Here is a 478,621-nt window from a genome sequence, read left to right as displayed (position 1 = left end):
TGCCAAATAGAATACGCCGAGTCAACAGAAAAGTGGTTTCCAAACATCTAACTTAATTATACCAAGGAATGCATTAGTTATCGTGCGTATTGACTTCCTGTACAAGACTGGAAGTTGTAGCTCTCTGCAGTGGCGTGTAGTATCGCCGGGACGCGACGGCCTCTCGAATTACCTCGAGTGTCAGAGTGCCTGCGTCTGCACTACAGTACAATGGGCGAGTGTAGACTGCAGACGGCGTGGCGCAGCGCGGCCAACTTCGCCGCTTCACCTCGTATAAAGTTTCGCTCCAACATGCGTCACATACAGTCCGCAAGTTATGCTGCACATACACCGCTGTGAATTCAATGCGTCTCTCCGCTAAATATATTTATTAGCGTTTCTGACATGTTAATATCTGCAATATGTCTGTACTAATAATATAGAGTCGAAAGATTGCTTCTTTGTAACGGATAAACTCAAAAACTACTTAATAGATAAAAAAAATACTTTTACTAGAAAGCTTCATTGTTAGCGAGTAACATAGGCTATGTATTATTTTCAAAAATTCCATCGACCCGTGCGAAGCTGGGTCAGATCACTATTGATTTTATACTTACAAATTTCTTAACAAATAATGTATTTATTATGTTTTAAATATGTTTTATATTATTTTGCGTTTTATAAATGCACACTCGAGCATCAGTGACGTGAGTGTTGCGTTGATTGGGTGTGAATGACTAGCTTACAATATATTTTGACGCTATTTTTAAATTATAAATCCAAATTAAACTTACAACTGTAAGGCCATGGTACTATTTGTTTAATGGGTGAATATGTTCTGGTAACTCTGTTTCTGCTAATGGTATACGTTGGCGTGGCTCCAGAGATAGTAGGTGAAGATGAAAGTAGCTCAGTTGGCTTACAGCGACAAATTCAATGAGAATTAACCACGATGTTTTCAAACGGAATTATGTGTAGGTCGATCTGATAGTTAACAGTGAGACTTTATACCTCATTACTAACGATCCCTGCCCCTCCACTTGTCGATACGGAATAGAACTATCGAGTGCGATTTCAATCTGTGCGTGGAGAACCTATTTATGTGTACAGTGTACATGTGATTTATGATTTATAATATGTTAATATGCGTGCGATTGTCCGCAGGCGCAGGCAAATCTATCGTCGCACCGCGAGTACGTGAGCAGCAAGCTGGCCGCGCTCGGCCGCTGTGTCGCCCGTCTTGACCAAGCTCTAGAGCGGGTCGCTGCCGCTCGACTTGACCCACCCTCCGCGGTTAGTATTATTTCCATCAAGCACTATCTTTAATTTGGTCAAGAGCCATTTCGGATGTTAAGGGAACTGATGTATCCAAACGTAGCGATCGCCCAGCACGTTTTTGTGTCGACAGGAGGTGGTGAACGAGTACGAGGCGGAGGTGCGCGAGGTGCTCGAGAACTACAACAACATCGAGCTCGAGTGCGTCGACGCGAAGCAGACCGTGTCGACGGAAGTGCGGGAAAAGGTGCAGCGGCTGAAAGAGGACTGGGCGCTCGTGCGGGCGGCTAGCGGCGCGGACGCATCCGCGGACGACGTTACGCGGACGGTCGAAATTACGCGGACGGTCGAAACTACGCGCGCGGTCGGACAGTCGCCACGAGCCCCGGACGCCGCCGGGGCTGACGAGCAGGCGCCGGACGCGGCCCGGGCCGCCGGCGAGGACGCCGCGCCGCCCGCCGACACCGCTCGCCGCAGTTCACCCGACAGCCTGCACAGTGGTGAGTCTCTCGCTCGGGTACGGGGAGTGGGTATCACTTGAACTGGCTGCTGGCACCGATCCACCGGCGACATGTTAGAATGCTCGAACAATCACTTGATTAATATGCGAGTTAAATGATGAGGTGGTAGTTGATATGAGATGAAAACAATTATCATATATAAAATCACGAAGGATCTATTAATGTTTCCTATATTATTTAGTCCTTCGAGCCGGATTTGAACCTATTCCTACACATACTCGATATCAAATTAATATTAATCCACTGATGGAAACGTTTACATGATACTTTTGGTTCCCCTAAAAGTGTAATCAGCAGTGATATTAAATAAGTATTACAAAAGTAAAATTTTGCAATTTATTCAGTGTAAAAGAATTAAATACTACAATTCGACCATTCTAACATCGCTCCGATCAGTAATAATTGTACAATACGTAGTGCCTTATGTACATAATAACATTGGTTTGGTTAATAAAATGTTGGGATACTAACAGCTCGTTTCATTTGGTAAGAGTAAACCCTTTTATTAACAACGTGTGTGCCCGTGTGTGTGTGTGTGTGTGACATTTATGTTGACAACTCTTTATATGGTGCGCGTGTGTGTATGTATAGAGTCGACAAATTTACACAGCGTGATGATTCGTCGCGGAGTTCATATGCAGTAAATATTTATAATATTGTATATTAATCTTGCATAAACAGCTATAGTAAGCTGCAGTTTCGTGGACGTTATCACATTTTATTAAAGTTATTCGTCATATTTACTAGGCTTATATAATGTAACATGTACAAACACATCAGTAATAACTCTTAAAAAAGCACCTAAACGTACATTCCGGTGCTGTTTTAGTGCATACATTTTTGAATGCTATCAACTTTATTAAATATATATAATGAGTATCTTTAAGTGTTCTCATCACGTTATGTATTTATAAGAGTGTGGGAATTGTGTAGTTTCATTTGTGTGGTGTCTGTGGTGACATGTATATTAACATACTAACAGCTCTATGATGGTCTTACTAATACAGTAGTTTCAACACCGCCTGTTGTAGATTGCTCGGCTCATGTATTAATTAATAATATAATAATCTACTTAAATATAATACCTACTAGTTTTTTTAATTGTCTGCAAAATTGACGATTAAAGTATGTCAAGAAAATCAGGTCATTCCAAAACTTCGAAAAAAAAAACAATTATTGTAAGTGTACAAAAGTTATATGTTTAACTACTGGGTTGTTATTGGTCGATGTTAGAATAATAAAGAGCGTCGCGTTGTGGAGTGAATATTTTATTGCAAGCAAGTAAAAAGGCTACAGCCAGACTAGTTTACAAGAGACAGTGTGTTAGTGTTGCCACGTACAAAATTAAGACGTTACTATTTACATATCATTGCCAGATGCAAAATAGAAATTAACGGTAGTTTTTAACAAAAAATGTAATCTTAAATCATGAATAATCGCTGATCAAAATGCGTTGCTCCGTTGAAGAGCAGCGCGTCAATCAAGTTTCTCTCGAAACTCGGCAAGAATGGCCGTGAAATTTTTGCCGATCTCAGATTTACCAGAATTGGCGCGAGAGGGGCGTTGGATTCTTCACCACGACAATGCCCCTGCCCACACCTCTCTTGTTGTCCGTGAGTTTTTGAAAAAATTCCATTACGGTAATTGTCGTGCTATGCTGATGCAATATTAAAACAGGAAACATTTTTCGTAAATGGGCCCAGTTTAAAAGACTTTTTAATTGCTTTCAAGGTTCAGTAAGTTCTCGATTTACTTGTATCTACTGGTCTATTTTTTTTTCTAAACTTATGTCAAGTCGTTGCAAGTTGCATTCTAATGTGACACTTGGGACTGAATTCACTCATAGTTGTACTATTTTTGATTATTATTTTTTTTTTTATGTACACGAACTGTTTGTATTTTAATATACGATTATATGACATTAATAATTAAGCATTTTGAGCGGCGTTAGCTCAATCAGACGACGCGATGCTTGACTGCGGTCCAGGGATCCCAAAGTAGAATCTTTGAATTTTTAGATTTACGTCTGGATCTAAAATTAAACTGTGTTCCACAAAAAAACGGACTTCAATTGTGTAACACCAGTTATTTTGATTGAAAAATTAAACTAATAAATCGATTCTATGTGACCAATCTGCAGATTCCTGTATATCCTCTCAGGTAAAAAAAAAAATACAATTTTTCAAATCGGTTTACAACTGACGGAGTTAAAAGACAATAAATATGAAAAAAAAATTACAACCGAATTGAGATTCTTCTTTTTTAAAAGTGGGTTGAAAAGTCATTTGCTACGTGATTCAGAGGTCGTGTAACATCGTCGTCTGACACGATAAGACATGCCAAGGGACCCTTGACCCGGTCGTTATGAAATGATGTAAATGACATGTTACACTAGAACTCTAGAAGGGTGGTATTGTGTGATAGGCAGGAGGGCAGCAAGGGGGGGGGGGAGTGATCGGACGACGACAGTTTCCATCAAGTTAATGGCGGCAAATTAACGGGCGGCCGCCGGGGCTGGCCTGCGCGCGTACCTAACAAGTTTTTTCATTAACGCTCCTAAATCCCGACTTGTTTTGACTTACTTCGTAGAATATTAATCGTATGTGCCAGATGAGAGCCCGTCACGTTTTTGAACAGTGCTAACGATGCGAATTTTTACAAGATTACAGAAGTTTTACAGTGAGGCTTTTAGAGGTTTTTTTTAAATGAGAGAGCCTTCTAATTTCTTTTTGATTATCTGATCATGCTTTATTTTTTTTCACCTACCCCCCATAAGGGCTTGAACATGAAGGTAGATAAATAAAATCTGTACGAGATAGTCGTTTTATTCACATATTATCAGAACCGTAGTGCTAAAATTGTATGGGTACCTCACCTATGTACATATAGGTCACTTATACCGTAAATGAAATAAACCTCATTAAATATATTTAGGTGTAGATATTTATGTAAATAAATGAAGTTACTATTTTGTTTACATTTTGTAACAATTTAAATTGAATTTATTGAGTCATACCAACAATAGTCTGTTAGCTACAAAACAATGAGTGTAAAGTGCAGTAAAAACAACACGAAGGCACAATACGCTCGATCCACTGTTGCAGTGTTACAAGTGCTTTGTGAATCTCGGCACAGCTCGACATCAATCATTGGCAAAAAGGAGCATAACATTCCGCTAATGAAATACGAGGTCACTTTACCAGACATGCGAGTACTCACAAATCACAGCAATAACGGCTGTCAGTGGCAGGGGCGCGCGAGTCGCGTGTTGCGGCGACAGTCGCGCGAATAGCGCGCGGCGACCAACGGTAGTCGCTCATTTGGACGACAAATTGCACATCTGCATTGCGTACATTTAAATTCAAATTTAAGAAACAATATAAAGAATTTCCGACAAAGAATTCCGCATATAATCTGAGAATGGTAATTGGAATGGCGTTCCTTGTACCGTATATATAGGAATGTATATTTAAATATTTAGGTAGATAATAGTGGCGGGCGTACAGAGGGTAGGCTGAAATAAGAGGAAGGCACGGCGTGCCAAGACGTGAGCTCATTTCCACTATACTACAAACAGAGCTGCTATAAGATATAGGCGGGTGGCGATTAGAAATATTTAATATTGTTGTAGCTAATTGTGGTACATTGTTAACCAATATAAAGGAATATAATTATGTAATCTTAACATACAGTCCACACACCAATCCATACAGATATACCATACATCCATACTTAACTCACACAAATACACTACACGCCGTCACCTATCGTTTTATAATATAAGTATTTGTAAACAGGGATTGTTACACCAGTTCACATTAAAACAATGTAGTAAGCAGACGTGTCATTTGATTTTCTAAAATAGATCAAGCAAAAATATTTTTGAACCTTAAGTGCTCCAAGAAATATTATTTTTAAGTAAAAAAGGAGAAGTTTCTAAATTCGCCTGTATATATTATAAAAAAATAGTTTTTTTTTTTATGGAACAGGCGAGCTTGCGGGTCACTTGATGGTGACTCGGCCACCCATGAGCGTCTAAAACACCGGAGACATTGCAGTATACTATACGAGTATACAATACTTTCATTAAAATCGATGATAAATAGAAGATATCTCTTAACATAAAAAAAAAAAAAAAAAAAAACTAGTGAACTGACAACTTTATTAGTTTTGAATTTGATTATAAACGAGTAGTTGCTTACTTATAATAATTTATTACTTATAATAATTGTCTTAAATATATTGTAAAAAATGTCCGATGTACATACATGACATTGTTTGTACACAAGAGTCCGCGAAATAAAAATGTCGATTGGTAATATAAAATTTGATTTGCACGCTTGCGCGATATCGTTTGGGGCGCATCGTATTCTTCACAAAGCGTGCAAATTTCCTTATTATTAGCGAGTTTGCGACAAACGCTCGCTTTAAGTGGAATACGCCACTTGGCAAGTTAAAAATTTAAACTTAAGTACATACGGCTTTATTATAAGTTCTTAGCAAGTTACCTTACGAAAACTTTTACAGTTTTTCTTGGACTGGAAACATGAAAATATTTCCAAAATGTAAGTTCTTTGTCATCACTAGCGCAGCGGCACTGTAAAAAGAAACGACTGAAAGAGACACGACCCACTTGTAATGGGAGTAGAAGCGAAAAAACTGGAATAACAAACAATGCGCGTTCTGTCATTGTGGGCACCGTGCCCCTCGCGTCCTACATACACGTGACGTCACAAAGCAAAGTTTCTGGGGCGAGAATCGCGCTGCCAGCAATGTGGGGGCGGCGCCGGCCGTGCCGTGCCTCCCGTCATTACTCGCGAGCTGTTTGTAGACGCGTCGCCACGTCCCCACCACCTGAATAAGTAGCCCTTCAGAGCCCAAGCTACATATAACTTGCCCACTGTCAGTAGATTCATCGAGTCGTTTCTTATCCACGGTCCAACTGCGTAGTTCGAATGGTTGTGTTACTAAGGGCGATGTTTATTGTCCATGGTGCTACCAGTAAGATTCTACTGCTATCTACTTATCTATTTTTATATTACAAATGTTTGTACTCCATCTAAGGAGTATTAAATTATCAGGTATCCGAAATCATATGTATAACATAAGTACGTGCAGGTCAGATATAAAAATGATTTCACGGTATAATTGATAATCTTACATAGATTATCAATTTACTTTCTATTTTATCTTTATTGAAATTTTCATCACCAGTAAATTGAAAAATAGATTTAGGAATGTTCATATAAGTATATTAAACAGTAATGTTCCAGATCACACTACAAAGTGAGTGTAGGTACTAATATCAGTTCACTTGTACGTAGCTATGGTTCTGTAGGGATGCCTATTAATGCGTTCTCACGTTGCACCACCGCGTCGCGATTATTGCATTAATATTCAACTAGTTTCACTTCATATGATTAACCATTTATTAAATGCATGCGATAATATATTTTCATTGGGTCCGGATGTGCCTTACCTGCTCTGCTTTGCAATAAATCGTAATCAATGTCCTCCTTATAAAGTCACGTTCGTAATCTATGTTATTGACATTTTCTGACAGATCCATTACAAAGGCTTTACACACGAATTAGCTATAGAATAAATTTAGTGATTACGTAGAAACAGAATGCCTGATATTATTCTTAATCTATAAGCGGCTACAACTTTATCCTTTTATTATCTTTCTTATCTGTGTTTTTATTCTTTTAGTGGTATGCAAAGATTTCTGTTATTCCTTGGTGGTATGGTATCCATAGACTTAGTATAATAATGGTGTCTCTCATCTAAATTAAGTATCTCATTATTTTTTTTCTAAAGATTTCAATTTTATTTCACAAGCCTCGTTACCTAAGAACAAGGCATTACATAGGAGTGATAAAATTGTGAATTCATAGCAGGCTAGTGTTACAGAAAATGTTATACGGCCGTATAACCTTACCGAATTCAGATACAACCTGCTTGCATATTTTCTACATAAACTGTGTCGAATATATAACCTAGTAATATAAAATATGTTATTGAAAAATAATTGACATATCAAACATTTTCTGTACACTAACCTGCTATGAATTGAGAAAAATAGCAACTGATGGTGTATCTTTGGTCCTCTTTTTACTAATTATATTTGCATAAGAAGAAAGAAGGCAAACAGTTGAGTACTAAAAGAGGCTAATTTTTTAATTGTAGTACTACTATATTTTTTAATAAGACCAGCCAAGGTGCATGTGTGGTGTATATTAAGTTTAACACGTTAAAAGAACGCATGCCCACCGGCGGGTAAATATGCAACATTACCGTCCCGCGTGCTCACGGGTGGGTACATGTTTTACTTGGGGACTGCTTGTATACCGGTGGGCATTATTTATATATGATTTACAGTTTTTATTTTATCATTCCTTCTATGTTATTCCTTGTTCTTAGCTCGTTACCTAGCGACTGTATTGCCATGCGCAATATGGTAAATATGCCACATTCTGTAACCAATTTCATTGTTGTCAATGTAAATTCGATACATTAACGATAGTAGCTGCAGACCTAAAAATTTATATAAAAATTAAACTAAATAATTTTAAAATAGAATTTTCAGTTAAGTGCGTAGTATCGAGAAAATATTAACATATGTACTGTGAGACCAGGGAAATCTAGAATCAGTATCAGTCGGCGAGTCAGATGCACGGTTTTTCCAATGTATGTTCAAATGTACTATCTTTTGTTAGAATTTATGAGCCTTGTTGTTGTATTAGCCATCAACTGTCCGCTGCTGAACATAGTTTCTTCCATAAAAGGGGGGGCTTTGTCATTAGTTGCAACGCTTGGAAGACGAATTGATAACCGCAATTTGACTTTTGGTGATGTAAAAGGGATGCTGCTGCCTATCCCTTCACCATAAGCTTCCTTAGTCGCCTCTTACAATACCCCCGGGAAAGGAAGGGGCGGCCTATTCTATGCCGGGACCTACACTGATATTATTGATAAATTTGTAAAAATATTATAAAATTACGATTTGAGTCACTAACTATAAAGTTGAATAGGTAAAAAAGTGTTTTTGGGAAAAAATATTATTTAAAAAAGGTAATAGATTGGTTTTGTCGATGCGTTTACAGGGAGAGACACTAAACTCTACTGGTTACTAATCTAGATGTTTTATTTTGACTATTTTCAATATCGTGGGAATGCAGCAGCGCATTGGGAACGTAAATATACAATGTTATTACCTTTAATGCACAAGACGCCGGCCGCGCTCTGGAGGCGAACGGAGAGGACTGCACTCTGCAAATTGCAAGCGGCGTGCCCGGTTTATTCCGCCGTAAATTTGGCCGGTTAAAAATTCAACAGATACCTACATACGCTCTCGATATTTACATTCCACTGGTGGATATTCGCCTTGTATGTACCTATTATGATGTCCTTATTCTTGATAAATGATAAACTAATTATTATTTATTGATTGTTACCACTTGAGGCTTTAATGGCGCAATCAATCTTCATGAAATTACTCATACGCATAGTATTTTTTTTTTTATACAATTTAGAATGGCAAACAAGCTGACGGTCCACCTGATGTAAAGTGGTAACCGTCGCCTATAGACATGAGCAGTACCATGGACATAACACAGTATACTGTTTCGCCCATGATACCCCCCATGCGTTGCCATTCCTGAGGACTCAGATGTTATTTCTCTGTACCCAGTAAATTCACGCCATATCCCACCCTTCAAACCGAAACACAGCCATGCAAACACAACTGCTTCACGGTTGAAACACGAATTGGACAGAGGTACCCAAGCAATCGACTTTTGTACTAAGTCTCTCTCTGGTAAATGTATGGTATTTGGAGGTATAGAATGGGCCACCCTTTCCTTCCCCGTGAGTGTGGTAAAAGGCGACTAAGGGAACTAAACGGTCGATGGATAGATCGATGGGTAGCAGCGTCCCTCTTAAAACATCACCAAAGTCTAACTGCGGTTGCCGACCCACCTGCTAAGTGTGGCAAGTACTAGCAAAACACTCCTTTATGAGGGAGGCCTATGTTTAGCAGTGGACAGCTGTTGGTTGATATGGCGATCGTTATTATTGTATTGTCATAAAAAATATTTTTATAAATATTTCGCACAAATATGGATAATAGTGAATTAAAATAATTCTAATCGAATAACCAGTAATATGTTTATTTCATACATATAACTCTTATTGAACTTGAATATTTGGTATAGAGAAATTCAATGACATCAACACCGGAGGAAGTTTTATTGGTTGCAAAAATAATCGAAATCAGTTCAGCATTACCTAAGACAATATATCTATATATGTGTGTAGGTATATGTATATAAATATAATAATGAGTAGGGATAATATTTATATTATCACATCTCACATATATAGAACTAACAAAATTTTTCATCGTGCCTCCCACCAAACTGTTTATAATTACTCCTCTCCATCCAAAGGTTGGCTGGAAGAGATCGCTCTTAGCGATAAGGACGGCCAAACAATAGTAAACTTATTATAATATATTTATAATAAGTTTACTATTGTAATCTTTTGGAGGAAACAATAAAGAGTATCTATCTATCTATATCTACACACAAATTTGTGTTCCTTAAAGAAAATTGTCTAGTTCATGAGTTCAGCGGGCTCTAAGTAGCTTTGCCTATTTTACGTAGGCTTTATAATTTACTATGTTATAACTGATATACTCGGTAATTCTAAAAAGATCATTCGATGCATTTAAATTAGTTTTTTATCATATCAAAGCTTGTTATTAAGTGCTTAATGCATGCTTTATATTCATAATTCATTGGACCTTGTACTGCACGGGGCACTTGCACTGCGCTCGGGTGACGGGGAATACTAAATAATCTGTACTGCTTTTTGCTCTGTAGCATGCGCGTTTTTTTTTGTTACTTTTTATTTTTCTTTAATATCGTTTTTCCCCTTTTCAGGTATGTAAATGCATTTTGCCTCTGTTCCCAACACTGTGGTAAGGAATGCGTTGCGCTCGTTGGGGGCGGACAGTCCGCGGGCCCACTGTTCAAACATTGCCCACTCTCTCTAAACAAACAGCGTTACGCTCGGCTTCAACAAACCGTTTCGCACGCTATTATCTTTTATTTTCACAATTTGTTTGCCAGTGGCCCCATTTATTAGAATATTCACATTAGCATTTGGTTTTAAGGTTCTTTTTTTAGTTAAAAATATGAAACAAAATTTTTTATTGTTGAAATTTTAAGTACTCTTTTCTATGACGATGTATTGATTTTTTTATAGATTTATTAATGACTAAACATTAAGGATTGATTCGTTCTAACAGTATGTAAATTTCCTCTAGAATTAGGTGTGACAAGTCTCTACGTAATTGAATATTTTGTGTTTTTTTTTATATATACAACTTAGAATGGCAAACAAGCCGACGGCCCACTGATGGAAAGTGGTAACCGTCGCCTATAGACATGAGCAATATCATGGACATAACAGATTATACTGTTTCGCCCATGATTCCCCCCATGCGTTGCCATTCCTGAGGACTCAGGTGTTATTCCTCTGTACCCTGTAGTGTACGTGTTTTGTTAGTATCCGTGGGTACCTAATAGACAAATATACATTAAAATATGTGTACAGGGCGGACTTAATGCCTGATGGCATTCTCTACTAGTCAATGGTTATGTTAAACAGAGGAGTAAATGGCGGTGCATCGGTTTAGCAAAATCAGAAAATGAAATAAAAAATTAAATATACATATATCATATACAATATAATACATATATAAAAATCAATAATTATTACATATTAATATAACCAATAAATACATAAATCATGGATATATAAACCATACATCAGTATAATAATGTAATGTTATTTAAATTAACCCTGTTCACCGCACCATAATTGTTAAATTTCTAGCTTTCACTTCCACGAGACAGGCTTTGCCTAGTGCGGGGTCATAGTTATATTGTTTCATTGGCTTTGTTTAAGGAAAATAAAGTTTATTATTATTATTATACAATTTGAAAAAGTTTTCACCGAGGGACTTTAAACGGAGTTTTGGTTAAGGACTTGTACAGACTATTTTGACAATTTCAGTTTTGTTTCTGTTACACATATCGCGTTATTTTTAATCATATAATCACAAGGAAAATCTATTTGACTGTTTCATGTAAGTGTACCCTTTTAGTCTTGTGTTACTCTTTGTAATTCTTAATCTGATGTTACGACAAGGAAGATTTTGTTTCGTAAAAATATTAGATGGAATCATCATAAAACGAATATGAAATCAGCGCGGGAGCGAATCGTATTGATTGTAATAAATAATTGTGATGATCGCTACAGAATTGACGACTTAGTTGCATGGCATAAATGCATAAGAACATTCACATGAATTGAGAATCAATGAGTTAAATGTAACTAAAGGTAGCACACAGACTGGCAACGAAAACAAAATAATTTTAATCAACTAATCAGAGAATGAGATTCTTCAATTTTTGGATGATAATTAAAAATATATAATACGAGGAAATGATTTGCTCTCGAAACGTATCCCGTGCGGCCAAGACGCAGGCGAGACGGTGACGGAGCGCGGCGCGGTGGCGAGCGAGCCACGGTATTGAATATCACCTATCAAATCCCTAGTAATGAACCTGCCCGCGAGATAAGTTCGCTTTTATGAATCTTTGCACTCGGCTGCTTTTGAACTTATGAAAAATATCCATGTGCAAATTTTAATAAATTCAGAAACGTTTCCAATTTGATGGCTGTAAAATTATTTTTTCATTTTTTGTTGCTTTATTTATCATCAAAATTATTTACACTTTTTGTTACAAATGTTTCGAAACGTTGTAAAATTATGCGCTTCTGAAAATTTTTATATTCTTATATCCTATATCCTAAATATCAAGTTATGATAATAGCCAAAGTTGTTACCCGGTTGGATAATTACAGTTTTTAAATGAGAAAGCCGACTACAATAATCATACACATTTCCGAACCGATACGACAACATAACCTTCAAGAAAAGAGCATATTCCTTTTTAAAAAACCGGCAGCACACCTGCAATGCCGTTGGTGTTGTGGGTGATCATCGGCGACGGTAGTCACTTATCATCAGGTGAGCCGCATGCTCGTTTGTAAAAAAAATCATCGATAACTCCTCGGTTGCCACTAATGATTATTATTGATTTTATAATTAATTTTTATTTAACGTCAATTGGAAGCGTGTACACGTACTTGTATGTATGAGGACATTACAGCCAAGTGGTATGTATCCGAGGCAGCATCTCTCAGCTCAAATTAAAGGTCATTACCGTGAGGCGCGAGTGTGCAGGCCGTGAGCGTTACTGTAAATCTTCAGAGTTTAATTTGGGCGTCAGGCGACGGGCGCCGTGCCGGGGCTTGTTTGCGAACGCCCTTTGACACCCACTGCTTTATGGAAACCGTGACTCTATTACGGAATTTGAAATACTTGCAATGCTTACCCTCTGTCACCCATCCGAGTAAACATTTAAATAGTCATTTAAGATATTATTAAAGTATATTTTTCTCTGCAAAAACAGCGGTTTCGATGTTAACAAAACACTGATGAATGACGAGGTATTTCATAGATTGTTCGTTTGTTAAATATAGAGTCGTAATATGGTTATTAAATTACGTGCGAACATTTTTTTCCTGATTTAAAATCATCATCCCAGCCATTATCTGTCCACTGCTGAACATAGCCCTCCCCTATAGACTGCCATAAGGAACAGTCCTGAGTCACCTGCATCCACTGATTCCCTGCAATGCTTAAATCTGTATAACTAAGAAGAATTCATGTTACAAATCCAAACATCTCCGTAATCCTCTATACAAGATATCTTTTCCCGCTTGCGTTCCATCTGGCTGATATGAACGAGCGCACGGCACCCGCGCCTCACGCGAGAGTCCTCGAGCACGTCTGCTCTGCGGGAGACACTATTCTCTTGTAATTATTCACATACTCGTAAATACGTCCAGGTTTTGTGTCACCTGTCAATGAGAAAAGTCGGGGGACAAGGATAGGATAGGATGTTATGACATTAAAACACGGAGCGGCTACATGACTAATGATGATTTGTGTTTCAAATATTAACATTCGTTGCGAACTTCGTTATTCTATAATTAGAAACTTTGTAAAGATATTTGGACGTTTGTTAATTACGTTCGCATACGGCACACATTCAATCAAGCAAATAGCCTATTTACTGAATATATATGTTATGTAGATATATACGATTTTTTTTATACAACTTAGAATGGCAAACAAGCTGACGGCCCACCTGATGGAAAGTGGTAATCGTCGTCTATAGAAATGAGCATAACAGAGTATACTGTTTCGCCCATGATACCCCCCATGCGTACATAATTACATACAATACTGCATTATCACATATTTTCTTAGCCTAATTCAGGCAAGTTTACTTTTACATCTTATAATTGCGCGTAAATAAAAATATAAATGTAAATTATTGTAAATATAAAAAAAGAAGTATAATTATCGTTACAATAATAGTTATATCCATAGTTACAATTGACAAGTTTCAAATAAGAAGCGTACTTATTCGGATAGAAATAAATTCTATTTCACCGAAGCTCAACCGTCAGGTAGTCGAGATCTGATCGCCACTATCTGAACTACACTACAGTCGACCCTTAACGAGAAAAAATCTAAAGTTGCACCGGCGGAGAAACATCCGTTCAGATAGCGGCGTTATTAGAAGCGTCAATGAAACGCGGGGACATTGAAAACGGCCGAGCCAGGAAAAGTCAGTCTGAGACACAAATACGGAAAAGTCGGTGACAGAGCAGGAGGACGGATGTAGGGGATGATTTCCCTCTCGTTTGGGCGGGCGGGCCGACAGTGCCACTTGGGCGCCCACGAGGGTAACACGCGGCGCTCGCCCGCCCGGCTCGCGCGGCACGTGTGTAGTTGACAGTGGTGTAAGTTCGTGGTGTGAGCCGTGTTGTGTCTGTGAGTCTGTGAGTGGCGGCGACAGCGGCAGAGGTATGCCGTGTTCATGTCTTGCAAATCTCCGTTCGCCGTATGTATAGGTACTTGCAGTGCTATCGAGGGTCCCGCGAGCGTCGACGCTCAACCTTGAAACGGCGTCGCTGCAGGGGTCCATTGAGGCGCCGGCACAATCATAACTTTTACGACAATGCTTTTTAAACGTGACATTAACGATCGTGTGTCTGAGATTAACTTTTATACTTTCCGGCTGCTCGGGTGAGGAGAGACGATATCTTTGTCGACTACAGAATAAATGAACCACTTTTTTCGAACTTTTTTAATAAGTAGCTTTCTTAATAATAAGGAGACTGCTTGCAAGCTTATTATTAAGAAAGTTCGTAAAATAGCGCACACGTACGAAATTCTTAGATGTTTTTATATGATGTAAATGTCTGTCTGTGTACTGGAAGAGCATTTCTGATTAATAAACAAATCTCTGTTAAATAAATTAACTAAACCTTAGAGAAATTCAACTAAATTAGGTTTTATTAATTAGTCAATAACGGTGTACAATATGTACAAAATGTCCATGTATAGTAGCATTATCGCGTCTCGATTATAATGACACCTAAATCATCAATACAATTACATGATAGTTAATTCAAGTTAATAATTTTTATTGTATCTTTTATACATTTGCTACAATTTTTATAAATAATTAAACTTTTACCCGCGACGTCGTCTGCGTGACCGCCATATATTTACTAACCGAGATAAAAAGTAGCCTGTAACCTTTTTCATCTCATTTAGTACATGTATACTTCATAGTGTATGGTTAACTCCATAAAGCGCTAAAGGTAACACACAAACTCACTTTCACATATATTAAGGATTACTAACATGATGATATAAAAATCAAAGTTAATTCTTTTTAGAACAAAATTCGCATTTTAATCAAAAATTCAGTGATGTTAAGTCTAAAAAATCTGACAATCTCTGTAATATTCAAATCTTCACAAAGTTGAGACGGTAGTAAATTCTTTGTCAACATACGAACTTCTTTGAGGAGCGTACGTTCGACGGCCGGTGCGGGTGTGCCCACGCGTGGGTATAGTCGGGCGCTGGGCGAGGGGTCCACCCTTGCCGCTGCCCGTTATTATCTTATTATTTATTGTCTCAGATCCCTCGCTGTGTCTTCTTTAAATTCCGAATAAAATATCATCGGAATTTGTCTCGCAAATTGCTCCTGCTTGTTCCGCGGAGATATCGTTTGGTCCCTTGTAGTAGTTTTATTACGTGTTTTTTTTATACCACTAAGGTGGTAAACAAGCATAAAGCCAGTCTTATGGTTTCCGGTTACTGTAGCCTATGGACGCCTGCAACACTAGGGGTGTCACGTGCATGTTACCGACCCTGAAGAAATCTTAATATGCCCTTTTTGAGGAAATCCATACTATAGTCTCTAGAAAAAACCTCGGCTGGGTGCTCATTCCTTAGCCTGAGCATACGCGGGAGAAAAACACATCTAAAATCAGACTATACGACATTATTTAGGTTCTAGTGTATGAGAATTAATACCCTGCCAATACCGAGCAGTGTGTTGATAAAAGGTGCCTGTGAGTATGTTCTCAGACAATTCCCAGATTGATTATTTATTTAATTTTCGACATTTAATATTTAACAGTTAGGGAAATACGAGAATCCTTTAAAACCAGCTTGTATGTACGAAACGAGCTGAGGAGATGAAGCAAAAGGTGTATTTATTTAATAATATTCAATTTGTTTTAATGGGTGACAATAAATGCGAACCATTTTTGTTGTGCGAGAGACCAGGTCAGATGAACTATCGTGACAAATGCACCGGAAATTAACTATGATGGGGGACCGGGTGTAGGTCGAACTGGCAGGGCATGTTGTTAATGGGACCTTTGCTCTCTATTACTAACAATTTGTCCGTCTTGACACTCGATTATTACTACATATCCCATAAAGGGTTCTTCAAAAGGGGGGTAAAGAGGTTTCTTCAGGGTCGGCAACGCGCGCGTAATACCTCTGGTATTGCAGGTGTTCATAGGCTACGGTAACCACTTACTATCAGGTGGGCCGTATGCTTGTTTGCCACCTCAGTGGTATAAAAAAAAAGGATGTTGCGTGTAATTTTATGGAAACGTAAAATTTATATATCTTATATTTTAAGTTTTTCTTAATGAAACCCTAAAGAGTAGCCTATATAAACGAGTAGTCTTAGGTGTATTACATAAAGCCTCAGATGAAATAATATGACAGGGCACCTATGTAATTTCCAAGTTTCTAGACCCAGCGGTACTTGCGTGCGTCCATAAAATAGTTGGGACATGATATATTTAGTAGTGTAGACAGATAATATTAATTGAATAATCCAATTTTACCAAATATAAGGTAAATATTTAGGTTTATCTATACTTATAATAAATCTATAGAGAGGTCAATTCTATACATGAAATATGTTTCCAAAATAACTATCAGGCGGTGATTAGTGATCGATACTGATGCCAAAAATGCAATCAGTAAAATTCTCGACGGATTTTAACGAAACTTGGTACAATTATTCTTCATACTCCTGGGCAGGTTATAGTATACTTTGCATCACGCTACGATCAATAGGAGCAGAGCAGTGAAGGGAGATGTTGGGAAATTGAAGAAATTACTCTATTTTTAAGCTTCCGTCACATGTGCAGCTTTATTGGCCACTTTTTAAAATGTAAAAATGTCCACCCGTGCAAAGTCGGGACGGACCGCTAGTATATAAATCATTTCGTGCTATGTGTGTATTATTATAATTATTTAATATATAATAATAAGTTGATATGATAAGAGCCAGTTATTTAAACGTGGGAAATTAAAAACAAATATGACACTGTAAAACACAGTTTAAATGTTAGTATTTGGATATAATAGTGAATTATTAATTTCCAATATCCTATCCCCGATGGGAAGAAATGGGATATCAACATTGTAATGGCGGGTTGAGAATATTAGATGGTTCTACAAACTTGAATTCTAGTTTGTTGCCAATCTATTAAGTACTTAGTTGCCGTGTAGTCCCGGCATAGAATGGGTCACCTCTTTCTATCCCATGGGGATTGTAGAAGACTAAGGGAATGTAATGGTCGAGAGATAGGCAGCAGTGTCCTTCTAAATACAACAATAAAGCCTAACTGCGCTTGCCAACCCGTCTGCCAAGCGTGTCAACTATTGTCAAAAATTTTTTTTCTTTTCTGCAACCCTGTTCTTTCAATGTTTACTTAAATTCTAGTCTATTTGGATTAGAAAGTTACCTATTTCTTTAAATATCTACTTTTAGATTGTTTATAAACTATGTAAACTATTAAAAGGAACATTTTTCCTTGTAATACGTGAATTTCATGGTTTTTAACCGAAAAAGTGGAGGTAGTTCTCATATTGGTTGTATTTATTTTCGTTTATTGCTTCAGAATTACGTCGTTTATAAACAGATTTTAAAAACTCTTTTTTGTCTTTAAATATTAGTCTTATTATCATCAAATTTATTGTACCATTTCATTGAAAATTCAGTAGTTTGGTTTTTAAATCGGATTAACTGGTTCATGGGTGTAATTATACTTAAATCGTTTTGCCACGGTTGAAAAATTTACTTATTTTTTTTTTTTTTCTATGCATTAACTTTCCATTTTGGCGTGCAATTATAATCTGACAAGTCTGGACTGAATGAGTCTCATTATTTTTATTGGAATTTTATAAGAATTGATTTTCATAGTACATTATTTCTTTCTGAGGAGATAGAAACAATCTCCTGTACCTTAGGGATAGAAAGCAATTTTTTCGATCAATCAATTATTAATTTAGTTATATAAACAATAGGTTTGTTTTTATTTTTTTTCTAGGTAGAGATTTAAAAAAAAATAAATCTCTACCTATACAGGAGTTTTCTCAGTAGACTTTTCAATTGAGACATGTTTTTCTTTACTCAATTGTAAGATAACTTACTTAAAATCTTAAATAGAAGGGTTCCCGTGTCAAATATAACGTTCTCGGCTCCTTTAAAATGTACCTGCGATAGTATAAACCAATTTACATTTTCACCCTATCAAATTCCACTGTACAAAATATTGTTGGGACAATGAAGAGTATAAAAGGCGAGTGGGGCGCTGTCAGTTTAGAGGCGGGAGCTGTTCTCGGTCTCTACCAGGGGGAGCTAACCGCTACACCAATTAATGTCTACATAATCCAGTTTATATTTTGTATTATTTTTACTATTCGTATTCAACTGTCAATATTATATGGATGGATACATTTTTTGAATTTATTTCGAAGAAGGAGATACTTCTAATCAATTGATTTGTAAGTCGCAACTTATTCGTTAATAAAAAATGAGGTATTGGGGCATAACGTGACAATCAATGGCAACGCAGGTCAGGTACTATGGGTATCAAAGTGTATTTTGTAGTATTCATGGTGCTGTTCACGCTTATAGGTAACGGTTATATCTTTCCATGAGATGGGCCGTCAGCTTGTTTGCCATTGCATGTGGCTTAAAACAAGACGGGAGAATAAACAATTGTCGTAATCAATCTACAAATTGGGCAAGATATTGCGTAACATTGACAAATATGTTTGTAAATTGATTGATTGATTGAAACCGGAACGTTCCCCTCCCCAAAGTTGGTTAGAATCTGAAATTTTCCCCCGTCCATCCGTTCGTATCCGTGTTGAAGCAGCTAATGTAGGTTACGTACGTTATCTCGAGTCAAGGTCACGGCGCCCGCTCGCCGGATGCTGCAGATGGGGGAGGGCTCGCGGTTAGGCATGAAGGGGGGGGGTCGTCTCATTAACTGTTGCTCAGTTTGATGCAGCTGAATTTATACATCTTTGTGGTTAGGGTTCCGTTACTACAGCGCGTATTTATAATTATTACACACTGGTTAGAGACCTCGACTTTGTCCGAGAAATAGTACGAGCACAGTTACCACTGACAGTTAAATATTGAAAATGAAAATCATTGGAGTAATGATACTTGCGATTTAAAGAATAATTACTAAGAAATAATAGTCATTGAGGAGGTGATTATACGTTGTAGGGCTTCAAGATGGTAAAATATGGATTGACAACACCACCTATATAATTCTGCTCTCCTAGTATCTACTTTTAAAGGGGAAAAACCACAGCTTATCTCGACGCGCGACTCAATATATGGAAGCTGTTTCTTCCCGCAGAAATATCCAATAATAAAATATTTTAGTTCACAAAAGAAACGTGTTCGGGGTCGTAGCTCACCGCTCATATTTTTATTATTTAAGCCATGTTTATGTCTTTCAAGTTAGCCGCCCCTCGAGCGGTGGCCCCACACGTGACTACCTATATCATCAGTAGTTAAGCCTCGCGGCTCTATATGTAAACCCTCCCCTACGTATAGACAAAGAACTTCAATGACTCGCGGCTCGCGGTATAGCGCGAATCATTTAATATGTAGCTGAGTGTATTGCAATTTGTCTTTATTTATTGAGCGCTCTAATTGCTTTTCATAGTTCTCTTTGACTAGTGTATGCATACTCCATGATATTATGTGGAACGATGACGGGGGTCTGTCTCGTGCCGCCACTATTGCCGTGGGCTACGTCTTTAGAGACTGTACGAGCAGCCGACAGACCTTTGTGGAACTAATAAATAAGTCTTTGATGATCAAGTCTCAGAGGAGCTTGTTTTAGTTTAATCTAATGTATATAATATCTCATATTATTGGCATTGAATCGAAAAAGGAATGTTGCATTGGTTTGGTCATTTGGAGAGGATGGATGAAAGAAGAATTACGAAAGAGATTTATCGAGCAAGAATGAATGGAGATGTCGGTAGGGGCCGCCCTAGACGGACGTCGACCAAATAGGCGACGTGCTGAAGAAGGGCCAAATTAAAAGTACCCGTAACCGGCGAGCGTGTATGAAAAGATTGATGAATGTGGAAGAAGCGAAAGAGGTTTGTTTGAATCGAAGCATTTGGCGTTCCATTGTTTCTGCCTACCCTAATGGGAGACAGGCGTGACAGATATGTATGTATGTATGTATTATTGGCATTGAATGAACGATATCGGAGCACATTAAATTACCGAATGAATGAAATAGTAAATGGTTATATAGGTGGACGGTTGAACGCTTTAGTATTGATTGAATGAATGAGTAAACTGGATAAATACGAGTAATTTGGCATAAATAAAACAGTTGGATCCGAAAAGGTCTTTGGTGGATCCGGAATGGGTCCGGAAAGAATCTTTTGGTGTGTCTAACTGTGGGAGTGCTATAAACTAGATAATATAAAGGTAGTGACTATAACCTCTCAAAAACTTGCGAAAATTACTTTGCTAAGATGTTGTTTTACATTTTCTGTACAACGAAGAATAATGAAAATGAATAGTGGGATTTTAGTCACTTTATCACGTTCGCTTGTTCAGTATCGGTCTAAGAAGAGCCTATCAGTTCCCACAAGTCATTATAACTCGCAAAACTACGCAAGCTTCGGATTAATGGTGGCTCTTTGAGAGCTTAGAGCGTACCTACCGGAGAGCGCACACGTCGTTAACTTCTTTAATACCTCGAGAAGTTTCTTGGAATCGAGGCGGAGGGTACCCCTGGCCTGGACTACTGCGGACCCTTTCGTGGAATGTTATGCTAATTGGATAAGTTCGTTAATGCGATAGTCTCATGAGCAGGTCGTCACATTTGAAACAAATTGCGAACACAACAAAGTTTCGGATAACCAAAGTTGCCTATGATTATAACTCGAACAAACCGCCAACTATCCGTTTTTAAACTTCAAAGTCAACAAACTTGATTAATATTTAATGTGATAAAATAGTAACTAAGTTGTAGTTTAAAATAAACCACTGTTGTTTTGTAGTTTCGCTTAAAGGTTCAAAGTAGATTCCAAGCAATAATCCGACTAATATTATAAGTGTGGAAGTTTGTAGATGTTTGCATATTTGGTTTTCATTCTTGGCTGGACGGTTTTGGATGAAAGATATAGAGATGGATTGTGTCCTATATTTATCATTATGAGACATTTTTTTAGTAATTATCTCCCTCCTGTTTTAAGCGTCCACCTAGAATAGGCTTATTTCCCGCATTATTTATCCATTGCGGGATATAGGCTTTTTTATATGCGCGATCATTTGTTTTTCGCATTATGGACTACAAAAATATTGGTTCTTTTCATTGGAGAGTTTATGTCCATAAGTCACCACATGGGGCAAGCGGGTTAATTTCTTTAATTCTAGACAACATCTGGAATTTTTGGATTTGCGAGTGGACGATGAAAGATGATAAAAAAAATTAAAGGAATTAGGACAAGGGATAGGGTGTCACTATATGGAAGGATGTGGCATACGATAGTGACAGCTGGGAGCGTGTAATATTTATCGAAAAGACGAATCCACTGAAGAAACTTCAGGGGTAAATCAAGAGGATGCAATTAGTTATGTATACTTGTACAAAATATTCAAAGCCAAGGTGCAAGAGCGTGCGTCCCAAAATTAGAAATTCGTTTGGTGCGTAGTAGGTACTGGGGCTGATAATTTTGCTTAATTGAATTTAATGAGGTGCGAAGGGAGTTTCTTTAAAGTATAATTAATCATGTTCGCGTTCATTAATTTGGATTGCATTTGATCAAAGATATTTCTTGATTACGCACTGATTACATTATACAGTGTACTTACTCGGCAGATGTCTTTTAACAGATTTATTATTTACTTGCTCTGTCCATTGCTGCTGATAAGCAGTTTGCTTGTATGCTTAAGTGTCCGTTCACACAGACCGGCGCGGGAAGAAGAGCAGATTTTAACCGCGTTTACAAAACAGTTTTAAGATCATTAAAATAAAGTTTATTTTTATGTTAGCTTTATTCTGCTGCTTTACCAGCATGATTCAATACCGTAAAGTATTCTATGTGTATTAAAGTTGGGATATAATGTACCCGTGTACCAAATATTATTCAAATTCGTTGAGTACTTTTTGCGTAAAAGAGTAACAAACATCCATCTGTCCATCATTACAATTTTCCATGTATTATATATAGAATCTTCACTTCTTACACGGGAATGCTGTGAGAGCTGATGAAAAAAAAATGTGAAATTTAATATAGTATAGTTATAGCGTTTAACATAAAAAACCGATATGAATTGTTCAATCCTCACAGCAGAGTTCCATATTATTTTTATTTTATTTTATCCTAAATACCTATGTGTAAATTTAAGTAAATAAAAAAATAAAATGAAAAAAATAATTTGATGAAACCAGTTATTTTGATTTAAAAACTAAATTTCTGAACCGATTTTGATAAAATTTCTACGAAACCAATCTGTAAGTATATACATATTCAAATTAAAAAAATATTTTTCCAAAGCGGTTTATAACTGATGGAGTTATGAGATAATAATCATAAAAAATACAACCGAATTGAAAGCCTTCTTCATTTTGAAGTTGGTTTTTCAATTTTAATAAACTTTATTTTAATTACCTGAATTTCTATTTTGAAGGCGATCAAAACGTGCTCTTCTCTCTTAGTCATTCTGTGTGAACGAAAACTCAGTTCCGGCTAGAAGGATGAAATTTAGTAGATAAATTACATCTGTCTCCTTTATTTCTGCCACTGAGGAGTTTACTTGCTGAATTCCGGTCAGAAGCCAGCAAAAGTCGTTTTGGTAGTGAAATTATTAGGCACTGTTCCTTATTGTATAAAAAAAGATTTTTTATGCGACTTAGAATAGCAAACAAGCAGACGGCCCACTTGATGGAAAGTAGTAACCGTCGCCTATAGACATGAGCGGTACCATGGACATAACAGAGTATACTGTATCGCCTATAATACCCTTCTATGCGTTGCCATTATTTTTTTATTAACATGCTAGAGTTTACAAGCTGGTGCTTTCTAATTCATAATGCACTCGGAGATAATGAATATGCACAATTAACAGAATCAACTGAATAATTATAATAAGTGGTAGACAATCCCACTAATTACAATGGGAGGCGGACACCATTAGCAGAAGTTTCCCCTCAGGTGAATGCACAAAGTGTATGGACGTTTTTAATTTTACTTTACTCACACTTTGTATAGATTTCTTTTATTTATGTAATAGGGTACCGAGCCCACTCGAGACTCACCTTATACACTACTTACTAATATTATAAAATGTGAAAGTGACCCTTTTTATTACCTCTCGGCACGTTAACTGTTTAATTTATATATGTACTACGTACTATTGTAATCTTTTGGAGGAAACAATAAAGAGTATCTATCTATCTATCTATCTATTTAGATGAATATAGGCTATATGCGTGTTAATTTACCGGTACAAATACGAGTATTTTATTGCTTGGGTACCTCTGTCCCATTCAATCGTGAATCAGCTGTGTTTGCATGGCTGTGTTTCTATTTGAAGGGTGAGATATGGCGTGAATTTACTGGGTACAGAGGAATAACAACTGAGTCCTCAGGAATGGCAAGGAATGGGCGGTATCATGGGCGAAACAGTATACTCTGTTATGTCCATGGTACTGCTCATGTCTATGGGCGACGGTTACCACTTTCCATCAGGTGGGCCGTCAGCTTGTTTGCCATTCTAAGTTGTATAAAAAAAAAAGTAGTACTCGTATTTATCTCAAAGACAACAACATGGGGTTTTTCAAAAGGGGGTTAAAGAGGTTTCTTCAGTATTGACCAAACGCGCGGAAAACCCCTGGTATTGCAGGTGTTCATAGGCTACGGTAACTGCTTACCACTAGATAGGCCGTATACTTGTTTGCCACCTTAGTGGTATAAAAAAATTTGGTAACGCTCATGAAGTCGCAAGTAAAAGCTAATATAGCATATTATTTTTTTATTATTATTATTTAACTCTTTATTGCATTAGAAACAAAAATATACAATGACAATTGAATAATTCAAGTGAAATACAATAACATAAATACAAATTGAAATATATACATAAAGGTACAAAAGGCGGTCTTATCACTAGGGCAATCTCTTACAGACAACCTTTGGTTAAAGGAGATAAAACAGATAGAAGTGGGTAGGTGGCGCAAGAGTGAATTAATAATTTTTCGTGCATACAATATAAAAACCTATAATGAACAAAAATAATGCATATAATTTATTCAACTACTTACTATAATAATAGTTAATTAATTACGTAGATTACAAAATAATTCAATTTTAACATTTTAAAACTTGTAACTCCACTGTTACATTTTTCGATTTAAGTACGTATTTACTTTTTTTTATTGAATTTGAACACTCAAAGAAGGCTCAAAGTCGTGTCGGAATCGAATCAGAAAGTTGTCTTTCCCTTCCGGCAGACACTTACCTGATCCCATTAAACAATTTGTCTGCAATGCAGTGGCGGGGCGCGGCCGCCTCGCGCACTAGTCTCGCCGCCCGGCGCCGCTCCACAGTTCGCCGTAAACATATGTATGTACATGAAGTAGGGAAATGAGAATAATGGAGATTCCGTGAAATACGTCTTAGGTAATCACGGAAAATGTCGCATATTACGATTTTCTTCTGAAAAAATTAAGAGATATGAGAAAAATGAGCAGATTACGAAAGATTTGGAAATGTCTGAGAAAATACTATCTATATGTTTAATGCTATTTATTAAGTTACATTTAATAAAATGGGATTGATGTTTTTTTTATTCAGAAGTAAAAAATAATCTTATAGATGTTTAAATATTAAAATTTCTGTCATTTCGATACAAACCATTTAGAACATTTAGATCCATTAGATAGATAATTTATTTGTTTTAGATAAAGAACACAAATAATAACAAACAGATATAGACATGCACAAAATAAGAAAAAAAAAGTTACAAAAAAGGAAAATACATAAAATAAGTAACATATTTTCCGTGTGTGTGCCACAGTAACACTAAATTATTAATTAATAAAATTAACAATTTAGCACATTTATTAACAAATATTTCCAATTTACAAAAATTTTAAATTTTTTTTTCATCTCTCTCATTTTATTAGATTTTGTTTATTAAAACAAAGTGTCACTGAACTTAAAGTATTTTTTTAATAAGAGGACAAAATGAATATTCGACTTCTTTCATGCTTTCGAGATATCTCTAGTTATTTAATAAAATCTCAAACATTCTCATTTCCGTGCGCCATAAATACCGAGCCGCCACGACACTGCAATTATTGTTTTTCATTGGCGGCGTTGCGTGCACCGCGCACATTGTACGAATATAAACACGCGTGCCAGTTTGCAAGTTGCTTTGTTTTAACTAGTCTCATTCCCGCAATGTTGCTGTCCAATTTTTGTGGCACGTCATGTAGAATGGCTAGTTTTTTTGGCATCAAAAATCATGTATCAGGAATCAACTTCCAGCAGCAGTATTTCCGAACCGATACGACAATATAACCTTCAAGAAAAGAGCATATTTCTTTTTAAAAGGCCGGCAGCACACCTGTAATGCCGTAGGTGTTGTGGGTGACCATGGGCGGCGGTAGTCACCATCAGGTGAGCCGCATACTCGTTTGCCCCCGTGTTGTAAAAAAAAATGTATTAAGTTTTTAACCTATCAAGTTACTTATCTAAATAGCGACATCTTAGCATACAATTGCATAGCATTATTACTAGGAATGTTAATAACTAATGGAGGGGATATTACAACATTTTAAAAAGTGGTTATTATGACATAACGATAATAGTTGGACATATAGTATCGTGAAGTTTTTTATAGTTATTGATATTTTCTTCAATATTGTAAAACATACTTTTGTTCTATCGCCAATAGTTTCTACAGCGCACACGACGAAAGATATTTTATAGCATTTTTTACACCTTGAGTTACGTTACTAAAGTTTTAGTAAGGATCCGTAATCTTTTCTAGCAATAAATATGTTACTCAGGGTGAATGTAGCTTTCTAATGGTGAAAGAATTTTTTAAATCGGCAAAGTAGTTTTTGAGTTTATTCATTACAAACATACACACAAAAATACAAATCTTTTCTCTTTATAATATTAGTGTATTTATTATTAAATGTAACACTGCTGTGGTATCTTAGTACACACTTAGATTAGTGCGAGCTCGTCACATAATTGATCACTGATCGATATAGTGTCTGGTAGCGCTCACTATAGTTGTTGGCCGTCTATCACTAACTGATCAAAGTGGTATCCTCGCGGGTGGCGCCACGACCTATATATATGTATAATTGGACGGCGAATGTTCGTGATAATTGTATCAATCGACCACTGCCTACATAATCTACGTTTGGTTACACGTCGCTCAATTAACCATTCCCTCCGCCCTAGAATTTAATTCTCGCCCGGCGCACGTTACAAAGCGACAATTTAGACGATTTCTCTCCTTTGATCGGATTGGATTCGTTAGATGGCTCATTAATATTCCATTTTATATTTCCCAAATCTGGGTTAGGCAGTGTTAAGGTTATATTGTTGTATAGAAGCTTCTCTAAAGGTTTACAGTAGTTCTCCCCACTATATATGATATTGATCATTCCAATGATTTGTTAATAAAGAACTTTTTCAAAAGATATTCCTTTACCTAATATAATGAAATGATATCAATTCTTCCAAATTTCAATCCTATCTTAATACTTTTTTACCGTTAAGAGCAATAATATGAATCTTTTCGGGACATTGAAATAAATAGTAAGTAGGTAAAATTTGTTAAGTATTCCCTAAATAATTATAGTATATTAACATGTTCGCAATTAGAAATTTTAAATTTTGTTGCATTAGTACCGTACAGGTTTGTTCCTAATTCTTTTCTTGTTAAACGATAAGCTATATTGTTGGCGATTGTAAAATAGTAATGTTTATAAATATTTAATATAACTTAATTTTGATATTTGATGTGGATACACGCAGTTGTTTGTTTCACAAACAACAAGAAACAGTACTTGTTTCACAAACGATTAGCGGAGAATGATTGATTAAAATTATAATAAAGTCGAACTAATGTACAGTGCTCGACCGTACAATGACAGTGTAACGTAATCAAAAAGTGAGCTTTGCTTTTATGCTTTTCTTTGCGCCTTAAGAATTAGTAATCATTTGAAAAATTAGCAAACTTAAGTGACAATGGTTTATTATTATATTATTACTATTATGCTTTACTTACAATAAGATCTACAGCAAAACATAGGTCTAAGAAAATTCTAAATATTTTGAACGCGATTGCTATGAGGGCAATAACAAAACAACGAGGCCAAACTCTGGACAAAACGACGTCTTTTACTATCGCAGCGTGGCATTTAATAACAACAGCTCTTACTGAGGCTATCACGAATGTAAATTTATACAGAACAGCAGGCCGCCACCGGCTCCGGCTGGGTTGCCAGTGCCATTTTTGATTTTTGCTCAAATGTCAAAAATTTTTACGGTTTCGTTAACTTTTACCCATCACAAACATAGTGTGTACTGAAAACTCTACATTTTGTCATGTAACTATTACGCGAACTGCGAAAAAAGAAAGACCTTTTGACATCATGTCTCTACCTTCATTGGCATACACTATTTAATTTATATATGGTTTACAAATAATAAAAATCTGTTAAAAAATATTTAAAATTTCACCACGTTAATTTAATTTTTTTCTAAACATTGCGAAGATAATTTTTTTATCTAAAATTGCGAAAAAAATGCTAAATCTGGCAATTCCGAGAACAGCAAGCCACCACCGGCACCGACGAGCGATGCCATCGCTCTGTTTGCTTTGCGCAAATTGATTCCGAATCGGAGATTCCTTAAATTGTTTGTTTTTAAACAAGTTTAAAGCTGAGGCACGGAATTTTAAACGGCCTTTGGAAGTTACGAAGAATTTATTGTCGGTAGAGGTCGGAGAGGGCGCTGAGAGCTCTCCGTTTGGTTCGAGTCCATAAAAGCCGCACAGACTTATGTTTGAAATGTTTAAGTCACTTGTTTAAGGAAATATGTAAATTGTTAATTTTTTAGGAAACCAAATAAGAGACTTTTATAACTTTTATAAGGGAGACGTTCTCAATAGAATTGCGTTTTTTTGTTACGTAATACATATTTTTGTTAATTGTATTTGATTATTCTTTATTTATGCCTTTTATATTATTTACTTATTTTTTATTTATATTTATAAAAAACTACAAGCTACTCTCAGAACTTTAGGCCTTGTGAATTATTACTAATGTTATAATTTTGAAAGTAAGTTGGTCTTAACAGCTTAGCCAATTGTCATGAATTTTTCTTAAATCATGTTTCATGTGTTAGAAAAAGATATAAAATTATTTTTTATCACTTCACGTAGACGAAGTGGCGGTTATTAGCTTGTTTGTATATAAATGTTTCATTATGTTCAAACAGGTTCGTAATTACAGGGAATAAGTTTAATTAAATGATATATTATAGGGTAACTAGGCATTACGAAGGGGAATGCCGTAGGTACGAGGCGAGTACTCCTGTCTGATAATAACAAACGGCTCCCGGGAGGGTCCTAGGTGCCTTTCGCTTGAAGTACCTGAACAATTGCAAACGGACAAACATTTGGGAACATAATTTTAACAACGCTCCGCTACCCCAGTAATATTACTTGACGCAAATTAAACGTGTAATTGTGATAATTTAAATATAGAAGGACTTGTCACGTAGCGCCATCTAGTCACAAACTAAACAGAGTTTGGTCTAAGTATACTAGGCGACTGGTAGACTTCAGTTTATATGATATATATCTATGTCCCACTTATGTTTATGTCATGAAGTAGTTAATCTCCATTATATCAGCCGTTAATTGCCCACTGCTGGACATAAGCTTCCCCTTAACACCTTAGTAGGTACTCAATACTTGTTCAGTCATTATTATACTTATATTTGAAGAACTCAGTCAAGAAAGAGATTCATTGAGCAATAATGAATGGAGATGTCGGTAGGGGTCGCCCTACACGGACGTATATCGACCAAATGGGCTACGTACTGAAAAAGGGCCAAATTAAAAGTACCCGTAACCGGCGAGCGTGTATGAAAAGATTGATGAATGTGGAAGAAGCGAAAGAGGTTTGTTTGACTCGAAGCATTTGGCGTTCCATTGTTACTGCCTACCATAATGGGAGACAGGCGTGACAGATATGTAACGTATACGTACGTATGTAAATGTTAACGTATGAGGGGTACATAATTCATTGCTTATTTTGTGATATTTTTGATTTGTAAAGTTGGTTATTGTAATCTTTTGGAGCAAACAATAAAGGGTATTTATGTGTTTATCTATACACCGTGTTGTCCATATGTTTTATTGACGGTGACCACTTTCCATCATGTGAACTATCACCTTGTTTTTAATTCCAAATTGTCGAAGGAACTTTTCACAAACAATAACAGAATTTTACTGTTCTCTGTTAATTCAAATAAGCAGATACTAACAAAGTATCTGCCCTTCTAGATCCATGGTACAAACGAGTCCATTATTAGAATCGCTTCGGTCAGCGTTCAGATGGGAAGAAACAAGACAGCGCACGCCGTTATCTCATTCTATCTCACGGACTAGCTAGCGATAACGATTCTCTCAATAGATTCGTTTTTACATTGTCAAGGGCAGCTGTTTCATTAGTGGAAGACGACTGTGAACGCCACCCCACGCGTTCAACCGTCAGTAGCAGGGGTCGTGATCTCGAGGGGACACAGTTCGATTCCGGTGTGGTTCGCGCTCGAGCCAACACCTAGCCTCCATTGTCGTAAACAGTAATTTGAAGCAACAATGTGCGAGATATGTTTGTAACACAAAAAGGGGGAATTGATTGATGATTAGCGGTTATTGTGCTGAGTTAACTAAGTCATTAATGCACGGTTATGTGTATGCACGATAACACTCGGTTGTTTACTAATGTTTTTATTGAACCAAGTTATAAAGTGAAAATTACAATCTGTTAAATTCCCCTTTATAATTAATCTGGCATATTTTATGTGAATTTCATGTACTAGTATTTAGCGGTGGGTGGCATTTAATGAAGCTTAAAATAATTTGAGTGTTGTACACATATAATATACAATATTTATGAAAACATAATGTATGTAAGGAAAGACTTAGAATCTCTTACCCAAGTAAGTGACTATAATAATAAAAACTTATGCCATAACGACAAATTCTTGTTGCCAGTTTGTAAACTAAAAAAGGTGGGTAATTCTTAGGAAATTGTTTAAGATTTTATATAAAGAAAATACCAAAATCTATGATGGACGTACTTGAAAGATGTTTTAAAGCTGTTGTAAAAAAATAATCTCTCTGGAAAGGTCTATTACAATATAGACGAATATATTAATGATATATTAATATATTAATAACCGAGACCGTTTCTGTACATAGAATTATTTTATACTCGTACATTGTAAAGGTAAAGTCACAAATTAATAACAACTCAAGATTCAGAATCGAAGACTTCTTAAATATGTGATTTATGTCATCAACACACATATCCAGGACACTGTTGTGTGTAACTTTTCTATGGAAATGCGTATTTAACAGCGTAAGAACTTTACCATTCTAAACGCATTTATGTGTATTTTTTTTTAAGATTAGTTAAGCTGTTAAAACTTTACATAATTCATTTTTACATTTACAAATGTTAGTTTCGATGACTTACGTTTTTAAAGTTTATCTCGTTTTCTACAGGACAGGACAGGCTCAGACTAGTGTAGGAATCAGTGTTAAACTTTGTTCTTTTACAAACATACTTTGATAATAAATACATTTTTACTTTACTTTGTTTTTATACTGCAACATTTAAAAGTCCTGAATTGAGTTTTTCCTTCCGAATGGATGCTGATCTCCAGTCTATAGTTTCATGATGAGGGTTGCACCGCCCGCCGAATATTCATTTCAGGTGTTCTAAAATATAATTTATGGTTGGCGAGGCAACCGCCCTCTGCTCGTATTAAATCCCCGTGAAATATTCATGGCTTATTGCACCTGCGCACCACAGTTTAATTGTATGAATCATTTCACACACACACGTGTATAATTTTTCAATTTCTTGCTGAATGTCCGAAGTCCCACTTTGGGGGAATGACTAACGTTTATTTGATTACTATCTCTAGAAAGGGGTAATACAAGTTTCAAGTTCTGTTTCTTATCTGTTTGTGAGTCTATCACTACTTTGCCATGTGGTTTTTGTTTGTTGACTAGTACAATCAGGATTTTATTATTTATTTTAAATAAAAAATTGTTTTTTGCTTAGATTGGAATCTGGTGGTGCTCAAGGTGGTGGTCAAGCTGGTGGTCCATTTGATAGAAATCTGTCATCTATTGATATGAACAGTACTATAACTACGATAAATCTAATACGGCCATAATACTTATGCGAAGCTTTATTATTTTGTACTACAATATTAACAAACAGACATACGGCTCATTTGATGTTAATTACAGTAGTTTTAATACACTCTCTTTAAAGCATTATACATAAACAAATAAGAAGCAAAAATCCACGATAGGTAGTTTTCTGATATTTTTGTTTTTTATACTATAATGCGAGTATTAACTAAAAGGAGTGCATTTTGTATGGTAAATAAAAAATAAAAGTAAGTGTTTAAATAAATATAGACTAGTGTCACTCGGAATGAAGTAAGGATGTTCTAATGATACTCCATACATCAAAATTTGTTTAGGCATTTAGAAGTTAACTAATGAATCAATTAAAAAAAAATTATATCTATAAATAGTTATGTCAGCGAGTAACATGGGCTCTTCTTTTAAAAGTTTCCTCTTGTCGGTGCAACTAATTCATGCATCTTCTTACGGCCAGCTCTATCCCGGGCCATATCCTTGACCTCCCTATACAACATGACACCTAGTGTTTCTTTTATCTGTCGCATGTAGTTATTCTTCGGTCTTCCTCTTTTGCCCTCTATTTTTCACTCTATTATGCTCTTTAGAAAACCGTCATGTCATATAAGATGGTCCAGCATTTTGCCTCTTCTATTCTCTATGGACTATATTAGTTTATTAAAAAAACTTGTGCAAAGCTGGGGCCATTCGTTAGTGTAAATATATACATACATACAGGAAAACTACTGTTTTGGGCATCATGTAAATATATATCGTAATGTTGGGCGGCGCGGCTGGGCGGGCGGGCAGCGGGCCGGACGGCCGGACGGCCGGGCGGCCGGATGACCGCACCGTTCACGGGCCGCGCGCACTGATTACGCGCGCTTGTCGGATTTATGTTCGTACTTGTAGCCGGTCGACGACAACACGCGGATTCATTAAGTCGACCGGCCCACAGGACATACAGTTTGAATGCTTTGCTCTGTCCGTCTGTACTGTCGGTGCACGGCAAATGTTGTTTACCCAGTGTACGAGGTCTGTCCGGAAAGTTCGTATAAAAGTGTTCTGGAATGCGAGAAAGAGGAGTGGGGAGGCCAGGTAAGCGCAGGACCCCTTCCTTATGTCCCTAACAATGCTTCAGTTCTGGTCTGACCGCCGTGCGGTGCGAACTGGCTTGTCACGCCATCTGTGAAGTTACCTCTTAACGAAACCCCGTCGGCATGGAGCCCGCTTCCGTTGAAGAGCAGCGCGTCGTAATCAAGTTTCTCTCGAAACTCGGCAAGAATGGCCGTGAAATTTTTGCCGATCTCAGAACAGTTTATGGGGATGATGCTGTGAAGGAACCAACCGTCCACAAGTGGCTAAAAAGATTCAGAGAGGGCCGAGAAAGCGTTCAAGATGACCCACGTTCAGGACGTCCTTCCACTTCACATTCCGACGAAAACGTGGAAAGAATTCGAACTTGTGTTAATGGGGACCGTCGTTTAACGGTCAGACAGGTGGCTGAAGAGCTTAATTTGGGCAAAACCGTGGTCCACGAAATTCTAAGAAACGAACTTCAAATGAAAAAAATTTGCGCCAAGATCGTTCCCAAGCTTTTGTCCCCGGATCAAAAATCACGAAGAGTTGCTTGCTGTGAGGACTGTTGTTGGCCCCGTGTGACTTCTTCTTGTTCCCAAAAACCAAATTGGTACTTCGGGGGCGGCATTTGGGGGACATAAATGAGATAAAAAAAGCTACGACGGGGCAGCTGAGAAACCTACAACCAGAGGACTTTCAAGGAGCCTTCTCACAGTGGAAACGGCGTTGGCACAAGTGCATTATGTCACAGGGGGAGTACTTTGAAGGGGATAAAATTGATTTACCTGAATAATTGTAAAATAAAATTTTTAAAAAACTTTTATACGTACTTTCCGGACAAACCTCGTATATTGTGACTGCATGATGAAATCTATATTATTAGTGTACTTATAAAATAGTATTCCAACTTTCTAACTGACATAATAAAACTGTATTTAGACAATGTCTGTTCATTGAAGGCATTTAAGAAAATTGGTATCAGGGATCTTAACAGCAAGTGAAGCCAAAACAGTAACTTTTGTTTGATTATAAGTTTGTTCCAGTATTTTGCAAAAACATCATAACATCGAGTTAAATGTATTTTTTTTCTAGTTATGTTCTCTCACTGTGGTCATTTCTTGTGATTGTTTGTATCTATAATAAGTTAATTATTTTAATCTTGTAGAGGAAATGATAAAGAGTATCTATCTATCTATGTTCCTATAGTCTAACTTAAAATCCCATGTATATTTTATCTTGATACGCCATCTATAAGTTACCTATTTTTAAAATCTATACGTACAAAATTGAAGGCAAAAAATCGTTCCTACTAATATCCTATTAATACAATAAATACATAGGTTTGTAATGGTGAATGGATGGATGAATGGATGGATGGATGGATAGATGTTTGTTATTATTTTACGCAAAAACTACTGAACGGATTTTTTTTCCCTTCAAGCCGAAACACAACTGCTTTACGATTGAAACACGAATGGGACAGAGGTACCCAAGCAATCGACAATTTTTTGTACAAAGTCTCCCTCTGGTAAAATGGGTTTGAAGGATATTTGGTAGACGGATAGGTTATATCCTATCTAAATACACTAAATAATTACTGATTCACGCGGGCAAAGCTGCGGGATGCAACTAGTTATGAATATGACAGTGTGTTTGTTTATTTATTACCTTGTCGTATCGGTCTACCAGTTGTCATGAAACATACCGAGTACTTTTATCTATGTCACGTAGACGAAGTTGCATTTTTAGCTACATCAAAAGGAATTTTCTCAATTGTGCGCGTATTATTTATTTATTTAATTTATAAGCAGTCCTAATTAATGAACAATATATAAGATGTACAATGACAATAATATACCTACAGCTTCCTACAATAACATTTAACATTTACAGAAAACACCCACCCACTGAAAAACAGCAATGTAAAACTAACTCAGAACTTTAGTCAAGATATTCCTCAAGGTTGCTAATAACCGATTACTTAATAAATCTATGTCCATAATACTAATTTGTCATTGTACAATTTCATTCATCATTTCAGCCATTATCCGTCCACTGCTGGACTTAGGCCTCCCCCATAGACTGCCATAAGGAGCGTACAAATTACATATCCTTATTTATTTATTTATTACGTCCACTGGGTGAGCCTTACAGTCTTCCAATACGCTCACCTATGAAAGCATGAGTACAATAACATATAAAAAGGAATATTACATAAAAATATTAAGCAAAAAATAATATAAAAAGATTTAACTGAAACAAAAAACATCTGAACACAAATACTCTGTGGTCACTCGACGAAACTCTAGCAAGTTGGAGGCAAATACATCCAATTGCGGATACTGGCTCAAAATATCATTGAGTAGTTTCAATGCAAGAGATAGGGGATTATTATTATTATGTGATATTACCGCCAGTTCATAATGGTTTTAAGGGCTTCAAAGTAACAGAGGGAGACTTTGTACAAAAGTCGATTGCTTGGGTACCTCTGTCCCATTTGTGTTTCAACCGTGAAGCAGTTGTGTTTGCATGGCTGTGTTTCGGTTTGAAGGGTGGGATATGGCGTGAATTTACTGGGTACAGAGGAATAACATCTGAATCCTCAGGAGTGGCAACGCATGGGGTGTATCATGGGCGAAACAGTATACTCTGTTATATCCATGGTACTGCTCATGTCTATAGGCGACGGTTAGCACTTTCCATCAGGTGGGCCGTCAGCTTATTTGCCATTCTAAGTTGTATAAAAAAAAAGTAATGTAATGTTAAAAGCAATTGTTTACCGAATGACTTTATTAATATATTTTTCATATTGTAAGTACTAGTATACTTTGCCATTCATTGTTCTATATTTATTTTGGAATATTGTGAGTTTTAATGCCACAATCCTATTTATTAAAGATGAATGCGTCGTACATCCGTCGCCTTTGGGAGGCAAATCTGCAAATCTGCGGAGGCGCGGATCTTTGCGGATTATCTGCGCCAAACTCGGTAGCAACAAGTTTGCCCTTAACCGTTTGTATTATTATAACATCCAGGATTGGTGAAGATATATCTTTAACTAGAATTCATTCATAATCCTAACTAATATTATAAATGTAAAAGGCAGTTTGTTTATTATTTTTTAGTGTCTTAACGGTTTTACCAAAAATGATAAAATTTCATATACACGTATATAGTAGGTATGGGATGGAAAATTATGTAGGCTACTTTTTATCCTAGTCAGTGAAAGTGAAGTCACGCGGGCGAAGCCGTAGGTAAAAGCTAGTTCAATTGTAATAAGGATCGACCCTAAAGCTCTAATTTCTATCTCTAATATCATAATGTTTGCCTTTTGCATAAAAATATACCAACCTTATAATACTAGGGTTGGTATACCAACTTTATATTAATTTACTAATGAACGACGACTCCAAAGTCTCGCCGTTTTGGAGATTAGAAACTAAATTAATACATAATAATGAACATGACTTTAAGATGAGGAATCAGTCTGTTCAATTTTGAAATCAAACCTTTAATTGTTTAGAACCAGATCTCCAAAAACTCCGTTTCTGGACTATTAATATTGTATAATAGATTTTATATAATTAATAGTGTTCCATAAAGAAACAGACTTCAATTATGACTAACTGATTCATCAGTCATTGATTTTAATACTAAACCGATTTTGTAAAAAATTCTAGATGTTCATGTCTGTCTGTAAGTATATTGTTTTAGATAAAAGAAGTTTCCAAAATGGTTTACAACTGACGGAGTTACGAAGTAACAAACATAAAAAAAAAATACAACTGAATTGAGAATTTCCATCTTATTGAAATAGGTTGAAAACTTATTGCCTTACAAAACATTGTCTGGGCATTCATCTTTTCATAGTTTACGTATCAGATCTTTCTTACGTGTTTAATTATAATACAAATACGGATCAAAAAAAAATAGTCACTGTAACTAACTAGAGAAAATACATATTGCGTACTCAACAATAAATTTAAATATATCAATGTAAAATGGCGGCCTTGTCTAAAAGCAATATTTTCAAGGTAACCTTTTCATAATTCCGGGATGATAAAAATAGTAACGTATTCAGGTACATTGTACTCGTACGTACGTGATCGTACGTTGGCTCTTATTGTTAAATGTATACATTTTTCCATAATACTCAGTATTGAGAAGTACAATAGCGTGGTAGCTATCGGGTGTACTCATAGATTCTCTACGAGTATGTGAATCTTTTTTCTTTTTGTGTTCAGCACGATAGGCATGGTGTTTTATTCTAATGTCTGCAAAAAACATTCTTTCAATTAGACGGTTTTTTATGTTAAACGATTATAATTTGATTTTTTTTATTTTTTTTTATACAACTTAGAATGGCAAACAAGCTGACGGCCCACCTTATGGAAAGTGGTAACCGTCGCCTATAGACATGAGCAATACCATGGACATAACAGAGTATACTGTTTCGCCCGTGATACCACCCATGCGTTGCCATTCCTGAGGACTCAGATGTTATTTCTCTGTACCCAGTAAATTCACGCCACATCCCACTCTTCAAACCGAAACACAGCCATGCAAACACAACTGCTTCACGGTTGAAACACGAATGAATTTAATTAAAAGTAATCACCACAATTTTAAACTAAATTGATAAATACGAGTATTTTAGTAAATAAAAGGAAAGAAGGAGTAATATACTTCCCATATCGGTCGTATAATAATTTATTACGTTTTAGTTTGGATTTATGTTTAAATAAAATACTGATTGTACATAAGTTAGGTACTGTTTACTTACAAATTCTTTTTTGGCACATATTTATATTTTTGATTAGAAATGGCAAAGTTTCTTGTAAAAACAGTGAAATGCTAAAATGAATCAAATTGGTTAATTTTACTTAGGTACGTATCAGGTATTATTAAGTAGATACCTACGTATATGCAGTAGCAAAGTAAATCGGAAATAGTACTCCCTCGCGTAATATTCTTCGATCGTACCTATATAACTGTTCATCGAAGCAAAACGGTTCGTTATGGTCGCCGCGGCGCGGGTCCCGCTTTCGCACCGCTCCGGGTTGAATGAATTCTCACGATCCGGTTTTTTACAGGCTGTCAGGTAACGGAGGGGAGTGCGCGGGGTGCGCGGAACGCGTTTCTCAACGGACACGTTTTATTTAGTGGCTCGTACGAAACGTTGCAATATGGCTGCGTCGTTTGCAGATATAGTGAAGTGTTTAGACAAACCACTGTTAATAAATTTAGTTAAAGAGAGACCATGCTTATGGGACTATACGATGGATAGTTATAAAGATAAAAACTTAAAGCTAACCGCTTGGAGAGAAATATGCACCGTACTCTACGACAGGTTTGATCAAATGACGGACGGTGAACAATTGGAATTCAGTAAGTCGTGTTGTGTTTGTTTAAGTACTAAAGTTTACTATAAATGAACATAAATAAAAATAATAATATAAATAATAATAAAGAGAAAATATCTCGACCTGGCTCACGAGGTGACCGAAATGTGGGGGTGACATCCACCGAAATCATTCCAATCGTTATGTCGGTAAACGGTCTTATCCCAACCAGTCTGGAACAACATCTCAGACGGTTGGGATTCCGAGGCGGCTCACTCCCGGGAAAGATGCAGAAAGCGGTGCTCTTAGATTCTGCCCGCATTGTACGCCGGTTTCTCGCCTTGGGGCCCTGAACCCCGGTCGACTGTGCTTCTGCCGGGGGTTAGTTTGCCATCTCCTCTCCTTAAGAGGGGAGATGTGAATTTTCTAGAAATTTAAATAATAATAAATTAAATACTTAATATAAACTTGTTATCACTTTTCATAAATCAATTTATTTTGAATTATATTTTAGTTCCATAAAAATTGGTCGTTTGTAACAAGAACTATTATGATTGTAGGTAAAATTGTTACAAGAAAATGGTCGCAAACCAGAGATGCTTGGCTGAAGACATTACACGAAACTACGAAGCGACCCTCTTCTAGACCTTATATTTATCACAAACAATTGTTGTTTCTAAAGAAAGTAGTTCACGTAAAGGAAGATGATGAGGATGTTAGTGAAATGCACAAATCCGAACAACGAGAATCAGACGGGGAGAGCCAAAATGAAGAAGCTGGGAGTGAAGGACCAAACGAGAGTATACCGAGAAAGTACGGTAAATCAACGATCCGCAATTTAAAACGGATCCGAAGAATTGAAGTTAAAAAGCACGGATCGAAACACTTATTAGAAAATAAAAATATGTATCAAGGTGTGAAATATGCACGAAGAAATGACGACAGAGTACGTTACAAATCGAATCATGTCGATGATGTAAACGAACATGAAATTCGCCATTTAAACTTTTTTAAAAGCCTCCTGCCGTCGTTGGCGTTTCTAGACGACGATCAAACGTTACAATTCCAAAGTGGCGTTCTAAATCTTTTGCAAAATATCAAAAGAACAAAGAATATGGTCACGAATGCCGCATCGCAAGTGCACCACTCTTCGAGCTACGGTCATGCTACGCCGTCTCCGCATATCCGGAAATCTAGTTCTTATCTAACGGAATCATTATCACGTGACTCGATGCAAAGCTATGACTCCGAAGTCTCGGAAGCCAATTCAGATCCGATTTTTATGCCCAAAAGCGAAATAGAATAGATTTGCCTAGTCATAATAAGCTTTGCCGGTTTAGATTTTATTTTAATTTCATATTACTAGCTTTTACCTGCGACTTCGTCTGCGTGACCGAGATAAAAAGCAGTCTAGCTTTCAATTCAAAATTCAAGTCAAAGCTTTCTGTATTCCATATAGTATGTGTATATCAATTTTATATTTCATAGTGATTGGTTAAGCTGTTAAGGTATTATAAGGTAACAAACAAACTCACTTTCACATTTATAATATTATTAAGGGTTAAATTTATCGTTTTATAAGCGTTATTAAATTATATTCCAAAAAAAGACTTCATTTGCGTTGCCACAAAAGAAGTTATTTAAATTTAAAAATTAACCTTCTGGACCGATTTTGGTAAAATGTCTACGGGACCAATCTATAAGTTTATTTTTTTAAATAAAAAATATTTTTTTAAATCAGATTACAACTGACGGAATTATCAGGTAACAAACATAAGAAAATACAACCGAATTGAGAACCTCATTTTTTTGAAGTCGGTTAATAAAATCACATATTTTTACTGTACGTACATTTTTACTGTATTGTTGGCTAGTTTTACATAAAATTGTTAGATTATTATGTATATAATTATAATTTTTACTATATAATGATACCTTTTCTGTTACCTATATTTCGAGACATCCGTTTCCTAAATTGAACAAAATGTGATCGAACCCAGTACCTCATTTACACAAATCGATATGTCCACCATTGCGCCACGGAGGTTGTTATTAATAGTTACGTTAATAACGTTTAGTTGAACTTGAATTTTCATTAGAATTTTGATATTAATTCATGTAAATTTATGTAAGTTTTCGAGTGGAAGGGGGGGGGGGGAGGAAAAATACATTATAATGTCATTAATATTCAAACATAAGACTTAGGGCGGTGAGAAGGGGAACAAAGCATATCAGCACACCAGCGGGTGAGAGAAGGGAACCTCGAACAAAACCCTACTCAACGAACACTAAGACCTTACGTCGTGCAAATACATACATACATACATTCGCACGAAGGAGTGCACGTAATCATTGCTGGAGTGAACTTCTAGAGTGTAGTCTTTAGAGATGAAAATCTATCTTTTGGAATAAGCTCGCGGGTCCAATGAGAGATAATAGGAGAGGATGAAATCTTTTAATGGATCAAATTTTTTTTTATTGGTGAAAATGGTATGGTAACCCCGCCTGCGCTGACGGGATACGCTGGCGGAGCACCAGTGAAGGGTGATAGATGAGAATGAAAACAGGCCAGTTAGCCCATCATGATGAATTCATCAGGAATTAACCATGATAGTTTCCAGGGCGAACCGCAAGGAGGTCGACCTAGTTGGATATATTGCTAGCAATGGGATTCTCAGTCTCCATTACTAACAATCCCTTTCCTCCCCAAAATGGAATTGTAGTCCTACGTACGCTATCGGAACACGCTAGGAGAGCACCAGTGAGAGATGGTAGGTGAGGATGGACGCAGATATGTTTGGCCATCATAGCAAATTCAATAAGAATTAACTACGATAATTTTCACAGAGACCTATGTGGAGGTTGACCTGATAGGGTAATATTGCTAGTTATGAGTCTGTTAGACCCCATTACCAACAAGTTAGTCCATCGTGGTGATTTTACTGGACGTTAACCATGGGGGCTTGCGTAGAGGCTCAGAGGTGTTCCAGGACAAATTCCCCTTGGTATTTTGAAGTTGATGGTGTATTATAGATCTACCGTGTAAGCGTTTTTCATGTTTGCTCGTGCCGTCGCTATCCATTAGGTGGCGTTAATCCGAGCGCGAAGTCATCGACAAATAAACAAATATATTTATGTGTATGATATTTATATTTTATATAATACTGTGACGTAATATCCTTTTTTTATACAACTTAGAATGGCAAACAAGTTGACTGCCCAACTGATGGAAAGTGGTAACTGTCGCCTATAGACATGAGCCGTACCATGGACATAACAGAGTATACTGTTTCGCCCATGATACCCCCCATGCGTTGCCATTCCTGAGGACTCAGGTGTTATTCTTCTGTACCCTGTAAATTCACGCCATAATATCCCACCCTTCAAAGCGAAACACAGTCATGCAGACAACTGTTTTACGGTTGAAACACGAATGGGACAGAGGTACCCAAGCAATCGACTTTTGAACAAAGTCTCCTTCTGGTATTTTTTTTTTTTTTTTTTTTTATACCACTGAGGTGGCAAACAAGCATACGGCCCACCTGATGGTAAGCGGTTACCGTAGCCTATGAACGCCTGCAATACCAGAGATATTACGCGCGCGTTGCCGACCCTGAAGAAACCTCTTTACCCCCCTTTTGAAGAACCCCATGCTGTAGTCTCTCGGGAAAACCTCGGCAGGGAGCTCATTCCATAACCTGAGTGTTCGTGGGAGAAAGCATCTCTGAAACCGCGTTGTACGCGACCATTTAGGCTGTAAGGTATGAGGGTGAACTCCCTGCCGATGGCGAGCCGTACGATGATAGAAAGTGGCCGTAGGCATCATATTGAATAATTCCTCTGAGCACAATCCGTTGTATAAGCGGTAGAACACGCAGAGTGAGGCAAAATCTCTCCTAAGACTTAAGGGTTCGATACCGCTTGCAAGCATGGGATCATCGACAATTCTCATAGCTCGTCGTTGCACTGAGTCGAAGGGTTCAAGCTGGTATCTAGGTGCTCCCGCACATAAGTGACAGCAATACTCCATATGGGGCCGGATTTGCGATTTGTAAAGCATTAATCGCTGATCCGGCGTGAAGTAATGCTTCGCTCTATTGAGCACACCGAGTTTTTTGGATGCCAGCTTCACCTTATCTTCGAGGTGGCCACGGAACTGTGGTATATAAAATATGTAATAATGAAGACACCCGTGGGGCTAGCGTGGCAACAATGAACCCGTGGCCGGCATTACTACGTTAATTATGATGAATGTAAAAAGTTTATGAAAGTCGAACTCCCTTCATGCCGTGCGACAGATAGGTACGGTGTTGGCCCCCAAAATAACTTTCCATTCAAACTCCTATTTGATTGACGGTTAATAAATCGTGAAAGTAATTATTGACTTTAATTATCGAAATCGTAGAACTGTATGTAAGCTCCTTACTTCGATTCGTGAAAATTATGAAGCCCATAACGTCTTGTAAAGAGTTCGGTGAATTAATTAAATATCAAGAAAGACCAACAAATTGTCAATAGAATGTCCGCGGAGGGCAAAGTCCATGTTATGCTAGCTGGAGACTCTACGGATTCATGTCTATTTTGACCAATAGATGAATGGTTTTTAGCGACTGTCAGTAAATAAAGTTTGTCTATGGTACAGGGTTTCCAGATGGAAGCGCAGCCTAAACCTCTAAATATTCAAATTAATTTTCGGTATCTTTATTGAACACTTATTCTGTACATCGGAGATCTTAGCATACAAGGAAGATGGATTATAGAATTTAGAAACTTGGTGTTCTTTTTTAATTTTATAGGCGATTTTTAGTCTATAGGCGACGGTTACGGTTCCATCAGGTGAGCCATCAGCTTGTTTGCCGTTCTAAGTTGTATAAACAAAAAAATATTTATAATGTAATTTATAAATTTAATTATAATGGTATTGCTATATATTGCCAGGGTGCCAGTGTAAGATGATGGGAGAGGATGCAGACAGATCAGTTTTTTATTAGTGATTATAGGCGGGGCATCAGTGATGGATGATAGATGGGGATCAAAGTAGGTCAGTTAGCCTATCATGATGAATTCCTCAAGAATTAACCAAGATGGTTTCCAGGGGGAACCACGTGGAGGTTAACCTGACAGGGTACACTGTTAGCAATGGGGATCTTAGACCCTGTTAGGTACTAAAAGTCCTTTTTCCCTCAAAATCGCGTATTAAGAGTTGCTTGTATGTATACGTAGCAGTATTTTGGCGGACAAAAAGTACGCTAAGGATGACCCTCGTATGTGTCGTCTCGAAGGGATAATTCAAATGCGGTTGTTATTTAAGGATTTTTGGGGGAGCGCCGGCTCGTGGGCACTTGATGACACGAGTGCTATTATCGTGCGGAAACAATTTGTGCCGGTACGGAGACTGCGATCATATTCTTTATTTTTACCAACTCCAAAAAATAAGAGATTGCTCCGTTCGATTATATTTTTAATCGACTTAAAAAGAGTACTTTCAGGGGAGTAAAATATTTTTTAATGTCTTTCAAAAATAGATTCTTAATTTGTTTCTTTTTTTTGTGGCCATGATCACATAACGTCTTTTATATTTGTACAAGCGACCTGTCTCGGTTTCGTACGAGTACAAATTGTAAAGACTTAAAAAGAAACAATTTAAATGTCAATGAAACTGTATCAAAATCCGTTCCATGGTTCAGTAGTAGACGGTGAAGCAGCGACTTCGTATTATACTATTTTATCCAGAGGGAGACTTGGTACAAAAGTCGTTTGTTTGGGCACCTCTGTCCCATTCGTGTTTCTATTGTGAAGCAGTTGTGTTTGCATAGCTGTGGGATATGGCAATGAATTTACAGGGTACAAAGGAATAACACCTGAGTCCTCAAGAATGTCAATGCATGGGGGGTATTATAGGCGAAACAGTATACTGTTATGTCCATGGTACTGCTCATGTCTATAGGCAACGGTTACCACTTTCCATCAGGGCCGTCAGCTTGTTTGCCATTCCAAGTTGCATAAAGAAAAATTTAGAAATGACTTATAAATAAAAATTGCAAATAAAACTTGAATGTCCAACGTTGTTTACGAGTATAAATTGTGCTTTCAATTTTTTTTGTTATTTTGTTCCCAGTTATTTAATTGGTTAATTTCACCACTCCATCAGAAACCTCTCAAATATTAATTCATTACATTTTTTATATTTTGAAGGCTCTCGGTAATGTTTGTGAATATAAAAGCCCGTAACTTTTATTACTTGAGAAATCTCACAATAATAAGTGCTCATAAACGAAAAACTTACGGTTTTATTTAACTAAAAGCTTCGACCTAATTTTCGTAAATACTTGCAGGCAGTGTTTAAAGGCGTGGTTTGTGAGGTGGCGGTACTTAGATATAGATGGATAGATACATTGATACACGGGTTGTTTATTTGTATATAAGTAATCACATGAAAAGGAAACATCATTATGGGTACCATCATTTTAGAGGTAAGCAAGTTGAAATGACAATGAGCAGGCTGTTAGTTCAAACTGATAACCGAAGCGGAAGTAAAGTGTCCATCTAGGTAAACACAGTGTAGGGCGACTTCCTGTTAGATTGTGGCATGAGTTCCAATATGTTGCAATGCTATGATGAATCGAAAGAACATTTATATCTCGTAGTCGATTAAAGTTTAAGCTTTAAGTATCATAATATTTTTAAGGCATTCTTGAAAAAAAATTGTTTTTAACTATTTATAGCGTACATCGGTTATGATGCGTGATTTGGTAAATACTTTTTTACATTTTAATGTAATAATTTATAATGAATGCACTATAAATTCTTCATTGATGGATTTATCAAAGTTTAACAGCCATTATTAGGAACGATGTGGCGGTAATGTCCACCTTTCAATGTGAAACGAACCGAATGAGGCCGAACTTTCGTTGAAGAAATCAAAACTTTGGCATTAGCCCGGTAAACGTGACCTTTTTGTATTGTTATTGTCATTATGTACCTATACGTACCGGCGCCGCGGTAAATGTCTGTCACGTGACGCGCCGCCATGTTGCCTCCCGCGGGCGCCATTAGCGTGACGTCACTGGGTTAATGCCGCGAAAAGTTCAGTGATTTCCCGCTGATCGTGTGTTGTTCTGTAACTTTTATTATTGGAAATGTATACACTTTTACTTTGGCTACTTATGTCATTAATCTATATTTGTGACAGATACTAGTTTTTCCACTTTTAGACTGGTAGTTAAGGGAATAATTTCTAAATAAGGAACCATAAAATAAAATATTTTCTTTAAACGTTATTTGACCAGATGTGGCATCGTGTGATAAACTACTGGCTTCTGATTTTACAGCAGTAGATTTTTTTCAATCAACTGCTCTGAGGAATTGCTCGAAATGACCCACTGCCATCTTTTATCGTCGCACCACTCGACATCGACAGGGAATACAATCTCACATGCTAGAACCTATATGGTCGCGTACAGTGCGATTTCAGAAGAGTTTCTTTCTGCGAACGCTCGGTCATAGAATAAGCTTCTTGTCAAGGTTTTTCCTAGAAATTGCGGTATGGGGTTCTTCAAAAAGAGTGTATTAAAGTTCCTTCAAGGTCGGCAATACTCACGTGACACCTCTAGTGTTGCAGGCGTCCATAGGCTACAATAACCATTTATTGTCATCACAGGTTGCGTGTTTACTTGCCACTTTTACGGTATATAAAAAAATTAAATTCCAAAAATCTAACTCGGAATCTCATATTGTTGAGGAATATCTATAATTTTTTTTTTGACATATTACACAGATTGAGCTAGCCCCAAAGTAAGTTCGAGACTTGTGTTATGGGATGCTAACTCAACGATACTATATTTATAATAGATACATACATATATAGATAAACATCCAAGACTCAGGACAATCAGGAAAAGATCGTTTTCCATCATGACCTGGCCGGGGATCGAACCCGGGGATTACATTACAAAAGAATAATAACTACCTATATAATATGTAAATTATTATTTTTTATTTTGTTTCTTTTATAATTTTAACTATTACACTGCGAGCGAAATAAACACTTAAAGATTATTACAAATACATACATACATACATACATACATATCTGTCACGCCTGTCTCCCATTAGGGTAGGCAGAAACAATGGAACGCCAAATGCTTCGATTCAAACAAACCTCTTTCGCTTCTTCCACATTCATCAATCTTGTCATACACGCTCGTCGGTTACGGGTACTTTTAATTTGGCCCTTCTTCAGCACGTCGCCTATTTGGTCGACATACGTATTACCAATATAACTACAAATATAAAAATTATCACGAAATTTCGTATAAATGCAGATAAACACAGAAGAGAAATAAAGATTTTGTTGCAAACGATGTTTTGAAAAAAGCGAAATTTATTATTATTGTCGTAAGTAATATTTGACGGCTTAATGTCATTGTGTACTTAAACTCCACCTGGCACCGCTTTTTTTATATATTTTTTTTCACAAATCCGAAAAGCTTTTACCGTTACATATAAAGCTGCTTATAGCATATTGTATCGCGATTTCCTTATTTCCTTCCAAACTTGATTTCCTGGTGCAACTGGAGAAATGTGGAGGGAAGGAAATGGAAGGAAACGGAATTGGAATGATAAATAGAAGGGTCTTGGGGAGAAAGGTCGTTTATGATGTGAGAGATCGTGTGCCAGATGGAGAAGTTAAGAGTCTCCGGATCTAATATAAAAGAAGGTTGATTGGAAAGCGGGTAAAGCAAGAGGCGGATTGAGGCTTTAGCGCTTTTTAGTTCTCTCTGGTCAGTTCTCAAAATACACCAATACCAGAGGGAGACTTTGTACAAAAGTAGATTGCTTGGGTACCTCTGTCCCATTCGTGTTTCAACCGTGAAGCAGTTGTGTTTGCATGGCTGTGTTTCGGTTTGAAGGGTGGGATATGGCGTGAATTTACTGAGTACAGAGGAATAACACCTGAGTCCTCAGGAATGGCAACGCATGGGGGGTATCATGGGCGAAACAGCATACTCTGTTATGTCCATGGTATTGCTCATGTCTATAGGCGACGGTTATCACTTTCCATCAGGCGGGCCGTCAGCTTGTTTGCCATTCTATGTTGTATAAAAATAAACAAATGTTTCTGTTTTGTTAATATCTGTTGGAGGAAGTTAGCAATTTTCACCATCGTCAGTTTGTTTGCAATTTTTAGTAGTTAAACAGAAATTGGTCGTGAGGTTGTTCATTATTTGGGATTTAAGCAAACAAGTTCATCATCATCATAACAGCCTTTAACTGTCCACTGCTGCACATAAGTCTCCCCCTTGGGGGGTTTTGCCAGTAGTTGCTAAGCTTGGCAGGCGGGTTGGCAACCGCAGTTAGGCTTTAGAGATGTTTTAAGAGGGATTCTGCTGCCCATCTCTCGCCTTCCCTTAGTTGTTTCTTACGATACCCACAAGAAAGGAAGGGGTGGCAAACAAACAAGTTACAAAAGGAAAAAGAGGATAACACTTACAATAATAATTTGATTACTTATTGTAAATATATGCATATGTTTCTTAACTTAGTCTATTATGTTGTTATTTCCTGCAAAAATAAAATGACTGTTGTTCAGCCCCTAAAAGTTGACGACACGCGGTACAGATTTTCTCACGTTTATACAGCGTTTGTTTTGCAAACGCAATTTGGGCGCGGTATAATGGTACCGACAGGAGCCATTATGGATAGTGACGTCACAGGAATCTAAAGGAGTCATCCGCCGCAGCTATATCCCTATAGGTAGATCTTTGATGTTACCGATTATGTAACGCGTATGTGATCTATATACATACTATTTCTCAAGCCCTATTGTTATTTTTTTAAGTAGTTAACTCGCTGGTTAACAATTAGTTAGTCATTCATATGTCTTGACGACATTTGTTACTGACACTAGTATGACATGATAGTATTCCAGTCAGTGAAAGGAAGAGGATTTCGTATTTTTTTTTCTAAGTATCGCAAAATCTTTACTTATTCAGAACAGAGTTTGATAATTCGTTTTACATTTATCAGGATTTACTTGCATATTGGTTTCATATTAGTTTTAATGGAATTTTGTTTTTGGAACCATAATCCAATTTATTGCGGAGTAAAATGTACATACGTACATGCAGATATGCCATTTTGTTTCAACCGTTGACTGGTAACTGTTGAATATAGACCTATAAGGGTGGTTTTGCCAATAGTTGCCATTCTTGGTAGGCGGGTTGGCAATCGCAGTTTGGCTTTTGGTGATATTTTAAAAGAAATGCTACTGCCCATTCCTCGCCCTCCTTTAGTTGCTTCTTACGACATCCACGGGAAAGGAAAGAGTTAGTACCCATCCCTTTCTTTCCCGTGCTTCTATGCCAGGACCTACAAAGATATGCCATACCGCGCCCTGAATTAGAATATTTTAAATCAGTTTCATTGGTGGAACCGATGTGTATTCTATCTTATTATAATATTTATTAAACTGCACTTCTAACAGAAAATTGTTTTGTGTTCTGCGAGTATTGTATATAAGAAGAAAAATAAGAAAAAGATATAAATTTGGAGTTTGGCTTGGAGGGGCGCAGTAATACGCATTCCTGTCCCCGCAATGTGTCATATTTACAGCTTAGCTCCCGTCACAGAAGTCGGCGGCGCGTGCTACCTACTGTATTATTGCTCATAATATTTCTATTTCGGGATTCCATAAGGCTTTCACACGTAGCACTCTTGACAGGTGTAGCAAATTATTACCCACAGAGAATAATGTAGTGTTTTCGATTTGTTCGTAAGTTGCTTAGAAAAATAGCACACAAATCGTATTTCTTAGTTATTTTATGGAAAGAAAATAATTTAATGGAATGAAAAAAATTATTATATTATAGAATATAGAAAGAAAATATTAAACAGAAAGTGCTAGTGGTACAAGCATGATGAAGCGTCGTGTAATGAAAAGGCTATTAAAACCCATAGCTACATTCGGTAACCCACGGGACAAGTGTGTTGATTTTGGCAAAATTTTCCCCAATGAGTCGCACTAGATTCCGGGTAGGACGTAACAGTGTATGAAGATAGTATATGCATTATGCTCCACACAGTGAAGTGAATTATACCAAAAAAAAAAAAAAAAATCAGCAGTATAATCGCTATGCCTTACTTTTGTGGACTATAAGACATCCTGTGGCTTCATTCAAATCTGGGCTATTCTGGAGTCTGCAGAGTTGCCAAATCAACACACAAATGAGTTAGAAGTGCATGCAGATAATTTTTATTGGACCCAAATGTTTTTTAAAGGAGCTCGCGATCGTTGGATTTGATTTTGTGATCTGCATTTGGGAGCATGCTGATGCTTGCGACCCCTGTTTATGTCACAATTTGTAAGCAATCGGTAGAACCGATCAGTAGAGCCAACCTTTCTTCCCGAGCCTGAATATCAAATTTATAGTAAATTTCAATAGAACTTAATGAAACAGTAAAAGGAACGACTGCTCGCACTATAAGATAGTCTACTAATGTCAAATAGCGGTACAAATAAAAAAATGATTAATCGATTGATTACTTATATAAATAAATAAATAAGTAATAGTTTTAATTCAGTAAATATTATTTCACTTACAAAAAAGTTTATACAGATTAAAATAACATAACATATGTAGGAGTTGAAGGTGTTACGCAATGTTTCTCGAAATGGTCCTCGCTCAGCGTTATGCTGCAGTCGAGGAGCTACAGCGCTGATTTTTAGTGAGAACTATGATATTTTGATTTGTGGAAAATGGAAGTATCATTTGGAGGTTCTGAGGAATTGTTCGGATTGATACCTGCTGTTGATTTTCACCACCGTACAACCCTCCACAAACTAAAATTTCATCCCAATCATCTGGACGAGTGGCGATCTTCCACCGTGCGTTTTTCAAGGCACTTTCTTCCACGCACAACCATTCTTTGGAATCAACTTCCAGCAGCAGTATTTCCGAACCGATACGACAACATAACCTTAAAGAAAAGAGCATATTTCTTTTTAAAAGGCCGGCAGCACACCTACAATGCCGTAGGTGTTGTGGGTGATCATGGGCGGTAGTAGTCACTTACTATCAGGTGAGCCGCATGCTCATTTGCCCCCTGTGATGTAAAAAAAAATTACAGTAGTATAAAACTTGAATAAGTTTTTATTAAGTTGTATTGAAACTGACTTTGTCCATCCTACCTCTGTTCTAGGAAGAATCCTATTAGGATCCTATCGTTTGCCTCTGTAAATGATAGCGTGTCTCTAAAAGGTTTTATAAAATGTAAATTCGTATCATAATCATTTATGGAATATTGTTAGGATTCATCCTAATAAAGTTAAACAACACGAGGTTCGTGCTGTTTAACTTTATTAGGATAAAACCATCAAATTTGCAAACAATCTCCACACCACCACATTGAACCATCCGTCGAGTCGCTCGAGCTAGACTGTGCAGTGAATGCAAATGTATACAATACAGTGGGTAGGTAATTGTTTACACAACACCACCGCGCGATAATAAACCTTATTCATTTGAAACTTCTTCCATATGTAGAGTTCGGTCGAGGTGCGAATAGGGTTACCGTACGTTCGAATTTCTCCGGACAAGTCCCCACTTTATTTAGAACTTTTAAAATTGTCTGGTTATTTTTGTAGATGGACAAATTTTGAATGTGTTTTATTGAATTTTGATATTTCATTTACAATTTCTATACATACATAGCTGTCGTTTGCAATTTTGTTTGAGTTGATTCGATATTAAATTGTCCAACGTGATTATTTTATCAGAATTAAATTTTGTTTTGTACTAACGATTGCAAACACGTCGCTAATGGCTCGTCCGATGGAAAGTGGCAACTGTTTCATTACACATGTACACTGTTTCAGTATATATGTACAGTACTACGAACATCACAGAACCCATACATTGCTGTTCTTAAAGTCGTCTTTAGGAACTTATCCTATTGTCTCTATTACCCTGTAATTTCGTTATTATATGCCACCATTCAAACAGAAACATAACCATGTGTAGCTCCTATTACATTTATTCAGACATTTATATATAAATATGTAACAAACATTCAAATACCATGACAGTTATTAGTAGTATTTTATCAGTGAAATGTCCGGACTTTTTATGAAATGCCCCACAAGTTTTGTCAGAACTGTTCGTATATTGAAATGGCAACCCTGCGCGCGAGGGGACGCGAATATTGCCATAATCGTGCCGCACTATTGTTAGTGAAGAGCGCGCGGCGGGGGTGTGCGGCGGCGTGGAGGGCGCGGGGGGAGATACCTGAGCGATAATAGTACCTGGGGGTGCCTCGGAAGGATTACGACTGGATCCGTATTAAAATTATATTGACTTCTGTATAAATGAGTTCGGTTGTTCGCGGTGCGGATGTTACGGCCTTGACGCTTTGTTTAGCATTGTACGCGTTCTATTTGGTTTATTAAGATTAGAATAGTATAGTATAGAATAAAAAATAAATTTTATTAAAATTGTTTTGTTTACAAGGTCTTTTAAATTATCACTTTTTTGTGATTTTACATTTGTGTTCGGAATGTTGTTATCTGCTGAGAAAAACCATATTATGTACAAGATAATTTTACATACGAATAGGTACCGTGACTATATTTAGCATTGCGCATTGAGTTATATTTGTATGTATTGTTCAACGGAAAATAAACAAGTAGATATGAGCAGATTAGTTCCCACAAACAGTACCCGTTAAGGGGGGGGGGGGGCAGGAGTTTGACAGTCCCATTGCTATCAATATGCCCTATTAGGTCGACCTCCACGTGGTTCCTCCTGGAAACCATCGTGAACAATTCTTGTTGAATTCGTCACGATAGGCTAACTGACCTGCTTTATCCTCATCTATCATCCATCACTGGTGCCCCGCCAGCGTATACCGTTAGCGCAGGTGGGGTTATCATTCCATTATCATACATTAAAAAAAATATCCGTTCACGAGTGTGACGGATGAGCCTGCCATCATAGCATTCAACCATGTTTTAGGGAATTCAACGACCCGGTCCAGCACGCTGCTACTAGTCTAGATATTCGTATATGAAATTCATATTGAAAATATGAAAATAAATTTTGATCCCCTCAAATTAAATCCACCATATGCTCACACAGTTATTTTGGAAAAGTATAAAATTAAAACCTTAATTAAAAATTTAATTTCAGATTGGTTATAATTTCTAGTTATAGCTTACCTTGTATGCATTATCAGAATTGTAAAGATAAAGCTTTGGCCCAATGAACTCAATATAGAAAAAAGAAAAATTAATCTAGAATATAAGATTACTTTTCTTACATATTATTTTCTGACACATTTTATGTAACAGAACACTAATAATTCTTTTTTTTATCAAACATGATTATATTTATGTTATAAACTAAATACATACATACATACATATCTGTCACGCCTGTCTCCCATTAGGGTAGGCAGAAACAATGGAACGCCAAATGCTTCGATTCAAACAAACCTCTTTCGCTTCTTCCACATTCATCAATCTTGTCATACACGCTCGCCGGTTACGGGTACTTTTAATTTGTAAACTAAAGTAAATATTAAATATAATTTTTCATAAAAGTTTGTAGTTAAATTCTATACCAAGATGTAACCAGACTCATGTTTCAAATCTAAAATCTTGGTTTCAATCTTTTCCATTTATTATTCACCTTTAATTTTATTTATATAATACAAGCTATTTTGTCACAAGCAGCGTGTCTGTTTCTTACGAACTCTATTATATCAAGTCGCACCCCGCGTTTTTTATCCACCCCACAGCCGCCAGTGCTACTCGTAGTAGTAGGCACCTCACCTACCTACTGACGTGCGTGGAAACCTTAAATATCACCATTCGAAGGTCCAACCCTCGCACTATTACGATAAATTACTTTCAAGTGTTACTCTTAACGTTTACTTCGTGGAGGAATACCACATTAGTTTTCAAGAATGGTAAGGCGTGGTAATACCATGGGGCCGTATATTTTTTTTAATGGATGATAATGGAATGGTAACCCCACCCGCGCTATCGGAATACACCGGCGGAGCACCAGTGAAGGGTGATAGATGAGAATGAAAACAGGCCAGTTAGCCCATAATGATGAATTCATCAGGAATTAACCATGATAATTTCCAGGGAGAACCGCGAGGAGGTCGACCTGGTTGGGTATATTGCTAGCAATAGGATTCTCAGTCTCCATTACTAACAATCCCTTTCCCCCCAATTGCTAGCAATTAGGCGTGGGTAATATGGATACTAATCCGATATCTACATATTGGGTTCTTCTGGGCGGATGAAAGGTAATCACCCATTTTGATGTCGCTCATATCGCTTGAATATCTATTTTCTAATATATTATTATTTGGTTAACAGACTTTTAACATATTCGTTATTGGATTAGTGTATAGATGTTGCAAATAAAATATATAGAAATTGCTATATATTACCAAACCCTATTAGCAATAAAGACTAACAATACCTTTCTTCTTCTCGCCGATCAGCTGTGTTCTAAGCATTTGCTATTTTAAGTTTCATAAAACAATTTCAATTTATCTCGTACGTAGTCTACTATTTGCCCTGCATTTATATATATATATAGGGTGTGTTCATAAATAGCTGACACGTGATGACACAAATGGAGCGTGAAGGTGTCCGCATACTACAACATGCACCTGCGCGGACTTACCGGAGTCACCCTCTCTACATGACCTCACAATGAGTATAATCTGTCCTTTTATATTTATGTCAATTATAAAAAAAATTTAATAATCTTCTGTCGAGTCGAATAGGTATACCATTGAATACAATTTTGATATAAAACTTGTCATTTGAATTTTTTTTTTATGCAATTTAGAATGGCAAACAAGCTGACGGCCCACCTGATGGAAAGTGATAACCGTCACCTATAGACATGAGCAGTACTGTGAACATAACAGAGTATACTGTTTCACCCATAATAACCCCCCCCCCCCCCCCGTGAATGCGTTGCCATTCCTGCGGAATTTTAATTTAAAAAAATATACAAAACAAACATCCTTTAGAACTTTCGCATTTAAAACAGTAGTAGCGTATTTAAAGAATACGTACTCTGAATCTGCAATAGATGATATAATATAAATTAAATCGTTTTCCAAAGAAAACAAAGGTTCTCCTGATAAATATGAATTATGGTAATGCTCCTAGTAACTACGTGATTCAAATATTGACCGCGCCGCTGTTTGTCCGACGGCAGATAAAACTCGATTTGCCTGAAGATTTCGAATTCTTGAGGAGTTCGACATTCGTTCGGCTCCGAGGGACGGCCCGAGATCGTAAAAATGTATTGAATTTTATATGGCCTTGTATAATATACTGTTATTTTTACCGTGACTTCTTCCGCGTGATCGGGAAATTGATTTTTTTTAATGGATGATAATGGAATGTTAACCCCGCCTGCGCTAGCGGTATACGCTGGCAAGGTACCAGTGAGGGATGATAGGTGAAAATAAAAGGAAAGTCAGATAATCGCTCTCTCTGAATTCACTTGAAATAGAACACGAAATTTTCCAGGGGAAATCGCGAGGAGGTCGACCTAACTACAAATAAAAGCTGTATTGCTAGCAATGAGGCTACTAATCTTCATTATTAACAAACTCTTCGTCCTTCCCCCCGGATATAGTAGCCTGTCAATTAGTTTATACGTTATAGTTCTTAGATGTAATAAAAAAGCTACTTTTACATTTATAATATGTTTGGTTTTTTTATGGATGATAATGGAATGGTAACCCCGCTTGCGCTATCGGTATACGCTGGCGGGGCATCAGCGTGAGATGATTGGCGAGAATGAAAAGGCAGGTCAGTTAGCCTATCGAGACGAATTCAACGATACATTAATCATGATGGTTTCCAGGAGGAACCGCGTGAAGGTCGACCTGATAAGAAAGAAAGAAAACATTTGTTTTTATTATTTTTATTTATTGCCAACAACAACAAAAGTTATATAAATTATGAATAGAAAAAAAACTTTAAATTTGTCATTGCCAACGTGGCCATCACTCAGCATGTGCTGCAGCAATTTAATTGCTACAGCGCTGATAAGGTATATTGATAGAGATGGGGACTAACGTCCCCATTACTAACAATCTCTTCCCCCTAGTATATTTGGTTAAACCGTTAAAGTATCGAGAGTTAACAAATAACTCACTTTAAATGTTAGTAAGGACTCTGCAGCTACAAAACATGGCGAGGGCAGTTTGTTTAATTTAATCTGTAGTTGCAGAAAATTCACTCGGAGGGAGATACAATTTAAATTTCACGGGATCGCTGAGTTCGGCGATAAAAGTTGCAGCGTCGGCTGAATGTCGCGGTATGAATTAATTGCAGCACGCTCCAGCCACGAGTATTGCTCGTTTTTGAAGCACTCCCAAAAGGAGAATTGAGAATCTCAATTTGTCTGTACTTTGTTAATTAATTATGTCATTATTTTTTAATCGTTTTTTTTGTATTTCTTTTGCTATCAATAGAGTTTACTCTGCTATTGATATCACGGAAGTAAACTCTTATTTCCGTGTTGGCTTCATGCTACTTTTGTGATTACATCAGAGTTGCATTTTGCTTTTTAAAGAAGTGACACATTTTCCTTACTTCAATATTTATATTTATCTCCGTTTACTACATTTGTAATTAATAATAGATAGATAGATAGATGACCTTTATTACCAGTATTAAGAAAATAAAAAATTAAAACAACAAAAAGACAAGTCACATTCATACATATCACCTTCTCGCTGCTGTGAAAAATAAAATAAAGTACGCGTGCAAAATTAAATAGCTAGACTAGAGACTTATGCTGTATCAAATCGCAGCTTAAGTCAACTAAAACTCTAAAGCTTAATACTCATCTCCCAATCGCGAACCAAATCATATTGGAAAAAAAAAAAAAAAACAACAAAAAAAAAAAAAAAAAAACAATTAATGTTGCTGGTAATAGGAGCCGCCTCAGCTGTTGCTATATATGTACAGCTCCAGCGAGATGTACCTATATAGCGCTGATTTACAGGCGGCCCCTTAACTCCTTTACCTTTAGCATGCGTGCGGGTCGCCAATACCTATTTCCCGAATGGGAGACTCAACACGCTTAACAACAAATACATAAAACATTACAACAAATACATAAAACATTACAACAAATACATAAAACATTACAACAAATACATAAAACATTACAACAAATACATAAAACATTACAACCAAAACTGAAAAGAACAAACTGAATAAATTATCGCACCTCACAATGTTTTTTATAGTACAAAGGTGGTAAACAACCATACCACCCGTCTGATGGTAAACGGTCACTGTGATCTATGGACGCTTGCGACACTAGCAAATAAGAGTATTTCTAAAAATAGATACAGCCTATAAAGGAGTTTATTTGAGTCTGCAATGAAGCATTTTACTGTCCGGCAGGCACTAAAGTTACGCACGGGACATGAGAGGTCAATGTTGGGTATTATTAAAGAGTACATATATAAATTATCAGAATGATAATAAAGACTTGAAAGAATGATAATGGAGTGACGACCTAAAATGCATTGCAGAGAGTCAGTGGATGCAGGTGGCTCAGGGCCGTTCTTTATGGCAGTCTATGGGGGGAGGCTTATGTCCAGCAGTAGACGGATAGTGGCTGAAATGAATGATAGAATAAAGACTTGAGCAAAAACAGTGATTTAATACTAACTAATAAACTTGCCCATCGTCCATTGTTGGACATAGGTTTCTCTCACATTTTACCCGAGAAGTACGATCCTGTACTACTTGCATTCAGCGACTCCCTGTGAGACTTTTGAGATCGTCACTCCATTTCGTGGCTTTCCTCTCTATCAGTTAACGGTTGCACAAACTAAAGAGCTAGCTTCTATCATTTTAGCTTGCAGATTTGTCGGACTATATCGGACAATTCAGTTCCTCTACGGAATATCTATTGAAACTAATAAAACTTCGAAAATAGATCTTTCCATATCTCGTTGAGAGATTTTGGGCGTTCTCATTCTTTTACCATAATATCATCATCGTAATCATTTCAGCCGTAATCTGTCCATTGCTGTATATAGAGCTCCCCCATAGACTGCTGTAAGGAACGGTCTTGAGCTACCTGTATCCACTGATTCCCTGCAATGCATTTGAGATCATCACTCCATCTAGTGGAGATGGTCCTAAACTGCGTTAAACTTAAGAACGTTACTTCCATGTCGGTTGTCGGTTCTTCGAATTGTGACCAGCCTATTGCCACTTCAGCTTGCTTATCCTTCCATAATATACGAGTACTGATTGCCGTTAATAGTGACGAATGAAAGGGGGCATATTTCGCTGGTCACTATTGATTACAACCTATTTTAGATACTCACCTTTCTATATACGGTTCATTAATAGACCGTATAAGGCACCTAAATCTATATCCACGAGTTGTAGTCCCACCCTGCGCTATCTGCCCTTAATCGCCGCTCCCAGTCCTCCGCCATTGTTCCATGGGTCCATTGGCGGGTATAATTCTTCTAAATTTACGTTAGCTCGTTAACATGCTATAGGACGTCACGCTATAGATGCTAAATCCAGATCAGCAAACATTATTTAATTGTTAACATTCTGTAAAGTTTCTTATGTATTGAAGGTGTCAATAAAAAAAGTTATTTAAATTTTTTTTTATGGTCCTTTTTGAAGAACATCAGTGTTCTAAGCTGTAGTTTAATAAGCTACCATTTTACAACCTGAGCGAATTGAGGAAATCTTCTAAAATTTTATTGCAACCACTCATTTAGGTTGCTTCGAGGAGTGAATTATCTTTTAATTGGGCGGGGGTAGGCGTCATATAGAAGCATGCTTCAGAATGCAAGTTTTTTTCTACACCGCTGAGGTAGCAAACAACCATACGGCCCACCTGATGGTAAGTGGTTACCGTAATTTACGAACGCCTGCAATACCGTTGCCGTCCCTGAAGAAACTATTTTATCCCCCTTTGGAAGAAGCCCATGCTGTAGTTTCCAAAGTAAGCACTTCATGCAAGTACTTCAAAGTACAAGAGATAAGCATTGTCTCTTAAAACTCTAAGGCATAGATATTATTTATGATAATGGGTTTTTTAGCTACAGCTCGTGTTTTAGCCATAGTAGTAACAGTGCAATACTCTTTGGCCATCATGTTGAGTTTAATAAGATTTACATTTCTGTATCTGCTTAATCATGGGCTTTAATTATTGAAATCCAATAAACTCCATCGAATATCAAAAAACTATCAGGATATAGTTGTCAGTTTCATTTCCCATACTGATGAAAGAGATAAACAACGATCAGATATGAAAATATTACGTCATTTTATATAGTCGGTATGCGATATATTTCGTCAATGCTCCTCACATCATTTCTTCAAAATCGTCTTGCGTAGAACGGGGATCGCAGCTAGTACGCTTAATCTATGTCGTCTCAAATGTGCCATGACAAGTGCTTTCTCAAAGATATATCCCTGAAGATGACGAATAACTTGATGTTTCCTAATGGACTGTGATAATGAAGAATATAGTTTTTCATGTGATGGTGATACCCACCTACTCCTTTTCAATGCTGGATGGACACACACACACACACACACACACACACACACACACACACACACACACACAATTACAGTACCAGAGTGGGGAACTTGAAGTAAAACATCTTATAATTAATCATTATAATGGTTTAATAATCCTTTTCCTGTGAGAAGACCCACATCCTGCAGTAAGATGGACTGATTTTGATGATGATGATGGATTATGATCACCATTAAGGTGGTCGACCTTATAATATGTGTAGTATATATTGGTATGACAGTAGCAGCAATTTAATTCGTGAGCCAAGTGTGCGGCTGAAGGAGAGGGGTGGCGGTGGAGGAAGCACTCTGTATGTCGTTTGCAAAATGGAATTTTTCCAATCTCACCGCTGTAGGCATGTGGCACTCGATTAAAATTCCTCGCATTGACGCGTGAGGAAAGAAAGATTTTATTTATTCGAGCTCGTGCAGTAATCTTTTCAACTAGGTCACTCATTGTCACACGTAGTAGTGCTATAGTGACATAAGTATCCGGTTTATTTTTATAGTGGCCCTTAACACACTGATTCTACTGGTTGTTGGTTCGATTTCCGTATAATACAATTTTTATATAATGGATGATAATGGAATGGTAACCCCGCATGCTCTAACGGTATACGCTGGTGGGGCAACAGTTAAGGATGATAAGTGAGAATGAAAAAGCCGTATAAAACAATTGGAATATTATTAAGTGTAGAAACACACAAATATTTTTATTTTAAATTAATATTTGTATGTAATTTATATGGGTGTCTAAATATCAGATTTTTTTACAACTTAGAATGGCAAACAAGCTGACGGCCCACCTGATGGAAAGTGGTAACCGTTACCTATAGACATGAACAGTACCATGGACATAACAGAGTATACTGTTTAATACCCCCCATGCGTTGCCATTCCTGAGGACTCAGGTGTTATTCCTCTGTACCCAGTAAATTCACGCCAAAAGAAAGAAATATCAAGGACATATATCCATAGTACTAATTCGGCTTCGTTTGGAATGATATGCCATCTTATGCCATTTTATTTCAAATGAACTTTTAAATCGCATAAAATAAAACTAAAACCGATAGAATATAATACCAGCTCTCCATCTGGGACAAGAATGCCCGTTGACTTGGATTTTAACTAATTTGAGCGTGCCGCGAGGTTTTTTCCTGAACATTGAATAAGTTTTCCCATTTGTAACGATCAGCTGATAAATTGATCGTGTCAACCCTCAACTGGGTGCGAGCAGGCACCTTCGGGAAACCCGGAAAACTGTTAAATTTAAAGAATTAGATAATTCTCCCTTTCTATATAACAAATACGTATATATTTGTCAATGTCAGAAGCTCTCGTCTGTTGAACGATGTGCGTAAATACAGTAAATGATGTTCAATATTTTTGTTTTTAATTACACAAAGGGCTCAAATTATAAGCTGTATTTTTTAATGCAACTTAGAATGGCAAACAAGCTGACGGCCAACCTGATGGAAAGTCGTAACTGGCGCCTATAGACTTGAACAGTATCATAGACAACAGAATGTATCTATTCTGTCGCCCATGATACCCCTCATGCGGTGCCATTCCTGAGGACTAAGGCGCCCCTGTATTATATCATTTTATTGCTATATCTCATATATATGTATATTTCAATACAAATTAGTGATAATGTGAACAAATGAATAATTGATCCGATTATAATGCTGCTGATGTCCAGTAGTACAAATAAAAAGTCTATTAATTGAATTGATTTTTATTTTAATTGACTTACTAAATTTATTTAGATAGTCTTTTTGTGATTACTGGAACAAAATTTAGCTACCTTTATATATATATATATATATATATATATATATATAGTTGTAAGTATACTTATTGTATTTATTAATATCGTTAATGTTTGTAAAAAAGTCAATTCCTCAAGTTTTCTAAATATATTTTAAAAATCTGATACTGCTTAGTAGTTTGTATTCACACAAATTCATTATTTATATAGAAAATTTTTTGATAAAAGCTGAGTTTCTTACTCGTTTTTCTTGGTTGAAAATTGAATCCGCTGCAATGACTATTCAAAAATATTAAAATTAAGTTAACTTGAATATAAATATTTATTTTTATTACATTCATAAGAAAAAATTCTTAGGATTATTTTTAATAGAATGAATGAATGAAATCTCTTTATTGTGCCCTTCAAAGAATGATACAGATTATAAAAATTAACAATATTTTATTCGAGTACAAACAAAATGAATATTTAATTACATAAAAGCAAGATAAAGAGGCAACAATGGGCGGCCTTATCGCTAAATAACGATCTCTTACAGGCAAATCCTTCTTTTGATGTTTATTTTTTAAATCATGTACTTACTAGTTCCAAAATGTAAGGTACAGTAAGTAGGTTATGTATGTTATCCATCGGCGCGGCGTTTCCGTCACAATGCATTTTAAACTTTCCCTTTGACGCGTGTTCATTTTGTTTTAGGGTGAGCCGAAAACTTGTAAAGTTTAGCGGCCTGTATTAAAATCTGTGAATGGTAACACGGCTCGCTACACAGCCACCGGAGCGGTGTTGTTTGTTGAACAAGTGTATTTCGTTCCACCGTAAATCAGTTACTGAAATATCGACAAATTAATGTTGACCGGTAATCTGAATTGTATAAAACGTACTGAGGGACGAATGACATTTCCAGTGACACACTTTAAGTCTAGACAATCATTTATTTGCATTATCATCATCATATCAGCTGTTAATTTTCCACTGTTGAACTAAGGCTTCTGCTTTTGAGGCTTTTTTTGATGGATGAAAATGGTATGGTAACCCCGCCTGCGCTAACGGGATACGCTGGCGGAGCACCAGTGAAGGGTGATAGATGAGAATGAAAACAGGCCAGTTAGCACATCATGATGAATTCATCTGGAATTAACCATGATAGTTTCCAGGGGGAGACGCGAGGAGATCGACCTGGCTGGGTATATTGCTAGCAATGGGATTCTCAGTCTCCATTACTAACAATCCCTTTCCCTTTTGGGTTTGCCAGTAGTTGTCACGCTTGGCAGACGGATTGGTAACCGCAGTCAGGATTTAGAGATGTTCTAAGAAGGACGCTGTTACCCGTACCTCGCCCTCCATTAGTCGCCTCTTACGACACCAAGGGGAGAGGAATGGGTGACACACACGGCTACTAATAATTTATTTGCATATACATACATACATACATACATACATACTCAATCTTTGGCTTTGTTTAAAGGACAAGTCAAACGGTTACCACTTTTTATCAGGTGGGCCGTCAGCTTGTTTGCCATTCTAAGTTGTTTAAAAAAAAAACGTAATACCTTTACTAAATGGATAAAAATATGTCAAGTAATAGGAAAGTATAATAGTTCTCTAAACCTATCTATATATATTTAAATTTTATTGTTTCACTATATATACAATATATAGACCATTAAAAATGTTATAATAATTTAATTCTCCTAGAAATTTAGGTCACATTGCTCCTTAAAATAAATATTTCTTTGTGACATCAAGTTTAGAGATAGGTGCTTCAGAATTAACCCCAATGATTTTACATTTTTTTTTATACAACTTAGAATGGCAAACAAGCTGACAGCCCACCTGATGCAAAGTGGTAACCGTCGCCTATAGACATGAGCAGTACCATGGACATAACAGAGTTTACTGTTTCGTCCATGATACCCCCCACTCGTTGCCATTCCTGAGGACTCGGGTGTTATTCCTCTGTACCCAGTAAATTCACGCCATATCCCACCCTTCAAACCAAAACACAGCCATATAAACACAACCGCTTCACGGTTGAAACACGAATTGGACAGAGGTATCCAAGCAATCGACTTTTGTACAAAGTCTCCCTCTGGTACATAATAAGAAAGAAGATCAGGAAAATTAAAATCTACATTAAGCAGTGAATAGATATAGCTGATATAAAGAAGATGATTATTAACTTTGTATGCAAGTGCAAGCGAAAATACAAGCATGAATGATGTAAACATAAATTTGAAAAATACAATGGTTTAGCTTAGGTTTCGATTTTCGTATTGAGACACAGCTTCGTTTGGATGATCACATACAAATGAACGTTGCATGTGTAGGTACCTACAACTGGAGCAGTGAGCCGGTGAACGTTTTAATGAATGAAACGATACCGTCTCTGTTACAAAATATAAAGCAACTTTTGTTACGAGTCATTCGCTTGGAACTGAGATAAGCTAACCGCATACTGGCGTTTACTGGGAATTAAATATTTTAAATATAAACATTTTATTTGTATCAATGTATAACAGTTTATCTCAATAGCTGGCTATGTTTACTAGAGAGAGACTGATTCTCGTTTTGTTTTTCGTATCCCTATCATGAAGTTATTTTTTTAATGGCTGAATATGGATTGACAAACTCGTATTGGTATACATTGATGGAGTACCAGTAAGGAGTGATAGGTAATGATGAAAGCAATACGTGATGAATTCTATAAAAATTAACCACAATGGTATTAAGGGGGAACCGCGTGGAGGTCGACCTGATAGAGTATATTGCCAGCAACGGGGTTTTTAGATTCCATCATTAATAATTCCATTTCTCTCTATCAAGCATTTGTGTTTGAATAACTATGCATCGGTTTAAAGAATTAAAATTATGGGGAGGTGTAGCAACATTATCCTCGGGAATGGCAACGCATGATGAATATAATTTCTGGGTCCTTGATCACTAGGACCTTTGTGTTCTTTTATCAGCTAGGTCGTATTAAGTCTAAAACAGTTATTAAAAACCCACCAAAAATACAAAGAAACATTATTTCTGAAGGTGCTTTAAAATGTAATCGACTTGCGTATTATATATATATAAATATTAATTTGGATTTTACAATTAAAAATATCACGGGTTTTATATTCGTAACCAATTAGTAAGTTTTGGACATAACTAAGCGAATAATCCAGTCTTCTAATACGATAATGTGTTTAATTGTAACGTAGAATCGTATGCGATACAACGAACAATTAGAACGTAATCGAGAATACCTAAATTTGGGTTAATCTAGCGAATCAAACCCGAAGCTAATGGCTTTGTTAGCGGTCCGCTACTGTGACGCTTCAGTTACTATTCAGTTCAGATAGATCGTATAGAATCGTAGTACCTAATTCTATCTGTATGAGAATGAAGCTAGTGTTGAGTAATAATATCAGTCTAAGGTTATCGATTATTAATCGATTATTCGATTGGAACTACAAATAATTTTATAATCGATTATGTAGATAATATTATAAATCGATCATTAACACTCATGTAGGCGACTTTTGTATAGTCTCCTTCTGGTAAAACAATTCATATGTTGGCTTATATAAGCTTACATATGTTTTATTGTACGTTGTTTTCGATATATATATATATATATATATATATATATATATATATATATATATATATATATATATATATATATATATATATATATATATATATATATAATATATGGATGGATAAGATAATGGAATTGTAACCCCACCCGCGCTATCGGTATACACCGGCGGGGCACCAGTGAAGGATGATAGGTCAGGATGAAGCAGGTCTGTTAGTCCATCGTGAAGAATTGAACAAGAATTAATCACGATGGTTTCCAGGCGGAACAACGTAGAGGTCGACCTAATAGGGCATATTGCTAACAATGGGACTGTCAAACTCCATTGCTAACAATCCCTTCCCCCCATTTCATATATATTAATATATCCATATACATTAAAAATAATGTTTATGTATTATATGTGCATTTCTTATGTATTATGTATGATTATTTCAATTTGTTATCATAATTATGTCACATATTTTTCACAACATCTGCCCTTCATACGCTTTCTGTTTTTACCTAATGGTAAGCATTAAGCTCGCTATTTGTACAAAGTTTTATTGTGAAATAAAGAACAAATAAATAAATATTTATATATTAATTAACCTAACTGTATAGACATTATTATATATGGTTTCTTTATTAATAATATATAAATATTATTAATAAAGAATAAATAAATTAATATCAGGTTATAAAGATGTGGATTTTTGTATAAAATAAAAAAAAAACAAATATCAGGTTATAAAGAAAACGACAAAGTACACAGAAGGACTTTTTCCTTGAGGGGATCTCTTGCAGTCTACCTTGAAAAGCCCAAAGGAGAAAGTATCTACTGGGTATCGTATATGTTTATTGTTTACTTTATCTAATCTACTTACCTGGTGTTCTCTATGTAAATTCATGTTTATAGCTCCGACCGAGAGCGATTAACTATTGTAATCAAGCAGTACAAGGACCATTACACTCACATTAGGAACTAATGCCACATAATTGTATGGTATGTGGTAGAGCGAGGCGTGATTAAGTTGTTTTTTTTTTACAACGCAGGGGGCAAACGAGCACGCGGCTCACCTGATGGTAAGTGACTACCGCCGCCCATGATCACCTACAACACCTACGAAATTGCAGGTGTGCTGCCGGCCTTTTAAAAAGGAATACGCTCTTTTCTTGAAGGTTATAAAAAATATTATAAAAAACTAATGTTTTATTACCAGAGAATATATAATAATAGATAGATACTCTATATTGTTTCCTCCAAAAGATTACAATAGTAAATTTATTATAAATATAAACAATTACAATAGCTTACTGGTAATCGTATAAATTAAAAAAATATTAGGCGGAAATATTTTCTATTTATTTATTTATTATTAATTAACCATATCTCAATAATATGTTACGTACAAAAATCGGACTTACGGCTATATAGCATTTTCTACCAGTCTAATTTTGGCAAAACGGAAACGTAAATTTTGAAAATGTGTCTTAAATACACATATATTATAATAATGAAAAGATATTATAATAAAAAAAATATTTAGGTATACCGGTTGTCGTTCTATTTCTGGATAAGGTTTTCTTTTCATAGGAAGATTCTAGGTTACTACGGATGACTAGGCGGCTTGGCATACAAAAGTCCTTTATCTAGTTAAGCTGTTAAGACACCAAAACAACAAACATACTTGTAATATGAATAAAGATATACCTGATATACCAGAAAACAAGACAATTTATGTGGAAATTGATATTAGGTAGAAAAGGCAATGAGATTCAAATAAGATTCAATCTTTGACAGATTGATTTTAAAACTAAATTTGTAAGAAATGATTAAAGTCTTTAAATTCTATATAATTCGAAATATTTTGGCAGCATTATCATAAATAACAAATAGGTACCATAATAGGGTGGCTCCCAAGACGACCGGCCATTGTTGTCGTCTGTATTGTGGCCTGATCCGGGATTTAACGTGATATCTGTGATTATACCGCTGTAATGCCCTATCCCTCATTTATTAAATGCACGGCAGTAAGCACGACAAGTTACTTTTATATCCATTTGAAATATCATTCGTTTAGAACCTTAGACATTAAGAGAAATATTGTTAGATTAGTTTTTTTTATGCTACTTAGAATGGCAAACAAGCTGACGGTCCACCTGGTAGAAAGTGGTAACTGTCGCCTATAGACACATGAGCAGTACCATGGACATAACAGAGTATACTGTTTCGCCCATGATACCCCCCATGCGTTGCCATTCCTGAGGACTCAGGTGTTATTCCTCTGTACCCAGTAAATTCACGCCATTTTGCATTCTTCTATTTTTTTTTGCACTAGGAATTTTGAACTTAATTTTTTCAAATATTTTTGCATAATGGTTTAAGTTGGTGTTGATTTCTTCGAGATGATTTTATCTTACAAAAAAAGAACTATAATTTAATATTTCTTGACGTAAATAGCAAATATCGATAAAAAATATACATATTGATAAAGGTCTATATTATTTAGATATATATTTAAAATCCTCAAAATTTAAGTAAAGAACTAGATATAAACTTTTATTATTATTTTAACTATGAAACATTATTAAAATAACAACTTTTTTTGTTATTTTAATTATGAACTAAAAAAGTCTTGGCTTTGTTTTTCGCATAATGTTTTTCACTTAATTATGTATACGAGTATCTAGGCTATTTAAATAATAAGTTAAGCGAACGCCCCAAATGTGCTTTTAAACAAATGCTATAATCCTCTGTGGGGTCTGACGCGGTTAAGTGCTTAACGCTTTAACGTATGAGAAGTTTTCATAATTACTATGGTTAATGTGTAAAAGTCAGTATGTTCTATGCAAATTTATCAGAGATTTTGTCTAAAAAGGATACCTTTGTCTCATTCGTGTTTCTAACATTAAACAGAGGGCCTTCCATGAAATATTTTCCGAAATTTCGGGACCGAAAGAAAGACGAATTTGATGTTAGAATTACATAATGCATACCGTTTAAAAATAAAAAAAAATTTAAAATATCGTTCGTTTAGATTTTTATGGAAGAATTTATGACGAGAGAAATGTTAACCACCATTTACGGATCAGATTTCAGTACGAACAAAAACGCGAAATTCAGTACGAAAACTCGGAATTTCTTTTCATGGTGGGCTTCAGTTGTTCTAGTACGACTGTTGTTTTTAGTTTAAAAGGTGACCTACACAATATTAATACATACATATACATAATAGTGGAAAACATATGTACAAAGGTGAATTAAATTTTGCAAGAGTTTTCTTCTTGCAAATTCTAATTGAAAAGAAGTATCAATGTCAGCGGGCTTATGATCTATCTATCCTATTTAAGAGCTGCGCTCTTGTCGGTGGAGCTCTTGCCACTCACTACGATTTTCAGCGAGTCTCTTCACCACTTGATACGACACGACACCAACTCCTTCCTTGTTCTGCCTGATGTAACTATGTCTCGGTCTCCCTCTTCCGACGCTACACTTATGCTAGTGAAGTTAATTTCCATAGTACAACATACACGTTTATATTAAGTATGATGCGTTTAATTTTGTTGTGGGTATACGCTATTTAATATTTATTAGATTATAACCAAGTGTAGCGTTTAAAAATTTTATTTATTTATAGGATCACCAATATAAGATTCAGCGAGCATTTCAATACAATACATACTAATAGTGGATTAGGACTAACTGCTCTTACATTTAGAGATAATCACGGCATGCTTTGTGATTAAGAAACATTAAAATGGAATTAAATTAAATGAATAAAGATAATAACAATACAAACAAATGATAGAAATTGTGATTAAATTATTTCAACAGTATTTAAGTTAAATTATAAATTTATATAGTATAATATTAAGTTATATAAATAACTAGTGACCTATCCCAGGTATGGAGGGGAAATATTATAGATAAATGTATAAAAAATATACATTAATCTGTTTGTAAAAAAGAATGGAGCGTCTATTTAAAAAAAAAATGTTCTGACAAAGGATTTTGCAAATATCGGGTTACGCGTTGTTCGCATAATTTTTCTATCTTGTAAAAAGAAAATGTATAATAAATTGTTTCATAATAATCACTAAATATAAATAAAACAAGAACATGTTACAAGTATCTCCAATTACATCATTAACAATTTTAAAAGCGCGTCAAAGCAAGATTTGTAATTTAATAATTTTAAAATATTAGTATTATTTATATAAAAAAAAAATTCAATTATATTTCAATAAGTACAAATTACAGAGAATTAATAATTTTATAATAATTTATACGGTACAATAAAATTTCGTTCAAACTTATGCGTACACAGCATGATCAAATAAATAGTTGTGTTTGCATGGCTGTGTTTCGGTTTGAAAGGTGGGATACGAGTATGACAGTGAATTTACAGGGTACAAGAATAACACCTGAGTTCTCAGGAATGGCAACGCATCGGAGGTATCATGGGCGAAACAGTATACTCTGTTAAGTCTATGGTACTACCCATGTCTATAGCCGACGGTTACCACTTTCCATCAGGTGGGCCGTCAGCTTGTTTGCTATTCTAAGTTGCATAAAAAAAATTCGTAGATACATCCTACTTGCTGTTCATCTTTATACAAATATAAATCTAGTTTTAATTCTCAAGCATATATTAATAAGCAGGTTTAATTTACCAAGTTCTTGTTCATGCACGCTTTGTAACAGAAACGGTTCTGTCGAATTAATGTTAGTTACACTGAGCCTATGTGACGCGACGCGACGGACGGACAGACAGACTAATCCTTTTAGAGACATGCACATGTGAGTGAACTGTAATTGGGATTCGCTAAGCGTAACAGACAATGTTGTAGATTGCTCAACAATCGGATTAATTTTATAATTATAACATTAAAACCAGTGTACGTTTTATTTACATAAATACGACTTCTATATTTCTAAAGTTTTTGACGGTTTATGAGTACCTTGTTTATCTTATACTCTACTAGCGATTCGACCCGGCGTCATACGGGTAGAAAAATATCGAAAATGATGAAAAAATATAGTCTACATTGCTTGCTCATAATGTAGCTTTCTATAGGTGAAAGAATTGATGATTTATAATCAATCAATAAATTCTCTTACCGTGTAGAAACAATTTTGTAAGAGCCATTTCAACAAGGTTTGTTTGAATTGTTTAAGACCTAATTCTTTAAATTCTTTAGGGATTGCATTATACAGTTTCGTACACATATAATAAAAATTTTTTTGATAGACTGCTGTTTTTGGAATACAATTTAAAACTAATCTATTTGACTGTCTCGTATTTTTTGGGTATTGTTGTACAGCAGTAGTAAATTTGCTAAAATATTTTTTAACAAATACTGCTATTTCATATATGTACATACATGGTAAGGAAAGAAGGCGAAGTTTTTTGAATAAAGGCCGACATGATTTCCAAGGTGGGATACCACAGATGGCACGAACACATTTTTTTTCAACATTTAACGAACTTACCTACTACTAGTGACTACATATTTCAGTGGAAAGTGGTATCACTTACGTGTAACTACATTATATATTTCTTAAGTTTACAGGTTACTAATCTAGAGGACGAAGCACGAGTATAATTATAAAATCGGCTGAGAAGGTTTTGAGTTATAAATAAACAATTGAAAATTTCGTCTGCATAATATTAGTATACTTTTAGTCTATAGTGCTTTCACAGTTAAGATACTGTTAAATAACTAATTAAATTGCATTCTACAAAAAAAAATCTATTTCGATCGAAAACCTTGAGAAAGAACGAATTGAGAACCTTCTGCTTTTTGAAGTTGTTTGAAAAATGAAATGTTTTAGAAAATATACATCTTACAGGAGTAAAAACACCTACGTTAATTTAATAAAAAAATTGAATCTATAATTTTAAACTTGCATTAATCTCATACAACACGAGTAAATGAATCATCAAAATCAATTCACGGTTTTATCAACGAAGTTAATTATTGTATGACATAAGAAATACTGCCAATTTGAAAAGCTACTGAATGAAAACAAATTAAAAAAATATGTGTGTACTGGTAACAAACTGGGCAGCGTTAACATGTTTAAAGCCCAAACTAAGCAACTTTAACATCGAAGTAACATTTCATGTACAAGTTTCACGATACAAGAACTTCCATTGAGCTCTTCGTTTCCATAAACTTCAGTCTCTCGACTCCCGAGTCGGTGGCGGAACTTGCGGTGTAGTACAATAAATCGGAAAGGTTCCATCGATTCGGAAAATATCACGTATGTACCTAAACGTTTTCCTTTGTCAATTTCTCAAGGGATCCACAAATCTTTGCGTGTCCAATTTTCTCTTTTTCGTTTGCTGGTAAACAATATTTTATTGTTATTGTAACGCTTGTTACTGACTGGCACTAGAGAATAGATTTAATATCTTACCAGTAAATCAAGCAAAATTGACATTCTGTATATTAAAGTTGGTCTAGCCGCTATATAATACACGCTGCAGTATATGCAACATATATTTGAAAGAAAAACAAATCATCTGGTTTTAAAAACGTATGTTGGCGAATCAATGTAGTCGTATGTAAAATGTGCCAAATGATTTTAAGTTAAAAAAAATGGAAATTAAAAGGAATAGAAGGAAAATATAATTTTTGTGTTATTTTTTTGCCATTTAAGAATTGGAATAGTCCAGTTTGATACACGTACAAAAAAAAGTAACAAAAAGTAAAAAATGTATTTAGTACATGTATGTTTGTATAAGCACAAAGTTTAACACCGAATCCTACACTAGGCTGAGCTAAAATTAACATAGGCTTTCTAGAAGTACAGACAACTGTTTACCTGTAAGTTTATATAAAGAAGTTATTTTTACAAATCATGACTAAATAAATAAATTCATTAGGATTTATACAAGACAATTAAGATAATGACAGACTTTAAAACTTTGAACTTTAAAGTTATTTTAAAACTTTAAAGGATACCTGTTTGTTCTTTTGAATTATTTGCTTTATGCATGAATCAATGCCATTGCCTTTTATAGTGTTTTAAAATGAGAAAAGTTAAAAAAGAAAATAAATGTGACAAAAACACGACGTATAAAATTGTACGCCTCTATGCGTCGTGATTCTTCCTTCTTGACCTCTAGGCTCCTGGGTGTAGTCCGTACGCAATCTTGGTAACAGAACCGACCAATTTACAGTCCCACAATCAGGCGATGTGTATTATTCATGGCAAGCGTCGGCTGTCGGCTGTCGGATATTGCCGTAGTGTGGCTGATGGCCGGGAAATTGACCTGCTGTCGCTATCAATCGTTCGGGCAGGCAACGAAGTTCGGCCGACTCTCAGTTCCGGGCGCCGGTGTCCGCCCACAGAAATGACGCTCGTGAAGTCTTTGCGATTGCACTTTTCTGTACACGAATCGATTGGAGCTTTTAAATTATTTTTTCTGTCTACTAGGGAAAGTTTCATTTGTATTAACGAAGGTTCTTGTTTATTTTTAAATAACTTCGAGAAGGAGAATTGTTTCAATTCATTTTAATTTTTTATAGCTATGTTATGTAATTGCGATGCCATTAATAAATCGATTTTGATAATTAATCAATTGATAGGATTTACTTCCATTTTTGTTGATTGAAGTTGCCGCTTTTTTTTTGTACTCTGCAAACTTATTTGTTGTGAAAAAAAAAAAACAAATTTAAGAATACAAAAAATAATCAAAATTTTATTTATATCTAATTTATCTTTTACGTAACTGCATCGTAGGTACCTGCTTATAGCTATTAGCTTATATAAAAAAATAAAAAAAACTATAAACCAAAGTTAGGTAGCTCGAATTATTGATGATTAACGCTTTACTATCCGACTCGAGCCATTGTAACTGCGTTACGTCTCTATGCAACTTTCATAGAATATGTCATGAGAACTGTTCTGAGAAATTGTTTAGATTGATAACCTGTTGTTGAATTTCGTCATCGTACAATCCGCCACAAATTAAAGTTCCATCCCAACCATCTGGATGAGTAGCGGTCTCTCACCGTGCGTTTTTTAAGGCACTTTATTCCATGCACAATCACTTACTATAAAGTGAGTCGCATGCTCGTTTGTCCACTGTGTTATAAAAAAAAATATCAAAAATGCATTGTTAAAATGAATTTATTATTAATTTAATTTGTTGTCCTTAGAGGCAATTTAATATTCCATAACCTTTATATTTTCCATTTTATTTTACTTACATTAGTCCAGCAATACACTTTTATCTGTGTTCAGGAGAACATACAGATGTTGCACTTTGTCACTTATTGTATGACTGCGTATTAGATAAATATTTGTACGTTTGTATGGTTTTTTTGGAAAAAAACTAAAAGTATAATTTTGTCGAACTGTAAATTGTTAATTATAATATAATATAATAATAATAATAATATAATAATAACTTTATTGTAGCTAAAAGTCGGGTATACAATTTCTTATACAGTGATTACTACAAGAATGGTTGTGCTAGGAAAGTCGCAAAAAACGTATCGTAAGTAGTCGTCCAGATGATGGGGATGAAACTTTAATTTTGTTTGTATATTTATTGTATTAAAAATATAATATTTCGAACTGTAAATTTTTTAATTCCATTATTAGGATATATTAACTTGTTAACTCCGCCATTGTACTGTTCAATATCTTGAACATTTCTTTTGTTCTTTTTACGAACAATAAGATTCAACAGTCAAACAATAGAACAATAAATTCTTAGTGGTGTTGTGAATTTATTTATTTGTGTATTTAACAAATTGTTATTATTGTTTTAATCCTGATTGCGTGCGCCCTTTTAAGGTATTAACGGTTTGTTTACATTTCTGTTTCTCTCGGCGCAATCAATTGGAGAAATAAAATATTGTATTGTTCAATGTATTTGTAATAGGATAAAAATAGAATAGTAACCTCGCCTCCGCTATTAGTTTACGTTAGAAAAGTACTAGACATCAATGATATGTGAGGATGAAATCAGGACAGTTGATTCACCTTGACAAATTCACCAGGAATTAACTATTATATGGTTTATAAGTAAGACCATATATGGTCGACCTGATACCTGAGAGAAATATACCCTATATTTCACTTTATAAAAGCATGAGATGTGACCATATCAGTCTGAGGGTACACAGGGACAATATGACTTGTGAATGCGATTAACGGAAAAAATAGTGTTCTACCCTCAACGGTTGGCCTGTGTCAGCTTTGTGTAGTCTTTTTGACTAATTTCAAGTACTGAGCAGGTTCTATGTTCTACTGTACATGTTTTTTGATACCATGCTCACCGACTTCTTCATCAATCGTGGACAAGTTTTAAAAATTATTTTTTTAAGCTACGTTCGAATGCTATTAAGTTATAAGATGAGATATACGGTTAGACCCCATGCTTCCCATTACAAAGTGTTCACTCTTGTTGCAGATTGGAGCGCACGTTTGTCAGGGCGGCGCCGCTCGTCTCAGCAGTCGGCCGCCGCTCTGCTCGCCAGCTTCGACACTACCGTACTGCAGGTACCTACAATAATATTACCATCTTACCGCTGAGCATTGATACCCTTCTTTCTACGCTGGTCTAATGATTTGATATTTTTTTTATACAACTTAGAATGGCAAACAAGCTGACGGCCCACCTGATGAATGCGGAAAGTGATAACCGTCGCCTATAAACATGAGCAGTACCACGGACATAACAGAGTCTAACTAGTCTTACTATAACGAGTCAGACAGAGAGAGACAGAGAGATGTTTCGTCCATGATATTTCCCATGCGTTGCCATTTCAGAAGACTTAGGTGTTATTCCTCTGTACATAACCTTCAAGAAAAGAGCATATTCCTTTTTAAAAGGCCGGCAGCACACCTGCAATGCCGTAGGTGTTGTGGGTGACCATGGGCGGCGGTAGTCACTTACCATCAGGTGAGCCGCATGCTCGTTTGCCCCCTGTGTTGTAAAAAAAAACCCTGTAAATTCATCCCATTATTAGTATTATTTATTTATACAACATGGAATGACAAACAAAAAATTTTGATGATTTTCGACAATGTTTTGGAGATGTAAAGAAAGCGGTCTGTTTAAGATTTGTATAAGACAATGTTTGCACAAGCAATTCAAGCGTGCACACGTTCATTTTATTTTTAGACGCTGAAAAATAAAATCGGCGACTTCCCGTACTTTGGCATTTGTCGTTAATGGTGCGATCCTAAAGTTGTCGCCATCCGACTGACACAATTACTGTTTTAAAAGCATTGCGAAATTCCTCTGTTGGAAAAGTTCGCGGAGCATTTATCTCTTCCGAGCGATTTGACGCGAGCTATCGATACGAAAACGTGTAATTTTGTTATGACTCATATCCGGATTATTCCTTTAGGTGTTTAGTAGCAAAAGGCATATATTACTTATTCTTTCATTCATTTCGTAATTTTTTTTTATACAACTTACAATGGCAAACAAGCTGACGGCTCACCTGATAGAAAGTGGTAACCGTCGCCTATAGACATGAGCAGTACCATGAACATAACAGAGTATACTGTTTCGCCCATGATACTCCCCATGCGTTGCCATTCCTGAGGACTCAGGTGTTATTCATCTGTACCCTGTAAATTCACGCCATATCCCACCCTTTAAACCGAAACACAGCTATGCAAACACAACTGCTTCACGGTTGAAACACGAATTGGACAGAGGTACCCAAGCAATCAACTTTTGTACAAAGTCTTCCTCTGGTATTTTGCGTATTGCGTAGAGGCATGCACATTCTATTAGTAGGGTACCCTATTAGTTATTACTTATTATTATTTATAAGTATATGTTACAGTGTATATAACGCAGTATAGGACGACTCTACCAGATGGAGTGACGATCTCAGGTCTTCCCCATAGACCGTCATAAGGAATGGTTCTGAACCACCAGCATCCACTGACTCCCTGCAATGCATTTGAGGTCGTCACTCCATCTAGTGGGGTGTCGTTCTATTTCCATTGCTGGACTTAGGCTTCTCCTAATTGGCTGAAATGGTGATGGTGATGATGATATGTGATAGTGTTAACCTTGAATGGTCATTGTAAAACTGTTAGATATGTGGGTAGTATTAAGCATGTACGGGTGGCTACGTCCACCTTTATAAGTCAATTGACCTTGTTTATGAAAGCAGTGTGTAACCGACCTCTGTGTTCACTTGTCGCGTACCCAACTTCGCAATATACAATAAAAACCCTTGACTTTACCAAGTTAATTAGGATAAAAGTATTCCTATATTTTAACGTAGGATATAATCTATCTGTGTATCAAATTTTAATACTATCCGTTCAATTTTTTTAAGGGCAATTGAGAGACATATATCAAAACATTTTTTTTTATTTATCCTTTATAATATTTGTATCAACTTTATAGGACCCTTGTTTACCAGTAGATTAAAGAGAAGAAATAGTCGTCCTTGGACCCTTAAGAACCATAAGTTTTTGATACAATTTCTATAGGATCAAACTGTATATTTTTTTAGATAAAATAAGAATTTTCCAAATCGGTTTGTAACTGACGAATTATGAGTTAACAAACATAAAACTCCTTCTTTTTAAAGTCGGTTAAAAAATGGGCAAAGGCTATCGTTATATGAAGATACGATGGAGTCGTATAGATTTAACGTTATGTTCACTCGTTCACAGCGTATAGCGTTGTGTTCTCACTTGCATTACTTGTAAACGATACGCTTGATATTACTGTCTGTCCTAGCGGTTCGATTTACAAGCTGTTTTTTTTAATAAATTTTACTGAACTAACAAAAGTCCTTAGCTTTGCACACACATCTTGCTTTATCTATTTTCATAGATTATCAAAGATGAAATATAATTTGTGAGATTTCTGATGTACTATTTTTTAACTGAATACATATAAAAAAAACATATTTGTTTTCAAATAAAAATATTATAACTAGATAGATAGACAGATAGACAGATATATAACATCAGATATTGGTACATACTCAAAAGAAGAAATAAAAGAATAATTTTTTATATCAAAACAAAAACATAAGGAAAAAGCATAAAAGAGGTAACATAAATTTTCGTGAGTGTACCACAGTAACACAAAATGGCCACAACTCAGTTTATTGCTTTGCGCTCAAAAGGGCAAAACACTTATATACTATTATGGCCAAAGGTTTGTCTTTTGCCAGCGGCGAGATTAATTGACAAAAGAAAAAAATAAATATAAATAAATGAATTAAATTAATTGTGTGTGCCCATTACAATCACTATTTAATATTTTAATGTAAATTTATAAATTAATAAATAAGAAATGCCATTAGAAATGGGGTAGTCAGAAGTCACTCTCGATAAACAAGCACTCAAGTGATACATATTTCCGCAACATAACTATAGACTAACAGGCTATTCGGAACAAAATGTGAGTTCAATCGCCATAAAATTGACGAACACTCAGATTATGGAATGAATTCCCTGCCGAGGTTTTCCCAAGAAGCTACAGCATCAGGTTCTTCAAAAGGGGGGTAAAACGTTTCTTCAACGCGCGCGTAATACCTCTGGTATTGCAGGTGTTCAGAGGCTACAGTAACCGCTTACCATCAGGTGGGCGGTATGCTTGACTGCTACCTTTTTTTTTATACAACTTAGAATGGCAAACAAGCTGACGGCCCACCTGATGGAAAGTGGTAACCGTCGCCTATAGACATGAGCAGTACCATAGACATAACACAGTATACTGTTTCGTCCATGATACCCCTTATGTGTTGCCATTCCTGAGGACTCAGGTGTTATTCCTCTTTACCCTGTAAATTCACGCCATATCTCACCCTTCAAACTGAAACACAGCCATGCAAACACAACTGCTTCTTGGTATAAACACCTCAGTAGTAGATAAAAAAATATCTCCTTTTATACAATTTTTGTTGCGGTGACTTTTATATAGTGTTACGTATATAATTATTGATTAACATAACAAAATGTATCCCAAAACTTATACAGAGAAATAAGAGCAAGCAGTGTCCTTTGAGTTGTTCCAAGTTGCGCCCTAATTGTGTTTATGAAGGTCGTCAATTTAGTACAGGACAGGGTGCAAGCAAGTGACATTCGAATTCGAACAGTAACGACATTCAATTGGGCAGTTAATCGCAGGGGGAGGGGCGACACGAGGACGACCTAACCTGCGACCACTATCCAATTTGCTCCCTTTGATCTACATTGATCTACTGAAAGACTCTCCTTTTGTGAATTAGCGTTATTGCTTAATCTGTGTCTGTTATCTCTGAAACCAAATTTAAACTTAACCTTTAGTCAACTAATTGATTGTAAATAAATCCTTTTTAATATCAATGATCGGTATCTATCAGATAATTTTCAAAAATGCAATATGTTAAAGAGATATATATATCATGTTGGTTAAATTTTATTTATATTTTTTAAATTGTGACAAATGGATTTGCATATAATGAATTATATAAGAAAAGAAAAATTATATAAAAATAATTTTATAGTAAAAAATAAAAAAATCTATCTTTACTAATTGAATAGTATGTGCTGTTTACTAGGTATTCATACAGTTTAGTTTTATATTTTTTTATGTCATCTATGTCTGTGAGGGATTTAGGTAATTTATTATATATTGTAGGTGCCATCACTAAGACAGTTTTAATTTTTAACCCTAATTATTTTCTATTTATTATATGATAATCCAACTATTTTCAAATTTAAAAGAAATTCAAGTGCTCAGGATAGAAGGTCGTAGCGGATCACAAGGATCATAAGGAAATCCGACCCCCAATTAAGCATGGGGTAAGTGAATGTGAAAAGAAAGGGTTTACAAAGTCCTTGTGTCCAAATTTTATCCGACAAGGTATTTATAATTACAATCATTTATAAATAGTAATTTTTTTATGAATCCACCATACCTTCGGAATGCAATTTCAGCTGAGAAGAACGAATAAGAAACTGTACTTTTGTTTTCTTCAACAAAAGTTGGTTTTAGTATTATTTATTTATTTATTTATAGCAAGGCAACAGATTACAAATTAATACATTTATAAAATAAATATTACACAAAACGGCATTAAATTTGCACTCCGACAACTGCTCTGCATAACATTCGATATTATATACATTAAAAGAATGACGGCTATAAATTTAAAGTAACAAATTGGCAGCCTTAATGTAACATTGCAAGGATTGTTGGAAGATATCAAGGTCCTTGCATACATCGTTATATTGTTATACATTTGTTATGCTATTATAAATTTGTGTCAACGCACACTAGCACCAAGAGTTATTTTAATTAATTATTAGATAGCTCAAGTCAAACTTCAATCAAAAAGTGGATGCAGGTAGCTTAGAACCGTCCCTTTTATGCGGAAGGTCTATATTTAGCAGTGGACAGATAATGGCTTAGATGAGGACTACAAAAGAATAAGTTTGTTATTATATTTATTATATGTCAAAGAAAGGTAATGTTAAAGAAACTGTAACCTGGTGTTCCACCATGAAATCGAATTTTCGGGCTCAATTTCGTGTTTTTGTTCGTACGGATATCGACCCAGTAAATGGAGCTTAACGTTTCGTTCATTATAAATCCTATCCTAATAGTCCAGAGGAACGACATTTTAACATTTTTAATAATTTGAAACGGCATGTATTATGTAATTTTAACATCAAATTTCTGTTTCGTTCGTCCCCGAAATTTCAGAAAATATTTCATGGTAGGCTCTCTGGTCTAAGTGTAAGATTTCTTGAATAAGATTGACCAAAATTAAATAGTACTCATGTGACATTTATAAATAATAAATATTATATTAATTTCGAGTGGTAGAAAATGATAATATTACCATTTGTTTTTTTTCTGGATATTCATAAGATATTATTACTGCAAAATTCTCGTTGATGTACTTTATATGTTTTAAACACACCTTTCCTTGATATATCTTACCACATTTCGTGCCTTTCTGACCCGAATATAGCAAAAAGTCAATTCGGAAATCGCCGAAGCTTAACCCCTGTAAACGACGTACTTTGGTAAAATCATTTCTCCGCACGCTTCTCGCTATGTTTCCTTATTGAAATTGTTTTCTACAAACGAAGTAAGCTGATATTATATATATATATATATATATATATATATATATATATATATATATATATATATATATATATATATATATATATATTATTGAACTTGATATTCACAACGATAGTCACTCTGTGTTCATGGCTAAATTAAAATGTTGATGTACCTCGCCATTGCATTATATTTATTTATAATTTAAAATAATTGCATTACAATTTCCATTATTTATATTCTGTTATTATTCATATTGTTAATATTTTTACTTATTTAATAGCATTTAATAATTTAATTCTATTTTAATGTTTATCAAGCACAAAGCATGCTGTGGTTGCCTATAAATGTGAGAACAGTTAGATCTAACTACCAGTGTATTGTATTGAAATGTTTAGCTGTATCTTATGTTGGTAATCCTATATATATATATATTCCACATTTGTATAATATATTTAATTTCAAACTCACCAAATAACGAGTGCTTATTATGACTGATTCAGAAATACGTATAGGTAAACCACATGCTCGTTTGATATTCTTTCGCATAAAACAATTACTCTTACAAGATACGATTATAAATATAATGTTGTATAGAACGTTTAAATTTTGTACATTGCTATTTATCTATCTATATATCATTACGCCAAGACCCTTGAAGAGTAGGCAGAGAGAACCCTTAGATATATCTCTTGCTTCCTGTATTTTTATAACTCGTCTCATGTATGCATAACTTTATGATTTCAATAATGAGAGTTTGTGTTTGGACAATGACGGATAAACGCTTGGGATTTTCATTGTTTATTTATTACCAGAGGCAGACTTTGTACTTAAAGTCGTTTGCTTGGGCCCCTCTGTCCCATTCGTGTTTCTAACGTTGCAGCAGTTGTGCTTGCATATCTGTGTTTCGGTTTGAAGGGTGGGATATGGCAGTGAATTTACAGGGTGCAGAGGAATAACACCTGACTCCTCAAGAATGGCAACGCATGGGGGGGGGGGTGGTATCATGGGCTAAATAATATACTCTGTTATAATCCATGGTACTGCTTATGTCTATAGACGACGGTTACCACTTTTTATTATGTGGGCTGTCAACTTGTTTGTTATTCTATGTTGCATAAAAGAAACAGTATTGTGTTACATGTTTTAACATTTATATAGAATTTTTTATTAGATGTAGTCTTACAATATAGACTGACAACATATTTGACATTTCGTTCGTATATATGGTTTGGCTTTAGTGCCCCTTGAAGCATGGCTTGGCATGTAGCGGTGGCTGTCTGGAGGGGGTTTGGTTCGGCACGCTTGGCTGGCTAGTAGCGACATCTCGTGGCGTGATGTGGCGTTACAAATAACAAAATATATAATTTTCACAAAAGAAATATATTTGAAAACATTTTGAGCGATCACCATGTGCTAACCCTATTGGCTATTGGATCTGTATAAAAACAAAATACGCTCTGTGTGATTTAGGAATTGTCATTGATCGAACCTCAAACATTTTTAATAAAGATATCTGAATAGATTGTGTCTGGTCTAAAGGAGGGCCTTTTTCTATTGAAGAAAAAAAAAGGTACGTGCTTAGGTCTCTATTGAAAAGGCGTATGTAGTACGGGTTTCGAATGAGAATTTTCAGGGATATATAGATACATACAGTTGAAATGTAGGAAGGTTTTGTCGACTCAAGTCATTGTGTAAAGAGGTCAGGACCGCTGAAGCTTGCTTATTTCTTATTCTGAGATTTGTAACATGTCATAGCCCGAACCTTTTTTAATTTATTCTGTCTAATGTTATTTTATTTACATAGAATCTATTATAAACGGCCTATATAAGAGTCTTCTAACTTTTAAGATAACGGAACACTCAATAATTACTTTTTATTTTATGGAAACTTTTATTAAATTATTGTAATTAAAAGATACTGTAATTTAAATAAGAACAAAAACTTTTATTAGAAATATTCTTAAAGTAAAACACTTTGTTCTTTACTTTAACTTTTATTGTGATATTGTTTCACCAATGTACCTACTTACTAACATAACAGGAATGAACTTTTTTCATTGTATATTTTGCGTTATTTCATAATTATATTTGTATTTAACTCCGATATTATTTGACATTGCATTCATAATATCTACTATTCACTAAGAGATAGCGATATTACGAATTGAAGTGTTTATTTTTTTATGCAACTTAGAATGGCAAACAAGCTGACGGCCCACCTGATGGAAAGTGGTAACCGTCGCCTATAGACATGAGCAGTACCATGGACATAACACAGTATACTGTTTCACCTATGATACCCCCCATGTGTTGCCATTCCTGAGGATTCACGTGTTATTCCACTGTACCCTGTAAATGCATTGTCATATCCCACCCTTCAAACCGAAACACAGCCATGTAAACAACGGCTTTACGGTAGAAACACGAATGGAACAGACTTTTGAAAAAGGCTTTTGTACAAAGTCTCCCTCTGGTGAGTTACGAACATATAATAGCTTAGTCTTCTGGTATGCTGAATTCTTCAGTACTATCTGTAATATTCATGAATACCATGATTACCACGGATACAGTGTGTCTTTAACATTTTTTTTCCCAAATATCAAATGTTTTTTCTGTAATCCTATACAGTTTCCTTCACGTATACCCAATCACGAGCTTTTTCCGTTTACGAAAATCACGAAAAAGATACCCAATGTAGCAATGTTGATAATATTGTTCCCTTTCCCCCCAGGAGGATATGGTAGCTAATTTGCATTATTGTTGCAGCTCAAAGACTGGGTGTCAGCAGATGAGGAGATGCTGCGAACACAGCCGGTCGCCGTGGGCGATGTTGACGACATCTTGCACCAGCTGGACAAACAGAAGGTCAGTACTCTTTTTATGACTTGAAAATGTATTGGCATCCTTGTCCGCGCTATTAGGTACTGTAGACTGGTGGAGGAACAGTGCGGAATGATAGATGAGTATGAAGACAGGACAGTCGGCCCATCATGACGAATTCATTAGGGAGTAACTATGAAGGTTTCTAGAGAGAATCATGTGGGGGTTGACCTGATAAGGTACATTGCTAGTTATGGAGCCGCTAGGACCCATTGTAACCTTGAATTGTTTTTCGAAATATGTTGACTTTATATTGTTGTATTTATATATATTACCAGGACTACCCTTTCCTTCCCATGGGTATCGTATAGGCGACTGAATAAATTTAACGGTCGAGGGATGAGCAGCACCGTCCTTTATAAAACGTCACCAAAGCCTAACTGAGGTTCTCAACCAGCTTGCCAAGAGTGGCAACTACTGGCAAACTTCCCAAAGGAGGAGGCCTATGTCCAGCAGTGGACAATTAGCAGCTGATATAATGACGATTTTTATATCACGCGCGGGCACAGCTATGTGCCCGCGACTTTGTCCGCGTGACGGGTTAATTATATTCTATCTATCTATAGCAACCTGTTCGTATTAACGTCCCAATATTGGACACGGAACTCTTCCCATTAACGGAGGATATTAGCTTACTATTATCTCGACGCGTAAGAGGTTTAGAGTAGGGTTTTATTTTAAATTTTCCTTCTCATTTGAAGTACCTTATTTTCTTAATCGCTTCTTACGATGTCCTGGGGATGAAGAGCATAAACGGTTGAGAGGTTAAAGTATCAAGGGGATACAAACAAACAAACTCATTTACATAACAATTAAATATGGCAACACATTGGGGGGAAAAGACATTCTTAGTAATGGAGACTAAGAATCCCATTACTAGCAATATATCCAACCGAGGTCGACCTCCTCGCGGTTCCCCCTGGAAACTATTACGGTTAATTCCTGATGAATTCATCATGATGGGCTAACTGGCCTGTTTTCATTCTCATCAATCACCCTTCACTGGTGTTCCGCCAGCGTATCCCGTTAGCGCAGGCGGGGTTACCGTACCATTTTCACCCATCAATAAAAAAAAAACTATAAAAGATTACGATTATATTTATTTTTCATCAAATGTCAATTCTGTGATTAATTCCACTATAGTAAATAGGTAAACAATAATAATACATAATACAATGTTAGAATCGATTTCAACTAAAATGTCAAATAATTCCTTCCCTCCTGTGGATACCGTTGTCAAATAACAATTTACAACTTTTTTGTTATTTATTGACTCATGTTTGTTGTTTGTTTGGAGAAAGTGTTCAGTACCACTGACAAAAGACCAGAGGGAGACTGTACAAAAGTCGATTGCTTGGGTACCTCTGTCCCATTCGTGTTTCAACCGCGAAACAGTTGTGTTTGCGTGGCTGTGTTTGGGTTTGAAGGGTGGGATATTATATAGCGTGAATTTACTGGGTACAGAGGAATAACACCTGAGTCCTCAGGAATGGCAAAGCATGGAGGGTATCATGGGCGAAACAGTATACTCTGTTATCTCCATGGTACTGCTCATGTCTATAGGCGACGGTTACCATTTTCCATCAGGTGGGCTGTCAGCTTGTTTGCCATTCTAAATTGTATAAAAAAAACAGAACAGTCCCTTAAAGTATTCATTCAATATCACGGTGGCAAACAAGCATACAGCCCGTCTGATGGTAAACGGTCACATGCGTGTTGCCGACCCTGTAAACACTGGACGGGAAGCGATTGTTAGTAATGCGGACTACTAGTCCTATTGCTAGCAATATATCTTGTCAGATCGACCTCCATGTGGTCCCCCCTGGAAACTATCGTGTTGAATTCCAAGTCTATTCGTCACGATGGGCCAACTGACTTGCTTTTTTATCATCACCATTTATTTATTTATCATCCCTAACTGGTGCTCCGCCAGCGTATACTGTTAGCGCAGGCGGGGTTACCATACCATTATTATCTATTAGAAAAAAAAAAGATCTTAATACATCCGTTTTGAAAAAGAATATTAATAATATCGATTCCGCCTCGTGTATTGGCTTAATTTTTTTTGTCCATACACTAAAATACCGAGCTCTCTTTTTACTGCAGAATTCTTATTATTTTATAAATATTAATTCGTTTATGCCGTTGGCCCCTGATGTAAGACGGCCGTCAGTCGACGGCCGGGCTCGGGGGCGCATCAGTATGCGGCCAGCGAGCTAGCCCCTCTGTTCAATTAATAATCACCGCCCCAAAATTCTATAAACATTTGAAAAGTTTATTATTATGCCAGACATGTAGTGGTAAACATCAATTTGTGGTATTCAAGCTAACTTATTTATCAATGGCTGTTTAATATGCACAAAATATTGGTTAACTATATTCCAGTTGTTATTTGAGAGCTCTGAATCAAATTAATACTTATTATATACTAGCAATCCGTCCTGGCTTCACGTGGATGTAATTCAGGATGGAGGATCCGGTACGTGGTTTTGGATAATGTTAGCATAGAAATGAACAATGAGACTGCGTTCCATAAAAAAGTGACTTCAATTTTATAATTGAAACCAGTTATATTGATTATTAGTATTAATATTTAAGGAATTTTATATTAACTTTAATTAGAAATAATTAATTAATTAATTCAAATAGAAATTATAAGACAAAATAAATATAAATAGTTATAGTTATAAAGGAATCACTAATAAATATTTATTACGCAAATAAGTTATATTGATCTAAAAACTAAAGTAAAAGAAAATTTTCTTTTAGTTTAGTTTAGTTTAAACTGATACGAGTTATGTGGTAACAAACATCAAAAATACAACCGAATTGGGAACGTTCTTCTTTTTAAAGTCGGTTGAAAAAGAAATAACTACCGCCATCCATTCCGGTGACTTCAAAGATTCAGTGGTGGGTATGTTGCTATCTGTAAATGAGATCATAGGTTCGTTTTCTGGTCCGACCAAATTAAAAAATGTTTTTTTCTCAATTGGCTCAACTCTGAGTACTTTGAGTTGTGCCCTTGTTTGTTCGTTGGCTCAAGGAAGGGGTAAGGAAGGGGTGGCCTATTCTATGCCGGGGCCACACTGCGAATTAAACATTAAAGAGATTATTATATTGATATTATTAATAAAAACCTAAATATTATACACAATTTTATATGAAACAGTGTACTCTGTTATGTCCATGGTACTGCTCATGTCTATAGGCGACGGTTACCACTTTCCATCAGGTGGACCGTCAGCTTGTTTGCCATTCTAATTTGCATAAAAAAATATTTCGCCAAACCGCCGAGGTAGTTTTTTACATGTATTTTGTTATTATTAAAGATATGTCATGCGGAGGAATAAAAGTCAATTTTTAAAAGAGAAACGAGCACTGTATACGAACGTGGATGGATGAAAAGGCAGGGGACGAGCAAGGAAGAGATGGATGGCCTGTGTGAAAAATGACACGCGCAAAAGAGCAACGAGGTACGACGGCTGATAAGAATCAGTGGAATAGGAAACCATATAGTGCCAACATCAAAATATTAGGATAGGGATAATACTAAGGGAAATTTAAATAAATATATATATATTTAGAAAAACCTGTTATTAGCCATACTGCTCTGTTACAAAATGTTTATTTTATTTGTAAAGTGCTGTTGGTTTTTTAAAATAAATAAATAGATAAATAAATACCATGATTATAATTTTTTTTTTTATACAACTTAGAATGGCAAACAAGCTGACGGCCCACCTGATGTAAAGTGGTAACCGTCGCCTATAGACATGAGCAGTACCATAGACATAACAGAGTATACAGTTTCGCCCATGATACCCCCCATGCGTTGCCATTCCTGAGGACTCAGGTGTTATTCCTCTGTACCCAGTAAATTCACGCCATATCCCACCCTTCAAACCGAAACACAGCCATGCAAACAACTGCTTCACGGTTGAAACACGAATGGGACAGAGGTACCCAAGCAATCGACTTTTGTACAAAGTCTCCCTCTTATGATGGAGTGATGGGCGGCAGCGTCCTTCTTAAAATATCACCAAAAGCCAAACTGCGGTTGCCAACCCGCCTGCCAAGCGTGCCAGCTACTGGCAACACCTCCCTTACGGAGGAGGTTATGTTCAGCAGTGGACAGTTAACGGTATTAGGTAGTTAAAAGAAATTGTACATCTTAAAAAACTTCTACAGAATTTAACAACCCAGTAGTTCAATATCGATCACCCAATAAATCCTCACTACAACAGCTATCTATTTGTCTAGCCAGTTTGTTTACGCAACCCCTAAACTTTTGACACATGTCTTACCCTTGTTGAAGTTCGTTAATTCATTTAATAGTTAGTGCTAACTTACTGTAACACGGCGCTTGTGAACGGGCGGCTTGTTGGGCGACGGTTCTACAACTGGTTACAACTCTGCGAATCGGTTGTTTATATAGAAATAGAGCGTCGTTCTATGCGCATGCGTTGCTGTAAGGATGGGATAGTGTCGATAGAATTAACCGATTGCTATTGCCTTACGAGGTTGTGTATTTAAGTAAAAAAAAAGAATGTTTAAAGATTTATTAATGTTGTCGCCTGTAATATCAGATGGTATAACATTGATTGACTATATTCGCATTATAATTTTTATTTCTATCTGTATATTCCGTAAGTAATTCGATGTGAAGATTAATAAAAAATTGTAGTGTCATAATATTTACGTTGACTCACGAGTATAATAAAATATAATTCGTTTTGTTATTATATAATTTAAATTTAAATGAAAATAATACATTATTATCGTTTTGCCGTTGTAGGATATAAAACTACGTACAAATCTTTGTTTAGTTTATAAATTCATAAATTATGTAGTTGTAATAGTGAATAAGTAATTTAGCTACCTGCAAGTAAACTTTCTGGATATTCGTCAGAGATAGAGAAAGAATTTAATGCATTACCAATATTTTTCATCTCCAGGATATCGTGATATTATGCGATAATGTAAATGAAGCAACATAACTAATGCAAAAAGACAAATTTTGAAACAATATCAAGCCGCTTGTCTAATATACTTTTTTTTTAATGGGTGATAATGGAATGTTAACCCGACATGCGCTATCGGTATACACCGGGGGGGGTGGGGGGGTGGGGAGGGGGATTAGCTAGCTCATCGTGTTGAATTCAACAAGAATTGTTCACGATGGTTTCCAGGGGGAACTACGTGGAGGTCGATTTAATAGGGTATATTGCTACCAATGTCGTCAAACTCCATTGCTAATAATCCCTTTCCCCCTAAGGTAGTCTGTACTAGGTTGCAATCCTCCTCTTATGGCTCCATGCTCAGTAGTTACGTGTGGGTGGTAGGTATATACGTATTATTTGCATATATGATAAATATTTTCGAGCACGAGAGATTATTTTTAGGTTACTTTTATTTCAACTTATATTCATGAATAATAAATTAATTTATGGGTTTCTTTTATTTTCTTTAGTACTTACTAGCTATATACTTACGAATTATTTGTCCGTGTGAATTAGTATATACTTAAAGTATTCTACATTTTAAGTTACTCGTGTAATCTATCCGTGTACCAAATTTCATTTAAATCAGTTCAGTAGTTTAAGCATGAAAAAGTAACAAGTATCCATCCTCAAAAACTTTTACAGTTATCAACTTTCATTATTTCAATCTGTACCTATCCATTGCTGGACATAGGCCTTTCCCAATGCTTTCCGCCTCGTGCGATCCTCTGCTTGACTCATCCATCTATTTCTGGCATTTGCATATATAATAGTAGGATTTAAAGTGGTATACACGTATTTACGCAATTATTTTAAAAATATAAACAAATTATTATATTTAATTAAATTTATTTTAATTGTTACACTGTTCGTGTCTATAGACGTGAGTTACCACATTTCATTAGTTAATTCATTTCTCATTTTAAGTTGCATAAAAGTAATATACAAAATTATAATAATTTAATAAAAAAATTAACATTTATTTATGTTATTATTACTTTTATCGATAACAAAAACCATCGATATGCATATATCGACATCGCCTCCCTCACTACAGTGTGTGGGGTATCTGCCTCTTCTCCGGTATAGGAGGGTGAGAGCTGGAGGTGTCAGTTGCTAGGCAACAGAGGCTATCCTGCCGGCGACTACCGGCAATAACCGGCGAGCTCCACGTGGTCCGCAGTCTGACCGTGACCACGGCGCCGGCCGGTGCGGCAGGACATAACCTTGTTTTATTTACAAAAAGACTTATTAGCATGTTTTATATAATTGTATCAGGCTTTAAAGGGACCACAAAAAATAATTTATTCTCCAATTTAATTTTTTTTTATTCAACTTAGAATGGCAAACAAGCTGACGGCCAACCTGATGGATAGTGGTAACCGTCGCCTATAGACATGTATCCCGCGGCTTCTTCCGCATGAAGCAGAACATAAAGAATCCTATATACTATGTATTAATTTATGATATAACCTTCTTCTCTATTAAATTTCATTCAAATTGTTACAAGCGTTTTTAATTTTTATTTTTAAATCTACTGCAAGATACAGAATCTTGTTATATGTTTAGAAGAGCCCACAAGAAACTCGAGAGTTACTTTTTTAAACCTCTGTTAACAAAATTCAAATCCGTTTAGTAGTTTTTGTGTAAAAGAGTAACAAACTTCCATCCATCACTACAAACGTTCTCATTTGTATTATTACTCGTAACAGGATTTAGCTAACGTGTATGGCTGTAAGTCGCGGGTAGAATAGAATAGAATTGTATTGCTAACTATGTACATACATATAGCAGTAACCATTGATTTGGATTTGACATCAGTATCAACTGTTATACCCTATCGGGCATGCAACAATTTAAGAACAGCAATTATATTAACGTCGTAACATTCAAATACTATTACCATTACTTGATTACAAATAAATATGACATATGAAATATTTGAAAATACAATTAACAAGACAAAGAATAATCGTAACCAATAATCGTTACCAGATGGAGACTTTGTACAAAAGTCGATTGCTTGGATACCTCTGTCCCATTCGTGTTTCAACCGTGAAGCAGCTGTGTTTCGGTTTGAAGGGTGGGATATAGCGTGAATTTACTGGGTACAGAGGAATAACATCTGAGCCCTCAGGAATGGCAACGCATGGAGGGTATCATGGGCGAAATAGTATACTCTGTTATGTCCATGGTACTGCTCATGTGTATAGGCGACGGTTACCACTTTCCATCAGGTGGGCCGTCAGCTTGTTTGCCATTCTAGGTAGTATAAAAAAAAATATGTATAAACAATGCTAAACTTTAAAATTGACTATTGAAATATTATTATCATATGTATTTTAATCATATTTGTATAAAACTATTTAACTGACATCATGAGTACCTAAAATTACTGAATTTAGATATTTAAAAATTTCTATGTCTTATAGGAATAACGGGATAAGAAAATATGTTCAGACTTTTGAACTTGAATGGAAGATAAGGGATTCCCCGCGGGAGGACGCCGTGGGGACCTATTGTCTGCTGCATTTAGAATTTAGAAATAATGTATGTATCTACGTGAAATATTTGACGCCATTTTAGAAAACTTTATTATTTATATTGACTGTGATCCAAATATGTACATTTGAACAAGTTGTTTGTTTTTTTTTAATTTAATTTACTTATTAATATATCATTGTAATTGCGAAAAAGCGGTAATTATGCAACATAGAATAGCAAACAAGCTGATGGCCCATTTGAAAAATAGCGGTAACTGTCATCTATATACAGTGGGTTGCCAAATTAATAGGGACAGTCACGAAATATTGGTTTTTTGTAAAATATTGGTCCATAATTAATTCAAAACGTCACTTTAGGCTATGATTATATTTAATAATATTAGATACATATCTTTAATGAATTTAGAGTACAATAATTTAATATTTAAACAACTTGAAAATATAAACAAGTATAATAAGTACTATGATGGGAAATTATCAATATTTTGTCACATTTCCTTTTACTTCTATCAGTGCTTGAATCCGCCTCGGCATACTTTCGATACACTGTTTAGCACTTTCTTTTATTTTGAGATTGTGATGCCAAACATTTATTAACTTTTCAATCAGTTTTTCTTTGGTAGTTATCATTTCCTTGGCAATTTCCGCCTTGGTAATTTGCCACAAGTTTTCTATGGGTTTCATATCAGGAGAATTGCCAGGACAAGGTAAAACTGGAATGTTGTGGTCTTCCAAAAATTTGGTTACACTCCTCGCTTTATGGCATGGAGCTGAATCGTGCATAAACACAAATTCCTCCCCATTCGGGAACCATTTCTGGAGTTGTGGCAACAGGCGTGTTTCTAATACTTGCTTGTATTGGTCCTGTCTCATGGTTTCCTGGACTATATAGAGGCGCCCAACCCCTTTTGCGCTTATGACAGACCATACCATTATTTTTACAGGGTGTTTAATGCGTTACACTATGCAATCAGGGTGAAATTTCTCGCCTGGACGCCGCCTGACAAAGTTACTTTTGTCGGCTAGAATTTCAAATGTTGACTCGTCTGAGAAACATACCTAAAAAAAATAGAAATTTATTCATAATTTTTATAAATATGATTTTATATAACACAAACAAAATTGACATTAGAACTGACCTTATTCCAGTCTTCAACAGTCTTCAGGCGGTGCTCACGAGCCCAAGCAAGCCGTTTCTTCTTCATCGCCTTTGTCAATCGTGGTTTCTTAACTGGACGATGACCTGTCAGGCCTTCCTCTGCCAACCTTCGCTGTACAGTTCTTTTAGAAACAGGTATTCCATATTCCTGTACCATCTGAGTTAAGAATCCAACACTTTTCTTTCTGTTTTGCAAACAGATATCCCGAATTTTCCTATCAGAACGTGCTGTTGTGATACGTTTTCTGCCACATTTGCCTTTTCTTTTGGGCGAAAGTGGCCGATTCTGGTCTAAATTGACCTTTATTTTATTAACAGCAGACTTAGATACGCCGGCCAGTTCTGCTATCTTTCTCTGAGAATGACTTGTGGTTAGGAGAAAGGTTTTAATCTCAGATTTTTTTCTCGAAGACAAATCTACCCCTCGACCCATAGCCAAAGCTGTAAAAATATATAAAAAAAAAAAATTGTTCTCAAATCTGCCTCAAAATACTTTAATTTTAATAATAGTAAAATAGTACTTACTTGCAGGTAATAATTATTTCACAAAACCACAAATGAACTGTTCAAAAGAATTATTTACGTGTTTCACTTTTACACGTGTGGACGACTGTGTGTCTCTCTCGTTATTAAAATATATTTACAAAATAAATAAATCTCTCAGCACTTGAAGAACAAAAATTATAAAAAATGTGACTGTCCCTATTAATTTGGCAACCCACTGTATATATGTATATATATATATATATACACATATATATATATATATATATATATATATATATCACATGTGTCTGTCTGCAATTTCATTAGAAACTCTTGGTTGTTGACCTAACACTTTTGGTTGTAGATTATTTAGTTCTGATGAATGTGGAAGATGCGAAAGAGGTTTGAATCGAAGTATTTGCCGTTCCATTGTTACTGCCTACCCTAATGGGAGACAGGCGTGACAGATATGTATATATGGTATGTATTATTTAGTTCGTTTCTCCCTTTACGTACCTAACAATAGATTAAATTGATTTAACCTTTAACGAAGTGGTACTATGTGAAGCGTGGTAACAATAATACCACAAACTCTGTTAAAAATGCCGTGGATGTTTCACATTCATTAATAATTACACATTCTTGGAAATTCGTCTCCCACGACCTCTATCGACAATTAAGATAACAAGACAAATTCCTAAGTTCGCAATGACAAGTGGCGACCTTCGGCTCGACTTAATTGAAATACAGTTTACATTGGCACCGGCAAAATGAATAATGATTTGATACAATCACGCTCCGGGATTACCGTCTAATCTTTAGGTAACAACTTTCGAGATCCACCCGTGAACGTCTAGAAGGTAGCGACTAATTTCCGCTGTGACGGGATTACGAATCGCACACAATAAATATTTACTAGGAATTATAAAGACAAAACAGATTCCCGGGCCGCGGCCACCATAAAAATTGCAAGACATCACCTGGTGAGGACGATTCGACTTGTTTATCTAGAGCTCACGCCGTCCTTAGCGATTATCCGGACTCATCGCGGTGTGTATTCGAAGCGAGGGGCGGAGAGGGTCGGATTATAGTGGTTAGTTGGCACGCAGTTGAGCCGCGGGAGGGGATCAATAAGGGTGGGGGGCGTGGGGGAGATAGCGTCGCCGGCCGGCATTCTACTGTCGGCCACCGGTGGAGGCAGACGCTATTCTTGCCTGACAGTTACTGGATATTGCCTCGCGTATTGAATAGAACAAACTACTCATGTTCATTTATCTAGGTATTATTCTCTATTTGGCTTACGTTTAAAATTATACTATTTTAATGAATGAATGAACAAATAAAACTATTTATTGCTTCCTTATTATTTATAATAATACAGATCATGCAATGCTTGCTTATTTATAATAATACAGATCATAAAGATTAACAATATATATACAAACAAAACGAATACTTAATTATATATACCTAATTACATAAGCAAGTTAAAGAGGCAAGAATTGGCGGTCTTATTGCTAAATAGCGATCTTTTCCAGGCAACCTTAGGATGGAGAGGAATAATTAAAATTGTGTCTGGTCAAGGCGTAACAGAAAAATTGTAATGCTAAAAAAGGGGCTAAAGATTTTAAACGCAGTGCCATCGTTATTTCAGCCGTTAACTGTCCACTGCTGAACTTAAGCTTTTTGCATAAGGGGACTTTTGCCAGTAGTGGCCACACTTGGCAAAAGGGTTGGCAACCGCAGTTTGGTTTTTAGAGATATTTTAATTACCGTTACCATATCATTCCTTAAGTCGTCTCTTACGATACACACAGGAATGGAAGGGCACGCAGTATATACAATATATATATTTTTTTATGCAACTTAGAGTGGCAAACAAGCCTACGGCTCACCTGATGGAAAGTGGTAACCGTCGCCTATAGACATGAGCAGTACCATGGACATAACAGAGTAAACTCTTTCGCTCATGATACCCTCCATGCGTTGCCATTCCTGAGGACTCAGGTGTTATTCCTCTGTACCCAGTAAATTGACTGCTATATCCCACCCTTAAAACCGTTAAAAAATATACTTACACGTAATAATAATAATAATAAAATAACATATATTCATGACGAAAGAGGTTTGTTTGAATCGAAGCATTTGGCGTTCTATTGTTTCTGCCTACCCTAATGGGAGACAGTCGTGACAGATATGTATGTATGTATATTCATGACAATTGATTAAGTCTATAAATGAATACAAACAAACGAACATTCATGTTTTATAACAAAAGTGACATGGCAATCAGAAGCCTGTAAAAAATAACTCTCATTCAGTGTTCAAGAGAAATGATACAACAGTCAATGTAACTATTTCATTAAATAAAAGTATTAAGAAATAAATAATCTATTGCTTAATACGTTTAACCTCCTACTTATATCGTCGCCCATCAAACCCTATCTTACCAATCCGTCCGTCCATTCATTAAATAAATCTTTCGTTCAGTCAATCTTATCTGGCTATTGGACTATCTTTGGAGTCTGCACTATCTTTGATCTAAGACGAATCGATCGTTTACTCTTGAGTATAGTGTTCATACCAAATACCGATTACATCCTGCTAAGTATCCTGCTACTATTACAAGCGCGTGTGGTCCCAGCATAGAATAGGCCACCCATTCTTTTCTCGTGGGTATCGTCGACGACTAAGGGAAATAAATAGTTATAAAACATATCTAAAGACTAACTGCGGTTGCTAATCCGCCTACCAAGTGTGGCAACTATTGCCAGGGGGAGTTAATGTCCAGCAGTGAACAGTTAACAGCTTTTTTTATGCAACTTAGAATGTCAAACAATCTGACGGTCCACCGGATAGAAAGGGGTAACCATCGCCTATAGACATGAGCAGTACCATGGACATAACAGAGTATATTGTTTCGTCCATGATACCTCCCATGCATTGTCATTCCTGAGGACTCATGTGTTATTCTTCTGTACCCTGAAAATCCACTGCCATATCCCACCCTTCACAGCGAAACACAGCCGTGCGAACGCAACTGCTTCACGGTAGAAACACAAATGGGACAGAGTTGCCAAAGCAAACGACTTTTGTACAAAGTTTCCCTCTGGTATGTTGTATGGATAGATGTTTGTTAATTTAATTATGTTATGTTATGGAATCGAGTATTTAGTACACCGATAGATTATATATATATATATATATATATATATATATATATATATATATATATACTGATTTACCTGAACGAAGCTGCGGCATGCAGTGAGTCTACCATGAAATGAAATTCCGAATTTTCGGGCTCAATATCGTGTTTTTGTTCGTACCGAAATCGCTCCAGTAAATAGAGCTTAACATTTCGTTCGTCATAAATCCTACCATAATAGTCTAAAGGAACGATATTTTAACATTTTTAATACTTTTAAACCGTATGTATTATGTAATTTTAACACCAAATTTATTTTTCGTTCGGCCACGAATTTTTGGAAATTATTTCATGGCAGACCCTCAGATAATCATGTTCAAAGTCGGTCTTCAAAATATTTCATTGTGTTTATCGTGAGAATCTAATTACTTTCGGTTCAGTAGTTTTTATTAGCTCAGTTAAACAGAATGTTTTCTGCTACTTTTATTATTTAGATTGTATTGTTAACGTATTATTCATCATCATTACCCACCATCATATCAATGTTAGTAATGATCTTTAATTTTTTTTTAATTGGCACATTACGTAGGTACGTTTATTTTTTGTAAAATGTGAAATTTACTAAAATTTCCTATTGTTCTGAAAGAAGAAAAGAGAGATGAAAGAAAGAAAAATTTATACTCGTATTAATTATAAAATGAGGCACCCGTGCGTAGTATTTTTTTCGCACTAAATATTTTAGGGTTTAGGCAAAGAGAATTCAGTGCCAGAGTCCCCTCTCTTTACAATATGTCTCCTGCTTCGTCCACTCAATTCAAACTAGGCTGGAGTTAATTAGTTCTATCAAGTTAATGCTTAGTTTCTGCTTTACGCGGCTTTCCCCAGAAAGTTTAGTTCAAACCGCATTCAGCTTATAAACCCAGCACGCCATTCATCAAGTATTCAGATGCTTGACATCTCAGATTAATTTGGCGAGGAATGACATTACTCGTAGTCCGACATATTGTTAGCGTCTCCGGGTACAGGCTCCAAGTTTTGTAAGTAGTTTTACTAACTGCTGGCTGCTTTTATAATTGACTTTAGCAACTGTATCTATTGTACAGGTTTGTTGTGTACGTAGTACCGTAGACATCGATTTACATAGATGACGCAAAATAGTTTGCTATTGGCAGGTAATGCATCCTTATACCTTGAAACCAAAATGGTAAATCACGGTGCGTTTTCAGAGGACCTTCATCTCGCAAACGCTGCATCTGTGGAATGATCTTCCTGCCGAGGTCTTCCCTAGAGAATATAGAATGGGGTTCTGCAAAAAGGTTTTTAAAGGATCGGCAATGCGCGCGTGATATCCGTGGTGTTAAAGGTGTCAATAGGCTACAGTAACTCCGTTCACCATCAGACAGACCATATGCTTGTTTGTCACCATAGTAGTTAAAAAAAATAGAATTTACGTGTAATTTTTCCCCCATGTAAATCATTGTTGATATTTTTAGTAACTTTTTAATGACGAAAGAAAACATATAAGTATTCGGTTTGTTTGTGTTTACTTTCTGAGAAAATTAGTTCAATATTAATTTTGTTATGAATTAAAGCTGCCGTTTTTCTTTGTGGAGTTAATAGCTGCTTGTTGCGAAGCAAAACCTACTTGTACACACAGGATTATATGTTCTAAATTTAAATATATTTTTAATATATTCTGTCTATGAAACGCCTGTCTATGAAATCGTCAGGCGTTGCTTTTTTTGTGAAACAAAACATACTTGTGTACTCGTAACATCGGTGAGATTTTTTTTTAATAAATCACTTTTGTAATATTGGAATTAGTTTGAATCTAATCCGTTTATATATATATATATATATATATATATATATATATATATATATATATATATATATCGTGGTACATGCTACATCTATATCTACCTACGTCTGCGTATACCAGTGAAGGAGTGCCGCAAAATAACACTTGATTAAACTAAATAATTTAAGTTACCGCCTGAGCGCGCGCCCGGCACCCCGGGCGGCAGCCGTGTAACTGCTCTAACTAGGTACTCCTAGTATATATTACGTAATTAGTGAATACCACACTGACAGAGACATTAATCCACACTAATACATAGACAGATCAGTTAATCCTTATTAATATTATCCTACCAATATTATAAACGAGCTGTATCCCGCGGTTTCGTCCGCGTGAATCAGTGTATAAACTATCCTATGTACTAAATTAGGATATAATCTACCTGTTTACTAAATTTCATTCAAGTCTGTTTAGTAGTTTTTGCGAGACTAACTAATATATCCATTCTAAAATCGTTATAAACTTTCGCATTTATGATATTAACAGGATGTGAAAGTTTTTAAAGTTATTTGTATGTTTGCTATTCAAACATTCTTAAATTTTTATGCAACTTAGAGGGGCAAACAAGCTGACGGCCCACCTGATGGAAAGTGGTAACCATCGCCTATACTCATGAGCAATACCATGGACATAACAGAGTATACTGTTTTGCCCATGATACCCCCCATGAGTTGCCATTCGTGAAGACTCAGGTGTTATTCCTCTGTACCCAGTAAATTGACGCCATATCCCACCCTTCAAACCGAAATGTGTCATGTAAACACAACTGCTTGACGGTTGAAACACGAATGGGACAGAGGTACCCAAGCAATCGACTTTTGTACAAAGTCTCCCTCTGGTGAATATAACTTGTATAAAGTATATCTATCTATATTTTGAAGCTTCTTTGCACCTTTTTCTCACGGATCCGTAACAGTTGTATTGACGTATGTTATGGACAGACGAATATGTTACAAAACTAGTTTATTTAATTACCACAGTACGCGTTTCTACAATACTTATCACCATACCGTACAATTAATCTCACATGTGTTAAATTCATGAATGAATGAAACAGCGTAGTATATTATTACAACAAATAAAAAAAAATGTGTACGTAAAATAGCTATCCTGTTTTGTGAGATCCCTCTTAGACACTCTTAACGTCAGAGGGCGCCACCCTCACTCGTGCCTAGCAGTTGCCACTGTTCCAGTCAAGAGGTATAAAGTCTCTTATAAACTTAATGACAGTTTTAGTTTCAAATATCTATCTAGTATACAAAATGATCTGTTCAGTTTAATTTTTGACCGACTTCAAAAGAAGTAGGTTCTCAATTTGATTGTATTTATTTTTATTTTTGTTTAAAATCAGTTACTTCTTTTTATCTGAAAGGACATACAGGATTTTATTACTTTTTTTTATGCAACTTAGAATGGCAAACAAGCTGACGGCCCACCTGATGGAAAGTGGTAACCGTCGCCTATAGACATGAGCAGTACCATGGACATAACAGAGTATACTGTTTCGCCCATAATACTCCCCATGCGTTACCATTCCTGAGAACTCAAGTGTTCCTCTGATTCCTGTAAATAAACTGTCATATCCCACCCTCCAAACCGAAACACAGCCATGCACAACACAACAACTTTACACACACAACTACTTTACGATAGAAATACGAATGGGACAGAGGTGCCCAAGCTAACGACTTTTAAAATTGGTTTAGTAGTTTAGATTGGAAATCAAGTCGTCGATTGCTAAACCTAAGCTTTCCCCCTAAGGGGAGTTTTGCCCGTAGTTGCCACGCATGACAGGCAGTTTGGCAAGCGTAGTTAGGCTTTTAGTGATGTTTTAAGAGGGACGCTGCTGCCTATCCCTTTACCGTTAAGTTCCTTTAGTCTCCTCATATGATATTCACAAGAAAGGAAGGAGTGGCCTATTCTATGCCGAGACCACATAATTTATATGTACACAGTTAAAACTGTTCTTTATAAACAGTCTATCTATCTATCCTATTTAAGAGCTGCGCTCCTGTCGGTGGAGCTCTTGCCGCTCACTACGATTTTCAGCGAGTCCCTTAACCTCTTGATACGACACGACACCAACTCCTTCTTTGATCTGCCTGATGTAACTATGTCTCGGTCTCCCTCTCCCCCTCCATCCTTCTATCTTACCTTCTATTATAATGTTCATAAGTTCGTCGTGTCGTATCAAGTGTCCGAACATTTTTTCCCTCCTGTCCAACATTTTCCAACATTTTATAAACGGTACCAGGGATAAATATTCCTATTTAATTTCTTTAGCCTTGTTGAGTTGTAGTCTATTTTAGTAGAATGTTGTCGAGCTTCATTATTACTAGGTCGCCTTGGTAACTTATCTTAGTAAAGGGAAATCTTTTAGCTAGATCTGGTGCTACGAGAAACCAGACGAGCGGACATCTGCCGATGTTATTCTGAATAATTAGACAAGACAATCTAGTATTTATTAAATTTATTTATTTTTATATTTTTTTCTTATACCAATGGGATGACAAATAATCATGCGGCCTACCTGATGGTAAGCGGTTACCGTAGCCTATGAACGTCTGCAATACCAGAGGTATTACGCGCGCGTTGCCGACCCTAAAGAAACCTCTTTACCTCCCTTTTGAAGAACTCCATGCTGTAGTCTTTTGGAGAATACTAGACAGGGAGCTCATTTCATAACCTGAGCGTTGGCGGGAGAAAACATCTCTGAAACCTTATACATTATGTACTACAAAAAAACAGACTTCAATTGCGTCAAAACAGTTATTTTAATTTTAAAACTACTGATCCGTTTTTGATAAAATTTCTATAGGGTCAATCTACAAGTATACTCTTTCAGTTAATAAAAGATTTTCCAAGTCGGTTTTCAACTTATGGAGGTAGGGGGGAAAGGGATTGTTAGTAATGGAGACTGAGAATCCCATTGCTAGCAATATACCTAACCAGGTCGACCTCCTCGCGGTTCCCCCTGGAAACTATCATGGTTAATTTTTGATGAATTCATCATGATGGGCTAACTAGCCTGTTTTCACTGGTGCTCCGCCAGCGTATCCCGTTAGCGCAGGCGATGCTGCCATTCCATTTTCACCCATCAAAAAAAAAACTTATGGAGGTATGAGATAAACATAAAAAAAATTCAACCGAATTGAGGACTTCCTCTTTCTTAAAGTCGGTTGATAAATCCTAATTTTAATACGCCTGCTGAGACAATTACTGTTTACGTCTTATAATATTTGCCATAAGATGTGGATATAGATTGTTTCAGAATTATTTATATAATTCCCATGACAAAAATGTCAGTCTGCAAATCTAAGAATATGAATTCTTGTAGAGAATACACAAAGTTAAGGGAAACGTTGGTAAGAAGTTTCAAGTTTGTCTTATTGTGTTGTTTATTGAATGGGGCGAGCGGTATATATGTACGTATGTATGTATGTGTATTGTCCCAAACGTCAAACTTTTCACAGCCTCTACAGATTATGTCACATCCCTAGACTATGCACAGTAATATATTATGAGAAATTCTCTACTTCCTTACAATGTTTGGGACTGTGGTGTCCATCTTGGCGGTAGGGTTGCCTGCATACAGCTAAATTATTCCGAATATTAATATTTAAGTATATAAGTATGTAATTTGAAATATAACTACTAATATATAAGAGAAAGTTTGTGAATACTATCGGATAGATAGATAGGTAGATACTCTTTATTTTTCCACCATAAGATTACACTAAGAAAACAATGGGCGGCCTTATACGCTAAGAGCAATTTCTTTAAGTCGAATGAAAATGACGTTTAGTCGACGCAGCTATATATATATATAATAAAATTTACAGTTTTGTCATTTTGAATTTATTAGAGTATGCATCAACGTATATAGTATTTTATATATTATATTAGGATATAACATACTTATGCACCAAAATTTCATTCAAATACTAGTCAGTTATTTTTGCGTAAAAGAGTAATAAACATACATTCATTTTCACAAATTTTCGTGTTTATAATACTACTAAGATATGTACATATTACATGGTATTTTCACCATTTTTTTTTATATTTTGATAATTTATTTTATTATTATTTTATTCGAAATTTTATATTTAAAAAGAACTACACTACCATTATAATCTCACATGTACTAAATATAAAACGTTTAATTCGGTTTTTCTGCAGAGTATAATTTTTATTTATGTATACTTAATACACATTAAATTAACGTTGTTCAAAATAGTTCAACAACATTTGTGACATCGTCACGCTAGCGCGAAGCGACATCTTGTTTAAAGTAATCAGCTGATGAAACATTGATAGCGAGTTTAAGAAAAAAATAATTATATTCGAATAACCAGTAATATGGACAACTGTAAGAGAACAACTAGTTCAATAAAACATTGTTATATCTGTGTGTGCAGGGGGTGCTGCGAGAGCTGGAACAGAAGAAGCCGCAGCTGGATGAACTGCTGCACACCGCTGAGAGCTTAAAAGGCACCGAGAACCGGCAGCAGCTGCATGGAAAAGGTATGTCACTAAACCGCTAGGAAGACAAACACATGCTGTCTTACCACAAAAACACACTTACACAATATACATTTTGTTTTTAAGATTTATTAATATTTTACTAATTTAGCAAGCATTTATCATTATTTATATTCTTATTTTCTAATAATTAATACGATAGATAAATAAACAAAGAAAAATAAATGATAAACAAATAAAATTAATTGTGACGCTACTGGAAAAGAAATGTTTTTTTTTATACAACTTAGAATGGCAAACAAGCTGACGGCCCACCTGATGGAAAGTGGTAACCGTCGCCTATAGACATGAGCAGTACCATGAAAATAACAGAATATACTGTTTCACCCATGATACCCCCCATGCGTTGCCATTCCTGAGGACTCAGGTGTTATTCCTCTGTACCCAGTAAATTCACGCCATATCCTACCGTTCAAACCGAAACACAGCCGTGCAAACACAACTGCTTCACGGTTGAAATACGAATGGGACAGAGGTACTCAAGCAATCGATTTTTGTACAAAGTCTCCCTCTGGTAAAATTATTTGCTTAACAACCAAGCTGTGGTAATTAATTTCTTTGTATGTACACTCGACAACATTATACGAGTAGGGCCGCTGTAAACAGTTGTGTGATCATAAAGGTAGAGATAAAAGGTAAGATCGGGAAGCGAGCACCGCTCGCTGCTGTGATTGCCTTATTTCCGAAACGTTTATGTCGCCCACTTTGGCTCTGGCCTCTATAAACGATCTATTATTACGATTAATCGATTATTAAGAACTATTTACCTATGTATGTATATACATATATGTGTGTTGATTAACATATTTGATTTAATAACTAGTTCTTCTCGCGACTTCGTCTCTGTGTCTTGAATACGTTGACTGACCGGTATAATAATTAATCTATAGGATATTTTCTATAGTTTTTTTTTTATTAACCGTGCGGAGGTCAACCTGATAGGGTATATACTCATTACTAACAATCCCTTCCTCCCCTGTTACTGCAGGTGTTCACAGGCTACGGTAATCGCTTACCATCAGGTGGGCCGAACGCTTGTTTGCTACCTAAGGGAAAGGGACAGCCTAGCGAGAAGCTAGTGTAGGAACCAATGATAAACTTTGTGTTTATACACACTTTTATGATAAATATATAATTATTTTTTTATATTATTCCTTTTACATATATATATTTTTTTAATTTACGTCACGGAATCATGTGTCTACATATAGATATTAAACGGTAATGAAAGTAGAATTTTGTTACACAAAAAAAAAGACGGCGAATCCAATCCTGACGAAATTAATACGGGACTAATGTGGAAGGAAACCGTGTAGAGATCGCAATAAGAATTATAAAAATCCGTCTCAGAATTCGTGTAGATAACATCGCGTGACGCACAACCGAAAGAAATTCAGGCGAATTGAGAACTTCCTACATTGGAAATAAACGGGGAAGTCGCTTAATTGGATACAGAAAAATGTATTACCATTACCATTGTCGAAGTTACAATAGAATTTTCTCTCTTACCTCCACCTTCCAGTCTGGCCTGGTGTATTTGTAAGAAAAACTTTTTAATGAGAACGCACGGGGGAAAATGTTGTTAAGATATTTGTGAAATGTTACACTGGTTCTGAGCCGTAGAAGGGCGTACTCATATCCACATCTCGGGCCGGGCCCTTCCCGGATTCGAACCCGGCACACTCGTTACGTTACGTTCGCCCCTCCAACACGCTACCTGAATTCTGACGAACACTTCTTTATAAGTACAAGGTCGCTGTACCATCGGGAAACACGGATATCGGATGTTTACTAGAATGACATGATTCGTATTTTTTTAACCGAATTCTAAAAGAAAGAAGTTCTTAATTCGGTTGTAATTATTTTTTATGTTTACCTCATACTTGTATCGGTTTTTATTTGATGGGTGAAAATGGTATGGAAAATGGAGTGGTAACCCCGCCTGCGCTAACGGGATACGCTGGCGGAGCACCAGTGAAGGGTGATAGATGAGAATGAAAACAGGCCAGTTAGCCCATCATGATGAATTCATCAGGAACCGCGAGGAGGTCGACCTGGTTGGGTATATTGCTAGCAATGGAATTCTCAGTCTCCATTACTAACAATCCCTTCCTCCCACTTATATCGGTTATAAATCTTTTTTTATACTTATAGAATAGTCTCATAGAAATGTTATCAAAAGCAGTTCAGTACTTTGATTTTAAATAAAAATAATGGTATAATTTATAAATATAATAATAATTATTATAATATAATATAATAATAATAATAACGATTTAAATTAATTAACGATATAGACATGTAAAAAACCGTCTACAATAGTCGGTTGATTTTTGTGAGACACATTCTTAATTATTTACAAATTCTAATGGCCTCCTTCACTATATTCGTAAGTGGTACTTGTTGTTTATAGAGATGAATAGAAATGTCGAGAATACACTGCACTATATTTTATATACAGGTTATCCCCGTAAGAAATGGAACAACAAAATATCGATTCTTGAGGAAGTTATTAACATATACTAAACATAAAGTATGTTTGTTTTTATTTGTTATAATCTGTATTTAGGTAAATAAAGATACCATTAATTCATATTTTAAGCTGTTAATTTTCTTTAGAATATTAAGAAATTTCTTAATTAAATTTCTCTTATAAAGTAGATAGATAGATAGATACTCTTTATTGTTTCCTCCAAAAGATTACAATAGTAAACTTATTATAAATATAAATAATTACAAGATATAATCACAATGAGAAAACAATGGGCGACCTTATCGCTAAGAGCAATCTCTTCCGAGCAACTTTTGGATGGAGAAGAGTAATAAACTAAAGTAAGAAAGTAAAGAAATGGAAAAACTTATGATAAAGTTGTATTGCAAGTACTCGAAACTTATATTCGAATACTATATACGAATTGAATACACAAGTAGTAAACATATTAACACTTTAATTACACTACGCTCAACTGTCTCTTCAATGTAAACATATTGAAATACTCGTAGTAAGTTTTACGTGTGTGTGACACACACGGCTATAAAGTAGCGAATATCTTACGACGCGCTCGGCGAGCGCGAGTATGAACACGAGAGGGGATTTATGTGTCCCCCTAACAACGTGATCTTACTGTAAAACTCGGCAAGATTCAATATCGTTAGTACTTGTAATAAGTAGTGTGAGAACACGCCATAAACTATACCATATGGGTGGTCGTATACTAGAATATTCTTTATTTATATTATAAATTTGTTTATTGTTACTATTTGTTTTTTTTTTATACAACTTAGAATGGCAAACAAGCTGACGGCCCACCTGATGGAAAGTGGTAACCGTCGCCTATAGATATGAGCAGTATTATGGACATAACAGAGTATACTGTTTCGCCCATGATACCTCCCATGCGTTGCCATTCCTGAGGACTCAGGTGTTATTCCTCTGTACCCAGTAAATTCACGCTATATCCCACCCTTCAAACTGAAACACAGCCATGCAAACACAACTGCTTCACGGTTGAAACACAAATGAGACAGAGGTACCCAAGCAATCGACTTTTGTACAAAGTCTCCCTCTGGTGATTTAATCAACGTGAAATTAAGCTCTTGTAGTTTTTGGTGTGAAATGGAATATTAGGAAACTCTTTATCCTATTTTATTAAATGTGGTGTTCTCTTTTGGAAGTCCATAATATTTAGTTAGTCGATTAGTATTATTTTGTTTAATTCCGCTACCGTTAGTATGCATTGTTTATTGTTACTTTGGTGATTTAATAATCATGAAATTGGGCATAAACTCATGTAGTTTTTGGTATGAAATGGAATACTAGGAAACTCTTTATTCTATTTTATTAAATGTGGTGTTCTCTTTTGGAAGTCCATAATACTAGTTAGTCGATTAGTATTATTTTGTTTAATTCCGCTACCGTTAGTATGCATTGTTTATTGTTACTTTGGTGATTTAATAATCATGAAATTGGGTATAAACTCATATAGATTTTGGTGTGAAATGGAATATTAGGAAACTCTTTATCCTATTTTATTAAATTTGGTATTCTCTTGTGGAAGTCCATATCACTAGTTAGTCGATTAGTATTATTTTGTTTATTTCCATTACCATTAGTATGCATTATTGTATTATATTTTTGTAGTTTAGAGATAAAATACGTATTGAAACATTTGCGTGGATGGAGTAATCGTCGGAGATAGATAACTAATATGAAAAGTTACAGAATTTCCACTGATGACAATAGCAATTTTCAATTGTTGTCATTTGCATACTGATGATAGCGGAATTAAACAAAATAGTTTTAATCGACTGACCAGATGTCAAACGTACAATCGTACGGCTGGAAATATTACATATATATCTAGTCCTAAACTAGACAAATCTTAATCCTTCTTTGCATGGTTTTTTTTTATTGGTGAAATAAATCAAGGTGATATAATTCATGTTCATAAATAAAGAAAAAATGGTTAAAAAATAAATTTTACAGCTTTTTTTTTCTGCAATGGACATTAGAAAGGTATCCAGATACGATCAACTTAAAGTGAACTTGGTCTTTTATATAATTTTTAAGCATTCAATGTTATGATGGAAATTTCCACCATTATGCAAAGAAGGGTTAAACTTTGGGTAGTAGAGTACTCTCATGGCTACTATTGGTTTACAATGTCGATAATACGTCATGTGGCCTTTAAAACTTCTACAATTATCAGAAATCTGTCTATACTCTATTTAAAAAATCAAGCTTGCATATTGCACCGTTATATTTTTTTCAGATATTTATTTAAACAACGTTTTTAATCTTCACGCTAAGTTACTTGCAGGGTAGACTGAGAGTATCGTGTAGCAAAGACCTATAAAGCAAAACAAAGAAGGGTTAATATTTTTTATACAACTAATCCTGGCCAACACTTTGGTATTACGACAAAATACAGTACACGAAGCGGCACTATTGTTTGTTTGTTTTGTCTATTCGTTTTACGAGTTTACCGGTCAGTAAAATCCGAAACTGTTAGCATAGTGGCGTGATTGGGTGCATTTTTAGCGTGACAACAGAGCGATCCGTGTCGTGACGCGTCCGGCGACACTACATACCTTTATTATTCTCGCTAAAGTTCACAATAATTCTAGTATTAGATAGATAGATAGATACTCTTTATTGTTTCCTCCAAAAGATTACAATAGTAAACTTATAGATACAGACTATTACAAGAAATAAACTCAGTGAGAAAACGATGGGCGACCTTATCGCTAAGAGCGATCTCTTCCAGGCTACCTTTGGATGGAGAGGAGTAATTATAAACAGTTTGATCGGAGGCACGATGAAATTCTATTATTATTAAAATATAGAGATGTGATACATGTAATAATGTAAATATATATCCCGACTTATTATATACACTTATATACTATTATATGTATATACACACACACATACATATACACATGCATACAAACACCTACACAAATACATAAAAATATATAAATACTGCTATAGTATACAATACTGTATTAGGTATATATTTAATATATATGTATAGGATTGTATATTATACTTAAAAAAATTATTTTTTAAATTCAATAGAGGTACTTATAATTGTTTTTCCTTAAAATTTTACACTGTTAACTTTAATAATTATTTAACACTATCCTTTACCCTGAACTACTAAATATTACCTTAAGGTTGTCTTGAAAAGATTGCTCTCAGCAATAAGACCGCCTCACTGTATTTATACAATTGTATCGTTGTATTTATTACTTGTCTTGCTTATTCTCTATACAGTATAATGCAAATAAAATATACTCATTAAATGAATTAAAAATTATCCCACGTGTGTGTACAAGCTGTTACAAGTACAAATTGTATGAGGGTGGCGCCCTGACACTCGACGGAACTTTAACCGTTTCACACGTGGCTTATCGGTCGACGGCTAACCGGGTTTAATAACTTGCTAGAAATACTTTAGACGGTTATATAATAGAAAAGCTATGCGCGTATCCTAATGATTTTGTTATTCGATTAATTATTTAATTAAATGCTATTATTTAGTAAGTTATTTTTTATTTTTTTATACAACTTAGAATGGAAAACAAGCCGACGGCCCACCTGATGGAAAGTGGTAACCGTCTTCAGGAATGGCAACGCATGAGGAGTATCACGGGCGAAACAGTATACTCTGTTATGTGCATGGTACCGCTCATGTCTATAGGCGACGGTTACCACTTTTCATCAGGTGGACCGTCGGCTTGTTTGCCATTCTAAGTTGTATATATAAAAAAAAAGCCAGTTAAAATATATAATAAATTACCCACAGAATAGAGAGATCTGACAGATAAAAAAAATTATGAAAAACTTTACAATTGGCTTATTGAGGAATGTTTTTATTCACTTAAAGACTATTTTAATGAAAAATTTTAGAAACGAATTCCAAATAAAATATTTTCACGCCACACAGTTGAATGCAGAGTCTTTAACATAAAACAATTTCTAATGTGTTAATCTGTATTCGAGTAAATAAAGTTCATTCATTCATTCGATAATGTTATAATTCGACTACTAAATTAGTTTTCTCGTTTCTTAACTCTCCATCTACAAGCATAGTAATGATCTAAAATGTTTCTTAATCACCATTTCAGCTGTTAATGGTTCATTGCTCAACATAGGGGGCCTTCTCTACAGGGGAGTTTTACTAGTAGTTACCATGCTTGGCATGGTAACTACTCGTGGTGGCGAGTTGGCAACCGTAGTTAGGCTTTTAGCGATATTTTAAGAGGAACGCTGCTGCCCATTCCTTTACCATCAAGTTCTTTAGTCGCCTATTTGCGACACTCGCAGGAAAGAAACGTATGGCCTATTTTATGCTGTGGCTAAACGGACAATGATTCATACATACAATATAATATGATCAATTATATCTCCATACATCATGTGATAGGTGATAAAGTGTAAAATAAAATGTAAGTTGAGGTATTCCCAAACGGGCGCGACTAGCGCCGCACCGCCATAAATTGATTCATACTCCCCCGAGCGGCGCTCAGCTGTTAAATTACTCACATTAATTCTACAACACCATTAAAGACGACTTTAAAGTTATCACCGCAAAAGCTATTTTTCATTGCATTTTATGACGTCCTAGTAAATATAAGGTGAAGTGGTGCGTTGAAATATCAACTCTGCGTAGTGCGTGTTAAAATATATTTTTGTTTGTGTTAATTAAAGGGGTTGTAAAGTGAGCTAACGGTTTAGTGAACTTTAAAACGAGTGGGATAAGGTACATAATAAAGGGCAGTTTAACATATGAAATGTGCGATGTGTCGGCCCCAGGCCCCGGCGCGGCGCGGCGGCGTGCAGGCAGGCGGCCGGCCCTCGAGATAAAAAATCTCACCTTAGTTTGTTCTACCTTTTACAGTGGATCTAATTTAGTAACAAACGTTCCTGTTGTGTGTTTGTGCCATTATTTTTCGCTATTTTCTGTTCCCAGAGAAAGGAGTTTTTATTTACACACTAGTTCTACGCCGTGACTTTGCCCATGTCGCCGGTGTTAGAATTTGTTACTATATTCTTTCTGATGTAGTAATTAGGCTACGTATATACAAAATTTTATCACGATTTCTTAACCTGTTTAGACGTTAAGAGGTAATAAACAAACTCAATTTCATAATTTAATAAATAAATATTAAATTCATCACAACGGCAGCAGTCAACAAATGCCTCTGGATACACCCGTTAGTAATTTAGTCGTGAACATACACGTAAATATGTTCAATTTTATCAAATAATCGCCTCTTAAATGTTTTTTTTTATAGTATATTTAATGGTATAACTAGATAGCATTAAAACTCATTCCCATTACCTTTTATTATATAACTAGCGGCCCGCCCCGGCTTCTCACGGATTTTTTATAAAAAAATAAAGTGTTTGTTATTCGTTGATAATTTAGTTTTATAAAGATGAAGTAGAAAAAAACGTTAAGTTGTTTGTTTGTATGTAACACTTCACTATACAGTGATGTCTTAAATTAAATTAAACAAACATACAATAAATCAAATCTTTCTTCGTTATAACAATATTTAAGGTAAATATCATTTCTATTAAATGACCTTAATGCATATAGGCAACACAGTTTATGGTATCAAGTTATCCTTACTAATATTAGAAATGTAAAAATGAATTTGTTTGTTTGTTACTTTATAGCGCCTTAACGTCTAAACCAATTACTATGAAATTTAGTATACACGTACTGTATACGCGGGTAAAGGCTAGTCGGTATGTGAAACGTTAGACTGAAATGATACTGTGTAATACTCATGAAGTGATACAAAGTATCAACTTTATTTGGCAGCTCAGTAACCACCCGCGGTGAACACTGTAGCGTTTAATAAATACACTTTGTTATTATTACAGTTTTGTACTCGCTTAAAATTGTAATCAATTTGTTTACTAAATTATATATCATGTCTATAGGCGACGGTTACCACTTTCCATCAGGTGGACCGTCAGCTTGTTTGCCATTCTAAGTTGAATAAAAAAAAAAAAAATATATATATATATATATACTACTGTAGTGCTCGAGGAATTATGGCCAATTGGAGTTTGGTATTTTTTTTTGGATTTTGTGTAATAATAGTATTTTGAAAATAACAAATTAAAATTTTATTAAATTATTATTCAATCAGTCGAAGCAAAAGTATTGTAGTAAAAAAAAAAACATCTAACAGATCTGTTCATAAAAATTCAGTGAAGATATCAATCACGAAAAAAAAAAACACCTTAAATCAATAAATTTAATTTAATTTAAATGAAATTTACTTACATGAAACAATTATATGAAATGTTATTTTGATTATATAGTATCAATATAGGCAGTTGTTTAATTGCCTTCAAGTTATCTAGACATGCAAATTTTAACAATTCATTACAGTGTACCGTCCAACAAAAAGAAAACAAAATTAAGAATAAATACATTTCACATCATAAATATCTTGTGGAATTAATGAAATAAATCAGTTTTATTTCGAAAAACAAAAGAATAATCAGACAAAGAATATTTTTTTAAAGTTTTATTTCGAAAAACAAAAAAAAATCTAATATAAAACCATTTTTGAAGTATATTACAATGCACGTGTACAAGTATCAAGATCGAACGCACAGTGTATAGTCTGCCCGTCTACAGCAGTCTATAATGGCGTAGCACGGTCTCGTAGCGAGCGGGTGGCGCGACGCGGCGTAGTGGGGTGCTACGTGGCCACGTAGCCGTACTACGAGGGTCGTAGCGCGCTGTGCCCGTACTTAGTAACGGGTTCGGATAGTGTTGATTTTGTTATAGCTATACCCCCTTATTCATAAAAACGTTAAACCACTCATATAACTATATTAGCTATTAAACTGTTTTGCCTCTTTCTTTTAAGTTTAATTCTCAATTTGAAAGGAAGTGACAAAATATAGTAGTTAAAATAGATTTGTAGAAATTTTTAGTTTTTATAAGTAAAAGTGATAATTTTTAAGTAGGTTTATTTGTCATTTAAGTAGGTTTATTTGGCATGTTAATGGAAATTTTAATGGTTCTTTTTGGAATTTATTGGCATGAAATATGGATAATGGATGGATAAGGATGAATATTTATAAAATGTAACTATTTGTCTAATCGAATAAAGAAATCAAGCATGAATCTAAATGAAGCATGATCTTGCGAGACAAGCTACATTGGGACGCCCATAGGATCCTCGGGATTAAAGTTTTATGACATCGTGTCCTGTAATTTCACTACCATATCTTGTTACTCAAAGAACAGCTATGAAGGCAAAAGAAGACAAAACTACCCATGCAGTTTGATTTTTGTACAAAGTCTTCCTTTAGTAAAATAAATCTGTTTATGTCGAGGTTTCTCTATATCCATACATCTTGAGAGATCAATTCTTCTATACTTAATACAGAAGAATTTCAAATTGGCAATGTCTAAATATTGTAGGCTGTCTTGGACGCAGTAGGTATGTATATACGCGTACAAACATTAGTGTTACCGTCGCGACGGTCAATTCCGTCATTTGCGTTATTTGCGCACATAAACTTGCAAATCAAGTATACCTTAACTCAATACACATAAAGCTCAAAATCGAATGTCCCACGTAAGTAAGCATTCCACCTAATGTTAGTACACATCGGCCTTTCACATGAAATATGTTCTATAATCTTTGGGAATAAAGTCGATTTTCGAATGGCAGGCTGAGTATGAATGAATGGCGTGGCTTTCCATTCTCGCGTCCACTTCTTGGCTAGTGTTTACTTGGTGTGATGAAAATCTAAATAAAGTCTGCCCGATGGTTTTCAACTGGTACTCGCAAGCGTGGTACTTAATGACTCTTGAACTAAGCTGCAGTGTGTAGTGCCGTCTGTACGTACATGATTAATTTAATTAGTGATATATATTTCTACAATTCCTCTGTTGCTGTGGATGCTTATAGGCGGCGGTAGGCACTTACCATCAAAAGAAAATCATCATTGTCATAACAGCCTTTAACTGTCCACTGCTGAACATAAGCCTCTCCCATGAGTTGCCAGTAGTTGCCACGCTTGGCAGGCTTATTGGCAACTGCAGTAAAGCACTGGAGATGTTTTAAGAGGGACGCTGCTGCCCATCTCTCGCTCTCCCTTAGTCGCCGCTTACGACACCCATGGGAAAGGAAGGGCTGGCATATTCCATGCCTGTATCACATGGAAAAAGAAAATAATAATTGTCCCATTCGTGTTTCTACCGTGAAGCAGTTGTGTTTGCATAGCTGTGTTTCGGTTTGAAGGGTGGGATATGGCGTGAAATTATAGGGTACAGAAGAATAATATCTGAGTCCTCAGAAATGGCAACGCATGGGGGGTATCATGGGCGAAACAGTATACTTTGTTATGTCCATGGCACTGCTCATGTTTATAGGTGACGGTTATCACTTTCCATCAGGTGGGTCGTCAGCTTGTTTGCCATTCTAAGTTGTATAAAAAAAAAAGGCTTGACACCTAGTGTTTCCTTTATCTGTCGCATGAAGTTATTCCTCGGTCTTCCTCTTCCTCTTTTGCCCTCTATTTTTCCTTCTACTAAGCTCTTTAAAAAATCGTCATGTCGTGTAAGATGGCCCAGCATTTTGCCTCTTCTATTCTTTATACCTCTAAACCCTGTAATTTCACTGTCATATCCCTTCAAACTGAAATACAGTCATCAGTCATACAAACGCAGCTGGTTCAAGTAAGAAACGCATGTGGGATAAAGGTTTCGCTTACAGAAGATCTTTTGAACAAAGTTCCCTGCGGTAAAGCCAGTTTGGGCCATCAAACCGCCGAAAGATAACAAACAAACTCACTTTCTCGCTTGTAATATTTGTAAAGGCAAGAACGTGAATGTTTGTTTGTTTGAATTTTCTTTTCCTTTATCTTGTACAGCACTGAACTGGATTGGAGATTTACTGGTTATTTTCTTTTTGTTAGAATTATTTTGTTTAATTCCAATACTATTAGTATGTGTATGTGTATATCGTCATATTCGTAGAATACTGACGGATCTGACAAATATTACATTATATAGATCCGTCAGTATTCTACGACTATGACGATATATACGAAATTACATATTTCCGTATGTGTATTACATAAATTATGAATGAATCCAACCAAAGTCTCTTTTACCTGGCCACTCCGAAAGATATATTACTTGAAAATAGGTTGTAAATGGTTTCGCCCTTTGCCCTCTAATGGTGGCCATTAAATTTGATGGATGATTGGTTGTAAAACTTGCATGCGAAAGGTATTGAGTTGATTTTCGTATTTTGAAAAAAATATATTCTTTTGTGACCGATACTATTCATTATTGTAAGTAGATTTTAAATCATCATCATCACCAGAGGGAGACTTTGTACAAAAGTCGATTGCTTGAGTACCTCTGTCCCATTCGTGTTTCTACCATGAAGCAGTTGTGTTTGCATGGCTGTGTTTCGGTTTGAAGGGTGGGATGTGGTTTGAATTTACAGGGTACAGAGGAATAACACCTGAGTCCTCAGGAATGGCAACGCATGGGGAGTATCAGGAGCGAAACAGTATACTCTGTTATGTCATCACAGAAATCACGGAACCAATATGAACAGATTTCTGGCAAACCATCACTTGGAATGAGACTTATGTCCCCTATCTAGTCTCACTTTTCTATTGCTACATGCTAACACTGAACTTTCTCAAAACACCGTCTGTACAACAAGCGGTAAAATAAAATTGGCAGAGTTTCCCGTTTCGTCGATATTTGATTCAATATTAAAACTTTAAAATTCTTGTTGCCAACGTCTGTTACCATCAAGTGATTTTAAAACGAATGTCACAAGCATTGTTGAAAGGAGCAAAATACCTTCGGTACAATATACTTATGTCGTTTACCCATAGCAATCTTAAAGTCTTAACTTATCCACAATGTTGAATTTAGGATGCGAGGGTTTAATACTTATGAGGGGAGGTCAATGTCTAACAAAGGAGCTTTGTTGGGTTATGCTAATACGGCTTGTCACTGCCCATTGCTGAACATAGGGCTTCTTCTATTGGAGGGTTTTGCCACTAGTTGCCACGCTTGGAGGACGGATTGGCAATCGTAGTTAGGCTTTGGTGATGTTTTAAAAAGGAAGCTGTTGCCTGTTTTTCGAGCGTCAAATTCCCTTAGTAGCCTCTTCCGAAACCCATGGGAAAGGAAAGGGTGGACCATTCTGTGCTGGGACCACATAGCGGCTATGATGATGGTTCAGATTTTTGACTACTGTCTTAGTGAAAAAGTACTCAGACATAGGTATTCGATAACTTTGGAAGTGCCGAATGTGGAGAGACAACTTGAATGGCAATCAAGCACATTTACCTGATGGTATGCGTCCATTGCAGTCTGCGGATGGATGCAATATTATAGGCATCTCTCGTATCCTGCAGAGTCCTGTGCCCAATCCACCCTTCCAATCGTAACATAGTTTGCAGGCAAGTCGCCTGGCAATAGAATTTATGGATGAGACAGAGGTAGTCGTCCACACAAGTTTATATAAAGTTTTTCTTTAGTAAAAAAATATTAAAAATTGGACCTTGCATGTTTTTTAAAAAATTAGTGATATGCCATTGTGGATTGCAATTATGGGTCTGTCAACAGCGTAACGTGTAGTTAAACTTGAACCGTAACGCCGGGTCGGGTGGTGTAACGACCGGTGCGTACCCTGGGTACCGCGTAACCTTCAATCTGCCACAATCACAAATCAACCGGGGCATTATCGCGGCGCAGGCAAACGTGATCGTTAACCTATTTCGCGGGACAAGCGGGCACGCGGGGCGCCCAGTCGCCGCCCGCCCTCGCGCTGCCACAGACGTGCGCACCGCCGCGCCGTCGCCGCGCCGTCGTCGCGTCGCCGTCGCGTCGCCGCCGCTCGGTGTCCCCAAATCCGAGGCCTATAATACACATATCAATGCTTTTCTAACTGTGTTCTAGTGTAATAGTGTTAAGGTGCGTTTTGTGGTACCACGAGTGTTTCTGGCCGGCAAACGAATCTGTAGCTATTATTCGGTTTTTTACTATAACGAACTAACTTAAGGACCGCTTCGTCGTCGAAGATTAAATATTTCAGTTGTTCATTTGAAAAGATTTAAAAATTAATTTATGTATTTCTAATGTAACTTAGATACAGTATTAACGTCGAAGAAACTTGTTGCTCCTATTTTGAAAGCTCTTTGCTCACTGTGTAAGATGTTTGTATAATTTTCACGTTTCGATACAATACTATTATAATTCAGTAGAGAGATTATATTTATTGCTACGCTACGATAATTCCTCTGCATTCGATAGCGAAACGCACTGTGCATTACGGTAGTACCAGATTATATTGCTTTACCGATTGCAACTAAAATATGCATGCGATTTATGTCGCATATTCTCCTGTGGTTCACTTGATTCCGGCCGGATCTGTTATAATAATATAGTTTAAACAATTTTACGTCGATTTTATATGCTATAAAATCGTTGATATTATAAATAGTGTCTGGATTAACCGGGTTATCTACTATGTATATGTAACATGGAAATATATTTTTTAATGTAATAATTTATTTGAAATCGACAATGATTGTGTAACCATCAAGTCGACAATATTTAAAATGGAAAAGCGTCATGTGATTGGTTAAGTACGAAAGTATTTTACTGTGATAATATATATAAAAAAAAGTTATCTAGAAGTAAATTACTGAGTTTTTTTCTATCAAAAACAATATCATAAAAAAATATGGCTACTTTGATTAGAAACAGTCATCGTAATCTATGGCCGAGACGAATTTAGTAGCAAGAAAGTTTATTTTTCGCACAATATTTTCCATTTGTGTAGCTATAGAGGAAGAATACTAAACAACCGCATCTTTGCATCCCCAGGGTGTCGTATGAGATGTTTCAGGGAACAAATCACAATACAACATTGTATTGTACACAGAAAGAGAAAACTCGAAATGTTTTATATCTATCTACCTACAAGTCGTTTAGTGAGCGTGGTGATAGTAGATTATATCCTGCTCTTTTACGAGGAAAAGGGAAAAGGCGAGACCTATTATTACTACTAGTGTTTATTATTTTGAGACATGTATCTAGTGTAGAATGATTTTTGGTATATAGGTATACATATAATCATTATCACATCATATCACATCTATCACATATAACCTTAACTGTTCACTTTTAAACATAGACCTTCCCTATAACATTATTATTGCCAGGCGGGTTTGCAGCAGTTAGGCTTTGGTGATGTTTTATATTTGGATTGACGCCGTTGGCCATTTTTCGACCATTAAATTCCTTTAGTTTCTTCTTACGACAATCATTGGTAAGAAATGGGTGGCCCATTCTATACTGGGACCACACGGTACATCATAGATTTTTTTATAATTCAGAAGGTTAATGAGCTCACCTGATGGTAAGTGACTACCGCCGCCGATGATCACCCGCAACACCAGAGGCTTAGCAGGTGTACTGCCGGTCTTTTAAAAAGGAATGTGCTCTTTTCTTGAAGGTTATGATGTCGTTTCGGTTCGGAAATTCTGTTGCTGGAAGTTGATTCCAAAGAGTGGTTGTGCGTGGGAGAAAGTGCCCAATATTTTTTGTAGTATCTCTGTGTGTATATATAATACCTCTGTATAATTCTAATTTAACCTTATTTGGTCTGGGATTATCTGGATAGGATAAGACCAGATAAGATCTAAAGAAGTTTTGCATCTCTTTTGTTATATTGAGATTGTAAGACTGAGACTAAATTGTAGATACCAAGTTTATTTCTATAGAACACAAATATCAACAAACCCGTACGCAAAAGAAAGTGTATCTAACCAATGATCAACAGTTACAGCAGCATATGAATCTATGTAACACTTGGCATTAATCACTCCTTGCCCATCCCCGATAGGAAAGATACTGCTAGAAATGGGACCGCTAGTTCCCGTTATTAACAATCCCTTATCTCCAATAAAGGGTTTTCTACGCAGTTCTCCCTGGGAAGCATCGTGGTTTATTTTTCCTTCCTCCCGTCATCCCTCATTTCATAGATGGATTACCCTTACGGGAGTCGGAGTTACCATTCGCGTTTTTATCTTTTAAATAAACCCTTATGATACTGAAGATCTTGAGTTACAGCACCTAGTAATTTTACTGCCATGTGTAACATTTCAAAGTGAAATACAATATCAAACATGCTACACGTTAGTAGGAACGCTCTGTTTGAATTCTCCCTCTATTACAGAGAATTTTTAAGTATAAATGTAAGCATTATTGTTTCTCAAAGGTACAGTCTTTCTTGAACGTTTTAACGATTTTGATAACAAAAAGAATCTTGCCGAACAAAGAATTAACTCGAAGTAATTAAACATTAATATTCACGACAGGGCGGAACCTGGCTATACTTCAAAGGAAAACCTTTTTGCAAAGGTGTCGGTACCGAAAAACGTCTATTCGGCATTTCTGATACTATGTACTTATTTACACTGTATAGATGCTCAAGGAAGAGTGTACAAGATATATCTGCATTAGTATCTATCTCCCACTCGTGTTTCTATCATGAAATAGCTATGTTTGCATGTTTCTATTTCGGTTTGAAGGTTTTTCATGAGGTGAAAATGGAATGATAACTCCGTCTGTGCTGTAGGTTGTGCGCTGGCTTACCACCTATTAAAGATGACCATGGAAGCAGGTCAGCAGTTGTTCAAACTTAAACACGATTTTTTCCAGGGGAAATTGCGTAGAGGTCATCCTGGTCCGGTATGTTGCTAGCTACTTCCAGCGATGTATTTCCGAACCGATGTGACATCATAACCTTCAAGAAAAGAGCATATTCCTTTTTAAAAAGCCGGTAGTACAACTGCAATGCCATTGGTGTTGTGGGTGATCATGGGCAGCGGTAGTCACTTACCATCAGGTGATGCTCGTTTGCCCCCTGTGTTGTAAAAAAAGAATGAGGCTGTTAGACTCTTAGTTAGTTAGTTAGTAAACTACTTTCCCCTGTTTTAAGGTTGAGATATAGCAGTGAAACTATAGGACATGAAAGCATAATGTCTTAACACTTATAGCAGCACATGAGAAGTACCGTGGGAATTATAGTGTAGTGTCGTCAGCATGTTTGTCTTTTTATGTTACAGAAGAAAAAAATGTCTCTATTTATAGCTATAGGGAAATAGTTTTTTTTTATATCTGCATTTAGGTAATAAAATATTTATTTAATTACCATGCCATGTTTTAAAAGCAGTTTAGTTCTTCTCCTTCATTATTGTCGTATTGTAATGATATTGTTTAAAGTAACTTTGAGTTCTTAAGTATTACTATAAAATATGAAAAGTTTAAAAGTTTCGCAGACATTTCGAGACTTTTGAAATTATTTTCAATTGATTTTCAGTTTTTACTAATTTCTTCCATAAATGCAGAAGTATATTTTAAATTTGGTTTAACCATATATAAGTCCGTAGTTGGATTTTAGTGGGCTGCTAAGGCATAGTTTTCTGTGAGATATATCGTAGTAGGAAGTGTAGTAATAGATAAGTACAGTCTAGAATTAAATCTAGATAAGGGTAATGGCAATAGGTCACGGAACTTCCTGACCCCTGAATACTCATGATGCTTCAGGGTAAAATAGGAATAAAACACTTACTGTAAATGTCATATCTTTTTTATATAATACAGAATGAGATGGTCAATAACACATAAAAATAATGTATCATATATATATATATATATATATATATATATATATATATATATATATATATATATATATATATATATATATATATATATATATATATATATATATATATATAATTTAGAATGGTATACAAGTTGACGATCCATCTGATAGAAAGTGATAACCCTCGCCTATAAACATGAGCAGTACCATGGAAATAACAGAGTATACTGTTTCACCCATAATACCCCCCATGTGTTGCTTTTCCTGAGGACTCAGGTGTTATTCCTCTGTATTCTGTAAATTCACTGCCATATCCTACCCTTCAAACTGACACAGCCATGCAAACACAACTGCTTCACGGCAGAAACACGAATGGGACAGAGGTGCTCAAGCAAACGACTTTTGTACAAAGTCTCTTTCTGGTATGTAAGTATATAAGTTATTATTCGTATCGTCGTATTTATCACGATGATAGTAAAAGTCGAGGGTAAAACCGAGTTAAATATACATATTTATCTTCAAGTAGTCGACTCGGTTAGTCGATGATTTCCAGCAGACATGAATTTATTGACATGTACCTATACCATCTCGCGTTGGATGTAGTCCAGCGGGGTACACTCTGCCCAATAAATATGTATGAATCGGACATGTTTTATACGGGATAATGTTCGCGCGCCGTATATAATTCCTGTTTCAGAAACCGACGCTCGGACCCGACCCTTAGATATTTTGCGCCTTTGTTTTTAAAAGCCTTTTACGCATTCGCATTCACAGATTTCACTTCGTTAGGAATATTTAAAAATTAAAATATTTTTAGGTTAAAAATGGTACGAAACCAACGTGGAAATAAATGGTTCTGATTCAAAAAGGTATCATTAACTTGATGAATATGTCACTACATAGTATAAAACAAAGTCGCTGTCGCTATCTGTCCGTCCCTATGTATGCTTAAATCTTTAAAACTACGGGACGGATTTTCAAGCGGTTTTTTTAATAGATAGAATGATTCAAGAGGAAGGTTTATATGTATAATATATGCATAATATAGTAAAGAAACATTGATAATTTTAGAGGTTTCTAATGTGATGTAATGTAATGTGCACCCAAACGAAGCCGGGGCGGGTTGCTAGTTTAATTATTAAAATAATCTTTTTGATTTAAATGAGAAGAGGACATATTTGTCCACCATTAAACATTTGGAATAATTGTTTTATAAACTTAGTACTTATTAAAATAAATACAGAAAGTAATTGCTAATATACACAAAATAAATTCAAATAGGGCCAGCAATGCGTATGTGACACATCTAGTATTGCAGGCGTTCGTAGGCTACAGTGTTCGTTTACCAACAGAAGGGCAGTATGCTTCTTTGTCACATTTATGGTATAAAAAAATAGGTAAGCTTTTTTAAGTTCATTAAGAATGTTATATGTAGTAATTAATAGGTATTTCTTAATAAGCGTTTCTAAATAACAATTTTTAAAAATAGTTTGTGTGGGCACCTCTGTCCCATTTGTGTTTCTGCCCTGAAGCAGTTGTGTTTGCATAGGTGTGTTTCGCTTTGAAGAGTGGGATATGGCTCTGAATTAGCAAGGTACAGAGGAATAGCACTTGAGTCGTCAGGAATGGCAACACGTGGGGGTATCATGGGCGAAACAGTATACACCGTCTGTGGGTATAGTCCATGGTACTGCTCATGTTTATAGGCGACGGTTACCACTTTGCATCTGGTGGGCCGTCAGCTTGTTTGCCATTTTAAGTTGCATAAAAAAAATATCTTTCGGTATCTTATAACATTTAATGCCTATTCATTAAAGAATTTATTTAAAATAAAAAAAAAATATACATACTATTTTTTGCTTTACCTATTTGTGAGTAAAATCTATTTGTGAATTTGCTTTTTGTTCTGAAGTTGCAGTAAAAAAAAAAACAGATTTACAAACCAAAGTCTAGTGCGTATTTATTTCGTGTATGAAATGAATTAATCATACCTACTTACGTAGCTACATATATCCTTAGTCGTTACTGCAGATATGCCAAATCCTGGCAACGAAGCTCGCTGTCGGCAGATTATCGGCAAATTGGCTCCGCTGGCATATTCCCGCGTGATTGGAATATCATATCTCGCTTTACAAGTTGTATATAACAGTTTCTAGTACGTTTGCTGACGAGACGCCTGTTAATTGAGTCATGCGGTTTTTTTTAGACATTTGAACCTTTTTAGTGAGAATATGGTGTAATGAGACTTTTTTATACAACATAAAGGCGGTCTACCCGATAAATGGTGTAAAAACTAGCCTATATATATATATATATATATATATATATATATATAAATAGCATGATATGGGCATGATAAATTATATTGTGATACCCTCTTGTGGTCTTTTCTATGGATGATATTAGAATGATAACTCCGTCTGCATTATCGGTATACGCTGGCGGAGTACCAGTGAAGGTTGATAGATGAGAATGAAAGTTCAGTCAGGTCAGTTAGCTTATCGTGACGAATTCAAGAAGAATTTACCAAATTGGTTTCCAAAGGGAACCGCGAAAAGGTCGATCTGTTGGAGTATATTGCTAGCAATCGGGTCGACAGTCGATCTTATACTCATGGTACCCCTACAGTATTGCTATTGTCAATGACCTTAGATGTTATATCTCCGCATCTGTTTTTTTATATTAATATAGTATATGACAAACAAGCATACGGCCTGTCTGATGGTTAACGTGTATCCAACACGTGCGCGTTGCTGACTCTTTAGAAATTTTAATATGCCCTTTTTGAAGAACCCCATGCTGTAGTCTCTTGGAAAAGCTTGTCTTTAATGGGCAATAATATTTATAGGTAGTAATGTGTTTTCAGACCACTTGAACATGGGGTCTTTTAAAACAAGAGTGAATAAACATTTGAGTTTGCATGTAACACCTTCGACCTTACCGTCGATTTAAGTCAGGCATGAGCTTGCTCAAATGCGTTTATATTTTTTTTATACAACTTAGAATATTATAAAATAAATATAAAAAATAAATAAATATTTATAAAATCATGATTGATCTGTGAGATTCTGTTTGTCAATTCTGCCCACATTAATCTTTTATCGTGTCACGCGTAACGTCTCTATGCTAATGTTATCCACTCCTATCCTGCTATCCGCACTACAAGTGTGTCATCTGTCCATTGGGATGGTGGTTTACCGGCTATTCTCTGATTATAATCAATTTTTTAAAACATTTCACCATATTCTATTAAATAATTAACACAGATACGAGTACATTTTTTTAACAAATAAGAGAAAAATAAAAAGCTAAAACTTTATTGACTCTTCCTTATAAGTGATATTATGTGAAATTTTACTGCATCCCTCCCCCCGTCCCCACTTTAAGCTCACATATTTAAAGGAAACTTACTAAGTTTTCCCACTAACTAGTCATGGTGTTTCATAGGCACGGTTACCTCATAAACATGTATGTTTACGTCGTATTAGCACGCACTTAATATTCACTACTGAACTTAGTTCCCCGTGGACTGTGGAATTAATCCGTTCCCATTAACGTGTCCCACTGCTGGGCATCAGTATCTCGTGATAAGGGGAAGACAACAGACATTACCATGTTGACCTGGTGTGGTCCAGGGTTACATTACGAATTGTTTTTTTTCATGTTAGTGTATTGTTTTATTTTCTATATATTAATACATAGTATAATGAAAAATGATTAGAATTTTTGTATATTTGTTTGTAATTAATAAACTCAAAAACTTCTCAATTGATATCAAAATTTTTTTCATTTTCAGCGAGTACCATAGGTGTATATTATTTTTAAGAAACTTAAGAATACAGCTATGAAAATTACAGCAATGTAACTTCAAAGTATATAAAAGCTTATATAAAATGTTATTTTATCTTTCTAGAAAGAAGAAAGAAAGAAAGAAAACATTTATTGACTACAACAAAAAGTTACATAAATTATGAATTAAAAAAAAAAAGCTTTATATTTGTTATTGCCAACGTGGTCACCACTCAGCATTCTACTTATTTATCCGTGCGGAGACGGGGTGGATTGCTAGCATTTTATAAATTAGGAACTAGGCCGTTTGTGATTTTGATTCATATTTTAAACAGTATGTACGTTAAGGTTAATACCTTAACTAACTATTAAATAACTTAACTAGAAAAACTTAACTATTAAACAGTAATGCGAAAACGAAGACTGAGTGAACTAGTCGATCGGATAAAGCATTCACATATCCCTACAAAAAAAAAATACGATTTGAGAACTTCGACCTGCTGGAAATCTCTTAAAAGGAAACAAACAAAATGGAATTTTCTCTTCAATTTAAAACAAAAACCAAATATTGCCGGAAGAGGAGTGATATAATAATGCAGTGTGTACACGCGTCACGTAACTTTAATGATATCTGGCGTGGTTGAATTGAGAAAAAGATGCCTAAGCTTCGAACCGAAATAATCAACTTAATATTGTCACTGCACTTTCAACTGTATTCACGTGTACGCAAGGCTTCGTCTCGAGTGTAGACTCCGCTGGGAAATTTGCAGATTTTAAATTTCTTTGCTTAGTCTTTTTTATCTTTATTGTGTAACTTTGTAGCTACCGTTATTTTGCATATATGCAAGCGTAGTATTATTTATTCTATGGCCCGGAGCGTTGAGAGATGATTAAAACATAAACAAGTTGTACAAGAAGAAAACTCTAACACGATTACGCTCTCAATTTCAAGACGGGTGTTTTAGAAAATCTGTCTCGTATAAATGTTTAGGTGTTTGTCGCAGTAGCTTAGAGGGTACAATCACTATATAGAGGAAGTAGATTACTACTATACATCAAGCTAGAACTCACATGTAGTTAGTATTCATGAAACTGAGCATAGTTTTCAAGCCGCATAGCTGAAATCTGGTAATATATTTTACTTTTCGATTATTTGATTAACATCGTTTGCTTTATAAGAGTAATTTGAGATATAACGGAGTCAAGCTGTAAGAAATAGAATAAACAAGTTCGTTTTCACATTTAAAATTGAAGTAAATAAAAATTTGAGAAAATAAAATATGACATAAAACAAGTAAATTTTGCTCCACAAGGAAGAAAAATGGAAACTTTAATTGTCAAAACTGGGCTAATAGGACTGGGAGTAAACTCTATCGGCCTATGAAATCAAAATCCTGAAGACCAGTTCAGAATTGGCGACGTATTTTCATAACACGGTCAAAAAAAAATCAGACGAATTGCGAACGTTCATCTTTTGAAAGTCCCTCAAAAAACATAATATAATTTTTAATAAATAAACAAAACGTAACTTTTCCTGTACATTATTACAATACGGTGCTTGTTCTATAATGTCTTGGCTATGTCGCGCATCTGCGCATCGTTCCCCTAATGTAGGTGGCACTGTAGGAAAAACCGCCTTATGGCAACGATAAGATAACGCGAATCACGGAATAGAGGTGCTATTTTCAAAGAAAGCGTTTCCTTTCATGAAGTTGATCGCTGTTACTCGTATTGGTCGGCGACTTTTGTACAAAAAAAAAAAGTAAATTCGTATTTCTCAGGTGACAATGACGGACTTCTCTCATGAAAGGATTTAATTCCAAACAACCCTTTAGCGTCTCGTGGATGTTGCGATTTGGCAAAAAAAAAAAATACTAGATTGTTATAGTATTACCACCATCATTACAACCTGTTCATAGTCCATTGTTGTAGATCTCCCACCAAATATGATTTTACAATGCTCGTCTCCAGCGACTCCCTGCAATACTTTTGAGATCGTCACTCCATTTCGCGCGGTCGCTTCACACTGCGCTTCCCTGCATCGATTGCAAAAATATCATAATCGTATCAGAATCGACAACTCAATCGCGTAAATTGATCACGAAAAACATAGACAAATTGAGAGAAAACAAAAAAGTAAATAGCAAAGCGAAGGCGGTATCCCAGCTAGTTCATATGCTTAAGTAAATTTTTTTTCATATTTTAAACTAGTAGCGGTGTATAGATTCCTTAGGTATCAGTTGTAGGTCAAAGATATACGGGGCAGTATTAATGCCGGATAACCGGCTGGAGTAGCGCCAAGTTCGGATCGAATCTGTGCAGGTGTATACTGAATCGGGACTAGATTTATTGAGGAAGTTTCCGATTGTACCGCCGTCTAGGTGTCGTTGTTAAGCGTTAGGGCTGTAAAGTTGGTATAACCCGAATACTTACCAGAAATAGATCAATACAGCTATGTGTACATTGAAATCATGGGATAAGAAATGTGGATTTTAGATTACTACTAGTTTTTATCCGCGATTTCGTCTATATGACCGCGATATGTTCGTTGATCAGGATGATAAGTAGCTTATGTCCTTCTCCATCTGATATAGTAATGTATATCAAATTATGTGATGTTAAGGTGAGTTATTAAGGTGTTAAGAGGTAACAAACACACAAAGTTAGCCTGACATTATATTTTTAGTGAGGATACAACCATGTTGTTTTAGTTTGGCATCGCAATAAACTATTAATAATTAAGGCGATGATATAATTGTTTTTATCTATTTAAGATTCAGAACTGATGAGCAGTATTTTTTTTTTTTCATATATTACATGGTTCAGTAATAAACTGGAATACAAATTTATTATTTTTATATTCTGCATCACATTACTTTGAAATTATTTTTAAAATCAAAATATACTACGATATTAAAATATAATCGATAAAGGGTTTCTTATCTATAAATAGAGCTGCAAAAAATGTTACCCAAACATCATTACATAACCGTGTGAATACTTCATAAATTCAACTCGTCTCGTACTGATTAATGCCGACTGATGAATAGATTGTGAGAATGTTTGCGGGAGTGTATTGGGAAATATAGTTACAATAAAGGCTGTGCACACTAACGAAGGGCGAATTTAAACCGTTTTCTAAAAAGAATAAGTTCTCAATTTCAACTTTTTTGTGCCTATGTTCTGCAATTATGTTGCCTATTCTAAACCAATTTACACAATTCTTTTTGTAATTAAAAAAAGAATTGTGACATTCGATTTAAAATGATAGTCAAATTGGAATATATTAAATATGACATTAGACTTTTTCACTATCCAATTTATTGCAATCCATCACTAGATGGCGTTAGTCGATCACCATGAAAATATATACGCAGGACGTCTACCGAATTTAGCTAGTAATGCTACTAACATAGTATATACAATGTAAAGTATTGAAGTTCCGTTTGGTAATGCACGCGTCCTACGTTTCGTTTTAATTGCCGCTAATGATAGAAATTGGCGCGGTGCGCCGTGCACGATGTTTCTCTTATTGCGTGTATTATGCTAATGTCATATCAGCTAATTTTATTTTGCAAAGCCTTCAGAATCTGCAATTTAATTCATTACCATAAATTCATGCTTACACTGCGTACCGTACCGTAGTAGTTACTACGTTTCTCAATTTATTTGACGAATTTGTACATGACAAAGTTGTGTAATATATAAGATTAGAGGGAGACATTAAACAAAACTCTTTGACTTGGGTATCTCTGTCCCACTCATATTTCTGCCGCCCAATACACTTGTATAGCTACACTTATATAACTGGGTTTCCATTTGAAGGGATATAGTATGACAATGAAATGATAGGATACGGGACATAACACATTTGTCTACAGGAATAGCATGAGGGGTACCATAGACATCATTTGTGATCTCCATGGTGCTTTTTGTACGAGTATATATATATATATATATAAATTATTTAAAGTCATCCTAATATTGTAGGATATAAGGAAATTTACAAAGTTATAAAAGCCGACTGTTAAATTTAATAAATTATTAAACTTTATGGCGGCCATATTTATTTTATAATATCATTATGTATTCTATAGTACTCTCAGAATTACGAGTAAACGAAGGGTATAACTTTACCAAAGGGAGACTTTGTACAAAAGTCGATTGCTTGGGTACCTCTGTCTCATTCGTGTTTCTACCGTGAAGCAGTTGTGTTTGCATGGGTTTGCATGTTTCGGTTTGAAGGGTAGGATATGGCGTGAATTTACAGGGTACAGAGGAATAACACCTGAGTCCTCAGGAATGGCAACGCATGGGGAGTATCATGGGTGAAACAGTATACTCTGTTATGTCCACGGTACTGCTCATGTCTATAGGCGACGGTTACCACTTTTCATCAGGTGGGCCGTCAGCTTGTTTGCCATTCTAAGTTGCATAAAAAAAACTGCTTTATTTAATGGGTGATAATGGAATGATGACCCTGCCTACGCTATCGGTATACACTGGCGGGGCACCAGTGAGTGATAGGTGAGGATGAAGCAGGTCAGTTAGCCAATCGTGACGAATTTAACAAGAATTAGCCACGATGATTTCCAAGCGGAACCGCGTCGTGGTCAACCTGGTATATTACTAGCAATGGGGCTGTCAAACCCCAATACTAACAATCCTTTTCCCCTTTATCACGAACTATTAAGATGTCCCCATTTGGTTAAAAAAACAACATTGAACCAATTTAATATCTAAAATTAATTTACAAAAAAATATATGAAAATTTTGTCTCACGTCGGTTTGCGCGATTTTACAGGATTATAATTTTTCACGGATTGAAGAATTTTCCATTGAAATCGCTATTTATAAGGCGTGTAATTCCCGCGAGGTGGTGTTGTCAGCATTTTTTACGCGTTGGATTCGGCATAACAGAACGTAATGAAAATTTATTCGACGACCTTCGTGGTGTAACGGTTTAACACACTGCGTCTCTTTTCAATGATCGTAAGTTCGATTCCGTACAATACAAAATTACAAGTATTCGTGTTCATAACTTTGTTTGTATTTTTCTAGATGTTTTATATGTATAACTTGTATCTATTTACAAAAGCAAGTATTTAAATATGTCTGTCAGATGCTTTATACTATAGAATAACGTTTGTATAGTTTAAAACTAGATGTCGCTGTGTATTTATTTTTAATGTATTTTTTTTTCAACAAATTCTCATCTCCCTTCTTAAGGAGAGGAGATGGCAAACTAACCCCTGGCAGAAGCGGGGTTCAGGACCCCAGGGAGAGAAACCGGCGTACAATGCAGGCTGTATTTAAGAGCACCGCTTTCTGTATCTTTCCCGACAGTGAGCAGCCTAGGAATCCCAACCGTCTGAGATGTTGTTCCAGACTAGTTGGGATAAGACCGTTCACCGACAAAACGACTGGAATGATTTCTGTGGACGCCACCTCCCACATTTCGGTCACATCGTGAGCCAGGTCGAGATATTTTTTCTTTTTCTCAGTTAGTTAGTCTTTTTTATCTTTATTGTGTAACTTTGTAGCTACCGTTATTTTGCATATATGCAAGCGTAGTATTATTTATTCTATGGCCCGGAGCGTTGAGAGATGATTAAAACATAAACAAGTTGTACAAGAAGAAAACTCTAACACGATTACGCTCTCAATTTCAAGACGGGTGTTTTAGAAAATCTGTCTCGTATAAATGTTTAGGTGTTTGTCGCAGTAGCTTAGAGGGTACAATCACTATATAGAGGAAGTAGATTACTACTATACATCAAGCTAGAACTCACATGTAGTTAGTATTCATGAAACTGAGCATAGTTTTCAAGCCGCATAGCTGAAATCTGGTAATATATTTTACTTTTCGATTATTTGATTAACATCGTTTGCTTTATAAGAGTAATTTGAGATATAACGGAGTCAAGCTGTAAGAAATAGAATAAACAAGTTCGTTTTCACATTTAAAATTGAAGTAAATAAAAATTTGAGAAAATAAAATATGACATAAAACAAGTAAATTTTGCTCCACAAGGAAGAAAAATGGAAACTTTAATTGTCAAAACTGGGCTAATAGGACTGGGAGTAAACTCTATCGGCCTATGAAATCAAAATCCTGAAGACCAGTTCAGAATTGGCGACGTATTTTCATAACACGGTCAAAAAAAAATCAGACGAATTGCGAACGTTCATCTTTTGAAAGTCCCTCAAAAAACATAATATAATTTTTAATAAATAAACAAAACGTAACTTTTCCTGTACATTATTACAATACGGTGCTTGTTCTATAATGTCTTGGCTATGTCGCGCATCTGCGCATCGTTCCCCTAATGTAGGTGGCACTGTAGGAAAAACCGCCTTATGGCAACGATAAGATAACGCGAATCACGGAATAGAGGTGCTATTTTCAAAGAAAGCGTTTCCTTTCATGAAGTTGATCGCTGTTACTCGTATTGGTCGGCGACTTTTGTACAAAAAAAAAAAGTAAATTCGTATTTCTCAGGTGACAATGACGGACTTCTCTCATGAAAGGATTTAATTCCAAACAACCCTTTAGCGTCTCGTGGATGTTGCGATTTGGCAAAAAAAAAAAATACTAGATTGTTATAGTATTACCACCATCATTACAACCTGTTCATAGTCCATTGTTGTAGATCTCCCACCAAATATGATTTTACAATGCTCGTCTCCAGCGACTCCCTGCAATACTTTTGAGATCGTCACTCCATTTCGCGCGGTCGCTTCACACTGCGCTTCCCTGCATCGATTGCAAAAATATCATAATCGTATCAGAATCGACAACTCAATCGCGTAAATTGATCACGAAAAACATAGACAAATTGAGAGAAAACAAAAAAGTAAATAGCAAAGCGAAGGCGGTATCCCAGCTAGTTCATATGCTTAAGTAAATTTTTTTTCATATTTTAAACTAGTAGCGGTGTATAGATTCCTTAGGTATCAGTTGTAGGTCAAAGATATACGGGGCAGTATTAATGCCGGATAACCGGCTGGAGTAGCGCCAAGTTCGGATCGAATCTGTGCAGGTGTATACTGAATCGGGACTAGATTTATTGAGGAAGTTTCCGATTGTACCGCCGTCTAGGTGTCGTTGTTAAGCGTTAGGGCTGTAAAGTTGGTATAACCCGAATACTTACCAGAAATAGATCAATACAGCTATGTGTACATTGAAATCATGGGATAAGAAATGTGGATTTTAGATTACTACTAGTTTTTATCCGCGATTTCGTCTATATGACCGCGATATGTTCGTTGATCAGGATGATAAGTAGCTTATGTCCTTCTCCATCTGATATAGTAATGTATATCAAATTATGTGATGTTAAGGTGAGTTATTAAGGTGTTAAGAGGTAACAAACACACAAAGTTAGCCTGACATTATATTTTTAGTGAGGATACAACCATGTTGTTTTAGTTTGGCATCGCAATAAACTATTAATAATTAAGGCGATGATATAATTGTTTTTATCTATTTAAGATTCAGAACTGATGAGCAGTATTTTTTTTTTTTCATATATTACATGGTTCAGTAATAAACTGGAATACAAATTTATTATTTTTATATTCTGCATCACATTACTTTGAAATTATTTTTAAAATCAAAATATACTACGATATTAAAATATAATCGATAAAGGGTTTCTTATCTATAAATAGAGCTGCAAAAAATGTTACCCAAACATCATTACATAACCGTGTGAATACTTCATAAATTCAACTCGTCTCGTACTGATTAATGCCGACTGATGAATAGATTGTGAGAATGTTTGCGGGAGTGTATTGGGAAATATAGTTACAATAAAGGCTGTGCACACTAACGAAGGGCGAATTTAAACCGTTTTCTAAAAAGAATAAGTTCTCAATTTCAACTTTTTTGTGCCTATGTTCTGCAATTATGTTGCCTATTCTAAACCAATTTACACAATTCTTTTTGTAATTAAAAAAAGAATTGTGACATTCGATTTAAAATGATAGTCAAATTGGAATATATTAAATATGACATTAGACTTTTTCACTATCCAATTTATTGCAATCCATCACTAGATGGCGTTAGTCGATCACCATGAAAATATATACGCAGGACGTCTACCGAATTTAGCTAGTAATGCTACTAACATAGTATATACAATGTAAAGTATTGAAGTTCCGTTTGGTAATGCACGCGTCCTACGTTTCGTTTTAATTGCCGCTAATGATAGAAATTGGCGCGGTGCGCCGTGCACGATGTTTCTCTTATTGCGTGTATTATGCTAATGTCATATCAGCTAATTTTATTTTGCAAAGCCTTCAGAATCTGCAATTTAATTCATTACCATAAATTCATGCTTACACTGCGTACCGTACCGTAGTAGTTACTACGTTTCTCAATTTATTTGACGAATTTGTACATGACAAAGTTGTGTAATATATAAGATTAGAGGGAGACATTAAACAAAACTCTTTGACTTGGGTATCTCTGTCCCACTCATATTTCTGCCGCCCAATACACTTGTATAGCTACACTTATATAACTGGGTTTCCATTTGAAGGGATATAGTATGACAATGAAATGATAGGATACGGGACATAACACATTTGTCTACAGGAATAGCATGAGGGGTACCATAGACATCATTTGTGATCTCCATGGTGCTTTTTGTACGAGTATATATATATATATATATAAATTATTTAAAGTCATCCTAATATTGTAGGATATAAGGAAATTTACAAAGTTATAAAAGCCGACTGTTAAATTTAATAAATTATTAAACTTTATGGCGGCCATATTTATTTTATAATATCATTATGTATTCTATAGTACTCTCAGAATTACGAGTAAACGAAGGGTATAACTTTACCAAAGGGAGACTTTGTACAAAAGTCGATTGCTTGGGTACCTCTGTCTCATTCGTGTTTCTACCGTGAAGCAGTTGTGTTTGCATGGGTTTGCATGTTTCGGTTTGAAGGGTAGGATATGGCGTGAATTTACAGGGTACAGAGGAATAACACCTGAGTCCTCAGGAATGGCAACGCATGGGGAGTATCATGGGTGAAACAGTATACTCTGTTATGTCCACGGTACTGCTCATGTCTATAGGCGACGGTTACCACTTTTCATCAGGTGGGCCGTCAGCTTGTTTGCCATTCTAAGTTGCATAAAAAAAACTGCTTTATTTAATGGGTGATAATGGAATGATGACCCTGCCTACGCTATCGGTATACACTGGCGGGGCACCAGTGAGTGATAGGTGAGGATGAAGCAGGTCAGTTAGCCAATCGTGACGAATTTAACAAGAATTAGCCACGATGATTTCCAAGCGGAACCGCGTCGTGGTCAACCTGGTATATTACTAGCAATGGGGCTGTCAAACCCCAATACTAACAATCCTTTTCCCCTTTATCACGAACTATTAAGATGTCCCCATTTGGTTAAAAAAACAACATTGAACCAATTTAATATCTAAAATTAATTTACAAAAAAATATATGAAAATTTTGTCTCACGTCGGTTTGCGCGATTTTACAGGATTATAATTTTTCACGGATTGAAGAATTTTCCATTGAAATCGCTATTTATAAGGCGTGTAATTCCCGCGAGGTGGTGTTGTCAGCATTTTTTACGCGTTGGATTCGGCATAACAGAACGTAATGAAAATTTATTCGACGACCTTCGTGGTGTAACGGTTTAACACACTGCGTCTCTTTTCAATGATCGTAAGTTCGATTCCGTACAATACAAAATTACAAGTATTCGTGTTCATAACTTTGTTTGTATTTTTCTAGATGTTTTATATGTATAACTTGTATCTATTTACAAAAGCAAGTATTTAAATATGTCTGTCAGATGCTTTATACTATAGAATAACGTTTGTATAGTTTAAAACTAGATGTCGCTGTGTATTTATTTTTAATGTATTTTTTTTTCAACAAATTCTCATCTCCCTTCTTAAGGAGAGGAGATGGCAAACTAACCCCTGGCAGAAGCGGGGTTCAGGACCCCAGGGAGAGAAACCGGCGTACAATGCAGGCTGTATTTAAGAGCACCGCTTTCTGTATCTTTCCCGACAGTGAGCAGCCTAGGAATCCCAACCGTCTGAGATGTTGTTCCAGACTAGTTGGGATAAGACCGTTCACCGACAAAACGACTGGAATGATTTCTGTGGACGCCACCTCCCACATTTCGGTCACATCGTGAGCCAGGTCGAGATATTTTTTCTTTTTCTCAGTTATTATTATTATTATTAAAATCTATTCGTTGGTAAATAAATAAAAAAATTGATATTAATTACCGACCACTACGATCAAAAGAAAATCAATCAAAGCTTTAATCAATCATTAATAAATCCGTACATTCTAAATCTTACAAAAGTGTAACATCTTCTCTGCTCCCACTCGAGGTGTCTAGAAGATGTTTTATTAAAATTATTTATTGTTACACAAACAAACAGGGGTGAAATTGAAGTAGGCGACTGTCGCAAAAGATAAGCCAAGCTTAAGTTGTAAGTGTGCGCTTTTGTTTCGTTTCACTTTCGGTAAATCCGACGGTGAACGGTGAAGTGGCGTCCGCTACAATGGCCAGAGATGCTGTAATGCGCGTCAATTATTTACGTTCAAGTACCACTCTTGCCCCCGTTACATGTAATTTCTTTAGTCTCTCACTCATGAAAGAATGAAAGAAGTCAATCATGAAAGAATTCTATAATAGTAGAAGTAACAACTGTACATCTTATTGCTGGAAGTTGTTTTTTTTTTATATATATATATATCCAAACAAGTGTTTTTTATACAAGTTAGATTGGCAAACAAGCCGACGGCCCACCTGATGGAAAGTGGTAACCGTCGCCTATAGACATGAGCAGTACCATGGACATAACAGAGTATACTGTTTCGCCTATGATATCTCCATGCGTTGCCATTCCTGAGGACTCAGATGTTATTCCTCTGTACCCAATAAATTCACGCCATATCCCACCCTTCAAACCGAAATACAGCCATGCAAATACAACTGCTTCACGGTTGAAACACGAATGGGACAGAGGTACCCGAGCAATCGACTTTTGTGCTTGTTCTTTCTAAATCTTATAGTGAGCAGTGATAATATCTAGAATGGAATGTGTTTATTTAGAAAATATTTATATACCATCGAGTTGTATAAAAAAAACCCACGGGAAATAACGGGGTGGCTCATTCTATGCCGGGACCACAGGGCAAACTTGAGTCATCTTTGTCATCTACCCAGTAATTACACTACTGTTTATCTCTCTTCAAGCTGAAACAGCATTTAAGTAAGCTACATTACCGATAGAAATGTAGCATGTAAAAGTTTTTTTTTTATATTTAAAAAAATCGATACAGGAATATTTTAGATCACTTGCTTTTTTTTATTATGTGTTAAATAAAACTATATTCACGTCTCTCTCTAACAGTGAGTGACAGCGGGGAAAGGGATTGTTAGCAATGGAGTTTGATAGCCCCATTGTTAGCAATATACCCTATTAGGTCGACCTCCACGTGGTTCTCCCTGGATACCATCGTGAACAATTCTTATTGAATTCGTCACGATGGGCTAACTGACCTACTTCATCCTCACCTATCATCCTTCAATGGTGTCCTGCCGGTGTATACTGATAGCGCGGGTGGGGTTACCATTCCATAATCACCCATAAAAAAAAAAAAACAGCGAGTTCAACGCATAATCTAAATGAGTGGGTTTACTATCATTAATTATTAAACAGCAGTTTCCAGAATTTTCCACGCGGACGGAAAGGACGGATAGTTTAATTAAAAAATAAACTTCGCCGTAAATCTGATCCTATTATTACGTAATTATGAACCACAATTAATTATAGCATACGTATGTTTGGATTCATACAGTGATTGCTTCATATATACTGTACTATATTATTAAATCAATATTCAAACTTCTAATGTAATTTTAAGTAGTACTTAAGGAATTCGTATATGAAATCTTTTGTGTTATTAAGGAAACAGCGCTCTCTGTACCGAAACTTTAATATAACATTAGAGTACACTATCTGAAGCTGCCAAAACAAATACATAAACCTGATTATCAAAGAACGCTACTAGGGGGACACTGACGAAACTCTCTGGGCTTTGGCGACATTGTTGAGACAGCCTTATAAAAACTCTACTACCGAGGCAATTAAGTCGATATTTCAACGAGTGTATAACATGTATGTAATTGAATCATAACACATGTGATAGCCGGCTTCTAACGGGATGTTATTTCCAAAATACGTTTATTAATTTGTCCGGGCTTGTTGCCTTTTATAAAGGCTCTTTGTCGTTTCTTCCATGTGATGTAATTGATTAATGTTTTATTAAGCTACGGAAAATTGAGATGTATTAAAATTAATTAGCATAATGGTGTGTTACACTCTCATATCAATTGTTTATGGAACAATAGCGACTCGTCCCGGCTTTGTGTGGTATTTCAGTTTGTTCATTTAATTGAAAATACCAAATTTGTTATTTATACAAAAATTTAATTCATTCGAAAATTTTTGTTTGTTTGTATGTACTTTTTTTTATAAAAAAAAAAAACATGTAAATGACAATGAAACCCGTATCAAAAACTCGTTGCGTGTTTAAGAAGTAAGTGGAGAAACAGACAGACGCCAACGGTGAATTTATTATATCTATATTTCAGCCGTTAGCTGTCTACTGATAAATATAAGTCTTCCCCATAAGAGGAGTTTTGCCAGTAGTTGCCACGCTTGGCAGGCGGGTTGGCAACCGCAATTAGCCTTTTAGAGATGTTATAAGAGGGACACTGCTGCCCATCCCTCGCTTTCTTTAGTTGACTCTTACGACACCCATGGGAAAAGCGCCCTATTCTATGCTGGGACCACAGGGTGAATATTGTACACTATTTAAACATATTAAACCAATTGTTTTCTGCCAGTACTATGCATATAGCATTTTATAAGCAGTAAATTGAAGTATTTCGATATATGCAACCGGCATCGACCGCAGTCTCGCTCGACATTCGTGATAATGGAAGTTAGGGGAGCAACAAGTTTTAAAGCACTGATATATGTCGAATATGCCGCTATAGCACTAATTGCCGCTCGTTGTACCACCATATCCAAAGTTCTATTAAAAAGAAATAAATCTAATTCTCTACTTTCTCATTCAAAAGCTGTATATTTCGGTTGTGATTAATTTTCCTATAATATTTCACTTTGACTCAGTGTTTATATGAAATATATTATACGTAATTTATACTACTGTAGAGACATAAATAATCAAGACTTTTGATATATTATCTATTTGTGTAGTCAATTTAAAGTGTAAGTGTAATCAGTGTAACTATTTTGATGTATTTATAAATAAGAAGAAAATGTCTCAAGCACCGCAGCAAGGTTTGGCGCCGGAAAAAGCGCAAGAGTTCAACCGTAGGGCGTCTCAAGACATGACCGAGTCAGCGGCTCAGCAGAAAAGCCAGAGATCTCTGGAAGCCACCCCAAAAAAGGAGCCCAATCAGAATGGAACTGATAAACTAGCTCATCAAACTGATAAAGCCATTCCAACGAAGTTGGAGGAGAGGCCAAAACATGACACGAACTTCAGTCCCGCCCGGTCGAGCCATGACAGCAAGAATCCTTTTTCGCCACATTTTTACCGGAGCAGCAGGCCTCATGGCCACTTCGAGATGGGGCCTCGCGGTATAGACTACTCGCCTCACAGGATGGGTATGGACTTCTCTAACCGCTTGCGTGATTATGGCCCTCAGCGTTCGACATCCATCCACGGGCATGAGCTTACAGATGGTCCGATAAAGCCTGAGTATTTGGGACACAGGAGCCACTTTGGCAGTCAGATGGGCATGGCGCACCCAGATGTGGTATTTAGACATGATTATTATAGTCAAATGGGATTTTCTCCGCCTCGAGCTTCGAGGTTCTCGTCACAGGAGTATTTGAATGCTCCGGCTCAGTATGGCAGGTGGCTGGATTATAGAGCGGAATACCGCCACCGACGGCGATCTCAACAAGACCTTCATTCTATGGAACAAAGCGGCGAAACAGGTACTTTCTATTATTATAGAGTTTATTATTATTTTCAAGTAAATTGTACAGTTTATTTACTTTAAACATATTTTTTAAGATGCCGTATAAAATTATGCAAAAGAACTGTTATTATACGACTTTGTGTGATGGCATATCATTGTGTCTCGGCAATTACTAATGCTATTGATTTAATATTTCAGATATTTTAACTTATCCATATTGCAAAAGAAGTAGTCGAAGAAATGTTTTTATTTTACTACAAAGTCCGAAATTTCTAAAAACACTATCAAATTAAAAGTCAAATTCTAACACCGACTTTTAATTCTTGCCATTCTCCTTCATTTTATTCTATTTTGAAAGAAAAAAGAAAGAATTTTTATTTTTTTCCATAATTTTATTACCAATAATAAAAATAAATATACATTATTAACAATCAATTACTGAATAATGAAAACAAACTTCATATTCGTTGTTGCCAATGTATGCCGGGAACACACATTTAGACGATATTTATATAATTAAAAAAATCTTTTAAAAATAACAAATAATTTTGTACGGAATTCCATTGTATATATCCAATTCTCAATTGACCAATTATTGTCTATTGTTTTTGGTATAATCACTCTAATAAATATCCCGAGCATTTTCAATTGGCTATGTCGTAAAATTTATAAACGTATTGGATATAAAAACCCAATATTTGACACGTGACAAACGAGTTTTGGAAACAATTTCCACGGGCTGTTTCAATATAGAGAACAAGCTGATTTGGTTCATGTAACCTAAATTAATATTCGCCGTATACTTTATTTTTTACCGTCAGACATCTATGTGATACATAGAATATGGAGGGATAATCTCCATAAAGTAGACGTGTATGATGAATTACTTTTACATCTACGACGCTGGATAGTAACGAGGGGCGGTTAGCTGCGTGGAAACATTTTACCAAATCCTCTGGAGCGGTTATTTTGTAGACCGTTCCGAATTTTGTGTGTTTATATTTCAATGCACGTTTTTACCCGCGACTTCGTCCGTGTGTGGGCAATAATTATGTAGATTGATAGGGATCAAAAGTCATATATTTTTCTTTTCCATTCCAAATGTTACCGGTATATAAAAATTCAAGACGACTCATTTATTTGTTAAGGCGTCAAGAGATAAACATACTTTCATATACATAATGTTAGTAAGGACACCGACAATCTATAGAGTTTATATATTTTTATATTATATATTTTTTAAAGAATATACGTAGCTCTATACGTATGGATAATTTTAAATAATTTAATATACAATGACTAGCGAAAATCTTTGATATTTCTAAAATCATACATAATTTAATATTTTGTTCCGGAAAAAAAACCGATTTCAATCGTGGCAATTTTTATATATATTTATTGAAAAACTGAAATACTGAACTCATTATGATAAAATTACTATGGAACTAATCTATACGTACATCCTTTCAGATAAAAAAATATAATTTTCCAGTTTTAGAGTTTTGAGATAAAAAACAAAAAAAAAAGCATGTAACCAGATTGGGAACCTCTTTTTGTTTGAAGTCGGTTGAAAATGAAAATGATTGCAAAAATATGCATAAGAGACTGGTGGGCTCCCGCCATGATTGTTTATATGCAAAGAGAACAACGAAAATTTCAAAAGTTTTATAAGAAAAACTTTTCCATTTTCGTATCTTGCAATAGACGCTACACTACCACCAACCAATCTGCATGCAATTTGGTGAACGATCAATTCATGAGTCAAAAAGAAAAAAAAAATAGAAACAACAATATAATATTTTCATACTATGAATATGTTTAGTTTTAGGAATGTTATCATCATATGTCATTGCTGGCTTATGTCCACTGCTGGACACAAGCCTCCACTATAGACTGTCATCAGAAACGGTCCCGAGCTATCTGCAACCATTGACTTACAAGATGTCAGTGAATGAGTGCATTTGTGGTCGTCATTGCGGGATCGTCACTCAAGAACCTTTCTTCACTATCCGCTCTCGGTTTTTCGAGCTTTGTGACCAGCCCATTACTACTTCAGTTTGCTCATCCTGCGGGATATATCGGTGACTTTGGTTTTTCTGCGGATATCCTCATTTCGGATTCTATCATGCAAAGAAACTCCGAGCATAGCTCTCTCCAAAGCTCGCTGAATAACTTGAAGTTTTGCATATAGGCGACCATGTAGGACCTTGTTTTGGGTCCATAGGACGTCATTGACAGCATGCATGTTTTTTAAGGCACTTTCTTCCACGCACAACCATTCTTTGGAATCAACTTCCAGCAGCAGTATTTCCGAACCGATACGACAACATAACCTTCAAGAAAAGAGTATATTCCTTTTTAAAAGGCCGACAGCACACCTGCAATGCCGCGGGTGTTGTGAGTGATCATGGGTGGTGGTAGTCACTTACCATCAGTTGAGCCGCATGCTCGTTTGCCCCCTGTGTTGTAAAAAAAATGTACTGGTTAAAGACGTTCGTCTTCAAACTTTGAAGTATTTTAGAACGTGGAATTCTTATCCCTGGACTTCATTTCAGAATATACTTTACGACTAATTTCAAACATTACTATTTTGTTATGTAATTTAGAATAGAAAACAACCTGACAGTGGTAACCGTCGCCTATAGACATGCACAGCAGTATCATGGAAACAGAGTATATTATTTCGCCTATGATAGCCCCCCATTCATTTCCATTCCTGAGTGTTATGCCTCTGTACCCTGTAAATTGATTGCCATATCGAAACATAGCCAGGCAAACACAACTGTTTCACGGTTGAAACACGAATGGGACAGAGGTGCCCAAGAAAACGACTTTTGTACTTCCTCTTCATTCCTCTGGTAAGGATTCAGTATGTTTCTTTATGCATACTGTTTACATTTTTAATATGACATAAAATATAATATATTGCGTTTCTAATTTAATTTCTATTTGTCAATTAAAATCAAGTAGATAATATTGCTAATGTAGTAATTGTCTTGGCTCTAACCATTAATATAAAATCAGTAATAAAATAAAATTTGTATTAGCTGAGATGCATGTTTTTTTTCATACAACTTAGAATGGCAAACAAGCTGACGGCCCACCTGATAGAAAGTGGTAACTGTCGCCTATAGACATGAGCAGTACCATGGACTTACCAGAGTATACTGTTTCCACTGCAGTTAATATTTTTAAACAGTTTCCAAAGTGCCGCCATCCATAAAATCAGTCTGACTTCGCTTCCGTTGCCTCTAGCTATAGAATAGAATAGAATAGAATAGAATAGAATAGAATTTTATTGCTAACTGTGTACATACATATAGCAGTAACTATTGCTTTGAATTTGACATCAGTATCAACAGTTATACCCTATCGGGCATGCAACAATTTAAGAACAGGTAATTATATTAACATCGAAACATTCAATACTATTACCATTACTTGATTACAAATAAATATGAAATATTATACAATACAATTAACAAGACAAAGAATAATCATAACCAAATTAAAATAAAATAAACATAATTTCACTTACATGTCAATTATTATTAATTATTAATTTAATTAGTTTTAAGATTGAAGTATTCATTTAAATTATAAAAAACATTATCAAAAAGCCAGGCTTTGAGTTTAATTTTAAACATATGCTTATCCTGACATTTAATGTTTAAGGGAAGATGATTAAATACTTTAATACCCATTATAATTGCACTCCTTCCATATGTATAACTATTTATTGTTGGTAGACAAATATCATATTTGTATTTATTACGTAAATTATTTCGAATATCAGATTTATTAACAAAATATGTCATATTATTATTAACAAAAACACACAATTCCATAATATATATGTTAGTCAGGCTGAGATATTTTTCATTTTTAAATATATTTCTTAAAGTCTCATCTGAATACATATTATAAATAATACGTAGACATTTCTTTTGAAGTAGAAAAGTCGATGCAACATCTACAGAATTTCCCCAATATATAATTCCGTATGTTAGTAAAGGGTACACATTACCAAAATAAGCGGACCGAGCAACAGTAGGCGAAGAGTTTTCCACGAGTATAGAAAGAGCATAACAATAACTTGATATCTTTTTATTTACTTTATCTATATGCGATTTCCAGTTTAGATGACAATCTATGGTAACACCTAAAAAGTTATGTTCGTTAACTTCCTCGACTGTTGTATTTGCAATATATCCTCATCCGGACACTCGGCGTTTACTTGCATTGTGTATTCTACTTTAAAAATGCACATGTATTTTGTATCGGTGTTAGAAAAAACATTGCAGAGTGTCTGATGCAGATGGCTTAGGACCGTTCCTTATTGCAGTTAATGTGGGATACCTATGTTCAGCAGTGAACAGATATTGGCTGATGATGGTGATAATAATGACGATGATTAAAAAAACTTTGTTATTTTAAACAATTTTAGGTAATTTTTTTTTATTCAATTATTTTATTTGAATCATTCTTTTGTATTCCCAAAAGAAAGAGGACAGAAAATCTTATAACTACGTTATTTATAAACTGGATTGGAATATTCTTTTTTACCTGAAAAGTAAAATAAATACTTATAGATTAGCTCTATAAAGATATTAAAATTGATTTAGTAGTTTAGTTTTGAAATCCAATTAACAGTCTTCTCCCACGAACGCCCAGACTGTGGAATGAGCTCTCTGCTGAAGCTGCTACTCTTTTTTCTCGACACTACAGTATGTAGTGATTCGAAAAGAGTATATATTAGGGTTCCTACAGAATCGGTAACATACACGTGACTCAGGAGGATCTGAAAACCGCATCAACTTGTTGCAGTAGTTTTTGTGTTAGATAAACAATAAGTACAATTTCTAAAAAACTATTGTTTTGGCTTCTATTTGTTGATTTGTTGATATTGCGACCCCTCATCTCATTTTTTTTTTATATATATTTTCCATGTACAGACATTGTCTAGTTACAATTTTATAATATTAGTGACGTTCTAGACTACATATTTTTCCTAAAATGCTCTTTTAATACGAGAACAGAATTTGAAATTTTATGATAATTATTAATTAGGGTGAGGAAGATTTATAAATTCAAGACATCGACACTTCGCGTTGCTAGGTAGGTATTATTTTCTCATTATTTTCATTTGGGGGTTGTTTAGTTTTCAAATTCTTCGCATCAAAATCTTTCGCTTCGAATACTTGTTAAGCCTCTCCACTGGAAAACTTTCACAAAGTCATTACAAAGCGTTATAATCCAAATTTGGGAACAGACCAATCAATTTGAACGAACAATTTCTTCAAAGATCCCGATGAAGTTGAGAAATTAATTTATTAGATATTTTAATCAAGTTTTAGGGAATTCCTTAACGCAGCTCCCGTTACAAATTATCTCTCGACTGGTCGGTATTCTGCATCTAATTATTTCAACGGATAACGTTCACTGTTAACTTTAAGTTTAAAGTTACTAATTACGAATGGCTCAGCCAAGGTTTACATGGATGTTAAAAGAATAGAGAAGGACAGAGAACAGAACAGAAATGTTTTATACTTTTTTCAATACGCTCTCTTCTTGGAAGTAAGGTAAGGCCGAGATTATAAATTACATTCATTATACAGTGTTAATTATATTATAATTTAATTAAATTCTATTTAATCTGAGTTGACTCTTCGTCATTTTAAAAAGATAGCCGATGCGCCTCGTTTTCGTGGATATTACGACAGGAAAAGATTTCATGGGATGAAAGTACAAGTATAGAGCTATTAGTATAATCCTACTACTATATTATAAATGCGAAACTTTGTAAGGATGGATCGTTTATTTTTACTTTTTTCCGCAAAAAGTATTGAACAGATCTGAATGAAATTTTGGACACGGATAGGTTAGGTTAGTCCAATCTTAGAATATAGGGTATTTTATGTACTGGTTCACGCAAACAATTAGTAAGTTATATTTTCTATCGAATAGTATATTATATGATATGATACGTTTATGTATTAGATAGTTTTTAAAATAATGATCCAAACACTCAGGCTATGGAATAAGCTTCTTGCCGAGTTATGGGGTCTTTAAAAAGGGTGTAAGATTTGGTACAAGCGACATTGACAGCTTACCGTTAGACGAACCGTGTACCATTACGGTATGCACCATCTTTGCAGTATAAAAAACATAATTCCAGAATTTTCCAATTTTGAAATTGGAAAATTCTAGAATTCGATCTCAGTACTCCTGAATCGAAGTCGAGCGTTATTAAAATCCAAGTTGCGTAAGTGTTAATATACGATACACCAAACATATATATAGAAAAAAATATAAATTTTCCTGCCTGGTTTTGTCATGTACATATAATATTGCACTCCCGAACTTGACCCGGTTACCATCAATAATTGGAGAAGTGCGGGTGCAGTGAGACGGGGTGCGGGTCGACGACCGGCTGGGGTGGATTCTACCCTCTATCGATCCCATTCATGCGTGACGCGCCACCCTGTAAATTGTTTAAGGTGCACTATGGCGATTGTCTTGGGTTCCGCTTTCATAGTTAACATTTTATTAGTATTTTTTCTTTGACTACACATATTAGACTGAAATAGACTGGCAATAGGCAAAATTTGGTGCACAAAAAACTAATGATTTTTGTTTTAATAAATTTAATATAGGATCAAAATGGGAGTAGACTCACACCACAAGAAATACATTTTACAGCGGTTTCTATTATTATAAAATTATTATACATTACCTTATTGTTATTATTTTAAAACTAGTTTTTTGGCCGCTTTTTTGTATGTGTGCATTTCAGAAGTAGGAAAATAATTAAAAAAAGAATATATATATATATATATATATATATATATATACAAGAAAAGAGCATATTCCTTTTTAAAAGGCCGGCAGCGCACCTGCAATGCTGTTGGTGTTGTAGCTGATCATAGGCGGCGGTAGTCACTTACCATCAGGTGAGTCGCGTGCTCTTTTGCCTCCTGGAAAAAAAACTTACTAACAAAAATAGATCAAAGTTATCTAAAATAATTAAATTAAAATTAAATTTAATGATATCTTGGTTAATTGTATAGAAATTTCAATGGTTCTTATCTAAATTTAGAATATAACTTCCATTCCGCACTCTGTTAGTAAATAACCCTTTTCGTTTGAAGGTATTCAAAAGATCCATTACAAGTTTACACGGCTCAACATTGAAACAGTTTTCACCAATAAATTTACCTTTGTTCGTAATATCGTACAACTGTACTGTACTTACTGATTTCCTTTTATCAGAGTACACTCTCGCGCCTCATTATTTTGTATAAACGGTACTGAGGCAACAAGTCTTTTTATTAGTCACATAGCAACAGTTCTTTGAACTTTTTTTTTTCTCTATTGGGTTCCGTATCTCCAGAGGAAAAAACGGTACCCTTATAGGACCACTTCGTTTTCCGTCCGTCTGTCAAGACCCTTTTTCTTAGGAACGCGTGGACGTATCAAGTTGAAATTAGTATCATATACACAGGTCTGCAGTCTCTTAAAGCAATGAAAAAATGAAGCTTGTAAATCGACGCAATCAAAAGATACGGCCGTTTATGTTTCATTTATATCGTATATTTTAACATTTGCAAAGGGAATCAAAACCTAAAGGGTACTCCCCGTTAACCTAGAGTCATGAAATTTGACAAGAAGCATTGTCATGTAGTACAAGTAAAGGAAAAAATCCTAAAACTGTAAATTAGTAGTTATTTCACAAAAGAAAAATTAAAATTTAATGATTTTGTACGGAACTCTCATTAAGTGAGTCTAATTCGCACTTGACCGGCTTTTTTATGTATATAATATATTGAAGTAGTATATTTTATGAATGTTCTTAGGTATATATAAGCATATAACTATCTTAATAATAAAAAGTAATCTAATAAGAATATTAAAATATATTCTTAGCTATTGAATACTTCTACAAACATTGTTTAGAGCAAAATATATTTTTATTAATCGTGACAAAACACATTAATAAATGATGAGATGTTTAGTCTAGTCTAAATAGTATCTAATGTGTCTACATTAGATCAAAAGCGGACTCATGTGTCTACAAATATAGCATATGCTTTTCTACATACCATTACGTGGCAACAAAGGATAACGGAAAAACAAAATCCTTTAACATTTATAATATTCACTAGCTTTTACCCGTAACTTTGTCCGCGTGACCGGGTTATGTTTATCGATCCATGTGATAAAATGTTGATGGCCTTTTCCATCCCATATTTTTTTATACCACAAAGTATGATGGTAAATGGCCACTGTAGTCTATGGACGTTTGTAACGCTAGGGGTGTTACGTGCGCGTTGTCGACTGTGAAGAAACCATAATATACCCTTTTAAGAACACTATACTGTAGTCTCTAGGGAAAATCTCGGCAGGGAGCTCATATCGTCATAGTCGTAGAATACTGACGGATCTTTATATGTAATATTTGTCAGATCCGTCAGTATTCTACGATACAAAATTTCAAAGTGATTGGTTAAGTCGTTAAGCGCTAAAAGCTAACAAACACACACAGTTTTTCATTTATAATATTGGTAGGAATATGGTTAAAAAAATTACAAATTGTCATTCCGTATCAGTGGACAGATATTTTAGCGTCATAGTCGTAGAATACTGACGGATCTTTATATGTAATATTTGGCAGATCCGTCAGTATTCTACGACTATGACGATATTATCTCTCATGAAGTGACGTGATGTGCCTTATAAAATTTTATATTTTAAACTTATTTAATAAAAAAATATGAACCTTATTTTTTCCACACTCTGCGCAGTAGGTAAATACATTTATTCATTTTTTTTTCTTCATTCGCTTTCCTGGAAAAATAATTAGCGCCGCAGTAAATTGTTCTCGTCTTTCATCTTTCATATTCTATTTTTCATAATTATTTTTATAATATATTAGATTGTTTTAAGAAGGTATTTTAGGATTATTAAGTAGATTTTTTGTTGTGTGGTCCCGGCATAGAAATATTTTTTCATAAAAAAGGGAGCAAAAACTAGTTAATAATAGTTAAAAAGAATTTAATTAGGCTGCACATTAGGGCAAATATTCGGACATTACTATTGACGAAATATTTTATCCTCCTTTTGACAATAAGGCAACATTACAAGCAAATTGATATTGTTTTCAATTTATGAATTCCGTGAATCTTGCAAGTAGAGAGGCGGACTAAGTAATTCTATTCTTTAACTAGGTTTTACCCGCAACTTCGTACGCAAAGGATTTTTAAGCAGGTAACTACTTCTAGATAGTGTTATTTTAATGGGTGATAATGAAATGGTCACCCCGCCTGCGCTATCAGTATACGCTGGCAAGGCATTAGTAAGGGTTGATAGGTGACGTTGAAAGCAGGTCAGTTAGTCCATCGTGATGAATTGCATTAGAATTAATCACTATGGTTTCCAGGGAGAACCGCGTGGAGGGCGACCTTATGATTGCTAGCAATGAGGCAGTTAGGCCCCATTACTAACAATTCATTTTCCCCCTCTAGATATCAGTCTATCACATCTAGTCAGACCTTCAGAATTCACAACTGTGAAAACCGCATGAAATTTGGTATAATATATTTCAATTGGGTGCATTTATTTTTATAACATAAACACAAAAAGTAAAAAAAATATAATTTTTGACTTCTATGGGCCTGACATATAATTTTTTTTAAAAAAATTACTCCGATTAAACATTCTCTAGTAACAATTTTAATATATTAATATTCATAGTTGGATAATAGAATCCGTCAGATACAGTATCCCGATATGGGAAATAATGTTAATGAATAAAAAATAACATTACGGAACCCCGTACGTGCTTGGTTTGTTTGTATGTAAATAAATGCACATAATATTATCTGTGGGAGCTTTAAATCTTTCCAAAATAATTCTAATTCTACAGAGACATAACTCGCGAAATTGTTAACAAACCAATTTCGCGAGTTATGTCTCTGTAGAATTAGAATTATTTTGGAAAGAGTTTAAGATTGACACCCTTACCCTGGTGCCTCGGGTACCATAACACGTCGGCTGTTGCAGGTTTTTTTTTATACAACTTAGAATGGCAAACAAGCTGACGGCCCACCTGATGGAAAGTGGTAACCGTCGCCTATAGACATGAGCAATACCATGGACATAACAGAGTATACTGTTTCGCCCATGGTACCCCTCATGCGTTGCCATTCTTGAGGACTCAGATGTTATTCCTCTGTACCCTGTAAATTCACGCCATATCCCACCCTTCAAACCAAAACACAACCGTGCAAACACAACTGCTTCACGGCAGAAACACGAATGGGATAGAGGTACCCAAGCAATCGACTTTTGTACAGTCTCCCTCTGGTATAACTGTTGCAGGTTAAGTCCAACGCTCCATAAAGCAGTCACTGCCGTTATATTATTTTAATCAGAAATGAATAGAAGTGGTTCATCATCATCATCACCATCATTCATCGTTCATCATCATCTTTTCCACTACTAAAGATAGACCTTTCCTATAAGGAGAAAAATTGAGGGAAATAAAATTTCCCATAAGATTTGCTAGTAGTTGCCACGCTGGGCAGGTAGGTTGGCAACCGCAGTTAGGCTTTGGTGATATTTTAAATGGTACGCTGCTGGCCATCCTTCGACCATAGAATCCCTCCTCCTAGTCGAATCCCATGGAAATTAAAGGGGTGGCCAATTCTATACTATTTTTGCTTAATTGCAGTAAGAAGACCACTATTCATATCTACCTAACATTACTGAGTGGGGGGAAAGGGATTGTTAGTAATGGGGTCTGACTGCCCCATAGCTAGCAATATACCTTACTAGGTCGACGTCCACGCGGTTCCCCCTAGAAACCGTCATGGTTAATTATTGATAAATTAGTCACGATGGGCTAACTGACCTGCTTCATCCTCTTTAGGGTTTTTTTATGTGTGAGAAAAAATCCCCGCCTGCGCTATATGTATACACTAGCGGGGCACCAGTGAGCGGTGAAAAGTGAGGACTAGAGAAGGCAGGTCAGTTAGCCCATTGTGACGAATTCAATGATAAATTGGTCACAATAGTTTCCAGGGGCAACCGCGTGGAGGTCGACCTGATAGGGTGTATTGATAGCAATGGGGACTAAACTCCTCATTACTAACAATCCCTTCCCCCCCGCAGGCGGGGCTACCATTTCATTGTCATCCATTAAAAAACATAACTGAGTCCACATCTACTCCAGTAATGATAATAATAAGCCCGCATGTTTACTGGCACATTGCCACGTGTTAGCAAACAGTTTAATATACTAAGGCCTGTATCGATCCACGTGTTTTCTGTTTGTGTAGAGATCAGCAGCGGGAATGATATCATGTCGATGGCTGCATCGTATGGTGTAACTGGCGAGTTAGACTAAACAGTGTTAACCATATTTTGTGGTACTATTCGTACTTGAGATAGGATGGTAATATCATTACTAAACAGTGTTAACCGCATTGTGTGGTATTCGTACTTGAGATAGGATGGTAATATCATACTTAAATAGTATTAACCGCATTGTGTGGCATTCGTACTTGAGATAGAACAGTAATATTACCAAATAGAGTTAACCGCATTGTGTGGCATTCGTACTTGAGATAGGATGGTAATATTACTAAATGGTGTTAATTGCATTGTGTGGCATTCTTACTTGAGATAGGACAGTAATATTACCAAATAGTGTTAATCGCATTGTGTGGCATTCGTACTTGAGATAGGATGGTAATATTACTAAATAGTGTTAATTGCATTGTGTGGCAATCTTAGTTGAGATAGGATAGTAATATTACCAAATAGTGTTAACCGCGTTGTGTGGCATTCGTACTTGAGATAGAACAGTAATATTACCAAATAGTGTTAATCGCATTGTGTGGCATTCGTACTTGAAATAGGACAGTAATATTACTAAATAGTGTTTACCGCATTGTGTGGAATTCGTACTTGAGATAGGACAGTAATATTACTAAATAGTGATAACCACATTGTGTGGCATTCGTACTTGAGATAGGATGGTAATATTACTAAATAGTGTTAATCGCATTGTGTGATACTATTCATACTTGAAATAAGACGATAATATCATTTATTAGGTGATTTGTAAGTCTTCGTATTAGCGATGTGATATTGTACTTTGACTTAGGGCGGAAGAATTCCATAAGTTATTGAGATGAGAAATAATTCAATGTTATCCAACGCCACCTGTTTCCTTGTGTCATCAAAGTTAGATTTTTTCTTTTAAGTTTTTTTGCATGATGTATTTTTACAAAATGTATATGAACTTGTTATATAGTACAAAGTAGTCTCTTTAATAATATATATATTATAAACTCAATATTTACTGGTGTTTCTTCATCTATGTTTGGCCTATTTTTAACATGTTTATAGTCAGGGTCAACTTTTCTTTCTCCACTTTATCTGATCTCGAGTGTTATATCTTTTCTATTAATATGAGGATAATACGACTACCGTACTGCTCAGTTTCTGTGTTAGTTTATTGTACTTAATTCTTTCTAATTATTTCTAACACCATCTTGGAAAAGAAAAGAGAATGTTGACGTATTGGACTCTTATATTCAGATAGTACAAAAACATTTATGACATTGTTTCAGATGTTAATTTTGTTATACTCAGTAATTACTACTTGCCCAATTCTCAAAGGGCGTTAGAAAAGAAAAAAGATTTTTCAAATACACTTGTAAATTACAGTGGAGCAATTTGTAAAAATGCCATAGAAACAACACCATAAGTCACAGCGTTGGCTCTTGAAAGTTAATGAAACATAAGGCATTAGTAGGGCGCTATGTGACTGCACCTAAATAATTCACGTGGTGCGGAGCCGACGCCATTTTACGACATTTAAATTGCCTACGAAACAGTTATTACAAGGAAAATGAACGCCGACAGTGGCCCTCGTAAAAACACGGGAAATGAACTCATCTTTTACCGATTCAGCGTTTAACGTGAAAAATCGAGCACTCAAAATTGCAATTGTGTAGAGCTTTAAGAATTAAACGTTTATGTAAATGCAACCATACTTCACTAATGTGGTACTTTAAACCGGTGATACTTTGCTTGTTTCTCTATGTCTTATTTATGTGAATTACTATTGAACTTTTTAAATTTTACTATTGGACGATTTTATCGTTTTCGATCAGCAGCCGCCGTTTTGTTTCCGCTATTATTAATTAATTGTCTACATAGCGGGCTATTAGATTAGCTACTGTTGGTGTTGAATGAATGTGGCTTATAGAGACAATCTTTTTTGTAATGGTTCTCTCGTAAAGCTGACATGCGAGCACGTTATCGTCGTTACTGTTGTAATTATATTGCTGCTGCTGGTCGGGTATTTATATCATCTCTCATTGCATCCAGTACGATATACTCGTAATAGAAAAGCAAAATGTATGTAATTGTAAGACCTTTTTAATATTTTGCAACGATATTGTTGAAGTTCGCGGCTGCTTATGTCGTAGATGTGTATTTAAATTTAGAAGCGTTTTTATTAATTTGGATGTATTTTGATCTCTTTTAATAATCTTGCATAGAAAACAAATACTTGTATGATGTAATTATGTAAATTCATTGCCAGTCCTAATTAGTCTTCTTCAATCTTGGATTTTGTGTATCTTGAAACATTCCGGAATAGGTTTCCTTTCCTCCACCTCCATCCATACCAGACTTATTGATTTTAACGCCTATATTTATACTTGTGCAGTTAAACTTGCATCTGACAGAAAGCATTAAGGTATTCAACTAAACCACCCAATGTCGTGCTAAAATCCCATCAAATTCACCATTATTTCTTAACGGCAGTGATATCATTGTGAACATATTTGCAGCGCAACCCAAAGCATCCTATTCAAAACGTTTTTGTCCCGGGCTCTTTATATGAGTCATATTACGGAACAAAACCATGGCCGGGGGCGCATGATTACAATAGTAATTTTAGTTCTGCATTGTTGTGCGTAGCGATAATTTAAAACAGCTGTTTGCACTCATAAACTAGTTTTACAATGCATTTTTCGTTTTATTACAACCGAATTAGATTTACTGTCGAGCGTTTTGAGCTTTCGGCGATTCGAATGATTGAATATCATCATAAAAATGTACGTGATGTTTGTTCAGTCCTCTCTCTGTTTGTATAGTGACGCTTTGGATGTTTTCATATCTCGTTTATGACAGTCAAAATGTGTTCTCGTAATATGTAAGGTTTATATGTCATGTTCGACTAAGATGACGAAAGAATTGGTACTGAATATTAATATTAACTATTTTTTTATTATTTTTGTGTATATTTTAAGCGTTGTATGTTTATTTATTTATTTAAATTGTGATACATAGGTAACAATGGATGGTAAAACAAGATAAGTCCTCTGTGATCAACCCCATCTATCGAGGTATACAAATTTGCAATTATATTAGAAAAAAACAAATTATATAAAAAATATAAACAATGTCACATTTATAGTAAAAAATTATAATATTATGGAAATTTATTACATTTATCATCAAGAAAATCGAGAATTGAATAGTATGTGCTGTTTACTAGGTATTCATACAGTTTAGTTTTATATTTTTTTTATGTCATCTATGTCTGTCAGGGATTTAGGTAAGTTATTATATATTCTAGGTACCGTCCCTAAGACGATGTTGTAATTGATTTTGTTTCTTTTTTTAATTCACGGTGTTTTCACATTTTGACTGAATGCTGAAAGATTTACTTCTTACTGAAACACAACAATGCAAGTAAAGCTGCACTACTCACGGTAGGAGTCTTTTTTTAAATTATGATAGAATGGTTTTAATAGTGAATAATGAAACGATGAATATAAAATCAGGTCAGTTAGCCTATTGTGGCGAATTTACCACCGGGAACTTCGTGGAGTGGTAGGGACTTGAAAGGATATAATGTTAGAATTTATACACTAGTGTTCCTACTACCAATAATGTCTACTCTCAGCAGAAACGTTTAGGGACAAAATACTACCCCAAGATAAAATTGTAGGAAAGATAATGTTATTGTTATTAATTTTCATAAGGGACAATGGTCTTTTACGATGCAAAACAGTATCCGGCCCAAGGAACAAAGGTATGGATTTGGCCCCTCTTACGTAATGAATGGCGTTTGCGGAACCAAAACACTTGTTAAAGAGACCACGGTATTTAGGTTTCTGCACTTTACGCATAATCTCACCCTTTATTGTCGGTCTGTCCCATGTTCACGTGGAATTGAATTTAGAAATTAAAATTTATAAAGGCAATTAATACAACACAATTATAATAATTGCTTGGGGGTAAAAACCTGCTGATATGAAAGTACTAGTACGTTAATGTTACACCCTCAGCGTGAGAGGTCTATTAAACTCGATGGGTTTAACAAAGTAAAACCTATTATGACTTGTATACAATGGAGTTCACTACTCTGGTCTTTGAGATAAGAATTCCCTATATTATGAGAATCTAGACAATATCTTGGAATTAATTAATAATCCGAAATATTAGGATCCAGATGAATTTAAAAAAGTCTAAGTGACAGAAATAAATAAAGAGTTCCTAATTGACAGAGATTTGAATCCAGAAGATAATTTATTGAAGGAGTTAATAAAAGAAATTAGAAATTGTGAGTTATCGTAATATTTTGTTTTTTTATATAGTTTTGTATTAGATAGTATTCTAATAGGCCTTTGAAATCCTAACTTTTTTTGGTTATGCTTGTTGAATCTTAATCCAAGTAAGCTCTGTTTGTTGTCCTATGTAAATACTATGTAAGAAAGGTTCTCTTTGTATTAGAAATGGCAAACAAGTAAGCCTCCCAAGAAATATAGCTATTCTACAATATACATAATCATATTGTGACTTTACATTTTACATTTTTAAACTTATTTAAATTAAGAATTAGTTTTTCTATAATTTATTTACAGTATTAAACTATACAGATTAATAATTATGTTTATAAGTTTAGTTTAATAAGTTTAAGTCAAATATCGTAGTAATTTATATAAGATTATCAGGGACATTTTTAATGGACAATCATAATATCACAATGACGATAATGAAATTTGAGGCCAGACTACTTAGTATTATTTCAGCCGTTAAATATCCACTGCTGAACATAAGCCTTCCCCATACAAGGAATTTTGCTAGTAGTTGCCACGCTTGACAGGCGGGTTGGCAACTGCAGTTAGGCTTTTAGAGAGGACGAGGGACTGTTTAAAGAGGGACGCTACTGCCCATCCCTCGCGCTCCCTTAGTCGCCTCTTAACGGTACGGGAAAGGTAGGGACAGCCTATTCTATGCCGGGGCACACACAGCGAACACAGACTATTCCGTATACATCATAAATATTTGATACTTCAAAAGAGAACCGATTCCCTAGAAAATCCTAAATACTCGTATTTAAATATTGAACAAAGTATATATAAATTGCTCTTTACATTAATTTACAGTTTGAACCGCAAATAACAGGTGTTATTCAATTCAGCAGCTTAGATTCCAAAGCATTCGTAATCCGCGCTAATACAGTTTTAGTCGTACCCGTATTAAATCCGAATTCGCAATAACGACCAAATTTCAAAATTCAATTATTAACGTCTTCACATCCTTACCGCATTGCTTCTTTCGCGTCAATCAAAAATATGTTGAAACAATGTTAGAAAATCTCTTGAGGTTTAAAATTAGAATAATATGATTCTCCGAAACGTCGAATAGAATACATACATACATACATATCTGTCACGCCTGTCTCCCATTAGGGTAGGCAGAAACAATGGAACGCCAAATGCTTCGATTCAAACAAACCTCTTTCGCTTCTTCCACATTCATCAATCTTGTCATACACGCTCGTCGGTTACGGGTACTTTTAATTTGGCCCTTCTTCAGCACGTCGCCTATTTGGTCGACATACGTCCGTCTAGGGCGGCCCCTACCGACATCTCCATTCATTCTTGCTCGATAAATCTCTTTCGTAATTCTTCTTTCATCCATCCTCTCCAAATGACCAAACCAACGCAACATTCCTTTTTCGATTTTGGTCACTACATCGACTTTCAGTCCACACTTCTCTCTGATCACACTGTTTCTTACTCTATCTTTTAAAGTAATACCACACATACTTCTCAAAGCTCTCATCTGTACAGCATTTATCTTACTTTCATGCTTCTTCTGCCATACCCACGATTCGCTTCCATACATGAGTGTTGGTGTCAGTACTCCTTGAATTATAGCAAGGCGAGCTTTGCTCGATACATTTTTACTTGACATAATCGAGAGCAATGCACCGTTAACACTGTTTCCCGCTTTTACTCTCCTCTCAATATCTCTTTCACACTTCCCATCCCTCGTAAACAAAGAACCTAAATATAGAAACTCACTCACTTGCTCCACTTTTTCATCTCCTATCATAATCTGGCATGCCGTTAAACTTTCATTCCTCTCAAAAACCATTACCTTCGTCTTCTTCGCATTTATTTTCATACCTTTTCTTGCATACGCTTCATTCATTATAGTCACCATTTGTTGTAATTCATACTCCGACGATGCAAAAAGTACTTGGTCGTCGGCGTATAAAAGAGTCTTAAACAGAGACTCATTCATCCTGAATCCACAATTAGATCCTTTCAAATCGGTCAAGCAACTGTCCATAAATAGGTTGAACAGCCAAGGAGACGCTACACAGCCCTGTCTAACACCGCGTTCAATGCCAAACCAGTCTGTATAGACTCCATTTATTCTGACACAGGCATTTGAATCCTTATATAAAGATTTGAATGCCCGTATCAAATGGCTGCTCACCCCATACATTGCCAGTGTTGACCACAGTTCATTCCTCTCCACTCTATCATAAGCCTTTTCAAGGTCAATGAAGGCGCAGAAAACCTTCTGATGTTGAGCTAAGGTTTTCTCTGTTATGCACCTTAAGGAAAAGACTTGATCCGTACATCCCATATCCTTTCGAAACCCTGCTTGCACATCCAAAATTTTACTTTCCGTCTCATTCATCACTCTTTTAATCAAAATCCTAGCATACAATTTGCCTACAACACTAAGAAGGCTTATTCCGCGGAAATTTTTGCACTCCTGCTGTGACCCGCTGCCTTTATATAGTGGCACAATAACAGCTTTGCTCCAGTCACCTGGAACACAACCGGACCGCCAACATTTATTGAACAGCAGACACAGCAGGTTTACAATGATTTCTCCACCTTCTTTAAGCATTTCGGCAGATATTCTATCAAATCCCGCTGCTTTACCAAATTTCATAATCTTCATTGCATTCATTACTTCATCCATACTTATATCACTTTCACTGTCAACTTCTTCGTCCATTATTTCATTTTCAACATTCTTTCTTTCACTTCCACGTTCAAATAAACTTTCAAAATATCTCTTCCAATGATCTAAGACTTCCTTTTGTTCCGTGATAACATTACCATCCATATCCCTTATCACGCCCATTTTCGGATCTCTCTTTTTACCTCTAGCTGTTCGAACTAAATGCCAGAAAAGCTTTTGATTAGCTCGAAAATTTCTAGAGAATTTCCTTTCATACTCATCCTTACATTCCTCTTTCTTTTTGCTTACTAATTCTTTAACTTTCTTTTTCATTACATCATACTTCTCTTTTGCAATTTTTTCAATGTCACTTACATTACCTTGCATTCTCTTATTAGCTCTGGTAGCTAACAAATCCATCCATGCCTTTTTCTTTAGAGCCACCATTTCTTTCACTTCGCCATCCCACCATACATTCATTCTCATCTTAACATCCTTCCTCTTACTTACACCACAAACTTGAGTAGCTATATCAAAGATTCCGCATTTAAATTCCTTCCAAAATTCTTCTATCTCATAGTTATCTTTCTTCAGTAGCTCTCTAAATCTTTCATTCAATCTTTCTTGATACTGATTTCGAACCTGTTCTTCTGTCAGTCTCTCTACTCTTACTCTTTCTATTTCTGACATACGAACACGTGGACGATGTCGCCATTTATTGAATAAGCCACCTATTCTCGATATCACCAAAAAGTGATCAGTTCCGACATTCGTACCACGATAGACTCTTGTATCCTTCACTTTCGCTCTCAATCGTTCATCCACAATTACAAAATCAATCATACTTCTCTCAGTTTGCCTTTGCCATGTATACATATGAATCAGTTTGTGACTAAACAAAGTATTAGTCACCACCAGATTTCTCTCCAGGCATACTTCTAATAAACTTTCACCATTTTCATTCACTCTTTTATCTCCAAACATTCCTAAATTCCTTTCATATCCATCGCGACGGATTCCCACCCAGCCATTAAAATCACCTATCAAAATAATTCTTTCATTCTCCTTACATTTAGTCATAATCTCCCTTACACTATCCCAGAAATCCTCTCTGACCTTTGGTGGCTTGGACATATCCGGGGCATAAGCGCAAAGGAGAAAAATACGGGTCAAACCAACTTTCAATCGTATCCAGAGGAGTCTAGGACTTACAAATTCAAATTCTTTAACAGATGCATTCATTCTTTCTGACAAAATAACTCCCACTCCTTGGCTGCTTCTTTCAGAGTCATTAACTCCGGACCAGTACCCAGTATATCGGTCATAAGTAGTAATAGAGCAGCCTTTCTTTTTTGTTTCACTTACTCCTAATACATCAATTCTTCTTTCACTCATCATCTCACATACTTCGTCTATTTTACTATCCATACCTCCACAAACATTCATCGTTGCAATTTGGCATTCCTTTGCCCTCTTTTTGCCATTTGGGGAAACAGGGGAGACATGACGTGACCCGTGGCATAACGCATCGCCGTCGATGAGAAATTTGTCCCCCCCAGATACGATGGGACTGCCTGAGTTGCACTCAGGGACGGATTCTCCGGCAGTGCCGGTACCCTCCTGGGGTAGTTGCGTTTTAATTTCTCTTATCATTTTGAAAAAGAACTGCTCTTCTTAACATCGGATAGGGAAAGGAAATAGGTTACATTGGGAGAGGAATAGGTTATAAGGAAAGGAGGTGATAAGTGGAAAGGAACTATAGGAAAAATGGGGGATACTACAGCTACGGAGAGGACATAGGTTTTGTAACTGTAGTAGCTATGGAGGCCGGGGTTGCGTACCCGTATGCCCTTACTCCACAATCGGACAGATTAATAGAGAGGACATCCAATGACCGAATAGAATATTCCTTTTCAATAACGTTAAAATAATTTTATCATATACAATTGTAATATAATGCAAGTTGGTAAGTATCAATTTTTAAAAACTTTAAAATAGACTACAACGTCGTTTCCTCTTAATTATTTTACTATAATCTTCCACTGGTAATAGTATTCATAATTTAAAAAAATGCGACAAGGCTCCAAAATCTTCGAAACTTCAATAAGACGTAATAAGATTGTTATAATTCACGTGTCATTACTATAATACGTCATAATGTTTTTTTGTATAGTACAAAATATGTCTTCAACTATTTCCTCAGAATTTTTTTATTTCCTGGATGGAAAAGGAAAAGCATCGATATCCGGATTTACCTCACTTATTCGGTATCCGGACTACTAGAAAGTTATAAACGTGCAAAGAGCATATGTTTGTTAAGAGGGAGATATATTTTCTAAATGATTCCATTTTGGCGTTATAGCAGCTGTAATGTAAATAAAAGCGATTTGGGAAAACCAAAAATGTTTCCTGTTAAAAGCTAGCTATAAAATTCCCCGTGTGCCTCACCAGTTTTAACAAACCGCTCGGTTCTGGAATCCAATCTCTATTCATCATAGCAACTTAGTCGATACTCAGTCTTTATCACGAGTGTTTCCATTCATGATGCAAATTCACAGAGCCCATAGTGAATGGATCACGGGATTGGCGATTTAGCATATGTCGTGAATGTTATGAAATATGACTAGGGCAGATATTGTCTTAAAAGATGGATAAGGGATGAGTATTACGAAAAATACTACGTTGAGAGTGGATATATAATAATAATAACTAGATAAATAGACAAACAAGATCTAAAAACGAAGGATCGAGTGTAGAGAAATATTTAAAGATCATGGAGATAAAAGACTGGATCACATTGAAAAAGCTTTCCAAAATAATGCAAAAAATCTAAATGACAATCATCGTTATTATTAAACAGACCAATTCTAGGATCCAGTAATCAAATGTTAATTCAAAAATTATTATTTTTAAATCTTATTGGATCTTAATCACATTGATGAAACCAATGAGAGAAAGTCATTTACGCTCAACTTTTTGACTCGTTAGCTTGGGGTTGTTTGAGCCATAAATTGTCTACAAATTATTGTATCTCACAACATCTGCTTATGCTCTTGACATATTATTTCTTTCCATGTTTATCTTTACGGTCTCCTTGGCCTTCGTTCTTTTTTAGTTCTGTTTATTTTGATCGTTTTAGTAAAATATTCAAATACATCTCATTGTAGGAGAATTGTTTGTTTGTATTATTTTGTGTAGTGCAAACGAAAATGGTCTTTAAGTGTATATAAAGATAAGTTTCAAAATGATACGTTTTGAAATTTTTTAATGTAAACTTCTTTGTTGCAGGTAAGCAATACGTCAGAGGAATACGGTGCGAGCAAATGTAAGTTGTCTTTCACTTTGATTGACGAGGACGCATCGTTACACAGACTTCATATATTATCACAATGAACAAACATTTTTTTTTTCTTTTTTTTTCATTTCATTGTTGTGATCTTGTAACGGTATATTTTATTTATAAAGTGCATCTGGAAATAGTGTCCCGTGTGGTCCCGGCATAGAATAGGCAATTTTTTTCTTTCGTGGATGTCGTAAGAGGTGACTAAGGGAGGGCGAGGGATGGGCAGCAGCGTCCCTCTTAAAACATCTTCAAAGCCTAACTGCGGTTGCCAATGCACCTGCCGACCGAACCGAACACCGAGTGTGGCAACTACTGGCTTATGTTCAGCAGTGGACAGTTAAAGGCTGATGATGATGATCTGGACGTGGTACATATTTGAGTATTGGAAATGAAAGAATAGCCATTTTTCAGGCATTTTGTTTCATCATCACCACAGATATTATCATCATAGTTCTTGCAAGGAACTTTCCTAAGATATCTTTGGTTTGAGATTAAGGTTAATCTTATTATGCATGATAGATGAAAAAAAATTCATTATCATGCAATTACAGACGTATGGTTACAGTTGCAACTGAGATTGTATTATTTTTTTTTAATTATATAGATAATATTCAAATTTTTGTTTTTAGTTTTATGTAAATTCAAATTTATTTTGCGGCATGATATGGAAACAATAAAATCTTGCTCTCCGTATCTCTTCACACTGCTAAAATGCAACCCAACTGTTATGCATAGCAAGGAACTACTAATTTGCTTAACATTATTACGAGTGCAACTTTGTTTTGAGTGCGACTGTTTATTTGCTCTGAAGCAAAACAAAGATTTGCTTTAAGTAAGATTAGCAGAAGTTGTCTCATCACCACTCGAAAGTAAACTCAACGCGAATGGAATTGAAGTTGAAATTGGTCTGTATTTGTTTGTTTGTGTTAACTATGGAGCGCATCTCCTAATTCAATCCACGAGTTCTCCGTCAATTTGAATAGCTTGTTAGTGCTTCTCAACGTTGTAATTCGTCGGGCCGCATTAAACAGCCATATTTAGGAAGGTCGGGTGATGCGCGATGAATTTATCTAATATGAAACTACTCTTCTAGGGAAGTACTTCAGCTTTAATGAATTCTGCAGCTTAATTAAGCTATATTTTGGGACTTATTTAATACTAACTTGATTAATTAGAAATTTAAAAGATGAACCTTCTTAGTACATTTGACCATATGGAATTCTCAATTATTATATTTATGTTTCATTATAATACTAGCTTCTGCCCGTAGCTCCGTTCGCATGTAGTATTCTTGTTCTATAAAATTTCACGTGTCTAATTACTGAAATGATGAAGTTTCATACAAACTTTCAACCTTCATTTGACCCTTTTGGAGGTTTATTCAAAATTATTTTCTTACTGTTCACTTACGCTGTATTACGATTCGGCGGTATCGGCTGTGTGTTGATATATGGATCAGTCAGCAATCAGCGTATATATATATATATATATATATATATATATATATATATATATATATATATATATATATATATATATTTGCGATACCGTAACGATTCCTTAAAGTTCCACTGCTGGACACGAATTATATCGCATAAGAGGATATTGGTTTACAATTATTATGACGTGATGGCCTTTAGTTAAAATTTTAACTTTAAATATTTGATTTATTCCTGTAGTACTCTTCAGAACGTCCTGACGAGTGTCATATCAGTTTCGGCGTAGAATCACTAAAATATTCATTCTTCAAGAAGATAAAATATTGTTAAATATTGTTTTGTATTCGCAGGCCGCCTGCTAGTCACACCTGATTATTCTGAGATAAGCTTGTGTTTACTTTAAATAATTTGCTTTTCGATGCGCAGTATGCTCCAGATTTTCCGTCCGTCATTTACACGGGGTGATGTGCTGTGATTTATTTGACACTAGCGATCAGCCCCGGCTTCGCACGAGTGGGTAGATAGAAAGATATGGGGTTCTTCAAAAGGGGGGTAAAGATGTTTCTTCAGGGGCGGCAACGCGCGCGTAATGTCCCTGGTATTGCAGGCGTTCATAGGCTACGGTAACCGCTTACTTTTCCTAATTAACCCTTTAAAGCCTGATTTTTTAAATCAAATTAGAACATATATAAGTGTATCCTTTACTGTGTTTACTAATGGGGAAAAATAGTAAAAAAATCAAAACGATATTTTTATATATTTATTTTGAAAAAAACATTTGGTATCATTTTTGATACTTTAGGCATTACGGTAATCAAAATATTTAAATTTATTTAACAATGAAATAATACAAACCCCGGTATCAAATTTGAAACTTCAGGTATTTAAGGGTTAATAGTCAAGGGAAATAATTCTCGGATGGACAGCAGCGTCCCTTTTAAAACATCACCAAAGCCTAACTGCGGTTGCTAACCCGCAACAACGCCCTGCTAAGCGTAGCAACTACTGGCTAAACTCCCTAAGGAGGAAGCCTATGTCCAGCAGTGGATAGTTACCGGCAGATATAATATGATATTGATGATGATTTGTATACATTTAGATAGACTCTTATATATTTAAAATAAGGTTGACTTCCGAAAAACGGAGCTGACTTGAAGTCTGCCCCAGACCCTAGTCTAGTCATAGTCTTCAGGCATAGCTACATACATATGCTCTTTTTGTCTATAATACTCTGTTTTAAATCAGGTGGATCATGGTGTTACAAGCTTGTTAACCATTCCACGTTGTAGGCAGGAGTACTAACCATTCTTCTGGATTATTAAAGAGGCGTTATTCAAAAATTCAGTTCAAAATATCTTTATTCATGTAGGTCTATTCCAGACACTTATGATATGTCAAATCTACCGTCAGTTCGGAGTGATTTCGAGATGAGAAGAACTGACAAGAGACTTAGCTCGTATTCTTTTCAAATAAATGTTATACATGTTTACAATAATATAGATTCATTTTTAAATTCAAATTTGGGAGAATAGAGTGACCACCAGCATATGCTATTGCAAAAGCAAATAGTCTTATCAGTGTTTGTAACCCAAACAGACCAGTCCTCACAAGCAGCACTCGTTGTTAGTTTTTATCTATAGAAGGTGTACAATATTGAAGTTAGTCATATCCAGGAATCAGGAAGCCCCAATCACGTATTCAAGTTTTCGATCGACCACAGAATCCATTACTTTGAATTCTGCGTCATCATTATATAGAATGCCCAAACACAGGAGTACGGTTTGTACAAGGTTTGTTCAATTCATAGCGACTGAATCCGTAGGTAATATTCAAAATGGAATACCCTTTCACGAGGCGCGATATAACCTATTATTTCGAGTCATCCCCGTCTAGCGACTTTCGGCTCGCGTGCTCCAACCAATAACGGGTCTATTAGCATATCTATTCTGTGATTACGTTTGAAGCCAGCAATGGTGTGCGAGGTATTAATATTCTCACTGTTAATGTACTGAATCCATTCGCGTAGTGCATGCCGTTAATTTAAAGCTCTGTAAGATTGTGGAAGATGATAAATATACGGAAGTGAACGTTTATGGCATATAGTGGTGGGGTAATTTTAACCACGACACAAAAGGAGGGGTATTATGTGTTTGTTTTTATATTTATTTATATATTATATGGCTCTTAAATTAATAAATTTATGTACAGAAACTATAATAATGTTTATATATTTATCTCACAACTTTTTTGTGTACAAAGAAACACTTAAAATAATACCATGGACACATCAAAGTTGTAGAGAACTAGTGCCTGTACTGGGTATCCGAAGAAGCCGTATCACTAGTCACCAGGATCCCTCGCTGGCATGAAACAGTTTATGGTAATACATACAATGGAGAACTCAAAAGTTGTTAGGCGTAGTGGATATAAATACAATACGTACACATGAAAACACGTATACACACATAGTAATATGATATTTAAATGTTTAAATAACAGTCAATCACAACTGGATATACATTAGTAAGCAAAGGCAAAGCAATCTTGTAGGATAAGACAGAAAAAAATAGGAATAATAATAAAAGAATAAATATTTTAGGAGGTAGGATGAACTTACCTCGGAGGTAAATGAAATGACAGTGATTTAGCAGCTCATCTGAGGGAAGTCAAGATGTTGACCATAATTTTTTCTTAAAGAATCCATTGCTAAAATATTCCATAGATACATCCCAATGGATTATTTTTCGCTAAACATTGAACTCCTTTAAATTATTATGGAAAAAACAATGGAGTTACTATTATATATTCTGTGGTAGAAACAGTTCTGATAAACTTACTTCCATCGACTTATTGCTATACATTTGAGCTTATCGATCCACCTAATGGGAGGTTGTCCTATATGTATTTGTTTATCCGGAGTTTTCCAGACAACAGACCTTAAAATATTATTGACTAGCTTTTACCCGCGGCTTCGTCCGCGTGTCCGGGACTGACTGGGATAGAAAGTAACCTATAACTCCTATCCTATATAGTAAGTGTAGTACCAAATTTCATAGTGCTTAGTTAAGCCATAAAGGCGTTAGAAGGTAACAAACAAACTCACTTACAATTTTAGTAAGGGTTTAATTTTCGTAATGTCTTTAAAAGTGCACGAGATAATACCACAAAAAGTGATTTTAGAACTATTAAAATAAATAATTTTTAAATAGTTTATAATATTGTAATAAGTTCAGTTGATGTCATCACGCATGTTTAGTATGTTTGTTTGGTAGTTTGTATCCACACAAATTCATAATTTATAGAATTAAGAATTTGAACTTGAATTCTATAAATTCAAGTTTTGAAAAAATGCAATAGCTGAGTTTCTTGCCCGTTATTTTTAGCTAAAATTGCATTCCGAATGGGCAATAAAATCTTAAAAAATGACTATTCAATAATGCTTAAATTTAAGTTTACAATTTAAGTTACAGTTTGAAGTCATTTCTTTCTTTTCTTTTCGTGACTTCATAACTGAGACAAATCTAACAATAACGTATTTATTAAAGTCCGTCGTACTGTTAAGACAACAAGTTGCTCCAAGTCCCCTAAATATATAACACAATCACCCTCATTCGTTTCCCAGTTGGATAAACGTTACAAAATTAAAGTTTTATGATTATCCCATCACAATTGCTTTCATTCAATCCACTCTAACAATTTTTCCTCAACACTGGCTCACGTCTAAATATTGCAGAACATTTTCCTGTTTCGACTTTAGCTATAAACTACGCAGTGGTGCTATCAGGTGCTTCCATAAGGGCTAGTGTCTGTTGAGAGGGTACAAGTATCGATAGTATTTTGTCGATAAAGTCGAGCTCAGTCATAAAATTTGGACACTTGTATTGTTATTATAGAGAGGCAAGTGTCGATAATTCAACAAGTGGCTCTGATATCGGGTCAGCCTAGTATTTGTATTGAGTTCTATGGTTAATTTTCGTTTTTATCTAAACATTCCTTGTGATCGCTAGGATTTTATATATACATTTGGTTAACAACATTCATCGTTTGGCAACATTCGAAGATTGACCACCAGTATTGTACTACAATTTTCTTTCAGCTTCTGAAAGGTTCCAAAAAGAGATCCCTTTATGGGATAAGTCCGCCATTGTATATTAAATTTTTTAATGTATTGAGTATAAATTATGTAAAATAAAGAATTTACAATACAATACTATTACTACCAGAAGTTCCACAACGTTCCATATTAACCATCAATCTCCGACTGCAATTTTGTTCACGCATGTTTGCGACACGTGTTCCACCTCTAAAGGAGAAATCTTATTGAAATGCCTCGTTGATGATATTTTAACGTTTTTTAATAAAATATTAAATAATTGAATCACTGACATAGATTTGATATGAAATGTTACTATTAATATAAGCGTATAGCAATCTTTTTTTTTTAAATGGTAAATTCGTCTGTGCTGAAGGTTTAGATGCTAGAGGTGAGATGCTAAAGTCAGGTCAGTTTGCTTATTGTAAAGAATTCATCAGGAATACAGTACAATAGTTTCCGAAGAAACACGTGGACGTCTACCTGATAGAGTCAACAGGGCCACTCGTGTTCTTTACTAACAATCCGCTAAGGAGGTACTTCTTGTATAGGAAATCGTATTAATATACTATTTATCTTGCTATTAGTTATTGGAGTTATCATTGCTAGCAATATATAGCCTGTCAGTTTGACCTCCACACTGTCTGCCCCTGGGAACGGTTATCATTAATTCTTGGTGAATTCATCGCAATGGTCCGATTGATTTGATTTCACCTTTCACCTATTATTTTTTAATGGTACCGTACTAGCATTACTAATAGGGTAAGTGGGATTACCATTCCATTTTCAAACATTAAAATAATTTATAAATGAAACCAACAACAGAGAGCTAAGTGAGACAGCCTATTAAGGATTTATGCCCACTAATGGACAAAGATTGACTAAAATCATATGATCACACATTTATTATTAATGTTATAAATCTTTTCTTTATTTATTATGAATGCGCGGAACAGTACGCACACTCTAATGACCGGACCATGACAAATGATATCGTATAAACGTTCGGAATCTCATAAATAACACGGTATTATTTATCGACATCCAATTTTCCTCGCTTCCCTTATCCCCACTTTTGGTACATCAATTCGGCAAGGTCATTAACCTACAAAAGAGTCACCATTTCCACTAATAACGCGTACAATGGAACGTTTTATTTTGTCAATAGCCCGTTTTTATGCTTCGATTCCGTGGAACGGAATGGTTCGTTTTTTTTTTAAGGCAAGCCGTACTGTATTTAAATGTCGGTCTTGTGAGGGTGTGTACTGATAACACGTGATAGGGATAGCTTCGTTGCGTAACGGAATGCAAAAAGTATATACTAAAAAGGTTAATTGACGATTCTAAAAGTCTCTCAGTTGAAGGTCGCTAGACATCTGTACTCTATGCATGTTTCTACCGCCAAGGAATTGAGGTTGCATTTCAGTTTGAACAGTAGAATATCAGCGACATCATAGAGTAGCAATGAAATACTTTAACCTTCAGAGATATCAATACATGAGGTGAATCTTACTCTGGTATTTTCGTGAAATACAATGAATACAGAATGGTTGTCTTTTCCCATTAGGTGGGCTCATTTGCGATGTCAAATTGTATAAGAAAACTTAAATAAAGCATAAGTATTTTGTGATACACATGATTCAGATGAATCTAATGACATAAAAACGTATGTTATTTATAAAAAACGGGAATGAACGCTAATATTTTTTTAATGGATGATAATGGAATTGTAAACACCTCCTACGCTAACGTTATACGCTGGTGAGCCACCAGTGAGGAGATAGGTTAGAATGAAAAGGCAGGTCAGTTAGCCCATCGAGATGAATACATTTGGATTTCTAGGGGGGCCATGTGGAGGTCAACTTGCCAGGACTGGTAGTCCGCATTGTTAACAATCCCTTCCCCCTTAACGCGGTCTTTTAGGTAACTACGAGCGGTGTGACCTGGTCGAAACGTCGAGATAATTCAGGTAAATTATCATAGTTCATTTAAAAGATCCCGTTAACTCTTGTTTCTTATAAGCCATAAAATATTCTGTTCTCTGTAAAATCCTCTGTCCCATTCGTGTTTCAACAGTGTAGCAGTTGTGTTTGCATAGCTGTGTTTCGGTTTGAAGGGTGGGATATGGCGTGAATTTACAGGGTACAGAGAAATAACACCTGAGTCCTCAGGAATGCCAACGCATGGGGAGTATCATGGGCGAAACAGTATACTCTGTTATGTCCATGGTACTGCTCATGTCTATAGGCGACGGTTACCACTTTCCATCAGGTGGGCCATCAGCTTGTTTGTTATTCTAAGTTGCATAAAAAAAATATGCAGTGTTAAAAGGTAATAAACTCATATATTTATTGTGTGATATGTTAACATAACTAGTGGCACATTTTATGAACATAACAAAATATTTAAAATAACTTCCTAATATTATATTTCATATTAGCACATAGCAGTTTATATAAAATAGATATTGTAACCGGTTACCAGAGGGAGACTTTGTACAAAAGTCAATTGCTTGGGTACCTCTATCCCATTCGTGTTTCAACCGTGAAGCAGTTGTGTTTGCATAGCTGTGTTTCGGTTTGAAGGGTGGGATATGGCGTGAATTTACTGGGTACAGAGGAATAACACCTGAGTCCTCAGGAATGGCAACGTTTGGGAGGTATCATGGATGAAACAGTATACTCTGTTATGTCCATGGTACTGCTCATGTCTATAGGCGACGGTTACCACTTTTCATCAGGTGGGCCGTCAGCTTGTTTGCCATTCTAAGTTGTATAAAGAAAAAGGTTAAAACCATACCCAATAATTTCACTACAATATTTTTTATAACACTTAGCATACAAAGAGACTAACGTCCCATCTGATTAAAAATGGTATCCATCGAATATAGACATGAACAGCACCATGGATATCGCAGAGTAGATTGTAATGCTTAGAGTACTCTTATGTATTACCATTCCTGAGATCTAAAGTGTTTTATCTCCTTATGTATCCATCCCCTGGACTTTAACTGCCATATCTCACTCCTCAAACCGGAACACAGTCACTTCATAACAGTATTTCTCTCTGAAATTAAACGAAACAGCCTAATGTGTTTTACACTTTACAGCACACTAAGGAGTCAAAGAGACATTTTACGATACCCCATAAAACTAAACAGCTTTATTTCTAATATTACATCTTGGACAAAAGCAGCCGCTTATAGAAGCGTTTTGGATCGATGTCCTAGCCGAAACAAACAGTGAATAATGACGACCTTTACCACGATACGTCGCCGGTTACTAATTGCCTGTCGATATTGTAAATAGCGATATCGCTCATTTGTACCGCGTGTTGTGTCATAATACTGGTGCTATTAGGTATTCTACATACAGACTTGGTATGTATCAATATTAATATGTACTAGTAAATATGTTCACGTTTACCATCTGAAGCGGTTTATATGAAAATTAATATACATGTAACGTACCCGTATTATGTATAACCTAATAATATAAATGGTATCTATGGTTTAAAACCTCTAATATCAAATAAAATAACACTAAAAGTAATTAAACAAATAATGGGCCCTATGGTCCCGGCATAGGACGGACCACACCTCTTCCGTGGGTGTCGTAAGACAAGCGACTAAGGAAATTTAATGGTCGAAGAGTGGACAGCAGCGTCCATCTTTTAAAAATACCAATACCCTAATTGCGGTTGCTAACCCGCCTACCAAACGCGATCACTACTGGCGAAACCCCTAAAGGGGGAGTCCTGTGTACAGCAGTGAACAGTCAACAGCTGATAGGATTATGACGAAGAAAAGTAATTTAATCTCAATCAAGCAATAAAGACAGGCTCCCTGCCGAGGTTTCCCAAGAGACTACAGCATGGGGTTCTTCAAAAGGGGGGTAAAGAGGTTTCTTCAGGGTTGGCAACGCACGTGTAATAACTCGGGTATTGCAGGTGTTCATAGGCTACGGTAACCACTTACCATCAGGTAGGCCGTATGCTCCATTCACGCTGCATCTACACGCTGCAAAAGTTTATAGACTGTGACTATTACCAGACGGATCGTATGCATAATTGAGTTTTTTTTAATGAATGACAATGGAATGGTAACCCCGTCCGCGCTTACAGTATACACTGGCGGGGAGCCAGTGAGGGATGATAGGTGAGACTGAAAGCTGGTCTGTTAACCCATCGTGATGAATACACGTGAAATTCATCACGATGATTTCCAGGGGGGACCACGGGGACTTAATTGGGTATATTGGTAGCAATAAGGCTCTTTTCATTAATAATCTTCTTCCCAGGGATATTCGAGGTAGATTAAATACCAAATATGATTGTTACATTCATAAGCTTCGAATTATTCATAAGCATGGGAATAAATATCCAAGTAATATATGAGGCACTCCCGTGGAATAAATAATGATAACTAAAATTTCAATTAAAATGGAAACATGAACCCGCATGAGACGCGGAAAACAGCTAGTCGAATATAAATTGCTGAAGCCTTGATATGCATCCATACTATGAGTATATTATTATATTAATAACTAGCTGACCCCGCAAACGTTGTTTTACCACTTATTGCGAAATATAAAAATCGCGATTAAAATACAGGAGTTGATCGTAAAACGATGAAAATTTAAAGTTGTATATATTTTTCAATGCTAAATCATATTTAAATAAAAATAAAAAAATTTGTCAAAAAAATAAAAAATAAATTTTTAGGGGTGGGTCACCCTTATCATTGAGGGGTATAAAAAATAGATGTTGGCCGATTCTCAGACCTACCGAATATGCACACAAAATTTCATGAAAATCGGTAAAGCCGTTTCGGAGGAGTTTGGTAACAAACACCGTGACACGAGATTTTTATATTATAGATATATACTTAGATTATATAGATAGTTTCCATACAAATGATCGAGAAAAGCAGGTCAACTTGTTCATACAATTTTGTGTGATAAATAGTTATGAGTGATTCATTTGTAACTTCTATATTTATTTTGCCTTATAATTTTTGCACCTTTTTAATGCGTATATTTTATTTATTGAATAATACGTCAAATTAGGCAATTAATTTGACAATTAGCTAACAAAAAGTGACCCATTTTTGAGACTTGATGCTTTATCTATACTGTAATCTAAGAATATATATCATTCTGCAGCTATAGGTATCATTCTTATGGCCCAACTAGGCTTTTGCCCAAAAAGTGTTCGCAGATATTGTCACAATGAGGAAGAAACGCCGCAGCACTTAATTCGTGGCTGTAACCCACTCATATATAAACGATATATCTCCATTAAAAATACACTTTATATCCTGAATAGATAAGAAATATAGCTACAAAAAACATGTTAAAATTCCTATCACTGATAGGCATTAGCAGCGAATTTTAAATAAGGGGCGAGCACAAACGATTGTGGAAAGGTCGTAGTGTCACAGGTTATTATGCTTGAAAAAAGCCCATACATACATACATACATATCTGTCACGCCTGTCTCCCATTAGGGTAGGCAGAAACAATGGAACGTCAAATGCTTCGATTCAAACAAACCTCTTTCGCTTCTTCCACATTCATCAATCTTGTCATACACGCTCGCCGGTTACGGGTACTTTTAATTTGGCCCTTCTTCAGCACGTCGCCTATTTGGTCGACATCCGTCTAGGGCGGCCCCTACCGACATCTCCATTCATTCTTGCTCGATAAATCTCTTTCGTAATTCTTCTTTCATCCATCCTCTCCAAATGACCAAACCAACGCAACATTCCTTTTTCGATTTTTGTCACTACATCGTCTTTCAGTCCACACTTCTGTCTAATCACACTGTTTCTTACTCTATCTTTTAAAGTAATACCACACATACTTCTCAAAGCTCTCATCTGTACAGCATTTATCTAAAAGAAAAAAGCCCGTCTTTCAATAATACTAAATAATAGGTAACATTCTATTTACAAATACCAAAATACTTAGCTTTGGATTGTTAGACTATTTATTCACAGCTTTGTGGTAATAATTTAACAATATCCGTTTTACTTTCAACCGACTTTAAGAAGAAGACTGTTTTCAATTCGGCTGTATTTTGTTATTTCACAACCCCCTCAGTTATAAATCGATCTGGGAAATTTATTTATTTATTCATTAGAACATGTATGTATGTATTGTACATGGCGGACTTAAGGCTAAAAACATTCTCTTCCAGTCAACTATAGGAAAGTGTCAGAATACTCGAATGCGGTACTAGTAATTATTAATATGCATACATACTGAAATTATATATATAAGAATAAATATATATGAATAACAAATATACTTACATATATGACATATACTATATTATACACGAAATTGAGAATAATATAAAGTACTTACTGCTCGCATAAAGTAAAAAGGTGAACATGAAAGGTTTTTTAAAGACGGTTTTGAAATTCGTTTTGAAACTGAAAGTTTTAAATGCTTACAGATTGGTGCCACAGAAATTTTACCAAAATCAGTAGTTTAGTTTTGAAATGAAAATAATTGGATTTGCCACAATTGAAGTCGGTGTTTTTTTATTGTTTTTATTTTTAAAAGTAAATAAGTAGCCGCTAAGGTGTATATACTAAAGTATTTATAGTATTTTTTACTCACACTTCTTTATGAATTATTATTACATCGTAAGAGATTATAGGGATTCTTTAATTTTAAAAATTAGATCTGCTTATGGCTCTCTATCCAATTACAGCATGAATTAGAGAGCACCTCTTTTATAGCACTGTTTGTTTGTGATATTTATATATTTTCTCGTTTCCTTTGTCTGTGTAATTTTTGTAGCAATAAACATATTGTTTATTTCTTTATTTAACTAAGTCATATTAAGAGCTCAATCAGTCAGGATTTGCAGATAACGGTCATCACCGTGTGAGGGTACGTGTCGCTCACCCGTACAGATGTGTGATAAGGATAAAGTCTGGTCAATTGGCCCGTCGTGATAAGTTTTTTTTTTACAACATAGGGGCAAACGAGCATGCGGCTCACCTGATGGTAAGTGATTACCGCCGCCCATAATCACCCACAACACCAGCGGCATTGCAGGTGTGTTGCCGGCCATTTAAAAAGAAATATACTCTTTTCTTGAAGGTTATGTTGTCGTATCGGTTCGGAAATACTGCTGGTGGAAGTTGATTCCAAAGAATGCTTGTGCGTAGAAGAAAGTGCCTTGAAAAACGCACGGTGGAAGACCGCCACTCGTCCAAATGATTGGGATGAAACTTAGCAGCAGGTATCAATTCGAACAATTCCTCTAAGAATTAACCACAATGATTTCCAGGACGGTTCGCGTCTGATATGTTGCTAGCAATAGGACTAACCTCACCACTACCAATCCTTCACCCTGGGGGGAAGGGATTGTTAGTAATGGGGAGGTTAGCACCCAATGCTATCAATATACCCTATCAGGCCGACCTCTACGCACTTCCTCCTGGAAACCATCGTGAACAGTTCCTGTTGAATTCGTAACGATGGGCTAACTGACCTGCCTTTTCATTCTCACCTATCACTTCTTACTGGTACCCCGTCAGTGTATATCGATAGCGAAGGCCATTTTCATTCAATAAAAACCTTTCGCTCTAGTACGTTGGAACGGACACAAGATGGATAGATTTTTAAAAAAGAAAACTTTATTTGATTCCTTATTTATTATCCTTTTAAGTACATAGTACATCGTGTGCGCAAGACGAAGAATGGAGCTGGACTGCCTGGCATGATCTTACAGGTAGTATCAGTCAGCATAAAGGGATCCTAGTAATGCCCGAACCCGTTCTACGAGTATGTAATGGTATAACAGATCGCTTGACATTCATGCGCATATTTGTTGGTGTTCGATTTTTGAACGAGACCCGCTTTTGTCCCAATAAATCGCGTCCCGCATCAAACCTGTCCCTGTTTGGTGAGAGCTTACACCGTAATCGGATTTGTGCCCGGCTTGACACCCCCCGTGACGCGTAACGCCGATTTTCTTCGACTTCGTCAATTTAATATTCCTACATAAAGATTGTGTTGACAGTCAACCTCGTAATATTTTTTTTAACTAATATTTGAATGAATGAATGAATGAGTATACTTTATTTGCATTATACAATATAGTAAATAAGCAAGACAATTTACAAACACAACGATACAATTGTATAAGTACAGTGAGGCGGTCTTATTGCTGAGAGCAATGTTTTCAAGACAACCTTAAAGTAATGGACTAATTGTTGTACAAGTAGGTATGATAGTGCTGTATAATTAAGAAAGTACCTTTATAAAAAAATATGCCTCACGACTATAATCCTTAATGGGGTGGGTAAAGATATTTGTTTACTGGTACTGTTGTGATGAATATAACATTGGACACGATCACATTCGGACGAACATATTAGAATCCAACATAGCAAGAGCTAGTTTCAACTTCCAGCAGCAGTATTTCCGAACCGATACGACATCATAACCTTCTAGAAAAGAGCATATTCCTTTTTAAAAGGCCGGCAGCACACCTGCAATGCCGTTGGTGTTGTGGGTGATTATGGGCGGCGGTAGTCACTTACCATCAGGTGAGTCGCATGCCCATTTGCTCCCGGACTTGTAAAAAATATATATTTAATTTATATATATGTAATAATGTAAAATATATAAAAATGAAAATTATATTTGGGTTGTTATGGTAATTTGTTAAACTATAAAACAAGCTGTTTAAAAGAAGATCATGTAAAAGAGTATCTTAATAATTAAAACCTCTAGTACTGTTTTTCTTCTTTACTATCCAATTTCTGCGGATTTGCTTGAATGTATAAATATGTATTGTGTATGAAGTTGGAGTGTGACCCATACGCCGCGTTTTGTTCGGATAAGTAGGGCCGTTTAAGTGTGTTTAGGTAACAAACATCCAAACATATTTACAAGCCTACAGACTTATAGTACTAATAGGACGTATATCTCCCTCGCTCTAATTACAATGACTCAAAGATACGTATTTGTATTATATTTGTTTGCGTAGTATGAATCCATTTGAGAATAATGCAATAAATAAATAAATAACTTTCAAACAGTAGCAAATTTATGTCATTGAAATAATATTAATTTAACCAAAATGTTAGTGAATTAAGCAATCATTGCTGTGATTATATTAAATCTATTTGTAGATAGAGCAAAATAAAACGTTCATAAAACAACGAGCGCGCGTATGTACAGAATGGCCATAGGATTTGTCTGACCCACGTCAAGGGCTTTACACGAATTATGCGCTACACGTCGTATGTAAACTCATCGTTATGATATCAGAGGTTTTTGTTTAGACTCCTCCCGGGGAATAACATCTTGCCCCCGGGCCCCGGGCCCCGGGCCGCGGGCCGTGGGCCTCGGGCGGGGCGGGTTAGTTTATTTTATTTATTGATGCGGTTAATTTCTGACAAAAAGATAACATTAATCATATATAGTTTAAACTAATTTCGGATGCTTTGGGATTGCTGTTTGTGATATTGAAAAATATATATTTTTTTAAATATAAACGGCATGCAACTCACCTGATGATAAGTGTCTACCATCATCCATGAGCACTTGCAACATGGGAGAAATTGCAGGTGTGCTGTTGGCCTTTTAAAAAGGAATATGCCGTTTTCTTGAAGGTTACGATGTCGTATCTGTCCGGAAATACTGCTGTTGGGAGTTGGTATCAAAGAGTGCATAATAGTGGGGCGTGGAAGAAACTACCTTGAAAACGCACGGTGAAACACCGTGTATGTAATTTATTTCTCATGTAACTGCTTTACCGCTATCTACTCTACCGACCATCATGATGATGATTGATGCCATGACACGAGGATTCGTGACGTGACATGACACATGCTCTCCGAAGCAAGCAACAAGCGTCAATATTTTTTTTAATAATTAAAACATTAATTTGAAGATTCAGAGATTTATACTAAAAATCTTGGGCTTCTGGGACCAAGTCCTTGTAGATAGATAGATACATAGATACCTTTTATCCTCCAAAAGATTACAATAGTAAACTTATTATAAATATAAATAATTACAAGAAATAATCACAATGAGAAAACAATGGGCGGCCTTATCGTTAAAAGCGATCTCTTCCAGGCAACCTTTGGATGGAGAGGAGTAATTATAAACAGTTTGATCGAGTAGAGTCAAGCATTGTTCTGCAGAGCTGTCATCACTGCTACTTCTTAAAATGAAATGAAGAGTTCATTTTATTTCTTGATCCTTGCTTCTTCGAGAAATATGGTAAACATTGATAGAACACTTCTTTGAAAGTATATTAATTTCAGTCTGTATAGTACAAGTGATACTGTGCTAAAATATTGCATAGTTTGCAATTCAGCGGTGCCGTTTGTTAAGCCTGCAATGATACGAGCTCTCTGCCAGCTTCCAGTTGGCCGTGGCTTTCACTTGGTACCTTAGCTAATACTTGATAAAGGTTAAACCGAGGAAACGAGATTATTTAATCCCATATTGTTCATTGGGGTGCAAATTGGCTCGGCAGAGATAAAAAGAACCCTCGTGATGAGATTTCGGTATCTGATTATCCTTGTCACAGACCTTTCTCTTTAGCCACATTTATCTAATCCAAAGGTACAGTCGGTTGAAATAATTTAGTAAAAAAAAGATAACTCAGTGAGAGACGTTTGTGATAAACGTAACATCTGTCATGCACATGTTTCGGCGCGCATATTTGCATCTTTTGGTCTTTATTGGGAGTTATATAAAAATTTTGATTGACGCACACATTTTTCGATGTTGGTCGGATTGGAATTTAGGTATATTGTAATTTATAAACCACACAAAAATGTTATTAATTTATTTAAAGCTATGTTCTCCAAAAAAGTAACTATTGAGATAAAAGTAGTGTGAAACCAAATCATTAAATTTCTTTGATAATTTAAAAGTAATTGTTTATTTCTGCTTCAGTAAGCATGGAAAACAGTCAAACTGTGAGTCACAGCTTTTGATTATATCCAGAAAGTTTATCACCAGGGAGCACTACTGTTGACAAAGAAACAATAAGATCACTTATATAAGGATTGGTTACTTAATTTCTTAACACAAATGAAATTGTCTTGAGCCTGTAAAATAAAAAATATGGTCATTCGGTAACATTTCTATTCAAAGCACGTGTAAGTTTAATTATTTTTCTTTGGCGCGTGGTCTTCGGACGCGAACAGCGCGGTGCGGATAGCAATTATTAAAATGCGACACGCGGGCTGCTGCGGAAAGTGGATTGGAGATATTTCGATGGAAATCAAAGCCACAGGGATCTATCTGATATGTTAATAACTTATATTTTAAATTATAGATTGTGGAACAAGTGGAACTAGAAAATAAAACAAATACTTAGATATGCTTGATTAAAAACACCTACTAACTACAATCAGAATAAAATTTATATAGGACAAAGACTAGAATAATTTCTGTTGATTGCAGCAAAAGATAATAATAATAAAATTGGTTTTGTACATGTAAAATTACAGACAGATTGAGGACATCGTTCTTTTTAAATTTGCGTAAAACTAAAATAAAATTTATTAAGTATCTACTTGCTTGATAGCATCGTAAACGAGGATATAAAGCAAGCAAACGCAGTGTAGGACGACCTCCCAATTAGATGGACTGACGACCTCAAATGCATTACAGGAAGTGAGTGGATGCAAGTGGTTCAGGACCGTTCCTTATGACAGTTTATGGGGGAAGCTTATGCCCAGCAATAGGCGGACAATCGCTGAAATGATAATGTACTCGCTTATCATAATTTGGATATATTAATATACATGAACAATACAATATAAATTAAACTAGAATTTTAAGATTCGGAAGCATCTAAGCTTTCTTTTTGTTTATTAGATCAGTATCCATTTACGCATCGAAGATATGACACCGTTCCACGTATCGTTCCCTCATACGTCGTGAGCACCTCACATACGGACACTTAGACCTGTACAAAAAAAGTCCTAATCCAAAGGTCGTTGCCCCATAGAAATGATAAATCCGAAGCGGCGCATGGCCGTCCAAACGACACATTTGTTATGCGAAACGGGGGTCGGACAGTTCGTGTATTTTTACCCCAAACCTCTCATTTAGATTCATCCCTCAAAATGAAACAGGTTACGTGTTATGTTACGCGTTGATTTATCGCCATCAGCCTCCGGGGCCTAATTATGCAACGCGGTTTAGTTTCGGTGGGGCTTATTAAATTTTAATGGGTTACAGGCAACGTATGTGAATAACATATGTAATGTTATGCAGGTATGTTGAATTAACTAAACTGTATCATATTAGTGAGGTATTTTAAGTTTTCTTTGCCGTAAATTAGAACGTCAAAGTTATGTGACCTGATTAGTGATAAAATAAATATGAAAGCAAAACGGAAGTAAATTTTGTAGACTGAAAAAACGGTACTTTTTTTTTTAAGTAAATAAATATAAAGTTTACTCACTATTATGTATATGAGTATGTCGATCTGTATTTAGAATTGGTTGTTAAGGATATACCACGCCGAAATGCTATTAAATGGTTGTATTAAAGATGTTGAACCTTTTCAAAAATATTCAAAATTTTAAAACATTTTTCAACTTTTCATACTAAATCGATCACGTGTCTGGCTTGAAAGACCAACACGGGACTCGAATATCTTCTATCGCTATTGTTTATTTATGATATTATTAATCGATGGATATCATAAAAGATTTGTGAAAATCGATTCAGCATTGGGTCTCTAAAGGAGGAGCCAAGTGCCTCCGAAACTTGCATTCATGCTAGGCCGAGTTATGAAAGTACAAGAAGCAAAAGATGTATGTAAGTACCGGGAGTTTTGCGGTTCCGTTCTCTTTGCCTATTCCACAAAGGATCGATTCAAGGGACGGATTGCAAAGGACTCAGCATTAAGATAGATTCAAAATTGGTGATCCAACCACAAAACAACATCATTTCATCATATTAGGCTTTAACTGTCAACTGCTGAACATAAGCCTCCCCCTTGTAGGGTTGCTATGCTTAGAAGGCGGATTGGCAACCGCAGTTAGGTTTCAAAGATGTTATAATAGAGACTCTGCTGCCCATCTCTCGCCCTTCCTTAGTTGATTCTTACGACACCCACGGGAAAGGAAGGGGTTGTTATAGTTGTAAAAAATCATACGAAAAAAACCTTCTTGTGGAAGTTGGTTAAAAAATTTTTGTTAAGTTTGCAAGAAAAATACACTCATCCCGTTATTTAGAACACCATTTCGTTCGTCTGCGGTGTGTTGTAAAAATAATTCATCAACTTCTTATCCGGCCACACTCCGCCATCAATCACGGACATTATCAGTCGCCGTGCGCGCACTTTCCATGAAAATAACAGTAAATTATGACGATATTTCATCTGCCTTCAAAAGGAACACTTTCGCCCTCGCGTGTTTTCAATTAATTAAAACCGAATCGAAAATGTACGATCTGTTTCAAATAAAAAGTTGAGTAATTATTTCAGTTTCACCAATTTCATAATGACAGTTTATTGTAGGTAATATTTGGAGCAAATTCTCTGAAATACTGATAGGACACAAGAGAAAGTACATGTATTTTATTTAATATTGTCGCCAAGTAGCTGTGTTTTTATAGTTGTTTTTCGGTTTGAAGTGAAGAATTATTATTTATTAGCTAATATATAACTGTCCACCGCTGAACATAGGTTTTTTTTTTATACAATTTAGAATGGCAAGCAAGCTGACGGCCCACCTGATGGAATGTGGTAACCGTCGCCTATAGACATGAGCAGTACCATGGACATAACAGAGTATACTGTTTCGCCCATGATACCCCCATGCGTTGCCATTCCTGAGGACTCAGGTGTTATTCCTCTGTACCCTGTAAATTCACGCCATATCCTACCCTTCAAACCGAAACACAGAAATGCAAACACAACTGCTTCACGGTAGAAACACGAATACGACAGAGATACCCAAACAATCGACTTTTGTACAAAGTCTCCCTCTGGTAGGTCATATATTTATAACACAACATACATTTAAATATAGGTAATATATTTATGTTATTAAATTTTATCTCTGTATGGTTAGTGCCGTATGATCCCGGCATAGAATGGGCCACTCCTTCCATTCCTGTGGGTGTCGTAAGAGGCGAACTTAACGATCGAGAGGTATGCAGCAGTACCCCTTTTAAAACATCACCAAAGCCTGTGGTTGCTAACCCGCCTGCCAAGCGTGGTAACTACCGGCAAACCCCCTCTTATGGGGAGACCTACATATTTTCTGCAGTGGGCAATTAACGGCGGATATAATGGTCAGTAAAATGATCTATATATACCTCATCAGTTTCTATGGATTTTAACAGAAAATTTGCAAAAATATATGGACTTTTGACATTTTGGTTTACGTCGAGTTATTTAATGAGAGTTTTAAACGCTGCCGAGGAGCGCACGGTGCAGTGTACGAGTACTAAATGTAAAACCACGTCTTTGAGTGCGGTCGCATTGTCACCGCCGTCTTTCTTGACCGCCTTTGAAGCGGTTTCCATTTTAAATCTCCAGACATGTTTCGTTTCTAGCATCTGAATTAAAAGTTCTCTAACAGTTTACACTTTTGATTAAAAGTTAATAATTGTTTCTTATATATGAAAGAAATAATATTATCGTCCTTTTGTTTGTATTCTACCAGTCATGCTGAGATTTTTTTTTTTGAAAACAAAACATATGGATAATCTATAAAAAATTTTAGACTTTCCATGCTGATAGCTGTTTAGTTATTATGTTGAGTTTTATTACGAAATTTGTAAACCGACTTAACAAAAAAACAGGGTTCTCGAATCGGTTGCATTTTTCATGTTTGTTACTTCATGACTCTGTCAGTTCTAAATCTATTAAATTGTTTTTTTATCTACAAGGATTTACTTACAAATTGGTCGGGTTCATTTTTTTTAGCGAAAACAACTAGTTTTGTCACAATCGAAGTCGGTTTTTTTTGTGGGACTCAATCTTTAATTATTGATATTTTTCGACCCATGTTTTGTTTGGGTAAAATATTTAGTTTTACTATTAGAACACTATCATGAAATGGTTTCGATTACATTCTGAATAGATATTATATATAATAGAGTCTCGAGTTTGAATATGAATAGAAATTATCTGTATTCAAACACATAGAATCGTTTACAAACTCATTCAAATGCTCGTTTTTATTACAAACACTAGAAACTTTGTGTGTCATTTCAAATATTTGTGTAACTTTCCGATGGTGGGAAACACCGGTAACCAAGCAAATCAATCGGAGCGACGACGGTAGGCTCGCCACTTGCTATGTTGTAATATAGTATGCTCAGCAAAATGTGGACTAATCAAATGCTACTTTCAAGTCAGTTGGTCATCTATTATAACGGTATTATGATAACATTGGTGATGTAATGCTCGTTCATTCGGGTATCACTATCTCATTTGTATTTCTATCCGCAGCAGTTGTATTTTCATGGCGGCGTTTCGGTTTGGATGATGGGATATGGCAGTGAAATTACAGGGTGTAGACATAGGTACAGAGGCATAATACCTTAGTTCTTACTGGGAGATATAAAATAAAAAAAAGTGTTGCCATAATATTTATTATACAGTGACATTTGTTTATTTATTATAACTTCACCCAGCTGAGGCGTAGTTAGCTAAAACTTCTTTATTGCCATGTGTTACCCAATTATGGCACCAAGTTCCAATCATTATACAGTTTAATTTAAACTTCGTATTCTCCTTAATTAGACAGCAGTCGGTATATCTATCTATTGTTTGTTATTACATCAAGTTTCTATATTATTACAGGCATAGTTGCGGTTCAAACTGGCTCTCGGGTTAGATTTATTATGAAAACGTGTTAAGTGAAGCGTATTAAAGCTTTAGCTTTATGTAGATAATGGCAAACTTTCAAAATATTGGATTCTATGTATTTTAAATATACTATCGGGCAAAAGAAGAAGGGGAAGACAGAGAATTAAAGGAAACAATAGGTGTCATGTCGTATAGGTAGGTCAAAGATATGGCCTGGAATAGAACTGGCTGGAAGAGAATGCATGAATTAGTTGAACAAGAGTAAACTCTTAAATGAAAAGCGAGATCGGGATTTAATGTGACGTGATGGCAGGTAAAGACCTGATTTTTACTGCCGACGTTTCGACGTAGGTTGCAATATGTAAATGTCATGTCAGGACCGGACTGAGTGACATCTTCTGGCAGCCCACGCAGGTTCTTCTGCCACCCTCTGCCACATATAACATCATCAAGTCTAATTACACTAAGCCGCCTACGAAGTGCAACAATTACAGGCAAAACCACCCTTATGGGAGAGGCCCATGTTCAGTGGGAAGTTAATGGCTAATTTAAAAAAAAAATGCTTATGATTTACTAAAAATACCCTAAATTTATGAATAATATTTACAACATTGAATAGGTATCTTTTATGGAAATACAAACTCTTTATAAATCAAACGACCATCGCTTTTTGTAAAAGTGCAAATTCATTCTCGTTCAGATAGCACCCGCATTAGAGAAATGAAAACGAAAATCAAGTTTTCAAGAGCAAATACAGGGTCGGATTCGGCGGCAAATTGTATGCCGAAGCCGAACACCGAAATTGTTATTATACGACTTTAAATGAAAACTCATAAATTATAAGACGAGCCAAAGTCACAAAGACTCGACTGTGAAATACATTTATGGCAGTTTATGGCCGCCATATGTATTTTATGGTATCGTATTTTTTATAACTTGATGGTAAGCTGAGATGATAAGATCTAAGGTGGAGTATAGCTTTAGCTATTCTGCAATTAATATAGTATTTACATCCGTATTGGCTTATGTTAAGATTATAAAAATTATACTAGTAGCACTTTTTTAAGCAGCATTGCATAGCAAACAGGCTGATAACCCTAAATACGGAACATTTTTTTTATGGAATGGTATTATAGCTTGCACTAACGGTTTATACTGGCGAGGCACGATGATAGGTAAGATTGAAAAGAATTGTGATGAATATATCTGGAATTTAGCATAAAGGTTTCCAGAGGGAACCGTGGGAAAGTCGACATGCAGGGTATATTGCTAGCAAAGGGGATGAATCCTTTTACATTTTCATAAACATGAATATATAAATGTGTACTATGGACTACAGAATATATATACTACACATATCTACGCTGTGACGCTCATAGTAAACTTCAGGCGTAGTCGTTTCCGAAGATAAAAATCTTATATCTACTTACCTTTCGCTATAAATTAATTGTGTATCCCACCTTTTAAACAGCTATGCAAGCAAAGTTGCACGATGGCAGAAAAACGAGTCTGATAGATACATCTATCAGACTCGTATCATCATGTAGCTAATAAACAGGACCAACTTATTTAGCTTTTTAATGCGGAAGCCGAGGATCGTTCTTAAGGCCGAATCCTTAGTCCGTCCCTGTCGCACGAATATAATAGCTTGTAAAGGCCGGACCAAAATTTGCGTCTCCTACTCAAAATTTCTGTGATTCCTAATACTTGAATATTTTCCCAAACTTTACGTTCCTCCGCGAGTTTCATGATAACATTTATTTTAATTATTACTTCATAACTGTTCACGGTCCTTGTTTATCATAACTGAATTATAAGCTTAAAATACTTTACAAACTTTGATTTGTTAAGACCTATACTTTAGTAGAATATTTTGGAATTTTCCTAGTCTAATATCGGCGCGCACAAACATAATGATGGTAAGATGGTAACTATTATATATAGAACAAAAAAGTTTATTAATCTCTACGAAAGAGATTTATCGAGCAAGAATGAATGGAGGTGTCGGTAGGGGCCGCCCTAGACGGACGTATGTCGACCAAATAGGCGACGTGCTGAAGAAGGGCCAAATTAAAAGTATCCGTAACCGGTGAGCGTGTATGAAAAGATTGATGAATGTGGAAGAAGCGAAAGAGGTTTGTTTGAATCGAAGCATTTGGCGTTCCATTGTTTCTGCCTACCCTAATGGGAGACAGGCGTGACAGATATGTATGTATGTATGTAACAAAAAAGTTATATCAATCTAAAGAATCACATATAAGGTATTAGATATGCAGTTATTATTTAAATATATAATACAATAAGGAGCATATAATTGCTTAAAGGTCGTAGCGCTAATGCAAGTTAAGCAACCCCGGCCGTGGTTAGAATTAGGATGGGTGACCACAATTTGTACCATATGGGACGCAGGTTACTTTTTACCGCGGCCAGTAAATATGATGCGGCCACGCGGACGAAGTCGCGGGTGAGAGCTAGTTGACCCTTCTTTGCATGATTTTTTTTATTGGTGAAAAAAATCGAGGCTATATAATTCATGTTCGAAATCAAAGGAAAAATGGTTAAAAAAATTAATTTGACACCTATGTTTTTTTTTCTGCAATGGACAGTAAAAAGGTATCTAGACACGATCAATTTCAAGTGAACTTGGTCTTTCATATAACCTTTGGGCATTCAATGTTATGATGAAAATTGCCATTATTACGCAAAGAAGGGTTAAAAATAAAATCTTACTTAGTACAAGAAATAATGAAGTTGTTAATAATCCTCGCATTTTTTTTATATGTGGCAATCGTAAAATTATTCATTCCCAGCGTCACTGTCGCGTTTCGAATGTAATTTCCAATTTGCTCAGCTCACAAAGCACTTCAATCTCCTCCATTATTCATGTCCACGTGTAACGCGCTCATATTACTTTTAAAAGGCCGTCCTACGAGCTCTGAGATGGTTTAGCTTGAACGGTAGACACGATATCGTATTGTCATTATTAACACGGCAATTTTTTTACGATACTTAAAACGGCTAACAAGCTGACGGTCCAACTGATGGTAAGTGGTATTCGTTATTCATATACATGAACATGTAGGTCCCGGTATAGAATAGGCTATCCCTTTCTTTCCCATGGGGCCCGTAAGAGGCGACTAAGGGAGCTTATAGAGGAGGGATGAGCAGCAGCGTCCCTCTTGAAATATCATCAGAAGCTAAATTGCAGTTGTCAAACCACCTGCCAAGCGTGGCAACTACTGGCGAAACCCCCACAACGGGAGGCTTTTGTCCAGCAGTGGACAGTTAAAGGCTGATACAACATACATGAACAGCAGCATGGTATACTTTGTGATACACATGGTACTGTCACAGTTGCTTCACAGCAGAAACATAGTGGGACAGAGAAGTTTTGTTCAAAGTCTTCCTCTGGTAATTTTATTAAAGGACAACTTTGTATAAGTCATTTGCTTGGATACTTTTGTCACATTTGAGTTACTCCCGTCAAACAACTGTACTTGCATGGGTGTGTTTCGGTTTGAAGGGTAGGATATGGTAGTGAAATTACAGGGTACAGAGGCATAACACCTGAGTTCTCAGGAATATTATGGGCGAAACAATATACTCTGTTATGTCCATGGTACTGCATATGTCTATAGACGACGGTTACCATTTTCCATCAAGTGAGCTATCAGCTTGTTTCTAAGTTACATAAAAAAATATTTTGCGATACATAGTCCCAAAACTTATATATACCATCTAATTGGAAAGTTGTTAATGAAAATTATCACCGAAGTCTTGCGTTTAAAATAGCGTATAAATACTGTCAGAATAATTTGAGTTTACTGGCTGTATATCTTAACAAAGGGATAAAAAGCAATCTCCCCGTTGTTGCTATTATATTAAACTTTGGTATTAAGCAATGTGACGTCACAAGCGCCCCCCGTCACGAAGATCCAGGGTAATGACTCGGAAACAATCGCTTAAAGGCATTCTATACCGGCATAACGGATTTTTACCGGCGAAAATATTACATCTAATTTTACCGGCCCCGTTGTCCGGCTGGATGTGCGGAAAACCAATATTTATAATAGAATGTCAGCTTCGAATAGGCGTTTATTATTATTTATACGATACTTTAATTAACTATTCAATTAAAGCGTAATTGGTTTCCGTTCGACACACGCTGATAATTGCGAAATTTGAATCCGTGCTTGTAACGTTAAAGTCTATTTAAAATGACAGTTTTGTTTATTGTCATCTGTATTGTTGGTGTCATCGAGATAAAAATTGGCTCACACACTTCTCCGTTTAAAATATTATGTATGTATAAAATCATTATCGTGATGATAAAGCGCTAATAAGTTGAGTATTCAAATCGTCAATAAGTTGAGCATGTAAAGTGCCCGTAAGTGAAGCATATAATGTGTTAGTAAACTGAGGGTACTAAGCGCTAATAAGTTGAGCATATAAAATGCTAATAAGTTGATTGTTCAAAGTGCTTATAAGTTGAGTATTCAAATAGCCAGTAAGTTGAGTGCATAAAGAGCCACTAGGTTGAGCATATAAAACGCTAATAGGTAAAGCATGTAAAGCAGTAATAAGTTGACTATTCAAATTGACAATAAGTTGAGCGTGTAAAGTGCTCATACGTTGAGCATATTAAGTGTTAGTAAACTGACAGTACTAAGCGTTAATAAGTTGAGCATATAAAATGCTAACAAGTTGAGTGTTCAAAGCGTTAATAAGTTGAGCGTATGAAGGGCTAAAATCTAATGTAAGTGAATAAATATATACGTATGTACATTGAGATAATTTTCGTTTTTTTTATCGATTCTTACAGCCAATGAATACCATTAAATACATTTATTTTATAAATAATAAATTTATAAAAGCAGTTTAGTGTTTATCAATAGAATCTAAGCATGTTTATGACCTAATAATAGGAGTGTATAATACAAAAGGATATAAAACTTAACGCCCCCTGAAGTTTATTATAATAGAGCGTTTATAGTGTATGCTTTATGCTTTTACGGACCTTGATTTTTATTAAAACATCGAATTAAATGGAAAAAAATCTCAATTTCCTAGAGAGAAGGAGATTTTATACGGAATTACTGTTCCAATGTGGTTCTACTGCCAAACAGCTGCTGCATAGCTGTTTCCGTTTGAAGGGTGGAATATGGCAGTGGTGGAATGGCGTGAATTTACTGGGTACAGAGAAATAACACCTGAGTTCTCAGGAATGCCAACGTGTGGGGGGTATCATGGGCGAAACAGTATACCCTGTTATTTCCATGGTACTGCTCATGTCTATAGGCGACGGTTACCACTTTCCATCAGGTGGGCCGTCAGCTTGTTTGCCATTCTAAGTTGTATAAAAAAAAAAAACTAAAAAAAAAATAGTTATCGATTTTAAAAATTCTTTCACTTATAGAAAACTAGATTATCATCGAGTAATATTGATTGTATTTTGTTAAAAAAAAATCGTGCAAAATCGAAGCAGATCGCCGTTTATAATATTGCACGATAATTTATTATTTTACGTCTACACATTGTATTAACGTCGATCAATTCCGTAGCGTGGCGTCGTTTATAAACGATGACCGGCGCGGCGTCTATAACTCTTAGTGGGGATAATGTAAGATCCCGCTGCTCCATCGACAGTGTTATGGCCCTTTTGTTTTTTATGGCTCCGTGAATTACATGGGGTTTTCTGTCGGAGTTATGTAAAATAAAGGTAGATAACTCATTTTTGGAAATTACTTTCGTTTTTTTTTCTTGGAAATAAATTACAAATATAAAATATAACAGGCTAATATTGCGGTCGTGTTTTTTTTTATACAACTTAGAATGTAAACTCACCCCGTCACATCATTCCGGATTTATGTCCAATTCTTTTACTGTCACCGCTATCAACCTTTGGAATAAAACCCCTGTAGATCTACGCAGAGCATCAAGTAAAGATATTTTTAAAAGAAGACCCTTTAATTATTTGTTGAGTCAACAAAACTAGCTCTAGTCACAGGTTACTCAATAGTTATTATATCTCATAATGCTTATCGTTGTTTTATGTATATATATATATATATATGTATATATTTCTTATGTATTAGTTTATCCATATATATTAAAAGTAATGTTTATGTATTACATGTGCATTTCTTATGTGTATATTATATTTATATTGTGTATTGCCTTAATGTGTTACTATAATTGTCACATATTTTTCACCACATCTGCCCTTCATACGCTTTCTGTTTTTACCCAATGGTTAGCTGGTAGAGAATGCCATATGGCATTAAGCTCGCCATTTGTACAAAATTTTATTGTGCAATAAAGAATAAAATAAATAAATAAATAAATGGCAAACAAGCTGACGGCCCACCTGATGGAAAGTGGTAACCGTCGCCTATAGACATGAGCAGTAGCATGGATAGAACAGAGTATACTGTTTCGCCTATGATACCCCCCATGCGTTGCCATTCCTGAGGACTCAGGTGTTATTATGTGTTTGTAAGTGGTATTATACGCATGTGCCGTAACAAAGTAGTTTGCGACTTTCACGATGTTGTTCATCATCATTCATCATCACATCATCTTTTAACTGTCCACTGCTGTACATGAGCATCCATTAGGGGGTTTTGTCAGTAGTTGCCACGCTTGGCAAGCGGATTGGCAACCGCAGTTATGCTTTCGAGATGTTTTAAGAGGGACGCTGCTGCCCATCCCTCGTCCTCCTTTAGTCGCCTCTTACGACACCCGCGGGAATGGAAGGGGTGGCCTATTCTGTGCCGGGACCTACTCGGGTAAACACGGGTAACCACACGGTGTTGTTTGTGTAGAGTTATTTATGTGTTTATTTATTTTAACAAAAACATAAAAAAAAAACAATGACAATTAGAACATTCAAGTGAAATACAATGGCAGAGTTGTCACTTTTTATCGAGTAGATAGCTTACGTGTCATATAAAACTCTTCGCTACTTCCTATGCCACTGCGTTAGGTTGACTGGAGGAAATCTCTTTTAGAGATAAGTTCGCCTTTGCTAACATTGTTATTACTATAGATATGTTTTAGTGCAATAAAGATATATATATATATATATATATATATATATATATATATATATATATATATATATATATATATATATATATATATATATAAAATATAGATTTGCCTAAAAATCATGTTAACATATAAAAATATCCTGAGATCCCATTGAAACTCATAAGATAATCTAAAAGAAATTAAAACTTAATTTGATGATTTAATTTAATGATAATGATGTTTAATTTAAACAGAATTTTAATTATAGGAGTAGAGATTGAGAATAATTATAGTATGAATTAATTAAAGATTGAATTATATTACCAACAACGCCATCTATTAAAAGTTATCCAAAGTAACAATTTCCATATAAAATGATCTTTTTACGTATGTTTCCCGATTATTCGAAGAATCCCGGACCGATTCGGAAAATTCTTTTTTTATCTGAAAGAACATACTTAGAAATTGGTCTCATAGAAATTGTATCAATATTAGTTTAGTTTTGAAATCAAATTACGTTTTTTTTTTTTACCATAATTGTAATAGTTTTTTTTTAACACAGTTTTAATTAAACGTTATTATTTTTTCGATTTTTCATCTGAACTTTATCGCTTTTCCGACTACTTTTTTTCTTTATACCGTTTATACCGAATAAAGCAAAAAGAATCTAGCTGAGTTTTAGCGAGAACAACAAATAGCTGTTGATTTATATATATATATATATATATATATATATATATATATATATATATATATATATATATATATATCATTATTATTAAAAAAAATAATTATTATTATTCTAGAAACCTGTTAGCTATTGAAGTGTTTGTATTAATTTGTTTTGCGCGAACAAAAAGAAAAAAATAAAAACTTTTAACACATTAAAACAGTTGCAGAAGGTTTTTGTTTTTATGACGTAAATATTGTTATCATTTCTTTCTTTCATAAATATGGAATTCAGAAAATATACAAAGTATTACCGAGTACGTATTGTATATGCTTGCTAATGTATGCATGATGTAGGTAAGGTTACTCCACCGACCTCGGCATCCATCAATTTCAATAAAACCCGTCGCGGAACCAGCTTGGTGTCGATTTTTATTTATTTTGTTCAACCCTAATAGGGCGTGGTTCTGTCAAGTTCACTTGTGGCTACGGATGGATATAAATGAATACTTCCTTTGCGAATTTTTGACAGTTTTGTATTTAAGAGGGCGCACACCGTGCCTAACAATGGATAGTCCATTTACCCATAGCACGCATCGCCATGGCAGGATTTATATACAATTTCTCAATTCGTCTGTATTTTTTGTAGGTAGCTATATTATGTAATTATGTTCCAGATTCGAACTGATTTTGATAATTTATTGTATATTTATAAAATCGTTTATCCTAACTAACTATTAAGTCTGGATGTCTAGAAAGCTGATATTTGCGATATATTTTGGCTTATTTTATAACCTAAGCAACTTAAAAAAAGGTATTTGAAAATATTAGGCAATTTAAAGAGAAACATGATACCACGCGTGCAAATCTACGAGCAACGCCTAGTCTTTATATAATAAAGAAATTTAATACTTATGTTAAATCTATGTTAATTTTGTGGAGATTGAAGTTGCTGTTTTTCCATGATCTTTGTGATTCCATGATCTAAAATAAAATATTTTCAGTCTAATGTGACTATACAGTATCTAGTTGTTTATTGGTATGTTTTATCATATTTAAATTCGATATTTTTCGCGGAGAAAAATACTAAAACGATACTTGGTTCGTCAGCATAACAGGAGAAATGAATGCATGAAACCAATCTTAATTTTCATAGACTTGGCGAACGACGCAATCTATTGGATGCAGAAAGTAATAATATTGCTACCTTTATAATAGTTATAAGAACAACTGATAAACTATACGATCAAATTAATTACCATATAGACCGAGCAAGTAGTAACTGCCGTGATATGACCAAAAGATTGAGATGCTACACAATGCACTAAATCTTTTTCACGCGTTGCCATTCCTGAGGCTACCATTGTATCTCCCTAAAGTGTATTTTTACTGTCACATGCCACCCTTCAAACCAAAATGCAAGACAATAAATGGAACACAGCCATGCAAGTACAGCTATTTTATGGCAATAAATGGGTGACATAGAGGTACCCAAGAGCAATGACTTGTGCTCTTAAATTATCCTTTACAGTAGTACACAGTTCGCAGTCAGCCTGCTTAATAAAATAATAGAAGAAATAGGTAAGACAAAGGTACCCATTGTTTTTGTAGAACGCCACCCTCCAGTAAATCTTTCGAATATCTTCTTGAATAAGATTATTCAAATCAACTCAGGAATCAAACAGTGACTCTGATATTTATTTTAACAATCCCAGTGCGTTGTTATCGTTTCACGTAATTTATTTATCCTTTGACCTGTAACAACATCGAGCTTTTACTAAGAAAAAAAAATGAGTTAAAATATTCTTATATTTAAGTTGTATAATTTAAGGGAATTCATTATTGGAACATTTGAAGACTAAGACTTGTTTTAAATATTTGTAGAGACAAGATTTATAATGGATGATAAATGTAATTGTTAGGTGGGTACTAATGAAAGAATGCACTGTGATATCCACGGTACGCCTCATGTGTTGTTAAGGACTATTGTGATATGCCTTCATACCCTGCAATTTCACTATAGCGTAAAGATCTCTGAATTTACTATCAGTCCATGTATGTCCTACTGTTTGTTAAAGGATTCATTTTCTTTCGGGCATTCATTTATGTGCCATATCGTATCTGCTCTTTATGTCTGCGATGCTTGTTTAAATAGAACTATTGAAATATTGTTGTAATCCGGAAATTCTACCGTACATACCTTTAAAATTTAAAATTTGTACTGACATATTATTCGTCAATTGAATTATCAAATAAGAAAGAAATATGTATAGATAATCTTCCATATTTCATTAAATTAAATGCTTTTACTGCTACGTCTTTAAAGGTATTTATAAAGTTTTGTTTACATTTGTTCTCTTCCGTGAAATCAATTAAAATAATTGAACGGTGTGGACTGCCGTTCGGTGAGCGTGGACTGTAGGGGCGTTGGTTCAGGCTGGAGTGAAACACAGGGATTACTATTCTGAAGCCTCCGGTACCGTCTGAAGAGAGTATTTTTTCTTCTTGTCCTATTTCTTCTCGAGTGTAGTGCGCCGCTGCCCGGAAGCGAATGCCGCTCGACGGGAGGCGGCCTATCTTTATACCCGCCCGCTCGCACGATAATGTTTCCAACTCGCGATAGCGATCTGTGCGAGCGGGACGGGGCGAAAATGAACGAGACGCGTGTCTCTTCAGATCGGTACTCTATAGCGTCTATTTATTTATTTTATTTCAATTTACAATTTCTTAATTCTATTTATTGTTACAATTTCTATTCGTAGGTAATAACGACAACACGCAAAGGAATACTTTATTTAACTTACACTATCTTAAATCTATGTAAATCTATATAAAATAACAGAATACAGAAACGATTAACTAGGGACTTAACAACTATAAATTACGATATATACAAATAATGTCGCGAACATAATCTCCCGCCGCAGCTCTCGTAGCTGGAGTTAACTCGTGTTCGCGTCGCTCGATGTCGATGTGGGCAGTATGATCAGCTTCTTAGTGGGTCGCCGTAGGATGCCCTTGTTCGTCCGCACGTCGACCGCTCGAACCTCGCCGTCTGGTCCAGGGTAGGTCGCCACCACCACGCCTCGCGGCCACGTGTTGCGAGGCAAGGTCCCATCAGCTATCAGGACCAGGTCGTCCATTTTGATGGCTCCGTGTGTAGCTCGGGGCTCCCGCCGGTGTTGCAACTCGGGTAGGTACTCCTTCACCCACCGGTTCCAGAAGCAATCAGCTAGCCTCTGGCTGGCACGCCACTCCTTGTGTCCCGCCGCGTCGCTCTCTGTGAAGCTGCCTGGCAGTGGGACGCGCGATGGACCGCCCAATATGAAGTGATTGGGGGTTAGGGCGCTGTCGTCGTCTGCCGATGTTGACACGTGGGTTAGCGGTCGACTATTGAGGGTGTGCTCGACCTCGACCAGCAGAGTGTGGAGGACCTCTTCCTTGGGGGCCCGCTCGTTCAACGTGGCGGCTAGTGCGGTCTTCACGCTACGCACCAGCCGTTCCCACGCACCTCCCATGAAGGGTGCGCTCGGGGGAATGTAGCGCCACCGGATGAAATGGACTGATGACTCTTCTTGGATGGCTTCCTCGGCTGCCTTCTTCAACTCGACGTCAGCACCTTTGAGGTTGGTGCCTTGGTCGGACCATAGCTCAGTGGGACACCCTCTGCGGCTTATGAAGCGCCGCAGGGCCATTATGGCGGAGTCCGTGCTGAGGCTGCCGGCGATTTCTAGGTGGACTGCGCGCGTCGTTAGGCAGGTGAAGAGCACTCCGTATCGTTTCTGGTGAGTGCGGCCCACTGTCACGGTCATAGGCCCGAAGTAGTCTAGGCCGGTGAACGTGAACGGTCGTTGATGATGCGCCAACCTGCTATGTGGATGGTTGCCCGTTGATGGCTGCGCCGGTCTTGCTCTTCGTAGGCGGCACAGCTGACACCTCTTCAGTTCACTGCGGACGGCGTGTCGTAGGCGCAACACCCACAAGTGTTGTCGCACCTCGTTCGTGGTGATCTCGAAGCCGCCGTGGTGAAGTTTCCGATGCACCCATGCGATGTATAGGCGCACCCAGGCGTGGTTTCCGTCGACGATGGGGGCTCTCGTTGCTCGGCTGACAGATCGGCGGCGGCTGCTATTCTCGATCGAAGTCGCAGAATGTCGTCGTTGTCTATGACGACTGACAGCTGTATGAGTCGACTGGATGACGGCAGCTGTTTCCCATGTTTCAATACTGCGATTTCGTTGCCGAACGCCTCTTGTTGTATCGCGCGAATCCATAGTCGTCGCGCGCGATCTAGGTAGTGTGTGTCTATGGGGATGAAACACACAGATGGACTATTGCTGTTCTTGATTTTCATCTTCGTCTTCTCTCTATCGACTTTCTTCGTGCGGGTCCAAGTGGGGTCGGTGCTCTCTTTCTTCTTGTTCCTCTTTCGGATGGCGGTACAGCGTTGACTGGTCGGTCGCAGGAGGTCGATGAACTGCAACACTCGTGCTGAACTGCGAACAAGTTTCAACCAATTAGAAAAACGTGACGGATCGGGTAATGCTATGGATAACTGCGTCGCGTTCTGTAGCTTGTGTACGCGTTCTTCTCCCGTTTCCGCTTGACTATCGTCGCTCGTACTATCTTCACGCGGTCACTGTTCTTCATTTTTGTCGAAATTCCTTTCGACCGGTTGGAGACGTCGCATCGCCGAGTCATAGTTGTCCGGCGGCACCGGGTTGTCCTTTTCCCGTAGCCCAGTCTCGTGTCCTCCCGCCGGTAACGGACGCGTTTTCTCTTCTAAAACGCGTAGGGCGCGACGTTCCTCTTCGTTGTAGGACCTCTTGGGTGCGATTCCCAGCGATTCGAGCGCGAAATGTTGCTTCATCATTTCTTCCATCGATTGTTCCTCTTCGTGTGTCGTCACTATGTGGCTGATCCTGTGCACCTGCTGTCTTGTCCTGCCGCGACTCGTACCGTGCAGTACCCATCCCAGGTCGGTGAGTGATGCGACCGGCTGCGTGTCGGATCCTCTTCTGACTTCGTGGGCCAGCAGTAGGTGCCAGTTGTCTTGCCCCAGCAGTACCGTCGGTTTGCCCTCTTCGTAGACCAATTCCCTCTCTATGTCCCGCAGATGTGGACAGCCCTTGATGACGCTGCGTGGTACCGACTGCGGTGATAACTGCAGTCTGTCCATCGTCCGTGCCCCCACTGTGTATTCTTGTGAATTCCGCCCGCGGATCTTGAAGTGAACACGCGTCGATTGAGCTGCGTTGATCCGCGCCCCGGCCACACCTTCCATGTAGAATGGTGCGGGGGGACCCGTAGCACCGATTCGCTCCGCCACCGTCGTCTCGATGATGGTGCAAGTCGACCCGTCGTCCAGTAGCGCGTAGGTGTCGCACGTTCCCGTGGGACCGGTGACTCGTATCGGCAGGATCTTCAGGAACGCGATCTTGTTGTTTTCCCTTGCCGATGCGGTGACTGCGGCGGACTTGTCCTCGACGACGTGTGTTGTTACTTCATTCTCCGGCTGTTGTCGCGTGGTGTGCAGCAGAGGGTGATGAGTCTGCGTGCACTCATCTACTCCACATCTCTTGCTCTTGCAGGCGTGGCGAAATCTTCTTACTTTGAGGCAACGGAAACACAGCCTATGAGTCTTCGCTAACTCCCATCTCGCCGATATGTCTGCTTCCTTCATCGTCTTGCAGTCCGATGGAGCGTGTCCCTCTCGTCGACACATCGGGCACGGTGGTGTAGCGGGTTTCTTCTGCGTCGTGTATGTCTTCGCCGTCTTCCTAGGAGCGGACTCCCGCCGGTCTTCGGACGGTATCTCCTCGGCGGGGGCGAAGTTTCCACATCGTGCGGCGGTCCTTTGCAGGAACTGAGAGAGTGTTATGAGGTCCGGTTGTCCCTCCGGTTGGTCGTTGGCGAAATCGTAGTACTTGAAGCGTAGTACCGACGGCATCTTCTCTGTGACGTTTCTCACTATTTCTTCGTTGTATAGGTAGTGACTCTTGTTCAGCGCTCGTATCGTGGCGACGACGTTCTGCACCTTGCTTGCGAAGAGGCAGACGTCTCTTGCGTTGTCCGAGAGTCGTGGTAGCGCGCGGAGTTTGTTCAGTTCGGCTGTGACGAGTGCTCCAGGGCGGCCGAACCTCGCGGCTAACATCTTCATCACTTCTTCTGCGGTCGTAGACCCGACGAATAGGGAGCGTGCCGCGTCCTTTGCGGCCCCCTTCAAACTTCTGCGCAGTCTTGCTAGGTTCTCTTGTTCTGTGAGTTGACTTGCGCTCTCTTCATAGGCCATCTTCCATGGTAACCACTCGCTCGACGATCCATTGAAGACTGGCAACTCGGTGACTCTTGACGCTGTGGAGGGCAGTATGTTGCGAGCGGCCATCTGCATGGCGATCGCAAACTCATTGCAATCGATGCCCACCTTCAGCACCGGTTCTTCTTTCTTCATCGACTGCATCGCTGCTGCTATCGTAGGCATGGCGGCATGTGGGTCAACGTGGCGTGCGTGGTCCCGGTGAAGTGCGTCGCTGCTCGGCTGTGGCGGCGGCGCTCTCGAATCCTCTTCAACGGGTCTCGATGGGACGAACCCCTGACGCTTGCCGGTGACTTCTTCTATCTCTGGTACATGCGGCTCCATCGTGAGTGCTAGCGTGCTTCGATGAACCCAATCCGACGTTCGTTCTCTTCTGACGGTAGCGTCGTCGTCTTCTACTTCCTCGTCGTCCTCTGATTCGGCTTCCAGGGCGGCGACACGTGCGGCGGCCAATTCCACCTCCTTTAGAAGTAGCTCCTCCCGTGCCTTGGCCAGAGCCTTCTTCTTCTGCGAGGCCGTGGTGCGAACCGTGCGTGCCGTGCCGTGCTTCGGTTCCTTCTTCCTTGCTGTCTCCTCTGTCGTTCCTGTGGCTTCGGTAGTCTCCGTGGCTCCTGTGGTCGTCGTATCGCCGGACGTGTTCGTAGTCGATGTGGTGGCGGCGGTAGACGACGTGGCAGCGACAGAAGGCATTCTGACAGCCGCAGACGACGTGGTGGCAGCAACGGACGGCGTGGCAGCGACGGACAGCGTTCCGGCGGCCGTAGTCGACGTGGTGGCGGCGGACGTTGTGGCTTCGGTGACGGCGATTTTTTGTTGCGACGACTTCATGTTTCTCGTAGTCGGCATTTCAGCGATCCGGCTTCAGAATGGTCTTCCTCCAGCGATCCGGCTTCTCGATGTACCAACGGTGTTCCTCCAGCAATCCGGCTTCTCGAAGGACCACGATGAACGGTGTGGACTGCCGTTCGGTGAGCGTGGACTGTAGGGGCGTTGGTTCAGGCTGGAGTGAAACACAGGGATTACTATTCTGAAGCCTCCGGTACCGTCTGAAGAGAGTATTTTTTCTTCTTGTCCTATTTCTTCTCGAGTGTAGTGCGCCGCTGCCCGGAAGCGAATGCCGCTCGACGGGAGGCGGCCTATCTTTATACCCGCCCGCTCGCACGATAATGTTTCCAACTCGCGATAGCGATCTGTGCGAGCGGGACGGGGCGAAAATGAACGAGACGCGTGTCTCTTCAGATCGGTACTCTATAGCGTCTATTTATTTATTTTATTTCAATTTACAATTTCTTAATTCTATTTATTGTTACAATTTCTATTCGTAGGTAATAACGACAACACGCAAAGGAATACTTTATTTAACTTACACTATCTTAAATCTATGTAAATCTATATAAAATAACAGAATACAGAAACGATTAACTAGGGACTTAACAACTATAAATTACGATATATACAAATAATGTCGCGAACAATAATTGTTTTTGCCAGTCCATCGGATGGATTGTCAAAACAATTATTCTTGTTTGCCGTTATTTAAGGTATAAAAATCCTATCCGCCGCTCTATTTAATAATGCTTTCAGAATCCAAATCAATTCTGACACTTTTTTATTTTGCCATTTCATTGGCAGATAGGTAAATTCCTTTTTAAGAAATTTGAATCCCACGCCTCTTTACTTTATCACGATATTTCTATTGTTCGATGGGTAAATTTACAGTGGTACTCTGTACTTTGGTTATATTTTGTTAAGTGAGGGACTGGTTGAAAACCAGCGCTGTGCAGCTGTTCACATTGCGCTGGGACACTCACAGCATCAGCTGAGCCGGTCCCTTTTGCCTAGTATGGGACACTTTTTGTATATGTTATTTATATTTTATATTGTAATTATGTGTTTACTGGCAATAAATGTTTTCTATTCCATTCTAAATGCACCAACGATCGAAAAAGTCTTTTCATAAGAAGCGTGAATTTACTGGGTATAGAGGAATAGCATCTGAGTTCTCAGGAATGGCAACTCATGGAGGTATAATGGGCGAAACAGTATACTCTGTTATGTCCATGGTACTGCTCATGTCTATAGGCGACGGTTACCACTTTCCATCAGGTTGGCCGTCAGCTTGTTTGCCATTCTAAGTTAAGTATAAAAAAATCCAACCAACAGGCGATGGGTCCATTATCTACAGCGACTTGGTAATTGAATGTGGAACAATGTAAAGAATAATAAATGTGATCAAACACGCGTTCTGCTATTGTAATGAAAATCTCATTTCGTTTGGAAAACGGCTTTCAATTGAATAAATAACACCGTTAATTTCCAGTGAAAGCATAATTTGCAAGTTCAGCGTAGTAACGCGGTAGTTTTGTTCAGCGCCGAGCCACCGTTCCAGATAACTGTTTGACGCCGACAAATAACAGAAATGCAAGCTAACAGAAAATTCTACGTTGCGTTGGTAAGCAACGGTAAACGTTGAGCAAGAGTCGTGATAGTTTTCAATGGTTCTGTGTAAAATTCTAACTTCGTAGTGTCAAATAAATAAATAAAAAAAAATATTTGGAGTGTTTATGTTTTTTGTTTTCTCATTCGAGTCTCTACTCAAAGAAACGTTGAGAAGTTTGAAGACAAATCAGGCTGATTTTTTATTGCCATTGTATTTAACTATTCTTATAACTACCAGAGGGAGACTTTGTACAAAAGTCGATTGCTTGGGTACCTCTGTCCCATTCGTGTTTCTACCGTAAAGCAGTTGTTTGCATAGCTGTGTTTCAGTTTGAAGGGTGGGATATGGCGTGAATTTACAGGGTACAGAGAAATAACATCTCAGTCCTCAGGAATGGCAACGCATGGGGGGTATCATGGGCGAAACAGTACGTATACTCTGTTATGTCCATGGTACTGCTCATGTCTATAGGCAACGGTTACCAATATCCATCAGGTGGGCCGTCAGCTTGTTTGCCATTCTAAGTTGCATAAAAAAAACTACACGTAAATCGTAGTGACAATTTAGAAAATATAACAATATGACTTAATGATTATCGTCTTGTACATTTTTTTCCAATCTTTTGAATAGAAAAAAATCAGGTCATTTCGCACCACAAATTCCCTGCAGACGCGTTTCGTACAAAAAATAATATTTACGTAAGAAAGAAAAATCTCTCCTTTTAGAGCATTCGCACAGTTAAGCTTCTTTTGAAACCATCACCGTATTGTACTTATTATTGCGGAACTCTGATTTACGATAAAATAGGGCGACGGGAGGCAGCCTCGTCCGGTATAAACCGGTTGCAACCGGAGGCTGTCTAATTAGAAACTTGGTTTTCTGTCACACTGTACCTAGTGAAAATGTTTATAATTCACTTCACTATTATCTCAGTTTCTAAAGGTAGCTCCTTTATTAAAATCTGACTCATTATGTGAATTCTGATTTAATATTTCAAACACCGTGTAGGTACCTGCATGGAATGGACCCCCCTTCCTTTCCCGTGGATGCCGTACGAGGTAGCCTCTTACGGCATCCACGGTAAGGGAGCTTATGGTGAAGGGATAGGCAGCAGCATCCCTTTTAAAATATTTGTAAAAGTCTAACTGCGGTTGCCAATTTGCCTGCAAAGCGTGGCAACTACTGGCAAAACTTTCCTTATGGGGAAGGCTTGTGTTTAACCGTGGACAGTTAACGGCTGAAATAAAAATAACTAGTTTTGCCATAATTGAATCCAGTTTTTCTGTGGGTCACAGTCTTAATTGTGGTCTATTGTATTAATAATCCATGTTGTGATGCTTCTGTGGAAACACCTACTTTATTTCCTTCAAATAATTCCTGTTGTGTATCATCCTGCACTGACCATTTTTAAATGGGTCCAAGTCATTACACTACCGCTTTCAGGTCTAGTTTTAGCAACACTATTCAACTATTGGGTACTTACTGGGTAGAACTGATGGTGGTAGAACTAGTAAACGATACCAACGACTTAGTTTTAGTGCTAAAATTAGTAGAAATTGGAAAATGTTTGAGTATACTTATCATTACACAACTGGTCGTCCAAAATATGAGTGCACTCAACGTTATCAACTTCCTTGGAGTAAATCACAAATGCAGTCGAGCTGCATGCGCTTTAATATTAAGGATGTTTGATGAATTCTCTTAGCAGACATTCCTTAAATTAAATGTTCTGTAGATGAGACGCCTGTCAGCCCCCAGTGTCCACTCGCAGCGGTCCAATCTCTCGAGTAATACTTCGTAAATTGAATCAACTGGCTAGTGAGCATGGCAGTTTAGACGGGTTAACACAGAGACGCCTGTCTTTCTAGATATAAATTCTATTTAGCCTTTTTAACTGACATTATACAAGAAGGTGTACATGTTTTTTGTACTCCACTGAGGTGGAAAATATGCGTACGGCCTATTTTTTTTTTATACTACTGAGGTGAAACAAGTATACGGTCCATCTGATGTTACTGTTACCGTAGCCTTGCATATAATACCAGAGTTACCGATCTTGAGAAAGCCTTCCTTTTTGTAGAACTCCATGCTGTAGTCTCTTGGAATAACTTCGACAGTAAGGTCATTCCATAACCTAAGCGTACATGGGAGGAAATATCTCTGAAACTGCGCTATACGCGACCATCCATGAGGGTGAACTCCCTGTCGATGGTGAGCTGTACGATGGTAGAACGTAACCGTGGACATTATATTGAACAATTCCTCTGAGTATAGTCCGTATTCATATTTTCTTAGCAATTTTTCGAACATTCCTATTTCAATTGAAACGATTTGAAAAATAAGAGCTCAAGAATTTGTAGTACAATATTCTTGACTGAACGATTTTTCCCAAGAAGCCTAGTCTACATTTTTCATATTATTCGATTAATATTAAAATGACTGTGCTTTGTCAGGCTACTTACTTAGTTTCATGAATACTATAATGGAGTGTTGGTATGATATACCTTTTAATTCTGTATATTTAAGTTAGACTTGGAAAGGCTTCTGGAATAAGCGTACACACGTTATTGGATCAGTTAGACTTTGCGCAGGTAATCTGACAGGCTCAATTAAAACAAATCAATTGCAATCGAAGTGAACGTCAATCTCTCGGCTAAATCAATTGCATGTAAATGGATTTGGAACCGTTAGTTCCATAATTGCTCTTAATCAATGAAATGCACTATCACTTGAAAATGTAGGTATATTTGCTTATCAGATAGAGCGATAAATCAAATGTGTTCTAGAGAGATTAATGCATGTGTATGGCTTTTGACAATTCTAGTTGTCTGATCCTCCAGAGACTGTCATAAGGAATGCTCCTGATACATAAATATAGGCATCCTGATCTATGTTTAATACTGCATAATTAACAGCTGAATTGATAATGATGTAGTTGTGGACGTTATTAAAGAAATACGAAGATATTAAATAAACTTTGTCCTAATATTGACTGACTTGTAAAAACTTAAACAATAAAACCAGAAGCAAACTCATACATTGTCTTGCCTGTGTTAGTGTAACGCAGCTGTACTTGGTAGATCTTGAGAATAATTTTATCGCAAATTGAATTCCCTTGTCCGGGACGTGTTGACTGTAGAGTAAGGAGGGATTTTATCCTTTTTATCGGTGAAGCCGTCCTTTTGTAACAAGCTGGAACACTGTCTAGATTTTTAAACGAACTGTCTGTCTTGTCAGTAACAATAAACGGGTTTGAAATATTTAGGAAGTAAGACGATTCGTCTAATATTCTAAGTACATTCTATCATTTTTGTGAAGTTCTTATTATATTTTAGATTCTATAACTAGTCAAGGATGTGGATTGCCAAATTGATGCAAGATTCAGTAAAGTAAAGATGGTACATGTAAATTTTACTGTATCTAGATTTAGATAACTTGGGGTTATAGACAAAATGGCTTCAGATTAAAATGATCTGGGTTTTTAGAAAAATCGCCCTCAAATTAAGAGAATATGTGGCTTTAGACAAAATTACTCAGAATTGAGATAACTTATTGAATAAATTGTCTTAAGATTTAAAATGTTAGTTCTTTAGAATATAATCCAATAAAACCAAAATCAAAATTCAATTTACTGGCGAATTCTATTACTAATAATGATAAATGAATAGTTCTAGATAATGAGATGGAAAGCGAAAAAATACTAGAGACAATTTATAATAGAGCCAACTTGTTAATCACAATAATTAGAATTTGGTATAATTATATTACTTGTATTTGTTACTTTCTCAATTTAGAATCGATCGGGAAACTCCTCGAAGGTCCTCTCCAATAATTTGTCCGGTTCTTAACATTTTCTGTTTACATCTACTTACAAAATGTATTGTATTGACAAGTCCCCGATTGTAATTCGCAAATTAAATCAAAACAAATGTTTTCCTTCTTCCGTAAAAGCACTTTATTTATTGTGTCGAGGATTATTATTGGCATCCAGGATTCTTGTTTCGTATGGACGGTGCGCGCTGAAAATTCGATTAGTGTACGGTAGAAATAATAATGGAATTGTGGTCTATAAGGAATAATATTCTTTTATTTGTTGGGAGCGTAACAGATTCTCAGTTCTTTGGTAACAATATGGCAATTGAGAGGTGAGACTAAGAAAATATTGTTATTAGTTTTAAATGTCATATTTGATACATTTTTTTACTGCTAACAGTTTTCTTTTATTATATTTTTGATGTGCTTATCAATATTTGGCACGTTTGAATTAAATTTTATAATTTTTTTGCTTGCGATTAATAAGAGTTACGTCTATGTTGGTATTTTTTTTATATAACTTAGAATGGCAAATAAGCTGACGGCCCACCTGATAGAAAGTGGTAACCATCGCCTATATACATAAGCAGTACCATGGACATAACAGTACACATACATACAGTTTCGCCCATGATATCCCTCATGTGTTGCTATTCCTGAGAACTCAGGTGTTATTCCTCCGTACCCTGTAAATTTACGCCATATCCCACCCTTCAAACCGAAACACAGCCATGCAATTACAACTGCTTCACGGTAGAAACACGAATAGGACAGAGGTACCTAAGTAATCGACTTTTGTAGAAAGTCTCCCTCTGGTATAAAAGCAGTGTGATTAGAGAGAAGTGTGGACTGAAAGACGATGTAGTGTCAAAAATCGAAAAAGGAATGTTGCGTTGGTTTGGCCATTTGGAGAGGATGGATGAAAGAAGAATTACGAAAGAGATTTATCGAGCAAGAACGAATGGAGATGTCGGTAGGGGCCGCCCTAGACGGACGTATGTCGACCAAATAGGCGACGTGCTGAAGAAGGGCCAAAATAAAAGTACCCATAACCGGCGAGCGTGTATAAAAAAATTGATGAATATGGAAGAAGCGAAAGATGTTTGTTTGAATAGAAGCATTTGGCGTTTCATTGTTTCTGCCTACTCACATGCGATACAGGCGTGACAGATATGTATGTATGTATGGATATTTTATATACCGATTCACGCGGACAGCGTCGCGGGAAACAACTAGTTGGGTCAATATATGTCAATATATTGGAACTACAATATATATATATATATATATATATCAAGTAAACTTGAACGTAACAGAATATTGTGTATTTACTATCTCACAGAACACTATTCGGGAAGAATCTTCGATCTCGTCATAAAAAGAGCTAAATTACTGTTGGCCCGTTGGGCCTCCGATATTAACATCGGACCTTCGACAATATCTCGCAGCGACCCTCACATTCTCCGCGACGTTCGCATACAAAAGCCTAGTACCTCGTATACAATACTCTGATAGGTACAAGGAAATTAATTATCTTTATGAAATACTAATTTTACGTCTACGTAACTATTATTTATATATAGATATTACATTAGGTATATTATTACGTTAATTAATCAAAGTAAAAAAAAATCCTTCTTTATTCCAAATATATTATTAATAAAGTCTTAGAAAAATAAATCTTAGAATAAAGAAATATTACTATAAAATAAAAATATTTAAATATTTTTTTTACAAAAAATGTGAGGATTATATATATATATATATATATATATATATATGTGTGTGTGTGTGTGTGTATATATATATATATATATATATATATATATATATATATATATATATATATATATATATATATATATATATATATATATATATATATATATATATATGTGTGTGTGTGTGTGTATATATATTATTTTTTTGTTCATCTGTAATACGTTTATTACACATGACTGTAATTTCATGTGTGTCAGATATCCTTTTAAGCTTAGTGTCCTCTCAAAGCTGATCGAAGGAAAATAACAGTTTGTTTTCTTTTTTACAGGTAAACATTTTCCTCGAGCAAGTAAGGAATAAGGCATTAACTTATTCATAAGGAACCACAGGGCCGCAGTGAGGGCTTTTTTGAAGTATGTTTTTTAATGCAAGTGGTTTTTTTTTAATGGATGATAATATAACGGTCCTGATCCACCCGCATCCAATGACTCCCTGCAATGCATTTGAGATCGTCACTCCATCTAGTAGGGGGTCGTCCTACACTGCGTGTATCAGTACGGGGTCGCCACTCAAAAACTATTTTTGCCCATCGGTTGTAGATTCTTTGGGCTATGTGACAAGCCCTTTGCCACTACAGCTTGCTTATCCTTCGGGTTATGTCGGTTATTTTGCGAATATCCTCATATCGGATTCTATCACGCAAAGAAACTCCGAGCATAGTCCTTTTTAAAACCCATTGAGTAATTTAAAGCTTTTTCATACGGGCAAACCATGGAGGACATTTCCTCCTTGTGAAATAAAGGGTAAAGCGTCAACAGGTAACTGACTAACTAACAAACTTTTTCATTTATAATATTATAGTCAGGATATTAATTTGGGATTCTATTAGTTCATTTTAAACTTTCGGGGCGCGATTTCGTCTAACTCAGCGTTGCGCAAAGTGTTTGGGTGTTGGTCAGTATTGAACTCATGACCTTTGAGGTTTATAAATTATAGTATATGTATATATATAGTTATAGTATATATATTATATAGAGTAGTATATAACTAGGTTTATATGCTCTTAACATATTATGAGACTGGTTTATACGCACGACTTCGCTAGCGTGACATCTATCCTGTATAGTACGTGATATACCTATAGTGATTAGTAAAGTTAAGGTGCTAAGAGGTAACAAATAAACAAATTCACTTTCACATCCTATTAATATCTTAAATGCGAAAGTTTGGAACGGATGCATGGATGTATGTTTGTTACTCTTTCACGTTACACAAAAAATGGACTACAAGGATAGATATCCTAACTTAGCACCTAGGATATTTTATCACACGGACGGAGTCGCGAGATAAAACTAGTTTATATAATATTAATAAGAATTTATAATTTTTTTATGCAATTTAGAATGGCAAACACGACGGTCTACATTATGGAAAGTGATATCCGTCGCTTATAGACATGAACAAAACCATGGACAAACCATGGGAATTTTTAATATATAATAAATACCGGGATCATAATATTTCCAAATATTTAAAAAAAAAAATTAAATTATTATTATTGATCCCAACCGGTCCATAATCCGTCACTGCGCCACAATCCATCGAGTACAATGCGTGCCAACGAAAGGGACTAACAGAAAAAAAAATCCAAAACACGTCCGCGAATACGGAGGCGTATTGAAAGGCGCCCGTGACATCCGTGGATTTATTGAAAAGTAGTTGTTGCTTACAATAATATATTTGTATTCTAAAAATCTGTATGAATACATTTGTATGTACGAGTATCAACTTCTTTGTTTATAATGAATAAAATATTCATGAAAATCTTCCACGCACAACCATTCTTTGGAATCAACTTCCAGCAGCAGTATTTCCGAACCGATACGATAACATTACCTTCAAGAAAAGAGTATATTCCTTTTTAAAAGGCCGGCAGTACACCTGCAATGCCGCTGGTGTTGTGGGTGATCATGGGCGGCGGTAGTCACTTACCATCAGGTGAGCCACATGCTCGTTTGCCCCCTGTGTTGTAAAAAAAAAAATTAAAATTTAATGGGCTAATATAGAAAAAGTATTTTATACGGTAATATAGTATGTATTACTTAGTCTGTTTGTGTCAAATTTAATCGAAAATATTGGACTAAACAAGAATGAGTATTAAACATTTGAATATACAAACATGTTTTTGAAATTACAGTAAGTGACTGTAAGATAGTCATTTACTTACTAATACAGTTCAGTTCACCCTTCACCAGAGGGGGACTTTATATAGAAGTCGATTGTTTGGGTACCTCTGTCCCATTCGTGTTTCAACCGTGAAGCAGTTGTGTTTGTATGGCTGTGTTTCGGTTTGAAGGGTGGAATATGGCGTGAATTTACTGGGTACAGAGGAATAACACCTGAGTACTCAGGAATGATAACGCATGGGGGGTATCATGGGCGAAACAGTATACTCTGTTATGTGCATGGTACTGCTCATGTTTATAGGCGACGGTTAGTACTTTCCATCAGGTGGGCCGTCAGCTTGTTTGCCATTCTAAGTTGTATAAAAAAAAACTGTTTTTTTGGTCCTAAATATGATAAATAATCAATCTCTGACGGAATTCACAAGAGCTGGAATGTTTACTATTTGTTACCGTAAAATTTAAACATTGTTGTTTGATGTACCATATCTAATTGGGAAGTAACGACATGGAAACAAGGAAATGAAATAAATAAATAATTACAATATTTAGTACCATGAAAAAAAAAGTACGCGCCGTGTGGTCCCGGTAGAATGAGCTGTCCCTTCTTTTCCCGGGAGTTCGTAAGGCAACTAAGGGAATTTAATGAGGGAAGGATGAGCAGCAGCGTCTCTTTTAAAACATTACTAAAAACCTAACTGCATTTGACAACCCGCCTGCCAAGTGTGGCAACTATTGGCAAAGCCCTCCCTATGACGAAAGGCCTATTTTCAGCAACGAATAGTTGATATGATGACGTTGATTTAATTCTTTAATATTTACAATATTAAAATCCTATTAAATGTGAATTCATTAGATGTTCAAACTAAAATGTACAAGGTTTGTTAGTTTTAAGTTTTAATTTATTCATTCACCAGTAGTCAAGTAAAAGGAAGCAATCTCATTCCTTTAATTAACTTAATTGGATGCTGGTAACTCACCTAATTAACTTACAAATTTTCTACTCACTGGATTTTCATAAAGATCTTGTAACAAATAATTTCTAAGACCAGACTTATGATTATTTAATAAAAGTATGGGTATAGAAACTGTTTCTATAATAAATTCAATTCTTTCAATATAACTAGGAGAAGGGAAAAACTGAGAAATAATTACATAGGACAGATATAAATAATACTAGGTGTCATGTCATATAGGAAGATCAAAGATACGGCCTGGAATAAAGTTGGCTGGAAGAGAATTCATGAATTAGTTACCCCCAAAAAGAAATCTTAAATAACTAATATTTTTTAATTTCAAATATCTTGTTAGGAGATTGTTGCAGTAACTATGTGTTATATAATTTCTGTTATTAATTTTGTAATTTCTTTTTAAGTATTTTTCTGTCCTCAATTTGTCACTTGCTACAAAGTAATATTTTGTATTTCAAATTGATCGAAGTCAACAGGCAAATTACGATTTATTATTAAAACAAACTATCGATTACTTAACTACAATTACCATTATCTAGGTTATGGTATAATAGCTGTTCTCTGCAGATTTGTTTACGTGAATTATAATGAAAAGTACCCTATTACATAATAACCTGTATACAAAATGGTACTTTTCATTAATAGGGTACTACACCCTATTAATGAAAAGTACCCTTTTGTCTTGGTACCAAATTTTATTCATAACCATTTAACCGTTGAAACGTGGTTGAGTAACAAACAAATCTTTACATATTTTCACATTTATAATATTAATAGGAAGTAGCATGTTCCATGACATAAAAAGTGCTTTATTTATTATGATAATATTTACACACGGTTAAATATGTATGCACAAAAATGATTACATTACGAACGAGCGATTGCACTCATTAATTCATATTTAAAATCGACTGACTATGTTCTACATGTCAATTATGTTGCACTGCAGTGTACAGCAGTTTTTTATGATTAAGGGTGATTTGTCACCAGGCTCACTTCGTAATATACAATATATAGGGGATTGTAAATTTACATTAATATAATAATAAAATGAAAGTGTCTGTTTGTTTGAACGCGCTAATCTCTGGAACTGTCCGTTTGTTTCGATTTTTTTTTGCATTTTATAAGTAATTTTTTGAGGACGGTTATAAGATTGTTCAACATTATTATACGACTTAAATATAATTCTCTTAAGAATTTATATTTCAATAAATTTATCATTAGTTTTTTAAATTTTTGTTAGTTGATGCAACTAACAAATATTTATGAAACGAACGAATAATTATTTATTTAAACTCCAATATACTCGTACAATTATATAAGTAAGTGTACATATAGCGGACTTAACACATAACGGCGTTCTACCAGTATTTTGTTTATACGACTTAGAATGGCAAACAATCTGACGGCCCACCTGATGGAAAGTGGTAACCGTTGTCTATAGACATGAGCAGTACCATGGACATAACAGAGTATACTGTTTCGCCCATGATACCCACGACCGAAAGGGAGACTTTGTACAAAAGTCGATTGCTTGGGTACCTCTGTCCCATTCGTGTTTCAACCGTAAAGCAGTTATGTTTGCATGTCTGTGTTTCGGTTTGAAGGGTGGGATATGGCGTGAATTTACAGGATACAGAGAAATAACATCTGAGTCATCAGGAATGGCAACGCATGGGGGGCGTATCATGGGCGAAACAGTATACTCTGTTATGTCCATGGTACTGCTAATGTCTATAGGCGACGGTTACCACTTTCCATCATGTGGGCCGTCAGCTTGTTTGCCATTTTAAGTTGTATAAAAAAAAATAATGTATTTTTTTAATCATTTATGTTATCTCTCTTTTTATGTATATCTATATATGTTGTAATTTGTGTGCTGTAAGTAATGCAAATAAATTATCTGTCTATCTATCTATTTATATTTATAAGGCCGTACTTGTAATTCTTCTAATGTATCTAAGGCGGCGAGAGCCAGTAACCATCAGGTACGATACGATACGAATAGATATAAAAAATTCTGTATTTCTACACTATTATACGAGTATATAAAAAAAAAAAACTAAATTTTCGCGGAACTTTTTATATAGTAAGAAAGAAATATTTATTTAGTGCTTAATTTTACACGTAGTTAAAAAGTTAAAAGAAAATATTTAGCTAAAAGCCACTAATGTGAGTAGTTCAGTTTTTTTGCACGAATAGGTCGGGTCCGCGGTCGCGTCATGACCACTCACAATAAAGGGTCCCGGTAGACCCGAAATTAGTCGAGCATTTCTAACAAAAATAAAATAGATAAATCCGGTTACTGAGTACGATTCAATTATTATTATAGATTATATTATAATTAGTATGATTATATGGTAGATTATAGAAATACTAGCTATGCCCGGCGGTTTCACACGCTAAGGGTCTTATCCTGATGTTGAATAACCTTTCCTAAGAAACCCAAATTTTTTTAAACGTACTAGTATTTTCAGGTTTTAAAATTTTTAGCCTTATTATATTAGTATAGATGATATATACTGCGTATTCTTGATGATTTGTGCCATTAATAAAACGTGGATGGGTGTCTGTCATGTCCATGGTGACTATGGTGACACTACTCATGTCTATAGGTGACGGTTACCACTTTCCATCAGGTGGGCCGTCAGCTTGTTTGCCATTCTAAGTTGTATAAAAGAAAAAAATCACCCACAAGTGCTAGAGACAGTCCAACTGCAAGTACCGAATTACCGGTTACGTTAGCGCGCGCCGTCATCCGGTTACGTGTAATGTCCCGCCAGTAAGAACTAACCTACTTCAGCGCGCTCCCTTAACTCACGCGGTACGGTTATTAAATAATATTATAACCATCATTGATATATTTAGTAGTAGCCTGATCAGAGGGAGACTTTGTACAAAAGTCGATTGCTTGGGTACCTCTGTCCCATTCGTGTTTCAACCGTGAAGCAGTTGTGTTTGCATGACTGTGTTTCGGTTTGAAGGGTGGGATATGGCGTGAATTTACAGGGTACAGAGGAATAACACCTGAGTCCTCAGGAATGGCAACGCATGGGGGGTATCATGGGTGAAACAGTATAGTCTGCTATGTCCATGGTACTGCTCATGTCTATAGGCGACGGTTACCACTTTCCATCAGGTGGGCCGTCAGCTTGTTTGTCATTCTAAGTTGCATAAAAAAAAAAAAAGATTAGAAGCAGCTGAGAAATATCTGAAGTCGAGTTAAATACATTTATTGTAACTTTGTATGTTAGCACACTAGATTTACAACATTGATTTGCCTTTTGCTGTTATAATGTTATAATTATTTTTAATGAATAAATAAATAAATAAATATAGATTGGTAATAAAATAGGAGGTAAAGGAAATAGTTAAAAAGTTAATAAAAATTGATGAATGTTTCATACAACTTGGAATTCATGTTTTATTATTTTGAAACATCAGTTTAACATTGTAATGTTTTAAAAATTCTAAGAGTTGTTATTTCGGAAAACTATAGCGTTATACTTCTACGCTAAGTTTTTCTATTATACTTGTCCTATATACTGAGTAATACATTTTTTATGGGTATGAATGGAATGGTAACCCCGCCTAAGATAACACAGTATACGCTGGAGAGGTATCAGTGAGAGATGATAGGCAAAGATGAAAGCAGATCAGTTAGTTCATCGTCACTGGTTTTATAAGAATTATTTACTACGGTTTTCGGGGGGAATCGCGTGGAGGTCGACCCAATAAGGTGTATTGTTAGCAATGGGGTTATTAGACTCTTTTACTAACAATTCTTTTCCCCATAATAAACGTAGCTATTTAATAGTAGAAACTATTCATAAACTGTATTTTATGTTACTCTTGAAATTTTACAAATTTTGTTTTTATTGTTTGGTTCACGGGGAACTTTAAAAATATTGGCATATTATTTAAATTTCAAAAAAAGTACTATTCTTCAACCTCTGTAAAAGGACGGGAAGGGATTGTTAGTAATGCGAACAATCAGTCCCATTGCTAGCAATACACCCTGTCAGGTTAACCTCCAGGTGGTCCCTCCTGGTAACCATCGTGCTAAATTCCTGGTGTATTTATGACGATGGGCTAACTGACCTGCCTTTTCATTCTCACCTATCATCCCTCACTGGTACCCTGCTACCTAATTATCATTCCATTATAATTCATTAAAACAACATTTAACATACAAATAAGTAGGTATTATATGTATTTATAGTGTATGTACTTATGTAATATTTTATTATATACTCGTATTTTAATATTTTATTTAACTGTAAATTACAATAAAATTCATTCATTCATATTTGTTTATGTATAAATAGTTGTAGCACTTCAGCTGCCCGCTAACGAAATGCTTTCTCACTGTACTGGGTTGACTGGAAGAGATCTCTGTCAGAGATAAGTCCACCCTTGCTCACAACATTTGTAAATACATTATTTTATATGTAACTTATAAGTGCAATAAAGAATATATATATATATATATATATATATATATATATATATATATATATATATATATATATATATATATATATATATATATATATATATATATATAAACTCCGTAAAATGTTACATTCAATTTTAGTTTTCCTTTGAAATACAATTATTAATTCGTAAAGATTTACAACCAATTATCAATATTACTCTCAATTTATACGAAACCGTTTTTTATTGTCCCCTTTATCGCTGCTTCCATTCGTTTACCTCTTAAACCCTTGTATTATATCACTGTTTGAACCCGTCTTTACTAATTACTCTGTCCGTTTTCTGCTTCTACAGCTTTTTTTACGTTTGAGTGAAATTAATACTTAATCCTTTTAATCTTCAAAATTAAATCGACACTCGACTAGATGGATCGTAAATGTTTTCTTATTTTTTCTTGTATGGTGACAAAAGAATACAATGAGAGGTCTTTCTTTTTAGTCATTAGGATGTTTTTTTTATGGGACAAGAATGGAACCACGTTTGTATAATAGTATTATTGGTATAATAATATATTGATGGGATATTGTGAGTGGTGATAGGCGAGAATAAAGTCAGGTCACCTGACCCATCGTAATGAACCTCTCCCCCCCCTCTAATAATCATCTTCCTCTCCAGAGGGAGACTGTATAAAAGTCGTTAGCTTGTGTACTTTTGTCCCATTCGTGTTTCTACCGTGAAGTAGTTGCGTTTGCATGGCTGTGTTTCGGTTTGAAAGGTGGGATATGGTAGTAAATTTACAGTGTACAGTGGAATAACACCTGAGTCCTCAGGAATGGCAACGCATGGGAGGTATCGTGGTCGAAACAATATACTTTGTTATATCCATAGTACTGCTCATGTCTATAGGTGACGGTTACCACTTTCCATCAGGTGGGCCGTCAGCTGATGGCCATTCGTTGCCATTCCTGAGGACGCAGGTGTTATTCCTCTGTACCTTGTAAATTCACTGCCATATCCCACCCTTCAAACCGAAACACAGCCATGCAAACAACTGCTTCACGGTAGAAACACGAATGGGACAGAGGTGTCCAAGCAAACGACTTTTGTACAAAGTCTCCTTCTGGTAAATTTGAATTAGTACTCTCTTTTCATTTAAGAGTGTCCTCTTGTCGGTACAACTAATTCATGCATCTTCCTCCAGCCAGCTCTATCCCAGGCTATATCCTTTAATTACTACTATCACAAATTAATCGCTACTTATGAATTGTATTAAGCGAATTACAAACATTGTCAAATCAACAGAAGCCGCACTGAGGCTGCTCTTTAATTAGGAGAAGTGCCGTTAGAGGACCAATTTTAATTTTACTAATTACGATTTCATTTCGCACCGCCGACGCAAAATTCTCTTTTCGAATACAAAAATGAGGATCAAAGGTATTGTTTCTTTTGATGTTTTTATTTCTTGATAAAGGATTTTTTTTTCTGTGACGTTGTAGCTTCGTTAATAATATAAATTAGTTTCTTAGTTGACTGTCTATCAGACGATTTCAGAGTTACAAAGTTAATTACAGAGTAAATAAATTAATAGCTTAATCTTCACTTGAATCATTTATACTTATCTACTTGAATTCTTATTAATATAATAAATGTGAAATTGAGTTTGTTTGTTACCTTTCGGTTTGAAGGGTGGGATGTGGCAGGGAATTTACAGGGTACAGAGGAATAACACCTGAGTCCTCAGGAATGGCAACGCATGAGAAGTATCATGGGTGAAACAGTATGCTCTGTTATATCCATGGTACCTGCTTATGTCTATATGCGACGGTTACCACTTACTTTCAGGTGGGCCGTCAGCTTGTCTGCCATTCTAAGTTGCATAAAAAATGTTAGTGACTTAACTATTTACTATGAAATTTAGTACACACACTATGTGGTATGGGGAAGAATATAGGTTGGTATTTATTGCGGTTACTAAATATATCGCGGCCAGTATATTATAGTACTATATATATATAGATACATAACGATTAAATAATTATGGAGTCGTTTTTTTTTTACAACATAGGGGCAAACGAGCATGCGGCTCACTTGATGGTAAGTGACCACCGCCGCCCATGATCACCCACACCACCAGCGGCATTGCAGGTGTGCTGCCGGCCTTTTAAAAAGGAATATACTCTTTTCTCGAAGGTTATGTTGTCGTATCGGTTCGGAAATACTGCTGCTGGAAGTTAGAAGTTAGAAATAACAAAAGATTTATTGATCTGATTAAAACATACTCCTATAAGAATCAGATTCTTCAAATTGCTTATAATAAATCACTGGTTTCTTTTAATACAATATTTGTTATTTTTTTTAAATTACGATTTGCTTCTATTTCCGACTTCCTTTATGCGACTGGCATTATATAAATTGACAAGGAAAACAATAACCCATGTACCTTCATCTCGAATACAATAGAATTTAGTTACCACCTTAATAAAGCTGGCAAGGAGAAAGCAGAAACAAACAAATAAACAACCTTTCACATCTGTATTAATATACGAGTAATAAAGGGGGGAAAGTTTGTTTGTTTGGACGCGTTAATCTCTGGAACTACCGGTCGGATTTGAAAAATTTTTTTTGGCAATAGATGCGTAATTTCTTAAGTCCACGAATCATCATGATACAGCCCTAGGCGAAACCGCAGGGCATAGCTAGTTTATAACATTGGTAAAGACTGTTCATATTGTCGTCGAATGCGTAGTTCACCATGCAATGTAATTAACAATTATCTGGCTATTTAGCTGGGTCTAAATAATTATCCTAAATAATTACCCATACCCATGGTTCGAAGGGGATGTCCAGAGGCGAAGGACGTCGCCTTTGATCACAAACCCACTGTTTTAATATTGTTAAGGAAACAACAGTATTTTGCAGTAAAAGGGGCTTCCATTTTGATTCTTTGTAACACACTATGACTTTTAATGAACGAAAATAAGAAAGAAAAAAAAATGTTATTTTAAATGAAGAAAATTTTAAATTTATTAATACAATATTATTTACTTTTTATAATTTTTATGCGGCTTCCTAAAGAAGTTTCTTTATATTTTTAATTGACTTCAAAAGTTCTCAATTCGGTTGTTTATTTTTTGTATCTTCAAGCAATCCAGTTTTTAAATCAAATTAACTGGTTTTACTACGATTGATGTCGAAGTTCTTTTTTTTGTACAACAAACTCAATTATTAAGTAAGTCATTTAAATAAATGTATCTTCTGCTAAACAGGCGTTCGATATTTATTTATACGTCTACGTTAATACAAATTGCGTGGGGGGAAGGGATTGTTAGTAATGCGAGCTATCAGTTCCATTGCTAGCAATATACCCTGTCAGGTCGACCTCCACGCGGTCCCCCCTGGAAACTATCGTGGCTAATTCTAATTGAATTCGTCAGGATGGGCTAACTGGCCTGTTTTCATTCTCATCGATCACCCTTCACTGGTGCTCGGCCAGCGTAGCCCGTTAGCGCAGGCGGGGTTACCATTCCATTTTCACCCATCAAAAACAAAAAAATACAAATTGCGTCTATTATCCGTTTATGTTTAAACAAAACAAAGTTTATTTTAATAAAAATAAAAGATATTTCAAAAATTTGAGGCACAAATTTACAAATAAATAAAACAATATTTATCCACTTCGATATTGTTTTGTTAACTTTGTTTAAATAAACAGTGTTTTATATTATTTTTGTTGTAAGACTGGCCGATGGGGAAGAAAGGTTCTTGAGTGGCGACAGCGTACGGGCAAACGCAGAGTTAGACGATCCTCCCACTGGATGGAATGACGAATGAAATACATTGCAGGGCATCAGTGGATGCAGGTGGCTCAGCACCGTTCTTTATGGCAGTCTATGGGGGAGGCTTATGTCCAGCAGTGGACGGATAATGGCTGAAATGATGGTCATGATGAAGACTGGTTAAGGTTTAGTTTCTATATTAAATATAGGTACATCGTATTAATTTTTAACTAACCACTGAGATACAGGCACAGCCTAGTTCGGTGGCTAGTAGATGTAACTAGGTGTGAATTGTTATTCAATTCAATTCAATTCAATGTATTTTATTCGTTACAATATTGCATTGTGTTGAATATTTTTGCAAGTGACAAGAAGATATCGTAAAATATAACAAAACAAAAAAAAAATATGAAGCAACAAAATAACCAATAATAATTGTCAAAAAATAACATTACAATCAATTTACAAATGTCATCAGTAAGTAAGGCATAAAATATAAAAAGAGTATTTTAAAATTCATCAATTGAGTAGATGCACCTTTCCAACAAAAGAGTATAAAGTTTTATTTTCAAAATTCTCCAATCTTTAATAGTTTTTAATGCAGTGGGTAATTTATTATACAATTTAACCGCTTGAAACTTTGCGCCATGTTTCACTATATTTAGTTTTGGTTGGACATCATATGCAACATTTTTTCCTCTAGAAACCATGCGTATATTTCTCTCTTCTCTCGTTTCATTTGGCAGACGATTCCTAATATAGTCTGTAACCACAATCAATATATACAAACTGGGTACAGTAAGAATACCATATTTTGTGAAAAAAGACCTGCAAGACTGCCACTATTCAATAAAGAATATTTATTTATTTATTTTTATTTATTTATTCTTACACAAAAAACGTACACAAAAAAATTACAACATATAATATTTATAAAATAAAGATGAAGAAGGGTGATCCATTTCTATACAGTAAGCCAGTGTATCGGGGAGCTGTTCTGATTCCCAGACACCAAATGTTCCTCCCAACACTTTATCTAACTCTGTATGTGTTCATAATATATAAAGAATATATATTATTATTATTTTTTAAATTTTACTATAATTCTCATCTCCCCTCTTAAGGAGAGGAGATGGTAACTAACCCCCGGCAGAAGCACAGTCGGCCGGGGTTCAGGGCCCCAGGGAGAGAAACCGGCGTACAATGCGGGCAGAATCTAAAAGCACCGCTTTCTGCATCTTTCCCGGGAGTGAGCCGCCTCGGAATCCCAACTGTCTGAGATGCTGTTCCAGACTGGTTGGGATAAGACCGTTCACCGACAAAACGATTGGAATGATTTCGGTGGACGCCACCCCCCACATTGCGGTCACCTCGTGAGCCAGGTCGAGATATTTTCTCTTTTTCTCAGTTTCGACTTTCACGAGGTTCTCGTCATGCGGTATGGTGACATCCACCAAAAACACCCTCGAAAGTGCCCTATCCATCACCACGATATCAGGTTTGTTCGCAAGAACGGTCCTGTCCGTGATGATGGATTGGTCCCAGTAGAGCCTGAAGCTGTCGCTTTCGAGGACCGGCTGTGGCTCGTACTTATAGTATGGCAACCTCTCATTCGCGAGGCCGTACTTCAGAGCTAGCTCTTGATGGAGTATTTTGGCTACCTGGTTGTGTTTGTACAAGTACTCAGTGTTGGCAAGAGCTTATTATTATTAATTTGATGTGTGTATTATAATAACAATAATATTGCTATAATTCCTGTTTTCGCAACGCCATTAGCGAGGGTACAGTAAAGAAACTTTAGGGATTGCCGCCCTTAAAAAGGGACTTACAAAAACAGACCATTTCCGAACTAAGGGCGGGCCTCGTGCTAATTAATAAATGTACCGGGCAACCTGCAATTGCCTGAGGATTTTGCTTACGTGAAGCAATAACTGTTCTATGTTTGTAACTAGTTTTTATTCGCCACTTCGTCCGCGACACCAGAATACGTTCATTAAAGGTAGAAATATATTTATTTACTAAAACATGGACAGGATTACATTTACATTTTGATTACATATAGATCCATCATATTTTGTAAACAGTTACATGCAAAATGTTTTTTATATATTCAATATTATATGTGTAGCGTCAAATTAATATTCATAGCAGTTAGTGAAATATCAAAGAAATAATCAGTATAATTCTATGATTATAATTCTATGACATATATACCAGCGCTGATTGATGATTATATAAAACCAGTGTTGTGCAGCTGTTCACATTGTGCTGGGACACTCACGGCATCAGCTGAGCCGGTTCCTTTTGCCCAGTATGGGACACTTTTTGTATATGTTATTTATATTTTATATTGTAATTGTATGGCAATAAATGTTTCTATTCTATTCATATATAAAAAAAAATATTTCAAAAACGTACAGATCTATATATGTATGTAATTAAAGTTTGTCATTAAGAAATTAGTGAATGCCATAGTAATAAACGTAAATCAATTCAATTTATTAAAAAAAATATCGTACTTAGTGTTTACTGTACGTATTTACTGTAGTTATAGTCTTTTGGAATTACATTATAATTTTTTTAAGTCATGTATATTTTGAGATTGACAATAAAATGGCCTTACTCATTCCAAATACGAGTAATACCTCTACCCTTATTCAAAAATATTGAATTTTAATCTATTTAAACCATTAGTGTTTTTTTTTTTGTCACTTTTTATTGTATTGAGAAATTAGTGCTAACGAAAAGGACAAAACACTTCAAGAAATAAAATAAGTTTTAATACTATTGTAATAAAACTGTAAATAGACTATGTATGTACATGTATGGGAGATAATTAAGAATCTTTGCGTGATAGAGTCCGAAACGAGGATATCCGCAGAATAACCAAATTAACCGACATAACCGAAGGATAAGCAAGCTGAAGTGGCAATCACATAGCTTGAAGAACCGAAAACCGATGGGAAAGCAAGGCTCTTGAATGGCGTCTCCATACGGGCAAACGCAGTGTAACACAATCCCCCACTAGATGGAGTGACGACCTAAAGTACATTGCAGGGAGTTAGTGGATACAGGTGGCTCAAGACTATTCCTTATGGCAATCTATGGGGAAGATCTATGCCCAGCAGTAGACAGATAATGGTTGGAAAATGACATTTATGAAGTACAAAAGGCGGTTTTATCTTTAAATCAATCTCTTATTATCAATAATGTCTTCTAAATACCATTTTGAATGGTTGAGCCGTTAAGACTTCAAGAGATAACAAACAAACAAATTCATTTTCACATTTGTAATGTTAGTAAAGATTTGGATACACCAGAAATGTCCTTCGTTGGCTTAGCGAAGCAATATGTAACTTGTTCAACGGTACAAAAGACACCAATTTTTTCTTGTCACGATTGGCTTTAGCCCAATCACGTTGTATGGAAGTGCGTAGTTCTTCTAATACCATATCGTCTCGTTAATCTTACATTCATGTATTCTTAGACCCTCTTAGATAAACATTTCTCGTTGGAAATTACCTCATATTGGATATTTTACTAAACTACGTGTTATCTTGCAGTGTAATAATTTGCCAGAAGATGCCTCGTTTAGAGTAGAAACACGAGTTGCAAAATATGCTTGAACGAAATCGTAGTCGGAGATGGATGGCTTATATGAAAGGTTGTGGAGTCAATCTCCGAGTGTTGACAGCCATACATATTTTTTTATGCAACCTAGAATGGCAAACAAGCTGACGGCCCACCTGATGGAAAGTGGTAACCGTCGCCTATAGACATGAGCAGTACCATGGACATAACAGAGTATACTGTTTCGCCCATGATACCCCCATGCGTTGTCATTCCTGAGGACTCAGGTGTCTTTTCTCCGTACCCTGTAAATTCACTGCCAGATATTGTTCTTCAAAGCGAAACACAACCATGCAAATACGATTGCTTCACGGTAGAAACACGAATGGAGCAGAGGTGCTTTTGTACAAAGTCTCCCTTTGGTGCTATATATTACTGATAGCGGAATTAAACAAAATAATTCAAAATAAATAACCAGTTATATTGGTTTCCAATTAATGGCTTTTTAAACGACTGCTCGAAAAAAGAGTATAATGTTTCCGGGATTCATGTATGTATGACAGTTTTATTTATCCCACAGAAACTGCTAAATGTATAAACAGATTTGGATGTATGAAGTACCTTTAAAATATTTACATCATCCCAAATTACACTGACAATATTTATTTTAATATTTCATTTTGTGTCACAGCAGTCATGTTTTTCAATATAATGTGTGTGTGTGTGGGTGCGTGCGTGCATGCGTGCGTGCGTACGTGCGTGCGTGTGTGTGTGTGTGTGTGTGTGTGTGTGCGTGTGCGTGCGTGCGTGCGTGCGTGCGTGCGCGTGCGTGCGTGCGTGCGTGAGTGCGTGCGTACGTGCGTGTGTGTGTGTGTGTGTTTTATGTTGATCTTATAAACTAAATTACTAAACCAATTCTGATAAAATTTCCACATGACCAACCTGTAAATTTTTCCCTTCACATAAAAAAAAGATCGAATTCGATTTACGATTCACAGAGTTATGAGATAAACATACAAAAATACGACCAATTTGAGTATATAATTCTTTTTGTAGTCGATTGAAAATGTAGACAAATTGTGAACTTTCTCGCTTTGAGAAGTTGCTTAAATGCCTGGCTTCACGTCAAATGATCATTAAGCGGTCAGCCTGGTTAACTTCTAATGGTCGCTAATGATTATATTTCTGGGTCAATTTGACCCTAAAGATTTTAGTAGCTGCTCGGTTTTACTTAACTACAATTGATTTATATGATGTATATAACTCGATGGTCCGTTCGGTTCGCGTGGTCCCGGCATAGAATAGACCACCCCTTCCTTTCCCGAGGGTGATGTAAGAGGTGACTAAAGAAGAATGAGGGATGGGCAGCAATGTCTCTTTTAAAACATTCCCAAAGCCTAACTGCCGTTGCCAATTCGCCTGCCAAGTGTGGCAACTACTGACGAACCCTCCCTAAGGGAGGCTTATGTTTAGTAATGGTCAGTTAAAGGCTGATATGATGGTGATGATGACGATGATGACGTATATATCTCGATGACGTAAATTTAATGAATTTATTGCTTGTCATATTTGACTTATTTAGACTTCATCTGCGAGTCTTCTTTGGAATGAATACAGTAGACATATGTAAGTTTAAAAAATAGTTATCACTTTTATCAAGTCTAAGTTCACAGGATTACTCAGTTGTGTGTGTAAAAGGTGATTTTGCTTTGTAACGACTAGTTTTTTAGCCGCAACTTCGTACACGTGTTTAGAAGTAGGAAACCAATGAAACGGATCACTTCTACGTGGTCTGTTAAACATACCAGATTTTAAGATAAATTATCAGGAATACGACTGTGAAAATTGCACCCAAATTCGTATAGACAGACAAAGTTTCTAAAAATTATTGTGAGATAGATAGATATATAATTTATTTGCATTAGTTTCAGCGCACAAACAACAACAGACATATATATGTCTTTGATTTCTTTTTTATATATGTCTATATAATCATACACAAAAAAAGATATTAAAGAATATATGTATATATAAAAAATCAAAATACATAAAAGAAGTAACATATTTTTTTTCCCTTTCGTTCGTGTGCCTTAGTATCACAAATTGTTTTGGCTTGTATTGTTTTTATTGATATTTTCTTAAATTTCTTCCATGCACAGACACTGTCGAGTTATAATTCTATTATATTACTGAGACAACACCATAATTGACCCATAAATACGACACTCCATTAAAACAGCGAACTGTATTGACTTTGCGGCCAACCACGCCCGCCATTAAGTCCAACTTTTGACCGCCCCTCCGTTTCGGGTATTTAAAAGTTTCATCAAATATGCACAGACATATATAACAGTGCTAAATCCAGCGTGGAAACACGCCGAGTTACCTGTGCGTACGCTCGTGCTAGCGTTAAGCCGAGCTGGTGAATAAGTAACGAGTTTCCCTTAACTCCTATTTCGGTCATATTTCATGTATTCCCGGTATCTTTAGTACTAAAATCATGATTAGTATTTTTTTTTACAACACATGGGGCAAACGAGCATGCGGCTCACCTGATGGTAAGTGACTACCGCCGCCCATGATCACCCACAATACCAGCGGCATTGCAGGTGTGCTGACGGCCTTTTAAAAAGGAATATGCTCTTTTCTTGAAGGTCATGTTGTCGTATCGGTTCGAGAATACTACTGCTGGAAGTTGATTCCAAAGAGTGGTTGTGCGTGGAAGAAAGTGCCTTGAAAAACGCACACACGCACGAATCAATATTATTATAATTTTTTCAACTATTATATCTAGGTGCAATATCATCTTCATCATTATATCAGCCTTGAACTGTCCACTGCTGAGCATAAGACCTCGTTAGGGCGTTAGTAGTTGCCATACTTAACAAGCGGATTGGCAACCACAGTTAGGCTTTGGAGATGTTTTAAGAGAGACGCTGCTGCCGTACTCTCGTCCTCCCTTAGTTGATTATTACGACACGCACCGGAAAGAAAGGCGTAGCCCATTCTATGTCCAGACCACACGTCCACGAGTGTAATGTATTTTTACATAAAATAAAATCGTCAATAGTCAAATAAGTCAAAAGTGGCTATTCATATTTTAGAAAATGCAGTTTATACTTATATTTATTTATAAGTACTTAAATTAATAATTAAAAATAAATAAATGAAAATATATAAAAAATCTTTTTATTTCTTGCAGCATACATAACATTTTCCAGTATTTTGCTAAAACAATATTGAAAAAATAACAAAAAAATAATAATTATAAAGAGGAAAAGGAAAGAGTTTGATTTTACGTTTGTAGTGGATAAACTTAAAAAATATTTAATTGATTTTAAAAATTCTTTCACTTATAGATAATTACATTGACAGCGAGTACCATAGGCTATATATAATTTACAAAAATGTTAGAGATCCGTACGGAAATTACAATAATTAAAAACCCAAAGTATCAAAAATTTGCCAATTAAGGCTAATATAAAATAATAATATTCAATCTATCTATCCGTGCGTATCCGGGGCGGATTGCTAGTAATTAATATAAGAGCTCACAGGATCTAATTAATACGGCACGCGCAGATTGCGTCGCTTTTCTATTTTGCCCGGATAAAGTTTCCGAGTTAACTAGCTTGGACCGGTTTTCACGGGGTTACACCATGCGGTCCGTTAATTATTTTAGCTTACCCAGGAATTGCTCATTGATTTTAAACTTTACCTTATTAGGCAACATAAGTTAATAATTTATTTTCAGTTTTAACCACTTATTAAATTAGCGATTAGTTATGCTTACCACTAGGTGAAATTGAGCTTTTTTTGTAGAACTTGGAATGGTAAAGACGCTTACGGTCCACCTGATGGAGAGTGGTAACTGTCGCCTACAGACATGAACAGTACCATGGACATAATAGAGTGTACTGTGTCGCCCATGACACCCCCCATGCGTTGCCATTCCTGAGGATTAATGTGTTACGCCTATGTACCTTGTAAATTCACTGTCATATTATCATATCAGATATCAGCATTTAACTGTCTACTGAGCATAAGTTTCGTTGCAGGGTTTTGTTAGTAGTTGCCATGCTTGGTAGGCGGATTGGCAACCGCAGTTAGGCTTTAAAGATGTTTTTAAGAGAGACACTGCTACCCATCCCTTGCTCTTCCTTAGTTGGTTATTACAATACCCACGTGAAAGGAAGGGGTGGCCCATTCTATCCCGGGACCACACGGTTAATTTTGTGTATTCAGTATCAATATCGATTTATTTATTTTTGTTAATATTCACTTAACTGATATATTCGACATGAAGCTGTCATCATTCAGGGGGTGCGTGAGCCGTTTGGAATGAACTTGCACGTTTACTAGGCTGGGCTGTTTTTCTTGTGTGGTGATAGTTTTATGGTTTAAATTTCTTTTAATGTAAATTATATGTATATAATTTACTAATTATTATGTTTTCCACGTGTCGAAATTGAAATGTTATGTCTAAATGTTAATCATGTTGTGTACACATGTTTTTGAATTATAACCTAGTATTAAAACCATAATAACCTATATATATATATATATATATATATATATATATATATATATATATATATATATATATATATATATATATATATATATATATATATATATATATATGGTAAAATAAAAATAAAAACTGATTGTGTTTCTGTCACAACAAAATATAGAACTCTTCAAATTAAAATCCTTGTTCTTTACTAGGAATTTTGGGAACTTTCATAAACTTAATTACTCAAAGTCGTTGTCACTCGCTTAATTGAGATAAATCGATGGCCATTTATCAAAGCTATCTTTAATTAAATAGAAAAATAAAGATGTCTCCTTTACAAGCGTTTGCCGTTCTTTTAGTTTTTGTAATGTTCTCTAGGATATAAGAAAATACCTCTTTTATTTTTTTTTTCTTTATTTATACAATACTTGATTGCACCAAAATAACAGGATTTGTTGAACAATTTTCAATAAGTATAGTGTAGTACAAAAGGTGGTATTATTGCTAAACAATCTCTTCCAGACAACCTTTGGGTGGAAGGAATTAAAGCATAAATAGGTAGGTGGCGCGTTAGAAGAAACAGATCTGTAAAAAATAATATCTGTGATAGCATAGTCACATACACATACATAAATAAATACATACATCCAAATATATACATATACATACATATATACGCACGATACCTCTTTATGATGTATATATTTTTTTATACAACTCAGAATGGCAAACAAGCTGTCGGCTCACCTAATGGAAAGAGGTAACCGTTGCCTATAGACATGAGCAGTACCATGGACATAACATTTGCCCATGATACCCCCCATGCGTTGCCATTCCTGAGGACTCAGGTGTTATTCCTGTACCCTGTAAATTCACGCCATATCCCACCCTTCAAACCGAAACACAGGCATGCAAACACAACTGCTTCACGGTAGAAACACGAATGGGACAGAGGTACTCAAGCAATTGACTTTTGTACAAAGTCTCCTTCTGGTAATTTAATTTACTAGAGACTTAATATACAATTTAATATATATTATATAAAATACATAAATATATGTACATATAGTACAGTTGTTCACACCAACTCCACACTCAACAGAATATACCAGAATTTTCACGTAAACAACCCAATTTTGTCAGTCAAGACGTTGCGCCTCCATCCATCTAGGGCTGTCAACTTCTAATAAACACAACATGCCAATATTTCTCTTTTAATATCATAACTTTTCTAATATCTATTTTTTTTTTATATATATATATATATATATATATATATATATATATATATATATATATATATATATATATATATATATATATATATATATATATATATATATATATATATATATATATTTTAAATAATTAGAATGAGAAACAAGCTGAATATACCTGATGGAAAGTGGTTAATATATATTATATAAAATACTATAGAATATATGTACATATAGTACCATGGACATAACAAAATATACTGTTTCGCCCATGATACCCCCCATGTCTGATTCATCAACTGACAGCTGCTATGGACAGAGATATGCTTGGAATTGAATAAAATCCGAAGTGAAGTGATTCGCTAGAAACCTAAATTCTTCGATATAGTAGTAACGTTCGGTTAAACTCTGCTTGATTGCAGTCCGAGATTCCAAAATAATAAAAATAAATGACAAATAATCATACTGATTGTCTGATTATCCAGCTAGGATATCTTCTGTTACGAAATACTAGAGAACAATATCTGAATCCTAGTCTTTTTTTTTTTTATACAACTTAGAATGGCAAACAAGCTGACGGCCCACCTGATGGAAAGTGGTAATCGTCGCCTATAGACATGAGCAGTACCATGGACATAACAGAGTATACTGTTTCGCCCATGATACCTCCCATGCGTTGCCATTCCTGAGGACTCAGATGTTATTCCTCTGTACCCAGTAAATTCACGCCATATCCCACCCTTCAAACCGAAACACAGCCATGCAAACACAACTGCTTCACGGTTGAAACACGAGTGAGACAGAGGTACCCAAGCAATCTAGTTTTGTACAAAGTCTCCCTCTGGTGACTATAAGCTGAAGGGGCAGTGAGCTCGTCACATATGTCGTAAAACCTTATCGGACTGATCAAGGTTTAGAGAGTGCGAATCGACAAACTCAGTGTAGAACGATCTGTGTTTATAGTCCATATTACTAATAACCTCTCAACCCTTATCAACCGGATATTACTTATATTTTTTTTATTTATTTATTTACTCCCTTGTTCATAAAAACTGAAACATTCTACAAACCTATTATAACTGAGGGGAAAAGGATTGTTAGTAATGGAGTTTGACAGCCCCATTGCTAGCAATATGCATATCCTTACGAAAATTACAATAATGTAGTCCGAAGTATCGAAAATTTGCCTTTTAAAACTAATATAAAATACTAATTTATATTTTTATCGACCTGCACGAAGCCAGGGTAGATTGCTAGTATCAAATAAGTCTAATCCTTCTAACCGATTTAAAAAAAGATAACGTTTTCAATTCGGTTGTATTTTTTAATATTTGTTAATACATAACTCCGTCAGTAAACCGATTCGGAAAATTGTTTTTGTTTTATCTGAAAAAATATACGTATTGATTGGTATCATAAAAATTTTATTAAGATCGGTTCAGTTGTTTAAATTTTAAATAAAAAAGGTTTTATCACAATTGAAGTCCGATTATTTTTTAACAAAATATTAAATTTTAAACAGTTTGTAATAATATCGTTCGTATAACGTAACTTTCTGCAAGTGTACAACCCTGAGCCCAATGATAATGTATTTATTATTCACGTCATATTTGCTACTCGCGCGAGATTTCTCTCAGATCCGACATATGGATGGGAAAAGATTTTCCAGTCCCATTATGTAAGATCCGACTACCCGAGATATACTCCCACCACTACACAGGGTGTAATCGTTGTTAACCGTACTAAAACTAAGAATCTACTCACACTGTATAATATAAATAACTAGCGACCCGCCCCGGCTTCGCACGGGTGCACATTACATCATATCACATTAGAAACCTTTAAAATTATCAGTGTTTATCTACTGTATTTTTTTTTTTGATGGGTGAAAATGGTATGGTAAACCCCGCCTGCGCAAACGGGATACGCTGGCGGAGCACCAGTGAAGGGTAATCGATGAGAATGAAAACATGCCAGTTAGCCCATCATGATGAATTCATCAGGAATTAACCATGATATTTTCCAGGGGAACTGCGAGGAAGTCAACCTGGTTGGGTATATTGCTAGCAATGGGATTCTCAGTCTCCATTACTAACAATCCCTTTCCCCCCTATCTACTGTATTTATACATATAAACCTCCCTCTTAAATCACTCTATCTATTAAATAAATCTGCATCAAAATTCGTTGCGTAGTTTTAAAGATTTAAGCATACATAGGGACGGATAGACAGCGACAGCGACTCTATTTTATACTATGCAATGATTATCAGTAAATAGTTTTATATTTTAAGTTCACGATAGAGGAATAACACTATAAGATTATAGGATTCTTTAAAAATGGAACGTAACACCCCAATCCAAATTATAAACGAGTATCACAGATCTTGGAAGGATATTTCATAACTTGATGATTCAACAAAGAGTTGCCCAAACATTGTAAACCCATTGTAGAAAGTGAATTAAATTTTATATTTCATATAGAATTTAATTCTTGGTTTTAAAGAAAACATATCCCCTGCAGGAAACAAGTGGACATGTTCCGAACAGGTGTACTCTAAATATATTTTATACCATCGAATATAATAATATTTATATACATATATATGTATGTACATAATAAAGGCCCCCTTTGGCACCCCTCCGGGAAGATTTTATGAAAATATTTGCTTTACTCCACCTCTAGTCCCGCGGGAGTTATAAGGGATTGTGATTTAACATAAATCCTCTCATTTCTCTTGGAAATTTATCCCAAATTATATTGGGATGTTGGTTTTTATAACCTGAATTCATTATGAGTTGCCAAGAGAGCGGCTAAAACATCTAATACAGCGTTCAAGTTTCATTGTTGCGGTTTACGTAAGATAAGCCTGACATTAAACGTTCACTTGGATATTCTTTTTGAAAATTTTATCATGTAAACAACATTTGGTACATTTTGTACATATACCCGGAAAAGTAAAAGCCAGTTTTTTTTTTGATGGGTGAAAATGGTATGGTATCCCCTAATGGTATGGTAGCCTAGTGCGCTAACGGGATACGCTGGCGGAGCACCAGTGAAGACAATGATAAGAATGAAAACAGGCCAGTTAGCCCATCATGATGAATTCATCAGGAATTAATCATGATAGTTTCCAGAGGGAACCGCGAGGAGGTCGACCTGGTTGGGTATATTGCTAGCAATGGGATTCTCAGTCTCCATTACTAACAATCCTTTTCCCCCCCAGAGACGCCAGTTGTAAGCATTGATGAACGGTGAGACGTTTCGTAGACAAACTAGATTTAGAGAAATTAAAGAGAAACGAAGTCCAATTAATATTGGACTTCAAAATAATTTAAGAGTGTGTCCTTCAAAAAATAAAAACATTATTTTGATTCAAATATCAAATTACTGAAACTAATTTGATAATGTTTCTATCGGACCAATCCGATAGTAAGTCCTTTTAGATATAAAATTAAACCGTTTTATAAATAACGGAGTGATGAGGAAATAAACACAAAAAAAAAACAAATTAAGAACTTTCTTCTTTTTTGAAGTCGGTTGAAAAAGAGGAGGGTCCCATTTCGGGATTCTTATCATAGAACTCCGTTATTTATAAACCGATTTGGTTCTTCATATATATATATATATATATATATATATATATATATATATATATATATATATATATATATATATATATTACTATACCAATTTTTTAGTAGATAATTTTTGTTTCTCATATATATTTGTTAAATATTTTAAATGTATTAATGTACGGTTTGGAGTATTTATGAATTCAAATGAAATTGGCAGATATTTAATATTTCTTTTTTCCACATAAGTTTAGATAAGATTTTAAAAACTAGGGTGCATTATAGTATAGTTATACTTCTCTAGTGACAACCCTATCACATTAGTCATTTATAATTTTTTTGTTCACAGTTACCGCACTGCGCGAACACTGGGATGAGGCAAACGCGCGTGTGCTACAGCGCAAGGCGCAGCTGGACGCGATGCTCGGCGACTCGCAGAAGTACGAGGCGAGGCGGCGCGACGCAGACGCGTGGCTGACGCGCATGGAGTCGCGCCTCGCGGGCATGGCGCCGCCCGGACACACCGCCGATGTACTTGAAATGCAGTTGAGGGAACAGAAGGTGATTGGTGTGACAATAATGTTGATATTGTTTGTTGGAACACTGGAATATTATTATTATTATTAAGAAAATCACATCTCCCTTCTTAAGGAGAAAAGATAACAAACTAATTTATTTAATTTATTTTCGCTATATAATAAACAGGTACACCAAAAACTGCATAGGCTTGTTTGGAATGCCAAATATTGTCATAGTAGACTTGTTAAGGGCTTTTTTTATGGATGAAAATGGAATGGTAACCCCGCCCGCGCTGTCGGTATACACTGGCGGGGCAGTGGAATATGATAGGTGAGAATGGATGCAGGTCAGTTGGCTCATCATGATGAATTGGACAAGGATTAACTATGATGGTTTCCAGGGGAAACAGCGTGGAGGTCGATCAGGTCGAAGAGAGTATATTGCTAGTAATAGTAGTAAAGACTATTAGACCATATTACTAACAATCTCTTTCCTTCCACTTGTTAAGGGTTAGGTGTATAAATGAAAAACGAACCATTAAGACTAAAAATTGATAAAAAAAAAATTAAGATTAAGGTAAAAGCAGTGAAATTACACTCTTCACGGGGATAAGCATAAGATACTCAGTATATTCTATGGTGTCCACGGACAACGGTTATCATGTGGGCAATTTGTCATTTTTGAAAAAGGTACAAAAACAGACAAAAAAAAGGATTGAAAGTGGAAAAAACCGAAAATAAATAAAGATTGGCCGTTTACTGGCCGTAAATCTTTTATTGTAACTTTTCCCATGTAAAATGGGATAAAAAAATACCCTCTGTAATAATCTAGGTATTGTCTGTACCAATTTGTACCAAATAACGTTAAAATCCATTTAGCATTATGAGTATTGAGCATCTAAATATTCAACCAACACGAGAGTAAATCCTATCTATTACAAAAAGAACTATTGAAATCGGTACAGAATTCTAGTGATAACACAAATAAAAAATACAGGCGAAATAAGTAGCTCTCCCTCTTTGGAACTTTTAAAAACGAAACCAATTTACTAGTTACGAACCCCGAGAGCAGAGGGCGCCTCGCGTTACATAAATCTTGTCCGATTGGGGAGCCAAAGATTCCACGCCCGCGTGTATGGGCCGCTATTATGAATATGTTTATAGGGAGGGGGCTGGTATTTGTGATAACGATATTAGAGCTTCGGAACTTTTATCATTGCGGGAGTTTGAGAAACTTCCCTCATAAGTTACGTTAGGAGGAATCCAATAATTTAAGATTTTGTTCTACATAATATCGACTGGACGTTTAAGAGTAAATTATTTGATTAAAAATCATTTGTTTTAAAAAATAATGATTAATAAATGGAATTAATCCCAATAACCTACTTAAAAATTTTGATGTATAAATAAGAATGTCATGGGATGTTAAAATATCATAATTTTGTAATTGAAATCAAGAATTTATTTATTTCTATTACCTTAAAAATTGATTATGACAGGACTCAATATAGAATTAAGGTTACTTATTTATTTTATTATTATATTCAAAAAAACATTTTTTTTTATTTAGAATGGAGAGAATGGAAAGTGGTATATAGCATTACCATGGACATAACAGAGTATTTATTTATTTTATTTTTCCTCCGTTCTTTATTCAAACAAACATAAACACATTGTAAACACGAATGGGACAGAGGTGGCGTACAAAGTCTAAACATTGTACAAGTGGCGAGCTTTATGCCATATGGCATTCTCTACCAGCTAACCATCAGGTGAAAACAGAAAGCGTATGAAGGGCAGATGTGATGTAAAATACGTGACATAATTTAATTTATAAGGTCATCCTTTGTATCATACATTTTAAATGATCAATAAAAATAAATGAATAAATTACTTTTTTAATGCATTTTTAATTTTTTTTTATTGTTCCAGTCATTCCACGCAGAAGTACATCAATACAAACATCAAATAGAGCTGTTCGGCCAGATGACCCAGCGCCTCATAGCCGTGTACAGGAACGATGATACGACACGTATCAAGCGTGCTACGGAAGCCATCAATCATAGATACAATGAGCTTAATAACAGGTACAGAAAAAGTTCAAATTCGTTTAACACTGTAATTTGCAAATCACTTACCTAACTGCTATTAGAATTAGGACTGTAAAATATAGGCATTTAAGTTCATTTTGTAAATTATTCGTAGGTAATATTTCGCTATAACTATTGTTTAGTCTATGAATTTTGTCACACAAGGTTACCTAATAAGAGTGTAAACTTGTGTCACAGAAAAATATCATTGAAACTTAAAGCAAATATCTTTGACATACATTACGTATAACAGCGCCATCTATTATTTGTAGCACACACGGCGTGAAATTGCTAGCCGATTGTCACTTAGTTCGAGTTCTATCCGCAACACGAGCGATCAAACCTAAGGATTAAACCATGTATTTTTTAATTATAATAGAAGAAATTAAGCATACGACCCGATTGATAGTAAATGTTTGTCGTATATATGCCTATAGATATCTGCAAAAAAAGCCGTCCCCCTTGAAGAAACTCTTGTTCCTAGAATAAACTACGATAGTTGGTTTCCCGTTATATCGTGAAAATAAAATCATATTACGACAAATTGTGAGTAAAGAAGTCCAGTAAAGTCATAACTTACTTTTTTTTACAGTATCGTAGCTCGAGGCAAGGCTTTGCACTCTGCGGTATCGTCGTTGCAGAATTTCGATCGTTCTCTGGAGAAGTTCGTGGCTTGGCTGAGTGAAGCGGAGTCTATGCTGGATGCAGCTGAAAGGGATCCACATCTACTTAAGGTAGGTCTATTTAGAATATTATCTTCATTTTTTTTACAGCATTATAATATGCTAACAATTTAGATCCATGATCCAGGTAAAATTTTTAAATACTGTCCTTTTAAAAGTTTTGGGGTAAGCCTCGAGTTTAAGAAACCTAGTTCAAAATTATACGATATTTGAGATAATGATATGGATTCTGGATAGTTATGTAGTATGTAGTTATGTACATTATCTGTCAGGCAATCGACAATATGATTTATGGATTAGCTTTTATATGTTGCTTCTACGAGTACATACTCAAAAAATCCATGTTTCTTAATTTCAATTCTGAACAAAATACTTAGGTATATTTTGCTGTCGAGCAAAGGCCATCATCAATTATTATCTCGCATCCATTATATCAGATGCGTATAGGTATAATGAATATGAATAATAAATCTTTTTGACTTCAGTGAGCACATTCTTAATTAATTACTCGACAAAAGAGGGATAAAGTATTATCATTAATATATAGAAATATACTTAGAAACCGTCTTTATAAAAATTATTTACTTTTAAATACGTAGTTCCAGTCAGTATCATCTGTAAGTAAAATAAAGATGGAAAATGATTATAGATTATCAATCTAATTTGTTATCTTTTCATTACGTTTAAAAACAGAGACAAGAATTTAAAACTGAAAAGTTATTCGATTACAAAAAAAAAAAAACATATAACCGAATTGACAACCTTCTTCTTTTTTGAGTTGATTAAAAAGCTATCGATTCTTTCGAGTAAAATAGGCATTTACCTAATTATTATTCTGCCGTTTGATAAATGTCACAAATACCTACGTAATCACTTAGTAACGTATCTCGATTCGGCAATAAATTAATCCCTTTTAAAATTCACGAAGAGTACCCTAAACGACTGCTAAAATTAAATTTTCAAGGCATAACTTATTCATAAATATTTTGCATCGGGGAAACAAACTTGGTTTTAAGACTTGTAAATAAGAAATGGGCTTTAAATTTGCTTAACGACAGAGTGGAGGGTACTTTGGGTAATGTTTAAAAATGCTTTTTAGTTAATTTTATTATAACTTCAGTCGAGTAGATAATAATATTAACATGTAAAAAATTGTTTTATTTATATTTAATGGTCTTAATAATATTACTACAAAGTTTAAATTGTTAAAACATAATATATTATTGATTACTCCAGTGTTGTTACTATTAACGCGCAACACACGTTTAGCAAAAAAAAAAAACATAGTTACAGTGTACGTGTCTAGATGGGGTTATTTATACTTAAAGTTTCACTAAAGTTCTCAAAGGTGGCGCTTTTTATTAAACTGCTCGCTAGCGACATCTATGGGAGTATATAAATTACATCAGGACAGCATTTCGGTGCTAGTTTCGATGCTCTTGTAAATTTAGATTGGGGTGCAATTCGGGGATGAGGGTTTGTACTATATTTTCCTGTGGTTATTTAACATCATGTTTTGCGAAACTGGCAAAAGATGGCGTTTTACCTATTTATTACACATACCAATATACAATTTTTTATAAGTCTTCAGCAGTAGATATTATATTTATTTTGAAACATTTTTGGAACAATTTCTTATATGTTTTGATTGATTGTAATGAAATAAATAGGTAATGAAGGCAAATGAATTTGAATTATAGTTATGATTTTATTCAAGCTCGTTTCAAACAAAAGGTTATTTCAATATCGCAAATCATGATAAATGTATTTCTCTGACATTATTATGATATTTTCACAAGCTGTGAAAATAACGCCTGGATATAGGGCACGTAACTTTATTAATTTTATAACTGTATTTGTTTTATAAATAAACATGAGTTATTTTGTTTAATTCCGCTACCATTAGTATACTTATGTGCGACTGCTAATGTTTGTAGATTTGATTACTGTTTTCTCTGTGCAATACAGACAAAATAGTTTTTATATTAAAATATTATTAATAGATGTTCTACAAGCCTCTATATTAGTCATTAATCTCCTACCGTTATCGCTGAAAAAAAGTATCTATTTATCTATATACTGCGATATCTTCGCCAATTTTGAACTAATTTTGATAATTTCTGTTTCAATCGATTGGGTTTACGTGTATATGGGTCCATCATGATATTACATTAATATTATAAAAAATACGATTTAAAAACGCTTGTAAACAAGTTTGCTTTGATAAAGATGATTTGAATTTGAAAAAAATTGCATATATAATACTCGCTCGTGCATTAGTTACTACCTTTTTCCTTTGCAGAAATAAATATTGTTTTCCTTTACAGAAAAAAGCGATCTTCGTTATTATTTATCTGAAAATAAGATTAGCGAACTAAACAATATTATGTTTGTTACCTCACCTCATAACTCCGTCATTTATAAAACACTTTGGAATTTTTTTATATGTGTAAAAATATACTTTAATATTTGTTCCATAGAAATTTCATTAAAACCGATTCAGTAGTTTCGTTTATAAATTAAAATAACTTTTAGCTATTATTAAAGTCGATTTTTTATGCAACAAACTCTATTATTTAATGATTAAAATCAGTTTTATTTTTACGAAGCAAAATGAATAAAAATGCAACAATTTTTTATAGGAAAGTACGCAGTAATGTTGTAGCATTTTATACTGAAATCTGTGGTAAAACTAATACAGTATATATATATATATATATATATATATATATATATATATATATATATATATATATATATATATATATATATATATATATATATATATATATATATATATATATATATATATATATATATATATATATATATATAGTAAATATGCCGGTAATGTGAACCTGGTTTCATGGAGCGATGAAGGAGTTTCACACTAGATTTGTTGTAAAATGTTTCGTGAAATTTTCCAGAGTGTACGCACCTATTCACTTAAGACTAAGTTAGTAAGCAAGATAAAAACTAAAATTTTGTTTAAAATGTTCATTTATATTTACTACTACGTGTTGACTTGTCAGCTGTTAATTATCCACTGTTAAACGCAATCTCCCCCATAAGGAAGTTCTGCAGTAGTTGTCACTTTTGGCAGGCGGGTTGGCTACTGCAGTTTGGCTTCTGGCGATGTTTTAAAAAGGTCGCCACCCACTATAAATCCCTTTAGTCGCCTCTTACGACATCTATAGGAAAGTAAGGAGCTTATTACTGTTGATACTAATGTCAAATTTTGTTAGCAATAAAATTCCATTCTATTCTATTCTGTTCTGTTCTGTTCTGTTCTGTTCTGTTCTGTTCTATTCTATTCTATAGTATAAGTAGTGGTCTATTCTATGCCGGGACCTACACGGCAATTTTTACGTTTTTTTTTAATACCACTGAGGTGGCAAACAAGCATACGGCTCACCTAATGGTAAGTGGTTACCGTAGCCTATGAACACCTGCTATACCAGAGGTATTATGCGTGCGTAACCGACCCTGTAGAAACCTCTTTACCCCCCTTTTGAAGAACCCCATGCTGTAGTCTCTCGTGTAGTAAAAGCTAGAATTATCATATTTGCTCAATGCACTTGATTGAGCAAATATGATAATTCTAGTTTTTACTTACTTGAAGGGTGGGATATGGCGTGAATTTACTGGGTACAGAGGAATAACATCTGAGTCCTTAGGAATGGCAACCCCCCATGCGTTGCCATTTCTATTCCTGTATCATGGGCGAAACAGTATACTCTGTTATGTCCATGGTACTGCTCACGTCTATAGGCAACGGTTACCACTTTCCATCAGATGGGCCGTCAGCTTGTTTACCATTCTAAGTAATATAAAAAAAAATCTGGGTTTATTTTAAATACGATGAAGGCAATGATAGATTTTGTTTCAAAAATAAGCAACACCGATTTCAATCGTGTAAAACCAGTGGTGATTTAAAAACTTAATTACCATTATATCTTTATAGTTTTTACTACTTCTTCGTAACCGGATATATAGAGTGATCGGCATACATAGTTGCTTATGTTGATCTTTCATCCATTAGAGCGCTATAAGGTAATAAACAAATTCACTTTTAAATATACATTAAGCACTACAATTAAGCAATTACAGTAAGCATTTTTTGTTTGAGGTGGCGTAAAACAGGAAGATTGGCAAGAAGACGTATATAATTTTATGATACAAACAACTTGTTAATTGTAAACAATGTTAACCGCCGGATAAGCGAGTTAAATCTTCCAGTTTGCATTAACAACACTGTCAATAGTCTTAATAGTACAAACATACATTGTTTGTTACGTTGTGTATGTGCATTTATTAAGTACTTATATTGTATGTATTTTTTTTATGGATGAAAATGGTATGGTAACCCCGCCTGCGCTAATGGGATACGCTGGCGGAGCACTAGTGAAGGGTGATAGATGAGAATGAAAACAGACCAGTTAGTCCATCATGATGAATTCATCAGGAATTAATCATGATAGTTCCCGGGGGGAACCGCGAGGAGGTCGACCTGGTTGGATATATTGCTAGCAATGGGATTCTTAGTCTCCATTACTAACAATCCCTTTTTCCCCCATTGTGTGTATTTATGTATAGACATATGGACGATCTCCCACTAGATGGAGTGACGACCTGAAATTCATTGCAGGGAGTCAGTGGATGCAGGTGGTTCAGGACCGTTCCTTATGGCGGTCTATGGGGAAGGCTTATGTCCAGCAGTGGACGGATGATGGCTGAATGATGATGTTGATGAATCATAAATTTGAAAGTACGGAAAACTACCACCAGAGGGAGACTTTGTACAAAAGTCGATTGCTTGGGTACCTCTGTCCCATTCGTGTTTCTACCGTGAAGCAGTTGTGTTTGCATAGATGTGTTTGATGATGTATAGATATTTTATTACTAGTTGTTATTTTGCGGAAGTCCATGTCACTGGTTAGTCGATTTCTATTTTGTTTAATTCCGCTATCTTTACACATACAATTATCCGCTACACGTGTCGCAACATGTGCGTGAACGGAATAGCGGTCGGAGATTGACGACTAGTATATGACTAGTCGCATGCATACTAATAATAGCAGATTTAAGCAAAACACTTCTAATCAAATAACTTGGGTACTCTTAATTGCTGAGAATTTATTATTATTTATTACGGAATCTGTCTCTTGTATTCCTATATTACAATTCATTCCCCTAGTTCCCCCTTACGACCTCCTGGGGATGAACAGGAGTGGTTTGAGTAATCTCTTGTCATAATTTTAACTGTATAAGGTAGGCGCCGTTGCCTCTAACGCTACATTTTTTGTCAAAAATATGTGACTGTGGTCATGCAAAAAGATTAAGCAAAACAACCAAATCCTACTTGATCCTCTTACGTTTTTAATATCCACCCTGTTTAATAACATTGAACATTTCTGTATTTTTTTTTTTAATGAAATGAGTTTTTTTAACATTTGGTTCGTAATAAATTCCACGATTCCACTTAATATTATAATAACTTATTTTTGAGTTTTAAGATAATTTTTAAAGTATAATATAATAAAAAAGAGATTAGCATAGTTTGGTAATTAATTAATTAAAAACAATGCTATATTACTCACCAGAGGGAGACTTTGTACAAAAGTCGATTGCTTGGTTACCTCTGTCCTATTCGTGTTTCAACCGTAAAACAGTTGTGTTTGCATGGCTGTGTTTCGGTTTGAAGGGTCGGATATGGCGTGAATTTACTGGGCACAGAGGAATAACACCTGAGTCCTCAGGAATGGCAATGCATGGAGGGTATCATGGGCGAAACAGTATACTCTGTTATGTTCATGGTACTGCTCATGTCTATAGGTGACGGTTACCACTTTCCATCAGGTGGGCCGTCAGCTTGTTTGCCATTCTAAGTTGTATAAAAAAAAAAAACTTTATAATTTAGCCAAGAAATTTTTACAAAGGATTAGAACTAATCAGACTTAAGTAAAATAATAATTAAGATTAATAAATAAAAATAAATAATGTTTTTTTAATGGTTGATAATAGAATGGCAACCTCACCTGCGCCAACGGTATACGCTGGCGGAGCACCAGTGAGGGACGATAGGTCTTTTTTTATACCACCGAGGTGGTAAACAAGCAATATCAAGGTGAGAATGAATAGGCAGGTCAGATAATCCATCGTGATGAATACACCTGGAATTTAGCACGATAGCTTCCAGAGGGGACCACGTGGAGGTCGATCTGGCAGGGTATATTGGTAGCAATAGAATCGGTAGTCCATTTCACTAATAATTCCTTCCCCCTCCCCATCTGACGGAGTTATGAGGTAACAAACTTTAAAAAAGTACCGAATTGAGAATCTGCTTCTTTTAGAAGTCGGTTGATAAAATAGGTACTCTTTTTTAACCACTGAGGTGGCAAAAAAGCATACGGCCTACCTGATGGTAAATGGATACCGTAGCCTATGAACGCCTGCAATACCAAGGGTATTACGCGCGCGTTACCGGCCCTGAGGAAACTTCTTCTTTCTTTACCCCCCCCCCCCCCCGAAGTACTTGCCGTATTGTAGTCTTTATACAGGTTCGTAATAAACATTATTTGTATCTGATCGTAAACATGAGTATGTGTTTAATTTACTAATGTCAAGATATACCGTCTTGATTTCCCTCAGGCTTGTTTGTAGAGCTGTTAATAATGTTGTTGATACAAGAACGATATAGGCTTAGTTTCACCACAGTATAATTAACCGGCTTCGAAAAGGAGGCTCTTAATTCGGCTGTATGTTTTATTTATTTATTTATAAAAGACACACCAACAATATGCTCACAACAATTAAGCAGACAATGTACAATGATATAAGTAAGTAAAAAGTGAAAAATTACTATTAAAAAATGCTTAAATCTAAGTTTACTTGAACAAAAACATCTCACTCCTCACTACCAAGCTTAAGGCCATATGAACACATCAATTAAAGGTGTATATAGCTCTCACAGATACGCGTCAATCACTAAGTAACAATTATACAATTAGAGAAGACCTAATTACCAATCCATATTATTAATAAGCCTAGTAAACTGCACTAAAGAATTACCAAAGATGTCGATATCGTGGTCAACGTTTACGGTTTTATTATAGGATTATAACATGTCTGTTACCTCATAACTCTGTCAGTTTATTTTTTTTATGGGTGAAAATGGTATGGTAACCCCGCCTGCACTAACGGGATACGCTGGCGAGGCACCAGTGAAGGGTGATGAGAATGAGGATGAAAACAGGTCAGTTAGCCCATCATGATGAATTTATCAGGAATTAACCATGATAGTTTCCAGGGGGAACCGCGTGGAGGTCGACCTAGTTGGGTATATTGCTAGCAATGGGATTCTCAGTCTCCATTACTATCCCGTATCCCCCTAACTCTGTCAGTTGTAAACCGAATTTAGTTAAGCAAAATGTTTTTACATTTGTTTTTTTTTTCTTATGCAACTTAGAATAGCAAATAAGCTGACGGCCCACATGTTGGAAAGTGGTAACCGTCATCTATAGACATGAGCAGTACTATTCAATCGAAACAGCATACATAAAAGAGTACGCTGTTTCGACTGAATGTAAATTCATTATCATCATCATCTTGTCAGCCCTTAACTGTCCACTGCTGAACATAAGCCTCCCCCTTGGGGAGTTTTGCCAGTGGTGGAAACTTTGCAGGCGGATTGGCAACCGTAATTAGGCTTTAGAGATGTTTTAAAAGGGACGCTGCTGCCCATCCCTCGCTCACCCTTAGTAGATTCTTACGACACCCACGGCAAAGGAAGGGGTGGCCTATTCTATGGCGGGACCACACGGCCATGTAAATGTAAATTATTTATAATAATTTATTTTTCTTTTTCAGGTAAGTGGATATTACATCAAGTGGATATTGTAAGTACTTAGTGACATTTAATTAAAGTGTCATTTGTCATTTGTGAGTGTGGAAATTACATTTATTTTTTCTGCAAAAGCTGAATTTGAGTGGAGTTAATTATTTAATGTTAATTATCTAATTCTATGTATTTAGATATCATATTTCTACGAGATTTATAAGAACATTTCTGCACATTTGGCTTAACACATCACATGCGGATGGTCAGAGATGAGTGCATAGGTCGATTGTATATGCATTATATATATATATAAATTACTACATAGTATAAAACAAAATCAATTCCCGTCTGTCCGTCCCTATATATGCTTAGACCTTTAAAACTATGCAACGGATTTTGATGCGTTTTTTAATAGATGGAATGATTCAAGATGAAGGTTTATATGTATGTATATCTGATAGTAGAGAAACATTGATAATTTTAGAGGTTTCTAATGTAATGTCGTAATGTAATGGTGGACCGGCTATTTAGTAGCAGCATTGCACCCGTGCGAAGCCAGGTTGGTAGCTAGCATACACATATATAAACAGTACCGTGGAATTCATAAAATACACTATGACGCCCACGGTATCCATCATGCATTGCTGTTCTAGAGTACTAAGATTGACAATGGCAATATATCATTACCTAGTCAATCATTTGACTTTTAAATCCTGCCTACTCTATTTTGTAAATATAAACGTGAAGGTACTGTTATTATTAGATCCATTTACTTGCAAAATATTTGTGTTACATAAGGCCCGCACCACACGGGCGCGTGGCCGCGTCTCCAAAACAGTTCATACATAATGCGCATATTATACGCACGGTTTTCATTCGGTTTAACCAAATATTAATATTGCAACGGGCTTCTGGACACACCTGCGTTTGTATTATTGAGTTTTTTTTTAGTATTTATTCGTACAGAAGTGTGTTTACTTTGGACTGCTAAGGAAATTATCTCTTTAAATTGACCTTGTAGAGTCTGAGTGAGAATTCATGTCTTCAGATGTGATGAGAATAATCGATTATCGATTAATATGTAATGTTTACGTAAATTTTTAATAATAATAATAAATCTTTATTTCACTTATTGTTACAATATAGTGTGAAGGCCCTAACTCTCGAGGTAGGTATGAAAGAGACCTGTGTTTCAGGAGTTAGTGCTCTCTTCCATATGTTGTTGTATTACATTCTTAGTGAAACAAATAATATGAAACAGAGTAGTACTAAATATAATACAAAAACAAAAATTACAAAGAAGCCTATAGTTTTAGAGAAACAATAATTTATGGGTTCAGTGAAATTGTGTGTGATGGAAATGCGTGAGTGCGTGTGCGTGTGTGTGTGCGTGTGTGCGTGCGTGCGTGTGCGCGCGCGCGCGCTTGTGTGTGTGTGTGTGTGTGTGTGTGTGTGTGTGTGTGTGTGTGACATGTGAATAGGAAATGTAAAAGTGAAATAGAAATACAATTGCGTATAAACTGGTCACATATCGTATCGAGTCAATCAAAAATATCGATATGAAAGTTATTGAAAATCAAACGGCTAGAAGTGTAGAACATTTAGTATACCCCGATTAATATATTTTGCAGTATCGCTCAATTGCTATAATATAGGACAGACAGTTTGACTTACACGAAATGTAGTAATGAATGCACTGCTGAGAGTCACTGGATACAGGTTGGTCAGGATAGATAGATAGATTTATTTGCCAAAACACTGTTTTTACAGATCTTGATTTATTGTGAAGTACAAATATTCGCCCTATAGTTTAAAGTATACAAATTGATTGATGGGTAGGTACAATTTATTATACTGAATTATTTCATTAATTATTCTTATTATTTCAATTATTCATTTAGTTAACAATTAGTTTTTTTTTTATTATTGTATGACAATGAAATGGTAACCCCGCCTGCGTTAACGGTATACGCTGGCATACCTGTGAGGGATGATAGGCGACGATGAAAAGGCAGGTCAGTTAGCCTATCGTGATGAATACACTTGAAATTCAGCACGATGGCTTCCAGGGGGGACCACGGGGAGGTCGACTTGTTAGTGTATGTTATTAGTTGGGACTGATAATCCGCATTACTAACAATCTCTTCCCTGCCAGTTAACAATTAGTTAGTAGAATGTTAAAAAATCAATTGAGGGCCTTTTAACAAGCGAAGAAACAGTCCTATGTTAAGTAGTGAATCAATTAACAACTAATATGATGGTAATAGGTATCAACCTATATATACTTACATAAATATATTAATATACACAATTTAGAACTAACAAAATTTTCCATCGTGCCTCTCACCAAATTGTTTATAATTACTCCTCTCCATCCAAAGGTTGCCTGGAAGAGATCGCTCTTAGCGATAAGGTCGCCCATTGTTTTCTCATTGTGATTATTTCTTGTAATTATTTATATTTATAATAAGTTTACTATTGTAATCTTTTGGAGGAAACAATAAAGAATATCTATCTATCTATATTACTTACTCGAATGTAATTCTGACGGATTCATTCATAATTTTTCATTGAAGACAGATTTCATGACTTTTAATCTGGGAAAAAATTACGTCGAAAAAAGGAAATTTATGTTTCATTCTAAACGAGGAACGAATGAATAAGAACGGAGGAGTACTTTACAAACGAGATTATTTCTGTGTAAATCTCGGTGAAGCTTTTAATACGAAATAACTTCCATGGGTGTTGTAGGTGCTCAAATAGATAAAGTACTTAGTTAAAAAAAAAAAAAAAAAAAACAAATCAAAATGATTACGTTTGTTTTTTGATGGAGTCATAATGGTTCAACTGATTATAATGAAATTTGTAGACTTAGTATTTGAAATGATATAGGGATAAAGACTTTTTTTTGGCAATCAAAATATCATGGTCACGTGAACGGAATCGCGGTTTTTGTTGTTCTTGTTGTGTTAGCCGTTAACTGTCCACTGCTGAACATATCCTCCCCCATAAGGGGAGTTTTGCCAGTAGTTGTCACGCTTGGCAGGAGGGTTGGAAATCGTAGTTTGACTTTTTATGATGTTTTAACAAGGTCGCTGCTGCCCATTCCTCGTCCTTCCTTAATCGCTTCTTACGACACCAACGGCAAAGGAGTCCTATTCTGTGTCGGGACCACACGGCTAAATTAGTAGATAAGTTAAATTGAAACAGTATACTCTGTTATGTCTATGATACTGCTCATGTCTATAGGCGACGGTTACCACTTTCCATTAGGTGGGCCGTCAGCTTGTTTGCTTGCTTTGTTTGCCAGCTGTTTGTAGTTGTTGCATAAAAAAAGTTAAATAAATTAGGTATTTATTTGCATCAATGTGTATCTATAAAGGCATTATAGTTTCGCCTAGTTTAGTGTCTTATTGTTCGTGTTCGTATGTGCTTTGTAATATTGTAACCAGAATATATATAATAGAAATATTTACATTATATATATATATATATATATATATATATATATATAGGTATTAACTTATGTTATGTTTATCCACTTGACTGAATTAAAAAAAAATCGAATAAAATAAAATTTTGTTTTAACACGTTTAGTAGTTAAAATACTCACCAATCGACTAAGTTACTAATCTAATCTGATTCGTTCAGATTAGATTAGTAGCTTAGAGGTGTTTAATACTAAGTACAAGTGCACTTTCCAGGTGGCAACAACGTGTTGCTAGACTTGAAACTTGCCACATTTGCGCGATGATCATAGAACTCGAAACTTGCAACGTTTTACAGCTATTATTCGAGTGACGGTGTACTCGTAGTTAGGGCGGTCTCTAGAATAACAGAATTCTGGTTAGAATACTTTAGACTTTCGGACTCTGTTAGAATATGGCGTGTTGCCTGATATTTTTATTCCCAAGGGGACTACTTTCTATAAGTTGCGAATGTTAAAAATGGTACAACATTTACTGTTACACTTTTTTAATTTCTATGGTGATGCTTTTGCAGAGGAGTTGAAATGATATTTACTATTATGAGTTAGTTTGCATGGCTGTGTTTCGGTTTGAAGGGTGGAATATGGCGTGAATTTACAGGGTACAGAGGAATAACACCTGAGTCCTCAGGAATGGCAACGCATGGGGATACCCCCCATGCGTTGCCATTCCTGTACGATTTTGTACAAAAGTCGTTTGCTTGGGCACAACTGTCCCGTGTTGAAACACGGGACGCAGAAGCAGTTGTTTTTTTTTGATGGGTGAAAATGGTTTGGTAACCCCGCCTGCACTAACGGGATACGCTGGCGGAGCACCAGTGAAGGGTAATAGATGAGAATGAAAACAGGCCAGTTAGCCCATCATGATGAATTCATCAGGAATTAACCATGATAGTTTCCAGGGAGAACCGCGAGGAGGTCGACCTGGTTGGGTATATTGCTAGCAATGGGATTCCCCCTGAAACAGTTGTGTTTGCATGGCTGTGTTTCGGTTTGAAGGGTGGAATATGGCAGTGAATTTACAGGGTACAGAGGAATAACACCTGAGTCCTCAGGAATGGCAACGCATGGGGGGTATCATGGGCGAAACAGTATACTCTGTTTGTCCATGATACGGCTCATGTCTATAGGCGACGGTTACCACTTTCCATCAAGTGGGCCGTCAGCTTGTTTGCCATTCTAAGTCGCATAAAAAAAAAATGTATTTGAGGTCGCCACGATATCTAGTGGCGAGTCGTCTTACACTGCGTTTGCCAGTACGGAATCCTCACTCAAGGATTTATCTTCCCTATTGATTGTTAATTCTTTGAGCTATAGACCAGCCCATTGCCACTTCAGCCTATTTGTCCTTCGGGTATCCATCCTCTTTATGTATACAAATGCATTGATCCATCCAATCTTTCAAGCGTGATCGAGTAACATACAATCTTTGAAGTGTATAATGTCAGTAGGATTCTCATTTTAGAACACAAAAAAAAAGCATTAGAGGCGTCGTAGTTGTTATAAAATATATGTATGTGATACATTACGTACCTACATTATGTATATACATATGTGTATAATTGCCGGCCGCAACAACACATTTGCGCCTGCATTAACGACTCAGTAATGCCCTCGGTCTTGCTGTATGCAACTGCGTTTATTCGGTTTTAACTTGCAACGGAGTGTTTCTATGTACTTCATTGTCACTCTATCTGTTTCCCGTGGGTTTGTCCGCGTATTGTAGTTTTCTGTTCATGTCTATAGGTGATGGTCAACATTTTATATCAGAGTATCCCGTATACTGGTTTAGTGTACAACCTAAACATGTACAAAATTTCATTTAAATTTGTTCATTGGTTAAACCAAACATACAAACACTATTATAAACTTTAAAATTTATAATATTATTTTAATATTTTTTTTTATACAACTTAGAATGGCAAACAAGCTGACGGCCCACCTGATGGAAAGTCGTAACCGTCGCCTATACACATGAGCAGTACCATGGACATAACAGAGTATACTGTTTCGCCCATGATACTCCGCATGCGTTGCCATTCCTGAGGACTAAGGTGTTATTTCTCTGTATCTGTAAATTCACCAATAAATAAGTTTTAAATTCACTATGCTGCATTAAATCTGACAGAGAGGCAATTCAAATCTTATATTAAACAATTTTTATGTAAGAAAGCCTATTACAGGATAGACGACATGACAACATATCAAGTAAATAATTAGTTTATTAGCACAACGTTATAATTTTATTTTCTCATTGCTTTCTTGATTTAATTGATTAATTTTAGAAATATGAAAGCTACGGTTTTTTGTATTAATTGCCGCATGCATTCTTATGTAAAATGTGAATACTATAACTATCAGATGGCAATGGGTGGTCTAGTGTTTTGACAAGCAATGTCCAGACTTTTGTACAAAATATGAAAAATACTCGTGAACGGGTTGTTATTTTAAAATTTTTTTTTTCTTTTTGAATTTAATTTAATATTAAAAAACTTAAAAATGTAAAATAATAATAAAATTATTTAAAAGAGCATCACGCAAGTATGAATGAACGAGCGGTATAAAAAAAAAATACCTTTTCAAAAGTGCAGTGTGTATGATTTCTATAAATTAATCGATCCAAAACACAACTGCTTCACGGTAGAAACACGAATGGGACAACTTTGTACAAAGAAAAAGAAAAAATAGTGATTTTAATCCGAATAAACTTAATATTAAAACAAAATGGGTACAAATACGTACAGTGTGTATGGTAAACAATCGAACCAAAGTTGGCATGAAACTGGTAGTAAAAAATATAGGGTATAAATAAATAAATGAAAAAAAAAATATAACCGAATCAACGACCTCTTATAAAATCTTTATAACATAACTATTATATTAAATCTTTTAATGTATTCAGTATGAATTATGTACAATAAAGATTTTACAATGCAACACCTCCTCCTTTTTTGAAGTCGGTTGAAAAGTGGTAACCCTACACGAGCACACCTAATCTAAACCTAACACATAAACCAAGTAATACAAAGCATTGCGAGCTAACACAAGGTACGTCTTTATCAGGTCGCCGGAATCAGCAGTGCCTTGTTCTAGCGTTAATTGTAGCCACTTAGAGTCTCACTTACCATAATACAGTTATATATATAGAAACATTCATGGTATAGTAGTTACTGAAACTGGTTAAGTTCTGTAGTTTACTTACTATTAATATATAAGTAAAGTAATCACTTTCATCATTCTAGTGCAGTTTACTAGGCTTATTAATAATATGGATTGGTAATTAGGTCTTCTCTAATTGTATAATAGTTACTTATTATACATTGACGCTTCATCTGTGAGAGCTGTATACCTTTAATTGATGTGTTCATATGGCCTTAAGCTTGGTAGTGAGGAGTGAGATGTTTTTGTTCAAGTAAACTTAGATTTAAGCATTTTTTAATAGAAGTTTTTCACTTTTTACTTACTTATATCATTGTACATTGCCTGCTTAATTGTTGTGAGCATATTGTTAGTGTGTCTTTTATAAATAAATAAATAAATAAAGTACAATACAAGAGAATAAACACAAAAAATATGAAATCATCATCATCATATATGTATCATCAGCCTTTAACTGTTCACTGCTGAACATAAGCCTTCCCATTGGAGGGTTTTGCTAGTAGTTACCACGCTTCGCAGGCGGATTGGCAACCGCAGTCTTTAGAGATGTTTTCAGAGGGACGCTGCTGCCCATCCTTCGCCCTCCCTTAGTCGGCTTTTACGACACCCACGGGAAAGTAAGGGGTGGCCTATTCTATGCCTGGACTATACGGCTAAAAGTAATCACTATGTTGTTATGAAATTAGTCTTCTTTTATCATTTTCTATGGCCTTGGTTGTCAGTTTGTTTGTTTATCTATATATTATTAGTATTATTGTAATAAATAATCTCATTATCATCATCATCTTAGCCATTATCTATCCAGTTTGAAGGGTGGGATATGGCAGTGAATTTACAGGGTACAGAGAAATAATCAACTGAGTCCTCAGGAATGGCAACGCATGGGAGGTATCATGGGCGATACAGTGTACTCTGATATGTCCATGGTACTGCTCATGTGTATAGGCGACGGCTACCACTTTCCATTAGGTGGGCCGTCAGTTTATTTGCTATTCTAAGTTGCAAAGGTCGATGTTTTTCGTGGGATATACTCCTTAATTATTTAGTTGAGACCTATACAGACAGACAGCATATAAACAACGTTTGAACTATAACCACAGAAGTATAATTATTTCCATAGCTTTGTTCGTTCGTCTAATCCACAATTTACAAAAAGAAGCCCTCATTCAATTTTCCGCGATAAAATTCCATTTCTCTCGTTTGATAATTTTACTAAAGGAACGACTGTGGCCTTTGATGTGATAATTAAGTGAATTATAAATTACTGTAACCCTACGGAAGGTTAAGTGCTCCTAAGTCCGGAAGAGGGGGAGGAAAGACATCTGTCTGTCCCGCTCGCACATCTCCGAGTCACGACTGTAAATCGGGTCGTTTATATTTTCTGTTTTAAATTTACATTTCAATGCTGTAGATGGTTGTGAATATTTTTTCAAGTCTGATACTTGAAAAATGCGCTGACTTAATTTTGCTTTTGCAAAATGTAACGGCATAACCCTAAGGATAAATAAGCTGATGTGGTAATGATCTGGTCACATAGCACGAAGAATCGACAACTGATGGGGAAGAAATGTTCTTGAGTGGAGACCTCGTATGGGCCAACGCAGTGTAGGACAGCCCCCCACTAGATGAAGTGGAGTGATGCAGGTGGCTCAGGACCGTTCCTTATGGCAGTCTACGGGGAGGCCTATGCCCTGTAGTGAACAGACTATGGCTGAAATTATGATGACTATGAAATGTAACAAAGTAGTTCATCATTTTCATTTGAGCCGTTAACTGTCCACTGCTGAACATAAGCCTTCCCCATAAGGGAGTTTCGCCAGTAGTTGCTACGCTTGGCAGACGAGTTGGCAACACCAGTACGAAAAATTAAAAAGTCATTTAAGATACATAATAACTTTATAATTTTACGGGCAATCGTGTAGGACCATGTTTCGGTTCCATAAGTCATCACTGGCAACACGCACTTGTTAAAGACCTTCGTCTTCAAACTTGGATGTATTTTGGATGACTTTTTATATAGAGAGAATCAATTCAATTAGACATAAATGAAGCTAACGCTCGAATAAACAAATATACAGTTGCCCCAAAATGGAGACAGGCTCTACATAAAAGCGTTGCTGATAACAAAATTCAAATCCAAACTTAATCTAAGGGTCCAATTAACAATGTCTGCGTTGAATGGTAATTCTATTGACCCGGTACCGGGTTCGATTCATTCGGAAACCGTACCTATCTCGGGATTTGTATAATCAATCTCACTACGGAGATATGTAATCACATTTTGATTGGACAAAAGGGAGGAGATAGGCCCGGCATCGGTAATGTCTCGCCGATAGGTTCTTAAAATTAGATACAATTTCAATTGTAGTACAAGAGGCCTTTGAGAGATCTGTTTACTTGATGTTCTATCCAACTGTTAGGGAAAGGAGAGTAATGTTTTTCTGTGAATACATTTTTTGTCTTGGCTCCGAGTATCGAGTCTCGGGTTCCGAGTTCAGAAATCGACAATGCGTAATCGATCAGCCGATCAATCAGGGGAATTAAACACGAAGAACATTCCCAAAATAGTTTTGTATACGAGAGTAGCCCCAGCCGTAGGGAAGTTATAGTCGTGAAGTTAAATTTGCTGGAATGGACTTTGTAGCATGTGACTATAATCCTTAAGAGAGTAGACAGAAGAATTTATTGTCTGTTACTCTTAAATAGAATAATTATAGTGGACAAATGTCTCTGGTTATTTATTCAGGAATCATAGTTGCATGTTGATTTTTTCTGACGAAAGACTTTATTTATTTTTGTTAGTCATGGCTGTGTTTCGGTTTAAAGGCATGATCAGTAAAATTATATACCATAGTAATTAGATTTTGTAAGCATGGAAGCTTTATGGATATGTTTGCGACTAGCATGATAATCACACGAGTACTCAGTGTACGATGTTATGTCTAAGATGCTGTTTATAGTAGGCATGGGTAACATTTACGAGTATATGGATACCGATTCGATACCTATATATTGGGTATTCATAACTATAAGCGATAGTAACCACTTTCCATCAAGTGGATTGTCGGCTTGCCTGATAATTATTATTAAAAAGAAAGAAGAAAATGGTAATTACTAATAGAAAAAAAAATACCCTAGAACATTAGCAGTGTCCGTTCCAGCAGTACTACAGCAGTGGTAGGTCCCGATTGTATTTCGGACGATGTTTCTGCGCGGTGCGGCGGCGCGGAACAATGGTGCTGTGTTTAATGAATAGTCGATTGTCGATTGATTGCTGCAAATAAACACATATTTGATTAATTTATCGATTCATTTGGAATGACAAAGTATTTATCTGATATAAAACGTTGATGTGGTAGGTATATGTATATATAGGGTAGTTTAGAAAGATTTCATATCTTTATAAAATGATAGAATCATCACTAAACCATTTAAAAATATGTGATTTAAGAATACATACATATTTACATACGATACTGAGTCAAAATGAAGACTTTTGAATCTTTTAGATTTGTCTATTAGCGTTTCATTTAAAAAATAGCTAAATTGATTTTGTTAAAGTTTACACAGTATATATGGATATACATATTAGCTATTATTATTGTTATTATATACTAGTTGTTAATTGTCCACTGCTGGGCATAGGCCTCACTGTAAGGAGAGTTTTGCCAATAGTTGCCACGTTATATTGGCTATAGAAAGACTAAATTTAGAATAATCTTAGGTAATAAAGTTGTTTTCTGCATAACTAGATCCAATTAGATTATTATTTTCCATTACATTATCAGCTAAAAGTACATCACTTTAATAAATCCATTCCATAGACTACTTTAATCTTTTTGGTGCTCTGTTTAGTCTTTTTTGACAATAAGCGTTGTTCAATGATAGTGCCTTTTTGATCAGATCAAGGACAAAATTTTTTTTATAATTTAACAGAACCATAGATAATTAGATAGATTTACAGATAGATAACTAGATTCATGCAATAAGCGTGATAATAACCAAATAATCTATTTCCATAAATCTAGCTGAGATTATTTGAAACAATTGAAATCAGAAACTAAGTATTAAAATCCAATAGAATTTTGGATTTACACGCGGGTCACTGAGAATTAGCAAGCTAAAGTAGCAATAGACTGGTCATATAGCCCGAAGAACCGACAACCGATGGGGAAGAAAGGTTCTTGAGTGGCGACAGCGTACGTGCAAATGCAGTATGGGACGATCCCCCCACTAGATGGAGTGACGACCTGAAATGCGTTGCAATGAGTCAGTGGATGTAGGTGGCTCAGGAACGTTCTTTATGGCAGTCTATGGAGGAGGGTTATGTCCAACAGTGGATGGATAATGGCTGAAATAATGATGATAACACAGGTCATTTTTTTATTTCGATTTACATATACATATATTATATATGACTAATTATTAATATTATAGAAATATCGATACAAAGTGAGCAAGTGGCCCCATCACTATAGGGTCCGCTGGGCCGTCCGTCCCTTCCTACGCCAAATTGATTTATAGTTCCATATGAAAATTGCGTCTCACGCATTCCTAGTATCGTATTAAGGAATTACAAATACTGGGACCCTCCGTTTTCTTTAACTTCACGCCCTTTGATCTGTGGAAATGTTGACCCTAAAGGTTTTGTCTATTGCTGGATTAAAGAGGATTTTCCTTTGTGATTTTACGATACGTTCACAAGATGCGTCTAGTATTTCTTGTAGGTTCAAAAGAGATTGTTATTTTAACATGAACAATTTGTATATCGTCGACCTTGGTATATTTTTAGGAATTCCTTCCCTACGGTATGTTAGAAAAGGGAATATCATTACTAGCCTGTCAAGTCGACTTTACCGTGTGATTTTTCTGGAAATAACCGTGGTTTTTTTTTTGGTGAATTTGTCTCAACGGTCAAACTGATGTGCCTCACTCTCTTGTCATCCTTCTTTGGTATTCTTCCACCGTATACTACTTTATTCAATTGATTTTAAAAAGATTTTTGAGTTGGTTATTTTTTTTTTAAGTTTGTTACCTCATAACTCTATCGGGTATATACTAATTTAAATAATATTATTATTTTTTTATCTGAAAGAATATTTGTTTAAGCAGCTTAGATATGCATACAGATTGATCGCATAGAATTGTTTTCAAGATTGATTCATTAGTTTAGTTTTTAAATCAAAATAATTTATTTTGTATTGTATTGTATTGTAAAATCTGTATTGTACATCTTTGGAATCAACTTCCAGCAGCAGTATTTTCGAACCGATACGACAACATAACCTTAAAAAAATAATTGATATTCCTTTCATTGTATTGTAAAAACAGTCTTATGCCAAAATGAATGATTCAACACATCATGCAATTTTTTCCGCTGGTGTTGTGGGATAATCACAAGATTAATTTCAGCACGGCGGTAGTCATTTTCCATCAGGTAAGCCGCATGCTCGTTTGCCCCCGTGGTGTAAAAAAAAAAATTCCGCGTAACTAAGTTCAAATATCAGCCAATTTAACATAATACTATACCGATACGACAACATAACCTTAAAAAAAAGAGCATATTCCTTTTAAAAGGCCGGCAACACACCTGCAATGCCGCTGGTGTTGTGGGTAATCATGGGCGGCGGTAGTCACTTACCATCAGGTGAGCCGCATGCTCGTTTGCCCCCTGTGTTGTAAAAAAAAATTCCGCGTAACTAAGTTCAAATATCAGCCAATTTAACATTATTAACGTGTGGCAGATAAACAGACATTTCCTCGCCACTAGGGTTTTATGATACTCTAAAACATTCCTCCAGATTTAAACCCAGTTTTAACACACAGTTTAATAAAGCTCTCGCAATAAGTTCTCAGAACTAATGTAATGTGCAAGTTACTTGTAAATTAACAATATGAGCTATAAGCTCTTATTTCCTTGGGACTGTTAGTCAACGTAATTCATTTAGTTAGATCTAATTGTTTTATTTGAGACATTTTTCAGTTTTAAAGTTAATTCAATTACACTTTTAAAGTTGAAACGTCTTATAGTACCTCGCACGATATACATTAGGTACACGTATTTCGGATCACGTGGCAACAGCGAAAAGAAACCTACTTTAGCACTAACTTAATACCATTTTTTTATGCAGCACAGAATGGCAAATACGCCAATGATCCACCTGATGCAAAGTGGTAACCGTCGCCTATAGATATGAGCAGTACCGTGAACATAACAGAGTATACTGTATCGCTCATGATACCCTTCATGCGTTGTTAACCTAAGAACTAAAGTATCCTGTAATTTCATTACTATATCCCATCCTTCAAACTGAAACATAGTCATGCAAACACTACTGTTTCATTGCCGAAACACGAATAGGACAGAAATAACCAAGCAGACGATTTTTGTACAAAGTTTCACTTTGGCAGACTAAATTTTATTTTTCTAAGCTCAAACGTTTTTCATCGTTGACACGTCAATCAGTTATGTGACGTAGATGATTCTTTCAATATCTATAGGCGATAATGACAATTTTCCATCAGGTGAGCCGTCAGATATTTTCAATGGTTTAAATGTAACCTCGCCTGTGCTGTTGCTTTAAGCTAGTATATCATTGAAGGGCGAGGATGACGTTAGGCTAATGCAGCTGTCAGCCTATTGTGTCTATTTCACTCGAAACTAACTGTGATGGTTAAATTTAGAACGGGAAAGGCGGTGTGTATAAGAGATATTGCATCGCAAATTGCAGTTTTTTGCTCTATAAAGGAAAAATTAATAAATATTCAAAATAAAAAGTATAAGACTCCATATAGGTCGTAAACCTTTTTATTTCCTAAAAGATTATAAAAGTCGTTTTAGAATTAGTGATAGAATTAGAACAAAAAATAGTTTAGACATATTGAGAATCTTCTGCGTTTAAAACTATTTCAAAAAATAAAAAGCTGACTACTTAAATTAAATTAATAGTTTTTAATTACTACTTGCATAATTATTTATTACTTTATATTTTTTTAATAAATATAATACACTGTATCAATTGAACTTATTGAAATTCTAAATAAACAAATAATTAATTTAACTGTAACACAGTTTGCTGATATCCAACAGTAGTAGGTATAAATAAAAAAATAATCAATCGATTGAATGTATCAATTTGTTACTAAAATTTAAGAAGTGTTTCTGCGATAATTCCAACAAAACACGATGCTTTTTTAAGTTACATTGAAATAGGCTTATAGTTAGTAGTTATGTTATATCTCATCGTCATCATCGTCATCTTTCTATCCTAATCCCAATTATTATTCATCTCTCTTCTCTCCTCTCTTTCATTCTTCTATTATTGTCAATCATTTCCGCATTCATTACCGTTCTGGCTATATCATCTTTCACACTGTCCATCCATGTCTTTTTACGTCTTCTCCTGCCCTTATAGTCATTCACATTTATATTTAACACCTTTCTTTAAAACATGCTCCTCATCTCTGCGTACCTCGTGTCCATAGTTATTTCAGAGTTTATAGTTAACTAATAGAACTAACCGCCTGCGACCACAAAATTGTAATCATCATAAATATGCTAATATTAAAACGAAAATACTGCCTCTAACCCACGCTATTACAGAGAGATGCTAAATTAATTAACCCAACCGATGCCATAAATAATTTTACCGCGCAGTTAATCCGAAACATCTTATGGAATATCTTATGGGGTACTATAACGTGTACAAATTTAACTCCGCCTTAATAGAGTTGCAGTTATTTTACTAGTTATTTACTTAGTTTAACACAGTTATTAGCATCGTCTTTAACTATGATTTTCACAATAATTATTTGCTTGGGTACTTCTGTCCCATTCGTGTTTCTACCGTGTAACTGATACATTTGCATGCATGATTTTTGTTTGAAGGGTGTAATATAGGAGTGAAACTATAAGATAATTATGGTGTAACAATTTAGTTCTTAGAAATGACAATGTATGGTGAACATGGGTATCACCACATCTGTGGGGTCCAATACGCTGTTCATACTACAAAATACTTACTATTTACTTATACTTTTTTTTTTTTCGCCAGGTGGCGCTTTCGTAGTTAACAGTCATTTGTATTGCTGCATATTTATTTTTTGAATAAAAATATAAAGTGTTGATTAACTGTTACTTTTTGTGAATAATCATATGAAGTGTAAACAAAAGAAACCACTCATAACATAATAAACGTTAGACAAATGAATTGGAATTACAATTGGATGAAATAACTGTTCAGTGTTAACAATATTTATATTGTGGGTACCTCAGAAATTAATAGTGAACTTTCTTTTGAATCTTTTGGATTTTAATGCTAATTACGTGATCTGGTAGGTGTATGATTTGATATGTCAAGTGATCAAAATTGCTGGAATAAGTTTTATTGATTATTGGACTATGTGCAGTCCAATTTATGTACTAAGTTCAGATACTTTCAACGCTATTTAAAAATTAATATAAACATACATTGTTATTAAGAGAATAATTTCAATAATCAAGTTGAATTATAAAACAAGTATAGGTATGGTTAACTCTAATGCTATTGAGGGATAATTGGTATATTTATTGAGTTATTTATCAGTGTGTCGAGCAGAGGGCACTGCTGGGCGGCGTGTCTCAGAATAACAGCAACATTAATAATATTGTGACAATGAATTGCGAAGCTTGCCGGCGCGACATATCATCATCAAATCTAATGATGAAATGTAAACAATGCAACGGAAAATATCATCATCAATGCCTAAATATTGATAAGGAACATTTTTTATCCCTCAGTCAGGACTATCGTTCTTCGTGGGTGTGTCCGTCATGTCATAATATAACTCGCCGTACCAAATCAAACATAAAAACCCCAGTTAAACATCATCAGATTCCTTATGGAGAGGACTCGATTGACATGTCACTGGATAACATAGACCACACTCAGTTAGACAGCACGCAGATGGGCTCAGTTTGCAGTTCATCTCAGGTGATCTCTGAGTTGGTCACTATGGGAAAAATTGGTGAATTGCTCGACTCAAAGTTGAAAACTGGTTTCTCCAAATTTATGAGTGATTTTCGTGAGCTCCTTCAAGAAGATATAAAAAAATTGGTTCACTCTGAGATGAAGACTGTGATTCAGGAAATAAAGAATGATTTTGCTGCTTCATTGGAATTTGTTACAGAAGAACAAGCGACTTTAAAGTCTCAAATTGTCGATAAATGTAATATTATAAAAACTTTAGAATCAAAAAATGTATTATTACAAGAACAAATCGGCACCTTGACGAGTCGTATATCAAATATGGAAAAGATCTCTAGGAGTTGTAATTTGGAGATACAGGCTGTCCCAGAAAACCTCAATGAGAATTTAATATCGCTATTAAAAAAATTATGTGAAACAATAAAAGTCCCACTAGAAGACATCCAGATACAAGCATGCAGACGGGTTGCTAAAATGAATAGGTCATCCAAACGGCCGCGTAATATTCTAGTTACGGTGTCTAGTCCCCGATTACGCGACACAATTTTATCATCATACATGCGATATAATAAAGCTCATGCCAAGGAACCTCTTAACTCATCGCACCTGGATCTACAAGGTGAATCCTGTAGGATATATATGGCGGAGCATCTCTCTCCTGAATGTAAAATTTTGCATCTCAAAACAAGACAAACTGCATCCGAGAAAAATTATAAATATGTCTGGGTCAAATATGGTCGTATATACGTGCGTAAGGATGATCATTCAGGTGCTATTCTCATAAAAAACGAAGATAATTTGGTACGACTGTAGTATGTGCCTACTGCTCGACAAATAAGTCCAAATAAGTCTAAATTAGTGTCATTATAATATTTTTTTTTTTAACATATTTTATTACTATTATTTTAAATTAAATATTCAAAGGTAAAACATTAGGGAATTTTTTTTTGTTGTAAAATGATTATATATTATCAGAATGTAAATCGAATTCGTACTAGAATAACTGAACTTTATTTAGGTATTTTGAATTGTAATTATGATATAATATGCCTGACCGAGACAAACCTGAATAGTACTATATTTGACGCGGAATTACTGGATGCTCGTTATAACATTCTTCGCCGTGACCGTAGTTCCACTAACGTCCATAAAAAAGAAGGGGGTGGTATAGCTATAGCTATAAAAAAAAATCTCAGGTTTGTCCGTCAGACATCATGGGAAAGTCAAGTCGAGGATTTGTGGTTGAGCATACTCCCTGTAAATTCGTCAAAGAAAAATGTTCTCAATATTAATGTATGTTATTTACCGCCCGATTTACCAATTGTCGAATTACAACAATTTTACGACAAACTTCAAAATACAATTTTACAAGCAAATGAGTTTAATGATTTCATCTGTATTGGTGATTTCAATACACCTGGAGTTGAGTGGACAAAGTCAGATTCATCTAATATAATGATGCCGAGTGACCCTAAGGATCTAAAATCTAACCTCCTAATCGACACTATGTTTCTTTGTAATCTTAACCAGTATAATAATATTCCAAATAAAAATAATCGTCTACTTGATCTTGTATTGTCTAATTTGAATTTATCTGAAATTCATACTACTAGTGATCCATTAATTCGGATTGATAATCATCATCCTTGTCTCTTAGTTAATGTAGATATTGATGACTTATCCCCCCATTATATTAAGCCGAAGGCATATAAGAGTCTTAATTATAAAAAATGTAATCTCGAAAAAATTAGAAGTGAACTTCATCGAGTGGATTGGGAATCTATATTATCTCATTTAAATACTGATTGCGCCGTTGAAACCTTTTATACTAAACTAAGAGAAATAATAAATAAATATACACCACTAACCAAAATTAATACACAAAAATATCCTCCATGGTTTAGTTTACCTCTTAAAAAATGTATCGCTGAGAAAAATAGAATGCACAAACGGTTTAAAAAATACGGAAATCCAAGAGATTACGACACATTTGCTCTTCTTAGGAAGAGAAGTAAAAATCTAATGAAGTCATGTTATAACAGCTACTTATCTTCGATTGAACACTCACTTAGGACTAATGTAAAATCTTTTTGGCAATACGTAAAAAGTAGAAAAACTGTTAATTCTATGCCAGTATCAATGAAATTCAGAAGCCTTATTTCTTCAAATGGTCAAGAGGCATGTGAACTTTTTGCTCAATATTTTGGGTCAGTTTATGAAACCTCATCTTCTAATCTTATGTACAATGACAGCGACAATATATATCATAATTATTCAATCTATCATATATTGTTGTCTGAAAACGATATTTTTAAGAAAATTAAGAAACTAGACTCACGTAAAGGTGCAGGACCGGATACTATTCCACCATCATTCATAATTGCTTGTGGTAAGGAGTTAAGTGTCCCGTTATGTATAATTTTTAATAAATCATTGGATTCTGGTGTTTTTCCTTCATACTGGAAAATGGCTTATGTTGTGCCTATTCATAAGTCAGGTGACCGTTCTCAGTGTGAGAACTATAGACCAATCAGCATTTTGTCTCATTTTGCAAAAATATTTGAAAGTATTATTTACGATTTCATTTATAATCACGTCAAACCAATCTTATCAACTAAACAGCATGGATTCATAAGTAATAAATCAACTACAAGTAATTTGTTGGAATATAAGGATTATTTATGCAGATCGTTCGCTAAAAGATTACAAGTGGACTCTATATACACAGATTTCTCTAAGGCATTTGAGTCATTTGATTCTTTATCATAAGTTGGCACAGTATGGCATTCATGGGAATCTTTTAAGGTGGATTCAATCTTATTTGGCTAATAGAAGTCAATTAGTGGCATTGGCAGGATATCTGTCTTCATCCGTTGTTGCCTCTTCGGGTATTCCACAAGGATCACATTTAGGCCCATTACTATTTAATATTTTCATTAATGACCTTGCTGAAAGTTTAACGTGCCCTACCCTGTTATATGCAGACGATCTTAAGATTTTTTGTACGGTGAAGGATGAAAGTGATAGTCAATTGCTTCAAGACAACATCAATATTATTACTGATTGGTGTAATCGCAACAATATGTTTTTAAATGTGAAAAAATGTTTTATTGTATCTTTTACACGTAACACTCGTAAAATTGTATATGATTACAAAATAAATGAAGAAATATTGCAGCGCAAGCGATCTGTGAATGATCTTGGTATAACTTTTGACGAAAAATTAACATTTCACGAACATTATGACGCTGTAGTTAACAGGAGTAACAAATTATTAGGTTTTATCACTCGATGTACTAAACAATTTAAGAATTATCAGAGTTTAAAATATTTATACTTTGCACTTGTCAGAAGTATTTTAGAGTACAATAGCGTTGTCTGGTCTCCGTTCTATAAAATCCATAATGATCGCATTGAACATGTCCAAAAAAAGTGTCTAAAAATACTTTCATTTAAGTCAAATAAAGTCCGTATATTAAAGTCTTATGAAGATAAACTTAGGTATTTCGGTATCACATCTTTGGAAACACGTCGCTGGTGCAGTGACCTAATTTGCTTATTTAAAATAGTCAATAACATAATTGAATCACCTCCTCTTCTTTCAGCCATACGCCTTAATACAAGATTTAAGTCACGAAATCCTAGTCATAAATTGTTTGCTCTTCAGGTTCACAGAACCAATACTTCTTATTATAATCCACTTGTCAGAATGTGCCGACAATATAATGATCTTATGCTCAACCACAAATTCATTGATATATTCGGCATGAAGCTGTCATCATTCAGGAGGTGCGTGAGCCGTTTGGAATGAACTTGCACGTTTACTGGTATTTAGTGATGTGGTTCATGTTGAGGCCATCCTAAGGCTGGGCTGTTTTTTTTGTGTGATGATAGTTTTATGGTTTCAATTTCTTTTAATGTAAATTATGATATATGTATATAATGTTTACTAATTATTATGTCTTCCACGTGTCGAAATTGAAATGTTATGTTTAAATGTTAATCATGTTGTGTACACATGTTTTTGAATTTTAACCTAGCATTAACACCATAATTATCTATATATAAACCTAACAAAAGGTTATAATTTGTTATGTGTGCCTTATTAAAATAAAATAAAATAAAAAATAAAAGCCGGCTACCACTTTCCATCAGGTAGGCCGTAAGCTTTGCCACTCCAAGTTGCATACTAACTATGGACGTCACAGTGTTTTCTGCGATGCATTGACTTAACGCGATTGAGTAGTAAACATCCAGATATTGTAATGACAAACTTTCAAATTTTCAATGTTATCACTTCTTGAATAAAGGTTTGTGTTGTGAAAAATTGTTTAAAATGATGTCCACAGTCATCATTTAGTCACAGTCAGAATTTATCCTCACGCGCTAGAACCTAAATAGTCGCGTACAGTGAGGTTTCAGAGGTGGTTTTCTCCGAACACTCAGACTGTGGAATGATCACCTACCAATTTTTTTTTATACCACTGAGGTGGCAAACAAGCATACGGCCCACCTGATGGTAAGTGGTTACCGTAGCCTATGAACACCTGCAATACCAGAGGCATTACGCGTGCGTTGCCCACCCTGAAGAAACCTCTTTACCCCCCTTTTGAAGAGCCCCATGCTGTAGTCTCAAGTTGTTTTTTAGAGACCACAGTACCTACGCGATTCTTCAAAAAGCTTTCTTCAGAGTCGACAACGTGCCCGTTACACCCCTGGTGTTGCTATTCGATGGGTGAAAATGGGATGGTAACCTCGCCTGCGTTAACGGGATATGCTGGCGGAGCACCAGTGAAGGGTGATAAATGAGAATGAAAACAGGCCAGTTAGCCCATCATGATGAATTCATCAGAAATTAACCATGATAGTTTCCAGAAGGAACCGTGAGGAGGTCGACCTGGTTGGGTATATTGCTAGCAATGGGGTTCTTAGTCTCCATTACTAACAATCCCTTCGCCCCCCCCCCCCCCTGATGTTGCAGGCGGCCTAAGGTAGTGACCGTTTACTATCAGACGGACTGTTTTTTTTTATATAACTTAGAATGGCAAACAAGCTGACGGCCTACCTGATGGAAAGTGGTAACCGTCGCCTATAGACATGAGCAGTACCATGGACATAACAGAGTATACTGTTTCGCCCATGATACCCCCATGCGTTGCCATTCCTGAAGACTCAGGTGTTACTTCCTCTGTACCCAGTAAATTCACGCCATATCCCATCCTTCAAACCGAAACACAGCTATGCAAACACAACTGTTTCACGGTTGAAACACGAATGGAACAGAGGTACCCAAGCAATCGACTGTATACTAGCTTGCCATCTTCGTGGCATAAAATATAGTAGTTTATTTTCAGTTTACACGTATTATATTATGGTATGTAAATAAACAAATATGGGAATGTTTAAGTATTTGTTTATTCAACCCTGCTCGTTTTTCTCTCATTACCGTAATTTTACATTGAAAATGAATACGGTATAATATGATATTTTTCGTCGTAACGCAGCGTTGTTTCAGAATCTTGGAATTGTTATATATTTTAATGAGCAGTAATACCGACTTTATTTAAGTTATTTAATATATATTTAATATATATATATATATATATATATATATATTATTAGCCTTTGGGTGTCTTGACTGGTTGTGGTGCTGCTTGCTTATTTTAATTTTTTTCAAGTTAAGTTACCCTGAACTAATTGAAGAGTAGATTTTTCAAGAATATTAGTTGTGACTCAATCTGTACATCGTTATCCGAGCATAAAACAGTGCCTGAAGTGAATAAAACGGATTCAAAACAAAAGTAAAAACTGGTAAAATTTTAGTGCTACCCTCAATATCATTAACATTTATTTTCGTTTTCTAAAGTGTCAAGCGTATTGACAGTGTTGCCATTTATAGTTCATTTACAATTATACCATAGATTAAGTAATAAACACGTACTTCATTTAAATTAAACCATACGTTTTATTTTAAAAAAGTAGAAACGAAATGGCTAAGTGCGGAGGATGTGGTAGATTTTTAACTACATCGGACGCCGTTAAATGTAATAACTGCCACAACACATATCATCGAGCTTGTGTGGCTTTACCTGTGACTGGTAGTGTGGCCTCCTCCTGGCAGTGTCCGGAATGTAAGAAAAATGTGGTGCGAAATAATAAGCCTGACACACCTGTTAGAGGGCCCGCCCATTTTGTATCGCATAGTGTTGCCCCAGTGGAAAGTGTCGCTATGGATACGAGCATCTTGGATGACTCTACCGCGGAGACAAAACAGGATTTAAATAGTGAAATTATAGCCGAATTGAAAATTATTAAGGACGAATTGCGTGCTGTTCGTGGCGAGGTTCAAGAGTTTCGCGCTGAACTGATTGACGTACGAGCATCTATAAAGGCATGTCATGAACGAATGGACAACATAGATAGTAGGATTGAAGAGATGGAGAAACGATTAGCGGCTCTGCCGTCGGTTGCAGACTCCCCCATGAGTGACATTGTCGAAAAGCTTAGATGCGACTTAAATGAGAGGGACCAGGAATTGCTCATCAATGACCTGGAAATCACTAATTTCCCTGAAGAAAAGGGTGAAAACCCGATACACATCGTTACCCAGGTTGCAACAAAGCTAGGTGTCAGCCTGGTGCAGCATGACATCGTGAGCGCGGAACGGGTGGGGATGCGACGTGTTGCTGCAGCGGCCTCGGAGGGCGTTGTGTCAGCCCGCCCACGTCCGATAGCAGTACGACTCGCCCGGCGAGACTTGCGTGATGATTTGCTTCGAGGTGCTCGTGTCAGGCGAGGTGCCGATACAGCTGACCTAGGTGTAAGTGCTACTCCACGTCCATTCTATATAAACGAGCGCCTTACCAAGTACAATAGGGCACTATTTCAAAAAGCGCGCGAAGCGGGTCGTCGTCTCGGGTGGAGATTTGTGTGGACGAGGCGGGGTCGTATATACACCAGGAAGGACACCACTAGCTCCTTTCACCTATTACGAAGCGAATCAGATCTCGTCACTGTTTTCGGATCAAAATAATAAACGTAGCAATATTTTTATACTGTTATTTCTCATAATTTACTGTCAACTTATTAACCATTTTAAATTTGTTTTTTGTAAAGTGTGTTTGTTTACGATTATCTTTATTTTAACAACTGGTCTTGGTTTGTGTGTGTGTGTGTGTTTCGCTACCCTCTCGAAAGTTTATGGTACAAAATTAGTCTCACCATAATATATTTATTACATTTATACATTGTATATATTGATAGGTGTGTGTTTTCTGGTAATAAATGTAGAATAACAACCGCAATTTTGTATTTGTTAATATATTTGTTATGTTATTATATTATATGTATTGATATTATGTACAATAAATTCACATCTCGTCCCCTGATTAGTACAGGAAAGAAAATCTATTACGCGGTACGATGGGCCGAAATAAATTTTTAAGAATTGGATTCATTAATGCCGGTTCACTGGGGACGGGACATGATGAATTTCTTCTGGCGATGAATCACCACGCAGTTGACATTATGGCTGTCAATGAGACTTGGCTAAGACCAGGGGAGGAAGGACGCGCACCAATTGTGCCTGGATACCGACTGCGTCACCAGCCACGGTCGAACGATGTGCGCGGGGGGCGTGGCGGAGGTGTCGCCTTCTATATTAAAACAGATATAAATGCACGAGTGCAAGCGCATCCAAGTCATCCAACTGTTGAACAATTATGGTTGACTCTAAGCTTAAACAATAAAAAATTGCTTATCGGTACCGCGTATCGCCCACCATGGCTCGATTCTGAAATATTTTTAGATGCTATCATGGACAGTATCTGTTCCTTTGCTCATTGTGATAATGTCGTTCTGCTTGGTGATTTCAATATTAATATGATTGAAGTTAATGATAGCAAAACTAAAAAATTACATGAGTTTTTAAAATGTTGTGGCTTGATGCAAATTATTACTGTACCTACTCATATTCTAAATAATAGTCAAACACTTATAGACGTTGTATGTACAGACGCACAAACTAGAAATATTTCGGTGGATCATGTCCCTGACCTTGGCCACCATTCATTCATCTCCTGCGAAATATTAGTAAAAAAAGATAAACCGCGACCTAAAATTTTAAAATACCGTCCTTTAAAGGATATATTACCGCATCTGTTCGAGGAAGATTTGAGATCAATACCATGGAATTCCATACACGAATGCCGTGGAGTAAATGATATGGTATTGAGTTTAAATAATTTAATCTTACAACTTTATGACCTCCATGCTCCAATTAGAAGTAAAAAAATTACGACTCGGTCTACGCCTTGGCTTTTTTTTTTTTTTTTTTTTTTTACAACACAGGGGGCAAACGAGCATGCGGCTCACCTGATGGTAAGTGACTACCGCCGCCCATGATCACCCACAACACCAGCGGCATTGCAGGTGTGCTGCCGGCCTTTTAAAAAGGAATATACTCTTTTCTTGAAGGTTATGTTGTCGTATCGGTTCGGAAATACTGCTGCTGGAAGTTGATTCCAAAGAATGGTTGTGCGTGGAAGAAAGTGCCTTGAAAAACGCACGGTGGAAGACCGCCACTCGTCCAGATGATTGGGATGAAACTTTAGTTTGTGGCGGGTTGTACGGTGGTGAAAATCAGCAGCAGGTATCAATCCGAACAATTCCTCAGAACACTCCCCATGATAAATTCGGTAGAAGATGCACAGAGATGCAACATCTCTGCGCAGTTTCAATGGGTCAAGCCGGACAGTAAGGCGTTGACTATCGATAATTCGAGCCGCCCGACTTTGAATGCGGTCTAACGGAAGGAGTTGGTACTGTGGCGCTCCTGCCCACAGGTGAGAACAGTATTCCATATGCGGCCTGACTTGGGCTTTATATAATTTCAGGCGGTGTTTTGGCATGAAATATCGTCTCACCCTATTGAGCACTCCTAACTTTTTGGAAGCTATCTTAGCCTTCTCCTCCAGATGACCGCAAAACTGGACGTCGCAAGATATATCAACGCCCAGAATTCCTAGACTTGACTTTTTATCAAGGGAAGTGCCCTGAAAGTGAGGAGATACGACAAACGGCGTCTTTTTTGCGGTAAACGCGCAGACTTGTGTCTTTTTGGGGTTAAATTGAACAAGATTTTGTTCACCCCAGATCGAAACTTGATGGAGTGAAGTTTCGATTTCAGACACAAGTCTATTCCGGCACTCATCGGTATGTGCCCGCGAGATCTTTGCATGACCGGTATATAATGTATCTCCTGTACTGTCGTCCGCATAGCAATGAATATTACTTATCTGTAACATATCATTGATATGCAGAAGAAACAGAGTCGGAGATAGTACACAGCCTTGCGGGACACCAGCATTCAAAGGTTTTAAATCAGAGCATGCACCGTCGACTACGACCTTAATGCTACGTTCCTTGAGAAAACTGGCGACCCAAATGCACAGTCTCGCAGGCAACCCAAATGAAGGTAGCTTTGAAAGCAGCGCTCTATGCCACACCCGATCAAAGGCCTTCGCAATATCCAGACTAACTGCTAAGGCCTCTCCCTTACTCTCGATTGCCACTGCCCATCGGTGTGTTAAGTAAGCTAAAAGATCACCGGCCGAACGTCCCTGTCGAAAGCCGTACTGGCGATCACAGATCAGCTGGTGCTCTTCTAGGTACCGGAGCAGTTGACGGTTAATGATGGATTCCATAACCTTCGAGAATAAGGAAGTGATAGCTATGGGCCTATAGTTAGCTGGATCTGAGCGATCTCCCTTTTTAGGGATCGGATGCACCAGAGCAGTCTTCCAAAACTTTGGGACTATGCCCGATGAGTAGCTAAGCCGAAAAAGACGCGTAAGAACCGGAGCCAACTCTGGTGCGCACGTCCTAAGCACAATTGGAGGAATACCATCAGGCCCACTCGACTTATGGATTTCGAGGGAGAAAAGTGCTCTACGCACTGAGCTATGCGTGAATTTAATATCAGGCATAGAGCTCCTACAACACGTGATGGTCGGTGGTGGTTTCTCCCCGTCATCCAATGTCGAGTTTGACGCAAAGATGGATCCAAGAAGATCGGCCTTTTCTTTAGCGTTCTGGGCCAACGAGTCATCCTCCCTGCGCAAAGGTGGAAAAGATGACTTACAGAAATTCCTTTGTGCAGCTTTGGCAAGAGACCAGAAAGCTCGAGTCCCAGAGGGCAAACTAGCCAATCTCTTGCCAATTCTACTAATATGCTCTGACTTCGCTGTGGCTATAACTCTTTTGAAAGACCTAGAGGCAGAGTTATACTTCTTTTTAAGAGCACTGGTGTTAGGATCTCGCGACGCCACACCTTTAGCCCAGGTTAGGAAGCACTCCTGTTTCAGACGAGATGCTGTTCTACAGGAGGCTCCATACCAGGGCTGGGATTTCCCGCCGACAGGCACCACAGAGTTAGGAATAAATAATTCCATTCCCTGAAGCACCACATCAGCAATGGAATCGGCAATGGCGTCGGGATCATCCAGTGTGAAGCAAACCTGCCTCCATGGGTAAGATGCGAAAAAAATCCGCATCTCATCCCAATCTGCCGACCTGTAGTGCCAAATGCGACGTCTACCCGTAGAACGAGGTGGAGTCGGACTCGTAAGAGGCACTTCGCTCCGCACCAAACAGTGATCCGACGATCCAAGCGGGGCTTCGACGGAGATCACATAGTTGTCTGGGTGGGTGGTCAGCAGAAGGTCCAACAGTGAAGGTGAATGGTCCAACACATCAGGGATTCGCGTAGGCGAGGAAACAAGCTGTGTCAGACCATAAGCCAAAGCAAAGTCATGAACAGATCTTCCCGCATAGTCGGTTGTACGCGAACCAAGCCATTCGGCATGGTGGGCATTAAAGTCGCCAACAATCACGACTTCAGCGGAAGGAATCTGCTCAAGCAGGGAATCTATAGCCATTTGGACGTGCTCAATGAGTTGGTCGGTTCCAGTGTTACCGCTGTGGGACCTGTATAGGCACGCATAGATGCGGGGATGGTCATTGCAATCTACGCGCAGCCATAGAATGGACAGGTCCGTACCTTCAAGAGTCCCAAGGCGTCGACAGCAGATATCCTCTCTGACATACGCACATACACCGGCACGCGAAACAGAACAATGTTCAAGCTTATACCCCGGGTAGGTCAGGTATGATGTTTCGTTAGGAGGGGATATCTGTGTCTCCGTGAGGAAGAGCAATGCCGGCCGCGCCGTTTCTAGGTGGTGGTGGACAGCGTTCAGGTTTGAATGAATTCCCCTAATATTACAGAGGCTCACATTGAGCAAAGGGGATGCCGCAGAAGTCTTGCTCTGTTTGCCCTTGGTCCCATAGAGCGGAATTTTGCCCCCCCAGAATACGCAGGGCAGCCCGAGCGTGGTTGCTCGAGGGAGGATTCTCCAGCAACATGGCTGCTGGTACCTCCCTGGGGTACGTTATTTTTTTTAAATTCCACTGCCATGGCATTGAAAGATGGGGGGACGGAGTTGGGGGAGGATTTTAGGATAAGGAAGGGGATGGGTATAGGATGGGCCTCCGGACTCCCTCACTCACCATACGGAATGTGGTCGCACTAAAAGTGCGGTCACTTAGCGTCGGTATTCTGTGAGGGTGTGGTACTTCCCCGGTCGAGCCGGCCCATTCATGCTGCAATACCATATGGTATTACAGCGTGGCTCTACCACTTTAAAAAATACTTACTGATAACGTAAAATATGTAATGAAATTACGGAATGAAGCCCATAATAAATATCGCAACTCTAAACTAGAATGTGACAAAACTTATTATAAGGAACTTAAACGTCACACCACTATTGCATTATCTTGCGAAAAAAAGGCATATTATGATCAGCATATCAATAATAACATAAATAATCCAAAAAAATTATGGCAAAATCTTAAATCAGATATCTTACCAGATGCTAAGAACTTTGAAATTCCATCAACATTTAACAACCCTGATGAAATGAATAAAACTTTTCTCGACGTTCCTGGTACGCATAGTGTTACCATATCTCAGTTAACTTACTATGAATTTAATAGATTTAGCTCAAATACTTTTAGTCTTAAGCCTGTTAGTCGGGATATTGTTCTAAAAATTATCACTGAATTAAAATCAAATGCGCAGGGAAATGATAGCATTAGCCGTGACATGTTACACCTCACGCTACCATATTCTTTAGACGCAATCACGACAATAATCAATGAATCAATACTAAGTAGTACCTTTCCAGAGATATGGCAGATGGCTATTGTGCGTCCGATTCCTAAAACCAATAATCCTACTGAAATTAAAGACCTTAGACCCATAAGTATACTACCATCTTTATCTAAAATTTTGGAAAGAGTAGTATACTTACAAGTGATGGAGTATTTAGAGGCAAATAGCATATTACCTGACTTGCAATCTGGTTTTAGGAAAAACCGTAGCACCTCTACAGCTTTATCAGACGTGGTAGGCAATATTTTAGAAGCAAGAGATGATGGTAAAGGAACTTTGTTGGCTCTTTTGGATTGTTCTCGGGCATTTGATTCAATTAACGTACAACTGCTTATATCTAAATTATCTTATTATGGTTTTGATATAAAAACAATTCAGTGGTTTAATAGCTATTTTTCAAACCGAAGTCAAATTGTAGAAATTAGAAAGGAAGATGGGTCGTTTCTTTCGTCTCACCCTCTTTCGGTATCTAGAGGTGTTCCACAAGGATCGATTTTAGGACCTTTATTGTTTATTATATATATCACCGATATCATCAGTTGTATTCATCACTGCAAATATCACATATATGCTGATGATTTGCAGCTGTTTATATCTTGTGAACCCAAAGATACGACAGAAGCTATACAGAAACTTAATGAAGATCTTAAAAGAATTACTACATGGGCGGAAAATAATACATTAGCACTAAATCCGATAAAATCCAAATTTATGATTCTAGGAAACAAAAAGCAAATTAGTAAAATCGCATTGACGAAACCGATTGTAAAAATAATGAGTGAAACGATTCATCAGGTGGACTCGGCACGAAATTTGGGACTCATTATAGACCCAGAGCTACGCTTTGAAAATCATGTTAATGATGTTGTACGACAGTGTTTTTATAGACTAAAAGTTTTATATAAATTACGCGAATATTTGTCAATAGAATTACGAAAAAGACTAGTTGACTCGCTCATTCTATCGAAATTAAATTATGGGGACGTTGTATACGGTCCTTGTCTCTTAAAAAGAACGGAACGCTTAATTCAACGCGTCCAAAATGCTTGTGCGAGATTTTGTTTTGATATACCATGTAGGAGTCACATCACACCTTTCTTGAACGAAAATAATATGATCAAAATGTCCGCCAGGAGAAAGCTTCATTTTGCTACTTTACTCTTCGGAGTAATTGCTACTGGCCAACCACGCTACTTGCACGAAAAACTGTCGTGGAGGCAAAACTATCACAAGTATGCTGTTCGTCCAATTGTGAATGTACTCAGCATTCCAAGATATAGGACGGCTGCTTTCAGGGGCAGTTTCAAATACGCTGCCACTCGCTGTTGGAATGATCTTCCTCCACCAATTCGAAACCTGAAAAATGTACATACGTTTAAGAGTAATCTAAAAAAATATTATCTACACCAACAAAAAGCCAATTAAATTGCTGGTCTCTGTCCGGGATCTTCCTTACCAGAGACTTTCTAATGAGTATCCTATTAGGTGCAGCTAGGAGTTCTATGATACATATATGAACAGTTATTTCACTTTAATATAATACACAATCAATAATATATTTTTTATTATTATCTAATTACTGGTTGCTATTGATTACATTATTGACATATTGCATATTGCAAGAGGAGCATATTGTAACTCAAGGAGGTAAGTACTTACCTAGTTTTTGTGGTCCTCGATTGAATGTGGGGATGATTCAACTATATTCGATATTTAGTTTCTTTAGCGTCTGTAGTATTACTACGTAAAAGGAAAATACTTATTCTATACGTATTTTATGTTTTTCGTGTGATTATTATTATTCAACATTGACAACGTCACAATTTATCATTCAATATATACCCACTACAAATTTATTATATTTATTTTATTTTTATTTTTTTTACACAATACACTTTAAGCACACCACTGTGTTGGTCAAGTTTTCAAACATTATTGTTATTATTAGGACCCCGCGGGTTGGCGAGGCGCGTGCTGAAAATCAGCGCTGTAGTGTCCCTGACACTACAGCATAATGCTGAGCACGCGCCTCATTTTGCAGGTATTGCGACGCACGCACACACACACTCATTTTTGATGAAATTGTTATAATACGAATCGTTTTATTTTTCTTTTTTAATTTTATATATATATTTTTTTTTTTATAAATATTTTTTTGTGTTGTTTCTTTATTATAATTCTTAATATATTGATATTTTTTTAACCCCTGTGTGGGTGCCGTCGCATATTTCTTGTAAAATAAAGTTTTTTCTTTCTTCTTCTTTATATATATATATATATATATATATATATATATATATATATATATATATATATATATATATATATATATATATATATAGTTAACCGTTAATGTCCACTGCTGAACATAAGCCTTTCCTTTAAGTAGAATTTCGCCAATAGTTTCCATCTTTAGCAAGAGGGTTGGCAATCGTAGTTAGGCTTTTAGTGATGTTTTGAGAGGGACGCTGCTGCCCATCCCCCGATCATTAAGTTTTCATAGTTTCCTTATGATACAAAAGGGAGGGATGGCCTATTCTATGCCGGGACCATTCAGTTAATATATATATATACATACATACATACATATATATATATATAATATAACAAAGAAGCTTATAGCTTAGACTTATTGCCTCAATAACATAAAAATCTATTTTAACAGAAAATTTCGTAATTTTGAATTGAAGAAATCGTATAAAAGTGCAAAGTGTTATTTCTTAGCTGCTACGAAAAACGTCACTAGTGAAACTTTAGTTGCTAACTTCATGAAGCCGCGTTCAAGTCGACTCACTACGAGTTTGAAGTGTCGAATGCAGTTTGTTTATAAGTGAAGGACGGCGAACAAACTTGTACCTATCAGTCCTTTTAAAAAGCTAGTTATGACATTAATTTCATCTATTGTCCACGTGACTGGAACATTTTCTTTTCAATGAGTGATAATGGTATGGTAACCCCGCCTGCGTTAACGCTAGTGGGGCACCAGTGAGGGGAGATAGGTGACGATGAAAAGGCAGGTCAGTTAGTCTATCGTGACGAATACATCTGGAATTAAGGAGGACCATTGGAGGTCGACCTAATAGAGTATATTACTGGCAATGAGGCTGGTAGGTACCATTGCTGACAATTCCCCCCTCCCCTACCCGCCTGGGGGAATTGTCTATTGGGGATGCATATTATTACGGAGCGGTGGACTGTGATGAGCTGATGAAATGATGTAGACACGGAATTTAGTAGCGAAATAAATGTATTAAACAGCAAGCAAGGAACAGAACAATATGATGTATATGTCAAAAAATATACAATTGAAATTACAAATAATAAGAACATTCTAAAAGTAAATGTATATAAAAAAGTATAATAATGTCAAAAGAGTTTGCATCGGCCGGTCGCTAATACATATTAAATAACTTATATTTAAATAGTCAAAAACTATTTAAATATAAGTTATACAGTACAATCTCTGCTTAATTTAGAATTAAATGGCGTTAGGTAATATGTCCCGTAGTGTTTGTTATTATTCTTTTTTTAGCAGTAACAGTTGATTGTGTGTACAAGTGGATTTATTCCACTAAGAAAAGAACAATTTTTAATGGTAATAAAAACATGAAAATCAATATAACATAAAAAATAAAATCAAAATGGACAAAATATGGAGTAAAATAAAAAAAAAATACAAACGAATTAGAAAGCCTTCTAGAAAGCATCCAATTTATCCTATTATTAATCATACATTTCACCAGAGGGAGACTTTGTACAAAAGTCGATTGCTTGGGTACCTCTGTCCCATTCGTGTTTCAACCGTAAAGCAGTTGTGATTGCATGGCTGTGTTTCGGTTTGAAGAGTGGGATATGGCGTGAATTTACTAGGTACGGAGGAGTAACACCTGAGTCATCAGGAATGGCAACGCAACGGGGTATCATGGGCGAAACAGTGTACTCCGTTATGTCCATGGTACTGCTCATATCTATAGGCGACGGTTACCACTTTCATCAGGTGGGCCGTCAGCTTGTTTGCCATTCTTAATTGTATGAAAAAAAAAAATACAAAAGTTATATTAATAAATATCGTACTTTTTATATCTTCCGACGATCGGGCGTCTATCATCAAACCACTCGAGATTTAAAACTGGAAACCGCTCGAAACAACTGCAACACTTAAACAACAACACTTGAGGTACATTACGGTTTGTTGCACTCCACTCAACCGTACAGTCGCGTGCTACACTGAAACACTTAGATGTTTGCGGCAACCGAATACAACATCGTTAAATGTAGCAGAAAATTTATTATTATTTTTTTCTTTTTCAAGCAAGTTGATTTCGCTCCGAAATAACAGCGACATCTATCGTGTCAATTAGTTCGTGTCAAATTCTCATTATTTTTATTGCTAAATCATTGAAAGGCACCAATGGATGAATGTCTCGCGTAGTCTGTTTTAATAAACCGTAATGAAAATATTAACTAATGAATAATTAAACATGACTAAAGACAGCATAAAGACGTTACATTTATTTGAACAATGTTTATCTCTACAAAGAAACGGCGACTTCAATTGTTATAAGATTAATATGAGACTAAAGTATAAGTAATTAAGTATAAATCATCATCATATCAGCCTCTAACTGTCCACTGCTAAACATAAGCCAGCCCCTCGGGGATTTTGCCAGTAGTTGTCACGCTTGGCAGGCGGATTGGCAACAACAGGTAAGCTCTAGAGATGTTTTAAGATGGATGCTGCTGTTCATTCTTCACCCTCCGTTTGTCGCCTCTTACGACATCCGCGGTAAAGGAAGGGGTGGCCTATTCTATACCGGGATCACACGGTCTATAAATCATATCGATGATAAAAATAACTATTAAAAATTGAAATCCTATAAAACACATATACACAGATGCACACGCAAGCAAATTGAGAATCTTCCCTTTGAAGAATAAGTGAAATTATGGGGTACGGAGGTATAACTTTTCAGTCCTCAAATACACTAACGTATAATGAGATTACATGAAAATGTATTAAAAGAAATATAATAATTTTATTTATTTATTAAATGTTCCGGCATAGAATAGGCCACCCTTTCCTTTCCCGTGGCTAACGTAAGAGAAGACTAATTGAAGGCGAGGGATAACTGAGTTTGCCAACCCGTCTGCCAAGCGTAGCAATTACTAGCAAAATTCCCCTTATGGAAAGGTTTATGTCCAGCAGCGGGCAGTTGGCTGAAATAATAATAATAAACTATATGCACACGACAGCTTTACTACAAAATATTTTTAACGGCATCAATATATTGTGTGTGCCGTGACAAGTGGCAAGGCTAGATATAAATGCATAGAGAATGATAAGCAATATTAACAAGGAACCTTGAATTTAAACATCAGTTAGACATGTTATTGTATAGTTATATATCAGTAGTGTTATTTAATGTATGTGATTAATTCAGTCTGTGCCTTGTTTATATTGTACACGACTGTACAGATGCAGGGCGCGTCAATAAATCTTGCTGTAATATGTATGTACCATTAATTAATTTAGGTTTTAAATAGATATTCCCATTGTTTAAATTGAGAATTGTTATACGTTTTATATTTATGAGAATTTAAATAAGGTAACGTTATATATTAAAAAAAAAATATATTATTTATATTCATGTTAAGTTATTATAATATAGGAAGTAGAAAGAGTACTAAAAACACTTCCTTTTACTTAAATCAGATGTTAAATACATATATCTATAGTATATCTTATTTCTTCCATCTCCTTAAGTAGTTCTTTCCGGTGATAATTCAGCCCATTTACCTCCATAAGCTACCTGCATCCAAAGAACTATTAAGAAAACAGTAACAAATACTATAAAAATGTTATTATTTTATTAAAACTCGTGAGCAGGTACTCAAATGGTAATAAAAATAAAAATACTTTGGACTGTTATAATTTTATGGTGGTCCACATACGGGAACAGGTCGTAAGTAGTGAGAACGGCGGCGGACGCTGATTTACGAGCACCACTCGATATAGATCGTATGAAACGTGCGGAAGCGAATGGCGATATTTCAGAATTGGACCCCTGTTTTTATTGAATAGTTCATTGCACTTTCTTCTGATTAAAACTAATATATCCATGTTAATGTTTTAAAGAGGATACATTTGATTGTTTGTTTGTTTGAATGGATAGACTCAAAAACTACTTAATCGATTTAAAAAAAATTCACCTAAAGAAGCTACATTATCAAAGAATAACTAAGCTATATACTTTTAAATTTTTTTCTACCCGTACGAAGCCGGGCCCGATTGCTAGTTATTTATATATATATAACTTTGGAATTTAGTGTTATATTTGATTTAGTATTAGACAGGGATTTACCAATATTATTATCTTAAAGTAGAGCCTTTCAATTAATAATATATCAGTCTAGTCAGTGAGTGACTTTTAACGTTCAGCCTAAGCCCCTGAGATCGGTTTGAAATATTGAATAAGTGTAGGTTTCTGTTATGGCGTAGACATCTACGAAGAAAAGATTTCACGAAATCTCTGTGGTAATGGATTCGCACGGGCGAGGGTATGATAAACACCTGATTAGCACTGCGAAAAATAAAGGTTTATTCTTTACACGTGTAAAAAATCAGAAGAACCATTTCGAATCGCCTGCTTGCATATAGATAATAATCACGCAAAGCCTTCCAGTATTAAAATTTCCCAATGAATGGAAACCGGTAAACAAAGTTCACGCTCAGTTCCAAAACAAACGAAAAATCCGCGGCCGAAACATGCGCCGCCGTTGTATCGGTGCAGGCAGGGAGAGAGGATGCAGCGTCGCGGCGCGTCAGTCGACCGGCGGCGGCCGCGCGCGACGCCCGCCGCCCCGCCATGTGACACGCTCCCGACCGGCCATGAACGAGGCCGCGCGGCCCAGGCCAGCGCCGCCCCGTAAGCCCGACTCGTTGAGCCTCGCGTGGCCGCGCTGGGACGACCCCCCGCCGCCCGCGCCCGCTCCCTCGACACAGCCGGGGCCCGCTCTCACCGACGACTTCAACGGCTTCAGCGTCTACACACCCCCTAACCCGATACACGCCGACCGCCGGCCCCGGAGACCGCAGAGCGTCGTGTCCACACGCCCGGTCAACCAGAATCACCTCGCCAGACGGCCCCACTCGATCGGCTCCATCGAGGATGAGTGGCCCACGGTTCCGCTGCTGCACCCCGTGCCGCGTCGGCCCCGGCCTGTGCCGAACACGACGCTGCCGCGCGCGAACTTCAACTTACCGTCCTCAAGGAGTGACTACCAGTTGCAAAGACCCGCCATTATGACGAACGGCTACGGCGCCGTGCCGCCGTCCACGTCGAGAAGGCTCTCGTTGCCTGGCGGTGTCCAGAACCCGCCGAAAACGTCGGCCACCTTCCATGGCCTTTCGGCGCTGATGGGACCGTATCCCACTGCGGGAACGCCGGCAACGCCAAGTACCCCCGCGGCCGTCCGAGAGGCTGTGCGGCATCTGCTCCAGCAGCCCCGGAATGGATTCCCCATCATGGACCACAAGCTCTCCCTCTTCATCGAGATTCTGGATGCTCAGGAGAAGTTTTCACAGGTGGGCGAGTGTTTAAAGTTTTGCAATCAAATCGGGGAAGTGAATGTCAAGGTTGATTTAAGCGTAATATAATAAATCGTTGTTGCCGCAAAGGATGATGGTAATGGCGCGAGCAAGTTTCGAACTCGGAGTGTCCCGGAAAGTTTCGACTAGTCGATCAGTGTTCGCGTTTCGTGGCGCGTTCATGATGTTTACAACAGTTTTATTGAATAATGCGCGCGTAGCATCTGCCTTTAGGGCTGAATCTCTGAATACTCGGATCGTTAAGTTTTTTGTCTTCTTCTTTTTTCTAGTCTTTTTTACGATGATATGTTCTGGCGTTCCGTAATCTTTAGACCATTTGACCGAGAATATGAGATCGATATAAAAAGAACTATTTCGGTGTCCGGTAGTTCTGTATGTGGCTGTGAAAACAAACGGTAAACACATAAAATTAATTTGTTTGTTGTGCCAACAAACATTTTATTGCTCAGTTTGTTCTCGCATAATCCTTATTCGGGTCGTTGGTTCCTCTGTTTTAGGGAAATGTATTTGGAATACGGAATTTATTATGAAAGTTCACTCGTATTTAACTCATAGTTATTTCTCAAGTGCTCGTAAGGTTTCATGAGTGGGAAATATGAATAAGTAATAATATAACTGCCTCGTGAAGTAGTGGGGGATAATTAACATTTGAAATGAAGAAATGTAAGTTTTGCTATAACACGAGTAGTTTAACTGCCGTCTCCGGATGAAGTTACGACATATAATATAGTCTTGGTAGGAGTCCGAACTGTGTATATTCACTCATTCAGGACCTTTTTCTTTAGCAATTTATTTATGATTATTAATATTTGAGACTTTGTACAAAAGTCGATTGCTTTGGTACCTCTGTCACATTCGTGTTTCAACCGTGAAGCAGTTGTGTTTGCATGGCTGTGTTTCGGTTTGAAGGGTGGGATATGGTGTAAATTTACTAGGTACAGAGGAATAACACCTGAGTCCTCAGGAATGGCAACGCATGGGGGATATCATGGGCGAAACAGTATACTCTGTTATGTCCATGGTCTATAGGTGACGGTTACCACTTTCCATCAGGTGGACCGTCAGCTTGTTTGCCATTCTAAGTTGTATATAAAACAAAATCTGTGACTATCCAAAATGATGATGATGAGAAGAATAATCAAATAAAATACATGAAAATCTTAATAAATACCTTAGATCTATAACATAATAGAATATCTCTCTCGAATGCTTTGGCAAAAAACAAGATTTTTTAAAAGTGGCATGCTTATTTTAAATTATATTAATATTATTAATTTATGCCTTTTGCCATATAAATTTGGTTTAATTATTTATGTCTATATTATCAAATTATAAATCTAAACATTCATAGGTACACTCTGAAAATGAACTGAACATTTGAACACTCATTAGACGACTCAAAAGCGACGAGTCATTCAACATTTGGCCATTTGGAGACGTATTTTGACACTCTACAATCCATCATACATGTATTGGATCTGTTAAACTTTTTCTCCGATCAAGTTTATTTATTATTATTTCTATATTGAAATCACATAATAATTCATATAATAATACGACATCACAACCTTTAAGAAAAGAGCATATTCCCTTTTAAAAGGCCGGCAGCACACCTGCAATGCCGTTGGTGTTGTGGGTGATCATGGGCGGCGGTCGTCACTTACCATCAGGTGAGCCACATGCTCGTTTGCCCTCTATGTTGTAAAAAAAAAAAAAATAATTCTTTTAAAATATCCTTACTATTATTTATATTAAATGAATAGTACTTATTACATTTGAATTAAATTAGAAGTATCCACATGTTGAAGTATCGAATACCGACTGAAACAGGAACGCGTTTGCATAGTGTAAATAACTCTCTCAGAAGTATAAACGCAAACAAATTGTTGTATTTTTTAAAATACTTTTTTCTCTTTTTTTTTTTGTAATAATGTGTCTACATTTTGTCGCTTTATCTTTATTTACGATAGCAATATTCTCCCCTTCAGCATCCCTAATTATGATGTTAAGGGGTCAGCTAAAAGTTTTATGTTTGGTCAGCAACGCGCACGTGACTCCCATAATCTTCCATACCTCCACAGTTTACGGTTAACGTATACCGTCAGATGGGCGGTGTATAATGATTTTTTTTTTAATAATAATAAACCATTGACTCGCTTATTTGTTATATTAACTAACTAATTAACTAACGAACCTTAAGGTTGTCTTGAAAAGATTGCTCTCAGCAATAAGACCGCCTTACTGTACTTATACAATTGTATCGTTGTGTTTGTAAATTGTCTTGCTTATTTCCTATATTGTATAATGCAAATAAAGTATACTCACTCACTCGCTATAATATTTAAGTCGATTGGTACACATGTATGACTGTAACTACTAATAAACTGTCAGTTTTTCTCATACTGGGTTTGCTGGAAGAAATCTCTTTTAGAGATAAACTCGTCTTTGTTTATTATGTTATTATGTTTGGTTTTTTTTTTTTATATTGCAATTGCTTTTTGTGTATAATAAAGAATTAAAAATGGACTTGGAAAATTTGAACTAAATCAGAATTATTTATAAATGCGTTTCGTACGCAAACATTATTAGAATTGACTACATTATTATTAGTATGAAGTTTATTGACCTTCTATATTAATCATCAATCCCCGACCGTTATCCAGTCCACGCACATATAGCAACACGTGTTTCACTTCTAAACGAGGCATCAGTCAAATTAATAGATCGCTACTCAGAGTGTAGTATTAACCGTTCGTCACCCGGATGGTGAAACTTTAAACTAATTTCAATTTGTGAATTTTAAAATTCGCTTACCAATAATAATATAATTGAAACAAAAGTTATATCTATTGTTTCTATTAGTTCAGAAGTACATGTTTCATTTTTCACGTATTTAAACATGTTTTTATAAAACAAATCAAACATACTCCACGTTATATTACGCGTCAGTTGATCTACGTTCAACATTTTTCCCCGTGAACCTTGCGCTGACGTACTGCACGTTATATTTCGCCGCGACTCTGTCGGCGCGCGCCCCTCGCTTGACCTGCTTCCCGCCACTCTTTTGTTTCTATATAAAAAATTACTGAAACCAAGTTAAATACGAGCAAATGATGCTCGACCTGAATTTAATATTGCAACGCTAGATACCATGGGGGCATCCTCAATGATTATATTATACTCGGTGGGGAAAATTCGAAAGATGGGGTTGTTTGTTGGAAACACAACTGCTTCATGGTTGAAACACGAATGGGACAGAGGTACCCAAGCAATCGACTTTTGTACAAAGTCTCCCTCTGGTAAACAATATACATAATACATATATATTGCGTGGAGTGCTTTCACTCGTATGCCTGCTGTAAAGCAGATGCGCTTTTACGGCTGTCTTTCGGTTTGAAGGGTCGGCTGTGGCCGTCAAAATACACATACACACTGAGACGTATTAGGCGTGTCAGGAGCGTCACAGTGTATCCTGGGTTACCCGTGTTTTTTAAACAGTTACCATTTTTTTTAAATGGGCCGTCAGTTTATTTGATATTTCAAGTTGTATTAAAAAAAAAATTGAGAGTTTTCTTGTTTCGTACATAAATCAATACACACACACACACATAAGTATGTGTGTGTGTATTGTATGTATTGTATCGTATGTATTGTATTGTATGTATCTAAAATGTATTCAGTTATCATCAAGTAAACGGTTAACCTCCTCTCGTCGTAGCGACGGTTACGGGAAAAACTATCGTCGTAGCAATGTAGCGACTTTGTCGTAGAGCCGCTACGAAATGCTACGCGGCTACGAATACTAACCGCAACGTTCATTGTTCATGAAAACTGCAGTTTCGGAGTTGAAATCTTTTAGGGATTTGAACTAGTTGTGGTTCTCGGGTTTGCTCGCTTATGTCAACTGATTGAAAAGAATAGCTTCTCTATTAAATAATAGGTATTATGTTTTGTATATCTTCGTGATATCTTCGCTAATTATGAACCAATTTTAATGATTCTTTTTTTTATAAAAAAAGCTTTAATATTTTTCATTATAATTTCGCTTGTATAATGTATTATGCTACAGATATAACTTTATAATAAATGAAGGTAGTTAAATTTGTAATTCGTATAATTCTAAAATTATTTAATTCATTGTATTATTCTCATCATAATATTTACTAATATTACAAATGTGATAATTTTTACGTAAAAAATATGAGCCGTGTGGTCCCGGCATAGAATGGGTCACCCCTTCCTTTCCCGCGGGTGTCGTAAGAGGCGATTAAGGGAACATAATGGCAAAAGATGAGCAGCAGTGTCTCTCTTAAAACATCGTAAAAAGATAGCTGCGGTTGACAACCCGCCTGCCTAGCGTGGCAGTCGCTGAAACAACCCTCTTTATGAGGAATAAAGGATTTATTCAGCAATCGACAGTTAACAGGTGATTTATTATTAATAATAACAATTTCTTATCTACAAGCCTATAACCCGTGTATGTTTGCAGTTTTTTTTTTACACAACTTAGAATGGCAAACAAGCTGACGGCCCACCTGATGGAAAGTGGTAACCGTCGCCTATAGATATGAGCAGTACCATGGACATAACAGAGTATACTGTTTCGCCTATGATACTACCCATACGTTGCCGTTCCTGAGGACTCAGGTGTTATTCCTCTGTACCCAGTAAATTCACTGCCATAACTCACCCTACAAACCGAAACACAGCCATGCAAACACAACTGCTTCAGGCGGAAAGGGATTGTTAGTAATGGAGACAGAGAATCCCATTGCTATCAATATACCCAACCAGGTCGACCTCCTCGTGGTTCTCCCTGGAAACTATCATGGTTAATTCCTGATGAATTCATCATGACGGGCCTGTTTTTATTCTCATCTATCACCCTTCACTGGTGCTCCGCCAGCGTATCCCGTTAGCGCAGGCGGAGTTACCAAACCATTTTCACCCATCAAAAAAAATACACAACTGCTTCACGGTTGAAACACGAATGGGACAGTGGTGCCCATGCTAACGACTTTTGTACAAAGTCTCCCTCTGATAATGTTTTCTTTTATCTTTCTATTAACATTCTTAAATATTAGGAGCGAAGTTACGAGAATCGTCTGGAGAACATATAAATACAGGAAACTAATTTTGTTGTTATAAAGAAGCCGATAAGTTTCTGCTATGATATAATATTACCTCGAGGATATGTTACATGATTATATAAACTCATACAATTCATAGAAACAGCCAACAGACTAACTAACTGAGGTATTTTTCATAAAATATATATTGATAGTTGGGAAGTACTCTGAAATGTATGACTAGTTTAAAAACAAAAAACTTAAGGATTTTTGTGTGACAAAATTGTCTTCTTAATTTGTTTTTATGTCTGGTTAGCATACTTATATCTGCAGACATTTAAAATTTTTATAAGTGTTTTACGTATACATGGGAGCAGTTTGCATTGCTGTGTTTCGGTTTGAAGGGTGGGATATGGCGTGAATTTACAGGGTACAGAGGAAAAACACCTGAGTCCTCAGGAATGGCAACGCATGGGAAGTAACATAGGCGAAACAGTATACTCTGTTATGTCCATGGTACTGCTCATGTCTATAGGCGACGGTTACCACTTTCCATCAGGTGGGCCGTCAGCTTGTTTGCCATTTTAAGTTGTATAAAAAAAAATATTCGAAGATTTCGAACGATTCAAACAGATTGCATTTAATTCAATTCGCTAGAATGATATTTAAAGTAATAGGAAAAGAGAACGACTCAAAATATCTACATATATATTTACATATTATTATATGTAAATATATATTTATATAAATAAAAAAATATATGGAAAACAAATATAGAAATGAATTAAATGTTTATGTCTTACGGAAATTGAATCGTCGACGGTTGGAGTGTGACATGGTGTATTCAATCGTTCCACAACCAAGTATATAAATACCCAATCTAATAATACAGGTCGAGATGTATCTCTGTAACAAATTAGCAATCAAAGCAATATAGCTGACCCCGCAAACGTTGTTTTGCCATATACCTACATTATTTCTAGAAAATAGTTTTTTTTTTAATTCAATCTAAAATAGCTAAATATAATAATAGGATGTAACTATATTTGAAAGAGGAATGAAGCATTGCAGGCAATTAAAGTATACTTATTTTAGTTAATAAATTATTCAAAATAACAAATACATATTAAATTACAATTCTTGATAGCTATCTATATATCGAAAATAGTGTTTTATATTTCTATTAATAATTATGGCAATTAAAAAATTAACAAAGATTAATCTCTCAGCGCAATGGAGTGTACAATATTTTTGGTCAGTGCGTTATTAGCCAATACAAACAATCTGAATGGTTTCCTCACGCGAGAACATGCCACATATAGTTGTCCTTTGGAAAAGCATGGTGTACCCAAATCTAAGCCACAGACAACGTTTGGCCTTGTGACTTGTTGATCGTCATTACGAATTCTAATCATTCCATTATCACAATCAACCATTTTAACTTGATTGAATGACTTGATTGAATGAATCTTTGGAATCTTTCACATTTATAATATAGGATAGTTGAATTAGTCTGTAATGGAGTCTTGGACATAGTACTAATTAAATATAATCATTATTAGAAAGAACTTCATACCGCCGTGTTGTCCTGGAACAGGATAGGCCACCCCTTTCTTTTCCGTGGGTGTTATAAGAAGCGACTAAGAGAAGGCAACGGATGGGCAGCAGCGTCAGTCAGTTAGTCAGTCAGTGACAGATGGAGTGACACAGTTGTGTGATATCGATATTATCACTTTTACATACAAGTGACAATTTACAGTACGGTTTAATTATGCAAGTTAGAATGGCTAACAAGCTGACGGCCCGCCTGATGGAAAGCAATAACCGTCGCCTATAGACATGAGCAGCACTATGAACATCACAAAATACGAGTAGATATTATGTGTGTATCTATTTTACGCGTCGATCTCGGTATAGAATGAACCACTCCTTTCTTTCCCGTGGGTGTCGTAACAGGCGACTAAAGGAACACAATCGTCGAGGGATGGGCAGCAGCATTCCTTTTGAAATATCACTAAAGCTTAACTGTGGTTGCCAATCCGCCTATCAAGTGTGGCAACTATTGGCAAAGCCTAAAGGGGAGGCTTATGTGCAACAGTGGACAGTTAAAGCCTGACATGATATGGCCACACGGCCATAAAAATTACCTATAACTATTTGCTATAAATATTTACTTTAACACGATTGAAGTCTACTCATGTAGGAGTATATTTGGTGTAGCTGAGAAAAATGTACTAACATTTTTTTCCTTACAACCGTCAGATGTTTACTTCACAATAATTTATTTGTAGGATATTTCTCAGAGCTGCTAGCCTAATGTTATTAAAGTATAGACACTGAGCCGGAGGCTGGAAGAAGTATAAATTTAATATCATTTGCCGACGGCCCAAATATTAGATTCCAATTTTATGCTGCCCAAAAATCCGTTATTTGTGAGTTTACAATAATCATTTTTATATATATTTTATTTTGTAACCGATATAGGTAGAAAAATCTGTAAGCTAAACTGGCAATGGCTGACCAAAAAATAATAAAAATATCCTCAATGGAACAGTGATTTTCGTATAATGATCTCGTACAGGAAAAGCATAAAGGGACGACGGAAAGTTACAGGATCAACTAAAGGAATCGATAAATGGAAGTAATGTGGAATCGAGCATGATCTTCATTAACACCTTCATTACCATATATCGAAATATCTGATGGAAAGTGGTAACCGTCGTCTATAGACATGAGCAGCACCGTGGACATAACAGAGTATACTGTTTCGCCCATGATACCCCCCATGCGTTGTCATTCCTGAGGACTCAGGTGTTATTCCTTTGTACCCTGTAAATTCACGCCATATCCCACTCTTCAAACCGAAACACAGCTATGCAAACACAACTGCTTTACGGTTGAAACATGAATGGAACAGAGGTATCCAAGCAATCGACTTTTGAACAAAGTCTTCCTCCCTTTCACAATAGATGGGTATAATAATGGTGATGATATGTTCTATTCATCTTCACGCCGTGCCCTGATTGAATAGGATAGGCAGAGATAATTGAGTGCCAAAAATTCTTCTATACATCCCTCACCTCTAAGTTCTGATTGTGTTATAGTTAAACAATCTTTATTGTTTGCTTCAAAAGATTACAACAGTAAACTTATTATAGATATAAACAATTACAAGAAATAATCACAATGAGAAAACAATGGGCGACCTTCTCGCTAAAAGCGATCTATTTCAGGCAACCTCCAAATTGGTTAAAGATATGTTATCTCCGATTTATCATGTGATTATAATGTGTAATAATACATCTAGAGCTACTTCAACATCTTCTATTATATTTCAATACAGGTAAATATTTACTTTTGAAATAGCAAACTAACCTTCAAACATTGTAATTGTTAAATAAACTAGTAGAAGTTCAAAGAAGAATAGCTTAGATAAAACCAACAGTCAATATTATCTATTGGGGTTACGGGGGGTTTGGAGGGTGAGACGGGGAGGCAAGGGGTCGTGACGGGGTACAAGGGTGTGTTGGTGCAATGTTTGTTATCCAACGCCAAAGAAAATGCAGTTAGAAGTCGGCGAGTGTCCCGCACTGTACAATTAGTAAGCGGTCGCTCGAAAATTTTATATCTCACGACTTAATAATATATTAATAAATGTAATACAGTACAACATAAGGCCCATTTTGTTAGTAATAATTTACTTAACCTATGTTAGTAAATGAGCGGTCATGACGCTCTTGCTTTGATAACGTCTCCCACCCAATATTTTAGGATGGAAAAGTCTATTTTACCAGCAATTGTCTTCAGGACACTGTTTGAGCTAACACGTACTCTGCCCAATAGCGAAATAATTAGTTTGCGCCGTATTGTGTTAAAATTACCAGTACGCTCTCATGCAAACATGTGTCGCACTACAGCGACAGTGTAGCGATAAAGTGTAAGATTTTTTTTGATTTAATTGCTCTTTTTGAGATATATATGTATGTATACAGACATCATCTAGTTACAGCTTTACTATATATGTATATGTACTCGTAAATTTAACGTTTTGCAGTCCATTTTGGTTTGATTATATATGTATTTCTTTTATCGGTTTTTGTATATATCTATCTATGTCCAGTTTTGATTTGTGTGCTGTAAGTAATTCAAGTAAATTATCTATTAATCTATTTATTCGACCGACGACTACGATTCGACTCGAACACAATCGTATCGTGTGGTTATCAATGCACAATGTGATCGCTAAAAGCCGTCCTTTTTCTGTTTTGTTCCACAAAGACTCTGGGAATTAGTGGGCTCTCCTCGACTGCATTTTAGTGGTCTCCTGATGTACCGGTTTTTAATGTAGTTGTTACAATTTTAAAAGGTTTATTACCGGTATTTTATCTGAAATATGATATTGTAATCGAGGAATTATTTACGTTGGAAGTGCATTTTAAGTGACTTTTTAATTAATACAGACAGTTTGCCTGTCTTCTTTTATGTATACAATTTTTTTGTCCTTTTTACTCATTCAATCAACATGTATACTTTTTTTTTATTATGCAAGGCTAAATTTTGCGAAATATGTGGACTTATACCTATTGTTTACATTTATATATTTATCATGTTTCTTGTAAACGAATATTCATTCATTTATTATTCCTTGATATAGAAAAATATGAGCAACACTTTAGTAAAATACTATAATTTAATAAAGTAAATGTTAAAATAATCAGAGGGAGATTTTGTAAAAAATCGTTTGCTTGGGTACCTCTATCCCATTCGTGTTTCAACCGTGAAGCAATTGTGTTTGCATGGCTGTGTTTCAGTTTGAAGGGTGGGATATGGCAGTGAATTTAAAGGGTACAGAGGAATAACACCTGAGTCCTCAGAAATGGCAATGCATGGGGAGTATCATGGGCGAAACAGTATACTCTGTTATGTCCATGGTACTGCTCATGTCTATATGCAACGGTTACTATTTTCCATCAGGTGGGCCGTCAGCTTGTTTGCCATTCAAAGTTGTATAAAAAAAATAAGTGCAAAAGTTTGTGGTGATGGATAGGTGAATATTTGTTACTCTTTCACGCAAAAACTACCGAATAAATTTGGTAGACGACTAGGTTATATCATAACTTAACACATAGATTACTTTGTATATGGATCCACGTGAATGAAGTCGTGTACAGAAGCTTAGAACAAATAAGTCGATATATTTAAATTTTATCAAAATGAAATCCTAAATGAGAGAAGGTCTTTCGCAAATAACTGAAAACTTTACTAGAGCCATACATCATCACAATTTATAACCCTGTCCCGAGTTGAAAAATTGTGAGTCTCATAGTTTTTTGCTCGTAATAGTTAGAAATGGTTTAAATTAATTCAGCGCTTGGCTCGCATGAGTTTCCTGGCCATAGAAAAAGTTTCAGTTCCTCGCGGAAGTAATTACGGACTTTGTTTTGTTTTGCCAGCAGTTTGCGCTGTTATTGTCATATATTACTTATTACACAACTATTAACAAACATTCAGACCGTTTTAGGACCCTTAATACGTAATATTCAAGTTTGGAGAGCTAGCCGTTGTAAGGCAGTCGAGTGAGTTTATATACAATTCTATTGCAATTGATCCTTTAATTTATTTGTCGGAAAATTTTGTTTTATCACCGAGGTGGCAGACAAGCATATGGCCCTGATGGTAAGCAATTACCATAGACTATGAATTTTTATTACTATTCTAATATAATAATATAATATTCATGTTTAAATTTTGCGTACAATGTTTTAAATATTTTTTTAAATAATTTCAACATTGGTAGAATCATAAGAAAATTGCCATTCAAAAATGTTTGTAATTGATTTTACTCGAATAAAATGTATTCAGAATACTCTTCGTATTTCTATTCTTCATTCTGTGTTGATTCTTTTTGTATTCAATAGGATGTACATTTGTGTTGCATATAGTTAATGTTTTTCTGCTGCAGCCAAACTGTTTGCTGGGAAGCAAATTTATTTTTAAAGATAAAATTTCTCGTTCTAAATACAAATATTACGCGGTTTCTTGTTCTAAATTCAAATATTACGCGATTTCTTGTTCTAAATTCAAATATTACGCGATTTCTCGCTTTAAATTCAAATATTACGTGATTTTTCGTTCTAAATTAAAATATTACGCGATTTCTCGTTCTAAATTCAAATATTACGCGATTTCTCGTTCTAAATTCAAATATTACGCGATTGCGCGTTCTAAATTCAAATATTTCGCGATTTCGCGTTCTAAATTCAAATTTTACGCATTCTAAGTTCAAATATTTTCAATGTAATGTATCTACGAAATATTTTGCTAAATCTTCGACGAATTTTATCGTATATGAATTCACTGTTTTTTTTTATGTAATGTATTTGTTGCTTCGTATATAATTCATAATGAAAAAATTAGATACAATGCAATTAATAGGGAATTTTAATTGTGTTAATTTAAATGCGTAAGTTTAATGAATGAAAGGAGAAAATACTGGATTTTTTACACGTTTGTTTGTAATGTTTGTGTGTAATGTTTGTTTGTACTCAAAAACTATTTAACCAATTAAAAAAAAAATCCTACAGAAATCTACATTATCAGCGTATACCTTGGGTTATTTTTTATTAAAAAAAAAAACGTTAGACGCCCGGGCAGGCCGCTAGTCTAATAGAGTATGTAACACTACTGTATGACAGTTAGTAGACTTAAACACCCAAAACCAACGTACATCCTTGGTGGTTCGACCGCAGACCGCACATTTCGTAGTACATTGCGCGTCGCATGTCAATGAACCCGGTGGCTTTGGTCCCTCCGTGGGGCCGCACCTCAATAAATAATACGTAAGCTCGGATATATTGTATTAAGATAAAGATTTCCTTTGAAAGTAAAAAACAAAAAAATGGTATCTCTTATATCCGCGGCAGGTAACCAACCTGTGAAATGTCGTAACTTATGTTCAAGCGGCTACCGCAAAGAAGGGAAGGTTTTTCAGGTGCCCGGTGTGATATGTTCAGATTTTTTGAATATTTCGTTTTTATTTCAGGCATAAAACTGTAAGAACATACAACCAATAGTAAAATTTGATAGGTTTTTATCTCATTACCTGACGATACAGTATTATGTCATATGTTTGCTAAATATTCACGTAATACTTGACGAATGTAATCTATTCTAAGTTTGTAATTAAATAATTATTCTAAAGTATTATTTTAAATGTACATGTATTTCATTCAAATCCATTCAAGCATTTATATACGATCAAGTAACAAATGTAGAAATATCCAAACTTTCGCATTTATATATAATAAATATAATAAATAATTCTTCTTTCTATTTCTAACTTTTCTAGAAGAATACGATGAAGAATATCCAGTACCAAGCACATTCTTCTAGATAATCATTAACAAATCCACATTGACAAGTTTATTTTAAAATTTTCCAAGCAACTCTCCCGTTCCAATTTATCGCTCGCAGTTTTAACTACTGTACTTTCAATAGAATTTTATTTAAGTTTCCATAATTGCAATAAGTTGAAATTGTTTCGGACGTGCCGTAACTTAATAACATTTAAGTTATTTTGTACGTTTGATGGCGGGAGAGGCTCTATTAGATTATGGTCAACATTGTAAATTATTACAATACGAACTAGGGACGTAATTGTAATTAGAGACTACATTCAGCTATGAATAAATTACTTACATTTTAACTTAATAATTACCGGTTTAAGTTATGTGTAAATAGATCGGAAAAGCTCGACTAGTTTCGGAATCAATTTGTGATCCTTAGTCATGAGCGACTGTGACGCGAGCACTAGCTTAACTGCGTGCTCCGACGCGCTGATGGGGAGCTGTAAGCGTTTACACGTAAGTTAAACCGGCAGTTAACTTATTACATTAAAATATAATATGTGCTTAAGAAATTTTTAACAATAATATTACCTAAAATTTCAAGTAGATTGTAGGAGAGTTTTAGTAAAAAACATTTAACTAATTTTCTTAATTTTGTAAATATAAAGGTGTTTTTTGTTTATCTTTTTTAAAGGCTTAACTAGCCACTGTGATATTTGGTATATACTCGTACGTATATTTACCAGAGGGAGACTTTGTTCAAAAGTCGATTGCATGGGTACCTCTGTCCCATTCGTATTTCAACCGGGAAGCAGCTGTGTTTGCATGGCTGTGTTTCGGTTTGAAAGGTGGGATATGGCGTGAATTTACAGGGTACAGAGGAATAACATCTGAGTCCTCTGATGGTTACCACTTTCCATCAGGTGGGCTATTAGCTTGTTTGCAATTCTCAGTTGTCTCAGTTTATGTCTCCATCCCATGTAACGTTTTTTTTATACCACTGAGAATTGCAAACAAGCTAATAGCCCACCTGATGGAAAGTGGTAACCGTCGTCTATAGACATGATTCAGGATTGACAACGCATGAGGAGTATCATGGGTGAAACAGTACACTCTGTTATGTCCATGGTACTGCTTATGTTTATAGACAACGGTTACCGTTTTCCATCAGGTGGGCCGTCAGGTTGTTTGCCATTCTAAGTTGCATAAAAAAAATCTATCAATATTTTCTTTTACCACAATAAGAGTATTTTTATAACTTCTTTAAGTCCATTCGCTTCTAATATCAATAAGTAAATACGGAAACTCACTCCATCGGGACACTGCGTGAATCGGGAAACATCGATAGGTCTAACTCTGTATTAACAACTGTTTATTTCCACATTCTAGTTCTCCACACGGCCCGTGGGATGGATACTGCAAAATTGTTTTAACGTTCCAGCCTTAAAGTTCCCAAGTCCAAGTTACATGTTTTGTTGCTATTGGGAATAGATGCCACACTTAGATATTTGCTTAGCATTCCCCCGTGTTTTACTGTACTGTCCGCTTCGGGTTTGTAACAAACTCTTTCATGCTAATATTATACCTTATATAATGCTCAATAATAAATCTACTTTTTGTCAGCTAATTCTCTAATTAGCTGACTTGTTTTTTTATCAGTGTCCTATATACTTACGCATGTAATGTATTTTGAGATATCTATATTTAATTATTTAATAAACAAAATGAGTATTTAAGCAGTAAAAAGATGCAGAAATAATAAGACAAAATAAATATAGAAGTTGTAAAAGAAACACTGATAACTATTTGTCGCGTAGAATTGTATGAAAAAGTTGAGCCGCTTTTCTCGAAGCATTTGTATGGTGACACACTAACTGTCCTAGTTCATCCTCACCTATCATCCTTCACTGGTGCCCCGCCGGTGTATACCGATAGCACGGGTGCGGTTATCATTCCATTATCACCCATTAAAAAAAAGACACCTTAGTTCTCAGGAACGAATGAGAGGTTTTATGGGTATCACAGTATATTCTTTGATACCCATACTGTTGTTTGTATCAATGAACGAGATTTTTTTTAGGGATAGTTGATTAGGTTGCAGTAAGCTGACTTATCATAAGAAATTTCTTAAGCATTATCCACAATGAAACCTCGCGGAAGACCTGAATAGGGCTGATGGTCTCTATTACTAACAATCTCTTTCCCCAAAATAGACGACGGTTACCACTTCCGGGCGGATTAACATTTTGCTTCCTATCCCACGTTGTATAAAAATTTAACCCATTCACGCGAAGTCGTGAGTAAATGAATAACTAGAATCTAGCTAAATAAAAAGCTAGAATCACCCTCTTAACTTAGAATTGCGTACAGCTCGGTTTCATAGATGTTTTCTCCCATGAATAATCAGGTTATAGAATGAGCTCCCTATCGAGGTTTTCCTAAAAGATAACAGCATGGGGTTCTTCAAAAAAGGCGTAAAGAGAATTCTTCAGGGTCAGCAACGCGCGCGTAGTACCACTAGTATTGCAGGCGTTCATAGGCTACGGTAACCGCTTACCATCGGGTGAGCTGTATGCTTATTTGCCACCTCATTGGTATAAAAAAATCTTTCATAACTATTTCAGCCATTTGCATACACTCGAGTTTCACCTCATTTCATCCGATTGTATTGATAAGTATATTTTTAAATGAAAAATAAACACGTGCGTGTTTTGATTTTCGTTTTTTACAATGAAAACAATGTTGGTACTTGTTTACACAACGGCGGAAGCACTTTGATGTAAATGTATACACATTGTAAAAACTTTGTAAAAATTGTAAATATTAGTATTGAAATATTTAACAATCATTGTGTAACTGTATTATGTAACGATATGGGCTAGTGGCATACTGTCTGACTTATAGTGTCGAATTTATAAAATATAAATATTCTTTAATTCTGAAATATATTAATGTAAAAACAATTTGAAGCGGTTATTATTGTTATCTGTCCCATGTAGTTATTTCTTTTACTATGCTCTTAAAAAAATCGTCAAGTCTGTATAAGGTGGCCCAGCATTTTGCCTCTTCTATTCTCTATTATTTTAATTAATGTTTTTTTCTCGTTTACTCTTTTCAGGACTGTCTCATTCGTTAGTTTTTCTGTCCAGCTTTTCTTTTTCATTCTCCTCCATGTCCACATTTCGAATGCCTCAAACATCTTTCTTTTCCTCTGCGTCATTGTCCATGTTTCACACCCATATAATGCTATGCTCCAAATATAAGTTTTTATAAATTTCTTAAGGATTATTTTGGATATTTTTTATGTAAATATATGTTTTTTTTTTGTTGTCATAGGCCTGTTTTGCGACCGTTATTCTAGTTTTAATATCAACTAGGTGTCATGTCGTATAGGGAGATCAAGGATATGGCCTGAGATAGAGTTGGCTGGAAGAAGATGCATGAATTACTTGCACCGACAAGAGGAACTCTTAAATGAAAAAGAAAGATTATTGTTATAAATTAATAGTCAGCATTTTAAATATTATTTTCAAAGTGCACATCTCCCCTCTTAAGGGGGGAGATGGCAAATTAACCCCCGGCAGAAGCATAGTCGGCCGGGGTTCAGGGCCCCAGGGACAAAACCTGCGTACAATGCGGGCAGTATCTAAGAGTATCGCTTTCTGCATCTTTCCCGGGAGTGAGTTGTCGTAAAAGATTCCTAAGGGAGGGTGAGGGATGAGTAGCAGCGTCCTTCTTAAAACATCTCTAAAGCCTAACTGCGGTTGCCAATCCGCCTGCCAAGCGTGGCAACTACTGACAAATCCCCCAACGGGGAGATTTATGTTCATATATTACCAGAGGGAGACTTTGTACAAAAGTCGATTGCTTGGGTACGTCTGTCCCATTCGTGTTTCTACTGTGAAGCATTTGTGTTTGCACGGCTGTTTCGGTTTGAAGAGTGGGATATAGCAGTGCATTTACTGGGTATAGAGGAATAACACCTGACTCCTCAGGAATGGCAATGCATGGGGGGTATCATGGGCGAAACAGTATATCTGTTATGTTCATGGTACTTCTCATGTCTATAGGCGACGGTTACCACTTTCCATCAGGTGGGCCGTCAGCTTGTTTGCCATTCTAAGTTGCATAAAAAAAAAAAACTTTATGTCGATTGACAAGTAACTAATTACCGTCCATATTTTTAATAAAAAAAATCACTTTATCTCATCTTTTTTTTTTCTATTCTGTGAACGCACACATAAACAAAGATGCAACGATTAAAAATTAAAATGGTAAATATTATAAACCACACCTCGGACCGAATTTGCAGCTTAATTTCAAATAAAAAAAAAATATCGAATTACGTGTTAGAAGCTGCGTAATGATCCGTCCCACGTTTTTGTATAGTCATCTCCTTTGTCCATTACACTGTGACCCCCCACGGCCCCCCTCTGTATTGATGTTGTAGGCGTTACAGGGCGTGGATAACAGGAATTGACGTGTCACTCAAGCCTGGATGTATTGTTACAAATTATACCGCTGTAAACAAGTTTAGTGAGACGTCAGCGTAAGACGGATGTACTTTTAACTTTGCCATCAAATGAAATGTATTTGCCGCGCTGATGGACTATTTTTCAGAGGTTGTAAACAATTTTACTTGTCTATTTTAATACGTTTTATTATTATATTCCAATTATTGTTCTCTTTTGTTACTGCTGTTGATTTTATTTGACAAAGTGTAGGTAGTTTGTAAATAGTTCTATATTTTTTTTTTGATGGATGAAAATGGTATGGTGACCCCGCCTGCGCTAACGGGATACGCTGGCGGAGCACCAGTGAAGGGTGATAGATGAGAATGAAAACAGGTCAGTTAGCTCATCATGATGAATTCATCAGGAATTAATTTAGTAGTTATTTACTAAACTTTAAACAGTAAAGCTCTATTGTAAATAAAAAGTATAATTATAAAATTAATTAAATTAATATTCATGTTTAAAATACAGAATTTTTAAGAGATGTGAAGTTGAAATACTATTTTTAACCGTGCTCTTAATTCTGTAAATTGAACTGAGAAGAATTTCCGCGAGAAACAAAATACGGTATTACGTGGGCGATTGTATCGTTGAATGCTAGGTAGGTTAAATGCACTTTGACAATTAGAACAATTGCTGTCAAATGCCAAAGGATCGAACTAATTCGAAATATATTCATCCCAACCATCTCGACAAGTGGCGGTCCTCCACCGTGCGTTTTTCAAGGCACTTTCTCCCACGCACAACCACTCTTTGGAATCAACTTCCAGCAGCAGTATTTCCGAACCGATACGACAACATAACCTTCAAGAAAAGAGCATATTCCTTTTTAAAAGGCCGGCAGCACACCTTTAATGCCGTAGGTGTTGTGGGTGATCATGGGCGGCGGTAGTCACTTACCATCAGGTGAACCGCATGCTCGTTTGCCCCCTGTGTTGTAAAAAAAAAAAAAAAATATAACTAAATCGCTTTACAGAGTCGGCGCCGACGTTAGTTTATTAATAATTTATGGGTAATATAAAATATATTAAAAATATACTCTATTACAAAATGTTTGCAATATATGTAATGGGGGGGGGGGGGGGAGGATACTTTTTATACTGTGTTTACCTGTACACAGTGAACAGAGTTTAAAAAAAGTTAATTTCTAATGAAACTGTAACATTGTCTATGGTTTACAAAGACTGAGAATAGACACTTTTACAACTGTACATCGCCTATTAAATGTTTTACAGTTCTGTTAGACACATATATGTAGCTACAAAAATAATGTTACAATGTGTTGCTATCGAGTTTGGAGTTAAGTAATTCAATCTATAGAATGTGAAGGAGGTGCGATAAGAGCTGTGAGGGATAACAAGTAGGTGATTTTGTAATCGAGTTAATAGATAAAGTAAATATTGAAAGTGTTATTAAACTACTTACTATAACAATATATATATATATATATATATATATATATATATATATATATATATATATATATACATATATACATACATATATATACACACACACACACACAGCTCTTATCCTACCTTCTTCAGTTTGTTATTTTCTTATCTGTTATGTTATATTTGTTGTTTCTTTTTTTTTATAATAAATATTGTATGTAGTTTCGTTGTTATAATTCTTGTTGCTGAACCACAGATAATATAATACTATAGGCCTCCCATTTGGGGGCTTTTACCAGTAATTGCCACGCTTAGCAGGCAGGTTGGCAACTACAGTTAGGCTTTGGTGATGTTATTAAGAGGGGCGCTGCTGTCTATCCTTTGACTATTAAGTTTCCTTACCCACCTCTTATGTCACCAACGGGAAAGGAAGGTGTGGCCGATTCTATGCCGGGACCACACGGCACATAAATAGATAGACTCTTTACTGTTTCCTCCAAAAGATTACAATAGTAAATTTATTGTAGATATTAACAATAACAAGAAATGATTGCATTGAGAAAGCGATAAGTTATGTATGGAGAGGAGTAGTACATATATATATATATATCTGTACATACTTAATGGTAAATATATATATATATATATATATATATATATATATATATATATATATATATATATATATATATTAGTACCATATTTTTTTTTCTATTTAATTTTTGATATTTTTCAAATGTTGGGACTGTCTCTTTTTATGTTACTGCATTTCACTTGAATTATTCACTTGTCATTGTATATTTTTATTTATGGTGCAATAAAAAGTTAAATAAATAATAATAAATAAATAAAATAAATATACCGACGACAGAAATAAAATTGTAAATCGTATGAAGTTAACCTAGTAACCTGTTATTCGCCGGAAATATTTTACAAAGGAATGTTAATGAGTTTTAAGTTTTATGAAAATATTGAAATTTTTCCACCGCCTAACAAAGCGAGAGGCGCGACGTGGCAAAACGTTTACACGGTTCTAAAATAAAAATGATGGAAATGCGATGTTTTAAAATTTGAGAATTAAAAATAATTTCACCTCAGATCGCCTCAACTTCTTTTGAAAATCTTCTTTTTTTTAAAATTCGCATAACTAATTCCAAAAAAGGAGGTCGACAATTAACCTAAATTCTAAATCTGTTTTATAAACCTTAAAAATATTATAAATGTGAAAGTGAGTTTGTTTGTCACCTTTTAGTGCATTAATGGCTTAACCAGCCACTATTACATTTTGTATACACGTACTATATGGGACGGAGAACGCTATGGGTAAGTTTTTTTTTATACAACTTAGAATGGCAAACAAGCTGACGGCCCACCTGATGGAAAGTGGTAACCGTCGCCTACAGACATAAGCAGTACCATGGACATAACAGAGTATACAGTTTCACCCATGATACCCCCCATGCGTTGCCATTCCTGAGGACTCGGGTGTTATTCCTCTGTACCCAATAAATTCACGCCATATCCCACCACCCTTCAAACCAAAACACAGCCATGTAAACACAACTGCTTCACGGTTGAAACACGAATGGGAGAGAGGTACCCAAGCAATCGACTTTTGTACAAATTCTCCCTCTGGTATTTATCCCGGTTAGGAAACATATCTCATTAAAACCCAGATTTTGAAAGTTTCTTTTGTAATCCTGTTAATTAGAGAGGAAATAATTGTTAGTAATGGCCTACCTGTCCTATTGCTTGCAATATACCCTGTCAGGTCTTTCTGTGGCCCCCCTAGAAACCATCATGCTAAATCTCATGTGTATTCATCACGGTGGGCTAATTGACTTGCCTGGGGTGAAATGGATTTTTAGTAATGGAGACTGAGAATCCTATTGCTAGCAATATACCCAACTAGGTCGACCTCCTCGCGGTTCCCCCTGGAAACTATCATGGTTAATTCCTGATGAATTCATCATGATGGGCTAACTGGCCTGTTTTCATTCTCATCTATCACCCTTCACTGGTGCTCCGCCAGCGTATCTCGTTAGCGCAGGCGGGGCTACCATACCATTTTCACTTATCAAAACAAAAAATATATATATATACACTCGTATGTTACTCGATGTTAGCATGTAGATTATATAGGTTATGTAGACAGATTGCGTAGTCTAAAATTCCGAAATTTCAAACCATATTCCGTCGAAGGTAAAAACCGTGACGTTCGCTCCGTTTGCGGCGATTTTTGCAATTGACCCAATTATGCCTTCGGAAAAATGGAGGTATATTCCTGACTCGGTCGTCTGCACAGCTTATATTTTTTTTATAAATCGGTTAACTTATTCCAACCTCTTGATAATTGTTCTAATGAAAGAATTTTTCTAAATTTCCAACTTATGATTTACTAGAGACCGGTTTCGGCTTCACCCATATACGAGTGGCTAGAAGATCTTTAATGAAAGTATATATATGTATGTATTTCCCCATGTAATTCGTTGATAAGGCACTTTCTTCCACGCACAACCATTCTTTGGAATCAACTTCCAGCAGCAGTATTTCCGAACCGATACGACAACATAACCTTCAAGAAAAGAGTATATTCCTTTTTAAAAGGCCGGCAGCACACCTGCAATGCCGCTGGTGTTGTGGGTGATCATGGGCGGCGGTAGTCACTTACCATCAGGTGAGCAGCATGCTCGTTTGCCCCCTGTGTTGTAAAAATAAAAATTCCGCGTAACTAAGTTCAAATATCAGCCAATTTAACATCATATTATTTAACAAAACATAAAAATGGAAAAAATTTTAAAAAAATATACCTGATAGGGTAATTTGCCATCGTAGTGAAGCCACTAGTACATATTACTAACAAATGATAACTTCCTCATAACGGGAAGCTATCCTTGCATGGTTGGGTTTTGGTTTAAAAAATGGGATAGGACAGCGATGTTAGGGGGTTCGGAGGCATAACACTATAATCTCTATTTTAAGCAGCTTAAAATGGCAAACAAACTGACGGGCCATTTGATGGAAAGTGGTAACCGTCGCCTATAGACATGAGCAGTACCATGCACATAACAGAGTACAGTTTCGTCCACGATACCCCCCATGCGTTGCTAATCCTGAGGACTTAGGTGTTATTTCTTTGTACCCTGTAAATTCACGCCATATCCCACCCTTCAAACCGAAACACAGCCATGCAAACACAACTGCTTCACGGTAGAAACACGAATGAGACAGAGGTACCCAAGTAATCGACTTTTGTACAAAGTCTCCCTCTTGTAAATATATCAATACAATATAAATCAATACATTAATTATCCTGTGTATTAAGTTGGGATATAACTCAATTTTATTCGAATCCATTTAGTCTTTTAAATGTCATTTAGTAACACACATACAAGCATCCAAACTTAACACATAGAATACTTTCTATAGCGATTCATACGAGCATAGTCGCAGGAAACAGTTAGTAAATAAATAAATGATTTTTATCCTATTGTAGCCATGGTAGATCAGTGGTGGGTTTCACACTTCGCCACCAGCGATCTCCCTACATGCGCCTGTTAATAATTTATTAAGCTGAATAACAAAACCTTCTTTATTTATTCATTGTCGGGTAACGTTTAACTTATTTAGGCTCTTTCATCACTTTGGGTGTAGTCAACTGAGAGTATAGTGAGCGCGTCTCACAGCGACTCCGTCTACGTCATATAATATCACCGCTCGATCACAGATATTAACATCGATAGATGTAGCACGTCGCCTGTCATTTCTTTCTTTAAGTATTTTTTTTATCTAACTTAGAATGGAAAACAAGCTGACCTGATGGAAAGTGGTAACCGTCGTCTATAGACATGAGAAGTACCATGGACATAACAGAGTATACTGTTTCGCTCATGATACCCCCCATGCGTTGCCATTCCTGAGGACTCAGGTGTTATTCCTCTGTACCCTGTAAATTCACGTCATATCCCGCCCTTCAAACCGAAACACAGTCATGCAAACACAACTGCTTCACGGTAGAAACACGAATGGGACAGAGGTACCCAAGCAATCGACTTTTGTACAAAGTCTCCCTCTGGTACTCGTATCAACAAAAAATCTACTTAAATCTCGGATAAGTTCTTATATAAAATTGTTGTCAAACATATTTTTAGATAGACACTTTATACAAAAGTCGTCTGCTTGAGTACCTATGTCTCATTCGTGTTTCTGCTGTGAAGCAGTCATTTGCATGATTGTGTTTCGGAAATGACAGGGTAAAGAGGCATAACACCTTAGTCCACAGGAATGGTAATGCATAAAGGGCGTCACGGATGACACAGTATACTCTGTAATGACCATAATACTATTCATGTCTATACTTAATGATTAACACTTTCCATATGGTACGCCGTTAGCTTGTTTGCTATTTTAAGTTGCATAAAAAATCATCTATTTTGAAATTACTTAGAGTCATCGACAAAATGAAGCAGCGATTTCGATAACGACAATTTAATACAATTTAACAAATTAACATTTATCACCATTTTTATTTTAAAACGAAAACACACCGATGACAGATGAGATATTTCCTAAACACATTAGGTTTTAAATATTTGAATTTAGAACGCGGAACTGTTTGTATGCGGTGACAGAGGAACGATCGTTTCAATCATTACAACATTCATAGAAGACTAAATACTCCATCTATGACAAGAATAATGTTCGAATCTATGCAAGATGTAGTCTCAATAAATTTGGTCAAGTGTGAGTTGCATTCATTAACTAAGGGCTCCGTACATAATTTGAAAGTAGGATTTTATTTTCATCAATAGATATGGAACTACAAAAGTAACGTTTAATTGTGAGTTTTATGAATTTTATCTGAAACAACATGTTTTTCTACGAAAATTGCTGACTCAGCACAAAAAATGGCATCACCATATAATGGGACTATGTGGATGGGATTGATGTTTTCTAATCGCTTCTTATAGTACGTGAAACCATCCTCCAGTGAATAATATCAAAGACCTGCGTATAAAATGAATACGGCTTAGAAACTTGACTCCAAAGGGTGACCAAAAGGTGACACCTTCTCACGAATGGGTTTTGTTACATGTATAGACATTGGACAGTAGTCCTGTTCGCTCTATCGATATATACTAGTAAATGATGATAGTATTAGGCACATAGGAACGAAACATAAAAAGAAAAATAAAAAAAAATAAAAAATCTTCGAATTTTGTATGATTTTCTGGATGCTGTTCCATGTTGTAACTGTTGAAAGTTTATTACGTGTAAAGATTTCCAAAATAAATTATTTAGCTAAACATTTATTCACTTGTACGTCTCCATTCCTTCTCCATCCCCTTCTTCTCTCGTGGGTGCCGTAAGAGGCAACTAACTAAGGGATCTTAATGATCGAGTGATAGGCAACAGCGTCTTTTTTAAAATACTACCAAAACCTAACTGCGGTTGCCAACCCACCTGTTAAGAGTGGAAACTCCTGGCAAAATTCTCCCTGTGGGGGAGAACTATGTTAAACAAACGTCAGTTTACAGCTATTATAATGATGATGACACTATCTTCATCAGATAGAGGACGAAGTGGATAGGTCGATTTTTTTTACAACACATGGGGCAAACGAGCATGCGGCTCATCTGATGGTAAGTGACTACCGCCGCCCATGATCACCCACAACACCAGCAGCATTGCAGGTGTGCTGCCGGCCTTTTAAAAAGGAATATACTCTTCTCTTGAAGGTGGAAAATTCACCAGCAATTAACTGCTATGGCTTCCCAAAGCACCACGCAGAATTCGACCTGATAAGGCTGTCAAATCTCTAACGATTCGTTTCTCCCCCAAGTAGGCAGGTAGGATAGGTGTAGATGTTTCATATCAAGCAATACAATATAGCGAAATTAATGCCAGGTATTTCTGGAAGAATAATAGGGGCGTTACCAGCGTACTCGTGAACACATAGATGTCGCCACGGTGGTGACTGATCGACGACATTACAACACCCGCGGTCCCCTACTCTTGTTCGCTTCATTATTAATTTACAAGATCCATTGTTGTGTTTCTTCAAAACAATTTTGGACATGAACACTTTAGTGCGACGACCTTAAAGTTCGGTTTGCGTTCTGTTTGTTTTCGCGAATATTTAAACTACTATTGTAACATTGAATTCAAAGGTCCAATTCTTCTAATTACAATGTAAAACTTTTTCGTCTGAACAATTTAGTTTGATGTTCTTTGTGAAAATACTAGCTTTTACACGTGACTTCGTGCGCTTGACGCTGTAGCCTTTGTCCTTCTCTGTGTATATTTCATTATGGTTGGTAAAGCCGTTAGAGCGCTAAAAGGCAAACAAACTCATTTTCACATTTTTAACATTAGTAAGGTTTAATTTCTTAATAGATTTAAAAACGGTATAGATTCTTGGTTTGATTGCATTTTTTTTATGTATATTAGTTGATATCTTCACCAATTGTGAACAGATTGTTAGTAATTGATCAATCACTAACGAATTAGAGATGGATTTAGGCTGCTATTTATCTAGATCAATAAACTTATCCCGGTCGCGCGGATAAAGTCGAGGGTGAAAGTTAGTTAAAACCTAAGTGTTCGTAGGGAAGAGATTCAGTTCAATCATTTATTGCATTTTTATTTTGTAACAATACAGATTTTAAGCATTAGAGGTACAGTACAACCAGAGGGAGACTTTGTACAAAAGTCGATTGCTTGGATACCTCTGTCCCATTCGTGTTTCAACCGTGAAGCAGTTGTGTTTGCATGGCTGTGTTTCAGTTTGAAGGGTGGGATATGGCGTGAATTTAGTGGCTACAGAGGAATAACACCTGAGTCCTCAGGAATGGCAACGCATGGGGGGTATCATGGGCGAAACAGTATACTCGGTTATGTCCATGGTACTGCTCATGTCTATAGGCGACGGTTACCACTTTCCATCAGGTGGGCCGTCAGCTTGTTTGCCATTCTAAGTTGTATAAAAAAAATATTAATCGTTATAAAACAATGTCTAATTTCAATGGTAGTGGTCGCACATTCCATATTTAAAATTATTCGAGAGTTGGTTTCGTTAAATTTTGATTTTTCCGTTATTTACCACCAGCCACGTTATACAGCTACCGTCTGCTCCTCTAATTTGTCTCTGTTTTGTTTCGGCCTAGTTTCCGCTTTAGTTTCGAACTCGAAGCGTATTTTCTGACGATAGTGACTGTGTACATATTGTTTTATGCCGTGGACACTTCGTAAATGGAAGGCTTCATCGAGTGTGTACTAAATTGATATATGTGTATATGCTTATAGTAATACAGGATTATTAATGAATAATCTGCAGGAATGGTGTGTGGATTCCATGGGAAATAAAATTGGTCAGAAGTGAGTTGAACTCACACGTTGAGGGTTCCGCATATAAGATATAAATATGATGTAAAATGACCTTTACCGCATTTCTCATACGAAATTGACACCTATACACATATTGACACCTTATTTATGTATATAGTATATATATATGTTTTTTTTATACCACTGAGGTGGCAAACAAGCATACGGCCCACCTGATGGTAAGCGGTTACCGTAGCTTATGAACATCTGCAATACCAAGGTTATTACGCACACGATGCCGACCCTGAAGAAACCTCTTTACCCCCCTTTTGAAGAACCTCACGCTGTAGTCTTTTGGGAAAACCTCGGTAGGTTAACCTCGCTCATTCTATAACCTGAGTATTCGTGGGAGAAAATATCCCAATGCTAAGGATCCCAATGCTTTTAAAGATGTTAGCAGACGTGCCCTGGAACTGTGGGGCCACAGCAAATGGGGTTTTCTTAGCGGCGAACGCGCAAGCTTGTGCCTTAGAGGGGTTGAATTGGACCGAGTTTTGTCGTCCCCAAATTATAATTATATATTATTTAAAGTTTTTAAATTTATATATGCAACCACTTTGATAAGGCATGTTGATAGTGATGGGAACTAACCTCCACATTACTAACAATCCCCTCCCCCCCTCCATATAACTTATTGACTTTCCTTATAATACACATACAACCAATTTTTCAATATTTACAACTTACTATTATTTACTTGTTTACTATACAATTGGCTAAAAACTAAAGCGGTCATTTGACCGCTCATGGTAGAATAGAATAGAATAGAATAAAAACATTTATTGCCATACAATAACAATATGCAATATAAATAACATATACAAAAAAGTGTCCCATACTAGGCGAAAGGAACCGGCTCAGCTGATGCTGTCAGTGTCCCAGCGCAATGTGAACAGCTGCACAGCGCTGGTTTTCAGCCAGTCCCTCTCTTAACAAAACAACCAAAGTGCAGGGTGCCACTGTACATTACTTTTTATAAGAATTATTTCTCGATACTAATTAAAAAAATACTAATAAAAAAAAAAGAAAAGAAAGATGTTTTTATTTGTACCTATATTTGATACATTAGGTAGGTAGGTAGGTAGGATTAGGTACATATGAAATGTCGGCAGGTTTAGTTTTAATAAACATATAATCTCTTTCTAATGTTATATTATATTAAATAGTTTATCTATACTTGTAATAAATCTGTAGAGAGGTCAATTCTGTACATGAAATATATTTACAAAATAACTATCAGGCGGTGATTAGTGATCGATACTGATGCCTAAAATGCAATCAGTAAAATTTTTGTCAGTCTGTCTGTATGTTCGTTATAGAAACAAAAACCACTCGACGGACTTTAACGAAACTTGGTACAATTATTTTTCATACTCCTGGGCAGGTTATAGTATATTTTTTATCACGCTACGATCAATAGGAGCAGAGCAGTGAAGGGAAATGTTAAAAATGTCCACCCGTGCGACGCCGGGGCGGGCCGCTAGTTTATAATAATATTCACAACGTTTAGAAAATAGTGCGCGCGTCGTTTCATACTCGTTTCGCGTTGTCGATTTATTTTTAATTTCCGATCCCGAGCGATAACGTATCCGCTAAAGGAGGATATAATTCTCTCATTTTCCGATTTTATAGTATACAGAGGGGAGATATTTACTTACTTTGTAAATGGGTTTAAACAACATTTTATTATATATAACATAACAGAGTAGGGATAATATTTATATTATTATACGTATCACATCTCCCATATTTAGAACTAACAGAATTTTCCATCGTGCCTCCCACCAAATTGTTAATAATTACTCCTCTCCATCCAAAGGTTGCCTGGAAGAGATCGCTCTTAGCGATAAGGTCGCCCATTGTTTTCTCACTGTGATTATTTCTTGTAATTGTTTATATTTATAATAAGTTTACTATTGTAATCTTTTTGAAGGAAACAATAAAGAGTGTCTATCTATCTATAATATTGTCATAGACCCATTATCGATGCTGAAAAACTCGATTTCTTAAATACTATATTAGAGATTTGAAATAAGGACTCAGGACCGTTCTTTATGGCAGTCTATGGGAAAGGTTTATGTCCAGCAGTGGACGGATAATGACTGAAATGATGATGATGGTGATGATGAAGAGATAAAATATTCCTCTTTCCAGCCTCACGGACATAAATAAACAAAATTATGCACTAAACTTCCAGTTAATTTAAAAGAAACACTAAAAATCTAGCAAATTATTCTATTACCTACTATAACACCCACACTTTAAGGTTCACATCTCATTAACACTATAAAATTGATGTATATATAAGTAAACAGGTTGAAACACATCGCTGCTAGAGTACGGAAGCGGCGGGCGCGATCAATCACTTTACAATAGTGGGCCGTATTACATACTCTGCGCAATATCCGCGCGTCGATGTGAAATAACGGTTATTTTAAAAAGCTATCGTAATCTTTATAGAATTATTTATGCTTTATATTATTCTCAATTTCGTGTATAATATAGTATATTTTTTTTATACAACTTAGAATGGCAAACAAGCTGACGGCCCACCTGATGGAAACTGGTAACCGTCGCCTATAGACATGAACAGTTCGATGGACATGACAGAGTATATTATGTCAAGGTCGACCTGGTTAGGTATATTGCTAGCAATGAGATTCTTAGTCTCCATTACTAACAATCCCTTCCCCGCCACCCCCGGTTTTATATGGCAATGGCTTTATAAGGGTTAGATATGGCAATGAATTTACAGGGTACAGAGGAATAACACCTGAGTCCTCAGGTATGGCAACGCACGGGGGGTATCATGGGCGAAACAGTATACTCTGTTATGTCCACGGTACTGCTCATGTCTATAGGCGACAGTTACCACTTTCCTTTAGGTGCGTCGTCAGCTTGTTTGTCATTCTAAGTTGTATAAAAAAAAATCTATAAAGTGGGTACAACATATTTATCCAACGGTTACCACGTTCAACAATAAACACCAAGGCTGTTTACCCGAAAATAAATAATTGCAGGCCACTGTGGGGTATTGATGTGTCAACAAGACGAATGTGCCCGCAAAATTTCGCCCATCCATTCGCTCTTTTGTCGCTCCCTGTAAGGATATGTTGGCGTTCAATTTTCTGAAATTATAAAGCGCACTGGTTGTAATATGTTATTAATGTTCTTAGATATTTCGTAATAAATATTATTACCTAACTTCAGGTTGTAGCTGAAAATCTGTGCTTTGCTTTTAAACAAAACTATCATTGACTTTGTGGCCTTTTTGGATTATTACATATGGTGAAATGATAGATAAATAGATAATTTATTTCATTACTTACAGCACACAAATTACAATAAATAAAAAAAAAATACACATAATACACAGCAAAAGAGATAAAAGAATGAAAATAAAAAAACACAAATAAAAAAAAAAGCAAAAAAAATCAAAATATATAAACTAACAATCTCCTTTCTTTCCCTTCCTTCATGCGTGTGCATTTTTTGTATTTTATCTCTTGTGTTTTAGTTTATAATTATGTAACTTATTTGACTTTATGAATTTAGCTGTAAATTTATATGTATTATAGATAACTCAAATAAAGTGTTTATCTGTCTATCGATTGGGCGAGTTTATATATATATTGTGGGCTAAAATAAATAACAGTGACTTTATTCGTCACAGAACATACGACAAATGACGAATTTAATAAATTATTATGTTATTAACATATTTTATAACCTCAAATTATGTACAATAAATAGATTTGGCTTCTAAAAGAGCTACTTAGGGATAAATTCTATCTATTGAAAATTTCCTCGGTATGTTGGTTTGAAAAAACATCGCATTGATAAAAGTCCCTTTAACTATCCTTGTTTGAGGATAAAACTTGCAAGAATGAAAACTGTTTAATATTTATGTCTTATGTTTAATTAATGATTTCGTCTCTCTTAAATATCTTGCCATAAACAAAAGGTAATAAAAGGTTTTTATTCACTGTTAACTAAAAAGCTTTTAACTTCGTTTTTTTTATGTAAATAATATAAATGCTGTTCTTTAACGTAAAGGAAATAGCACTTTGGTTTTATTTAACGTTATTACGCGTTATGTTAACAGCTTTTAAAGAATAATTCAATATGGTCCAACCCTACAAAGAGAAGAGTACACCATTGATAAAAAGAATTATTCGATTTTACAGCTTAGCTATCGCTATCTATCGGTATTTATAATATTGAGATATAGCGAAAAAGTTCCATGATCTTGGGAGCATTCAGATCGATACATGAAGACAGATAGGCATCTGTCTATTAAAAAAAAAAATAGTTATGTGATTCCAGTAATTTTTGGTTGGCAAATAAATATATTGCACAGATTATCGTTACAGTATATTATATGTATTTATATTTATGTTATGTAAATGTAAATTATTTATAACAATTTATTTTTCTTTTTCAGGTAAGTCGATATTACATCAGGTGGATATTGTAAGTACTTTATTTATACAATTTAGAATGGCAAACAAGCTGACGGTCCACCGGATGAAAAGTGGTAACCGTCGCCTATAGACATGAGCAGTACTATGGACATAACAGAGTATACTGTTTCGCCCATGATACCCCCCATGCGTTGCCATTCCTGAGGACTCAGGTGTTATTTCTCTGTACCCAGTAAATTCACGCCATATCTCACCCTTTAAACCGAAACACAGCCATGCAAACACAACTGCTTTACGGTTGAAACACGAATGCAACAGAGGTACCCAAGCAATCGACTTTTGTACAAAGTCCCCTTAATGACATTTAAGTAAAGTAATGTTATTGACAAATGATGTCATTTGTGATTGGGGAAATTACATTTTTTTTGCAAAAGCGGTATTTGGAAATTATATTTATTTAGATATCATATTTCTGCGAGATTTAATTTTTGTAGGAACATTTCTGCACATTTGACTTAACACATCACATTTCCCCCCGCTACATACTTATTAGGTGTGCCATTTTTTTTTTATTAATTTAAAACAAAAGATTATATCTGAAATGGCTAGTCAGTACCCCATAATATTTGGTATATAGCTAGACCACATCGTAACTTCACTAATATCCAATGTAAAGTTACGAGTTAAAACTATGTTTCGAGTTAAACGGAAGTCCTTTTCAAATATTCTATCGTATTTAATAATTAAATTCAATTAAATCAACAAAATACAATCCGACTCCAGCGTCAGACAGTGCAGCAAACCGCCGCTGGAAATTATCTCCTCAACAAGTTAGCGAGTAACTGGCAAAAGTTATAGCAACTTAAACAGAGCAAGTGGACCAGGGAATGTATAATAATATTATTATCATTGAATATAACAGTTTGTTACGTACGGTTAAGATTTACTTTTAACTGACAGACAAGAACCAGAGGGAGACTTTGTACAAAAGTCGATTGCTTGGGTACCTCTGTCCCATTCGTGTTTCAACCGTGAAGCAGTTGTGTTTGCACGGTTGTGTTTCGGTTTGAAGGGTGGTATGTGGCAGTGAATTTACTGGGTACAGAGGAATAACATCCGAGTCCTCAGGAATGGCAACGCATGGGGGGTATCATGGGCGAAACAGTATACTCTGTTATGTCCATGGTACTGCTCATGTTTATAGGCGACGGTTACCACTTTCCATCAGGTGGGCCGTCAGCTTGTTTGCCATTCTAAGTTGTTGTACTTGTACAGTCAGATTGTAGGTATCTAGTTTTTATCTGCGATTTCGTACACGTTACTGGGATAAGACACAGCTTAATTAACTTAAAAAATATAGAACGAATTAATGCTTGATGGTTTAGCGATTTAATACATCGACTTACCATTCGGAACAGCCTATTTTATTTTCCTCTCCATGGCTTTCTCTCAATTTATATTATACTTAGAACGTTTCATTATAAGCCTGGTTGTATTAGTCTATGTGTTTTTAATGTATTTACAAAGAAACAAGGAAGTCGATTAACTAAGTATTCTTAGTACAAACTTTGTTTAGTTTTGAATAGATGGCGCTGTGTCATATATCCAGTAGTGATATTTATTATTGGTTAATTTATTGGAATTATTTTGTTTAGTTCTGCTTTTATGTATGTATATGTATGTGACTGCCAGCACTCGAAGATTGCTCACCACTATTACTACCAGAAGTTCCACAACCTTATTAGCCATCAACCTCCGACTGCCATTTTGTTCACGCACCTTTTGCGCCACGTGTTTCATCTCTAAACGAAACATCTTAAGAATTAATAAAATCTTAAAATGATTAAACCGCTGCTTGGAGCCTACTATATACCGTTCAGCGTCCAAACTGTGGATGACTATAAAAAAATTACTGTAATTTTTTTTTCTATTAAAATATATTCACATAACTCCAAAGAACAAAACATTACATAATAAATACACATCATGTATGTTTATTATTTTCTCGATACAATTTTAACTTTATTATTATATTAAATTACTTAAATTACTATGAATACGATATAATTTAGATAAATTAAAATAATAGTGCCACCCTGATAGTGGATAATTGTCTCATATAATTATTTTTAAGAATCTAAATAATTTTCATGTAATTACAATTGGCTCAAATTTCAACATAGGTAATCAAGACAATGTGGAATATATAGAACAACAATACCTACAAATAAACTCGATTAATTAAACATATAATAAATAAAGTATTATGCAAATCAGTCTATATACATTTCAGAGAATTCAAAATTCAGAGAGGATTTTGGAAAAATATCTGCTATGTCAATTAAAATGATATTAAAATATGGGACTGATACAGGAGTGAAAAAAAATTATCAAATCTAAATTAAAGTCATAATTATAAAAAAAATATAAAATAATAATAAATTAAAATCAAGTTTATAAATAAGTACATTTATTTTAATTTTGTCCTCTTTTTGTAAAATGTTTGTATTTTGAATAAAATCAAAAAGAATAAGTCGAACTTTCTGTGGCTGAAAACAAATGAACGTTATCGTTGAAGATAAATATCAACTACGTAATCTCTAGTTGCCTGCTCCGGCTTCTCAGTGTATACTAACGAAAAAATGGAACCAAATCTTTCTTCCTACTCACTCACTTTTTTTATAGACATTTTTAAGCTAATTTTCTCACTTATCTGTAGGATTTTTCAACCATCTTCTTTCATAAAAACTATCTTCTGACAATTGCCAATATAATAAAAAAGATAGATAGATAGATACTCTTTATTGTTTCCTCCAAAAGATTACAATAGTAAACTTATTATAAATATAAATAATTACAAGAAATAATCACAGTGAGAAAACAATGGGCGACCTTATCACTAAGTGCGATCTCTTGCAGGCAACCTTTGGATGGAGAAGAGTAATTATAAACAGTTTGACTGGAGGCACGAAACTGTATTCTTTTTTTAAATTTTAAATACATATACTAAAAGAATAAGCCATATGAGTGTAGCTGTTCTGAAGTAAGGCGCATACATATATATATATATATTCGGTTATTAATTTTTTATTTATATAGATGAGAAGCAAGGTATTTTTTTTTTATAAATGCGTACACAGTATTTGCGATGGAGAGGGACATAGGCCACATATTATCCTGATTTAGCGGGCGAAGTCACGAACTAAAACTAGTATTTAATAACTCATTTATTTAACTAGATGTAGGTGGCATATTATATTATATTTGTTCCAAGCGTACGTCACTCAATGTGGCCAAAGTTCCATGAACTTCGCCAAGTCTGATTATAACCAACCACGAGTACTGTTATCTTTCTCTGACTTATGAAACTTAACGGTGCACGACAGAGATAGATGTAGAACCACAATTCAATAATATTAGTAAGTCAGTCGGTTTATTATTGTTGCCACCGCATCGTCTTTATTAAAGAAAACAAACTTATTACCCAAGTAAATTTTCCTAGACAAATTAAGTTAGACATTGGCGTTTGTTTGCTAGCAAAATGCGGCCTTTCATAAAGATTGCGGTATGAAGCGTCCATAATAATAATTATTGGTTTTATCCAGATGCCCAATAAGTTATAATATAATTAATATTTGGCTACCGGAGCGAAGATAATTAAACGGTAACTCAATATTTATTTATTGTTTATTCCGCTATTACAAAGATGCTGGTCTAAGTTCGCCGTGTCGGTTCCGGCATAGGATGGGCTACCCCTTCCTTTCCAGGGGGGAAAGGGATTGTTAGCAATGGAGTTTGACAGCCCCATTGCTAGCAATATGCCTTATTAGATCGACCTCCACGTGGTTCCCCCTGGAAACCATCGTGAACAATTCTTGTTGAATTCGTCACGATGGGCTAACTGACCTACTTCATCCTCACCTATCATCCTTCACTGGTGCCCCGCCGGTATATACCGATAGCGTTGGTGGAGTTACCATTCCATTATCATCCATTAAAAAAAATACCCCTTCCTTTCCCGTGGGTATTGTAAGCGGCGACTAAGGGGACTTAAGGTCGAGGAGATAGGCAGCGGCGTCCTTTCTTAAAATATCACCAAAAGCCTAATTGCAGTTGCTAACCCGCCTGCCAAATATGGAAACTAATTGCAAAACTCCCCTTATGGGTAGAGCTTATGTGTTATATCAAGAGTCGATAATGCGCTCGTGACATCGCTGGTGTTATAGCCGTCTATAGGTTATAGTAGCCCCGTTTACCATCAGACGGACCGTATGTTCGTTTGCCATAAAAGTGGTATAAAAAAATATTAAAGTTTAAATTAATAAATTAAAAACTTATTTAAAAAAAACGAGATAATTGAATAATAAAATTGTAACTGGTCGCCGTCTGTACATGGAAGATAAATAAGAAAAACTATCAAGGGGGCTTTGTGAATACAATAGAGCCCAAAACAATATTTTTTAGAATTTTTGTCTGTCTGTATGTCTATTTGTCTGTACGTTTGTGCACGCTAATCTCAGAAACGGCTTAACCGATTTGAACGGTTCCACTAAAGCGTTGCGGTTTGCTCTACTTAATATTTAGTATTTGTTTTATTGCAATCGGTTCATAAATAAAAAGTTATATCAATCTAAAGAATCACATATAAAATACTATAAAAAGCATATAGGGTACTTTATATACTGATACACGCGAGCGAGGCCGCGGGATACTGCTAGTTAGGAATATAATTTATAATTATTGTATTTCTTCGATTGACCGATCTCGCAATGTGCTATTGCAATGTGATTCCGATCAATTGGAACGACAAACAGATTTCAGTAACATCTGTTAAATCAATTTTTTATCGTCGCATACAACAAGTCTGTACTGTGTTGCAAATCTGTTGCAATTATTTTACGGCTACTATAGTACATTACTGCAGCGGCCAGCAACTGAGGCATTGATGGACGAACGTGCAAATGTGGCCCGAGGCGTAGCCGAGGCACAAATACGTATACATACATACACAATAATTTTACTTTTTAAGTTCAATGACGAATAACGAACAATAATAAATTTTCACGAAATGAATGAATTCATTTTGCTAGAATGCAGGCAATTTTAGATGACAGAGGTTTATATTTCCCGTGTACATTCCGCCTCTATGTCGGCGTGCAAATTTTGTAACAATATAAGAAATACAGAATGTATGTAATACAAAATGACAAACAAGCTGACTTAATAGATAGATAGATAGATATATAATTTATTTTTAATCACTTAACAGTATACAAATAACATGTAATATTGGTACATATTCGTGTTTCAACCGTGAAGCAGTTGTGTTTGCATGGCTGTGTTTCGGTTTGATGGGTGCGATATGGCGTGAATTTACAGGGTACAGAGGAATAACATCTGAGTCCTCAGGAATGGCAACGCATGGGGGAAATCAGGGGCGGAACAGTATACTCTGTTATGTGCATGGTACTTCTCATGTCTATAGGCGACGGTTACCACTTTTCATCAGGTGGGCAGTCAGCTTGTTTGCCATTCTAAGTTGTATAAAAAAAAATTAAAGATTGTGTCAAAAAACAAGACTTTAATGGTAATAAAATTAGTTATTTCAATCTAAAAACTAAACTACGGAAGCGACGTTAATAATAATTTTATGAGACCAATCTTAAAGTATATATTTTCAGATAAAAGTAAGAATTTTTCAAAACGAATTTGTTGACGATCGGCGCCTTACTGTCCGGCTCGACCCACTGAAACTGCTTAGAGATGTTGCATCTCTGTGCATCTTCTACGGAATTTATCATGGGGAGTGCTCTGAAGAATTGTTCGGACTAATACCTTGCTGCTGATTTTCACCATCGTACTACCCGCCATAAACTAAAATTTCGTCCCAATCATCTGGACGAGTGGCGGTCCTCCACCGTTTTTCAAGGCACTTTCTCCCACGCACAACCACTCTTTGGGATCAACTTCCAGCAGCAGTATTTCTGAACCGATACGACAACATAACCTTCAAGAAAAGAGCATATTCCTTTTTAAAAGGCCGGCAGCATACCTGCAATGCCGTTAGTGTTGTGGGTGATCGTGGGCGGCGGTAGTCACTTACCATCAGGTGAGTCGCATGCTCGTTTGCCCCCTGTGTTGTAAAAAAAAAACTGATGGAGTTAAAGGGTAATAAATATAAAAAATACAACCGAATTGAAAACTTCCTTGTTTTTGAAATAGGTGTTTTTTTTTTTTTTGGATGATAATGGAATGGTAACACCACCCGCGCTAATAGTATACACTGGCGGGACACCAGTGAGGGCTGATAGGTGAGAGTGAAAAGGCAGGTCAGTTAGCCCACCGTGATACCCACGCTTGGTATTCAGCACGATGGTTTCCAGGGGGGACCATGGGGTTCGATCTGGTTAGGTATATTGCTAGCAATAGGACTCTTAGTCTCCATTCCTCCTTTTGAACTAGGTTGAAAAGTGGTAGCCATCGCCTATAAATATGAACAGCTTAATGGACGTCACAGAATATACTGTGCTCGTGACTGTTCGGCTTGAAGGGTAATGTAAGAATGTAATGTAAGAATGTAATGTAAGAAAGACTCTGTTTTCCGCACTTAGCCTCTCATTTGGGCCGTTGTGCGTGGCTTGAAGGGTATAATAGTAAAATTACCAAGTGTTAACACCTTCATTCCTAAATATGTTACCATATTAGCTATTAACTGTCTACTAATAAACAGAGGCTTCCCCTCAATGGAGGGTGTTGCTAATAGTTGCCACGTTTGGCAGGCGGGTTGGTAACCGCAGTTACGCTTTGGAGCTGTTTTAAGAGGGAAGCTGTTGTTCATCCCTCTACCATTAAGTTTAGTCGCCTCTTACAACACCCATGGGAAAGAATGGGATGACCTATTCTGTGCCAGGACCGCAGAAGTTAAGAATATTAACATATGAGAAATTCCATAAATGCTACAATTTATCCCTAGTTTTCCATGGTACGGTAGGGAGCAGTCACCTCTTCCCATCAGCTCGTTTGCCATTCCGACTTGCATAAAAAAGTCCCAGCAATCAATTCAACTTACGCCGACCTACAAACGGTACAAATCGGACGGAATTCCGCCGTAACTTCACAAATTGAAGTTCCTATTTCTATTTAGGGCCGACAGCCGACAGTCCGGCAAGTTTTCCCAACAACTATTTTGGAAAGTAACCAAGAACGTACGTTTCGTTGCTACTTTCGTTCGTTTCGTTTTTTTTTTTTGCTAGTTTTTAAATGGTCGATATGTTTAGAGTTGAAACCCAGAGAGCAACATGTGGCGTACTTTTTTAAACCGACATCCAGAAATGAATTTTCTATTTCGTCTACATGAGTTTTTCTTTATGATATTTAGAATGGAAAATAAGATGATGGATTACTGAATCGATTTTGATGAAACTTCCATGGAACCAAACTTTAATTATCCTTTCAGATAAAAAAGTAAATTTTCTCTTGAGTTATGAGGTAACAACCGTAAGAAAATATGGCTGAGGAATGGGCAGCAGCGTCTCTCTTATATATATATATATATATATATATATATATATATATATATATATATATATATATATATATATATATATATATATATATATATATATATATCCTAAGCCTAACTGCGGTTACCAACTGACCTGCCAAGCGTGGCAACTACTGACAAAACTCCCCTTATGGCGAAAAGCTTATGTTCAGCAGTGGACAGTTAACGGCTTAAATAATAATGAAACCTTAAGAACCTCGTCCTTTTTAGAAGTCGGACAAAAAACCTACAATCGTCAACCAAATATGGTGATGTGACGGGAGAGACTTCATTAATCTCAAGATGCTATAAGTTACAGTCATATTTCACGTCTGTATATCACGCGTAATGTGTCACCCAGTCGTCCTATGTACATTTATTTATGTATACATAGCTTATCAGTGGAACACATTCATTTAAGTACATTAAAATTAATGTGTATAAAAAAATAATATAAATCGATTTAGAAAATTCATTAGATATTTTCTTAATTATAAAGCATTATTATACCTACTTGTACAACAATTAGTCCATTACCTTAAGGTTGTCTTGAAAACATTGCTCTCAGCAATAAGACCGCCTTACTGTACTTATACAATTGTATCGTTGTGTTTGTAAATTGTCTTGCTTATTTCCTATATTGTATAATGCAAATAAAGTATACTCATTCATTCATTAATTCATTTTTTATCTGAAAGTATGTACTCATAAATTGGTCCCATAGAATTTTTATAAAAATAGATTTAATAGTTTAAATTTGAAATCTAAATATTAAGTTTTGTTTTGTGGGAACAAAAAAGATGTTACAGATTTATTCGACTTCTATTCGTGATATCTTAGATCGTGATATCTCATTATATACCTAAAATCCTTATGTACTCTCATATGTACCTCACTTATCACAGGAACAAAATGTTCATTAAAATTCGCACATACATAGAATAGGTAGGCACATTCAACTTTGTAACACGTGCTATAATTTTAAATATTCATTTGTAATTCGGATGTGGATTTCATATGAAACAGCTGATGTACATTTATAATTTTGGTACCATCCAATGATATAGACTTCTCTGTGAAGTAATTATTAATTTTCTTTTTTAATCATTTTTATTTATTTAACATTTCAATTATGGACCCTGTTGGGCACAGCGAGTACGAGAGAGGAGGACAACACTTTTTTCACTTTAGAAATAGTCTAAGGATCTGTTACAATATTATCCAGTCATTGAAATTGTATCACGATAGGTACGTATTTTCTTACTATTGTTATTATTCACTATTTAAGTATCGGTGTGTATATATTCATATCGTAATTGTTATTAGTATTATATAGTTATTTAATATATTCTGTAGTTTATAATTATTTATATTCATATTGTAAAATTAATTAATAAATAGTTTATCATTCCCTTGTAATTATATCGTACTGCAGTGTATTTGTAGTTTTGGCAACGCATGGGGAAACCATGGGTATATAAGTATATTCTGTAATATAAATACATGGGGGGAAAGGGATTGTTAGTAATGGAGACTGAGAATCCCATTGCTAGCAATATACCCAACCAGGTCAACCTCCTCGCGGTTCCCCCTGGAAACTATCATGGTTAATTCCTGACGAATTCATCATGATGGGCTAACTGACCTATTTTCATTCTCATCTATCACCCTTCACTGGTGCTCCGCCAGCGTATCCCGTTAGCGCAGGCGGGGTTACCATACCATTTTCACCCATAAAAAAAAATGCATGCTTCTACTGTCAAAATTGCTTTGTGCTTAAGTGAATTAGTAAGTAGTATTGTTTAGTTTTAATTATAGTAGTAGAACACCTGTTTAGATACTCGCCAGCGTATCCCGTTAGCGCAGGCGGGGTTACCATACCATTTTCACACATAAAAAAAAAATATAAATACATACCGTATTTGTTGTACTAATAGAAATATGGAAATATCAATTATTACTCTAACCGTCTTTATCCTACTCATATTATAAATGTATAAGATTGTAAAGATGATTGGGTATAAGATTTTTAATAAACCTCCCCCTTGGGGAGTTTTGCCAGTAGTTGCCACGCTTGACAGATAGTTTGGCAACCTTTAGAGATGTTTTAAGAGGAACGCTGTTGCCCATCCTTTGACCTCCCTTACTCGCCTCTTCCGATATCCACGGGAAAGGAAGTGGTGACATATTCTATGCCGGGACCACACGGCCAATTATGTTTAAATTGCTGAATGCATTTGAATGAAATTTGATACACGGATAGGTCATTTACTAACAGCACACTAGATCTTCTGTAAAATGATTCACGCAAGCAAAGCAATGGTAAAGAGCTAGTATTTTAAAAGAATACAAACTTACCTTTTATATAATACGTTTTTGTACTAAACAAAAGGGAACTTCAAAAAGATGGTTTGATTCGTCAGATTTTTTCCCAACTGTGTTGTACGATAACGTAGCCAATTCTGAATCGATTTTCATGATTCTTTTTGCAATCGATAACAATAATTCCCACACGGTGTTATTATTTTTACGACGATTAACGCTGCTGTTTCTCTTAACGGAGCTATAAACCGCATCTGCGGCTCGCTGCCCGTACGTTAAGATTCAGTATTCCATACACCGTTCCAGTTTGGGTTTCATAGTGACACTTTTTCCTATTTTGTCACTGAAAGGAACCGCGGGTTCTGTAATTATGTACTCATATGGAGCTTTCATGCTTTCCAGGGCGAAATTAAACTTGCTCATATATTAAACGATATATTCATATCAACTGTATGGATTTTTTTTTATAACACACGGCGCAAGTATACAGCTCACCTGATGGTAAGTGGCTACCGCATGACGTAACTGCAACACCGGACGCATTGTAAATGTGCTGGCGGTCTTTAAAAAACCTCAGTATAACCTTCAGGAAAAGAGCATATTCCTTTTTAAAAGGCCGTCAGCACACCTGCAATAGATAGATAGATAATTTATTTGCATTACTTACAGCGCACAAACAGCGAAAGACACAAATGCAAAGTGAAAAGAGATATATGTACAAAAAATAAAAAAAAAAAACAAAATCAAAATGCATAAAATTAGTAACAATTTTTTTTTTCTTCATGCGTGTGCCACAGTAATACAAAATGGTCACAACTCAGCTTTTTACTTTGCCCTGAAAAGAGCAAAACACTGATATTCTGTTGTGGCCAAAAGTAAACCGCGAAATACCACTGAAACAAAATAATAAAAAAAAGAAAGAAATATAGATCAAGTACATTGTGTGCGTTCGTTATATTCATATTACATAAATACGTACACAATAAATAAATGTTGATACTTCTACACGTAGAAGAATTTTTAAAATCAGTTGAGTGATTTTTGAGTTTATCCATTACAAACAGAGGGAGACTTTGTACAAAAGTCGATTGCTTGGGTACCTCTGTCCCATTCGTGTTTCAACCGTGAAGCAGTTGTGTTTGCATGGCTGTGTTTCGGTTTGAAGGGTGGGATATGGCGTGGATTTACTAGGTACGGAGGAATAACACCTGAGTCCTCAGGAATGGCAACGCATGGGGGGTATCATGGGCGAAACAGTATACTCTTTTATGTCCATGCTACTGCTCATGTGTATAGGCGAAGATTACCACTTTCCATCAGGTGGGCCGTCAGTTTATTTGTTAATTTGTATAAAAAAAAACAAACAAAATTAAATATTTTCACTTTATAAGGCATAATCATATCAGCTTTCAACTGTCTAGGTACTACTGAACATAAGTCTCCCCCATAAGGGACATTTTGCTATTAGTTGCCACGATTGGCAGGCGGATTGGCAACCGCAGTTAAGCTTTTAGAGATATTTTAAGAGGGACGCTGCTGCCCATCCTTCGCTCTCCTTAGTCGACTCTTACGACACCTACGAGTAGAGAAAGGGTGGCATATTCTATGCCGGGATCACATAGCGAAATATAAGGCATAGATTTATTATAATTTACGATTTAATGTATCAGTTGCTAAAATATAAAATTCAGTAAATTATTAATGTAATCTGATATAAAATACTAAATACTAAATGCTGTTGCTACAACTTATTGCTGCTACTAAAAACTGACACTAGAAACACGGTAGTGTAACATTCCTTTTTGCTTTCAAAGCGAGTGAAGTAAAAGTAGACACTAATACTCCTATGTAAAGTTGAGAGGGATTTCACATATGTTTTACAACTTGTACCGATAAGACGGTGTAGCGAAAATGGAGTCATAATTCATGGATTCATGGATTTCAGTATTATTGCTCCTCTACCTCGTAATAATTTTGAGTTTTATTGTAACGTTATGTCATTGTCATTGACAATTATAATTTTTTTTATACAACTTAGAATGGCAAACAAGCTGACGGCCCACCTGATGGAAAGTGGTAACCGTCACCTGTAGACATGAGCAGTACCATGGACATAACAGAGTGTACTGTTTCGCCCATGATACCCCCCATGCGTTGCCATTCCTGAAGACTCAGGTGTTATTCCTCTGTACCCAGTAAATTCACGCCATATCCCACCCTTCAAACCGCAACACAGCCATGCAAACACAACCGCTTCACGGTAACATGGTAACATTTCAAAACATGTGTACATATAATTACTGTATTGATAAATGTAGCATTAATAATTGTTCTCAAATGTAATATCAGTTTACAGAAGCCACAATAATGTAAGCAATTACCTTGTGTAAACAACCTCTGTTAAACAAAACAATAACATTAAAACAATAACAAAACAATTTCGGCGACTGTCTCCGTTTATCATACGCTGCGTGGAAGAACATTTTCGTTGGCGAATGTACTTGTACATAACCGGTATAAAATCATTGCTGCCAATTATAATAGCAGGCTTTTGTTTGCGGTTAATTACGGTTGCGCACGTGTGCGATACTATTGTAAACTGTGATACAAACAACTTCTTTCACTTCTTCCACATTCATCAATCTTTTTATAAATGCTCGCCGGTTACGGGAGAAAATTATAAGAAACTATATATCTGTCACTTATGAGATGTTACGCTACCATAGGTCGTAATTTCAGTGCTGTATCTCACCCATCACATAGAAATACAACCATGCAATGCAACTATTTGACAGCAGAAACTGGTAAGATAGAGGTATTCAATCACAATCTATAATATTTTAAGATATTTTTATATTTTTTTTATATAGAAACAAGCATACGGCCCACCTGATGGTAAGTAGTTACCGTAACCTATGAACGTTTGCAACACCAGGGATACTACGCGCGCGTTGCCGACCCTGAAGAAGCCTCTTTACCCCCCTTTTGAAGAACACCATTTTGTAGTCTCTTGTGTAAACCTCGGCAGGGAGCTCATTCCATAACCTAAGTGTTCGTGGGAGAAAACATCTCTGAAATCGCGCTGCTCGCGACCATTTACATTGTAGGATATAAGGATGAACTCCTTGTCGATGGGGAGCCGTACGATGGTAGAAAGTGGCCGTAGGCATCATATTGAACAATTCCTCTGAGCATAATTCGTCGTACAAGCGGTAGAACGTGCAGAGTGAGGCAAAATTTCTCCTAAGACTTAAAGGTGCGATACCGCTTAATTAATTTAAAATTCATTTTGTAAAAAATCAAATATAAAATAAACATAACAATGTGCGCAGCTTTAAGTGAGAATTGTCAAACAATTTTAACATATTAATTAGGACGGTACTCCACCTCGCTTGTACTGAGTAATAATTATTCATAGCTGCGAACCGACTCGCCGGGTGTAAATAAATGTATAGCGGGTCCACGCTGCACTCGGCAGCGAGTGGGCGATGTCTTTCTTTCATTTTTTTAATACCACAAATCAAGCAAGCATACAGCGTTTCTGATTACGAACGGTCACTGTCCACCATCCTAGGTACCAGTAACGCGTCTATATATTTATACACATTTTTAAATGATTAAGAAATCTTAATGAAACTATGTTGTTATGTTTACAATTATATTTAACCTCATATATTCAACTACACAAAATCAAAACAGATAGTTAAAGATAGAAGATGAATAAGAAAGAAAAAATAGATAGATGGATAATTTATTTGCATTACTTATAGTAGACGTAAGCGTAAATTTACTGGGTACACCTGAGTCCTCAGGAATGGCAACGCATGGGGGGTATCATGGGCGAAACAGTATACTCTGTTATGTCCATGTATTGCTCGTGTCTATAGGCGACGGTTACCACTTTCCATCAGGTGGGCCGTCAGCTTGTTTGCCATTCTAAGTTGTATAAAAAAAAAATATAATAACAGACATACATAGTAAAAGGAGATAAAAAAAATGCATATACAAAAAAAAACAAAATATATAAAACAACAATTTGCTTCTTTCATGCGTGTGCCATGTAGATAGCAAAGTCGAGATGAATCTATGTCTAGTTACACTTAATACAAACAATATTAATAAAATGTAAAGATACCAAGTATTCATATAATTAACGTGAGTGAGAAAATTAAAATATGTCGCACTTTTAGACTTGATAAATGACGATTGTAAAGATTTCAATATAAATTTACTACTGTAATCTGTTGGAGAAAACAATAAACAGTATCTGTCTATATATAGATTTAATAAAAGCAATAATAATATTATGAAAATACCACTAATCAATAACCTTCAAGAAAAGAGCATGTTCCTTTTTAAAAGGCCGGCAGCACACCTGCAATGCCGTTGGTGTTGTGGGTGACCATGGGCGGCGGTAGTCACTTACCACCACATGACCGCATGCTAGTTTGCCCCCTGTGTTGTAAAAAAAAACTTAATAGAAGCAACACAATAGCCGCAGAAACCTGTCGAATCCAAATATAAATTGTCAATTTAAAAATACTATTAACTAAGTTTATTTAAATAAAGGTTATTTTTATTCATAACTCTCTCTAAAACACGCTTGTCCTACCCTATTATAATAATTACAACTAATGCATCAATGATAACAACTTAACTACTTTCAACCGACTTTAAAAAAGGCGGAGATTCTCCTTTCGGTTTTATTCTTCATTTATATTTGTGAGCTTAGAATCCCGTCATCTATAAACCAATTTGGAAACTTTATTTTTTTATCTAAAAGGTACTTTCTAAAGATACTTTCAAATATCTTATAGGAATTTTATCAAATTCAGTCAAATTTTATCAAAGTCGCTGTTTTTTTTTTTTTGTGAAACAAAATCAATTTTTTTTGCCGTTAATTCTTTTGAAATTTTTTTATACCATTGAGATGGCAAATTAGCATACGACCCACTTAATGATAAGCGAAAAAAAAACTGAAAAACAAAACAAATAACGGTAAATTAATTTAAGTTTTTTTCTAAAATTTAAATTTATTTTTATTTCATTAATATTTATTGTAAGCTCACTTTTCAATCGCTCGCTCAGTTCACATTGCACAACATCATAATCACACTGTTGACGAAGCTCGCTCGTTCCATCAGCATATTGACCACGATAACTTATTATTTTTGCTTTTGTCATAGAGTATTTATTTATTTTTTCGATTTATGAATTATTGCTAACTAGAATACTCCAAAAGCTTCCACTAAATAAAAGATCTAAAGTAGAATCTTCTAAATAAACAATTCCGTGTACAATCCCGCTCGCGTTTCAATCGCTCGCTCAGCTCACATTGCACATTATAATCACGTTGTTGACGAAGCTCGCTCGCCCCATCATCATATTAACCACGATATGTTATAGATTATTTATTTATTCGATATTTGAATTATTACTAATTAAATAGCTCCAGAAGCTTCCACTAAATAAAAGGTCTCTCACTTTAAATTTTCTAAATAAACAGTTCGGTGTCAGTAATAAACAATCCCGCTCGCTTTTCAATCGCTCGCTCAGCTCGTACCGCTCACCGTCACAATCACACTGCGGACAGTCCGCATACTAAGTGGGGGCATTATTCCGCGCATCCCTTCGTATTATTCATAATTCATGTCGGCCGGGTGCATTTTAATTCGTTTTAACTCTGGATTTGCTCTCTGCAATACATTAAGTTTAACACTTAGTAGCATTTAATGTACATAAATTATATTTTAGACTGTATGATGTTTAAGTTTGAGAAAAAAACCGTTTATAAATTGTAATTAATGTAGATTTTTTATTTATTTATGTTTATTAGGAGGGCACGTGGTACAAATTATTGTAATAAGTAAACACCTAAGACACGTGACCATCCACTTTTGATGACAGTTAAAATCAGTTTTTTTCATGTTTCCTACCATAAGTCAAAAATTATAAGATATAAAAAGACAAAACTCTGTTTCAGAACTTGAAATCATTATTATACTCCATCTAGTACTTCAGAAGCACAACTATAAAAACCGCATCCAATTTGGTGCAGTAGTTTTTGCGTGATGTCGAAACAAACATACAGTCAAACGGACAAACAAACAAATTTCTTAAAAATTATTGTATCGTCATCTGTTAGTCTTATTAAGAACTCTCATATTAATTTTTCTTAAATATCTCCCATGTACATTGTTTAGTTACAATGTTATCATATTAATATAAGACAAGTCCACAGTAAATTTTATATAATTTCGTACTCACCGTGAATTCTCAATAAGTGAAAATATAAAAGCACCATTGAATGCGGCCCATTCACACGGCAGACAATGTAAGCGCTACACAAAATTCACCTCTCACAAAACACGTATCCATTATCCATAACAAAACTATTATTGTAAAGAAAACCACTTAAGCTGTTCGTATTCAACCCGTGCGCTAAATACTCTTAACCCTACAAAAAGCGGGCGGGCCCTGGTGGGCCCAGCACGCATAATTAACCGGCAATTGGTCCATTACACGCCGACCCTTTTAGGGTTCGGGTTATTATGTGTCGCGTGTCGATTGTCATTGCCGGTAGACTGTTATCTTTGCAATTTTCTTTACGGATTAGCATAATTTTGAGATAAATCTGATCACTCGGGTTATCTTAAATTTCTATTAAAAGGTAATACATACATGGCTATATTTATAATAATACATTAAAAGCAAGTTATTCACGCTTCCTTTATTCGCATTTTTACTATGCGCGGATTAAAAAATTGCGACCAAATTCCTATATTCGCGGCTGGAGATTACTTTATTCGCGGTTCTAATCGGTGCATATTAATAAAAAGGATTAGGTAGTCTTTGTAAACGCGTGGACAAATAGACTAATAAAAAAAGTAAAAAAGACCTTATTACAACTACGCCTAAAGTAAATTGTCAAATGCTATTGCCGTTGTATAAATGGTTCGGTTTTCCATATTCACGGTTTTTTTTTTGTATTCGCGGTATATTTACGGAATGTATACCATACTCCGCAACTTTTACTGTACTCTGATTATGATATGGAAGTAAGATAGTTACGTTATCACTGCCTTATGAAATATAATGAGACAGCGACATCTGGTGTCTTCTTTTCTCTTATGTGTGCGTTATCAAAAAAGTATCAACTGGTAGTTAGTCGAATAGAATTATTTTATTTTATTTCGTCGCTGAATGTTTACCGTCGGTTAACACAAGGCTCCTGATAGCAATCTATTAATTTGCCTAAATATGCCTTGTATAGAGGTGAAATACGTGTCGCAAAACGTGCGTGGATGTAGAATTTCTGGTATTATTATAGTAGTAGTCAATCTATATATATATATATATATATATATATATATATATATATATATATATATATATATATATATATATATATATATATCTTATCATAATCTAATATATTTTTTAATATTTCTTAATTTAATTCACTTATAATCGTAGGTATTCACTGATATTGCTCACAACTTAGGTTACATGTAGGTATTCCATAACTAATAACGCAACTTTTAAAATATTTGTAGTCTAGTGTTATTTAATTCATTATAATTGTTACTTTATTTTCTCGCACTGTATAATTATGTTAAAGTGAATGCTGTGAATACCTATAATAGGCGTGTGCATTAATATTGTATTGTATTTAATGTTTGTTATATATGTTATAATGCAATATGCTGTTGGTGTTCCTTTAAATAAATAAATTTTAATCGATTTTACAACTTGGTTATGGGGTATGGATTTATTATTGGTATTATTACAAAAACACTACTCTTCCATAAATTATTAGAATAGTTTATAAAAATGACGACTTAAGAGTGCTTGTACACAAGTCTCTATGATTAAAGATGACTTGATTTTAAAAATTTTGTTTTTTCTAGATCTTTGTCACTTTAATCAATTGTCCCAGTAATATCAAGTTGCCACTTCACTTAATAATAAACAATACAAATGGACAATAAGAATAATATAAAGTGGAAACGAAACAAAAGCCGGGGGGACGGTGCGACCGGCGACCGCATATAATTTTAGCCCGGTATCGATCTGTCTGCACCGCGGGACACTTATTAGCCGTTTTGTACTCCACAAAACTGTATATGCATTTGGAATTATGAAACTATGATATAGGGGGGAAAGGGATTGTTAGTAATGGAGACTGAGAATCCTATTGCTAGCAATATATCCAACCAGGTCGACCTCCTCGCGGTTCTCCCTGGAAACTATCATGATGGGCTAACTGGCCTGTTTTCATTCTCATCTATCACCCTTCACTGGTGCTCCGCCAGCGTATCCCGTTAGCGCAGGCAGGGTTACCATACCTTTTTCACCTATCAAAAAAAAAACAACTATGATATAGAGGGAGGGGAGGAATGGTGAGTAGCGGTCCTCAGTAATGTACGTAGTCAAGTTTCCACGCAAACCCCTGGGGATCGTTTGTTAATTACAGGTGAATTCGTCAATGTACCAACTTGACTTCTCAACTCATCTATACGCTGGCAAAGTACCAGTGAGAGATGATAGGTGAGGATGGAAGCAGGCCAGTAAATCCAACGTGCCGAATTCAACAATGAATTTACCACAATGGTTTTCAGAGTAAATCACGGTGTAGCTTTCTATAAGGCTAAGTGTTTTTAGGTTTATCTATTACAAAATCAAATCTAAGAAAGAGATAATGAAGAATATGAGAATTACGAAAGAGATTTATCGAGCAAGAATGAATGGAGATGTCGGTAGGGGCCGCCCTAGACGGACGTATGTCGACCAAATAGGCGACGTGCTGAAGAAGGGCCAAATTAAAAGTATCCGTAACCGGCGAGCGTGTATGAAAAGATTGATGAATGTGGAAGAAGCGAAAGAGGTTTGTTTGAATCGAAGCATTTGGCGTTCCATTGTTTCTGCCTACCCTAGTGGGAGACAGGCGTGACCGATATGTATGTATGTAAATCAAATCTTATCTCTTAGAACATATCACATCTTAAGGCTATGTTTTGAATGCCAAATAAAATTCATCGAATGTCAGTAAAAAGCTGATTCACCTAGTGTTTCTCAGCAACGAATTATTCGGGCTTAAAATGTGGTTAGCTCTCATTTCCATTTAGTACCGGTTAACCGAAGCTCGGACTCGGTGCCTTGGTTTACGCGGAATTAACTCCGCGCCTGATAAATAAACTGGCCATTTGAAGGATCACTGTTGAAATGAATTCACGTGAAACATTTAAAAGGTAACTCTTTTTGCTTAAAATACAGAGCTTATTTCTTTTTAACAATAAAAGACAAAATGCTGTTTAAATTACAAACATTAACTCTGTTCGAATTTATAATATTCTGTTATTTAAGAAATTAATAAATATCCTCATGACTATAAACTGTAATGGGCTAATCAGAGGTTTCTATTGATAATTATTGTTGTAAATAATTAATACTCAACTTAAAGTTATGTAAAAAGAAGGAAGACTTTTTAACACCACTTTCGATCAGGTAAATTCTTTTATAGTCTCTTTGCCAAGCTATATAAGACAAGATAGAAATATTGATCGAGATATCGATATAGTTTAAAAAGGCTACAGAACTATTAGAAAAGTAAATATTCTGAATAAAAGAAAAATATATTAAAATCTGTCCCGAATTAGCAATTGTATCACGTAATAAAAAAAATTACACTATATTATTTGTAATCAGTAAAAATATAGATAGATAGATAAACACTTTATTTGAGCCATTTATGACACACGTAAATTAACAAATGAGTTTATACAATCAGATTATTTACATTTTTTCAAATATAAAACAAAAGATGAAAAGATGAAGTATGGAGATATGTTTTCGCCATGTGTGTCGCAGTGACCCAAATAGGCTACAGCTCAGTGATGGTTTTACTTAAAAGCAAAGCACTGATTTTCAGCAGCAACCTGAATTAAGGCTACACGGATACTGTAGTGTGATAATATACTGATCTGACACGTAAATTTAATATAAATACATTTTTCATCAATTTCGTTCTATTTGTTTCAAAATCCATTCGTTGCGTGAAAGATTTTTTAACTTAGCCTTTAGCTTAATGAGCTAAGTTCGAGAGAGTTACTAAAATGTGAAAATTCTGCGTATTGAGTTGATGCGGTTTTTCCTACTAGATTATAGCTTCAAAAGTAGCTGGAAGTTTGCAAACTTCGCTTAACTTTAATTGAAAATAACCATTTACTAGTGAAATATTATTTAGTTAAAACACCGGCGGTGCTCACGTCTATAATTCCAAATGGGGTAGTCAGAAATGTTTACTATTGTGGTGAACGTAACACTCGACGCACTAGATTTTCCAGAGCATAGAATACATTGATTTAAAATAAACACAAGAATTACAATACCAATCAAATGTTACATTTAAAATTGTCTTTCATTTATATCGAAAAATATATAATTATCTAAGGACAAGGAACAAGTGGAACAAAATATTTGCCGTAAATAGAAAAATACATGTCTGTATTTATATATCTTTACCATATCAGCCGTTAGTGGTTATAGTTACCACTGTTGAACATAGGCCTTTCCAATAAGGGGGTGTTTTGCCAGTAGTTGCCACGCTTGGCAGGCGGAGTGACAACCGTAATTAGACTTTGGTGATGTTTAAAGGGGATGTTGCTGTCTATCTCTCGACCACTTTTACCAGAGGGAGACTTTGTATAAAAGTCGATTGCTTGGGTACCTCTGTCCCATTCGTGTTTCTACCGTAAAGCAGTTGTGTTTGCATGACTGTGTTTCGGTTTGAAGGGTGGGATGTGGCGTGAATTTACTGTGTACAGAGGAATAACACCTGAGTCCTCAGGAATGGCAACGCATGGGGGGTATCATGAGCGAAACAGTATACTCTGTTATGTCTGTTTAAGGTATTTATATGTCTATGTTTATGCAAAATTTATAAGTATTTCGGTATGCTGAACTACAAACGTTACTGGATGGTCAGCTGAGTGCAAAGTTGGGTTAAATGTGTTCTATTTTTGGTGCACTTTCTTTAGTCTCTAATTGGGTATCTAAGGGTTTTTATACATCAATGCTAGAATATAATATAGTATTTATTAATGCAATAGTCATATATAAGTAATTTATAAAATATATATAGAAACAAAACTGGAACAATACTATCCGTGTTCATTTAGAATTACTCAGGATTTCACTGTCAGAACATTTGTACAAAGGATTAAAATTGTCACTTCATAACCCTTATAAATCTTGGGATCAGGTGTTTGGGAAGATTCTGTAGATATTATTAACTTGAGGTGTATTTTTTATCAACTTTACGCTCTAAAGTTATTTTTTTTAATGTAACTCGGGAAGTTGGAATGGTACGTAAACTGACGGACTGCAGATGGAAAGTGATAATTGTTTGCCTTCCCTATAAACATCACGCCTGTCTCTCATAAAGGTAGGCAGAAACAATGGAATGCTAATTGCTTCGATTCAAACAGTCCTTTTTCGCGTTCTCCACATTCATCAATCTATTCATACACGCTTGTCGGCTATGGGTACTTTTAATTTGGCCCTTCTTCAGCAGATCGCCTATTTGGTCGACACATGTCTGTCTAGGGCGGCCCCTACTGACATCTTTATTCATTTGTGCTCGATAAATCTCATTCGTAATTCTTCCTCCATCCATCTTCTCCAAATAGCCAAATCTAAGCAACGTTCCCTTATCGATCTTTGTCACTTTATCGTCTTTTAGTTCAGACTTCTCTCTAATCACACTATTTTGAAGGGTGAGAGTTACAGGATACAGAGAAATAACACCAGTCCTCAAGAATGGCAACGCATGGGGAGTATCATGGGCGAAACAGTAGACTCTGTTATGTCCATGGTACTGCTCATGTCTATAGACGACGGTTACCACTTTACATCAGGTGGGCCGTCAGCTTGTTTGCTATTCTAAGTGGCATTAAAAAATTTTACTCACTCTATCTTTTAAGTAATACCACAAATACTTCTCAGGAAGCATTTCTGTTTCTTGAGACTGAAGTTATATGTCTATTGACCCCGCTATACTTTAAACCGAAACATAGCCATTCAAGAGCAGGTTCTTTCATGCAAAAATACGAATGGGACAGAAATACCCAATAGGATGACTTTTATGCAGTCTACCAAAATACGATGCAAAGGGAATTAGTGACTACACGCGGTTTTGTCCGTATGGAATTCGTATCTATTCATATCATCTCTTGTACTAGACAGTCCATTAAACTATTTTATTGATTAACTTAAAAAAGTAGGTTCTTTCGTTCGTCTATATTATTTGTGATTAGATAGTTTTGTGTGGGATCTTTGGAGCAAATACATAGTATAACATACTAGTACTTACGTACTAACATACTGAATATGCAGTCGGTCTGTTTAACGCGATGTTTATATTTCCACGTAATCCCTAACTCCGTCTACTGTTCGCAGTTCCCCCTCTAAGTTACTTAAGTAGGTACATTTTTCACCAACTTTCAGTTTATGATTGATGGAAGTTCCAGTTGCTACGGATACTAATGGCGTTAATTAACGGGGATGTGGAATGTTCAATGGGATTGCATGATTCGTGTTTCATATAATGATTTAACGTACAAATAGCATTTTTTTTCCGGTCATATTTATTTTATCAACAAAAAATTAAAGGTAAAGAATGAAAATTGACGGAAACTAAAGTTAAAAAGTTGAGTTGCCGTATGGTCCCGGCATAGAATGGACCATCCTTTCCTGTGGATGTGGTAAGAAGTGACTAAGGGAACTTAATGATCGAGGGATGGGCAGCAGCGTCCCATTTATTTAAAACATCGCTAAAACCTAATTGAGGTTGCCAACCCACTTGCAAAGCGTGACAGCTACTGGCAAATTCTCCCTTATAGGAAGGCCTATATTTTTTTTAATGGATGATAATGGAATGGTAACCCCGCCTGCGCTATCAGTATACACTAGCGGGGCACCAGTGAGAGATGATAGGAGGATGAAGCAGGTCAGTTAGTGATGAATACATCTGGATTTCAACACGATGGTTTCCAGGCGGAACCACGAGGAGGTCGACCTGACAGGGTATATTGCTAACGATGGGGCTGCTAATCTCAATTACTAACAATCCCTTCTCCCCCCGGGAGGCCTATATTTAGCTGTGGATAGTTAATATAGTAATAATAAAAGTTAAAAAGCTCCCATATTTGCTTGGTAACGAATTCAACATGGTACGGAGCCAAAAGCCACAATGTGGAATATTTATACTAACCTATGTTATTCTTGTAAATGTTAAAATTTATACCTTTGATTACATAATTGAGATCCAGTCTGATCGCGGCTGCTGGCGTAACTATATGTCAAAGGGGGAGAAGGGATTGTTAGTAATGCGGATTATCAGTTCCATTGCTAATAATATACCTTAACAGGTCGACCTCCCCGTGGAGACCTCGTCCCCGTGGAGTTCCAGGGGAGACCCTGGAAACCATCGTGTTGAATTCCAAGTGTATTCATCACGATGGGCTAACTGACCTGCCTTTTCATCCTCGCCTATCATCTATCACTGGTGCCCCGCCAGCGTATACCGTTAGCGCAGGCAGGGTTACCATTGCATCATCATCCATTAAAAAAAAAACTATATGTCAAATTATATTAAAACTGTAAGAAAAATGTTAAAATCTTTTGCGTTTATTAATATTTTAATTTTTTCTTGTTCACAGGTAAGACCAGTTTTTTTTTATCAGTCCAGATTCCCATTTTTGGGGTAACAGTGAAACGTGTGCACCTTATTTGTATATAGGTATGTCACATTTCTGATTGTTTATTTGTCACTAAATGAAGGGATTATTCAGTGATAGCCACCGCTCGTTTTTTTTTATACAACTTAGAATGGCAAACAAGCTGACGGCCCACCTGATGGAAAGTGGTAACCGTCGCCTATAGACATGAGCAGTACCGTGGACATAACAGAGTATACTGTTTCGCCCATGATACCCCCCATGCGTTGCCATTCCTGAGGACTCGGGTGTTATTCCTCCGTACCCAGTAAATTCACGCCATGTCTGTAGGCTACGGTTACCACTTTCCATCAGGTGAGCCGTCAGCTTGCTTGCCATTCAAAATTGTATAAAAAAAAAATCAAAAACACGCTCTTGTATTAATGTTGCTAGATTTTCAATTTCTCTGGATTATTTTTTCCATTGGTTCCATAATTGGAAACGGACTTACGTGTACCTTACTTTGAGTCATCGGTTTTAACTGGATTTTTTATTTACTCTAGAAATGTAAGGTCTCACCGGGTTGTAGTCTAAAACTTTGTTGATTAAACACAAATGTTTAATGTTAAATTTTTTATTTTCATTATAGTTATGAATTTATTCTAATATATAAAACAGAAGAGTTAAATTTTTTAAACGCCTTAATTTTTGGAACTACCAGTCGGTACTTATAAATAATTTTTGCCTTTAATAACTCATATTATATATATTCTTTATTGCACTTGTAAATTACATAAATTACATTGTTAATACATTTATAAATATTGCAAGGGTGGACTTGTCTCTGACAGAGATCTCTTCCTGTCAACCCAATACAGTTAGAAAGCATGTCATTTTTTGAGAAACGTTAACATTCAGTGACCATTAATGCTGCAGTTTTATTAACTAAGAATGAACAGAAGATTAGAAGTTTAACATTCTTGCAATTGTACTTGCAATAATATATACATACAGTACTAATTCTCAAGAACATTCCTCAAATACATGTGTGGTGAAATAAAATTTGATACAGATATCTCCATACAGCCTCATATGAAATTTATAAAATAATTAATATTATATTTTACTACTTATATATTCCCATAAATATTCAAAATATGTATTAAATATTTAAAGATTCGAAGTCGCGGGCTACAGCTAGTATGATATATGAGTGTAATCTTAATCGTTTATACCTTACTAATATTATTGAAAGGGTCGATGGACCGTTTGTAAGGTCGATGGACCGCTTTTAAGGTCGAAGGGTTCGAATTTGTCGTCAAAATGTATTAAAATTAAAAGGCAAATTTGTCGTCAAAATTATGTCCGGCTTCTCATCGGTCTTTTTACCGAGTCCTTTTGTTTTGTCCCAAGCTGTCAGTTTTTAATTGTAGAATGTCTTAGCGGCCAGCGAGAAAACCGGTCAAAGACCGCAACAATTATAAATATAAAAATCAGTTTACTTCTTAATGGTCTAAGGTCTAAAGACTCTCAGCTCCTTAATAGTCTTATCAATCACTAATGTGGTAGATACACACTATTAGCCCAGCATAGAATAGGCCACCCCTTCCTTTCCCGTAGGTGTCGTAAGAGGCGAATCATGGAAGGCGAGGGATTGGCAGCAGCGTCTCATTTATAACATCTCTAAAACTGCGGTTGCCAATCCGCCTGCTAAACGTGGTAACTTTTTTTTTTTTTTTTTTACAACACAGGGGGCAAACGAGCATGCGGCTCACCTGATGGTAAGTGACTACCGCCGCCCATGATCACCCACAACACCAGCGGCATTGCAGGTGTGCTGCCGGCCTTTTAAAAAGGAATATAGAGAGACTTTTTCTTGAAGGTTATGTTGTCGTATCGGTTCGGAAATACTGCTGCTGGAAGTTGATTCCAAAGAATGGTTGTGCGTGGAAGAAAGTGCCTTGAAAAACGCACGGTGGAAGACCGCCACTCGTCCAGATGATTGGGATGAAACTTTAGTTTGTGGCGGGTTGTACGGTGGTGAAAATCAGCAGCAGGTATCAATCCGAACAATTCCTCAGAACACTCCCCATGATAAATTCGGTAGAAGATGCACAGAGATGCAACATCTCTGCGCAGTTTCAGTGGGTCGAGTCGGACAGTAAGGCGTTGAACTACTGGCAAAACCTTCCAAAAGGAAGGCTTATGTCCAGCAGTGGACAGTTAAAGGCTGATATGATGATGATGACACGTACTATACGGGATAGAGAAGCACATGATCTAGTGTTTATCTGTGTTTATCAATAAACATACCATCGCGCATACCTCACGCGGACGAAGTCGCAGATAAAAGCTAGTATTTTATCCACGACTGATAAACTTTCACCATAGAGAGACTTTGTACAAAAGTCGATTGCTTGGGCACCTCTGTCCTATTCGTGTTTCAACCGTGAAGCAGTTGTGTTTGCATGGCTGTGTTTCGGTTTGGAGGGTGGGATATGGCGTGAATTTACAGGGTACAGAGGAATAACACCTGAGCCCTCAGGAATGGCAACGCATGGGAGGTATCATGGACGAAACAGTATACTCTGTAATGTCCATAGTACTGCTCATGTTTATAGTCGACGGTTACCACTATCCATCAGGTGGGCCGTCAGCTTGTTTGCCGTTATAAGTTGCATGAAAATGGGAAAAAAAACGATATATTTTTAACATTTTCTCATACAGTACATAGTATATTTGTGAGTAATATTTCCCATTGTATACTTTAGGGAGACACTCGCCTACAGAGCGCCCCTTGCTGCGCTTTTACGACGACCATCATAAAATGCACTTGTAGCGTAAAGTCGTATGAAAATATCGCCTTACAGCTCAGCTAGACGACGAGTTTGTTAAAAATAATAGCCGGATCGGGAAACTGAAGGGTTTTATATCGGCTTACATTGTATGCGTACACAGGTTATGGCCCCATTTGTTAAACAGCAGAACAATGGAGTAGATTTAAATAACAGTTTTAGAATTGAAGTAATTACTGTTTTGTAATAATCAACATCAGTTGTAGCAAAACTAGTTATTTTTATTTAATTTCGATTAAAACGAAATAAAAGTATGTCCTTTTAGATAAAAAAAAAAGAATTATCTTAATCGGTTTACAGCTGACGGAGTTATGAGTTATCGAACATACAAAAATACAACCGCATTGAAATCTTCCCCCATTAGGAGGAGACCTGTGTTCAGCAGTGGATAGTAACGGTTGATATTGTCGACATGAAAGCATCGTTGCTAGAATTGGCATTTTTAGAATTTAAAATAGGTATAGAAGAATTTTTTAGAGAAAAGTCAAATGGAAACATTGGGTATTTCTTTTTTAATATTTTTGTTATTTATATATTGTTCAATAAAGTAAAAAATGAAATTGCCTTTATATAAAAAGGAAACTCCTGAGTTCGTTGTTGTATCTACGTTTTTTTTTTAATTAGCCATGCCACTTTCATTGTGGTATTCACAAGTTTTACTATAAAATACATTAAAAAAAAAGATGCAACGTGAATTCGACTTCAGTCGCATAAGTTTAGAGATCACTTCAGCTCGCCGGCTCGCTGTCAGGAGCACTCAACCTTCGGTCCAGGAGCGAGTCAACCGAAACGTGTGCCGTTTTGAATTTTTAAAAAGATTATTTCAGAGTGGGCCCGCCCGGTAATGGAGGACGCCGCCATGTTGTAATTACTGTCTGTTGAAACTATGCCACCGGTACCAAGTTTGCGTTGACGTGGATGTATTTTGTGTACATATTTCTATATATTATTTATGTGAACATCAAAAAGGTGGTTTTAAATTCAACTATATTCTTTGTGTGTATATTATGCAATATTTTTGCTCATTCTATACTGATTTTAATACTTTTTTACTTTCATATACCTCAATATTAATTTTTATTATAATTTTACCTCTATTACGTTGCTATATTTGTAGAGGAAAATTTAGAATTTTTATTAGAATCATAAATACATCTTTGTCATGAAAAATTCTCAATTAATCAGACTGTTGAGTACGGATCGCTTCCAGAATAGTGGTATTAACTTGCTAATGTATACTGGCCAGGCGGTTTGGTATAGGATTTTAATGCGAGTTTTTATTCTCTTGCACTGGTATATTTCCGTATGTTATTTTTGTCGCTACGTACAACAAACTAGGGACGAAAAGAAGTGATAGTATATTATATTCTTCTATTAAAAAATTAATTAATATTAATTAAAATTAATTAATATAATAAATTTTGTATTAGCAAAGTTTTGAAAAAAATATTTATCCAAGGAGATAAACAATTTTACCATTATATTTTTTTCTTAACTAAATGAAGCCTATGTTATTAACTGATGTGTGAATGTATCTTTCTGTATATGAAAGAATTTTTAAAATCCGTTGAATATATTTGAGTTTATCCATTACAAATCCAAAATAAAAACTTTCCTCCGGATTTATCTAAATATGTACTAATTTATCACCGCACCAAAATTCGATAATCTCTGTCCAGTAATTTTTGTATGATGACATACATACCTAGTCATACACATATCAGACCCAATGTAATTGCGTCTTATTATATATTAAGATATATTTGTAATTAATTTAGAATAGATTGTAGAAAATAGCAGTATATTTGACTTTTACATCTATTATTTGGCTTCGTGTAGTGACAGTAATAAATTACGTTTACAACATTAAGCACGAGGAATGAATACAGCTGGTAAGTGGAATATTAGGTATTTTTGGTAGTGAAACCTTTATTTAAAAATACTATAACAAACACAACTGAAATAATCACTAATTATACCCAACACTTAATCTCGGCTATCTATTTATCAAATACCGTAATATCTTCCATTTCCAAGGCGATAATTAAAAATTCTCAACTCGCAAGACATTCTCATCTTAAACAAAAGCTGAGTAAATTACAAACAGCAGATTTAATTTCCCCCTTTTAATCAACGTCCTTTTATTGCTAACTGAATCACAACCTTATCTTCTCACCTCCAGGTTGGGATTCCTTTGTTTCGCCATTTAGTTTAGTTTAGAAAAGAGGTCGCTCGATGTAAGTTTTAACAACCACATAGTCACCTGTTGCCTTTGCCAGCAAACTGTTATGGTTCAATAAAAGCATACAATTCTTTGTAATGACACACTTTGCGGAATGCTTTCATGAATTTAAAGCGTCTAGCAGATAAGCCGCCGGCGCGGCGTATTGGGACATTTATTATTAATTCTGTACGCGCGCCGAAGGTTTACGGCCACTGGATTTTGGGATTTATGTAATTTGAATTAATAGTCTGCAGATAAATACTTGATTGTTAAATAAAATAAGAATATAAATATTATAATATAATATAAAGTCTCTCGCCTCTCGCTTATCCTCCGTTTCATCCTTATATTCATCTATTAAATTATAATAAATTACAGGTACACTTTTTCCCACAAAATTGCCCGTCATATTTGACTAAATTTATATTTATATGGCAATTATCTCTCTCTCTCTCGCTTTCTCGCTCTCTCAGTTTATAATATTGGAATATACAGTAGCGAGAATGTTGTTTACAAGTACTTGAGACATAAATTTCACGAACATAGAAAAAAAAAAGTAAAAAATAAAGTAATCGTCATAAAATTAAAATAAAATCAATACTACAGTGTTTAATATCGATTGCAAAATAATTATATAAATCTGTACAAAAAAAGAAAATGTTACAAAATAGAAAATCTATTAAGTATTTTTGTAAAAATACTGTCGCGGTTCAGATTTGACGAAGAAACCGTGTAATGTACATACGAATATTATATTGAGAATTTTTCATTCTGGAAGTCACCAAAAAATATCTTTTGAGTATAGAAATAAATAATCAATTCTCCCCGATCAATTTATCAATATCTAAATTATCAAAAAAAAAACACAAAGCTGCGCTGAACGACGCGCAAAATTGCGTCCATTTTCCCAACGCTCCGGCGAAATCTAACGAATCCCATCACGCGATGAATAAATACCGAATCGTTACAGTTAATGCGGTATAATTTGCGAGGTCCAAGGAAAAAGACAAACAACATCCCTCCGTATTAGAACGGCCCCTGGCCCGGTACAATGTGACATTTCGACCGCGCCGTCACAACAATACGTCATTATCAGGGTTTGGTGAGATGAATGATGTAATAAGATTATCGGTATATTATTTCTTATACACTTACTAATATTATTATAAAAGTGAGTTTTTTTTTAATGGATGATAATGGAATGGTAACCCCGCTTGCGCTATCTGTATACACTGGCGGGGCACCAGTGAGGGATGATAGGTGAGGATGAAGCAGATCAGTTAGCCCACCGTGACGAATACGACGAATTGACGTAACAATAAATCAATCACTGTGGTTTCCAGATGGAACTACGAGGAGGTCGACCTGATAGGGTATATTGCTAGCAATGGGACTACTAATCCCCATTACTTACAATCCCTTCTTCCCCCTATAAAAGTTAGTTTGTTACCTCTTAATGCCTCAACGGGTTAAGTAATCATTATGAAATTTAGTATACACATAGTGTATTGGACGGAGAAGGATAAGACAGGTAGGCTACTTTTTTACATTGGTGAATATATTTTGGTCACGCGGACGAAGTCGCGGGTAAAAGCTAATAAACAATAATGATGTTTACGATTATAATCCCTAATGTGGTGTAATTAGAGGCGGTTGTTGACATTCCACTCGATATAACCACATTTGGCAAGCGTATTAGTCTTCCAAAAGATGAGCAAGCTGAAGTGGCAATAAGCTATGTGACCACATAGCTAGAATAACCAACAACCAATTAGAATAGATTTAGATTTCTTTATTTGCCAGGGCCAAATTAAAAGTACCCGTAACCGACGAGCGTGTATGACAAGATTGTTGAATGTGGAAGAAGCGAAAGAGGTTTGTTTGAATCGAAGCATTTGGCGTTCCATTGTTTCTGCCTACCCGAATGGGAGACAGGCGTGACAGATATGTATGTATGTATGTATTTTTATGTTTATATGTCTGCAGAACATTGTTTTTTACAGATATTGTGTGTATCCATGTGTGAATGTATGTATATGTGTGTGTATGTATATGTATGTGTATATGTATATATATGTATATATAATAGTAAGTAAGGATAAATGTATTACATCTCGCCTTATAGTTAAAGCATGCTCAATTATTATTTATAATAAGTTTACTGTTGTAATCTTTTGGAGGAAACGGTACAAGATAAATTACATTTAATACATGATACCGATGGAGAAGAAAGATTTTTGAGTGGCGACCTCATACGGGTAAATGCTGTAAATGGTGTAGGACTACCCCTCATTAGTTGGAGTGATGACCTCAAATGCATTACAGAGAGTAAGTGGGTGCTTGGTGGGAGCTTGGGCGTCTCTTATGGCAGTCATAGGGGAGGTCTGTGTCCAGCAGTGAACAGATAATGGCTGATATAGTGATGATAACGACTAGATTTCTACGTATACCATAGAGGCGAGCTTATCGCCATCTATAGAGTTAATTTGTTAGCGAATAGAAGGTACAACATTTTTCTTCGTTTATCAATCCTTATTTCTTTGGAGAAAAAATAATCTATTCAACTTATGTCTGAAATAACAACAGCTTTGTTTCTAGTTCCTTTTTCTCATCTGAAAAGGCATTCCAAACTGGACGGTACTTTCATAAAAAAAATGGCTATTCAAAAATGCTTATAATTAGGTTTACGTGAATACGATTTATTTTTATTATATTTTGATAGAAAAATAGACAAAAATATATCTGTTTCAACTTGTACTACTTTGTGTTCTTATGCAATTAAGGTTGCCAGAAAGGATCAGAATCAGCGACACGCACGCGATATCGCAATGTTATTATCCTATTGTATAATTATCAGATAATCCGGGTAAACTATACCAAAAATGTAGCCGTTAATTTAAGACCCTCTCCGAGGGTCATCGATAGTGCTCCCCACATCCGGTCGTCCGGAAATTATGTCCTAATCTTACTGAACATGATTCCTTAACTCTTCAGTAGTGCTGCCGAGCTGATCGAATTTGAAAATAAAATGTTGACCAAGTGGGAACTGGATATTCATAGATAGGGTTTTAAAATAACATTTTAAGGTTATATCTTCTTTTGTATATATTTTTATTTAACTATATATTTGTATATGTACACTAAATATTAATAGTTGTAGCACTTCAGCTGCCCGCTAACAACATGTTTCCTAACTGCATTGGGTTGACTGGAAGAGATCTCTGTCAGAGATAAGTCCACCCTTGCTCACAATATTTATAAATGTATTAACAATGTAATTTACAAGTGTATATATATATATATATATATATATATATATATATATATATATATATATATATATATATATATATATATATATATATATATATATATATATATATATATATATATCCTACTCGTAGCTTGAGGGTCCAGTGCCCTGATGCCACTGGAGTGATTGTTGGCATTTAAGAAAAAATATTATAAGGTAGCTTTTATCTCGCTAATTCGTACTCGTGGGTATCAGTAATAAATATTTAAAAACTAGTATACAGTTTTTAAATTAGATATACAGGAATACAAGAATAATGTGACAACAAATTGTGACAACCGAATACAATTTGGTGCAGCAGTTGTTGCGTGGAACCGCAACAAACATATATACATATACATACATATACAGACGAGCAGATAAAATTTCTAAAATTATTGTTTCTGCTTCTATTGTTCTTATTAAAGCCTCTCGAATCAATATTTCTTAAAAATAGAAATATTATAATAAAAATAATAATTTATTATCATTGTGAGTAAACTACGTAGTACTAACACAATATGGCCGACTCTATCTGATATTTTTTTTTTATTTTTCGTAAAATAGATAGATAGATAATTTATTTGCATTACTAACAGCACACAAATAACAACAAATATAGATACATATACAAAAAGAAAAGAAATAAAAGTGTATATATATACAAAAAAAAACAAAATAGAATCCTGCATTGAATTATAGGATATTTTTTAGGTATAGCTACTAATTAATATAGGAAAATCTAGTCACATTCTAATCTGAAACAACTTATTAAGCTGGCGTCCCAATATCAGCAGATAATTTCGTAATATCTTGTACAGTTTAGGAATAATCGTAGTTTGGATCACTTATCGCTTACTTGCTATGTAGGTGTTGTGGGTGATCAGCACTTACATCAGGTGATATGCTCGTTTGCCCCCTGTGTTGTAAAAAAAAAAATATGATCTCAGGGTACAATAATCCATTAAGAGTAATTATATTGAAGTAAGACAATGCACGAATTATTTGCCAGTTCTAAAGATATAAACATTTTTGAAAATTCGTGGTGTGTTTATTTAAAAAAAAAATACTTTGATAGCGAATTAAAAAGTTAATCTTGTAATATGATTCTAAAATTTTAGATTTTAATAACAAAAATGCAATTGGAAATTTTAAAAATAAAATATGAAATAATAGCAAAATATTCATACGATGAACTACGTGTTTGTACTGTGAAGCAGTTGTGTTTGCAAGGCTGTGTTTCGGTTTGAAGGGTGGGATATGGCGTGAATTTACACGGTACAGAGAATAGAGAAGAAAGTATCTGTAGGATGAACTGTTTGTTCTACTGTAGAATTATTCTATTTCTTCTCTGTACAGGTATACATTAGTCGAAAGCCTTAAAACGATCAACCCTCCACTCGTTTTAGCCTCCATATTATTTTGTTTACTTCCCCTTTCTGTAACATGGATCAACTCGGCCCATTTCCGTAGCGACAACTCACGCTTTATTTGTCAATAAAAAAGTGTATATTCAGTGTGTTTCGTATACGAACAATAATTTTCAATTTTCGCAAATCATCTCCTAGAAGTACCCGTGGAGTGGAGTTCACAGTAGTGTGGTATTTTTTTGATGAGTGAAAATGGTATGGTAACCCCGCCTGCGCTAACGGGATACGCTGGCGGAGCACCAGTGAAGGGTGATAGATGAGAATGAAAACAGGCCAGTTAGCCCATCATGATGAATTCATCAGGAATTAATCATGATAGTTTCCAGGAAGAACCGCGAGGAGGTCGATTTGGTTAGGTATATTGCTAGCAATGGGATTCCCAGTCCCCATTACTAACAATCCCTATCCCCCCAGTAGTGTGGTATTGTAATCATACTGTCAAACATCTCTCTTCTCTCTCTCTATATATATGTATATATATAGAATGATATCAAAACTATTGGCTTCAGTTCAAGGAAATTCTATTAATATATATTTCATGCCAATGGTCGAGAAATAGGCAGCAGATTCTCTCTTTAGACATCACCAAAGTCTAAATACGATTGTTAGTCCGCCTGCTAAGCGTGACAACTATTAGCAAAACCTCCCAATAGGGAGAGGCAGTAGATGATTCGTTTTCCGATGATGATATCCCAATAAATATTAAGATTATTTATATGTGTTATATATATTATATAAGAATATAAGATATTAAGCATTTTTTTTTAATATAGAATTCTAAATTATTACTTTATAGTTACATTAATATTCTTTGAATGGACTGAAAAAATAAATCTCCGATGAATAATGAAGGAAAAAAATTCGACAGAAAGGTGTCGGTAATTTTATAGACATTGGCAAGTCCGTATCTCTCCGGAGCTGTCTTAACGAGCTGTCACAAAGGAAATCCGAAAGATAAAACTGCTCGAAAATTATTTGATTTCGATTCATTCACTATTTTTGGTGAATGACCAACATTTTTACATACTCGTATTATAAAATTATAGAAAATATTTTAAAAAATGCAGGTAAAGAAATTAAAATATATATATATATATATATATTTCTATTATTATAAAAAAATATAAAAATCATCTTCAAATGCGGTAAATTTATAGTTATTTGATAACAGACTTTTCGTCTTTATAGATCCCACTCAAAAATAGATGCTTTTTAAACAAAATTAATTATAATTTTTTTTATACAACTTAGAATGGCAAACAAGCTGACGGCCCACCTGATGGAAAGTCGTAACCGTCACCTATAGACATGAGCAGTAGCATGGACATAACAGAGTATACTGTTTCGCCCATGATACCCCCATGCGTTGCCATTCCTGAGGACTCAGGTGTTATTCCTCTGTACCCAGTAAATTCACGCCACATCCCACCCTTCAAACCGAAACACAGCCAGGCAAACACAACTGCTTCACGGTTGAAACACGAATGGGACAGAGGTACTCAAACAATCGACTTTTGTACAAAGTCTCCCTCTGGTAAATTAAATTAAATTAAAAATACATGCGAACAAAGTCGCGCTAAAAATTTGTATTAAAACAAAATACACCAAAAATTAACAACACACATTCAAGTAAATTACTTGAAGCACGCGCGGACAAATTGTTACATAGGAGCAAATAAAAAACTCCACATCTACAGGGTGTCGCAAAAACATTTCTCGGAATCAGAAAAAAATATTGTCCTCGCAAATCACCCAAAAACTTGGTGGCGTGCTGCGATGGGACGCGGCACGGACGCATGGACGTATCAAATGAGTTAGACAAATGGTATCCTTGCTTACAACGTGTTTTTAGTACAACACGCGGACGCCGTAACGTTCGGCGACGGCGGTGACGCCATCTTGTTTCTAGAATGTGTAACTTCAGTGGAATTATCTCGAAACTCATTTCTTATCTCATCAAGTATTATTAAACTTGATTTTAATTGACAGATAGATACTGTACTAGTGTTTCAACATTAATATTTTGTTCTCATTCTGAGATTTAATGACATGAAATGAGATAAAATTCTCCGGTGACGGAATACACCAATAGTAAACCAAAATAATCTGAGTGGCTGTGGTAGGCTCCCTGGCACGTTGAATTCCAATATCATCATCATCATCATCATCATCGTCATCATATCAAATGCTAACTGTCCATTACTGAACATAGGCCTCCTTCATAATGAGTGTTTGTCAGTTGCCATGCTTGGCAGGCGAGTTGGCAGCTGCGGTTAGCCTTTAGTGATGTTTTAAGAGAGGACGCTGCTACATCTTTCGGTTATTAATTTTCCCAATGGTGACCCATTCTATGCCGAGACCACGCGATAACTCGTGTTTCAACCGTGAAGCAGTTGTGTTCGCATGTCTGTGTTTCGGTTTGAAGGGTGGGATATGGCGTGAATTTACTAGGTACAGAGGAATAACACCAGTCCTCAGGAATGGCAACGCATGGGGGGTATCATGGGCGAAACAGTATACTCTATTATGTCCATGGTACTGCTCATGTCTATAGGCGACGGTAACCACTTTCCATCAGGTGGGCCGTCAGCCTGTTTACCATTCTAAATTGTATAAAAAAAATCTCGGTGAAATATGGTAACTTCAATTACTCCATTAGGAATCATAGTCGTGAAAATATGTTTTTAGCAATCAAATCTCGTCAAAGACTAAATTTGGTCAAATAACATTTGTATTCGTAACTTTAACTATGGCAATGAATGTTGTCCAAATGTAAAAGCTTTTACAATTTGAATGATAGTGCAACATTGCGTTTGAAACTCATTAATGATCCCAATTAGGTAGTGCTAGAGTACCAAATGCGCTAAATAATTTAACAGACTTTGTGTTCCGCTAATGCTTACACTATTTACGCTTGTCAATCAAAAGAATCTAGATTAGGCTTTCCCAAAGTGGGCGATAACGTCCCCTTGTGGGCGCTGCAGGCCTAAAAGGGAGCGGTAAGAGACCCAGAAAAAAAATGGGGACATTGTGTAGAAGCTTAGAGGGTGATTTGTTGATCCTGAAGTAATAGTGGTTTTTAAGTAGGTGAAAAAACAGGGGCGCTAAAAAATAATTTATTCTCAAAGTGGGCAGTAGACAAAATAAGTTTGGAAACCCCTGATCTAGATGGAGTAAAAAGGATAAATTCTTTAATTGTAGAAATTCTCCATTTTTTACCATTTTTAAAAAGGTCAAGGTTCTTAATTAGACTATTTTTATTTTATAACTACCTTTTTACCTGCTATATCGTCTACGTAATCGGGATATACAATATGTTTCACAAAAAAAAAAGATTTCAATTCTGGCAAAACTAGTTATTTTGGTTTAAAAACTAAACTATTGAGCTGATTTCGTTAAAAAATCTATGAAATGAATCTGTAAGTATATCCTTTCGGATAAAAAAGAATTTCCTGAATTAGTTGATAACTGACTGAGGTAATGAACATTAAAAAAAACCTGAAAAGTTTCCTCCTTTTTGAAGTTGGTTGAAGTCAAATGAAGTCACAGGATATTATATCTCTAGGATATTACACTTCATCTAGGAAATCGGATAAAAAAAACAATAGTAAAGGAGCACAATAGAACAATTAAAGCGATTTTTTTTAATTCTACCAAAACCATAATATTTACGTGAAAAATAAAATATCTCCATTGAATATTTGAACGGTAAAAATGAATTCAATAACGCCTGCAACAGGTTCCACCACTTCGGAAACTGCATAACATTCCTTTGGCGAACTTAATCCATTATTTACAATCAACCTGTATAAGATACGTCATTCAAGCAATTCTCCACCTAACTGCTTAACTCAGAGAGTTTATATTCACCAAAGTGAGTCTTATAGGTGTTACGTGAAACTTTTGCCATTTTGAGGTAAGAAGAGGGTATTAGTTCGACAAGTTTAGGAGGTTTTCGCGTTATCTCAAGCGTTTAACCCGCCCCGTGGGGAATACGACGTTATCTTAACGTGCTAAGGTTGAAAATACAAAGGTTGCTTGCCTTGTATAAACAAATTCTGTATAAGTGTTGACACATCGAACGTGCGTGTGTATGTTTATCTTAATTGGTTATTTTCTTTGCTTAATAGCTTTGTCCCGCTGGTTTGTCTGCGTTAATTCGAATACAAAAGGCTATGGTCCGTTTATGAAGAAAATTTCACTCAAATCCGTTCAAGCGCTTTAGCTTTATTGGTTAACAAAATTGAGAGTTTTTTTTGCAAAATTTATACATTTCGTTTATTAGTAAAATTCAAATTATAACGACTCACTTACTGATACATTAAACTAATACATATAGACAGTGTCTATCGCAAAAAGAATTATCAAAATCGGTTCCGAATTAAAAAAAAAACAAGTAACATGTAACACAAAAAATTATTTACATTTAAAACATACCTCATGTGGAACTTTAAAAAGATTTTTGTATGTTTCTTACACGGCTGAATGGATTTGTATGAAGTTTATTTCACGGATAGATCATGTATGTATCTATTATCTGAATTTATTATTTTATAACAATAATAGCTTAGTCAGACGACGCTGGACTGCGGTCCGAAGGTTTTAAGACCGACCTAAACCTCTGATCTTCTCAATTTTATATTTAAATTATTTAAAAGTATTTTTTTATACACTACTATAGCGGCTAACAAGTATACGACCCATCTAATGGTAAAAGGGGTTACTGTAGCCTATGGATATCTGTAACACCAGGGTCATCACTTATTTCTTGCTTTGGAAGGGTATTTTATAACGAAAACGGTATACGGTGTGAAACACTTGACACCAGATGGTGCCACCCTCACGTGAGTAGCAGTAGTATTAAATGGAAACGAGTAAAACTGCGCGCTACAGCTTATATTAGGAATATTTGCCAAAATAATTTAAATATACATTTCAATGGACGGCAATGATTGTAGACATTCTGCGGATAGTTGCGCGGACCAAGAATTATGTTTGCGTCCCTTTATGTGACCCAAATACATAGCTGGGCCTCAAAAGCCGCCCCGGTATGTCCGTCTAAACGTCTTGATATACTTATCTAAGTAGATATGTGCTTTGTTCAGATTTTTAATGTAAGAACATATTTATTTAAAGCCGGAGCAGGATGGGCAGGAACGTCACAGTACCAGCTCCTTCCGTTAGACCGCATTCAAAGTCGGGCGGCTCGAATCATTGATAATCAGCGCCTTACTGTCCGACTCGATCCACTCAAACTGCGTCGATATGTTGCATCTCTGTGCATCTTCTACCGAATTTATTATGGGGAGTGCTCTGAGGAATTGTCCTGATTGATACCTGCTGCTGATTTTCACCACCGTACAACCCGCCATAAACTAAAATTTCATCCCAACCATCTGGACGAGTGGCGGTCTTCCACCGAGCGTTTTACAAAACACTTTCTTCCACGTACAACCACTCTTTGGAATAACTTCCAGCAGCAGTATTTCCGAACCGATACAACATCGCAACCATTAAGAAAAGAGCATATTCCTTTTTAAAAGGCCGGCAGCATACCTGCGATGCCGTTGGTGTTGTGGGTGATCATGGGCGGCGGTAGTCACTTACCATCAGGTGAGCCGCATGCTCGTTTGCTATCTGTGTTATAAACAAAATCATACAGTGGCAAACAAGCTATTGTAAGTTCTGAACCGATTTTGATATTGTTTAAATAAAATCGATTCAGAACTTATTTAATTATGATATTGGCTACCCGTTCCTTGATTGGAGGCGACTAAGATAACTTAATGGTCGAGGAATGGGCAGCTGCGTCCCTATTAAAAAATCGTCAAAGCCAAAACTCTCATTGCCAATCCACTTACCAAACGTGGCATCTACTGACTAAACCCCGCTTTTTGGGGAGGCTTACGTTTAGCACTGGATTAACTGTATAGTATAAAACCAAATAATACTATGTCGAATTGGGATGTATCCTGTAAGTACATGGAAACAAGGAAATAAAATAAATAAAAAGTAAAATACTAAAATAATTCGCTATATTCCATGTACATGACATGTGCATGATTTGATTTTCTGTATTTAACTCTACGATTTCTCTTTTTCTTTATTAGCATTACTAACTACTGGTAGGCATGATTTCAAGTTCTAAAACCAAGTATTTTCAATGAAACGCTGTTATTTCTCGTGGGGTAAAATAGACTTGTCCTCTTCTTAGATCGGTTTGACAAATTTTTTAATAGAATCATGTAAATAGAGTGCATATAATAAAAAATGCGGGTTTATCTGCTCGTATATTTGTATGTGTACATACAAAATAAATCTTTATAGAGTAACTAAAAAATTTCGGCATTTATTGGCGCAATTCATGATTGATTTGTTTTTTGGACAGCAATTTGTACTTATTTTACATAATCGTAAACTACGTATGATCTCTGCGAAGATCTATATTAATTATGTCATTATTGGAAAAGAATCTGAAATTGGTTTGCGTTGGTTTGGTCATTTGGAGAGGATGGATGAAAGAAGAATTACGAAAGAGATTTATCGAGCAAGAATGAATGGAGATGTCGGTAGGGGCCGCCCTAGACGGACGTATGTTGACCAAACAGGCGACGTGCTGAAGAAGGGCCAAATTAAAAGTACCCGTAACCGGCGAGCGTGTATGAAAAGATTGATGAATGTGGAAGACGCGAAAAAGGTTAGTTTGAATCGAAGCATTTGGCGTTCCAATGTTTCTGCGTACCCTAATGGGTGACAGGCGTGACAGATATGTATGTATGTATGGAACAGAATCAAAGTAGAATCTCAAATTATTTTATTGAAATTCGTCGACAATTGAAAAAGTAGATAGCCATCTCATTTGGCAAATCGAGCAGCACAACAAAACACATAATCGCATTACAGTCCCGACTCCCGACCGAATTTTTGGCTCGGCATCCTAATCTCAGATTAGTTCCTTCGCATTGGTAGTAACTACTTTGTGGTATAATGCAAATGGGTATACTGAAATTATTATAAGATCGGATGTAATCTCTTTTAGTCTTTTTAAAAGTAAATCAGGGCTTAGCTGTTATAACATGAATGTAATAATATTACAAGACAATAGCGTTGCAAAAAAAGGTCACTTTTTAGTTAATTTAAAAAGTTTTTATTATGTATGTACAACTAGTGTTGACGGCTAGGCTGGAACCGCTTATTTTATATACTCCGTAAAATTAAATATAATTTAATTATTACTTAATTATTTGATAATAAATACGCTTTAGATTGGTTAATTGTTTTGAATTTTAACAACCGTTTTTGTTATTGTAGGCGCCTAAAACTTTCGTTATTGCGTAGCGTAATAACTTTGCTATAACAAATTTATCAGGCGCAATACCATCGGCCATACATTTCGTCGGCGTATCATTTCCATTAAGTTTTATAACACATTTACTCGTTTTATTACATTTTCTGTAATAATAATATACCTTTATTTTAACGATTGTATTGTATTAATAATTAAAATTAATTTTTAATGTATATTCCGCATTGTGTACGCGTGTTTATTGTTGAGCTATAAACTTATTAATAATGTATACTTCGGAAGTTATTTGTAATGAAGTAAGTTTCTATGTAAATGTAAATAGAGGAACACATGAAAAGGACTAGTACTCTTTTTCTGATCCATAATGTCATAAAAGGCAATTATAGGAACACGCATATCAAGAGAAATGAAATTGGAATGAAATTATATATTCTTGCTTACATTAAAATGTACAGTATTAATAAAAATTAGAAACAATGTAAACAAAGGTGAATTTATCTCATTAAAACAGATCTTTTCCAGTCAACCCAACATAACCAAGTAAATTACCATACTAAGCCTAATCAGTGTGATAATAATAGACTTCTTATCACTGTTATTCACCGAACCGCTGGATTAAGAGAAAATAAGTATTTTTTTTTTTTTTGCAATAATAAAATAAAATCATTACATCTTAAATGTAACTGAAAGGTGAGAAAAATTTCCGCAATTTCCAACAAATTGGACAAGGTTGTAGGGAAAAAGAACGCGTGTTCGTATGTGTGATAATAGGTAAACATCAATCACGACGTAGGATTGATTGTTAAGCTCGAACCTATTAAGGTAATGGCGGAACTTTGGTCTTTAATCTTCTCAACTCTTGCGTACGTGTAGCTTAATTGAAGTGGTTACTTCAAGGATACGCTTGTAATTGTCTAGTTGTGCTTCAGATATTTATAACTATTTGTATACCGTTGCTCTTCCCGCGTGGATTAGAATGAGAAGTATCCCGTTAGATAAATTTGTAAAGTCGTTTACTAAATTTCACTGTAAATAGAGTGTTTAAAAATAATTGAAAGAAACAGTCGTCCAAAAAACTTTATAATCTTTCACATTTATATACATATTACTAGCTACATTTTATATGAATACATATACAATACATTTTATATGGATGAATGAATGAATGAATGGAGATGTCGGTAGGGGCCGCTCTAGATGGCAGTATGTTGACCAAATAGGCGACGTGCTGAAGAAGGGCCAAATTAAAAGTACACGTAACCGGCGAGCGTGTATGACAAGATTGATGAATGTGGAAGAAGCGAAAGAGGTTAGTTTGAATCGAAGCATTTGGCGTTCCATTGTTTCTGCCTACTCTAATGGGAGACAGGCGTGACAGATATGTATGTATGTATGTATGTATTTTACTGCTTCACTCGCATGAATCGATATATGAACTATTCTATGTGACAAATAAAGATCCTTCCTCATTTTGTATGAAGTTTGATAGACACCAAACTTCATTCAATTCGTTCACTAATTTTTGCGTGAAAGAATAACAAATATTGCATCTATCCTTCTATCCATCTATCATTACAAACTTTTGCATTCATACTATCAACAGAATTAAGTGAGTACTAATTGCGCCTATTGTTTTCTTTCCCTTGACTGGGCTATATGATGGACCAGAATAATGCCATATGTTCTTCTCCATCACGAACTGTTGTAGTATGGACATAACCGTGTATACTGTGTAGCTCATGTGTTGCCATTTCTAAGGCCTTAAATGTTAGGCCTCTGAATCCTGTAAATTTATTGTCATATCTCACCGTGCAAATAGAAACATAGTTATACAAACACAACTGCTTCATGATACAAACAATTTTTGTGCAAAATCTGGTGAATTTTCGTATGGTATTTATGTGTATGCCAAATTCACCAACATGTTGAGCACTTAAAATTCCAAAAGTTACTTAAACACTTTAACTAATAAATACATAAGATAGTCCGCAAAAAAAAAAACCGACATCATTTGTGGAAAACCCCATTATTTTGTTTAAAAAACTAAACTACTTTTGCTTTTAATAAAAAATCTATGAAACTAATTTGTAAGTATATCCTTTCATACAAAGAAAGAAATATCTAAATCGGTTTATAATTGACGGTGACATGAGGTAACAAACATAATAAAAAAAAAATATAAACTTCCTTCTTTTTGAGGTCAGTTTATAAATAAATCACTCATACTTATAAGTAAGGATCCGCCTAAAAGTAATAAATTGAAACAAACGAATTTATGTCTGCGTACAGAGTTAAAAGCTTCAAAACAATTTGAAACTTAAAGCCAGCCAGCGTAACAAGTATTGGTACATACTTACTTTATGTATGTATGTTAATCCCATGTAGCTCTCACGAAAGTACAGTAATTTAAGAGGTTCGCTTAATCCCCATCCTAATAGCCGAAGTTCGACCCGACACAGGCCGCAACTTTTTCGCACCGTTAAATTTATTCGAGTTAAAATTTTTCGGGTCTTCCACAGGGCCCCAATCTCGGTACCGGTCCGTATAAAAATTAACACTCGTTTAATAATTTCCACAGTAGACGACATTGGAAGGATGGAAGATAATTAGATAGAAAAATTCGTTATTGTTCGTCATAAAAATTGTTGAACATTTAATAGCATTTTAACAATTGCTTTATTTTATTCTATCAAAATTGAGAATGGAATTGAAAATTGCTTATGGCCTTATATGGTATTGGCGGTAGTAATGAATGGATAGATGTTTGTATGTTTGTTATTATTTCACCTAAAAACTACTAAACAGAATTGAATGAAATTTAGTACATGGGTAAGATATATCCTACTTTAGCACATATGACACTTTATATACTAATTCAAGTAGGCGAAGCCGCGGGATACAGCTAGTGTCCTATAAAAGTGAAAATTATATAAAACATCTATATGTTTTAGGGTTGCTCTCGGTTTTTCTAGGATTACATCATCAGATCCTAACATCGTGATAAGAGAACCGTCTCCAGAGTATATTCTACTATAAAAATTCCTCGTCTGTCGATAGAGTTATCGGTGAATATAACATATATATAAAAAAACATACATTTCGAACATAAAATCAACTTTTTTTTTTTAAATTGGTCAAAATAAATATTTTTTATATTTCTCGTTATACGCATATTACGGAATGAAAACACAATATTAGCCTAAAAGTCTATCACAAAGCCAAATAACATGGTAATCCGTTAAAAGCCACAATGGGTTTTAACAAATATCCGTTCGAACTTTTGCGTTTTTATTACATTAATACTAGTAATAATTTGATTTTAAACCTTTAGAGTAGACGATTAAAGTTGAATTTCTTATGTAAGTAAATAAATACAATAAACACAAGGTAATTTCTATAATCCTACTAATAGTATAAAGAAGAAAGTTTGTAAATAAATAAATTTAGATATTTGTTGCTTAATCTCGTTTAAATAGTTACAAATAATAAATTTTTGGTATACAATTGAACGCAGTGTGGGACGACCCTCCACTAGATGGAGTGACGACCTCAAATGCATTGCAGAGAGTCAGTGGATATAAGTGACTCAGGACCGTTCCTTATGCACACTATGGAGGGTCTGTACCCAGCAGTGGACGGCAATGGCTGTAATGAAGATGAAAAGATGATACTATTGGATTCAGCGTAGGAAACTCAACATTATCATTTGTGTAAACTCATCAAGCGTACCTTACTGCGCTAGCTCATTGCGTTAACTTAAATTGTGCCATGGTGCACAGGATGGCTTGTATCTTCATATGGTAAAAAATTAGCGACGAAAAAAAGCTTTTTGTTATTCTATATTTTACTGCATTTATATACAGTTACCCACATTTCTTCAAGTCCAAAGCCCATTTTACCTATATAAAATTCTCCAATAATTTCGTGGTACTGCGCTGTGTACCAAATCATTTTAAAGAAGTGAGTTGACTCATACACCGCAGCGCGGCGGCGTTACCCATGTTTAACATGTTAAAAGCGCGCAATATTTTTTAATTGTACACTTTTTAATTTTCTTAATCTTGAATTAACAACTTTTATACAAAATATAATATTATAAATAGCTATTTATTAATATTATACATGTAGACATTCATACACCATGATAAAACATTAAATATTTGATTTATCAGTATTAAAAACGATGAATCAGTCAACAGTTGGCTTACTACTTTTTAGATTATTTGACACCGGATGCTCCATCTATGGTTGTGTGATCTATTTCCTTCGACTGATTTTAAAAATAATAATTTATTAACATCAAACTTAGACAGCAATTAGAATAGAACTTTGCATAAGTGCGCTAAGACGACTATAAATCTAAGGAAAGTTGAGAGCCAATAAGTCCTGGATTTAAGCCTATTACTTCGTTTCTAAGTTGACTAAGTGAGAACTTACTTTTTGAATGCTACTTTAAGATCGTACCGAGTCGAACTTCTAACTTTGTATATTACTTTCATTTGAGACCATTTGTTCTGAAAGTTTTTTTTTTAAATTTACCTCAAATAACGTATTTTATGTAAATTTACGTAACGTACTTTCCATGCATTTGCACTGTACACCATCACATAACCATTGACACAACGATTCCATTCCAGGACATGCCCAATATCGGCTTTGGCTAGAGCTGTCGACGTTCCCTGGCAAACGGCCCAATAGCAATATTTACCTTTTGATATATTGCTCTATTGCCAATCGATCCGAAGCAAATATTAGTTTATGTAGATGTTATACTGTCTTGATATCGTAGGATTTCATTATAATATTTAATTTGTTAAAGACGTACGCTTCTAATATTTTAAATACAATTTTAATTATCTTTATCTCCAAATTGCTCAGCTAAAAAAATAACAACTTCAACGATAAAACAACGACAAACATTAGGATGTTAGACTTTTATAATGTAGGGAGCAAATGAGCATGCGACTCGCCTGATGGTAAGTGATTATCGCCACCCATAAGCACCCGCAATATTAGAGAAATTGCACGTGTATTGTCGGTCTTTAGTATATGCTTTTTTTTTTAATGTTTCAATGTATTTGTTCGAAAATACTGCTGCTGGATGTTGATTCCATATTATTGTTTTGCATGGAAAAATGTTTTTACAAAAACAGCTGCTTCAATCGTCACAAAATTGATATAAAACCAATGCTAACTCTTAATAAAAACGTCTTAGAATAGGTAATATTACTTGAAATATTGCTTTAAAGACAGATAAACTTAGAATCCTTTCAGATGTCATTCAGAAATATTACACTACTTTCTGCATCGTGTAAAAACTCAGTGGACTTTCTTCCACTGACAGAACAGTAATTGGAGCTTACACGCTGCGTATTCGACCTCGTGTTTATGTTGATAAATCGAAAGCTTAAGTCCTCATTTGTCAAACAAAAGCACTTTATATTTTAATAGATTAGAAAACTTTTGGGTTCTACGAAAACTTTGCTCGCTTATGTGGATGTTATTTTTAACCGACTGCACAATAAGGTTTTTTTTTACAACACAGGGGGCAAACGAGCATGCGGCTCACCTGATGGTAACTTTTTTCACCCACAACACCAGCGGCATTGCAGGTGTGCTGCCGAAAAAGGAATATACTTTTTCTTGAAGGTTATGTTGTCGTATCGGTGATTTGCTGGAAGTTGATTCCATTTTGGTTGTGCGTGGAAGAAAGTGCCTTGAAAAACGCACTAAGACTGTCCAGATGATTGGGATGAAACTAATGTTGTGGCGGGTTCGTCTGAAATTTTTATATATAAATATCTTTAATCGACTTGAAACTGATTTTGGTGATTCATTTTTTTTAAACGAAAGGACTAATGACTGTTGACTTAGAACTAATGTTGTTAAGGTTCAGTTTTTATATATAAATTCTTAAATGACTACTTATACTCTAAAGGAAACAATCTCTAATAATTGAATCTATTAGACTTTTTATATTTATAGACATTATTACATGATCATTATCACCTCTGTCCCATTCGTGTTTCAACCGTGAAGCAGTTGTGTTTGTATGGCTGTGTTTCGGTTTGAAGGGTGGGATATGGCGTGAATTTACAGGGTACAGAGGAATAACACCTGAGTTCTCAGGAATGGCAACGCATGGGGGTTATCATGTGCGAGACAGTATATTCTGTTATGTCCATGGTACTGCTCATGTTTATAGGCGACGGTTACCACTTTCCATCAGGTGGGCCGTCAGCTTGTTTGCCATTCTAAGTTGTATAAAAAAAAAAATTATAAAAAATCGAGACATTAAAATTAACTACTGTAATGGTGTTACCATTATTTAATTAGATATCTCGGTTTAAATTCGTCACTAACTTTTCGCCTATGACTTACATCGTATCAAAATATGCCTATAATTACATCAAAGGCGAATATTTCCTACGCCAATATTGATAAAGTTTAAACAGTTTAAAATTTTTGACTAATAATTTAACGATTTTAGTAGTGTAGCGGTTTAGGATAATGATTCACTTTCCAATAGTTGTGAGTTTATAATAAACATAAGTGCATCAGTTACTTTGTCTGTGCAGAAATTAGTGTTCGTATTAGGTCAATAATGATACTAGCTGAACACAAGCTTTCATCTCTTTCTTTTTTATACAACTTAGTATAGCAAACAAGCTGACGGCCCACCTGATGGAAAGTGGTAACCGTCGCCTATAGACATGAGCAGAACCATGGACATAAGAGAGTATACTGGTTCACTTATGATACCCCCCATGCGTTGCCATTTCTAAGGACTCAGGTGTTATTCCTCCGTACCCAGTAAATTCACGCCATATCCCACCCTTCAAACCGAAACACAGCCATGCAAACACAACTGCTTTACGGTTGAAACACGAATATAGACAGACAGAGGTACCCAAGGAATTGACTTTTGTACAAAGTCTCCCTCTGGTAAATATATATATAGCGTAGGAAATCTCCTTAATGTGAACATTTATATGAAATAACCACAAGTATAGATTGAATTGTGTCACATCTCGACGTTGATAGCATTGATGTCAGGGGAGCCGTGAACAAACTTCAGTTAAAGTTTAAACCGAAGTTGCAGTAAGATGCAATCATACTCCGCGTCTGCACGCTCTATGATTCTTACGACTAGCTTTACTGCAAGCAGGGGGAAACTATTATGAATTTTAACAATGTGCTAATTGGACGTTTTAGCAGTATGTAGTTAACCATTGCGCTTTTTTTATTGTTTGATTTATAATACAATATATGTCTGGTGATGGAGTAGTAACTTGACGTATTACTACTTTTTTTTTCAAGTGCCACAATTAAAATAAAATCTAATACAAATATAATTCTTTTTTTTTTTTTACAAAATTCCTTAAATACTAATAACAATTAAAAGTAATCTCCCAACGCACCACACCGAGGCAGCGTACCCAAGATACTGGCAGCATTACCTCTTTGGATTGCCAAACTTATCTTTTGGGCAAAGTAGCTACCAGCTCTTTTTTTTTTAAAATCCTGAAGACCGTAAGTGGCGAGTATGGAAACAATGCACAAAACACTAGTGTACGAGAGAGTTAAAATTCGAAATAATATGGTATTATTTCGAATATATGGATGAGTAATCTGCCTTGTATGGTAATAGTGGACTATATTGTCCTCTTATAATATAGAGATTTATACACAGCATTGAAACGTTAATAGATTATTGTGGTATAGTAATATAATTATTAGTTTGACAAATATAATCTATTTGATATCAAAAACAAAATTATAAGATTCCGAAATCGTCATTGCTCCTAAAGTCTCTTATTTCCATCTACATATGAAAAGGTTGAACGTACTTCAGTACAGACAAAATCATGACTACTGTAATATCTGCTACGAATTAAAATAGCTTTATAACTAATAAACGTATTAATATTAAACATTTGCTTAAACACCTAAGAAATAATCTACGAAACGCCCGCAATCCCGTTAAAAGTTAAACATTTAACATCCCCAAGACCGGAGCGTCGCCCTCGGAACTTAGAATGGCACATTTTCTCGACAAATTCACAGTCACAGAGACAAAGACGCGGCGAGACGCGAACGGTACGCGTCACTTTTCTGCCTGCGATTTCACGCTACAAGATGTCGTTTACGATCTGTTACCAACAGCTGAGAATACCAACGGTAATGTAATGGAAACATAATTTTAAAAAGCTACACAAAACCCAAATAATTGTATGTGGGATCTGATTTAATAAATAGCTACATTTTAAAGCACTGTACTGTAAATTTAGTAACTTTTTTATTTAGCATGTACATAGATAGAGAACATGAGCACTCAATCGATTAAACATCTTTCCAGATGACCATTAAAAAGTAGTTTTCTGAAAAGTTATTGGAAAATTAAAACGTTAATTATTACAATAAGATTCTTAAAAGTATAAAAAAGTTTTTAAAACTCTCTACAGTATCTTATACTGGAATATGTAATGCAAATAAAGACCTTAAAGTATAAGTACATTACTGCTAATTTTGCCTCTCTGTAGCTTCAGAATATCCACTTTTCAAAGATACATCTTTAGTTTTTGCGATAGCCTTAGATTGTTTTATATAAATTTAAACAATATTACCTGCTAATATTTTTTAACTTATATTTTCTTTGAACTACTGTTTATCTTTTACTAGTCTGGCATCTGAGATTTGCGGACCGTTCCCACGCTATTTTTGCGTCTTAGCTTTTGTGCACAGTTGCGATTCGAAAATATTGCATTTTGTTTTATTGAATTCAAACAGTTTTGTTCACTTTTGATCGGGTTTGAATTTTCCTCTTTCGTTATTGTGCACAGATTTACAATCATAAGAATATTTTTTTAAAAATATATCGAATTCGAAACGTTAGGATCAGAGATTCTAATAATGCTTTTGAATTTATATTTAATGGAAATTAAAAGCTTAAAAGCATCACTTTATATTTTTGTTTAACGAAATGGCAACTATATTTATTATTAATTGTAGAATTTCATTGAATGAATAAGTAAAGTACAGTCAACAATCCAACGTCCATTGTTGTTAATAATTTAGACCGTTCATAATGAAATATAGGAACGTTGGAAGTATCTGCCAATTTTTAATAACAATTGAACATTTTTTAAGGTTGATTCTACTAGCGAACTAAAACGTTAATCATAGAATATGTTACATAGTAATCTGCTACTAGAAATTTTGTACTTAATTCTTATTTTGCTTCGGAATTTTCAAATACATTTTTGTAATTTTTTTTAATTGATGAAATTGTCTAAATTTCTAATGATAGCTTTATAAGAATACATACATACATACATATCTGTCACGCCTGTCTCCCATTAGGGTAGGCAGAAACAATGGAACGCCAAATGCTTCGATTCAAACAAACCTCTTTCGCTTCCACATTCATCAATTTTGTCATACACGCTCGCCGGTTACGGGTACTTTTAATTTGGCCCTTCTTCATATAATTATATAAGAAAATATTGCCCTTCTTTATAAGAATATTACTGCATAATTCACATTTTAGAACACCAGCAAAGAACTTTTTAAATAATTCGTCAAAAAGATAAAAAATTGTCGAATTGTTTTTGAAAATTTACAGACAACTATAACGTTGTCATGTTTTGGCAAGCTAAAGATATAAACGCTTTTAAGCAACTATTGTATTAAAAATTTTATTGTATTTACCAGAGGGAGACTTTGTACAAAAGTCGATTGCTTGGGTACCTCTGTCCCATTTGTGTTTCAACTGTGAAGCAACTGTGTTTGCATGGCTGTGTTTCGATTTGAAGGATGGGATATGGCGTGAATTTACTGGGTACAGAGGAATAAAACCTGAGTCCTCAGGAATGGCAACGCATGGGGGTATAATGGGCAAAACAGTATATTCTGTTATGTCTATGGTACTGTTCATGTCTATAGGCGACGGTTACCACTTTCCATCAGGTGGACCGTCAGTTTGTTCGCCATTGTAAGTTGTATAAAAAAAATATAATTCAATACACAAGCATTATAATGAATATGATATTACCTTAGTACGGAGGTATATTGACTACAGGAATGGACATGGGAAGGTAAGTTACGAGGTGCTGGATTAATATAACAAGTTATTTAAGGTAACTATAGATTGATCCAATCACGCGAACACTGGACAAACAGTGACAGCCTGACTACTAGCTTCAACCAAAAGCCAATCTGCATACTCAATACTTACATATTAATAGTGCTATTATTGAACGAAAAAAATATTGTCAATTAGAACTTAGTTTTTCGGGATATCCAGAAACACAAGTTTTACATTTTTTTTTTTCTTACTTAGTCCAAAAGAATGTCAGAATAAACATACGTATATATGAGTGCATGACCCTTAAATATCTGTGGTAGAATCATCCCACACCCGGGATTAAGGCGTGAATGATATAAACCCAAATAACATTTGGCGATAAACCTCCCTTCAAGAAAATAAGAAATGTTTTTAATATCACTGAAAAAGATCCAACACACGCACACACACGCGCGTGCAATATTATTCATAAATGCAAATTTGTGGGCTTACCGACCGGCGTCTCGGTCCCACGGGATCCGGGATCGGATGCTAAATGACGCGATACCTTTGCATGGCCGGGATTCGTTCGGATTATTGAATATTCTTAACAGACTGTAGGAGGCCAGTGTGTTTCTTTTATGTCAGTACGAACATAACTTTTGTTGCGGGAGCCCTTTTTATCTGGCCATTCGACGGGTTATTTCGATCGGATCTCGCCCATTTTGTGTATAAATAAGGCTGTTATAATAGAATTCATATGTTTTATAGGATATTTATACAATAGTTTATGCAGCGAAGACTGATTTGTGCTTCAGATAATGCACTAAAAATTGCTTTACTTATAGGTTTTTGGAGAAATGTAGGATAGTAAAAAGTATTCTTTTAGCCCTAAATTAGACAAGCAGATATGAAGATTCTCAAGCACAGGTTTCTGCAACTTTCACAAGATCAGTATCACCTATGTATATCGATTACAGTACTCTGTCTGTCTTTTCTGAAAACCAGCTTGGATAGTTTCCCGTGGCCTTCGTTCTTACTGTTTCCATCTCTATTGGACCCTGACTATTGTTTACAAGCATAAACAAGTGTTCTATTAAAAAATCATCATCATTCTTCTATTAAAGAAAGTACTACAACATACGGACGCCTTCACGCGGCGTTCCTTATACAAACAATATATCAATTTAATTTCATGTAAATAATTTTAACACGTGTCTGCACCTCGCTTGAGTCATTACGTTCTTGCGAGCGATACTCGATCGCCGCGTACGGTCGTATATCGTAAGACAATTTCATTTGCATTCTGTGGAAATGATATTGGGGTGAGGTAAGGTTTGGATAGCAGCGGATAGTAAGACAGAAAAACGCTATCAGGATAATGAAACTTATTAAGAAAAGAGATAAAGGTATTCAGCCCTTTTGATAATAAGATTCTATCAACATAGATATAATTTTTTTCACCACCATCTCTCTTTGAATTCCCATTATAGCCCTGAACGTGGTTGACTCTAGCTGAATGGGGGGACGGGATTGTTAGTAATGGGGAGGTTAGTTCCCGTTGCTATCAATGTACCCTATCAGGTCGACCTCCACGCGGTTCTCCCTGGAAACTATCGTCATTAATTTATCCTTGAATTCATCACGATGGACTGTCTTGCCTTTTCATCTTCACCTACCACCTTTCACTGGTACCCTGCCAGTGTACACCGATAACGCAGGTGGGGTTACCATGCCATTTTTATTCTTAAAAAAAAACCCTTTCTGAATATAGGTTACAAAGTACAATCAACGTCTCTAGATACACCACAGTATTTTTTAAGTCAAGTTTAACTTTTGGGGTTTATCTATAACTAGATTACTATGACTTGTTAGGATTTTATACAACTTAGAATGGCAAACAAGCTGACGGTCCACCTGATGGAAAGTGATAACCGTCACCTATAGACATGAGCAGTACCATGGACATAACAGAGTATACTGTTTCGCCCATGATACCCCCCATTCGTTGCCATTCCTGAGGACTCAGGTGTTATTCCTCTGTAACCCAGTAAATTCACGCCATATCCCACCCTTCAAACCGAAACACAGCCATGCAAACACAACTGCTTCACAGTTGAAACACGAATGGGACAGAGGTATATCCTATCAATATCACGCTGTTATAATCCCATCAATATTATTCTATTAATATTATCTGTGTGGTCCCAGCATAGAATCGCAGTTTTCTATTCTCTTAAGCTATCCGCTGTCACCCCACCCAAGCCTCTAACTCCTTAACGTTCAGTATCATATCCCGGTCGTACGACAGACCAATTTATTTTCAATAAGGCGACCGAGATATCTCTCGCCTCAAAAGTATTCAATGGAATCCCCCATTATGTGAGCATTCAAGAATTTATGATGTTTGTTCGAACGATTTCCACGTGGCGCCACCTGTGCTCTCCCTTTGTTCGAATTGACAACTGCTGATAGATGAAGTACACTTATTTATAACTCTATGGAAGTTGCTTCACTGTAATCAGTCGTTGAATATCTCAATATGGTAATAACATTAATCGATAAAGTGTTAAAATGAAACAGAATGTTAACAACAGCAATTTTAGTAATCGTAAATGCCTTTTGACTGATTTTACGATTATCTCAAATAACTTATAGTTTATTGTGAAGACAACATTATGTATTTATAAAAAAAATTACAAAGATACGCTTATCTAATCTCAATTTTAACCTATTTCAAGTTAAGCGTGGTTGGGGTTAAATATTTTTGTTCATTTTCACATTTTTATTAACTATAGAATTGATAATGATGATACCTGGAATATAATGCAAAATTTTTAATAAACTTATGTTTTTATTATAAAATTTCATACATAATTATATCTAACACTAAGCCATAATCTATTTGATGCTACCCTAATAGAGTAGCATCATACAGATACAGGTTTTTTTTTACAACACATGGGGCAAACGAGCATGCGGCTCACCTGATGGTAAGTGACTACCGCCGCCCATGATCACCCACAACACCAGCGGCATTGCAGGTGTGCTGCCGGCCTTTTAAAAAGGAATATACTCTTTTCTTGAAGGTTATGTTGGTTTTAGGCCAAACAAAAAATGATGTGTAAAAAAATGAACTTTAGCGGACAGCATGTTTATAATGTTCTTATTTAAAGATACCTGTCAAGAATCCAAGACAAAGGGCTTCCACAAATTTCCCATTTTCTCTGCCGGGGTCGGCGGCTGCTTTTTTAATATCGACAATTATTAGCCTTTTGTGGGCTCACGGAGATTTATTAAAAAATAATAGCCCACGAAATGCGTACGCGAACACGTTACCGTGTCAAGTTTGAAGCTGAAAGCGCTTTTGTTTTAATATATAAAAATCTCCAGTCTCGATGTTCGCTCACGCTAATCTCCGAAACAGCTAAATTGATTTTAATAAAATCATGATATTATATAGTGTTCTTATAGTATTGCCGAGTGGTCTCATAGGATGGACCACTCCTTTTTTTCCCGTAAGGGGCGACTATGGGAAGTAAATGGTCGAGGGATGGGCAACAGTGTTCCTCTTAAAATATCACCAAAACCTAACTGCGGTAAACCCGCCTGCTAACAGTAGAAACTCATGGTAACTCCCCCCCTCCCATGTTTAACAGTGGACAGTTAACAGCTGATATGATAATGAAGATTTTTTCGTCGACCTTGTTTAAAGAAAGAGAAAAGAAAAGAATAATTTAATCGAAGAAGCATGCGGCCCACACAGTAGCGCACAAAACAAGAACAAAAGAAACCAAAACAAAACAAACAAACAAAATTTATACAAATAGAAAGCAATTAAATTATGATAATAATTAATAAACAAACAAACAAACAGTAGGATAACTCTTGAATCCAACATCGATCTCAATCCAAATCTATTGCTAATGACAATTTAATACTGCACTCTTGTAACAACAGTTAGGAATTAGCTATAATTAGGATCGGTTTACAATAGTTTGCATTGGCAAGTTGCACCAACATGCATCTATCAGAACAGTATGGAACCATTATGACGCTAGTGACAAGTGACGCAATTCAAGAATGTGAGTTCTCGATTACATTTACGGCATTTTATATATTACAACATTTGATGAAAGATTCTTGAGTGGCGACCGCGTACGGGCTAACGCAGATAGGATGACTCCCTACCAATGGAGTGACGATCTGAAATGCATTGCAGGGAGTCAGTGGGTGCAGGTGGCTCAGGACCGTCCTTTATGGCAGTCTTAAAGGAGGCTTATGTCCAGCAGTGGATATGGCTGAATTAATGATGATAATAAAGAAGTAACAGGCAAAAAGCTAGTGTAATTCAATAAAAAAATATTCACGTAAATATATATTCAATTTTAAAGAGTAAAATAAAATATTAATGAAATTCAAAGGCAATCGTTGAACTCGGAGAATTTTCGAGCCCTTTTGAGTATTACGTATTTTCAATACCCAAATCTAGTTTTGGAAGTTTGCGTGAAATTAAGTATTTTAATTCACCGCAAACATCTTCTAACTTGTACTGAGTTCTCTGAAATTACAAAAATGCGTTGCCGACCCCGCGGTTGCAGGTATCAAAGAGAATTTGCGTGTACAACGCTACCAAATTAAAATATTTCGACAACAAAGGCTTCGATCTGCATATCTAAGTATCCACCGTCTTATAATCAAAATAAATATTTTCATCAAAATATTTCTCAGGATTGTCTGAATACATTTCTTTTTGTGATACAATCACTTTTAATTGTAAAAGGTTACCTATAGCTCCTGAATATAATATAGGATCATACATCATTATAGATATACTCTCTTATTCATAAAAACCTAAAACCTTCTGTAAATCTATTTTAGTTATTGATGACACACCAAAGGGAGAAGGTTTGAAGGGTGAGATATGGCGTGAATTTACAGGGTACAGAGGAATAACACCTGAGTCCTTAAGAATGGCAACGCATGGGGGTATCATGGGTGAAACAGTATACTCTGTTATGTCCATGGTACTGCTTATGTCTATAGGCGACGGTTACCACTCACCTTCAGGTGGGTCGTCAGCTCGTTTGCCATTCTAAGTTGTGTAAAAAAAAAATTGAAGTGTTTTGTCTTTTTCTTTAGTGCTAGTTTCTCAGTTTCAGTTCTTCTCTTTCTCAGTTTTTTACTTAACTGATTTAGTAAAAGTGAACGATGCAAAAAATATGTTAAAGATATTTGATGGTCACTTAATTGTGTCTAAACTATAGCGTAAAGATGTAACTAACTCGATGAATATAGTCCTTGATGTCATCATATATAAAAATAATATAATAGATGCTAAATTTCTATCATTAAGATTACCGCTACCTATAATATGTGATGCGGGCTTAACACCATAAGTAGAAGCTACATCATGTTTGGTAACAGTAAAACCAACTATATCATTAGTGACTAGTCCTTCACCGTTAGTAGTATCTCTCCATACATGGTGTATGAAGCATTCTTAAGCAGCTAACTGATTGCAACTATTTAAAAATCTATCTTCCATTGCTATTGAATGCAATATTCTAGAAAAGGTTATACAAAATTGCTATAAAAACTATTCGAGCGAGTAAATAAGACGAAAAATATAAAGTCTGGCGAAAGACACATTATTAGATTGTTCTGCGCCATCGAACACTCATTTATCTGTAAGTGAGTTTACGCTAGTGCGAAAATCAAATTCTGCCAGTGTGAAAACCAAATTCCAGCGTTGAGATGTGATCGACTACATTACCATAATACAACGGAACTAAAATCCCGTTATCTTTCGCTCTCACACCTGCCATTTCTTTATTTATGACCGTGATAGCTTTTCCATTCTGTTAAGTGTCTGCGACATGTAGCGATATACCTGCCGCTATAGGAAAATGTAATTCTGATCTATTATATTTAACCAGTGTGGAATCTAGCCGTAAATAATTTATGGCCATAGTTTTAGTTAGTCGCAATGGTTTCCTTTATATGTTAAGACTCTTATTTAGGTAAGTTAATATTATTAGTTAATAACATAATTCTGCCATACATTCCCACCTTCTTGACCTCTGTAAGGCCAGGATTTACTTCGGCTTACTATATTTGTACAATGAATGATGGAGCTCATTTGTACCCGAGAGACGCGCTATATTCTCAACGAATAGAAAAATAATTGAAGATGAATAAGAAGAAAAGATATGTAGAACAAAATAAGATCGTTAACGAACGTAACGAAGCCTTGTAAATCATAAATTGTTCAAATTAAACTGTTATTGCTGTCTCTGAATCTCCTATCTTTGAAAATAATAATAAATAAGCTTAATCTACTTCTAAAGATTCGGTAATTTCTCAAGAACTGTTTATACATTTCTTTAAAAAATATGACTTCATATACATCCAATACTAAATACTGTTTTAGTTTATAATGTAACATGAAAATGTAAAAAAGGAAGATGTAAGTACCAATAGATTACTGTTGGTACCTATAGCTTTCATCAGATCGCGATGGATCAAAACATTAATTTATTATGATCAAAGATTTTGGGGTTTGTCTAAGAATTCAAGAATATCCATATTGTTAGTGTATACTTGGTACAAGTTATGAAATTGGATAAAGTATATAAGACCGGAAAACTTTATTTCCCGATCCTCTGGCTACCTGTATGAGACCCGAAGGTAATATAAACCATCAGCTGCATATAACAATCATTCAGTTAAGTTTATAGTCGTAGCAGTTCCAAACTAAACGGAAAGTGTCAGATGGCAGAACAACGAACGGCGTCCGCCGAGTGGTGAAAATCTCCAGCTATTTAACAATTCAATTTCTATTTACTCCTTTCATTAAAATGTATAAAGTTATAATTATACGAACGCTCCTGTTCCTCTGATTTTGCATAAAAAATTATTATTGGATTGAAAGGTAAAGAACTTTTACCGGAAAATGATAAACTCGTATCTGATCTTGGTTTTGAGAGGCTGGAAAGAGAAAGTTTACTGCATTGATAACTTTATCTTTCTCGTGTCCCTGCTATTAAGCAGCGGTGTGAGCTTGACTGTCTCTGGCGGTTTGAAAGATAGAATATGGCAGCGAAATTACTGGGTACAAGAAGAAAATGTACCGGTTCTCAGAAACGGTGACACATGTTAAGTAGTGCAGTTCATATCTATAGGCAATATACATTCAATTAGTTCCGCATCTTGGTTGTAATTTGATTTTAATAAAAGGAATGTTATTAGTTCGACTATTTCTAATTTTTTTTATTTACTTCCTTATTTAAATGTTTAAGACTTAACCAAATGCAATTGCAAGAGGTTAGTACCCACACATTTGATTTTTATTTTTGGCGCTACAGGACTAATCTCGTCGTGGTCGCGTCCCGTTAAGTTCCAAACATTAATTTAAATATGTGTAATTAACTATTTAGCACCTTATTCTAAAAGCAATTTATCATCGGCTAAATTTGTTTAGTTATAACATAAATTAATAATGTAAAATTAGCTAGCGTGATTGCTCACGTCTGAGTGAGCTTAGGGTCATAATTTAAAGACTGGAAGTCGAGGGTGGGCAGTCACCCGCGTAACCTATTTAAAAAAGTGGAGCGACGTACGCCTTGCAGGTAAAATATTTATGAAGTTCGCTACTGGCCGTGCTTCTAAATACTAGTGCTACAGTATCTGTTTTACAGTATCCATTATATCATACAGTACATATGAAATCTCAGGCTGACTTTATATTACACGGGGTATTTTTATATGCCTTCAGAAAGGAGGAATTTTTTCTTCCATTCGACTTTTTTTGTAATTTTTTTATACAACTTAGAATGGCAAACAAGCTGACGGCCCACCTGATGGAAAGTGGTAACCGTCGCCTATAGACATGAGCAGTACCGTGGACATAACAGAGTATACTGCTTCGTCCCTGATACCCCCCATGCGTTGCCATTCCTGAGGACTCAGGTGTTATTCCTTTTATACTATATCTTTGTTAGTTCAACATTGATTTTGATCATTCTTCTCTTCTTGTAGTTATCTTGTGTTTATTTCCATGTTTGTTAATTTTGTTATGATAAAAATTAGTTTTTTTTTCTTTGTAGATTTTTTTTTTAAATTTTGTTTATCAGCAACGATCGTGAGTCATAAATTTTAAAAATAAACCATCTCCCCAGCCATACGCGAAACGGGTGGCGGTTCACCCACCTTTTCGCGTCGTATTTAATAGTTTTCTGATATGAGCCATAAACAATATACGTAAACATAATATTTCTATGAAACGGCCCGGTTCGCAGGCACGCCAATACTGAAGATTTATACATTCATGTTTTAAAAGTGAAAATCGAATAAGTTTAACCGGAAAACGATGGAATGAATGAAAAATGGTAGCTCTGATATTTATTTTATTTTCGAGTGAGTTTTCGATTCTACGATGGTTCATTGTTGTATCGGCCATTAACTGTCCACTGCTGAATATAGCCTCCCCATAAGGGGAGGGAGGTTGCCATTAGTTGCCATACTTGGTAAGCAGAATAGCAACCGCAGTTTGACTTCTGGTGATGTTTGATAATGAACAAACTCACTTTTACGTTTATATTGTTAGTAATAGTGTTCCTTCCATCGTACACGTGCACTCTGATAGATACTGCCTTTAGTGACTACATCCCGCCCTCTGGAATTGTAATGGATGACTTTGTCAAGTTTTGGCAATCTATTAAATGGCAAGAAGTTTACTACCGGCGCGGAAGGCATAAAATATTCATAGGATCCCCTCGGAACACTCCCTTATACGGAGATAGCAAAAACTAACTGTGCCTTTATTTATATCAGTTCGAGCATACGTACGTACTGGCTGAATATACTTTATTGTACTGCGGATGGCAGGAGTAAGCTGATCACCAACCTGACAGGAAGTGGCAACAGTCACTTACAGACATGAACAGCACTAGGGAAGTCATTGTATACATTAAGAAATCCATTTTTTAAGGTTACAATCTTGTGTCTTCATATTCTGTGATTTTTTTTAAAAATAGATGATAATGAAATGGCAACCCCGTCCACGCTAACGGTATACACTGGCGAGGCACCAGTGAGGAATGACAGGTGAGAATGAAAAGGCAGGTCAGTTAGCCGATCGTGATGAATACACCTTAGATTCAGCGCGATGGTTTCCAGGGGTAACCACGTGGAGGTCAACCTGATAGGGTATATTACTAGCAACGGAATTGTTAGCCCGTTTTACTAACAAACCCTCCCCCCTGATTGCATTACTATATATACATTAATAATAATGCCACGAGTAAGGTAGAGGTACTGATGTGTTTTTTTTTATACAACTTAGAATGGCAAACAAGCTGACGGCCCATATGATGGAAAGTGGTAACCGTCGCCTATAGACATGTGCAGTACCATTGACATAACAGAGTATACTGTTTCGCCCATGATACCCCCCATACATTGCCATTCCTGAGAACTCATCATATTCCTTCAGTAAATTCACGCCATATTCCTTTTTCAAACCGAAACACAGCCATGCAAACACAACTGCTTGGTACGGTTGATCATGGGCGAATGCGACAGAGGTACCATTAGCAATCGACATATTCAAAGTCTCCCTGGTCATGTGTTGAATTTAAAATTATATAAAATCACCCTTCACTTTCCATTATTGGTCAGCCTCCACGTAATCCTCCCCTGGAAACCATTGTGGTGAATTCCAGGTGTATTCATCGCGATGAGCTAATCGTCCTGCTTTCATCCTCACTTATTCCTCACTGGTGCCTCGGCTTTGGTTATCAATTTAAAAAAAAAAAAAGAATTTGTACTTAAGTATCTCTCTTATTTTAAATTCAGAATCGGGACTTAACGCGACACAGTTGCAGGTTAACAGTACCTACATACCTGTTTTTTATTGCTAAAGCATGTACAAAGAATTTTTTTATGCAATTTAGAATGCTAAGCAAGCTGACGGTTCACTTGATGGAAAGTGGTAACCGTCGCCTATAGACATGAGCAGTACCATGGACATAACAGAGTATACTGTTTCGCCCATGATACCTCCCACATGTGGACTCACTTCCTGAGAATACGAAAGTTTAAAATTAAAGTATCTTTCTGTAAGAGGTCACTGCTAAGCAATAAAACCGTTTTTACAATGAATTTTTTATATTTTATTTTTATTATAGCGTATTAAAAATCATTTTCAGTATCTATATAAATAAAAAAATAATCCCTAAATATTTTGCTAAAAGCAAAATTCGAGAAAGGCTCTAACAATTTTGCAATTTTTTCCCAGTATTTATTGAAGAATGGATATTCTTATGAAGAGAAAAATTGCCTCGAAAAACTTGAATATTTTATTAGTTGGTATTTTATTAATTTTTTCACGATTTTTAATATTTTTTTTTTGAGTAAATCGCAATATGTTTTGACCTAGATTATATAATATATAGATAGAGTGTCTCCATACAAATGCTTCGAGGAAAATGGGTCAACTTTTTTATACAATTTTGCGTGATAAATATGTAGTTATGAATGTTTCTATTATAACTTATATATTTAGATTGTTTTATAATTTCTGCGCCTTTTTAATGCGTAAAAACATATTTTATTTATTAAATAATTAAATATAGATACGCCAAGGTATATTTTATGCGTAAGTATATAGAATAATTATAAAAAAACGAGTCAGCTAATTAGGCAATTAGCTGACAAAAACTTGACCAGTTTTTGAGACTTGCTCTATCTATATAATCTAAGGTTTTGACTAATTCATTAAGGAACTTTTTTAATTTCAAATCAATCGAGTAAAATGCCCTGTGACAGAGTCCTATTGGCACAGTATACACGGATATTTAGTTGAACGCCTGCACACTAGGTTGTCAGTGTGTCATGTGCCGGCTATCTGTTAAACGGCAAAAAGTCCTCCACCGTCCCGGATCGCATAAAATATTTATGAGATATCCTACGAACGAGTTCAGTTGGGAACAAGTTATAAACTTGTGGCTCGCAATTAATTTGTCTTCCCATCTAAGAGTTATGAAGTTGATTTTTCACTCTTTTTATGTCACTTTATAAATATATGAGTTTTTTGGATAAGTTGTGTTTTTAAGCCGTATTGTTTATTTGTTTTTAACACTTTATTGTGCAGTAAAATATTTAATTATAGGATACAGAGTTCTTAAGAAAAGAATGCATACAATGGCGGATTTGTCCCATAAAAGGTATTGTTATTATGTTTATAGCAGTAAATGGTAGTATTTGGCATATGTGTTGTTATAGTTCAACAAAACTACAGTTTAAATAATTTAACACTATGTTCCATGCAACTAACCATCTTAAATTGTGACAAAAATAGTTATTTTGATTTAGAAACTAGCCTACTAAACCGATTTTGATAAAGTTTCGAATATAAAAATTTTAAATATAAAAAAGAATTATCTAACTCGATTTATATTTTTTTATACAACTTAGTATGGCAAATAAGCTAACGGCCCACTAGCTTGACGTTATTAAAAATGTCCCAATTGTTCTAAAATTAGCATAATTAAAAAAAGATGACAAATCATCACAGATATATGATCACTGGTGACACATGTGTCGCATTTTGTTTAGATATTATTCTAAATATAATATTGTTGATATTAAAAATCCGCTGCTCACTTGTAACTTGGGCTGTTTCCACGTTGAATGGTCCGATTTAAAGTTGGGTCGACCGAGATCTGTTGTTGGTAACGTTATGGGATCCCAGAAGTTCACAAATTGAGATGTTTATTCCTATAACACACATAGCTCTAATTCACTACGGTTTAGTCTTAAACATTGGGAAGGAAACTACGAGAAAACTTCACTATCTGCTCGCTATGTGGGTTTTTTTTTTATGGGTGAAAATGGAATGGTAACTCCGCCTGCGCTAACGGGATACGCTGGCGGAGCACCAGTGAAGGGTGATTGATGAGAATGAAAACAGGCCAGTTAGCCCATCATGATGAATTCATCAGGAATTAACCATGATAGTTTCCAGTGAGAACCGCGAGGAAGTCGGCCTGGTTGGGTATATTGCTAGCAATGGGATTCTCAGTCTCCATTACTAACAATCCCTTTCCCCCCCGCTATGTGGGTTTGTGACCTAATAAAAATAATATACCTATATTAAAAAGGAGTTATTATTGCCTATTTACGAACTTTTGTACAAATGGTAAATACCAATCATCATATCAGATGTTTACTATCCACTGCTGGACATAGGCCTCACCCTATTGGGAGGTTTTGCCAGTAGTTGCCACGCTTGGCAGATGGATTGACTTTTGGTGATGTTTAAAGAGGAACACTGTTGCCCATCCCTCGACCAAGAAATTACCTTAGTCACTTCTTACGACACACGAGAAAGAAAGAGGTAACCTACTCGTATTCTATGCCGGGACCACAGGGCCAGGTTAATATTGATATGGTAGCGGAAACATAAGGTACAGAGATATGAATCAATCTTCAGGAATGGTAATGTTTGTTCACCATGAGTCATATCACAGTTTCACAGTTTGTTCTGTGATGTGTACCCTACTGTCTATAGGTGATGGTAATCAATCTCCATCAAGTACATCAGCTTGTTTACCATTATAAATTACATTTAACCAATATCTCCTAAGACGGACAAAATTTTATAGGTATCATAGAAAACATCCTAATTTGATTTTAAACTAAAATAAAATTAATCAATATATTGATGTAAAAAATATTTGTTGATGGAATAAAGAGAACGAGATATCAAGCTCGGAGCGTGCGTGCGTGCGTGCGTGCGTGCGTGCCTGTAATGTGTGTGTCTGTGGGTGTGTGCGAGCATTCACGCGTGAATGTATGCGTGCGTGTATGTGTGTGTAAACGTCAATTTTAGTTTTTTTTTGACTCGTTAATAATTGTCTTTAAACTCAGTTCTACGTCTAATCTAAATATGGTCATCTTTCCTCTTTATATCGTATGTTGTTCTCGAAATTGGTGTATTAAAGTAACATTATTAATTTAAAGCCATTGTTTATACTAGTTTATAGGAGGGTGTAATGCGGTGGTTAGGACTTGTCGAGATGATTGATAAATGTTGATATAGGCAGTTGTTAATTAGAGAGGAGTGACTGGACATATCAGCGGTAGGTCTTTGACATTGTAGATACTACTATACCTATGTTAAATACCTCAAATAGTTTGTTATGCTATATTATAGTTTATTTATTAATTAGCTTGCTGTTTTTCAGTTAAATGATTGTAATTTATGCATAAATAAGTAGTTATTTTAATATTAAATCTTATCAGTGTAACAGTTGCTTGGAGACCAAATAAAGATAAAATAAAAATTTTATTATACACCTTGGTAATAATGGAATAGTGCTTGATATTTTAGCATAGAATATGTAAATGATACGTGATATTAGCTTCATAAGAAGTGTGTACATAAATTTGTAGGGAATGAAATAAGAAATTTCAATAATAAATCATTTATTTATCCGTTAGTTTTTACTTGCGTTCGGTCATTTCAGTTGCGTGACTATGTTTTTCTAATGCCACTTAGAATTGCAAACAATCTGACGGCTCACTCGATGGAAAGTGGTAACCGTCGTCTATAGAAACGAACGCCTCTCTGATGCTCATGGTATTCCATATCCACAGAGTTGAATGACCACGATAAAATACGAGTATATCCTTCTCCACCCCAAATACTACGTTTATATTTAACTGGTGATCTGCCTCGGCGTCACTCGATTTGATTTGCCTGTAATTTCACCACCATATTCCGTCATTTAAAGCGTGCCTAGTACAACCATGTAAGGTATTGCTCACGGCGAGAAATGGGACAGAGAATACCAATTTAGAATTTGTACAAAATCTGCCTCGATTTGATTGTATATTTGTACAAAATTGCCATCTATTTACCTATAGTTATTTTAATCGACTCACGCATTTGATTCTATAAAATTTATAGAATCAAATGCGTTATCTGATTATAAAGTTTGATGCTTCAAATCTAAGAAAGCTAAAAGATAAAATCAGGTCGGAAATTCTTTGAGCAATTCCAACTTGCACTTGACTTTCAAGAGCTGCTCGGATGCAGCCGTTCCTCTGCATTTTATTTATTCTGTTTCTATCAGCGTAACATTTGCCGAAGTTTACTAAATAAGTATGCATTTAATATTGTGTTGCTATAGAATACAAAATAACTGAAAGTAAAATTGAAAACACATTTTAAAGCAACTTCACAAAGTAGTAAATTTTTAATTTGTCCGATTTCTTTTTTGTTACGCGAATACTACGGGTGCATCGTTAATTCCGATTCTGACAGTAACAATTGTTTTTGCAAATAGTACGGTTTACTCTCGTGTTGATCATTTGCTTCGTTCACTTTCATTATGGGACATATGAAACTCTCGATTTAATTTGTGGAGGAAAAAAAACTGCTTGTTTCTAGGTAAAACTATTTGTAAATACAACAAATACTTTTTTTAAATAAATGACGTTTGTGTGTGTGTGCGCGTGCGTGCGTGCGTGTGTGCGTGCGTGCGTGCGTGTGTGTGTGCGTTCGCGTGTGTGTGTGTGTGTGTGTGCATGTGTGTGCGTTTGTGTGTGCGTGAGTGTATACATGTGAGCGTACATATGTGTGTAATTAATTATGATTGATGTTTCTGACTTTATATTTATTTTTATATACTTCTAAGAAATGTAAATATAAGTGACGGAGAACTAATTTAACGCGAGTTGTGAAGTGGTATTCATTTCGAAGTAAACTCAAGTAGGACAGATGTTACAAGAGAAAAAAATTAACAAAGCAGAAATCTGTGAAATACAACGAGGCTCTGGTCTTTCCCATTAATATAATGGTGTCCGACCCAACATTACACCATAATGTAACAAAAAAGGAGGTAGACTTTACCTTACTTTTTTGTTTGTCGTTTTTGTTTTATTTAAAGATATCTTATGAATCTAAAAAAATAATAGAAATGTGTTATAAATTTATATTTAGTAACACAAAATGGCGAGAATTGTTCAACAATAATGGTGTTTACAATCGATAGCTTTTATTTCTATAAGAAATTTGTCTCCCATTAATGTTTTTTTTATTGTCGCACAAAATAGATTTAGCGTAACATCACAAGTCGCAATAAGATTGAATGGCAATCATATTTATAATACAATTTATATAATTTTCAAAAGAATTTTATATAACAAATAATGAATTTTAATTAATTACATAATTAATACCTAATAAATTATTTATGTATTTTTATTTATTTAAACTATTATGCACAATTATATAAGTGTACATATGGCGGATTTATAACCATGAGGCAAGAATTAATATTTTAATTATCTTGGGCTTCAAATATCTGTTAGTATTTTAATTTATTCCATTTTATAACTAAAATATATTTATATTTAAGAGGTTTCACCAGGATCAGCAACGCAAAAGTAATACCCCTGGTACTGCAGGCGTTTATAGGCTACGGTAACCGCTTACCATCAGGTGGGCCATAGGCTTGTATATATACCTACCTACTACCTATACTACCTACTACATACTTCTCAAAATATAAAATAGGTTAAACTCAAAATAGTACGATTTTTGTTTTCATTTTAACAATTTTACTGTACGGTGTAACGTGTTGGCGGTTTATAAACCCCATATTTTATGTCCAGATGTCCCCACTAACGTTACGGCCGGTTATGCCGTTGTGTTGCGACGATAAAAAATAACACCTTTAGGGTCGGGCTTATGAGACGTTTTAATAAAAATATATTGTGGCCGTAATGAATTTTGATGGTGCAGCTCGCAGCCTGATTTACAATTTGTCTTTTTTTTTTGTTACAGGTGAGTTTCTGTTAATGCGGTCGTGTGGTGACAATTTGGAGGTGGATTGGAGGCGAATTGTAAGTTGATGGCTATTTTATTATTAAGAAACTTTCTTAAGGGATTCTCAATGCACTTTTGATATTTCTGTTTTCAATTCTAGAGGGTTGACGTTGTGTCGAGGTCAAATTGTCTGCATAATTATAATAGGACCTACTAAAAAGAGGTGGAAAGGGATTGTTAGCAATGGAGTTTGACTGCGCCATTGCTAGCAATATGCCCTATTACGTCATCCTCCAAGTGGTTCCCCCTGGAAACCATCGTGAACAATTCTTGTTGAATTCGTCACGACGGGCTATCTGACCTGCTTCATCCTCACTTATCATCCTTCACTGGTGCCCCGCCGGTTTATACCGTTAGCGCGGGTGGGGTTACCATTCCATTATCACCCATTAAAAAAAACCTACTTAAGTGTGACGCGGTTCTAGTCTTGTGTTTTTTAATTCTGAAATATTGCTAATAATAAAAATTATAGGTGATAATTGAAATTACAAATTTAAATGAAAAAAAAAAAGATTTTTTGGCACCTTTATATTCTATACATTTATTGTAAATGCTATACTAGTGAAACATAATGTTTTTTCTCAAAGAGATATGGACAAAAAAGGCAAAAAAAGTCCAACCACACTTGCCCTTTTGACAGCTGAACGATGCGTATTATTATTGACTAGCGACCCGCCCCGGCTTCGCGTGGGTACACATTACATCGCGTCACATTAGAAACTTTTAAATTTATTAGTGTTTCTCTACAATATTATGCATGTATTATACATGTAAACCTTCCTCTTGAATCACTCTATCTATTAAAAAAAACCGCTTCAGAATCCGTTGCGTAGTTTTAAAGATTTAAGCAAACATAGGGACGGACAGACAGCGACAGCGACTTTGTTTTATACTATGTAGTGATGATGGTAGTTTATATTATTTTTTATGTGTTTGTTACCCCATAACTCTGTCAGTTGTAGACTGATTTGAAGTATTCCTTTTTTATATGAAAGTATATTTACAGATAGGTTTCATAGAAATTTTATCAAAAGTAATTCAGTACTTTAATTTTGAAATCAACATAAATGATTTTGCCACAATTGTACAAAACCATTTGCTTGGGCACCTCTATCCCATTCGGTTTGAAGGGTGGGATATGGCAGTGAATTTACAGAGTATAGAGGAATAACACCTGAGTCCTCAGGAATGACAACACATGGGGGGTATCATGGGTGAAACAGTATACTCTGTTATGTCCACGGTACTGCTCATGTCTATAGGCGAAAATTGCCACTTTCCATCTGGTGGGCCGTCAGTTTGTTTGCCATTCTAAGTTGCATAAAAAAATATTGTCGTCATAATTCAAAATTTAACACAAAACAATATTAAACTATACATATAAATCTTCCTCATGAATCAGTCTATCTATTGATGAAAACCGCATTAAAATCCGTTGCGTAGTTTAAAAGATCTAAGTGTCCAGGTTGCCTGTAAGAGATTGCTTTTAGCGATAAGGCCGCTTTTTGTATATGCACATTCTGTATAAATAGTCCTTGTATGCATTTCTATTGTGTGCAATAAAGAGTTTATTATTATTCTATAAATTCTTACAAAATTCACATCTCCCCTCTTAAGGAGAGGAGATGGCAACTAACCCCCGGCAGAAGCACAGTCGGCTCGGGTTCAGGGCCCCGAGAGAGAAACCGGCGGGCAGACAATGCGGGCAGAATCTAAAAGCACCGCTTTCTGCATCTTTCCCGGTAGTGAGTCGCCTCGGAATCCCAACCGTCTAAGATGTTGTTCTAGACTGCTTGGGATAAGACCGTTCACCGACATAACGATTGGAATGATTTCGGTGAACATACCCCCCCACATTTCGGTCACCTCGTGAGCCAGATCGAGATATTTTCTCTTTTTCTCGGTTTCGGCTTTCACGAGGTTTTATTATTATTAAGTATATAGATGGCGGGAAGCGACTTTATTTTAAATTACGTAGATATAAATACAAAATAAACAAGCGGCCAAATCTATTTTGTAAAATCCGACCACGCTCTCAACCCTTCCATCGTGCGTTTCAGCTAACCCATTTAACGTGCATATTAAAATCGTTTGTGGTCACATCGGTCCACATGTAACCATCAACGCGTCGACACGACCCGATCGCTGAAGGGTTATATTGGACACGAGATACTTCGTGTTGGAACTAGCCGAGAGAAGGGTTAATATAATCCAGTTTGACGGCGCTTTTACCTGTTTAGTTTTAATCTTGCAAATGTATAGGAAGGGGAATTTATAGTTAACCCATTTGTTATTTATGAAGTTCAAATTGCTGATTTGATTTCACTGCGGTTTTCATAGTACAGTCACTTAATTTAGACTTGATGTATTGTCAGACGGACGTATGGCGACCAAATAGGCGACGTGCTGAAGAAGGGCCAAATTAAAAGTACCCGTAACCGGCGAGCGTGTATGAAAAGATTGATGAATGTGGAAGAAACGAAAAAGGTTTGTTTGAATCGAAGCATTTGGCGTTCCATTGTTTCTGTCTACCCTAATAGGAGACAGGCGTGACAGATATGTATGTATGTATTGTCAGAGTTTACCACTGTGGTTATGGTTATAGTTACTGTAATAATTTGCAGTGGTACCCTGCACTTTGGTTATATTTTCTTAAGAGAGGGACTGGCTGAAAGCCAGCGCTGTGCAGCTGTTCACATTGCGTTGGGACATTGACAGCATCAGCTGAGCCTTTTATCTCTCACTGGTACTCTGCCAATGTATACCGATACCACAGGACCGGTTACTATGCTATTTACATATACTCGATCTACCATCCACCCACCAACCTACCAACGTGTTACAGAACAATTCCTCAATGCCATATCCTATCTGTATTAATTTCCCAGTCGTCAGACCTCCTGTGTGCGCAGGGCGCTGCAGTAATTGTGTGGCCATGTAGTCCCCGGGGAGAATCCGCGCGATTGGCATTATCACGGTCACGCGTTACAGCCCAGAGGGGCGAGGGAGCCTGTGACATATTAACGTTTTGATACGTTTACGTTATTATTTATACTAAATTACGTGTACATATAAAATGCAATGATAAAAATAATTAAAAAAAAAGACTTTGCTAAGCAGCTGGTTTAAAATTTTGACAATTTTAATTTTCATTAAAATATTTTCAGCTTCTGATATTGCAGGCGTTTATAGGCTGTGATAAACATGTCGAACGTGATTATGTTGTTAACATCTGCATGGATTTATGTTTGACACATAAATAATCTTGAACCTTGAACCACTTACTAATAGATGGACCGTATGTTTGTTTGCCACCTCAGTGGTATAAAAAAAATATTAGGTGATAGAAAAATACTCTCGCCATCAGATATGCTTAGAAAAATATGTCGTAAAAATATACGTGTCAATAAAGAAATGATAATAATAGAAGTGAATTTACAGGGTACAGAGGAGTAACACCTGAGTCCTCAGGAATGGCAACGCATGGGGGGTATCATGGGTGAAACAGTATACTCTGTTATGTCCATGCTACTGCTCATGTCTCTAGGCGACGGTTACCACTTTTCATCAGATTGGCCGTCAGCTTGTTTGCCATTCTAAGTAGTATAAAAAAACATTAGTAAAGAAGTAAGGTTTATAAATAAAAATTTTGAAGGTCTTGTTAGTTTTCCATAATTAAACGACTGGATAATAAAAATTTGAATCAATACATGATATACAGGTTGGCAATGGCCATAACAATAATTTATCCCTATGCCATAACCTAGAATTGGTTTTTTACCATGATTCTTCATCTTCAAGAAAAGAGCATATTCCTTTTTAAAAGGCCGGCAGCACACCTGCAATGCCGTTAGTATTGCGGGTGATCATGGGCGACGGTAGTCACTTACCATCAGGTGAGGCGCATGCTCGTTTGCCCCATGTGTTGTAAAAAAAATGATTTACCACAAGAGATAATTGGTAAAATACAATAATTGATTGAGAAGCGAAAGAGGTTTGTTCGAATCGAAGCATTTGGCGTTACATTGTTTCTGCTTACCGAAAAGGGAATCAGGCGTGATAGATTTGTATGTATTTATGTAACTATTGATAACAAATTAAATATTGCAACTCGTAGTCTCAACAACTTTTTTTTTTTAACTAAACAGGTATCGTATTTTACTATTTCTATTAAAATTTACTTATATTATTTTGCTTACAAATTTGTTTTGGTAATTTGTAATTCAGTTTTTATTTTGTAATAGTATTCATGTACTGAACATAAAGTTGAATAATATGTAAATAAGTTTTTAAAAGTTTATTGTAAAACGATTTTTTTTTCCTAACTCTACTTTAATTTGGTACGTGTTTCTCGGCTAATACAAACATTGCGTGCGAATAGGGTTGTCACTCTCATATATTGTTAAACTTTATTTTTTTATTTCAATGGATAAAAACTTGGGTACTGATTTAGATATTAGAACACTCGGTGTCTCATAATACTGCATCAAAATTATTATTTTACATCCACGGAACGATGTACCCTCGATGTACTTGGTGATTCTACTTTTCTACTATATAAGGAATCTGACATAAATATACATACGTATAAATACTAGCTTTTACCCGCTGCTTCGTACACGTGGATTTCAGAAGCAGGAAATCCTATGACATAGACCACTTTTAGAGTGCCTATTAAGATTAAACATACATCACTATTTAAGTTAGACCTTCGGGAATACAACTGTAATAATCGCATCCAATTTGGTGTAGTAGTTTTTGCATAGTGCCGAACATACAGACAGACAGACAAAAATTTCTAAAAATTATTGTTTCGGCATGTTTTTTCTTAAATATTCTGATGTACAGGCATCGTCTATTTACAATTTTATTATATTAGTAAGATGTTTATCATCTCATTCAAGTATCATCAAAAACTTATTGGATTTCTAATGTAACTTGAATAAATTCATTGCGATTTCTGAGTTTTACTGGATTTTCTAATTTATTATCATTAGTTATAATGCACCATACATTGATAATTAAAGAGTAGTATTATTAAATAATCAAGAACATACAAAATATGTGTATGATGATTTATTATGATTTTTATAATTGGCGAAATATTTTTATACATTTTTTTTTATTTGATAGGCAACCCTATTCAGATGTACATTATGCAAATTGTCGTTACTCGCAATGGGCCGGCGTTTAAGTGTTGATAGCGAGCTAGCAGGTAATGTGACCCCGACTGTGTCCGTATGTGTTAAGAGGGTGAACACCCTCTGTTGCTTTTACAGGATTTTTGTATGCCTTACCTGTGAAAGATGTTAACTTGAATGACATTATTCATGTTATAATATGTCGTGGCAGAAACACTTAACCGATTAGCAAAAAAAGGCATGCATATTTTAAGTGTGGTATGTAAAAAATGGATAAGCTAGCTGAAGTGGCAATGTGGACTGGTCACTTAGCTCGAAGAACTGATAACCAATGGAGAAGAAAGGTTCTTGAGTGGAAATCCCGTACAAGCAAACGCAGTGTAAGATGTCCCCCCACTAGATGAAGTGATAACCTGAAATGCATTGCAGGGAGTCAGTGGATGCTGGTGGCTCAGGACTGTTCTTCATGGCAGTCTATGGGGGAGGCTTATGTCCAGCAGTGAACGAATAAGGGCTGAAATAAAGATGTAAAAAATATTGTTAAACTACTGGTAGGATTTGAATGAAATTTGGTAGACAGGTAGTTATATCCTAACTTAGTAGGTATGTACATTATGTACTGATTTACGCGATTGAAGTCGTGTGATACAGCTAATATTTTTTATATGTTTTAATTATGCAACTTTGAATGGCAAACAAACTGACGGAAAGTGGTAATCGTCACCTATAGACATGAACAGTACCATGGACATAACAGAGTATACTGTTTCGCCCATGATACCCCCATGCATTGCCATTCCTGAGGAATCAGCTGTTATTTCTCTGTACCCAGTAAATTCACGCCGTATCCCACCCTTCAAACCGAAACACAGCCATGTAAACACAACTGGTTCACAGTAGAAACACGAATGCGACACAGGTGCCCAAGCAAACTACATTTGTACAAAGTCTCCCTCTAGTTAGTTTACAATATTAACATGAATTGAAATGCATTCAGAGAAAACATTTTGATGTGAAAGCTTATTACAAATGCTTTTAATCCCAGATATCTCACGTAAACCCTGACCGTTCAGAGTACTCCAAAGGGCCACATTATCCGGTATCACTGAATGGCCTATATCCATTTTGGGATGCTCCCGCCCGGATACGAGTATATCCGTCCTTATGGACGGATGGTAATTATAATTACTGTTTCGAATTCGCCCTCATTTGGTCGGCGTAATGTCGAGAAGTTATAAGCGAATATTTTCAAACCGACTTCAAAATTAGAGTAGTTCTCAATTTTCTTGTTTTATATTTGTTACCTCGTATCTCTGTTAGTTTTAATTCGATTTAAAAAAATCTATTTTATCTAAAAGTATATATTTAGAAATTGGTCCCATAGATATTTTATCAAAATCGGATCAGTAATTAAGTTTTTTTATACCACTGTGGTGGCAAACAAGCATACGGCCCACCTGGTGCCCACATCACCAGCGGCATTGCAGGTGTGCTGTCAGCCTTTTAAAAAGTAATATACTCTTTTCTTGAAGGTTATGTTGTCGTATCGGTTCGGAAATACTGCTGCTGGAAGTTGATTCCAAAGAATGGTTGTGCGTGGAAGAAAGTGCCTTGAAAAACGCACGGTGGAGGACCGCCACTCGTCCAGATGACTGCATAATTAAACCGTACCGTAAATTGTCACTTGTATGTAAAAGTGATAATATCGATATCACACAAGTGTGTCACTCCATCTGTCACGCTGTGTGTCTGTCTGTTTTGACAAATTACTCATATTCACACGATTAATGGCGCGTCGCGTACTAGATTAATGATCGGGGAGATAATAAGAGTTGATTTATGAATGATCCATGTGAGTATCGTGTAAACATAATATTATAATGCTACGTATGAGACTTGTAGGTGGATATATAACTTTTGACAGTTCCTATTATATATTATACACTTTTATATAAGACTTCCTCTATACCGCGGTTTTGGATAGAATAGGATCATCTATTGATTAATGACTCTTGAATATGTCGATGTCGAGTCATTGATCAAGGTTTAATGATTAAATTTAAATATGCATATACACAACGAGCACGCAAGCGTGCATATACACACACACACGCACGCACACACACACACACACGCACGCACGCACGCACGCACACGTACACGCACACACGCACACACACGTCCGCACGCACACACACGTACGCACGCACACATAATAAGAATTTTAAATCCTATTACTAACAATCTCTTTCCCCCCGAAAGACGGTATAAGAAGGGTCTAGAAGAGCGTATTATCATCATTTGATCTATTTAGACCGTATGCTATCTGATGAAGGAGTCAAATCTCCAGAATATTGGTGTATACGTGACAAAGCTTTTAAAGCTCCGCCTGGCTCGCTGGTAACCCCAACATATCCAGTTGATGCTAGGATCCCTCCACTTTTTGACCATATCTTCTGGACAGCGCGGACATTTGCGGTGCCATTTTCTCCTAGACATAAGTCAAAGGTCGTGACACAATGGCACAATATATTACGTTCATTTATGAAGTCTAAACGTTTATAAATCTAGCAAATACCGAAAAATTTTGAAATCAATTTCAGACTAACACTTGGTAATGGTAAATATCGCTTACAAATTATATAAATCCCAGTTGTGCCATTGGGCTAGCGGTTGTAAAATTTACTGTGCTCAGCCTTTTAGTTGACTATCAGAGCACTTTTTATAATAAAATGTTAGCTTTTTCCGCAACTTCGTGCACGTGATCAGAATAAAAAGTAGTTTGTATTTTTTGTCCATTCCATATAGCACGTGTATACCAAATTTTATAGTTACTGGTTAAGCTGTTAAGGCACTCCCTACCGAGATTTTCCCAAGAAACTACAGCGTCGGGTTCTTCAAAAGGGGGTAAAGAGGTTTCTTCAGGGTCGGCAACGCGCGTAATGCCTCTGGTATTGCAGGTGTTCATAGGCTACGGTAACCGCTTACCATCAGGTGGGACGTTTACTTGTTCCCTATATTTTCACACTTCTTATTTAACCACTTACCATCAGGTGGGCCGTATGCTTGTTTGCCACCTCAGTGGTATAAAAAAAAACTTTTAAATTATATATTTTTTTATCTTCTGCAGGGTTCGGAAGGTTGTTATCTGTTGAGAAGAACCAGCAAGAAACTAAACAGTTACCTCTTTTAAATCTCTGTTAACATAAATATGACAGAGGATTTTTGAATTATATAGAAATGATACTGTTATATCTCACAGTCTTTATCTATCGCAATAATATTAGGTACAAAATAAAATATACGCCAAGTAAAGTAACATTGACAAGTTTAACTTATACCTACTTATGAAGATTCATGGTTGTTCATCTACTTTAAAACTTCAATAAGTTTTCTTTGTTAACTTTCAACTAAAATCCTTCAGAAATTTAACAGAGAGTTTGTATCAAACTAGCAGACCGAGTATTTTCCCATTTAATAACTAAAAAGAAGAGTCTTTAATACGGCGATCTAGTTATATTATAACTTTAATTCACTAAAATTATTCAAAGGAACTTACAATAAGTAAATTTAATAAATCTGTTACTTAAAATTACTTGACTATAATGTGATAAATACGAATTAATCTTAAGTTTTTGTATAACTTAGAGCTTTGTTTGCATTAAAAAAAAACTACTTCTTATACTCGTATATAATCTGGGTTGATATATAATCAAATATATTCGGCTGTTGAAGCGTATATTTATTAACCGACTTCAAAAAAGGGGAACGTCCTCAATTCGGTTGTATTTCTTTTGTTCATTACCTCAGAACCGTCTTTTATATATAATTTAGATTTTTTTATCTTAAAAGGTGGATTTGGTACCTTTGATGGAACTTCTGTGTGGCCAATCTGAAGGTATACCTTCAGATTTGCCATACAGAAGTTCCATAAATATCGTTTTAAAATCATAATAATTATTTTTACCATTATTGAAGTCGGCGATTATTTTTTTTTTTTTTTTCTAAAATCTACTTGGATAATATATAAGCTTGGTATAGAACTATGTACATAATGCTTTGTAAGATCCAGTTATTTACTTAAACATTCCAATATCTTTGCAATCTTACGCATTTAAGATACTACGTTATGCCCATTATTCGTCTTCTTTCAAATCAACAGCAACCTACTCGGAGATATTCAATATGGATCAGAACTTTGCAACTTTTACATTGCAATCAGTCGCTTCGTTAAGTCCCTTTTTATACAGTATGAAGGATTCAAAAGGTCATGTATGGCGTAGTGAATAAATATATTATGACTATTGCATCTAATGTCCATATAAACTAATTCTGGGAGTAGTTATAATGGTTTAAAATAGTTCACCAAAATGTTCTCCGGATGAAGAGGACGTGGACCTATGCTTCTTTGATCGTTTGGATTCTCCTTTCCTTCTCGCATTTACATCTAGATTATCAACATTTTGCACTGTATTATTGACATTGAAAGTAGATACAAAGTCAACTGGAAAGAAATAATCCCGTTTATTAATAATTGTCATTACCGTCATTATTAAATCACTATGGCAATTGATTCCATTACAGTTGATTGTAAAATTCATAAACTTACACATATTACGTAAAAATGATCAATTTTTGCATTTGACAATCCTAAATTGTTAATAGGTTGGATTTACTTACTATCCTCTGGTATCATCATCGTCATCTCAGCCATTATCTATTCACTGGAACGTAAGGAACGGTCCTGAGCCACCTACATCCATTGACTCCCTGAAATGCATTTGATGTCGTCCCTCTATATCAAGTAGGAGAGTCATCCTTGGCTACGCTTGCCCGTACAGATCGCCCCACAAGAACCTTTTTTCCCCATCAGTTGTCGGTTCTTCGAGCTATGTGACCAGCCTATTACCACTTCAGCTTGCTTATCCTCTGGTTTGACACTACTAAAAGCTATGCTTGATGGTAGCATGCAAGGTTTTGAATATCACGTATGGTTGTGTTGAATGAATAGGTATTGTAAAGAAAGCACGATGCTCAGACATATGTAGATCATAGAAGTAGAAGAAAAAAATATTTCTCTTGTAAAAAAACAAAATATTGCTATTCGATTTATGGGCTACATACTCGTACTTACCGACCAGTAACAGTACGATAATGTCCAATGCTCGTAATCGGACCATAACTAACAATATCGGCCTTGTCATTCACATACACGTTTTATTCCTCTTTAAAATTTCTATCGAAAATCGTAAATACGAACCGATTTATGTCTCTAGAATTGTATGTTTTTTACGATTACACTAAACATAGGTATTTGAGAGTTTATGTTTTAATAACCTTCAAATGTGTGCAAACTAGAAAGGATTTTTGTTCTCCCAAATTGTTTACGTTTAACAAAATTAAAGGGATCAGGATTTTGGAAATTTTATAATGGAACTGTTTATTGTTTTTATCATTATTGTGTAAAATCTTGTCAGTGATAGGCTTCATGCAAAAGAAGTTTGCTTAGGTATTTCTTTGTTGTTCCACTCGTGTTTTTATCCCTGAGTTCAGTCGTCCTTGCATGATCATGTTTCAGTTTAAAAGATGGGGCATGACATTAAAATTACAAGATACAGAGGTTTGTGCCTCTTACTCTGGAACTTAGTCCGGAGGAAAGGTATTGGCAGTGAAAGGGTCTAACAGTTTCCTTGCTTGCGATGTAATATGTATCAGGTTGTTTTGCACGCGCTTCTACTTGGAAACTATTGTGGTTAATTTTTTTTTAGAATTTGTCACGATGAGCTAACTGACCGGTTTTCGTTCTCATCTATCACTTCTCACTGGTATCTAGCCAGCGTATACCGATAGCACAGGCGGAATTACTATTCTATTTTCACTTATTAAAGGAAATCTTAGTCTTCAGTAATAGCAATGCATGTGGAGAGGGGAAGTAAGGTACCATAAGCATCATGATATATTCTGTATTGTCCATGGCAGCAGCTGCTATTTTCCATCAGGCGAGACATGTTGCGTAAAAAAGAACTTCTTCAAGAAGACGTTGAACATTAGTATTCCTTCAGAGTTGTACAGTAATTTATATCCTTACAGTTCAACTAATGTTTTATTTAAGATACCTTTTCGTGTCCACTTCTATGAAAATTATGGGAATCTGAACTTTTTTCCTTGCAAAGTAAAGTTGGTAATTCGAATTTCATAAATTGTTTACAGCTTACAATTTAGTGATATTACTCTTCTAGCTAATAATGTTCAATTATTACTTCTGTTTACTACTTAGTATTAACACAAAACAGTTGATTGCAACTAATCCATTTTTTATTCTTTATATAGTTTTTATCATTTCTTGTATTATTTGCACATTTAAGTTCTCGGATCAATGTACTATAATTTTTCGTTACTAAGTTTCATTCACAAATCCATTTATATTTGAACAAAAATAAAGTCGAATCTTGATCTTGAATGTGTTTATTAATTTTGTACAAGAACGTCACAATCGAAAGTGTCAGATAAAAACATTATTTTTCTTTTTTTGTATAAAGGGTCAGCAAAGAGTTCATATAACAATTATTAATTAAACATTCCGCCACCCAAGGACTACTATAGTCCTTCACAATATGTTAACATGTAACACAAAGTGAGATGATAGAAATCAAATTACTACATAACTGTTAGAAAAAATTAACAAATTTTAGTTATTCAGTGGCAGAGGGCACAACTTAGCTACAAGTCTTAATGAAATTGTTAGCTTAACATTAGAATATATTTAGACCATTTGTACTGGACACTAGAGAGTATGATATATTTACTACTGTTTGTTGTTTAAAACAAGATATACATTTATTCACAGTACTTGTAACAAGACTTTAAACGAATAATCCAGTACCTCTGTCTGACGTAATTTAAAGGTAAGTTGCAAGTCACCATGCAAAGATTTAATATGTGCATCAGAAACAATTAGTTTACATAAATGACATTTGTTACTTAAAATAATATGAGACTATAGATAGTTCGAAACCTCTGCATTCACTAGTCTGCCACCCACTCTTAGTATCTTTTGTTCATCAAGAAACGGATTAAGTGTATATAAAACTTACTTCTTTTGTGAATTTGCTTGTTGTGAGTTAAAGTTTCAATCTCATCTTTAAAATAGCTTGTGACCAACGAGTACATACAAGCAAAACAATTTTTATTTCAGAAGCAGTTAAATAACAATTACAATCCCTTCTAATTGAATTAATTTTGTTTTTACAGCATTGAATAAATGGTTTAAATATTTGTTTATGTAGTCAGTAATATCATTATTTTCAGTGATACAAATGTGAACTTTAACTTTTGTTTTAACTTCTAAGTCTATTTCAGGAATATCTATATCATTATTTACAATATCATCGGGTTGACTTAGAAAATCAGTGCCGTTCGACCACAGTTTTTTGACTGTCTCAAATCATTCGGATTTAAACCTCGTAAGCTTAAATTTGCAGGATTATTAAAAGTATCAATATAACGACATTGACTACTATTTGCGATAGTTAAAATTTCTGCTGTTCGATTAGCAACAAATGTTGTCCAAGTACCAGGTGTTTTACGTAACCACGTTAAAACTATAGTAGAATCAGTCCAAGTGAACACACAATTATTTTGTATTCTCAAAACAGTTTTAAGGCTGCTCAACATCTTGGCTAGTATAAATAGCACCACAAGTCGTGGCAATGTAACTTGTTTTACTGAAGCTACACGTGTTTTCGCGAAAACTAAATGAACATTAACATCTTTGGCATTCCAAACTCTGATGTAGACAACAGCAGCATAAGCAGCACAAGATGCATCGTTGAAGCCATGTAATTCTAATCTAGTAGTAGTATTAAAAATGCTGAGCCATCTTGGAAAGGGAATGATTTGCATGTGAGAAAATTTATCTAGGTAAGTGAACCATTCAGTTTTTACTTCTAGTGATAGCTCCTCATCCCAATCCAATGCAGCTAGCCATAATTTCTGCATGAATATTTTAAGAACAATAATAGAAGGTGCTAAACAATCAAGAGGATCAAAAAACTTAGTTATCACAGAAAGAACAGTTCGTTTAGTGACATTGTGAGATATAAATTCTAAACTTAATGTAAGTTCAAAGTTGTCAGTTTGTGACTTCCATTTAATACCTAAAGCTTTAATAGCTTTTTCTACTTAATAGTGACTGTACTTAAAGAATCTCTTTTATCGTTCGAAATTTGATTCAATACTAGTTTACTATTAGACGACCATTTGTGCAAAGGAAAGCCACCTCGAGCTAATAACTCAGTTAACCGATTTTGAAGAAATATTGCATTTTCCTCTGTTGACGTACCTGTTAACAAATCGTCCATGTAGAAGTCTTCCTTTACAATTTCAAATTCTTTAGAAAACTCACCACATTCATCTTCAGCAAGTTGGTGCAATGTACGGATGGCTAAAAAGGAACACAAGACCAAACGCAGGTTACTGTAAGTAATCTGTCCTCTTCATTAGAACATTGAGAGATTCACGCCATACGATTCTTTGAAGATCTATATCCTTTTTAGATACAAGTATCTGTCGATGTATCGACTTCTGTATATCTACAAATAAACATATTTTGTGTTGTTTCCATATTGTAATGAAGTATCGAATATCTTGAAGGAGATGAGGACCGATAAACAATTCATCGTTTATTGATTTTTCATTTGCAGGTTCAGCACTACCATCGAAGACTACGCGCAACTTTGTACTCAAGCTCAACGGCCTAAGGACAGCATGGTGAGGTAAGTAGTATATATTTTTATTAGTATTAAGTTCATTTTCAGGAATCATCTCCATATGTTCATGTGACAGGTATTCATCCATAAAGTTACTATATTGACTTCTAAATTCAGGTTTGTGTAAAAATCTCTCTCCATCTGTTGCAGACGATTAATAGCCAAGGTTTGTGAATCACCAAGACTTGTGGAAAGAAACTCTTTAAATGGCAAGCAATTTATGTATCGACCATCATCGTTACGTGCGTAAGTATCATTATAGTGTTCCTCACATTGTAATTCTGATGTAGACATAGGCTTTTTGTGAGGAACGTGCTCTTCGATCTCCCAAAACTGCCTAAGTAACTGATTCACCTCCAATTTAGTATGAGCTACAGTCACATTGTGTTCTTGTGTATCAGTTTGTGAAACGCTTCCAGACAGCAACCAACCCAGGCGAGAGTTAAGAGCAACGAGAGTGTTGTGTTTGTGCATTCCATCGAGAATTATGTGAGCATGCACGTCGGCACCCAATAAAACATCTATAGGACTCGGCTTGTGAAAATCAGGATCAGCTAGATCTAATTGCATTGATGAAGGCCAAGTACCTTGTGGAAATTCTCGAGATGGTAGTAATGAAGTCAGTTTTCTGAGTACATAAGCGTTAACTTCAATACGTGAAAGTGATGGGTTTTTACAATGAATTGTGAGTGTTACTATAGAGTTAGTAGTAACTTCTTGTGAGTTGGATATTCCAGTGATTTTACCAATTACAGGTGTGCGATCAAGATTCAACAGTTGTACAGCTGCTTCAGTAACAAAAGAAGCCTGAGAGCCCTGGTCTACAAGTGCCCTGAGAACGTAAGTAGAGCCATTCTTTGCCTTTACTTTAATTTGAGCTGTAGGTAAAATAACTTGTTTATTATTTGTTTCAGGTTTCGTGTTAGCAGCATGACAAGACGTAGAGGGACTCTGTACTGACTCATTTCTCTCAGTTATAATCTCTGGTTTGTTAAGAGTTGTTAAATGCAGCAAAGTGTGATGACGTCGTCCGCATTTCTTACAGGTTGTGCTTTGCCGACATTGTTTCACAGAATGACTCTTAATCAAACAGTTGAAGCAGATGTTGTTCGTTTTTATAAAATGTTGACGTTCTGATACGGTAAGTGTAGCAAATTTCTTACAATGACAAATGTAATGGTTCTGTGAACAATATGTGCAAGTACTATTTACTTCAGTTACGTAAGTTTTGACAGATGTAAATTTTTGTGGTGTGTATATCTTCTTTGACAATTCTTTAACTTGAGTTGAACTAATCATTTCTAGTGTTCTGAATCTATTCTCCAAGAAAGAAGCTAAATCGTCATAAGTAGGAATCTCAATAGAATTACCAAGAGACTGCTCCCAAAGTTTATGTGATTCGGAGTCTAACTTTCCGACAATGACATATACTAAAATAGCATCCCAGTTAGAAATACATATGTTGAGATTTTTCAACGAGTCAAGACATTGACTAGTAGTGTCTAATAATTCTTTGAGACTTTTAGTTGATTCGCCAGCTAACTTCTTTTGACTTAATAAGTGATTCAGTATATTGTTGACAATAATCCTTTTATTGTCATATCTTTCTTCCAGCTTTTTCCATGCATCGAGATAATTAGATTCGGTAAGTGTGAAATTCTTTAATAATTCTGCTGCTTCCCCAGTTAAAATAGACTTATGGTAATGATGCTTTTCAATTTTAGACAAACTGTTATTATTATGTATCAATGAAATATATAAATCTCGGTAGCTAATCCAATCATTATAATCACCAGAAAATACTGGAAGGGGTATCGGAGGAAGATGTGGTCTCGAGTGTGAAGATGATGCGATGGTGATGGTGTTATTATCATCAGTTTGAATTGATTTTGTTTCATGTTCATATAACCAATCTCTTATCCAGGTCTTGAGATCTAAGTAAGCCTCTTCAGTAGAATTATAATTTTCCTCTAGATCGATATTACATGATTTTAAATCCGACTCTGAATATGTAGTTGTAATGTACTCATATTGTTTATAATATGATGACCAGTACTCACATAGCATCTCTAAACGTGCATCCAAATATCCTCTTGTAATCTTAGCTCGAGCGCACTTCTTCGTGTTAGTTAGTAATTTCACAATTTTATTTGAATTGTCCAACAACATTGTAATACGTGATCTAATATCTTCTGTCATTGTGATATGCAAACAACAAAGTCCGATATATATATGTGAAAAAAGTATTGTACACTGAAGTTGTGAATATTTATGCGTTTAGTACTGCACTATATTTATTTATTTAATTATGCGGCTATCGAAGGACCAAATGAACAAAAATAAAGTCGAATCTTGATCTTGAATGTGTTTATTAATTTTGTACAAGAACGTCACAATCGAAAGTGTCAGATAAAAACATTATTTTTCTTTTTTTGTATAAAGAGCCAACAAAGAGTTCATATAACAGTTATTAATTAAACAATACTTACATGAATATATTATACAAATATTAATTATATAGGTACACAAACATATATTATAAAAACATAGATACATATATGTAAAATAATACATTGTAATACCAATATAATCAAAGGTGATGATGATGATGATGAAGTACTTTCACAGCTTCTTTATAAAAGAATTGTGAACTTTTCTTCAAAGGATGCTAACAATTTGTATTTCATCTTATATTTTTTGAATACAGAATGCTTTCTATTTCTTTCCTTTCAACGCTATTTTGCTCGCTTTCAAATAGATTTTCCAATTTCTTTAAGTAACCTCGGGCACAATACGTGACAAAAAAATCTGGATACTCATCAGACAAACGTTTCCTCAAATTATTACCTAAATACAAATACGCTTTATGAATTACAAGGAAAATTTTTGGAATCTTTCAAACATTTATCTCTCTTAACTTGTAAACAAATTTGAATCTTATCTCCGAGCTTTCGAGTTTATATTGGATTAATGTGCTCACTGAAGTGGTAACCCAAAGATGCAATATGTGTTTTGCATTCGAAAGCTCGCGATAATGAGGACGGAACCGCCGAACGTCTATATTTCCACGCACCAGTTTTCCATATTTGAAAAATGTTCGAACACTTGATTACTCAATTAACAACCTTTCTGCACGTTGTTAAGATCAGAAATTCTTTGACTCTGTTTACGTTATATTGTTTTCACATTACACGCCCTGTTAAATATACATTATGTTCTATGTTGTTTTGTAATAAAGTTCAGTTTGATATGAACTCGTTCTCAGTGGTAAACCGTTTCAGAATTAAGCCAACTTTATACTACGCCACGTGTTTTGGGTTTTCATTTCAGTGCCGCGATGGACATCCGAGTCGACGGGTGTTCGTGACGATTTCCGCGCTTTTCCGTACAACGGATTCGCGAAGGATTTTTTAAATTGTTATTTTTTTTAATAAGGCCAAGGAATTTTGTGATAATGTTACGTTAATGTCGGGAATAAGTCAATTTAGTGAGAGTGTGTATAAATTATAGTTCTGTGGTTAATTTTCATCAACAGAACTTGTCATTTTGATATAAAAAAAAATTGTTAGTGTTTGTAAATAGAATTGTTTATAATTTGGTATAAAAATTGGATCTGATTCCGAATCCGTATTATTATTGGCAATAGATATTACAGATAGTTAACATTTCTTATTTTTCAAACCTTGATCGTTCGGATCGGAGGCCAATTTGAAAAATAATACTTGCTCAATAGACAGACAGATAAAAATATTTACTTTACGCATAATCACACATGGTTATTGTAGGTGATATTCTTATATCTTTTAGAAAAAATATATTTACTTTAACAAAATTAGATAAAAAATACAAGTAATCCTTAAAGAAGTTATTAAATTCGATCGAAGATATTGCTTAGGTAATATACAAAAAAAAAATGCTATCAATTCCAATTGTTTCTTTTTTTAAATTCAAGTGATTGACAAGCCGAATTACCAGAGGGAGACTTTGTATAAAAGTCGATTGCTTGGGTACCTCTGTCCCATTCGTGTTTCAACCGTGAAGCAGTTGTGTTTGCATGGCTGTGTTTCGGTTTGTAGGGTAGGATATTGCGTGAATTTACTGGGTATAGAGGAATAAGACCTGAGTCCTCAGGAATGGCAACGCATGGGGGGTATCATGGGCGAAACAGTATACTCTGTCATGTCCATGGTACTGCTCATGTCTATAGGCGACGGTTACCACTTTCTATTAGGTGGGCCGTCAGCTTGGTTGCCATTCTAAGTTGTATATATAAAAAAAAAAAAGAATTCTCTGACTATGTCCGCATGACTTGGGCTCAAAGCATCGAATTTTTTTTAATCACAGATATAGTTTATCTGTATGTGCTTTTATTGAAATTCGTTCAAACATTCAAACTAACAAATAACCTCTAAAATGCTCATATTTATAATACTGGCGATGCTCCCGATTTCGTTAGACAAAAAATAGAAGAAAGAAGATAATAAGTATTCTATATTAAAGAATTTGAAATCAAATATTATTTGTATGTATGTATGTATGCCAATTTTCGTAATGGTTGGTTAAGCCGTTAAGACGACAGTAGGTAATTCATTTTCGCAGTTTTAAAGTTAGCGAGGGTTAGTAGAATCCAATAAAATAATTGGATTGCCTCTATTCAAAATAAATTTAAGAAAACTTTGAATCTCTCTAATAAAATAGAACCGTGAAAATTTTATATTATATTTGACAAATAATTAATTTACCAAATTTCTACGGTAATCCACAAAACTGGTTGGTTTTTTAGCAACAATTTCATTGTAATAATTCTGTAATTTATTATAATTGTCAGAATTAATATCATTGGGCCAATTGAGATATTTTAAAGAGTCTCAATAGGATTAAAACAACAAAAATATTTAATTATTAGTAATAAATATCTATTTATTTCGGTTACTAATTGATCCATATAAAATCGTAGTACGAGACAGATTTACGTATAAAATACAATAAAACTAACATTATATACAGAGAACTAGCCATATGTTCGCGGCATAGAATAGGCCAACCCTACCTTTCCCGTGGGTGTCGTAAGAGTCGACTATGGGAACTTGGTGATCGAGGGTGGGCAGCAGCATTCCTCTTAAAACATCTCCAAAGCCTAACGGCAGTTGCCAATCGGCTTGCCAAGCGTGGCAACTGCTGCCCACTCCAAAGGGGAGACTTATGTTCAGCAGTAGACAGTTAAAGGCTGATATGATGATGGTAATTAAACAGAGAAATTGAAAATAAAAATATAAAATGTAACAACACTATTAATTTACAACAGAGGGAGACTTTGTACAAAAATTGATTGCTTGGGTACCTCTGTCCCATTCGTGTTTCAACCGTAAAGCAGTTGTGTTTGCATGGCTGTGTTTCGGTTTGAAGGGTGGGATATGGCGTGAATTTACTGGGTACGGAAGAATAACACCTGAGTCCTCAGCAATGGCAACGCATGGGGGGTATCATGGGCGAAACAGTATACTCTGTTATGTCCATGCTACTGCTCATGTCTATAGGCAACGGTTACCACTTTCCATCAGGTGGGCCGTCAGCTTGTTTGCCATTCTATGTTGTATAAAAAAAATTACATATTAAATGAACTGTAATCAAATATTTTGATGAAATTTAATAATTACAAAGCATCCTATCACTAATACCTATAAAGTAAATAGTCAGTTAAAAATTTGAATGGCTATTAATAACTGGAATGTATTTTAATGTAGCTTATTAAATAAACAGATATAGACATAAAAATAATATTATTTATCCTGTGGTAATATTAATTTATTTAATTGTTATCCTTATTCATTTAAATAAATTGTTTACCAAATACGTAGATATATTACAAACGCAGCGCATAATCTTTGCTTATGTCGATCTAGTAATACGAATTATTCATTTTTTTTATACAACATAGAAAGGCAAACAAGCTGACGGCCCACCTGATGGAAAGTGATAACCGTCGCCTATAGACATGAGCAGTGCCGTGGACGTAACAAAGTATACTGTTTCGCGCATGATACCCCCTATGCGTTGCCATTCCTCAGGACTCAGGTGTTATTCCTCTGTACCCTGTAAATTCACTGCCATATCTCACCCTTCAAACCGAAACACAGCCATGCAAACACAACTGCTTCACGGTTGAAACACGATATAAAATATTTTCGATCATATAGAGTATTTTAAGACAGTAAGTTACCTCAGAATTTGAAGACGAAAGTCTTTGTTCAAGTGCGTGTTACCAGTGACGACTTATGGAACCGAAACATGGTCCTACACGATTGCCCGTATGCAAAAGCTACAAGTCACTCAGCCAGCTATGGAGAGGATTTTTTTTGTGTGTGATAATATAATGGTAACCCCACCCGCACTATCGGTATACACCGACGGGGCACCAGTGAAGGATGATAGGTGAGGATGAAGCAGGTCAGTCAGCCCATCGTGACGAATTCAACAAGAATTGTCCACGACGGTTTCCAGGGGGAACCACGTGGAGGTCGATCTAATAGGGTATGTTGCTAGCAATGGGGCTGTCAAACTCCATTGCCAACAATCCCTTTCCTCACAACTATGGAGAGGGTTATGCTCGGAGTCTCTTTGCGTGATAGAATCCGAAACGAGGATATCCGCAAAAGAACCAAAGTAACCGACATAGCCCGAAGGATAAGTAAACTGAAGTGGCAATGGGCTGGTCATATAGCTCGTAGAACCGACAACCGATGGGGAAGAAAGGTTCTTGAGTGGCGACCGCTGTATGTAGAAATGAAATAAAATAAAACGAAACGAAATTAAATTAAATGAAATTTGTTGCTAGAAATATTGTCGATAAGCCATTTTGTGGTGACGTCCATTATGTTTTACCACATTAAATGACATGCAAATATTTATTATAACATTTACATATAATCTTAATAATAACATTAGAAAAATCACCACTTAATATTTACACAAATTAATACATAATAACTAGTAATCAACAAAGTTATTTTAAAATGTATAAAAAGATTTAAATGTCAAATTAAATCATTTATTTGCACTAAATGTTTCTTTTTACATATATCGTCACAGTCGTAGAATACCGACGGATCTTTATATGTAATATTCGTCAGATCCGTCAGTATTCTACGACTATGACGATATGTCAAATAAAGTATCAATCAAAATTAAATTTCAAATTAAATTTTACCAATAAATTTACATAATAATAATAGACATATCGACGAGAACATAGATACAGATGTAGGTACTATTGTTAATATATTACCATTCTGGATCTCAATCGGCTTAACTGCCTATGAATCCACCGCAGTCACGCTGGCCGAGTCAATTGACCCCAATCATGACTGTCCGACACGCTCAATGATTCTGACGACGCTGTGTTAAGGATAATGTCTGTATTATGTAATGTAATATGCCTACGTATTAAACAATTTATTCCAACAACTAGCGGCCCGTCCTGGCTTCGCACGGGTGGACATTTTTACAACACTTTAAAAAGTTCTTATTGTGACATAACGATAATAGTTGGACATATAGTGTCGTGAAGTTTTTTGTAGTTATTGATATTTTCTTCAATATTGTAGAACATACTTTTGTTCTATCACCAAAAGTTTTCACAACGCACGCGACTAAAGATGTTTTATAGCATTTTTTACACCTTGAGTTACGTTACTAAAGTTCTAGTAAGAATCTATAATCTTTTCTAGCAATAAATATATAACCTATGTTACTCAGTATGAACGTAGCTTTCTAATGGTGGAAGAATTTTTGAAATCGGCAAAGTAGTTTTTGAGTTTATTCAATACAAACATACATACACACAAAAATACAAATGTTTCCCCTTTATAATATTAGTGTAGATAAATACAAGTTCCAAAGTATCATAAAAAAAAAAAAAAAGATAACATATTGATTGTTGTATCGGACAATGCTACCCAATACTCTGTGCCACAAAAACTTCAAAAAATGTCCAAAAAAAATTTTTTTAATGAAATATCATATAAGCTTTTAACTGTCCATTGTTGAACACGAGTCTCCTTCTAGAAGTAATTACCTCGCTTGACAGGCGGATTGGCAACCGCAGTTAGGCTTTTGACATGTTTTAAGAGGAACGCTACTGCCCATCCCTCGCCCTCCCTTAGTCTCCTCTTACCATTTAATTCTCGACAAAATCCTGTAATAGTCGTTACCACTGTTAACTATCCACTGCTGAGCATACGTTTCTCTCTAACTAGGAGGATTTACGAGTAGTTGTCATACTTGGCAAGCGGGTTGGCAACCGTATTTAGGCTTTGGTGATGTGTTAAGAGAGATGCTGCTACCCACCCCATTAACATTAGCTTCTCTTAGTTGTCTCTTACGACACCTACGGAAAAGGAAGCGAAACTTTAATAAAACTGCCTAGGACAGTACAATTATAGTATTGGGTAAAATCAATGAAAAAGAGGTAAAAAAAAAATTTTAAGAAAAAAGAATTAGAATTTTTGAGTATCAAAATAATCATGCTATTTTTAGTAACGCCCACGGGACGTAACGCATTAAGCTAGTGACCAATAGAGCTCGGTATTTATTGTGCCCATAGATAGATCTTTCATGGGAATGGTCGTTAAATATTGTAACAATCAACAAAATAATTGAGTTTCTTATAGTCTCTTCTTAATAGATGACTTATTGAGACTACAGCTTCTTTTTATACAACTTAGAATGGCAAACAAGCTGACGGCCCACCTGATGGAAAGTGGTAACCGTCGCCTACAGACATGAGCTACTACATAAGTACTATGGACATAACAGAGTATACTGTTTCGCCCATGATAACCCCCATGCGTTGCCATTCCTGAGCACTCAGGTGTTATTCCTCTGTACCCAATAATTCACGCCATATCCCAAACAAAGCCATGCAAACACAACTGCTTCACGGTTGAAACACGAATGGAACAGAGGTACCCAAGCAATCGACTTTTGTACAATGTCTCCCTCTGGTAAATCATGATTATAAAAAAAACATGATGTTTAAAAGAGTTTTTTGTGTAATGCTATTTAAATGAGCTTTGACTTTAGTGTGAAAGTTCGTAAAGATATTAGATGTTCATGACTCAGTCAAGCTCAAACAGGCGAACGGATTTGTATGAAATTTGATACATGGGTAGACTATATCCTAACTTAACACATAGAGTATTCTTATATACTGACACATGTGAGTAAAGAAACGAGAGAAGCTAGTTAGCATATACAGTGACGGTGGAATAGTGAGTCGTGTTGAGGTCTTCGAAAGTGATGCCGTTATTCTGAGTTATTTTTATGGTTATTCTCAGTAATTGTAATAAACTTTACCACAATGACGCGACCGCCTCCGCACGGTCCCTGTGACGTCACCACAGAATGGTAACACCGTCAGACTGTTAGTAAATATACCTCGTGAACGAAGCACAAGTCTATTACTATAATACTATTTTGAGTGATTTAATCGTCAATAAATCAATTCTAAGGAATGATGATGTTAATGTGTACATTACTGGCACCTGTTGGAATTTAAATCTTGTATACATTTAAATAAATATAAAAGACAGAGTGAAAAAAAATATGACGAGTGAGAAGTGTGGACTGAAAGACGATGTAGTGGCAGAGGTTGAAAAGGGATATTGCAGTGTTGCTACTTGCAAAGAATCGATGAAAGAAGAATTAATAAAGAGATTTATCGAACATAAATGAATGGAGATGTCGGTAGGAGCCACGTTAGATGGATGTATATTAACCAAATAGGCAACGTGCTGAAGAAGGGTCAAATTAAAAGTACCCGTAACGGGCCAACGTGTATAAATAGGTTAATGAATGTAGAGGAAGCCAAAGAGGTCCGTTTGAATCGGAGCATTTAGTATTCTATTGTTTCTACCTACACCAATAGGATAAAGGTATGACGAATATGTATGTATACGTATATATGTGGAAATGCTATTGGTTAAAGTTGAAATCATTAGTAGTCTTTAAAGAAAATGTACTGCCCTTGAAAATGAACATTGTCCTAAAGAACATTGGATAGGATAATATCAAAACATTTAGAAGCACTTAAGAAAAGTAATGTAATGATTCTAAAATTTAATCTAGAACCATGCTAGAATTGACTGTAATTTACGTTTATAATTAAAAAAAAATGTTTTCGGCCGTTGCCTGTGCTAAAAATACAATAAATCGGCCAAGAGCGTGTCGGTACGTTAGTTTCCTACCATGTTTAAAATTGGTAGCTCATGTCTGTTTATGTAACTATAAATAGATCTATAGCATCCGGATTAATTTTGCATTGCCGTTATCAAACGACAGTGTACACGGAATGAGGTTATTTCCCAGAGAATATAACTAAATGCAGGAATTTTAAATACTACATAGAAAATGCCTTTAATTGGAACCTGGGACGCAGTGTACAATAGAGAATGCAATCTTATGAAAAAAAAAAACAAAGGAGAACATCCAGAAAAATAATAAAACATAGGATGTCGCGGTTTCTTTCCGGAGATCCAGAAATTCATATTTTACTTCAATTTTTTTAATAAAATGCAAAAGAAACGGTAAGTTCCAATGGAGAATTAGTGATAGATGAATATGAAGTAAGATTAATTGGCTCATCGTGATAACTTTATCAGGAATTAAATAAATACCAACGATGCTTTCTAGGAGGTACCGCGTAGAGATAGATCTGATATTGCTAGTAATGGGTCTTTTGGCCCCCAATACTAACAATCCCTCCCAATCCTTTCACTGACAGATGGTTTGTAGTAATAATAATGATAAGACGCTGTAGATTTTTTTTAAAAACAAGCTGACGGCCCACGTGATGGATAGTGGTAACCATCACCTGTAGATATGAGCAGTACCATAGACATAACAGAGTATGCTCTTCTACTCATCATACTCCTAATGTGTTCTTATTCCTAAGGATTAAGATGTTATGCCTCTCTGTATCCTGTAAATTAATTGCTATTACCCATCCTTTAAACTGAAACACTGCCATGCAAACATAACTGCTTCATGATAGAAACACGAATGAGACAGAGGTACCCAAGCAAACGACTTCTGGTAAGATGTTGTTTTTTATAACATCAATGATCTCGCTGCAACTTTTCACAGGGCAATGCACTTCAGTAATCCCGTTTCGACACACCCTGATCCCAGCAAGCTATGAAGAAGTCCTTATTTAGAGTTTAACTGCGTGATAGAATCCAAAATATCTGTCTAATATCTATAAAGCCCGAGAAATCATCACGCCAAATTTCTTATGCAGTAGACAGAGGAAATCAAGTTGTTTACGCGACTTTGTCCCCAGCCCTGTACTCTCCTTTTAAAAAGCAATTAAAAATAATGTTTGTAATTTAAATCTTACGATTCGGTGTATACAAAGGAGTTTACGACTATCTAAATTGACAAAGACGAGAGAACGACCGTGACTTCGTCAGCATAATCATTACTGTCACGAATGGATTAGCGTCAATTTGTTAAATAGCACCCAATACATTTCCGTACAACTGTTTACGTCAATGCGTATTTCATTAGAAAATATCGATGTATTGGAAACCTGGTGACTTTCCATTCAACTTGACCTTTCTTTAAATTAACTAGTCACGATCGTTTTGTATTTATGCAAGTATATTTGTATTATAAGATACTATTTCAACTTGTTGCGCTCGAAGATTGGTTGTGCGATAGAATTTCACATATTTAATAGGCGAGAAATATAACTCGTCTATAATTAGGCATCTCATTCGGTTTTTTTTTTATACAACTTAGAATGGCAAATAAGCTGACGGCCCACCTGATGGAAAGTGGTAACCGTCGCCTATAGACATGAGCAGTACCATGGACATAACAGAGTATACTGTTTCGCCCATGATACCCCCATAAGTTGCCATTCCTGAGGACTCAGATGTTGATCTAGTCAGCTGGCTCACATCTGAGGTAATTGCTTTAGTTGAATGTACACTTTTTTAGTAAAACAGTTTGTAAAGAAATTGTTGCTAACAAAATAGACCAAATCGTAGTCTGAAAATAAAAATAAAATTATAAAATTATTATTATACTTTTTGGGATGAAAATGGTATTGTAACATTCCTTGCGTTATCGGTATTAGCTGACTAGATACCAGTGAGAGATGATAGATGAGGACGAAGTCAGATCAGTTGGCCTATCGTCATAAATTTACTTGGAATCTTTTACTTGGTTTCCAAGAGGAATCGCGCGAAGATTAACCTGACAGGGTATATTACTAGCAATGAAATCATTAGTCTCTGTTCCTACTACTCCCCCCCCCCTTCCTCCCCATTCTCACCCTCCTCAAAATCTTGCATTCAAATAATTAAACTGACGGATATCAATAATGAGTATTTTTTAGCATTGGCTTAATTTGGCATAATTGATACAGTGTTTTTTTATTTGTAAAACAAACTGCTATTTTCAAACACAATTTTTTCACACAGCAAACACTATTTTTAATGTAAATTTTATAAATATAAAAAACTTTTTGGATATAAAATTATTTTTTATCATATAAAGGTCAAAAACACTATTAGACAAATTAAACTTAAAATATTAGCTATGGAAATGCTAAAAATCAGTAGCTTTTTTGTAATACTTAATAGGAAATGAAACTCCAACACGAATTTAAATTACATTTTCACGTATTTAAAACTACTAATCAAAATAATGGTGGAGAATAATGAAAAAATATTAAAAAAAGTATTTTTAGGATTTCTAAATTAATGCCAATATTTAGTTTGCTTTAAAGGAAATATCTATTTTTATATTATGTTTGAAATTAAACTAAATCAAGAAAACAGTGTTCAGTAGTATAAACAAAAAAATTTTAGCAATAACCAGTTCAATTAAAAATAGACACATCCGTAGTAATATAAATAAAGTGTTAATCTATATAAAATAACAATAACTTCAAGTGCCGTGTTTTACACATATGTGACGAGTTTTGTAAGTTGGCAATTAGTTACCTGTCAGTGACAAGTTTTAGTTGGTAATCAGTTGGTGAAGTTGATGACGAGTTTTACAAGTTAGTGATTATTTGATGAAGTTAGTGACGAGTTTCGCAAGTTGATGTTCAGTTGACGAGTTAGTGACGCGTTTGCCAAGTCGTAGACGAGTTCGTCAAGTTGGTGCACGTAGCGTGCGCGGACTGCGCGCGTCGTGCAGGTCGCGCGCGACACGTGCCCGCGCGCGACCGCGAGCCATGCTCTGACCGTGTCATGGAGACTATTTCTGAAGATGCCGAAGCCGAATTGGAGCTTGGTAATTTTTTTTTTTAATTTTTGATTATTTTAAAATCCGATACGAAGTTATCTGTTAACGAACTAAGATAAGTATGAAGGATCAGCAAGATTTTTTTGCTAGAAATAGCTAATTTGAATTTATATGATGAGATATATAGACGGAAAAATATAGTGTTTAGTTTATATATAGTAAATAAATGACAGAGAAACTCCTTTCCAAAATACGTTGTGGTAGAAAACGATTTTGTTTTATAGTATGAGTATTTAAATAAATAATAATACCACTAAACTATATACACGTGACTCAGGACTATTTCTTATGACAGATTATAAGGAAAGCCTACGTCCAGCAGTGGACAGATAATGGCTGAGATGATGATGATGATGATGAATACCACTAAAATTAACTACTACACATACATACATCATCAACATCACATCACCCGTTATCTGTCCACTTCTGAACATATACTTCCCCCATAAACTGCTATTAGGAACGGTCCTAAGCCACCTGCATCCACTGACTCCCTGCTAACAGCCATACACAAATACGATTTGTAAATACATCGATACAAACACATACATAGATACACTCAGATCAATATAAACAGACACTCTGATAAAGACAAATATTTGTATTTTGCTGGGATCGAAACCAAAACTATCGAAAGCTGAGGCAATGTTTTAAACCGCTACAACACTAAGCCCGCCATATTTTCCGGTTTAAAATTTGCATCGCACCTGTTTTCTAATTCTGTGTTTCGCTCCATTATATATAAATCGTGTTATATTTTCAACTTTTGCCAAGTAATAATATTTCTATTATTATACCACATAGTTTTCTAGTGTTGTCTAATCGTGGGAGATCGATTATATCGATAACCGATTAATCGATCGGGACCATAAATAATCTGTACAATTCATTGTATAATCGATGACACTACGATGTATGAATACGATATAATCGGTAATATTCGATGATATCGACAACGATATCATCCCTTGACCGATATAATTGATAATTTCGTAACGATAGCAAGTAATGGAAGAGTACTATTATTACGAATATATTATTTAATAGACTGTCGACTATATAATCAATTAAATTATATACAAATTCGATAAGCTAATGATTATTTAGATTATACATCATCGATTGATTAATAATTATTTGATTATTACATGAAGTTTTGTCATCCATCAATATTCAATTACTAAGATTATATTGGTTGTATAGCGTAAAAAATCAAGTTGATATAATTAAGATGTCAAGTATTTTTTCAATGGGTGCAAATGAAATAGTTTTTTTTTTAATACAACTTAGAATGGCAAACGAGCTGTCGGCCCACCTGATGGAAAGCGGTAACCGCCGCCTATAGACATAAGTAGTACCATGGACATAACAGAGTATACTGTTTCGCCTATAATACCCCCCCCCCCCCCCCCCGCATCCATTGCCATTCCTGAGCACTCAAGTGTTATTCCTCTGTACCCTGTAAATTTACGCCATATCCCACCCTTCAAACCGAAACACAGTGACGCCGACTGCGCTATCGGTACACACTGGTAGATCATAAAAGATTATAATTGAGGATAAAGCAGGTTATTTGGCCCATGTTGATTAATTCGTTAATAATTAACCGTGATGGTTTCCAGGGGAACCGCGAGGTTGACTTGATGGAGTATATTGTTAGCAATGGGCATTTAAACCTCATAACTAACAATCCCTTTCTCAATCCAACTAATATTTCAATAACAATCGATAGTTTTGCATATCGCAATGAATTATAACCGTATTTACCAGCGGTTTTTCCCCCAACTTCGTGTATGTGATGTCGTGTTTCTTCTTTAAGTTGAAATTTTCAAAAATCTTTTCTTAATTGATGCATACTTATATATACTTTTATCTGTGTATTGATAGTCAGTCAGTATAAACAATTTTATAACTATAATTGATTAAATAGTTTGTATCGATAAGCCAAACTATATCGATTATTACCTATGTGACACTATGAGGTTGCTATTTTACCAGAGGGAGACTTAATAATACAACAATACTAACAACAATAATTACATAATACACATACATAATAATACACATACCAGAGTTCTGTATTGGTAGCTAATAATGGTAGATACTAATAATAAAAATGATAGATTTACCAGAGGGAGACTTTGTACAAAAGTCGACTGCTTGGATACCTCTGTCAAATTTGTGTTTCAACCGTGAAGCAGTTGTTTACATGGCTGTATTTCGGTTTGAAGGGTGGGATATGGCGTGAATTTACAGGAATGGGACCGTATGGGAGGTTTCATGTGCAAAATAGTATACTCTATTAAGTCTACGGTACTGCTCATGTCTATAGGCGACGGTTACCACTCTCCATCAAGTGAGCCGTCAGCTTGTTTGCCGTTCTAAATTGTATAAAAAATAAACTATGAATTAATAATCGATGTTTAGACGACGCAATCTATCGTCTCTCGTTAATTCCACTGCCGAATATCGCAGAGATTATCCGCAAGTACGTCACAGCTCACGCCCTTGTCACGTCACACTCCGCAACACCTTCGACGTGTTGTCACACGCGTGACATATTTTGTAGACATCCGCGTAGTTATGACACGAAAACATATCGAATGCGTAATACACAAGTTTCACTTTATCATGAATGTTTTATTTATAATTGGTCGAGAGAGGAAAGAAAAAAAAAATGTTTTACTTCAAGTAACAGTAAAGTTGTTTTTTTAATGAATGATAATGGAAATAATAACTCCGCCTGTGCTATCGGTTTACACTGGTGGCGCATCGGTGATCTGATGATCGGTGAGAATGAAAAGGCAGGTCAGTTAGCCCATCGTGACGTATGCAACGATAAATTAGTCACGATGGTTTCCAACGGGAATCGCGTGGAGGTCGACCTGATAGGATATATAAATATCAACAGGGACTAATCTCCCCATTGATAACAATCCCTTCCCCCTAAAAGTAAAGTTGAAATTAAATATTTAACAGTAATAACATTTTTTTTAATCGGTGAAACTGGAATGGTCTCTCCGCCTGCACTATTGGTGAGGATTGAAGCAGGCCAGATCGTGACGAATTGTACAAGAAACCACGATAGTATGCATGGGGACCGCATGGAAGCACAGGATAATATAATGCTCACAATGGGGCTGTTAGATCGCATTAATAACAATCCATTAATAAGAAAAAGATTTTTTTATTTTATTTTATTTTATTTCAATATGTACACATTACAGAGAATTTTTTTTTGATGGGTGAAAATGGTATGGTAACCCCGCCTGCGCTAACGCGATACGCTAGCGGAGCACAAGTTAAAGGTGATAGATGAGAATGAAAACAGGCCGATTAGCCCGTCATGATGAATTCATCAGGAATTAACCATGATAGTTTCCAGGGAGAACCGCAAAGAGGTCGATCTGATTGGATATATTGCTAGCAATGGGATTCTCAGTCCCCATTACTAATAATCTCTTACCCCCCTATTACAGAGAATTAACAATGTTACATTAATTTATACAGTACAATAATATTTTTTTCAAGCTAACCCTCCAAAAATATGCGTACACAGCATGATCAAAACATAAACACGCGGCTAAACAAGTGTGTGTAAACACAGTATAATTCGTACAACAAAGGTTATTTAACTTACACATTAACAACTATAAAGGTAAATTTACAAACACATGGATAATCATATATACATATATACACATACACACGCATACATACATACATACACATACATACCACAGCGTATATATTACGTTTATACAAATAAACACTAAAGTGAAGCCATTCAGAAAAAAATAACTAAAAATGAAAGCAATCAAATTAAACAACGGTTCTTCAAAAAGGTTGTATTAAAGTACCTTCAGGGTAGGCAACGCGCACGTGACACCCAATGTTGCAGGCATCCATAGGCTATAGCGATCGTTGATCATAGAAAAAAAACTGCTATCGTAACAAAGTCAGTAATGAAATTTCAATATTTTGGTTTTGTATTGGGAAAAAATGTACATACGAACGTTGAAATGTTTCGTCTTTGTAGATTTAAAATATTTGAATTGAAACTTAGAACACGGTGATTTCACAATTGTGAAACAAGAAAATTTTACTTCGCAACAAACGAAGCAAGCAACAATACTGAGCATTAGATGCATGGCTGTTTTTCAGTATAAAATGAGATCAGCTGATATGATATTGTAACGCGGGCCCCTAAAACCTTCCGAGTAATTCCCCTTTCAGATCGTCCTCCCAGCGCGCCTTGCCGTACCGTGCGCTACCGTTTTTTGATGGGTGAAAATGGTATGGTAACCCCGCCTGCGCTAACGGGACACGCTGGCGGAGCACCAGTGAAGGGTGATAGATGAGAATGAAAACAGGCTAGTTAGCCCATCATGATGAATTCATTAGGAATTGACCATGATAGTTTCCAGGGAGAACTGCGAGGAGGTCGACCTGGTTCGGTATATTGCTAGCAATAGGATTCTCAGTCTCCATTGCTAACAATCCCTTTCCTAAAAATCCCAAAATAAAAAACCCATCGCAATGTGAAGCAGTGTATTCAACCTCGATATCAATATCGTAACAAGTTTTAAATGATTTGCATGTAATATAATGAAGTTTAAAACATATATAACGTTCAGTTAGTTCCTTAGTTAATAGTTAAATAGTTATTAATTCATTTAGTACGGAGTTTATAACACGATTTCGGATCCCAACACAGTTGTATAACATTATGAAATTTTGCTATCTTCAATGTATTTTACCAGAGGGAGACTGTATGACAGTCGTTTGCTTGGGCACCTCTGTCCTATTCGTATTTCTACCGTGAAGCAGTGTGTTTGCATGGCTGTATTTCGATGTGAAGGGTGGGATATGGCAGTGAATTTACAGAGTACACAGGCATAACACCTGAGTCCTCCTTTTTTTATACAACTTAGAATGGCAAACAAGCTGACTGCCCACTTGATGGAAAGTGGTAACCGTCGCCTATAGACATGAGCAGTACCTTGGACATAACAGAGTCGACTGTTTCGCCCATGATACTCCCCATGCGTTGCCATTCCTGAGGACTCAGGTGTTATTCCTCTGTACCCAGTAAGTTCACGCCATATCCCACCCTTCAAACTGAAACACAGCTATGCACACACACTGCTTCACAGTTGAAGCACGAATGGGACAGAGGTATCCAAGCAATCGACTTTTGTACAAAGTCTCCCTCTGGTAAATCTATCATTTCTGTTATTAGTATCTACCATTATAAGCTACCAATACAGAACTCGGCCTCTAGACAAGTGGCAAGCGAATTCGTCGATGGAATCGACATCGCTAGCGAGTGCGTGAGTTGGAATGAGTCATCCGGCGTTGCTATCTCATTCTATCTCACGGATTCGCTAGCGATGTCGATTCCATCGACGAATTCGCTTGCCACTTGTCTAGAGGGCCTGGTTTTGATAAAATTATTTTTACTATCAATACAGAGTTTTTCAATTGTGTTAAAAAAGAAAGCGATTCATAATTCGGTTTTGTTTCTTTTTGTGTGTGTTACCGTCTGATTTAAACCGATTTAAAAAAAAAAGTTTACTTAAATTAAAAAAAAAATCTGTTTTTTATCTGAAAGTATTATACTTAATTATAGGAATTTGAATAAAATCAATACAGTAGTTTAATTTCGAAACCAAAACAACTGATTCAGCCACAATTAAAGTTATAGTACAGTAGAGATAACAATGTGAAACGTTAGCTTAAAATAAAAGTTCAACTTAACCGTGTTGAGTTATAATTTAATATTGAACGTTTGTCTATAAATGGGCCGAAATTAAAAGTTTTAATGAAGGCACAGGAAGGTATCAAGTTTCATAATAACAAAGGCTTTAAAACCACAGAGCGTTTTGTATTTCTGAATGTTGTTTGTCTGTTGACCCTCTACAATTAATTTTACAACCGAGTTCAAAAAAAAAAACAGAGATTATTTATTTATATATATTTTTTTATACAACTTAGAATTGCACACAAGCTTACGGCTCACCTGGTGGAAAGTGTAACCGTCGCCTATAGGCATGAGCAGTACCATGGACATAACAGAGTCATGTTTCGCCAATGATACCCCCCCATGCTTTGCCATTACTGAGGACTCAGGTGTTATTCCTCTGTACCCTGTAAATTTACGCCATATCCCACCCTTCAAACCGAAACACAGCCGTACAAACACAACTGCTTTATGGTTGAAACACGAATGGGACAGAGGTACCTAAACAAACGACTTTTGTACATTGTCTCCCTCTGACAATTCATTTGTATATTCACTTTTAATATATATAATACATATAACAGAAATGTATACAGGCGTACTTATCCCTTAAAGGGATTTCTTCCAGTCAACCTTGAGAATCCGAGAGGAGAAGGTATCTATAAGTTTTGTAAAGCAAAATATATGATATTTTGCTTTACAAATATATATATATATTAGACAACTTGGTTTGTCTTACAAGCTATCGACTCACTCGATAGAAAGTAACCGTTGTCGATAGGAATAAAACAGTAACATAGAGATCACAGTACAATATACTTTGACACCTGTTCTAACCCTCATAAGTGGGGTACGGGATTTTTATTAATGTGGACTGGCAATCCCATTGCTAGTAAATGGGGTCGCTATACTATACGGTAATGGGTTCAGTTGGGGGAAGGGATTGTTAGTAATGCGGGTTACCAGTCCCATTGCTAGCAATATACTCTGGCAGGTCGATCTCCATGTGATCCCTCTTGGAAACCATCGTGTTGAGTTCGCGCGAATAGAAGCAGTCGCGGGTAAAAGATAGTCCATAATACAACACAAATTACAATAATGCATATATAACAAGGTGATAAACAGATTCACGGAAGAATTTCATATGAAACGACACGCCTAGTAAATATGTTAGCGGCATGTCGCTGGGAAAAATGGTGAACGTAAAACATTTATGTCCCTCGATACACGGGATGATGTCTGTATTGTGAGTTATGTAAGGCCTCATGAAAAAATTAAATAAAAAAATAATAGTTAATAAAAAATTGTGTAAAATTTTGTAAAAGACATTCGATATTCAGAGGGAGACTTTGTACAAAAGTCGTTTGCTTGGGTACCTTTGTCCCACTCGTGTTTCAACCGTAAAGCAGTTGTGTTTGCATGGCTGTGTTTCGGTTTGAAGGGTGGGATATGGCGTGAATTTACAGGGTACAGAGGAATAACACCTGAGTCTTCAGGAAGGGTAACGCATGGGGGGTATCATGGGCGAAACAGTATATTCTATTATGTCCATGGTACTGCTCATGTCTATAGGCGACGGTTATCACTTTCCATCAGGTGGGCTGTCAGCTTGATTGCCATTCTAAGTTGTTAATAAAAACATTTGGATATTTAGTTTTTTTTTTTTAATTAGTTTACAGTCTGTATTACTTGCTAATAATATAATTTTCTATAAGTTAAAGAATTTATAAAAACGCGACGCAAATCTTTCATTTTTTTTTAATATCAGATATAGTAGCATAGATGAGGTATAAGAGGTACAATTATGATAATGTAGTAATGAATGTTCACTATGCAGAGATGTTTTCTCCCACGAACACTCAGGTTATGGAATGAGCTCCCTCGCCGAGGTTTTCCCAAGAGACTACAGCATGGGGTTCTTCAAAAGGGGGGTAAAGAGATTTCTTCAGAGTCGGCAACGCGCGCGTAAAACCTCTGGTATTGCAGGCATTCATAGGATACGGTAACCGCTTACCATCAGGTGGACCGTATGCTTGTTTGCCACCTCAGTGGTATAAAAAGAAGCAGTATAGTATAAATCAGTCTCTAGAACGAGTAAATTTCACTCCACGAGATATATGACTCTAAAGTATAGGGGAGACAGAAATATTGGCACATTTATGTTGTAAATCGCAGTTTCCTATCGTAGTATATAATATAGACATAAAACCTATAGTATTAAATGATATTTATAACAAACATACCAAATTATAATTCTAAGATATAAACTAGTTTAGTTTTTTTATACAACTTAGAATGGCAAACAAGCTGACGGCCCACCTGATGGAAAGTGGTAACCGTCGCCTATAGACAGGAACAAGTATCAATTCGGTTGCTTTTTTATGTTTGTTCCTTCATAACTCTGTTTAGTTCTAAACCGATTTAGAAAAATATTTTTTATTTATACTATACAATGATTGGTGTCATTGAAATTTTATCAAAATCGTTTCAGTACTTTGGTATTGAAATCAAAATGACCGATTGTGTCAAGCTTTTCTTTATCTGTCTGTGTATATAGAAAAACTAACGAATGAGGAAGACCTGAAAAGAGTGAACGAGAAAAGAACATTAATTAAAATAATAGAGAATAGAAGAGGCAGAATGCTGGGCCATCTTATACGACATGACGATTTTTTTTAGTAGCATAGTAGAAGGAAATATAGAGGGCAAAAGAGGAAGAGGAAGACCGAGGATTAACTACATGGAACAGATAAAAGAAACACTAGGTGTCATGTCGTATAGGGAGGTCAAGGATATGGCCTGGGATAGAGCTGGCTGGAAGAAGATGCATGAATTAGTTGCACCGACAAGAGGAAACTCTTAAATGAAAAGAAAGTAGATTAAAAAAAATATTTCAAAATAAATGTTACAAACATTTTTAAATATAGGTGAAACCCTGCTCCCTAAATAGGTAAAACCAGAGGTTCACCAGAGGGAAACTTTGTACAAAAGTCGATTGCTTGGGTACCTCTGTCCCATTCGTCTTTCAACCGTGAAACAGTTGTGTTTGCATGGCTGTGTTTCGGTTTGAAGAGTGGGATATGGCGTGAATTTACTAGGTACAGAGGAATAACAGCTGTGTCCTCAGGAATGGCAGCGCATGGAGGGTATCATGGACGAAACAGTATACTCTGTTATGTGCATGGTACTGCTCATGTCTATAGGCGACGGTTACCACTTTCCATCAGGTGGGCCGTCAGCTTGTTTGCCATTCTAAGTTGTATAAAAAAAAAACCTAAATTATTATTATATACATTAAAAAAAAATAGTTGAAGACTAAACTGAGATATAATAAATTGAGAAATATTACTTGTACGCTTCTCCAGAAAATACGACAACGCAATCTCGTATACTTCGATTTACTCAAAATATCCCAGTTTCAGATGAAATAGAGAAAAATTGCTGCCGGTCACACTGCGAGCTAAGCCACAGATAAAAAAAAAAGAAAGAAAGAAATATTTTTTTTATGCAAGTAAAGTCTCAGATTTAAGCATTTTTGGAATAATCGTTTTGAAATAATAATTATTTTGGAATTCAAAATAAGATGTTTGCCAGTAGTTGCCATACTTGGCGGGCGGGTTGGCAACCGCAGTTAGGCTTTAGAGATGTTTTAAGATGGATTCTGCTGCTCATTCCTCTTCCCTTAGTCGCCTCTTACGACACCCTCGAGAAAGTATATTGTTTCCCCCCTGAAAGTATTTTTTTTTTAATAGGTGAAAATGGATTGGTAACCCCGCCCGCGCTATCGGTATACACCGACGAGGCACCAGTGGAAGATGATAGGTGAGAATGAATGCAGGTCAGTTGGCCCACCATGATGAATTCGACAAGAATTAAACATGATGGTTTCCAGGGGGAACCGCGTGGAGGTCAACCTGAGAGAGTATATTGCTAGTGATGGGGCTATTAGACCCCATTACTAACAATCCCTTTCCCCCCCTGAAAGTAAATTATCTTACAGCGTATTTAGTGAGTGATTCTTTTAAAAGGCCCTTAATAAATAATAGCTATCTATCCATTAAATGTAGGTCTAGATTAGACCATTAGGGAGCCCTAGGCAATTTTAGTTTCGGAGATTCTTAGATGAGTTTAATTACGAGTGTGCAGTGTGGGTAGAATAAAGAGGAAACAATATTGTTGTGGTGCTTCCACTAAGAAATTATGTTTACCTAAATATATATTAACTTATGTATTACATTCAATATACATAAATATCTATATAGAGTAATAAAAATACATAAATTGTTATGTATCAAAATATTTATTTAATTTAAATTTTTTTTTTTTAATCTTTTCTCTCTGTTTCGCGCAACGGTTGACTGGTAGAGAATGTCATTAGGCATTAAGTCCGCCCTGTAGACACGTTCTAGTGTGTGCAAAAGTATAAATAAATTAATAAAATATTAGAAAGAAAGAAAGAAAGAAAGAAATAATTTAATCAAAGAAGCATGCGGCCCACACAGTAGCGCACAAAACGAGAACAAAAGAAATCAAAACAAAACAAACAAAAGAAAATAACAATTATATACAAATAGATAGCAAAGCAAGCAAGCTCAGCATATTACACCTACATATACAAAATAAGTATATATACATACACCAAAATAATAAAGTTTTTTTATGGATGGTAATGGAATGGTAACCCCGTCTGCGCTATCGGTATACACTGGCGGGACACCACTGAGGGATGATAGGTGAGGATGAAAGCAGACCAGTTGTCCCATCGTGACGAATTTCTCAAGAATTAACCATGATGGTTTCCAAGGACAACCGCGTGGAGGTCGACCCGATAAGGTATATTGCTAGCAATGGGGCTGTTAGATCCGTTTAGTTTAGATTAGTAATAGGATCTAACGATCCCTTTCCCTCCAACGTAAAAGGTTTATAAAGACAGAAGATGCTCGTTTGATATACTCTCAAAGATATTCAGAATATATACATATATATATATATATATATATATATATATATATATATATATATGTGTGTGTGTATATATATATATATATATATATATATATACACACATATATATATATATGTGTGTGTGTGTGTATATATATATATATATATATATATATATATATATATATATATAATATATATATATAAAAGTTACGGGATGAGAAAAGGCTACGAGCCAAATAACAGATCAGATATCTTATTGGAAACACCAGTAACTGCCAGTAGGTATTATGCGCCTGATAGGACCAAGGTCGGTCGGGATATATGTCATGGTTATGGCAATTTAAGTGCCCATAAACGGTCGTGGGGTTACAATGTCTTAGATTAATACGCCTCTCCTATATGTCTATATAACTGTTGTCTGGAATCGAGAACATTTTAGCGTTCTCTCTGAAACGTGCTGTTCATAATCAATAATAATACTATTTGGGGTAGAATTCATTTGTTTTTCTTTTTAACCGACTTTTTTTACACAACTTAGAATGGCAAACAAGCTGACGGCCCACCTAATGGAAAGTGCCAACCGTCGCTTATAGACATGAACAGTACCATGGACATAACAGAGTATACTGTTTCGTCCATGATACCACCCATGTGTTGCCATTCCTAAGGACTCAGGTGTTATTCCTCTGTACCCAGGAAATTCACGCCATATCCCACCCTTCAAACAGAAACACAGCCATGCAAACACAACTGCTTCACGGTAGAAACACGAATAGGACAGGAGTGCCCAAGCAATCGACTTTTGTACAAAGTCTCTGTCTGGTAATGCACTGTTAATCGAAGCAATAACAAATACCATGTGGACAAAGTCGCGGGCAATAGCTAGTCGGAAATAATACAGTTACAGATTGGTTTTATAGAAATTCTTACAGAATATTTTTAGAAATTTAGTTTTTGAATCGAGATAACTATTTTGGCCACAAATGAAATCGGTTTTTCTTCTGTGAAACATATAATAAACATATAAATAGAAAAATAATTGGAACCTTTAAAAACTCATCATGCATGCTGTATCGCAACTATCTTCGAGCACTTCCATCTGCTCGGCTTGACCTAGAAAGACGATATGGATAAAATATACCCTCGTGAAGTGGGAGTGTTCACAGAGAATACGGAGAGTGCTGATCAAAAATGCATTGGGAAGCATTCGTGTTCAATTGTACTACAAGTACATTTCTTTTATATGTCACCTCTCTACATGGATTTTTTGATCATTGACATGTGAAACATTATATGTATATATATATATATATATATATATATATATATATATATATATATATATATATATATATATATATGTATGTATATGTGTGTGTATGTGGTAAATTATATATGTGTGGTATTTTGGCAATCACACGCATACTAATGATAACAGAATTAAACAAAGTAGTTCTAATTCATCATTCCACAACAGTCATACGGAATTTCGCAAAATAATACCTGGTTTAGTAAAACATACAAAAAAATATGATTATTATAACAAAATGGCCGAAATAATATATGTACTTAGTCACAGATAATATAATACTATACTAGTAGTGTCAGTTGTACGTTACACAATAGGTGGGTCAAGTGTCCCATCCCTAGCCGTGTCAAGAGAGAGCCTTGTTGCCGCAGATATGTTTTAAAATAGATGTAATTTTATATATTTTTCGAGACAATTTTTATTTTATGTAGGTTTTTTGTTTTTTTATATAAAAGTATTTGAAAATCCCAATGCTAATCGTTTACATCGGGTTTTCCCCTTATATTTCGCATAATAAATAAATTGTATTTTATATGGGAAATCCTTATATTGTTTTATGTAGGTATAATCAAGGGAATTCGGGGGGAAAGGGTTTGTTAGTAATGGAGTTTAACTGACTCATTGCTAACAATACACCCTATCAGGTCGACCTCCACGTGGTCCTTCGGAAACCATCGTGATTATTTTTTTATTGGATAAAAATGGTATGGCCTGCGCTAACGGGATACGCTGGCGGAGCACCAGTGAAGGGTGATCGATGAGAATGAAAACAGGCCAGTTAGCCCATCATGATGAATTCATCAGGAATTAATCATGACAGTTTCCGAGGAGGTCGACCTGGTTGGGTATATTGCTCGCAATGAGATTCTCAATCTCCATTACTAACAATCCCTTTCCCCCCAACCATCGTGATTAATTCCACTGAAATTCGTCACGATGTCCTAACTAACCCGCTTTCATCGTCACCTATCATCTCTCAATGGTGCCTCGCCAGCATATACCGATAGCGCAGGTGGGTTACCATTTCATTTTCAGCCGTTAAAAAAAAACAAAGGAGTTCATCGATTCTTTTTTTTTTACAACACAGGGGGCAAACGAGCATGCGGCTCACCTGATGGTAAGTGACTACCGCCGCCCATGATCACCCACAACACCAGCGGCATTGCAGGTGTGCTGCCGGCCTTTTAAAAAGGAATATACTCTTTTCTTGAAGGTTATGTTGTCGTATCGGTTCGGAAATACTGCTGCTGGAAGTTGATTCCAAAGAATGGTTGTGCGTGGAAGAAAGTGCCTTGAAAAACGCACGGTGGAAGACCGCCACTCGTCCAGATGATTGGGATGAAACTTTAGTTTGTGGCGGTTAATCTTCTACCAACTTAAAAAAGAGGAAGTTCTAAATTCGAGGGCTTATTTTATGTTTCTTATTTCATAACTTCGTTATATATAAACAGATTCGGGTTTTTTATCTGAAAGGATATACTTCAAGATCGTACCATAGGAATTTTATTAAAATCCGTACGGTGTATTTTTTTTGGATAACAATTTTTAACATTATCGACTTAACGTCAAGATCTATTTTAGCATGCCAAAAGTAGTATGTGTATTTCGCCAATTATAAATGAGGGGTGGTCCTTTTCTTGCTCGAGTAATGGCGCCAGTGAAGGTCATTTTTCAGGAGCCCGGTTATTTGTTTCTGTTCCAGCAAGAATGCACGGTTTGGCTGTGCCATTTCTAGGACATGTGAAGGCTTTATTTATATAGATAAATGTACTTTTAACCAACTGAGAGAGGAGAAATGTTCTCTTCTTTCGACGTTGATGTAGTGTAACGTACTCAAGTACTCACAAACTGAAAATAACTGACAGATGTGAAGAAAAAATATTGTAGTCTGCTTTAATATCATCATTATCCTATCCACGGATAACCGTGAACTGTTGGGGGGAAAGGGATAGTTAGTAATGGAGACTGAGAATCCCATTGCTAGCAATATACCCAACCAGGTCGACCTCCTCGCGGTTCCCCCTGGAAACTATCATGGTATTATTCCTAATGAATTCACCATGATGGGCTAACTGGCATGTTTTCATTCTCATCTATCACCCTTCACTGGTGCTCCGCCAGCGTATCCCGTTAGCGCGGGCGGGGTTACCATACCATTTTCACACATCAAAAAAAAAAAACCGTGAACTGTTGAACATAAGCTTTACCCATAACGAAGGTTTTACCAGTAACTGCCACGCTTGCTTGATCAATTCCAACAACATTTTGGGGATCGGTTAAAAATTTGAAAGAATTAGCAAAGTGAAAAGTACGAACTCTCGCTCGATATAAGATTTATCCTAAGCAGACTAGCTTTTAAACATAAATTGCGTTTCTATTTCTTAAAAAAAGGCCGTTTTATAAACTTCATTCCCTTTTTTTGTTGTTTTTTCTCAATTTCCTTTTAAACTTAATCTTGCTGGTTATTTTGTTTGGGTCATAGATTGTTTCATTTGCTCTTCTAAGATAGTTGATTGTTTGTTATAGTATATATTTATTTATAAAGTATAAGTCGTTTGCTTGGACACCTCTGTCCCATTTGTATTTCTATCGTGAAGCAATTGTGTTTGCTTGACTGTGTTTCGGTTTGAAGGGTGAGATACAACATACTCTGTTATGTCCATGGTACTGCTCATGTCTATAGGCGACGGTTACCACTTTCCATCAGGTGGTACGTCAGCTTGTTTGCCATTCTAAGTTGTATAAAAAAATACACACAATGTTAACAGAGATTCGAAAGAGTAAATGTTGAGTTTCTTGAAGGCTCCTTCCTCTCAGTTGATAACAGTTTTACAAACTCTGCAGTAGATTTATAAAAAATGACGTAAAAAAAGTGCTTCTAAATAAGTCAATTTGAAAAAAGATGATTTGAATTTGATTTTTTTTTTTTACACAATTGTTAGTAACGGTTATTGTGCGCCTGTTAAACTCAGTAACACCCAATGTATTACAAATTCATGTGCACACATGAGGACAGTGGAAGTGGCGTATAAAAAGGTCCAGACACCGGGTTACGGTTGGGAAAATTGAGTTTTCCCCCTAAAGTGGGGATAATGTGGACCCGTCCCTGTCCGGGCTCGCCGGTCGTTCACTTAAATTATATTGAATGATTAATAATATTAATTAACTAGTTTTTACCCACGATTCTGTCCGTGGCCGGGATATATTTAGTTGACCCGGATAAAAAGCCTATGTCCCTTTTTATTCCATTTAATATTTGTACCTGTAACAATTTTTTTTCGCATTTTAAAGTAGTACGTACAAACATCATGATAATATGTTTAAAAAAATATCTATCGAAGGCATAAGAATTATAACGATACCATATACGTCAAAATTTGTACAGGCATATAGAAAATATATACTTGAACAATTTTTTAATGAGCTACCTCTTCCTTTCCCGTGGGTTTCATAAGAGGCGATTAAGGAGGGGCGAGGGAAAGGCAGCAGCATCCCTTTTAAAACATTTCTAAAAGCCTAACCGCAGTTGTCAACCAGCCAAGCGTTGCCAAGCGTGGCAACTACTTAGTGATTAAACGAACTTACCCAAGTGAAGTTCTATCACAATTATACGAAGCGCTTCGTCCTCGAGATTATTATTTGTAGAATATAAACAACATGTAGTAACGCACAAGTGACACCGCCCCTGCACTATTGTTGAGAGAGGGATTCCCCCTTTTTCCTTTTTATTCTTATTCCCCGGTAGGTACATAGTCTACTTAGCCCGTTCATTTCATTTCCTGTTCATTAAGTTCAGAGTTAAAAATTATTAAAACTTATGTTTGACCATTGAAATATTTTTTGGTATAGTTCTGATGGGTATAATTAAACTGGGTCGGGAGGGAGTACGTACTAATCTCTTCGGACGAAGCGCTTCGTATAATTGTGATAGAACTTCACTTGGGTAAGTTCGTTTAATCACTAATTATACTTCGCGCTTCGTCCTCGAGATTATTATTTGTAGAATATAAACAACATGTAGATTTTGAGAGTTCCAACCAAAAAATATTATCAATGAAAACACTTCTTTTATAATTGTATGTTTTATTGGATTACAAAGTGAACAAATAGAACTAAAAATTAATCGACATTATGTTATTCTACTATTAATCTATAATAGTACATAATCTTTTTTAATCATCACACAATTCGATAAACATAAAATTATTTTTGATTATTATTAATTATCGGCTTAGCAAAGGACGAATTATCTGTATTAATCATAGGCCTACTGTAAAATTTGGCGAAAGCAGTGGAGTTGGCATTCCAGCCGCAGCAGCTCCATTTAAGTATTGTATTTACACTGACACCTAGAGAGCGTGCCCGGGACGCGGCGGCATGTCGCGTGCTGTGCGCAGAGAGTACAAATATGTACGTCCAGTCCACATTCGTCTAATGTCAGTTTCACCCATCGGCTAATAGTTTGTCTACCGCTTTGTGAGGTCGACAGACACCACTAAAAAGATTATCAGAATTCCTTAGAAGAATTGTTCTATTTAAATGACAATCTGAAGTTTTTGCTGGACTGATAGCAGAGTTTTCTAAGAATAAAGGAAGAACAATAATCGGTTGCTTAGAACCTCTTCGTGACGTTTTAAGGAAGTCAGGAATTTTAATTACTATGTGGTCATTGAAAAATTCTATATTTTTTATATCAATTTTGGATAGAGTTTGTATTCTATGAGCTATCGTTATTGCTGTTAAGGTAATGGTTCTCTTTGTTAATTTATCTAATGATAATTCTTCATTAGGCCACAATGTGCTTAAATGATTTAAAACAGCATTGGTATCTCATGTAGCGTTATACTTCGGAAGAGGAGGTCTCAATCGATATACTCCATTGAAAAATTTTTCTATACTATCATCTTTTGATAAAATAGGACCTAAAAGCAAGGATAACGCCGAACTTTATTGAATTTAATGTTCCATATTGATAACCGTCATGGAATATCTGAGTAAGAAAAGAAATTATGATAAGAATCGAAGCTTTATAAAAATAAACTGAATTGTTTTTACAAAAATTCCACCACTTTTTTAAACAAGTATCACATTGTCTAATTGAGCTATCAGAGAATGATGCTAACATTATATCTAAAGAGGCTGGTGGAAAATTCTCCTGGATAATGCTTTCCTGATAACTTTCCTGTAACCAAGGTAAACGTTGAGCCTACACGTTGATAACTGGAACTAAATAATAAAACATTATCCGCAGGATAAAAAGTTATTAATTCAGAGACAAGGAGGTTTCTGAATAGTGGGTACCACGGTTGTGTAGGCCATAGAGGAACAATAATTATACCGCAAGCTGTATCAGAAATGATCTTTCTAAGCGTCTTAAGAATCACTGCAAATGATGGGAAGGCATAAAAGTAAAACTTTTGCTCAATTGATTGTGAATGAATTAATAGCAATTACGTCCGGATCCCTATGCCATGTGACATATATTCACATTTTTTGTTTATGCGATTTTTTTTTTTTTGTCAACTGGTGAAAGGCCCAATCAGCCAGTTCCCACTCTATATCTGGATGGATTTGCGTGATTCAGCATCTGTAGACTTAATATAGGAAGCGAATATAAAGAGCCTTCTGTTCTCACACCATTGCCAAATCTCTCTACTTATTTGAGTAAGATGAGGAAATTGAATGCCATCCATACGATTAATGTAAGATATTACAGTAGTATTGTCTATTTGTATTATTTGACAGTATTTGGCAATTATGTGAATCTCTGGCAAAAACTTTTAAGGCCAGAAAACGCAGCGAAAAGCTCCAGATAATTTATATGATGCTTTAGTTCATCATCTGACCATTGGTCGCTAGCAATACTATTACCATAATTAGCCCTCCACCCCGTAGTTGAGGCGTCAGAGTAAATTTCAATGGCATACGTATCATCTCTGATACGATGATACACAGAGCTATCTATATTATTTAATCACCATTGAAAGTCAGAATATATGGAACTAGGTATATTCCTATACTTATCATAATCGTTATGATTTTTTAGATTAAGAAATTTTGAACGCTCCAACTCTTTAGTGCAAAATCATCCATACTCAATGGCTGGACAAGCCGACACAAGTAAAGCTACCAGTTGAGCAAATTCCCTGATTAAAATACGTTCATATTGACAAAACCTTTCTGATTGAGATCGAATTCGTAATCTATTTTCGAATGGTAAGCTTAATTGTAGACTGTGTGAGTCTACAACTATTCCCATAAATTTACAAGATAATGAAGGCTCAAGATTACTTTTATCCTGATTAATTGTAAAACCTGAGGAAGATAGTAGTTTGGAAGTCATCTCAATATTTGTCAAGCATTGTTGATAAGAATTACGCAATAAAAACCCATTATCTAAGTATAAGGTAAATAAAAAAATCGCCAGTTTTTAAAAGTCTAGTAATCGGCTTCATTAATTTAATAAAAATGTAAGGTGCGGTAGCTAAACTAAATGGCAAAACATTAAATTGATATAATTTATTGTCAAAAATAAATCGGATATATTTTTTTAGATTCATTATGAATGTTTATTAAAAAATAAGCGTCTTTAAGGTCTAATGTTGCCATATAGCAATCTTTTGATATTAATTTTAATGCAGTTCGTAAATCTAATTCTTCGTAAATAAATATTATTCGTATATGATCCGTCTGGATAAATTTATTTAATCTCTTGAGATTCAATACGAGCCTCATTTTGCCATTAAGTTTTTGTATTATATTAAAAATATTAGATATAAACTGCCCTTATAAGGTATACACTCTGAAACAGCGTCAATTTGTAGAAGATTATTAATTGCATCAATATATTGATATTTTTCTGAATCTGTATGATTCTTGATAAACAGGTGACGAAAAAATTATTTTGTAACCCTTAATCCCTGAAAGGATCAAGTGAACATTTGTGATAATAGACCATTGATCATAAAAGTGTGTTAAACGACCTGCATACTTAACTGGAATATACGTATCTAGTAACGACGTACGTAGTAACGACGACGTGGATGTTGTGTCGGAGGAGGTGGCGACGGCGGCTGCGGTGGTGGTGGACCCCACGACGTCGCTATGTGCCCAGCCGGCTGCGTTCGGAGAATCAAGGGTCGTGCTGCGGCAGGCTGACGGAATCTCGCTCCCATGCCCGGCTGCTTGCGTGCCGGTGCTGGAGCTCTCCGGTTTAAAGGCCTTGAAGGAAGAATGTCGGTTCTTCTTGGCAGGTTTTTGGTACCATCAGAAACCACCTTTAGGTCTATGTCTGATTTGTTAACAGCTTCGGTCGATTTTATTGTTTCAGCCAATTTATAGCCAAATAAGAAGGTATCAACTTTTGTGTTTGTAAGATATTCCTTCATATCCTTCTTTAAAGCACTTAGAATGAAGTGTCGTCTAGTCATGGAGTCGCTATGCTGTATGTCACACATTAGACGGCTGAGATCCATCAGTTTTTGTAAAAGTTCTTTATCTTTTTGATTACAATTAAGCTATGTTGAAATAGCTTGACCTAAACAAGATATGGCTGAAGCCATTGGTTTCTTTTTTATCTCAATACCTTTATCACGCGTAGTAGCTAGTTCTGGAAGCTCTGCTTTTTATCTCGGGATTTATTGTGGGAGCACTACAAGTAAGCAGTTAGCTGGTAGTGGGTATTTATTTACTAATTATTTTTTAAGCTCTTTACTAATTCCTTCTTGGGCGATGTGTTGAAATCGCAATGGCAATTCTTTATGGACATCGCTACCATAATTATTAGTACACGTTGGATCGACTCCAAGAATTTCTAAAGTCTCAGTATCTAGCTACTGAGGCTCCACATTTGACGGGCCTGGACAGTTTTGACCAGCGTCTTGATCCGTAATCGGATTATTTTTTACTACAGACTCCCTACCGTCTGGATACGTTAACGCATCGTGAATCACATCTACATCGTCTGATGGAAGGTTTACAGTCTCTGGTTCTAGTATCTCTTCCTCAGGAGGATCTATTAACCAGTCTACTGATTCCGCTATTAATTGAGGCGTCTCCGACATATGCATCATATAATATATAAATATATGATGTGTATATGCATAAATTTATGCAATTGTATAAAAAAGTATAGTATGTGTCGAGTTCGTCCTGATAACGGCTCTGGGTACATACTAACATTGTTAACGTGGATACGTTAAAACCTAATATTTTTGTCTCCAATAAGTATTATTGTTTATACAATACACCCCTATAATCAAATATTCTCTATAACTGAAATCAAAAGTAACGACTTCTCTTTTATATATATATTGCCAATAATTTATTTAAAAATATTTTATTAAAAATGAAATTCTATATTTATATTTATTATATCCTTTTATGGGTGTTATTTAAAAATGCGATAACGAAAGTTATCGAAACACGGCTGTTGTGTACAATTCCCGCTGAATTGCACGTCAACCATTTCGTTTGAATGCGGTGATATAGCCCATATGACTATCTCGATTGCATTCTTCTGGAGACAAAAATTACTTTTGTGTATAGATATAGTTTTAATAAATACCTGGTCTACAACGACACTATGTAATGTTGAATGTTGGGTCGTTGAGATCACTACTATTCCTTTGTGGCATCTTTTTTTTTTTTTTTTTTATTAACACGACAACGCGATGTATTATGTGCGGAGCGGTGAAGCACTAAATTGCGAATGAACAGGAAATGAAATGAACGGGCTAAGTAGACTATGTACCTACCGGGGAATAAGAATAAAAAGGAAAAAGGGGGAATCCCTCTCTCAACAATAGTGCAGGGGCGGTGTCACTTGTGCGTTACTACATGTTGTTTATATTCTACAAATAATAATCTCGAGGACGAAGCGCGAAGTATAATAGCAAAATTGTGGGAAAGGCTCATGTCCAGCAGTGGACAGTTAATAGCTAAAATCGTTATAATAATAAAAATAGAAAATATGAATGACCAAATTAAAACTCTTTACTGCTCCCTTCAAAGAATGATACAGATTCGTATGATACGGTGAAATAAAAAACTCCCATGGTGACATAAATCTTGAATTATCTTATGTTTATATTTTGGCAATGTCTCTATACTCGTATAATATATAAATAATTTTATGTGCTTTCCATGTTTGTCGTTTCCGATAATTGTTTCGACTTCATCCGGAAATCTTCTTCATATTAGGGGGAGGGTGGTGCTATATATATATATATATATATATTACTCTATTCTGGGCAGTCACTTAAATTGTCCAAACCTTTACCAGTGGGAGATTTTGTACAAAAGTCGATTGCTTGGGTACCTCTGTCCCATTCGTGTTTCTACCGTGAAGCAGTTGTGTTTGCATGGCTGTGTTTGAAGGTTTGAAGGGTCGGATATGGCGTGAATTTACTAGGTACAGAGGAAGGTGTTATTCCTCAGGAATGGCAACGCATGAGGGGTATCATGGGCAAAACAGTATGTTATGTCCATGGTACTGCTCATGTCTATAGGTGACGGTTACCACTTTCCATCAGGTGGGCCGTCAGCTTGTTTACCATTCTAAGTTGTATAAAAAAAAACCTTGATATTTGGTTTGTAATATATAAAATTAAACTATTAAACTTAAATGGATATACTTATCGATTTTTAAAAATCTTTCACCTATATAAAGCTACATTATCAGCAAGTGAACTGTTTTTTTTATTAAAAAATATTTGGAGTTCTTAAAAAAAGTTATATTAAGGTTTCTTCAAGGTTGGCAACGCGCACGTAACACACTTAGTGTTGCAGGAGTCCATACGCTACAGCGATCATTTACCATCAGATGGACTGTATGCATGTTTGCCACCTTTATGATATAAAAAAATTTAACGTTTTTCACTAGCGAAGTCGAGACGAGTCATTACTAAGCGCGTACTATTAGTAAACTGTATTTCTTTGGCCACAGACAAAATACGCAAGAAGTACGCAAACCTCGGCGACAGCGTGGTGGCGGTCAAGCTAGAACGGACCCCAAAAGCTGGACTGGGACTCAGCCTGGCCGGCCACAGGGACAGGAGTCGCATGGCCGTGTTCGTTTGCGGACTCCACCCTGCAGGTGGTGCTGCGAAAGCCTCTCCGCCCGTTAAAGTTGGAGACGAAATTTTGGAGGTAAAATATTTTATTTTCTGATAGGTAGAGAATAATATTTTTTGTATATATTTTTTGAATAGAATAAGGCCTGCCTGGTAGTAAGCAGTTACCATAAAGTGTGTAGGAACGGTGCGTTGTCAACTAAAAAGGTTGGAAACTAAAAAAATCAGAGATTGAAGACTATAAGTGAAGAACGCACAGCCTTAGTATCACATGTCTGTAATTACATGCATAATCATGGTAGTGAAATTAAAGAAAGGATACCAGTATAAATTTCCGTAAAATAACATAAAATTCAGTAAAATTACAATATACAAAATATCAAAAATATACCAGAGGAAGACTTTGTACAAAAGTCGATTGCTTGAGTACCTCTGTCCCATTCGTATTTCAACCGTGAAGCAATTGTGTTTGCATGGCTGTGTTTCGGTTTGAAGAGTGGGATATGGCGTGAAATTACTGGGTACAGAGGAATAACAGCTGAGTCCTCAGGAATGGCAACGCATAGGGGGTATCATGGGCGAAACAGTATACTCTGTTATGTCCATGGTACTGCTCATGTCTATAGGCAACGGTTACCACTTTCCATCAGGTGGCCCGTGAGAGATGAATTCGTTGAATATTGGATAAGATGGAGAATTATATTGATTTTGTAATTTATAGTCAATTCACCCCATAAAGGTCGGATCGAGGAGCCCATTGTGAAAACATTGTGTCGATACAAGGCGATCAACTCGACTCGTGTTACTAACTTGGAACGGATCCAAAAGTAACATCTATATTTCAGATGCTATGTCCAAATTGTAAAGATCAAAAATACTGTATTTACCTACGTTGATTCTTACTCGAATAATTGTTACTCTGAAGACTTCGAAGCTTCTGTTAATTGTCCACTGCTGAACATTGGCTTCACCCTATTAGTATCCCCCCCCCCCCCCCCCCAAGAGTATTTTGCCAGTAATTGCCAAGCAGGCGGGTTGCAACCGCAGTTAGATTTTGGTGATCTTTTAAGAGGCATTGCTGCCTATCCCTCGATCATTAAATTCCCTTAGTCGTCTCTTACGACATCCATGGGATCATCCTATGCCGGGATCACATGGTAATCATTTTAATTACCTGTACTATCTCTATGCATCTATTATTAAATGTATCATGGGGAGTTTTATGAGGAATTGTTCGGATTGATACCTGCTACTGAATTTCACTGAATATACATAGTATAAAAAAATATAATTTCAATTATTTACTTGCAATATGTGCGGGTCAACAATATGTTAAACTATTCCAAATTTTAAATCAATACAGTTAGTAGTTATTGAGATATAACCTTATGAGAGACGGACAGACATAGCCGTACTATAGGGGTTTCTTTGTAGCTTTATTTACGGAACCCTGAAAAATAATATTTTGAACTTACAAATCTTCTTTTTTTTATGTTGCCTTGTTTTCTGGCGCAAACGAATTCGAAATTTGACATTAGTAACCCAAAGGCAAACATGGCGGAACATTATTGTCATTTTGATTGACAACTGTCAAACTTGTGAGTTTTGTTTTTTTCGTTTCGAAATTCAAATTTGTATATTAAAGATTTTTTTTTTAAATACGTCTTAATGAGATTTTGGATGGTAATTGTTTAAATTTTCATTTTAAACAACGATTTTTATATTATTTCACATAGCATTTCCTTTTTTTTTTCTCCTTTTTTATATTAACATCATGTGACTTGACAAATATAAAAAAAAATGTGCTAATAAATTATTTCATATATATGGATTTTATTCTACTTATTGTAATGTTTTGTCATTGTGTAGTCCCGGCATATAATGGGCCATCCCTTTCATTCCCGTGGGTGTCGTAAGAGGCGACTAAGGGAGAGCAAGGGATGGGTAGCAACGTCCCTTTTAAAACATCTCTAAATTCTAACTGCGGTTGCCAATCCACCTGTCAAGCGTGGCAACTACTGGCAAACCCCCCAAGGAGGAGGCTTATGTCCAACTCACTCACTCACGCACTCACTTTACTTTGGACACATTAAAAAAATTTAATACTAGAGGGAGATTTTGTACAAAAGTCGTTTGCTTGGGCATTTCTGTCCTGTAAAGCATTGTGTTTGCATGACTGTGTTTTAGTTTGAAGGGTGCGATATGGCGTGAATTTACAGGGTACCGAGGAATAACACCTGAGTCCTCAGGAATGGCAACGCATGGGGGTATCATGGGCGAAACAGTATACTCTGTTATGTTCATGGTACTGCTCATGTCTATAGGCGACGGTTACCACTTTCCATCAGGTGGGTCGTCAGCTTGTTTGCCATTCTAAGTTGTATAAAAAAATGGCTGTTTTCTGCATAACATTGTATTGGAGCTCTAGTTAACCAAATGAACATAATTCACACAATGTAAAGTCGTAGGATATAGATGGTAATAGATAAAAAAAAAAAAAAAACTGTTGACGTCATTTGGGAGTTAGGAAGCTCCAACGGACTGACAGAATATATTATGACGCCTCAACAATAGTCCCGATGGACTGCTTGGACTCGAAACTATAGAAAAAGTAAGGCTTATGATTAATGATCGGGAAGTATTGAAAAACTTCGGTTCTCTTAAGAACACCCGAGACGAGCCAACGGTTTCATTCAAACGGGGAATTAGACTGTAGTTTTCATCAGACGGTACTTTTTTATGGGTGATAATGGAATTGACGAAACGGGTTATGTACCGGACTGTTGTAGGGGACAGATAAAAGCCGATATGTTGATGATTATGATACGTCTGCAATCGGTGTACGCGCGGTACCAGTGCAAGACGATAGGTGAGGACGAATTAGTCAAAATTAACTTCGGTACGCGTACGGTATGATACCCCCCATGCGTTACCATTCCTGAGGACTCAGGTGTTATTCCTCTGTACCCTGTAAATTCACGCCATAACACTTTCAGGTCGACTGATTGTTTACCATTTCCTGTTGCAAAAAAACAACGAATTTAATGATAAAATTAATGTGGAACTATCATGGGAATAAAACCTGTCAATTGTAAAAAGAAATATTACAATCGGTTCAGAATCGGTGATGACATTGCATATAATACAGGCGTCTTGAGAAACTCTTTCTTTTAAAATTCACTTAATTATTCAGCGAAAAAAGTGTTAGTATCGATCGTTTGAATCAAGTCGTCGATTCGTCTAAGAGGTCCTTTATAACCACTAATACACAATAATCCGATGACTTGGTATATTTTTTAGTATTCGGCATAAAGAAGTCTAGCCTTGTGTCGGTCAACTTGTCGTCTATATTTTTTTGTTTTTTTTTTTAATAGATGTTAATGGAATGGTAACCCCGCTTGCGCTAACCGTATACGCTTTTTTTTTATACAACTTAGAATGGCAAACAAGCTGACGGCCCACCTGATGAAAAGTGGTAACCGTCGCCTATAGACATGAGCAGTACTATGGACATAACAGAGTATACTGTTTCGCCCATGATACCCCCATGCGCTGCCATTCCTGAGAACTCAGGTGTTATTCCTCTGTACCCAGTAAATTCACGCCATATCCCACCCTTCAAACCGAAACACAGCCATGCAAACACAACTGCTTCACGGTTGTAACACGAATGGGACAGAGGTACTTAAGCAATCGATTTTTGTACAAAGTCTCCCACTTATCATTCTTCACTGGTAGGGCACCAGTGAGGGATGATAAGTGAAAATGAAAGAGCAGGTCAATTAGCCCATTGTGATAAATACACCTGGAATTCAGCACGATGGTTTCCAGGGGGGACCACGTGGAGGGCGACCTGTCAGGGTATATTGCTAATAATGAGATTGCGTAGTTCGCATTACTAACAATCCCTTCCCCTCTGTCGTTTCTATAAGAGTACCGTATAGAAACAGTAAAACCTGTTTTTTATTATTATACAAACTATTTATGATTATTCATATCTATCTTTTTTAATGGATAGTCCACGATGGACAACCTGTCGATCTAAAATTATATATATATATACATATATAATATTTTGCTAATCTAGCGAAAGATGCTCAGACGCAATGCTCACACTAATATAAATAAGTAGTTACTAAGAACAACTTTCAGTTTTATGTTTTCCCTCGTTATAAAATAAACAATACTACATAATTGTGTACTGAACTATGTTGTTACATTTGTGATTTCAAGAAGTATGTGATTGGTAGTTCGTACAGGGTTTCGTCAGTAAACAGTAGAGCTTGGGTCTAGTCAACAATTTGATGGGAGGCACGATGAAAAATTCTGTTAGTTCTAAATATGGAGATGTGATACATGTTATAATATAAATATATATACTACATATTATATATAATATATATACTACTCATATACACAAATACATATATACATACATGCATTTATATATTTTATTATAATATTATTTTTATTAAGAAATTTTGCGACTGGCTTTTGGCTGGCCACAACAGAATATCAGTGTTTTGTTCGCTTGAGGGCAAAACAATAAACTGAGTTGTGACCATTTTGTGTTACTATGGCACACGCATGAAGGAAGAAAACTGTTACTTGTTTTAATATATTTTGCTTTTTTTTTCTGTATATGCATTCTTTTATCTCTTTTTACCGTGTATGTCTGTTGTTATTTGTGTGCTGTAAGTAATGCAAATAAATTATGTATCTATCTATCTATGCGTCCTTCCTTACATTTTCGCATTTTTGATATATATATATATATATATATATATATATATATATATATATATATATATATATATATATATATATATATATATATATATATATATATATATATATATATATATATATATATATATTAAGATATATAATTAATAGGAAGAAACAGTTTTAACAACTTAGACTATTTTTTAATGGGTGAAAATGCCATGGTAACCCCGCCTGCGCTATCGGTATAAAGAGGCGGGGTACCAGCGAGAGGTGATAGGTGAGGATGAAAAGGCAGGTCAGTTAGCCCATCGTGACGAATTCAACGATAAATTAGTCACGATAATTTCCAAGGGGAACCGCGTGGATGTCGACCTGATATATTAATATATGGGTATATTAATACCAATGGGGACTAACCTCCCCATTACTAACAAAACTCCTTTTTCCCGGCTGAGACTATTTCAAACGTCCAGTCCAGTATTGTGCTTTTATTTTCAAGTACGCAATCAAGATAACGGCGTCGCAAGCGTAGGAAGCCCACAATTGTACATAAAGAAACAATGGCATACGTATTTGCATATATTAACAGCTGATCTTGGTACGTACTGAGGTATCTGGATCATGGCCAAATGGGGATTGAGGAGGTGGGCGCTGTGATGAGCGGAGCGACAGCGGTAGCGGCAGCGGAACAAAAACAAGCGCTGCTACTATCTTTCCTAGGGAGAAGGGATTGTTAGTAATGGAGACTAGGGGCCCTACTGGAATATACCCAACCAGGTCGACCTCCCCATGGTCCCTCCTGGAAACCATCGTGCTGAATTCCAAGTGTATTCATCACGATAGGCTAACTGACCTGCCTTTTCATTCTCACCTATCATCCCTCAATGGTGCCCCGCCAGCGTACACCGTTAGCGCAGGTAGGGTCACCATTGCATTATCAAACATTTAAAAAAAACTATCTGTCCTATATATAGTTTTTATAATAGGCATGTATGTATGTACGTCATGTATGACTCCCATTGAGGTAGCCAGAAACATTAGAACGCCAAATGCTTCGATTCATGCAGATGTCTTTCTTTTTTTTTATACCACTGAGGTGGCAAACAAGCATACGGCCCACCTGATGGTAAGCGGTTACCGTAGCCTATAAACGCCTGCAATACCAGGGGTATTACGCGCGCGTTGCCAACCCTGAAGAAACCTCTTTACCCCCCTTTCACTTTCTCCACAATGTTTTCATACATGCTCGCCGGTTATGGGTAATTGTCATTTGGCCTTCAGCACGCGACTATATGGTCGCCATATGCCCATCTAGAGCGTGTGTTTTTTATTGAGTAATTCCGCTCTCGCGTCCGCTCGTCACCGTACACTCACCGTTAAATTGGCTCGTGAAGTAACTGAAACTATTCCCGCTGAATGTTGGTTGTGATTGAAACATTACTCTATGGTTCTACGTAAACTTTACGTGCCTGTCTACGGATTCGTTTACGGTCATTGTTTTCAGTTCGCACTGCCAATATATTAGACGTGGGATTGTAAATTAATTTAACTGAGTAGGCACAATCTGTGCTCATAGTTTACGATGTTTTAAGGGTTCCGTACGAATTTGTGGGCCGTCAGCTTGTTTGCCATTCTAAGTTGCAACCCACCTGATGGAAAGTGGTAACCGTCGCCTATAGACATGAGCAATACCATGGACATAACAGAGTATACTGTTTCGCCCATAATACCCCCCATGCGTTGCCATTCCTGAGGACTCAGGTATTATTCCTCTGTACCCTATAAATTCACTGCCATATCCCACCCTTCAAACCGAAACACAGCCATGCAAACACAGCTGTTTCACGGTTTAAACACGAATGGAACAGAAGTACCCAATTTGGCAATATGGCAATGAGATTTTAGGCTACAGAAGCATAATATAATCGTCGTAGTCGTCAGAAATGGCAATTTATGAGCGCAAAGCATGAATTTTGTGTATTTTATAATGACCACAGTACTGTTCATGTCTATAGGCTATAGTTTTTTTAAAGGATTATAATGGAATGGTAACCCCGCCTATGCTAATGGTATATGCTGGCGGGCCACCAGTGAGGGATGATACATCATGATGATGAGAATGAAAAGGCAGGTCAGTAAGCCCATTGTGATGAATACACATGGAATCCAGCACGACGGTTTCTAGGGGGGCCACGTGGAAGTCGCTCTGACATGGTATATTGTTAGCAATGAGACTGGTAGTCCACATTACTAACAATCCCCCCTCCCCCCCATCAGTGAGAGTTCATTAGATGAGAATGAAATCAGCCCAAAAACTAACTATGATAATTTCTAAAAGGATTTATTTATAATTTTAATGGCCGTTTGTATTGAAGCATCTGTCGTGCCATTGTTTCTGAAACAAACAACGCTGACAGCCCATCTGATGGAAAGTGATAACCGTCGCCTATTGTAGCCCCGCCTGTGCTAATGGTATAGCCCGCGAAGCACCAGCGTGGAATCATAGGTGTGAATAAAAAGACAGATCAGTTTTTTTTTTAATGGGTGATAATGGTATGGTAACCCCGTCTGCGCTATTGGTATACACTGGCGGTGCACCAGTGAGGGATGACAGATGAAGATGAAAGTAGGTCAGTTAGCCCATCCTGACGAATTAAACTAGAATTAGTCACGATAGTTTCCAGGGGGAACCACGTGGAGGGCGACCTGACAGGGTATATTGCTAGTAATAGGGCTATTTGACCCCATTACTAACAATCCCTTTCCCCCAGGCAGATCAGTTAGCTCATCGTGATGAATCTCCTGGAATTGCGCACGATGATTTCCAGGGTAGACCAAGTGGATGTCGACGCGATTGGGTATATTGGGGTAGTTCACTTTACTAACAAACCGTCCCCTCAATTAGTTTGGTTGATTCATTACGTGTGTGCGTGATGAAATTTTCAAAGCTATGTTTTTTTCAGGTGAACGGTATAGTGCTGCATGGGAGATGTCATCTCAACGCGTCAGCGATCATCAAAGGATTGGTTGGACCGGTTTTCAAGATAATCTTACTAAGGTATTGCCGACTAGTAAACTCTTTTTAATATTTTTTTTTTATACAACTCAGAATGGCAAGCAAGCTGACGGCTCACCTGATGGAAAGTAATAACCGTCGCCTATAGACATGAGCAGTACCGTGGACATAACAGAGTATACTGTTACGTCCATGATACCTCCTACGCGTTGCCATTCTGAGGACCCAGATGATATTCCTCTGTACCCTGTAAATTCACGCCATATCCCACCCTTCAAACCGAAACATAGCCATGTCAACACAACTACTTCACGGTAGAAACACGAATGGGACAGAGGTATCCAAGCAATCGACTTTTATACAATATAATTATTTATATATTTTTATATTTTTTTTTAGAATAGAATAGAATTGAAACATTTATTGCCAGTAAATACACAATTACAATATAAAATATAAATAACATATACAAAAAGTGTCCCATACTAGGCAAAAGGAACCGGCTCAGCGGATGCTGTGAGTGTCCCAGCGCAGTGTGAACAGCTGCACAGCGCTGGTTTTCAGCCAGTCCCTCTCTTAACAAAACATAACCAAAGTGCAGGGTACCACTGTACATTGCTTCTTACAAGAATTATTTCTCAAATATACCAATTAAAAAAATATTGATAATTTATTTATTTATTAAAAATTTATTTATTTTTACATCTTTTTTTTTATGACTGTCTCGTTCTGTTTTTTTTTTTGTGTGTACGAGTATTATTTACACAATGTTCTCGTTTCTTCACCATTTTTTTTGATGGGTGAAAATGGTATGGTAACCCCACCTGCGCTAACGGGATACGCTGGCGGAGCACCAGTGAAGGGTGATAGATGAGAATGAAAACAGGTCAGTTAGCCCATCATGATGAATTCAATAGGAATTAACCATGATAGTTTCCAGGGAGAACCGCGTGCAGGTCGACCTGGTTGGGTATATTGCTAGCAATGGGATTCTCAGTCTCCATTACTAACAATCCCTTTCCCCCCTTTCTTCACCATTTGCGTGCTGATTTTTATGACTCCTTTTGTGGCATGACGATGATGTCTACAAAAAATCGACTTCAATTACAAAATATTTTGATTTTAAAATTAAACTCCTGAATCGATTTTGATGAAACTTGTAAAGGACCAATTTTTTTTATGCAACTTAGAATGGTAAACAAGCTGACGGCCCACCAGATAGAAAGCGTAAAGCGAAAGTATTCTTGAACAGACTAGTCCCTACTAGAAGCACCCGTTCACGAGTATGACGGATGATTTACAGTAAATTTACAAAGTACAGAGAAATAACACCCGAGTCATCAGGAATGGCAACGCATGAGGGGTATCATGGGCGAAACAGTATACTCTGTTATGTCCATGGTATTGCTCATGTCTATAGGCGACAGTTGCCACTTTCCATCAGGTGGGCCGTCAGCTTGTTCGCCATTCTAAGTTGCATAAAAAAATATGAGTCAGCCATCGTTGTGTTCAACCATCTTGTAGAGAGCCCAACGACCGCCATCACGCCGTTATATATTTGTATTAAAAAATTTTGAAAACTTACTGTGCAATGTTTGATTAAATTTTTAATTAAGTAAATTTTCTGGTACATTTTTGTATTCTTTGCCATATTGAATAACGGACTTTTTCCTTATATTGATATTTAGAATTTTGGCGCTGCTGTATAAACTCGCAGGCTTAACAGTTTAATAACACCTTTTTTTAGTAAATGATAGTAAAAATAAGTATGAAATACTAGTTATTACCCGTGACTTTGTCTGCGTAACCGAAATATGTATGATAATCAGGATAAAAAGAGGTCTACATCTTTCTCCATCATCATATAAGCCTTTAACTGTCCACTGCTGACCATAAGCCTCCCCCTTGGGGGGGGGGGGGGGGGGTTGCTAGTAGTTACCACACTTGGCAGGCGGATTGGCAACCGCAGTCAGGCTTTAGAGGTGTTCTAAAAGGGACACTTCTGCCCATCCCTCGCCCTTCCTTAGTCTCCTCTTACGACATCCACGGGAAAGGAAGGGATGGCCTAATTTATGCCGGGACCACATAACCAATAGTAGACGTATAAATAATTAAAAAAAAATTAAGTACGTGTATCAGTTATCTAGTATTCATAGTACAAGTTCTACTTAGCTTAGAACTAGAGGGCGCTCTGTAATATGTATCGTAGTATTTATTTATAAGTCAAAATAGTATATCACTGGGTCACAACGCTTTCATAGTAAAAATTTTCGAGATTTTTCCAAGAGACAACAATATGGGTTTCTTCAAGAAGACAAATGGAGTAAAGTGATTTCTTCAGAGTTAGTAACTCACATTTTTTTATACCACTGAGGTGGGAAACAAGCATACGGCAGATTTGATGGCCTGTAGCCTAAGAACGCCTGCAATAATAGGGGTATTACGCGCACGTTGCCGACCCTGAAAAAACGTCTTTATTCCTATTCTGAAGAAACCCATGCTGTAGTCTCTTGGTAAAACCTCAGGCATTAAATCAAGTTTTCTTAAATATTTTCCATGTACAGATATTGTCTAGTTACAATTTTATTATATATGTAAGATTTATAAATTTGTAAGATGTTTGTATGTTTGTAACTCAGTCACACATAAATGAAATTTATTACGCACATGGGCTATCGTAACTTAACATATAGGATATTTTATACACTGATTCATAAGCACCAAGCCGTGGAATGTAACTAGTATCTTGTACAGGTAAAAAATAAAACGCCTGCAATATTTTTATTAGCAATAATTAGTATAATTGAGAATTTAATGCACTTAGTTACAAGGCGCTTTAACAGAGGCAGCTACATCTAAATGACTTACAAGGAAAGATTCTCGATTTGTTTTTATTTTTAAGATTCCGTATTGAAATGTTGAGAAGGAACTTTTATGATATCATTTTGTCTTTCCATCTTATTTCTATTTAGTTTAAATTTTACGTTAAGTTTTTTTTTTACGGGTAAAAATGAAATAGTAACCCCGCCTGCGCGTTAGGGGGGAAAGGGATTTTTAGTAATGAAGACTGAGAATCCCATTGCTAGCAATATACCCAACCAGGTCGACCTCCTCGCGGTTCTCCCTGGAAACTATCATAATTAATTCCTGATGAATTCATCATGATGGGCTAACTGGCCTGTTTTCATTCTCATCTGTCACCCTTCACTGGCGCTTCGCCAGCGTATCCCGTTAGCGCAGGCGGGGTTATCATTCAGTTTTCACCCATAAAAAAAAACCGCCTGCGTTATCGGTATACGCTGGCGGTGCACCAGTGCGAGGTGATAGGTGAGGATGAAAGTAGGTCAGTTAGTCCATCGTGAAGAATTATACGAGAAATTAACCACAAGGGGAACCGCGTGGAGGTCGACCTGACACGATGTATTGCTAGCAATAGATCAGATAGACCCCATTACCAACAATCCCTTTTCCCCCACTGCTTAATAGTTTGTATTCACACAAATTCATTATTTATATAGTTAAAGTTTTTGAAAACAGCAATAGTCATTCTTTCTTTTTCTTTTTTTTTCTATGCATCATCGTTCTATCGTAGTATTGTATTTTAATAAATACTAATGTAACGTATCACTTTGAAGTTTGAAATATGAATGTAGTTTTTAAGTAGGATTACATTGGTAATCCACACGATGTAAATGTTAAAAAAAAAATATATTAGCTTTTTTTTTATTGCTAGAAAGCCTAACATTTTAAAAAGCAGTTACTGGTCTAAGTGGGGCACCGTGTAAAAGAACTACATCGTTACATTAAAAAAAAATATATTTTTTATTTATTAATGCAATTTGCATTATAAATTTTTTAAATGACTAACGCACCGTTTTGTTTTCAGACGCAAATCAGCGTTGGAAGATTGTGCAGTGAAACCTCTAACACAGTTTCCAGTCGCTCTCGAGGAAGAGGTAAGTAATTAGTATTATTATTATATAGTATATATATATATATATATACTATATAATAATAATTATGTATATATATATATATATATATATATATATACATAATTATTTTATAATAGAAAAGGATCACTTTTAAAATCATACAAAATCATTGCGAGTTATTATCTTTTACACTTCACTGAACGAACTCAAATGTGGGATGAAAAATATCGTAATTTTTTCCTTATCAATTTTTATTTCTAAATAACTACGAATAATAAGGTTTTATGTTTTAAAAAACTATTGAAGATCAGACTGTTTGGTTTAGTTCCTTTGCCTTTTCTATTGCTTGGGGGTTTTTTTTTTGATGGATGAAAATGGTATGGTAAACCCGCCCGCGCTAACGGGATACGCTGGCGGAGCACCAGTGAAGGGTGATAGATGAGAATGAAAACAGGCCAGTTAGCCCATCATGATGAATTTAGGTCGACCTGGCTGGGTATATTGCTAGCAATGGGATTCTCAGTCTCCATTACTAACAATCCCTTTCCCCCCAGCCTATTGTTTCTTTTAAAATATTACTAGGTACTACTGTTGCTTTAAAAATATATCATTCGAAATTCAAACAGTTATGATGAGAGTAAAGTGCAAAACTTTTAGAGTCCCATGTAATTATCTTTGAATTAAAAGCAATTAGTGAAATTTGGTTTGCATCGAGAAACTGTGAAAACTATTTATATCTACAGGCGTCGGTTGCCACTTCCCATCAGGTGGGTCGTTAGCTTGTTTGCCATTCTGAAAATCCCAAAAAATATATGAATGTGATTAATTTCTCATAAGATGCTGTTTTCATTTAACATTACCATTATTTCTTGTATAGTATTTTGTTATCTGTGCTTATATATCTGACCTTTGCAATTGCATCTACTTGCCTTTGGTTTATTAATCTAATTATTGTTACAATACACTTAATACCTATTTTCAGCCGACTTCAAGAAGTATGAAGTTTCTCAATTCGGTGGTATTTTTTTTTTAATATATGTCTCATAACTTCGACAGTTGTGAACTGAATTTCGGAAATTCTTTTTTTAATCTCAAAGGAGTATTTGCGGTACCAATCTGTAAGTAGGTATATCCTTATAGTGTCCAAGAAGATTGTAAATATGGTTTTGTCAATTTTGTATCAAAATTTCTTTAAGAAAAACATTGTTTAATTGTTGAGACGCCATTTTAGAAATGCCAATAATTTCAACTACACTTTGCATAAAGTGCGATATTGCAGTGAAAGAACAGGACACGGAGACATAATACCATTATCACCAGTCATAAAAAATGACAACATATGAGGGGGTAAATTGGCATCATACTATGTTCGTAACGTCTATGGTACTTTTTTAATGGATGTGAATGGAATGGTAACTCCGTCTGCGCTATCGGTATACGCTGCCGAGGCACCAGTGAGGGATGATAGGTGAGCATGAAAAGGTACGTTAGTTAACCTATTGTGTGAATACTGGAATTCAGCATATTGGTTTGCAAGGGAAACCACGTAGATGTCGACCTGACAGGGTATATTGTTATGTTATGTCAGTGGGACTGGTACTCTGCATTACTAACAATCCATTACCTCCTCCACATTCATGGTATTGTTCATATCTAAGATTATAAGATATATATATATATATATATATATATCTCTCAATCATCAAATAGATTATATAGGAATCATCGAGGGTCAAAAAACGGGTTAATTAAAAATTAGTCAGCTAGATTGATATTTAGCTAAATAAATATTTGAATGCATATTTTTTTTTTAATCAAAACACACGCTCGTTTCTTTGGGAAAATTTTACAAACCAAGTTGGTTTTTTAAAAATTTGAATTGAGAACATTTTTTTTTTCTTATCTAATATATACGTATTATTTATTTCGACAATCGACGACTATTTTTAGTAATATTAGATATATTTGTTATTTAAAACATAACTTTGACATTAATTAATCAGTAAAGACGAGCAACATTACGAATCATTATGTTTTTATTAGGTTTTTTTTTTTAAATATATTAAAAAGTATTTTGTATTGTTTTTATTTTTCAATTTAATCTTATATTTACATTATAATTTCTCGCACATACTGAGTAAGAAATGTACAATATGATAATCCTATCCACGCACACATGGATGAAAAGTAGACCTTTTTTTTGGCGAAGCATTTATATTGTACTAACCTTAGATTATATAGATAGAGTGTTCGTACAAATTCTTCCAGAAAAGCGTATCAATTTTTTCATTACAATTTTCCGTGACAAATAGTTATGAGTGGGGGAAAGGGATTGTTAGTAATGGAGACAGAATCCCATTGCTAGCAATATACCCAACCAGGTCGACCTCCTCGCGATTCTACCTGGAAACTATCATGGTTAATTCCTGATGAATTCATCATGATGGGCTAACTGGCCTGTTTTCATTCTCATCTATCACCCTTCACTGGTGCTCCGCCAGCGTATCCCGTTAGCGCAGACGGGGTTACCATACCATTTCACCCATTAAAAAAAAAATTATGAGTGGGGGAAAGGGATTGTTAGTAACGGAGACTGAAAATCCCATTGCTAGCAATATACCCAACGCCAAATCGTATGGTAACCTCGCCTGCGCTAACGGGATACGCTGGCGGAGCACCAATGAAGGGTGATAGATGAGAATGAAAACAGGCCAGTTAGCCCATCATGATGAATTCATCAGGAATTAACCACGATAGTTTCCAGGGGGAACCGCGAGGAGGCCGACCTGGTTGGGTATATTGCTAGCAATGGGATTCTCAGTCTCCATTACTAACAATCCCTTTCCGCCCTGAATCTATGATTTTATGTGTCGTCTTCTTGCCTGCGCTTATTCTTTTCTGATATGTAATATTTTATAATATACATAAACAAGTTTTTGCACAAAAATACATAATTATTATAATATTATATTACTGTGTTTATTATTGGTGTTAAACAATGACCTTGTCGACATCATGTAGTCTGTCTCGCTCGCTCCTACACCGTACTATATGCCGGTGATTTCTGTTATATTTTCCTAAGTCGACGTTCAGGAGAAAATATACTTTGTCACCATGGAGCAGCGTTCCTTATTGAGTAGACACACACTTTTCAGTGTTTATCTATAATACTTATGTATAAAGGTACTATATCTAATATGGCGTCGAACTAGTTTGATTCTAATTCAAAGACGTCAAAGTTGATTTTTGTTTGTGCAAGTGGTGTGATATATAAATTAAGTTACGGAACGATATTTTGTGTATGTTATCAAGCATTTAGTATGTTATATTGCAAACACAGGTTTTAATAGTTTCGGATGTTCTGCCTCGCTGTACACTCTTGTGATATTAATGTAGGTTTAATTAAAAAAAAAAAAAATTGCTCAGTGACAGTGTTAAGTGACAGTGCCAGATCATGTAACTTGTGTATGCCAGTCGATACTGGTCTGAGTGATAAGTGACAGATAAAAAAAATATTTATTTATTTATTTTTTTTATAATTTATTCATTTCACACCGCCAAGTCTGGGTACACAGATAGGTAGATACACAATGATGTAAGTAAATGAAACAAAACAAGAATTGTGCGATTTTTTAATGACAATTACCGTTTAGGAATTCATAGAGGCGTCGTCTTTCTAGGAGGTCCGATTGTATCGTGTTTTCAAATGACTTGATTTAACTTAATTTTTTTTTATATATGTTACGCGATATCATCAGTTCTGTATAGATTTTAATGATTCTTATTTCAATCAGATGATTCGATTATTATTTCAATCAATACCAGAGGGAGACTTTGTACAAAAGTCGTTTGCTTGGGTACCTCTGTCCCATTCGTGTTTCAACCATATATCAGTTGTGTTTGCATGGCTGTGTTTCGGTTTGAAGGGTGGGATATGGCGTGAATTTACTGGTTACAGATAATAACACCTGAGTCCTCAGGAATGGCAACGCATGGAGGGTATCGTGGGCGAAACAGTATACTCTGTTATGTCCACGGTACTGCTCATGTCTATAGGCGACGGTTACCACTTTCCATCAGGTGGGCCGTCAGCTTGTTTGCCATTCTAAGTTGTATATAAAATATATCGCTTCGCGCGCACCGCTTGCCATCGATAGGGAATTCATCCTAACACGCTTGAACCTAAATGGTCACGTACAGTGCGGTTTCAAAGGAATTTTCTCCCGCGAGTGCTGTAGAATTCCCTGCAGAGTTATTCTCTAGGGACTACAGTATGGAGTTCTTCAAAAAGGGTTAAGATTTCTTCGGTGTTGGCAACGTGCACGTGACACGCCTAGTGTTGCAGGCGTCCATAGGCTACAGTAATCGTTTACCATCAGATGGGCTGTATGCTTGTTTGCCATCTTTGTGATATAAAAAAAGATATTTCAAATTTTATTCAAGTTTATTTAGCCGTTTAAACGTGATAGAGTAAAACAGTAAAGTTTATATTTTAAATTTTTTTTTATACAACTTAGAATGGCAAACAAGCTGACGGCCCACCTGATGGAAACTAATAACCGTCGCCTATAGACGTGTGCAATACCATGGACATAACAGAGTATACTGTTTCGCCCATGATACCCCTCATGCGTTGCCATTCCTGATGACTCGGGTGTTATTTCTCTGTACTCTGTAAATTTACTGTAAATTATCCGTCATACTCGTGAACGGGTGCTTCTAGTAGGGACTAGTCTGTTCAAGAATACTTTCGCTTTACGCTTTCTATCTGGTGGACCATCAGCTTGTTTACCATTCTAAGTTGCATAAAAAAAATTGGTCCCTTACAAGTTTCATCAAAATCGATTCAGATGCCTATAGACATGAGCAGTACCATGGACATAACAGAGCATACTGTTTCGCCCATGATATCCCCCATAGGTTGTCATTTCTGAGGACTCATATGTTATTCTTCTATACCCTGTTCACTCCATATTCCAGCCTTCAAACCGAAATACAACCATGTAAACACAACTGCTTCACGGTAGAAACACGAATGGGACAGAGGCCCCCAAGCAAACGACTTTTGTACAAAGTCTCCCTCTGGTGAGTCTGGAGTCGAATCTCGTATGGACCAATTTAAAAAATTAAATTTCTAAATTAGTTCAGATCCGGGTGTTAACGGCGGTGCCTCCAGAAGTTTACATGTTTGATTTCTCATATTCAGAGTATTCTTACTTGAGAAACATTAAATAAAAAACCGTACGCAAAGTTTATCGTAGATGGCGCCAGCGTGTTGTAACATAAACAGATCCAGCTGTCAAATAACAGAACGTGAGTCAGAAATATCTTTAATAAATATTTCTGAGCTCGAAATAAAGTTATGAATAATACTGTAATACAAATATTTATCATTAATATAGGAAAAAGTGCCCTTAAAAATGGAGAATAATGTGAAATTTTAAATCGGTCTCGTCAAATTTATTTTGTTCCGAAAAATTCGAAAGTAACAGGCAATTTGGTTCTAATTTGATGTGAAAGAGATTTTTTTTTTCTAACAAATGTTCGAGATCTCATTTTAACGTTGAAAGTTGTCGTATTGGAATACAACTTTATTATTAATTTTTTTTTTCAATGGAAAGGTTACTAATATTTTTATGAAAATTTAAAAATAAATTTGGTATAAGTGCTGATGTTTTTCATGAAATGTTTTCAAATATTTAGAATACAAAAAAAAAAAAAAAAAAAAAAAAAAAGTAAAAAAGGCAAAATATGTTCAATATAATAATGATATTAAATTGGATAGTTTAGTAAAAAAAATATAAAATTTTATATATTTAAAATTCGTAAATTTTAAATAAATTGTCAAAAATAAACGAAATTATCAAAATCTTCTTTAATCACTATCAACCAATTTTAAATAGAAGGAGGTACTTATATTTGATTATATTATTCGGTTTTTTTTGATAAGTGAAAATGGTATGGTAACCCCGCCTGCGCTAACGGGATACGCTGGCGAAGCGCCAGTGAAGGGTGATAGATGAGAATGAAAACAGGCCAGTTAGCCCATCATGATGAATTCAACAGGAATTAACCATGATAGTTTCCGGGGAGAACCGCGAGGAGGTCGACCTGGTTGGGTATATTGCTAGCAATGGGATTCTCAGTCTCCATTACTAACAATCCCTTTCCCCCTATATTATTCGGTTGTCTTTTTTTTTAGGTTTGTACCTCACAGCTCTGTCAGTACAGAAACGATTTGGAAAATTATTTTTTTATCTGAAAGGATATATGTACTTATAAATTGGTGACATAGAAATTTTACTAAAAACAGTTTTGTAGTTTGATTATTAAATCAAAATACCTTGTTTTGTAACAACGGAATATTATTTCTTTTCTTTTATGAAACACAATCGTAACCAGAGGGAGACTTTGTACAAAAGTCGATTGCTTGGGTACCTCTGTCCCATTCGTGTTTTAACCGTGAAGCAGTTGTGTTTCGGTTTGAAGGGTGGGATATGGCGTGAATTTACTAGGTACAGAGGAATAACACCTGAGTCCTCAGGAATGGCAACGCATGGGGGGTATTATGGGTGAAACAGTATACTCTGTTATGTCCATGGTACTGCTCATGTCTATAGGCGACGGTTACCACTTTCCATCAGGTGGGCCGTCAGCTTGTTTGCCATTCTAAGTTGTATAAAAAAAATAAAAAAAATAAAACTAATTAATCAAGAACATCTTCATAGACATCTCTAGTTTACTATAAAATTCACTGCTTCAATTAAAAATGGGGCATGGTAAACAAGCGGTTACCATAGTGTATGTACGCCTTCTAGCTTTACGCGAGCTTTGCCGACCCTGAAGAAACCTTTTTACTCCTTTTTTAAAGAACCCCAAGCTATATACTTTTGGGAAAATATATAGGTTAAAACGAATCCAATGATATTTAATTCGTCCTTTAGGTATATATTTAAAATAAGATTAAATGTTATGGTTTTATCAGCGGACGCCAAATCCCGGGATCGTTTGTCCATTATATGGCGTATCCGACAAAAACAGAGATAACAGATAAATATATGCTAAATCCCATAATATAGTTTATATATCGCTATAGAGTGGGATGGAAATGGAATGATAACCTTGCACGCGCTGTTAGTTAACACTGACGAGTTACCAGTGAGAAATGTTGGTCCGCCGTGTTCATCAATTAATCAGAAACCAGAGGGAGACTTTGTACAAAAGTCGTTTGCTTGGGTACCTCTGTCCCATTCGTGTTTCAACCGTAAAGCAGTTGTGTTTGCATGGCTGTGTTTCGGTTTGAAGGATGGGATATGGCGTGAATTTACAGGGTACAAAGGAATGCATATGAGTCCTCAGAAATGGACAACCCATGGGGGGTATCATGAGCGAAACAGTATGCTCTATTACCTCCATGGTACTGCTCATGTCTATTGGCGACGGTTACGACTTTCCATCAGGTGGGCCGTCAGCTTGTTTGCCCGAACCGAAACACAGCCATGCAAACACAACTGCTTCTCGGTAGAAACACGAATAGGACAGGGGTACCCAAGCAATCGACTTTTGTACAAAGTCTTCCCTCTGCTATGTTCCTATTTCTCTAGTATGAACAAATAAATAAGTAATACCCATGTTAGTCATGTCTGATCAGATTCATTGTTAAACCACAGTTTAAAGAACAGTTTTCTACGTAATATAATATGATAACATTGCAATTAGTAACGGAACGTATATTAAATTTATAATATCGTGTGAACTTATTGAATAATGTATTGTGTTACATGTTCACATACAAAACATATAACTACTAGTTTAAATGACTCATACATGTTAATATAAACATATATATATATATATATTGTACGCTTATTTAGCAGGACATGGAGATACTATTTAACTCATGTAATACCTTAATTTAACCTATGATCCACAATGAAGTCTTTGTATTTGTATTTGTATTTGTATATCGAAGCCTATTTGTCTTGTGGTTATTTTGTTATATAAATTGTCTTGAAAAGTACAAGGAATGGGTAATATACATATAGCAATATCTGTTTATTTTAGATATTATATCTATATATTGGTTCAATAACGAATATGTTAAAAGGCTGTTATATTTATTGTATGTTCCCCTGTTATGTCCATGGTATAAAAAAAAAAGAAAAATAACTGGCTATTGCAACGTATTATAATTATAGGAAGTCCAATGGCGAAGAATGGCAATTCGAGTATTCTGACACTTCCCTATGGTTGACTGGGAGAGAATGCTTTTAGCATTAAGTCCGCCATGTACACATATTTGTACTAATGAATAAATAAATAAATAAATAAAATGGCAATTTGTATTATGGAAAACTCCAGTAAGTTTTATGGTGGACATGTATTTATGGAACCGAAGGATTAAGGTGGCCGTACAGATAAAATATAACCATTTACCTATGGTTATCTTGATTAAATATTTTACTTGAATGACGTCGCACATATTTAATCCCTGTCTCTTAACAAGTACAATTTGCTTCAGAAATAAGCGACTTCAGTCGTGAACACGCACAGCGATGAACGTCGAGACGTTTCGTAGACACATTAGATTGAATATATTTGAGTTTAGAACGCGGAATTGTGTGTCTACAAATAGATTTTGATTCGCAATAAGCGTGAAATTTCTGTTGACTTGTGAACCGCATTTAGTGTTTTTGTTTTTTTTTAAGTCGATAGAACTTATTACCGTGATGAACTGAAATTAATATTAAATTGATATTACCCAGACTTCGCGTGTTTGAAATCTAAATACTGGATGTTGGTTTATTTTTAATTTAAAACAATTAATTTCAGACTTAATTAATTAAGTATAATAATATGTATTCTAATATTTACGAATATATTATCAGATGCATAAATGTGATAGCGCAATAGACTGTGATAAATAATGATAGAAGTGATGACTGTGATAGTTATGGTTAATTTTACAATTATAAATAACGACAAAATTTTAATTTAACTACTATACATATTCAGAAAAACCAAAATTTAAACTAATCAGTGTCAATAAAGGCTGTGTTAGTGATGGCAGCTGTGATAGAGTGGTAACGTAAATGGTGATAGGAGTGATGACTGTGATGACCGAGGTGCAAACGCGCCGCGCGGTCCATACTGAACAATACAAACTCCTAAGAACAATATGGCGCCGGACATTGTCTTTCAAGAAAAAGAAGGTCTGTACCTACTGTTATATTTTTATTTGCTTTTTTTTTACGAAGCGTGAAATGGCAAATTATCTGATAGTCTGCCATAAAAAAAGTGCTATCTGTAACCTATAGATATGAATAGCATCACGGATATCAAATGATACATTGGAATCTCCAAGATATGCTCATGCGTAAGGGGTTCCCAAACCTGAAGGTTTTTTATTATTGGATAATAATGGAACGGTAACACTGCCTGCGTTAACGGTATACGCTGGCGAGGCACCAGTGAAGGATGATAGGTGAGAATGAAAAAGCTGGTTAGTTAGCCCATCGTGATGAATACACTTGGAATTCAGCACGATGGTTTCCAGGGCGGTCACGTCGAAGTCAAACTGACAGAGCATATTGCTAGCAATGAGACTGATAGTCTGTATTTACCATCAGTTCCTTCCCCTCCAATCCTGAGGGGTAAGGTTGTATGTCTTCGTACCATATAATATCACTGTTGTTGTGTTTCGTCTGAAACACAGCCTGGTATGAAACAAAGCCTCAACCTTCCGGAATTGACAACTCATGAGGGGTGCTGCGTTCTATGATGATTAGGGTACTGTTACTGTTCATGTTTATAGGAGATGATCACCTACCACTTACCATTGGGCAGGCCATTAGTTTGTTTGGCTTTAAACGTTTTATGTCAAAACAATAATTGAATAGTATACTTTTCAACCGACTTCAAAAGGGGGTTCTCAATTCGTTTGTATTGTTTTTACGTTTGTCACCTTATAACACCGTCAGTTCTAAACCGACTTGGAAAATTCTTTTTTTTTTTTTATCTGAAATGATATATTTACAAATTAGTTTCATTGAAATTTTATCAAAATTGATTCAGCAGTTTAAGTTTTTAAATCAGAATAACTGTTATTCTTACAACTGAAGTCGATTGTTTATGAAGGACACGTGGAAATTTTAAATCCAGTTATTTCAATTCTCTCAATCGTTGTATGTAATTTAACTGCCCTTAAGATTCAATTCTACCCGCCATTATTGTGTATTCCATTTACATCTACGCACAGAATATTTGATTGTGTGAACTTCACACATGTTGGTTTGTGTCTAAGTCGTTGCCATAGCACAAAATACATCACACATTGCGTATTATCCTGCTCTTACCAAATTAGCTTTGCATCGAAATAACTACTTGAAATATGAAAATGTTCTGAGGAATTGTTCGGATTGATACCTGCTGCTGATTTTCACCACTGTGCAACCCGCCACAAACTAAAGTTTCATCCCAACCATCTGGACGAGTGGCGGTCTTCCACCGTGCGTTTTTCAAGGCACTTTCCTCCACGCACAGCCACTTTTTGGAATCAAATTCCAGCAGCAGTATTTCCAAACCGATACTTTTAAGAGAAGAGTATATTCCTTTTTAAAAGGCTGGCAGCACATCTGCAATGCCGTTGGTGCTGTGGGTGATCATGGGCGGCGGTAGTCACTTACCATCAGGTGAGCCGCATGATCGTTTGCCCCCTGTGTTGTAAAAAAAAATATGAAAATATAATTTAAGAAGATGTTTTTTTTCGATGTAATTTGCGAACATCTTTGATGAATTAGGAAAAAACAATAAGAATAAAATGTCAGAAAAAGACGAGTTGATAAATCTTATCGTTCGAAAAAGGAATTATCAAAATAGGCTCGTAATTAATGACGATACCTACTGTAAATTATATTATATATACTCATAGGTACCTACATAATTTGCACCTTATAATATATTGGTACTGAGTTCATACAAAGTATTTGTATGAACGGCGAAAACAGATCAACTTTTATTGCCTAAATTGGGATAACAGATTAAAAATTATTACTTATGTGTGTAAGTAAAGATTGTAGTATAAAATACATAAAATATTATGGTTATTTATTTAATACTTTATAACATTTAAGTTTATTTATGTCCCAGAAGGAGACTTCGTACAAAAGTCGTTTGCTTGGGTACCTTTGTCCTATTCGTGTATCAACCGTAAAGCAGTTGTGTTTGCATGGCTGTGTTTCGGTTTAAAGGGTGGGATATGGTATGAATTTACTGGGTACAGAGGAATAACACCTGAGTCTTCAGGAATGGCAACGCATGGGGGGTATCATGGGCGAAACAGTATGCTCTGTTATGTCCATGGTACTGCTCATGTCTATAGGTGACGGTTACCACTTTCCAGCAGGTGAGTAGTCAGCTTGTTTGCTATTCTAAGTTGTATAAAAAAAATAGGATTCTTCAAAAGGGGGTAAAGAGGTTTCTTCAGGGTCGGCAATGCCCGCTTAATACCCCTGGTATTCCAGGCGTTTATAGGCTACGGTAACCGCTTACCATCAGGTGGCCGTATGCTTGTTTGCCACCCCAGTGGTATAGAAGAAAATACAGTAACAAAAATTATATTTTTATAAATATTTTTATATTTTTTTATATTTAATTTATTTTTATATTTTTAAAATTATATGCTTGAGTTCATCCACCTTATCCTATCATATAACTGGCACGCTCTCTAGACCGGATTTTTATGTGTATTGTTGTACCAAATCCTTTTAGCCTCACTGAGCCGTCATCCATTCTCTTGACTTCCGAACAAACGTCTGAGAAAATGTTTAGGATGCAATCAATCATTTTTGAATGTATATATACTATATTTTATAATGTTATACCATAGTTTTTATCTATGTATATATATATTAGTATAACTATTTATTTATTATGAATATAAGTGGTATTTATGTGTTATATGTGTATTTCTTATGTATTATTGTGTATAATTATTTCAGTATGTTACTATAAATATGTTACATATTTTTCACCGCATCTGCCCTTCATAGGCTTTCTGTTTTTACCTAATGGTTAGCTGGTAGAGAATGCCATATGGCATTAAGCTCGCCACTTGTACAAAGTTTTATTGTGCAATAAAGAATAAATAAATAAATATAGTAGGATTTACTCACAAAACTATAGATATTTTACACGTGACAAAATTAATATTGTAATATCACTATTTATAATCTCACTAAGCTCGCACACAAATACATACACACACACACACACACATACACACATGCACACACGCACACACACACACACACAAACACACATACACACACACACTTATACTTACATACATATATAAACTCGATATTTATATTATATTATCTCATTATTCTTGAACTCACCGTTAAATGATTTAATGTTTCATAGTACTAAATTTGATTTAAATTTTTTTGAATGCGTTTCTTTTAGTTCCTATATGCAATGCAATTCTTATATTACTTTTTTGCTTGCATAAAATGTAAAGTAAATTTTAAAATGTTTTTTAAATTACTTCTAGAAGACATAGATTCTTAATATGTCTGCATTTTGAAAATAGATATACGCGATTAGTCTTCACATCGTTAACTATCAAATTGTTAATTAATTTTGATAGCTAATTCTTTTTGTTCCTTCTTATTTCTGATTTACTTCCGTCACAGATAATTTAGAGACATAGAAATTAGTAAAGCAGTAATTTGCTTTCTCCAGTAAGTTTTATTTTACTTCCAAATTGTTTTTCTATTAAAATCACAGATGTCGCTGTTAATATATTTTTTTTAACTTTCATAAGTATAAATAAAGGATAAATACACTAATAAGAAATTATTATTAACTTGAAACTGTAACAAACATTTATAGAAATTTATTTTCTGTTCTGAATACAGACAACATTATTTTTTATGAAACTTTTCATGTTGGATTAAATATGTGAGTATTTATATGGTGAAAAAATGACATAGATCTGTACTCGTATGTAATTTTTACTAAAAGTCTGATTTATCTGATATTCTGTAAAGCGATGCATATATTTATAAATAGAATTATCTATTTTTAAATTGATTTTAACATTATAATTCTAAAAAATCCAAGAATAATTTACTGTTAGTAGATAGATCGGTAAGTAAGATATGTAACTTAAAATGAATTGGTACGTAAGTAAGTAACATGTTAATTTATTTATTGTTCATTCATTGTACAAATACAAACTAATCATATATTTAGAGTCGAAAAATCTATAATTAAAAAATAATCGATATTTAAATTAAATACTTTGTTGTTTTACATTAACATCACAGATGGCGTTGTTTACATTTCATTATTTCACATAATTAACTAGCAACGTTTGTTTAGGTTTTATTAATTAATTAAATAAACAATCATGAGTGGAGATATCAATTTTAAATGTATTTGTAGACTATCGTCAAATGATCAGTGTGTGATCGCTCCCAAGACTTAATTACTCGAAGCAAAATTAATTGCCTGATAATCTAACATAAATAAGATAACATGTTTGAACTTTATATTATAAATAAATGCTCTCGTAAATGTGTATAGGTAATAACAATAATTATTATAATTGATAAAACTGTTACGACATCTGTATATTTTCCATGTGAATATGGAGTAAGAAATAGGAAAGACGCCATTTTGTTTGCGATCATAGAATGCTTTTTTTTTGGAATAAGAAGGTATCTTAAGATAATTGGAGTCTTAGTATGGTAATAGATTAATAATTAATTTGATGTTACACATTACTATTTTACCAGAGGGAGACTTTGTACAAAAGTCTAATGCTTGGGTACCTCTGTCCCATTCGTGTTTCTACCGTGAAGCAGCTGTGTTTGCATAATTGTGTTTCGGTTTGAAGGGTGGAATATGGCGTGAATTTACTGGGTACAGAGGAATAACACCTGAGTCCTCAGGAATGGCAACGCATGGGGGGTATCATGGGTGAAACAATATACTCTGTTATGTCCATGGTACTGCACATGTCTATAGGCGACGGTTACCACTTTCCATCAGGTGGGCCGTCAGCTTGTTTGCCATTCTAAGTTGTATAAAAAAAAACTTTGTCAGGGATAAAACTAGCATATGTCATTACAGAGCAACAATTTAATTATTGCAAAAAAAAATCTAATGTTTAATCAGACACTATTTATTTGGTATATTTAATAATTTTAAAGAAATCTTATTTGTCTTATATATTCCTAAAGATGTTTAGAATTGTAAATAATATTACTATCTAGCTAAAGCAATCGAATTAGCAATGAGGAGGTCCTGCTTAGGGTTAAGGAAAAACGACAAATTATTAGAACTATTGAGGACAGAAGGGGGAAAATGTTGGGACACTTGATACGACACGACGAACTTATGAACATTATAATAGAAGGTAAGATGGAAGGAAGAAGGGGGAGAGGGAGACCGAGACATAGTTAGATCAGGCAGATCAAGGAAGGAGTTGGTGTCGTGTCGTATCAAGAGGTGAAGAGACTCGCTGAAAATCGTAGTGAGTGGCAAGAGCTCCACCGACAAGAGCGCAACTCTTAAATGGATAGATAGATAGAGCTAAAGCAAGTTAAATAGAGAGAGAAAAAAAACTAAATACCGATTCGAAATGGACTTAATGCGATACATTATGAGTATTATATAATATGAACAGTATTTACTCCACAAACAGAAGCTCGTGCCAAAATTGTATAGAACAACTGTACAAATATAAAATTTATACAATATTTAAACAATGACCGCAGCTAGACATTTCATTTATACATAGTTTTATAATTATATTGAGCATGTATAAAATTAGTATAAGTCTGATAAAACTATCATCGTCACTTTTAGTGTATTAAAAGAATAAAAAAAAAAAATAAAGAGTGGAAAAAGTAATAATTACTATATTGCGAGAATTTCCACTAGATGGAGTGACGATCTCAAATGTATTGCAGACTGTCAGTGGATATAGGTGGCCTAGGACAATGCTTTATGGCAGTCTATGGAGGAGGCCTATGTTCAGCTGTGGACGGATAATGGCTGGGATGACGATGACGATGACATTGTTGGAAAAATACGTTCAATTGTGATAATTTTACTTAGAAGGTAATCGATAAAAATATCTTGCAAGTTATCTCGATAGAAAGTATTTTAGTATATTTATTAAATTCATTATATATATAGTTGATTTATTACTAACCTTTGTATGTGACCACGTGACAGGGATATTTTTTTTTGATGTGTGAAAATGGTATGGTAACTCCGCCTGCGCTAACGGGATACGCTGGTGAAGCACCAGTGAAGGGTGATAGATGAGAATGAAAACAGGTCAGTTAGCCCATCATGATGAATTCATCAGGAATTAACCATGATAGTTTCCAGAGAAAACCACGAGGAGGTCGACCTGGTTGGGTATATTGCTAGCAATAGGATTCTCAGTCTCCATTACTAACAATCCCTTTCCCCCTCGTGACAGGGATATTTATTTATTTAATTAAAGACAGCCAACAAAACATACATTTATATTTAACAAATCATATTTAGTTACATTATAAAATGCTGGCTTAATTAATGGCCAATTTTTTAAATAAATGACAATAGAATGGTCAGCCCGCCTACGCTATCAGTATACACCGGCTGGACACCAGTGAGAGGTGATAGGTGAGGATGAAAACGCAGGCCAATTAGCTCATCGTGGCAAATACAACGAAAAATTATTCACGAAGGTTTCCCGGGGGAACGGTGTGGAGGTCAACCTGATAGGGTATACTGATAGTAATGGGGACTAATCTCCCCATTACTAACAATCCCTTCCTGGGGGCAGCGCATGGGGGGTATCATAAGCGAAACAGTATACACTGTTATGTCCATGGTACTGCTCATGTCTATAGGCGACGGTTACCACTTTCCATCAAGTGGATCATCTGCTTGTTTGCCATTCTAAGTTGTGTAAAAAAATATATGTTGATCAACCAGGATAAAAAGTACCTTATATACTTTCCTATTTCATACAATAAGTGTGTATTAAATTTCATAGTGCTTGGTTAAGTTATTGACACACATATGGGAGGGTTGTTATTACAAAGTCTAATTTAGTAAAAGAAAATAAACATCCAACATATTTATTTATTTATTTTTATCCAAAGCCCAAAATACATTGTATAGGATAGATACTACGTAATAACATTTAAAAAATTATAAATTAAAATTACATTTACAGTTATTTACATGCAATACATTTCATTTTTTCTTTTTAATTATATTCAATTCACTTTGCAAGTTTATATAATCAATACATCAATACCTACAATATAATTTATACAATACACATACAATATGATTTGTATAACTGCATTACACTTATATAAATTATATTATTATATAAATGTTATATTTATACTTATATAATATATTATTATTATAAGATATTATAATCGCCGTTATATAAATCAATTAATTATGTCACACTTATATTTTTGTTTTTTTTTTATATATATAATATATTAGTCATACATATAATAATTTATTACTATTGCTCAAAAATTCATTTATTGTTGTCATTAAATAACTCATCTATGGAATAGTAACATAGCATAAATTGTGACATACGAATCGACATATATATATATTGCGAAATTGCAAGGATTTAGTTCCGTTCGTTTCAGCTAATAACATCGTAACAAGTTTGAAAGCGATGTCTGTGTGTCTGTGGCATTGTAGTTCCGGAATAGGTGAAGCAATTTATTGTGGTTTGAACCTCCGACGTTAAAAGAGGGGTGTAGTAATAAGTTTTCGGCTTAATCTATGTATTGTTTGCCACTATATATCTATTAATGGTATGGATCTTGCTGATTTCAATGATGCTTTTTTTAGTTCCTACTCTTAGTGTGAATAGAATTTACTTACTCTTGCATTTGATATAAAAACATATAGAACAATAAACTTAAAATAAAAAAACATATAATCATGCAAATTTATGAAGATGTTTGTATGAATATTATTCAATTAAAACAAAAGGCTAAACAGATTAGAGTGAAATTTGGTACAAGATGTTGTATATATTGATTTACTCAAGTAAAAACCCAGGAAATAGTTAACGTTATGCGTAATAAGGTAGGTAACTTTTTTTTTATACAACTTAGAATGGCAAACAAGCCCACCTGATGGAAAGTGGTAACCGTCGCCTATAGACATGAGCAGTACCATGGACATAACAGAGTATACTGTTTCGTCCATGATACCCCTTATGCGTTGCCATTCCTGAGGACTCAGGTGTTATTCCTCTGTACCTAGTAACTTCACGCCATATCCCACCCTTCAAACCGAAACATAGCCATGCAAACACAACTGCTTCACGATTGAAACACGAATGGGACAGAGGTACTCAAGTAATCGATTTTTGTACAAAGTCTCCCTCTGGTAAACTTAACTTTTGTTGATAAAATTTATTGCAATAATTTCAGCCCAACTTCTTGTAACGAAGATGATAAGGGAAAATACAAAATTTAAATACAAAATTTATTTAAATATATATTGTGTGTTTAAATGTATTGCGATGTGTACGATTTTACGGTCATACCCGTCTTTTCCCGCAACTTTGCCTGCATGACCGGAATATATTAATTGCCAGTGTAAAAAATAACTTATACACATTTCTGTCTAAAGTAGTATGTACATACACATACTATTTTATTTGTAATTTTCATGATTATCGGTCGAGCCGTAAAAAATTTAAAAGGTAACAGACAAACAAACAAATGCACTATCACATTTTTAATATTAGTAAGAATTATTAGTCTATTTTAACTATTTTATTCTATTTTAACTATTTTATTCTATTTTAACTATTTTATGAAAATAATCCAAGAACATCAATATAAAGTATGTATATATACAACGTTAGTAAACTCTTCATAAGTCTTACTTCATACGACTTACAATATTCTACGTGTATGGTATGTCCAGTTGTGTAATCGACGTATAAAATTGCCATTACAAAAATATAAATGAGTACATTCGTAGTATTATAAAAATTATTAACAATTATGCGGGTAGGAGACAATCACATACAAAATTGTAGCAGCAAACGACGGTACTACATTGGATATTATACTAAAAATTTTGAGTTAATTAACGCTTTATTTATCCTATCTCCCGACGAGTTAGTGTGACTGTTTTTTATTTTTTTAATAAAATAAATCTTTAAAATATAAAAATGGAACCTCCGAAGCCAAAGAAAACTGGCAATCCCCATGCATGTGAAGAAGGTATGGACGATTTACCAAAAGACTATAGAAGTAAGGAAAAAAGAAGTGCCCATGTTCCTCCTCCCCCTCGACGCAGGCGCCCACGACCACCCGTGGTAGATCCTGATGTATCATCGGACAGTAGCGCTTCTATCGAGGACTCATCACCAGACAATCCACCGGAGACCGAACCTGAACAACCAGCATCGGCAGAAGAACAGAGTACTACTCCCGAAGCTCAAGAGGAACCTAATGTTGTTGACGAGGAATCTGTACCCGAGCTCACGGAGAGGTGTCCAGAGCCACCTCCAGAAGAACCAGAGAAATTATCACCGGAGAATCTTGCGAAAAGAAGACGGGCCTCGTTGTTAATGTTGCCCGAAGATACATCAGCACTAACACTTCCTCTTGAAAGAACTATGAGGTTACTGGCGAGGGACGCCGCGGCTACGCCTTTGTTAAGCATGGGCGGGCCATCGACAAGTTATCAAGTAGACTGGTCACAACCATCGACTAGTCAGCAAGCAGGCTCGTCACGCCCATCGACTAGCCAGCAAGAAGACTGGGCACGTCCATCGACTAGCCAGCAGGAAGACTGGGCACGCCCATCGACTAGCCAGCAAGAAGACTTGGCACGCCCATCGACTAGTCAGCAAACAGAATGGTTGCGCCCATCGACTAGTCTTCAAACAGACTCGCCACGGCGGTCTTTATCTTCGTCATGTGACTCCGCGGGTGTACCAGGTGCATCGCGATGGTCTACGTCGGTATGTGCCGATGACGAATCAATGGATTCAGATATTAGACTACCATCGTATCCGCCGAGTCAAGAATCGCGAAGTCAATCGACTGCAACAGAAATTGATGAAGATCCTGATACGCAGCCAATGGAATGGTCGCCACTCCCGGAGCCGTCTGCTGGTAAACGTCTTAGTGTGACGTCAGATTCATCTATGCCGGAGATACTCAAAGGAGTAGAAGATACACAGCAAACAGAGAGAGATGAGCCGGTGAATATTTTTAGTTATTTCTGGTCACATTTATTTATTATTAGATAGCTGCTTCTCGCGGCTTTGCTTGAGTAAATCAGCATATACAGTACTCTATATGTTAATTTACAGTTTAAGCTACCCATTTACCAAATTTCATCCAAGTCCGTTTAAACATGATCGAGTTACGGAAATACAAACATTCAAACATATTCATAAACTTTTACATTTACAATTTTAGTAAATTTAAGACTAGTTTCTCGCGGTACCCGCGTGCATTTTGTTATTATCCATTCCTGTGGCAATTTCATAAAATACCTTCTTAATGTTTAATATTTTATGCAATTTGAAATGGTAAATGTGAGCCCATCATCAAAAGTGGTAACCGTCGCCTATAGACATAAAGAGTACCAGAAGTATAAGATAAAATTTAATACTTAGACCCTACATTATTCTTCACTTAATAAAACAACTAAATCGAAACAGATATCATTTCGTGTTGTAGGTAAGTAACAAATATAAACTTCTATGTTTTCGTAAATATGGAACTACTGCACATCAGAGTTGGTAAATACTGAAAATGTCATATTATTATTTTGTGAACAATATTTGTGATTTTCTTCATTTTCCTAAATTCATTTAAATAAAGTTAATTCTACTAGCGCGATCGATTATGTTATTGGATACGAAAAAAATCGGGTAGATAGAATTTTTTCTAATAAAAAATATTTTACGCCATATTGCGTTTACTTTAAAAGAAAAAGTGATTTACTATTTCTACGTCACCATACTATAAAGTACACTGGGACAATTTGACGTGTTGTGTTATTGTTTTGAATTTGAAAACAATGTGTGACCCGGACAACCCGAGTGAATCGACGAATCAGCAAAGTTCAGTTGATGCCACTTGTGATCCAGTACCGAACGTGAATCCTGATCAAGAAACACCTGATCTTTCCCAATCATCTGATCCTATCACCGTAGAATCTCAAGAGAGAACCTTGTGTAGACCAATTACATTATGTATTTGCGGTTATAAGCCAAACCAGGAGGCAACGCAACTTGAAGTAAAACCGCCCCAGTCAATATCGGAAGACACCAGAGAATCCACGGGTGGTACGATCTATCCCGGCTCCGGATCGTCACCAGATTCTGAGGTAACCTTCGATAGGCAAGCAACAATGGCCCTATCTATGTCTGTGACCTCACTGTCCACGGATACAGTGTCACCGTACAAAGACTCGTTACCTTCAGATATCAGTGGCTGTTCATCTCACTACACGTCCATGGATAGCCTATCTGTTACATCATCAGGCCAGGCTGCTCCTCCAGAATACGTGGTTACAGAACCGACACCTCCAGCGGAGCCGGTACAGTTAGCAGTGAAACCACATTCAAACCTTGAAACATATTCAAGTAAACCGCCAAATGTTGCGGCATTAGACACAACAAAAATTGACGTATCAAAACTGCAAGAACCATCGGCGTTGCCGGCTGTTCTCGAAGATCCAAGCTCGGTGGAACCTTCAGCTCCGTTACCATTTATCGTATTTAAACCTACAGATTTATTGCCAATTATATTCAGTCCTGAAGCTCCGACATCAGTTGAAATCGAAACTGAAAGTGAAAGGAAAAAACGGAGGCTGGCTAAATCGCATCCACAACCCTCAGAGCCCTCGATACCGCATAAGAGGATACATTCTGATCCAGCACCGAGGAGTACTAGGCTCAGCTCGTCGGATACGGTGGTGTCTTCAGCAGACACGTGTTCGGACATGTCTGACCCGTTGTCACCGGATGCTAGCGAAACAGCGAAATCTTTTTCCGATGCAGCACAGTTTTCACAATCGACGACTCTGCAATCACCATTGACTTCGCCGTCATCGAAATGCCCGCCAGAAGGTCTACCGGTAAATTAATAATTTCATTTTTAAATTTATTATTTTTAAATTATTTATTTTGGTTAGCTGTTTTTTTAAAGGGTGATAATGGAATGCTAACCCCGCCTACGCTATCGGTATACGCTGCCGGGGCACCAGTGAGGGATGATAGGTGGGGATAAAAAGGCAGGTCAGTTCCCCATTGTGACGAATTTCACTGGAATTAACCACGACGGTTTACAGGGGGAGCCGCGTGGAGGTCGACCTGACATGATATATTGCCAGTGGGACTGGTAGGTCGCATTACTTACAATCTCTCCCCCCCCCCCCCCTAGTTAATTAATTAAAATTATGTTGTTTGTATACCGTTAGCGCAGGTAGGGTTACCATTACATTATTATCTATTAAAAAAAACTGCTAGGTACGCCCGTTTTTTTTTATCATAACAAATAACTGTCTGCAATTGTAAATTAATATGAGACTAAAACATATTGTTAATAAAAGGGATAATTATAATCTCTTTAGAATTTAAGAAGCAATCACGTACAATACATACACACATATATACAAACAAAAAATGTCGAATTGAGAACCTTGTCGTTTTTGAAGTTAATAATATTTGAATGAATTACAACATAGTTAATTAAATAGAATAACGACATACTGTAAAAACTATTTATTTATTTATTCATTAGTACAAATATGTGTACATGGCGGACTTAATGCTAAAAGCGATAAATAAATACCAGAGGGAGACTTTGTACAAAAGTCGATTGCTTGGGTACCTCTGTCCCATTCGTGTTTCTACCGTGAAACAGTTGTGTTTGCATGGCTGTGTTTCGGTTTGAAGGGTGAGATGTGGCGTGTATTTACTGGGTATAGAGGAATAACACCCGAGTCCTCAGGAATGGCAACGCATGGGGGGTATCATGGGCGAAACAGTATACTCTGTTATGTCCATGGTACTGCTCATGTCTATAGGTGACGGTTACCACTTTCCATCAGGTGGGCAGTCAGCTTGTTTGCCATTCTAAGTTGTATAAAAAAAATAATAAAGAATGTTCCAAATCAGTTTAAAATTAATGGAGTTATGAAGTGACAAACATGAAAGAATACTAATAGGAAACCTTCCTTCTTTTTGAAGTCGAGAAAAGACAAGCTTTTTTCATCTTCCAAGCATCTTCTCTTAGTCGTATTGTTCTTTATCTGGCTATCTATCTATCTATCTATACTATTTAAGAGCTACGCTCTTGTCGGTGGAGCTCTTGCCACTCACTGTCTTTTTTTTTACAAACGAGCATGTGGCTCACTTGATGGTGAGTGACCACCGCCGCCCATGATCACCCACAACACCAGCGGCATTGCAGGTGTGCTGCCGGCCTTTTAAAAAGGAATATACTCTTTTCTTGAAGGTTATGTTGTCGTATCGGTTCGGAAATACTGCTGCTGGAAGCTGACTAATTTGTTTAAATACTTATCTCTCTTAAGTAGTACACTCTTGTTAGAGTGGTCGTGGTTTTTATAACGATAGTGGATCGTCGATGAGGCTCTCCTTAGCGACTGAGGTCCTCGCAATACTTATATACTAATAACTCCTACTAATACCTCGCAATACTTATATTAAAGATATATTTAACAAAGTATGTTTGTATTAGCACAGAATTTATCATTGCTTTCTACACTAGGCCGAGCCTGTACTGTAGGAAGCAGTACTCGCGTTATCATATACTCGTACATGCATACACAGGCTTTTTAGCAGTACTGACAATTGTGTAACTAATTTGTATAATGCAATTATTTCATTTAGATCTCACCACCAATACACATGTATAAATAAGTATTATGAATGTGTGTGTGTGTGTGTGTATGTGTGTGTGTGTCTGTGGTGTATTATAGTAATAATTCTAGTCTATCTGAATATAAGTTAATGAAAATGCAATCAAATCTTATTAAAATTGTTGCAGGAACACCTTTCTGTCTTATAGTTCAATTAATTATTCCTTTGTTTACATTTTTATTAAGTTTAATTAAAACGGACTATACATACTTAAATATAAGTCCCGTTTGGAAGTTTCCTAGATTGTCACGTGTTCGGAATGCATGGAAGGCAAGGTTTTAAGATACATAGACAGATACATAGATACTCTTTATTGTTTCCTCCAAAAGATTACAATAGTAAACTTATTATAGATACAAATAATTACAGAAAAAAAAAATTATAAATCTTGCTGTCGCATAATTTGGATTAAATTTTGTACGGTATAATTACATATTTATTATAACTATCGGGTAGTTCGGAGTCTAATAATTTAATAGTATAACTTGGTGGTAGACAGATGATGTGTGCGGAAATACGCCATTTTGAATTAATCGTGCGAACAACTTTGCTTCACTCTGAAGCTTAATTTACAAAAGTGATTAAAAGAAATTTATTAATAATTCAAAATGAGTAATCCCGATCAAAAACGTGAAGAACCCTCACAAGAACCTGCAGAACAACAGGAGCAAAGATTCGAAGTAGAATCCGACAGTGACTTACAAACTTTTAATGTGACCAGTAGCCCGAAGCCGCCTACACCAATCTTCCGAGATACACCCATAGAGTTTACATCTGCATCTGATGACACGACTGAAAGAACCGTCATGCCATCAGTCAGCATGCCAACAGACACGCATTCTCCACAGCTCGCGTCCGACACAGAGGCGTCAGCTTCCCTACCGTCTGATTCCGATCCCGCCAAGATCGAGTCGAGAGAACGTGGAGCAGATTCACCAGGTGTAACAGACGACACAGACTCGAAAGCCTCTGACCTTCCTTTGGATCCATCAGAGAAGCAAAGTAAACCATCATCAGAGAGGCTTGGAAGGAAAAGTAGGTGTTCCCCAATACAGTCACGTTCATCGCTACCATCTCTGGTACAACCACAAGTGGCAGTGAAGAAGCACCAACTGTTACCAATAATCACCTTGCAAGTAAATCCTAATTTGGCACCGATAGCCCTTGAATCTAGAAAGAGGGCGACAGCCTCTAGTTCTGTGTCGTCCACGTCTGACCCTTCGCCTATTGAGGAGAAGGTACTGAGGCAGATGATTGGCGTGAAGCCACCGTTCACAAGGTCCATGACGACGGCTTTGTTAGATGTGAACAAAGCTTCGACACAGCATTTAACGCCGTTGACTATACAGGCTAGACGAGGCAGTGTCTCAGTTGAAAATGTTCTGCTGACATCACCCCCCCTGCCAATGGACGTAGACGAATCTCCGCAAGTTGAACTTGAACAGCATTGTGTACCATCATCGACGGTACCTGGGGATGAGGTATTTTTTTTTATAATGTTTTTCTTCTACTTTAAAAAGTAAGTTAATGAAATCTTTTTGAAAAGCTGAATATTTTAAATTAGTTATTTATTTTATATTACATTTATACTACTCAACACAAAAAAAACCTAATTATTAAATTTAAATTAAAAAAAAATGTTTTAAAATTAAATAAAAAAAAATTGTTTATGTGCTTTGAAATGGCATACAAGCTTACGGCCCACCTCATCATTTATAGACGTGAACAGCACCTTGAAAGAAAGAAAAAAAATTGGTAATGATGTCTATGGTACTCATAATATGGTATCATTCCTGGAGAAGTAAGATGTTTTATATATTTTAATTGTATTTACAGTTGTTTACATTGAGTTCACATTATTTATTACGTTAAGTAAAACTAACTTATTTAAATTAAGAAAAGTGTTCAATAACAAATAGGTAAAATGCGGGTGGCATTAATAAAAAATATTGTCGGTAGACACATTTTTATGTGATCTCGAACGACGCCATTTTGTTTAGTCTATTATTAACGTTGTGGTTGTTATACTGCCGTACTTTTAAATACAAATTGAATCACAAAATAATAAATTTTTATTTCGATTTCAATTTTATTATTGATTAGTTAAATACTGTTTATATGTGGCAATGGATAAATCCAAACCAAGGAAAAAGGGCGGCAGCGAGGCCGGATCGAGCTCCAGGAGAGATGAAGCGGTGGAAGAGTCTCAGAGAGATGTTAAAAGTGCACCCGCCGAATTGAGACCCCAGCTACCGCCACCGCTACCGCCACCGCTACCGCCACCGCTACTGCCACCACCACCATCACCACCACGGCAAGAACCGCAGTCGGAATTTTTTGACAGTGGTGCTGTTCTAACCGATACCCCAGAATATGACGACTCCACCATCGGGCAGTCTTTAACATTGCCTTTGGATACGTCCACACATTCGTGTTTGGAGCAATCGCAAGTGCACCGTACATCACCAGACACAGATGTATTGGTTTCATTATCGACTGATCCAACTTCATTAAGCTTTCAAGTCAACGAAGGTGCTCATGATCCACCCACAGCGGATGAGAGGTTGGACACAAGTTGCTCCAACTACCCGCCTACAGACACATCATTCATGTCAAGGTCCTCATCCTTGAAATCGTCATCCGACACGTTGGCGAAGAAACTGAAGTGCTCTCACTTAGAAGCCCCTGCGCCCTCGTCACTACCACCGTTCATGCCGGGAACTGAAAGTCAATCTACTGGCCCACCGAAAGGTGGTTCCTTACCATCGATAATAAAAAATAAATCGAACGGGTTTACAGATCCGGCGTTTATGTCTGATTTATCACCAGCTAAGATCAAAAAGCTGAAAAGTAAAGCTCGCGGAGGAGGCGCCCAGTTATCGCCTTCCAAGCCAATCGCACAAGATCCTGAGAAAAGTAGAAAGTCTCCGAAGTCTGGACAGTCGCTGACTCCCGAACCGGGGCCGTCCAATTTGAGAAGAAGCAACCTTCAGCGGAGCCCTAGTCTAGAAACAATGTCGACTTCTTACGTGCCTTATTCAGATCACTCATGCAGCGCTAGGTTAGACGCAACTATATCGGATGCATTATGGAATAATTCTATTGCATCGACTGAATCGATCAGTAGCATATCAGAGATGCCCAGACCATCGGATGCGACTATAGAAGAAGGCAATGAGGGGGCTGCATTCGAGGTATTGGTAGACATAGATTTGAATTTACTAGATGTGCCCACGACTTCACGTGAGGACCATACAAATTGCTTAAGTTTTTTTATAATTCAAATACTATGTACATGCTTAATTTCATAACAATTGGTTGAGCTGTGCTAAAAATAGCAAACTAAAAAGAAACTCACTTTCACATTCATAAAATTAATATGCATTTTAATTATGGACAAATAGAGATAGACCCAAAGAGAAATTTTTGAGTGGTGACCTCATGCAGGCAAACGTGGTGCAGAGCTGCTCCTAGTGGGTGTCGCTCTGCATCACGTTTTACGTTTACATCACTACATCAGTACAATGCGACGACCTCATATATGTTGTTGGAATAGATATTTGCAGGTGGATTTTATTTGCAATTATCAAAAAAAAAGCACGAGTATTTCAGTTCGATTGTATTTTTCTTTTGTTTGTTACCTCATAACACTGACAGTTATAAACAGATTTGCAAAATTCTTATTTTATTTGAAAGGTTATACTTATAGATTGGTTCCATAGAAATTTTATCAAAATCGGTCAAATAGTTTAATTTTTAAAACATTAAATAAATCTGGTTTTGCCACAACTGAAGTCCTTTTTTTTAGATTTGTAGAATACAAATCTTAAATTATTATAGAATTATGTTTTCTCTTACACTTGTAAGAGAAGTAGTTAGTTAATATGAGAAACTGTGTTATTGAATAATGTAATCTATAATTTAGTTAACTAACAATCGCTCTTTATGCCGTTTATTTAAACTTTCAAGTGACATCCAAAAGGAATATGTTCTCAATTGGTCTGTATTTTTTTGTGTAGCTATGTATGTAACTCATATTGAGTTTTCACTTTATAATCTTGAAATTATTTTGATAAATATTTTTTGCAATCAATATGCACTTGCCTGCATTTTGATTTTGATTTCGACTAAAGTTGCAATAGTTCAGTTATTACAATTTTTTTTTATTTAACAAGTTGTAATTTTTTTTTTATCTATCAGTGTATTTGTGAATTTAATATAACGTGAAAAAAGTAAGTAAGTGCGTAAGGTAAGTAAATGTGCAAAGGCGAGCTTAATTCTAAAAGAGTTCAATGTGTAATGTTTGTTAAGTTATACACACACATATATACATTAGGCTTTAAAAAAAAACCTTCTCACAACCCAATAATATATCTACGTGATGTGAAAATACAAAAAAAAGTTATTAAATCTATTAGCTATTGATTTAAAAAAATCCATTATGCTAAATTCGTTATGGTCAAATTAATTTTCAATTATTTTTAAATTAATTTCAGTAAATTTTAATTATAAGTAAATCATTAGTTTTTTATTCAAAAAACAATATACAATGTATTTGAAATTATGTATGATATTACAAAAAAAGTGATGTTTTAACATTTATTATATAAGTAGGTAGGTATTATATGTATTTATAGTGTATGTATTTATGTAATATTTTATTATATATTTTAATATTTTATTTAACTGTATATTTGTTTATGTATTAATAGTTGAAGCACTCCAGCTGTCTGCTAACGAAATGCTTTCTCACTGTACTGGGTTGACTGGAAGAGATCTCTGTCAGAGATAAGTCCACCCTTGCTCACAATATTTATAAATACATTATTTTATATGTAACTTACAAGTGCAATAAAGAATATATATAATAAATTAAATTGATTATTAGAAGTATTGTAGTAATAATAATAAATATATTTTGCAATTCGTCCATAATATATACATACGTCAAATTTTATTTCTCATTCCAGTATTTACGTTAATCACTAGAAAATAACTATATGTATATATTACTAACTTTTCGTCCGTTACTTGGTACTCGTTGTTTCAGAAGTGGGAAAACAAATTGTGTAAATTACTTGTAGACTGTCTATCAATATGAAACAAATGCTAGATTTTAAGTTACACCTCCAGGAATAGAATTGTTAAAACCTGTCTCCAATTTCATGCCATAAATAGAAATTGCGTGATGCCGCAATTATCATATATACAGATAGACAGAAAAACAGCCAACAGACAGGCAAAATTTCTAAAAATTATTTCTTTGGCTTCTGTTAGCCTTATTAAGACCCGTCATATATATTATTTTAAATATTTCTCATGTACAGACATAGTTCTGGTATAATTTTATTATAACAGTAAGATTTATTACATCAATTCAAATTTGAAGTAAAAAGGTTATTACCTACTTACTAATATCAATAAGTAAAGGGTAGTATACAATTATTAAGAAAATAGTCACTTGACGGTATTAGTATATCTTCAAATGTCAGTCGGTCCGCCATTTTGTACAGTTTGTTCTAACGGCCAATTCACTATTGACGTGTAATCAAGTTTATTAATTTATTACAAATTTTAAATACAATGACAATGAGTGACTGTGGATATTTGACGAAGAAAGAAGATTCACCGTTAGGTGAACGGAAAATTAAATCGGATCCTGGACCCCAGAGGAAACAAGAAGTGGAGGATTCGCAAAGTGACGCATCGTCGACAACGTTACCACATCTTTGGAGGCCAAGCGACAATAATTCAATAAATGATGTCACAGTCTCTGATGAGTGCATTGGTCATATATCTTTACCGTCAGGATCGGAGAAATCGCAATCGTCGGCGACAAAACCACCACCAGTGCCCTCTGACACGTTAGCACCGAAGTTATCCGGGCAATCACCGAAGCGGGATGCGACGGAAAAAGTGAAATCGCCTCTAACGAAGATGATTGAAAAGTCTATAATGTTGCAAGATCAAACAATAACACCGGGCTCCTCAATAAAGAACCTTCATGATAACGCAAAGAATTTACCAGAGATGTTGAGAGCGTCGAGTTCGATGCCATCTTTAATACCTGATGATAGATTAGCACATGCCACAGTGTTGTCGGTTACGCCGCCTTCTGTGGAATCAGTGACGTGGCCAGAACAGACAAATATTGACTTTACGTTTTGTGAACTTTTGGAACCACCCGAATCGCCGTGGTGGCACAGCGGACATATGATAAATATTGATAGACCGACTTCAGAGTTCTTCGTCACGTTAGACAACCCGAGCAACGTATCTACGAACGACTCGACGGATACTTTGATACATACAGATATGGCAAACTATGCTCCACTGTCCCCTTTACTGCCTATAACGCCGGACGGTGTAGCTTTCTTCATACTTTTATCCCTTTTCATCTGTGCAGTCGACGTTGTGTTTCTTCTCGCATAATAAACTAAAATTATCCAAAGGTTCATAAACTTTTTTTTTAAATAGTTTTTTTTTTCTAATTAGTATATCTATATTTTTTAATTTTATCAAAATTTTAATATTTTGTAATGTAAAGAAAGTATAATTATTATTATCAAATATATAAAATTTTCCATTATTTTTTCTTTATATTTGTTTGTAATTGTATAAATGTAATTATTATTTGTGACTCCCAAACTGGGTTTATACTATCCATATGACATGCAATGAATAAATCAAATATACTATCCCAAATCTTAGAATTTCATTTGTTTCTTAAATCTCTTTAATTTGTAAAATCGGTAAAAAAATAATACTGAATCTACATAATAAAATTTATATAGATAAAATAAAATTACACCCATCAGACATTACGGTATCACGTTTGTCACTCAACATAACATTTTTCTTGTATCTTTTACCAAGTTGAATGTAATAAATGTTTTATAATTTTATTTGTGGGATGTATCCACTAATTTTAAAGTAATTCGGATAATATTAATAATAAAATATAATATATAACGCTACATTGACATATATAATAGTATTGTTATCTGGAAAGAATTCACTTATTATTTGATTGGTTGCAAAGGTCAAACTAGTATTTGTTTTGTTCTTAATTAATTATAATTAATAAAGTATTATTTAAATTTATTATTACAATTAATTTCAACTAGGTATATTTCTTAATTTATATATTTAATTAATTTATGTCAATTTATTATTATATTATTTAAAATTCAAATGCAAACAAGATAGGTATGTATATTATGGCTTTACCTTTGTTATAGAAATAATAATATTTTTTATTATGGAATTTTGAAATTGGATATTTAATAGTTACAATGTTCTTAAAGCTAATGCCAGTAAATTTATACGCACATACATACATTTCAGTAGGAAAATCAGTTATGTATTTTTTTAAACAACTTAGAATGGCAAACAAACTGACGGCTCACGTGATGGAAAGTGGTAACCGTCGCCTATAGACATGAGCAGTACCATGGACATAATAAAGTATACTGTTTCACCCATGATCCCCCCCATGCGTTGCCATTCCTGAGGACTCGGGTGTTATTCCTCTGTACCCTGTAAATTCACGCCACATCCCACCCTTAAAACCGAAACACAGCCATGCAAACACAACTGCTTCACGGTAGAAACACGAATGGGACAGAGGTACCCAAGCAATCGATTTTTGTTCAAAGTCTCCCTCTGGTAATGTATATGTATACAATATCTTCTCAATCTTTTTAATAAATCAACTAATTTAAGAAAAATGTGAATGAGCTATTCGTGGGCCCCGCGATCCCCATCATAGATCACAACAATACTTTCCATTAGGCGAGATCGTGATCAGTCGCGGGACCCTTCAATAGTAAAAATGTCTTGAAACAACATGAGTCAGTATGATTTACTTGCATGATGATCCCAATTAGATTCAATATTGATAAGACCAATAGAGTTACTGGATTTATATGTAGAAGCATAAAAACAAACAAAATAGCATACACATTAATACCACACTTCCTCTCACTTTAAACATACACACACTCACACTGTTCACCTTCTCTCACATGTAATGACTTTTCAAAAGTGCTTCAATGTAAGTTTATTTGAATAAATGATTTCTATTCTATTCTATTCTATTCTATTCTATTCTATTCACACCACACACAGAACGTTACAGATTTAAAAATTTAATTAACTGTAATCTTCTAGTTAAACAGTAATTTCTTTTTTTTTTTTCCTTATTTATCATCATGTTTATTGTTTGTAGCTTAATATTATTAATTCTGCAAATACAAATACAAAGTATTAGTTCTTGTGTATTGGAAGGAACTGGCTTACAAGGCACAGGTTACCCTAATTTGTAAGCTAGGGCAAAAAACATGTAACTGTGCAACCTTGTATTTGTTAATAAAGTTTATTATTAATTAATTTTTTAATAGTCAATTATGATATATATAATATCTATGGATATTTATTTATTTAGTATTTATTATATTGTAAACTTAACTTATACATTTGAAAAAGCAACAGCTGTTTCTTGCCTATTCTTTTCAGCTTAAATTTCATTTCGAACTGGGCGGTAGATTTATAAAAAATGACTATTCTCAATAGCTTATTATTAAGTTTACTTAAATAAACATTATTATTATAATAATAATTATTATGTAGCAACTAAATATTACCATGTGACGTACAAATAAATATAAATAAATTACATTTTTTCTTAACAAGCTGCAAAAATTTTTTGGATCAGTCTATTTCTGATACGATTTCGCATTCCAAATTCAATATACAAAAATACATACCTGTTACGCTTGTCTCTCATTAGAGTAGGCAATTAATTCTATACAACATGAAAAAATCATATGTAACTTTATTAAACTACTAATTAATATATTTATAAGACTTTAAAAAACTTCAACTCCGTTATGTACGTACTTAGCTTGAAAATACAATAAAAAAAATATATATATAAAATCTATAATTAATTTAAAAATGTAAATCCATTATTGTTAACATATTTTAGTCAAATAAAAAGGTAATTCGTCTTAAATTTCTTTCATTAACTTTTATAGGTATATAAATTATTTGTCGCAGCAACACTAAGTTGAAGTTAGTACAAAATATCAATAAGTAAAGGGTAGTATACAGTTAATAAGAAAATAGTCACTTGACGGTATTAGTATATTTCAAATGTCAGTCGGTCCGCCATTTTGTTCAGACTGTGTTACCGGCCAATTCGGTATAGACGTGCAATCAAGTTTATTAAATTATTACCAATTCGTAATTACAATTATTATACAATGAGTGATCCCGGAAATTTGGGGAGGAAGGACCGTTCACCGTTAGGTAAACGGAAAATTGGATCGGATCCTGGACACCAGGGGAAACGAGAAGTGGATGATTCGCAAAGTGACGTTGCTGCAACAACGATACCTGATATTTCGTTGCCAACTGACACCAATTCGCCAGAGCTTGCCACAATATCCGAAAGTGATGTTGCTAATATACCTTTACCGACAGGAGCACCACCAGAGCCCTCTGCCATGTTAGCATCGAAGTTACCTGAGCAGTTACCGAAGGGGGATGCGAAAAAAAAAGAAAAAACACCTTTGACCAAGATGATTGAAAAGTCTATAATGTTGCAAGATCAAACAATAACACCGGGCTCCTCATTAAAGAACCTTCATGATAACCTTGAAGATCTACCAAAGCCCTCGACACCGTCGACTTCGATGCCGTCTATAATGCCTGATGAGGAGATTTCGCTGTTAAAAGCCGCTTTGTTATTACCTTCCACAGTGCCACCGCGAATTGTAATCCAATCAAGTTTGCCGCCACAACTAGTAACATCAACAGAGACAGAAGAGCCCGATACAAACTTGTTGGCATGTGATTTTTCGGAAACACCCAACCTGCCGAGGTCGCTAACAATTCCTGTGATACATGTTGAAGATGAAACAACTCAAGAGAAGTCTGTTGCGTCGGTAGGCCCGATTAATCAATCTACGGAATCAATCAATACATATTCATATTCCTTAATAAATTCAGACTCGACGGATACTTCGGTATCTTCAGATACAGCAGAATATGCTCCCCTGTCCCCTGACTCGGGAACCGTGGAGAACATTTCGGCACAATCCACGACTGTGTCTTCGACGTCGGTAAATATAGTTGCATTACTTATTGTAATATTGTTCGTTTGTGCAATCGACAGTGCATTCTTTGTCTCGCAAAGTAATATTAAAATGCTCCAAAGTACAGTTCCAAAATTTTGGTAAATAGTTTTATCTAATCAGTATACCTATATATGCAAAATGCAACCTTTTTAATTTAATCACTAGTTATGTTAATATTTTGTTATGTAAATTGTATATAATTGTTTTTCTTTTATCAAATATATAAAATTTTCAATTCATATTTATTTAACTATATACTACCCTCAAAATCTAGGAATAACATTTGTTGCTTAGTTCTATTTAATTTTGTAATAGTAATAAAAGTATTACTGGAATCCACGTTATATAAATTGTATAGGTAAAATAAAATCAAAATAAACTCATCAGATATTACAGTACTGCATTTGTATCAATATATATAAAATTTTCTGATCATTTACCCGAGGGAGACTTTGTACAAAAGTCGATGGCTTGGGTACCTCTGTACCATTCGTGTTTCAATCGTGAAGCAGTTGTGTTAGCATGACTGTGTTTCGGTTAGAAGGGTGGGATATGGCGTGAATATACTGGGTACAGAGGAATAACACCTGAGTCCTCAGGAATGGCAACGCATGGGGGGTATCATGGGCGAAACAGTATACTCTGTTATGTCCATGGTACTGCTCATGTCTATAGGCGACGGTCACCACTTTCCATCAGGTGGGCCGTCAGCTTGTCTGCCATTCTAAGTTGTATAAAACAATATATATTATACTACCCCCAGAATTTCGAAATTACATTTCTAATATAGTTATTAGTTCTCTTTAACTTTTTATATAGGTAAAATAAAATCAAATTACACTTATGAGACATTACAGTATTGCATTTGTTACTCAATTTAACATTTTATTTTTTATTTTTGGCCGAGTCGAATTTAAAAAAAAACGTTTTATAATTTTGACAAATAATTTCTGTGTTTCGGTTTCGAGTGAGATAGTGAAATTATATTTTTCAATTAATCAAAAAGCTTTTACGGTATGACAATTATAAAGATATAAACTGAGTACTACATGACGTATGAAATATATTAATTCAGGTTCAAATAAACTTAATTGTTTTAATGTTAACTATAATAGGCATACTTTATTCCTTATGGTAATTTATGTCTTATGGCAATGGAGGTTTAGGACAGTACCTTATGGCAGTCTATGAGGTAAGCCTATGTTTATCAGTGGACAGACAACGGCTAGTATGACGATGATGATGATTATAAGATTTTTTTTTATACAACTTTTTAGACATGAGCAGTACCATGGACTCAGGTGTTGTTCTTCTGTACCCAGTAAATTCACGCCATATCCCACCCATTTCTAACCGAAACACAGTCATGCAAACACAACTGTTTTACAAATGCTTTAAAAATGGGACAGAGGTACCCAAGCAATCGACTTTTGTACAAAGTTTCCCTCTGGTAGTATCCTATTAATATTATAAATACGAAAGCTTGTAATGATAAATGTTTGTTACACTTTCATTCCTTTTAAAAAACTAAACGAAAATTGGATATAATTTGATACAAGGGTAGGTTATATCCTAACTTACATTATATATTGATCCACGCGAGTGAAGCCACGAGATAAGGCTAGTAATTAATATGCCGCATTTTATACGTGTGATATGTATATAAGAAAAGAATTAATCTCTTTTTTTTTTAATAAAATCGAACCTTAAATCAATGCATAACACAAAATTGAATTTACCAACTTGAAAACAACGTGTTCTATGGTAAAACTAGACTATATTTAAATTTATATTTTTAGTTTAAATTAATTTAAGAAGAAACTTTTTTTTTTATTAATAAGGTAAGGTTTTACTTCAATATACTTAGATAACGGTTCGTAATCAATAACTACTTGTTTTTGAGTGCTTAAAAGCGAAAAGGCAAAGGAAATGAAAGCGAAAAGGCTATGTAACTTGTTTATTAACAAAACAGCGTTAAACTTTTTTGACTTGGAAAATTTTTCTGTCAGTATTGATTTTTTTTTCTAAGTAAGTTTTAATTTTATAAAGAGTTTGGACTTGTGGAAAATATTACTATATATTGTCCTTTCACATCTTTAACCTTATAGGTTTGATGCATTTAAATTATATTACGGTTACAATATGATTTAAATATTTATCATTTAAATAAAAAAAAAAAAGTAAAAATTTTCAGAATTCTAATTCTTAAAATCATTTACTTTATATTTTTTCAATTATCCAATCGATATATTTACCTACAGTTATAATTTTATTATACTTTTATTTCAGGTTGATGTTCTTTTTTTTTATATTTTTTGGTATTTTTTTAACAATTCAATCATCAATAAATTAAAGTTAATATACAATTCCTTAAATACTATTACTAATTATAAGTAATCTCCCAACGCACCACACCGAGGCAGCGTACCCAAGATACTGGCAGCATTACCTCTTTGGATTGCCAAACTTATCTTTTGGGCAAAGTAGCTACCAGCGCTCGGATTACCAGTAACCTGGATGAGGCGCGCTGCGATCGTCCGAAACAATCTACTAATATCAATAGTTTCTTGGTTTAATGCAGAATTAATAATTATATTTTCTTCACTTTCTTATTATTAATATGGTGACACTTTTATTTTTATTATAATACACATTTTGTTTTTAATAAATTTTACTTTTTGAACTAACATTACTTTTAAACACCTCGAATTTGAGATATATCATAATACTGTTATCTAGAAAAATTCAATTTTTATTTCATAGATTGCAAAGGTCAGACTGATACTTGTTTATTCATTAATTAATTATAATTAATAAATTATTATTTAAATTTTAATGAACTTATTATAATTATTTTTTAATCTGATATATATTTTTCTTCAATTATATATATATATATATTAATATAAATTATATATTATTAATATTAAATATAATATATATTATAATTAATAATTATTAAAAAAAATATTAATTAATTATATATAATTATTAAATATATATATATATATATATATATATATATATATATATATATATATATATATATATATATATTTTATATTAATAAATAATGAATCTGAATTAGTTTATTATTTATTAATAATAATTAATTACAAATAAGGTATAATATGGCTTTAAATAAATATGGTTTAGAAGTAGAATAAATGTTACATTTACATTGTTTCAGTCAGAAGATCGGTTTGCTGGTTACAAGGGTGTGAGAGATATCACCATCAAAAAAGTATGTTCCGTCTGTCATTTGATTTCATTAGTATTTTTTATATATATATATATATATATATATATATATATATATATATATATATATATATATATTAGAATTCAAAATTACTTCCTTATATAAAAATATTTTTATTTTATTTTACAACATACTTGGTTACTTTACAAATATAGTTAATTTGAAGAATTGTCTTCACTCTTATTTCTTATATATAAAAGGTATATTTTACTGGTATTTCGAAAATCGCTAGGGTCCGTCAGGCTTAGGCCTGATGATAATCGAGGGTCGGCATGCGGAAGCAGGTCGTGGGATCTTCGTGTCAGACCTTCAGGAAGGCAGTGCTGCAGAACAGGTTTGTGATGATTCAGCACGTGTCCAATTAACACCATCGCTTTGCTTATTATTTCCTCGTCACTTGTTCCATTTCATTTCTTTTTTTTTTCATGCAACTTGCATTTTATTGTTTCATCAAAAATATTTTTCATTTATTTTTAACTAGCGACCCGCCCCGGCTTCGCACGGGTGTACATTATATCACATCACATTAGAAACCTCTAAAATTATCAGTATTTCTCTACTATATTATGCATGTATTATACATATAAACCTTCCTCTTGAATCAGTCTGTTTATTAAAAAAGATCGCATCAAAATCCGTTGCGTAGTTTTAAAGATATAAGAATACATAGGGACGGACAGACAACGACAGCGACTTTGTTTTATACTAGGTAGTGATAAGATATAAAATTAAAATGTGATTGAAAACAATATTTAAAATGCTATCATCATCATCATCATCATCATCATCATCATCATATTAGTCTTTATTTATCCACTGATGAACATTAACCTCCCCTTTGAGGGGCTTTGCCAGTAGTTGCCACGCTTGGCAGGCTAATTGGCAACCGCAGTCAATGTTTTAGAGATGTTTTAAGGGAACGCTGCTGCCTATTTTAATCGCCCTCCCTTAGTCGCCTCTTACGATAGCCACGGGAAAGGAAGGGGTGGCCTATTGTATGTCAGGATCGGACACCATATTTAAAATACTATTGTATAATATAAAGATATAAATATTAAGATTTGTTATTTTTTTTAAATTACAAACCGATGTTATTCGTCTTGTAATAAGACAAGTGGTCATGCTTTTTTTTTTTATTATGCAATATTTTTAAAAATTCAATAATGTTAAAGTTTTTTTTTTTATGGCAAACAAGCTGACGGCCCATCTTATGGAAAGTGGTAGCCGTCGCCTATAGACATGAGCAGTACCGTGGACATAACAGAGTATACTGTTTCGCCCATGATACCCCCCATGCGTTGCCATTCCTGAGGACTCAGGTGTTATCACTCTGTACCCTGTAAATTCACGCCAATATCCCACCCTTCAAACCGAAACACAGCCATGCAAACACAACTGCTTCACGGTTGAAACACGAATGGGACTGAGGTACCCAAGCAATTGACTTTTGTACAAAGTATTTGTAATTTACATGTACAAAGTATATGTAAATGTAATTTACCCTAGAGGGAGACTTTGTAGAAATCATTTGCTTGGGTATCTCTGTCCCATTCGTGATTCACCTTTGAAACAGTTGTGTTTGCATGCTTGTGTTTCAGTTTGAAGGGTAGGATATGACACTGAATTTACAGGGTACAGAGGAATAACACTTTAGTTAGTCCTCAGGAATGACAACGCATGGGAAGTTACATGGAGGAAACTGTATACTCTATTACGTCCATGATACTGCTCATGTCTATAGGCGACGGTTACCACTTTCCATCAGGTGGGCTGTCAACTATTTGCCTTAAAAAAATGCTATAATGTGGAAATGATAATAAAAATCATTTCACATTTTTAATATTGCAATATGGAAACATAAATCATTATAAAATATATATATTGTAACATTATTCCAGTTATATTTATTTATTATAATATAAAAATTTAGAATTTCCAACAGTTTTATTTCTATTTTTTTTTTTATTCGCCATTCATCCATTTTTTATCCACCTTTTTTCGTTTTCTTCCCTTATCGATATCATTATATGTTTGTAAAACTGTATTTATCTAATTGAATATCCAAGGATCCTGTTTGAATATATTTTCTGGCTTGCTCTGGCTTTCTTTTTATATATTTGACTCTCGCATCTGTGTTTGTTGTACTTCTCTACTCGCAATAATTTCATTTTAGGATTGTAATTGTTACCTACTATTTTTTTAGTTTTTTTTTCTTTTTTAACATATTTCACGGTGTCTTACGCTTTTTGCTTTGTTCTTCTTTTATTCAGAATATTGTCATCATATTTTCAAAGTCACCTTACATCATCATCTTCGTGCTTCTATTATTATGGCTAAATTACCATATTTTTATGGTTACATTATTAAAAAAATCTTAATATAATTACAGGCTGGTCTTCAGATAGGCGACATGATTTTGGCAGTCAACAGAGATTCTTTACTCCGGTGTAGCTACGATGCTGTAAGTGGTTACCGTTTTAAGTTCGTCATCACTCATCCAGAAGCCAGTCATCAGCTTGAATGATTTCCTTGACCACAATGGCACCTAATATTTGTCATAATTTAACCACTAATATTTTCGATGTACACATCAATAAAACATTTAGAAAGCCATATGTGTCAAATTCATTATGGTTTTTGCATCATTTTTTTCTGTACTAACAATTTGTAAGACTCTGTTTGTTTTATTCATGAAAACTCCTACGAGCTCCATCTTTGACCGCATTATCACTTTTTATCGGTTGAGATAATGATTATAAATAAATAAATAAATAAATAAAAATATTTTTTATTTAAGCAAATTTAATAATAAACATTTTTTTTTATAATATTTTTTTTTAATCTACCGCCCAGTTCGGAATGCAATTTCAGCTAAGAATAACGGGCAAGAAACACAGCTGTTGCATTTAATTTTAATAACAGTTAAGTGTACAACAAAAAATAAAATTTCACTGGGTAAAATGACCATCACAAAGTTCGTATTAATAGCAAAAGCTAATAAATTAAATCACGAGACCCTTCAACTATTACATAGTCCATATGTCAACTTAATCTATATACGTAGGGATATATATTTATAACATGTCCCATATTTAGAACTAACAAAATTTTTCATCGTGCCTCCTACCAAATTGTTTATAATTACTCCTCTCCATCCAAAAGTTGCCTGCAAGAGATCGCTCTTAGCGATAAGGTCGCCCATTGTTTTCTCGTTGTGACCATTTCATTTACCAAAGTAGTCTTTGGTAAATGATAATAATAAATAAATCTTCACTTGCTTAAAATTTAATACATATAAAGGCTCATTACAAATATATATATATCCACAGATATAATTCCATCTGATCACAACTTGTCTAATATTATTTTTTTATTATTTCTTACGTCAAATGTTAAAAGCAACTGTAGCTTGTTATTTGCTTTGTATTTGTTAATGTTTGTAGCATTCTAACTTCCAAAATTAATTGTAATTTATTTTTTGTTTTTATTTCAATAGGAATGCTCTTTTTGGAGAATATCGAACCATCATTAATAATTTATTATTTAATACATTTCATTGAATACAATAGTGACATTTTAGTATTTATCAGAGGGAGACTTTGTACAAATTGCTTGGGTATCTCTGTCCCATTCGTGTTTCAACCGTGAAGCTGTTGTGTTTGCATGGCTGTGTTTCGGTTTGAAGGGTGGGATATGGCGTGAATTTACTGGGTACAGAGGAATAACACCTGAGTCCTCAGGAATGGCTACGCACGGGGGGTATCATGGGCGAAACAGTACACTCTGTTATGTCTATAGGCGACGGTTACCACTTTCCATCAGGTGGACCGTCCAGCTTGTTTGCCATTCTAAGTTGTATAAAAAAAAATTAAGTATGTTGATTACAACGATTCTGAAGTCAGGCCTGAGGGATGATCAAAATGAAGATTGCCAGAATTGGAGGTAGATCTAATTTTAAAATGTTTTACCGTTATTTTTCCAGGCGGCAGCGAAATTGAAGCATACAGAGGGCGTTGTTAAATTGACAGTGTGCACACCTAATCTCAAGGACAAGAAAGAGGACGCTCCTTCTGCTGAGGAAACCGGCTCTGCTGCCACTTCTGTTCCAGGTTTGAAACTTTTTCTTTATAAATCTTACTAGCGTCCCGTCCCGGTTTCGCACGGGCAGACATTTTTACAACTATTTAAAAAGTTGTTATTGTGATATAACGATAATAGTTGGACATATAATATCGCGAAGTTTTTTGTAGTTATTGATATTTTCTTCAATATTGTAGAACATACTTTTGTTCTCTCACCAATAGTTTCCGCAACGCACGCGACGAAAGATATTTTAAAGCATTTTTTTACACCTTGAGTTGGCACGCTTGGTAGCCGAATTGGCAATTGCAGTTAGGTTTCTGGAGCTGTTTTAAGAGAGACGCTGTTACCCATTACTCGTCCTCTCTTAGTCGCCTTTTACCACACCCACGGAAAAGGAAAGGGATGCCTATTCTATGCCGGGACCATGCTGCAACGCCCTATTTAACGAATGGTTTTTTATAATGAAAATAAATTGGCTACCCCACCTGCGCTAATGATATACGCTGGCGGGATACCAGTGAAGAGTGATAGATGAAAGTGAAAACAGGCCAGTTAGCCCATCATGATGAATTCATCAGGAATTAATCATGATAGTTTCCAGGGGGGGCACATGGAGGTCGACCTGGTATATACCCAATATTGCTAGCAATGGGATTTTTAGTCTCCATTACTAATGGGATTGGATTTTTAATCTCCCCCTCCCTCATTTAACAAATGGTACCCCAATATTGAATGAATTTTAATAAATATGTATCACAATGAAATAAATAAATTCTTTTTTGACCATTTAGATTTTCGCATTGTATGGTTTATTTGCTTGTTTTATTTAATCTAGACGTTTCGACCAGGTTACATCGGGCAGTGGTCACGAGTAGACCGATCTTGTGGTTCGTTTTGTACTACTAATAGGACACAACGGATGTTACAGTCCGTTTGTTCTACTAGTATACAAAAGCGTGCTGTCATGCCTCCGCTTCCGAAGTAGAAGTCTTACTCGTGTGTTTACTGCCATATCGATTCCTTACTAATTTTATCAAGTTCGAAGACGTTTTTAGTAGAAGAAAATTTTAAATTTTTATTTATATTTTATAGTTTTTTTTTTTTTATTATCATTTCAGAATATTATATAAATAGGCGACTTAGAAACATTCTAGAACAGTCAACCTATGGAATGAAAAATAAATGTCGAATTACTTGATATAATCAGAGATGAAATTGTTTATTGTCAATTTAATTTGTATATTAAATATGTATATCTATAATTTTTTTTTTTATCAGCTGGGAGTACAGCGTCGCATCCTGCCAGCGGGAACCAAACTCCTGACCCAGGGCTCACAGCCGCCGGCTCGTCCCGCCCGCATTCTCCGAGGCCCGCGCCATCGCCCGTCAGAAGTAAGGAAGGAGAGTTGGGTGATGAGAAAGATAGAGATGATAAGCAATAAGCAGAATGACCGTGAGTTCAATTTGACTGGCAAAGCATTGGCCGTGGGATCGAATGCGGTGCCGGTACAAATAATTGGTGTGCATGGGTGTAAACAATGAGAAGACTTCGTAAGAAGTAGACAATGTGATATTAGATATTATTCTAGTCTTCAGTAACAACTAACAAATGTATTATTTTATTTATTTATCAATAAGTATTTATGTGTCTTTATATTTTAGGGTAATATGTAATTTTGGGGTACTTTTTTAATTTATAGTTACGTTAACACTGTTAATTCCCGTATTCTTTAAAATAACACAATATATGTAGTAAAATATATATATATATATATATATATATATATATATGCATACATAATATACATACAGAATATTTATTTATATTATAAACAAAACAAAATATTATATTTAACCTAAAATTAAAAACATATTTAGAGGATGCACATATAGTGATCGGGTACTTTAGTACTTTATTACTAGGAGGGATACGGAAATTCCAATTTTTAATTGTTATATTCTTTATCATTTTTAACACAATGTATCTCATTTCTCTTTCGTCTCAATAACCCTTTAGATTTTACTAAATTCTTTACCATTTAAAGTATATTTTTCTCTAACGATCTCATTTGTTTAATTCTTTCTGCAGCGGAACCGCCAGCCGACCCCGCAACAGCGCCAATCGTACCCAATCAAGAAACAGTCATAGAAATTGCAACGAATTCTCAAAATTTAGGATTATTTTTGCTCGGCGGTAGCGACACGTCTATTAACGTAAGTACAATATTGTGATAATATTCGATTTTAAACGTAATCGGGATATATTACTTTTAGTCGAGCGAGATTGGTGTCCCTTGTATCAGGATTGCTAGACCGTTTTCTTTGTACATTTTTTTTTATACAACTTAGAATGGTAAACAAGGTGACGGTCCACTTGATAGAAAATGGTAATCGTCGCCTATGAGCAGTACCATGGACATAACAGAGTATACTGTTTCGCCCATGATACCCCCCATGCGTTGCCATTCCTGAGGACTCAGGTGTTATTCCTCTGTACCCAGTAAATTCACGCCATATCCCACCCTTCAAACCGAAACACAGCCATGCAAACACAGCTGCTTCACGGTTGAAACACGAATGAGACAGAGGTGCCCAAGCAATCGACTTTTGTACAAAGTACATAAAGGCTCCCTATACATAAAGGCTTCTGACGCAGGGATATATTTGTTGATCTAGATAAAACGTAGCTATTGCTTTTCTTGTCCATTTCTCATCTCTCGACCATTAAGTTCCCTTAGTCACCTCTTACGACATTCACGGGAAAAGAAGGGGTGGCCTATTCTATTCCCGGACTACATGGAACTGAACAGGATGCAATTTCTCTCTCCCCAGGGTCCAGCAGCAGTAGTGTTGGACGTGGTAAAGGATCGTCCAGTTGGGCGCGACGGGAGACTCCAGCACGGTGACCAGATCCGAGCCGCCTGCGGGATATCGCTTACAGACGCTATGACCGAGGACAGGCTCAACATGACCATCAAACAATGGGCACCTAAGGTAAGGGTGTTTTTTTTTAATGAGTGAAAATAGAATAGTAGCACCCGTGAGTCACTAGTCAGCTATGACAGATCATAGGTGACGATGAAAGCAAGTCAGTTAGCTCATCGTGACGAATTCGACAGGAATTAACCACGACGGTTTCCAGGAGAACCGCATGCAAGTCGACCTGATAGGGTGTATTGCTAGAAACGGGGCTGTTAGAACCCATTACTAACAATCCCTTTCTCCCCAGCTAAGAGTGGTTAGCACTTTGGACAATTTTTGCCAAAGCAAGACTGTACTATATCGTCCTAAAAGTCCTAATTTTTCTGTTTTCTAAAGGCTTGATTGCTTCTGTATTTGAATTATTTTTTAAACAAATAAAAAAAAATGGAATGATGAAATGGTAGTAGCAAGAAGTATTCCAATACTAGCAATAGTGATAGAGTTATAGTGAGGGGTGACAGGTGAAGATGAGATCGGGTCAGTTGGCACATTGTGATGATTTCACCTAGATTTAATTAGTTTACAAGAAAGATCTACAGAGATCGACATGATTAGATACTTTGGTAACAATGGAGTTATAAAAGCGAAGATTTCAATTTATATAAGTCGATGGATGCAGGTGGCCACAATGTGTCATTAAATGTTAATAAGTTCTCACATCTTGTATTGTTTTCTTTTTATTTTCAGCTAAAATTCACAGTTTTCCGTCCGGATCCGATCCCTTACGTAACTATAGAGGTGGACATAAATCGCAAGCAAAAACCCCTAGGTTTTAGTTTTGCGGCGTTTTCTAACGACAAAGGTGTCTACATTGCCCAGATTGTAAGTTTTCAGATATTTTATTCCATATTCATGCGTTAACTAGAGGGAGATTTTATACTTAAGTTCCTTGCACTGGGCGCTTTTTTCTGTTACTTCTATTTCTAAGTCCAGACATCTGTGCTTGCGTAGTTGTATATCCATGGCATGACAGAGAAATTACAGAATACAAATGAAAATATCAGTACTCCTCAAAACTGGGAATTCTTCAGTACTACTGCTTTTTTGCCTTCTATGGATATATTTTGTAAAATGATTGTTCTGTTCTAGTCTGTAGGCGGCGGTTACTAGCTTCTAAACATATTGGTCGAAAATTTCTTTTTCATTCCAAGTTCTACAAAGAACTTTGTTTAATGTAACAACTACCGCTTATCATAAGTGAAGTTGTACGCAAATCTGGCAATAGATTGGCCACTGCTTAAATCTCTTGAGAGAGTATATTCCCACGGGGAAGTAAAGAAGTAGCATTTCCTAATTTGATTACAAATAGTCCAAATTGTTATATTAGTTGCTTCATATCTCCAGCAAATGATGCCAGGTTATCAAACAGTTTCTTTTTAATGACCTCGTAAATAATAGTTGTTCTAATTCTTCCAGTTGCCTGGTTCCCCAACTGAGCAAGACGGTCGGCTCAAGCGAGGAGACCACATACTAACAGTGGACGGAAAGGATATCTCCGGCATGGACTTTACATCTGCCTCCATCGCCCTCAAACTGCTTGGGCCCAAAGTATCAATTAAAGTTAGAAGACTAAAGATCGTTAGGTAATTACAAATTGAGCTGGCGGCGTACGGGTTAATTGCGAGTTCGCAGATTTAGAAATATTATCACAACTTTTTGACGAATTACAGAGCTTTTAGGATTTTCTTCCATCTAAGACGGTAAGATCGAAACTTCCCAGTAACTATGTAACATGCATAGAAACAACCTGTTTTTTTTTTTTTTTTAATTAATTTGTATTTTTGCTGTAAACACAATTAAAACTCTATACTGACTGTTATCTGATACCATGATTGTAAGTATTGAAATTAAAAAAAAAAAATTATTAAAATTTTTTTGTAATGACTTTATAATTGACTCAATGATATTTCTTTAATCTGTGAACTTTATTGTGAATGGTAACAAATGTTTAGATGTAATAATTTCCGTGTATTAAAAATTGGGCACGCTAAGGAAGTGAATCGACAATAAAAATTAAAATTTCCTAATCCAACTGCATTTTAATGATATCGAGTTATATTTCGCTAATACTAAACGTTTTCAAGCCGCGAATGAATTTCTTTTAATAATTTTCCATAAATAATTTTGCTTCACTTCCTAAACCCAAATCTGTTTGGACCTAAAAATATTTTGCCGATTCTAATATTTTATAATAGTCCAACAGCTCCACTGGTTTGTATGAATTACATTATTCTATTTTTTATTTTATTTTTTTTACAATTTTGATGCATTTTATACGTAAATGACTTCGTTATCTTTTGACTTTGAACTATAAATTTTAATGTATGCACAATAAAGAATTGATTTGATTGACAAACACGAACACAACTATGCATATAGTTCGTTTTTGAAATCGGCCGATATAACCCAACAAGCTGTAGTCGTTTAAGAAAGAATATATTAGTATAATATATTTTTTTTTTCAGTATTTTTAGTTGAGTAATTATATTTAGCGGGTTTGAGGCGTACATTTGTAAATAGTTACTTTTAAATGTCTGTTACTATAATTGAATTCTCTAGTCCTCCCTTGTAGAGTGGTAGATGTCTTCTCTATGATAAATTGCCTTCTAATATAATATACTAGGCTTCACAATTCCATTGTTCTGAGCCATTGCTAGGAAGCTAGAAAGAAATGGTACAATAGTTTTATTCGCAACTAGATTTAAGCACTATTTCTAATTTTAGAATAACATTACCCTGATCCATATTAGTTTACATGAAAATTACAATGTATTTAAAATTATTCGCTGTATCGTATTGTATGATAGAATTTCATAAAAATAAAAAATAAACTAATTAAATATTATGCATTTAAATATATATATATATAAAAAAAAACGAATGAATTGCGTAGCATAATTCTAAATCATTGTAAAGTGTAAAAAGCGTGTTTCTCCTTGTCCGTTAATATATTGATTTGTAATTACAAAGTAAGATAGTTGCTATTTTTAGTAGACACACATTATGGTAAAAATTATATGGCCTCAATTGTAGCCAAACACGAGTATATTTGGGACGCAGTACATAGTAACTTGTTACCCTGCGAAAGCGAAGCCGGAGTACAGTTGTATATACAAGGAAAATTTATTATATTTATATTATTTACTATAACTTGTAGTATTTGCATAATAATATCTCAAAATTTTTTGTAAATTGTTTTTTTTTTATATTATTTTAAAAGAGAACACTCCACAGTCTTTTCACTAATTAAATATATATTTGTGCCATATACAAACGATTGTTATCAGATAACTTGTATATTTTTTTAGCTAAAAGACTTGGCAAAGGTTAAAAAATAAATTAATACTGCATACTAATCGTAGATTTTTATTGTTTCGTCATAATTTTATATCTATTGCAACACTCTTTTGTAAGTTTTATCCTAGAAAACAAAAATAGATATATATCCATTGTATATTATTTTAATTTTTTTTTTATGATGAAACTTACATGAGATGAAACTTCTTATTTTTGTAACTAATTATTTTTGTAGAGTTCGAAACTGGCTAGATTACACTCACTGTATATTCGTATAAGATTTATCGCCTTCTTAATTAGTACTTAGACATTAGTATTAGTGAAATTATTATAATTGGAAACAATGAAAAACACATAGGACATGGAATTTCAATTCTCTAGAGCATACCTAGTAGAAATAGTGAGTTATTTAATGAAATCTATTTCTTATAAAATTTATTGTTGGATTTTAAATGGTATATCTATATAATTATAATATTGTATACTATATTGTATGGAAAATTGTATGAAATAGTAATTCTGTAATAAATTCCGGCTTTTATAAACGAAAGACTTTTATTTATTTAATGTTAAAATTAGATAGATAGATAATTTATTAGTATTACTTACAGCACACAAGTAACGATACAAACATACACATAATACATATGTACACAGCAAAAAGAGATAAAAGAATACATATACAAAAAAAGAGCAAAATAACAATTTCGGTTTTTCATGCGTGTGCCATAACAACAATTTCGGTTTTTCATGTGTGTGCCATAAATAATAATAAATAAAATAAAAAAGCCTTTTATTTCCCATTAAAAAAAAAAGAAAAAAAATATTACATGCAATTTCATTCAATAATTATTATTTTTTTAATAAAATAAACTTATAAAAAATTATTCATTGATTACTTTTACTTATTAAATTATTCATTCTTTTTTTTTTATATTCTTATTATTATTATATCTTTTCCTTTACTTGAGTATCCATTTAAGGATATAGGCCTCTTCCAACCGTTTCCACATGTTTCTGTCCTTTGCGAGTCTCGTCCAAGTAGGGCCTGCCACATCAGTGTATGCGCTCATTTATATATAAGTACAAACAAAATATAATTTCGTTTTTAAATAATTGAATTTTTATAAATACATGTAAATAATATGTATATTTATATTATAATATAAAACAAATTCCCAAATCAAATTTAAAAATCTACTCTTGAATCTAATATCGATATCATTCCCGTTCAAAATGAACTTTTATAGACACAGACAATTGTAATTTTTTTTATAAAAAAAGTAAGCTAAAAATAAATGAATAGTAACACAAATATAATCACGTCATCAGACGGTATTTTTAAATTAATTTTATACAATTAATAAATAACAACATAATTAAAAGGAACCAGCATATTATAAACAAATCCAATCTATTTTTTTTTTATTGTTGAAAATGGAATGGCAGCCCCGCCTGTGCTAACGGGATACGCTGGCGGAGCACCAGTGAAGGGTGATAGATGAGAATGAAAACAGGCCAGTTAGCCCATTTGACGATCACGATGAATTCATCAAAGGCACTTTCTCCCACGCACAACCACTCTTTGGAATTAACCATGATAGTTTCCAGGGGGAACCGCGTGGAGGTCGACTTGGTTGAGTATATTGCTAGCAATGGGATTCTCAATCTCTATTACTAACAATCCCTTTCCCCCCAATCCAATCTATTGCCAATGGCAACTTTTTACTGCACTCATGGAACAATAGATAGGAATTAGGTTACAATTGGAATCGATTTGCAAGTTTGCATTGGCAAGTTATACTATCATGCATCTACCAGAGGGATATGGAACCATTATGTCGCTAGTGTCGCGATTCGAAAGTGCAAAACGCCCTAATTCCAATATCGATCTAATGGAATTTATTTTAAGAATAATCTACTGATCTGGGAAATTTTTAGTACAATTACTTGCAACACTGAAACAAAACGTGTTTTTTTCTAAAAAAAAGTTAGTCAAACATTTTGACGTTTTGACACTCGATACCTTATCTACATAATTTAAGGTAATTATTTTTATGATATCTTAAATGAATAATATTCCGAAACTCTTACGGGAATAAAAATACATTTGTAGCTATGACAAATTCATCATCATCATCATCATCTCAGACATCACCTGT

The 478,621-nt window shown here is 35.6% G+C and overlaps 4 protein-coding genes across 11 annotated transcripts; 3 read left to right on the top strand and 1 right to left on the bottom strand.

Moving 5' to 3' along the window:
* Window positions 1–1,122: 1,122 nt before the first annotated feature.
* LOC113511504 (dystrophin-like) lies at window positions 1,123–377,084 on the top strand. Its single transcript, XM_052899478.1, has 9 exons — window positions 1,123–1,272; window positions 1,388–1,754; window positions 73,881–73,969; window positions 82,284–82,382; window positions 100,977–101,082; window positions 225,711–225,922; window positions 227,812–227,966; window positions 228,562–228,703; window positions 377,007–377,084. Exons 4-9 carry the CDS (start codon window positions 82,314–82,316, stop codon window positions 377,067–377,069), a joined length of 747 nt encoding a protein of 248 aa, XP_052755438.1. The 5' UTR covers window positions 1,123–1,272; window positions 1,388–1,754; window positions 73,881–73,969; window positions 82,284–82,313; the 3' UTR covers window positions 377,070–377,084.
* LOC116413799 (uncharacterized) lies at window positions 32,939–40,527 on the top strand. Its single transcript, XM_031914641.2, has 2 exons — window positions 32,939–38,533; window positions 39,048–40,527. The coding sequence occupies exons 1-2, from the start codon at window positions 38,332–38,334 to the stop codon at window positions 39,791–39,793; spliced, it is 948 nt and encodes a 315-aa protein (XP_031770501.2). The 5' UTR covers window positions 32,939–38,331; the 3' UTR covers window positions 39,794–40,527.
* Window positions 377,085–395,487: 18,403 nt separating the features above from the next.
* Window positions 395,488–477,009, top strand: LOC113509423 (inactivation-no-after-potential D protein-like). Of its 8 annotated transcripts, XM_052899461.1 has the most exons (13): window positions 395,488–395,949; window positions 417,910–418,112; window positions 425,728–425,822; window positions 429,667–429,736; window positions 466,026–466,079; window positions 466,330–466,431; window positions 468,487–468,558; window positions 470,080–470,206; window positions 471,459–471,572; window positions 472,270–472,394; window positions 473,013–473,174; window positions 473,850–473,984; window positions 474,579–477,009. In XM_052899461.1, exons 1-13 carry the CDS (start codon window positions 395,907–395,909, stop codon window positions 474,747–474,749), a joined length of 1,473 nt encoding a protein of 490 aa, XP_052755421.1. In that variant the 5' UTR covers window positions 395,488–395,906; the 3' UTR covers window positions 474,750–477,009. The 8 variants fall into 8 exon arrangements, with proteins under 8 accessions (XP_052755421.1, XP_052755424.1, XP_052755423.1 ...); XM_052899464.1 differs by lacking the exons at window positions 395,488–395,949; window positions 417,910–418,112; window positions 425,728–425,822; window positions 429,667–429,736 and adding exons at window positions 433,047–433,198; window positions 438,604–438,927; XM_052899463.1 differs by lacking the exons at window positions 395,488–395,949; window positions 417,910–418,112; window positions 425,728–425,822; window positions 429,667–429,736 and adding exons at window positions 433,049–433,198; window positions 438,548–438,927.
* Window positions 414,363–416,499, bottom strand: LOC128201725 (uncharacterized). Its single transcript, XM_052899484.1, has one exon. The coding sequence runs from the start codon at window positions 415,436–415,438 to the stop codon at window positions 414,974–414,976; it is 465 nt and encodes a 154-aa protein (XP_052755444.1). The 5' UTR covers window positions 415,439–416,499; the 3' UTR covers window positions 414,363–414,973.
* Window positions 477,010–478,621: the final 1,612 nt, after the last annotated feature.

The sequence above is a fragment of the Galleria mellonella genome, unplaced genomic scaffold, assembly GCF_026898425.1.
Source record: "Galleria mellonella isolate WM207_F2 unplaced genomic scaffold, CSIRO_AGI_GalMel_v1 utg571, whole genome shotgun sequence".
NCBI lineage: Eukaryota > Metazoa > Arthropoda > Insecta > Lepidoptera > Pyralidae > Galleria > Galleria mellonella.
Note: the sequence above shows the minus strand (reverse complement) of the source record. Positions and strands in the feature narration are given on the sequence as shown.

What these genes read in the sequence shown, in the direction of transcription:
- LOC116413799 (XM_031914641.2), top strand. Translation starts at nt 38,332, where the DNA reads ATGGCTGCGTCGTTTGCAGATATAGTGAAGTGTTTAGACAAACCACTG. An exon ending in CGGTGAACAATTGGAATTCA is followed by an intron (nt 38,534 to 39,047) that starts GTAAGTCGTGTT and finishes TTATGATTGTAG; the next exon opens with GTAAAATTGTTACAAGAAAA.
- LOC113511504 (XM_052899478.1), top strand. Translation starts at nt 82,314, where the DNA reads ATGCTGCGAACACAGCCGGTCGCCGTGGGCGATGTTGACGACATCTTG. An exon ending in GCAGCAGCTGCATGGAAAAG is followed by an intron (nt 101,083 to 225,710) that starts GTATGTCACTAA and finishes TTTTGTTCACAG; the next exon opens with TTACCGCACTGCGCGAACAC. An exon ending in GGGATCCACATCTACTTAAG is followed by an intron (nt 228,704 to 377,006) that starts GTAGGTCTATTT and finishes TATCTTCTGCAG; the next exon opens with GGTTCGGAAGGTTGTTATCT.
- LOC128201725 (XM_052899484.1), bottom strand. Translation starts at nt 415,438, where the DNA reads ATGGATCTCAGCCGTCTAATGTGTGACATACAGCATAGCGACTCCATG.
- LOC113509423 (XM_031911240.2), top strand. Translation starts at nt 447,957, where the DNA reads ATGGAACCTCCGAAGCCAAAGAAAACTGGCAATCCCCATGCATGTGAA. An exon ending in AAACAGAGAGAGATGAGCCG is followed by an intron (nt 448,998 to 470,079) that starts GTGAATATTTTT and finishes TTATTTTTCCAG; the next exon opens with GCGGCAGCGAAATTGAAGCA. An exon ending in CGCGCCATCGCCCGTCAGAA is followed by an intron (nt 471,573 to 472,269) that starts GTAAGGAAGGAG and finishes TTCTTTCTGCAG; the next exon opens with CGGAACCGCCAGCCGACCCC.